This window comes from Leptopilina boulardi, unplaced genomic scaffold, assembly GCF_019393585.1.
Source record: "Leptopilina boulardi isolate dan_hultmark-lab unplaced genomic scaffold, ZJU_Lbou_2.1 LbouV2_165, whole genome shotgun sequence".
Lineage (NCBI taxonomy): Eukaryota > Metazoa > Arthropoda > Insecta > Hymenoptera > Figitidae > Leptopilina > Leptopilina boulardi.
This window is the reverse complement of record NW_026137713.1, coordinates 4,550,396-5,033,779: the sequence shown is the minus strand read 5'-3', so window position 1 is coordinate 5,033,779 and position 483,384 is coordinate 4,550,396. Positions and strand designations below refer to the sequence as shown.

General features: G+C 25.3%; 54 protein-coding genes, 5 long non-coding RNA genes and 2 other non-coding genes across 116 annotated transcripts; 28 read left to right on the top strand and 33 right to left on the bottom strand.

The window, feature by feature from the left end:
- Nucleotides 1–25,738: 25,738 nt before the first annotated feature.
- On the bottom strand, nucleotides 25,739–87,350 carry LOC127277130 (innexin shaking-B). 11 transcript variants are annotated; one of them, XM_051297979.1, is made up of 7 exons: nucleotides 86,507–87,350; nucleotides 85,729–85,859; nucleotides 83,288–83,528; nucleotides 39,657–39,876; nucleotides 36,439–36,728; nucleotides 33,262–33,516; nucleotides 25,739–26,396 (listed from the first exon to the last, which is right to left on the bottom strand). In XM_051297979.1, the coding sequence occupies exons 1-6, from the start codon at nucleotides 86,744–86,746 to the stop codon at nucleotides 33,268–33,270; spliced, it is 1,371 nt and encodes a 456-aa protein (XP_051153936.1). In that variant the 5' UTR covers nucleotides 86,747–87,350; the 3' UTR covers nucleotides 25,739–26,396; nucleotides 33,262–33,267. The 11 variants fall into 11 exon arrangements, with proteins under 11 accessions (XP_051153936.1, XP_051153939.1, XP_051153938.1 ...); XM_051297982.1 differs by lacking the exons at nucleotides 83,288–83,528; nucleotides 85,729–85,859; nucleotides 86,507–87,350 and adding exons at nucleotides 60,969–61,609; nucleotides 63,561–63,895; nucleotides 68,484–68,720; XM_051297981.1 differs by lacking the exons at nucleotides 83,288–83,528; nucleotides 85,729–85,859; nucleotides 86,507–87,350 and adding exons at nucleotides 60,969–61,596; nucleotides 63,561–63,895; nucleotides 68,484–68,720.
- Nucleotides 87,351–91,377: 4,027 nt separating this feature from the next.
- On the bottom strand, nucleotides 91,378–102,878 carry LOC127277134 (innexin inx1). The gene is made up of 4 exons (XM_051297993.1): nucleotides 101,834–102,878; nucleotides 97,299–97,406; nucleotides 96,190–96,345; nucleotides 91,378–95,070 (listed from the first exon to the last, which is right to left on the bottom strand). The coding sequence occupies exons 1-4, from the start codon at nucleotides 102,080–102,082 to the stop codon at nucleotides 94,480–94,482; spliced, it is 1,104 nt and encodes a 367-aa protein (XP_051153950.1). The 5' UTR covers nucleotides 102,083–102,878; the 3' UTR covers nucleotides 91,378–94,479.
- A 22,895-nt stretch (nucleotides 102,879–125,773) lies between these two features.
- LOC127277133 (innexin inx7) lies at nucleotides 125,774–130,804 on the bottom strand. Its single transcript, XM_051297992.1, has 7 exons — nucleotides 130,435–130,804; nucleotides 129,824–129,914; nucleotides 128,229–128,301; nucleotides 127,972–128,149; nucleotides 127,362–127,696; nucleotides 126,534–126,724; nucleotides 125,774–126,148 (listed from the first exon to the last, which is right to left on the bottom strand). The coding sequence occupies exons 1-7, from the start codon at nucleotides 130,520–130,522 to the stop codon at nucleotides 125,899–125,901; spliced, it is 1,206 nt and encodes a 401-aa protein (XP_051153949.1). The 5' UTR covers nucleotides 130,523–130,804; the 3' UTR covers nucleotides 125,774–125,898.
- An 8,239-nt stretch (nucleotides 130,805–139,043) lies between these two features.
- On the bottom strand, nucleotides 139,044–145,259 carry LOC127277135 (innexin inx2). The gene has a single exon (XM_051297994.1). It carries the CDS (start codon nucleotides 145,030–145,032, stop codon nucleotides 143,944–143,946), a length of 1,089 nt encoding a protein of 362 aa, XP_051153951.1. The 5' UTR covers nucleotides 145,033–145,259; the 3' UTR covers nucleotides 139,044–143,943.
- Nucleotides 145,260–145,383: 124 nt separating this feature from the next.
- On the bottom strand, nucleotides 145,384–157,971 carry LOC127277142 (uncharacterized). Its single transcript, XR_007842326.1, has 3 exons — nucleotides 157,768–157,971; nucleotides 157,206–157,334; nucleotides 145,384–145,613 (listed from the first exon to the last, which is right to left on the bottom strand). It is a non-coding gene; the product is annotated as an uncharacterized LOC127277142 (long non-coding RNA).
- Trnar-acg (transfer RNA arginine (anticodon ACG)) lies at nucleotides 153,642–153,714 on the bottom strand. Its single transcript has one exon. It is a non-coding gene; the product is annotated as a tRNA-Arg (tRNA).
- Nucleotides 157,972–158,795: 824 nt separating the features above from the next.
- On the top strand, nucleotides 158,796–161,724 carry LOC127277138 (kynurenine formamidase). The gene is made up of 8 exons (XM_051297996.1): nucleotides 158,796–158,998; nucleotides 159,425–159,515; nucleotides 159,581–159,682; nucleotides 159,886–160,020; nucleotides 160,350–160,428; nucleotides 160,692–160,883; nucleotides 161,030–161,177; nucleotides 161,480–161,724. The coding sequence occupies exons 1-8, from the start codon at nucleotides 158,987–158,989 to the stop codon at nucleotides 161,609–161,611; spliced, it is 891 nt and encodes a 296-aa protein (XP_051153953.1). The 5' UTR covers nucleotides 158,796–158,986; the 3' UTR covers nucleotides 161,612–161,724.
- Nucleotides 161,725–161,825: 101 nt separating this feature from the next.
- Nucleotides 161,826–165,759, bottom strand: LOC127277127 (protein PFC0760c-like). Of its 2 annotated transcripts, none has more exons than XM_051297976.1 (5): nucleotides 165,669–165,759; nucleotides 164,851–164,937; nucleotides 163,564–164,749; nucleotides 162,986–163,495; nucleotides 161,826–162,846 (listed from the first exon to the last, which is right to left on the bottom strand). In XM_051297976.1, exons 3-5 carry the CDS (start codon nucleotides 164,636–164,638, stop codon nucleotides 161,966–161,968), a joined length of 2,466 nt encoding a protein of 821 aa, XP_051153933.1. In that variant the 5' UTR covers nucleotides 164,639–164,749; nucleotides 164,851–164,937; nucleotides 165,669–165,759; the 3' UTR covers nucleotides 161,826–161,965. The 2 variants fall into 2 exon arrangements, with proteins under 2 accessions (XP_051153933.1, XP_051153932.1); XM_051297975.1 differs by having other exon boundaries at nucleotides 165,508–165,757.
- A 1,571-nt stretch (nucleotides 165,760–167,330) lies between these two features.
- LOC127277129 (H/ACA ribonucleoprotein complex subunit 4) lies at nucleotides 167,331–170,295 on the top strand. The gene is made up of 8 exons (XM_051297978.1): nucleotides 167,331–167,484; nucleotides 167,862–167,986; nucleotides 168,228–168,560; nucleotides 168,640–169,050; nucleotides 169,132–169,252; nucleotides 169,382–169,614; nucleotides 169,687–169,938; nucleotides 170,015–170,295. The coding sequence occupies exons 1-8, from the start codon at nucleotides 167,472–167,474 to the stop codon at nucleotides 170,081–170,083; spliced, it is 1,557 nt and encodes a 518-aa protein (XP_051153935.1). The 5' UTR covers nucleotides 167,331–167,471; the 3' UTR covers nucleotides 170,084–170,295.
- Nucleotides 170,296–170,458: 163 nt separating this feature from the next.
- LOC127277137 (26S proteasome non-ATPase regulatory subunit 14) lies at nucleotides 170,459–175,729 on the bottom strand. Its single transcript, XM_051297995.1, has 6 exons — nucleotides 175,568–175,729; nucleotides 175,315–175,420; nucleotides 175,089–175,238; nucleotides 173,394–173,657; nucleotides 170,763–171,029; nucleotides 170,459–170,690 (listed from the first exon to the last, which is right to left on the bottom strand). The coding sequence occupies exons 2-6, from the start codon at nucleotides 175,405–175,407 to the stop codon at nucleotides 170,529–170,531; spliced, it is 936 nt and encodes a 311-aa protein (XP_051153952.1). The 5' UTR covers nucleotides 175,408–175,420; nucleotides 175,568–175,729; the 3' UTR covers nucleotides 170,459–170,528.
- A 56-nt stretch (nucleotides 175,730–175,785) lies between these two features.
- On the top strand, nucleotides 175,786–176,540 carry LOC127277139 (COX assembly mitochondrial protein homolog). The gene is made up of 3 exons (XM_051297997.1): nucleotides 175,786–175,934; nucleotides 176,030–176,134; nucleotides 176,209–176,540. The coding sequence occupies exons 1-3, from the start codon at nucleotides 175,838–175,840 to the stop codon at nucleotides 176,439–176,441; spliced, it is 435 nt and encodes a 144-aa protein (XP_051153954.1). The 5' UTR covers nucleotides 175,786–175,837; the 3' UTR covers nucleotides 176,442–176,540.
- LOC127277132 (tRNA-splicing endonuclease subunit Sen2) lies at nucleotides 176,470–178,625 on the bottom strand. The gene is made up of 5 exons (XM_051297991.1): nucleotides 178,503–178,625; nucleotides 178,001–178,183; nucleotides 177,672–177,879; nucleotides 176,971–177,603; nucleotides 176,470–176,905 (listed from the first exon to the last, which is right to left on the bottom strand). The coding sequence occupies exons 2-5, from the start codon at nucleotides 178,166–178,168 to the stop codon at nucleotides 176,565–176,567; spliced, it is 1,350 nt and encodes a 449-aa protein (XP_051153948.1). The 5' UTR covers nucleotides 178,169–178,183; nucleotides 178,503–178,625; the 3' UTR covers nucleotides 176,470–176,564.
- Nucleotides 178,626–178,890: 265 nt separating this feature from the next.
- On the bottom strand, nucleotides 178,891–183,832 carry LOC127277124 (NADPH:adrenodoxin oxidoreductase, mitochondrial-like). 3 transcript variants are annotated; one of them, XM_051297964.1, is made up of 5 exons: nucleotides 183,686–183,832; nucleotides 180,470–180,605; nucleotides 180,148–180,366; nucleotides 179,843–180,058; nucleotides 178,891–179,756 (listed from the first exon to the last, which is right to left on the bottom strand). In XM_051297964.1, the coding sequence occupies exons 2-5, from the start codon at nucleotides 180,587–180,589 to the stop codon at nucleotides 178,926–178,928; spliced, it is 1,386 nt and encodes a 461-aa protein (XP_051153921.1). In that variant the 5' UTR covers nucleotides 180,590–180,605; nucleotides 183,686–183,832; the 3' UTR covers nucleotides 178,891–178,925. The 3 variants fall into 3 exon arrangements, with proteins under 3 accessions (XP_051153921.1, XP_051153922.1, XP_051153920.1); XM_051297965.1 differs by lacking the exon at nucleotides 183,686–183,832 and adding an exon at nucleotides 180,703–181,076; XM_051297963.1 differs by lacking the exons at nucleotides 178,891–179,756; nucleotides 179,843–180,058; nucleotides 180,148–180,366; nucleotides 180,470–180,605 and adding exons at nucleotides 180,976–181,186; nucleotides 181,274–181,838; nucleotides 181,910–183,356.
- Nucleotides 183,833–183,985: 153 nt separating this feature from the next.
- LOC127277397 (probable low affinity copper uptake protein 2) lies at nucleotides 183,986–185,600 on the bottom strand. The gene is made up of 5 exons (XM_051298498.1): nucleotides 185,301–185,600; nucleotides 185,064–185,138; nucleotides 184,673–184,942; nucleotides 184,377–184,603; nucleotides 183,986–184,284 (listed from the first exon to the last, which is right to left on the bottom strand). Exons 3-5 carry the CDS (start codon nucleotides 184,936–184,938, stop codon nucleotides 184,169–184,171), a joined length of 609 nt encoding a protein of 202 aa, XP_051154455.1. The 5' UTR covers nucleotides 184,939–184,942; nucleotides 185,064–185,138; nucleotides 185,301–185,600; the 3' UTR covers nucleotides 183,986–184,168.
- Nucleotides 185,601–186,014: 414 nt separating this feature from the next.
- LOC127277314 (casein kinase II subunit beta) lies at nucleotides 186,015–187,859 on the top strand. Its single transcript, XM_051298342.1, has 5 exons — nucleotides 186,015–186,093; nucleotides 186,592–186,667; nucleotides 186,988–187,090; nucleotides 187,184–187,565; nucleotides 187,631–187,859. The coding sequence occupies exons 1-5, from the start codon at nucleotides 186,035–186,037 to the stop codon at nucleotides 187,737–187,739; spliced, it is 729 nt and encodes a 242-aa protein (XP_051154299.1). The 5' UTR covers nucleotides 186,015–186,034; the 3' UTR covers nucleotides 187,740–187,859.
- Nucleotides 187,860–189,275: 1,416 nt separating this feature from the next.
- LOC127277310 (dual specificity protein kinase TTK) lies at nucleotides 189,276–193,022 on the top strand. The gene is made up of 7 exons (XM_051298337.1): nucleotides 189,276–189,527; nucleotides 189,725–190,497; nucleotides 190,558–191,550; nucleotides 191,636–191,790; nucleotides 191,859–192,046; nucleotides 192,136–192,498; nucleotides 192,584–193,022. The coding sequence occupies exons 2-7, from the start codon at nucleotides 189,821–189,823 to the stop codon at nucleotides 192,608–192,610; spliced, it is 2,403 nt and encodes an 800-aa protein (XP_051154294.1). The 5' UTR covers nucleotides 189,276–189,527; nucleotides 189,725–189,820; the 3' UTR covers nucleotides 192,611–193,022.
- Nucleotides 192,841–197,254, bottom strand: LOC127277311 (nucleolar complex protein 4 homolog B). Its single transcript, XM_051298338.1, has 5 exons — nucleotides 197,089–197,254; nucleotides 196,887–196,989; nucleotides 196,375–196,791; nucleotides 194,068–194,479; nucleotides 192,841–194,001 (listed from the first exon to the last, which is right to left on the bottom strand). The coding sequence occupies exons 1-5, from the start codon at nucleotides 197,215–197,217 to the stop codon at nucleotides 193,497–193,499; spliced, it is 1,566 nt and encodes a 521-aa protein (XP_051154295.1). The 5' UTR covers nucleotides 197,218–197,254; the 3' UTR covers nucleotides 192,841–193,496.
- A 96-nt stretch (nucleotides 197,255–197,350) lies between these two features.
- LOC127277312 (m7GpppX diphosphatase) lies at nucleotides 197,351–198,826 on the top strand. Its single transcript, XM_051298339.1, has 4 exons — nucleotides 197,351–197,730; nucleotides 197,813–197,958; nucleotides 198,023–198,359; nucleotides 198,437–198,826. The coding sequence occupies exons 1-4, from the start codon at nucleotides 197,373–197,375 to the stop codon at nucleotides 198,613–198,615; spliced, it is 1,020 nt and encodes a 339-aa protein (XP_051154296.1). The 5' UTR covers nucleotides 197,351–197,372; the 3' UTR covers nucleotides 198,616–198,826.
- On the bottom strand, nucleotides 198,649–204,783 carry LOC127277309 (dyslexia-associated protein KIAA0319-like protein). 2 transcript variants are annotated; one of them, XM_051298334.1, is made up of 15 exons: nucleotides 204,649–204,783; nucleotides 203,869–204,285; nucleotides 203,514–203,686; nucleotides 203,055–203,444; nucleotides 202,726–202,951; nucleotides 202,242–202,615; nucleotides 202,066–202,177; nucleotides 201,855–202,003; nucleotides 201,591–201,781; nucleotides 201,415–201,514; nucleotides 200,991–201,311; nucleotides 200,815–200,916; nucleotides 200,556–200,741; nucleotides 200,332–200,481; nucleotides 198,649–200,256 (listed from the first exon to the last, which is right to left on the bottom strand). In XM_051298334.1, exons 2-14 carry the CDS (start codon nucleotides 204,279–204,281, stop codon nucleotides 200,333–200,335), a joined length of 2,886 nt encoding a protein of 961 aa, XP_051154291.1. In that variant the 5' UTR covers nucleotides 204,282–204,285; nucleotides 204,649–204,783; the 3' UTR covers nucleotides 198,649–200,256; nucleotide 200,332. The 2 variants fall into 2 exon arrangements, with proteins under 2 accessions (XP_051154291.1, XP_051154292.1); XM_051298335.1 differs by having other exon boundaries at nucleotides 200,565–200,741.
- A 44-nt stretch (nucleotides 204,784–204,827) lies between these two features.
- LOC127277313 (serine/threonine-protein phosphatase 6 catalytic subunit) lies at nucleotides 204,828–210,065 on the top strand. Its single transcript, XM_051298340.1, has 6 exons — nucleotides 204,828–205,098; nucleotides 205,266–205,361; nucleotides 205,648–205,855; nucleotides 206,641–206,720; nucleotides 206,786–207,053; nucleotides 207,136–210,065. Exons 1-6 carry the CDS (start codon nucleotides 205,030–205,032, stop codon nucleotides 207,324–207,326), a joined length of 912 nt encoding a protein of 303 aa, XP_051154297.1. The 5' UTR covers nucleotides 204,828–205,029; the 3' UTR covers nucleotides 207,327–210,065.
- A 936-nt stretch (nucleotides 210,066–211,001) lies between these two features.
- LOC127277326 (cytoplasmic protein NCK1) lies at nucleotides 211,002–214,917 on the top strand. Of its 3 annotated transcripts, none has more exons than XM_051298367.1 (4): nucleotides 211,002–211,556; nucleotides 212,789–213,019; nucleotides 213,120–214,078; nucleotides 214,139–214,917. In XM_051298367.1, the coding sequence occupies exons 2-4, from the start codon at nucleotides 213,001–213,003 to the stop codon at nucleotides 214,358–214,360; spliced, it is 1,200 nt and encodes a 399-aa protein (XP_051154324.1). In that variant the 5' UTR covers nucleotides 211,002–211,556; nucleotides 212,789–213,000; the 3' UTR covers nucleotides 214,361–214,917. The 3 variants fall into 3 exon arrangements, with proteins under 3 accessions (XP_051154324.1, XP_051154326.1, XP_051154325.1); XM_051298368.1 differs by lacking the exon at nucleotides 211,002–211,556 and adding an exon at nucleotides 212,210–212,231; XM_051298369.1 differs by lacking the exon at nucleotides 212,789–213,019.
- On the bottom strand, nucleotides 214,850–219,688 carry LOC127277325 (arf-GAP domain and FG repeat-containing protein 1). Its single transcript, XM_051298365.1, has 6 exons — nucleotides 219,267–219,688; nucleotides 217,256–217,770; nucleotides 217,006–217,185; nucleotides 216,701–216,898; nucleotides 216,495–216,622; nucleotides 214,850–215,749 (listed from the first exon to the last, which is right to left on the bottom strand). Exons 1-6 carry the CDS (start codon nucleotides 219,428–219,430, stop codon nucleotides 215,699–215,701), a joined length of 1,236 nt encoding a protein of 411 aa, XP_051154322.1. The 5' UTR covers nucleotides 219,431–219,688; the 3' UTR covers nucleotides 214,850–215,698.
- A 300-nt stretch (nucleotides 219,689–219,988) lies between these two features.
- LOC127277324 (serine/threonine-protein phosphatase 5) lies at nucleotides 219,989–222,927 on the top strand. The gene is made up of 8 exons (XM_051298364.1): nucleotides 219,989–220,316; nucleotides 220,632–221,021; nucleotides 221,082–221,368; nucleotides 221,438–221,543; nucleotides 221,610–221,752; nucleotides 221,826–222,133; nucleotides 222,209–222,290; nucleotides 222,359–222,927. Exons 1-8 carry the CDS (start codon nucleotides 220,223–220,225, stop codon nucleotides 222,413–222,415), a joined length of 1,467 nt encoding a protein of 488 aa, XP_051154321.1. The 5' UTR covers nucleotides 219,989–220,222; the 3' UTR covers nucleotides 222,416–222,927.
- Nucleotides 222,928–223,146: 219 nt separating this feature from the next.
- On the top strand, nucleotides 223,147–228,182 carry LOC127277323 (lysine--tRNA ligase). 2 transcript variants are annotated; one of them, XM_051298363.1, is made up of 8 exons: nucleotides 223,147–223,406; nucleotides 224,017–224,149; nucleotides 224,224–224,673; nucleotides 224,745–224,990; nucleotides 226,910–227,332; nucleotides 227,400–227,593; nucleotides 227,666–227,828; nucleotides 227,971–228,182. In XM_051298363.1, exons 1-8 carry the CDS (start codon nucleotides 223,372–223,374, stop codon nucleotides 228,058–228,060), a joined length of 1,734 nt encoding a protein of 577 aa, XP_051154320.1. In that variant the 5' UTR covers nucleotides 223,147–223,371; the 3' UTR covers nucleotides 228,061–228,182. The 2 variants fall into 2 exon arrangements, with proteins under 2 accessions (XP_051154320.1, XP_051154319.1); XM_051298362.1 differs by lacking the exon at nucleotides 223,147–223,406 and adding an exon at nucleotides 223,561–223,826.
- On the bottom strand, nucleotides 228,155–229,732 carry LOC127277327 (deubiquitinase OTUD6B). The gene is made up of 4 exons (XM_051298370.1): nucleotides 229,423–229,732; nucleotides 228,823–229,261; nucleotides 228,521–228,740; nucleotides 228,155–228,399 (listed from the first exon to the last, which is right to left on the bottom strand). The coding sequence occupies exons 1-4, from the start codon at nucleotides 229,499–229,501 to the stop codon at nucleotides 228,205–228,207; spliced, it is 933 nt and encodes a 310-aa protein (XP_051154327.1). The 5' UTR covers nucleotides 229,502–229,732; the 3' UTR covers nucleotides 228,155–228,204.
- A 1,415-nt stretch (nucleotides 229,733–231,147) lies between these two features.
- On the bottom strand, nucleotides 231,148–237,311 carry LOC127277204 (large neutral amino acids transporter small subunit 2). Its single transcript, XM_051298103.1, has 8 exons — nucleotides 236,341–237,311; nucleotides 234,610–234,828; nucleotides 233,514–233,784; nucleotides 232,980–233,103; nucleotides 232,682–232,882; nucleotides 232,009–232,158; nucleotides 231,695–231,872; nucleotides 231,148–231,601 (listed from the first exon to the last, which is right to left on the bottom strand). Exons 1-8 carry the CDS (start codon nucleotides 236,597–236,599, stop codon nucleotides 231,540–231,542), a joined length of 1,464 nt encoding a protein of 487 aa, XP_051154060.1. The 5' UTR covers nucleotides 236,600–237,311; the 3' UTR covers nucleotides 231,148–231,539.
- Nucleotides 237,312–239,239: 1,928 nt separating this feature from the next.
- LOC127277209 (probable splicing factor, arginine/serine-rich 7) lies at nucleotides 239,240–240,481 on the top strand. The gene is made up of 4 exons (XM_051298113.1): nucleotides 239,240–239,440; nucleotides 239,692–240,008; nucleotides 240,083–240,285; nucleotides 240,373–240,481. Exons 1-4 carry the CDS (start codon nucleotides 239,367–239,369, stop codon nucleotides 240,460–240,462), a joined length of 684 nt encoding a protein of 227 aa, XP_051154070.1. The 5' UTR covers nucleotides 239,240–239,366; the 3' UTR covers nucleotides 240,463–240,481.
- A 375-nt stretch (nucleotides 240,482–240,856) lies between these two features.
- On the bottom strand, nucleotides 240,857–243,772 carry LOC127277207 (integral membrane protein 2C). Its single transcript, XM_051298109.1, has 5 exons — nucleotides 243,427–243,772; nucleotides 242,275–242,757; nucleotides 242,083–242,197; nucleotides 241,520–241,666; nucleotides 240,857–241,399 (listed from the first exon to the last, which is right to left on the bottom strand). The coding sequence occupies exons 1-5, from the start codon at nucleotides 243,508–243,510 to the stop codon at nucleotides 241,314–241,316; spliced, it is 915 nt and encodes a 304-aa protein (XP_051154066.1). The 5' UTR covers nucleotides 243,511–243,772; the 3' UTR covers nucleotides 240,857–241,313.
- A 562-nt stretch (nucleotides 243,773–244,334) lies between these two features.
- Nucleotides 244,335–265,340, top strand: LOC127277202 (probable phospholipid-transporting ATPase IA). Of its 7 annotated transcripts, XM_051298094.1 has the most exons (9): nucleotides 244,335–245,220; nucleotides 245,349–245,541; nucleotides 245,753–246,015; nucleotides 260,570–261,608; nucleotides 261,674–261,936; nucleotides 262,095–262,292; nucleotides 263,278–263,424; nucleotides 264,466–264,648; nucleotides 264,762–265,340. In XM_051298094.1, exons 1-9 carry the CDS (start codon nucleotides 244,834–244,836, stop codon nucleotides 264,963–264,965), a joined length of 2,877 nt encoding a protein of 958 aa, XP_051154051.1. In that variant the 5' UTR covers nucleotides 244,335–244,833; the 3' UTR covers nucleotides 264,966–265,340. The 7 variants fall into 7 exon arrangements, with proteins under 7 accessions (XP_051154051.1, XP_051154052.1, XP_051154047.1 ...); XM_051298095.1 differs by lacking the exon at nucleotides 263,278–263,424; XM_051298093.1 differs by lacking the exons at nucleotides 244,335–245,220; nucleotides 245,349–245,541; nucleotides 245,753–246,015; ... (3 more) ...; nucleotides 264,466–264,648; nucleotides 264,762–265,340 and adding exons at nucleotides 249,131–249,435; nucleotides 250,114–250,321; nucleotides 251,273–253,633; nucleotides 256,658–258,145 and having other exon boundaries at nucleotides 260,570–260,722.
- LOC127277216 (uncharacterized) lies at nucleotides 248,494–249,922 on the bottom strand. The gene is made up of 2 exons (XR_007842345.1): nucleotides 249,744–249,922; nucleotides 248,494–248,722 (listed from the first exon to the last, which is right to left on the bottom strand). It is a non-coding gene; the product is annotated as an uncharacterized LOC127277216 (long non-coding RNA).
- Nucleotides 262,308–275,097, bottom strand: LOC127277215 (uncharacterized). 3 transcript variants are annotated; one of them, XR_007842344.1, is made up of 6 exons: nucleotides 272,121–272,644; nucleotides 271,519–271,645; nucleotides 270,760–271,330; nucleotides 268,292–268,436; nucleotides 267,797–268,097; nucleotides 262,308–262,461 (listed from the first exon to the last, which is right to left on the bottom strand). It is a non-coding gene; the product is annotated as an uncharacterized LOC127277215 (long non-coding RNA). The 3 variants fall into 3 exon arrangements; XR_007842343.1 differs by lacking the exons at nucleotides 262,308–262,461; nucleotides 272,121–272,644 and adding an exon at nucleotides 274,960–275,097 and having other exon boundaries at nucleotides 265,407–268,097; XR_007842342.1 differs by lacking the exon at nucleotides 262,308–262,461 and having other exon boundaries at nucleotides 265,407–268,097.
- LOC127277210 (leucine-rich repeat-containing protein 40) lies at nucleotides 269,067–277,961 on the top strand. Of its 2 annotated transcripts, none has more exons than XM_051298114.1 (4): nucleotides 269,067–269,787; nucleotides 274,231–274,374; nucleotides 274,448–274,615; nucleotides 274,992–277,961. In XM_051298114.1, the coding sequence occupies exons 1-4, from the start codon at nucleotides 269,631–269,633 to the stop codon at nucleotides 275,153–275,155; spliced, it is 633 nt and encodes a 210-aa protein (XP_051154071.1). In that variant the 5' UTR covers nucleotides 269,067–269,630; the 3' UTR covers nucleotides 275,156–277,961. The 2 variants fall into 2 exon arrangements, with proteins under 2 accessions (XP_051154071.1, XP_051154072.1); XM_051298115.1 differs by lacking the exon at nucleotides 269,067–269,787 and adding an exon at nucleotides 272,766–272,919.
- On the bottom strand, nucleotides 277,407–311,957 carry LOC127277203 (formin-binding protein 1-like). Of its 6 annotated transcripts, none has more exons than XM_051298096.1 (11): nucleotides 311,708–311,956; nucleotides 285,682–285,797; nucleotides 283,079–283,129; nucleotides 282,179–282,485; nucleotides 281,932–282,078; nucleotides 281,446–281,802; nucleotides 280,471–280,500; nucleotides 279,809–280,116; nucleotides 279,515–279,706; nucleotides 279,082–279,218; nucleotides 277,407–278,822 (listed from the first exon to the last, which is right to left on the bottom strand). In XM_051298096.1, exons 1-11 carry the CDS (start codon nucleotides 311,729–311,731, stop codon nucleotides 278,665–278,667), a joined length of 1,827 nt encoding a protein of 608 aa, XP_051154053.1. In that variant the 5' UTR covers nucleotides 311,732–311,956; the 3' UTR covers nucleotides 277,407–278,664. The 6 variants fall into 6 exon arrangements, with proteins under 6 accessions (XP_051154053.1, XP_051154056.1, XP_051154054.1 ...); XM_051298099.1 differs by having other exon boundaries at nucleotides 279,082–279,206; XM_051298097.1 differs by having other exon boundaries at nucleotides 280,471–280,497; nucleotides 311,708–311,955.
- A 2,792-nt stretch (nucleotides 311,958–314,749) lies between these two features.
- LOC127277205 (uncharacterized) lies at nucleotides 314,750–333,771 on the top strand. Of its 5 annotated transcripts, none has more exons than XM_051298105.1 (6): nucleotides 314,750–314,959; nucleotides 325,738–326,148; nucleotides 330,766–330,927; nucleotides 331,708–331,945; nucleotides 332,056–332,349; nucleotides 332,407–333,771. In XM_051298105.1, exons 1-6 carry the CDS (start codon nucleotides 314,927–314,929, stop codon nucleotides 332,619–332,621), a joined length of 1,353 nt encoding a protein of 450 aa, XP_051154062.1. In that variant the 5' UTR covers nucleotides 314,750–314,926; the 3' UTR covers nucleotides 332,622–333,771. The 5 variants fall into 5 exon arrangements, with proteins under 5 accessions (XP_051154062.1, XP_051154064.1, XP_051154061.1 ...); XM_051298107.1 differs by having other exon boundaries at nucleotides 314,752–314,959; nucleotides 325,979–326,148; XM_051298104.1 differs by lacking the exon at nucleotides 314,750–314,959 and adding an exon at nucleotides 318,811–318,995.
- A 57-nt stretch (nucleotides 333,772–333,828) lies between these two features.
- Nucleotides 333,829–335,496, bottom strand: LOC127277214 (cytochrome c oxidase assembly factor 5). Of its 2 annotated transcripts, XM_051298121.1 has the most exons (4): nucleotides 335,348–335,496; nucleotides 334,963–335,064; nucleotides 334,804–334,877; nucleotides 333,829–334,252 (listed from the first exon to the last, which is right to left on the bottom strand). In XM_051298121.1, the coding sequence occupies exons 1-3, from the start codon at nucleotides 335,450–335,452 to the stop codon at nucleotides 334,821–334,823; spliced, it is 264 nt and encodes an 87-aa protein (XP_051154078.1). In that variant the 5' UTR covers nucleotides 335,453–335,496; the 3' UTR covers nucleotides 333,829–334,252; nucleotides 334,804–334,820. The 2 variants fall into 2 exon arrangements, with proteins under 2 accessions (XP_051154078.1, XP_051154076.1); XM_051298119.1 differs by lacking the exon at nucleotides 333,829–334,252 and having other exon boundaries at nucleotides 334,611–334,877.
- Nucleotides 335,497–335,563: 67 nt separating this feature from the next.
- On the top strand, nucleotides 335,564–337,750 carry LOC127277208 (lysM and putative peptidoglycan-binding domain-containing protein 3). Of its 2 annotated transcripts, none has more exons than XM_051298111.1 (3): nucleotides 335,564–335,708; nucleotides 336,151–336,358; nucleotides 336,457–337,750. In XM_051298111.1, exons 1-3 carry the CDS (start codon nucleotides 335,692–335,694, stop codon nucleotides 336,970–336,972), a joined length of 741 nt encoding a protein of 246 aa, XP_051154068.1. In that variant the 5' UTR covers nucleotides 335,564–335,691; the 3' UTR covers nucleotides 336,973–337,750. The 2 variants fall into 2 exon arrangements, with proteins under 2 accessions (XP_051154068.1, XP_051154067.1); XM_051298110.1 differs by having other exon boundaries at nucleotides 335,634–335,784; nucleotides 336,457–337,744.
- Nucleotides 337,751–338,212: 462 nt separating this feature from the next.
- Nucleotides 338,213–339,228, top strand: LOC127277213 (uncharacterized). Its single transcript, XM_051298118.1, has 3 exons — nucleotides 338,213–338,376; nucleotides 338,645–338,823; nucleotides 338,911–339,228. Exons 1-3 carry the CDS (start codon nucleotides 338,329–338,331, stop codon nucleotides 339,017–339,019), a joined length of 336 nt encoding a protein of 111 aa, XP_051154075.1. The 5' UTR covers nucleotides 338,213–338,328; the 3' UTR covers nucleotides 339,020–339,228.
- A 25-nt stretch (nucleotides 339,229–339,253) lies between these two features.
- Nucleotides 339,254–341,499, bottom strand: LOC127277211 (40S ribosomal protein S11). The gene is made up of 6 exons (XM_051298116.1): nucleotides 341,428–341,499; nucleotides 340,769–340,894; nucleotides 340,333–340,538; nucleotides 339,873–339,996; nucleotides 339,634–339,666; nucleotides 339,254–339,403 (listed from the first exon to the last, which is right to left on the bottom strand). The coding sequence occupies exons 1-4, from the start codon at nucleotides 341,437–341,439 to the stop codon at nucleotides 339,873–339,875; spliced, it is 468 nt and encodes a 155-aa protein (XP_051154073.1). The 5' UTR covers nucleotides 341,440–341,499; the 3' UTR covers nucleotides 339,254–339,403; nucleotides 339,634–339,666.
- Nucleotides 341,500–341,956: 457 nt separating this feature from the next.
- Nucleotides 341,957–343,370, top strand: LOC127277212 (AP-2 complex subunit sigma). The gene is made up of 4 exons (XM_051298117.1): nucleotides 341,957–342,093; nucleotides 342,365–342,514; nucleotides 342,611–342,784; nucleotides 342,859–343,370. Exons 1-4 carry the CDS (start codon nucleotides 342,091–342,093, stop codon nucleotides 342,958–342,960), a joined length of 429 nt encoding a protein of 142 aa, XP_051154074.1. The 5' UTR covers nucleotides 341,957–342,090; the 3' UTR covers nucleotides 342,961–343,370.
- Nucleotides 343,371–344,990: 1,620 nt separating this feature from the next.
- On the top strand, nucleotides 344,991–350,296 carry LOC127277186 (uncharacterized). Its single transcript, XR_007842336.1, has 4 exons — nucleotides 344,991–345,095; nucleotides 345,532–345,721; nucleotides 348,152–348,342; nucleotides 350,150–350,296. It is a non-coding gene; the product is annotated as an uncharacterized LOC127277186 (long non-coding RNA).
- LOC127277185 (paired box protein Pax-1-like) lies at nucleotides 349,181–356,411 on the bottom strand. Its single transcript, XM_051298064.1, has 3 exons — nucleotides 356,140–356,411; nucleotides 350,478–351,101; nucleotides 349,181–350,332 (listed from the first exon to the last, which is right to left on the bottom strand). Exons 1-3 carry the CDS (start codon nucleotides 356,156–356,158, stop codon nucleotides 349,887–349,889), a joined length of 1,089 nt encoding a protein of 362 aa, XP_051154021.1. The 5' UTR covers nucleotides 356,159–356,411; the 3' UTR covers nucleotides 349,181–349,886.
- Nucleotides 351,622–358,794, top strand: LOC127277187 (uncharacterized). 3 transcript variants are annotated; one of them, XR_007842337.1, is made up of 6 exons: nucleotides 351,622–351,789; nucleotides 351,968–352,456; nucleotides 352,530–352,778; nucleotides 356,410–356,703; nucleotides 356,765–356,908; nucleotides 358,351–358,794. It is a non-coding gene; the product is annotated as an uncharacterized LOC127277187 (long non-coding RNA). The 3 variants fall into 3 exon arrangements; XR_007842339.1 differs by having other exon boundaries at nucleotides 351,622–351,805; XR_007842338.1 differs by lacking the exon at nucleotides 356,765–356,908.
- A 4,206-nt stretch (nucleotides 358,795–363,000) lies between these two features.
- Nucleotides 363,001–370,481, top strand: LOC127277071 (CDK5 and ABL1 enzyme substrate 2). 2 transcript variants are annotated; one of them, XM_051297890.1, is made up of 10 exons: nucleotides 363,001–363,874; nucleotides 368,061–368,444; nucleotides 368,633–368,701; nucleotides 368,896–369,019; nucleotides 369,113–369,237; nucleotides 369,314–369,396; nucleotides 369,505–369,611; nucleotides 369,676–369,782; nucleotides 369,855–370,059; nucleotides 370,265–370,481. In XM_051297890.1, the coding sequence occupies exons 1-10, from the start codon at nucleotides 363,510–363,512 to the stop codon at nucleotides 370,403–370,405; spliced, it is 1,710 nt and encodes a 569-aa protein (XP_051153847.1). In that variant the 5' UTR covers nucleotides 363,001–363,509; the 3' UTR covers nucleotides 370,406–370,481. The 2 variants fall into 2 exon arrangements, with proteins under 2 accessions (XP_051153847.1, XP_051153848.1); XM_051297891.1 differs by lacking the exon at nucleotides 368,633–368,701 and having other exon boundaries at nucleotides 363,007–363,874.
- Nucleotides 370,482–372,198: 1,717 nt separating this feature from the next.
- On the top strand, nucleotides 372,199–373,894 carry LOC127277272 (uncharacterized). Of its 2 annotated transcripts, XM_051298251.1 has the most exons (6): nucleotides 372,199–372,277; nucleotides 372,345–372,392; nucleotides 372,816–372,913; nucleotides 372,984–373,202; nucleotides 373,263–373,500; nucleotides 373,765–373,894. In XM_051298251.1, the coding sequence occupies exons 3-5, from the start codon at nucleotides 372,843–372,845 to the stop codon at nucleotides 373,465–373,467; spliced, it is 495 nt and encodes a 164-aa protein (XP_051154208.1). In that variant the 5' UTR covers nucleotides 372,199–372,277; nucleotides 372,345–372,392; nucleotides 372,816–372,842; the 3' UTR covers nucleotides 373,468–373,500; nucleotides 373,765–373,894. The 2 variants fall into 2 exon arrangements, with proteins under 2 accessions (XP_051154208.1, XP_051154207.1); XM_051298250.1 differs by lacking the exons at nucleotides 372,199–372,277; nucleotides 372,345–372,392 and adding an exon at nucleotides 372,620–372,743.
- LOC127277274 (drosulfakinins) lies at nucleotides 373,568–374,654 on the bottom strand. Its single transcript, XM_051298252.1, has 3 exons — nucleotides 374,526–374,654; nucleotides 374,136–374,272; nucleotides 373,568–373,938 (listed from the first exon to the last, which is right to left on the bottom strand). Exons 2-3 carry the CDS (start codon nucleotides 374,267–374,269, stop codon nucleotides 373,785–373,787), a joined length of 288 nt encoding a protein of 95 aa, XP_051154209.1. The 5' UTR covers nucleotides 374,270–374,272; nucleotides 374,526–374,654; the 3' UTR covers nucleotides 373,568–373,784.
- LOC127277270 (uncharacterized) lies at nucleotides 374,436–376,288 on the top strand. The gene is made up of 2 exons (XM_051298248.1): nucleotides 374,436–374,577; nucleotides 375,050–376,288. The coding sequence occupies exon 2, from the start codon at nucleotides 375,192–375,194 to the stop codon at nucleotides 376,029–376,031; it is 840 nt and encodes a 279-aa protein (XP_051154205.1). The 5' UTR covers nucleotides 374,436–374,577; nucleotides 375,050–375,191; the 3' UTR covers nucleotides 376,032–376,288.
- A 153-nt stretch (nucleotides 376,289–376,441) lies between these two features.
- LOC127277271 (tetraspanin-7-like) lies at nucleotides 376,442–378,617 on the top strand. Its single transcript, XM_051298249.1, has 5 exons — nucleotides 376,442–376,670; nucleotides 377,124–377,312; nucleotides 377,458–377,628; nucleotides 377,758–377,889; nucleotides 378,054–378,617. Exons 1-5 carry the CDS (start codon nucleotides 376,593–376,595, stop codon nucleotides 378,207–378,209), a joined length of 726 nt encoding a protein of 241 aa, XP_051154206.1. The 5' UTR covers nucleotides 376,442–376,592; the 3' UTR covers nucleotides 378,210–378,617.
- A 3,765-nt stretch (nucleotides 378,618–382,382) lies between these two features.
- Nucleotides 382,383–393,895, bottom strand: LOC127277262 (histone-lysine N-methyltransferase, H3 lysine-79 specific-like). Of its 2 annotated transcripts, XR_007842347.1 has the most exons (12): nucleotides 392,767–393,895; nucleotides 391,316–391,495; nucleotides 390,899–391,225; nucleotides 390,568–390,835; nucleotides 389,813–390,500; nucleotides 389,275–389,740; nucleotides 388,475–389,209; nucleotides 387,954–388,384; nucleotides 386,240–386,482; nucleotides 385,831–386,054; nucleotides 385,237–385,423; nucleotides 383,795–383,938 (listed from the first exon to the last, which is right to left on the bottom strand). XR_007842347.1 is itself a non-coding variant. In XM_051298230.1 (11 exons), the coding sequence occupies exons 1-11, from the start codon at nucleotides 392,842–392,844 to the stop codon at nucleotides 383,421–383,423; spliced, it is 4,158 nt and encodes a 1,385-aa protein (XP_051154187.1). In that variant the 5' UTR covers nucleotides 392,845–393,892; the 3' UTR covers nucleotides 382,383–383,420. The 2 variants fall into 2 exon arrangements, 1 of the variants encoding a protein (XP_051154187.1); XM_051298230.1 differs by lacking the exon at nucleotides 385,237–385,423 and having other exon boundaries at nucleotides 382,383–383,938; nucleotides 392,767–393,892.
- Nucleotides 393,896–394,144: 249 nt separating this feature from the next.
- On the top strand, nucleotides 394,145–395,766 carry LOC127277267 (pseudouridylate synthase TRUB2, mitochondrial). Its single transcript, XM_051298244.1, has 4 exons — nucleotides 394,145–394,522; nucleotides 394,619–395,027; nucleotides 395,116–395,252; nucleotides 395,324–395,766. The coding sequence occupies exons 1-4, from the start codon at nucleotides 394,396–394,398 to the stop codon at nucleotides 395,635–395,637; spliced, it is 987 nt and encodes a 328-aa protein (XP_051154201.1). The 5' UTR covers nucleotides 394,145–394,395; the 3' UTR covers nucleotides 395,638–395,766.
- Nucleotides 395,767–396,155: 389 nt separating this feature from the next.
- Nucleotides 396,156–404,193, bottom strand: LOC127277260 (ribonuclease 3). The gene is made up of 12 exons (XM_051298229.1): nucleotides 404,017–404,193; nucleotides 403,090–403,742; nucleotides 400,654–400,947; nucleotides 400,328–400,571; nucleotides 400,065–400,256; nucleotides 399,632–399,989; nucleotides 399,142–399,559; nucleotides 398,087–399,068; nucleotides 397,801–398,010; nucleotides 397,396–397,718; nucleotides 397,163–397,308; nucleotides 396,156–397,049 (listed from the first exon to the last, which is right to left on the bottom strand). The coding sequence occupies exons 2-12, from the start codon at nucleotides 403,713–403,715 to the stop codon at nucleotides 396,301–396,303; spliced, it is 4,542 nt and encodes a 1,513-aa protein (XP_051154186.1). The 5' UTR covers nucleotides 403,716–403,742; nucleotides 404,017–404,193; the 3' UTR covers nucleotides 396,156–396,300.
- Nucleotides 404,194–404,207: 14 nt separating this feature from the next.
- On the top strand, nucleotides 404,208–414,795 carry LOC127277263 (DNA mismatch repair protein Mlh3-like). Of its 4 annotated transcripts, XR_007842348.1 has the most exons (12): nucleotides 404,232–404,406; nucleotides 404,474–404,893; nucleotides 404,974–405,493; nucleotides 405,554–407,458; nucleotides 407,532–407,762; nucleotides 407,862–407,965; nucleotides 408,060–408,183; nucleotides 408,251–408,589; nucleotides 408,672–408,835; nucleotides 412,130–412,280; nucleotides 413,899–413,934; nucleotides 414,103–414,196. XR_007842348.1 is itself a non-coding variant. In XM_051298231.1 (11 exons), exons 1-11 carry the CDS (start codon nucleotides 404,368–404,370, stop codon nucleotides 414,163–414,165), a joined length of 3,945 nt encoding a protein of 1,314 aa, XP_051154188.1. In that variant the 5' UTR covers nucleotides 404,233–404,367; the 3' UTR covers nucleotides 414,166–414,795. The 4 variants fall into 4 exon arrangements, 2 of the variants coding, with proteins under 2 accessions (XP_051154189.1, XP_051154188.1); XM_051298231.1 differs by lacking the exon at nucleotides 412,130–412,280 and having other exon boundaries at nucleotides 404,233–404,406; nucleotides 414,103–414,795; XM_051298232.1 differs by lacking the exons at nucleotides 413,899–413,934; nucleotides 414,103–414,196 and having other exon boundaries at nucleotides 412,130–412,921.
- On the bottom strand, nucleotides 408,839–415,855 carry LOC127277265 (endoribonuclease CG2145-like). 9 transcript variants are annotated; one of them, XM_051298236.1, is made up of 9 exons: nucleotides 415,646–415,849; nucleotides 414,960–415,100; nucleotides 414,802–414,861; nucleotides 411,957–412,079; nucleotides 411,148–411,237; nucleotides 410,848–410,967; nucleotides 410,073–410,808; nucleotides 409,487–409,916; nucleotides 408,839–409,390 (listed from the first exon to the last, which is right to left on the bottom strand). In XM_051298236.1, the coding sequence occupies exons 1-9, from the start codon at nucleotides 415,692–415,694 to the stop codon at nucleotides 409,157–409,159; spliced, it is 1,983 nt and encodes a 660-aa protein (XP_051154193.1). In that variant the 5' UTR covers nucleotides 415,695–415,849; the 3' UTR covers nucleotides 408,839–409,156. The 9 variants fall into 9 exon arrangements, with proteins under 9 accessions (XP_051154193.1, XP_051154196.1, XP_051154192.1 ...); XM_051298239.1 differs by lacking the exon at nucleotides 411,148–411,237 and having other exon boundaries at nucleotides 415,646–415,855; XM_051298235.1 differs by having other exon boundaries at nucleotides 410,073–410,967; nucleotides 415,646–415,848.
- A 368-nt stretch (nucleotides 415,856–416,223) lies between these two features.
- Nucleotides 416,224–419,572, bottom strand: LOC127277264 (protein PF3D7_1417600-like). The gene is made up of 10 exons (XM_051298234.1): nucleotides 419,365–419,572; nucleotides 419,004–419,216; nucleotides 418,784–418,894; nucleotides 418,610–418,711; nucleotides 418,408–418,545; nucleotides 418,158–418,301; nucleotides 417,966–418,085; nucleotides 417,197–417,893; nucleotides 416,665–417,082; nucleotides 416,224–416,557 (listed from the first exon to the last, which is right to left on the bottom strand). The coding sequence occupies exons 1-10, from the start codon at nucleotides 419,411–419,413 to the stop codon at nucleotides 416,327–416,329; spliced, it is 2,223 nt and encodes a 740-aa protein (XP_051154191.1). The 5' UTR covers nucleotides 419,414–419,572; the 3' UTR covers nucleotides 416,224–416,326.
- Nucleotides 419,573–419,826: 254 nt separating this feature from the next.
- On the bottom strand, nucleotides 419,827–421,541 carry LOC127277268 (glyoxalase domain-containing protein 4). The gene is made up of 6 exons (XM_051298245.1): nucleotides 421,300–421,541; nucleotides 421,044–421,093; nucleotides 420,671–420,936; nucleotides 420,449–420,604; nucleotides 420,186–420,361; nucleotides 419,827–420,108 (listed from the first exon to the last, which is right to left on the bottom strand). Exons 1-6 carry the CDS (start codon nucleotides 421,381–421,383, stop codon nucleotides 419,965–419,967), a joined length of 876 nt encoding a protein of 291 aa, XP_051154202.1. The 5' UTR covers nucleotides 421,384–421,541; the 3' UTR covers nucleotides 419,827–419,964.
- Nucleotides 421,542–421,719: 178 nt separating this feature from the next.
- Nucleotides 421,720–423,908, bottom strand: LOC127277269 (MICOS complex subunit MIC27). The gene is made up of 6 exons (XM_051298247.1): nucleotides 423,590–423,908; nucleotides 423,017–423,171; nucleotides 422,740–422,882; nucleotides 422,420–422,653; nucleotides 422,000–422,157; nucleotides 421,720–421,930 (listed from the first exon to the last, which is right to left on the bottom strand). Exons 1-6 carry the CDS (start codon nucleotides 423,593–423,595, stop codon nucleotides 421,892–421,894), a joined length of 735 nt encoding a protein of 244 aa, XP_051154204.1. The 5' UTR covers nucleotides 423,596–423,908; the 3' UTR covers nucleotides 421,720–421,891.
- A 267-nt stretch (nucleotides 423,909–424,175) lies between these two features.
- LOC127277099 (transmembrane protein 231-like) lies at nucleotides 424,176–425,836 on the top strand. The gene is made up of 5 exons (XM_051297927.1): nucleotides 424,176–424,436; nucleotides 424,742–424,905; nucleotides 425,087–425,209; nucleotides 425,278–425,485; nucleotides 425,557–425,836. The coding sequence occupies exons 1-5, from the start codon at nucleotides 424,298–424,300 to the stop codon at nucleotides 425,832–425,834; spliced, it is 912 nt and encodes a 303-aa protein (XP_051153884.1). The 5' UTR covers nucleotides 424,176–424,297; the 3' UTR covers nucleotides 425,835–425,836.
- A 194-nt stretch (nucleotides 425,837–426,030) lies between these two features.
- Nucleotides 426,031–429,561, top strand: LOC127277100 (ubiquitin-conjugating enzyme E2Q-like protein 1). Of its 2 annotated transcripts, none has more exons than XM_051297929.1 (4): nucleotides 426,031–426,382; nucleotides 427,843–428,128; nucleotides 428,206–428,610; nucleotides 428,768–429,561. In XM_051297929.1, exons 2-4 carry the CDS (start codon nucleotides 427,856–427,858, stop codon nucleotides 428,894–428,896), a joined length of 807 nt encoding a protein of 268 aa, XP_051153886.1. In that variant the 5' UTR covers nucleotides 426,031–426,382; nucleotides 427,843–427,855; the 3' UTR covers nucleotides 428,897–429,561. The 2 variants fall into 2 exon arrangements, with proteins under 2 accessions (XP_051153886.1, XP_051153885.1); XM_051297928.1 differs by lacking the exon at nucleotides 426,031–426,382 and adding an exon at nucleotides 427,134–427,456.
- A 6,253-nt stretch (nucleotides 429,562–435,814) lies between these two features.
- On the top strand, nucleotides 435,815–435,887 carry Trnar-ucg (transfer RNA arginine (anticodon UCG)). The gene has a single exon. It is a non-coding gene; the product is annotated as a tRNA-Arg (tRNA).
- A 99-nt stretch (nucleotides 435,888–435,986) lies between these two features.
- On the bottom strand, nucleotides 435,987–439,932 carry LOC127277097 (uncharacterized). Of its 2 annotated transcripts, none has more exons than XM_051297926.1 (10): nucleotides 439,782–439,932; nucleotides 438,717–438,791; nucleotides 438,108–438,284; nucleotides 437,902–438,030; nucleotides 437,635–437,819; nucleotides 437,340–437,572; nucleotides 437,086–437,267; nucleotides 436,855–437,017; nucleotides 436,645–436,781; nucleotides 435,987–436,571 (listed from the first exon to the last, which is right to left on the bottom strand). In XM_051297926.1, exons 2-10 carry the CDS (start codon nucleotides 438,729–438,731, stop codon nucleotides 436,224–436,226), a joined length of 1,569 nt encoding a protein of 522 aa, XP_051153883.1. In that variant the 5' UTR covers nucleotides 438,732–438,791; nucleotides 439,782–439,932; the 3' UTR covers nucleotides 435,987–436,223. The 2 variants fall into 2 exon arrangements, with proteins under 2 accessions (XP_051153883.1, XP_051153882.1); XM_051297925.1 differs by having other exon boundaries at nucleotides 439,595–439,925.
- Nucleotides 439,933–449,833: 9,901 nt separating this feature from the next.
- On the bottom strand, nucleotides 449,834–451,631 carry LOC127277096 (uncharacterized). Its single transcript, XM_051297924.1, has 3 exons — nucleotides 451,383–451,631; nucleotides 450,419–450,480; nucleotides 449,834–450,340 (listed from the first exon to the last, which is right to left on the bottom strand). The coding sequence occupies exons 1-3, from the start codon at nucleotides 451,466–451,468 to the stop codon at nucleotides 450,042–450,044; spliced, it is 447 nt and encodes a 148-aa protein (XP_051153881.1). The 5' UTR covers nucleotides 451,469–451,631; the 3' UTR covers nucleotides 449,834–450,041.
- Nucleotides 451,632–472,092: 20,461 nt separating this feature from the next.
- On the bottom strand, nucleotides 472,093–476,933 carry LOC127277057 (alpha-tocopherol transfer protein-like). Its single transcript, XM_051297871.1, has 7 exons — nucleotides 476,515–476,933; nucleotides 476,275–476,440; nucleotides 474,070–474,174; nucleotides 473,839–473,983; nucleotides 473,367–473,477; nucleotides 472,917–473,019; nucleotides 472,093–472,856 (listed from the first exon to the last, which is right to left on the bottom strand). Exons 1-7 carry the CDS (start codon nucleotides 476,642–476,644, stop codon nucleotides 472,705–472,707), a joined length of 912 nt encoding a protein of 303 aa, XP_051153828.1. The 5' UTR covers nucleotides 476,645–476,933; the 3' UTR covers nucleotides 472,093–472,704.
- Between the last annotated feature and the right edge of the window lie 6,451 nt (nucleotides 476,934–483,384).

Genomic DNA, 483,384 nt, shown 5'->3' with positions numbered 1-483,384 from the left:
TTTTTCCACTCTCTAAATTTGAATTAGTAGTTTTCTACTAATGAAAGAGTGCGTATTCGTTTACCAATTGAATTAGTAACAGTTTTGACTAATTTTTAGTAAAAAAAACTACTAATTGCTAGTAGAAAACTACTAATTCATGGAGTAAGTCGTATTTTTTTACTATTTCAAATTAGTAAGCCGATTCACTCCATGAATTAGTAGTTTTATACTAGAAATTAGTAGTTTTATACTAAAAATTAGTTAAAATTGTTACTAATTCAATTGGTAAACGAATACGCACCCTTTTATTAGTAGAAAACTTGTAATTCAGATTTAGAGAGTACCATTTAGTTGGCCGCAGCCTAACCATTTCGTTAGTAAGGTATAACTAATTAAATAGATATTCCAAGAAACTAATTGTAGTTGAACGAACTAATAAAATATAGTTGTGCCAACTAATAAAATAGTTATGCCAAACAATACTTTTTTTCCACTCTCTAAATCTGAATTAGTAGTTTTCTACTAATGAAAGAGTGCGTATTCGTTTACCAATTGAATTAGTAACAGTTTTGACTAATTTTTAGTAAAATGAAACTACTAATTGCTAGTAGGAAACTACTAATTGCTAGTAGGAAACTACTAATTGCTAGTAGGAAACTACTAATTGCTAGTAGGAAACTACTAATTGCTAGTAGGAAACTACTAATTCCTAGTAGGAAACTACTAATTTATGGAGTAAATTGTACTTTTACTATTTCAAATTAGTAAGCCGATTTACTCCATGAATTAGTAGTTTCTACTAGCAATTAGTAGTTTCCTACTAGCAATTAGTAGTTTCCTACTAGCAATTAGTAGTTTCTTTTTACTAAAAATTAATCAAAACTGTTACTAATTCAATTGGTAAACGAATCCATATTCTTTCATTAGTAGAAAACTACTAATTCAGATTTAGAGAGCAAATACCAAAAGTTCCAATCATTCTTTTTTCTTAATACCCAAAAATTGTAATAATTCTTTTATTCAAATATCGAAAGTTCTGATAAATTTTTTTCTAGTACCAAAAAGTTCTAATAATTCTTCTATTCAAACAGCAAAAATTACAATAATTCTTTTTTCTTAATACCAAAAGTTGTATTAATTCTTTTATATCCAAACACTAAAGGTTCTGGTAATTTTTTTCCAAATACCAAAAGTTCCAATAACTCTTGTATCCAAACACCAAGCAAAAGTTGTAATAATTCTTTTAGCCAAACACCGAAAATTCCAATAATTGTTTTTTCCAAATACCCAAAATTCCAATAATTCTTCTATCCAAACAACAAAAGTTCTGGTAATTTTTTACCAAAATAATTTCCAATAACTCTTGTATCCAAACACCAAAAGTTTCAGTTTTTCTTAATAGCAAAAGTTGTAATAATTCTTTTACCTAAACACCGAAAATTACAATAATTCTTTTTACCAAGCACCGAAAGTTTCCTTTTTTTTTTTTTTTGTTAGACATTTTCTTTTTTTTAAAAAGTAAAACTGGGATGAAATAAATGATTTTGGGCGAATCGATTTTTTTTGGTAAAGTACTATACATATATACATTGTGGTAAGAGATAACGTCCACAGCTAATTAGTATAACCTTTTTTAAAGATTTGAAAAATCGTGTTTAACTTCGTTAATGGCGTCCTTAATTGGAAGCGTGGAATTCCCGCTTCTATTGATTTGTATTGTGGCCGGGTTTTATTTTCTATAATGAAAAGGTATGAAAAAACTTCATTATTTTTTTTTATGGGAATAAAATTTACTTCAATATTTTACATGTGTAAATATTTTTCACTAAATATTTAGAATATCCTAGGAATTCACATAAAGTTTTAACACTTGTACGTTAATTGGTCCTGTTCACATTTATAAAGTGATATTGCGAGAGAGAACATATAACATTACCCTTGTTTATTTGATTTTATCATTTCATAGGAAATGGCAATTTATTTTATTTTATTATTATTATTATTATTATTTAGTTTATTAATTAGTTTATAATTTTTTAATTGAACCTTTTTAGTTAACTTATTATAAATAGATTCTTCGATGTTTAAATTTTTTTAGAAAATTGTAATTTCTTTTAGTCAGTTAATTATTTTACAATCATTTTGAGATTGTGATTTGAAATTTTTTCCTGAGGGATATATATTTAGTGTCTGCACGAGTTTAGATAAAATTGTCGGGGTTTTATTATTTTCTTTTTTTTTTTTGATTTTATTTTTTATATTTGAATGATGTGTTTGATTTAAGGCTTGTCATTTAGTTTTTGTTTGTTAATTGTGTATATGTCATACTTTACTAGTAATGTTCTGATCCTCTCTTGACTTCTTAATAATCTACCACTTAAAGCTTAATTTTTACACTTAGAACCTGTTTCTTAACGGTTAGTGCTTGAATCCTTCTTCTATTTCTTCTTTTTCGTTTTCTTCTTCTTCTTCTTCTTCTTCGTTTTATTTTAAACTGTGTATACCGTTCAATAATGTCCCATAAGTTTTACTGATCCTTACTTTACCTTCACTATAATATTAACAACATACAATGTAATTTTAACTTTTTCGAAAAGAAAAATTACTTTTTTTTTAATTCTATACTTCCAAAAGCTCAGGCACTAAATATTCTCTTTTTATTTCTACACACAGCAGTTGAAATTAAAATGTCGTTCAAATCTTGATAATATGACATTAAAATTAACATTTTATATTCTGCTTGAATTTTCAAAGGGACAGTTTTATATATTTCATTTTCTTTTTTAATAGGAATTTTACTTTTAATTAATTATCATTCTAATAAAATTATACAAAAAAAAGTTTCTTTACTCTCTAAATTTGAATTAGTAAAAATTTTAACTAATTTGAATTAGTTAGTTACGTTTTGCTTTTAATGTAACGCAACGACTAATTAGTTTCTAGATACAAAAACTGTTTGAAAACTATCTAGTTTCTAGGTAATTAAACTATATGGAAACTATCTAGTTTATAGATAGTTGAACTATTTAGAATATTTTTAAGAATCAAGAAAATTATACAATCTAGTTTCTGGTTACTTGAACTATATGGAAACTATTTAGTTTTGTAAACAGTTACAGTACAGTTATACTATCTAGTTTCTAGATACTTAAATTATATAGAAACTATCTAGCTGTTGGATATAGAAACTACATTAAAACTATTTAGTTTTTAGATACTTAAACTATGTGAAAACTCTATAGTTTCTAGATAGGTAAACTGTAATGAAACTATATAGTTTCTAGATAGTTAAACTATAATGATACTATCTAGTTTCTAGATACTTGAACTAGATGGAAACTATCGAGTTTCTACACAGTTACGGTACAGTTATACTATCTAGTTTCTAGATAGTGAAACTATATAAAAAGTAAAACTATCTAGTTTCTAAACAGTTACAGTTTATTTAACCCCTTGACAGTCCAGGGCCCATATGTGGCCAGAAAAAGTCGTGCCACCTTTGTGCAAGTGGCCATATATGGCCATCGCAAAAAAATAATACTAAATTTAATTTGATTCGCCTGAAATTTGTTACTCGGGGGTTTTTGGGGTCTCTGATTACGAATCTGAGGTCGGTTTTTCAAAATTCAAAATGGCGAATCCAATATGTCGGATAATTTCAAAATTAATGCGTTTTGACCACAAATTGTTACTCGGGGGTTTTCGTAGTCGCTGAATTCGAATTTGAGGTCAGTTTTTCAAAATTCAAAATGGCGGATCCAATATGGCGGACAAATTTTTAAAAAATCAATCCTATTTGTCTGAAATTTGTTACTCGGGGGTTTTTGGGATCGCTGAATTCGAATTTGAGGTCGGTTTTTTGAAATTCAAAATAGCGGATCCAATATGGCGGACAAATTAAAAAAAAATTTTTTTTTTAAATTTGTCCGCCATATTGGGTCCGCCATTTTGAATTTTGAAAAACTGACCTCAAATTCTAATTCAGCGACCACAAAAACCTTAAATATGATGAAGTCATATTTTTTTGGAAACTTTTTTTTCGGACCGTTTTAGGCCCACCAGCGATTTTTAACTGGACTGCGAAGGGGTTAAAGTCTATTTTTATTATAGTTTACTGAGATATCGCATTCTAAATCATTGAAATTTTAAACCTGAACTGATATAAAAAATAAATATCGATTTCATTTTCTATAAATTAGTTTTTGTCAAAGCCGAATCACAAATGTTGGGATTAAAAAGACTTGGTCAAAGTGAAAGGATTTATAAGTTATATCATTTCGAAAGAAACACAATCTTTAAATCGAATTACGGAAGAGAAATCAAAATAATTTTTATTTTTTTTTAAATAAAATACAATTTTTTCTGGGCATGTTGTATTTACATTTTTTGAGATAAAAGAAAATATTTTAATTAAATCGATGTTTCGATAGAGATTTTTTTTTTCTAAATTAAAGAGTTTTTTTTGTTAGAAATTTCATTATCATATTTTTAATTTTATGGACACTTTATTAAATTCCAGTTCAAAGCTTATAATTTATATATGGAGCATTTTGCATATTAATTACCCATTACGTGTTTATATATATATATATATATATATATATATATATATATATATAATGGCAAACCTTCATAATTTACACCTGGGAGCAAAAGTGCAAATTAAAACATCTTCTGTCCGTGTTGAATCGATATATAGAATAATTAGTAACACGAATAACGCCCGTGGCGGTGATTCTCAAATCTTTTTAAAACCAGTTTTTATTGTATATACTTGCAAAATGTATGATAATCACAATTGCATTCACAACTTGAGGGGAAAAAAAGAAAGAATTAATTAGATTCATTGAAAGCGTGTATTAATTTACTGTATATATTTATATATATTTTGGTTATAGTTTTATAAATGAAAATAAAATATAAAATTATTGTTGCAAATAATTTGATTTATTGGCAAAATTAATTTTAAAGTTTATTTTATTTTTCTTTTTAATTTTCAATCGAAATCTGAAAATTTTTGTCTCAATACTTTTTCTTCTAAAAAAAAGGTTAAATTTTTTTCATTTTAGTCGGTTTTGTTAGTATTTGTAATTTTTCAGTAGTTAAAGACAGTATTGGTCAGACATAAGTTTTCTGATTTGTTAAATATGTTTCTCTAAGTAGTAGAAGTCAATGTTATTCATACAGATTGGTTTTAATTCACTTTTGTTTTATTACAAGTAGCAAAAGTCATTTTCTGTCAGATAGAACAATTTTTCGTTAGTAGTACAAATCAACAATTGTCAGACGTTTATAGTGTTGTAATTTTATTATTAGTAGAAAAAGACAGGTTCAGTCAGACCGTTTTTTCACTTAGTAGTAAAGGTCATTTTTAGTCAGACTTTGACGCATTTTTTAGTTTGTAAAAGTCAACAACAGTCTTGTAATTTTACTATTAGTAGAAAAAGAAAGTTTTAGTCAAACACATCCATTTTTTATTAGTTAAAGATAGAAATTAGTAGTAAGGGTCAGTTTTAGTCAGACAGAACTGTTTTTTTGTTTTCATTAGTAGTAAAAGTCAATATTAGTCAGACGCTTTAGATGATGAAATTTTTTTTTCTAGTTTCATCTTTTTATTTTTCGTTTAAAATGATTTTTTTTTTTTAAACAAAGAAAAAGATTATATTTTCGAGTCTTTTGGAAAATGAGATTGGATGAGGAAAAAATGATGAAAAAGAGATGAGACCAGGGAGCAAAAGGGCGTGGGCGCCCAAGGCCTTCTGCTCTTGCCATTTACGATCATCGCGCGCGTCTCTTTCAGAAAAGGCAATAAAGAGAGTGAGTGAGAGAGAAAACTTCTTCGGCCATTTCGGTACAAAACTTTACAAGTGGGTGGACCGTGCAAAAGTTCAACAAGATTTACGTGAAACGTAACAACCCAAGTACTATAACTCACATCATCGATTTCTCTACATTTTATATATATATATACGCAAACCCCCTCACCAGTACTGTGTCTTCAAAAAAACAAAAAACAAAAAAAAAAAAGAAAAATCCCCATAAAATATGTTTAACCCAACTCAAAAATGATATTCAAGACGTTCCCTTATATGTAACACAAGAGAACCTGCTTCTTCTTCTTCTTCTTCTTCTTTTTCTTGTTCTTCTCTTTCTTTGTTTGTTATAACAGCCGATGAGTTTTTAACCAATTTTTTCCTGTTTTCATTTATTTTACTTTTCTATTAGAGAAGGAAAAACTTATTATACACTTAGGGAAAAGTTTATTAGAAACAATCAAAATTTTGGTTGAATCAACCAAATAAATTTATTGATATACATTTAAACAGCCATTTGGTTTATAGTAAATGATTCTTTAAAAAAATTGCTACTAAATTGCTACTAAATTGATACTAAAAAATTGATACTAAATTGATACTAAATTGATACTAAATTGATACTAAATTGATACTAAATTGATACTAAATTGATACTAAATTGATACTAAATTGATACTAAATTGATACTAAATTGATACTAAATTGATACTAAATTGATACTAAATTGATACTAAAAAATTGATACTAAATTGATACTAAATTAATACTAAATTGATACTAAATTGATACTAAATTGATACTAAATTGATACTAAATTGATACTAAATTGATACTAAAAAATTGATACTAAATTGCTACTCAAAAATTGATACTAAATTGATACTAAAAAATTGATACTAAATTGAATCAACCAAATAAATTTATTGATATACATTTAAACAGCCATTTGGTTTATAGTAAATGATTCTTTAAAAAAATTGCTACTAAATTGCTACTAAATTGATACTAAAAAATTGATACTAAATTGATACTAAATTGATACTAAATTGATACTAAATTGATACTAAATTAATACTAAATTGATACTAAATTGATACTAAATTGATACTAAATTGATACTAAAAAATTGATACTAAATTGCTACTCAAAAATTGATACTAAATTGATACTAAAAAATTGATACTAAATTGATACTAAATTAATACTAAATTGATACTAAATTGATACTAAATTGATACTAAATTGATACTAAATTGATACTAAATTGATACTAAATTGATACTAAATTGATACTAAATTGATACTAAATTGATACTAAATTGATACTAAATTGATACTAAATTGATACTAAATTGATACTAAAAAATTGATACTAAAAAATTGATACTAAATTGATACTAAATTAATACTAAATTGATACTAAATTGATACTAAATTGATACTAAATTGATACTAAATTGATACTAAATTGATACTAAATTGATACTAAATTGATACTAAATTGATACTAAATTGATACTAAATTGATACTAAATTGATACTAAATTGATACTAAATTGATACTAAATTGATACTAAATTGATACTAAATTGATACTAAATTGATACTAAATTGATACTAAATTGATACTAAATTGATACTAAATTGAAACTAAAAAATTGATACTAAAAAATTGATACTAAATTGATACTAAATTAATACTAAATTGATACTAAATTGATACTAAATTGATACTAAATTGATACTAAATTGATACTAAATTGATACTAAATTGATACTAAAAAATTGATACTAAATTGATACTAAAAAATTGATACTAAAAAATTGATACTAAATTGATACTAAATTAATACTAAATTGATACTAAATTGATACTAAATTGATACTAAATTGATACTAAATTGATACTAAATTGATACTAAAAAATTGATACTAAATTGATACTAAAAAATTGATACTAAAAAATTGATACTAAATTAATACTAAATTGATACTAAATTGATACTAAATTGATACTAAATTGATACTAAATTGATACTAAAAAATTGATACTAAATTGATACTAAATTAATACTAAATTGATACTAAATTAATACTAAATTGATACTAAATTGATACTAAATTGATACTAAATTGATACTAAATTGATACTAAAAAATTGATACTAAATTGCTACTCAAAAATTGATACTAAATTGATACTAAAAAATTGATACTAAATTGATACTAAATTAATACTAAATTGATACTAAATTGATACTAAATTGATACTAAATTGATACTAAATTAATACTAAATTGATACTAAATTGATACTAAATTGATACTAAATTGATACTAAATTGATACTAAATTGATACTAAAAAATTGATACTAAATTGCTACTCAAAAATTGATACTAAATTGATACTAAAAAATTGATACTAAATTGATACTAAATTAATACTAAATTGATACTAAATTGATACTAAATTGATACTAAATTGATACTAAATTGATACTAAATTGATACTAAATTGATACTAAAAAATTGATACTAAAAAATTGATACTAAATTGATACTAAATTTTAATATTTTTCGATGCTATAGGATTCCGATTATCTTCTCTCTAAATCTGAATTAGTGAAATGTAAGCTACTAATTTAAATTAGTGAGAATTTTCACTAATTTTTAGTTACTTTTCACTAAAACTTTAGTAAAAACATTTAAAACTACTAAATCAAAAAGTAATATTTTACTAAAAGTTAGTAAAAATTCTTACTAATGTGAATTAGTAACTCACTTTTCACTAATTCTTTAGAGAGTTATTCCATTTTCACTTTCACTTCCATTGATTCTTATTTTTTACTCTTTATATTTTATTATTATTTATTTATTTTATTATATTTTTTTTTATATTTTTACTTCCACGTTCATTAATTCTAATTTTCATTCTAATTTTTTTTTTCAGTGATAAAATTAACTTTTCATATTCTTTATAGAGGAAGAAAAAAAATTATTTTGTAATTAATTTTTTTAATCTCTTAATGAAATTAAAAAAAAATTCGTATGCAGCATTGTGTCCTCACATCTTTAGGAATCTTTCTGTTTCTCTCTCTTTCTCTCACTCTCTCTAACTGCTTTTCCGGTTGACTTGATCCTTCCCTTTGCGTTCGCTCGCTCACGTTCACGCAGGACACACACACACTCTGTGTGTTGAGAGAGCCAATTATATCGAGGATTTATGGAATGTTAACGTAAGAGGGTTCACCCATTTCAAGAAAATTATCCAAACCAACAAAATCACTTATTCTCGTATTCAAATTGTTAATTTTCAATCGCAATTTGATATACAAAATTGAAAACCACCTTTTTCTGCGATGCTCAATTTAATAAATTGACAAGAATATATGCAAAAAAACAAAAAAAGAAAAAAAAGTCAATGTAGAAATATATTATAAATAGTTTCTCCCTTTCAATAGAATATAGAATTTTACATTACAATTCTGTTCTATATATAGAATTAATTTTTATTGGAATAAATTTACGAATCGGTATAAATAGATTCTGCGGTATTTGTGTTTTTTATTTTTACTTTTTATAATTAAAAAACAGAGGGGAAAATAATATAATATTCAAATAATTGTAATAATAATAATTTCAATTACTTTTTGTGAACTTTTTTTTTTATTTTTATTTTCTGTACACTGAAAAAAAATTTATTTGATTCAAATAATTGGTCACTTGACTACTCTCTAAATCTAAATTAGTAAAGAAGTTTACTAATTTGAATTAGTGACTCACTTTTTGCTGTAGAATTAGTTAAATTTTACTAATTGTTAGTAAAAGTTACTAATAATTAGTAAATTTTTACTAATTGTTAGTAAAAGTTACTAATAATTAGTAAAATTAAAATTAAATTTGCTACTGTTAGTAAAAGTTACTAATAATTAGTAACATTTTACTAAATGTTAGTAAAAGTTACTAATAATTAGTAAAATTTTACTAATTAAAAATCAAAAAGTGAGTCACTAATTCAAATTAGTAAACATATTTACTAATTCAGATTTAGAGAGTATTATCAAATAATTATTTATTTATAATAATAATTATTATTATTAGTAATTGTAATTATTATTTGACTCAACAATTGTTTCAAATAGAGAAATTATTGGTCGAAATAAAGTTTATTTAATTTAAATAAAAATTATTTGGTTATTTATTTGTGATAATAGTCTTAATGATTTATTAGACTTATTTAAATTCAATTAATTTATTTGAATCAAATAAATTTTTCTTGAGTTTCTTCTTTATGTTTATTATGTTTAGATCATTGCGCTCAATTATCTTTTTTTTTTTTTTTTTTTTTTTTTTTATTTTTAGAAATTAAATATACAGAGATGCGATTAATTTAGTCTTTTTTTTGAAATTCTTCTCTCCTGGAGGCAGATAAATCTGTTTATAAATATTATTTAATTCCAGGTAATAAAGCACTTTGAAATATCTGATAGTGTTAATTAAAGACTCGTGCAACACTCTGTATTTTCTGCCCGTTACTCAATGAATTATTTCATCCTGGATGTATAAATGATTTTATTTGATTTGCTACTGTTATATATATATATATATATATATATATATATATATATATATATATGTATATATATATATATGTATATATATATATATATATATATATACTAGAGGGGCTACGCCCCCCTGCGCGCTTCGCGCGCCAACCCCCCTATTTTTGGCGGGAAATACAGAGAGAGATGAGGGAAGGGGGAAGGACTTACTGCTTTATTAGGTTCTTAAAACAAACATAACCTCAAAATTTAGGTCAATTTTTGGCGGAGGAGGGGAAATGAGAGGAGGGAGGGGGAACTTGCGGCTATATTCAGAGTCTTGAAACGAACATAACCTCAAAATTTAGGTCATTTTTGACGGAGGAGGGGAAATGAGAGGAGGGAGGGGGACTTGCGGCTATATTCAGAGCCTTGAAACGAACATAACCTCAAAAATTAGGTCATTTATGGCGGGGGAGGGGAGGGGACTTGCGGCTATATTCAGAGTCTTGAAACGAACATAACCTCAAAATTGAGGAGGGGGGACTCCCCCCTCCTAGGTCAAGAATTCTTGAAACAGCGGCGGCGGCGGAGGCGGCGGCGATATCTTTTTGTAATATAGGAAGATATATATATATATATAATATTTATTCGACGAGATTGATCGTCATTCGAAACGGCGGGACTTTTAGAGGAGATAGACAACTCTGATTAGCATACCTCTTGATTTCAGCTTTCACTTTCAGACATCATGGTCGACACGCATAATTGCACATTTGCGAACTGACCACTGTCACAGTCTACATAATTATATGTATATATCGATTTTTTTTTTTAATGTCAGTTTATCAAAGATACATATTTTACAAGAAAAGATTTGGGAAACAAAAAAAATTGATTTTGATTCTTTTAAAAACTTGCCCTGAGAAAGGTTTTGTACACTGAAAAAAAAAAATTTATTTGATTCATATATATAATCAATACTTATTAAAATTGATTGAACATTATTTCCGAAACTTTTGTTATTTTGTTAATTTTTTTTATTGGTATTATTACTTATGCAAATAAAATTTTTTCCTTGCAAAAAATAATTATATTCATATTATTGAAAGAAACAAAAAAAAAAGAAGAATTCTAGGAATAAATGACAGTTTTAAAAATTCCACAGGTTTACGATTCTTGTTTTGTGTTTATTTTTGAGATTTATGACGATGACTTTTGTCATTATGAACTTTTAGTTTGCAGCACTTTTTTTTACGTGGAAAAAACAGAAACTTTTTCCTTTTTATTTTGCGTAAAAGTTTATATATATATATATTTTGAACTTTGACTTTTATATCATTGATTAAATTAATTTAAAATAACAACTATTTTTTGGAACTAAATAATATATTTATATACGGCTTCAAAAAAATTTCATTATCATTATTATATTATTATATAATAATAATTATTATTATTATATTATTAAGGTGGCGCTAATACTAAAACTTACAACTAATAAAAAAAATCACTAAAAATATAATACTTCTTCTATGAGAAAGAAATTAACTTTTGTCTTACAATTAGTGAAAATTGTCCATAACTACGGATATCACAAATTACAAGAGTAACGTCTGTTTAAAACAGGATTTTACTACTGATACAAAAAAAATAACGCAAAATCAACAAAAGTCTATCTAAAAAAGCTAAGGAAAAAAATTCATAGCAACGGTTGATAAGGAAAAGAAAGGTTATGGTAACGGTTGCTATGATAACTGTTGCTATGGTAACGGTTGTCATGGTAACAGTTGCTATGGTAACGGTTGTCATGGAAGCGGTTGCTATGGAAACAGTTGCTATAAATACATTTGCGATGGAAACGGTTGTCATGGAAACGGTTGCTATGAAATGGTTGCTATGGAAACAGTTGCTATGAATACATTTGCGATGGAAACGGTTGTCATGGAAACGGTTGCTATGGAAAAAGTTACTTTGAATACAGTTGCTATGGAAACGGTTGTCATGGAAACTGTTGCTATGGAAACAGTTGCTATGGATACAGTTGTCATGGAAACTGTTGCTATGGAAACAGTTGCTATGAATACAGTTGCGATGGATTAGGTTGCTATGGAAAAAGTTACTTTGAATACAGTTGCTATGGAAACGGTTGCTATGGAAAAAGTTACTTTGAATACAGTTGCTATGGAAACGGTTGTCATGGAAACTGTTGCTATGGAAACAGTTGCTATGGATACAGTTGTCATGGAAACTGTTGCTATGGAAACAGTTGCTATGAATACAGTTGCGATGGATTAGGTTGCTATGGAAACGGTTGCTATGGAAAAAGTTACTTTGAATACAGTTGCTATGGAAACGGTTGCTATGGAAAAAGTTACTATGGAAACGGTTGCTATGGAAACAGTTGCTATGGAAAAAGTTACTTTGAATACAGTTGCTATGGAAACGGTTGTCATGGAAACTGTTGCTATGAAAACAGTTGCTATGGATACAGTTGTCGTGGAAACGGTTGCTATGGAAAAATTTACTTTGAACACAGTTGCTATGGAAACGGTTGTCATGGAAACTGTTGCTATGGAAACAGTTGCTATGGAAACAGTTGTCGTGGAAACGGTTGCTATGGAAACAGTTGCTATGGAAAAAGTTACTTTGAATACAGTTGCTATGGAAACGGTTGTCATGGAAACTGTTGCTATGGAAACAGTTGCTATGGATACAGTTCTCGTTGAAACGGTTGCTATGGAAAAATTTATTTTGAACACAGTTGCTATGGAAACGGTTGTCATGGAAACTGTTGCTATGAATACAGTTGCTATGAATACAGTTGCGATGGATTAGGTTGCTATGGAAACGGTTGCTATGGAAAAAGTTACTTTGAATACAGTTGCTATGGAAACGGTTGCTATGGAAAAAGTTACTATGGAAACGGTTGCTATGGAAACAGTTGCTATGGAAAAAGTTACTTTGAATACAGTTGCTATGGAAACGGTTGTCATGGAAACTGTTGCTATGAAAACAGTTGCTATGGATACAGTTGTCGTGGAAACGGTTGCTATGGAAAAATTTACTTTGAACACAGTTGCTATGGAAACGGTTGTCATGGAAACTGTTGCTATGGAAACAGTTGCTATGGAAACAGTTGTCGTGGAAACGGTTGCTATGGAAACAGTTGCTATGGATACAGTTGTCATGGAAACTGTTGCTATGGAAACAGTTGCTATGAATACAGTTGCGATGGATTAGGTTGCTATGGAAACGGTTGCTATGGAAAAAGTTACTTTGAATACAGTTGCTATGGAAACGGTTGCTATGGAAAAAGTTACTATGGAAACGGTTGCTATGGAAACAGTTGCTATGGAAAAAGTTACTTTGAATACAGTTGCTATGGAAACGGTTGTCATGGAAACTGTTGCTATGAAAACAGTTGCTATGGATACAGTTGTCGTGGAAACGGTTGCTATGGAAAAATTTACTTTGAACACAGTTGCTATGGAAACGGTTGTCATGGAAACTGTTGCTATGGAAACAGTTGCTATGGAAACAGTTGTCGTGGAAACGGTTGCTATGGAAACAGTTGCTATGGAAAAAGTTACTTTGAATACAGTTGCTATGGAAACGGTTGTCATGGAAACTGTTGCTATGGAAACAGTTGCTATGGATACAGTTCTCGTTGAAACGGTTGCTATGGAAAAATTTATTTTGAACACAGTTGCTATGGAAACGGTTGTCATGGAAACTGTTGCTATGAATACAGTTGCTATGAATACAGTTGCGATGGATTAGGTTGCTATGGAAACGGTTGCTATGGAAAAAGTTACTTTGAATACAGTTGCTATGGAAACGGTTGCTATGGAAAAAGTTACTATGGAAACGGTTGCTATGGAAACAGTTGCTATGGAAAAAGTTACTTTGAATACAGTTGCTATGGAAACGGTTGTCATGGAAACTGTTGCTATGAAAACAGTTGCTATGGATACAGTTGTCGTGGAAACGGTTGCTATGGAAAAATTTACTTTGAACACAGTTGCTATGGAAACGGTTGTCATGGAAACTGTTGCTATGGAAACAGTTGCTATGGAAACAGTTGTCGTGGAAACGGTTGCTATGGAAACAGTTGCTATGGAAAAAGTTACTTTGAATACAGTTGCTATGGAAACGGTTGTCATGGAAACTGTTGCTATGGAAACAGTTGCTATGGATACAGTTCTCGTGGAAACGGTTGCTATGGAAAAATTTATTTTGAACACAGTTGCTATGGAAACGGTTGTCATGGAAACTGTTGCTATGAATACAGTTGCTATGAATACAGTTGCGATGGATTAGGTTGCTATGGAAACGGTTGCTATGGAAAAAGTTACTTTGAATACAGTTGCTATGGAAAAAGTTACTATGGAAACGGTTGCTATGGAAACAGTTGCTATGGAAAAAGTTACTTTGAATACAGTTGCTATGGAAACGGTTGTCATGGAAACTGTTGCTATGAAAACAGTTGCTATGGATACAGTTCTCGTGGAAACGGTTGCTATGGAAAAATTTATTTTGAACACAGTTGCTATGGAAACGGTTGTCATGGAAACTGTTGCTATGAATACAGTTGTCATGGAAACGGTTGCTATGGAAACAGTTGCTATGAATACAGTTGTCATGGAAACGGTTGCTATGGAAACAGTTGCTATGTATACAGTTGCGATGGAAACGGTTGTCATGGAAACGGTTACTATGGAAGCAATTGCTATGAATACAGATGCAATGGAAATGGTTGTCATGGAAACGAAACCCAAAAAACAAAAAGAACACAGTAATGACAAATTTAAAAAAAAATAGTAATTAAAAAAGGCAACAAAATCCAATAACAATATAATGAGAGAAATATTAAATGAAAAAAAATGAAGAGTAAATAGAAAAAATTATTAACGATTTTCTGTGTTTTAACGATTATACCTAATTGTCCGAAATATTTACTTAATTATACGCGTGTAGATGTGGGTAATTGGGAAGATGACGTGAATCTTTCTCTCTCACTCTCTCAGTCTCTCTGAAGGAAGGACATTTTTCCATCTTTGAACTGTTAATATTTTTCCTGAAAGGAGAGTTGTGATATGTTAAAGGAAGCATCTAGAGGATCGGCTTTCAACCGATGCGTATCCGAGGACGCTCGCGGGTGGCATCTGAGAATGCATTCAGAGACCTCGAAGAGAGTGCGAGGATCGAAATGCATTCCGCCGCCGCCGTCGCTGCCGCCAAGTCGTTGAGGTTACTGCCCGCCGCTTCGAGTTCGAATCCCGCGCTATACATACATGTGCGTGCTGCGAGAGCAGTGTTGCCAATCTTATATAAAAAAAAGAGAGAGAGAGACATGTCGTTCGTCAACAAATAAAAAAAAGATATTTTTCCAAAAAAATTTTTTTTGTTAGTAAAAGTCCATATTAGTCAGATATTTTGTTTTATAATTTTTCTATCGATATGAAAAAATATCTTCAGTCAGATACAATTTTTCCTAATATTTAGTATTTTTTGAGTTAGTAGTAGAGATTAGTTTTAGTCAGACATAAATTTTAGCGAATCTTTTTTTATGTTTGTGTCAGTAGTAGAGGTCAATCTTAATCAGACGTGTGGATTTTTGTATTAGTCAGATTATTTCGTTTTTTTACAGAAGTTATGAAAGTCAATTTTAATAAGACTAAATTTCTTGTGAATGATATTAGTAGTAAAGGCTAGTTTTAGTCAGACAGAACTTTTTTTTATGTTTGTGTTAGTAAAGGTCAATGTGAATTTTTGCAATTTTTAATCAGTAGTAAAAGTAAGTCACAGTCAGACCAATTTTTTTTCCATATTTATGATTAGTAGTAAAAGGTAGTTACAGTCGGACTGATTTTTTTTCGTATTTGTCATCAGTAGTAAAAGACTTATAGTCAGACTGTGTTTTTTTCCAATATTTGTAATCAGTAGTAAAAGCAGTTACAGTCAGGCTAATGTTTTTCCATATTTTTCATCAGTAGTTAAAAACACTTACAGTCAGACTGAGTTTCTCTCCAATAATTTTCTGATATGTAGTAGCAGTTATTTTCAGTCATACACCGAAAAAAAAAAGTTCTCAAATTTAGAGGATTCCTCTTCTTTTGCAGCAACTTTTCCTTTTATATATGGGCACTAAAGTTTTCATATCTAATTGAGAGGATTTTCCTCTTTTATATTTTGAGAGGAATAATTTCAAATAAAGATTTATTCATCTTGTTTCAAACTTACGTCAAATTCAGAAATGTCAACCTTCTTTACAGGGTTAAAAGAAATTTATGATTTAATTTACTCGTTATTACTCGGATTAAGTAATTTATAATGAAAGGAACCATTTTTGGAGAAAAAATATAGACGGCGAAAACACGAGCTGAGTTTTTATACAATAAAGTACCAAAGATTTTCAGGTTGTTAAAAATGTTTTTAGTTTTTGTTCATTTTAAAATAAAGTGCTCAGTATTCAAGTGAAAAAAAGTTAATGGATTATTTAAATCAAAGTAAATATATTTTTAAAATAGTGTAGAGGTCAAATTGATGAAATAATCAATTCTGATTTGAATATTATTAAATTCTAACCCTAGAAAAAATAGGGGTTAAACAGATCGCATTGTTGATAAATTATAATAAATTTATCACAGTTTTTAATATGAATAGAAATAATTTTTTAAACATTAAAACCTTAATTTTCAGTGAAAAATTTGTTAATTAAATAATTAATGTAGAAATTCCAATTTCAGATAACAGATTTTTCAGCTCGTTGTCCATTTTATTTTGAACTGTCACTTTTCAAACAGTTTGAAGATGCGCGCAACAAAACAAAATGAAACTATAAAAATCTTTTTTACAGCATAAATTTGTTTCATTTTGAGAGGAATAATTTCAATTATAGAAAAGAATCTTAAATGCAAATGAATAAATTCAATCAAAGAGAAAATATTAAAAGTTATCATTTAATAAAAATATTCTCAAATAAAGAAGAAAAATCCTCCTTTTTGTAGATGAATATTCGTATATTGAAAATAAAATGTAAAAGTAATTTATGAGCGGAATTTTCTTCTCATTTGGAGATTTTATTTTTTTCGGTGTAAAAGAAGTCACATTAAAAATTACTGTAGAGTTTAAACAAGTTTTAAAATAAAAAAAAAATTTTTTTTGAAAAGTTATCTTTATAAATTTCTCTTGTTTGGTTCTTGTATAAAATTCTATAACTCTATATCATGTCTGATTCCCCTCGGAGAGAGAAAGAGAGAGAGAAGAATATCGACTTGTTCGATGTTTTAACCCCGTGCGTGTATTGGAGAACTGTCTATACATATATATACGATAACGAAGAACTGTTCCAAGAACTCAGGTGACTATACAATTTCCAGTTCTGGAATCATATCGTTTCGACCCTGACCCCGTTCTCCTGGAGAGTACCCCGTCCATATAAAGATTTCCATAGGGATCTTCCGAACGTGTGTAATGCAAGCAATTCGCTTCTTCTCGATTGGCGGATCAAGGATCGCCTTGAAATTGTTGCTTTTACTACCCACGCGAATGCATGAACCCCGTATGTACATACATATATATATATATATATACTTGCGCGCGCCGCTTCATAATTTAACAGTCATAATACTATATTAGTACTAATATAGTATTAGCGTTAATAGTTTCCTATAAATAGAAGCCTACTACTAGGGTTGAAAAATAAACTTGATGACCACAACAGGTGTCGACGAGTAATTTCTCTTTTGAAAATTGAGTGATAAATAATAACCACAAATTTACGACGTACAATAAATTTAAATTACGTTCAAAACCTTTTCTTATATTTATTTCTGGATCGTTTTTTTTTTAAACCATTTGGAAAAATTTCTTGGTAAATTGGGTGTTTGGTAAATGTAACGTCTCGTGTAATATAAAACTATACTGTTACTGTTTTGCTATATGATTGTTATTAACTCTTTTTTATTAGAAAACTAGATAGATTTGGTCTGAAAAAGCTATTGTAAATAATCTAGATCAACTGGATAGTTTCCATATGGTTCAGATGTCTAGAAACTAGATAGTGCAACTGTCCTAACCTATCTAAATAATCTATGTAGAAACTAGAATAGAATTTGTACAAAAACTAGATGGAAACTAGATAGTATAACTGTTCTGACCTATTTAAATTATTTATACACACTAGATTGTTTCCAAATAGTTAAAATATCTAAAAACTATATAGTATAACTGCCCTCATAATTCTAAATAGAACTAGAAATAAATTCTATATTGAAACTAGATATTATCTAGTTAGTAAAACTGTTCTTATCATTCTAATTAATCTACATAGAACTAGAATATAATCTATGTAGAAACTAGATAGAAACTAGATAGTATCTAGATAGAAACTAGATAGTATCTAAATAGAAACTAGATAGTATCTAGATAGAAACTAGATACTATCTAGATAGAAACTAGGTAGTATCTAGATAGAAACTAGATAGTATCTACATAGAAACTAGATAGTATCTAGATAGAAACTAGATAGTATCTAGATAGAAACTAGATAGTATCTAGATAGAAACTAGATAGTATCTAGATAGAAACTAGATAGTATCTAGATAGAAACTAGATAGTACCTAGATAGAATCTAGATAGTATCTAGATAGAAAATATATAGAATCTAGATAGAAACTAGATAGTATAACTGTTCTGACCTATTTAAATGATTTATAGACACTCTAGATTGTTTCCACATAGTTAAAGTATCTAAAAACTATATAGTATAACTGCCCTCATAATTCTAAATAGAACTAGAAATAAATTCTATATAGAAACTAGATATTATCTAGTTAGTAAAACTGTCCTTATCTTTCTAATTAATCTACATAGAACTAGAATATAATCTATGTAGAAACTAGATAGAAACTAGATAGTATCTAGATAGAAACTAGATAGTATCTAGATAGAAACTAGATAGTATCTAGATAGAAACTAGATAGTATCTAGATAGAAACTAGATAGTATCTAGATAGAAACTAGATAGTATCTAGATAGAAACTAGATAGTATCTAGATAGAAACTAGATAGTACCTAGATAGAATCTAGATAGTATCTAGATAGAAAATAGATAGAATCTAGATAGAAACTAGATAGTATAACTGTTCTGACCTATTTAAATGATTTATAGACACTCTAGATTGTTTCCACATAGTTAAAGTATCTAAAAACTATATAGTATAACTGCCCTCATAATTCTAAATAGAACTAGAAATAAATTCTATATAGAAACTAGATATTATCTAGTTAGTAAAACTGTCCTTATCTTTCTAATTAATCTACATAGAACTAGAATATAATCTATGTAGAAACTAGATAGAAACTAGATAGTATCTAGATAGAAACTAGATAGTATCTAGATAGAAACTAGATAGTATCTAGATAGAAACTAGATAGTATCTAGATAGAAACTAGATAGAATCTATATAGAAACTAGATAGTATAACTGTTCTGCCCTATCTAAATAATGTATAGATGCACTAGATTGGTTCCACATAGTTGAAGAAACTAAAAACTAGATTACTGTCCTTGATGTTTCTAAATAGAACTAGAAATTAGAACTGTTTATACCTACTACTAGTGCAAAAATTTATAAATTAGGTTAGAATTGAGTCTTACTGAAAACGGCATTTACTACTGATAAAAATTTTGGGGAAAAAAATTCGTAACAATTCTGTCTGAGTAAAAATTTTATTTAATTTTAAATTAATTTAATTTTTTCTTCCAACTTACTCGTGACTTGTTCGAACTATGATTATGGATTATGACATGCGTATAAAGCGTATATTAGTCTGAGAAATCTTAATACTAAACCTACAATTTTGCAATTGTACGCTTTTTAAGCCCCCGAAGCAAAAGAATATTACTTGTAAAATTTCAATCCCGTAAAATATATTCCTAGAAAACACACCCCCTGATGCTTATATTGGAAGAGTAGAGAGAGAGAAAGAGAGAGAGAGAGAGTAGGATTAAGAGAATGTCGAGCCAAGGCTAATCAAAATTTACGATCTCCCCTTCTTCTTAAGTGATTTACGAATAAAAGGGGGGTGAATTGTGTCGAGATGCAAAAACCCTCTTTAGTGCAAATGCACAAGAATCATTTCTGAACGTGTGATTTATTTGAGTACTTTGAAATATTTTAGTTTGCAATTAGTGCCGGACGACAATAATAGTTCTCTCTCTCTTTCTCAAGAGCGCTAACGCTGATATCGAGAATCGAGAAAGGTGTAAAGATTAAATTCAACTTTACTTTTATATTCAAGCTTTAGTCGATTTAAAAGCCTTTAAACATTAGCTTTATCAAATTTGCGACTTTCAACCGCTTTATCGGTTCAGTATATGTCATAAAATATTTTCCCTCCCAAAAGGAAATAGTAAATCTATTTATATTTATAAATAAACATAGAACACTTTTCTATTTCCTTTTTTTTAAATATCAATTTTCATTTGTAGATTATGCAAAAAGGGTTTGTCGATAAAATAGAACTTTGCAGGATTTTTTATGTTGGTCAGATATTTTTTTTTTTTTTTTTTTTTTTTGAAAATTTTAGTATTAGTAGTTAAAGATTTTTCCAAATTTTTATCAGCAGTAAATGCCATTTTAAGTATGACGGAATTTGCTATCATAATTTAGGAATTTTTGCACTAGTACTAAGAATTAATTTTGGTCAGACGGAATCAGTAATTTACCTCTTCCTCTTTCACAAATACACTTCCACTTTCACCATTCCACTTTTACTTTCACTATTCCACTTACACTTTCATTTCCATTTTTATCATTCCACTTCTAATTTTCCAATTCAACATCTATCATTCCACTTTCAATGTTTGACTTTTACGAAAGTGGAAATGGAATTATGAAAGTGGAATTGTGAAATGAAAGTGAAAGTGGAATTATGAAAATAGAAATGAAATTGGAATTATGAAAGTGGAATTGTGAAATGAAAGTGAAAGTGGAATTATGAAAATAGAAATGAAATTGGAAATGTGAAAGTGGAATGGTGAAATGAAAGTGAAAGTGGAATTATGAAAATAGAAATGAAATTGGAAAGGTGAAAGTGGAATGGTGAAATGAAAGTGAAAGTGGAATTAGGAAAATAGAAATGAAATTGAAAAGGTGAAAGTGGAATAGTCAAAATATAAGTGAAAGTGTAAGTGGAATAGGGAAAATGAAAATTGATGGGTGGAAATGGAAATGAAATTACAAAATGGACCCCCAGATTATAAATTTGAGTCAAATAAATAAATAATGAAAAATAAAGAATTCAGTTTTTTAAAAAAAATTTATAATAAGTATAAGAATTAAAAAAAATAGAAAAAAATGAAATAAGGAGGAAAATAAAAAATCTGAACAGTTTTCGGTCTCCGTGACGTGTCGGTAGAATTTGCAAGAGAAAGGCAGGAAACCGGTTGTTGCGACTTATATACGTTTTTAGTGGAGCTAGATTGTGTAGTTACCGAAAAAGTATTCTACAACTTACTCGAATACGTTTTATATTATATATATACGTTTTCTCGACTAGAATAAGCTTTTATTCTACCAATTACACACCTTTATATATATTTTTTTTCCTTAATGCTCTTCTTTTCATTTTTCTAACGCTTTTCTCTCTCCATTCACGTGCATTACACGGCCTATGCTCTATGGTGCAGCTGTCGAGCCACAAAACGTCCCCTCGACTTCCTAGTCTCGTCACGTTTCCGGTTATTGTCATGAAGGCGATGCTCCGACGACTGATTTCCTCGCCTCGGGATAAGACTCGGTTTCTTATATATATATACTATATTACTTGAAAGTCACCGCGTGTTGGAATAAAATTATATAACAAGCCTTTTAACATTTATGAAATTCCAACCTTGGAATTTCGAACTTGTTTTTCACTTTTCAATTCATCCACCGTGTCAAATAATATATATATATACCAAAGAAAAATCACTTTTTCTTTTATATATGATATTATCATCACTTAAATTTATCACTTTTTCAAAGAACAAAAAAACAACTTTTTTAACTTTAAAAAATAAAATAAAAATAAATTATTATTATTTTTGAAATATATTGCAATTTATTTCTATACACTGAAGAAAAAAAATTTATATTTGATTCAAATAATCGGTTACTTGACTTATATTAAATAAATATTTATTTAATAAAAATAAATATTTAATATTAGCCAAGTAACCGTTTATTTAAATTAAATAAATTGTTTTTCCGTAATCTTCGTATATTTTTATAAAAATATTTTCTAAATTTTTATCAGATATTTTTACATAGAATTCAAAATTTTATCCTTAATAACAGAAATAAAAGAAAATATTTTTGTCAACTAAAATGTTTAAATTAAAAAATGTGACTGATGCCTTTTTTTTAAATATATTTATTTTATATTTACAAGACTCATACAATTTCTAAAATAATAATAATAAGAATTATTTATAATCAATTCAACCGGAAAGGATATATAACTAATGTAAACAGTTGGTTTCAATAATTTTCTTACAATATTTTTATAATCTTTTTAAAAACAGTTATTTTGTGCAATTTTTTTTTTTTTTTTACTAAATACGAATATTTTTAAAAGTCAAATATTATATTACGTATAACAATAAAAATTTTCGAATATCCTACTATATACTTAGTTAACAATTTTTCACGTAATTTGAAATTTTGAATGTTTTTTTTTTTTTTACATTTTATATATTTTTTTATATTGTCTAAATAATGTAGTACTCTAAAATTTAAATAATTATATAATTCTCTCTAGATACATTTTTATTATGTAAAATAAATTTGAATTCACAGGCATTTATTATAGTAAATAAAATTTAAAATAAATAAATTAGGTTTCAATTTAAAAAAAAAAAAAATATTAGTGATAGTAATTCTGTTGAAAAAAAAAAATTCGGTGGACAATACAAAAGTATAACATATATATATATATATATAGGCCATAGTTCTCGATTAATATAAGATTTTATCAATATATTTTTCTCGAGACTATGTAGTCGATTTTTCTAACAATCTCTAATTTAATAATTTAAATGATTTAAAATCATCGTTCGATAGTTTATAACAAATTCAAATGCTCACACTCGATTTATAGACACACACACACTCTTAACAAATTCGATTTTTAACAATTACACGCATATCATTTGTCATTTTTTAATACGTATGACTTTTAAAAAAAACTCATACAAATGGCAGCAAAATTTTTTTTTCTTTTTTTTATGTATTATTATTTATTATTATTATTATTATTATTAATATTATTAATTAATGAACTCTTAATATATATTATTTGTATTTCCAATCTTCTATTGTTATCTTCCACTCATTAATTTTTATCGACTCTTTTAATAAATATGCTTCACTTTCGGAATATTATATTTGGATTTAAAATTTAATTAATTATTAACAAAATATTTTTTTATACTTTACATATTGTATACCAGTTTTTATAATTATAAAAATATTTTTTAATTTTTTTTTTTTTTTTTTTGATTGAAAAAGGAAAAGAAAATTATTGAATCAAAATGAAAATTCTTTACATTTTTTTTTTTTAAAGAAATAAATAATTATAAATTAATATTAAATGTTATTCCAATTTAAAATAGAACGAAAAAATATTTTTTTTAAAAAACAAAGTCCTTGTGAAAAATATTTATTTCTAATTAATTATAAATTATAAAAAGATAATTTTATAATTATAACGAATTTTTTTTTCTTTCAACAATCGGAATTGTTTTTTATTTAATTTTTTTTGTTTATTTACACTACTTACGATCAATCAATTCAACTCTTAATTTCATTAGAACAATTTTTCAATATATTTTCCACTTTATTTTCATTAACAATATTTATTTTTTTATTTTTATTCTTTTTTCATTTTTATTTAATATTAATTTTTTTCATCTAAATTTTATTTTACAGAAAAAAGTAACTTTTTTCTTAAAAATTGCTATTTTTTTTTTTATTTAAAAAAAATTTGTGATTCTATTTTTTTTTTAATTTTCCACAAAAAAACAATTTTTTTTTTCATTTAAAAAAATTGACTATCGAACTATAGGAAACGAGAGACAATTTTCTCGACTAATCGCACAGCGAATAAACAGGCACCTATATAATTGTTATTTCGCATCTTGAATTTCTGCGAGAATTCGAAGCGCATTATCTTTGGTCCACGTAAGATTTTTTTTTTTTTTTTTTTTAATATAAGAAAAAAGTAAATTGGTATATATATATATATAATAGAGAATGAGGGTCGTTAATATTGGTATATAAAGTTAGTTCTAAAAACGGGGAATCGCGCAAAAATTACCGCGCTTATGTTTGTCTTTTTAATTATTCTTTTTTTTTTTTTTTGTTTTGAAATATTGCAGTGCGACTTAAAAGAATTCAAATTATTAATAATAATTGTAATACTATATGCATGCAAGAATCAGTATTTCATTTCGTACAATACAAAATATATTTATTTTTATATATACAGACGGAAAAAAAAATCTCACATTGAGAGGAAAAGCCTCTCAAGTTATCTTAAAATGAGAAAATTTAATACTTTTGCAAATTTTTTTTTTTTGAGGATTTAATAGAGAAAATTAAATTTTAAATAGAGAATTTTTTTTTCCTCTTCGTTTAAGAGTTTTTTTGTTTACTACTTCTATTTTAAACAATTTTTCTATTATTGCACAAATTATTTTCATTTTCATTTCACCATATTTCTGCCCAAAAAAGGATAATCTAAATTTGAGAGTATTTTTCACTTCTTATAATATAATCCATATATATAGTTAAATATTACAATATTCTTAATGGGAGAATATTTTTAAAATCAGAAACAATTTCGATTATTTTGAAAATAAAAATTGTATTCAATTAAAAAATATTCTTATTTTAAAAATATTTTTTTATTCTAAATTTTATGAATAAAATTCATGAATTATATTCTAATAACGTTTTTTTTAAAACAATTTTTTATTATTGTATTGTTTCATTGAAAAAAATTTTATTCGTAATGTAAATTTATAATCTCCTTGGCCAATTCGATCTTGAACGTTGATTTTATTATTATGTGAAAGGTTTCAATTTCATAGAGAAGTGAATTCAGTGACAGATTTAGTGTGATGACAAGCGTGTAGGTGTCAACCTTGTTTAGCAATCTGACCCCGAAATATTTAGTCCCTATATAATTCAAAATAGTATTTTTCATCTTTTTTTTTTTATATCTGGTTCCTCTCAAAACAAGAATATTTTTCTTTAAACTAAAAGATTTACTTTTTTAAAAAACAGGAAAACGCTAACGTATTCATTTTCTTATTGTGAATAGTGTACGTTAGCGTTTTCATCTTTAAGATTACATTTTCCTCTCAAAACAAGAATATTCTCCTTTAAAATAAAAGATTTTATTTTTTTTTAAGAAAATAAGAACTGAAATTGACTATGTGATAAAATAGTAACATCCTCTCAAATCAAGAGGAAATCATTTTTAATAATTAATACGTTCCAATAATCATTTTATAGAATACTGAAAGAATAAAAATTTAGAGGAAAAATAGGCAGTGAATATAAACATGTACCAAGCAATTAATACTTTCTTAAAAATATTTTATCTATTTTAAATAAGAAATAAATAATCTAGTAAAATTTTCAATTCGTTGTCGCACGTACAAAAGTCGTCTTTTTTTAACTATATATATATAAATATATAGAAAAAAAAGGCGATCCAATCGGTATAACGCAAAATGTTCGTTCCTCTTTTATGTAGGACGTATATATATATATATAGGTATGTATATATATACAAGCATTCCTTTGGTTTTTGTTATCCTTTGGTATCATCATGATGAGGAACTCTTACGAGAATTCTGTAGACGCAACAGCTGTTGAACTCCGCGATATACACTCGATCAAGAGGATCCTCTAATTCTTGTGTCCTTGAGTTCTTGGCTCCCCCGTTGAGAGTGCCATGCCGTCGACGATCCGCCCAAGATAAGCCTCTCAGAGTCTGCGAACAAATTTTTTTTTTTTTTTTTTTTTTTTGCTTTTTTCTTTTTCTTTTATCATCACACACGACACACAGAAATTACGACAGGACGATAAAATTCTACACACAACTTTTCCACTCAGCATCTCTAAAGGGCGTGTAATGCAAAATGGGCTAATTATTTACTACTCTCTTCCATATTATATATATATATATATACAGAAGCCTTGAACATTTATTTTTATTTTTTGTAAGAATTTCACGCCTCGTGAAAAATTGCAATTTTTATCATTTAACTGATACTTAAGATACTTACATATAATTTTATCTATTTTTTAAATCAAATTTCATTAATTAGTTATTTTATTATTAATTATCAATCATTATTTTAAAAAAAAACGTTGTTTTTAATTAACAATTGTTATTATTTAACCATTACTGTTGATTAACTTTTCTTATTAAGTATTGTTTGTCATTAGTTATTAATTATTATTAGTTATTAATTATTATTAGTTATTAATTAACCATTATTGTTTATTAACTATACTCAATAATTTTTGTTTGTTATTAATTATAAATTATAAATTGTTATTAATTATCAATTGTTAATAACCAACCACTGTTATAAATAAACAATTGTTATTAATTAACAATTATTATTAATTAACAATTGTATTTAATTAACAGCTGTTATTATTTAACAATCGATGTTAATTAACCATACTCAATAATTTCTGTTTGTTATTAATTATAAATTATAAATTGTTATTAATTATCAATTGTTAATAACCAACCACTGTTATAAATCAACAATTGTTATTAATTGACAATTATTAATAATTAACAATTGATTTTAATTAACCATACTTAATAATTTCCGTTTGTTATTAATTATTAATTCTTATTAATAAACAATTGTATTTAATTAACAGCTGTTATTATTTAACAATCGATGTTAATTAACCATACTTAATAATTTCCGTTTGTTATTAATTATTAATTGTTCTTAATCAACAATTGTAATTAATTAACAACTATTCTTCATTATTAAGTGTTAATTAATTTAAAAAGTTAATTATTTATTATTTATAAATCACCATTCGTTATAATTAACAACTGTTATTAATTCAGCATATTTATTACCTTTCTTTTTGTAATTAGTTATCAATTGTTATTAATCAAGAATTGTTAATAATTATGAATTATTATCAATTATTTATTGTTATTAATTATCATTTTTATTAATAAAAAATTGTTATTAATTATTAATTTGTTATTGATCAGCAATTATTAATTATTAACAGCTGTTTTTAAATAATAATTGTTAATTAAAATATTAATTAATAATAAATAATCATTGTTTATAATTAATAATTGTTATTAATTAACTATACCATATTATCACTTAATAATTGTTATTAATTAAAAATTGTTATTAATTATTAATTTGTTATTGATCAGCAATTATTAATTATTAACAGCTGTTTTTAAATAATAATTGTTAATTAAAATATTAATTAATAATAAATAATCATTGTTTATAATTAATAATTGTTATTAATTAACTATACTATATTATTACTTAATAATTGTTATTAATTAAAAATTGTTATTAATTTTTGTTTTTGTTTGTTATTAATTAAGAATTGTTATTAATTAACAATTGTTATTAATTAAGAATAGTTATTAATTAACAATTGTTATTAATTAAGAATTTTTATTAATTAACAATTGTTATTAATTAAGAATTGTTATTAATTAACAATTGTTATTAATTAACAATTGTTATAAATTAAGAATTGTTATTAATTACCATTGTTATTAATTAACAATTGTTATTAATTAAGAATTGTTATTAATTAAGAATTGTTTTTAATTACCATTGTTATTAATTAACAATTGTTATTAATGTTGTTGTCAACTAATAATTGTTATTAATTAACAATCATCGTTAAGTAACAATTTTTATTAATTAACAATCGTTATTGAGTAACATTTTTTATTAATTGACAATTGTTTTTAATTGATAAGTAACCATTATTAATAAATTGTCATTAATTAACAACAGTTATTAATTAACCAATGTGATATTAATTTGTTATTATTTTTTGTTATTAATCATAATTTGTTAATAATAATAATTATTATCAATTATTTATTGTTATTAATTATCATTTTTATTAATAAAAAATTGTTATTAATTATTAATTTGTTATTGATCAGCAATTATTAATTATTAACAGCTGTTTTTAAATAATAATTGTTAATTAAAATATTAATTAATAATAAATAATCATTGATTATAATTAATAATTGTTATTAATTAACTATACCATATTATCACTTAATAATTGTTATTAATTAAAAATTGTTATTAATTATTAATTTGTTATTGAGCAGCAATTATTAATTATTAACAGCTGTTTTTAAATAATAATTGTTAATTAAAATATAAATTAATAATAAATAATCATTTTATAATTAATAATTGTTATTAATTAACTATACTATATTATCACTTAATAATTGTTATTAATTAAAAATTTTTATTAATTTTTGTTTTTGTTTGTTATTAATTAACAATTGTTATTAATTAACAATTGTTATTAATTAAGAATAGTTATTAATTAACAATTGTTATTAATTAAGAATTTTTATTAATTAACAATTGTTATTAATTAAGAATTGTTATTAATTAACAATTGTTATTAATTAACAATTGTTATAAATTAAGAATTGTTATTAATTACCATTGTTATTAATTAGCAATTGTTATTAATTAAGAATTGTTATTAATTAAGAATTGTTTTTAATTACCATTGTTATTAATTAACAATTGTTATTAATGTTGTTGTCAACTAATAATTGTTATTAATTAACAATCATCGTTAAGTAACAATTTTTATTAATTAACAATCGTTATTGAGTAACATTTTTTATTAATTGACAATTGTTTTTAATTGATAAGTAACCATTATTAATAAATTGTCATTAATTAACAACAGTTATTAATTAACCAATGTGATATTAATTTGTTATTATTTTTTTTGTTATTAATCATCATTTGTTAATAATAAACAATTGTTAATTAACAAGTTTTACTTAAAAACATACTATTATAAATGAAAAATAAATATTAAATTTCGTTATATATATATTTCTATTTAATATAAAAATGAAATAAAAAAAAAAATGAGAACCAAATAGAAGTCAAGACTCGATTATAAAAGGGGAGTTAGTTAAAGCACGTTAGGCGCCTATTTGGAGCCTGTGTGGTATATGTCTTAAAATATGCCTCTATATCGTGCTGCTATACGTAATAGAAATGCTCAGATAAAAGTCTCTTCTAAATGAAAATTTATTTTAATTTACATTCTCTAATTAATTTTCCCCTTAAAAAAAATTTTTACAAAAAAGAATTCAAAAAACACACACACAAAATTCATTATACTATATTCTTAAATTTAGAATAAACTATTATTAATAAAATTATAATACAAATATTTTAAAATAACTTCTCAGTATATTCCTTTTTTCCATGATATATAAATCAGAAAATAATTTCTTTTTTGCCTATCGAGGAAAAATAATTAAATATCGGAAGTTCTAATCGCGAATGATATATATTATATTGAAAGAGTTGAAGATTTCTACAAAAGAGGAATAAAGTAGAATAAATGACCATGGAATTGTACGAGATTGGTCTCTGATAAAAAAGAGCTTTATATCCACAAGTACGAATAAAAAAAAAAATAATAAAAATAAAAAAAGAGTTGTAATTTGCAACTCTTCATACGAGGCATAGATTCATTCGTCCTACAAATGTGAAACAAAAAGGTGATATCTTTGCCTCGAGGTGCATGCAATTCTCAGAATTGCAAGATAACTCTCCTCATGTCTGACATTTTGGTTTACGTATATTCGATCGTTCCGCTATTTTTACTCCTCGTCTTTCTATATTTAATTTTCATTGCAACGCTTTCTTATAAAATTAGATTTGCCGCAATGAATCAAATATATAACATTATATACTCGCGGAGCTTTTATAAAAGACAAATCTCTCTGTGTGTGTGTGTGTGTGTGTGTGTGTGTCTTATAATTTTGAGGGTGAATCACCAAAAAATTCTAATCTAATTTAAAAAAAAAAATATAAGTAAAATATTTTCCTTATTAGGTATTTATGGTTTTTTTCTAATAAAAATAATACTAATCTTTTTCGGTGTCTAATTTGCATTAAAAAAAAAAAATGAACTCACATTTAAACAGGATCCTTTTTTTTGCAAATATTCCGAAGTAAAAAGAAAGATTTGTATTGAAATCAACAACATAAATTAGTCAAGATGAAATAAAAATTCTTTAGATTTTATTATTTTTTTATTATTATTTATTATTTTTTAAATTTCACTTATTAATTAATTGTTATTTATAATTTATATTAAAAAATTATTAATTAATTGTTATTAAATTTTGTTTTTATATGTTATTAATTATAAATTAATATTAATTAACCATTGTTTTTAATTAACAATTGTTATTCATTAACAAAATTGTTCTTAATTCTCTATTTTTATTAATTAACAATTGTTATTAATTTAGGTTATTAATTAATAATTGTTATAAATTAATAATTGTTATTAATAATCAATTGTTATAAATTAATAATCGTTACTAATTAATAATTATTATTAATATACAATTGTTACTGATTAATAATTTGTTATTAATTATCAATTCTTAATTATACTGTTAATTGTTATTAATTAACTAACAATTAACAATTGTTATTAATTAACAATTGTTATAAATTAATAATTGTTATTAATAATCAATTGTTATAAATTAATAATTGTTACTGATTAATAATTTGTTATTAATTAACAATTGTTATAAATTAATAATTGTTACTAATTAATAATTCTTATTAATTAACAATTGTTATTGATTAATAATTTGTTATTAATTATCAATTCTTAATTACTGTTAATTGTCACTAATTAACAATTGTTATTAATTTAAGTTATTAATTAATAATTGTTATAAATTAATCATTGTTATTAATAATCAATTGTTATAAATTATTAATTGTTACTGATTAATAATTTGTTATTAATTAACAATTGTTACAAATTAATAATTCTTATTAATTAACAATTGTTATTGATTAATAATTTGTTATTAATTATCAATTCTTTTTTACTGTTAATTATTATTAATTAACAATCGTTATTAATTTAAGTTGTTAATTACCAATTGTTACTGATTAATAATTTGTTATTAATTAAAAATTGTTATTAATTTTCTGATTATTAATTAATAATTGTTATTAAATATAAATTGTTAATAATTAACAGTTGTTGCTGATTAATACTTGTCATTTATAATTTTTTATAATTTGTAATAATTTGTAATAATTTTTAATAATAATAAATAAATATAATATATGAAAAACTAAATTATAAAATTAAATAATAATTATAAATTATAATAAAAATTGTTAATAATTTTTTTTTATAAATAATTTTTTTTAGAAATTTTAACAAAAGACGAAAATTTAAATTCCAATTATATATTTATATACTTTTATATACAAAGAAACATATAATGCAAAATGCGATTCGTTTCACATCCTACCAATTTATTCCAAATCTCTTTTCTAGTGCGTGGGCTGAAATACTAACACTGCGCCAACACTGAAACATTCGTGCGTGTTCACGAATAGTATACTCGAAATCTCTCGGACATAGAATTATTTATGTTAACGGAATTTATTATCAGTGACAGGCAGATTAAGTATTTCATTTACTTGCTCTTTTAACTTTGTTGAAAATATACTGACTCACTATAGTCGAACTTATTTCTTTTCATTTTTTTCGCGCGCGCTCGCGCGACAATTTATATATATATTTGCCTCATTCTCTTAGAATTTGTTTTTCCGGTTATTCCGGAAACTTTAAATAATATTTTTCACAACAGAAAAATTTGTTTCCCTTTATTTTATTTTTTGACACACATTCAATTTCTGTCTTATTTTTAAGTAGAATTTTCAACTGTTTTTAATGAAAAAAAATTTTTTATTCAATAATAAAAAATTTAATCAGTAAAATAAAAAAAAAAAATTAGAAATAATTTTTATTTGTACGAATTTTTAATTGATAGAATTTTTGCGCCGCCGAATTTTCATTTGTCCTAAATTACAAATGTCCGAACAAAAACAAACGATAGAAAGATTTCGGCGCAATTTTTGAAAATTTAACCAATCACGATTTTCTTGATAATTTTTGAAAATTGCGCCGAAATCTTTCTGTCGACTTTTTATTCGGCCATTTGTAATTTTGGACAAATAAAAATTCGGCATCCTAAAAATTTTGGATAAAATAAAATTAGGCGTCTTAAAAATTCTATTAATTAAAAATTCGGGTAAATTAAAATTTGATGAATTGAAAAATCTGTCATTTAAAAATTCGAATAATGCAAAAAACAAGTCTTATATGTTTAAAACAATTTTTGGGGTTAAAAGAATTTGTAAAAAAAAAAAAAAAAAAGATACATTGGGTTATAATGTACAATCCACAAAAATTAATGGGAGAGAGAGAAAGATGAAATGCGTAAAAAAGTGAACACTCATCCATTTTTATAGCAGTGAGCCTTCAAGCCTGCGTGGTTTGAAATGTTAAAGAAGTTTTTAAGTACGGATTTGGTTGTCGACTTAAGTAGAGGATGCGCGCTTGTTCTCTTTCTCTCTCAAAAAGTTTAAGGCAACCAGAATAATTTGAAGAACGGGGGGAGAAGGGATGTTACGGTCGGTGACTTTGTTTTTCGTCGTTAAATCAAAAAAAAAAAAAAACAAAAAACAAAAGAAGAGAAAAAAAATTCCAGGTTCACCAACCTTCGATCAGGCTTCTTGAAGCTCGCCCTTGACTCCTGGTATACTGTGATGATGCCTTGAGGCTAGTTTGTTCGCCAACTCGTGCATCACGTCTCTATATATGACGGTGTCCAAATTTTCACCCAACATATAGAGGAGGAACCAATCTCCCACTTTACTTCGACGTACAATCGTTTCAACAGCATCTCGTCGTACAAGACGAAACCTCAGTCTCAATAGGTGTACCCTCGTTCGAGGCGAAAATATTATGATGATCTGCAACAATTTCGTGGAGTCGAGAAAAATTTTCATTTTTTTTATATTTAGTATTTGTTGATACTAGTATTTCGTTTATTTTTTTTATTTTTTAGGCTCAAAATATGTTTCGTATAGGTTCAAAATAAGGTTGAAGTATGTTCAAAGAAGGTTTTAAATCTACAGTAGGTTTAAAGTAGGTCTACATTTGGTCAAAAATCGGTTCAAAGTAGATCCATTATAGGTTTAAAGTAGGTTTTAAATAGGTCTAAATTAGGTCCAACAGAAGTTCAACGTAGCACAAGGTAGGTTCAAAGAATATAATTAAAGTCTTCAGTAGGTCAAAAAAAGGTTCTAAACAAATCTAAATTAGGTCTATTGTAGATTTAAAGTAGGTCTAAAGTAGGATCAAAGTAGGGTTAGTCTACAGTAGGTCCAATGTAGGTCTAAGAAAGGTTAAAAGTAGATTCTAAGTAGGTCTAAATAGATCCAAATTAGGTCCAATACAAGTTGAACGTAGGTAGAAAGTAGATAGAATTGAAGACTACAGTACGTTCAATAAAGGCTAACGTAGGTCAAAAATAGGTTCCAAGTAGGTTAAAGTCTTTTAGTAGGTTCAATAAAGGTTAACGTGGGTCAAAAGTAGGTTCAAAGTAGAGATAAAGTCTACTGTAGGTCGAATTTAGGTCTAAGAAAGGTTCAAAGTAGGTTCTAAGTAGGGCTAAATGGATCCAAATTAGGTCCAATACAAGTTCAACGTAGGTAGAAAGTAGATAGAATTGAAGACTACAGTACGTTCAATAAAGGCTAACGTAGGTCAAAAATAAGTTCCAAGTAGGTTAAAGTCTTTTAGTAGGTTCAATAAAGGTTAACGTGGGTCAAAAGTAGGTTCAAAGTAGAGATAAAGTCTACTGTAGGTCGAATTTAGGTCTAAGAAAGGTTCAAAGTAGGTTCTAAATAGGCCTAAAAAGATCCAAAGAGGTCCATACAAGTTCAACGTAGGTAGAAAGTAGTTAGAATTAAAGGTTGTAAATTAGGTTCATTATATATTTAACGTAGGTCTAAGAAAGGTTTAAAGTAGAGTCAAAGTATGTACAATAAAAGTTAACGTAGGTCAAAAATAGGTTCGAAGTAGGGTTCAAGACTACTGTAGGTCAAATGTAGGTCTAGAAAAGGTTCGAAGTTGATTTAAAGTCTACAATAATTCTAAACAGTGCTTACAGTAGGTCCAATACAGGTTGAAAATAGATCCAAAGTAGAATTAGTATAAGTTCAAAGTAGTTTCTAAAAAGGTTTAAATTAGGTCGATTACAAGTTCAACGCAGGTTGAAAGTAGGTTTAAAGTCTAAAGTAGGTCTAAAAAGGTTTGAAAAAGGTTCTAAATTGATCTAAATTAGGTCTTCTACAGGTTCGAAATAGATATAAAGTAGGTTCAAAGTAAGTTTTAAATTCGTCTAAATTAGGTCCAGTACAAGATCAACGTAGGTAGGAAGTAGGTTCAAAGTAGGATTTAAGCCTTCAGTAGGTTCAGTGCAGATTTAAAATAGGTCTAAATTAGGTCCAGTACAAGATCAGCGTAAGTCGGAAGTAGGTTCAAAATCTACAATGGATATAAACTAGGTCTACATTAGGTCTAATAAAGGTCATAAATAGGTCTAAATTAGGTCTATTGTAAATTTAACGTAGGTAAAGTTCAAAGTAGGTTCAAAATCTACAGTGGATCTAAACTAGGTCTACATTAGGTCCGATAAAGGTCATAAATAGGTCTAAATTAGGTCTATTATTAATTTAACGTAGGTAAAATTCAAAGTAGGGTTAAATTTTGCATTAGGTCCAATGTATGGTCAAACTAGATCAATAGTAGGACCAATATAGAATCAAATTAGGTCCTAAATTAGGTCTAAACTAGGTTCATAGTAGGATTAAATTCTACATTAGGTCCAATGTAGTTTCAAAATAGACCTACAGTAGGTTCAATATAGATTCAAAGTAGGTTCTCAATAGGTCTAAATTAGGTCTAAAGTTCACTATAGGTTATTGTATTTAGTAATAATTAAAAATTAAATCTTGACTCTAAAGAAGAAATTAAATAGAAACAATAGTAAATATATTTATTTTTTTCAATGTTATAATGTTTAGTTCGAGGTCGAGTGAATATTTAACACGCGAGATTTAAGAGACTTTAAAACGACCTCGTTTGCGATAATGAAGTTAGTGACATAAAATTTGACCAAGTGTGTAATTAAGAAACACTTGAGATTCTTAAGGTCGCACCAATTTTGGCGATTGCTAATAAACTGACGACATTTTAATGTGTTCTACTATATATATATATATATATATATATATATATATATATATATATATACACTAAGACACCATAATTTCTCTAGTCGCGCACAGTTGTGCCAAAAATAAACAAAAATAAAAGTAAAAATAAAATTTTGAATAAAGAAAGTTGTCACAAAATTTTATTATCAAATTTGTGCAAAATATTTTATTTTAACTTTAAAATTGTTAACAACAATTTTATTTTTAGATCTAAATATTGAGAATGTAAAATTAATATCCTTATATTTAGTGAAATAGTATTTAATTTTTTCTCATGAGTTCAGTAAAAAAAAAAAAGAGTAGTTAATTATTCTCTCATGTTTTACAAGAAACAATAGACATACAATAATATTTTTAATTGAGGTTCAATAATTGCTTTCTATTCTGTCAAGTCACTTCATTAGAACTAATTTCTGTTTACTTGGCTATTTATGAAAAAAAAAACTCTTTATTTAACGGGAAACGACTTATGCCATTAAAAAAAGACTCCTCTAATTCTAAGCTAAATTTCCGTTTAAAATAAACAGAAGAATTCAATGCAAAATTCTAAGAGGAAAAAAAGAGGAAAAAAAGAAAAAAAAGCTATAAAGAATAAAAAAAAATGTGTCTTACCCTATAAATAACAGTCAATAAACTGAGAATGCCGAGGAAAAGGAACCAGAACCAAAGGAAGACGTAGATCTTCTCGTTGACGACATTTAGTGGTAATATGCAAACGGCATCGTGTCTCTCAACTTCACCGCTAACGCCATATTTGTAGAATGTGCATTTGGTCATCCTTGGGAAGACGTAGATCATTGGATCGATACGATCCTCTTGATCGGACTCAAGAAATCGCAGGACATCAATGCCAAATGTAAGGAAGGCACCATCGAAGAAACGATTCATCAGGAACATCTGGCCTGCGTGGATATTTCACTCGCTGTAGACGACTGCATTGGAAAGTTTAAAAGAGACCTAGGAAGATTGGGAGGTCTATTTGGCACAATAAGGTTTCATCGAGAAAAGGGTTCAAAATTTTTTTTTATTCCTTCTAATGGCAAAATTTTTTTTTTTTTTTTTTTGTAATGAAAATCCTTTTTTTCCCTGAAGAAACATTCTTTTCTTTACCAGTGCAGAAATTTTTAAACGGGCACTGGTAGGGCCCACGTAGGGAAGCCCCAAGTTCGCAATGGGGAACCCAACTGGGGCTACATAAAAAAGCCCTATTTCAGCCCGATTAAAATCGATTAGAACTGGAGCCCGATCAGGGCCTAATTTGGTCCCGGTCGGGTTCCCTGTTTCAGCCTAGTCAGGGCAAGATTGGAAAATTTTTGCACTGGTATATCTGATGTTCGATTCTCATTAGGGAGGATATAATTGAGGGTCTGATAGTAAAAGTGTGGAAAAATATCTTTGTAAACTAGAAACAAGATAGTAAAACTGTACCGATACTGTCTAATTACTGTATAGTTTCACTATAGAAACATTCCAATATAGTTAAACTATCCAAAAAATAGTTTTAATATAGTTTAAGTATCTGGAAACTTGATACTATACCTGTAATTATCTATCTAGAATCTAGATAGTTTCAATATAGTTCAAGTATCCAGAAACTAGGTAGTTTTCGTTAAGTTTAACTAAGAAGAAACTGAATAGTTTTTTCATAGTTTAACTGTCCACAAACTAGACAACAACAGTAACAACTTCTTCGAAAAAACTATGCAGTGACTATTTAGAAAATATTACAATTGTACTGATACTGTATAGAAACTAGATAGTTCAAGCATCTAGAAACTAAGTAGTTTCTGTATAGTTTAATTATTTAAAAACTAGATATTATAATTGTCCTAACCTTTCTGAATAATCTATATAGAAACTATAATAAAATCTGTATAGAATACAGATAGAAACTAGATAGAAACTAGGTAGAAACTAGATTGAATATAATTTAGATATAAAATAGATAGGAACTAGATAGGAAGTAGATAGAAACTAAATAAAAACTAGATACAACTTAAGTAGAAGCTAAATAGTATTTAGATAAAAACTAAGTAGTTGTTAGACAGAAACTGGATAGAATTGAGATAGAAACTAGATTGAATATAATTTAGATATAAAATAGATAGGAACTAGATAGGAAGTAGATAGAAACTAAATAAAAACTAGATACAACTTAAGTAGAAGCTAAATAGTATTTAGATAAAAACTAAGTAGTTGTTAGACAGAAACTGGATAGAATTGAGATAGAAACTAGATAGGAAGTAGATAGAAACTAAATAAAAACTAGATACAACTTAAGTAGAAAATAAATAGTATTTAGATAAAAACTAAGTAGTTGTTAGACAGAAACTGGATAGAATTGAGATAGAAACTAGATAGTTTAACTGTTCTGACCATTCTCAATATCTTAGATTTCCTAGATAGTTTCCATATAGCTTATGTATCCAAAAACTTGATAGTATATTTTCTAGATAGTTTCTAGGTAGTCTTTGGCTAGTTTCTAACTAGTTTCTTGGTAGTTTCTAGGTAGTTTTTGGCTAGTTTTTAACTAGTTTCTTGTTGGTTTCTAGATAGTTTTGAGCTGGTTTCTAACTAGTTTTTTGGTAGTTTCTAGGTAGTCTTTAGCTAGTTTCTAACTAGTTTTTATGTAGTTTCTAGGAAGTCTTTAGCTAGTTTCTAACTAGTTTCTTGGTAGTTTTCAGGCAGTCTCTTCCTAGTTTCTAACTAGTTTCTAGGTAGTTTCTAAGTAGTATTTAGCGAGTTTCTATTTAGTTTTTAGGTAGTTTCTAGAAAGTCTTTAGCTAGTTTCTACCTAGTTTTTGTGTGGAAACTAGATAGTTTCCATATATTTTACATACCCAGAAACTGGATAATATAACTTTTACTATCAGCCTCTCAATTATTATTACAATAATCCAGTTATTTAATTTTCGATTCACTACTTTGCAAATAGAAAATACAATTTTGACTTACAATCTTATAGAAAAAAAAAATGAATAAATTCAAACACAGTAAAAATCTAATTTAAATGAGGTGCTTTTCAGTGTTGTTTGTGTTAGTTCTCTTTGACATTTTATTAGGGCGTTAAACTTTATTTTTATACATCAGAGCTCTCACTCTCTCTACAAAAAAAAAAAAAATATTGAAGAAAATTTAGGGTGTATTATAATTAGAAATCCGACATCAATTTATCTTTTCTATATTGAGTTTAAAAATAATAATTAGTCTACCACCTATGATCAATTTTCTTAAATAAATACTGAATGTTTTATATTCTCACTAAAAAAAAATTAATAACTATTAATGTTTACTATTAATTACACTGGAAAAAAAACTTTATTTTATTCATAATAATCGTTTACTTGACTATTATCAAATAAATATTTATTTGTATTAAATAATTATTATTTAAGTCAAATTATAATTAACAACAAATTATATTTGTTTCAAATACAGAAGTTAATGATTCAAATACAATTTATTTAATTCAAATAAAAATTATTTTATTCAAGTAAATATTTATTTAATATGTAACTGATTATATGAAAAAAAAATTTCTTTTTCAGCGTACATCTAATTGTAAAATTCTGAAAATTCTTTCTGATTTTGTCGAATATTTTATTTCTTTTAATTTTCTTTTGCCATAGAAGAAATAAATTAACTTTATTGGAGATGGTATAAAATCGTCTTTCTTGAATTATGAAAGTGATTTTATCATTTTGTGGAAGAGCGAACGACGCAATCTATGGACCACCCTATACATTCATATATACATACATACATAACATATATGTATGTATATATATTTATAAATATTATACAAGAATAAAAAATGCAGGTGGACTTACCGATTACATTGAGCAGGGCAAGAAGCTCGCAGAGGTAATATCTGTACGCCCACCAATTGTGGTAGCGAAGATTCTCCCAGAGATAATCCAACAGCATCTTCTTCTTTTGCTTCTTCTCCACTTCGGAACAGAGTCCAATGTCGAGGTCCATCATAAGAGCGTGAATCTTGCCGCCCTCCCAACCCTTCCAAAGCCATCGTGGCGTATAGAAAAGTATTGCCTTGAAAAAAAAAAAACACAGATAAATTAAAAAAATTAATTAAAAAAAAAAATATTTACGCATTTATGTATAGAGAGAGAGAGAGAGAAAGAGAGAAAAAAAAACGTAATTGCACGAAGAAACGCAACGATCAATTATCCAAAGACAAGGAATCGAGAAAACTGTGTTCGGCATTCCGGCAATCCTCCACCTCCCCTTCATTTCAACAAGGATATAGGGAGCCGAACGCGGTATTTATTATCCGTGCATAGTGCATATATGTATATAGCTTTCCAATAGGGTTTTTACTAAAGATAAAAAAGTGTCGATAGAGATGCTTTTTTTCGCGTCCAGATAAATTAAAATTCAAGGCCAACAAATCCCTGAAAGGCTCGTTTGCCGATAAATCTCGACCCTGGGAATAAAGCTCTCTTGTCCTTCTCGTACTATTCACGCAATTTTATCTATATTTGTCTTTTTCTTATTCTTCTTCTTCTTCTCCTTCTTCTTCTTCTTTTATATGCATATATAGACATACACAATATGAATAATTATTGTTGGGATTTAAAAGCTCTTATATAAGATTATTATCCACTTTTTGAATGATTTTTGTTTTATTAATTTTGTATAGAATAATTAAAACTAAAGTAATTTCTTTGCAATCCGTTCGTCGTAGAGCACAGTTCGATTATCATGGCAAAGGTTGACATAGCAAAAATTTGATTACAAACCGTTACTTTGGTATCAGTTAGTTACTATGGTAGCAGTTACTATCGTACCAATTACTATGGTACCAGTCACTTTAGCACCATTTAGTTACTATGGTACCAGTTACTTTAGTACCATTTAGTTACTTTGGTACAGGTTACTATGGTACCTATTACTTTGGTACCAGTTACTATGGTACCAGTTACTTTGGTACAAGATACTATGGTACCATTTAGTTACTATGATACCAATTACTATAACAATTAGTTAGTATGGTACCAGTTACTTTGGTACCATTTAGTTATTATGATACCAGTTACTATGGTAGAAATTACTATGGTACCAGTTACCATGGTACCAGTTACTGTGGTACCAGTTACTTTGGTACCAGTTACTATGGTAGAAATTACTATGGTACCAGTTACTATGGTAGAAATTACTATGGTACCAGTTACCATGGTACCAGTTACTGTGGTACCAGTTACTTTGGTACCAGTTACTATGCTCCCAATTATTTACTATGGTACCATTCAGTTAGTATGGTACCATTTAATTACTGTGGTACCAGTTACTATGGTACCAGTTAGTTACTATGGTACCAGTTACTTTGGTACTAGTTACTTTGGTACCAGTTACTTTGGTACCAGTTACTTTGGTACTAGTTACTTTGGTACTAGTTACTTTGGTACTAGTTACTTTGGTACTAGTTACTTTGGTACTAGTTACTTTGGTACTAGTTACTTTGGTACTAGTTACTTTGGTACCAGTTACTTTGGTACCATTTAGTTACTGTGGTACCAGTTACTATGGTACGAGTTACTATGATACTATTTAGTTACTTCGGTACCAGTTACTATGGTACGAGTTACTATGGTACGAGTTACTATCGTACCAGTTACTATGGTAGAAATTACTATGACACCAGTTACTATGGTAACAGTTAGTTACTATGGTACCAGTTACTTTGGTACCGTTTAGTTACTATGGTACCAGTTAGTTACTATGGTACCAGTTACTTTGGTACCAGTTACTTTGGTACCATTTAGTTACTGTTGTACCAGTTACTATGGTACGAGTTACTATGGTACGAGTTACTATGGTACGAGTTACTATGGTACGAGTTACTATCGTACCAGTTACTATGGTAGAAATTACTATGATACCAGTTACTATGGTAACAGTTAGTTACTATGGTACCAGTTACTTTGGTACCAGTTACTTTGGTACCGTTTAGTTACTATGGTACCAGTTACTTTGGTACCAGTTACTTTGGTACCAGTTACTTTGGTACCAGTTACTTTGGTACCAGTTACTTTGGTACCAGTTACTTTGGTACCAGTTACTTTGGTACCAGTTACTGTGGTACCATTTAGTTACTGTGGTACCAGTTACTATGGTACCATTTAGTTACTTTGGTACCAGTTACTATGGTCCCAATTATTTACTATAGTACCATTTAGTTACTGTGGTACCAGTTACTATGGTACCATTGAGTTACTGTGGTTCCATTTACTGTCGTACCATATATTATTATAGTAATTAATATGGTAACATGTACTATGGTAATAATTACTATGGTAACAGTTAGTATATTAACATCTATTATGGTTCAGTATGCTTACAGTTAGTATATTAACCAATACAACAGTTAACATAGTAATCCTTGTCATAGTAATGGTTGCTACAGAAACTGTTACCGCAGCAACGATTATTTCAGTAATGGTTACCATAGATATCGTCCCCATGGTAACGGTTCTTAATTAAAATTAATATAACAGTCACGAAACCCTTTAATAGCTTCAGAGCAAGTAAATAGACATTAATTAAAATAAGAAAAGCCAGAGACAAAAAAATAATGTTATTTAGGGCTTGATAATGGGAAAAAAGATTTTTTTTCGAAAAAAAAAAAACTAAAATCGTGAACTTGTGTTTGGATGGAGGAAAATAATTGCTTTGCTTTAAAAGAGAGCAATTCGTTGGATTTTTTTTTTCAAAGCGCGCGCGTTAAAATCCGCCCTTCTTTTTTTTTCCTCCCCGTCTCACGATTCTTGAGAGGAGAGGGACACCTTCTCCTTTTAGACCCATTGTTCATTGTTCTTCTTTTCTTCTCCTATGTCTTTTATAAGTTTTGTAGTATAGAAAAAGCATATCAGACACTTTCAATGAGCGCGCGGTCGTGGTTTAGAGAAGAAGAAGAAGAACAGGAAGAAATCGGGTTCCCGAACCATGAGACAGTCGATAATTAACGATGAGAGTCCTCTCTCGATTCTCTTCCTGAATGTCCTTCGTTACGACAACGACGACAATATTCGGTGTCAACGCACCTGCGTGTGTAAATCTTTTATTTTTATATATAACTCTTTTAATATATTACGCAATATAAATGTGCGCTGATTTTTCTGAATCTTCATTAGAATGAGAGAAGGAGAAAGATTTTTTTTAATAATAATAATAATAAAAATAATTATACACTACACATAATTATAAAAGTAATTATAAATATATAATTATAATTTTTAATGATAATTTTTTATTATTATTTTTGTGTTTGTTTAATTGGGTATATGATTTTTTAAGTAGAAAAGGTGTTGATTAGTTAAACGAGCTTTTTTTAATTAGAATAATTGTATTTTATTTTTACCTCCTTAAACAATTTTTGTCTAAATAAACTTTTCTTCTTCTACTTTCAAAAAAAAAAAAAATTAAGTAGAAAAGTTACGGTGTTAGTCAGACATTTTTTTTTAAATTGATAAAATCCAAGCATTTATCAATTCGAGCAATTAATTAATTAGACAGATTTGTTAATTATAAGAAAATTTTACTGACGATTTCCTCAGTATCAAAAAGTTGGCTTTCGTTATTATATATAGATATATATGTCTCATATGTCACTTTGTCAAAATGTCGTAAAATCCGTCGCCAATTCAACACACAACTGATATTCTTTGACTTGCGACAGTTATCTTGACAATTGACAAATGAAAATGCCTCCATTCACCCATTTCTCACGTCAAAAAACTATATACAAAAAAAAAAAAAAACTTAGTACTGCAATTTGTTTATCTTGATTCTTATAACAATATTTTAATGTCTTAAGAAACAAAAGTACAGTAAATTATTATTTTTCTGTTATTTATAATAATTTTTTTTTTTTTTTTATTTTCAGAATACTATCCAGAGTTTGAGCAATTCCCATAGCATAGACCTTGTTTTTTTTGTGACTTCCGACAGAAGAAAAACTAAAGGCGCCGACTCGAGAAATTTTTCAAAGTGAGTGTTTTAAAAAATTCTTAATATTGATTAATTTTTTAAATTAACAAAAAAAAACATTTCGAACATTTTTTTTTTTACTTTATCTATAGAATAATTTATTTGAGTCAAACAAATATTTTACTTGTAAAAAACAAACCCTTTTTTCAGTTAAGACTAGTTAAATTCAATAAAATCATTTGGTTTATTCAAATAAAATTATTAGGTACTAGGTAGAAACTAGATAGAAACTAGATCGAAATTAGGTAGTATCTAAATAGTATTTCTATCCCGACCTTTCTAGATCGGAACTAGATAGGAGCTAGGTAGAAACTAGATAGTATCTAAATAGTATTTCTATCCCGACCTTTCTAGATAGGAACTAGATAGGAACTAGATCGAAACTAAATAATATCTAAATAGTATTTCTATCCCGACCTTTCTAGATAGGAACTAGATAGGGACTAGATCGAAACTAGATAGTATCTAAATAGTATTTCTATCCCGACCTTTCTAGATAGGAACTAGATAGGAACTAGATAGAAACTAGATAGAAACTAGATAGAAACTAGATAGAAACTAGATAGAAACTAGATAGAAACTAGATAGAAACTAGATAGATACTAGATAGAAACTAGATAGGAACTAGATCGAAACTAGATAGTATCTAAATAGTATTTCTATCCCGACCTTTCTAGATAGGAACTAGATAGGAACTAGATAGAAACTAGATAGAAACTAGATAGAAACTAGATAGAAACTAGATAGAAACTAGATAGAAACTAGATAGATACTAGATAGAAACTAGATAGGAACTAGATCGAAACTAGATAGTATCTAAATAGTATTTCTATCCCGACCTTTCTAGATAGGAACTAGATAGGAACTAGATAGAAACTAGATAGAAACTAGATAGAAACTAGATAGAAACTAGATAGAAACTAGATAGAAACTAGATAGAAACTAGATAGATACTAGATAGAAACTAGATAGGAACTAGATCGAAACTAGATAGTATCTAAATAGTATTTCTATCCCGACCTTTCTAGATAGGAACTAGATAGGAACTAGATAGGAACTAGATAGGAACTAGATAGGAACTAGATAGAAACTAGATAGATACTAGATAGAAACTATATAGAAACTAGATAGAAACTAGATAGAAACTAGATAGAAACTTGATAGAAACTTGATAGAAACTTGATAGAAACTAGATAGAAACTAGATAGAAACTAGATAGAAACTAGATAGAAACTAGATAGAAACTAGATAGAAACTAAATAGAAACCAGATAGAAACTAGATAGATACTAGATGGAAACTAGATAGTAGTTCAATAAATAAATAAATTCAAAAAAACCATTTGGTTTATTCAAATAAAATTATTTAATTGACTAATTTAATTGAATAAACTAAACGTTTGTTTAACTGTATAGCAATGCATTTATTTAGTTGATACAACCAAAATTTTTCCCTAAGAGAAAAAAAAACTCTTAAAAGAAAAAAATCGCTTTTTAGAAAAAAATGAATCAACAATAATTAGTAGAAATTTAAATATTAAAATAAAGGGTTTAAAGAAATAATTTTAAAAAAAATGTTTCGCATGTAAAGAGCTAATACTCTTAGAAATGTCATTGAAATAAATAATGACATAGGGAATAATTCCAGATGGCATAATCGCCTCGTTTACGCCACTGGACACGCGACGATGAGAAGAGCAAATATCAATGCATATTGTCCGAGAATTATATATTATATATATATATGTATATACATGTGTGTATGTGTGTAGAAAATAATCACGTACTTATTCGTGCTTGATACAAGCAAGTTGCCTCATTATCCGAATACAATATCGCATACGATCCAAAGAGTTATATGCATTATGCACGTTTGTACTGCCCTTATATTTGCCTCTACGCTAAATATATATATATCTATATATACATATATGATTGGAAGACAGAAAGAAAATATTTCTTAGCAGCAGGTAGCGCTCCCGCTTCGTTGCCAGATGTGTAAACACCGCGAATGATTGCCCATTAACGAAGAAATATCGCAGATTTTCACAGCCAAAGGAAACACAAATTATGCACAATATTTTGCATATACATTTTTTTTTACTCAAATTTTTTTTTTTTTAAATAATAATAATAATCATGATGAATATATTTTATCTCGTGAGAAAACGATGAGAGAGAGAGAGAAAGAGGCAAAGTTTTAAATTTTGTCAAAAAAGAAAACTAGGCGCATGATAAAAATTATTATCTAGAATTTTATTAGAAATAATTATTTTTTAGACAAAATTTCAATTTTTTTTAATTAATACTTAACAAAATTTTTAGCTATCGAATTTTTCATTTTTACAAATTTTTATTTGTGTGAATTTTTAAGACGACGAATTTTCATTTGTCAAAAAATTACAAATGTCCGAACAAATGAAATCAAGAAAATCGTGATTGGTCAATGCTCAAAAATTGCGCCGAAATTTTTCTATCGTTTGCTTTTGTTCGGACAAATTTGTAATTTCGGAGAAATGAAAATTCGTCGTCTTAAAAATTGTATCAATTAAAAATTCTACCAAATAAAAATTGTGACGAATAAAAATTCGGTCAATTTCTGTTATTTAAATTTTTTTAGAAAAAAAATTATTGTATCCCTTAAAGAATTTTATTACTCAAATATGGATAATTTAATTAAATTTTTATTATATTTAAAAAAAAAATAACAGAACTCTGTTTATTTTGTATATATATATATATGTGTGTAGAGAAAATTATATAATATGCAAACTAAAGAATTTTCTCTATTGATTATTATTGAAGGTTACATATTAATATCTTCCTTGATGACAAATTTATTATATAAGATATATTATAATTCAATCCCAATTTTCCTGATTTTACAATATTGGATTAAGTGTATAATATTATTTTAACACTTGTTCATTGTTAATTTTTTGAAAAATTATGGAAATTACTATTAATAAATTGTTACTTAAATTATCGTATTAATAAATAAATAATTAATAAAATTATATACAAAATATTGTGTATCATTTTTGAGAAAAAGAAATATTTTTTGTTTTTTCTATTAAATTATTTAACAGACTGAAAATGCGTTTAGTAAAATAAAGAATCATTTAAGGAATGAGCTATTATTTCCATATGATTCTCACTAAAAGGATTACGAGTAACTTTACATGAAAAGACTCGTCATGTTGTTTCATAATCTATGGATTATAAGACTTCGCCTTGCAGCTAACAGAGACTATTATTCAAATTTGCTGAGGATGGCATTTCTCATGCTTATGAAAAAAAAAAAATGATAACTAGACATTTTGCACTCTATCAAACTTTATAATGCAAAAAATGTAAAATGACTAAAATAGTATAATAGAAATTTATTAAAAGGAAATAAATGTTATATAGCAGAATTTTTATTTTTTATTTAGCTATAAATTTTCATTAAACCAAATCACAACTTAAATTTAAATTAAATTGTTTTTTAATTCCAATCAAATTTTATCAAATTTTTAATGTTCACTTCGTAATGCAGAAAAAGTAGAGTTTTTATCAAAACATGGTTTTTATAAGTACAGGAATTTTCTAATTTTTTATTTAACAAAATATCAATTAAATTTTTAAAAACAGAATCTAAAGTAGTATAAATTAAGTTTTTTTTTTTTTATGTAATAAAAAATAAAATAAAGACTCAAGTGTGCTATATATAAATATAAAAGCAGTTGGTTAAACGATTTTCTTTTTTTTTTCTTATTTGACATAAAAGTGTATAACATGAAGATTAATAGATTGCCATCAGATAAGGACTATTCATCCCTCGGAGGCTGAAAAAAAAATAGTTTCTTAAGTGGGTTTAAAAGATGATGCAAAACTGAATCCATTAACATATTTACAATATATGAAACAAGTGTTCCTTTAAAGTTTGAGTGACGATCATCTTTCAGATATATAGTAATTTGTCTTCTACAAGGTTGCATGTTAATTTTCAATTGTCACATGTATAAATGCAAATGTTCAACAAGCCAGAATGATTTTATGAATCCTAGTTGAACAATAAAAATAAAAACCAAAAGAAGATTAGCCTTTTAATTTATACGCAATTTTCAAAATTCGATGAATTATAATTTTTATTGATAATTTTTAATTAGTGGTATTTTAAAAATCGCGCATTTTTTAGGTTATGTTTGTTCGATCCTAGGTAAAAACTAGGTAAAAACTAGGTAAAAACTAGGTAAAAACTAGGTAGAAACTAGATAGAAACTAGATAGAAACTAGATAGAAACTAGATAGAAACTAGATAGAAACTAGATAGAAACTAGATAGAAACTAGATAGAAACTAGATAGAAACTAGATAGAAACTAGATAGAAACTAGATAGAAACTAGATAGAAACTAGATAGAAACTAGATAGAAACTAGATAGAAACTAGATAGAAACTAGATAGAAACTAGATAGAAACTAGATAGTATCTAAATAGTATAACTATCTCGACCTTTTTAAATAAACTAGAATAGAAACTATATAAAAACTAGGTAGAAACTAGATGGAAACTAGATAGTATAACTGCGCTGACCTTTCTAAATAATCTATATAAAAACTAGAATAGAATCTATTTAAAAGTTAGAATAGAATCTATATAGAAACTAGAATAAAATCTATATAGAAAATAGATTAGAATCTATTCAGAAATTTAAATAGAATCTTTATAGAAACGAAATAAGAATCTATGTAGAAACTATATAGAAACTAGATAGAAACTAGAACATAAACTAGAATAGAAATTAGATAGAAACTAGATAGAAACTAGGTAGAAACTAGGTAGAAAATAGGCAGAAACTAGATAGTCAGAAGATTTTTGTACTTCCTAGTTGAGCAATAAAAATAAAAACAAAAAAAGGTTAGTCAACCTTTCAGATAAGAGTCATCATAAACGCTAAGTGATTCACATTTTTCATGTTTCGTATCTTGTTGGAACATGTGCCAAGTGACTTGCCGTATACGCTAATTATTGTTGGAGGTACCTTTCAAATGATAGCGTGTAATTGTCTGTCATCATTTCACCTTACGAGTGAAAATTTAATGACTCGATTCAATGACTATACACTCAGAGAAAAATTTGTTTGAAACAACCAAATTTTAATTAAATCAACCAAATAAATGCATATGACTCTTCCCATATAAAAATCATTAACTAAAATTTTCATTTTAAAGACTTTTATCATATTATTATTTTTCAAACGAATTTTCATTTTTCGAATTAAGATTTCACAAAAATTTCCTTTTTAAACTTAAAAGATGCACCACTATGCACCATTTTTAGATATCGACATTTTCGAAAAACAATTCACGGTGAAAAGTAATAAAAATGTGTAACTAAATTATGTTTTAAAATTATAAATATTTACTGGAATATAATATAATTCTTTACAACTCTAGGTGAATGTAACTGCTTTCAAATTTTATGTCTGAGAATTTGTGATAAGTTATTTACATCTATATATTCGTTTAATAAATACAATGTTTATTGTAATTCACTGCGGAAATGTTTTAAAACTATATATATAGTATTTTGAGCTCCACATAAGAATAGTTGAAAATATTCTTTTTTTTAAAAACAAAAAATAATATAAAAATAAAATTTGCAAAACTATATAGGAAGCTGTACGGAAAATTTGTTGAATAACGTGCTAGAAAATTATCGAAGAAGCTATTGTTATATACTTTTACAACTTTTGTTTCGTTTAAATATTTTCATATAATCATATAGGTGTAAAATAGAATTTTCAATAAGACAAAAAAAATACATATAATATATTTTGTACAGTTTGTAAAAATTATTCCTAGCAACCGGATCTGATTTGAGGTAATTTAAAAAATAATGTTCTTGTTTGTAATAAACATAGACTTATGAGTGTTGGAATTCTTCATATATCGTGCGGTGTCATTGCACTTAACGAGTCCAAGGCGGAAAATATAGTTTTTAAATTTTCACTGGGCAGTTCTTTGGCTTAGGGCCAGTTTTACTTTATCTCGACACGCTTCACTCATTGCGCGCGTTCACTTTTTCTTACGCAACGTCTGTGTGTTCATAAAAGCTATGATCTTGAACGGAAAGGACAATGTCGATTGGCCTGACTCTTAAAAATATGAAAGTTTTTGCGATATATACTGCTTAATTATTCAATAATTTTTTTTTGCAATTTCAGGTCTTTTAATTTTGATGGAATTTTCAAAATTCGATAAATTAAAATTTTTGTTAATAATTTTTAATTAGTGGTATTTTAAAAATCAGGTATTTTTTCGGTTATGTTTATTCGATTCTAGGTAGAAACTAAATAGAAACTAGAAAGAAACTAGAGATACACTAGAACGAAACTAGAAATAAATTAGAAAGAAAATAGAAAGAAACTAGAAAGAAACTAGATAAAAAACTAGATAAAAACTAGATAGAAACTGGATAGAAACTAAATAGGAACTAGATAGGAATTAGATAGGAACTAGATATGAACTAAATGGAAACTAGAAAGAAACTAAAAATAAACTAGAACGAAACTAGAAATAAATTAGAAAGAAAATAGAAAGAAACTAGAAAGAAACTAGATAAAAAACTAGATAAAAACTAGAAAGAAACTAGATAGAAACTAAATAGGAACTAGATAGGAACTAGATAGGAATTAGATAAGAACTAGATATGAACTAAATGGAAACTTGATAGTATAACTGTCCCGACTTTTCAAAATAAACTAGAATAGAAACTATAAAAAAAACTAGATAGAAAGTAAGTAGAAAGTAGATAGAAACTAGGTAGAAACTAGATATTATAACTGTTTCTACCATTCTAAATAATCTACATAGAAACTAGATAGTATTAAAATAGTATAGGTATCCTAACCTTCTAAAATAAACCAGAATAGTAACTATATAAAAACTAGATAATAAACAGTCCTGACCTTTTAAAATAATCTATATAGAAACTAGAATAGAAACTAGATAGAAACTCTACAGAAACTAGATAGTATAATTGTCCTGAACTTTCTAAATTATCTACATATAAACTATATAGAAACTATATTGAAACTATATTGAAACTATATAGAAACTATATAGAAACTAGACACAAGCTAGATAGTATAATTGCCCTGACCTTTCCAAATCATCTATATAGAAACTAGAATAGAAACTAGATAGAAACTTTATAGAAACTAGATAAGAACTAGAGAGGAACTAGATAGAAACTAGACAGTATCCAAATAATATAACTATCCCGACCTTCCAAAATAAACTAGAATAGAAATTGTATAACAACTAGATAGATAGTAAATAGAAAGTAGATAGAAACTAGGTAGAAACTAGATATTATTATCGTTCCTACCATTGTAAATAATCTGTATAGAATCTATATAGAAACTAGATAGTATTTAAATAGTATAAGTATCCTAACCTTCCAAAATAAACTAGAATAGAAACTATATAAAAACTAGATAATAAACTGTCCTGACCTTCCTAAATTATCTGTAAATAAACTATATGGAAACTAGAATAGAAACTTTATAGAAACTAGATATAAATTAGATAGAAGCTAGATTGAAACTAGATAGAAACTAGATTGAAACTAGATAGAAACTAGATAGAAACTAGATAGAAACTAGATAGAAACTAGATAGAAACTACATAGAAACGAATTTGAAACTAATTAGTATTCAGATAGTATCTAGATAGAAACTAGATAGTATCTAGATAGAAACTACATAGAAACAAATTTGAAACTAATTAGTATTCAGATAGTATCTAGATAGTATAACTGTTCTGACCTTTCTAAATAATCTAGATTCACTAGATAGTTTCCTTATAGTTAAATTATCTAGAAACTATTTTTATTCTTTTATTGCATACTTATTGATTGTTTCAAAAAAAAATTTTGTTTCAAATCAATTTTTTTGATTAATTTATCGATATAATCGATTATTGTGCGCTTACTTGTAAAAGAAGAGCAAAGATGACCCATTGATAGTATTTGTGTTGTTTAACTAAAGGATGTGGTCCATGACCATGAACTTCTGTTTTTGATACACCACTATTAGAAATACCAGGATAGGGAATTGCCTGACCAAGACTCATATTAAATGCGTGCACCATACTGTAGGTGGTGTGTAACCAACAAAAAGTTTCGAGAACAGCTCTATCAACTGAGCCAGCTGATTCACAATGAATTGGCGAACCGGAAATACTTTTACAAGCCAATGTTAAACATCCTGCAAGCAATAATGCAACAGTTGCACGATAATGCAATCGAAATATCCATGAATCCTCTGATACTCTTGTTACTTTAAAAAGTGATCTAATCGAGCCAAAGATGTCAATCATTTTCAGCATAATTGGCATCTTAGCCTCTTTTTTTCTTCTCCTTTTGTTTTCTTTTTTTTCCAATTTACAGAATTGAATTTGTCTCTCTCTAATTTTTATATTTGATTCTAAATTTTAATGCGCGAAAATAATTCAATTTTTGTTGATTCGATTTAAATTTTGTTTGTCGACTTCCAGATGATGATTTTGGTCCAGGAAGTCGACTTTTATCTTTCTTTGATATAATCCTCTTTTTATCACTTTTCTCATTTTTCTTTTACTGTAATGTTCTTCCATATTTTTTTTTGTTTCTCAAAATTTCGGTCACACTTTTTTTATCACTTTTAGGACAATTTTCCTTATTTTTTTTTAGATCATCAAAAAAAAAAAAACTCATTTACAAACTTTTCTCGGATTCAATTTGTTTTTGCACATTGTCAAAAATTTGGCAAATTTTTTTTTTCGTTCGCAACTTTATAGAAAAGCAAAAAAAGTTATTTTGTTTTCTTTTTTTTTTGTATACAGAATGTTTATTTTTTTAATGGGGGATTATTATTTATTTATTTATTTATTTTTTTTTTGAAAATAAAATTAGAAAAATGAAAATGATAATAAAAAAAAGTGGACATGAGGGAAGAAAAGAAACACACACGTGGGACACGATAGCAAGCTGTTTGAAGACTGATCGGACTTGAGGGGCATCCCTTGGCCTCGACCAAACATTGAACACATAACTTATATTATCTTTTTCAAGTTTCAACCCTCGCCCTTAGACCATGACACAAGACGAATGTTAAAAGTGTGAGAGAAATTGACATTCGACGGTCGGCGCACTTGTAAAAATATTCCAATTTAATGTTTTGACGATCAACTACGAGACCGATAGGGAAGCCCAACTAAATGTATATATATATATATATATAGTTGATCTCGTCATCGACCTGTTGTACAAGATTAACCCACGGTAATCCAAGTTAAGGAAACACGAATTAAAATTTTATAGTTAATTTTTGAATGACTTTTTTCTTAGAATAAAAATTCATTATAATTGGAATTTTATTATTTAAAAGAATTTTATTAAATCTAATTTTAAATTAGATTTTAATTGGACGAATTTCATTTTGCGAATTAGCATTTAGAAATTTTCTTTTAAAATCTTTACTAGTTTTTTAGGGTTTTGTGGCCCAGGCCATACCAATACCATAGTAACCGTTTCCATAGCAACCATTACCATAGAAACCGTTTCCATAGCAACCGTTACCATGGCAACCGTTTCTATACCAACCATTACCATAGAAACCGTTTCCATAGCAACCGTCACCATGGCAACCGTTTCCATAGCAACCAATACCATAGTAACCGTTTCCATAGCAACCGTTTCCATACCAACCATTACCATAGAAACCGTTTCCATAGCAACCGTTACCATGGCAACCGTTTCCATACCAACCATTACCATAGAAACCGTTTCCGTAGCAACAGTTACCATGGCAACCGTTTCCATAGCAACCAATACCATAGTAACCGTTTCCATAGCAACCGTTTCCATACCAACCATTACCATAGCAACCGTTTCCATAACAACCGTTTTTATAACAACCGTTTCCATGGCAACCATTTTATGACAACCGTTTCAATGACAATCTTTACCATAGCAACCGTTTAAATGATAACCGTTACCATGACTATTTAAAAATTCAAATTTGACAAAATTATAATTCGGCTAAATTAAAATTTGGCTAAATTCGAATTCAGATTAATTAAAATTGTTTGAAATTAAAAAAAAAAAATTGGCTAAAGAGAAATTCTGTAAAATATAAAGCACAAGTTTCTTGTTTCCAAACATTGCGCGAGAGGCGTTTGGCCTTTGGCACAAGAGTCTATAATAAAAAAAAAAAAAAAAAAAATATTGAAAATGATGAGATCATAAAAATGACACCTGTTGATTTTAGAATGCCGTCATAGAAAATTTAACTGCATCATTTCAAAACAAGAAAACAAAAGGGTAGAAAATTAAAATAGGTGAAAGTAAGAATTAAGAGAAAGAGAGAAAACGTCAACATCGTCTTCATCGCCAAAGCATTCGGGTCATTGTCAAACTATAGTTAGTCCATATAGTCTGGGGTGGCAAAGAAAATTCATTACGACCTCGACCGATTAACTATTTTTTTATTTTTATTTTTTTTTTTTACTTTGGTTCCATATAACTAAACTCTCAAAATTAATATTCTGCGATAAAATAAGCGTGAATTTTTCTCATTATGAGTTGCAGACAATATTATTTTTGTATATATATGAAATTTTGTACTATATATTCAAAATTCTTAAACACGTACAGAAAAATGTTTATTTTTATCAACTAAATATTTGTTTGGCATAATTTTTATTTTATTTTTATTTTTTTAATTTACATGACCAAGAATTTTAAATTTAATCCAATTTTAATTTAGCAGAATTCCTCAATTAATCGAATTTTATATGTGATTTGAATTTTTAAATGACAGAAATAATTGAATTTTAATTTGTCTAAATTTTTATTTATACGAATTTTTAATATTGATAGAATTTTTTAAACGCCCAATTTTCATTTGTCCGAAATTATCAAATGGTCGAACAAACAAATGACAGAAAGTTCGGTCACTTGTAATTTTGGACAAATAAAAATTTGGCGTCTTAAAAAATAATATCAATTAAAAATTCGTACAAATATATAAATTTGGACAAATTAAAATACGGTGAATTGGAATTTCTTTTTCTATTTATTAAAAACAAAAATTTAATATATTTTCTGAATTTGGTTAATAATAATAAATTTTATAATAGTTTCAAATTTCAAAAGACACTTTCATTTGCATGAAAGATCGCGTGAAAGTTTATACTAGAACCATCCTTAAAGTATAAATGTTGAATGTAATTTGAAAATTGAATTTACGCCGCGCCAAGGTGGCTTTCGATAGATTACAATTTTTTTAATTTTTAAAAAATTTTTTAATGTATCCTTTGCCTGCTTGTGAAATTTATAGCCTATTTTAATGTTGCGCGGACATTGGAGTGGAAACGAATTTCCCGCGGTAGGGCATTTGTCGTAACGTCTGCGCGCAAATTTATACTCCTTAGCCTCGCAATGTGAATAATTGCTTCATGTATGAGATTTACGTATAGCCCGAACTTTTTTACTTTTTTTTTTTTTTTTTTTTTTTTTACAAAAATGCAAAAGCAATCGTTCGCCGGCCAGGGACAGATAATTTATTTTCAGGAAGAGTTTCAAAATTAAGTGCATATGTGTGTGCGCCCCGGAAGCAAAGACCTTGTTCCCTTTCTTATAAAAATTGAAATGGCAAGTGGGAGAATATTTTTTGTTGTTAAAAAAAAAAATGAGACATTATTCTTTTCTTTGATGACGTTAGAATTTTTCTTTGATGACGTTAGAATTTTTTTTCGTTGAGCTGGAATCAGTTTTTAGTGTCGCATTTAACCTACTTCACAATATCACCAAATTCGCGTGTATAACACAAGTTATATTTATCCAAATTCGTATTTAACAAAATTTACATTTAACCAAATTCGTCTTTAACAGAATTTTCATTTATCCAAATTCGTAATTAACAATATTTTCATTTATCCAAATTCGTATTTAACAAAATTTATATTTAACCAAATTCGTATTTAATAAAATTTACATTTAACCATATTCGTAAACCAATTCGTATTAACGTAAAATTTACATTTAACGAAATTTGTATTAACCTAAATTTACATTTAACCAAATTCGTAAACAAATTCGTATTGGCTTAAACTTGCATTTAACAAAGTTCGTAAAGCAATTCGTATTAACCTGAATTTAAATTTAACCAAATTTGTATTTTAACAAAATTTACATTTAACCAAATTCGTCTTTAACAGAATTTTAATTTATCCGAATTCGTAATTAACAATATTTTCATTTATCCAAATTCGTATTTAACAAAATTTATATTTAACCAAATTCGTATTTAATAAAATTTACATTTAACCAAATTCGTATTGGCCTAAATTTACATTTAACCATATTCGTAAACCAATTCGTATTAACGAAAATTTACATTTAACGAAATTTGTATTAACCTAAATTTACATTTAACCAAATTCGTAAACAAATTCGTATTGGCTTAAACTTGCATTTAACAAAATTCGTAAAGCAATTCGTATTAACTTAAATTTACATTTAACCAAATTTGTATTTTAATAAAATTTACATTTAACCAAATTCGTAAACCAATTCGTATTAACCTAAATTTACATTTAACCAAATTTGTATTTTAATAAAATTTGCATTTAACCAAATTCGTATATAAAAAAAGTTCCATTTATCCAAATTCGTATTTAGTAAAATTTATATTTTACCAAATTCGTATTAACCAACACTTATATTTAACTTAATTCGTATGCAACAAAAGTTTCATTTATCCAAATTCGCATTTAATCAAATTCGTAGTTATAATATATAAAATTAATATTAAATTTAATTATTATTTAATCGAATTCATAAAGAAGAGAATTTCTGCTTAAATCTAAATTTGTATTTAACCAAATTCATATTTCATGAAAAAAAAAGAAAATTCTTTAAAATCGTCAATATTTCATTATCCAATTTTTTTTCCCCCTCTCTATTAAAAATGTAGATGAGAGTATTCAAATTTTAAAGCACGCACGCATATATAAGAAAGTATGTGATTACATTTGAAGGCAACGAACCTTGAATGGAATTAAGTCTCATTCAAAAGGGATTACTTTCGATTTTCTGAGAGGTGAAAAATGATGCTACCTTTTATGACATTTCAACTCTTATGTATATATATATATATACATAAAAGTTATGAAATTATTGTTACAGAATATTTATGTTGTGTAACAATTTTGAAGATACATTTTTCTTTTATAGAAAATTTAGACTACTTTTCAAGTTTAATGTCCGATTATTATTATTATTATTATTATTTTCGATTGAAGTTATAGAAAGCCGATTATAAAATGTCTTTTTTATTATCATCATAAACATTCCATTCCATATTTACGAGTTTACATTTTATGTAATTGAATTTCTGTGAGATTTTGTCATTTCTATACAGCATCTTTTTTTTTTTTTTTCTATGAAGTATTTGTAAAAAGGAAAAAGGTTTTTGAGATCAGAATTTTGAGTATTTAGATTTTAGTAACGGGATATGGTCCTTATTCAGCACTATATGTTGTGATTAATTATTATCTATTCTCAGAGCAGAAAAATCATTTTAAAAAAACCTTCTCAATTGAAGCTTTTGTTTGGTACAACATTTTTTTTTTTTATTTAGTTTCATTCAAAATACAAATAGGTATAATTTTTATAATTAATATTTAATTTTTAATTTAATAACAATTTTATTAAATTCGAATTTGGTTAAATGTAAATTTTGTTCAATACGAATTTGGTAAAATGTAAATTTTATTAAATGCGAATTTGGATTAATGAAACTTTTTGTTATATACGAATTTGGTTAAATGTAAATTCTAGTTAATACAAATTGGTTTACGAATTTGGTGAAATATAAATTTTGGGTTACAACGAATTTGGTATACATGCATTTAGTAAAATGTAAATTTTACTAAATACGAATTTAGATAAATGGAATTTTTTATTATATACGAATTTGGATAAATGAAACTTTTGTTATATATACGAATTTGACCAATTAGAAATTATCAAGAAAATCGTGATTATAGTTAATTTTTCAAATTCATGACGAAATATTTTTATAGGTTATGTTTGTTCGGTCATTTGAAATTTCGGTTAAATAAAAATTCGGCGTTTTAAAAATTCTATCAATTAAAAATTCAAACAAATTAAAATTCGGTGAATTTTGATTTTCGGTCATTTAAAAAATTCAATTGAATGAGAATATAATCCGAGGCCTGCAGTGTCGTTTTTATATTAGTACTTTACTTGGTTAAGACATTTTTGTCGCATCTCATCGATGTCATCGCTAGAAATATATATATATATATATATATATATATATATATATATATATATATATATATATATATATGTATCTATTAAATATATGCATAGAGGCAAAGTTGCGGCGAGGACTGAGCATCTTATTCGCTTCTGACAGAGGCTTATATCTAGTTCATTGCCAAGAAGGAAACCCTAAGCATATTATTACTTAAAGCTGTGAGTCGTTCCTCAAAGTCGAGGTTTAAAGTATATACAGTCATGTTCTAGAAAAATGTTTTGGAAATATGCTCGTATGTAAAAAAAAAATGCAAATTAGAAATGAAAAATCCACTAAAAAATAAAGAATAAAAATATTTTTCATTAATGATTTTTTTTTTCACTAGAGTCAATATTTCTTTTTGTTTTCAATTTTTAACTATTTATTTAGATATTAATTTTTTCGTGAAAAAAAAAATTAGAAAAAAACATCACACCGTATTGAAGAAAATTGATGCATTCCTATTATATATTTTTTATACGTATACAATACAGAAGCATCTAAGTAGGGCAAATCATCATGTTCGTGTGTAGGAGGGAAAGAAACGATATGTATTAGTGTATATGCACATAATGTAAAGTAGAAGCAAAGTAGCTATTTCTTGTTTTATTACTGCTTCAAAGAAATATATACTGAGAGTATAATTTAAAAATTGCAAAATGCACACATTTTTCAAAACAAAAAATAAAAAATTATTATAAATACGCAGGGGCGTATAACTAGCCATTAGGAGTCTTTATACTTGCTCCCCGTAAGCATTTTGTATAATAATGAATGAATAAACTCGCCACAATGATAATAATGACGTATTTACTTAATATTTTTTAACAACAGGACATATTTCATTTTTAAAATGAAAATTATTGTAATAAACATTGAAATTATCGATAAAAATTACAAGACACACTTTTCATAGAAAAATTATATGGCAATTTAATTTTATGTTTTTTTTAAATCAATTATGCCACGTTCATAATAATTAATTTTTATTACGTTATAAATTTTTATAATGTATTAAAATATATAATAATAATAATAATTTATTATTTATTTTTTTGAGAGAAAATTATGCATTTTTATACAATGGAAAAATATTATAAATTTACTATTTGTTGGATTAATTTAAATACTTTTTTTTTCTTTATTTTTATTTTATTTTTGTTTTGTTATTTATTATAAAAATATATATATATAATGGTTATTTTAAGAATTGAAGTGAAAACTGATGCAAAACTTCGAAGGATAACAAAAATCCAAAACAGTTGCCAACAATATTATTGTTTTAACGATCTTGTCAACGATTTTGCAAATAGTTTTGATTCTTTAGCATTTTGTTTATCTATTTATTATTTATTTGAAATATTACCGACATTGAAGTATTCTAAATTTATACACTGAAAAAGAAAAAAAAATTTTTATTTGATTCAAATACTCGATTACTTTGACTATTATCAAATTAAAATTCACTTGAACCAAAAAATTTTTGATTTTATGCTTTTTTTAATTTAAAAATTTTTGATTTTCATTAAATAAATTGTATTTGAACTAATAATTTCTGTATTTGAAACAAATAACATTTAATTGACTCAAATAATAATTATTTGATAATAGTAAAGTAACCGATAATTTGAATTAAATAAATTGAAATAAATTAATTTAAATTTAATATAATTTAATGTATTTAAATTTTTAAATTAAATAGATATTAAAATATTTGGTTAAATAAAAATTCGGTTAAATGTAAAATTGGCTAAAAAAAAATTCCGTCAAATAAAAATTCGGTTAAATGACGATTTTCGGAGAAATAATATACCCCAAAAAATAAAACCAAAAAAAAAAAACAAGAAGATAAAAATTTTCTTCATTGGATCATTTCTTGTGTCAAAAGTATACCTTATTATACCTAGGTATGTTGTTCGTGAAAGGTAAAAACCTCGCGGTACGTATAGTCGCTCGTTTTTTTTTTTTTTTTTTTTTTTTTCTCAGGCGGTCGAGCAAAAGGCATTTGCTCGCACTTCCTCAGAGTCATTCCGACGTCCGCGCAGTCGAAGGAACCGCCAGGGATTTCTAACGGTATCAAAACCTTTATAGATCTATCGCATGATCTCTATCAAACTCGTTACTTCCGTTTTAGCTTTTCATTAGAAAAAAAGTATCTTGGCGTATTTAACCGTTTTTTTTTTGTTCCACCACATAATGTGAGATTAATTAGAAGAATATATATATATACAATATAAAAAAAAAAGAAAATTAATAATTCCTTGACATTGATCCACTTTTTCAATAGGTTTACTAATTTTATCTGGCCTCCGATTATTATCAAGAGCCTCAAAGATCTTTTGTTCTTTGAATTATCTCCTATTTCATCTCAATGAAATTTAATATATATATATATATATATATATTTCATATTTAAAATTAAAAATAATGGATGAGAGAAAAAAGTTTCTTATTCTTTTGTTAATATAATTAAATTTTTATATATTAACCATAATTAATTAATTAATAACAGAAAAATAATAAAATTTTTAAAAATTCGAATTTTTCTTCTTATTTCAACTATATTTGAATTTTCACTCTCATTTTCACTTTCACTTGCTTTTCGGAATAATCAAACATCAATTAGAAACTTTCTTTCGGAATTATTTAAAAAACAATTATAGTCACAAGTTAACTTAAAAGCTTATTCTTATATGTATTTTTCTTAATTATTACATTAAATTTAAAGAAAAGGTAATTTTTTAATTTTTTTTTTTTTTTGTCTTGAATATAATTGTTACCTGTATGAAGAGCATGAAGCAGACCCACTGATAGTACCTATACTCTTTTCTCTCGCTATGCGCATAAAGCTTGGAGTTGTCGACCCCAGGGAAAGGCACCTCCGACCCTTCCTTCTTCTTGTAAGCCGCTGTAATCGTGTAAGTGCTATGAATCCAACAATAAGTGTTGAGCACATCCTCCGGCAAATCTTTACTGTGAATACAATCAATTGGATTGCCGACATATTGTCTTGTTGTGACAATCAATGAAAATCCAATTAATAAAATCACAGTTAAACTATAATGTAAACGAAATACAGCGGTATCAATGTGAATATGTGAGACCTTAATTAGACTCTTGAGACCGCGGAATATGTCCAACATTTTTTTTAAAAAAAATTTATTCCCATTTTTCAATGTTCAAATAATGACAACATCCTCGTCGACTCAATTCTGAGCTAGTCGACGAGGATCGCAGTAAAAATATCCTCAATGATAATTGAGGATCTCCATGATCGCTCAACAATAACTCTGTCCTGTACATTCTTATCACTGCATTTCTGAATTTGAAATTAATTTCTTTCTTTTTTCCCCCTTCAATTCATTATTAATCCATGGTTTAATTGTTCATCGTTCTTTTTCTTATTTTCTGAAATTTTCATCTTTTTAAATTATCTAAATTATTTTCATTTGAATTTACGGGACGCATAAATAAGTTCTGAAAATCGTTAGAATTTTCATTGAGACCGTTACCATAGAAACTGTTTCCATAGCAACCATTACCAAAGAAACCGTTACCATAGCAACTGTTTCCATAACAACCATTACCAATGAATCCGTTACCATAGCAACCGTTTCCATAACAACCGTTTCCATAGCAACCATTACCAAAGAAACCGTTACCATAGCAACCGTTTCCACCACAACCGTTTCCATAGCAACCGTTTCCATGACAACCGTTTCCATAGCAACCATTAACTAAGAAACCGTTACCATAGTAACCGTTTCCACGACAACCGTTACCATAGCAACCGTTTCCATGACAACCGATACCATAGCAACCGTTTCCATAGCAACCATTAACTAAGAAACCGTTACCATACTAACCGTTTCCATAGCAACCATTACCAAAGAAACCGTTATCATAGCAACCGTTTCCACCACAACCGTTTCCATAGCAACCGTTTCCATGACAACCGTTTCCATAGCAACCATTAACTAAGAAACCGTTACCATAGTAACCGTTTCCACGACAACCGTTACCATAGCAACCGTTTCCATGACAACCGATACCATAGCAACCGTTTCCATAGCAACCATTAACTAAGAAACCGTTACCATAGTAACCGTTTCCACGACAACAGTTTCTATGTCAACCGTTTCCATGACAACCGATACCATAGAAACCGTTTCCACCACAACCGTTTCCATAGCAACCGTTTCCATGACAACCGATACCATAGCAACCATTAACTAAGAAACCGTTACCATAGTAACCGTTTCCACGACAACCGTTACCATAGCAACCGTTTCCATGACAACCGATACCATAGCAACCGTTTCCATAGCAACCATTAACTAAGAAACCGTTACCATACTAACCGTTTCCATGACAACCGTTTCCATAGCAACCATTACCAAAGAAACCGTTACCATAGCAACCGTTTCCACCACAACCGTTTCCATAGCAACCGTTTCCATGACAACCGTTTCCATAGCAACCATTAACTAAGAAACCGTTACCATAGTAACCGTTTCCACGACAACCGTTACCATAGCAACCGTTTCCATGACAACCGATACCATAGCAACCGTTTCCATAGCAACCATTAACTAAGAAACCGTTACCATAGTAACCGTTTCCACGACAACAGTTTCTATGTCAACCGTTTCCATGACAACCGATACCATAGAAACCGTTTCCACGACAACCGTTTCCATAGCAACCGTTTCCATGACAACCGATACCATAGCAACCATTACCTAAGAAACCGTTACCATAGTAACCGTTTCCATGACAACCGATACCATAGCAACCGTTTCCATGACAAGCGTTTCTATAGCAACCGTTTCTATGACAACCTTTTCCATGACAACCGTTTCCATGACTACCGTTTCCATAGCAACCGTTTTCACGACAACCGTTTCCATCAACCGATATCATAGCAACCGTTTCCATGACAACCGTTACCATGACTGTTTTTTCCTTAGCAACCGCTGCTAAGCGATTGTATGCTCGGTCAATTGCAGTTTCGGATAAATTAAAATTCGATCATTTAAGAAATTCTATTAAACAGACTGGATGCCCTAACATAACCTCAAAAGTGAAAAATAGTTATTAACGTAAACAAAAGTTTAATAAAAATTAATTTATTCAAATAAAAGTATTGAATAATTCAAATGAATCAAACAAATCAAACAAATAAATAAAAGTTTGGTTCAAAAAAATCTTCTATCAAAATGAAAATTCCAAATATTTTTAAAACTTATTCATGCGTTTCCAAATTTACTTCGAATTTTGGAATTGTTTTTTTTTTAATTTCTTTTATATTGTTTCTGATGTTTAATCTCATCAGCAGAAGAAAAGTCGCCTTGAGAATTGACTATTCTTACATTCTGCTGCCATTGATGTCACTCATCATCGTTTTCTTGTCTTCAGGGTCTTAGGAGACATTAAACTTGACACTTTCGAAGGAGATTTTTGCTTGCGATGATATATAGACGAGAATTTCTCTTTGGTTTATTGTATATATATATATATTTACAATTCGGAATGCTTGGTTCCTTTTAAGTTTTAACAAAATGTCATTATATATATTCTTTGGCAATCAGATCACAAAACACTGGACGAAATTAGTAAAACTGTTTTTTTGAAAATTAATTCTAGTTCTACTTTCTACTATTGGGTTTTTTTTTACTCTTCCTCTCATTTATATCTTCTATATATTCTAAATTTAATTTAATTATCAATTAGTTTTTAATACACTAAAAAAAAATTTATTTGATTCAAATAATTGGTTACTTGACTATTATCAAATAATATTGAATAATTGGTTACTTGACTATTATCAAATAAATATATTTATGTGTATTGAATAATTGGTTACTTGACTATTATCAAATAAATATATTTATTTGTATTGAATAATTATTATTTGAATCAATATTAAATTGTATTTGTTTCAAAGAAACAATATTGATTCAAATAAAAAATTATTTGGTTTCAAGTAAATATTTATTTGATAATAGTCAATCGATTATTTGAATCAAATAAATTCTTTTTTAGTTTATTAATTTAATTATTAATTATTATTTTTGAATATGAATTTAGTTATTAATTATCAATATTTTTTTTAAATTAATTAATTTTATTAACTGATTTCATTTTATTTTTCTATTTTTATGTATTGCACTTTCTATTTTTCATTTTTCTTGCATGTTTTTTTTTTTATTTTCTTTTCTTTCATCGTTATTTGTCTTCGTTTCTATTTCTAACTTTCTTGACAATTTTTCTTTTTTTTTCTGAATATTTATCTTGTTCTTTTTTAACCCTTCATGAGTCTAATTTTGTCGGGTGCATTAGCTTTTTGACTTTTTGTCTTGATCGTGACATGCGAGAGAGAAAGAGAAAGAGAGAAAAAGAGAGAGAGAGAGAGAGAGAAAAAGAGAACATTTCAAAGAGACGGATTTCCCCTAGCATCATCGTCATGAAGGCAAATGCCAGGAGGAAGAGATGGCCGCGCATTTTACTGGAAAGCAGGACCAGCTGCCCGTCCGTTTTGTAATTTTGTTTGATGTGCGTGCCATTCTATTTTAGCTTAACCGTGTAGTGTACAACTGCACTTTGGTATAACAGTGTGACCAAACGAGCTTATAGCGCAAGCAGCAACGTCAGAGAGTGAGAGTAAATCTTTGATGACAAAAATACAGAAATAGAGCAACCTAACTAAATCCTCTTTTCTTTACTACATCCATTACTGTTACATTTTAACAAACTTATAAACTCTCTTTTTTTTCTCTTCTTTTCTTTCTATTTTCCATTTTCTCTCTTTCCTTTTCTCTCTCCTTTCCTTTATCCGCAAAAGTTTGCCTTCGATCAATTTATCTTTCCGGTATTACCACACATGCTATCGACTTTTGCCAACAATCTCCTTCTCTTTCCAACCTCAAACATTACCCTAATTGTACTAATTTTATAACCAAACATAAAACAGATGCTGCAAGTATGGAATTTTGAAAACGTTTTAATTCTTTAAAAAAAAAATATTATAAAATTCCACCTAATTCCTAAAGCAGAAACTAATAATAGTATATTATGTGGCAAGCACGTAAAGTAGTACTTTTTAGGTGAGGATGTAATTTTCAGTACGAGCTGTCGTTAGTGCGACGTAGGTGAGACGAAGGCGAGCTGTAGGTGAGATGAAGACGAGCCGAAGGCGAGTCGAGTCGAGCCGAAAGCGAGCCGAGTCGAACCGAAGTCGCACAGACAGCGAGTATTGAAATCATCCGAACCTAAAAATTACTACGTGCGAGCCACATACGCTATTTTTTTCGCCATTGTTATGAAAAAGTGAAACAATTTTAAAGAAAAAAAATAATAAAAATTGATAAATAAAATAAAAGCAAAAAAAAAAATTATGCAAAAATTAACAACTGCCTAAAAAAGACTTTATAGGGCAGTTTACTGCCTAAAAAAGACTTTATACGGCAGTTTGCTGCCTAAAAAAGTCTTTTTTAGGCAGTTGGCCCAAACTGCCTTAAAAAGTGCTACTTTATCTGCCCAAAACAGGCACAAAAAAGACACTTTTTCATGTCAATGGCGAAAAAAATATATTTTTTCCTCAAAAGCTTTTTAAAATAATTTTGGTTATTTTGACAACAAATTTTCTCCTAACAATTGTACCTACAACCAAAGATAATGTTGTACAAAAATTAAAAATCTTATATTTAATACAACTGAAAATTAAATTAATTTATTAAAAATATAACAATAATACAAAATATTTTCGAATTTTATTGTAGAAACCAACATTATCACCAGTTGTATAAATTGTTATTGTCATAATACGGTACTTTTTTCATGAAAACAAATCTGAAATATTTATATTCAAAATTGTGGTATTTTTGAAAATGTATTTCCATTCAAAATTTTATTTATAAATTGAAATTGTAAATAAGTGACGATACAGATGCTTTGAAAAAGGAATCTCGAAAAATATAGTTTTGGATAATCAGGATTGCGTCAAGGTAACACCTAAAATCCAATAGGAACACATTATAGGTATTATCGAGTCTCTAAAAAAAAAAAAAAAAAAATAATAATAATGCCAATAAATGTCACATTATTCTTGAAAATATGTATTAATGCAACTATTTTAAACCAGGAAGGCAGATGCACCTCATAAATTGGAATACAAAACCTAATACATTACAAAACAAAACATAGGGGAGATTTTATCTGCACTAATATAGTTCCTCTAAAACAAATATTCCATGTATTTTTATATACGGAAAAGTAACAATTATTATTACCTATATTATCACTAAAATATTAGATTTCGTGTTTAATATTTTTAAAATTATTATAAAATTAAAATCAACTGTCGAAAATTAAAAGAAACATTCGGATATTCTAAAAGCGTTCTAGGAATATTATTAGGAGAAATTAGAAAATCTTCAGAATATCCTAGGAACTTTCGTAAATGTTCTGGGGACATTCCTAATTTCCGGATACTTTGTAGAATATTCTGAAACATCCAACAGATATTTCCGTTGAGTTACAAAAATCATTACAATAAATAAATGCAAAAAACAAAGAATCTAAAAAAAAACCTCCAATCCTAAACCAACTACTACTATTTAAAAAAATACTAATATCAAAAAAAGATATTATTTTTAATGAAAACAACCTCACATCTACATGATCAAAGAGAATTTCTCGTTTTCATCGAAAACTATAAACTAAACCACTTGTTGCAAATGAAGAAAGTTTGCGTCATTTTCAAAAATAAATTGGCTGACTGCCCGCTAATGAATAGAAAATATAATGAAGAGAATAGGCCTTAAAAAGTTCATAATACTGATTGGTCGTTTATTAACCCTTGAGTCTAATAAAGCGTTTCTGGATCATAAAATTTGGAACGTGGTCCATTAATCTAGGAATGAAAACATCTTTCGAGATATTCAATTATCATATGAAACGTTGATCGAGTACCCGGAAGAGGTACAAGCTCATCAATTTGTCAGCGGAGGTTGTAAACTCCCTCGAAAGTTAAATAAAGTCCGCTGCACCGCAATTTGATTTGAGAGTCATTCTGCAAAATGCACTCATTCTCTTATTCTACCTCTATATATTCCCAAAAGACTAGAATCACTCACTTTGTGTGCCACTTCATTTTGTAAATATCGTGCCAACTCACAAGCAGCTCGCAACATTCAAGACAGATTTGTGCTTTTCAAAACTCAACATGTTTCATGTACCAAAAATTTCACATCTGTATATCATATAATAGTTTATCTAAATTATCATTGTCCATCAAAAGTTGGTTTTATTTCTACAAAAATTGCCATTTCTTTTTTCAAGACAAATCGATTTTAATGAAGGTCAGATTAACAGATGTTCTTCTATATTTATAAATTAAGGGGAGGATGAGGAAAAAAAAAAAAGTACGAATTTGTGAATAAAAAGTCTCGTGAAATACTCTGAAAATAAATTTTGCGGACAGGGAACACGCACGAGTTATAGACGACTTGATGCGAAAAAACAAACCAATCATCAAACGATACATTTGGTAAAAGTGAAAAGAGAAGAAATTGGCTATTGTCAAAATCAAAATCTTCCTTTATGGTTTTCACAATTTTCTATCAATAATTTCGATTGGGTATTAATTTTGGAATTTTAAATTATTTATAAAATTTCTTCTAAATTCTACATCTAGAGATTTAATTTTTGCACTAAAATGACGAATCCAAAGTGAAGCTTCTTTTTAGGTTCGAAAATGATGATTTCTTCTTTAGTACCAAAATCCTTCATCATGTATAGGAATTATTTCCACTGATTTGAAATTCTCTTGGGAGAAAACATTTCCTTTGGTGTCTAAAATGTTTCCACCCAATATTAGTATATTTGATTCTGATTGTAAACAGATTTTTCTTCTTCGAATACCATTTAGTAAGTTACATTTCGTGAACTTCAACAATTGACAATGTTTGTCACTTGTTGTCAGTTCTTTAATAAGAAAATGGAATTCAGCCAATGTGTAGATCTATTAGCTTACTTGAACCGCGTGGATAATGACGTTAAAATTAGACTAGTGTCATAATCAATATCATTATCAGCAATATAATTTTTCAGCATTGTCATCATCAGTATTATCAGTATTGTCACTATCAGCATTATTAGCAGAATTATCATTATCAAAATTATCAACATCAGCATTATCATTATCAAAATCAGCATTATCATTACCAAAATTATCAACATTACATTGCAACTAATTTCTAAAGTGAAACAAATTCAAAAATATCGATGTGTACCTAAATCACGATATTTCAAAAAGAGAGGAAGAGTAAATTCCACCAATTATTATAGTAATTTTTCATTTTAATGAAGAATTATTTTTCATTAAAAAGAATAATATAATTCCGAAAGCATGAAGAAGCTCATTCACCCGCGCACTATAAGCACTAAAAAAGCACACCTTCCACACGATGCCACGCACGACACTCGACTCTCGATCATACTCTTCACGCTTTTCCACATTGCAGAGTTGAGAAGAAGAAGATGAAGAAGAAGAAGAAGAAGAAGAAGTTTGGGGTACTCCAGGAATAGAAACACCCGAAGAGTAACGCAACGTCAGCCGGCGACCACACGTCGTCGGTCGACGAAGTCCGATTTTATATTGGATATGCTGTTATATACTACGTAGACGTGATCTCAAGTCGTTGGTACATGTCATAAGAAGATCAACTGGGATTCCCAAAAAAAAATTCTCTGTATGCCGATGGTCTTATCCTCAAAAAATGAACTCTCCTTTTTGAGAATGTTTACTTTATTCTTTTATTGGATCATGCCACACACGTGTTCAGAATTTTCTATATAGATCAGACTCTTTGATCTGTATTTCGTCTTGTATTTATTCATCAAACTGTCTGAATGACAATGTTTCACAATTGTCTTTGATATTTGTTTCATGAATCCAAAATCAGAATCATGCTTCTATTCTACAGATTTACTGCTTTCATAAAAAATAATCTTTTCAATAGTTTCTCAAAATCAGAATAGTTTCTAAATAGTCTTTGACATTTGTTCATTGTTTCAAAATCAAAATTATATGCTTCAAATAGACAAGATTTTGTGACATAATTTTTCCAAAAGTCTGAGACATTTGTTTCTGGTTTCAAAATCAGAATCAATTGGCGCTTTGGTTAAATAGTTTTTCCATAAGTTTCAATTGTCAAATATTGTTTCTACTTGTTTCATATTTCAAAATCAGAATTATGCATCTAATGAAAATTCTGCAGATTTAATGCTTTGATTAGTCTTCAATTTTGATAATAGTTTCAGAATCATAATTTAACATTTTGGTTTTAAAATTAAAATCGTATTTTTTGTTTATATTCTGCTATTTACTTAATTGCTATTTAATATTTATTAAATTTTTGGTATTTAGTAGCAAAAATGTATTACAATTATTATTTACTTGTTTGTAAAGCTTCGATTTTAAAATAGTCGAACATGTTTTAAAATTGTTTGCACCTAGATAGATTCTTGCCTCCCTTGTATTTACAAATACCTGCTAATAGTTTCTCAAGTTCTGTATTAGATGTGTGAAATTCCTCACGCTTGTTCACCTTAATCACGCAAACTTATTATTAGTAAATAATATTGGAATTTAAAATTTGTTTAAAAAATTTTTTTCTAATTCCGTATCACTAATTTTATTTTTAATTCAAGTAGTTTAAAAAAAACTGCTAAATACAATTTTTTCTATATTTGAGAATCCTATTTGTAAAACCAGTTACAATTTTATTTAAAAAAAAAAGCCACATCTCTTGTACCTCTGTGACAAGTTGTATTTATGAAAAATTCTTTGAACATCTCATATGTTAAGATTTCTCTTCTTTTTTAATTATTATCACAGGACGTATCTAATATCTAATCTTCTTATCTTCTTCTTATTTTCCACCTATTCAGAGCATGTTTATTAGCCATTCCTTCCATTATTATCTGCATCCTTCTTCTCTTAAGTAATCCTTATTTCTTGGGAAGATAAGCCTCGTCCTTCTCAAGAACTTGCTTTCCACTTTTTTTTTCTTCCTTTCTTTTTCAGTATAATAATAATTTCTCCCCATGTAAATGTTTCACACAAATCTTTTCTTTTCATTTTAGTTTGATTGTCTTGGACTTGGCCAAGTGAGCTTTTGTGCAAGGAATGTTTTTTTTTTCTTTTTTCGCAAATTTCTTTGCCACTTGGTTACTTGAATACTGAAAAGGACTCTCTTCTCCATGACTTGAGATTGTAATCGTGCTTTTATATACACAGAGAGAGAAAAAGAGAGATACTAAGTATCACTGGTGTGTCCTAATGCACAACTTATCTCAAACGATGCCCGTATTCATGAGAGCAAAATGTTGAAAATTTAACTCCTCTTGAATATCTTTAACTTCTTTTTTCTCGCTACTGACATATTCAATAAAAAAAAAACAAATCGCAAAGTTAATTTTAATTATTCATACCTTTTTTTATACCCAAAAATATATTCTAAAGAAAATATAATCCATAATTATATTTTAGAAAAAAATTAAATTTTTACAAACAATTAATTAACATTCACAACAATTGAGGAGCAAATTTTCAAAACTTGATAAATCCATTTTTCAAAAAAATTGAGATAACCATAAATTTAATATTTTAAGGACCTCACAAATCGATCTGTCACTGTTAAATTTAAGGAAAAAAATTTATTAATTACAAATTTTTTATTTAAAAACTTATTGACATAACCAAGATGATTTACAATTTGTATGTTTTATATTAGAAAAAATTACCAGAACCTGTAAATCACTCAATTATGACAAAGTTCAATTAGAAACATAACGTCTTGAATATAAAAACATTGTTATAGAAATAAATTAATATAAATTTTTTATTTTAAAATTAACTCTAGTGGTTATGTGTGGAAAGTCATTTGTTTGAATTTCTCGAAATAAGAAAATATGGATTTATCAGGTTTTGAAAACTTGCTCCTCAATTAATTTTGTTTGATTGAAAAGTTTAGTTAATGGAAATAAAAATTTAGTTTTACTTTAAAATACATTTAGTTAACAGATACAAAATTTTTATTTAAAGGTATTTTTGTTCCATTTAACTAAATCATTCTCTGATTAAGTTTAGTCAAAAAAAAAATTTGGTTCATACAATGCAAAAATTTTGTTTCATTTAACTAAAATTATTTGATTATCTTCAATATATCTTTATTAATTGTGTCAAACAAAATTTTGTTATAATTGTAATTAATTATTTGGTAAAGTCAAATTAAATTTTTCTATGCAATAATTTTTGAAAATGTGAAATTTTTTTCAAAATCATGTATATATGTATACTAACGTTTTCTTCACTATGACACAAAATTTGAAATCAAAATAATATTACGTGAACAATAAACAAACGATAAAATCGCTTCTTATGATATAAACAATAATTAAACGATTAATCGAAATGTTTTGAAGATTCAAGGAAATTGAGACGATTTTTTCAACATTCGTTTGTTATCTTTTGCTTCTAAAATCGTCGGAAGCTCTGCAAATTGAAATTTCTTTTTTTTTAAACTCATAACACATAAAAATTTTTAATGCGATCACCAGAAGCATTCACCAACTATTCTCTGAAAGTTATGATTCTAGTTTTAATAGATCCTAGATTTTAAATCTTGGAAAGACGATTTTAATTTCAAAATTTTGTCAAATTTTTAAGAAATACTTTTTCATTTATGATGAGAATGTAAAAATTTAATACATTTTTTGAAGAAAAAAAATTTCTTTCACAGAGTACATTTACCTCAAAAATCTATTTGCTCTCGATGTCTCTAACCGAGTTTAGTGTTTTCTCCCTTTTTTAAACAAGAGACCCCCAATTGATTCCGTGTTTATATTATACGAATCTAAATTCGTGCGCCAACGAAACTAGCCGCAGTGTTCAACAACCATCATCTAAATGCAACATTCTCAAATAGTATTACTTTGTTAAAATTATTTTTATCTTTTCTTTTTTTTTTCGTCGATAAAAGAAAATTTTAATTATCCAATTCAAATCAATAATAATAATTGACATAAGTAATTGATGACATAGTTTTATCTTTTTTTTTTTAGGTATAATTAAATAGGTCTTAAAAAAACATTTCAAATTTAAGCTCCATTCGAAAAGACAAAAATAAATATAGAATAAATTATAAATAAATGAAATATAGATGGAGATTATTTTCGATCTTTATTTTTCTAAGAGAAGGATTAAGTTAATGATATTTACGACGCGAGATCAATTCCATTTAATCCTTGATGATTAGTTTTAAATGTATATAAAAAAGCTTTTGACCTCAATTTTATCATTAGGATATGGTAGTACTTTGAGAAAAATCGTGAGAAAAATTGAAATATTAAAAGAGAAAAAGGTTAATTAAATGTTAAGAAAACATTTATCACTAAATAAATTATCAAAAATTATTATAGTTGTAATAATTTTTGAAAGCGTTTTAATACTTTGAATATCTCATTAAAAATATTTTGTAAAGTAAATAATTCTCTATTATATCAGAAAAAAAATTTCGTTTGAAACAACCAAAATTTGTTAAAAACAACTAAATTTTCTTGAATCAACCAAATAAATGTATTGCAGTTAACTAAACCTTTCGTTGAATCAACATAAATTTTATTTGAATCAGATTAAATTATTTATGTATTCGAAAAATTTATTAATTAAAACCAAATATTTATTTAGATCAAATAAACATTTATTTGAATCAAACAAATATTTATTTGCAGTAACACGGGTGACAATATACCGAAATCTCGTTTCTATCTAATTTGTATCAAATTTCGATCTAGTTTCTGTTTAGTTTCAGTATATTTACAGTCTATTTTTTGTGTGTTCTGTCTATTTAATGTCTCTTTTCTGCCTATTTTCTGTCTATATTCTGTCTATTTAAATATACATTCTATTCTAGGTATTATCTATTTTCTGTCTAATATAGATTATATTCTAGATATTACTTATTTCCTTTTTATATTCTGCTATTTTCGAATAAAAAAATTTGCGAGATAATGATTCGGGAATACCACCAAAGTCTTTAGCAAAAAGTAGCGAACAAAAAATGTATGACGCACTTTTTTATTGGTCCAGCGGATGCTGAGCTAAATTAGAAAACAAATTCGGAAAAAATTTCGAAAAATGAAATAAGCGAGATAATCGTCCAGGAATTCCGCCAAAGTAGTTAGAAGAAAGTTCTGAACAAAAAATGTATGGCGCACTTTTTGATCGGTCCAGCGGATGCTGAGCTATACTAAAAAATACATTCGGAAAATTTTCGAAAAATTAAATTTGCGTTATAATCGCTCGGGAATACCACCAAAAAATTATCAAAATGTTCTGAACAAAAAATGTATGGCGCACTTTTTGATTGGTCCAGCGGATGCTGAGCTACACTAGAAAACAAATTTGGAAAAAATCTCGAAAAATTAAATTTTCGAGATAGTCGTTCTGGAATACCGCCAATAAAATAGGGAAAAAGTTTCGAACAAAAAATGTATGGCGAACTTTTAGATTGTTCCAGCGGATGCTGAGCTATACTAAAAAATAAATTCGTAAAATTTTCGAAAAATTTAATTTGCGTTATAATCGCTCGGGAATACCACCAAAAAAAATATTAAAAATGTTCAGAACAAAAAATGTATGGCGCTCTTTTTGATCGGTCCAGCGGATGCTGAGCTACACTAGAAAACAAATTGGGAAAAAATTTCGAAAAATTAAATTTTCGAGATAATCGTTCGGGAATACCGCCAATAAAATAGGGAAAAAGTTTCGAACAAAAAATGTATGGCGCACTTTTTGATTGGTCCAGCGGATGCTGAGCTACACTCAAATAAATTTCGGAAAAAATTTCGAAAAATTAAATTTTCGAGATAATCGCTCCGGAATACCATAACTGTCTTTAGCAAAAAGTAGCGAACAAAAAATGTATGGGGCACTTTTTGATTGGTCCAGCGGATGCTGAGCTACACTCATAAAATCTTGAAAAAAATTTTCGAATAAAAAAATTTGCGAGATAATGATTCGGGAATAATGCCAAAAAATTGAGCAAAAAGTCTTGAACAAAAAATGTATGGCGCACTTTTTGATTGGTCAGGTGGATGCTGAGCTACACTCACTAAAACTGGGGAATAATTTTCGAAAAAAAAATTTGCCAGATAATGACTCGGGAATAATGCCAAAAAATTTAGCAAAAAGTCTCGAACAAAAAATATATGGCGCACTTTTTGATTGGTCCAGCGGATGCTGAGCTACACTAGAAAACATTTTGGAAAAATTTTCAAAAAATGAAATTTTCGAGATAAGCGCTCCGGAATACCACCACAAAAATAGGGAAAAAGGTTTCGAACAAAAAATGTATGGCGCACTTTTTAATTGGTCCAGTGGATGCTGAGCTACACTCACTAAAACTGGGGAATAATTTTCGAAAAAAAAATTTGCCAGATAATGACTCGGGAATAATGCCAAAAAATTGAGCAAAAAGTCTCGAACAAAAAATATATGGCGTACTTTTTGATTGGTCCAGCGGATGCTGAGCTACACTAGAAAACATTTTGGAAAAATTTTCAAAAAATGAAATTTTCGAGATAAGCGCTCCGGAATACCACCACAAAAATAGGGAAAAAGTTTCGAACAAAAAATGTATGGCGCACTTTTTAATTGGTCCATCGGATGCTGAGCTACACTCAAATCAATTTCGGAAAAAATTTTGAAAAATTAAATTTTCGAGATAATCGCTCCGGAATACCATAACTGTCTTTAGCAAAAAGTAGCGAACAAAAAATGTATGGGGCACTTTTTGATTGGTCCAGCGGATGCTGAGCTACAGTAAAAAACAAATTTGGAAAAATTTTCAAAAAATTAAATTCGCTAGATAATCGTTCGGGAATACCGCCAAAGTCTTTAGCAAAAAGTAGCGAACAAAAAATGTATGGCGCACTTTTTGATTGGTCCAGCGGATGCTGAGCTACACTCAAAAATAATTTGGAAAAATTTTCAAAAAATTAAATTTGCAAGATAATCGTTCGGGAATCCCGCCATAGTGATTAGAAGAAAGTTCTGAACAAAAAATGTATAGGGCACTTTTTGATTGGTCCAGCAGATGCTGAGCTACACTCAAATCAATTTCGGAAAAAATTTTGAAAAATTAAATTTTCGAGATAATCGCTCCGGAATACCATAACTGTCTTTAGCAAAAAGTCTCGAACAAAAAATATATGGCGCACTTTTTAATTGGTCCAGCGGATGCTGAGCTACACTCAAATCAATTTCGGAAAAAATTTTGAAAAATTAAATTTTCGAGATAATCGCTCCGGAATACCACAACTGTCTTTAGCAAAAAGTAGCGAACAAAAAATGTATGGGGCACTTTTTGATTGGTCCAGCGGATGCTGAGCTACACTCATAAAATCTTGAAAAAAATTTTCGAATAAAAAAATTTGCGAGATAATGATTCGGGAATAATGCCAAAAAATTGAGCAAAAAGTCTTGAACAAAAAATGTATGGCGCACTTTTTGATTGGTCCAGCGGATGCTGAGCTACACTCAAAAATAATTTGGAAAAATTTTCAAAAAATTAAATTTGCAAGATAATCGTTCGGGAATCCCGCCATAGTGATTAGAAGAAAGTTCTGAACAAAAAATGTATAGGGCACTTTTTGATTGGTCCAGCGGATGCTGAGCTACACTCAAATCAATTTCGGAAAAAATTTTGAAAAATTAAATTTTCGAGATAATCGCTCCGGAATACCATAACTGTCTTTAGCAAAAAGTCTCGAACAAAAAATATATGGCGTACTTTTTGATTGGTCCAGCGGATGCTGAGCTACACTAGAAAACATTTTGGAAAAATTTTCAAAAAATGAAATTTTCGAGATAAGCGCTCCGGAATACCACCACAAAAATAGGGAAAAAGTTTCGAACAAAAAATGTATGGCGCACTTTTTAATTGGTCCAGCGGATGCTGAGCTACACTCAAATAAATTTCAGAAAAAATTTTGAAAAATTAAATTTTCGAGATAATCGCTCCGGAATACCACAACTGTCTTTAGCAAAAAGTAGCGAACAAAAAATGTATGGGGCACTTTTTGATTGGTACAGCGGATGCTGAGCTACAGTAAAAAACAAATTTGGAAAAATTTTCAAAAAATGAAATTTTCGAGATAAGCGCTCCGGAATACCACCACAAAAATAGGGAAAAAGTTTCGAACAAAAAATGTATGGCGCACTTTTTAATTGGTCCAGCGGATGCTGAGCTACACTCAAATAAATTTCAGAAAAAATTTTGAAAAATTAAATTTTCGAGATAATCGCTCCGGAATACCACAACTGTCTTTAGCAAAAAGTAGCGAACAAAAAATGTATGGGGCACTTTTTGATTGGTACAGCGGATGCTGAGCTACAGTAAAAAACAAATTTGGAAAAATTTTCAAAAAATTAAATTTGCAAGATAATCGTTCGGGAATCCCGCCATAGTGATTAGAAGAAAGTTGTGAACAAAAAATGTATAGGGCACTTTTTGATTGGTCCAGCGGATGCTGAGCTACAATAAAAAACAAATTTGGAAAAAATTACAAAAAATTAAATTTGCGAGATAATCGCTCCGGAATACCACCACAAAAATAGGGAAAAAGTTTCGAACAAAAAATGTATGGCGCACTTTTTAATTGCTCCAGCGGATGCTGAGCTACACTCAAATCAATTTCGGAAAAAATTTTGAAAAATTAAATTTTCGAGATAATCGCTCCGGAATACCACAACTGTCTTTAGCAAAAAGTAGCGAACAAAAAATGTATGGGGCACTTTTTGATTGGTACAGCGGATGCTGAGCTACAGTAAAAAACAAATTTGGAAAAATTTTCAAAAAATTAAATTTGCAAGATAATCGTTCGGGAATAACGCCATAGTGATTAGAAGAAAGTTCTAAACAAAAAATGTATAGGGCACTTTTTGATTGGTCCAGCGGATGCTGAGCTACAGTAAAAAACAAATTTGGAAAAAATTACAAAAAATTAAATTTGCGAGATGATTGATCGGGAATACCGCCAAAGTCTTAACCCGGGAGTCTCGAACAAAAAATGTATGCTGAGCTACACTAGAAAACATTTTGGAAAAATTTTCAAAAAATGAAATTTTCGAGATAAGCGCTCCGGAATACCACCACAAAAATAGGGAAAAAGTTTCGAACAAAAAATGTATGGCGCACTTTTTAATTGGTCCAGCGGATGCTGAGCTACACTCAAATAAATTTCAGAAAAAATTTTGAAAAATTAAATTTTCGAGATAATCGCTCCGGAATACCACAACTGTCTTTAGCAAAAAGTAGCGAACAAAAAATGTATGGGGCACTTTTTGATTGGTACAGCGGATGCTGAGCTACAGTAAAAAACAAATTTGGAAAAATTTTCAAAAAATTAAATTTGCAAGATAATCGTTCGGGAATCCCGCCATAGTGATTAGAAGAAAGTTGTGAACAAAAAATGTATAGGGCACTTTTTGATTGGTCCAGCGGATGCTGAGCTACAATAAAAAACAAATTTGGAAAAAATTACAAAAAATTAAATTTGCGAGATAATCGCTCCGGAATACCACCACAAAAATAGGGAAAAAGTTTCGAACAAAAAATGTATGGCGCACTTTTTAATTGCTCCAGCGGATGCTGAGCTACACTCAAATCAATTTCGGAAAAAATTTTGAAAAATTAAATTTTCGAGATAATCGCTCCGGAATACCACAACTGTCTTTAGCAAAAAGTAGCGAACAAAAAATGTATGGGGCACTTTTTGATTGGTACAGCGGATGCTGAGCTACAGTAAAAAACAAATTTGGAAAAATTTTCAAAAAATTAAATTTGCAAGATAATCGTTCGGGAATAACGCCATAGTGATTAGAAGAAAGTTCTAAACAAAAAATGTATAGGGCACTTTTTGATTGGTCCAGCGGATGCTGAGCTACAGTAAAAAACAAATTTGGAAAAAATTACAAAAAATTAAATTTGCGAGATGATTGATCGGGAATACCGCCAAAGTCTTAACCCGGGAGTCTCGAACAAAAAATGTATGGCGCACTTTTTGATTGGTCCAGTGGATGCTGAGCTACACTCACTAAAACTGGGGAATAATTTTCGAAAAAAAAATTTGCCAGATAATGACTCGGGAATAATGCCAAAAAATTGAGCAAAAAGTCTCGAACAAAAAATATATGGCGCACTTTTTGATTGGTCCAGCGGATGCTGAGCTACACTAGAAAACAAATTTGGAAAAATTGAGAAAAATTAAATAAGCGAGATAATCGTCCAGGAATTCCGCCAAAGTAGTTAGAAGAAAGTTCTGAACAAAAAATGTATTGCGTACTTTTTGATTGGTCCAGCGGATGCTGAGCTACACTAGAAAACATTTTGGAAAAATTATCAAAAAATTAAATTTTCGAGATAATCGCTCCGGAATACCATAACTGTCTTTAGCAAAAAGTAGCGAACAAAAAATGTATGGGACACTTTTTGATTGGTCCAGCGGATGCTGAGCTACAGTAAAAAATAATTTGGAAAAATTTTCAAAAAATTAAATTTGCAAGATAATCGTTCGGGAATACCGTCATAGTGATTAGAAGAAAGTTCTGAACAAAAAATGTATAGGGAACTTTTTGATTGGTCCAGCGGATGCTGAGCTACACTAGAAAACAAATTTGGAAAAAATTTCGAAAAATTAAATTTTCGAGATAATCGTTCGGGAATACCGCCAATAAAATAGGGAAAAAGTTTCGAACAAAAAATGTATGGGGCACTTTTTGATTGGTCCAGCGGATGCTGAGCTACAGTAAAAAACAAATTTGGAAAAAATTTCAAAAAATTAAATTTGCGAGATGATTGATCGGGAATACCGCCAAAGTCTTAACCCGGGAGTCTCGAACAAAAAATGTATGGCGCACTTTTTGATTGGTCCAGCGGATGCTGAGCTACACTTAAATAAAATTCCGAAAAATTTTCGAAAAATTAAATTTTCGAGATAATCGCTCCTGAATACCACCACAAAAATAGGGAAAAAGTTTCGAACAAAAAATGTATGGCGCACTTTTTAATTGGTCCAGCGGATGCTGAGCTACACTCAAATCAATTTCAGAAAAAATTTTGAAAAATTAAATTTTCGAGATAATCGCTCCGGAATACCATAACTGTCTTTAGCAAAAAGTAGCGAACAAAAAATGTATGGGGCACTTTTTGATTGGTCCAGCGGATGCTGAGCTACACTAGAAAACAAATTTGGAAAAATTTTAGAATAATTAAAATTGCGAGATAATCGTTCGGGAATACCGCCAAAGTCTTTAGCAAAAAGTAGCGAACAAAAAATGTATGGCGCACTTTTTGATTGGTCTAGCGGATGCTGAGCTACACTCAAATCAATTTCGGAAAAAATTTCGAAAAATTAAATTTTCGAGATAATCGCTCCGGAATACCATAACTGTCTTTAGCAAAAAGTAGCGAACAAAAAATGTATGGGGCACTTTTTGATTGGTCCAGCGGATGCTGAGCTACACTTAAATAAAATTCCGAAAAATTTTCGAAAAATTAAATTTTCGAGATAATCGCTCCTGAATACCACCACAAAAATAGGGAAAAAGTTTCGAACAAAAAATGTATGGCGCACTTTTTGATTGGTCCAGCGGATGCTGAGCTACACTAGAAAACAAATTTGGAAAAAATTTAGAGTAATTAAATTTGCGAGATAATCGTTCGGGAATACCGCCAAAGTCTTAACCCGGGAGTCTCGAACAAAAAATGTATGGGGCACTTTTTGATTGGTCCAGCGGATGCTGAGCTACAGTAAAAAACAAATTTGGAAAAAATTTCAAAAAATTAAATTTGCGAGATGATTGATCGGGAATACCGCCAAAGTCTTAACCCGGGAGTCTCGAACAAAAAATGTATGGCGCACTTTTTGATTGGTCCAGCGGATGCTGAGCTACACTTAAATAAAATTCCGAAAAATTTTCGAAAAATTAAATTTTCGAGATAATCGCTCCTGAATACCACCACAAAAATAGGGAAAAAGTTTCGAACAAAAAATGTATGGCGCACTTTTTAATTGGTCCAGCGGATGCTGAGCTACACTCAAATCAATTTCAGAAAAAATTTTGAAAAATTAAATTTTCGAGATAATCGCTCCGGAATACCATAACTGTCTTTAGCAAAAAGTAGCGAACAAAAAATGTATGGGGCACTTTTTGATTGGTCCAGCGGATGCTGAGCTACACTAGAAAACAAATTTGGAAAAATTTTAGAATAATTAAAATTGCGAGATAATCGTTCGGGAATACCGCCAAAGTCTTAACCCGGGAGTCTCGAACAAAAAATGTATGGCGCACTTTTTGATTGGTCCAGCGGATGCTGAGCTACACTAGAAAACAAATTTGGAAAAATTGTTGAAAAATTAAATTTGCGAGATAATCGTTCGGGAATACCGCCAAAGTCTTTAGCAAAAAGTAGCGAACAAAAAATGTATGGCGCACTTTTTGATTGGTCCAGCGGATGCTGTGCTACACTCAAATATTTTTTTTGAAAATTTTGCGAAAAATTAACTTTTCGATATAATCTTTTTTAGATAATAAAATAATACATTTTTTGACCATTATTTCAGTTTAACTAATAAAATATTTGCTTTTGATAAAAAAATTACTGTAAATATTTGATTAATGGAAAAAAAGAGTGATGCCACCTACCTTCTAAAAAGCGGGTCTATATTAGTTTATCGACAAATGTTCATAATAAACTTTAATACATTGAAATTAATAAAAACATTAAATTTTTATAATTATTTAACAATAATCATCATAAAAAACATAAATTTATTGTTTTAATCATTTAATTATATATTTCATCATTTTTTATATATTTGAGACAAAATTTCAATCTCAACCCCGTGTTCCAGGAATGCTCCGCCAATTTCGTGGAGCATTCGCATCATACAATCTGTCAGGGTTTCTGTCTACTTCTGCCTATTTTCTGTCTATTTAAAAATTGATTATATTCTATGTATTTTCTAGTTTCTTTCTATTTTCTGTCTAGTTTCTGTATGATTCTATTCTAGGTTTTATATACGAATATTGTGAAAGGTTAGGACAGATATAATATCTAGGTTCTGTTTAGTTTCTGTCTAGTTTCTATCTAGTTTCTATCTAGTTTCTATCTAGTTTCTATCTAGTTTTTATACTGAATATTTAGAAAGGAGGTGACAGGTGTACTATCTAGGTACTATCTAGTTTCTATCTATTTTCTATCTAGTTTCTATAAAAAATATTTAGAAATGACAGAAAAAATGGTATATTTGGTTTAAACGAAACTTTACTCTGAGTACTTATTAAGTTAGTAAATGGTAATTTAAATTATTGTATTAAATTAATTAATTAAGTAAAATGTATCATTAAAATAAAAATATAATATAAATGAAAATAAATAAAATTAAATTTTTGAAAAAAAAATGAACTTTATATGGTCAATAAAGTGAGTTATAAAACGATTTGAAGTAATGCAAACTATATCAGATTGGAATTCGAATAATTTTAACTTCAAGGTGCACAGACCCTTCAAGTTTAATAGTACACCTCTTGACCCACCCATATCAACTTAACGATGCTTATTCACGGGGTATGGTTAAAATCATTATTCATTGCTCTTAACAGGAACAAAATCTTTCTTTCTCTCTCTCTTTTGATAGAGAATTTCAATCAAATAAGCGAAGAAAATAACCGTAATGCCATTAACGTTCCGTAGCGCACAAGTATTAGAATGTTTCAGGCTGGTTGCACTTGCCGGCAAGAAAAATTAAATTACTCTTTTTCCTTGCGAGTTGAATATACGCTCACCAGAGAGCGACGCTGACTTGATCACCGACCGAACGGATTTTATTTCATTTCCGCATGTTAAATATAAGACTCTTTAAATGATGAATATATATGTGTTTTATTAGCAAAAAAAAAAATTTCACTTTATGATTCAACAAATATAACGAGGACAATGCTCTCATATAGTTTTTTTTATAATTCTCCATTATATATATTTTTTAATTCTATATATGCTAAATAAATATTAATTTGTTTCAAATAAATATTTATTTGTCTCAAAAAAAAATTTATTTGTCTCAAAAAAAAATTTATTTGATTTAAATAAAAAATTTATTTCCGCTAAATAAAATTTGATTTGTGCTAAATTAATTTTTATTTTATTTAAAACAAATAAAAAGTTTATAGACTCTTGAGACAAATATATTTTTATTTTGAATCAAATAAATTTTATTTGTCTCAAATAAAAGATTTCATTAGGTGTAAAGTTTGCAGGAAATTATTAAGGAAAACCTTTTTCATAAACAGAAAACACATTAAAAAAAAGAAAAACTTTTTTCTGAACAAGAAAAAAAAATGCATCAGTGATTGACCGGAAGTGAGAATATATACAATAATTGATTCAATCAAAGAATTTATTTCAATCCGAAAGTAAGGTTTCTCCCCCTTTTTCCCCATTAGAAGCCGTAAATTTATAAATGAAGTGTAAATAAAACCTTTATAGTTCTTTATTTAAAGAATTGATTTCATCTTTTCTTTTTTTAATTCCTCGGATCTTTTTTCCTTATATATATTAAATTTATTTTAAAAATAACTATTAGCGCCTAATTATAATAATAATATTTGTATACTGAAAAAAAATTTAATTGATTTAAATACATCGGTTACTTGACTATTATCAAATAAATATTTACTCGAATCAAATAATTTTTGAAACCAAATAAAAAATAATTGAATAAAATTAACCAATAATTTCTGTTAATTAAAATAAATAATATTTGACTAAAATAAATAAATAAATTATTATTATTATTATTAAACAAATAATAATAGCGGGGTTATTAATTAAAAATCCATAAATAAATAAAAATTGTAATAATAATAATAAATAATAAAAAATTGCAAGTGGAATAATAATTTGCATATTGAATTCGTGATTTATTTTATTAAAAAAAAATAATAAAAATGAGAAGTAACAGTTACCTGAAAGACGAGAACAAAGGGAACCCATTGATAATATTTTACATGCTTTGTTATTCCTTCAGCGACACGTTGACGGTCGACCTGATGTTGCTGTCGATGATTACGATAGTTGTTGAATTGCAATGCTGGCGCGACACCAGGAAATGCAACGTCTACACCAGCAACGCCCAACATTGCACCAGTCACGAAATACGTGCTATGCATCCAGCAATAAGCGTTAAAAGCTTCAACTGGAATGTCCCTGTTTAAAAAAAAAAAAAAAAAAGAAAAATATTTCTCCATAAAAATATTATATTTGCAAGACAGGGGAAGTTTTCTCTCTCACCCCTTCCCCCCCACCCCCGAGTTATAAATAACCAAACCTATGAATAAAATACCCCTCTCGATATATATATATATTTTTTTATATTTATGTAAACATACTCATCATTTTACAGAAACTCTATACAGAGAAATTATTTTTAAAATTTCTATTTTCTTCCCATGTCATTCACTGTGGTAATTTCGAAATAATTTAATTTTCATTAATTAAGAATTTTTCACTCGTTTGTATTTTTTATTTTATTTATTTTTAATTATTAATTATTCATTAATTATATTATATTTATTATTATTATTATTATTATTATTATTATTTTTATTTTTATTATTATAAATAATAAGAAATAATATAAATAAATATATAGTAAATTAAATAATAATGAAATTAAAAATATTTTCGATTTTATATTATTTAATTTTTGACGATATAAATATAATATTAATTAAATATAATTAATTTAATCTGCAATTTTTTTAATAAAAAAAAACTTGAATAATTAATTAAAACATTAATTTTATTTAAAACTTATTTTTGTTATTTTATTGATTCTTTTCTTTTATTTTATTCATTCTTTTATTCTGTATTTTATTTATTTTTCATTATATTTTACATTTTTAAATTCCTAGTTTCTTTTTTTTTGGGCGAAATTTTTTATTTAACTTTTATTTATATTAAAAAAATTAAAAATAATTTCATGAATATAAAATATAACTTAATTTAACTAAATAATATTTTGTTTCCGGGAAAATTTTTTTTATGTAAAAGAAAATTTTTTGTTTACCAACAAAACATGTTTTTTTGAGTTCAAATATATATATATATATACGTAATATATACAACTTTTATCCTATAGACAAATATTATATTTATAAAATTTTGGTATGAAGAAATATCTTTTAAAACGAGATCAAGGGGGGATTTCAAAATACGTTTGACTATTTCAAAATTTATATTCAAAAATATATATGTTATTTAAAATTTTCTAAATGAACTTTAAAAACTGTTGTGAAATATTGCTGATGGAATCAGTTTATCATCAAGATAATCGTGCAAAAAGTAGCGAGATAAAGATAAAGCAGAATTTTCTAATTATAAAAATTGCACGGTAATGAAATTATTAAATGTTTCGAAAGAAACAAACAATTTTTTTTTTAAATTTACATGTTTCTTTATATTATTTTCATTATTATTATTATTATTATTATTATTATTATTATTGTTATTATTATTACAGTAAAAAAAAAAATTATTTTATTAAAATAATCGAATATTATCCAATAAATATTTAAATGCATCAAATAATTTTTATTTAAATTAAAGAAATTAAAATTTTTTATAAATTAAATAAAATTTCGACTAAAATTTTTTATTTAAAACAAATATTATTTGATTCAAATAATAATTATTTAATACAAATAAATATTTATTTGATAATAGTCAAGTAACCAATCATTTGAATCAAATAAACTCACAGAAAATTAAAAGGCATTAAAATAAGCTGCAACGCTTATTATTTTAATCCAATTTTTCTTATTTTAATCCATTTTTGTATTAAAATAAGCAAAATTGGATTAAAATAATAAGCGTTGCAGCTTATTTTAATATCTTATAATTTTCTGTGCTATTTTTCAGTGTATTTTTAATATTGTTTTATTAATATTTTTTTTTGTTAATTATTATTATTATTTTTATTTATTTATTTAATAATTTAATTTATTTATTTAATAATAATAATAAAACAGGAATTATTATTATTTTTATTATTATTATTATAAAAATGCAATATTATAAATAATTAAATAAAAAATATTAAACCAAAGAAAAGAATTTTTTAAATTCAATTTTCTCTGCAGCACTTTGGATAATTAAATCAAAAAAAAGTTTTCTCGTCATTCAAGGATTTTTAATGTGAATTTTGAAATTTTGCCAAACATATTCAATTCGCCTATATATAATTTGCATTACAAAGTTGCAATGAAATATATTTCTAACATAATAATTTTTTTTTTTTTTTTTGCTGCATCCCTTCATTCTTTTTTCATATATATGTGTAAAAAAATATTTTCTTTGAAACAAGAATAATAATAATAAAAAGAGGGCAATAAATTTTATTTTCTACCTTGTGTGAATGCAATCAATAGGATTGCCAACTGCTTGTTTCGCCGAAAGCATTACGGAAAAGACGATCAGAAGAACGGCAGTAAGTACATGGAGTCTGGTTACACAACCATCACTTCTTACTCTGTTCACCTAAATCAGAATATAAAACGAAAATAGATTTTCTGTTTCTGTGTGTTACAATTTTTAAAAAACAAAAATTTTCTCAAAAAAAATTTTTTTTTTTTCCCCTCAACAATAATAGGTAAAGTTGACAATTAATTTTAAAAAATATTATATATCATTCAAACAAAATAAATAAAAAAAAAATAGCCTCGATAAAATAATTTATTTGAATCAAACAAATTTTTTACTTGTAAGAAACAAACTTTTTGTTTCGATTAAGTTAAAAAAAATTATACAGAAAGTTAAAAATTTTTTTTCTTTTTCAGATTGACGTTCTCCAATCCAGTAATTTCGGTAAGTAATTAATTTTTTTTAAATTTAGAACAATTGTTCGAATTTTACACTGAAAAAAAATTCCCTTCTAATCTGTTACTTGACTATTATAAAAATTAATATTTTCTTCAACCAAATAATTTTTTTTACTGTTTTAAATAAAAATTAATAAAAAAAAATTAATACAAAAAATTAATAAAAAAAAATTAATAAAAATAAATTTTTTTTTAAATGAAAAATAAATATTTATTTAATAATAGTAAAGTAATCGATTATTTTTGAATTAAATTTTTTTTTCTGTGTAGTTAAAAAAAAAATTAGAATACAGTGAAATCTCTCACATGAAAGAGAAAATAGAGGTTCCTGACGGCATCCATAATCCAAACGTCGTGTCGGCTTTTACGTTTGGATCTGGCCAAACGTATCCATCCAAGTTTTTTCTTTTTATTCTTTTTGCTTGATGATGAGGAAGATGATAATGATGATGATAATGATTTCGATGATCCTTTACGTGAATTTTCCTTTATTTTCACATCAGAAGGTAAAACATGTTCGATGCCCTTCCCACGAAAACTCTTCATATTCCGAATTTTCTCTTTTATTATCTAGCCTTGCAACAATTGTTCCAAGAGAAAGGACACGATTAATAGGGCAACGTGTCTTCCTCATGTCACATAGAAAAAAAGAAAAAAAAATCTCGAACCCACATTCACCATTAATTGTGGTCCATTTATTGTTAAAAAAAAAATTTTTATTTATTTATTATTTATTTGTTATTAATTAAATTTTTATATAACACGTGCGCGCGCTTTTTATCGCCATATTTTTTTTTATATACGCGCACATTCTCCAAAATAATAATTAACAGGTGTCAGCCTCCATTGTATCTCGTGATTTCTCATCCTCGTGTATGTCACTTAAATATCGTTCACTATCCAACACATCATTTTGTTCTTCTTCAATTTCCTCTGGAAAATTGCATTTTATTGATTTGATTATAAAAAATTTTTAGTGCATTTTTTTATGTTAATTATTTAAAATTTTTAAAAATTTAAATTTTTTTAAAAAATTATTATTTATATTCGAAGAATTATTATTTATTTACTATTATTATTACGTTAGTTTCTATATTCTATTATTTATTTTTATTTTATATTAGTACTTTTTTATTGATTATTTATTGCTTTGCTTTTTATTTGTTCGTATGTAATTTATTCATTTATTTGTTTTTTATTTGATTTTTTTATTTATTTGTTTGCACTTTATGCACTTTTCTATATTTTTTTTTATTTTTTATTATTTTTTTATTTTTTATTATTTTTTTTATTGTTTTTATTTGTTCGTTTGTACTTTATTCACTTTTTTTATTTGTTTTTTTATTTTTTTATATTTTGTTTTATTTATTTGTTTGTATTTTATGCACTTTTTAATATTTTTTACTGTTTTTATTTATTATTTTTTTTTTATTGTTTTTATTTGTTCGTTTGTAATTTATTCACTTTTTTTATTTTTTTATTTATTTGTTTGTATTTTATGCACTTTTTTATATATTTTTTACTGTTTTTTAAAATTTTTTATTGTTTTTATTTATTCGTTTGGTACTTTATTTACTTTTTTTTTATTTTTTTATTTATTTGTTTGTATTTTATGCACTTTTTTTTATATTTTTTACTGTCTTTATTTATTCGTTTGGTACTTTATTTACTTTATTTTTATTTTTTTATTTATTTGTTTTTTTTTTGCACTTTTTTATATTTTTTCTGTTTTTATTTATTTTTTTTATTTTTTATTCTTTTTATTTGTTCGTTTGTACTTTATTCACTTTTTTTATTGTTTTTATTTGTTCGTTTGTACTTTATTCACTTTTTTTTATTTGTTTTTTTATTTTTTTATATTTTTTTTTTATTTATTTGTTTGTATTTTATGCACTTTTTTATATTTTTTACTGTTTTTATTTATTTTTTTTTATTTTTTATTCTTTTTAATTGTTCGTTTGTACTTTATTCACTTGTTTTTATTGTTTTTATTTGTTCGTTTGTACTTTATTCACTTTTTTTTATTTGTTTTTTTATTTTTTTATATTTTTTTTTATTTATTTGTTTGTATTTTATGCACTTTTTTTATATTTTTTACTGTTTTTTAAAATTTTTTTATTGTTTTTATTTATTCGTTTGTACTTTATTTACTTTTTTTTATTGTTTTAATTTTTAATTTATTTATTTGTTTGTATTTTATACATTTTTTTATATTTTTTATTATTTTTATTTACTTTTTTTATTATTTTTATATATTTCTTTTAATTTATTATTTAAATTTCCCTCTTTTTTTTAATTCAAATTTCTTATATATATATATTATTTTTTTTATTTTGTTGCTCACATTTTTTTTCTTAACTCCATACTTTTGTTTATTTTCTCTATACTCCTTTTGTTCGTAGACCACATTTTATTTTCACTTTTTATTTATCAAACTTAATTTTAAAAAAAGTATTTCAAAAAAATTTTCTATATTTTTTATATTTAGTTTTTTTTTGAACGTATATTTTAGTATTGATTAATTAAACATTTTTGTCATTTTTTTTTTACTTGATAAATGTTATAATTGTCATGAAAAATAAACTTTTTCGCTTCTGAGACACTTTTCAGATAATTTTTCTTTTTTTTTTTTGTTTGAAGGAAAATAAATGAGTATTTTTGAAGAAAGAACCGTGAGTCGTAGAAGAAATAAATGCGTTTTCTTGTTTGGATTTCTTTTTTTTTTTTTCTCCTCGTGCGTGTAACGCGGGGGAAAAGAAGCGCGGTTATGTCGATAATGTTTCTCTTGGAATGTTTTAAGTGTTTGTCGGTAAAAATAAAAATAAATCGAAGAATGGGGGTTTGGATTGGAAAAAAAGGGGTTTTATTTATTATTTTTTTTTTTTTTTCTCTCAAATCAATATATTTCGATTATTGGTCTAGTATCGCGGGACGGTTTCCAACAAACTGAAACACATTATGTGACCTACTGTGCTCGTCCTCCGTTATTACTACTATATCCAAACGGTGCCAAAACGCAGAGCGATTCTACTCGTTGATTCGGCCCGCTTTTATTTTTATATTTTCCGCCCTTGTCTCGTCTCTTCACTCCCTCGTGTGAACCTTTATGAAGGCGCGCGCGATCCATTGCGCGGGGAAACGCGCGCATTTCATCTTCGTCTTCTTCTTATCTTCTTCCTCTTCTTTTTCATTTTCTTCATCTTCGATCGCCTACGCGATATTTACAACGCGCTCGTTTAAAACACGCATGAGAGAATTTTACGACATATTATTAATTTTATAGGAACATTTTCAAACTTTTATTAGGGTGTAAGTGAAAACTCAATTTTCTTCAATACATATCTTTTAAAAAAAAATCAGATATAAAAAATTATTTAAATTATTTTAAATTTTTTGGTAAATTGTTATCCTATAGTAATGGCTAACTGAAATTATAAATATTTATAGAAAGTAGAGAAGTTAAAAATTTTTTTTTAGTCATTAAAATTTTTTTTAATATATAAGAATGAATAATAAATTGACGAGAAAATGATTTTTTCTTGTTTTTTTCCTAGAGTTACAAATAATTTTCGTCTGACCATAAAAGGTGTTTTCTACTTTTTACAAAATGGCATCAGGATGTCTGACTCAATTGCAATTTTTCTACTTAAAAAATTTAATATTTAAATTCTAATTTAAAAACTTAGTCTGACTAAAGTATAGTTTTTCTACTTTAAAAAACAAATTGTCTTTAAAATAAAAAAAAAACTGGTCTGACTATACTCCATCTTCTCTACTTCAAATATTAAATATTGTTCTGTGCAACTTTATCTACAAAAAATTTTTTTTTGTCTAGGCTTCAATTTTTCTATTAAAAAAATAAAAAATTCCCTTTCTAATTACAAATTTTAGGTTTGACTTTCTCTACTTAGAAAAACAAATTGTTTAATTTTTTTTTTTAATTCATGTCTGACTAAACTCCACCTTTTCTACTTTATGAATTAACTCTTTTTAATTAAAAAAAACGACTTTCGTCTGACTAAACTGTACTTTTTCTACTTAAAAATTACTTCTACTATTCTACTTTAAGAATGAAATATCAATAACAAAATTAAATAAATAACTGAAAACTTTTAAAAAAAACTATGAACAATGTTTAACATTCGAAATACGTAAATTTTAAATTTTAAATTCTTACAAACTTGACTGAAAAGAAATACTTAAAAAATAAATAAAAAAAAACTTATTTTACAATTTGGAAAATCTTTTTTTCTCGCAATTCAATATTGATTCATTTTCATTCGTGTATATATATATAAAGGTAAACGGTTGACGCAAAAGCATGTTTCAAAGTTCATGAAAAGTCAATCGTGCTGAAACGAAAGACTTTGGATAAACACGTGTGTTTATCGAAGTGTTAATATCTCTCTCTTATATATGAATTTTACATTTCTTTGAATTACACATTATTTTCTTACATACCCGTTTCATCTTTGTTAAAAAATATTTTTTTATTTAATTTCTTTTATTTTTTTTTTATTTTTTTTTTTATTTAATTTTTTCTTCTTTTTTTTAATATTTTCTTTTATTATTTATTTAGAGACGGGACAAGCCTATTTCTTTTTATATTTGAGATTATTATAAATTTTTTAGAAAAAAAAATTCTCATGACTTTTAAAATTATTTCTAGAGAGAAATTTTTTTTGGCAATGTCTCTTCTAATTTAGAAAAAAAAATCGGGGTAATTTTTTTTTTTTTTTTTTTCCTTTAAAAAGAAGCAAATCTATATTGCAGAGCACGCGACTATATATCTGAAACTACCTTTCGTTATTAAAGTTTTGCCTTGAGCGCATTCCAATAATATTTCCACGAATCACTTCTTTTTTTTTTCCTTTCCCTTCAAACTCCTGCCGATATATGCAGTTCTTTAAAATCGTGTGTATAACAAAAATTGAAGGTTTTCTGATTTTAAAACCAGTTTCTGTCAGATAAGAAGAGAATTTTTTGCCATCAATCACAATTTTTCAACTCTTTCAAAAAAAATTTAGTACAAAAAGAAAACGAAAATAGAAAAATGTATTAAAAAAATATATAAAACCATAAAAAGAAAAAAAAAAGAAAAAATATATAAAAATAAATGAAACAAAAATTAAAAATACAAATTTTTTTTTAAAAATACATAAAAATAACACAAAAAATCAGCTGCACAATTCATCATTTAATTCTCCTACAAAGATATTTGGTACATAACTGAACTTATTTTTTATTCGATGGAAAAAAAAATCTCTTATTCATCTACGTAGTCACAGAAAGTAAACGGCATTTTCTCAAAACACCGTTTTAAATATATATATATTTTTTTTGTATATATAGACAGGGTTATCAAAATATATCAGAGCCTGCAAAAAATTTTTTTTCGAAATCGAATTTTTGTTTAAAAATCAAAAAATTTGGTTTAGATTTTTTTTCCGGTTCCGCTACATTTTGATCACCCTGTATATATATAATTATTATCTTCCCCCTCATCAATTCTGTCGCTACTAAAATCTAGTTTAAAAAATACTTCTCTATCTCAGATATGCACAACTCTATTTAAAAAAAAAAGAATCATAGGTATTTTCCTATAAATCTCTTAAATTGTCGAATGATGAAACATTTTTTTTTCTTCTTCTCACAAAGAGCGAATACGCGCGAGCCTCTATTTCTCTATGAAGATCTTGAAAAATGAAGTAAAAGATTTCAAATCAAAATTTCCCCCCCAAAAAAAGGAGAATTTTGTTCAATTTCTCAAAATTCTTTGATTAAAATAAATATTTATTTGCTCTAAAATAAACGTTTCGATACATTATTCGAATGATAAAAAAATTTGATTGAGACAAATAAACTTTTGATTTATTGAAACAAAAGTTAACATTCATTTGGTTGATTCAAAAATTTGTTTGAAACAAATTTTTTTTCCTGAGTAATGGAGAAAAAGCTTTTTTTAATTTCGCAAATTTTTTTTTAAAAAAATTGAAATCTTCGGCTTCATTGTTTAAAAAAATAATAATTGCACAAAGCATTCGAATCTCAGAAAGGCACGCTCGGCGTTACAATCAGTTTTGAGCTTCGAAAAAGAACAATTTTTTTTTTTTTTTTGAATCGAAAATCCAAAAAAAGGAACATTTAACAATCTCATCAGTCTTTGCAAAAAGTTTTGCTTAAAAAAAAAATGTGTGGCAGATTTTTGTTTTGTTTATAACAATCACAAATATTAACACGTAGTCATTTATCTTTTGAGCAGTCTCGACCTTCCTTGAAATGAATTCTATATGGAAAAAAAAAAGATTTTTCCTTTTTTATTAAACGCTCGCTCTTCTTTTTTCACATATACATATCTATATATTATATAAAAATATATATATTCGCTATACGAGGCATCGTTTGCCTATAATTGATCTTATATAAATTCTATATATATAAAGTGACCGTTTTTTTTTTTTGTAAATATTTAAATTTTCTAATGTTTAACAAATATGTAAAAATAGGTACAAAAAAGTACCATTTTTTTTCTCTCTCTTTTTTTTGTTTAGTACATTTTTATTAATATTCGATATTTGTAATTTCTGTATTTTTTTGCAATTAGAACAGAAATTACAAAAAAAAATCGGAGATAGCACAAAAAAAATTAAGAAACATTAGAAAATGGTAAAAAAAAATTTTATACTCTAAGTCACGAATCTAATCTACATTGGACGGCTATCCTTTCCCTTTTTTTTAATCCTATTTTCGAGTATTGATGCCGTCAGCTTTTTTAAGGAATGTTAACATTCTTTTTTTTTTTTTTTTTTTGTAAAAAGGAAGGAGTACAATCTCAATATTTTTTGTGTCGAAAAAAATTAGAATCCAAAAAAAAAAAAAATAATCTTGGAACGATCGAGAGAAAAAATGAAAAAAAATATCTTCCTAGCGTTTTTAGGGTTTCGTGTCCCAGGCTATTGTTGTCATGGTAACAATTACCATAGCAACCGTTTCCATGATTACTGTTTCAATAGCAACGGTTACCATAGTCACCGTTTCCATGACAACAGTTTCCATAGCAACCGTTTCCATAGTAACTAACAGTTTCCATAGCAACCGTTTCCATAGTAACTGTTGCCATAGTAACTAACAGTTTCCATAGCAACCGTTTCCATAGTAACTGTTGCCATAGTAACTAACAGTTTCCATAGCAACAGTTTCCATAGCAACCGCTTCCATAGTAACTGTTGCCATAGTAACTAACAGTTTCCATAGCAACAGTTTCCATAGCAACAGTTTCCATAGCAACGGTTACCATAGTCACCGTTTCCATGACAACAGTTTCCATAGCAACCGTTTCCATAGTAACTGTTGCCATAGTAACTAACAGTTTCCATAGCAACAGTTTCCATAGCAACGGTTACCATAGTCACCGTTTCCATGACAACAGTTTCCATAGCAACCGTTTCTATAGTAACTGTTTCCATAGCAACCGTTTCCATAGCAACGGTTACCATAGCAACCGTTTCCATAACAACGGTTACCATAGTCACCGTTTCCATAGCAACCGTTTCTATAGTAACTGTTTCCATAGCAACCGTTTCCATAGCAACGGTTACCATAGCAACCGTTTCCATAACAACGGTTACCATAGTCACCGTTTCCATAGCAACCGTTTCTATAGTAACTGTTTCCATAGCAACCGTTTCCATGACAACCATTACCATAACCGTTTTATTCCTTAACAACGATAATATTAAAATATTGGCCAAGAAACCCTGCGATGTAGGCATATTTTTTGTTTACAAAAAGTTTAAAGGAAGTTGACCACTGGAAACTCTTGGAAAAATTCATGTTGGAAATTTCAATCAATTTTTTTTTCCATATAACCTAGAATGAAAAACTCATGTTTTCTATACATACCTGAATTAAAATTATTGTTAAATAATTTGCTAATTAATTATTTATAATAATTAATTACAATTTGTATTTAAACTATTAATGAAAGTAAAAAATAAAAAACTTTTAGGTTAGAAATAGTTAGGTTAGGTTATCATGTCTATCAATTAAACAAGTTCCTAACCTAAAAGATTACTTTCATAAATAATACAAATAAAATGACTTTAATAAAGTTTTCTCAAGTGTAATGTCAATGCAAACAATTTTAATTCAGTTTATGTTGAAAAATATTTATATGAAAAAAAAAATTTATCGAAATTTCCAACAAGGAATTTTTAAGATTTTTTTCAAAGTGGAACCATTTTTCACGTGGGATATTCGAAAAAATAAAAAATATATTATCAGGCTTGTTTTAATGATTCACTTGGCGCAAGATTTGTATCACCCATTTTTTTCGTCAATTCCTGCATAAGATCACGATAAATTAACGAATCAATATTTGACGATAAATTATAGAGTATCCACCAGTCACCTAATGCTATTTTTTTATTGATACTTTGACATGTTTCAATTGGCAATAATCTCGATGATAATTGAAGAATTCTTGGTCTTATTGATGGTGCAAATATAATTGCAGCTCGATATGTTAATAGGCCAGTGAGTAATCCCAATAGAATTAAATACCAAAACCAAATGAAAATATATGTTTTTTCATTAACAACATTTAATGGTAAAACACAAAGTGAATCGTGTTTTTGTATTGATCCTGATGCTCCATATTTATGAAAGATACATTTTGTAACACGTGGAAATACATAAACCATTGGATCAACACGATTCTCCTGTGGTATATCAGATATTTGTAGTACTCTTAATCCATAGCTGAGAAATTCACCGTCAAAGAATAGATTCATCAAATAAAGTTGTGTTACAATGTTTATCAGGCACAAGACTTCGCAGCTAAAGTAACGATAGACGTACGAGTTGTGACACTGTGGAAAGAACAAATCAACGAATTAGAGGGAATTGAATTCAATCAACTTGAATTGCTCATCCTAAACCACATCCGTCCTTTCCTTAGGATGGACCGTTCTTTAACTTCTCCCATTTCTCTTATTTTTTTTTTTTTTCATTGCTTTTAGATTTTGTAACTTTTCTTTCAATTCATTAGAAAACATTAATTTACACTACTCTCGACATTTTACTCAATTTTACTCGCTATTTATCAAAATAGTTTAAATTTAGTTTTACTTCAGTAAAATTTAATAGTTCAGTCGAATTTTACTAAAAATCAGTTGAAATTACTAATTTTAAATAATCAACTCTACATTATCATTAATCGGTAAAACAGATTTATCAGTAGTCGATAAAACAGACTTTTCTGTTTCAATCGGTAAAGATATTCTACTTAATTTCAATTACTGAATTGAATTTTAATGGAAATTTTAATGAAGTTGCCAAATTTCAAATATTGCAGAACAAAAATCGTTAAAACAAAATTATTTGTATTTTTATTTAATTAAATTTCATTAGATAGAAAATTTTCTTTTAGCAATTTATATTTATTCGAATTACTTTATTTTGACTTTATTTTAATTAATTTTCAATAAACCGATTTTCTATATTACATAATTTTTATATAACCAAAAATCCAGAATTGGATTTTCATTTAACGTAATATCTATTTAAATTAATGGTTTAATGAAAATTTTGTAAAAAAAAATATATATATAAACAAATACAAAATTCAAACAAAGTTTACTAAATTAAATATGTTTTATCAGCAGTTAGTAAAAAAGACATGACTGTCAAATGTGTTTTATCAGCAGTTGGTAAAAAAGATTTGACTGTAAAATCTGTTTTACCGACTAATGATAAAACATATTTGACTTTAAAATTTTACTGATTGAAATTTCAGAAAAAAAACCATTTTATTATTTTTTCATTGATGTAAAATTTTCATTGAAATTTTTTAATTAAATAATTCAAGTCTATTTTATCAGCAGTTGGTAAAACAGATTTAACTTTCAAATCTGTTTTACCAACTACTGATAATAATAATAATAATAATAATAACCATAAAATAGTAAAAATAATTAAAAGAATCATACTTTTATGTGTGTCATCAAATAATTCATCAAATTATCCTTTTTTTTGGTTATTGTTTCTTCCTCTTCAAGGCCATGATTTAAACCCATTACCAAAGATCGTATCAAATTGCCTTCCCATATTTTCCATATGTAGTGGGGCAGATAACACAATATTGCCTATAAAAAAAAAAGAAATTTCTATTATATATAGAATTTTTTTTTTTCACTTAATTTTCATTTAAACATTAAATTCTAATTTGACTTTTTTTTAAACTTCTGAAAATCAATTATCTTTGTCAATAAATTATCAATTAGAATTTAACTCAGTCCTTTGTAGATTAGTATTAATAGTTTTGGTATTTTTACATAAAATAATATTTTTATTTTTATTTCAAATTTTTTTCTAAACTCAGAAAAAAAATATAAAATTTTATTTTGTGGCAAACATTTTTTTTTTTTATTAGCAAAGTTTTAAATAAAAAGAAAATTTTAAATAATTTTTTACAATAAAATTAATTATAAGAAAAAAACATTTTTTTTTAATTCTCGTCCAATTGAAAGAAATGAATTAAAGTTTCAAATGTAGTAAATTGATAAATGTAAATTTAAATCAAATTCGAGGAAGGATCAAATTCTCTCTAAATCAAATTGAACGTGATTAATTATACTTTGTATTTTGTCTGCGCGCGGCTTTAATTTGAAATGAAATAATAAATTATATTTTCAAACGATGTAGTATATATATATATATATATATGTATATCACATAAAGAAATGAAATAAAAGAAAAGAAAGGCCTCACACGAGCCTGTGTAACAGATAGCTATATGTTACCATAAGCAGATATCAAGAGATATATTTAATTTTTATTTTTATTTTTAATATTAAAGCATAGAATAGCATCTTCCTGATGAGTTCGCAAAAGAATAATATTTTATACTGTCAATGTGAAATAATATACATAATACACGTGCGTTTATACTCACTATATATGATTATAAGTAGAATTTTTTTTTATTATTAATAAATAAAATAAAATAAAATATTAATAAATAAATAAAATAAAATAAAATATTAATAAATAAATAAAATATTTTTTTTATTAATGAAAAATAAATAATTCACATTACCTGGAAAAATAGTGCAAAACAGACCCATTGATAGTACGTGTAATATTTTCTGGCATTAACATTTCCAAAATCATTGGAAACACCCGGATGTGCAACATCCACACCAACCTGTCGAAAAATTGTCAAAATTAGTATACAATATAAAAAAAAAGAAATAATAATAATAATAATGAAAATAATAATAGTAATAATTTATTACAATTGGAATAAAAACTTATAATAATAATAATAATAACAATTTGATTCATGGTATTTTTTCTCTCTTTTTTTTAAATTATAAATTCAATTTTCCTTTTGTGATAAATGAAAAAAAAATTGAATTTTTGAAGAACTAAAAAATATTTAATATTTTGCAAAAATTGTTCGGACGTTAAAATGACAAAAAAAAACCGTTTACGTCACAAATTATCTAAAATGAATTCTCGCATGCTGGTATGTTTGCTGATTAGATTTGTTATAATAAAACGGAAATTAACATTTCACATGTAAAAAGTGTTTCATCAATATTTTCAAAAAAAAAAAAAGGAAAAAATCATTGGTTTTTTCTAAAGTATTAATTAATTTTGATTATCTATTTCTAATATTGCTATAGGGATAAACATTTTCTCTAATCATTATTTGAAAAAACAAGTCCTTTTTTCTATTAAAAAAAAAATAAAAAGAAATCCAAAATAAAAAAAGAAATATAATAAATGAACTTGATTCGTCGAAATGGTTCTTTGTTTTCAAAAAAGGGAGAGTTGTTTCCGGTTTTTTATACTTGCTCTCGCATCCACCTCTATTATAATTCTTTTTTTTTCTCTTTAATTCCAACGTGAATTTCCGTTAGTATACACCTGATGGGAAAAATACTCTTAATAAATAATCTCAGGTTCCATATTATCAAAGTGTAACCAAATCTTAAGGTTTTTTTTTTTAATTATTATTTTTTTATTTTAATATTTACGAAAGATAATAATAATAACATTAATAAAAATAATAATAATAATACCCCAAATTTTTAAGGGGAATCCGAAAAATGTAAATTTCTTTTTAGAATAGGAAAAAGATAATATATTTTATTTATAAAAATAATTTTGATAAAATCAATTTTGATCTGTTTCTAATTGAAAACCAGTTTTTCTTTTTTTTTTCTATATAAAATTCCAAACCGAATGTAATATACACATATTGTACCGAAAGTATTGCTTCTTTTGATTATTCATCAAAACCAGTCCGTGACTAGAGATTTTAAACCTTTTTCAATGTGACGCAATTTTACCTGCAAAGAATAACGAACTATTTACTACCATTCTGTAAATTTTTTTTTTAAACGTATACGAAAGTCAATTATGTCACTTGGATGAGGAAGAGAAATTTTCATATTTAATCTTCTCTTATACTGAATATATTTATTTGTAACTAAAAATGAGAACAATATTTATTAAAATAGAAAATAAAATCTAATTTTGAATCTGAGATATCACTGAATAAAATTGGAATTTAGGAACTAAATTACTTAATAACTCTGCATTATCAGCAGTTGGTAAAAAAGATTTGAATGTTAAATCTGTTTTACCCAACTGATGATAAAACAGATTTGAATGTTAAATCTGTTTTACCAAACTGATGATAAAACAGATTTGAATGTTAAATCTGTTTTACCAAACTGATGATAAAACAGATTTGAATGTTAAATCTGTTTTACCAAACTGCTGATAAAACAGATTTGAATTATTTAGTGTGAAACAAATTTTAGTTCATTGTTGCTGTAAACAATAAAATCTCCTTGAATCTTATACTATTTGCTAATTTTTACCGAACTCATTTTCTACAAAAAAAAAAAATAAATTCTTTCTATATATGAATTTGTTATATTTTATTGATTAAATATCTGAAAAGCAATTGAAATCATTTCAGTAAGATTTCCAATAAAATTCAATCACATTTAACTGAAAATTAGTAGAATTCTTTACTGATTCAGTAAAATCTGTACTATCATCAATCGGTAAAATAGATTTTATTGAATCAGTAAAGAATACTACTAATTTTTAATTAAATATATCTGAATGTTAGTGTAAATTTTACTGAAATTATTTCAGAATGCTAAATTTCAGCTATATCATCAATAAAATCTCACTGATTCAAATTTAAGAAGAACTATTTTTTACTATGAGAGTTTGGTAATATTTACCAAATATAATAGAATTCAAGAAGATTTTACTATTTCTAGCAATTTTGAAGTAAAATTTTCATTGAAATTTTTTTACGTACTAAATAATTGAAATCTGTTTTATCATCAATTCGGTAAAACAGTGTCAAATCTGTTTTACCAACTACTGATACCAATTTCTGATATTTAGTGAAGTAATATCAAAACTACATCAGTATTTTACTGATTCTCATAGAGAATAATAAAAAAAATTATACTTTTACAATAAACAAAAAAGAAAGTGTAAAAATTTAAATCGGAAATATTCTATTAAAAAAAAAAAAAATAATAACCGTCACTTTCAAGTTTACAGAATAAATTCCATTATGGTCTTTATATAATCTTTTTGTTAAATGTATTTTTTTTTTCGTTCCGAACAAAGATTTCTTTACAACTGTTATTTAAGACTTGAGCTCATCTTAAGTGAAATGCCTCCATTTTATCTTTCTTCGTTCTTCACGCACACGTTCGTTTCTCTGGAAATTTCGATGCCTGGGAAGCCGCAGTGTATAGTGCTTTGTATTTATCTTTTATACTAACTTTAATATTTTTTTACTATTATCTCATAAGACAATATTTATTTATTTATCCTCTTATTTAAAAAGATTTCTATTACAGTTTTATTTTTTAATTTAATAATCTCAATTATAAAGTAAATAAAAGTAAATAAAAATAAATAAAAATAAATAAATTTAATAATAATCTCAATTTTATAAAAAAAAAAATTAAAAAAGAAAGCAAAAAATCAAAAATATTAAAATTCATCTGCGAAATGAAAAATTGCTCTTTATTTTTTTATAATTTGATATAGGTGACCTTTTTGTATTTTTGTCAACATTTTTTTTTTTTAATGTAACCTGAGAGCAAAAAAAGAAAAAGTTCTGCTTCATTGGTGTATTGCGTAAGGTCAGTGCACTATATATAAGCTTATTAACATATGCGAAAGATAAAATTAATTTAGGACGCGATTCTGATGTAAGAACAAAAAAAATGACCTATGGAACTTGTTAAAACAATTTAAAATAAGAGAAGAGGGGGAAGAAAAAATTCTTTTTGGGTCAGCAAAGTTTTTTATTATCCTAGACAAAAATTTTTTAAAAATCGAAACATTTAAATTAATTATTTTTTTATTACTTATTTATTATTTTTCTAAATAATCGCTTTTATTATTATTATTATTATTATTATTATTATTATTATTATTATTATTATTATTATTATTATTATTATTATTATTACTATTATTATTATTATTAGTATTATTGTTATTATCATTGTAATTATTGTTGTTATTATTGTTATTGTTTTTGTTTTCTATTGTCATTATTCTTAAATTATAAATATTTTCAAAAATTGTTATCAAATTGAATGATTAAAAAAATTCTTTTCTAATTATTTTAACAGTTATCATTTTTAAATGACGACAAAAAAAAATTTTTTTGAATATCGATTATAACTGCGTGAGTCATTACAAAATATTCCAAATATTAAATTCACATAAATTAGATAAATTAAATTAACATAAATTAGATAAATCAAAAATTGATAATTAAATGTAATTTTTTTCTTATAATAATTTAATTCGAAAATTTTGAATTAAATGAAAATTAAAATTCAAACTATATATTAAAATTCAACTAGTAAATTAAAATAGTAAAACTCAACAAAAAAAAAAAACTGCAATCCATAAAAAAAATTCATTCACAAAACTTTCTATTTTTTTTTTAATAACTATAATTCCATAAAATTATTTTTTAAAAAATCTGGAAAAAAAACCACACTGAAAAAAATATTTGATACAAATAATCTGTTACTTTACTAATATCAAATAAATATTTACTTGAACGAAATAAATATTTACTTGAACCAAATAAATATTTACTTGAACGAAATAAATATTTACTTGAACCAAATAAATATTTACTTGAACGAAATAAATATTTACTTGAACGAAATAAATATTTACTTGAACGAAATAAATATATACTTGAACGAAATAAATACATATTTACTTGAACCAAATAATTTTGGTGTAAATTAAATTTTATTTATTTCAAATACAGAAATCATTGATTCAAATACAGTTTATTTAATTCAATTAAATTCAAAAATTATTTCATTCAAGTAAATATTTATTTAATTCAAGTAATCGATTATTTGAATGAAATAAAAAAATTTTTTTTTGTCACTACAGTGGTTCTCATAATACAAAAAAGAAAAAATAATTTTTTTTTTTGAACTTAAATATTACCAAATGAAAATTTAATAAAAATGGTGACTTTGTTAGAGGGTCAATAATCATTATCATCATCATTATTATTATCATCTCGAGGTCAAGACTCACCTGCCGATTAAAGGCATCCGGCATCGTAAACGTTGACATAATCCAACAGTATGTGTTGATTGGATACTTTGGTAGTCCCTCAACAATACACGAAATTGGACTCCCTACATATTGATTAGCGGAAATAATCATCGAACACATAAAAAGTAATGCTGCCGTAAAATGATTATGGAGTCGAAACACCATTGAATCCGTTGAAATCTCATGATATTTGAAGTAGGTCCTTAAATCGCCCAGCAATTTAAACATGATTACTGTTTTTTTATTCTTCTATCACGTTAACAAAAAAAAAGAAAAAAAAAAAAATTCTGTTTACAGAAATAAAATAAAAAATTTCACTTTAATATCCTCCCACTTTTTAAATTCATCAGTAGTGAATTTTCGCGCTTTTTTCTCTTTTTTTGAAAGGGGAGGGGAGATTTTTTTTTTATCAATTTTTTTTTATTAATTAATCAATTTTTTGCACTTTTTTCTCTAATAATAATAAATAATCGGCATTCGAACGCCGAGTTCGAAAACTCGAAAACTCCGGTGCTATCTCATCTGTCACGAAAACGTAGCGACGAATGGGCAACTTAGAACCGGCTACACAGCTGTCCACGCGGCGTCTTCTCTCTCGCTCTCTCCCTCTCCTTCTCCCCTTTTTCCCTTCTTTTCTCTCTCTCTCTCTCTCTTCCCCTTTTTCCTTTCTCTCTCTCTCTCTCTTCAATGCCCTTTTCCGTCCTTTCTTTTAAATTCTTTTTTCCTTCACAACACTTGGAAAATTCTTTTTCCCCCTCACACCTTTTAGAATTGCTATAAGGGTGAGAGTGGGGATAGTGAATCCCACATTTGTGAACCCCCCAAGAAAGCGCGCCAAACGGGGGAAAAATTTAAATAATTCTTTTTGGCAAAAAAATAAAAAATTTTTATTGAGGGGGAAAATTGATTTTTTTTTTTGGTGAAATTAATTAATTTTTATTCACTTTTTTTTTTGTTTTTTTTTTTTTTTTTGATCACCGATTCGTGTATACGTACTTACGTACGAGTCTCTTGGACGGTAACTGACGAGAAGTGGCAGTGGGTTTGTTGTGGGGGCAGGAATGGAGGGGTGAAAAGAGGGGACTACATCCCCCACTTTTGTGCTACAATCTACGGGCACGATCCTTGCCTCTCTCTCTCTCTTTCTCTCTCTCTCTCTCTCTCACTCTCTCTCTCTCTCCTGCCACGCTACAGTCTCTGTTCTCCTCGATGGTCTATCCACCGTTAATTCTCGTCCTGCTTGCAGCTCACTTTACTTTGTACTTTCTCGAGGAAAGAAAAAAAAAGGCCACATCGAATTCCTCTGTATTTGTGTTTTTGTAATGGAAGCAAACCAAAAAAAAAAAAATAAATAATGGAGAGTTTTACAGAATTTTTTTTTTCAATAAAATGTTTCTTCAAAAAGTTTGGGGAAAATGGTGAAGTGAAGGGGAGAAATAGGGATAGAAAAAAGGGGTGTGGATGAGGGTGAAAGAGGCGAGGCAAAGGGTTGAGAAATTGTGCAATATTACGCAATTTTATTTCGCTGTATTTCGCAAATTGAAATTGTAAATTTATTATTATCATTCAGTAAAAAAAGAAAAATTGTATTTTAGTCAATTTAGAAGAAAAAAAGCAAAAAAGAAGCAAATTGAAATTGTAAATTTATTATTATCATTCAGTAAAAAAGGAAAAATTGTATTTTAGTCAATTTAGAAGAAAAAAAGCAAAAAAGAAGTTTGATAGAATTTACCAAATTTTGTTTTGAGACAAGTAGAAAGTTTGTTTAATCTAGTACAATTTGGTTATGACAACCAAAAAGTGTTATTCAAATTTAGTTGAGACTATCAAAAAGTTTGATTAAAATTACTAAATTTGGTTCAAACAACTCAAAGTTTGATTAATCTTGTCCAATTTGGTTAAGATAACCAAAAAGTGTGATTAACCTAACCAAATTTAGTTAAAACTATCAAAAAGTTTGATTAAGTCTATCAAATTTGGCAGACGATACTAAAAATTTGATTAAATCTACTAAATTTGGTTCAAACAACTAAAAAATTTTATTAATATAGTCCAATTTGGTTAAAGATAACCAAAAAATGTGGTTAACCTAACCAAATTTGGTTAAGACCATAAGAAAGTTTTATTAAATCCACCAAATTTGGCTAAAGGTACTAAAAGTTAAGTAAAATTATGAAATTTTAGTATGAGACTATCAAAAAATTTGATTAATCTAGTCCAATTAGGTTACGCCAACTAAAAAGTGGGTTTAATCTATCCAAATTTGGTTGAGACTATCCAATAGTTTGATGAAGTCTACCAAATTTGGCAGAGGATACTAAAAGTTTGATTGAATATACCAAATTTTGTTGAAACAACTAAAAAATGTGATTAATGTCGTCTAATTTGGTTATAAACAACCAAAAAGTGTGATTAACGTAACCAAATTTGGTTAATACCATCAAAAAGTTTGATTAAATCTACCAAATTTGGCTGAGGCTACTAGAAATTTGGTAAAATTACCAAATTTTGATTTGAAACTATCAAAAAAATTGATTAATCTAGTCTAATTAGATTACGCCAACCAAAAAGTTGGTTTAATCTACCAAATTTGGCAGAGGATACTAAAAGTTTGATTGAATCTACCAAATTTTGTTGAAACAACTAAAAAATGTGATTAATGTCGTCTAATTTGGTTATAAGCATCCAAAAAGTGTGATTAACCTAACCAAATTTGGTTAATACCATCAAAAAGTTTGATTAAATCTACCAAATTTGACTGAGGCTACTAGAAATTTGGTAAAATTACCAAATTTTGATTTGAGACTATCAAAAAAATTGATTAATCTAGTTTAATTAGGTTACGCCACCCAAAAAGTGGGTTCAATCTATCCAAATTTGGTTTGGACTATCTAAAAGTTTGATTGAATCTACCAAATTTTGTTGAAACAACTAAAAAATGTGATTAATGTCGTCTAATTTGGTTATAAACATCCAAAAAGTGTGATTAACCTAGCCAAATTTGGTTAATACCATCAAAAAGTTTGATTAAATCTACCAAATTTGGCTGAGGCTACTAGAAATTTGGAAAATTACCAAATTTTGATTTGAGACTATCAAAAAAATTGATTAATCTAGTTTAATTAGGTTACGCCACCCAAAAAGTGGGTTCAATCTATCCAAATTTGGTTTGGACTATCTAAAAGTTTGATTCAATCTACCAAATTTGGCAGAGGATACTAAAAATTTGATTAAATCTACTAAATTTGGTTTAAACAACTAAAAGTTTGATTAATCTATTCCAATTTGGTTAAGATATCCAAAAAGTGTGGTTCACCTACCCAAATTTGGTTAAAACTATCAAAAAGTTTGATTAAGTCTACCAAATTTGGCAGAGGATACTAAAAATTTTATTAATCTAGTCCAGTTTGGTTAAGATAACCAAAAAATATGGTTAACCTAACCAAATTTGGTTAAGACCATCAGAAAGTTTGATAAAATCTACCAAATTTGGCCAAAGCTATTAAAAGTTTAGTAAAATTACAAAATTTTGATTTGAGTCTATCAAAAAAATTGATTAATCTAGTCTAATTAGGTTACGCCAACCAAAAAGTTGGTTTAATCTATCTAAATTTGGTTGAGACTATCCAATAGTTTGATAAAGACTACCAAATTTGGCAGAGGATACTAAAAGTTTGATTAAATCTACGAAATTTTTTTGAAACAACTAAAAAATGTGGTTAATCTCGTCTAATTTGGTTAAAAACAACCAAAAAGTGTGCTTAATCTAACCAAATTTGGTTAATACCATCAAAAAGTTTGATTAAATCTACCAAATTTGGCTGAGGCTACTAGAAATTTGGTAAAATTACCAAACGTTGCTTGAGACGACCAAAAAATTTGGTTTACCTAGTCTAATTAGGTTAAGACAACCAAATAGTCTGTTTAGTTTATCCAAATTTGGTTGAGACTATCAAAAAAATTTGATTAATTCTACCAAATTTGGCAAAGAATACTTAAAGTTTGATTGAATCTACCGGTTGAGATAAGCAAAAAAATATTTGGTTATATATACACCAAATTTTTTTTTATTAAATCTACAAAATTTTGATTGAGACAACAAAAAAATTTATTTGAATCTACCAAATTTGATTGAGATTACTAAAAAGTTTGGTTGAATGTCCCAAGAAAATCTCTCACAATCAAAAAGTTTGATTAAAAAAAAAAAAAAAAAAACGAATTACGTTCACAGTACTAAATCATTATGTTTTTGTCTTTCTTTTATTATACATTGATAAACGAAAAATAAAACGTAAAAAAATCGCGAGATATTTCGATGTGACTCAATTTCGCATACTTTCTCCACGATGGATTTTTCCTGTTTACGATCATAAGTCAATGAGCTATCAATTCTCGCGAAATGTCACACAGCTGGTAGAAGTGAATAAATCTTTTTCTTTTCAATATAATATGTTTCTATTTTTAGAAAGGCAAAAAAAAATATTACGTATTTAAATGAAATTTTATCTTTACTTTTTTTCGTATATCAATCGCTTTGTAGAAATAAAAATCAATTTATTGACTTTTGGGGAATTTAGTGAAATAATTTTGATTACACAACAATCTTGGAATTAGCAAATTGCAATATTTTTTTCTGACTCATGAATATTTTTATAATTTTTTTTTTCATTTGTTGCTATGGCGGCAATTTTTTTTTTAATATCTGAAATTAAAATTTAGAATTTTATTTTGAAAAAAATATATATACTTATTGATTTAAAAATTTTTGTTTATTGTAGATTAGAAAACACTTGCTGTTTCTATTTTTTGATCTTATTATATAAAGTAAAATTCGAATAATCAGGTAGCCTTCTAGTATAATAATTAATTGAGAATAAAAAATATTCTTTATTATAAAATACAAAAATAATAAATATTTTGAGAACTTTTTATATTTTTATTTATTTCATTCATTTATTATCAAATTTTTTATTTTCTTGCAAATTTGTAAAACCGTACATTATTGTTAAATAAATAAATTTAAAAAAACAAAAAAATTGAATAAAATACAAAAAATGTTTAAAGAAAAAAAGTTTATTTTTAACTTTTGGAGTCGCCATAGTTATCTTTTTTTTTTTTTTAATAAATAATGAAAAATATGTTTCATGTCACTTTATAAGTTTCTGTCTATTCATATACATAGAAATTTTTTCCTATACACAGACATTTTTATTGGTGCCACTTGAAATACGGGTATTAACATTTTCATTGTGAACACATGTTTTCCAGACCCAAATATGCTGCTGTTAAAACGGAAGTCGAGAGTAAAACGAAAAAAAAATTCGGTTACTGTATTACTATTTTTCCAAATTTGTTATCAATTTTTGCACGAATTTTTTCAAAAAAAAAAAAAAAAAAACAATTTTTATTGTCTTACAAAAAAAAGGCATTTTTATCTTTACAAAAATAAACATTTATAAATAATTTGTCAGTTGCTCGAAAAATTCAATTAACTTTTTTTGGTGTAAAAAAAAAGCATCAAATCTTTTAAAATGCACAAAACTCACGTATACTCGTGACTTGAATATTCAAACAATTTTATTTTAAAGAGACTATTTTTATTTGTGCTACAATTTCTCAGGCACTTGACATTATAACCCTTTGAAAACAGAAAAAAATGTGTATAGAATCCGTTGACTTATAGTACAAGTAGCAGACTTTCAGTATATGTGTTTCTTTTTTTTTGACGTCTCCCTAAAAAAACTTTAAAACTGTTTCTATTTTTGCTTGTGAGTTCTCATAAAAACTTCTATATAGAGGAAATAAATATATAAGAAAAAGGGTGAATTTTTTCAAAGTTAAGTAAAAATGTTCGTATATTTTTTTCTTTTTTTAGTTTTTTTTTAAATTTCTTTTTATTTATTTCTACTTATTTTTTTTAATTTTAATTTCTTTTTATTTATTTGTATTTTTTCAATTTTTTATAGTGTTTTTTTAATTTATTTAAATTTTTTTAATTTTTAAATATTTTTTTTAATTTTAAAAAATTGTATTAAACTTTTATTTTTTTTTTAATGTAATTTATTTTTATTTATTCGTATTTTTTTCCGTTTGTTTGGTATTTTTTTTTTAAATTATTTATATTTTTTTTAATATTTAAATATTTTTTTTCATTTTTATTAAAATTTTTTCATTTCATTTAATTTTTATTTATTTCTATATAATTTTTTCCTTTTTTATCGTGGTTTTTTTAAATTTATTAAAATTTTTTTTTAATTTTTAAATAATTTTTTTAATTTAAAAATTTGTTTTTTAACTTTTATTCATTTTTTTTAATTTACTTTATTTTTATTTTTATTTATTCGTATCTTTCTCCTTTATTATAGTGTTTTTTTTAATTTATTTAAATTTTTTTTAATTTTTATTTATTTATTTATCTATATTTAACATATAAACGGGCAGTGCATTAATTAAAAAATTAATTTTTTTTAATTTTAATAATTTTTTTTCCTTTTTTACAGTGTTTTTTTTAATTTATTTGAATTTTTTTTTAATTTTTATTAATTTTTATTAATTTTTATTAATTTTTATTAATTTTTTAAAAATTTTTATTAATTTTTTTAATTTTATTTAATTAAATTTTTATTTATTCGTATATTTTTTTCTTGTTTTATAGTTTTTACAAATTTTTTTTTATTTTTTTATTTTTATTTATTTTTTTTAATTTTTAAACAATTTTTAAAAAAATTTTATTTATTTAATTTAATTTTTATTTATTCATATATTTTTTCCTTATTTATAGTTTTTTTTAATTCAAAAAAAATTTGTTTTTATTTTTATTTTTCTATTTAAAATTTTTTTATTTTTTAAGTATCTCTTCTCTCTCTCTTTTTTTCTCTCACTCACTCACTATCAACCGCAACAAATATTATGCCTTAAGGGAGCAAAACGAGCAAATTAAATTTTTTTTGTTTCTTCAATTTTTCTTCTTTTGTTTTGTTGGTTTTTATTTATTTTTTTTTTTATTTTTTGGTTTCGAGTGTATTTTCTTCAGACCCCATTTATGAATGCTCGTGTTCTACGAACGTTAGAACGCAAGTAATTAGCAGGAACGACTTATAGATTATGTTCAGAGATAAATGTCTGGCGTATGATTTTTTTAAATTAAGATATATAACTCTCCAAATGGTGGATAATTACTAGCTCTCTTGTTCTTTCTATATAATATAAGTGTAAAAAAAAACCAGATTTAGAACTATTAAAAAGCCATGTGGAGTTCTGTTTTATTGTATAACTTTCTTTTTTTTTTTACAAAAAAAAAAATATCAATTAAAAATTCTAATTTTGTTTTTTTTCTTTAAAGAAACTTTTTAAAAACAAAAAAAAATCGATTTAGAAAAAATATCTTTTTTTTGGGGAGGTTCGGTACATTTTTGATCAATTTTTGTATATGTTAAATAAAATAGATTTTGTTAAAAAAAAAAATTTTTATTGTAACACAATAGTGTAATTAAGGTCGATCATGTTCGTTGGCTTTCTTTCGTTTCCTTGACTTTTTTCTTTTTTGCAAAGTTGACTTCGCAATCTCAGTACCTTGTACCCGTCTATCTTCCTTTTTTTTGCTCCTCGTTGCCTGCAGTCTTGAGAAATATATATATATTCTCCGACAACGACTTTTAAGGGCATCAGACACTCCCTTTTGTACCGGAAAATCAGGCCACGGTCACAATTTTTTTTAAGCCCCCAAAAAATTGTTCAAAAAAAAAATAATAGTTAAATTCTTGAAAATAAAAATTCATACACTGAGAAAAATGTTTAGTCAGAGCAACTAAAATTTGGTTGGGTCAACAAAAAAATTTTGTTGGTATTTAAACAACCAAACTCTTTGTTTGAGTTAACCAAAAAATTTGGTTGAGTGTTTTTTGTTGGCATAACAAAAATGTTTAGTTAGCTTAACCAAATTTTTTTTGTTAGGTCAACAAAAAAGTTTGGTTGATCAAACAGTTTTTTTTGTAAAATTAAAAATTTTATTCTACCTTATTCCTTTTCTTTTTATCTTTTTTATTTATTTCATTATTTATTTATTATCAATTTAACATTGAATTTATATTTATCTAATTGAAATATTTATGGACTTTGAAAAATCTCTCTGGGATCGAACCTCTGTTTTAAAACTGAAAGTCGAGAACTCTGACCACTGGACTACTTATCCTTGTGAGAGATTTAAACTAACTTTTCTCTTAAGCTATATGAACTGAGAGCGAATCAAATTATTTGGTTGTCGCAACCAAATTTTGCTTAGGACAACAAACGATCATTTGGTTTCTTAGACCAAACTATTTTGTTGTGTTAACCAAATTATTTTGTTGTCGTAACTAAATTTTGGTTGGAATTTAAAAATGTTCAACCAAATAATTTTGTTGGCCTAACCAAATGTTTGGCTACAAGAACCAAAATTGCCTAACCAAACAATTTTGTTGCAAACACTAAATTTTTTTTTCAGTGTACTAATGATTTTTTAGGTGATAATTATTGAAAACGAAAAAATTTTATTTTAATTAACCGCTATGATAAATACAGGAAGTTTTTTTTTAAGAAGAAACAATGACTAGACAAAATCGAGGATAAAATGATGAGAAATAAAAAAAAAAGTAAAATTATCTTTTAGTAAAATCATAGTTACATAGTAGCAAATAGTTTGTTACACGATTCAATGTTTAAACACATAAAAATGAGTATATATGAATGAGCCTGCTGATCTTCCACAAAGTGCTTCGGGCTCAGCAAAAGATAATTATTGTCCCACGCAAACATTATTAGCTCCCATTCCTATATACTCTATTGTTATCGTAGTATAAATATATATATATATATACCAACGGACACTAGAAAATCATCAAGGTCTTTTGATTGATGATTGGAAAAAAAAAATCGTAAATGAAATCAGCCTCACAGCATCTCAATTTTTTTTTTTTTAATATTGCAAATAAAATTACCGTTAGAATATTAAATACAAATATGATTCAATATCATAAACAAGATGTCATGGACGATGAGAATCCTGATACAAGGGGAAAAAAAAATTGTAGAATATTTTAATATATCAATGAATTCATATTTATAAATATTTCATTGTAGTAAATAGTTTAAATTAATTAAAATATATTCCTTTTAATTTAAAAATAATTATTTTCAAATTAAAATATATTCATTAATACTAATTAATATATTAATATTATTAATAATTAATTAATTAATTACTAAAAATTTAATACTAAAAAATTAATAAATTAATAAATTATAATATTAATATTAATTAATATATTAAATTTTTTTTTCAATTTTGTAAATTTTACTTTATAAATTTAAATTAAAATAAAAATTTTGTATATTTTATTTTCAATTAAATAGAATTTCTTTTTTTTTTCTTAATTTTGTCACTAAAAATAAATATTGAAAAATTAACTTTCTTTTTTCATCATTTAATCAATAATAAAAAATGGAGAGCAAAGAAACCGCTGAACCATGCGGTAGGTTTAGTCGTTATAATGCACGTGGTTTGTTCGTTTGCCGGTGCGGCGCGTCCTTTTTGCATCATCCTCTCAATCTATAGAGACCAGATGTGATCGAGAAAATGATGCAACCCAGCGCAACGTTTTGCTCTCACATATGGGAATATTATATATATACAATTTTTTTTATTTTCAATTACAGTCAAACTATTTTTATCATACAGGAACTATAAATTATTTTTTTTTTTTGCCTTTAATTCCATGCAATTGAATTACTATATAGTATAAAGGAATCTTTATTTTATCCCTCATTTAATTCTTCTTATATAATTAAAATAATATTACTCTGTTGAATTATTGATTTAGTATTAAATAATTGATTAAATTATTAAATAAATGATTTATTATTAAATAATTGAATTGTCAGTAAACAATTCAATTATTACTTATATTATTAAATTATTACTCAATAATTTAATTATTACTGGATAATTAAATTATTGCCAAATAATTGAATTATTATTAAATAAATTATTGTTAAATAATTGAATTGTTATTAAAATAATTTAATTATTAATGGATAATTGAATCATTACCGAATTATTGAATTATTATTAAATAAATAATTTATTATTAAAATGTTCTTAAATAATTAAATTATTATTGGATAAATTAATGATTACTAAATAATTTAATTATTATTAAATAAATGATTTATTATTAAATAATTGAATTATTAATAAATAATTGAATTATTTGGGATAATTGAATTAGGTATTACGGAGTAATTTAATTATTATTAAATAAATTATTTATTAATAAATAATTAAATTGTTATTTAGTAATTAAATTATTAATACACAATTGAAATATTATTTAATAATTGAATTGTTACTGAATTATTTAATTAGAATTAAATTAATTATTTACTAAACAATTAAATTGTTATTAAATAATTTAATTGTTAATTAGTTTTTAATTAGTATTATTATTACAATTATTATTATTAGTCATCATTATTATTATTATTATTATTATTATTATTATTATTGAGTAAGAAAGAATTGCAAATAGGGTGAAATATTCGAAGTTTTAAGTTACGCGATATATATATTACATAATATCAATATATAAAATGAAAATAATCAGCAGTGAATGAAAAATAAATAAAAAAACGAATCTGAATATCGTATCACAATTATAATATACACAACAATGAAACAGTTGAGAGTTTCGATAAAATCTAAATGTGCCAAACAAGAGATAGTGCTTAATTAACCACCCACATCTTTGTAGTAGACATTAATGGATGTGCTGTGTCTCGGGCACGCACATATGATCAACTCGTCGTTGCTTGAATAGGAACCGAGGATAAAATTACAGACATTTCAATGGAAAACATATGTAACCATATTCATTTGATAACAGCCATTATAAAGAATGCGCTATATATGTTAAATATATATTTTGCAATATTTATATACGTATATAAAAAAAAAAAATTATTTCATATTTAGACTCTGGTGACAAATATATATATATTTTTCTTTGATTCAAATAAATTTTTCATTTGGTTGGAATAAGAAAAAAAATTTCTTTTTGGAAAAATTAATTTTAATAAATTAATTTAAATAAATAAATTGATAAATAAATCAATAAATAAAGAAAGGGCAAATTTTTCTTTTTTTTGTTATCCCGTTTACATGTAAATAAATTAATTAATTAATTGAAAAAAATTAATAAATTATTTATTTAAATATTTCTGCTAGAAAAAAAATAATGAATTTTTATCGCAGGAAGTTCCCCCACTTGGAAAGATTCCCCGAAAAATGCTCCCTGGAGGTTCTATCAGAATTCCGCCGGAAACTATGGAAACCGTTAGTTACTATGGCAAAAGTTACTATGGAAACAGTTAGTTACTATGGCAACAGTTACTATAGCAAAAGTTACTGTGGCAACAGTTACTATGGCAAAAGTTACTATGGAAACAGTTAGTTACTATGGCAACAGTTACTATGGCAAAAGTTACTATGGAAACAGTTAGTTACTATGGCAACAGTTACTATGGCAAAAGTTACTATGGAAACAGTTAGTTACTATGGCAACAGTTACTATGGCAAAAGTTACTATGGAAACAGTTAGTTACTATGGCAACAGTTACTATGGCAAAAGTTACTATGGAAACAGTTAGTTACTATGGCAACAGTTACTATGGCAAAAGTTACTATGGAAACAGTTAGTTACTATGGCAACAGTTACTATGGCAAAAGTTACTATGGAAACAGTTAGTTACTATGGCAACAGTTACTATGGCAAAAGTTACTATGGAAACAGTTAGTTACTATGGCAACAGTTACTATGGCAAAAGTTACTATGGAAACAGTTAGTTACTATGGCAACAGTTACTATGGCAAAAGTTACTATGGAAACAGTTAGTTACTATGGCAACAGTTACTATGGCAAAAGTTACTATGGAAACAGTTAGTTACTATGGCAACAGTTACTATAGCAAAAGTTACTGTGGCAACAGTTACTATGGCAAAAGTTACTATGGAAACAGTTAGTTACTATGGCAACAGTTACTATGGCAAAAGTTACTATGGAAACAGTTAGTTACTATGGCAACAGTTACTATGGCAAAAGTTACTATGGAAACAGTTAGTTACTATGGCAACAGTTACTATGGCAAAAGTTACTATGGAAACAGTTACTATGGCAAAAGTTACTGTGGCAAAAGTTATTATGGCAAAAGTTACTATGGAAACAGTTAGTTACTATGGCAACAGTTACTATGGCAAAAGTTACTGTGGCAAAAGTTATTATGGCAAAAGTATAAATTAATTAATAAATTAATTAATTAATATATAAATTAATTAAAAGATAAATTATTAATTTAGTAAATAATAATAAATAAAATTTATAAATAATTAATAATAACAAATTAATTTGCTTGTCCCGTTGATTAATTAAATGAAAATAAATTAAATTTTTAATAAATATTCAGTTATTGTTACTTTCATATATATAGGAAGTAAAATTAGCGTACTTTTATTTATGTTGCTAATAATGAGTGTCATTTATTGTCATATAAACACGTCACATGGCGACAGTTTAAGAGAAATATGAGTGAGTAATTGAAATACCTTTAATTAACTACTTAATCTTGTTTAGCACATACAGATGCATAAATTTATATTATATACCATCTTGCAACTATTTTCACGATAAACTGTATAGAAACAAGTATAGGTATATTATATACATATATCGTTTTAGTATATCAGATATAAACCAGTTTTCTATATATTTTATAAAGAATTACTTTCACATGTAATGTATATATGGTATATATACCTAATTTTTATTATGCATTACTTATTCAATGTGCTCATATATACTTCTGTTATGTTTAATATGCAAAACATGTAAATCCGTTTGTAATTCTATTTTTACATATTATATTGTCAATCGGAACAAAGACGTTAACAAAGATAAAATTTTATTCATAGAAATCATTTAGTGTATAACTTGTTTCTAAGTATTTATATATTTATTATACATTAGCTAATTAACTTATCAAATGCAATCTGAGAATTATATGTATGTATTTACAACACAAATGAAAATATAAAATTCTGAGAGCCGTTTAAAATTTTTTTTAGTATTTGATTTTAATTCAAATTTTAATTTGGTTCTAATTTTAGTTTGGCTATAATTTTAGTTTGGTTCAAATTTTAGTTTTGTTTAAATTTTGTTTTGGTTTAAATTTTAGTTTGGTTCAAAATTTTAGTTTGGTTTAAATTTTAGTTTGGTTCAAATTTTAGTTAGGCTCTAATTTTAGTTTGGTTCAAAATTTTAGTTTGGTTTAAATTTTGTTTTGGTTTAAATTTTAGTTTCGTTCAAAATTTTATTTTGGTTCAAATTTTGTTTTGGTTCAATTTATAATTAGGCTCTAATTTTAGTTTGGTTCAAAATTTTAGTTTGGTTCAAATTTTGTTTTGGTTCAATTTTTAGTTAGGCTCTAATTTTAGTTTGGTTCAAAATTTTAGTTTGGCTCTAATTTTAGTTTGGTTCAAATTTTATTTAGTCTCTAATTTTAGTTTGGTTCAAAATTTTGTTTTGATTTAAATTTTAATTTGGCTCTAATTTTAGTTTGGTTCAAAATTTTAGTTTAGTTCAAATTTTGTTTTGGGTTAAATTTTAGTTTGGCTTTAAATTTAGTTTGGTTCAAAAGTTTAGTTTGGTTCAAATCTCTTAAAATTTAATGAATCCCAAATATAAATATTTTCAAATTTTAATTGAAACAGAGATATTGTACATATTATACTGTTTGTAGTGATTTTATTGATGTTTATATATTAAAGCATAAAAGCCTATATAATAAGAAAGAAATGAAACATTTTATGCTATGTGATTTTTTTTTTGCTGGGTGTTTGTAATTGTGTAAGCAATGATTCGCATGCAGTGAATGACACTTTGTACTTATGCATCATGTATGAAAAACATATGGCCAGTCTGGCACATGTTTTGAGTTTTGTTTACCGACAATATGTACACGACCTTTTAAATATTAGTGAATTGAATTGTTCTTTTTATTATAAACACGTGCAATAAAAGTCGCATGACACGAATATAAAAATTTTTTCCTTTATGCTATAAAAAATATAGTACAAAATCAAATTTTAATCGAATAAGATATCCAATTGAAATTATAATTTAAAATTAAATTTAACTAAAAATTAGTAGTATTATTAACTGATTTTTAAGTCATTTAACGAGTCTGCATTATCATGAATCGGTAAAACAGATTTGACTATTAAGTCTGTTTTACCGATTAATGATAATGTAGATTTAACAGACAAATCTGTTTTATCAATTGCTGATAAAACAGATTTTAAGTATTTAGTAATAATAGTTCTTTCTAAAATTTTAAATTTCTTTCTAATTTCCAGTTCTTTCTAAATCAGTGACTTTCACTGAATAAAATATTTGCAATTTTAGTAACTGAATCATTTCAGTAAGATTTCCACTGAAAATTCAGTCTAATTTTACTGAAAATTAGTAGAATTCTTTATTCATTTGTTTTATCATTAATCGGTAAAACAGATTTGACTGTCAAATCTGTTTTACCGATTAATGATAATGCAGAGTTTTCTATTTAAAATTAGTATTAATTCAACTAAATTTTCAGTAAAAAATTGACTTAATTTCAGTGTAAATCTTACTGAAATGAATTTCAGTATCGAAATTTCAACTATTTTATCATTAAAAATCTTACTGCTTCAAATTTAAGGAACAGTTTAAATAAAAATTCTATTTAATTAAAAATTTCATTGAATAAAAATTTTCTCTATTGAAAATTCGATTTAATAGAAAATATGGACCGTTCTGTACCATTTCACACGACACGAGAAGGTTGAGAACCACTTTGGGTCAATCGTGTCAATTATGATGAATGTATGTCGCATGCCTATATGCCCATGGCTATTCTCAAGTGGATCTAGACCTTTTGCATAACGAAATATTGAATTTTCCACTTTCTGATTTTAATCCTTTACAAAGCCCCCTTCCCCCCCCTATAATTATAATATATTTTTATATTTTTAAAAAATTAAAATTGCTAATGTTCGGAGATTATAAATTCACTTTCTAAAATGGATTACGTGCAACATTATTGTGTCATATATCTTGAAAAAAATTTATGAAAAATTGAAAAAAAATTCTTATTTTATTAATTTTACAAACTAGAAAAAATAATTTGAAAATTAAGCAAAAGAATTGTTCTAAATTTATATAAATTAGATAAAAAAAAAAAAAAAAGTAAACGTGAAAAGTATTTATCATTCTCTGCGATGATTATTATAAACTTCACTGATTGATGCTCCTTCGGTGATCCTAAATTTGGACTGAACCCTTCGCGTTGAAAAATGAGTTTCAAACATATACGACTTTCTAAATCTTTAACCGAATAAAAATAAATTAAAATTTAAATCATATTCTTATAAGCCTTTTTTCATTTTGAAATCTTTTAAATTTTGAAATCTTTTTAAAATCATTGAAACCCTTTTTTTTATTTGGGCAAACATTTTTGATACAAATAAATTTTTTAGTTTATTTCATTCAATCAAATTTTGTCTTAAAAATTCGAAAAAATTTATTAGAACAAAATGATGAAACGAAGGTTAAAATATCAAAAAAATATTTTCCATCTTTTAGGCAAGTTCCCCTTATTTTTCTTACAAAGAAAAAAAAATTGTCTACTTGAACAAAGTGAAGCGTAACAAATGTTATGATACGCGTCCTTGTTAGGAGTTAAGCAAACATCTGCTCTACAGATTTATCTATAAGTTTAGAAAGAGAGGCCCTTTGGAATTTCAGTCCTTAAATATCTTCTTGTGTATATATATATATAATTATCTTCCATAGACTCGTGTAAAACGGAAGAAAAAATACTTTCATATTCCTGTCGACCTGTTCTATATCACGTAGGCATTTTTGGTTTTAATTTTCAAACTAAACAAATTTTTCTTTAATACAAAGAAAATTTATTTGTTTCAAACTTTGATTAAAAAAAAATTATATCTTCTTTTCAAAGAAAATTTTTTTTAATTCAAATAAATGTTTCTTTGACCCTATATGCGTTAGAATTTCTTTGATTTAATGTACAAATTTCTTTGAATCAAAGAAATTTTCTTTGTACCAAAAAAAGTTTCTTAATTTCAAAGAAAATTTTATTTTGAATCAAAGAAAACAAGTCAAAGAAATAAAATTCTTTAAATCAATGATATCATTTCTCTAGGTGTATAGAATTATTAATTGTATTAAATTTTTTAAACAATGAAATTTTAATTTTTATAGTAAAAAAAAATTCTGTTGAGTTTTTGTATATACATATATATGTTAACCGTCATTTCCTGCTATGATGGGACAGGAAATTTGTGCTTTGACTCCTATATCCTTTGTGAACAGGGAAACGGAACAAAGACAAGAACAACTGCGTCAAGTTCATTCAAACCAACAATCGTATAACAAGCATATAACTTGAGTAAATTATACAAGGAAAAAAAAGGAATTATCGAGGGAATTATATTTTGAAATTATGAATCATTGTATAATATATATGCAAATAATGCAATTGCAAAAATCTCTTTCTTTATAGAAAATTAAAAGAGTACAATTTACAACTATTTTGTAGATTTTACTTTCTTTTGATTAGAAAAAAAAAATTTTTTTTTATTCTAAAATTCAAGTATTATTTTTTTTTATATTAACCAAATTTTTTGGTTATCTTAAATCAAAATTTGTTTCATTCAAATAAATATTTATTTGATTTAAATAAACGTTTTGTTTATTTTAAGAAATTTTTCGCACAATGAAAAGAATTTTATTCAGCCAAATAAACTTTTGGTTGATTCAAATAAAAATTTGGTTGTTTCAAACTTAAAATATGGCTGATTCTCCCAAAATTTGGTTTTTTTTATCATAATTTGGTTTATTCTACCAAACATTGGGTTGCTTTAACAAAGAATTTGGCTGATTTTACCAAAATCTGATTGTTTCAACCAAAAGTTGGTTGTTTCATCCAAAAAATTTGCCTGATACAAACAAAAATTTGGTTGATTCAAACGAAAAATTGCTCAACTGTATAGCAATATATTTATTTGGTTGATTCGGGCAAAATTTGGCTTCTTCTACAAAAATTTGGTTGTTTCAACAAAAATTTGGCAGTTCCTAACAAAAAAATTTGGTTTCTTTTACCAAAATTTGATTTAATCTACCAAAATTTGGTTGCTTCAACAAAAAATTTGTCTGATTCTACCAAAATCTGATTGTTTCAACCAAAAGTTGGTTGTTTCATCCAAAAAATTTGCCTGATACAAACAAAAATTTGGTTGATTCAAACGAAAAATTGCTGAACTGTATAGCAATATATTTATTTGGTTGATTCGGGCAAAATTTGGCTACTTCTACAAAAATTTGGTTGTTTCAACAAAAATTTAGCTGTTCCTAACAAAATCTGATTGATTCAACCAAAAGTTGGTTGTTTCATCAAAAATTTGGTTGATTCAAACAAAAAATTAAGTTAATTCAATCAAAATTTGTCTGATTTTACCAAAATTTGGTTGAATCAAACAAAAAATTGCTCAACTGAATAACAATATATTTATTTGGTTGATTCGGACAAAATTTGGCTTAATCTACCAAAATTTGGTTGTTTCAACAAAAATTTGGCTGCTCCTAACAAAATCTAATTGTTTCAACCAAAAGTTGGTTGTTTCAACAAAAATTTGGTTGATTCAAACAAAAAATTTGGTTTCTTCTTCCAAAAGTTGGTTGTTTCAACAAAAATTTGGCTGATTCTACCAAAATCTGATTGTTTCAACCAAAAGTTGGTTGTTTCAAACAAAAAATATGGCTGATTCTCCCAAAATTTGGTTTCTTTTACCAAAATTTGGCTGATTCTACCAAAATCTGATTGTTTCAACCAAAAGTTGGTTGTTTCATCAAAAATTTGCCTGATTTAACAAAAATTTGGTTGATTCAAACAAAAAATTGCTCAACTGTATAGCAATATATTTATTTGGTTGATTCGGGCAAAATTTGGCTTCTTCTACAAAAATTTGGTTGTTTCAACAAAAATTTGTCTGTTTCTAACAAAATCTGATTGTTTCAACCAAAAGTTGGTTGTTTCAACAAAAATTTGGTTGATTCAAACGAAAAATTTCTCAACTGTATAGCAATACATTTATTTGGTTGATTTGGGCCAAAATTTGGCTTATTCTACCAAAATTTGGTTCATTCAAACAAATAATTGCTTAACTGTATATAGCAATACATTTATCGGATTGATTTAACCAAAATTTGGTTGTTTCTACCAAAAGTTGGTTGTTTCATCAAAAACTTGGCTGATTCTACCAAAATATGGCTGTTTCTACAAAAAATTTAGTTCTTTCAAACAAATTTTTTTTTTTTTGAGTAATGGAATTAAATTTCCAACTGTTTTTTTTTCAACTCGAAATATATGAAATGAAATTCTCTTTTTTTTTGTTACAGTGATAAATAGAAATCTTCTGATCCTGATGTAACGGATTGATTATGATCTCTTTCAAGAAAAACGTAGACGGCAAATCTCCCTCTCTTTCTCTATACCTGGTGAGTTGAAATTCCTTTAGACTTACGTTATCATCTAAGAAACTATTTGTCATCTATAAGTTAGAGTATATATAGTCATTTTTGAGAAATTACAAAGGTCAAAAAATGTGCAATCTACACACAATGTAGTAGTTCATTGTTAAAGGGATCGTAGAAAAAAAAAAAAAAAAAAAAAAAAAGATTAACTTACGTCACTTCCACTTTAAAGTGAATCAGTTAATTGGAGGAAGTTAATGGAGCTTCCACTTGCGCAATGCGATTCCGAAAAGAGAATAATCGTTAAAGAGAATAAATTGCATTGCAAATTTTTTTTTTTTTTTGTCATAAATACAAATTAAGTGATCTCATTTTATTCATAACTATTAAATTGAAATGTACAAAGTAGCTTCTCAAAATTATTGAGTTAGTTTTAAAAATTTTTTTCCTTTTCCAGGAAAATGTTCTTTCAAAAAAAATTTTATTTTTTACTTATTTTCCAGTTAGTTTCCAGTTAGTACTCTCTAAATCTGAATTAGTAAAAAAGTTTACTAATTTGAATTAGTGACTCACATTTTGATTCTCAATTAGTGAAAATTTCACTAATTATTAGTAACTTTTACTAACAATTAGTAAAATTTAACTAATTCTAAAGCAAAAAGTGAGTCACTAATTTAAATTAGTAAACATTTTTACTAATTCAGATTTAGAGAGTATGATTTGAAAAAAGTATTTTTTACTTTAAAAAAATAATAGTCAATGAAATAAATGAGAAAGAAATTCTTTAGTTCGTTTTTGAAAGAAGGAGGAAGGATTTTTTTCATTTTCCAGGAAAACAACAACCTTTCAAAAAAAATGAGTTTTAGCTCGCTATTTGTAATAACAAATAATAAATTAATTTTTTTAATTTTTTTTTTTGCTAACATTCTTTAACACTCGTTAAAATTATTCTTTCAACAAATCTTTTGTTGGTAAATTATAAAATAGTAGAAAAATTTGTTCCTTTTTACAAATAACAACAGGAAGTTTCTTATCAAACAGCTTTTTTATTTCCTTTGTTCCATGATTGATATATTAATATCCGTTTCTCTGCGAAAAGAATTTACTAATTTAAATTAGTTAGAATTTTTTTTTACACTAATTAAAATTTAAAAAAAAAACAATGAATTAGTGAAAATTTTTTTGGGTTTTTTTTTTTTAGTAATTTTTTTTTTTTTTGGAGTTAATAATATTTCTAGCAAAAATGTTGTCGATTAACATACAGTTTTTCCCGCTGTTAAGTACCTTATAAATGATAAAGAATTTATTTGATTCGAGCATTGCCCCTTGATGTACAATAAATATATATATATAATCGTTCAATTATGCACATTGTCCTCCACTTGATCCGGACCACAATATCTATATATCTATATATATATATACAGAATAAACTCCACGTGTATAAAATAATAATAATAAAAAAAAATCCGGTCTCTTATTTTTAGATTCTAAATAATCTAATTTAAAAAAGAAATTTCTTTGACTTTTTTTTCTCAATGAAGTAAAAAAAAAGTAAAGATTTTCAAAAAAAAATTTTATTATTTACTTTTTATTATTATTAATTATTATATTTATTATTATTATTTTTTATTATCAAAAAAAAATTGTTATTAGTTTTTAAAAATTATTATCTTCCTATATTACAAAAAGATATCGCCGCCGCTGTTACAAGAATTCTTGACCCAGGAGGGGGAGTCCCCCCTCCTAAATTTTGAGGTTATGTTCGTTTCAAGGCTCTGAATTTAGCCACAAGTCCCCCCTCCCTCCTCTCATTTCCCCTCCTCCGTCAAAAATGACATAAATTTTGAGGTTATGTTCGTTTCAAGACTCTGAATATAGCCGCAAGTCCCCTCCCCTCCCCCGACAGAAATGACCTAAATTTTGAGGTTATGTTCGTTTCAAGACTCTGAATATAGCCGCAAGTCCCCCTCCCTCCTCTCATTTCCCCTCCTTCGTCAAAAATGACCTAAATTTTGAGGTTATGTTCGTTTCAAGACTCTGAATATAGCCGCAAGTCCCCTCCCCTCCCCCGCCAGAAATGACCTAAATTTTGAGGTTATGTTTGTTTCAAGGCTCTGAATATAGCCGCAAGTCCTCCCTCCCTCCTCTCATTTCCCCTCCTCCGCCAAAAATTGACCTAAATTTTGAGGTTATGTTTGTTTTAAGACCCTAATAAAGCAATAAGTCCTTCCCCCTTCTCTCATCTCTCTCTGTATTTCCTGCCAAAAATGACATAAATTTTAAGGTTATGTAAATTTTAAGACTTTCAATATAGCCGCAAGTGAAGGTGGAGTTTCCGCCAAAAATGACTTGAATTTAAAGGTTATGTTCGTTTCAAGACTTTTTAATAATTTATTGGTTGTTAGGCAATTTCATTGAAATTATTTTTAAAAATAATTTCTTAATCCATGACGATAGAAATATCAATTATTTGATACAAATTTTAATTATTCGGTGGAAATATTAATTATTTGATATAAATTTTAATTATTCGATGCAAATATTAATTAAGGGATAAAAATTTTAATTATTTGATAATAGTCAATTACCCGCTTTAGTTGAATCAAATAATAAATTTTTTTCAAATAGTATATATAGCAAAAATGAGATAAAAAAATCAGTGAATTTTTGCCTGGTATAGAATAATATTTGTCCCTGGAGTATAATAGTTTGAAGAGTATCATTATGATCGTAACAATTTAACGATTTTAAAATAGGACATTATGCTGATTCTCGGAAATGTATGTATATATTGCTATAAGTAGATGATTATAAAAAAAAAAATTATCACAGCGGAAATATATATAGTGAGAGATCCTTAAGAGTCATTATTATACATACATATATCGTTCGCGTTATATTTCGCGCGTAAATTCCTTATTCGCTCCAATTCGATTCGGATTTAACTTTATAGGCATTTAAGTATGCATTTATAATTCTTTTTTTTTTATTTATTTTTTATTTCTCTCACTTTCACACACATTACGAAATAATAAATTTTTAAAACTCAATTGAAATATAATACTTACTGTACTTTTAAAAATCTATTTTTTTTACAATTAATTTATAAATTAATGTATAAAATAATTTTTTTTTTTTAGTGTACTAAAATTTATTTATTCTTTCGTAATTATAAATTTTTTTTGCAATCAAAAGTGATGAAAGGTGTTAAAATAAATTAGTGACAATATTTTTTAATTCGAAAATATGTTGCGGGGGAAAAAATTTTTATGTCATAGCAATGTTATTTTATCGCTTTTGAAGATCTCTGTCATTTTATTTATGGGTCAAGATTTTCAGTGATATACTCATTGTCAGTAATAGTGAAATCTTCATGTTTTGCTATAAGGAAATAGAGTTGTTTCTTTTCAAGGTTTATAATTTTCTTAGAATCATTACTTAACAAATATTTACTTAATATTATTTATGATTTACTTTGTTTCTTATTTTTAACTATTTTTTAACTATTTTTAAGAATTTTTTTTTTTTTTTTTTTTTTTTTGAAGATGATTTACAATTTTTGGCATTAGAATTCTTAAAAGAAATTCAAAAACTAATATATAATAATATTATTAACAATATAATAAATTTTAAACTATTTTCACATATGAGAATCGTTTTTTTTTATTTTTTTATTTTTTAATAAGATTATGAAAATATACTGTAAGAATAATGTAAAATTTGACATTGACGCAATTTGTTCATCAATTTTACGAGCTTGGAAAATTCATATCAGCATGCGCTTTGAAATTGCAAAAGTTATAAATTTATATACCTATAGCTCATAATTTTAACTGGTTACAAGTTTCTTGTAGTTTTTATCGTTAAAAAAAAGTCTCTCGCTTGTATTCAAAGTTTTTAAATAATTAACGAATAGGGCAAAGACAATTTTATCTTTTTAGTGATAAAAATTAATTTCAAAGAAGTAATTAGGAAAAAATGCATAACACCTAACGTAAAGTGATTTTTACTTCATTACATTGAAATGAATAATCGAAACCTCTCATTACTATATAATGAGTAAAAAATGCCAAAATTATAAAATTAAAAATTTTAAATTAAAAAATTAAAAAATTAAAAATTAAAAATTAAAAATTAAAATGAAAAATAAAAATAAAAAAACTTTTTTCAATAAAAAAAATATGTGTATATAATTGAAACATTGAAAATACTTTGAATATATGAAAATAAATCGTTTGAAATTAATGAAATTACTCACAATGTACTTTCAAGGTATAGGAACAGAATTTTTTATAGAACAAGTTTTGAGGAAAAAAAAGAGAAAGACTCAACAGGTCTCTGAACTCCAATTTTTTACCTCCTACACGTATGTGGAACTTGAAAGAAGCCAAAATTCCCAAATCGAATAAATTACTCTCAACTTTTTATTTTTCAATTTTTTTTCTATTAAAGGTTTTATTTAATAAATTTTTTTTTTAATTGTTAAAATATAAAACGTTTTATGATACAAAAAAATATTTATTATTTATATTTATCTATTTTAAAATTTTGTTTTTTACTTTTAATTATTTTTTATTTACATTTATTTATTTTTTTTAAAAATTTATTTCTATTAAAAAATTTTTTATTCTCATTTAAATATTAAATTTCTAATTAAAAAAATTAATTTAAAAACAAATTTCTTAATAACGTGTGTGAACAGGAAATAAAAACAAAATAATTTCCGTCAACTTTCTTTTAAAAATATTGTATTATTCAATGACAATATAGAATCACAATTCGTCGATAAAAGACTTTGGAAAATCTCTTCAACGATAACGAATTTCTTATGAAATTTTTTTCCGATAAATCAATTTTAAAAAATAAAAAAAAAAAATACACGTTTTCGAGGAAATTCTTTTTGACTTTTATCTTTTTTATATCATTTGTTTATACTTATGAATTACGAATTCACAAAATTGAATCACAAGGAAATTGATTTTTTTAACAGAAAAAAAAGATTTCTATCGATCACTGATCAAAATATAAAATTTGCTTTTTTTTATTAAATATTTATTTTAAAACTACTTTTTATGTACAAATGTATAAATTATATTAAAAAAAATTTTTTTTTTTAAAGTGAACACGATTTAGAAATTGTTAAATATAAATCTTATTATAATATTAATTATAATAATAATTATATATTAATTATATATATTAATAATAATTAATATTATATATTAATTGCAAAAATAATTGATATATATTAATTACAATTAATAATTATTATTACATATTAATATTTATTATTCTTTAATTAAGAATTAATATTTTTTTTTTTTGGAAAACCTTTTATGAAATGAAAATAAAAAAAAAATAATTTTTTTCTTCCGGATTTTTTTTTTACATTTTCTGTATAAAATCGAAATAATTTTGATTTTAATCTTTTTTTAATGTATCAAAATCGTCAGTTGGAATAATATTATACTTGGCTTGTTTCCGTTCCTCGAGGTCTTCCGCCAACTGGTGCAATAACTCCTTGAAAACATAATTGTTTAGATTCTTTGCTATGTAATAAAGGAAGAGCCAGTCACCGAAGTGGTAGTCGTGAGTAACCCTGAGCATATTCCAGGGATTATATTTCCCTGGACAGGCCATTGAGAATACTAGTTTGTTAAAGTTGATGCTTCTGTAAAATAAAACCCCCCCATTGTTTTCGCATTATAATTTGCCCAACATTTTCTTTTTTCTATTTTATTTTCTATTAAAAAATAATATAATAAAAATTTAAATAACAATAGCAAAACATTTCTTTCACTCCTAAACATTGCTTTATAAAAAAAAACAAAAAAAAAAATAATTATTATTATAATTATAATATAATCATGAAAAAACATTTTTTCCTCTCCTAAACTTGCTTTGTAAAAAAAAACAAAAAAAAAAATAATTATTATTACAATTATAATAATCATGAAAAAACATTTTTTCCTCTTCTAAACTTGCTTTGTAAAAAAAAATAATAAATAAAATAAAAATAGTAATAATAATATTAAATAATAAATGTGTATTATTACCGAGCATGTAAAACCATAGTGAGAATTCTCCATATTAAACCAAGTCCAGTAAAAATTGCAAGAATAATAAGCCAGTACCATAGAATAAAATAAATTTTCTCATTGACAATATTTAATGCCATAACACAAAGTGCATCGTGTGTTTGTATTGTACCTGAGCCACCATATTTGTGAAAAGTGCATTTAGTGACCTAAATAATTAATTAATATTAATAATAATAATATTAGTGAATTTTTATATCCAATATCCAAATTTTTATATCAAAATTTTTTTATTTAAGCAAAAAATATCTTTTTTTTTTATCTAATATCAAAAATAATTATATCAATTAATTAATCAAGCTTGCCACGAGCAAGAAAAATTAGGGAATTTTATAAAAAGTACTGTTAAAAATATCAAATTTCTAAAAATGCTAATAAAATTATAATTTTTTTGAAATTTTTAATTCAAATTTTTTGCTTCTAAAAATTATTGTCTTCATTTTTTTATAATTGAAAACGTTTTGGAAATATTTTTATTAGAATCAAAGAAAAAATTTAAATTCTGACTGGAAATCAGGGAAAATTTATTAAATTAATAATTAATTTAACTAATAAGTAATTTAATTAACAGGTAATTTAACTAATAATTAAGTAAATTAATAATTAATTAAACTAACAATTAATAATTAATTGAACTAATAATTAATTAAATTAATAATTAATTGAACAAACAATAAATTTAACTAGTAATTAATTTAATTAGTTATTAATTATAAATTAATTAATAACGAATTAAATTAATTAATTTTGAATAAATTGTATAATAGTTTGTTTGTTTTTTGTTACCTTTGGAAAAACCTCATCGAGACGATCCAATCTGTGATTAAATCCATTATTTTGAATGTCAGTGCCAAGATTGAGAAATGTACCACCCAAGAACCAATCAGTGAAATAAAGTTGAAAGAGAACATTAATAAAATTAAGAACCTCACAAAAACCCAAATAATAAGCCCATGGTCGATTTAAATGTAGACGATTTATAAATCCAGTTCGAATTTGTCGTATTTTATCATCGCGATCACCCTTTGTTGGTATACTCATTCCTTCGACTTCAATTTTTTCCTCTTGCAATGCCAACGATGCCAAATTTAAACCAGATATCAACATTTTTAATCGGCCACCTATTTAAATAATAATTATTCAAAAAAAATTAATTATTAGGACATTTTTTTCAATTTTCTAATTAAAACTGTGGATAAAAATTAATAAATAAAAATAAATAACAAACAAATCATAAGAAATAAATTAATTAATAATTTATTATTATTAATATTTTAAATATATATTTAAATATATATATAATTTTTTTTTAAATATTAATTTTGACTTTAAAATAATATTTTAAAAATATTAATAACCAAAAACTAAGTGAGAAAATCAATAAAAAAAAATTTACCCTCAGCTGATCTCCATAGATAATGGGGTAAATAGAAAAGTATTGCTTGAAAAAAAAGAATAAATGGAACCCATTGATAATAGGCATGATGAACGATTTCATCATGTCTGCTCATTGGACCAACGCCTGGATGTGGTACTTCCCCTTCAATTACTGAAGTTAAATTCATATGTTTTACCTATAAATTTTTTTAGTCTATATATATATTACAATTTTCAATTTTTTATTAATAAAATAAAAAAAAAATTTAAACTTACTACTGTAAATGTGGATGTAAAAAAACAAAAAGTATTTATAACGTGTCCTGGTACCCCAGCATCATTTATACATCTGTAATTAAAATTCTATTCTTTTTATATCTGTTATTATTATTATTATTATTATTATTATTAAAATTGAAACTTGATTCAAAAATTATTGTAATTGGAAATTATTATAATTAAAAAATTAAAAAATTAATTAAATTAATTAATTAAAAAATTATTTAATTGAAAATTATTAGGTATAATTGAATATTATTATAATCAAATATTATTATAATTGAATATTATTATAATTAAAATTGAATTAAAAATTATTATAATTGAAACTTAAATTCAAAACTATTATAATTGAAAATAATTGTAATTGAAAATTATTATAATTGAATATTATTACAATTAAAACTGAATTAAAAATTATTATATAATTGAAAATAATTTGTAATTGGAAATTATTATAATTGAAAATTATTGTAATTGGAAATTATTATAATTGAAAATTATTGTAATTAGAAATTATTATAATTGAAAATAATTTGTAATTGGAAATTATTAGAATTGAAAATAATTGTAATTGAAAATTATTATAATTGAATATTATTTAAAAAATAATTAAAAATTAAAATTTAATTAAAAATTATTATAATTGAAAATAATTGTAATTAAAAATTATTATAATTGAAACTTAAATTCAAAACTATTAGAATTGAAAATAATTGTAATTGAAAATTATTATAATTGAATATTATTACAATTAAAACTGAATTAAAAATTATTATAATTTATTATAATTGAAAATAATTGTAATTGGAAATTATTATAATTGCAAATTATTGTAATTGGAAATTATTAGAATTGAAAATAATTGTAATTGAAAATTATTATAATTGAATATTATATTTAAAAAATAATTAAAAATTAAAATTTAATTAAAAATTATTATAATTGAAAATAATTGTAATTAAAAATTATTATAATTGAAACTTAAATTCAAAACTATTAGAATTGAAAATAATTGTAATTGAAAATTATTATAATTGAATATTATTACAATTAAAACTGAATTAAAAATTATTATAATTTATTATAATTGAAAATAATTGTAATTGGAAATTATTATAATTGCAAATTATTGTAATTGGAAATTAATTATAATTGAAAATAATTTGTAATTGGAAATTATTAGAATTGAAAATAATTGTTATTGGAAATTATTATAATTGAATATTATTATAATAAAAACTGAATTAAAAATTATTATAATTGAAACTTAAATTCAAAATTATTATAATTGAAAATAAATAAAATTCTTATTAATTTTACAAGAAGAAGATTTTTAAATAAAATTATAATTAAATACTAATTTGATTTAAAGAAACTCATCTCGTAAATTTATTATTGACTCTCTCTCTCTGAGTTCAAAATTTGAAAATGGATTTTACTTTTTCAAAAGATGTAACTTATACATAAATCAAAGTTCGAGCAACGTACGTTCATTTTTTTTTTTAAGTCTCGCGTTTACGAGACAAAATTACAGTTGTGAAGGTGTGATATATAACTTCTGTACGTGAAACATATGAATTTTTACTTACCTTATATGTTCTCCAATGAATTGTCTTGAACATACGAGAAGAGTGGCTGCCAAAAGAACCAAAAACGTTGCTCTATAGTGCAACTTAAAAACTAAAACCAAAAAAAAAAAAAAAATTTTAAGATACTTCAGTAAAATTTATTTTTTCAAAAAGGCTTATTTACCTGTCAGATATAAATTATCATTTTAAAAAATGTTATAAACGAATTTTCAAAAACTTTTAACAAAATAATATTTATAAATAAATATATAAATAACAATAATACAAAATAATAATAAATAAATAATAAATAAATAATAAATAAATAATAAATAAATAATAAATAAATAATAAATAAATAATAAATAAATAATAAATAAATAATAAATAATAATAAATAATACACTGACAATAAAAATTTATTTAATTCAAATAATCGGTTGCTTTACAATTATCAAATAAATATTTACTTGAATCAAATAAACTATATTTGAACCAATAATTTTTGTACTTGAATCAAATAAATTTTTTTTCTCCTAATACTAATACATAATTCCATTAATAATAAATTTTGAAAATTCAATTTATTACATTTTGTAATGATTTCAATTTTGTTTTTCCACAATACTTACTGATATTGTCAATTGCAACATAGTCTGGACTAACTTTTAATTTTAAATGATTTTTCAAAACAGCAAAAGTTCCAAGTACAGTGGCCATTTTTTTATATATCTATATATATAACACTTTTTTTCTAATTTATAGAAAAAGAGAAAAAAAAGGAACTAGAAAAAATTTTATTTAAAAAAAAAAATTTTATATTAAAATCATAATATTTTTTTTATTTTATTATATAATTAAAGCAAAGATACACTGAGAAATTGTTTGCAGAGGCGATGACCTAATTGTGCACTATGGTCCATAATCAATTTTTCTTTTTTATATTAAATGTACTCGATCTCAGTTGTCGAGAATTCGATTTGACACTGAAGTGTTTCAAACTCAGAAAATCTATACGAACTCTTATCATTTACTGTTCATAAAAACTGCTATACAGCATAGAAAGAGAGAGATATGAATTTCGTATCATTACAAAAGTTTACTTGCTTCTTCCATAATTTTGAAATGATAAGAAAATATATGATAAAACGTCTTAAGAACCCGCTATATAAACGTTTTCCCCTTATATGCATAAATACTTTTTTAAAATTAAATTATGCAAACTTTAGATTATTTAAAAACAATATTGGATATTAAAATAATCATTTTTTTTATATAATTTATTTATATTTTTTGTTTATTTCTTTTTTTATTATATTTCTTTTTTTTAAGTTTTATTTTCTTTATTATATTTGTTTTTTATTCTCTTTATTTTCTTTATATATTTTATAATATTTGTAATATATAATAAAAGAACAATTTTTTGTTTTTTAATTTAATTTTTTATTAAATATTCAATTTTCAAATTATTCTATATATCAAGATAAATATTTCGTGTGAGTTTCCACTCTATGTTGTGTCGGTAAAGTAGATTTGGATTATTTAAAAAAAATTTGAAAATTAAAAAATTATTATTTATTGTTTTTTTAATTATTATTTTATTTGTGTTTTTATTATTTTTCATTATTTTTATTATTATTTTTTGTTATTTGTTTGTTATTATTGTTTTATTTTCTCTATTATATTTTTTCTATTCTATTTATTTTTTTATTTTATTTATATATTATAATTTATTTATAATATTTGTATAATAATAATAATAAAAATGTAGTTTCCTAAATTAATTTTTTAAAATTTAATTTTCAAATTATACAATTTTATTAGGGTAAATATTTCATGTGAGTTTCCACTCTATGTTGCGTCGGTAAAGTAGATTTAGAATCTTGGACTTATGAAAAAAAGTAAATAAAAATTCAAAACGATTAAATCAAATCTAATTAAGATTTCTTCGTTAAAATTAATTTTTAAATAAAATTTCAAAATCATCCAATATCAAGAAAAGTTTAATAATAACTGTGATTGAATAAATTGAATTAAATCTATGCAGTATATATATATGTCAGTAGCGATCGATTAATGATTATTTTATAATTTCTTTCTTTCTTCGATAGAAAAAGTTATTTATTTCTTTATTTTACAACATTGATACTAATCGCTGATAAAAGACAATTCAAATTGATATTCCTTAACAGTATATATAAATGAAGAGGTGTGTCGAAAGCACGTGATTTAAGTACATCATCAAAATGAAAAAAATAAACAAAAAAAAAAAAAAGAAAAATAATTGTATAAAGAGACAGCACTCTCAAAAGTGACCTGAATTTCAATAAACGCCTGAGAGTAGAATAAAAATTTACATCACGCATAATTTCTTTCTTCGGGGCATTTCTGTTCTCATTATTGCTCACACAAGGTGACTTTGGAATTGTAAAAAAAAAAGGAAATAGACTATTACCATAAGCTTTAAGAATAAATTTTTTTTTTGAATAGATTTCCCAGAATAAAAACATTGAAAAAAAAAATTTATTCTTAATTCAAGAATATTGTTTCCATTTGTAAGAATTGTTATTTTATTCTTGAATTAAAAATATTAAATTTTTTTTATTCAATATATATTTTTTTTCTATTTTTTATTCTATTTTTCTATATTTTTAAATATTTTTTTATATTTTTTTTAATTTAGAAAATAAAACTTTTTATTTTTAAATATTTTATTAGACTTTATTTTTGTCTTTTTTTGAGTATATTTGAAGTAGAAAATAGTCGATGCATGTGTCTTTTTATATAACTCTATCATAAAAAATAGTATTTGTTTTCGAGAATAAAAAAAAAAAAACTAGTCAAATTTTCTTATCGACAACTTAGATAGATCTTGTTTTACAATATTTGACAAGAATTTTATCATATATTATACATAAGTAGTTGATATTTCTTGGATAAGACTTAAGTCCCAGGTGTTTTATATATATATAACAAAAAATTGTCCCTCTTATAACATATATATATTTATTAAACAATATTTATTAAAAGGGAATCATCGCAGTTATCAATAAAATACATATAATAGATCATTGAACAATCATATTATAAATTACGATTTTGATAAAAAAAAAAAAAAATAGTTTCATATTTATTTTTTACTTCAATTTTTCAAAAAAATATTAGTCCAATATAAAACTAAAAAAAAATTAAAAAAATAAAAAAAATTACTAAATAATTAATAATTAATAATAAATAATAAAAATTTATTCAAAAAAAATGTTAAATATATATTTTTTATGTTTTTTTAAAATTATTATTTTAAAAAGTCTTTAAAAAACTTTCACTTTAAAGCGCAATAACCCAAAATTTTTTTCAAAGAAAAAAATCATTAATTTCTAATGTGTTTATAAAATGAAGAAATGTATATATATATACTTCTCAAAGGATTTTTTTCACATATTTAAATATCAAGTAAAAGTTCATTTTCATAATGCATTCACATGGAAAAGATAAATACAGACATTTATATGAAAATATGTAAAATGTCAGGTGTAAAAGTTTTTTTTTTTTTTTGATGTTGCATTAAATTTTTTAATATAGAAGAGTGTGTTTTTTTATGTAAAATATTTTTTTATATAAAATTAATAAAAAAAAAAAAGAAAAATTACACAAAACCGTTTAAAATTCAGAAGAAACGATAATAAAAAATTTTATAAGGAAAATAATTTAATAATTAAAAGAAAATAATTTTATAATAATTTTTAACGGTATTTTTTTCTCACGGGACACTCCCACATGTGGTATATATATACCTATATATCAATGAACGTGTCGTAATTAGCGCCAGTGATTACGCGAATAATATAATCGCATCGATTGCTCTATTATAGTCAATCCTGTCGAACATGACACATGGCTATTTGAATATATGTATGAAAAAAAAATTAATAATAATTAATAATAATATAATATATAATTATTATAAAATATATTATTTTTATTATTATTTACTTAATTAAATTAATTAAAATTATTAAATAAATTAAATTATTAATAATAAATAATATAATAATAAATTAAATAAATTGTTAATAAATTATTATTATTATTATTATTGATTATTATTGGTCTCCCTGTATATAAAATAAAAAATCCATTTTTGAATTTTAATATAACTTGTGATTATAAAAAAATTAAACAAATTTTTGTTATTTTAAAGGTATATGACTCGCAAGGCGTGTATTAGTCATAATAAAAAAAATTAGGTGTCGACATATACCAAAATTCATATATATATACATGAGATAAAGGTTATCACTTAGATTGATTTATAACTTAATGGTAAAAAAAATGAAATTGAATTTACGTTTTATTTCCATCGACACACGTGTCATATTATACAATTTATTTGAAGGTTTTTTTTGAAAATTTCACAAATATTAAATTTTTTTTTCATTTTTGCAACTTATTAAAAAAAATTTTGTACAATTTTATAGAAGAAATGATTTTTTTTTTTTTTTTTTTTTTTTTTTGACGAAAAAGTAAACAAAAAATATGTTTACGAAAAAAAAATCGTTCTAAAATCACCTGTAATACTTTCTTACCTGCGAGCATTTACTTTTGAATAAGAAAAGGATCTTTAAAGTCAAGAATTTCTAATTTTGAACAATACGTGTATACAAATCCTATATAGGTGCGGTCCTTATTCTTCAAGGTTGGAATTTCTTTCTTGAAACATTTTTGGGGCACATTACGACCATCATTATATCTATAATAGGCAAACGTGTTTTCCATCTGGGAAAACGGATTTCCCTCGCGCCACAAGTTTAAAATTCCAAACTATTTTGTAAAAATCATTTTTTTTTCGAAATTAGCAAAACAATGTGTATTTTTTAGACAAATTTTCATTTTTTTGAATTAGTAATTAATGGAAATTTTTTTTTTACCCGAATTTTTATTTAACAAAATTTTTAGCTAATGAATTTTTTGTAGAATTTTTATTTTATATTCATTTTTTTTTTACATGAATTTTTATTTAAAAGAATTTTTAATTCAAGACAAATTTAATTAAAAGTAATTTTAAATTAACAGAATTTTAATTAAAAGTAATTTTAAATTAACAGAATTTTAATTTAAAAGAAATTTAATTAAAAGTAATTTTAAATTAACAGAATTTTAATTAAAAGAATTTTAATTTCAGAGAAATTTAATTAAAAGTAATTTTAAATTAATAGAATTTTAATTAAAAGAATTTTAATTTAACAGAATTCTCATTCAATTGAATTTTATCTTATTCGAATTTTGAAATGACAGAAATTCCAATTCACCGAATTTTCATTTATCCGAAATTACAAATAGCCGAACAAACAATCAACAGAAAACAATTTCCGTGGCAATTTTTCAAAAATTGACCAATTAGAAATTATCAAGAAAATCGTGATTGTTCAATTTTTGAAAAATTGCGCCGATATTGTTTTCTGTCAATTGTTTGTTCGGTCATTTGTAATTTCGGACAAATGAAAATTCGACGTTGCAATTAAAATTTTATCAATTAAAAATTCATATGAATAAAAATTCGTAAAAATTTTGAAATTCGTTGAATTAATTAAATTAAAAAATAAAAATTTGAGAATAATGAATTTTTTTTTTTTTAGGGACGTCCTTTTTTTGGTTCCGGTTACCAAAGGAGAAGGTTTAGAATTTTAAAAGCATCTTAAATAAATACAGGAAAGATAAAGTGATGTCAGCGTTTAAAGATGATGGAATACAAAAGATTCCGCAGGAAAGGTACAAATATAAGATTTTTAGAAAAAGGAGACTATAGTAGAAAGAATATGGTACCCACTGTATACCACAAGTCTTGTGAAATTTTAGAATATATACAGGGTGATTTTTATTTTCCGGACCCCCTAAAAGAATTTTTTTTAATTCCCCTTTTTTTTGTTTAAAAAAAAGGAAAAAAATGAAAATAACAAAAAATTTGAACATAAAAATCACTTTTAAATGAATTTTATTTTTGAATTTTATGAATGAATTTTATGTTTGATTTTTATATGTCCGAATTTTTATTTGACCGAATTTTTATTTATACGAATTTTTAATTTATAGAATTTTTAAGAAAACGAATTTTTATTTGAACGAATTTTTAAGACACCGAATTTTTATTTGAACGAATTTTTAAGGCACAGAATTTTCATTTGTCCGAAATTAAAAACGACCGAATAAGCAATCGACAGAAAACAATTTCGGCGCAATTTTTCAAAAATTGACCAATCACGATTTTCTTGATAATTTCTAATTGGTCAATTTTTGAAAAATTGCGCCGAAATTCGTTTCTGTTTATTGTTCGTTCGGACATTTGTGAATTTCGGACAAATTAAAATTCGGCGTCGCAAAAATTCGAAGAAAATAAAATTCGGGGTGTTCGGAACATAAAAATCACCTTGTATATATATATATATATATTGTGGTATAGGATCTTAGTTGTATAAGGGACTTTGACCGGACGTTGCCCTCACACGAGTCGAAGCAACGGAGCAACTTTCATCTCAAAGAGAACCCCGCGTGTCCATTCTTTTTTCCTTCTTGGACACCATTATTTCGATACAGGATCTTTCGGGAACCATTTATAAAATTTTACCCATCTTTACGTGACCAATGTCACGTTCACCTTCAACTTCTTTTTTCTTCTTCTTCTTCTTTTCTCTAGATAGACAAAAAATAATAATAATAATAATCTTGCTCAACTACTTCTTGCGCCTAAAAGGAGACATTTTAAATTCTTCTCAAAACTCTTTCACACACCCACAATACGAAAATTTAAATTCATTATTTATGATTAAAAAAGACAATTTTCCTTTAATTTAAAAAAAAAAAATTAAATTCGAATTTTTTTTAATGACAGAAATTCCAATTTACCGAATTTTAATTTGTCCGAAATTACACTATGACCGAAAAAACAATTTTTGAAATTAACCAATGACAATTGATAATTTCTAATTAAAATTTTTATTTCCTGTCAAAATTTTTTCTGTCAATTATTTTGTCGGTGATTTGCAATTTTGGAAAAATGAAAATTTTAGTCGAATTTTTCTTTTTTGAATTTTCATTTGTCAGAATTTTTATTTTTTCGAATTTTAATTTATCAGAACTTTTATTTGTTCGAATTAATTTCCGTCAAAAACTTTTGGGCCGCGAATTAAATAATTTCGAATAAAATTCCACTGATTAAAATTGTATATGTAAATTAAGAAAAAAAAAAATTGTTATCTAATTTAGACAAATGATTTAAATCTAAATTTATGTTCAAATTAATAATAATTGTTATTCGATAAGAAAAACATTAAATTTTGAAAAATAAATTTTTCTTAATTATTTTAATAAGACAGTAATTATATAAGTTTTTGATAACAAATACTTTTTATATTTTCTTCTAATGTTCTAATAATGAAACATTTCTTAAAGTAAAAAAAAATAATAATACTTGAAAATTGGTAAAAATTAAAAATTTTTTTTTAAATTATAATTAACATATATTGTTTAAATAATATACAATTATAATAATGGATTATTGCGAAGCTTTCTCTAGAAATATTTTGTTTATCACACATTCATATATGAGATTAGACACATCGAAGGTCGGGATTTTATATTGTATCGAATAACACACTCATATAATGATAATGACTGAAAATCTTAAATGACTTTATTTTTCATTATCTTGTCAAACCATGGACAAATTTTCATAAGTAACTAAATGAAATTTTTTTTTTTTTTTTTGTATTAAAATATCGTCTTTTTGTTTTCATTTTTTTTTCAAATAGAAAAAAATTTTTGTAAATTTTTTTGTCGATTAAAAAAATAATTTTTTTTCTAATAGAGAATCCGGAAAAAATTATTCCAATGAAAAATAAATTTTTCAATAAAAAGTCTCGCACGTATTTGATGTACCCTGTTGGAATGATTATGCTAAAATCAATTGAAGGTCATATACCATTACGTTTAATCCGGTGTCTAGTTGCAATTTTCATATTTAAAGAACGTGGTCGTAAATTAAAGGCACCGAACGCTATAAAAAGAACATTGCACTTGGCTTTGCTCCTTTAATAATAAAAAGGGGACTAAACTACTCTTTTATAAATTTATATATAAATATAGATGTACTCTTCTGATCTTTGTGTTTCTATATATTTAGTGAAAATAAAAAAAACAAAATTTTTTTTTTCATTTTTTTTAACTAAAGATAATTTAATTTAAATTTTTCTATTAACTAAACAATTATTTTTTTTAAATAACTAATTAACAAATTAAATAAAAAACTAATTAACAAATTAACTAAAAAACTAATTAACAAATTAACTAAAAATTAATTAACAAATTAATACACTAAATAACTAAAAATTAATTAACAAATTAATACACTAATTAACCAAAAAAAATAAATTCCACAATCTACTAATTAATAAATGTAATAAATAAATAATTAACAAATTAAATAACAAATTAACTAAATAATTAATTAACAAATTAATAAATTTAATAAATTAATAACAATTAAATAAATGTGACAATTTATAAATTAATAAATGTAATAAATAAAATATTAATTAATTCTTTAAATTAAATAATAAACAGATTAATTAAATAATTAATTATGAAAAAAAATATTACATCATCCACTAATTAATAATTATACAGTATTTTTAATTATTAAATAACTTGAAATAATTTACTTGATTGAACTATATTAATCGTAATTTAAAGTCCATTTTCCTTGATAAAATTGGAACTCGTTGATTTTCTCCTTTTAAGGAAATAAAAAGAAATACTTACCTTAAAATGGATTTTCCTCTCTCTCTGAAACATTCATCTATTACGAATCTAGAATTTTCTATAAATATTTTCCATAAAAAAAAAAAATACACAATCAGTAAATAAAAAATTCCCTTTTTGTTTAAATAAATTAATTTTTATTTTTATTTAACTAAAAATAAATTCGAATTGTTCATTTAACAAAATCTAAAATTTAGACAAAATATTGCAATTTACAAAATTTTAATGACAAATTCTATATTAAATAACAATCGAAATAATTAAAAAATATTTATTTAAAAATTAATTTTAATTAAAAACTGTAATTGAATAGTTAATAAAAAATTTAAATAATTTAAAAATATTTAAATAATTAATTGTCTATAAAAACTAGAATAAAATAGTTTAAAGAAAAAAAAAAATACAGGATTGAAATAAAAAATATAAATCTCTTGGAATTGTTTATTTTATAATAATAATAACTTTCGTTCATGCAAAAATTTCATTTCTAAAATGCTAAATCTCACTCTTTCTCATTCCCTTTTTTTTTTGTTTTTTTTTAATTTTTTGCACTCGCGTATTTATTATTATATATATACTGTTTTCTATAAACAAGTACTCGACGGAATGTGCAAAAAAATATAGTTAATTGTTACTATAAATGTTCGTCGAAACTAACAAAGCAAAGAAGGTTAAGCAATAATTCTCATCTTTTACAAAAAAAAAAAAATCATTAACATCTATAGATGTTAATTTTTAATATTACAATACAACCATACGTTTTGTATTTTTTTTTCTCCATTTTTTTAAAAAAGCGATAACCCTTACATTTAAATTACATAATCGCATTTTTTTTTTTTTGAAATCGAAAAATTTGATTTTATACAAAAATTACAAAACATTTATTTATAAATAAATTTATTTTATAAACAAATTTATTTATACAAACTCTTTTTACAAAATTTTTCAGCCTTTTCAATTTTCAGTACAATAATATTTTTTTTAAAATAGTTTTTACATAATTCAAATTTTTTTTTTAATTTTCTCACCTCTTTCTCTCTTTTTGCATTAGTATAAAAATTTACAAATTCTTTTCTCATCCCTTTCATTGAAAAAAAGCGAAACTCCAGGTTTATAAATATTTCGCTAATAAAAAAAATATATTAGTTAAGAAGAACGAAATAATTATTTATCCTGATTTACGCGAGAGTTCGCTCTCCTTAAGTGAAAGGAGCAAAAAAAATATTCTTTTTATTAATCTGATATGAAAATTTTTTTTATTTAATTTAGCCATTTGTTACCAAAAAAAAACTATAAAAATAGTTGTATTGTCATTTATCACTTTTTTTGCTAACTATATATATATACGATTTAATCTCTGCAATCTGCAGTCTTATTCTTATCTCTCACGGTTTTAAAAGCAACCGTTACAATTCTCGTGATTTGTACAGGATAATAAATAAAAATCATTGAAAAATTAATCGTTTATTTTTTTTCAAATTTTCTCGATTTAAAAATTTAATATTGAAAATCACTGCAGATTGTGAAGATTTTTTTGCAAAAAAAAGGCACTTTTATCGCTTGTTTTTTTTTTTCCTAAAAAAAAGAGAACGTAATTACAAGCTAAGACTTAAATTATTAACCGCTCCTAATTTAGCTTCTGTTGTACAGATGGAAAAAAATTTCTTTTTCTCTCTTTTTTTTTATTTTTATTTATTTATTAATTTTTATTATTTATTATCAATTATCAATTATCAATTATCAATTATCAATTTTATTAATAATTTTTTTAAATTATTATTAATTTTCTTATTAAAATTTTTGTAAATTCGTGTAAATTAAAATAAATAAATAAATTTTCAATAAAAACTTTCAAGAAACATTTCAATATCATTCAATATAAATTTTGTTTCTAAAATTCAAAATTAAAAAAAAATTCAATTTTTTTTTTTTGCCTGACGTTTCGAGGACAAGACGAGAGTAGAATTTATTTATTATGCACCTCGTTGAACCTCGTTGGAATTGAAAAAAAAAATTGACCCAAAAAAAGGAACAATTTTTTTTTCTGTAAAAAAATTTGAATTTTTAGCTAAGAATAAAATTCTACCAAAAATGAAAAATTATAAAACAAAAATTTATATTGAAAATATTAATGCGTTTTCTTTGAGAGAAAAAAAAAATTGCAAAAAAAACCGCGAGTATACAAATTGGCAGTCTTACTTTGAGCATCGATTATTTTTTTTTTTTTTCAGGGAAAGATATCATTTCATATATATATATATATATATATATATATATATATATATATATATATATATATATATATATATATATATATATATATATATATATATATATATATATATATATATATATAATAGTGATACATTCATTAATTCAATAATATTCATAAAAAATGTACTTTAATCGTTAATGTACTTTTTATTGTCTTCTAAGTTCATTTCTCCTATTTTCTATATAGTCTAAAAACACAAATTGCTTCTGGAACTTGAAAAATTCGCAAATTAATCCCTTTCGCATAAATGTGTATATATTAAAAAGAAAGTATTGTAAAAAAAATTAATGTACAATGAACAAAAAAAGCCATTGAGTATTTAAAAAAAAATTATTTACTTTCTCAAAAAATGATAAAATTGATAAATACAAAAAAAATTTATCGAAAGGGATTTATTGCATGAAAATTTCACAACTTAAATTACGACAATGCGCATTATCATAATAATTATTATTATTACAATTGAATTAATCATGATTAAAAATCTATTATAATTACATTGATATAAAATTGTTGCTAAAAAGAACCTTTTTAGGGTGAAGATTTTTATTAAACATTAATAGAAGCTCGTATTTTTTTTTTCTATCTAAATAAATGAGAAATTTTCTCCCAAAAGCACTTTTTTTTCGCAATAATAACAATAAAAACGAAGATATTATTTATAATTAATTATTATTACAATTCATAATTAGTAATTAATAATTAGTAATTAATAATTATTACAATTAATAATTACCAATTAATTAATTAATAATAATTGTTGAGCGCAATTTTTAATAGTCACCCTGTTCGAACATTTTTATTAAATGAGTAACAAAAAATTAAAATTAGGAAAAAAATTCATTCATCTAATTTTATTAAAATTATTTTTGTTACCGTATATATATATATATAAATAATTAAATTGAAAATAACATTTGTCATTATTAATTATTATTGTTGGCGACAAAAATACAAAAATACAATTCATTATTGGTCCCTTCGTTTATTTTGTGCGGAATGGAAGAAAATACTTTGTTTACAAAAAAAAAAAAATTGATATATAAAAAATATATAATATATATAAAATATATATAATACATATAGGATATATATATATATTATATAATAATATATTATTATAATATATTATATATCAATAAATTATATATAAAATATATACCTATATATCGGATATCTATACACACTTTTCACTCTTTTTCTCTCGCTCTCTCTTTTTTTTCTATCTATATATATATAATATATTTATATTTTTTTTTTCCTATGACCTAGTGTCTAATTGCAATAGCGAAAAAAAAAATTGGTACAGGACGAAGAAGTTACGCTACTGGGGAGGACGGCGCGCAATCTCGTCCCTTCTTCGGCAAAAAAAAGAAAAAAAAAAAAAAATAGTAAAAAAAAGGGGGAGATTGTTCTTTATAGATTTCGCTGCTTTTTTTTTCCAAATGTTAATTCGGCGAAAGTAACGCCCTTGTGCGGCGATTTCTTTTAAAGTCCAAGGGCGGACTTCGCGGGGCGTCTTTTTTTTTTTTTATTACTATTCCTAACAAAGTCAGGATCGGGTCGTTCTTCTTTTATTGTTATTTATATTATTATTATTATTTTAAATTATTTTTATTAAAAAATTGCTTTTTCTTTATTATTTTAAAAATAATATTATTAACTGATTAACATTAATGTAGTTAATAAATATTAATTTAATTAATTTTGGTGCGTTCCACGCAGAACAGAAAATGCAAAAAAAAAGAGAGAAAAAAGTACCGATTTTTTTTTTGTCTTTTTATCATCGCCTGAATTGTAAAATTTTTTTCCTTATTTTCTTTTCTCATCAGCTACGCTAATCATACTGGTCCAGAGTTCAAAGACTCGATTACCTCATTTTAAAGTAATTTTAGCAAAATTTTTTTTTTTTTCATTATACACTTAAATATTTGCACAATATAATATTTTTACATCATTTATTTATTATTACATTATTATAATTTAAAAAAATTAATTAATTAAATAATTAATTAACAAATTAATTAACAAATTTACTAAAGAATTAATTAACATAAGTAATTAAATATTACTTTCAATTTTCACTGGAAATTGTTTTTTTTCCGACATTTTTGAAATGTCCCAAAAAAAAATTTAAAGAAAAGTTTTTGATTGAAATAAAAAGAATTGCATTTTTTTTTCCTGGGGAACGCTATACACTTTGGGATGAAAGAAAAAAAGAGAATAAAGAAGAACGCCGTCCCCCGTTTTTTATCACACAATTAAGAGTCTACGAAGCCTTGGTCCACAGCCCAAGAATCTGGGCAGTCCCTCCCTTAAATACGTCCATCGAATGAGAAAAAAAAAAAAAAAAAATTAAAAATAAAAATAAATCGACATGTATTTTACCAGAATAATCGATGAGTATGCATATGGAGGGGAATACAAAGAGAATGGGCGGATTTGGAAGCGGTCCTCCAAAAAAAAAAAAAAGAAAACCGGCAACCGATCCTGAGGAATCTTTGCTCAATATTGACGATCGCCACCTGTCGGCACAGACTCCAACTTCACAAAAAATATTTTCCCACGGAATCAAAAATTTTTATTTTAATTATCTTCAAAATGATTTCAAAAATGATTTTCAAAATTTTTTAAACATGATTCTAAAATGATTCTGAAGATGAAAGCAAAGATGACTGAAATAATTTTCAAAATTCAAAATAACATTTTTTGAATCAAAATCAAAAAAAAAAGAAAAATAAGATAATTGAAAATTATTTTTTTATCCTTGAAATTTAGAGCCATGTTCAATATTGATTTTCTCTACAGCTGATGGAAAAAAATTCCCAGAATATTTTTTTTTTTGATAATTAAATCGGATTATCACAGGTCAGCTGATTGAGACCCACCCCCTCTCTATTCCCATTTTCCTCCCACCTCTTTTTTTTATCCCCTTTCTCCCCTCAAATTCAATCATAAACAAATCTACAGATGCTAATTTTTTTTTTTCAAAAAAATACAAAATCTCATTTTTAATGAGATTTTAAAAAAAAACTTCCCTTTCCTTTTTTTTTTATACATTCTGCATTCCTTCTTTGCCGGTGAGTTTTGATGCAAGTTCCGAGATGAGTTGTTTATAGATGAGTGGATCAATATTTTTACCCAATTGATACAAAATGAACCAATCGCCAATTTGACATTTTTCAGAAATTATTTCAATTTGATCCTTTGGCGATAATCGTGAACGTGCACGTAATAATATAAGACGAAGTTTTGGTCCAGCAACAACTGCGGCTCTATAGGCAAGACTTAAACCACTCAATACTGATAGAAATATAAACCAAAACCAAAGGAACACATAAATTTTTTCATTAACAATATTTAATGGCAATACACATAAACCGTCAAACTTTTGCACTGTACCGGAAGCACCATATTTATGGAAGGTGCATTTTGTCACTTTTGGAAAGACCCTTGACATTGGATCAATTCTTTGTTCGGGTTCCATTTCAGTGAATTTAAGAACATCAGAGCCGTACGTTGAAAATTCACCATCAAGGAAAAAGTCAACAAAATAAATTTGTCCAATTACATTGATAAAATTTAAAACTTCACAAAGAAAAAAGCGAAATGCATAAAAATTTTGTGTATGTAAATTAGTTGCAAAATATTCAACAAGTAATTTACGTCGTTCTGATTTACAATCATCAGTCACTACAGGACAATTAAGATCCAATACAAGCATTTTTATTCTACCACCTTCCCATGTTTTCCAAAGATAACGTGGTACATAGAAAAGAATTGCTTGAAAGAATAATGTGAAGCATACCCATTGATAATATTTATGATATTTCACTTCTTCATCGCGATCTGATTGCGGTGATGCTACACCGGGATGAACGACATCCTTGCCAATAATTCCCACACGATTTGGAATTGTAAATGTTGAATAAATCCAGCAATAAGTGTCCATAACATTTAATGGAATTTCATCAACAATACAATCAATTGGATCACCAATGTATTGTCTTGATGTAACCAATAGTGAAAAGGCAATTAAAATAATCACAGTTGCCTTATAATGAAGTCGAAATACATTGTTGTCAATGCAAACTGCATCGAGCTTTAACAAGCCCTTCACCGAACCAAAAACGTCAAACATGTCTAATTTTTTTTTTCCTTTTTTTTTACAAATTATTTTTTTCACTCAGTCTTAAATTTTTTTTCCTCCCGAAAAAAAAAAATTCCAAAGCGTCAAGACATACAGGACGCCACACGCACTAATATACGACACTCGCTGCACGGCCTGTTTTCGTGTACTCTCGGTTATAATATAGAAGAAGGCATAAGCCTAGCGCGCTTGGGGACCATGGAATCGTTGGACACGGGACTTCCCTCTCTCCAAAATGCTATTTCCCCTCGAACCGTTTTACACCGCGCGCGGAAAAAAGACAACGGATCCCCCCCTCCCCTTCCCACCAACATCCCTCTCCCCTTTTTTCAAACACTCGGTTCTGATCGCAAATCCTCGGGAATACACGCACGCTTCAAAATGATATAGAGCGCTACAATCGCAACAGTGTTGCCAATGGTTGTCATGGTAACCAACATTGTGCGCACGTGTGTGGTCCCTTTCGCGCGATTTCTAATCTCCTTTAGGCTTCACTCTTATATAGATAGATGTATATATATTGTGGTTCTTGTAATACTCCCACGATTTACACTCAACCATGATAATACCACCTGCAAGAATAATTTTTTTTTTCTCTTATTGTTCATGGAATACAAACAACAAAATTTAGAAAAACATTGGCAAAATATTTGCATTTTTTGCTTAAATATTTTTATATAATATATAGTTTTGAGAATTTTTAAAAAATAAATGCAGATTCGTAATCAGCGACCCCAAAAACCACAGAGTAAGAAGTTTCAACTGAATCTGATTAATTTTTAAAAAGGCGTCCGCCATATTGGATCCGCCATTTTGTATTTTGGAAAACTAACATCGGATTCGTAACCAGCGACCCCGAAAACCCCCGAGTAAGAAGTTTCAACTGAATCTGATTAATTTTTAAATAATTCGTCCGCCATATTGGATCCGCCATTTTGTATTTTCAAAAACTAACATCGGATTCGTAACCAGCGACCCCTAAAACCCCCGAGTAACAAGTTTCAACTGAATCTGATTAATTTTTAAAAAAATCGTCCGCCATATTGGATCCGCCATTTTGTATTTTCAAAAACTAACATCGGATTCGTAACCAGCGACCCCAAAAACCCCCGAGTAACAAGTTTCAACTGAATCTGATTAATTTTTAAAAAATTCGTCCGCCATATTGGATCCGCCATTTTGTATTTTCAAAAACTAACATCGGATTCGTAACCAGCGACCCCAAAAACCCCCGAGTAACAAGTTTCAACTGAATCTGATTAATTTTTAAAAAAAGTCGTCCGCCATATTGGATCCGCCATTTTGTATTTTGGAAAACTAACATGGGATTCGTAACCGGCGACCCCAAAAACCCCCGAGTAACAAGTTTCAACTGAATCTGATTAATTTTTAAAAAATTCGTCCGCCATATTGGATCGGCCATTTTGTATTTTGGAAAACTACACGCAGGGAAAAAATTTCTTTGATTTAAAGAAACTAATTTTTTTTCTTTCATTCAAAATAAATTTTTCTTTGAAACAAAAATAAGCTTCTTAATTTCAAAGAAAAATTTGTGCATTAAATCAAAGAAATTCTAACTGATGATGATATAGGGTCAAAGAAACATTTATATAAATTAAATAAACAATTTCTTTGCAACAAAGAAATCTTTTTTCTGGGTGTAACATTGGGACTAATATTGGGGGGGGGGGACTTGGGACTTTATTGGGACTAATAATTAAATTAAAATTAGATAAAAATTTAAAAATCTACATAACTTTGACATAACATTTTTTTTAAAAGTTCATTAACTGATATTTATAGAAACAATTATAATCTCCTTGTGATGAAAAAAATTAATTATTATCTCCATATTGTCTTACAATGAAGCGATCAAGAAGCGCAATTGCAGAGAATTCTAAATATAAACACAAATTCTAAACATATTCACTCTCAAATATCCGAGTTATCACATTGTAATAATATATATATAGGTTATGTGTGGTCTTAGCTTACTTTATCAAAGTATCACAATACAATCAATAATTTACTTTTGTTTATCAAGTTTTTATTCGTGTCCACTTGTTTGAAGATACATCCCTAATCTTTTATAAAATTGGTCAAGTACCATTCATTTTCATGATAAAACTTTTTTGGTAATACAATCTTTATTTTTTAAACAGAAAAATTATTTTAACACAAGAAATAAGTCTTATTTTAATGTTAACAATAAATTGTTACAGTAAAAAAATAATTCTTGCTTCATTCCTTGAATTTGAAGCCATTTTCTAAGAAAGAAGAGTGTTCTCAACAATTTTTGCTAGTATACGAGTAGCAGAGACCATTAGATATAAAAAAAAATTACCGACATAGGAATCTACCTTGCCGGCTGATGGTAAAACGCAAAAATAATATAATAAGTTACTGACACAGGAATCTACCTTACCGATTGATAGTAAAACAGAAAAATATAAAAATTACCGACATAGGAATCAAACTTACCTACTGATGGTAAAACAATTTAAAAAGGATATTTAATTTTTGTTTTACCATCAGTCGGTAAGGTAAGTTCTAATGTCGATATTTTTATAATTTCATTCTCCTATTTTACCATCAGTCGGTAATATAGATTCTTGTATCGGTGAATTTACAACCTTATTTCCTGTTTAACTATCAGTCGGTATGGTAGATTTCGGTGTCGGTAATTTTTTATATTTATTTTTCTGTTTTACCATCAGTCGGTAAGGTAGATTCCTGTATCGGTAATTTTTATATTTTTATTTTCTCTTTTACCATCAGTCGGTAAGGTAGATTCCTGTATCGGCAATTTTTATATATTATTATCCTGTTTTACCATCAGTCGGTGTGGTAGATTTCTGTGTCGGTACTTTTTTTATTTTTCTGTTTTACAATTAGTCGGTAAGGTAGATATTTGTGTCAGTCGTTTTTATATTTTTATTTCCCTGTTTTATCATCAGTCGGTATTATAGATTTCTGTGTCGGTAGTTTTCTATATTGTTATTTTCCTGTTTTATCATCAGTCGGTAAGGTAGATTTCTATGTCGGTAATGCGTCATCAGAATATAAATATTATCTTTATATTTTTAAATATATAATAGAATAAAGTTTTTTATGATTTTAAAATGTAGAAAATATATCTTCTTATCTAATAAAAAATCTAAAATAATAATAAGTATAATTAAATATACAATAATGCTAAAAATATTTAAAAATATACGGCAAATAAAAATTAATTTTGAATATCATCTTATAATTTAAAATACACTTTTGTATAAATTCTTGTCTGCGACGCCACTGCATGCATAATTCCGCGTATCCTTTCACTGCGGTTTTGAACTACAAGGAGTATATATATCGAGGGATCTGTTCGCGAAATACGAGTCAAGGTGCATATTCTTAGATCTCTTCGAGAGTGAAGCGCACTAATGCCTTGCATTAAAATTTTTCAATCATCATATAACATGTGGATAAGGATCGACTTTGAAGATAAATGGAAGGACATTGCACGATGAATGCACGTTCAAAATTTCTTATGAATATATATTTTTTCACTATGATACACACAATATAGAAAAATTACCATTAAAAGTCATTCATATTTTTTTACTGTGTGTATTCAAGGACTTTCATTAACGTTTTTGATTAAAGCTGGAAAAAACTTACTATATTCCCTTCACAATTGAAATTTCAAATTTTGCTATTTTCAAAATTCTTTTAAAATTCGATTTGAAGAAGTGTCTGAATTTTATAAAATTCTGTTGAATTGAAATTCTTATGAAATACATAAACGCTGGGAGTAGCATTTAAAAATGATTTCATTGTTTCAATCATTATTTCTGACTAAGTTTTAATGATTTTTTCGAGAAATATATTTTTATATTCTTCTGTGTGCTAAATGCATGTATATATGTACATACGCCGTTTAAGGGTATATTCGTGAAAGATTGTAAACTATTCTCTCAGGATGCGTCATACCTTGTTGAATGACTTTTTTCTATTGGAAAACATTGTGAAGATTACACTCACGATATTTAATCTATCTTTATATACAATGGAGCCCAGTTGAAGATTCATCTATTATGACTCAAAATTGTCTTTTGATGCTATTCATCATTTTCAATTTTTCTCTATACATATATAGGAATTTATTCTTTCAGCAAAACTTTCATTCAAATCATATGCCAAAATTTTGCTTTCAAAACAAATTTTTTAGAAAAATATGGTAAAATTTTAATTAAAAATAAGTATCATGGAAGAAAAACTTTATCTGGAGTAGTGATATGTTTGTCTAGAATAGCGAAAATTTTCTCTGTTTTAGTGAAACATATCGCTGTTCCAGGTATGAACATATTTTTCCGTGATATATAATTTAAATAATTTAGCTATCACGGGCAAAAATCTTTATCTGAATCATCGATAAGTTTCATTGGAACAGCGATATGTTTGCAATTATTAACTTAATTATTTATTATTATTATTATTATTTATTTGACTACTGTAGCAAAAGTTTTACTTGTTTCAGTTAAATATTTCGCTATTGTAATGAATCCTTTCGCTGTTTCAGGTAAATCCTGTTTTCCGTATTGCATAGATGCTGCATCCTTCCGGTTAAAGGAGGATCCTTCCTGTCCTTTTGAAAAATCGTGCACGGAAAAAAAATTTACTTAAAACAGCGAAAGATTTCAGTAGAATAGCGAAAGGTTTAACTTCGCCACAGAAAAAAAAGAATACTTAAAATTAAGTCCACACAACAATTCCGGATTGTCAATATAGAACCAGCAGTTCTATATTTCACAGAAAATTAAAAGGCATTAAAATAAGCTGCAACGCTTATTATTTTAATACAATTTTGCTGATTTTAATACATTTTGGTATTAAAATAATAAGCGTTGCAGCTTATTTTAATGTCTTTTAATTTTCTGTGTTGTTGTTGGGACAAAAAAAATTGTTAAAATGGGATTGTACGGTGAAGAAAACAGAATTGTTTGATGAACAAAGAAAATTGTTATGGAACAATTGAAATAACAAAACTAAATTGTAAAAATCGGCAATACAATTTGTTTTATTAACAAAGCTTTGATCCGTCTAATACAATTTGTTCAGTTTCTTCGCCTTCTAAAATAATCGATAGCAGATTTCCGTAGGTCATATCACTATAGTTTTATTTGCATTAAAATCTGTGGAACATGCGCAGCTTTTGAATCAAATTCTTCGACCTGATACCAAAAAATTATTTTGAGTTGAAATTTGTTGTTAAATAATATTTAATATACATTTTGTATTTTTTAAGGTGAGATTATGTTCAATAGTATAACTTATCGATAAACAATGAAATTGTCTCTTCATCCATTCACTACACTTGCAATAGATTTCTCACTTTAACTGGATTCATTATTTAACAGCACTTTGTCATTTAAAAAAAAAATTAATAATAAAAGCAAAAGTGGCACATGTACCAGAAGCAAACGACGCGACGATCTGTTTGCGAGAATTCAAGATGACCACGTGACATGGAACAATAAACCTGTCAGCTGAACAAATCCGGATTGTTCCATCAGTAATCGACAGTAAAGTTTGCTTCTGCAACTGAACAAAACTGACAACAAAAAATTCGTATTGTTGTTGAAACAACATACATTTGTATTGACAACAATCCGAATTGTAATATTAATATTTCGAATTGTAATATCAACAAATCTACTGACAACAATCCAAAAATTGTTTGCACAACAATCCCATTTTTCTCCATGTGAAACAAAAGTAAAACTTTTGAGCGAAACGTTTAGCTGTTCCAAGTAAATTTTTTTTCGTGTGGCACTTGTATAATAATTTTATTAGTTTATGTCATATAATTAAATCAATATACGCCACGAACTAATAAAATTTTGTATAGAAGTGTCGCGCGACTTTTCAGAATGCCGTCAAACCGGAAGGACAAAATTAATGCAATTATTAACAAATTCAAAAGAAATATATAAATTACATTTATCGATTGACTTTGTTAATAGTTTTACTCCTTCCTGTGTATAATTAAATTCTAATTTACACGTTAGAAGAAAATTACAGATTGTTGCAATTATATATACATATGTACTAAAAGTTTAACAGTATTTTTTTTATTTTTTTTTTTCTTTCACAAGTACTGGAGCGCCTTTTATACATATAGTAATTATTTTAACTGTATAATCACGTTGGTTACCCTTCGTTGCATGTAAGACAAGGCCAAAAATACTATATATACATATAGCAAAGAAGACCTTTTACTCTTTGTAAGTATTTATTACAAGCATATTTCATTGCGCTCATATTGTACATATATAAACGATTATTATTGCGCGATATAGAATGTATATAGGCGTTGGTTATGACGAATAAATTCCATTAAATATAAGGGGGAAGTCAAATATCTAACATTATATCCGGATTTGATAAAAAAAAATTCTAATATATTTTGTAATCACTTGTATTTTACTTTTCATCTTGTAATCAGATTTGATACAAGATATATAACACTTTTGTGATATATCTAATATATCAAAAACTCATAAATTTTATTTCCCCTTTTAGTGTCAACAAAAGATATATCAATTTTGCTATTTATTGAAAAAAAAAAAAATTAATTTGTGACCTTTTTTTTAATTTTTTAAGAAAAAATAATCTTTGTCTCTTCTGCGGTTTATTCTAGTCTATTTTTGTTATTATTACAATGAGATAATGAAACTTTACGATCATTTAACTGTCAAGGAAAATAACAAACATATTTTATTAAATATGCAAATTATTTTTCATTAATTTTTGTAAAATCTTTTATTTATTTTTTTTTATTTTTATTTTATTATTATTGACTTATATATATATATATATATATATATATATATAATTAACTCGTTTTTATCTTTGGCGGGAGTTTAATTTTAATAAGGTTTTATCATGTTTTCATGTCTTTGTGCGTGCAATCGAGTGTAAAATAAAAAAAAAATCAATAAAACGTCTTATCAATTAGAAAGCATTGCGTTGGAAGGGATTATGTATACGACGGAATACAATTAAATTCATCGTATATAGGAAAAATGTAGGGCAATAATAATTATTACCAAATGTCTTTTCGTTATATGATAACAGAAAAAAAAGAAGACACGTGGTTTTTAATGCTCACACACGTTGCATAGACATCATCCTATCTCGCATTATTTATACCTTTTGCTTTACGATTTGCTTCTATATACATAAAAGAACATATCGTTTCTTGACCTAAAAAAAAAAATATGAAGTCGAAATGTGATGTAACGTTACATATAAAAATTTAAGTAGTTTATTAATCTCAAAAAAAAATTCTTTATGAAATCAATTAATGAATACTTTTTTTAAATTTATTTTTATTTATTATTTATTTAAATGAAATTACTTTTATGTTTAAACAATTTTACATTTATCTCTAAACAAATAATAAATAAATAATTTATTTTAGTGAATAGAAATTAATTTTAATTTATTGTGAAAACTTGAAAACAATAAGACTTATTATTATTATTATGAGAATTAGCAATAATCTTTCTCATTTAGAGATTTTCTCCGCGACGAGCAATAAGTCAATCTTAATTTCAAAGTTACCGACATTGTTTAAACTGCTTTTCATAAAATAAGAGAAAAGAAACATTTTGACAGCATAAATTATTGCTGTTAAAAGATAACTTAATTCAACACTAAAATATCTCTCTTTTCATATAATTAAGAAATATAAACGCAAACACAGTTTTCTTCACTGTATGAAAAAAAAAAAGAAAAAATTATTCATTTTAATATAGTTTTTATTTAAAAAATAATTTCAATAATTTTTTTTTAAATTTTCAATAAAAATGGTTTAAAATATAATAATTAATTATTAATATATTAAATAATTTATTAATATGTTAAGTATTAATATAATTATTGATATAATAATAAATTATTTTTTTATTTTATTGCTTTAATATATTAAAAACAATAAAAATAAATAGTATCATTATATCAATAATTATATTATTATTTATATAATTATTTAGTATATCAATAATTAATTAATATATTAAAAAACCATTTTTATTGATAATTTAAAAATAAAATAATTTTAATTATTTTTCAAAATAAAAATTATATTAAAATTAATAGTTTTTCTTTCTATTATTAATTATCTATGACAATTAAATCATCTATTAATAAATGATAAATTAATAACATTACACGTGAATGAAAATAAAAGTATAATTTTTTTTTTTTTCATCTAAACTGGTAAACTATGACTAATGTCATTGATTCTTTTATGTATACTTTTATTCAATACATGAACTCTGAAAATTGACTAGTCATTCTGATTAGTAAATGGGACTCACGTTTTTATGGAATCGCATAATACAGTTCACAGTTACATACATCTTTCAAAAGAAATTTATATTTAAGTCGTGAGTTGTTTCTATAATCTAAATTTTACTTTGAATATCAATAATTTTTAAAGAATAATTATTTTTCTTTGTCAAAAAAAAAAAAAAAAAAGATGAAAGAGAATAAAAAAAATGGCGAATATTTAAATAGGAAAGCAAAAAAAAATAAAAAAAAAATTTTAACGATCCTGCCAGGATTCGAACCTGGAATCTTCTGATCCGTAGTCAGACGCGTTATCCGTTGCGCCACAGGACCATATTGCTAGAAAAATTTCGTAAACTTTGCAACGACCAAAATTTTAAATAATGATTTTATCTTGTCTCTTGAGATAAGATGATACAAGGGAAATAAAATAAAAGTCTACTTTGAAAATTAGTAAAAATAAAATAAATAGTAAAAAAAATTAGTAAATAATCAGTAAATAATTAGTAAATAATTAGTAAATAATTAGTAAATTTTTAGTAAATTTTTAGTAAATTATTAGTAAATTATTAGTAAATTATTAGTAAATTATTAGTAAATTATTAGTAAATTATTAGTAAATTATTAGTAAATTATTAGTAAATTATTAGTAAATAAGTATAGTAATTACTATTAGTAATAATTGTTTTAAAAATATTTTTCATTTTAAAATAAGACATATTTTCCTCCCTTAAAATAATTTTTTTCTTTTACAGCAAAAAAAAAAAAAATTTGATAAATCTGGTGAATCGTGTTTCGATAAAGATATAACAGTTTGACTGTGAATGGATTTGAAAAAAAAAATAAAATAAAAGCAACGCCCTTTTTTTGATTTCCTCTGCTGATCAGAGAGATGGAAAATAATCCAAACGTCTCCAAGACTAATTGAGAACAAACGTGGCTGCTAGGTCAAATAAATTAACCCTTCTAGGTTGTACATTCTTTTGTCCCCTTTTATAATTCAAATATTTAATGTCGAGGGCGAGCAACAAGTATATATACCTTTACAAATAAAATACTGATCTATATTTTTTGATTTCGTGTATAGATTAAAATTTTAACAATTTACATAACTTTACAAGGTACAATCTTAAGTATATATATGATGACACACTTTTCTCTAATTGAGACATGATAAAAGTAATTTTTTTTTTTTAACTGGAAAACTACATAATTTGAACTATTAATTACGAATAAAAATAATAAAAATAATAAAAATACTAAATAAAATAATAAATATATTTTCATTATAAAAATCGAATTATTTCTTTATTAAAATTCATAATATATGCACTGAAAAAAAAATTTATTTGATTCAAATAATTGGTTATTTATCAAATAAATATTTACATGAACCAAATAATTTTTATTTAAATTGTATTTGAACCAATAATTTCTGTATTTTAAATAAATACCATTCAAATAATAATTATTTGATATAAATAATTTTTTATTTGATACAAATAATTATTTATTTGATATAAATAAATATTTATTTAATAATAGTCAAGTAACCGATTATTTGAATCCAAATAAATTTTTTTTTTCAGTGAATTACACTAATTTTTCTAAATGGCAAATATAAAATATTCAATCTGACAATATACAACTTTGGAATTTATAAAAAAAAAATATATGTCGAAAATTTCTAATTGAGAATATGTGTCTTGTAGAATATATCTAACGATATTGATACGACCATGAATTTAATGACCATTATTATAATTGAAACTAATAGTAACTAATTCTACTCTTCTTTTGAATTTTATTATTTTTAATTATTATTTTTTTTATTAATACTTTTTAGTATTAATAAAAGTTTTTTTAGTTAGTAAGTTTGATTGCTTTGTACTTTGTACCTTGTACGAAAGGGCTTTGTTAGCCCGTTTAATAAATAAATAAATAAATACTTCATAAGAAAACTTAAAATTTTCTCCTACAGACCCAATAAAATAAAATTCTTATTTTTAAGTGAAAAAATTAGTCTTATTTTAAGTTGCAAATAATTTTTAAGACATCTATTGATTTTATAAGCAAATTTAAAAATTTTAAGAACATTAAAACTCAGGGAATTTCCTATAAAAATCATTCATTAAAATTTTTATTTTAATAATATAAGTATTTTATTAGAAATAATTATTTTTTAGACGAATTTTCAATTTTCGATTTAAAATTTGACTGATTTTATCTTTTTATACAAATTTTTACCTAACAAAATTTTTGCCAGAATTTTTATTTTACAGTCATTTTCTTTTAATGGAATTTTTAATCAAAAGAATTTTTATGAAAAGAATTTTAATTTAGCATAATTCTCATTCAATCGAATTTTATGTGATTCGAATTTTTAAATGACAAAAATTCCAAATCATCAAATTTTAATTTGTCCGAATTTTTATTATTTGTACGAATTTTTATTTGTAGGAATTTTTATTAGTAGGAATTTTTATATCTGCGAATTTTAATTTGTACGAATTTTTAATTGATAAAATTAATTTGAACAAATTAAAATTCGCTGAATTATAATTTCCGTCATTTAAAAATTCGTATCGCTTAAATATATTCAATTAAATCAAGAATTTTTAAATTAAAATTAATTTTTAATAACAATTCTTTTAAATAAAAATTCTTTTTAATAAAAATTCTTTTAAATAAAAAGTCATGTAAAGAAAATGATTGTAAAATAAAAATTCTGCCAAAAATTCGATATAGCTAAAAATTATGTTATGTAAAATTTTGAATAAAAAGAAATTCTGTTATAAATAGACTAATTCAAAAAAAGGAAAATTTGTCAAAAAAAAATTATTATTTCTAATAAAATTCTTTAAAAATGAAATTTCTAATTAATGATTTTTTTTTAATCATTAATTAATTAATTTCAGTTATTTTTACAGAACCTAAAAATAAATTTAATTATTTTTAACTAAATATATAATAGAAATATTAGTATATTTGAATCAGTGAATGGGATTTTTACTTTCGAATTAGTTATTTTTTATGAATTCAAATTTAGAGAGTACAACGACAGGTTAAAAATTCAGGCTTGAACATATATATTTTCTAAATTACAGAATAGAGAAGAAAGAATGTTGAGTAGATAAAAAAAAAAAGAAAAAAAAAGTATTTTTCTATGGAACCAATGGGGACTTATATAGAAAGACAGTAGAGACGGTAGCTGATGCCAACGTGGCTAACGTCCAGGTGGGAGGAAATATATACGAATAGAGGAGAAGAAAATAGTGGGGTAAAGGGACCACCAGGTGGGGAAAGAGAGAATGGCCGGTTTTTCTGGTTTTAACCATCACCATAGGCCCCTCTAAGTATTTCAGGGGTGCGATTCGTCCCAGCGATTCTCATTTCAATTTTATTTTCAAAGTTGCAGTAATCAAATAATCAAATAAAAAAAATATATATAATTAATTACCTTCGTTAATTTTCATTTAATTTTTTTTTTCGTTAATTTGTAAAAGAAAAAATTTTCTTTTTGTTAAATTAAATTTTTCAATATACATTTAAAATTTCCGAGAAATCTTTTAACGAACGAGAAATATTTTTTTTTTTTAATTTTTCAAATTTAGCAATATTATAATTTCTTAAAATTAAGATGATTTTTGTTTTCAACTGAGAATCACTGAAAGTAGCGTATTACAGAAGCGCATACTTCCTTTGTCTCTTCTTTTGTATTATTTTCTTGAGAACATATTCTGTGTATGTTTTAGTTAATTTCAAACGATGCATTTTTTTTACTTATATATATTATGTTATATACAGAAAAAAGATATACTTACAAACAAGATGTCAGAAAAATGCGTTTTGTCAAAGCTTGCAAAAAATTTATACGCTCATCTATTTGAATTCTCCTTGAACTTTAGTCGTTATTATATATTAAAGAATTATTATTGTGAAATAACAATTTACTGAAAAAAATACCTATTAGATTAAAAAAAAAAAACATTTTTACTTTTTTCGATCTAATGTATATTATTTATATTTACTTTTAATTATTTGCATTCTATTTGTAAAAAGAAATTAAAATATATATTTTTCAATTTTATATTATTATTTTATTATTATTATTATTATTATTATTAATTTAATTAATAATTATTATTTTATATTTTGTATTAAATACATTAGCTGTCAAATTTGAGGTTAGGACTTTATATACGAAAATAATATAATTATAAAAAAAAATATAAATAAATCTTAATATTTTTTAAAACAATTTCAAACGAAAGAATTTATACTTTTCTATGAAAATGCGATTCTATAATATTAGTAAATAAAAAATAAATACAAATAGATACAAATAGATTCAAATAGATACAAATAAATCACGGTTGTACTTACAATAAGTCTTGGAAATGATAATTGTCAACATCAACAAATATTATCTTAATAATTTCAATAATGATTTCTTTAATTTAATTCAATTTAAATATAATTTAAATATTCAATATTTATAATTTTATAGAAAAATATTTGACGTGAAAGAAGGGCCATTTAACGTTGCTAAATAGTACCGATAGTGAACACTAGAAGCGCTACAGTCGCGTCACGTGACAATTTTAAATATTTGAATTTTGAAATTAGTAAATGTTATTAAAACTACAAAAAATTAGTAAAATAAAAAGAAAATACTAATTGAATAAGTAAATTTTATCTAATATTTTCTTTTATAAGAAATATTATAATATGGTATGGCAAAAAAAAAAATATATATATATATATATAAAAAAAAAGTTTTCAGACTGGTCGAACAAAGCTTGTTCTTTCGCATATATGTTAATGACTCTCTTGAAAAATTTGTACAGCTCTTAGGTCTGATTTACCTAGTGACGCATTATTTCGTCGAATGCAAGCTAAAACGAGTTATGTATTACACAGGTGCTTCTTTAAAACCTTCTTTTATTCATGACTTCCTGTTCTAGAATGAACTTGTGAAAAATTTTGATAATAATTTTTTTCAATAAAAAATAATCATTATTAGTGAATTTTAAAGAAATACTAATAATTATTTATTAATTAATTATTATTAATAATAATAATATTAATAATAATAATATAATATTAATAATATTAATAATATTAATTATTATTATTATTAATTATTATTTATTAATAATTATTTATTATTATTATTATTATTATTATTATTATTAATAATAATTAAATTAATAACTTGTAAACAATTATTATTAACGTTAAATATTTTTTAATTATTGTATAGAAATTAAATTAAATTTTTTTTTTTTTGTAAATTACATTTTTATTTTTTTCATTGTTTATTAAATGAAAAATATATATTTATCTCTTGAGATATTTACTTTGCCGACAGAATTTATAAATTTAATGTTACTAAACACGAACACTAGATGTAGTAACATTTTATAAGGTGCAAAAATTAAAGGCGATATAAAACACATTTTTTTTTTATCAGGCTTCATTGGAAAATAAGATTCAAATTACAAGGTCCATTTTACTTTCACTTTTTGCCGAGAGTACATTTATAATTTTATAAAGTATCTCTATTATTTTTGTTTAAACATTCATATATTTTTACAAAAACATGGCACAATCAGTAAGTAATAAATAATAATTATAATATAAATAATAATTATTTAATTTAAAAAATAATTTTATTTAAAATTTATTATTATATTAATTTAAATTTTTATTACAAATAATGGTAATTAAATTAAAATAAAAATTTAAAAATTATAAAAAATTCTAATTAAGGTCATGTGATTGTTGTGATTTTACGTATGTAAATATTTTCCACAGGTTTTATCGCAAAATATTTGATAAGTTTGAGATAAAATTTTATAGAGAACTCAAAAATAGTATCCTTATACTATTTTTGAGTACATACAATTTATCATATATTTTACAAAAAAAAAAAAAAAAAACCCTGCGATTATTTACAAGTGAAAACACAATAATCGCATGACCTTAATCGAAATTAATTATATTTACTTTTAATATCAATTTTTTTTTCTTTTTTAAGGAGAATGAAAAATTATATTGGCCAAGTTGTTGGAGCAAAAGGTGGGATTCGGATAAACTTTTAGAGCATTATTTTAAAAAATGTGAAGAAAGTAAGTAAAATAATGTAAATTTTCTTTTAAAAAAAAATAATAATAAATTTTACCTGCTTCTATAGTTATAAGCAAGGCTCGAAGTTCTATAAGTTGTGAATTGGATATTCCTTATGGTACAACTGAAAGGACAAAATTTGACATTTACGGTACAAATTTGCCCAAAGGTAAATTTAAAAAAATAATTTTAATATTAATAATAATTAATAAAAATAATTAATAATAAGAATCTGAAAATAATAATAATAACAATTAGTAAAAAAAATTAATAATCAATAATGATAATAATAATTTTAAAAAAATAATTAATAATAATTAACAATATTAAATTAATTAATTAAATTGTTAATTAATTTTTCTCAAATATTAGATGCTCCAATTTTTATATTTATTCACGGCGGTTATTGGATGGAATTCACCAAAGATTTATCTGGATTTCCAGTATCTTCATTGGTATCACAAGGAATTAAAGTTATTGTCTGTGGTTATGATTTATGTCCAAACGGTACAATTTTTCTTTTATTATATATATATACATGTCTCTTGTTAATTACAAATAGAAAGAATTATTTATAGATTTGTTTTTTATTTTTATTCATTTATTTTTTTATTTCGCTTTTTTTTATTATATTCAAATGAATACATTTATTAATAAAAAATAACTTTTTTTTTCTACCCCATAAAGTAATATATAGTACATATATAATAAATTTTTTTCTTTAAAAAATTTTTTTTTTTTTTTTTTCAAATTATCCTAGAGTACGATATTATTTTATAAATAATAATCGTATATTTATTTATATTTCTTTTTTTTTGTATTAAATTATCTTTCAGTTTCATTGACTGAGATAGTGTTGGAAATAAAAATTTTTGTGGAGAAAATTCTTAAAGATGCACATGCTTTTGGAACAAGGTAAACATTAAAAATATTATCTAAAAAAATAAGTTTTAATAAAAAAAATTTCAGAAAAATATTATTTTAATAATAATAATAATAATAATAATAATAATAAATTTGTTAATAAAATAATTTTCCATAAATTAAATTTATTGAAAATTATTTTATATTATTATTAAATTTTTTTTGTTTACCTATTAATTATTTGATTTTATTTTTGTAAAACAAAATCATTTTTTTTTAAATTGAAAAAAAAAAATTAATTATATTTTCTCCAGAAAAATTTGGATAGCTGGTCACAGTGCAGGAGCTCATTTAGCGGCAAGTCTTTTGCATGATAAAAATTGGCTAAATTCAATGACTGAAAAGGGCTATCGAAATTTATTAAAAGGTTTAATTTTAATCGCTGGTGTTTACGATTTAAAACCATTATTAACAACGAGTATGAATGATGCATTAAAATTAACACCGTAAGTATTACTTTTTTATTTAATGAAAAATAAAATTAAAACAATAAATATGTAAAATTAAAAAAAATAATAATTAAAAAGAAAAAAAGAGAAAAAAAAGAAACAAAATAGTTTTACATATACAGGAAGAAAATTTTTTTTTTCAGACAAGAAGTGAAATTATACAGTTTTGCTCCAATCGAACAAAATGATTCATTAACAGAGTCAACAATAATTCAAGATTTAAAAGTAATCGTCACAGTTGGAGAATGTGATTCTCCTGTATTTATTAAAGAATCGATACGATATTCACAGGTGAAAATAACAAAATATTTCTATTATCTTTCAGTATAATAAAAGATAAAATTATAATTTATAATTAATAAATTTTATTTTAATTCAAAAATAAAACAAAATATCCCTTGATTATCAATAGATATTCTTTTTTAAATTATATTATTTATAAATATAAAAAATTGCATAGAAAAGAAATATTTATATATTAATAATAAATTATAATTTTATATTTACTGTATAACAAAAATGTTTTAAACAATAATATTTTTTTTTTTGTTAATTTTATTTGATTACTAAATTGAATGTTTTCTTTTTTTAAGAAACTTGTGGAATTTGTTGATAATGTGGAATTTCTTCTTCTACGAAATAATATCGATCATTTTGATATTGTTGAAAATCTCGTGCACTGTGATTTTCAACTAACAAAATTAATTCTCCAACATATAAAATAAGAAACAAATAACTAAAAATTTGTTTTTAAAAAGCGAAATAAATTTTAATTTAAACAAATTGTAAATTTAAATATCAATAAAGAATACTATTTACTATTATTACTAACAATAAAGGAATACTCGAATTATTTTCTAGCCTCCGTAAGGAAATCGATTTTCTTTTTTTTTTTTTTTTTTTTTTTTTTTTTTGATCAAATAATTTGTATACAAAATATCACTTCAAAAATTTTATCATTCAGTTCACGATTTTCTTTCTTAAAAAAAAAATCGTTATGTGCGTAATATCTAACAATAATCTATTTGTAACAAATATAATTCTTAAACAATATTTATTATTTTTTTTTTTTTTTGAAATCAAGTTTTTCTCACCACTTTGTTTGGATCAATTTGATGAAGATTTTGTTCATTTGGCTTTATAATTCGAACAATATTGTTGACAATTTTTTTCGAATACTGATGATCGTACCTTGGGAATTTAATTTGTTCATTTGAATTTGTTTGTGCGACTCGTTGTTTTTGTACAACGGGCGTTGTTGTTGACGATGTTGTTGTTGAAACTTTTTGCGTTTCATTAATCATTTTTATCACTTTCATATCATTATTTGTTGGCATAACACTTTTTACACGAACAATTTTACCCAATGGATTTAATATTTTTTGATTACCATTTGATTGATAGATTATTTGTTTATTACCAACTATTTGTTTATTAGCAACCAATTGTTTGCCAACAATTGATTTTGGTAAAACTTGAACTGGCATTATTTTATCAGGAACTTGATTAACGCGCATTCTTACCGATGTAAGAACACGAGCTGGTAATTCATTACCTGGTCCATTAACAACATTATAATTGTTCGTTATATTTTTTACACTTATAATTTGTTTTCCTTTAAAATTTGGAGGAAGCATTACGGTTTTAAATTTTTTTGTAACAGTCGATGTTTTTAATGGTGACTCATCCTTTTTCTCTGATGTTAAATCAACAAGTGTTGGTGATAATTTAGTGACTGAAGAAGAAGAAGAAATCTTCGGTGTTGATGTGACAAATTTTCTTATAACTGGAGTTGGACTTGTGTGGTGTTTTTTTAATTGCATTGAACTATCACCTGACGATCCTTGGGAATCCTTCCAGGATGTTGGTGGTTTTGCAAATGAACGAAGACGTAAAAGTGGTTGCTTGTCGGCATTATCGTCATCGATGTCAATCACATCGGCGTCAGTCGAATCTTTAGCTAAAAGAAACAACATAATTGTGTTTATAAAATATCCAAATTTTGTTTTGAATTTTCATTTAATTTCACTGTGCATTAATATTGCGTAAAAAAATTTTTGTTACGTGCATTAATTCTTTTTTTTATAAACACTACAAACCTTCAGATGAATCATTTTGAGGAAGACTATCATTAATTGCATCAATTGATAAATTTTTATTATTCTCATTAGATGATATTTCATGATTTTCTTTTTCAATAATAAATTTATTTTCATCTCTATCGGAATCTTCTTTTTCCGTATCTTCATTGTTTCCCTCTTTATCCTCAGTTAAATCATCATCATTTTTATCATCACTATCATTATCATCATCATCATCATCGTCCTCATTCTCTTTATCATTCTCGTCATCTTCGTTTGAAACTATTGTCTCATTTTCACTATTCTGTTCAGTTACTTTATTATTTTGTTTTTTGGTAAATTCCTCAAAAAGATTGTCCATATTTTTTTTCCCTATTTCTTGATTTTGAATCAATTTCTCTGACAATGACGCGTCTTTTAACGCAGGATCATCGTCCTCTTCTTCCAAAAATAATGAAAACGTATCCCAATAATCTCTTTGACGTACTCTTTGCAAATGTTCTCCAATTTTTTCAAACGCTTCTTTAGCTGCAAAAAAAGATTTTTTTTGTCAATTGAATTTTTTTTTTACTAATATAAATAAATAATATAAATACCTTTGATTTCCTGCTCAGATCGTGATAATTTCAAATTATTTTTATCATTACATTGTGAAATACAATTTAAAATATCTAAATAATCGGGAAAAATAATTGTATCGGCTATTGATTTTCCTTTTTTTAAAAGTTCATTACGACGACTAATTTTTGAATTAATAAAATTCATTATCGCTTGATCAACTTGTGGTATCATTGTTGTTGAAATGTGTTTTGGTCGTAAATAAGCGCGACCAGCGTCAACTATTTCTCCCGTATATTTACAATAGGCGGTCCATAATTTCATTAATTTTCTCTTATAACGATCTTCAATTAAATAAGTACTACCGGAATCATCACTAAAATCAACATCCTTCTCTTCAAGTTCTTTTATTCTTTTTTTACATAATTCAATACGACTAAGAATAACACGTACTTTTGATCGTATTCTTTTTCTTTCATGTGAATTTTCTTCATTTTTCACAATTTCATTTGATATTTTAATTTTCTCTTGTTTTATTGTATTATTTGTATTATTTTTCACACCCTCTTTCATAACATCATTTACTTCTGATATATGACTATAAAGTTTCTCATCATTTATATCAATTAATTTTTGTTTATCAATCAGTAATTGTTTAAATAATTCACTATTTGAAAATGATGGATTAAGACGTTCATGGCGTTTTTTCAATTTTTTCACAATTTCCCTCATATCATTTGAGGGATCTCGTTTTAAACATGTTTCAATAAATGTTGAAAATAAATCAAATGCATCATCGTACAATGCTTTTTTTTCTTTAATTATTAATTTTGGTTTTTCCACTTCTGGAAACCATGAACATCCTGGTGTTGGTGATGAAATTCTCTCAACAGATTTAGAAGAATTTCCATTATTTTCAACAATTATTTTCGTTTCTTCATTATTTGTATTTTTGTCATCAGTTAGAATTTTATTTGTTGAATTATCAGAATTCATTAATTTGAAACGTTTTGGACATGGAGATGAAGTTTCTAAAATTTCGTTACTTTTTCTTTTTATTATTGAAACTTCTCCCGTCTGGAAAATTGCACTCTCAGATAGAGAATCATTCATTTTTATACTATTATTTTTATTTATAATTTCCGATTCCTTGTGACCATTAATAGCACCATTGCTTATTGTTTTTTCTTGTGGAAAACTACTAACGTGATTTATAGACAATGGCTGCAATAAAATAAAAAGAATAAATTACAAAATAGAATATAAGGTTTATTAACAAAAAAAAAATATATATAGTAATATAAATTTAAATAATTAATTCATACCTTAATTACACCATTATTTATTATTCCTGTAAGAGATTTATTTAATTTTCTAATTGAAGGCAAGTTGTGTCCTTTCTCATTAGCAATCTGTGAAAATAAAATATTAATATAATAACTAATTTCTTTATTTGTTGTATATTTTTTATGGGAAAGAAAAAATTTGTAAAATTTTGTAAAAGTACACAATGGAGAAATAAATCTAATCTAATTTCTTTATTCTATAATCAAAATTAAAAACCTTTAATATTTCAGCAAGTTTTAGGTGCTTTCATATCTGATAAATTATTTTTTTTTTTTGCACTAAAAAACTTGACTAATCAAATGAATGTTGAAATTTTGTATTTTGTTTTAATTTACTCGAAACTTACTTCTCGCGAAAGATTTTTTCTTTTTTTTTTGTTTAATCGAAAAAAGTATTAACAAAAATAAGAGCATATACAATCGGAATCAATTAGAAATACATTTTTTTTCTATGAAAAATCAAGAATATTCTAATTCTTTTGTTCGATAAAAAAGCACTCAAACAATTTTAATAACACTATTGCAAAAATATCTAAAACTATTTTAAATTAAATAATTTTTTAATTCACAAATTTTAAGGTTAGAGCGGCATTTCTTTTTTTTTTTGGATAATAAGTTGTATAGAAAGTTTAAAACCTTTCGTCGTGGTGATTCACTAGTTTTCTCGTCTTCTGATGATATACAGATCACATCAGACTCCATTTTACTTTACAATACAATAACAGAAGAAAAGTTTAATTGTAGAACAAATTGTACCACATATCACAAGGGAAATCCAAATGAATATCTTCTCGCACCTAAATATCGATATTTGGTGCAACTTAATAACTTTGTGTCGAAACAGAGTGTATGTTGCGTATTAATAAAAAAATAACGCAATACGCAGTGCTACACGGGAAAAAGAAAAACGTTGGATTAATACCGTTTTCCGATTGGTTCAACGGCAAGGAGCGCTGTAGGCAGTGTCTGTTAGATCAACTTACTTGTAACAATAGATGGACAGTAGGTTCAACAGTAAAAGTCTGTTGAATCAATGCCGAAATCGTGACAGGGCCCACTGACGTTGAACCAATCGGAAAACGGTATTAACCCAACGTTTCTCTTTTCCCCGTGTACTGTTGTTAGAAAAAGAACGTATACTCTCGATTACTGGAGAAACAAAAGAATCGATGATAGCAAGAATTTCCAATTTGACAATCATTTACTAAAATCATTTTGATTGGTTATTTCATTTCTAAATTAATTGTGATTTGTTGACTAATAATAGTCAGCCAATCATGTAAACTGGACAATTTATTTGTCCATTAATTTGTCCAATTTCTTTCATCTATAGATGACGAAGATAATATTACTGTCAATTTCGGTAGTTGCTGACAGTACACTGACAGTAAAAAATTACCCAATCAAAATAAACATGCTGATGGATTAGCCAATCACAACATACTACTCACAGCAACACTCCCGAAAACACCCAATATATATATAATTACTCTTTTTAATGTTGTAATTTATAATTTTAATTTAAAAATTTCACGATATTGAATTAGACTTTTATAATTATTGAATATTTACAAAAAAAATAAGAAAGAATTAAAACGTTCTTCTTTCTTATTGGTGGACAATAGTACGGAAGCTTCTACGCGCCACCTCGCGACGAGAGGCGAAACCAACTTATGCTTGTTTCATATTTAGCAAACAGAACATAAAGGTGCTTATATACCTCAAATTTCGATCAGATGAACATTATTTCTGGACTGTGAAAATGCGTGAAAAGTCATTTTCACGGCGGGTATTTTTGAATTGTTTTAAACAAAAAATGTTTTTTTAAGAAATATAATATTAAATAATTGTTTTAATATGTAAGAACACTTTAAAATAGTGATAAAAAGATGATTTGATTGAAAAATTTAGCAAATTTTGCTTTAAAACGTTTCTGCTACAAGAAAGTGTAAAATGACGATGTTTGTGAAATGGTTTGTACAGTGTACATGTGTACATGTTTCTTTCAGTTATTCGAAACAATTAGTTGAATTTAAATTTATTTGATAAACATTTCAACTTACCGATTTATTTTCAGCACTCATTATTTATTACAAGTTAAAAAGAACCGACATAACATAAACAAAACTCTGAGAGACACTAACAAGGAAGAAGCACTGTACAAACCATTTCACAAACATCGTCATTTTACACTTTCTTGTAGCAGAAAACGTTTTAAAGCAAAATTTGCTAAATTTTTTAATCAAATCATCTCTCTATCACTATTTTAAAGTGTTCTTACATATTAAAACAATTATTTAATATTATATTTCTTAAAAAAACATTTTTTGTATAAAACAATTCAAAAATACCCGCCGTGAAAATGACTTTTCACGCATTTTCACGGTCCAGAAATAATGTTCATCTGATCGAAATTTGAGGTATATAAGCACCTTAACTGTTTCAACAGGGTTGTGAATGTAATTTCATTACGTTAGATACCCAACCCTGACGGGGATTTTAAAATTTTAAAATTGTGAACGGTACTTAATAGTTCCAGTTAAATTTTTTTGAGACAGTATACACGTGTTATATTTTTTGATATTTTTTCATCTTTCACCATGGCGGAAATTGGTAAATAAATAAAAAAATAAATGAAAAATTATTTCTGCTCATTATATGATTTCTTTCCATGAATTTACAATTTACATTTTGTAAAAACTTTTTTTTTTCTTTCACAATAATGCATCATGATAAACACGTGCTTTATTCACTTCCCGGTGGAATTGTTTTTTTTTTTTTTTTTTATATAAACAATAGAATATTATGTAAAGCAAATAATTCTTAACGATATTTCTAATTTTTTTTTCTTTTTATAATGAAATTATTTTTTATATTATGATAATTTGCAAAATGTAATTTGATTCCTTAGATGAGTTTTTAGGTTAGCTTTTAAGGTTATACTAAATGGCTTCTATTATGTTTGATTTTTGAAAATTTTTTTATTTTAGAAAAAGAAAAGAAGAAAAGTAAAAAAAAATCATTGGGCGAAACGCAAATGAAAATAAAATGCGAAATGGAACCGTCAAGTGAAATTCCAAAACTTGATTGCAAGGATTGGCCGCTATTATTCAAGGTTTGTATTATTTTGGAAAATTTCGAAAATTTTAATTTTAAAATAAAATTTTTCATATTCCATTGATGGATTTTTATTGTAGATTTTTAGAATTGTATGTATTTTCAAAAATTTTAATTTTTAATAAAGGAAAAAATGAGTTGAAATTTTATTAATGTTTTAAATATTTAACTATAGTTTTATAATTTTTGATAATTGAACACAAATGGTGAAAAATTAAGATATGTATTAAATTTTTCAGAATTTTGATAAAATGTTATGTCGTACCAAACATTTTACTCCATTAAATTGTGGATCGACTCCACTTCATCGTACATTATCGGAATATGTAAAATCAGGATGCATAAATTTAGATAAACCGTCTAATCCATCATCTCATGAAGTTGTCGCTTGGATAAAGAGAATATTGAAAGTTGAAAAAACAGGACATTCAGGTACATTAGATCCAAAAGTATCTGGCTGTCTTATTGTTTGTATTGATAGAGCAACACGTCTTGCTAAATCTCAACAATCAGCGGGAAAGGAATATATAGCTGTATTCAAATTACATTCACCTGTTGATAACGTGCAAAAGGTAAATTGAAAAATTGAAAAATAAAATTAAAAATTCAATTTTAGAATGAAAAAAAAATTAAATAATTTTATCATTTCAGATCACTCAAACTTTAGAAAGATTAAAGGGTGCTCTCTTTCAAAGACCACCGTTAATTTCCGCTGTTAAACGTCAATTACGTGTGAGAACAGTTTATGACAATTGGTTTCTTGATTATGATTCAGAACGTAATATGGGAATATTTAAAGTAAGCTGCGAGGCAGGTTCTTACGTGAGAACAATTTGCGTTCATTTAGGTCTATTTTTGGGCACTGGCTGTCAAATGCAAGAACTTCGAAGAAATCGTTCGGGAATTCAATCAGAGGAGGATTCATTGGTGACAATGCACGATATTTTAGATGCACAATGGCTTTATGAAAATCATGGCGATGAATCATATCTCAGAAGAGTTATAAAACCATTGGAAGCTTTGCTTGTTAATCATAAACGAATAATCGTCAAAGACAGCGCTGTAAGTTATTTTTTCTTAAATCTATTTTTAAAAAAAAAAAATACTAGCTCCAAAATATTTCTGATTTACCTTAAAATTCAGGTAAATGCTATATGTTATGGAGCTAAAATTATGCTACCCGGAGTATTAATGTACGACCAAGGAATTGAACTCAATCAGGAAATCGTAATTGTTACAACTAAGGGAGAAGCAGTTGCATTGGGTAAATAATATTTTTTCTTTCTTTTGCTATTTGGGATTTTCTCATTCAATGGAAATCTTTTTGCAAAAGATTAAAAATTTTAATTTTTTTTTTGGGGAATTAGAAATAACAATTTTTTTTCTTATTAAGCTATCGCCCTTATGACCTCGCCCACAATGTCGGCATGTGATCATGGTGTTGTTGCAAAAATTAAACGTGTCATTATGGAAAGAGACGCTTATCCAAGAAAATGGGGCTTAGGACCAAAAGCGGCACAAAAGAAAAAAATGATAATGGAGGGAAAATTGGATAAACATGGAAAGCCGAATGAAAATACACCTTCTGATTGGCTCTCTGGTTACACGGATTACAGTCAAATTAAGGTAAAATTGTTTTTAAAATTATAAAATCAAATAATTAGCATATTTTTTAATAAGTGATTTTTTTTTTAATAGGAAGCAGAACCTAATGGTGTAGAACGTGTTGATGAAACAGCAACTGCAAAAAAAAGAAAATGGGAGGAAACTGGCACAAAAATGGTAGAGGAAGTGAAGAGTGAGCCGGTTTCAGATCCGGAGACAGCATCTCCCAAAGAGAAAAAGAAGGAGAAGAAGGAGAAGAAGGATAAAAAGAAGAAGAAAGATAAGAAAAAAGAAAAATCTGATGATGATGCCGATGTGACAATAAAAACAGAAGAAGAAACAGAGGTATAAATAAATAATTTTTAAATTTATATCTCAAAAAAACATTTTTTTTTGTAAAAATAATTTATATTAATTTCAGGCAACGCCAGTGAAGGAAAAGAAGAAAAAGAAGAAGAAAAGCAAAGATCAAGAACCATCATCACCGTGATTAATTTTTTGTTTTTTTTTTTTATCGTGAACAATTTATAGATATTTGTATCTATTTTACTATTGATTATTTGAATGCCAAGTACTTTGAATCAAACGTTCGATATGAAAAACATTTTTGCTTCTTTTCCATTTTTTTTTTTATTTTTTACTAAATAGAACAGTATTTAGATGTGAATTTCTATTTTTGTAAATATGATCAATTTTTTTTTATATTTGTATAATTCTATTTTTCCCCCTATTGTATACAATAATCGAACGTAAGATTAGAAGAGTGATTGAATTAGATTTTTTTTTATAAATAAGAATTTATTTTCAATAAAAGTTTAAAAGAAAAAAATGGGATTTTTTTTGTTTGAAAAAGTAAATAACGCGATTTATGTTAGAAAGTCGTATATTTTTTTTTTAAAAATCGTATTATGTAAATTATGAAAAAAAGAAACAAATTACTTGAAAACGACAGTGTCAAGCATTGCTCCTAAACACTGGACAATATTTGTTGACATAAGTGTATCAACTTTCTCCTCCAAATGTCGCTTTGGATCTTGTTTGCCTACATTTTTTATTGCTAATTGTTCCGGTGTCATTTTCTCCTCGTCTTCAAGTGCCTGAAAAAATGTTTACAAATTAAAACAAAAAATTTATGATTACAGTAAAGTTCTTTTTTTTCAGAAACAAACCTTATTGTAATTTTTCGCAAGCTCCAACATTTCGGAAACAGTATTTTCATTTAATTTACTGTGCTCTGTATATTCAGCAAGTGTAAGACCATCCATCCATGTTTTTTTATGAAGATTCAACAGCATTTTTTGTTCCAATTCATTTTTTCGATAATTAATACTAATGCTGTAATAATGACGATTTAAACCATGAATAAGAGCTTGAACTGATGGTTTTTGCAAATGACCTAAATTCGATGTCGTTTGTCGAGGTTCTTGTCCTAAGACCTGTGGGGAAAAAATTTTAATTTAAAACTAGAAAAATTAAACGCGCGCAAGCGCGCCAAATTGACTATTTAATTATTTGTTATAAAGAAATTAAAGATTAATATTATCAATAATAATTTAATTTATTAGAATATTATTACAATATTAAATGATAATAATGAAAATTATACAGGCCTCGGATTATACGACTTTTTCCGACTTTTTTCAAAAATACGACTTTTATCGACTTATTTTAATAATATGCGACATTTTTTTTTACATTTGAAAAAAAATGTAAATAAAATACATTTTTTTTTAGTATAAAATGTAGATCTTCTTCAGATCTTCTTCAATTCAATTATATTTAACAAATTTTGAACTAAAATGATTCTTCACTAAATTAATTATTTTTAATAATTTTAATGAAATACATCACAAATTCAATTATATCAAAATTATTTTTCAATTAAAATTTTTATGAAATTTAACAATTGTTTATAATTTAAAAAAAAAATATCACAATAAAATTGAATTATTTTTTAAAAATTTTAATTCAAAATAAACTAAAATTCAATTATTACCCGAAATTTTAATTCAAAATCAATTAAAAATCCAATAATTATCAAAAATTTTCAATTTAAAATTTAATTATTTACCAAGTTTTCAATTTAAAATGAAATAAAATTCAATTATTTTCTAAAATTTCTATTCAAAATTAATTATCCAAATTTTCAATCAAAAATGAACTTCAATTAAATTATTATCCAAAATTTCAATTAAAATTCAATTATTTTGAAAAATTTTAATTATTAAATTATTATTATTATTTTTAGTCTAAATCAACTAAAATTCAATTATTTTCTAAAATTTCAATTAAAATTCAATTATTTTCCAAAATTTCAATTGAAAATTAACTAAAATTCTATTATTTTCTAAGATTTCAATTCAAATTCAATTATTTTCAAAATTTGCAATTTAAAATCAACTAAAATTCAATTATTTTCAAAATTTTCGATTTAAAATCAATTATTTTCCAAATTTTCAATTCAAAATCAATTATTTTCCAAAATTTCAATTGAAAATCAACTAAAATTCAATTATTTTCCAAAAATTTCAATACAAAATCAAGTAAAATTCAAGTACTTTCAAAAGTTTTAATTTAATATTAATTGATATTCAATTATTTTCCAAAATTTCAATTCAAGATCAATTAAAATTCAATTATTTTGAAAAATTTTAATTGAAATTCAATTAGTTTCCAAAATTTCAATTCTAAATCAACTAAAATTCAATTATTTTCGAAAATTTCAATTAAAATTCAATTATTTTAAAAATTTTCAATTCAAAATCAACTAAAATTCAATTATTTTCCAAAATTTCAATTGAAAATTAATTATCCAAATTTTCAATCAAAAATGAACTTCAATTTAATTATTATCCAAAATTTCAATTAAAATTCAATTATTTCCGAAAAATTTTCAATTTAAAATCAAATAAAATTTCATTATTCTCAAAAATGTGAATTCAAAAGGAATTGAATTTTCAATAATTTGAATTTAAAAGCATCTAAAATTTAATTATTTCTAAAAATTTTCTATTGAAATTTTTTTTTTTTTGATATTTAATAATTTCAATTATAACTCTATGAAAATTCAATTATTTTTAACTATTTTAATAGTATTCTTTAAAAATTCAACTATCTGAAACCATTTTTCAATTAAAAATGATTTTCAAATTATTATATTTTGTCCACATTTTCTAATAAATTTTTAGTGAAATCATCTAAAATTTTAATTAAAAAACACTTAAAGTTTCAATTAATTTCAAAAATCTCAATTTTAAATCTTTGAAAATTCAATTAAATTGAAAAAATGTTTTCCAAAAATTGTTTGATAAATTATTTTTAGTTCTGTAAAATTTAATAATTGTTTGAAAATTAACAATAACTTTTGAAATTTAATTATTTCTAAAAATTTCAACTTTAACCTTTCGAAAAGGATTATTATTAAAAAAAATTTTTATTTAAAAATCTGTAAAATATTTTTGTTAAAATAAAAAACAAAAACACTTTTTTTGGAATATAAATCGACTAAACGGACTTTTTGTGTCTTCAAGTTGATTCGAGGCCTGTGTTTTCATAATTAATATTTAATAGGTATTCGTTGGACCCTGGTACCTTAAAAATTAATTTTTAAAAATAAATTTTTTTCAAATTACTATTGAGAAAAATAATTGTCAAAATTTGACACGTCATAAGATTACTATTCAAAAAAACACGTGAAATCAGAAAAGGCCAACTTCAAGTTAGGACAGAAGGACAGACTAAGCATTTTATTATTATATAATTTTGGGAAAAAAAGAAAATCCAATTTATCTACTACTTACCATCATATTAGGATTAATTAATCTAAATGCGTCAATAACGACTTTTCCTTTAACTGATTGAATTGGATCGATTACAACAGCAACTGCACGTTCACTGAGTGCTTCAAATGATTGTTGTGTATTAATATCGACACCCGATAACCAACATCCAAAACCAGGATGAGAATGATACCATCCAACAACCATTTCCGGTCGTCCCGTTTGTTTCAACATATCCAACATTTTCGCTTGAAATACTGGATCAACTGCTTCTACACTGACGCCCTATTGAAAAAAAAATAAATAATCTAATAAATATTAAACACTAATTTTATAATAAAATCAATACTAAACACTATAATTTTATAATAATATCTATATTAATAAAATCAGACTTTTGTCTGTACATTGCTCCAAATTAATTTTTTCTTGCATAGTTTATCATTTTAAGTAGTAAAGATAACAAATATGCCATAAATAAAAATTCTGTCTGTCTGTCTGTCTGTCTGTCGTCAATATTTTGTACCGGCACAACTTTAAAACGGCTCAACCGATTGAGGTGAAACTTGGCAGTGCATTCAGTCTTAACGTAACTTAAAATCTTAGCCATATTTGATTAAAAAATATTAACATGAACGAAAGTTATGACATTTTTTCAAAAAATTTAAAAAAAATCAAAAAAATGCAAATTTTTTTTTTTTTGTCAGATTGATTTGAAACTATTTGTACCTAATTTTTTCACATAAATACAATCAATTTTTTTATTAAATTAAGTAAATAGTCTGAATTTAAAAGTCTAAATCAAATTTTTGAATTTCCAATTTTTTTAATAACATTGTAATATAAGAATTCGTTATGTTCAACTTTTTATAAGTAAAACAATAATGTTTTTAGTCTGTTGGGTATTAAACGCAATCTTAGCTGCACACCAATGAAAAAAATTTAATTTAAACAAAAATATGACACTTTCAAAAAATTTAAAAAATTTAACATTTTTTATTTTTTGATAATTCTTTACTAAACGTTCTTTATTTAAAATTCTGTGACCAATTAAGTATGCTTTTAACAAGAAATTTTAAGAATTTTATCAGAATTTTAAAATTAATAATTGCAAATCTGAATATGAAATCAGATATTGTAAAAATAAAAAATCGAAAATTACTTTTTTACTCTTTGAAATTAACAATTATTATATTTAAATTATTATTATTATTATTGAATATTATTATTATTATTATTATTATTATAGATACAAATTATTTTTAAATATAATAAAACTAAATAAACTTAAATATAATATAATATAATAAATATAATAAAATTAAATTATTTTCATTTTATTTAAAAGAAATTTTTCTATTAAAAATTTATTCTTCAAATAATTTTTAAAGTTTTTTAAAATTTTAATTTAAATTGTATTGATTAAAATAATTTTTATTTTCAATACTATAAAATTAAATACAATTTTAAATTATTTTAATTTTATTAAAAGCAGTGAAAAAATTAAATTGAATTGAATAAATAATAATTAAAAATTTATAAAAAGATATTTTAATACAGGAGAACACGTATAGTTGAATGTAATTATAAATTTCAAAATTTATTAAATCTAAATATTATAACCGTCGAAGACGGGTGCGACAGCTAGTAATAAATATTAAAAACTATTATTTCAAGAGAATATAATTTAAAAAATTAATTTCTTTAATAACATACAGTTCCAGTTTGTGGCATGGCAAAAACGTCAATGACCCGAACAGTGTAATCGTCAACAAATTCCCCGAGCATCAAACCCATAACCTCCATTGGTACTCCAGCTCGTCCATGTTTTAACATTTTCAATAATGCTAATGAAGAAATATACACCTGTAATGTAAAATTCAAATAAATTTCTAGACAAATTTTTTCCATCAAAAAAGTGAAGAAGAAAAAATTGTTTTACCTGTTCGGCAGTATCAACAACCGGAGCATCAGAAGGTGGTGGCCCTTGATTTAAACCTGGCATTCCACCTCCTAGCCTTAAAAGACGATCCATCTTGAATAAAAATCTATTTTATAACAAAAAATTTAATTAAATACTTCCAATTTTCCTTTGAATTTATATATTATAAATTTAAATCACTAAATATAGGTTATGTTTTTAAAGCATTTTTCATTTATTTATAATATAAGAAATAATTTCGATAAATACTTACTTGCTTAAATAATAATAGGGGGATTTTCTTTAATTGGAAATTAAAACACTGAACTACAAATTGAAATATAGAGAAGATAATAGCATCCCTTTAAAGGAGTGACAACACTCTCAAATCTGCAAACTCACGAGCACGCTCAATTGTCAGTTGTGTTTGGTTATGTACGTTTTTCTGACTTGCGTCAGTGTCGTCACGTATATGAGAAAATATTTTTATTTGTATTGAATCACACAATTTATAGTTGATTTAAAAGAATTTTTTTTTTAAACAATGGTTGATTCGCAAAAAGAATTTTTGCAAGAAGAAGAAAAATCACAAAATAAAACTGTTCTTAGACAAAGTCTTGGTGGAGGACCTCATGGATTAGGTAATATATATTAAACATTTTAAAAAAATATAGGTTAGATTTTTAAATTGATTTTCTTTAATTAATTTGTTTTACCAACTTTTTTTTGCATTCAGGTGATCCTAATGATAGATTTTTAAGAAAAATAGAAAAAGATGTGCTCATTGAAGAAAAAATTAGATATAAATCAAGAAAAGAAAAATGTACAGATTCAGTACAAGGTAAATTATAAATTAACAATTTAACCAATTTTTTTTTTTTTTCTTTTTTTATAATCACTTTTTATTATTTATAGAATTTGGCATATGTAGCAAGGAAAATGGATTATTAATGCCATTTAAATGTAGAGAAGAAAATAATAAAATGCAAGAATGTCTTAAATATTGGTTTCGTAATAAAGAATTTCGAGATTTGTGTACTGAAGAATATTTAAATGACAGAAGTGAATTCAGAAGAACTGGAATACCCCCTAAAAAATTGGATCGAAAAACAAAAACTTGGATAGAGACATCGAAAGTAACTCAGTAAATTTAAAAAAAGAAGCAAAATATAGAGATAAATTGTATCATAAAAATATATTATATTTAAATTTAGTTTTTTGTTAACAATAAATTGAAATTTCCGAAATTCTTTTTTTTTTTTTTTCCTAATTCAAATCGAATCTTCCTCGTCTTCAGATTGAATGGAAGTTGATGCCTGTGTTCGTTTATTAATTCTCCATCGTCTCATTAATATTTCTTTAACAGTAAAATCGGATAATTTTTCAAGAGCTATCAAATGATTATCCCTTGGTACTGAATTTGGCCACATAACTTGTGACAAAAGAATTTCCTTTGCCGCAGATTCAGATAATCTTTCCATTCCAATAAGATCCGGAAGACTCATTCTTCGCATTGCTTTTTCTGTAATTCTTTTTAATGTTGTCTCATCAATAACATCAATGAGAACAATATAAGATGCATGATAAAACGGTGGTCCTTGTTTGTATAATACTGAAAAAGAAAAAAAAAAATTTTTCCAATTTAAATTTAAAAAACAAAATTATTTAATTACTCACAAAAATCTCCTCCATATTTGAGACCTGGTTTTACAACCCAACCTTTACTTCGATAATAATGATAAATTATATATTTTTGAATAAAATAAATATCATCACGACAAAAATGATCCCAAACTTCTTCGATGGAGAGAATTTTTCCTTGATAATCCATAATGCGTAAACAACCAAGTGCAAAGACAAGAAAAAAACTCTCTTCAAATGTTAAATGAAGACTTTCTTTTATTGGAAAACCATCATCTTCAACTCTTGGCCTAATATCATTGAGATAATTTTCATTTTCTGAATCGCTATCAGGTAATACTAAAACTTTCCTTAAATCAATATCATTATTTTCCTCCTCTGATGAAAATTCTAATTCATCTCTTTGTAATGAATCAATACGTTTTTTATTAAATTCCTCTTTTGAAATTTCAACAATTTCTTCATCCTCAGCTGAATCTAAAATTATTTCATCTATTTGTTGATTTGTAAATTTTGAATATTTTGCCAATGGTTCATCAAGAATTTCAATATCCTTATCCAATTGACATCGTTTTCCATATTCTCGTGATTTCACATTTTTATCATCAATTATTTCAATAATATCAGATTCATTATTTTTTGAAATTGATTTTTTTCCCGAAATACCAGCTGTTGACAATAACAAAATTTTTTATTGTAATAAAAATATTAAAAATGATTAAATACTAAAAACCTACAGGTACTTGGTTGATTTTGAAGATTTTCTTCATTTAAAATTCTTTCCTTTTCATTTTCTGTTTGAAATTCTTCACTGAGTTCTTTTACTTCTTTCATCCATTTTAATCTTTGTAACCATTGTCTTTCTTTAATTACAGGCGGTGCTCCATAACGTGCTTTTCCAAATGTTGGATAACTTCTTGAAAGTGATCCTTTTCCAAAAAATCCCTATAATTTAAATAAATTTTACTAATTTAATTTATGTTTATAAATTTCTTTAGTTTTCTTGTTTAAAATAAATTTAGTTTTTATAGAAATAAATTTAATTTTTATAGAAATAAATTAATACCATTGATTGAACTGCTGACATATCATCCGGTTCAGCAATACAAGTACCCAATGAACTCAATTGAGCAGTAAAAACAATTAAATCGCCATTTTCATCAAAAATTAATGGATACGATTGTTTATTCTCTAATCTTACTTTATGTTTTTTCTTTGGTTCACGTAATTCCATTTTAATTCACAATATCTGTAAATTAACATTTTCTTTAGTTTAATATATTTAAAAAAAAAACGAATTACTAATTACTTACTAAAACTAATTATTACTATTAAATAAAAAGTATAATTACTTTTCTATTATAATGAAAAATAAATATATAATTTTTTTTTTAAATCTAAATTTATATTTTAATTTAATTCTCATTAAAAGATTTAAAAAAAAATTAATTTCTATGAAACTGAATAATAATTAAGAAAATAATAATATATAACCTCAAAAAAATTAGTTTTTATATTTTCATTGTTTAGATAAGAAAATAAATAATTAAATTCCTCGTGTAATTTACCTTAAAAATTCTTCTTAATATTTTATTATTTTCTTTTTAATTTTAATTAAATAATTCAATAACAATAAAGCCGACTTTAGCGTCATAACAAAAAAAAAAATGCAACAGCTGACTGTAAACCGGAAACGGAAATTTCTACAAAGTTCTGGGAAATTTGAAAAAAAAATATTCAGTTTTTTTTTTAAAAACGATTTTTACTTTTTAATTAAATATTACTTATATAATTATATAATTATACTATAAATTTCATATAAAATTATACTTATACAATTATAATTTGTTAAATAATTCTCCACGAAAAATAATCATAACAGTAATCAAAAATTGATAATACATTTTTATATATAAAATGTAAAAAAAACGTAATTTACCTTTTATTTTTGCACCATTTTATTTTTTTTTACGAAAATTGAATAAAAAAATTTATGATTTGCCAGCAATTTCTAACATTTCTGAAATATCAACAATTTTTTCCCTTGGTTTTCCAATTATTTTACCGCGTTCAGTTTCTATTTTATCAATTTTCTCCCAATCTTCATAAGTTACAATTTGAATTCCTTTTTTTTGTAAAATCTCTTTTAATCCAAATGAACCATTTTTATTGCTCGTTAAATGAATTTCTTTATTTATCATTGAACCAATTGCAAATGCATTATTCATTGTTGATAAAATAACGCCATTTGGTCCAGTTGCAACCCATCCAGCTGCATAAATATTATCATCAACTTTACCCGATGAATTAATAATTCGTCCACGTTTTAAATCAAATTCAATAGATTTATCAATAGGCACCGATTTATAACCAATACTTCTCAATGCTAAACCACAAGAAATTTCTTCAATTTTTTCCGTAGCTTCTGCAATTTTATTTAAAATATCATCACCTTTCAATTGATTAATTGCAAATTTTACCCCATTTAGAAATTCTGTGCCAATAAATTTAATGGGACTTCTTAAAAATATTGGATGTAATTCTTTTTCAAATTTAATTTCATTAGATGATGAATTCTCAAGGGATTGTAACATAAGTTCCGTTAATCTTCTTCTTGGTCTTGCAAGATTTGAAAGAATTTCTTTAATACCAATAAAATTGTCACTACGCCAAATTGTTTTACATCTCTCGAGTTTAATTATTTCTCGAAGTTCGGCCGTTGTAAATGCTGCCTGTAGGGGTCCTCTTCGTCCTACGAGCCATACTTTTCGCACTTTACTACGAGACAATTGTTCCAATGAATAGGATGTTATATCCGTTACCTAAAATAATTCATTTTTAAATTAAATAATAAATTTATTTTATTTAAATAAATTTATTTTAATTAAATAATAAAAAAGAAATGTACTTTTAATTTATCAATCGGTGTTAATAAAATTCTTGCAATGTCTATAGCGACATTTCCCTGACCAATAACAACAGCTTCTTCAACGTCTAAATTAATATTTAAATCACGATCGGAAGGAATTCCATTGTACCAACCAACAAAACGTCTTCCTGATATAACATTATTTAAATTCTCTCCTGGAATATTTAATAATCTATCCTCTTCAGCGCCGTATGTCTATAAAAAAATAATGTCAATCAGATATTTATAATTTGATAATAAATATTTCTGTTTTGAAATAAACTGTTAAAATATTTTTAACATACCAAAATAATAGCATGATAATTTTCTTTTAATTCTTGAACGCTGACATCACGGCCAACATTAATATTTCCTAAAAATTGAACACGAGAATTTTTTGCAGTCTTATGAAATGTGTTGATTACATTTTTTACTTCCGGATGATCTGGAGCAACTCCATAACGCACCAATCCATAGGGTACAGGAAGTCTTTCTAAAATATCAACTTCCACTTGATTCGAACTCTTAAAAAATAGAAAATTTTTTTATTTAAAAATAAATTCGTAAATTTATGAAATATAAAGAAAAACATAAAATTATAATAATTAGAAAAAAAAAATGAAATACCTTTATCAATTGTTGAGCAGCATAAAATCCAGCTGGTCCGGCTCCAACGATACAAATTTTTGGAGGAAAAGATTTAGTCGATAATTGACGAACAAAGTCAAAAACAATCTTTAATTTCATTTTTGTTAAATTTAATCTGAAAGAAAATAATCTTTTAATTATATAATAATATTTATTTAAGAATAATAATAGTAATAATAAAGTGAATTTATATACAAAAAGCCGAGGCTTACACTGCCGCATCCGAGTCTTGATTTCAATTTTGTTCCTTTTTCGATAAATTCCAAATATGGTGTCACCTTGAAGATACCTTATGAGAATGTCTTGACAGACTTAATACATTAAACATCGTTTCAATCAGAATCGACTTTATTTTTCTTCAAATCATTTGAAATTTAAAATATATAAACCAAATAAGATTAATTCAGAAAAAATTTTACAAAATGAAAATAAAAATTACTTTTCACAAAAAAAAAATTATTACACTTCAATGATAAAGATAATAATTAAGCTGGCATTAAAAATTTTTTTTTTTATTAACTTTTAACTTAATAAAAAATTAGTCAGACTAGATAAACATTACTTATCTAAATGTCAATATTATAAAATATTTTAAATCCTAATTATTCCCTTGGATTATTTTCTCTTCGAGATTCTTCGCAAATGACTTTATATTCCATAAATTAATATACACGATCTTTCTCATCCAAATAGTTTCTGGAAAGAAATAATTTTTTTTCTCCATAACTAAAATTTCATTTTTATTCTTAATAATTTTCAAAAATTCTTTTTCAATTTTCTTACCGTACAAATCCAACATTGAAAACACAGATAAAACAATAGTTTCTTTCAATTTTGCTGCATTCGCAAAATCAACAAGTTGTTTAAAATTATTCTTCTCATTTCTCGAGATATTATTATTATTTTCAGAAATATAATGACTCAATATTATCACATATCCCAATTTATTGTCAGGTTGAAAAATTAATTGTCGAAAAAAACGTGCAACAAGTTTCAATAGACCAACATTCATTTGTGAAAATAAACTATATCCAATTAATATAAGATTATTTCCTTCGACAAATTTTTCCAATTCTTTATAAATTTCACTAATTAAAAAATAATTATTTTCTTCATTTGTATGTTGAAATTTTAAAATACTCGTTGAGGTAAAATTAAAACACATTCGATTTAAATAATCAGTCACATTTTCCTCCGAGGGATAATGAAAGCACATTTTCATCATTTCAATAATTTCAAAACTTTGATTTAATGTTTTTAAAATTCTTGTTGGCACAAATTTTGAACTTTTAATTCTACGATACGGCTTTCCCAAAGTGAACCATAATTTATGAAATGATTTAAAATCCTAAAACAATAAATAATTAGCAAAAAAAAAAAATTAAATGTAATATTTCAATATGAAAAAAAAAAACCCACTCGTTCAAATCGATATTCTCTTTCTTGTATCTCAACGTTTTGCAATATTTTTAATAAAATATTCAATCGACAATTTGGCTCCAAATCATTCATTACTTTTCTCTCATTATATGAATCCAATGGACTTCTTGTAATCGAGCAAATATTTTTATAAGCCGCCAATTTTGTTCTTCCAACAATTTGCAAATCTTCATTATCCAATTTTTTCAAATCATAAATATCAACGAATCGTTCGGCAACTGTTTTCTTTATTATTTCCAAATTTATATTTTTAAAATTTTTATTAAAACTTTCAATATTATCAAGAATTACTTTGCATTGATGATTTTTAAAATATTCCGCACAATTTATAATTTGTTGTAAAAATTTCTCAGGAATATCGTCACGACAAAATATTGCTTTTGATGAGAAAAATGTATTAAATTTTTCATTAAAAATTTCATAATTATTGGCAAATATTTTACTATTAAAATTTAAACATATCACATAAATTTCTGAATTTCCTTCTTTACTTGTTGCTGGTTTAAACATATGAATTGATTTAAAGCAACATAATAATAAATAAATTAATGACACTGATGTTTGTTCAAAAATTGTAAACATTTTCAATAGAAAACAACCGCCATTTGATAAAATACTTAAAGCTGTTATTGTTTCACAAAGATGAAGTTTTGTTACAATTTGTTCTTGTTCACCAGGATCATTTGAACAATCAACACTACCATCTGCTGTTACAAGGAAAATATTATTTTTTCCTTTACAATTATCTATTATTTGTTGACGATTTTCCTCCTCGACAATATTTCCAGTATTATAAGGACCAAAATTCCAATGTTCCAATGTATGAATAATAAATCTATCGTCAGTTATCATTCGTTCTATTGAATTTCCTTCATAATATGGATTTAATGTTGTTGCAATCCAATTCCATTTAATTAGAGGATAATGAGTTTTTAACCAATGATTTAAAGATGTGACAAAAGCACCTGGTGCTTCGCATAAATGAACAGAAGTAAATGATTTATTTTTAATTGCATTATTTGATATAAGAGGAAAACGTGAGACAATTTCATAAAATTTACACCAAGCTTGTGTTATAAATTCAGGTTCAATTGTTTTATCAATAAACCAAAGAACAGCACCTGCTTTATTTCTTTTTCTCGTATGTTCACTCCATTGATTGAGACGATAATTATTTAATTTTGATTTTGTCTCATTTAATTTGAATTTTATCTCATATAATTCTTTTATATCCCATATATCCTCAGTGAACATGGAATTTGCATTTGGTAAAATAAATTCCCCATTATTTTCCAATGAAAATGTTTTATTAAATAAAGTATTAACTGTCTCATCAATGGATATTTCATTTATAAAATTAAATTCCTGTTGATAATCATCCATTATTATTATTCTTTTTTTCAGTTAAAAATAATTCACATTTATTCTGAAATTAATTTTTCATTTAAAAATGTAATTCTTCTCTTTAATCAGGATTAATTTTTGTAAAATTAAAAAATAGGTTTCTATCAAATAAATATAATGTAAAATTATAGGTCTAATTATAACGGTATTTACTATTATTATTATTATTATTATTTATCTGAATAACAGAAACATAATCTAACAAAATAGTTGTACGGGATAAAAAATAAATAATAAAAATAAAAAATACGAAATAAATAAAAAAAGCAAAAACGAAAAATATAATTTTTAAATTATAGGTTAGGAATTGGCAGTGCAGCTGTCGGCAACAAAAGAATTAAATTTTCTCACCTTTCACATATGTTGTGTAAGTGCAAATTATATAAAAAGATTTATGTACACTACTTTTTTTAAATTTTCATTCTTGAAAAATAACAAAACAATTTTTGACAAGTTGATTTACTTTCCTTTGGAGAACAACATAATTAAAAACTGGCCAATGAGGATTGAGGAGTCAATAAATAGTGACGTCACCACATCGTTGAAATTTCTATATTTTTGGACAAATTTTTGCAGGGAAAACTTTAAATTATAAATTTATAATATTAATAATAATAATAAAATAGAAAGGAAGAAATAATTTACAAAATATAGAAAATAGATTTTTTTTTTATTGCATTAGTAAAAATGTGAATAAAATTGATTGTAAATATTTTTAAAAACAATTTTTTAAATTTTGTCACTTATTTTGAAAAAATTTTATCGTAATTATTTTTTTTGAAAAAAAAGTCACTGGGGTAAATAATTTTTAAATCAGACTTTTTCTCTCCAAATTCAACCAATTTCTTCATTATGAATATCAACTTCAACATTTTCTTGTGAAACTGTTGCTAATTCCTCCTCAACAGTTGTAACAATTGAATCTCGTCTTTTTTCTACAATTAATTCACCTTTGAAAAAAAAGAATAAATTAATAAATAAATAAATAAAGAATAAAAAGAATAAATAATAAACAACAAGAAAATTAATTTAAAAAAATTACCTGCACAATGTGCTGTACAATTAATTAAACGACTTTTTGCTTGAAATTGTGAAAAATTCAATTCAATAAGAGAAGGAGCAAATATCCAATATCCAAAACAACTTCCTAATGCAAGAGCAATACTGATATATCCATTGTAAGTCATTATTGATAGCATTAGCAAATAACCAAGTAAAGTATGTAGGGACCAGTGAAAAACTTCCAGGAACCATTTACTCCAACTTGTACTATTAAAAAAGAAAAAATTACATTTAAATTAACTGTTATAAATAATTTTAGTCCATTTTTTTCTTTACCAATGAGCTGCAGATAATGGTTGAAAAGAATTGGGATATATTCTCGAAAGTAATGAAGAATTTTCCGAATTTCCAATAGAACGCTCAGGTAGTGATGACATAGTAAACAATCGTAATTTCACTTGAATTATTTTCATTCCCTCATAAAATATTGCCATAGCCATTAAAGCAAAACAAGTTGCCAATAATCCTCCAATTGTTGTTACATTATATCCTGGAAATAAAAACGATCCCAAATCGATTCCAAACCAATACCACATGTGCATTTTTCTGTAATTTAAAAAAAAGACACTCTATTTAAAGATAAAAATTTTTGAATTTATAATTATTATTAAAATTTTACTAGCTAAAAGTAAATTAATTTTTTACAATTATAAGAGGTTATACTAACTTTTATTGATCGTCACGCGGCCCTTATCAATTTTACAAACGTAAACAAATACCAATTGATAAAATTAATCATATCCTGAAAAAATATATTAAAATTTAATGACAAATTATATTTCAATAATAATAAAAATACTATAATAAAATAATAATGATAAAATTCAATATTATTTGCTATAATTTCAACAAAAATTGTAATATTTACGTTAAATTCCAAATTTTATAACTGTAATTAACTTACCTTTTAAATAAAAAATTTTCATATTCCTATACACGTGAAATATTTCATAACATATGGAATTCTATTTAAATAATAATTTTCTTTTTTTTTAAATAAAAGGTTAATAGACAAATGGCGAAACTAGAACAAAAACAAGAATTCCTAACCTTAAAATAGAAAACTCACCAAAAATTGAAAACAAATAAAGAAAATATATTTCTAAACTCTTTAATCCATTATAAAATTGTATTGTTGATTCTCTTCTATATCTAAACATTATTTTTTATTTAAACAATATACAATAATTAAAATAATGACTATTGAGTATAAACAACTGTTTCCATGGTAACATTGTCACATGATATAACCGCGAATTTCAATTTACGAAACTTTTTTAAAATAACAATACTATATTTATCAGATTTATCCTAAAAATTTAATTATATATTAAAATCTTTATATCTAAATTTTATTAATTAAATATATTTTAAAATTAAAAAAAAGCCAATTTTAGTGTTTAAATGTTGGTGAAACTGGTCACTAGTCAAATTAATTACTTAAATGTTATTATTTGTAAATTATAAGAAATTGTAAAATTTAAAGAATAAATATAGAATAATTTGAATAAATTGTTTTTTTAAATGTATAAAAAAGAGAAAATAATACAAAAAAAATAAATAAAATTTTGGACAATTTTTTTTTTAAACAAGAATTTTACCGAAATTCACCAAAAGGTGGCGTATAATTCGAAAACGATGACAGTGACATCTAACCCCTTTGGGCGAGCAAGCGTGGCTAATCAAGGCACCAAAAGGTAAGCCGTAAGGGCTGTTTATTTTTGGCTTTTTTCATTGTTCGCTTGATTCAATAAACATTTTTTTTATCAACTAGTGTATTTCGTGATTATGTTTGTCTTTTAAATTTGTTTGAAATTAATTTAATTGAAATAACAGTGAACGTTTATAAATGACGGTGTCTGTTTCGGGGGGCCTCCTTTCGACAGTAGGCTATAATGAAGAACGGTCATCTTGCCCGCGATTAATGCCACAATATCTATTTCAAGTTTTTATTTAAAATAAAATTTTTTCAATTATAAAATTAATAAAAATTGTGAATAAATTAAATTTAGACACATGTAAATCTATAAAGGGGAAAAAAAAAAACGCGCTTTTATAATACACATTGTACCACGCTGTACCATTGCGCAGCTTCTTCAATATTACCTGTATATTATAACTTCCCCGCGGAATTTTTGTAAAGTTTGGAGATTTTTCTAATATTAAAAAAAAAAAAAAAAAAATCCTTTGTATAGAAAGATGAGCAGTTCGGAGGAGGTGTCATGGATTTCCTGGTTTTGTGGCCTCAGAGGCAATGAATTCTTCTGTGAGGTACGTCATATAATTCCGATATTCAATTGTCTTGTTTAGTCAATCACTCACTCTTTCCGGTATAGTCAAGTTTTCATTCTTGAATTATTTTTTTTTTTAATTTAAATATAGAAATTTAGAAGTAATTTTGTTTTGTTTACAAAAATAAAATCGTTAACATACCTAAAAGTGTGTGTGTATATATTATATCTCATTGGCGAGTAATACAATATCTTGTTTTGTAATTTTATTAAAAGGACAAACAATTGTGTTTTAATTCTGAATAAATTGAATATTTTCTTTAATTTCTATTTAAATTGCAATTATTAAAATTTTTATAGGTTGATGAAGACTATATTCAGGATAAATTTAACCTAACAGGACTGAATGAACAAGTGCCACATTATCGTCAGGCTTTAGATATGATTCTTGATTTAGAGCCAGGTGAGAAAATTGAAAAAAAAGAAAATTATTATTTAACTAAAAATTTGAAAGATTTTTATCATTAGGAAAATGAGATAAATATTTTTTAATTAGATGACGATTTGGACGACAATCCAAACCAGTCGGATTTAATTGAACAGGCGGCGGAGATGCTTTATGGTTTGATACATGCACGTTATATATTAACAAATCGAGGTATAGCGCAAATGATTGAAAAATATCAAGCCGGCGATTTTGGTCATTGTCCACGTGTTTATTGTGAATCACAACCAATGCTTCCATTGGGTTTAAGTGATGTTCCCGGTGAGGCAATGGTTAAAAGTTATTGTCCAAAATGCATGGATGTTTATACGCCAAAAAGTTCACGACATCATCATACAGACGGTGCTTATTTTGGTACGGGATTTCCACATATGCTGTTTATGGTACATCCTGAATATCGACCAAAGCGAGCAACAAATCAATTTGTACCAAGGTGAGTTGAAAAAAAAAATTGAAAAATTATTAAATAAATATTTCATTATTTATTTTCTGTTACAGATTATATGGTTTTAAAATTCATCCAATAGCTTATCAAGCTCAACAACAATCAGCATCGACGTTTAAAGCTCCACTACGAGCATTGACTTACAACAATGGAAAACGCTAAGGAACAAGTGAACAAAAAAAAAAGAAAAAAAAAAATAGTCTAGAAATCATCTTTACACGACTTTTAACGCAAATCTTAATTTCGTCCCCTAAGTCTTAAAATAAAATATTATTTTTTATATGTCTATCGTCAATTTAGAGACACACACATACACATAAACACACACTGGAAAACGACAAGTATAATTTCTTTGAATTATCATATTTTATTTTTCAAAGGGACTCTTTTTTTTCTCTCTTTCACTCTTTCCTTGACTTTTTCTCATTTTTTTTTTTTTCGTTTTTTATAATCACAAATGAGAATTGAAAAAAGTAAAAAAAATACGGGAGAGTATTGATTTTAAAGAAACTTTGGTAAAAGAGACATATTTCCTTTTTTAAAAACTGAAGGGGGAAATTGATGCGCACGACAACGGATCATTGTCCAATGGTAAATAAAACAAAAATAAAATAACTCGTAATGACAAGATATAAAAATCTATGAATAGAAAATTATATCTATAAGAGTCCCAACGCGTTATTATTATTATTATTATTATTATATTATTATAATTATTGATTGCTGCCAAGTAGTTCCTAAAGCTCAAGAGCGCTTTCTTATGAAAGATTAAAAAAAAAAAAAAAATGGGAATAGTGGAGCGTAGGTAGCACGAAGTCCAGATTGATTTCCCAGGTCGAGAGGCGGTGTATAAAAAAAAAGAAAAAAAAAACTGTTAAGCATAATTTAATTTAATCAATTAAATCAATGAATGTGAATTGCGACAGAAGTGAATTGTTGTGTAGTTTCATAGAGATTCAAGAGACCGAATTTCACGCGAAGGGAAAAAAAAATCTATTATTATTATTATAAATTATAAATTACTTAGAGGTCAATTTTTGTATTTTATCGCCACGCGTACTCTACTATTAATTAATTAATTTTTTTTTTATTTTTGTTTCTGTATGATAATTTTTTATTGCAATTGTTCAAAAAAAAAAAAAAAAAAAAAAACTGATTTATATAAGTTGTGATCTTATTGTAAGCTAAAGGCGAAAGAAAGAAACATCTGTATAGAAAAAAGAGAATTAGAATCACCGGTGTTTTTTTTTTAATAATTTCAATATTATATAGAATTTTGTGCGGTACAAAAAGAAAAGAACTTTTTATTTAAATGGGCTTTATTATAATGAAAATTTTGTTTTTTTCTTTGACCAAACGTCTTTTTTTTTTTTTTTATTAGCGATTCGAATTATTTAATTCGACTATGTATTATACATTCATACGATCTATAATAATTAAAAAAAACATATGACTTATTTAAAAGACTTGTTTTGCATTTTTTTCTTATATACACTTTTTTTTCATTTATCAAAAAAAAAAAGAAAATGAGTTTTATTGAATTTTTTTTTAAATTTAAGCGGTTAATTAGCGACATCTGTTGGCGTTATGATTTCCAAGAGAATGGAACGATTTTCGATTACTTGTCCAATATTTGTCCAACTCGAGAGATGAGAAATGATGTCACTTTTATTAGCCAATAGGTTGTGATTTTAAGAATTTGAATTTAGTACAAAAGACGAGTAACCGGTTTATATTCAGTATCATAGCGACAGTTGACAAGTAATACAGCATTTATTATTCTATATATTTGAAGTATTATTTTAATAAAATAATCTCATTATATTTGTGTTTTTTGTGTTTATAAAATACTTGTTTATATTATTTACAAGAAAAATAACAGTGAAGAATTCTTATTATCCAAGTGTGAGTGTATTTGTATACAAGTTGATAGTCTCGTTACGAACAAAGGTGAGTAAACAAGTTTCTCTTTTAAACATCAAAACACTATATATAAATATTAATTATTTAACCTTTGTGACAAGAGACCAATAATACAATTATTTTCAATAGTTAGCAAATTTTTATGGCCCTTTGACATTATTATTTTAAATAAATCATTTATTATTTATTAATAATTATTATTTATACTATTAATTTATTTTTAGATTTGCCCTTAGAAAGGGCGGAAAAAAATTTTGTAATTTAAAAAGCAATATTGTTGATCAAATTGCTGAATTTTTTTGGTGAAAAAAATAAAAATAATGGAACAAGACACAGTTTGTGGTAGAAATAGTTTATCTCTTGATTTGGCACAATTTAATTTGGGGAATAAACCAAAAATTAAACCACGTCGTATTAAAGAACTTTTAGAATTAAGCAGCGATGATGAAAGTGAAGATAAAGAACATGATTCGGATCAATCCGATGAAAATTCCGATATTGACGATGAATTGGAATGTGAAAAATTGGAAAAAAATTCAGATAACTATCAGAATGTTGAAACAAATTCATCTAAATTAACAAACAATATAGTTACAAATTTAGAAACGATTAATAAAAATTCTAAGGAAATAAAACAAAAATCTCCAATTTTAAAAGAATTGCCAAAAAATGAAACTGTACCACCACAACCGCTTAGTTCATTATTACAATTAAATCAATATTCAAGTGAAACGCCAATTAAACAAATTCAAATTTCCGGTAGTTGTCGACCAAATCCTTGTAATTCACATAAATCACTTTTTATCACACCACAAAGTAAAATTGATGTTGATTGTCAAAAAAATTCAATGGCAAAGCATTCTACAAGTTTTGCACATTTTTCACAAAATAATTTACAAACACCAATGCAAAATCAAAAATCACGTTTAATCGAAAGTATAAGCACTGAAAAATCAAATGGTCTACAATCGAGTACATCAAAAGTGGAATCTTCAAGGTATGTTCTTTTTTTTTTAATAAATCTTCTTTTTTGGATTTCTAATTTTAAATTTTTCAGATTTTACAATATTGAAAATAAAAAAGTAAGAAGACCATTGGCAGAGACAATGATGCCAGTTTCAGTGAAAATTGAACCAAAACAATCATATTCATATGAATCACGTTACAATACAATTGGAAATAGTACAGCATCAAAAATTGAAGTTATTTATCGACGTCCATTAAATGAGAGTAATATTGAATTAAAAGAAAATAATAATCCAAATTTAAATGAAAAAATTAACGATGAATTATTAACGAAATCAAATTATATATCTACAAATAGTAATAAGGATTCTATTATTGAAAAGATAAATAACATTGAAAAGAGGACGGAAATTAGTGAAATACCCAAGGAAACAGGACAATTTTTATTAAATAAAAATGAATCACCTGATGTTCCACAATTATTTAATGTTAAAAATGAAATTATTCCACAATCGTTAAATAATGATGTTCCACAGTTTATATCAAAAAATGAAATTCAAACAAAAGTAAAAACATTGTTTCCCACAACAAAAAGTGATGAACAAATATTTCCCACAGTTATAAATAAATCACCAAAATTATATAACACTGTAAACGATGTTCCACAATTTATATCAAAAAATGATGTACAAACAAAAGTGAAAACATTATTGTTTCCCACAACAAAAAGTGATGAACAATTATTTCCCACAGTGATAAATAATTCACCACAATTATATCCCACAGTTGTTAAAAATGAAACGCCAAAAATTGTTCAACAAATACCAATGTCATTTGATTCGCAATTAAATCAAAATAATGAATATATTAATGTGAAAAAAGTTACTTATCGAAATTTAGGAATAGTGGGAAAAGGTATGAGTGGACAAGTTTATAGAGTACAAAATTTGGTAAATAATACAATACAGGCAATTAAATTTGTTGATTTTACAAATTTGGATACTGAAGGACGACAAGGATGTATTGATGAAATTAAATTATTACACAAATTACAAGCACCGTGTGTTATTAAAATGTTTGATTAGTAAGTTTTTTTTTTTATTCTAAATTATATGTATATATAAAAAGAAAAATTCTATAAAAATTTAATTTTTAATTTAATTTTTCAGTGAAGTTCAAAAAACACACGCTTATGTTGTCATGGAATTAGGTGACACTGATCTCAGTCGTTTAATTAAAACAAATGCCATTGAAACGGATATTTATTTCACATTATATTATTGGAGGCAAATGTTAATTGCCGTTGATCATATTCACAAAAGTGGTATTTACTTTTTTAAAATTAAATTTATTAAAATTTTTTTAAATTATTTTAATTTACATATTTTCCAGGTGTTATTCATTCCGATTTGAAACCGGGAAATTTTGTCTTAGTTCAGGGAAAATTAAAAATTATTGATTTTGGAATATCGTCTAGTATAAATGCCGATATGACATCGGTAGTAAAAAATTCAACGACTGGAACGTTAAATTACATTAGTCCAGAAGCATTAACTGATATTGGAGAATGCAAGCATAAGGTTTCAATAATTTTCTTTTATTGTTAATTTTTTTTTTATCTTCAAAATTTACATTTTTTAAAAACGATGAAAATTTATTTTTTTTTTAGATAAATTGCAAATCAGATGTTTGGTCACTTGGATGTATTCTTTATAGTCTTGTTTATGGACACACGCCATTTAATGATATACGTAATCAATGGACAAAAATAAATGCAATACAAAATCCAAATCATAAAATTAATTTTCCACAAAAAAGTGGAGATCAAATGAAAATTGTCCCAACAATATTAATTGATGTTATGAAAAAATGTTTAAATCGTGATCCAAAAGCACGACCAACGGTGAAAGAATTATTAGATGTTTCTTATATTTCCAATAATGTGCCAATATCATCTGAAATTCCCACTCAATTGTTGTTTAAAATATTAAATAAACAACACAACGAAGAAGAAGGAAAAGAATTTATAAAGGTATAAAATGTTTTTTTTCGCAAAAATAAAAAATTGTATTTATTTCAAAAAGGAAAAATAATTAAAAATTTTATTTTCTCTACAGATTTTGGAAGAATTGAGACCAAAGTGACTTTAACAGTGTAAATAAGTAAAAAAAAGATATATTGATAAATCTAATTATATATTTCATTAGTTTTATATTTTTTAAAAAAAAACTAATATACAAAATAAATGTACTTGTATTTAAATTTTTTTTATAATTTATTCTTTATTAATTTTTTTTTTTTATTAAACGACAGAATATTAAAGTTAACAGATTTTTTTTTTTCTTACGAAATTATATTTTTCACTACATTTTCCTTTCACTCTCACTCTCTCTCTCTCTTTCTTTCTTTTTCTCTCTCTATCTCTCGAATGGTAATGACGAAACCAGAATAACTACTATAGTGTATTGTAAAAATTGTAGTGCAGAGCAATTCTATAATTGTTTTCATTTTTAATTGTCCATAACTATTGATTTTAATAAATTAATTATAACTATACATGTGTTTTTTCTTTTAAATCTCATTTAACAATTATACATTTAATTGGTTTAATTTTTTCTTTCTCAAAAAGATCCAGTCTCAATGATAGGTGCTCAAATCTATTATTATTTTTAATATTTTCATATATATTTGAAAAACGAAAAAAAAAAAAAAAACTGGCCTTGTCATTACAACTTTGAAAAATACAAAAGTATATAATATATTATTGTTTGTCTATCTAAAAAACAGATTCGATCTGTTTTCGCACATTTTTTTTATCAAAGAAAAAAAGAAATGACGTTTAGAAAAAAAAAAATTTACAAATTTGATAAAAATCGAAATAAATTTTATTTTTTGTAAAAAATAAATCGTAAATTAGTTTTAACTATAACGTTGATTTTTTTTTTTTTTCTGTGTGATAATTTCTTTTTTCAACTATAGTGCGGCAAAATTTCGATATTGCACCGATTGTTTTTTTTTTAGAAATCAAAATCAATGCATAGTTGTTAATTGCCAAAATTGCAATAAACGTTCACCCTTCGGTAATGCCAATGAATTTGGTCGTTCAAATGTTAACATAATATCTTTAATTTTATTTTTTATTTCACGATCAAATATATGTCCAGCTGTACGTTCAAGTGCCGATGCCATATCATATTCAACTGATGGCAATGGTTCACGTATAAAACGTGCTGCCGTTGAAATATTCGGTAAAATATGGCACTGTAATGCTTTTATTTCCCAAAGACTACTAAATAATGCATTACTTTGTAATGGATCACGTTCTTCCATGAGAAATGGATCACCAGCACCTGCACTCTCTTCAGTTATTATTTCACCATTTTGTGGATGATCAATTAAACGTTTAAGGCCAGGATGTCGCAATAAAAGATTGCCAATAAAAAGGAGAATTATTATAATATCCTCAGGTGGTGCAACTAATGTTAATCGCGATAATCGTTTCGCGAACGCTGCAACAAGCGCTTCTGGCAAATGTCTGTAAAAGAAGAAATTAAATTATCTTGTTAAAACAAAAAATCAAAAAAAAGAAATATATACTTACGTAGAACTGAGAAATAGATCCGAGAGATAAAAAAGTCGTGCTTTATATTTTGTATGAAATATCTCAGGCTCAAACATTGAATACAATTTGGTAAATATATTCGGATATTCGAGATTATGTTTTGTAACAAGGACAAAAACACCTTGTAAAGCAAGAAGGCCAATAGGACCATCGGCATCCAATGAATCCATTAGAAAATCGGTTAATAATACTGGTTTTTCTAAATGTCCCATAACTCTTTCTAATAGAACAATTAATAATTGTTTATGTAAACCTGACGTCAATTCCCAATGCATAACACAAGCCCAAACTTTATTTAAAGCACGTCTTGCACTAATATAATCCCAAGTGAAATTAACGCCATTTTGAGGTCCACATAATAGTTGACGATCATTTGTTGACGATTCACCTTCTGTGAAACAAATAAAAAAAATTACATATAATAATTGTGAATATCTTTCGTTCATTCTGTCCACACCTGAAGTTAGTATTTGTTATAGGTCATTTGTTTTTTTTTTTAATGTATTGTTTGACATTATTTTGTGTTGGTTAAAATTTTTCAATGTTTTTTTTTGGCATTGTTTCGATAATTAATTTTGAATAGAAATTTTAAAAAATAATTGAATTTTATTTTATTTTAATTTGAAAACTTGGTAAATAATTGAATTTTAAATTGTAAATTTGAAAATAATTTAATTTTAGTTGATTGTTGATTGAAAATTTGAAAATAATTAATTTTAGTTGATTGCTGATTGAAAATTTTGATAATAATTAATTTTGACTCGAAATTTTGGAAAATAATAAAATTTTAATTGAAATTTTGGATAATAATTTAATTTAAGTTCATTTTTAATTGAAAATTTCGATAATTAATTTTGAATAGAAATTTTAAAAAATAATTGAATTTTATTTTATTTTAAATTGAAAACTTGGTAAATAATTGAATTTTAAATTGAAAATTTGAAAATAATTTAATTTTAGTTGATTGAAAATTTGAAAATAATTAATTTGAGTTGATTGCTGATTGAAAATTTTGATAATAATTAATTTTGACTCGAAATTTTGGAAAATAATAAAATTTTAATTGAAATTTTTGATAATAATTTAATTTAAGTTCATTTTTAATTGAAAATTTCGATAATTAATTTTGAATAGAAATTTTAAAAAATAATTGAATTTTATTTTATTTTAAATTGAAAATTTGAAAATAATTTAATTTTAGTTGATTGTTGATTGAAAATTTGAAAATAATTAATTTTAGTTGTTGGCTGATTGAAAATTTTGATAATAATTAATTTTGACTCGAAATTTTGGATAATAATTTAATTTAAGTTGATTTTGGATTAAAATTTCGGGTAATAATTGAATTTTAATTGAAATTTTCGATAATAATTTAATTTAAGTTCATTTTTAATTAAAAATTTCGATAATTAATTTTGAATAAAAATTTTAAAAAATAATTGAATTTTATTTCATTTTAAATTGAAAACTTGGTAAATAATTGAATTTTAAATTGAAAATTTTGAAAATAATTTAATCTTAGTTGATTGAAAATTTTGATAATAATTAATTTTAGTTGATTGCTGATTGAAAATTTTGATCATAATTAATTTTGACTCGAAATTTTGGATAATAATTTAATTTAAGTTGATTTTGGATTAAAATTTCGGGTAATAATTGAATTTTAATTGAAATTTTCGATAATAATTTAATTTAAGTTCATTTTTAATTGAAAATTTCGATAATTAATTTTGAATAAAAATTTTAAAACATAATTGAATTTTATTTCATTTTAAATTGAAAACTTGGTAAATAATTGAATTTTAAATTGAAAATTTTGAAAATAATTTAATCTTAGTTGATTGAAAATTTTGATAATAATTAATTTTAGTTGATTGTTGATTGAAAATTTTGATAATAATTAACTTTGACTCGAAATTTTGGAAAATAATTGAATTTTAATTGAAATTTTGGATAATAATTTAATTTAAGTTGATGTTGAATTAAAATTTCGGGTAATATTTGAATTTTATTTAATTTTAAATTGAAAACTTGGTAAATAATTGAATTTTAAATTGAAAATTTGGAAAATAATTCAATTTTATATATAATTTAATAATATATAATAATAATTTTCATTATTATCATTTAATATGAATTAATATTCTAATAAATTTAAATTATTTTTGATAATATTAATCTTTAATTTCTTTATAACAAACAATTAAATACTCAATTTGGCGCGCTTGCGCGCGTTTAATATTGCTAGTTATTTAATAAAATAAAAAATTAAAAAAATAAATTTACCTTCAATATCTTTTTGTAGAGGCAACTTGTGTATAAGTTCTAATAAATTTCTAATATAAATTTCACGAGGCTGTCTCTTTGGAGTAAGTGACGGAAGGCATTTATAAATATAATAAAGCGCATCGGGATAATTAGATATTTCTTCGAATCTTGAAATTAAATTTCCATTATCTTTCTCTGGTGATAATAATGACATTAATAATGGTTTCAATCGATGTAAGGGAAAATAATAATTTAAATCCCTATTGACAAATTCAATTGGATATTTTCCTTCTTCGGCCATTAATTTAATGCCCGTTGATAATGCCTGAATTTGAATTGTAGGTCGACATCCTTCTATTGATGTTAATAATTTTTCCCAAATTTCCTCATAACAATTACGCAACCAATTGACAAATCTCACCTCAGGACTTGGTTCTAAATAATTAAAAAAAAATGTGTTTTTTTGAAAAAAAAGGAGTGTAAAACAAGATCCGTATGGATATAATTTTTTTTTTTTCATTCCAACTCACCAGATATGGTTAGAGTGATAGTTTTTTCCTGATACATGTCACCACGTTTTAAAATCTCGAGGAAAATCGTCTCCACGGTGAGAATACAAGAAGTACCCGATTCCTAAGATTAATATAAGAAATAAAAAAGAAAAAAAGTCACCATAACCTCAAAATAAAAATTGATAATTGTTTTAATCTATATAGATTTGTTTTTACTTACATTCCATTGTCCAATTATGTCTACTAAATTATTGGCATGTTTTCTAGAGTTGAGAAAATCCTGTGCCTTTTGTCGTAGCACCTTCGTCGACATTTTTTGCGACTTGCCGGGACTTATTACACCCGTCATAGCAAAAATCACAACAAGAAGGAAAAATTTGAGAACAAGCACGAAAGGAATGTGAACTAAATTAAGTATAATGGTGGAATCACAGTCCTTGCAAAAATTGGGATTAAAGTTTGTTTCACATCACTTTTATATTGGTGTATTGTTTGTTGTTAGACATGGCGGACGAAAACATTGTTGAAATATCAAAAGACAGTTCTCCAGTGAAAAAAAGGCAAAAAATTGATAATGAAAATCCAGAAAATGATACAAGTGTTCATAAAAGTACAATTAATTTGTCAAATTTTCAAATGAAACGTCTGCTCAATGTAAATAGTACAAGAAAGCAAGTTATTGTTGAAGGCAATTTTACCGGCCACGATAATTCAGCAATTGTTATTTTTGAAAAAAAATGCTTTCCCACTGAGGAAATATTTCTCAATCGTGGCTTTTTTAATGAGGGTACAATTGTACGTAAAAATTTTCACAATGGAATTTATGGAAATTATGAATGTTTTCCGACAAGGGAACACAATGGTTAGTATATATATATATATATATATATATTGTTTCATTGTTTGCATTATCAATTTTTAAAATTTAATATATTTTATTTAAGGCATCAATGCAATTGTCATTCATCCTGCTACTCAATCACACATTGACAAATATTCCATAAAGGAACTTCATTTCGTTGAAGAGACTTACGAAATTTATAAAAATATAACACTTCCCTTTATAGAATCACAACAATTTTCATTATCAGTGAGTAAATTTATATCTAAAAAGCAAATTTTATTTTTAATTTAAAAAAAAAATTTCTTTTCAGTGGGTGGACAATATTTTAGAACATAAAGCCGAACAGGATAAAATAATTTATGAAGATAAAGATAAAGAAACGGGATTTATTATGTTACCCGATCTTAAATGGGACGGTAGTCCAGAATCATTGAATGTATTGGTATTGTCATTGAAAAGAATTAAATCAATTAGAGAATTGAATGCATCACATTTACCATTACTTAAAAATATTCGCGACACAGGAATTGATATAATTCGTAAAAATTATAATGTCCCTGCTGATCGTCTTCGACTTTATTTACATTATCGTCCATCTTATTATCATCTTCATGTTCATATCACGTACATAATGTACGATAGTCCAGGTAAAAATATTTTTTTTTTTATGTAGTCCAATAAAGATAATTTTTATATTCTCTTTTTGCTTTTTTTTTTTTTGCAGGAATATTTGTGGAAAAGGCACATTTACTTTCCACAATAATTCAAAATATAGAAATGATACCTGATTACTATCAAAAAGTAGCATTATCATTTGTTGTAGCGGAAAATGATCCACTGTACAAAAAATATCAAGAACATGGAGTTCTACCAGCGGATAATAATTCTTCTAACGATAGTTAAAAAAAAAAACAATGCATGAATTTAAGTGGCACATTTTTTTTTTTTTTTTTTTTTTTCTACAATTTTATTGCATCATTCAAGTAATCTATTTTTATTCCTTTTTGAACAGTGACAAAATGTAGAAAACATTTTAATTATGTATCAATGATTTTTTTTCTTGTATCACATCACTTAATTATTCTATTTTGTTGAATAAATCTATTAAATTCAATTAGAATTTTAATTATTTACAAATAAGTTTTTTATTTTTTAAAGATTGTAACAAATGGTTTCTTTTTTTTTTTTGTTAATGTTTATTTATTAACAAAAGTAAAGATTCTACAAGTTGTTTTTTTTTTTATTTAATTTGCATTAATACTTTTATCCTCGTAAAATTGCACATTTTTTTTTTTCAAAAAGAAAAACAGAATCGTTATCACACGAGAAGCTTCAGAAATGAAATCCATTGAAGCTTTTCATTTTTTTTTCTTTTTGTGCTTTATAAAATTATTTACTTATCAATTTTAATTATACACAATTTTATCATTATTCGATTACTTATATTCTATCAAAAATTAATCAAATAAAGTAGACTTAATTTATATAACAATTTTATAATTAAACAGTATATTTCTTATTAAAATCAGTTGTGTTTGCTTTCTTAAAAAATACATTTTCTTTTACCAACTTTCTGTTATTCATTTTTATTTAAATTTTTTATATTTCTAAGTTTAATGAAAACATTTTTAATTTCATCGCACCTTTTTTTTAAATTACATTAATAAAGGGAATTTTAAAAAAAAAATTTTGTTAAATACAATTTCTTTGAAAACAAAAAAAAAATAGATTTTCATTTTAAATATCAAATTTGGCACGATTTCGTGTTCTCTTGGTGCGAAAAAGATTCAATGACTGTATATAATATGTCTTAATATATCTAAATTAATTAAAAGTATATTTGTAATTAATTAGAAAAAATTTCTTATTGATATAAATGCAAACATTAAATTTAACTTTCTTAAATTTCAAAAAGAATTTGCTTAATATTCTCAATGTAATAAAAAAAATGATTAATTTAATTAAAGTAGTAAATAATTAATTAATTATTAATTTAATTAAGTTTTTAACGAATTGTCATATTTTTCATTAATAGGTAAATTCTTGCAGAATTATTTAAAAACCGACTAGAAAAACATTTTCCTGAGAAATGAAAAATTTTCACATTGCAAAGATTTTTTTTTTTTAAATTAAATTGTTTTTTAGAATAAAATTTTTAGCGTTTCTATATAATATAGTATATATGAAATATCGTTATACGATTTAAAGTATCTGTGCGGAGCATATGAAAATTTCTTTTACATTGGACAATTTTTTTTCTATTTGGAAAAGAAAATTGTCAATGCATTTACTTATATTACTATATATACGTACCTATATACAAATGTGTGAATTACATTGTAAAGCACGTTATTAAAATAACTGAGAGAGAAAGAGACGATTTTTTTTTTGAATATGCGCTAAAAAAAATTATTTTTACAAATGTCGTCTCCTTCTTTCTTTTTTTTCTTTCTTCTTTTGTGATTTGAGAATGACAGCTCTTCACTGACTAGTTTCTTTATATATTTAAATTTTGGCAAAAAGTCATTCATTCTTAATTTGTACCTGTAAAAAAAAGTACTTTAATTATCAAGAATACAATTTTATATTTTATTAAATAACAAAAAAAACTTTAATTACCTCATGTTTTCACTTTCAAGCCGCTCTTAATAAAACCATTTCGTGTTTTACCATTTTTTGCAAATCCATTCATTTTTCCTTTTCGATGTTCAAATAAAACATCATCTGAATCGGTGTCAGATTCCGATAAAACCATTTTGTGTGGTGAAACTAAAATTATTTTTCATTTTAATTTTATTAATAATTTTAAAATAATAGAAAAATTATTAAATATAAAAACTAACATGTATTACTTTCTTCCTCGGCGTCCGGTTGAAGAAGAGAATAACGAGGTGGTTTTTTCTTTGAACGTGAATTTCGCCTTTTTCCAGTACAAATTCTCTGGCATAAACATATTAATCCCCAAAGAAAACCCACCCAACATAAAACCAAAGAAAGTAAACCTATTATCACATATAATATACTCCAATCTGGAAAAAAAAGGGAACAATTTCTTCTTTTTTTGTTCAAAATAAAAACAATTTAAATTAATATATATCTTACCGCAATTCGATTCTCCATTGCCAAAATATTTTTGAATTAAATTTTGCATCCAAAAAGCTTCACACATACATTCTCTTGTTTCTTCATCGCAACCTCCGTGTCCTAAAAATTAATAGAGGAATATTAATTTTAATGATTAATTTCAAATATTTTTTCTATTAAAATTAAATTCATACCGGAACAATTATTTTGACATTTTGCTGTTTCAATTCGTGCAACTGATAATTGTAAAATTCCCGAATCTTGTCTTATTTTCTCCTTTAATTTATCAACAACTTCTGGTCCAGTCATTGTTGATTTTCCATCTTTCTTCTCAACGTAGAAGAAAATAATTAATTTTCCAGTTCGTGGCTCTGATTTTAAACTACGAACAACAATAGTCACTTCCTCGCGAAGTAACATTTGTAATTTAACAACTAGAGAATTTTTCTGTGATTCCGTTATTAAATGAGCGCCAACATTTAATGTCAGCTCAACTAAATTATAGAGTTGTGGATCTAAAAATTTGTTCAAAATAAAATTAATTTTCTTTTATTTCGTTTTTTATAAATAATTTTAATCTCTTAATTTAATAATAAAGTAAATAAGTTAAATTCATACCAGGTTTTATAATAACAGAAACTGTATCCTCATTACTAAGACCATCATCGTCGGTTACTTTCAATTTAAAAACATATCTGCCTGGTACAACGTCTGTTAGCTGAAAAAAGAATATTTTTCTCTTAGAAAAAAAAAATTCTTTAAAATATTGTTTAAATATATAAAATAATACTAACTATTAAAAGTGAAGATTTATCAGTTCCTTCGACAATAGAACCAATAGCGAGACTCGTTGGTTCTCGTGTCCATAGCCATTGAGCTATTTTCAAATCATCACTTGATTGTGATCCATTTAATATAACAGCAACAACCGGAGCCACAAATGTTTGATCACCACCAGCGTTTGCTTTTGGCGGGGCATTTTTTGCTGAAAAAAAAAAAACACTTTGAAATTTATTTTCTTTTAAAAAAATTATAGTTTGAAAAAAACAAAAACCTACTCTGTGTTACTTTTACATTCACTTTATCAGAATCCTTATTTCCATTATCATCAATAACTGTCAATTTAAATTCATAATCTCCTTTCGTCAATTTTGTAATGTTCGTTATACTTTCATTAACTGCGCGAAATTCTGCTTTACTCGGTCCACTAAATTTAAAAATATCAATTAATAATGAATAATTATTTTTTTATTGAAAAAAAGATCTCACCTAACTTGTTCCCAATGATAAGAGACAATTTTAATATCGTCCTTACTTCTACTGCCATTTAAAATAGTTTCAGTTTGAGGTAATGCAATTATTATATCATCTCCAGCATTTGCTGCAATAAAAAAAATTGTTAAATATTCAAAAAAAAAAATGAATTTAAGAACTTTTTTCTTTACCTTTTGGTGGTTTATTAGTGGGAGGTTTAACGAAAACATGAACCTCTGCCGTTGACGATTGATCTGAATTATCAGTGGCTTTCAATACAAATGTATACATTCCCTCTTCTAAATTTGACAATTGTAAATATGGTGTTCTTGTATTTTGCATATCAACTGCTTTATTTTCATCCGATGGACTTTTTGTCCATTGCCAACTTTCAATACCACGATCGTCAGTACTTAAACTTCCATTTAATGTTAATGTATTTTGTGGTAAATAAATAATAATATCCTGTCCTGCATTTGCACTAGGTGGATAATCAGTTACTTTTAAAACAGTTATATTTGCCACTGTAAAATTTTGCGCATGATCTGAATCCTCCACGGTTAATCTGCAAATATAAAACAATAAATTTTACCAACTATATAATAAATTGTAGTTAAAGTTTTTTTGTTAAAGAAAAACTATAAATTTAAGGAGAAAATTAAAAATAAAACAAACTTGAAAGTATAATTTCCGGGAATGAGATTGTCGAGTTGAAGCGTAGGCGTATCAACAAGATTAGGTTGATAGCCAATAGGTCCTTGTTGAAGTTCCCAATGATAGGCAATAACTTTATCGTCATCTTTACTTGACGATCCATCAAGAACAGCTCCTGTATTTGGTAATTTAACAACTTGCGATGCAGGCGAAATAATTGCAATTGGTGCCTGATTTATTCGTTTTGCTAAATAAAAAAAGATAAAATTAGTTTATTTTTCACATTTAGTTAATTAAAAATATTTTCTTTTATAAATATAAACATTTTTTAATTAAAATTTAAAACTTACGTGGTAAAACGCTAACGTTCGCATATGCCTCACCATATGCAATTGGACTATTAACGGTAACTTTAAATTTATATAAACCCTCGGATAAATTATTTAATTTAACTTTATTACTATTTTGATCTGTCATTGTGCCAGTATGTCCTTTTGGTTGACTCAATAAACTCCATGCATAATTATAATGTTCTCCTGATAATTCAGCAGGCACTGTAAATGCTGACAATGTTACTTCATTTTCTGGTAATCGCACTTCTTTTGATACAGCTGAAACTAATAATTGTTTCATTGGCGGTTTTATTGACGATAAACTCGTATCTTTTGTCCCATGATATTCCACATATTCCGGTGTTACTCCATAGTCACGATTTTCTTGCTCCTGACTATTACATATTCCTGCAAAAAATTAAAAAAAGGAAATAGTATATAAAATATAAAATAATAAAAAAAAAAAAAATGCTGTACCAGCATTGTTTCGCGTTGTTCCTCGGGAACATTGACAAATACCAAATTGAGATTTGGTACTTCGTTTTAAGCAGACTTCATTTTCGCCACAATCTGTTGCACCATTTATACATTGATCTCCATCAAATCCAAATACTGCGTGATTTATTTGTTCAACATTCATCAGTCTATTGCTGAAAAAAAGGAACAATTACCAAAAAAGAAAATTTTAATTTCCTTAATTGAAAAAATAAAAATAAATTCTTTCTAAAATATCTATAATAGTTAAAAGTTAAAAAAAATTGACAATCTGATTCAATAAAAAAAAAAAAAAAGAAATTAATTATGCAAATTAAAAAAAGAGATTATTACTCACTCTGCATCCTCCATTTCTAAAATATCTCTCCATTCTTCATCATCTTCAACTGGCTTAACAAGTACCATACTTGGTGGATTATTATTAGCAAATTCAGCTCGATATAGTGGTATACACATTTTTGAATTTGCACATCTTACATTATAACATGTACTATTATGAATCATTGCAACATTACATTCTGATTGTTGACAACAATCAGCAACACATTGTTTTAAATTAATTATACCTGGTCTTGGTGTATAAAATAAATAATCCGTTAAATTACCAAATGGCGCATAATTTGTAAATATTTTCGGAAACAATCCACCACATATTGTTTGTCTTTTTGTTTTATTCCAATCATTGTTATATTCACCAAAACACACAACCAAAAATAATAAATAGAAATTGATAAAATATAAATTTGACATTGTTCTGAAAAAAAAATGAGAAAAAATTAGAAATATTTTTCTAATTTAAAAAAAATTAAGATTTTTAAATTAAATAAATAATGAATAGAATGTGAGGTTAAGTGTTACGTTCGAGAACCGTTTAATAACTACCGCACGAGGAAGTGAAAAACAAATTCAATCGAAAAAATTAGCATAAAAAACGTATGTTTTAGCAGATACACACTTCGACTTAACATAAATTAAAAACTAATTATCAAATGGCAGAAGTTAATCAAACAACTATAGGGGTTTTTTTTTTATCTAATTTAACTTCCCGTTTAACCGGAATTCCCTCGATTATACATTGTTGTTGATAAAACTTTAACAGAAAAAAAATAAAACTCACCTAACATACAATTTTTGAGGTCACAAATCTACCTCTTTTTTTTTAAATATAAAAAACAAATTTCAATCTTTATAATCCATTTGACCAAATTTTTGACAGATTAATGACAGCAATAAGTTGATAAGAATGCAGCGCCATCTGGTAAATAAAAAAGAAAACTATTTCCATCCATGTATGTTTGTATGTATGTAATTACATATACACAAATCTCATAATAATGTATAATAATCGGAAGTGATTGCAAAGTTTTTATTAGAAAAATATATTCTTTTTATCATTATTAAATCACGAATGTGTAATTTCTTTCAATTTTTAATTGTGTAAAATTTCAAATTCTTTGTTTATAAAACGACAAGGCAAAATTCGACGTCACAAATCAAAATGTCAGACATCGATAAATGGATAGATATTGCAAAAGAATGCAAATATTTACCTGAAAATGATCTCAAGGTAAGTAATCTAAATTCTAGTGATATTTTTCAAATTTTCATTATTTATTTTTATTTAATTTTTACATATATATATATATTTGTACAAAGTTTGAAATCATGACAGTTCGTGTTATAGGTTACGTATCAACACTCCTATAATTATTGTTTTTTCTTTTCATAAAACAGAAACTTTGTGACATTGTATGTGATTTATTGATAGAGGAATCCAATATTCAACCAGTTTCAACACCAGTAACTGTTTGTGGTGATATTCATGGCCAGGTTAGAGTGAAATTTTTATTATAACCTCAAAATACATGCATTAATTTTGATTGATATCTTACTTGTTTTGTAATATATATGTACTTTCTCTTTTTGTTGTAATATATATTAAAATTTGAAATGAAATATTTCAATTTTTCAACAATGTTGATTTTTTTGAATTTGATTTAATATTAAAATGGACAAATTCAAAAATTTAGAAAATATATTTTGATCTTTGGACTTTTTTGTTTTAATCGTTTTTTTTTTTAAAAAAGAAAGACTAAAAATTTGTTTGTTTATTTAGTTTTACGATCTAGAGGAACTTTTTCGAAATGGAGGTCCTGTACCTGATACAAATTACATATTTATGGGAGATTTTGTCGATAGAGGTTATTACAGCTTAGAAACATTTACTCGTCTTTTAACATTAAAGGCAAAATGGTCCAACAGAATAACTTTATTACGAGGAAATCATGAATCGCGTCAAATCACCCACGTTTATGGATTTTATGGTAAGTTTTTTTTTTATTTTTATACTTAATAGATAGAGAATTTAATTTTAAACTATTTTTCTCTATGAGGAGAGAGAAAAATAATTATAATTTTATTTTAAAAATCGCTTGTTTTTCTATCCAAAAAATCGATTACTCATTCTTTTTTAAAATTACGCGGCATTTTTTTTTTTAATGCGCGTGCGTCAATTTTCTTTTTTATGTTAAATTTGGCAACACTGTTAATTGTTATTCGAAAGTGAAACGTGTTTTTTTAATTAAATAATAATTATTAATCTATTTATCTATCTATTTATCTAAATTGATAATTTAATAATATTTTAATTGTGATATGAAAATTGACTTTTAATTCAAAAAATTTGTGAATAAAAATTATTATTTCGAAGAATATGCTAAACTAACCTATAAAAAACAGTTTTTAATATTTTCTAAAATATGTATTATTTAGAAATTTCTGTGATTATTAAAGAAGCAGAATTATTGTTAAATTCAAGTGTAATAGAAACGTGTATAAAAAAATGTGTAAAACAATTTGTCGGCGAAGAGGGTTGTAAATATAAATTTGACATTCTTAAATACGATGATTCGAATCAAAAAATAATTGTTCGTTGTTGTAATGAATCTTATATTCGATTAAGAGCATCATTAGTTGTTAGTAATAATACTGAAGAGCCATTAAGTTTTATAATTAATAGAGCTACGGAAAATTTATTGAGTCTTAGATGTAATAGTAGAACATTTAAGCACGGTGTAAAGTAAATTTATTTGAAAAATATTAATTACAGACGAATGTCAAAACAAATATGGTAATGCGAATGCATGGAAATATTGCTGTAGGGTATTTGATCTGCTCACAATTGCTGCCGTAAGTAAAATTTACAGGAAAAAAAAAAACGTTTTTTTGCAAATATTAATGATTATTTATTGCAGTTAATCGATGAACAAGTTCTTTGTGTACATGGAGGTTTATCTCCACTAATTAGGACATTAGATCAAATTAGAACGATTGAAAGAAATCAGGAAATTCCACATAGAGGTGCATTTTGTGATTTGGTTTGGTCGGATCCAGATGATGTTGATACGTGGACTGTTAGTCCTCGTGGTGCTGGTTGGCTTTTTGGAAGTAAAGCAACTCATATGTTTACGGAAATTAATGATTTGAAATTAATTTGTAGAGCTCATCAATTAGTTCAAGAAGGTATTTTATTGTATTTTCATAATTTAAAATAATAAATTAGTAGTAGAAAATTAATTTATGAAAAAATATTGTTTTTTTTTAGGTTATAGGTACATGTTTAATGATAAATTAATTACTGTATGGTCAGCGCCAAATTATTGTTATCGTTGTGGTAATATTGCGAGTATATTGCAATTTACAACAGTTGACGATAGAAAACCAGTGCTATTTCAAGCAGTACCAGATTCTGAACGTGTGATTCCTCCTATAATTACAACTCCATATTTTTTGTGATTCAACATGGCAATTTTATTTGGATCCAGAAAAAAAACGAAAAAAAGGAATGATCATTTTGATCTGGACTTTATGGAAAATTACATGACTGTCTGGATTCGGCTGATAATAATGATCATCATGATGGCAGGTTAAATTTCCCCTTCAAAAAAAAAAAAAAAAAATAGCGTACGCAATTATTTTTTTTTATACAATTCAAAAAGAAAAATAGAATATTATTCTCCTTGGAAATCCAAGGTTTGGCGGGAACGACTTAATCATGAGATTATACTTATTGAGCTTAACGTTCCAAAAAAATATGGACCTTTTAAATGAACACACTTTGAAAAAAAAAAGGCTGAACCTCCTTTAGTCGCTATGGCGATTAATAGTTGTCCAAAAGAAATTCTTTTTAAATGTGGCGCAGGTTTTCGTGCATGCAAAACGAATCTTAGATGCTTTTTGTTTGCCTTCTACTCACATTTTTAGGAACATTTACACAACCTTTCCAAAACTCTCTCTCTCTTATGAGAATTTACAAAATACCTGATATATTATCAACGACAGAAAAAATAAAACATTCCGTGAAAATTCGAGAGATGTCAATGCGTTTTAGAATTCAGGTTTCCTTTTTGCAAACTATTAAGGTCTTCCTGATAATGTTTCCGAAAGAAAAAATTAATAATTTTTTTTCTACAACATCTTATTTTAGAAACGATAAATTATTTTTAAAATAGGAATTCAAGAATATTATTGGATTCAAATTAATTATTGTCTCCTATTCCTTAAATTTAAAAAAAAATCTTTGTACATTTTTCACAATCAAGTGTAATTATAGGGGGAGCAAGTATTTTTTTTTAAATAAATAAAGCACCGAAACCCTTAGCAATGTGCCTCTAAATTAATAAGTGTATCTCTTTTCTCTAAATTTGAGAGAAGAAAAGAATTTCATGAAACCTGAATTCCATACGCTAACGACGCATTTCCATGTCCCGATCACAGACCCAATTCGATTAATTGTATTATAATAATATATATATAGACATTAATCGAAAAAAAAACCTTGAACCTGCTCTATTTTCAATTTTGTGATATGGATCGTGCTGAGCCTAGAAATCGACAATTCATTCTATTTCCAACTCTGTGTGCAAAATTTTTTTTTCACAAAAAAAATTCAATTTCATTTTTTAATTGTTTATATTTTAACCCTTGAACAGTGCCTTCAGAATGTATAAGACGGCGATCTATTAGAAAATAACGTTTTATATCACGATAGATTGTGTGTGTGAAATGACAATGAATTTTTTGAAAAGAAATATGATTATTGAAAAAAATCGCACTTGTTTTTTTTCTCTTTTTTTTTTTGTAATGCTTCCTAAAAATCGCTGGTACGAGGAATTATATTTTTTCTTTTCAATTTTTGTCTTTTTTTATTCAGTAATTAAGTGCTCATAAATAACATAAAGTTCTATTTTTGTGAGAAAGGAGCTTTCTCAGGTGTTTACGTGCCAATAACAAAAAAAAAAAAATTTCCAACACGTGCGGTTTTTTTCTTTCAAAAAAAAAATCCCCTTTATTTATGGATTTGATTTATTTTTTTTAAACATTTTTTTTGTGCACGAATTTTGTAAACATTAAAGTACAAAATTATTTTTCTAATATATACAATTCTTTTTTTTTTTAAATAGAGATGGGTTTAATAGTGAAAGGATGCAACGTTGCCTTATTCAATTTTCCAAGTTTTTTTTTCAAATTATTAATTAAATTTTTTTTTAACATTTTGAATTGTAATTTATTGAATCAATTTTTTTTTTCTTTTCTTTATTAGGAAAGAATTTTTTTGTGTACATTTTTTTTTTTTTTTTTTTTTGAACACTGAGTTGGCATTAGAAAATAATAATTATAAATCGATTGAACAGTCTCTTATATAAAGAGTATAAGAAAACGGCGAGAAAAATGAGAATTTTTTGCGTAGCGGATACAAACTTAAGAAAAAAAAAAAAAAAAAAATTTAGACAAGTATTAGAATCCGCTGTCGTCTTGCCAATTTCTCGCCCTTTATCGTATTTTATGCGCCTCTGTCTGTGATCGCTTTTAAATCTTTATCAAGATGTCCAAGCGTTTATTAAAAAATAAAAAAAAAAAAAAAAGAAAAAAGAAAAAAAAGAAAAAAAAAAGAATTTTTTTATTTGAACTTTTGTTTTTTGTTACATAATTTTTTTTTCAATTAATTATTTTTAACTTAAAAGTTGAAAAAAAAATTAAAATAAATTTCTAATTTATTTCCAAATAAATATATGAATATTTTAAAGATGAGAAAAAAAACATATCATTTTTTTTTTTTTTAGAATCGCCTTAAATTTATTTTATGGTGGTGTTTTTTTTTTTAATTCACTATACGCTTTAAATTATTTCTTTTTTTTGGCGATTTTTTTAGTTGCGAATCGTCTCTGCTCAATGGTTTTTTTTTTTTTTTATTATTAATTATCAAAGCTTTTTGTGTATTATTGAATATTTATTATCGGCTGAAAAATTATTTTTTCCTTAGATGTGCAAAGTAAATATTGTAAATAATCGATGTTTTTTTTTTTTTATATTATTATTCACTAGAAAAAATAATTCTTTCGTTGTGAATAATTTTTTCATATTATCTGTGGAAAAAATTTATTCTTCCCGAATGAAATTTCAATCTTTTTTGATACATATAGGGAATATTAAATAATAGACTCTATTAGCAATAAATAGCAAAAAAAAAGAAAAGTGTGAAAATGTTTTGTAAAACTGCGAACAATGAATTTTAAGAGTTTGAAATACGCCTTAAAATGTAAAAAAAAAAAAAATTAAAATAAAAAACAACTTTTAAACTAGATGACTTAACATACAACGACTTATATAAATTGTGGTGTAGATTTAAATTTGAGTGAAACTAGCTTCCGGTATAAATATAATACGAATCTCAGAGACGATTCACAAGATATTAAATAAATCAAGAATTTTTTTTTTTTATTTTATTTTATTTTTAACGAATATCGCACACCAACATTACGTTTGGTCTTTTAAAGATCTCACAGGTAGACGTCATATTGTAACGATCATCATGTACCTTGAAAGTATAGAACTTTGTTATGTTAACGTAATGAAACATCTGTAATAAAAAAAAAAAAAAAAAAATACCTGTAAATTATTAATTTTCTTTTTAATAGATTTTTTACTACTTAATTTTTATAAATATAATTCTTTTTTTAAACATTCTTTATCATTAAATATTATACCTACAATAACTTTTTTACAAGAAAACAATATTTTCAAAAAATGCAAAAATTATAAACAATTTTGGACTGGTACATAAAATGAAATATTCCTATTGGTCAGATATTTTTGCACGAATTTTAAAATCATTTCGTTTATTTTAATCAATGTTTTATTTAATAATAATTGTATACAACTAATTAATTGAATAGAAATTTTTTAATAAATTTCTATTTATTTGTAAAATTAAAAAAAAAACATTAATGAGAATATTTTTAATATATAACTAGTGACATAACCTCAAAAATAGTGAAGTTGACATTGCATTTATATTATTACAATAATTTAATAAAATAAATAGACTTATGACTAATTTGTGAATTTTTTTTTAATAAAACTTAATGTGAAAAAATAAGTTTATATTATGAATAAAGTTTAGTTGAATGTGGCGCCATCAGTGTGACGAAAATTACTCGACGAGGACGTCTTCGTCTTCGCCGCGGTGAGGGAAATATTCATTTCTCTCCTGAACATATTTAAGGGTGGGTCCCAGACATTTTTATATATGGAAAAAACGGTTCTGCATACAGATAAGCAGTATTGTTAACTAAATAATACAATACCGAAGAAATAATATCATCAGTGTCAGTGTGTGTTGCTTTCTCGGCGTGAATAGGGCGTACCCTGGAGTTTTTTAAGAGAAAAAAAAAAACGAGTGATTTTTGATTATTGAAGTTGAGACATTTTAAATTCCATATAGAATTATCATTTGAAGAATAAAAAAAAGAAACCGCTCGTTGGATGAATAATAATATCGTCAGTGGAAATATCTCCCTTTCCCCTATACCCCGTATCCATTTCGTTCCTCTTTCCCCATAACGGCTCCCCCATAAAGTCTATACAGCAGTTCATGGCTGCTTTATAAAGAGGGGGGAAAACAAGCGGCCCTGTCTGCTTGAAATTGGAGTACTTTATGAAGGAATATGTCAAGTTTAAAAATCGGTAAGTGTCAAATCAGCTGTAATTATCATTTTTGTAGTATATTTAGTTTTTTATGTGAATTTTGTATTATTTGCCGGAATTCCTCTTTTTTGCATTTTGTTCAAGTACGACAGTATTCGTTAGAATTTATTGTATTTTATTTCCTATTTTTATATTAAATATTATAATTTAATTTTGTAGAGTATTTTCTGAGTTTTTTTCCCAAAAAAAGAAAAAAGAAAAGAATTTAAATCACCTATTTTGAAGCATCAGCAATGAATCATCATTCTGACAGATGATATTTTTACGTCCATTTTAATTGTATCAAAAGAATTAACAAACTAAAGACAATTTATTAATTAACTTTCATGGTCAGATATAAAATAGGTATACGATAAATATCTTTCATGTTCATAGAGCGTTGCATTTTTAATGACATCTTTTTACATGATAAAATTATCTATTGTTTTAAAGTTTTATATTTAAATATTATATAAACATATTACGTTTATTATATATATATAAATTATTATCTACTTTATTGAAAAGAATAGGAAGTATAATATAATTTAAAATTAAATTACTCAAATCAAATGTCAAGTTTGAGGTTAGAATTATTGATTTTTATTTACGGCAGTCGTTACAGAAATAGAATTTTATTTAATTCAAGTTCATGTTAATTTTGAAAATTATAAGGTATTGTTAATAATTTAAAATAAAAAAATGTTCGATATATCAACAATGACTGAATATGATTATTATTTGATTTCAAACAATTGAATAACATTGCAAATGAGAATTGATAAATATTTAATTTTTTGTAAAAAAGTGATTCAGATTTTGTTTAATGAATCATAAAATGCTTTTAATACTACTGTATTTATCTTTCAGTAAATAAAATATTGGTCTTGTTATTATATTGCACGATATAATTTTGACAATACAACACGTATTATTTGAATTTAATTTTTAACTTTTATAAATCAATTCTTTATTTTATGTAAATATTTTGAATTTTCTTTTATTATTTATGACAAATTTTAGGTTATGTTGAAATTATTTACGAAATTAAGTTAAAAAAATTTTGTTATAATTAGATAAGATTGTAGTTAGTCCGCAATGCATGATATCAAAGTTTGTGTCGCAGCAAAATAAAAAATATTAAAAAAAAAGGGGAGAAAAATAGTTTAAAAACAAAATTCAAAAAAAAAAAAGAGAGATTCTTAAATTAATTTAATTTTTTTCTCCCAAAGTAACGGATGGATCCTGAATCAAGAAATCAGATGGTGTATCAAGATTAAAAAAAATTTTGCCCAAAAAAAAAAAAAAGCTAAATAATGAATGCCTGGTGCACTTGTGCTGTTGACACAACAAAAGCAGATTTACAATTCTTTCAAGTAGTACGTGAGTAGCGGAACTCACACAACAATTGTCGATTGTATAAATCATTCCTGTTTTTTCGCACATGGCAGCCATGAAGCATGGTACGTTTTAATTTTGATTGCCTTGCTTTCAATGTTTGTGTATTCAAAAAATTTAAAAAAAAAAAAGAAATTTAATTTTCAAATTTTATTTTTTTTACAGGTAAAACAAGTCAAGACGACGTGTGTTACGTTGTCGCAAAATATGATTATGAAGCACAAGGTGCACAGGAATTGGATCTTCGAAAAAATGAAAGATATCTTTTATTGGACGATTCAAAACATTGGTGGCGTGTTCAAAGTGCAAGAGGACAAGCTGGCTATGTACCAAGTAATTATGTGAAAAAAGAAAAACCCTCAATATTTGATAGTATCAAGAAAAAAGTGAAAAAAGGCTCAGGTTCAAAAACATTGCCAACAAGTAATTCACCGTCCCGTGCTGTTGAATCGCCAATAATGGCAAGGCGATTACCAGCCGATCCTAGTGAAGCAATTGGTACAGCTGTTGTTAAATATAATTATCAAGCGCAACAAGCCGATGAATTATCATTGGTTAAAGGTACGCGTATTCTTATATTGGAAAAAAGTAATGATGGCTGGTGGCGTGGACAAAGTGGCAATCAAGCTGGATGGTTCCCATCGAATTATACACAAGAGGAAGGCGATGCCGATGATACGTTACATACATATGCAATGGCTGAAAATGTACTTGATATTGTTGTTGCATTATATTCATTTTCATCGAATAACGATCAGGAATTGTCATTTGAAAAAGGTGATCGTTTAGAAATACTCGATCGTCCACCAGCTGATCCTGAATGGTATAAGGCGCGCAATGGTCATGGACAAATTGGTCTTGTTCCACGTAATTATTTACAGGAGCTTAGTGAATATTTAACGCAACCATATCGCGAGCGAGGAATAACAAACAATGAAATGGGAGTTGTTGGAGGTGGAGGTGTTGTTGGCGATTCATTGGAAAGAAGGCCCGATCCTGGCGATAGGCCACATCTTGTTGGTAAACCTTGGTATTATGGAAGAATTACACGTTTACAATGTGATTCGTTGCTTAATCAACATGGACACGATGGAGATTTTTTAATACGAGACAGCGAAACCAATGTGAGTAATTAAAAAAAAAGTAATAAATAATTGAAAATTTAAAAAAAAAATTCATTTCAGATGGGAGACTATTCGGTATCATTAAAAGCACCGGGACGTAATAAACATTTTAGGGTACATGTGGAAGGCGCATTATATTGTATTGGACAGAGGAAATTTCACACGTTGGATCAACTCGTTGATCATTATCAAAGAGCGCCAATTTATACGAATAAACAAGGCGAAAAACTTTATCTGGTGCGGCCTCTGCCAAAAGGCAATCCCAGTAGTAACGGCTGTTAGATTTTTTTTTTTCTTTCTGTTTGATAATCTCATTAACAAAAAAATATAATTTGTCCTCAGCAAAAAAATTCGAGCGCTTTAGGGTATTAACATGATACCTATCTAGTTAATAAAAATATCGATATCATCTCTCGTACATTTATACATTAACATAATTTTTTGTCAAGTATAATATTAGTGTGTCATAATTTTTTTTTTCTACCCTCAAAATAATAATTTATTACTGTAAGTAATAATAATAATAATATAATAATGGTAATGTACTACAAATCGACGCTTCCGAACAAATTAGCAAAATATGGCAGCTAAAGAAGAATTTTTGACTTTTTTTTTTTAGAATTATTTGTATACCAAATTTTTAACACATTCTTTTTATACATTTATTACTCGTAATAAAAATATAAATATAGCCTTCAAGTATAACGAACAAGTAACGATAGTTGTAATACGATCTTACCAGTAATAAGTTAAAAAAACAAAGACTAAGTGTTCATTTGTGATTTTGTATTTATTAGAAAATTTCTAAGCGAATAAAATATTTAAGTGTGCACTATTAACATTCGTCGTTTTAATTTATTTAGTATTTGTGTGCTTTCCAAAAAAAAAAAAAAAAAAACAATTTTCAAATTCGCCTTAAACAGTCGCAAAAATAGATTTTCTTTTTTGTTTTATCTAAACGCCACTATAAAAATAATACAATTTTTTTTTTCCTAGTCAGATCCCTTATCTAATCACTTATACAATCCAATCTATTAATAAAGAAGATTAATACTTTCTTGTTCGAAACGATGTTGTCAATTATTATTTTCTTTTTATAAATATCGATTAGAATAATTTATATATATAATTAGTTTGATATTAAATTACAATAGTACAATTGACATTTTTAATGTCATGGATATTATAATAGATGGAATGAAACGACGGAATTGTTTTCTTTGTTCACTAATTTCTTTTTTTTTTTTTTTTTTTTTAATTTTTTCATTCACCAAAAAAATTTTTTTAAAGCTCTAAAAAAAAATTTACATATTAAGCGTGTATCGCAAGTGGCGGAAATATTTTTTTTTTTCATATATTTATTTATATATATATATATTATAACCTGGTAACAGTATAGTAATATTTTTAATTTGTAAAATTATTTTTTTTTCATAAATAATCGCATTACTTATTTTATTATGAATAGAAGAGATTGGTGCTCCTAAGGGTACTAATTGCCAATCAAGTCATGTTCTTTTTTAAAAAACAAATTTTTTTTTTTCCTATGCTAAGCTTATTTTCGCAATAATTATTTTGTTCGTAAGTCTGTTACGGATTGTTTTGTTTTTTTTTATCATTCTAACTCAAGAATGGATTGTTCGAATTTCTTGTCATGTCACCAGAGCCCACCTAAAAAAAAAAATTTTCAATCAATTCATAATTTTTTTTTGTAGATTTAATTTAAATAGAATTAAAAAAATAAATAACTTTTTCTAATTGAAGTTGATAAATTCAGAAAATTCTGTTTGTAAATTTATTCTAATGATGTTATTTGCATAATAATAATAATAATAATTTGATAATAATAAAAAAGAAATTAGTTATTATCATCATAATCAATGGATTTTTCCAACTCGCGAGTGATTCGTGACTAGTACCAATCAGGAAAAAAAATAAGAAATAAATTTTAAAAAAAGTGTTTATTAAAAAAACCAGTTTCTATACTCATAAAATTGTAGGTATATTTTTGTTTATAATAAAAAAAAAAAAAACAAGGCGAGAAAACAAATAAATAGCTTAGCGTCAATTATATATGCCAGTCTATTTAAAGCAACGAGTTCTTCATTGCACTCTTGCTTTAAATGACGTTTCTGAAACGTGTATTACGAAAAGACTCATGACGTTAAAAGACAGAGAGAGAGAGAGAGAGAAAGAAAGAGAATTGAGAAAAAAAAATTGCATCTTTGTTACTTAAGCGAGATACATATCTTCAATTAAATCAAAATGACCTTTTTAAAGAATTCAACTGGGAAAAACCTTTCGATTAGAAAAACATTTTGTTTTGAAATTGAAATGTTTTTTTTTTTTAATTGTAAATAAATTCCCCCTGATATAGATTAAATTAAAAAAATAAAAATTACAAAATTTCACTTACGACAAATGGATTTGCGTGATAAGCGGCAACCGACGGTTGCCACGTTTTATTCGGGAATGACGTCATAAGCTGACTAGATGGAATAACATCCTCATTATTTCGCGATTCCTTCGATGCCCAAAGCGTATCTATAAATTTTCAATTAATAATAAATATTTTTCTCTTGTTTTTTTTTTTTGTGTTAAAAAAGAAAAATATATTATTACCAAACGCACTGCCGTTATTAACTGAAAATTGAATTTGTCTAAATGGATTTGCCGAATTATTAAGTGTATTATCCGATATTTGAACATTATTATTATTGATTAAATTATTGGACGGACGCCATAGATCATTAGCTGTGAATGGATTTGAAATTACTTGAGATCCTTGATTATTGTAACCACCCCAAATTGAATTTGACACTGGAAAATATTTAATTAATAAAATAATATAAATTAATATTTATTATCTCTATTATTAGTATTTGATTTTCTAAAATGAATTCAAAATTAATTTTCTAAATACTCACAATTGGAATTATTTGTATTCCATGTAGATCCAACAGGAGGATTTTCCTCCTTTATTTGCGCTTGTTTCATTAAACAATCTAAATCCTTTAATGCTGCATAACGATCTTCCGATGGTGGTGAATTAATTCCATTGAAATTTGGCGTTAAACATCCAGCCGTTTGATTCAAACTTCCAGTGCCTAAAAGCAAATTTTTTTTTTTTAATTTAAAAATATTTCATTCAAAAGACGAAAAATTTCTTTTTTTTACCTTTAGGAGAATTGAAAATAGGATTATTGTCAAAATTAGCGAATGAAGGTTGCGAAACAATAGGTTGATTATAATTCGTTGGCGTTGTTGGAAGATAAGGATCGGGTACTTTACTAAAATCAGCAACAAAATCCGCAGTAAATGAATTTGATTTTGATGTTTCTGTTATTAATGTTGAATTTGGCGTTGACGTTGCTTGTGGTTGTGCACATTCAGAATTTGTAATTCTCGTTAAATTTGAATTTGTCGACAATTCTTTGGATTGTGTTTTCGTTTTTTTTATAATTTCAGACGGCGTTATGTAGTATCGTTTCATTTCATACCTCTCAATCATTATTTCTTTCATTTTTTGTTCATCTTTTGAATCGGCATAAATAAAATCATTATGTGGTTGTAATGCGAGCCATGTACTTCGACAATATTCATTACCACGTTCTTTAAGAAAATTAATATCATCCAGATTGAATGTTGCCATTGAAATTGATTTAACTCGATGTGGTGGCGTTAAACCTCGTCTAAAAAAAAATAATAATAATCATTGTTTTTAAATGCATTCATTACTATTAAAAAGTAATTAAAAATTAAAAACAAATTTTAAATATACTTGTAATTAATTTTTTAAATATTACATTTTTTTTTCTATCAATAAACGATTTTTAGGTCAAAAAAGAAGAAGAAGAAAAAGAAACATGAAAGACAATCAACTAATTAATTCTTGTAAAAAAAACATGTTGCTATTTAACATCACGTATCTTTTCATGTCACTGTGTCACTAAGAATAAAATTATCGTTTCAAATACTTCCTTTCAGTTTCGAGAGAGACTTTCTAATTATCGATGCTTATCGATCTACATTTTATTTGAGTTTTAATTTTTTTTTCTAAATTAGATTATTATAAAAAAAAAGATATGAATAAATCGAAATAATTTTCAAAATAATAAAATTAAATACAGTTCAAATTACAAATAACGGCAATTATTTTTGTTCAAATAACGGTATAGTTTCGGTAGTCCCAAAACAAAGATAGTTCTCCAAAAAAAAAAAAATAATTTTCCCCTCAGTTGAAAAAAAATTAATTTATTTTCTCATAAATATATTTTTTTTCTAATTTATTATTCAAACGTTGCGAAGTTCACTTTTTATCACAAATTCTTGGAATATTTACATTCTTAAAATCAATTTATAAGATTTTTTGATGATTCCACAAAAATTTGTTTATATTTGAAATGCAATTAAAGTCTAGACACTGTCTCTGTTTGTTTTAGAAATTCATTTTCCAAGCATTTACAAACACGAGGTCGAGAGTGAAAGGTTGCGTGTATAAAAAAAAAAAAACAAATGCTTCTTTGTTTAATATTTATAAAACTTAGAAACCCTATCAACCATAATAGAGAATAATAAAAATTTCAGGTGCGATAATTTATGATTCACTTCATTAGTCTTTTGTGCTTTATTTATCACACACATTGATGATTCATTTTTAAAAAAAAATAAATTAACTAAAAAAGAATTTTCTTTTTTTATTTTACATTGACAAAATGATAATCAATTAGATGTAAATATTCTAAATGAGAGGAATCAATGTTTGCAATTTAAATCAAAAATTACACAACTAAGAATGCATTAAGAAAAATTAGTTGTTGATTCAAGCTGAAAAATTAAACAACTTGCAAAATCTTTATTTTACGCAATGAATCTTTCTTTTTCTGGGAAATTCCATCTCATGTTACACTCTGATTCATAACTCTCAAAACACACAAAGACACCTGTCAGCAAAGAAACTTCTAGTTTCAAATTTTCTTTAAAAAAATTAAAAGGTGCGACAAATTTAAAGGTCTTGTATTTTAAAATTAGAGCTGGATTAAAAGCCCCATTTTAACATTCTTTTTGACTCGTTTCTTTTCTCTTTCTCTCTCTTTTTTTTTTATCAAAGGAAACAGTTTGAGATAAAAGTCAACTCTGCTAACGGATGTTTAAAGGAAGTAGAGAGAAATAAAATGAATGAACTTACAATAATCCAGAACAAGACATGCAAACATAAGATCCTATTGTCATGTTCACATAAGTTGGACCTCGTTGCCGGCAATCGAAACATTCTTTATTTCCCGGTTGCGAGACCAGCTCGCGTAACATTTTCAAGTTTTTCTCATCTTGCTTTCTCTTTGCGGACGCCATGATCTGGTGTGTGTTTATTAATAATAACAATAATAATTAGAATTTTAAAGAGGCTTATCTATCTTCTCACGAGTTCATATACACTTTAACACAACTGTGGTGAAAATTAAACTAAACTCGATAAAGCAAATTGTTTTTATAAAACACATTCACTTTATCCGTCTAAATATCAATCCACCTCTGAACGACATGCTCCGATTTTTTTTTCACTCCTATTTTGACGTCGCAAATCATTGGAAGTCATCGGGAGTCATCATTTAAAAAGAAAAAAACGACAATTCTCAAGACGCGTTTTCAAGTAACGTGTAAAAGAGCCTTAATTTTTGAAAACGCCCGCCAAATTGGTATTAACACTTTTTTTTTTTTTGACTTATTTATATTAAACTTTTTAATTTATACTATATATTATAAATTATGTATATTTGTTTATGACTTTTCAATTTATTTGCTCTTCTTTTATTTCAAACTAACTCCATGAAAATGCACCCTTATTTTTGATAAAAAAAAATTAACATAAATCGATAATACTCGAAATTTGCTTTCGATTTTTAGCTAATTTCACGTACTCCTGTTTTGCACAATGAAATGTTCATCCCGCAATTAAATTGGTTATATATTAATTATGTGTGTGTATAAATACAAGTGCGAGTGATTTTTTTTTTTTAGTGTAAAAAAAAAAGAAATCCTACTTTTACGCATGTTTTATTATCTAGGATATAATTTATACGATTTTTTTTTTTTGAAGATCTAAAGTCTAAATAAGACAAAAAAAAAGAAGAGTACAAAAACGCCATGAGTGAAAGCACAGAATTAACCGGAGCTATATCTCAAGATAATGTAGCTAAAGCTGAAAATTTCAAAGAACAGGCGAATGAATGCTTTAAAAGTAAGAATTAATTTATTTTCACATTAAATTTTGATTTGACATTTTTTTTTTCTCATCAAATTATTAGAATCATGTTGTAAGTAAGTCACGTGCATTAAAAACTAACCACACTTTTTTCTTGATTGTACGGATTTTCAATATATAATTTTTTTTACTTGTTTTGATATTTATTTCTAGGAATTTAGAGAAAAAATAGAATCGTTTTTTTTTAATTCTGTTTGATAAATTATTTTTTTAAAATTAAAGTTTCGTATTATATTTTTGCATAAACTATAATATTTGCAATATTAAAAATTCCTTTTTATTTTGAAATAGATCAAGATTATAACCAAGCTATTGAGCTCTATACTAAAGCAATTGAGCTTGATCGAACTGTAGCAGTTTACTATGGAAATAGAAGTTTTGCATATTTAAAAATTGAATGTTTTGGATATGCTTTAGTTGATGCATCAAAATCTATTGAATTAGATAGAAATTATTTGAAGGGCTATTATCGACGTGCAGCGGCATTTATGTCATTGGGAAAATTTAAACAAGCACTTAAAGATTATGAAACAGTTACAAAAGCAAAACCCAATGATAAAGATGCAAAAGCAAAATATACAGAATGTAATAAAATTGTGAAAAAAATTGCATTTGAAAAGGCAATTTCAGTTGAAGAAAATAAAAGAAATATTGCCGATACAATTAATTTGGATACAATGGGTAAGAATGAAAAAAAAAAGAAAAGAAAAATAGAAATCTATTTAAAAAATTGTTTTTCAGCTATCGAAGACGAATATACAGGACCAAAATTAGAGGACGATAAAATAACATTGAAATTTATGGAAGAATTACTCGACTATTATAGAAATCAATGTAAATTACATCGGAAATATGCGTATAAAATTCTTCTTGATGTAAAAACATTATTTGAATCACAGCCAAGTTTAGTGGATATTACAATTCCTGACGAGAATAAATTTACAATTTGTGGAGATATTCATGGACAATTTTATGATTTACTTCACATTTTTGAACTCAATGGTTTACCGTCAGAGACAAATCCATATGTATCCTTTTTTTTTTTTAATTAATTATTTATTTATTTATTGTTTTTATTGTCCTTAATTTTTAAATAGTTATTTAATGGCGACTTTGTTGATCGAGGTTCATTTTCAGTTGAATGTATATTCACATTGTTTGGATTCAAACTTTTATTCCCAAATCATTTCTTCATGTCAAGGGGTAAGTAATATAGGGAAAATTTGAAAAAATTAAATATATTTGGAATTTAGAAATATTTCTATTTAGGTAATCATGAGTCGGCAACGATGAATCAAATGTATGGTTTCAATGGTGAAGTAAAATCAAAATACAGCGCTCAAATGGCTGAATTATTTACTGAAGTTTATAATTGGTTACCATTAGCACACTGCCTCAATAATAAAGTTCTTGTAAGTGAAATTCATTTTTTTTATGTACAAAATATAGAAAAATGAATAATATTTATTTTATTAAAAAAAAAAGGTTATGCACGGTGGACTTTTTTCGAGGGACGATGTAACTTTAAAAGAAATTCGAGAAATTGATAGGAACAGACAACCGCCTGATGAAGGATTAATGTGTGAATTATTGTGGTCAGATCCACAACCACAAATGGGAAGAGCGCCCAGTAAACGAGGTGTTGGTGTTCAATTTGGACCTGATGTTACGAATAAATTTCTACGAACAAATAAACTCGAATACATTGTTAGGAGTCACGAAGTTAAACAAGACGGCTACGAAGTTGGCCATTATGGAAAATGCATAACTGTATTTTCCGCTCCAAATTATTGGTAGAAAAAAAAAAAAGAATTTTTACACTTAAATTAAAATTAAATTATTTAAACTCAATTTTAATTTTCTTTTAGTGATACAATGGGGAATCAAGGTGCCTTTATCACTCTCAATGGCAAAGATATGAAACCGAAATTCACATCATACGAAGCAGTGGTGAGTTATAAAAATTCTATATTTGTCATGTAACATAATTTCATTAAAAAAAAAACACCTTTTTTCAGCCACATCCGAATGTAAGGCCAATGGCATACGCTAATTCTCTACTAAAGTTTATGTAGTATCCAATGCAGAAATTTAGAAACATTATTGTTAAATATAAAACAAAAAAACATAATAATAATAATAAAAAAACAAATAGCCCAATCAAAGTATGCGTGTGTGTAAAAAAATTACACACACACAAGAAAAGAGAATTTAAATTAAATTTTGATTTAAGTGAAAAAAAAAACAAAATTTGCACTTGGATCATAAAACCGGTATTTTGTAAATCTTTATATGAACATTAGTATACTATTATTATTATACGTCAGTATCAAAGAAAATAGAGCTTTCTGATAATTTAAGTAGTAATCGTTGAAGAGTGATGACAAGAATACATTTTTTTTTCTACATTTTGCTTTGCTCTTAACAAAAGAAATGTTTCGACAGTAAATTCAATTGATATTAATAAAGAAATTGGAATAGAAAACAATAATACGTAGAGCATGAGCAAGTAGTGTAATTTTATACGAATTTCTTGTGATTTTTTTTTTATTAATGAATAAATAAATCATCTTTATAGTCAAAGACATTTATTCTTTTCTTTTTCAGTTTATTGCAAATAATTGAAAAAAAACCAGATGACTAAAAGAATTATTTAATAAATTGTTTATTTAATTCAAATATTTGAAAATGAATACTAGAGTCAAAAGTAAACGCGCCAATTTTGACCAATGAGGTAAGACATTTTTTTGTGATTAACTTCAGATTGCTCCCCTGTGAGCGACAAACATAACCCCTTAAATATTTTTCATGAAAACATTACTATTATATTGTTTCTTTATATATTCTGAGTAAATAATATGTAAATAAAATAATTTTTGAAATTTTTAAATCCCAATACTGAATTTTTTGTAAATAAAACGGAAATACATATTCGTCAGGGGTTCTCAAAAAAATATATTCAAATCAGTGTTTCTCAATTTTTGAACGTGGAACGTCTTCCTCGAGCACATCCTAAATAGAATTTGTCAACATGGCCGAGCCAGCTGGTGAAAAGTTATCCAAAAAGTGAGTAAATAGAAAGAAAATTAAATTCTTACAAATACTTATCTAGTAGTATTTTTTTGAAAATTACTATTGGATTATAAAATTGAGTTTTTGTGAGTAAATTGAGGTTAGAAATAATAGGCAAAATAATGTGCGCGTGAAACCACGTTCTTTCGCACAATAAAATGTTTATTTTTTAATTTTCTCTGATGTAATAAAAGAGATTTCTTGTTATTTAAAACTAACTTCTGTTGATATTGGCATTTAAATCTGTCACGTGATGATGCATCACTTAGAAAAGTAGAAAAAAAAAAATAATAATTCCATCATGCTACGAATCCTAACCAAACACATTGGTTTCACTGAACCGGCTTTTATAAAACAATTTGCAGCCAATGATTTAATGAATTTTCGTCATCTATCAATTCAACCTTCAAAAAAGTGCGTACTTTTCGTTTTAGAAAAAATCTTTTTACTATCGGAATTTCCATTACAAAAAAAAATATATATATAATTTAATAATCAACTACTGTATTAAAAATATAAGGGAAATTTTTATAAATAAAATTCTATAATAAAGGAAAAATTTATAAATTTTAACAGGAGATAATTTCTACATTTTTTTTTTCAGTGAACTTAAAAGGCGATTAAAACTTGAACAAAAGTTGAAAGAAAAAGCAGAAAAAGAAGTGAAAACGTCAGAGACGCAAAACAATGCTGTTGATAAACAATCAACAATAAACGAGGAGGAAATTAGTCCAAATGTAAATATAATTTTTACTTTTTTTTTTAGGTAGTCGATAATTTTTTTTTTTTTAATTAATTTTTTCTCTTATAGGAATATTTTAAAATTCGATCATTGTCTGTTGCACAATTAAAAGCAAATGGCGATCATCCTTATCCGCATAAATATCATGTTTCAATATCATTAGAAAAATTTATAGAAAATTATTGTGAAAAATTGAAAGATGGCGAGGCATTTGAAAATGATGAATGCAGTATTGCAGGACGTGTACACGCAATACGTGGTGCTGGTGCAAAATTAATTTTCTACGATTTACGCGGTGAGGGAACAAAAGTTCAAGTAATGGCAAATGCACGTCGTTTTTCAAGTGATGAAGAATTTTTTAAACAAACGCAAAAAATTCGCCGCGGTGATATTATTGGCGTTCTTGGATGTCCTGGTAAATCGAAGAAGGGTGAATTTTCCATATTACCCAAAAGCATTACTTTATTAAGTCCCTGTCTTCATATGCTTCCTCATTTACATTTTGGATTGAAGGACAAGGTAAATAATTGAAAAATGAATTTATTTGGAGAATTTAGAATATTAAAAAATGAATTTTTTTTCTTATGCAGGAAACACGATTTCGTCAACGATATTTGGATTTAATTCTTAATGACAAAACACGTCAGACATTTTATATTAGAGCAAAAATAATAGCCTATGTTCGTAGATTTTTTGATGAACTTGGATTTTTGGAGGTGGAAACACCGATGATGAATATGATCGCTGGAGGAGCGACAGCAAAGCCATTTGTCACTCATCATAATGATCTTAATCTTGATCTATTTATGAGAATTGCCCCCGAACTTTATCACAAGGTAAATCAAAAATAATTTTTTTTTCCATTAATTAGAAGGTTTCGTATGAATAAAAACGATAACATTCGGACCATTGTTGTTTTAATAAAAGTTTACTCCAACGTTTCGAAATCTAAATGATTACCTCTTCAGGGAGTCTATCAAAATTAAAATAAATTGTCAAATAAATAAATACAAAAAAATAATTAAATTATATACAGTGAAACATCAAAAAATAAATACAGTCAATAATTAATAAATAAAATACAATAGATAGTAAAAAATAAAAAATAAATAAAATAACAATAATAAGTAATAAATTAAATACAAACAATTTAAAATAATCTTACCAAATAAGAAACATATGTCAAGTCATAGAAATAATGGTCAATTGCGGTGTCAAATTAATAAAAATTTATTTAAATTAAATAATAATGATGTTGACAATATCAGTAAGGAAGAAAAAAGTGTAGTATTTCTGTATTATGGACGAATATCAGAAAATATTAAAAGACTACTTAAAAAATTCAATATTAAAACTATTTTTAATGTAAATTCAAAACTTGATCATTTTATTAGACTCGGAAAAGATAAAATTGATGGATTAAATCAATGTGATTGTGTTTATAAGTTGGAGTGTAGTTGTGGAAAAACATATGTTGGTCAAACAAAAAGACCTTTACATATTCGTAGATTAGAACATATGAAAAATATTGAATTAAATGAAAAATATCATAATGTTATCAGTGATCACTTAACGAGTTGCAAAAATGACACTTTTTCACACTTTATAAAATGGGATGAATTTGAGATATTGCATGTTGAATCAAATCTAAAAAAACGATTATTTGCTGAAATGTGTTTTATTAAAAAAGAAGGAAAAAATAGCTTAAATAAAATGACAGACTTGGAAAATTTTGATAAGTCGTATGAAATAATTTTGAATTTTATTTCTAACAATTTAAAATGAAAAATTGCTCATTTTCGTTATTCTCTATTTCTTATACAATTGTTTTTTGTTTTTATTTTCGTTTTGTTCAATTGATAATTTATTGTAAAGAGTCGATAGTGTTTGGAGATCAGTTTTAAAGTTGACGTTGGGAACAGAACACTTAATATTTTATTTTATTTATTTCATTTTATATTGTTTATTTATAGATTGTGTGATTTATTTATTTATCATATGTTTTATTTATAATGTGTCTGTTCAGTTATTAAATTTTTTAAAAAATGGATTGATTGGTATGTAATCTATTATTTTAATTTTCGAATTTTAAATTATTAATTTATTCTTTATATAATTTTTAATTTATAGTGAATTTGATTATTCAATTTTAGATTTGAACTCCAAACTCTATGTTTCTCTCCAACGTTAGGGTGGTTTTGTTTTTATTAATTTGACACCGCAATTGACCATTATTTCTATGACTTGACATATGTTTCTTATTTGGTAAGATTATTTTAAATTGTTTGTATTTAATTTATTACTTATTATTGTTATTTTATTTATTTTTTACTATCTATTGTATTTTATTTATTAATTATTGACTGTATTTATTTTTGATGTTTCACTGTATATAATTTAATTATTTTTTTGTATTTATTTATTTGACAATTTATTGTAATTTTGATAGACTCCCTGAAGAGGAAATCATTTAGATTTCGAAACGTTGGACTAAACTTTTATTAAAACAACAATGGTCCGAATGTTATCGTTTTTATTCATACGAAACATTCTAATTAATATATTTCTCGGACGTTAAACTATTTAAATTTTTTTTACATTCTTTACAATGTAATACAGATCTTTTTTATTTTAGTTATTTAACAAATTTTTAACTAAAATTCTTCTCTAAATTAATTATTTAAGAAAAGGTTATCTAAATTTTTTTTTTGATAAATTATTTTTAATTCTGTAAAATTCATTTTTTTTTTTTTAGATGTTGGTTGTTGGTGGAATTGATCGTGTTTATGAAATTGGTCGACAATTTAGAAATGAAGGAATTGACATGACACATAATCCTGAATTTACAACATGTGAATTTTATATGGCATATGCCGATTATAATGATGTGATGATATTAACGGAGCAATTACTTTCTGGAATGGTAATGAGTATTCATGGGACATATAATGTTACATTTCATCCAAATGGACCTGAAGGCGAGGCATTTGTTATTGATTTTACACCGCCATTTAAACGTGTATCGATGATTAAAACTTTAGAAGAATTACTTAAAGTTTCATTGCCAAAACCAGAGGATTATGGAACTCAAGAGGCGAATAAATTTCTCAGCGATCTTTGTATAAAACATGAAGTTGAATGTCCAGCACCAAGAACAACAGCAAGATTACTCGATAAGGTAAATATTGAATTTCCTTTTAATTTCTTATAATTAGATTTTTTTAATACTTTTTTTTCTTTAATAGCTCGTTGGTGAATTTATTGAAGAAAAATGTATAAATCCAACGTTTATTATGGATCATCCACAAATAATGTCACCTTTGGCAAAATGGCATCGCTCGGAGCAGGGATTAACTGAAAGATTTGAATTGTTTGTCATGAAAAAGGAGATTTGTAATGCGTACACAGAATTAAACGATCCAGTTGTTCAGCGTGAAAGGTTGAAATTTACAAAAAAAAAAAATTTACAAAAAATGTAGAATATTTTTTATATAAAATTTTTTTTTTCCAGATTCGAACAACAGGCGAAAGATAAAGCGGCAGGAGACGACGAAGCACAATTAGTTGACGAGAATTTTTGCACTGCTTTGGAGTATGGATTACCGCCAACTGGTGGATGGGGTCTTGGAATTGACAGACTCACCATGTTTCTTACCGATTCGAATAATATAAAGGTAAGTTTCTTTTTTTTTTTGTCTAATTTTATATTTTTACTCAAATTAGAAACAAAATAATTATTAGTTAAACTAAAAAGAAAATCAAAGGATAAAAATTCGAATAAAACAAATTTAATATTTTTTCTTTTCAAATTTTCAGGAAGTATTATTTTTCCCCGCAATGAAACCCGAGGATCCAAATAAAAATAAAGATGAGAATGATGTAAGCAATAGTGTCACAGAAAAATAACTGAAAAGACACATTGAAGTTAAATAAATTTTTGCTAATTCATTAAAAAAAAATGTAAGTTTTTTTTTTTCTTTCAAATAATAATATATTAAAATGATGAATAAAAATCGCTATTATATTTATATTATACATTAAAAAAATTGTTCAAAACTCCTCTGATCTTTCACCAGGATTATGTTTTGTAACTGAATTATAATGGGCGCCTAATTCATACATGTGTCGATGATATGTTACTGTTAATTTTTTCATCGCGTCAAATTCATCGCCAACAATATATGGTGCACCTGTCGCTTGAATAACTTCAATGGGACATTGGAGAATTTTTGAGAGAACTTGAAGCTGAAAAAGTAAGAATTTTTTTTTTTTATTATTTTCAATATTAAGTTAATATTTTTTAAAATATTCATCAGAAATAATGTGAATTTTTTTTTTTTGAATTAGGTGAAAATTTTTTGTTCACCTCAACAGCTCCTCCCCATGCAGATGTTTTAGCAACATTTTCGCAATATTTTTCATATTCCTCGGGCGTTAATAAATCTTCCGATTCTGAATTTGCAATGAACGGAAGAAAATCGTTCATATTTTCTCTTAAATAAAGAGCAGTTTTTGTTCTTAAATCTCGAAAACCCATTGATGTTAATCCAATAACTTTCAATTGATGCGCCACTGCATTATATAAGCTGGGGGAAAAAAAATAATTTTATAAATTATTTAAAAATTTTAAATAGAAAATTTTTTTTATTTGTTTAATATTTAAATTACCAATTTCCATCGCTGGCAATTTCGTGTAATTTAAATTCACGTTTCACAAGAATATTTTTAATTGACATCATTTCAATATTTCTTTTACCAAATATATTGCCAGCTTCTTCATTAATTATTCTCTGATTTCGTTCTTTTTCTTCATTTGCTTTCTTTTCACGACGCCTTTGGGCTTTTGATGTTTTTTGTTGTGGTACTTGATTTATTTCATCTTCGTTTGTATTTTGAATTTCTTTTTCATTTGTTTCATTTGCAGTATTTAAATTTTCTTTTACATTTATTTGTTCAGTTAATTTTACTTCAGATAATTTAAAATTAATTAATTCTTCATTTTGCCTTTTATCTAAATTTAACTCGAGACGAGAAATTTCTTCAGTCACATCTTTTTTTTGTTTCTTATTTCCTTTACCTATTGATTTCTTTAATGATTGAATTTGCGCTAGAATTAAAATATCAATCGTGTTTAGCAATTTTTTTTATATATAAAAAAATTATTTATTATTATTGTTTTGAGGTTAGGTTGATAAATTTTACACAATTCTTGGAACGAATACCACAGCAAATATAATATGAATTATCAAAAAAATTTTAATAACTTACCTTGTAATTCCTTTCGTTCTTTTTTATGTTTTTGAATTAATTGTTCCTCATTGATAATATCAGCAAAATTCTCAGTCATTTTTATAGGTTAGAAATGACTGAAAATTAGAAAGTTTCTTTAGAAAAACTTAGTACACCGTTATAAAAAAAACAAACTATTTAACTATAATGAAATCATTAATGCACAATTCCGAGAAATGTTTATCTCTTTATATCACTTGTTTATTCATAATAAAAGCAATATCTTTTGACAGCAGGCGCTTAAGATTTTTATTGTCAGATCAGATCTTGCGCAGTGTGATTTATCAATTATCGTAATTTATTAAAAACTCTATGTCCCTGTCAATAATTGATTTTCAACTATATGTTAGACGAAGGTTATTATAAAGAAAACATTAAAAAAATATTCATTTAAATAATTTAATTTAAAAAATAAATTTTCCAAACAAAAGAAATAATTTTCAAATAGAAGGCGGGAAATTTTAACCAATCAAATTTCAAAATTTTTGAACAAAATTTGTCCACATTGCCAACTTGAAAAATTAATTTTATTTATTTTTTACATATTCAATTAGAATAATTTTAAAAAATAATTATCATAATTATTAAAGTTAATAATTATTGTTGTTAAATATTATACGAATAATTCTAAAAATTAGTTTATAGAAGTTTTAAATTTTCGTTATGTTTGAAAGTTTAGTTATTCACATTTGGCAACAGTGGAATATCACTGTTGAAAATTTACAATGTTTACAACTTCGCAAAAGAAAAAGTTTTAGTGTGTTTTTATTCATTATTAAACAATTAAAACACTTTTACAATTGAGAATATAAGGATTTATGTAAAAATAGTTGTTTTTCTTCAAGTGATAATTAAAAGTTTAATATAAATAAGTTTGATTTGATCGATGAATTAAAGTATTAGATTCGCCGGTATATTTGAGGTTAGAAAATGATTCACCGGTTTTTTGTAAGTATTATGCTTTATTTATAAGTAATTTTAAATTAAAAAGAAAATTAACAAATTCTTTGATATGAAATACTTGATTTATTGTAAATTAATTTTTCTCAAAGGGTAGATTATTTGATATAATAATTATAATATGTGTTTTTGGGTCTTTACCTATACAATTAATTGGAATGCATTTAATTTAAAAATATTTACATTAAAATGTATATTTTACAAAAAGGTTCATATACATAAATATATCTAAACCGAAAAGTTTAGATTTATTGTCCCCTTAATCAGCGTTTTAATAACTAAAAATACTGATTAGCAATTTTTTTTTTTTCACGCTTCTCGTAATATAATTTATTATGCATGTATGTAAAAATTATTTTAAATCTTATTATACACTATGTGGCACACATGAGTCAATTATTTCTGAAATTCAATATTTGTTTTTTTGTACTTAAAAAAAAAAAAAATGTAATATATTTCAGAAATAATTCGATTTGTTTTTGTGAAAATGTCTCGAATTGTCAAAATATTTACTAAAAAGTAGTATTTCAAAATTATTTTTAATATATTTGACAATTTCAATTATTTTCTTGATTTCGAATTTCTACTATTTACAAATATCTATTTAACTATTATAATTGATCGAAAAATATTAATTTTTCTCTACTCCCTCCAATCCCATTATTTTCAATTGACAATTTTTTTTTCTTCTAATTAACAAATTTGCAATACCTTTTTTTTTTCTATTTAATCAAAATTCTGGTGTATAGGACCCTGTTGTAAAAAATTTGTTTAATTATAACTAGATTGACGTCTGTACAATTTCATAATTAATAATTGGCACATGTTCATAATAATTTCACACTTTTAAATATTCTTTACGCCATATAATCTTAATTAAAATAAATCTCCTTTGCCGTTGCGTTCTTTTTTTTTAAATTAAATAAATTAACTTTAAAAATATATCTAGTTTATAAAAAAAAAAAAAAAAAAAAACCTGAATGATTAAAAAAAAAAATGTCTCGTTATTCGGAAGATGCAAACGTTGAAAAATATTATACTTGTAAAAAAGTATTTACATAAAAATGCTAAAAATTACCTATATTGATAACTGTGCTAGCTTTTTTTTTCTTATATAAATAATAAATTTTCAAACTTCAGTCTATTTTTTCCTCTTGAACGCACATGAATAGTTTTGCACAGAATAAATTAAAATTATCTGTAAATTGAAAAAAAAACAAATTTTAAAATTATTAACAAATATTTCGAAAGATTAAAAAAAAGAGAATGTAAAATTAAATTTTTCTCTTACGTGATGAATTTTTTATCCATGTTGGTTTTTTTTCCCAATAAATAAATATAATGTAAATAGGAATTCCTAGAGTAATAAATATTAATCCACAACTAACTTCCCATGGTCTAGTAAAACATGGGAGTATTACTAAAAATACACAAATTATGAAAAATAGTATTGGCAAAATGATGGAGACCTAAAAATATAAAGAAATATTTTTATTTAATAATAAATTTAAAAAAAAAAAAACATCAAATATTTTTCAACAATTTTTGGAAAAATCTTATTATTTTTTTTTTATTGTTAGTGACATTTTTATTATGGTTACTTACTTTAATAGGTCGATGAAGATCCGGTTTTTTATACCTCAACCATAAAAGGCCGCTTACTGACATCGCAATGAATAATGATTCAACGAAACTCACGTAATTGATTAATGCATAAACGTCATTTATTAATAAAAGGGCCAAAGTTATGATGCACTGAAATCAAAATAAAATAGCGAAAAATTTAAAAAAAAAATAAGAAAGCAATAAAAAAATTAAATTATTATAAAATTTTAATAATTTATAATTTCTTATCTAATTTAAAGAAAATAAATTCGTAAATTAAGCTTGTTAGGAAAAAATTACAATCAATTGAATTTTTTTAAATAGCATTTAAATCTCTTTGTCGGAAGAAAATTAGAAGAAAAAAAAATATACTTAACCGTTTTCATGTACGGTCTCGCATTTAATTTAAATCTAATTTTATAATTCAATTGACTTATAAATGGCTCTGATACAAAGTGTCAGATTATTATTTGACATTGAAATGTCAGTGAATCACTATAGGACTGACCTTTTTTTTTTTTTTTGCTCTTGAATTTATTTTTTTATTTTGAATCATTGAAAATTAATAACAAAAATTTCACATTACTGATAAAAAAATATGTTGACAATAATTTAATTATTCAAATTAAATTATTTAAATAGTGATTCCTTTTTTTTAATCTGAAATACTCACAATGAAAATAAGTGAAGGCATTGGGGTCAAATTTTTTACATTGATGAGCGAAATGGCAGTAGGTAAATGTCCATTGCGTGCACCAACAAAAAAAAGTCTCGATGATGCAAAAATTGCTCCGTTTAGAGCACCAAATGTTGAGCATGCTACAAAAAATGGCATTAACCATGCCATTGGTCCCAAAAGTTTATCACCAAATGTCTAGAATAAAAGATAAATAATTTAGAAAAATAATATATTTATTTATTTTTTTAATTGAGTAAATTAATTTTCAATTTAATTAAATAAATTTACTTACAACACCAACTGCATTTGATGAGAGAATTTCGTCCTGTGTTAATACAACAAAATATGCAACATTCGCGAAAACATAAATCACTGTTACTAATGGCAATGATATGCAAATCGCTCTTGGTAAATTTCTGTAAAAAAAAATAATAATTTTTATTCATTAATCATTTAATTATGATAATTACTTAAATTTTTAAATATATAATTTTTTACATTTTTTTCAAGTATTATTCTCATGTTTGAATATAGCGTATTTTTTTGTTTGCAAAGGAGTAATTAAAAAAGAGAGGCAAAACAATGAGAAAAAAAAAAGATGTTGTATTGTTTTATTTTCAAAGGGGTTCGATTTTACTCACAAGAAACAAAAGAAAAGTTCAATAATGAAAAAACATTTTTTTTTTTTTCTCATTTCTTATTCTCTAAAATAACAATATGAAAAATAATTTGAAATTCTAGTAAATTATATTTTTAATTTAATTCTTAAAATATTTTCTTTCATCCGCAGAATCATGGAAAACGAAAATGGCGAAATTCTTCATACCTATATGGATCTTTAAGCTCTTCAGTGACATAATTAAGATAATTCCATCCAGAATAGGAGAATAATCCACTGTACATTGCAAGAGCAATTGATGCTGGATTTGTATTTGAATCGGACATTGGACTACGAAAATTTTCCGTATGTCCTAAGCAGAGCCACCATAATCCAGCGACCATTATAATGATAAGGGCAAATATTTTTGTTCCTGTGAATATGCTTTGTACACGTGTTGCCCATTTTACATTATAACAATTCACCGCAGTCAAGAAACCTTGACAAAAGGAGAAAAAAAAAAATTTGAAATTCAAATACGTAAGTTTATTTTCTATTTCTATATATATTCTTATTCAAAAAATTGTTTCACTGGTAAAAAAAAGAAATTTTTCAAATTTTATTCTCCATTAAAAGTAAAAAAAAAATATATAATTTAAAAATTATTAAAAGAGAATTTCTGAAATTTTAATTTTCTCTTTTACCAGTGTGAAAGAATTTAAAATCGATTAATTTTAATAATAATTCAAGTGAAATATTAGAATCGTAAAATGATGGAAGTATAGAAAATTTACGAAAAAATTAAAAAAAAAAAACCCCCGAAAATGTTTGTTTCGAATTTTTTCATCGAAGAAGAAACAAATGGTAAATAAAACATAGTCAGTTGCGTCAACAATTTATCGATAACTGTTTTTGATAAAGTAATATACCATTCGCGATTCAAGGTCATTGGCAAATAATAATTCCTTCCATCTGTTATTGTATTCTTTAATATTTCACGAATTTTCCTCGAAAATTTATAGTATTTAAATTTTCTTCTTTAAAAATAGCTCTTCAAATGATTCTTTAAAAATGTTTTATCAAACAAAACAAAAAAATGTTATCAGAAAAATAAATACTTTTTTTTCCTCTTAAAATATTTTTTTCCAAAAAAAAAATTGCTGAGTAAATTATTTTCTTTTTAAATTATTTGTTTTTCTCAAAAACTACCTTTAAAAAACGTTTTTATAAAAAAAAATTGCTTTCTAAATTTTTTTTTCTAATTTTTTTCTAATTTTTTTCAAAAAAAAATAGTGTCAAAAAATATTTTTTTTTTCTAACATACATGTAACAACGGCTGCTAATAATCTAATTGCATCTCGAGGTGGATCACATCCTGGCCATAGTGGTTGTAAGATATATTGAGCAAAAGTTAGAGCCGTAATTGCATTTCCGGTTGGTACTAAAATAAAAAGTGCCACCCATACGTATAAAAAAGCAGGTAATGGTCCAAATGCATCGTTAATGTATGCATAATCTCCACCTGATTTTGGAATCATTGTACCTGTAATTTTTAAAAAAATTGATCCAATTTTTAATTAATTTAATATTATGCAAAACTTTTCTTTTTAAAAATCGTCAAAAATAGAGGATTTAGTTTTTAATTTTCATGAATTAAAAAATTTTTTCTTTAAATTTTATTTTTTTTTATCATTTTATTTAATTTTTATCAATATATTTATGGAATTTAAAATAATTATAATATCGCAAGAAATTACATGCAATTTATTATTATTATTTTTTTTTATCTTCAAGTAAATGTGAAAATAATTTATTTAAATCAGTAACAATTGACATGCATTTTTATTATCATTTTTTTTTTTCTTTAGTGTTCCAAGTTATAAAGATAAAAAAATATAAAAGTAAGAAAAAATTTATAGTTTACAAACGAGAAAAAAAATCGTAACAAGCTTATTTGCTTCATTAAAGTAAAATTAGACTTTAATAAAATTATTTCTCTAAATTTTCAAAATAAAAAATGTCATTCTCACTATTTATACACAGTAAATCTAAAAATAGTAATTCATATTTTATTTTCATTTAATAAAATGACATGTTTACATTTTTTTTGTAATTAGCTATTTATAGTTTCATTTTTTATTCTCTTAATCACTTTTTTTTGTGGCTAATAAATTTAATTTGTGTCTCGAGTACACATATCAGAGAGGCAATTTTTTTATGGAAAAGGTTGTATATGATAAGAGGTCATTGATTTAAAGTATAAAGAACGATTCGAAAACACTTTGAATAATAAAATTGAATAACTCTCTATTGTGATTATTTTATTGTTAAATGAAAATTTAATTTATCAAATTATTTTGTTTGTTTAATTTAATTTTAAAAGTTCTTTTCCAAGTTCTTGTTATTTAACTAAATCATATAGTTATTTTAGTGAAATTGTTTAATCATTTTTTTATAATTTAAATTTCGATAATTTTTTTTATATAAATTTATATTTTGCAATTTATTTATTTTTTAAATTTATGCAATTTTTTTTTCAAATTAGTAAAATATTTTCTCCTACTATAAATTGTCATTTAAAATTTATAATTTTGCAAAGAAAAAAGAGAATTTAAAAATAAATGTAACATCAGTAACGTTGACCCGTTTGAATTCAGGTGATGCAAGTCGGTACGCATTTTGCGCGCTGTTTCTAACTGAAAAAAAAAAACGTGCAACTGTCGCATCAGGTATTTTATTCGCGATAAATTCTCTACACTTAATAATAGCAAATGAAAATTACTCCGCGAATTACTTCCGACTGCGTCTACAACAATCTTATACACGCCGACACCAATTTAAATTAGACTCGAATTTCAGAGGCGCATTCAATTCTAATATTAATTTTCTATTTTAATTTACGAGAAATTTCTTCAAAATAAATCTATTAATTATTAATAATGATAATTATTATTAATTATTGTCTATTTTATAATAATTTATATGAACAATTTTTTTTCTGTAATTATGTAATAATTGTAAGATTAAAGTTATTTTTTTTTTTTTTGCAGCTCACCTAGTTCTGCGTAACATAGTGCACCAACAAGGGACAAGACACCTGAAGATATCCATACAATAAGCGCTAGGCCAACACTCTCACTATTAATGAGTACACCTTTTGGAGAGACAAAAATTCCCGAGCCAACAATTATTCCAACAATAATTGCAACACCATCCATAAGTCCAATTTCTTTTTGAAGTTTAATACCATCTTTAATTGATCCCGAACTTCTTCTTGGTTCGGGATCTTTTATTGGAGCAACTTTTTTCGGCATTTTTTTTTTTTTTTTTTTTGAGGGAGAAAATATTCTATTGCACCAGGAGAGGAAAAATTCACAGGCACGTATATTTTATCACAATTTTTTTTTGTTTTCTATTTATATAAATATTTGTTTGACGTAAAAATGATTGCTTCGAAAATGAAAAAAATTGATAAAAATTATTTTTTGATGAGACATGTGATTTTTATGGAATTTAGAAGGCACGACGAACCATTTGTGTCGCGCGATAGAGACGATGTGAAATGCTCTCCTCGACACGTGGAGCGTTTAGTGGAAGAAATTTTGTTTCGCTGAGGGTAGGGGGCAATAGAGAAATAAAAGAGGAAGAGAGAGAGAGAGAGAGAGAGAGAAATTGAAAAAAGAGGGATGGAAGAAAAATGAGAAAGAGAATAATGATGATGAAATAGGAATGAATTTTTGGGGTTCTTGATAATTATAATACCTAGGTTTTGGACCTTTTTTTTATTCTTTTTTTTTTGTAGTTTTATTCTATGATTTTTTTGCGATTTAAAGTGGAAGTTTTTTTTCTTTTTTTTTTGGCAATTTTAAGTTGCGTTTATTGTTAGAGCACAACGATTTAATGATGAATAAATAAAGTGTTTCATTTTATTCGGCATAATGTTACTTTGACGCCACGAGGCATCCACCGGCTTTTCCAGTTTGCTAAAGTTCATTGCGCAGCTTCAATATGGATTGTACGCATAATTTCACGATTTCCTGATGCGCGTGACTGAAAGCAAATAGAATAATTTTTTTTTTATTAAACATATTATTTTGTGTGATAACTATTTTTATTTATTATACTGAATGATTTTTTTTTTCTATTATTTTCTATATTTAGTGATAATTTGTCAGTTTTTAACAATAATTTTTTATTAATACACTATTTGGAAAATAATAAATATTAAGAAGAAAAAAAAATTAAATTCTTTTGTGCGACAAATACAATCACTAAAATATTTATTAATGATAATTTAATATGTGAAAATATTCGGTTTTCTTTAACAGTAATTTATATTGTATAAATTATTAATTAATTTTAATTTTTATTAATAATTTTTTTTTCGGAGCAATCTTTTTTTTTTGGAAATAATTTTTTTTTATAATGTTTTCTAAATTTTCGTTAATTTAGAGAGTGTTATAAAAATGATAAAAAGATTATTGTTTAATTACAGTGGTACTTAAAGTAGCACTCGAGATAAATATCATTGTATCTCGGTGTTTGATAAGCCATCAAAAAGTTTTTTTTTTCACATTTACGAAACATAATCGAATTTTCAAAGAAAGTATTTTCTTGTTTTTTCGAATTTTTTTTTAATGAAAATAGAAATCAGAATCGAAAATTAAATAAAAATTATTAATTTACCATATTCAAGAATTCTTGCGAACAATTTGCAAAAAAAAAAAGAACTCACTCACACTTTGTCACTCGAAAATAATAAATCAAAAAGTTTTTTTTTTTTTAAACACAAACAATAATAGTCAAATAGACGATTTTCGTCTGTTCATTATTAATTAATTTTGTTTTAAATCATAATCACTATAAATTGTCTTTTATAAAATGACTATTAAAACTTTTATATTTACAAATTGAATTAAAAAATTTTTTATCTCTTTTTATTTAAATAATTAATTTAAATATGAAAAACTTTTTAATGTTCATGATCCATTTTAATTACGTATTTATTTAATAATCAAATAAACATATAATCTCGTTTTTTTTAATTTTGAACAGTATAGTTCAGATTAATTTGCACTATGTATTATACGTGTTATCAAACCACGAGTGACGGAGTGTGAAACCCTAGGAGGTCCCTCATTCATAACATTTGTTAGAGACTTCCGTTTGCCTAGATTTTCCCCTTCTACAATATTCATAATGATTATAAAAATTTAGAAATTATTTTCCATTCGTTATTCTTTTTGGGACATTTTTTATTATCTAAAAATTTCCCTACGATAATTATTTTATTCGATAAATAAAATTAATTTTCAATTTTTATAATTATACTTTTTTTAATATTTTTTCAAAGCAAATTATTATTATTATTATTATTATTATTATTATTATTATTATTATCATCATTAATATTATTTAAAATTATTATTTAGTTAGATAATTAATTAATTTATTTAAAATTAGGAAATTTTTTCAAAGACTGTAAAAAAGGGAAAAAAAAAATTCTTTTGTAATTGAAATATTACGTATCTATTTAATTTGTTGAGAAATGAACATAAAAAAGAGGAATTTTTCATTTATATTTATATAATTATTTACATAAAATTTTTTTTATTTAACTCGATTTCGTAACAGAGAAAAAATAATATTTGTGCATTTAATTATTTGTGAATAAAAGTGCTGATAAAATTTTACAAAAACTTGATGAATAAGGTAAGTTATATTTAAAAAATTATTATTTTAATTATGACATGTTATTGATATTTTTAAAAATATTTTATGTAAACAGAACACGTTAATGTTTTAAATTTAAAAATAATTGCCAAAAAAAAAATCTGAAATGTTTTTAAATATTATTTCATTTAAATCATATTTTTTTAGAGAAAGATTTTAAAATTGGACAATATTTGAAAAAGCCCGCCAAATCGCAGTGTCATCTAGTGGCGAGCTGTCAAAAAAAAAAAAAAATTGTTTACATTCAAGGCAAATATTTTTTGTCTAAAAAAACACATTAAATTATATTAATATACTTATTATTTCTTCTTGATATTAATTTTTTTGTAATTTATTTAAATAAACACAATGGCACGTTATTCTTCGGATTCGGATTCTGATCGAAGTAGTAGACATCGTCGAAAAAATCATCGAAGATCAAGGTATTGAGAAAAAAAAAATTTTTAATCTATATTTAATTAATTTTCAACTAGTTATTTCAACAAGTCATAAATTTGAGAATTGTTTCGTTTATGTGCTATTTTATATTATAAATAAGATCATGTTTCTGTTTTTATTTGACTTTTTTAAAACCTAACCTCAAAATTGTATTTTTAATTAAATTCATAGTGACTTCTTTCTTTCTTTCTTTTTTTTTTATTAAAAAACTAATGTTAAACATTTTAATAATTAGATCGAGTAGTTCGGATTCAAGTGATAGTTCTTCATATAAAAGAAAATCGTCGAAACATTCTAAAACAAAACGAAGACATCGTTCACGAACAAGAAGTAGAGATCGCGATAGATCATCAAAAAGTTATAAATATTCACGTGACAATTCTAGAGATCGTGAAAGACGTAGACAAAAATCACGTAGATCAAAATCACCATCTTCGAGTCAAAAAAAACAGAGAAGATCTGTTTCAAGAGAAAAATCGACTAGTAGATCAAGTAGTTCACAATCAATTGTGAAGCCTTTAGCTACTGAAAAAATTCAAAATACAATAAAAGGTATTCTCTTTGTATTTAAATTAAAATAATAAATTCAATTTTCATAAATATTTAATTAAATGAAATTATTTCAGATGATTTTTCTATTGCACCAATTATTAAGGAATCAATTTTAGAAGAAATTAATAGCGAAGGTTTTGCTCCCAAACAATTTTCATCGTCTGCACAAAATAAAGAAATAAAATCAAAAAATATTGTTATTGATATTACATCAGATACAATTGTTATACCGCCAGTACAACCAATTATTCAATCTGATAGTATTTTTCATCAATCGGTATGAAAATTTACATTCTTTAAATTTAATATTAAATTTTCTTTCTGTTTAAAATATACAATTTGAAAAATACATTTCAATTTTCAGATTATTGGAGATCAAGAAGCAAAATTCGACAAATGGGTTAAAAAATTGTATTTAATAAGGCAAAAGGCTCAATATGAGAATATTCAATAAAATTTATTTAAAAGCAAAATATTCTTTTTCTTAACGTCTATAAAATGGTTTTTATATTGAGGAGATAAAAACAGAAATTTTATTTATGTATTTTATTTCTCATAAGAATTTACAATTTTTTTTTCACAAGGTATTTAAAAGAATTTGCAATTAAGTTCTTTTTTTTAATACATTACGAAATTGATTTCTGAAAAATTTTCTTTAATATATTTATATATTTATTAATAATTTTGTTCGGATAATCTCTGCAAAAATTCAAACTCAAAGTTGATAATTCAAATGCAAATCCTTCATACATTTTTTTAAATCTTAACATTTAAAAACTTAGATGTAAAAATCTTTTTCCTTTTTTTTTTTTATTTTTTTATATATATATATATTGAAACTTATTGCATATAATTCTAAATTTTTTTTATATATTTCATTCTTAGATACATTTATGTTAATATTAAAAAGAGATGTACTAAAAAATATTATTACTTATACAGTCAATAGAATATTTTCTCCTTCAAGGATAGAAAAAAAAATTCAAATTATAAATATTACCAAAAAAAAAAAAAAAAAAAAGAGATCGTTGATGATCAATACTTATAACATCTAAAAATCTCTGCTTTTTTTTCAGATCAAAATATATATTATATATGTAAAATTGTATATAGGTAGAAGATATTGAATTTAATCTAAAATGTAATACCCATAAATATCACACAATTGTGATGCAATTTCCGAACATCGTGGAACAGCAAAATCCTATATTTTATATGTATTTTTTTTTTTTTTTTTTTTATAACTAATCTACTATAATATTTAAAGAATTGATTTTACTTTCGCGACTTCTCTTCTCTTTTTTTTTAGTTCACGATACTAAATTCCACAATGTTCTTTCCTGCGAATTGACGGAACAATTGTCCCTCTAATATGCTGCGCTTTGAAATTCCTGAAAAATTACAAAATATTTATGATGATGATGATGATAATAATAATAATAATGCGATAATAATACAAAAAATTGTGATTTAGTTTGGAATTATTAAAATAATAATAATTTAAAAATTACCATTAGAATCGACTTTCTCGAGCATAAATGTTGGTAAATTTTGGCACTCGCGACCAATGTATGTGCCAATTGTGGAAAGATCAGTAATTGGAGGAGTTTGAACCCTCATTGTTTCACGAACAATTTGTGTGTCAACCTCGTAATATCCTGTACGAATAAATTTTAATTAAAAAAAATTTTTTGTAATAATATTTAAAAAAAATTGAAATATAAAATAATACGAACTTTTTCTTTTAATAATTTGAATTAATAAATTTTGCATATAATTTTCTAAAGGGCATCATTTATTTTTCAGTCGAAATGCAATTAAATTAATTTATTGAAATTTTCAAAAACATTATACTAAATAATCATGGACTAAATTTGATAAAAAAAAAATGTCGGTGATACGATTATCTTGCATAGATTTCTCAAAACATCCGGTTAAAATATTTTTGAATTTAAATGTTCAAATTCTTTTTTTTCATTTAATTATGAAATTTTAATGTTTTTTCAAATTTCAATTCTAAATTTATTTGAAATAAAATAATTTTTTTTTTTCAATATAACAAAAATATAATTACCGTTATACATTTTGCTGAGAAGATCGTACATATTACGAGGTGGCAATACCAATTGACGATTTAATGGCATTACAAAGCAACGACTACCATCAATATCGATTATTCCAGTTTTATTCTGTAATGAAATTATTATTATTTTTTTTTTAAATAACAAAAATATAACACAGTGTTAGAGATTTAAAAAAATCTTACAATGTTAAAATCATGAATAAATCTTCCCTGTCGTCCCTCACTAAAATCGGGAACGTCAATTTCATAATTTTCATTTTCAATATCCATTTCAAAACGTTCTTTAAAAAAACTTTTAATATTATGCAATGATTTTTCCAAATCCATCGTCTCTTGTTCGGTTGCACGCGAAAGACTTTTAAATAAATCAGAATCGGCAAGTAATCCCTGATGAATTTGATCACGTGCATATTGAATTTTATTTGATCCATCATAGGGAATGCTGTACCAACCGGTGCGAAGTCTATGCATTTGTGCCCTTCCATATTGTCTATAAATGTAAATACCGCCAATAATTCCAATGCTCATCACAAGAATTGCCGTGATAAAAAGACATAATGTTGTCATTGCATTAGGACGAAGGGCATGTTGTTGTAAAATTAAATAATGTCCAGCCATATCTTTCTTTGGACGTTGAGCTTCCGGATCATTTTTAGGAGTTGCTTGCTAAAAACAAAATTATTTTCTCTCTCTCAAAAAAAAAACTAAATTTACATGAATTTTTTTCGATTTTTATTTCTCCATTGTGTACTTCTTACAAAGTTTTACAATTTTTTCATTCCCACTAGTTTGATGAATTTTTTAGTATTATATTTTCAGAAAATTACTTTAAAACAAAAAACATGTCTTTTAATATTTCCATCTTCTTCCCTCCCCCCCCCCCCTAAATTATAATCAAATTATAAACAATAAATGTTTATAAAAAGTCAACTTCTTCGTGACAAAATAAGAATTCTTCAATTTTATTTTCTCCAAACAATAAATAATATCATATTCATCACGTATGAAAAATCATAAATTCTTTTAATAAAAATTAAATCATTAATTTTCCTCACAATTGTCATTAAATCAAACTCGATAAAAAAATAAAAATTGCTTATTTTATCTTAAAATATTTTTCCCTATTATATTTTAACATTAATGTAAAAAAAAAAAAAATAATAATATTATTGGAGTAGACATTCAAAATATTGAAGTTGACACTTGTTTTGTAATTGATGACGAACAATGTTTGAAATATATATATATATATATATAATTGGAATTTCTATTGTCTCTGATAATTAAAAGCATTAAACTTGGAACTATTAGTGGAAAAAATTCTATTCTACTAACCGTTGGTACTTCCACGACAACTAATGGCTGCTCCAAATTATCTGCAGGCTTCTTTTCGCTGATTGCCTTCGTAATAACTGTCATCTTGATTTGTTTGTTATAATATTCAGAAAGAAAATAAATTACATTAATTTCTTTTCACTAAAATATTGATCCTTTCAATTGAAACGAGCAGAAAACTCGCAATATTCGTTATACGTCGTTTTTATTTTTTTTTTTAAAATGAATAACACTTTTATTCAATGATTGTATTTATCTTCTTAAATTGACAATCACCCTGACATTACGAACACACAGTCTCCCAACAATATGCGATTGATCGAAATGTCACCGCCCCCTTTCTGACATTTAAATATTTTCTGCGCATGTGCGGAAATCGAATCAAAAACATAACCTCACTTTTAACTTCTACTTCCTTCAAAATTTTGTTTATTATTTATTTTATCTTTCCTTATTTTGGGTGATAAAGTAATTAAATTCTTAAATATTGTATTAATTAATTTTTAAAACATTTTTTTAAAAAAGAAAACATGACAATTTTTCCGCCAATCAGATAACTACTATTTTTTACCGCCATAGATTTGAAATTTTTTTACTTTCAAAATTATTAATTCAAAATTCAATTATTACTGTTTTTAAATTGTTTTAAAAATAATTTATTGTCACCGGTGTTTTTAATTAAAATTTATTCAGCTATTCGAGAATTTTTTTTTTAACGGTTAATTTTTGTTAATGAAATAATTTAATTAATATGACAAACGTATTAATTTGACATAATATATAAAGTAAAATACGTAAATTATTTTATACTATATTATTATTACAAGACTAATAATGGAAATGCAAAATAATGCGTCATTTTTAACCCACATTCCCAACAATCCGTAACAGAGCATCTGTCAAATCACGTTGTTGTAATCAAACATGGCCGACGAAATCAATAGAGAACTGTCAACGCGTGCAAGATTTAACCTCGAGAGTTGACAAAAACGGGGGTTTTTTTTTTTTTTTTTTTAACCTAATATGTGCAATATTAACAAGACTAGAAAATAATATTTTTATGACAATATGTCATAATTTTTTCTTGTGAAACAAAATTTTTTTTTTTTATCCAAAATAGTGTGACATATACCCAATGGAATTTTAACCTAGTTGACGTGAAAATCTAACCTTTAAGAAGATATATATACATAAAAAAGAAAGGACAAACAATAAAAAATAAAAAAGATTGTCAGGATGTCAGTGTTATCAAGAATAATTCTTTTTATATTTTAAAAATAATTTTTTAAACATTGACACATTGAAAAAAATGTTGACAGTTCATTTTTTAAAAAATTAAATATTTTATTGTGTGAATAAAAAAAAAAAAAATATTAATATTTGAAAGTTTGCTGATGCTGTCCTAATATGGACATTTTTACAACTATTTTTATATCAAGTGTTACATTCCTTTGCGGAATAGGATGTACCCTTTTGTTCGAATTTTATATATTCAAAAGATATTTGGAATCGGCACCAGAGGCGAGTCCGCCAAAAAATCCTGTTCCACATGGAAAAGCGGCATTACCTGAAGAATTATTATCAAAAATAAAAGAGGAAAAAACAGGCAGTCCAATGAGACAAAATTTTAATCAAGGAAATGAAAATCTTGCTATTAATTTGACATTACAATTTTTATTTAATGAACTACGTAATGCTGAACGTGTTCGTCTTTGGCTTTATCGTAAACTTAATAATGAATTTAAAGAATTATTAAATCAGACAACAACTGGTCGATTATTCGATAGTGTTCAGGTATTGTTTGTTTTGAAAAAAAAAAAAACATTTGGTTTTTTCGCAATAATTATTTTTTTATAAAGAAATTTTTACTTTTAGAACTATTAAAATTAATTTAATTTTGAAATTCTGTTTTTTTTTTGCAGCTCCGAGACTTGCATTTGGGAAATCAATTTCCAATGATAAAGGGCCTGGAAGTTGCTGACGCAAAAATTTGTCCGGACACTGGACTTTTGGAGACTCTTGATTTGTCTCTAGATTTACATTACTCAGGAAATTTTCAATTATCCATAGATGTTAAAATGCTTTTAGGAAAAACAGCCTATTTGGCGCTTCAAGGTATGTTAATTTATTTTCAATTTTTCGTTATTAAATTATAATAAATTTACTAACAATCAATGAAAGAAAAAATAAGTAAAAGAAATTGTAGAATAATTTGAAATTAAATATGAAATATTGAAAAATCAATTTATTATATAAAAAAAAATTCTCCCCTCGATGTTTATTTATAGAATATTGATGTATTTATTTATATATATATATTTTTTAGTAAAACGTGTGACCGGCAAGGCAAGACTTCAATTTACCCGTGTTCCTTACACTCATTGGTCATTGAGTTTCTATACTGATCCAATTTTGGAATTGGAAGTACAATCACAATTTCAGGGACGACAATTGCAACCGCAAATAATTTCATTAATAACAGGACAAATAAGACGTGCTGTCCGTCGAAAACACACTCTACCTCGTTATAAGATGCGATATAAACCATTCTTTCGACGGCTCAACGACGAGAGTATCGACTTATCAGAGGTATTGTTTCTTTATTTTTTTTTTCTTTTCATTTGAAAGATATTCCAAAAAAATATCATTAATTTTCTATTTATTTTGTTATAATGACAATTCGAAACAAAACGCGGAAAAATCTATTTTATACCAAAAATAATTCATTTTTAATGGAGAAAAAATTATTTAAAAATAGTTAAAACATTTAATAATCGCGATTTAAATGCAAACAAATTTTTAGTTACGAAAATAATTTTATTCAATCAGAAAATTTTTTCAATCAATTTTTTCATAAAAAAAAGAAAAAAAATTCAGTGATATAATTAATTATTTTTTCATTTGAAAAATATTCTAAAAAATATCATTAATTTTCCATTTTTTTTGTCTTAATGACAATTTAACGAAACAAAACGCGGAAAAATCTATTTTATATCAAAAATAATTTATTTTTAATGGAGAAAAAATTATTTAAAAATAGTTTAAACATTTAATAATCGCGATTTAAATGAAAACAAATTTTTAATTGCGAAAAAATTTTTATTCAACCAGAAAAAGTGATGAAAAAAAAATATTCAGTGATATAATTAATTAATTTTTCATTTGAAAAATATTCTAAAAAAATATCAATAATTTTCCATTTATTTTGTTATAATGGAGAAAAAAATTATTTAAAAATGGTTTAAACATTTAATAATCGCGATTTAAATGCAAAAAATTTTATTCAATCAGAAAAAGTGATAAAAAAAAAATATTCAGTCATATAATTAATTAATTTTTCATTTTGAAAAATATTCTAAAAAATATCATTAATTTTCCATTTATTTTGTTATAATGACAATTCGATACAAAACGAAAAAATCTATTTTATACCAAAAATATAATTCATTTTTAATGGAGAAAAAATTATTTAAAAATAATTTAAACATTTAATAATCGCGATTTAATTGCAAAATAATTTTTGTTGTGGCAACATTTTTATTCGATCAGAAAAAGTGATAAAAGAAATTCAGTGATATAAATTATAATTTTATAATTATTTTTTTTTATCCAGTGAAATAAGAGTGATTGAATTAATTATAGTGAATTTATAAAATAATAATTTTTGTGTATGATTTGAAAATATTAATAAGAAAAGGTAAGTACATTATTATTTTTAATATATAATTATTTTATTCATTAATTATAAATTAATTAAGTTAAGTGAGTTCTTCAAAAATGAATTTTATTTAATATCAACTAAATTTGTTTTATTAAATGTCTTTTTTTTTTTAATTTAATTTCCCCCCCGAAAAAGTAATCATTAAAAATAATGGAAATATAAGAATTATAATTATTAAAATGGGATCAATGATAAAAGAGAAAGATAATAAGTAAAATTTGAACGAATTAATTAAAAATATATTTTTGAAATTTAGCGGTATTTTTTTACTAGCCAATAGAAGAGCGTCATCTAGTACGATTGCGCAAAATTCCCTAGTTTTCTACTAGCTCTTTTTTCGACTTTTCATGAGTTCCTTATTGTGACGTTTCATCCAAGTATTTCTCAAAAATAATTATTCACCTTTTAGAAAAAAAGAAAAGTAATAATCGTTTAATTTCGTGACATTTATTATCAACAATAATTAAATAACATTTATTTTTTCTAATGTTATTTGTTAATAATGCATTAAAAGTTATTTTTGGAGCATTTATTATAACTTTTAAAATACTGACATAACCTTTCTTTGACAAGTAACAAGTAAATAACAATATTATATACTTTATTTTTTTTTCATCATGAATTGTGTATAGAAGAATATACCGTTATTTTGCTTATCTTTGTTTTTTTGAAATACAATTTGCAAAGCATTTCGTCTTAAAAGTTGAAGAGAGAAAAATTAGTTTCTCAACATTTTCTTCAAATGGATTTTCATGTCTTTTATTATTGAGGTTTGTTAAACAAATTAATTTATTCAGTGATTTGAATTTATCGTGTTTTTCAATTCTTATTTTATGTTCCACTTTTTTTTTGGGGGGGGGGGATTATTATTTGACTTTTTATAATTTAAATTTCTTTTTATTTAAAAAAAAAATAGAGAATTTTAATTATTATTTTTTTTTGCAGTTGTGGCACAAAAAAAGTTTTTTTTTTAACCTATAACTATTTTTGAGATATTATTTTTTTGTTTGCACAATTATTGTTTGGTAAAAAGGGGGCGTTACCTTTGTGATGTAAATAAAACATAAAATAATTTATTTTTTTTTTATCATTTTTGTTATGTAAATTTTTACAATAGAGAAGTAATGAAAATTTTTATTACAAAATTGTTTAATTTACACTTTTGATTCATTATTCTATTTTCAAATTCGAAGGTAAAATTAGAGCACGAGTGTATTATTATTATTATTATTATTTCGAAATGTATTTTAATATTTTCTTTTCACTGCACATGTGATGGTCATTATGAATTGTTAATTATTTATTGATTGTAATTGATTCATTTCTAATGAATAGTTATTATCGTGTTTCATTTTTTTTTTTTTTTTTTATTGATTTTGTGTGAGATTAGTCATCAGATATTTAAGTTCCATCCGTGACATTCTGTACATTTATTGTTTGTGTGCAAGAGAGAGAGAGAGAAAGAGAGTCACAGCAATGTCGATATGTTCCAAGTATTACAATATTATACTGGGGCGTAGTAGATAGCATACCCTTTAATCGAGGACAAAGCAACTGGTGACATTTAATATACCCCTTTAACAAAAAAAAAAAAAAAGAATAAAGTCTATAGACCTGCTTTACATCGTTTTTAAAATAATAATTAAGAAGATTCTTTTAGAACCATCCCCATTTTAGAAATAGAAAAAACAATCTTTACACTCTTTTTAAATACTATAAAAAGAAATAATTTATTTCTTTTTATAGAAATTTATATTTGTTGTTTTTTTTTCAATGTTTACGTCAATTAAACAATAAATAGTTTTCGCTAGAAAAAAAAATTGTCAGTAAATAATAAATAATAAACTAAAGATAATAGGTAGTAAAAAAAAAAGTAAATTTAAATAAAAAATAATGTACAGAAAAATAATCCACATTTTTTTTTTGGGTGAATTAACAAAAAAGTTTTTTCCTTTCGAATTTTTTTGGATAGATAAATTGTTAATTTAATTTATTGTTATTAAACATGGATATATAAATGAATTTAATTAATTTTTTTTGGTCACATTATGAGGATAGGAAAATAATATTTGAAAATAAGAAGGTGATAACCACACCTTTCGACACACCTCGCACGCGATCATAATCCTAAAATAGTCACGTGATTTCAAATTGATTTGGCATTTCTTTAGACTGGGGAAAGAAAATCTCTTAAACTCATATGACAGTCATTAAAATGTGTTAACAAAGTGTTGTTCGTATCTTCAATTTTCACAGATGGAAAATTAATTTAAATAATTTTCAAAATTGTATGTAATTTCATTTATAAAATTTTTTATCATTTAAAAAAAAAATTTTTTTCATTTAATTTTTTTTTACACTAATTCTTTTTTTCAATTTTATTTTCCATTATTTTTAATTACTCTTGTATTATTTCAATTAATTTTTTTTTTTTTATTTATTAAATTTTTTTAATTTTTTCATAATGAGTTTTTTTTCACATTTGTGAAATAATAAAAAAAATATCCAAAGGGTAATTTTTTCTTTTTCTATAATTAAAAATTATCTCGTAACATTAGTTTTATGCCTTGTATTTTCTCAAAAGTTTTCTAATAACCTTGTTAAGTTTTTAACACTTGATTCTTGAATGACGTAATAAGTTAAAAGTTGTCACTGATAAAGATGATTACTCACATGTAATAAAGCGACTGGAAAAGAACGTTGAAAATTTTATTATTGTACTTTTGAAAAAAAAAAAAAAAAAATTATATCACTCATGTTCTTTCGTGAAATGATAAGATAGTTATCATTAATTTCAGTCGTAATTTCATCACCGTTGCTTTGAAATTTTATTTTTTATAATAAACAAATTTTTTTTTTATTATATATTCACAATCACTGAACAAATTTTTATGCAAATCATAAATTTACACCTTTTTTTTTTGACTATTTTATGAATGAATATTTATTATTAATAATTTTTTCAGACCTTTTAATTTCAATATTAAAAAGAAACAAAAATAAAGAAAGTTGTGACGGTATTTAAAAAAGAAACTGGAATTTAAGTGCTCTAAAAAATAAAAAAATAAAAAAAAAAATGTTGACAAACGGATCATGTCCTAGGGTTGTTCCTCGCAGCTACGTAGGATGGTGTAGGATAGCTGAAATCAATCAAAAATTCCTTCCAACTTTCACGTAAGTTTATTTATTTATTTATTTTTTAAATTATCAGGCCTTGGATTTAATTTAAAACCTTTTAATATTTAATTATTTCAATTATAACTCTTCTGAAATTCAATTATTTTTATAATATTCTTCGAAAATATTCAATTATCTAAAAGCATTTTTTAATTAAAAAATTTTAAAAGTTCAATTTTTGTCTTTAAATTTTTAATAAATTCTTCATCAACTGAAATCATAAAAAAAAAAAATTCCAATTCAAAATCACTTGAATTTATTTATTTTGAAAAATTTTAATTTAAAACCTTTGTAAAATTTAATTATTTCTAAAAATTTCAACTGTAACTCTTCAAAAAATTAGTGATTTTAAATGATTTAATATGATTTAAAAAAATTCAATTTTTTTTAAAGCATTTTTTGATTTAAAAATTTTTCAAATTCAATTTTTGTCTATAATTTCTAATAAATTCTTTATCAACAGAAATTACCAAATAATTCCAATTAAAAATCACTTGAATTTTAATTATTTCCAAAAAAAATCTGATTTCAATTACTTTTAAAAAAAATGTTATCTAAAATTATTTGAAAAATTATTTTCAATTTTGTAAAATTTAATTATATTGTCTAAAATTTAAACAAATCTTTTAAAATTTAATTATTACCAAAAACGAAATTTCAACTATAACTTCTTCCAAAGTTGAATTATTTTTAATAATTTTTTAGTTTTTTTTTTTAGAAATTTGTCCAATTCAATTTTTTCTTGATAATATTCCTATTATTAAGAAATTAATAAAATGTATTTAATATCTAATTAGTTATTTAGAGTAAAATAGTTATTAAATTTAATTAAAATAAAAAATAAATCGACTAAAATGTTTCAAAGTCGATCCGAGGCTTGAATTATTTAAATATTTAATATAGTGGATATTTTTAAGTAAAAAAAAAAAAAATTTTTTTTTTCCCCAGCTCCCATTTTGGATTGTTTGTTAACGTGAGTGATTCGCAAGATTCTGTGAGATGCTGATTATTTGGGAGGATGTTTGGAATATTTCACCAAATTTAATTTCAATCCAAGTAATAAAAGATCCCGGCTCAACAGATGCAACCCTCATCAAAAGGGAACCCACGTGTTCCATTAAATCAAATAACAACAACGCCGTATACACCTTCGGATTTATCAACAATTCCTCATATGGATGGTTCTCCATCGTCAAGTCCTCGTAACAATTTAAATAATTCAAATCCAGGACCATATATTGTTGGTAGTCCAATTGATTTAAGTGTAATTGATAATGTCGATAATGTACAAATTCGTCTCGATTCAAAAAGAGAGAATATAGAACTTGAGGAGGGCACACAGGATAGATCGGAAATAGACATGCCTCGTCAGGGTGATCATGAACTCTCTCAACATGAATCGGAATCACAAGAGGAGAGAATTGTATTTGTCAATGTACTTCATCAACCGGCAAAATATCGTAATAATCATGTGACAACAGCAAAATATTCAATACTATCATTTGTGCCATCATTTTTATTTGAACAATTTCGACGTTACAGTAATTGTTTCTTTTTATTTATTGCATTAATGCAACAAATTCCCGATGTCTCGCCAACTGGTCGTTATACCACTTTGGTGCCATTAATTTTCATTCTCAGTGTATCGGCAATTAAGGAAATTGTCGAAGATATAAAACGACATCGCGCTGACGATGAAATAAATATGCGTGAAGTTGAAGTATTACGCGATGGTAAATGGCAATTGGTACAATGGCGAAATGTTGCCGTTGGTGATGTTGTTAAAGTACATAATAATACATTTTTCCCAGCTGATTTAATATTATTATCATCATCCGAACCACAGGGTATAAGTTTCATTGAAACGGCAAATTTAGATGGTGAAACAAATTTAAAAATCCGCCAAGCACACACCGATACAAGTATTTTATTGGACACTGTTGAATTAATGAATTTTCGCGCCAATATACAATGTGAAGCGCCAAATCGTCATCTTTATGAATTTAATGGGGTTTTAAGAGAGACAAATAAACAAAGTATTCCCCTAGGTCCCGATCAATTATTATTACGTGGTGCAATGTTAAGAAATACAAAATGGGCATTTGGTGTTGTTATTTATACAGGACATGATACAAAATTAATGCAAAATAATACAACAACAGCGCCATTAAAACGTTCAACATTGGATCGTATGACAAATACACAAATATTAATGTTATTCTTTATTTTATTATTTCTATGTTTAATATCGGCTGTATTTAATTTTCTTTGGATGAACGCAAATGAAAATGGCCTTTGGTATTTGGGTTCAAAGGAGGATATTTCACGTAATTTTGCCATTAATTTATTAACATTTATTATATTATTTAATAATTTAATTCCAATATCATTGCAAGTAACACTTGAAGTTGTACGTTTTGTACAGGCAACATTTATAAATATGGATATTGAAATGTATCACGCTGAATCTGATACGCCGGCAATGGCAAGAACAAGTAATTTAAATGAAGAATTAGGAATGGTTAGCTATATATTCACTGATAAAACGGGAACATTAACGAAAAATGTTATGGAATTTAAAAGATGTACAGTGTCGGGTAAAATTTATGATTTACCAATAATTAACGATGATAATGAAACTAGAGAATCTTTAAATGGAATATCACCACGTCCTGATAGTGGTTCATCAAATAGAATGATCGATTTAACTAAAACAACAACAATTGTTGAACCGGCAATAAATGGAACAACAAGTAAAACGCGTGATTCATTTGATTGTCAATTGGTGAGAGATATTGTTCAGGGGAAAAAATCAACGGATCGTAGTCGTACAAAACATGCGGCTATTTTAAATGAATTTATGATAATGTTATCGGCATGTCATACAGTGATACCAGAGAAAATTGATAATACAATTGTTTATCATGCGGCATCGCCTGATGAACGTGCACTTGTTGATGGTGCAAGTAAATTTGGTTATATTTTTGATACAAGAACACCAACATATGTGGAAATAATTGCACTTGGCGAAAGATTAAGATATGAGGTATTGAATGTCATTGAATTTACATCGGCAAGAAAGAGAATGTCAATTATTTTACGAACGCCTGAGGGGAAAATTAAAATTTATTGTAAAGGCGCCGATTCGGTGATTTATGAAAGATTAGCGACAACGCCAACGGGTGAAAGTGAAATTGAACCTGAGGGTTTTGATGATTTTCGTGATGTTACATTGGAGCATTTGGAAATTTTTGCTTCGGAGGGTTTGAGAACACTTTGTTTTGCCGTTGCCGACGTTCCTGAGAATAGGTAATTTTTTTCTCCTTTCTTATTTATTTATTTATTCAATTGAAATTAATTTATTTTAAATTAATTACTTGAAATTAATTATTTATCACGATTTTGTGTAAATGAAAATTTAGAAAATAGAAACAATTCAGTTATTGTTATAACTGATTTTAAATATTAACTTTTGGCATCAATTATGCATTTGGAAAATTTTTACATACATACATGTGGATTTTAATTTGAAAATAGGGAAATTGGAATTATTTTTCAAACAATTTCATTTAAAAATAAATTTTTTTTATTAGAAATTTATTTTTATAAAGCTGACATTTTTTTTCGACAAAATTATGTATTTTTCGATTTTTTTTTTTTACATTGTTTTCAACATTTTTAAACAGTACTTTTTTTTAGTATACAATGCAGATCTTTTTCAGATCTTCTTTATTTCAATTATTTAACAAAATTTTAAACTAAAATTCCTTCACTTAATTAATTATTTTTAATAATTTTAATGAAATTCATCACAAATTCAATTATGTTAAACTATTTTTCAATTAAAATTTATATGAAATTTAATAATTGTTTATAATTTAAAGAAAAATGCAGCAAATAAAATTAACAAAAATTTTTAATTAAAAATCACTTGAAATTTAATTATTTGCAAAAATTTCAATTATTTGTAATGATTTTTATAATATTCTTCGAAAATTCAATTATCTGAAAGCAATTTTCAATTAAAAACTTTTGGAATTCAATTTTTTTTATATGATTTCTAATAAATTCTTCATCAACAGAAATTACTAGAAATTTCACTTATTATAATTATTGTCTGAAATTTAATACAATCAATCTTTTGAAATTCAATTATTTTCAAAAATTTCAATTTAAAAAGTTCTAAAAATTAATTATTTCTAAAATTTTTCATCTAAAATTTGTTGAAATTCAATTATCTCTAAAAATTTCAATTCAAAATCAACAATAATTTAATTGTTTTTTGAAAAATTTCAATTCAAAATAAACTAAAATTCAATTATTTTAAAAAAATTCAATTAAAATTAAATTATTTTCAAAATTTTCAATTCCAAATTAATTAAATTCAATTATTTTCAAAATTTTCAATTCCGAATTAATTAAAATTCAATTATTTTCAAAATTTAAAATTTAATTTTTTTCAAAAATTTCAATTCAAAATCAACTAAAATTCAATTATTTTTCAAATTTAAATTCAAAATCAACTAAAATTGAACTAAAATACAATTATTTTCCAAAATTTTAATTGAAATTTAATTATTTTAAAAATTTTCAATTTAAAATCAACTAATTCCAATTATTTTCCAAAATTTCAATTCATAATAAACTAAAATTCAATTATTTTCAAATTTTTCTATTTAAAATTAACTAAAATTCAATTATTTTCCAAATTTTCAATTCAAAATCAACTAAAATTCAATTATTTTTCAAAACTTCGATTGAAATTCAATTATTTTCCAAAATTTGAATTCAATGTCAATTGAAATTCAATTATTTTAAAAAATTTCAATTTAAATTCAATTTAAATTGAAATTCAATTTTTCGAAAATTCAACTATGTGAAATAATTTTTTTTTTCCAAATCATAAATTATTTTTAGTTCTGTAAAATTTAATTATTCTCTGAAAATTAACAAAATCTTTTGAAATTCAATTATTTCTAATAATTAACCAATTAAATTTTCTTAAAATTGAAAAAATCTACTTTTTTCGATTATAAATCGACTAAAAAGACTTTTCTTGTGCCTTAAAGTCGATCCGAGGCCTGCAATTATTTAACAAATTAAAAAAAAAAATTCTTCTCTAAATTAATTGTTTTCAATTATTTTAATGAAATTCTTCACAAATTCAATTATCTTAAACTATTTTTCAATTTAAAAATGTTATAAAAATTCAATAATTGTTTGAAATTATAAAAAAAAATCATCAAATAAAATTACCAAAAATTTCAATTCAAAATCAAGTGAAATTGAATTTTTGTCAATAATTTGAATTTAAAATCTTTTAAAATTTAATTATTTCTTAATAATTTCCATCTAATTTATAGAAAAATAGTTTTAAATATTTTTTAACTGTTTTTCCAGAATTTTCAATTCTGTAAAATTTAATTATTTCCAAAAATGTCAACTATAACTTTCCCAAAGTTCATTTATTTATAATAATTTTAATATTTCTTTAAAAATTAAATTCTTTAAAAAAGTTTCAAAAAAAAACTCTACAATTAAATTGTCAGAAATTAATAAAAAAAAAAAAAAAAAAACTGCCGCAGTTTAAATTTATAGAAAATTTATTGAGTTATTTTCAAAAAATTTTTCAAATAAAAACTCCAAAATTAAAATTATTGTCAGAAATTAAAAAAAAAACTATAGCAATTTAAATTTTGCAGAAAATTTATTTTAAATTTAAAATCTATTGCAATTCAATTATTAAAAAAATAAGAATTAAAAAATCTGTAAAACATAATATTATTGTTCGGAAATTTGTTTGACTAAAACCAAAAACTATGCCAAAAATTTTTAATTCAAATAAAATTGCTTAAATTGAACAAAAAAAAATTTTTAAATTGGAAGTAAGAATTTTTTTTAGAAATTTATTCTATTTAATTAAAATTTTGACAAAATTTTTCTTAGTTTGATTCTAAAATATTTAAAATAAATTTTCTTGATAATATTAATGTTATAACTAAAATACTGCTATTGGAGAAATGAAAAAAAATTATTCTACAACAGTTACATAATTAAAATTTTTTAAATTTACTAAAAAATCGTAAAAAATAAGTTAATTATACTTTTTATTATTTTAGACAAAAAAAAATCTAGAATTATACTATGATTATGTAAACAATTTTAAATTTTGCAACGAAACAAAAAAATTATGCATTAAAACAATAATTATTACTATTAAAAATCATATTGTATTTTGCATGAATAATTCACAAAATATCGTATTTATTAAAATTATTCAACTAATTAATTATTTTATTTATTTATTGACTAATTATTTGATATTAATTACAGATATCAATCGTGGCGTGAACTTTATCATAAAGCATTAATAAGTACAAATAATCGTGATGCAAAAATTGAAGACGCTGCAAATATAATTGAAAATAAATTAACATTATTGGGTGCAACGGCAATTGAAGATCAATTACAAGATCAAGTACCAGAGACAATACAAGCATTAATACAAGCCGATATTAAAGTATGGGTATTAACTGGCGATAAACAAGAGACGGCAATAAATATTGGCTATTCATGTAAATTAATAACAAATACAATGTTATTAATAATTGTCAATGAATCATCATTGGATAAAACACGTGAAGTTATTGTACAACATTGTCATGATTTTGGACAGGATTTAAAATGTCAAAATAATGATGTTGGTTTAGTTATTGATGGACATAGTTTACAACATGCATTATCGTGTGATTTGAGACGTGATTTTCTTGATTTATGTACATCGTGTAAAGTTGTTATTTGTTGTCGTGTATCGCCAATGCAAAAAGCAGAAGTTGTTGATTTAGTGACAACAAGTACGCGCGCAGTGACATTGGCAATTGGTGATGGTGCAAATGATGTGGCAATGATACAAAAAGCACATATTGGTGTTGGAATATCGGGTGTTGAAGGATTACAAGCGGCATGTGCATCTGATTATTCGATAGCACAATTTCGTTTTCTTAAACGTTTATTATTTGTTCATGGCTCATGGAACTATAGTCGAATGTGTAAATTAATTTTATATTCATTTTATAAGAATATTTGTCTTTATGTCATTGAATTGTGGTTTGCAATTTATTCCGGTTGGTCGGGACAAATTTTATTTGAAAGATGGTCAATTGGATTGTATAACGTTGTATTCACAGCGGCACCACCATTGGCAATGGGATTATTTGATAAAGTTTGTTCGGCTGAAACACATCTTGCACATCCACGTTTATATGCGACAAAAAATGATAATGAACATGCATTTAATATTAAAGTATTTTGGATATGGATTTTTAATGCATTGGTACATTCATCATTACTTTATTGGTTGGCATTATTTGCATTACAACAGGATGTTATTTGGAAAAATGGACGCGATGGTGGTTATTTAGTATTGGGAAATATTGTTTATACATATGTTGTTGTGACTGTTTGTTGTAAAGCGGGTTTAATAACAAATTCATGGACATGGGTGACACATCTTGCCACATGGGGATCAATTATATTATGGTTTTTATTTGTATTAATTTATAGTAATTTTTGGCCAACATTTAATGTTGGCGCAGTAATGTTGGGCAATGATCGAATGTTATTTACGTCACCTGTTTTTTGGTTGGGTTTAATATTAATACCGGCGGCTGTATTAATGTTGGATGTTATTGTTAAAGCAGTGAAGAATACAGTTTGGAAATCATTGACAGAAGCGGCACGTGAACAGGAAATTAATAAATCGGATTTAAGGGATGTTTTTCAAAATCAAGATTATCGAAGTTCACTCACTGAGACTGCGAGGTTATTAAAAAATGTTAAAAGTGTTTTTACAAGAAGGCCTAATGCTGCTTCGACTGCTAATATTGAGGTTGAATTGTCACATGGATTTGCTTTCTCGCAGGAGGAAGGTGGCACTGTCACACAGACGGATGTCATCAGGGCTTATGATACTAATCTTCCAAAACCGGGAGGAATGTAAAACAAATTTTTTTTTTCAAAATTCCTATTTTTAAGATTTGACAAATTTTTTTGCTGAAAAAAAAAAAAATTTCAAATAAAATTCTAGTTAGAATAATTAAAAATTGAACAAACAGAAAAACATTTATAATTCATTTTGTCAAAAAACAACGATTTTTTTTTAATTCTTAAATTTATTTTAAAAAATAATAAATAAAATTTAAAATATAATATCAATTTTTATAAAAATATAAAACGAACATTTAAATACGTTTTTTTAATTATTAAATTTATTTTAAAAAATGATAATTTTTAATCTCGGCAAAATATTGTCAATGAAAAATCTTAAAGAAGGTATAAACAATTTTCAAAAGGATTACTTGAACATTTTTTAAATATGATAAACAAATTAAAAATCGTTTATTATTCCATATATATATATATAATATAGAAAATCAAATATTTCGTGTGTAAAATTCCTCCATGTAAAATTGAATATTTATTAATATTTATTAATTGAGAACATTTATTTATGTAGGTGTTTAAAATTTACCCTACACGAATAAAAATTTAAATATATATTTAAATTCAAAAAAAAAAAAATAATTTATTGATTAATTAAGTTAAATTACATTTATATAATAAATAAATTTATTGGGAAATTCGTGTAAAAAAAATTTTTTGTAATCAAATGAGAGAATTTCTTATTTTTAAAAACAATTTAAGAAAAATTTTTAAGTTTCAATTAATTTTAAAGTTTAATTCAAAAAAAGGAATGAGATTTTTTTTTTTCAAAAACATTTATTAGTGTTTATATTTATAATAATTTAAAATGTAGATTTTTAGAATAACTTTTGAAAGTGTTTAAGAAAAAAATATAACTAATATAAAACTTGGTGTGAAAATTGAACAAAAACAAAAAAAAAAAAATACGATCAAATTAAAATTGACATTTTGTTTTTCATATATCATATTTGGCAAAAACAAATTTTTTTTTCAAAATATTATATTTTTAAATCGACTATCATATTGAAAAATTCTGTCCGTCTTGATTTATTTAATTTAATAATTTTTAAGGAAAAGTTACCAAAGTAATAATAATAATAATAATAATAATAATATATATCTTATTTTTTTAAGAAGTATTCTGTGATTTTTAATAAGACTTGGCGGTCAGAATTTTTTATGTTTAACCTTATAATTTATGTTGATTTATTTTTCATTTATCACAATTTAATATTTTGGAAATTAGAAATATAATTTTAAAAAAAAGTGTTAATTCTTACAAATTTAGAGAAAAAATAAATGTGCTTTCAATAATGTAGATTACTAAAAAAAAAGAATTGTGTTTCAGGGAGGGTTTTAATTTTTTTATTATTATTGTTAGTAGAAATCATTTACTATGTGAATGTTGCATATTTATATAGAATGTTGCTGGAATATTATAATAACACTTGATTACACTCTAATTGTACACTTTCTGAATTTTCATACTGATGATGATAACTTGAAGCAAACGTTTTTGTTAACCCTTTTTTGTCGAATATTTTTATCAACTTTTTTCACTCCAAGTTTGTTAGGTAAAAAAAAACTCCTTTTTTTTTGAAAGGATCCAATTTTTTATTATTATTCCTAACGCTTTCCTTCGTGTTCAGAAGAAAAAAAAAAAAAAAAAAAAAAAAAAACTGTTCTATATTATTATGTATGGTGTGTATTTAAAGGACATTAAAATTGTATGTTAAATTAAGCGGTATAAGGATGTTTGTTGGCTAACAATGTAAGAAGAAAAAAGTAAAAAAAAAAGTAAAAAAAAAAAAAAATCTTTGGTGTCTTGAGGTTTAAAAAACAAAAAAATATAAAAAAAAAAAAATTGTGAATTTGTCCCCCATTTTTTGTGTAATTCAGCATAAAAGGGTTAAGAAATATATTTTAATTGCTTATACTATTTGTTTGGATTCTTTCTTCATTGTTGTCCCCATCATTGTTTCGTTTTCTTTTTTCCAAAATAGCTTTTTGCCATTTTTTTTTTCGCAGAAATTAAGGTAAATTTATTTTTTTCTTAAAATTAAAATTAAATGCAAAAAATAAATTTACCTTACATTGTTTTGTTTTCTTTGCTATTCTCTTTACAGAAATAAAGGTAAATTTATTTTTGGATTTTATTTTTTTTTTAGAATGAGAAAATAAAATGCAAAAAAATAAATTTACCTTACAAATTAAAAATGATAAAACTAATAAAAAATATAATTTTTTTTTTGTTGAAAATAGGTGGCGAGCACTCAATTAACACCCGGTTATTTAGAAGTGATTCTCCTTGAAGTGAGCCGTCTTAATTTGGATCCAACTGCAATTCCAATGGATAATGAAATTTATTGTACAATGAGTGTTGATTCAACGCCATGGGTTTATTTAACGCAATATAGCGGTGTTCCTTATATGGTATTAGATTTAATTATCAGTAAATTAAGTTCACAGCAACTTGGCGTTGTTTTTAAACAGGAGAATATCGTTGAAATTGGACAAAATTGTGTTCTTGTTGAGACAATTGTTGCCGGTAGTCCGGCATTTATTGCCGAAATGAAACGTGGCGATATTCTTGTTGCTGTTAATGGTAAACGTGTCTCAAATATGAATCAAGTGGCAAAATTAGTGAAAAGTGCAACACAAAGACGTTTTATAATACGTGTTGAACGAAAATATTTAAATTTCATAAAATATGATTATGAACGTAATAATTATGATCGTAAATCATCAAAAAGTGATACATCAACAATAATTCGCAATGAATTAGATGATGGTAAATTGAAATTTGAAAGTCAAATTAAATTTTCCGATTTAAATAAAGAAACAGAAAATATTGAAACAATTGATAAAGGTGAATTGGTTAGTAAATTATTTAAAAGAAGAAAAAGTAGTGCACATAATTCATTAATTGATGATGGTAATATATTTCAAACACCTGAAACTCCATCGAGAAGAATTTCAACAGTTTCAAATTTATCAACAAGTTCAAGTACAGTACAATCATTTCCCGATGATAATATAATAAATTTAGCCGATTTATATTATACAACAAAAGAAAAAGAATTTGCTTCTGTTATTACATTTGATGAGACAAGAACATTTCAAATTGATTCTGAACAACAATATTTAAATATTGGCGTATGGTCGCGTACAAAAATTGCTGATTCAACGACAAAATTATTGGGTTATATTAATGCGCCAATTAAACTTATTTTAGCGCAATGTTCAACATCGTCAACGGGACATTATATCAAGTGGCACGCACTTTTGCCTCCGGATTCTGGTGAGTTGAAATGATTTTTTTTTTTCTTACAGTTTTTTCAAATAAAATAAGATTTTATTTTTTAGCAACTGCTACCAATACAGTGCATTCGAAATTACAAGGATATTCTGGATTTGATCCAATTTTATGTTATGGAGATATTTTATTATCATATGGTTGGATATCGACAAATTCCCAAAAACAAACTACCGATGATAGTATTAAAAAAGGATCCGGAGAGACAGCAAAATCGCAAACAGTTACAAACGAGGAGCATGTGATTAAAAAACATGATTTTATCAGAACACATTTTCATCGAGCGACACATTGTGATTTTTGTACAAAAAAGGTAAAATATATTTTTTTGCACACATTGGATCGACTTTAAGGCACAAAAAAGTCGATTTTTTAAAATAAATATTAATATAAGTCGAAAAAATATAATCCGAGGCCTGTTTTTTTTTTTTTTTTTGAAAAAAATATTAAATTCTGTTTGTTTTTTCGCAGATTTGGTTAAAGGATGCGGTTCAATGTCGTGATTGTGGTTTGGTGTGTCATAAAAAATGTGAATCACGTTGTCTTGCTGCTGGACCATGTGGCGCCGAAAGTCTCGCAACATTTGAAGCTGATGAAATTGAAACAAACATTGTTAGCGGTGAGGGTGGGCCAGAAATTTCCCTCACAGGTTGCGAAGAAAATGTTCAGGTATTCGGCACGTAACACAGTTTTTTCAATACTTTTTTTAACTTAAATATCCAGAAAAAAAAATCGACGTATTTTTATTAAATAATTTATAATTGATAATTCTAGTCCCAAAAAATTTTTTTTTTGTGTCGCGAATTGACACAATTTTATTATTGTTTTTTTTTCCAATCTGTGAAAAAAAATATTATATAAATTTTGTACAGAATTATAATTCCAAAGAATATTGGAAAAAAAAATCGGTAGGGGGTAAAAAAAAAAGAATTCTAGTCAATATTTTTTAATTGAAAAAATAATAACTTCCCATTGATATCAAATAATATTTAAAGAAAATTTTAAATAGAGAAAAAAAAAACGTGTATAAAATATATTTTATAATTTATAATTATTTAATAAATTATAAATTAAATTTTATAATTCACATAGAAAAAATGTTTTATTGTAAGAAAAAAATACTTGACACTAAAAAATCAGTTCCTTTTTTTAGTAAAAGAAAAAAAAACAGTTTTTATAATAATAAAAACGAAATAGTTTTTTTTTTTTAAATAAATTTATTAAAAAAAGTAAAAATACGAGACTCGTGTGTGAAATACAATTTTTTTTTTTGTACACGACGTTTCGATTTTTACACTCACACGTGAATTTACCAATTGTTAAGCATGATTTACTGTTGACAATAAAAAAAAAAAAAATATCATCACTTGCACTCGTGAAGGTGAAGGTTTCTTTTATAGGCTTGCACCTTTATCCTTAATCTATTTTGATTTCATCAATACTTATAATTAGTATTAATAATAATAATTATTAATTCATTATTAATAATATGTATTATTTTTGTTTTAACTATTTTTTAACTAGTGATCAAAGGGGATGGAATTACTATTCAATCCTCTTGGATGATGAAAAATTGTTTTTTTTTTTTTTTCAATTAATTATTACTTAAAAAAAAAAAAAAAGAAAAAATTTATTGAGTTGGTGACTTGATTAGGCGCCTATGATGGCTATGAAGGCAAGCCTAGCTAACACACTGTTGGGCTTAAAGAAGGCCGGAAGTACTAGTTGTTTGGCCCCACCGAGCGCTGGTACTGGTTTGGCATCTAGAAGTCTTCCCCAAAGTCCCTGCGCATCCCGCAAGGTAGATCGATGGTACACATTTGCTTCCTCTCAAGAGAAAGCAGCCAAGATTTTACAATGTTGAACAAAAAAAAAAATTGATGCAGAGCAGAAAACAATATCAGATATTGTATATAATTTCACTGTTTTCTTAAACTAATTCATTTTTTATTAACGATATTTAAAAATATTTTTTTCATACATTTTTAATTCTATTATTATATATATTTATTTAATTAACAATTTTGACAAATTTAACAAAGAAAATTATTTAAATAATCCCCTTTTGTAAAAATTAAAATATCTTGGCGTGTTTCTCTTTTTTCCTTATATAACGCTTTTTTTCTGTGCATCGAGCATGCAGAATGAGCTTAATTAACATTTTTTTTTTTTTCAAATAGTTTTGCAAAATTTTTAATTCTATTTTTTTTACTTTTGTTTTACAAAACAAATCTTTAGATTATAATTTGTATAAAATTATTTATTTCTAGTTTTTTTTAAAATAATTTATTAAAGACTAAAATTAAAATTATTTTATTGATTAATCAAAAAAGTAAATTTTTAATTAACAAATTTAAGTATCAATTTAATATTATTAATTACAATTCTTTATAACCGTTCATTTTTATTCCTTAGAATTTTGAATTGTTTTTCTTTTTTTTTTTTTATTTAATTTTAGTATAGAGGCTGCTTTTGAAAATATGGCTTTATCACGGAATCAATTTTGTGTATTATATTTAAAAAAAAAAAAGGATGCAAGAATTTTGTATAATCTAGACATAAAAAATAAACTGGGACTGCTTCTTTTGGATTCTTTGGCCGCAAATATTGACGCTTTACACTGCTTTTAATTTCGTTAATATACTTATAAACTAGTGAAATAAAAAACAATGTATTTTTGTGAATTTTTTTTTTTTGTTGAAAATGTGCAACAATAGTGATAGCTTTTTTTTTTTTGGTTTTTAATTTTGGTGGATAATCGTGAATTCAAATTTGTGAATGAATTAGAAAAAGCAAATAAAACAAGAGATAAAAATATACGATAAAATATTGAACGATTTAGAATTCACTCGTCGGTGGATTGGGAATAAGTCCTGAACTATTAGAAGGTGCCGAGCCAAGTGTCGCTTCATCATTAATCGCTGGGGATTTAAATGATGGACTTATGACAAAAGCCAAAGACACTGGACAGTATTTATATAAATATCTCGAGCCACAGGATCGAATAGATAAAATCAATTCTATGGTGAGTATTGTCTTGTTTTTTTTATTAAATACATTTTTTATGAATTAAATAATTATTTTTAAAAATCTATTTTCTTTTTTTTTCGGAAAACAATGAATTTTTTGCTTTTTTAGATAACGAAATTGAAGACTGCACTTGACGTGGAAACTACCTCAAGAGTTGAATTATCACAAAATAGCGAAACAAATTCAAACAAGTTGATTGGTCAAAGTGATTTAAGAGTTCAAGCATTAAGTGTTTTATTGTTACACTATTGCACAGGTTTACAGCACGCGCAAGAAGCTTTCGATCGGCCTAAAAATGATAAAAGCTTGTAATTAAAAATTTTACCCTCTTTTTTTTTTGCCTGTACAAGCTCTCGTATATTACGTAAGTCAATTTCCTAATTAAGGAACATTCAATCGTATTTATATTTATATATATATAACTGAATATCAAACTATTAGGGGCACATTTCTCTATTCTATTTAAAAGCACTTGATTCTTTTTTATATATAGCTCTTGTGCCTATTTATTATGATGAATCGTCAATATCAACTATCGAATTCATATTTACAAATTTTCTTATTTAATATCATAATCGAGAATTTAAAAAAATTTCCGTAATTTTTTTTTTTTTTTTATTAATTAATATTAGAAACGATGAACAAATTAAATTTGCAGGATTTTGTTATTTTTAATAGAAAATAATTTTTTTGTTTCGCAATAAATTTTTTTTCAAAAATATTTTCAAAATAATAATTTAAAATGTACTTCTTGACTGATATATAAATGTCCAAGTTGATAATATATATTGTTAAATAGAAAAAAAAATATATATAAAATTGATAAATAATTTTTACTACAAAAAAATAATTTTGAATAGAGAAAAAAATAGTTGAAAAATATAAAAATTAGTTTTGAAATATAGAAAAATAATTTTTTTTCAATTCAAATAATACTCAATATGGGGGGTTTTTTTTTTTTTTACGTTCAAATAGTGTTGTTTTTAGTACCAAATATTAATATATTTTTTAGAGGAAAAAAAAGAGTGCAATTTTTAAACAAATATTACCTGAACGTTAATTGAAAAAAAATAACAAATTTACTTTCTATTTTTTTATAAAGTTAATTTTTTGATAAATTTTCTATTTTTATTGTTGTACTTAAAATGGTGGCTACTCTTTAAAGGAAAAATCATTCCTTAGATCTCTCTATATACATGCACTTAATTAATATATTTTAATTTTATTTAATTTATAAATAGCAAAAGTTAAGTTTTTATTATTTAATTATTGAGTTATTTTTTAAATATTTAATGGAAGCTTGGTAATTTTTGTATTATTATTATTATTATTATCTATAAAATAATTATTATAAATTATTTAGAGTTAGTTTTTTATTTAAATATATTCTAGTAGCTAATTTAAAAAAAAAACATTCTTTTAAACGTACAAAGTAAGATTACACCAATTTCACTGCATTATCAACGAAAATATATGATTTTTAGTGACTTACTCTAAATATCAATTAATAGATTTAAGAAAGAATAAAAAAATCGATATTAAAAGATTCTAAAGATTAAAATAGTTCATAATTAGTAGACGGCGTTCAGATAAATACAATATTTAAAAATACACTTATATATAGTGATATTTCAATTAAACGGCCTCAAACTCAAATGATCGTGACGTATAAATAAATGAAAAAAGAGAAAAAAATATATATATATAAATATAACAAAACAATATTATAAAATTGGACGAAAGTTTTTATTATATTATTCTTCGCCTTTTGTGTAAAAAAAATGTGCTTTTTGGCAAATAAAAACTTGATAAAACCGATAAAATGTTTTTCTTCTAGACAAAAATATTTTTTAAATTGCTTTTTTTCAAAATAAATTTCTAAACAATTACGTCAATCGAGAAATTTTGTTTCATTGTTCATTTAAGTCTGCATTTTCGAAAAAAAAAAATGAACAAACCCGCTTTAATTGAGCGCGCAATTTTTTTGATATAACGCGACAAATTCAATTCCAAGTATAAAATACAAAAATAAGCCGAATTTTTGCCGACAAAGACGCGCAAAAGCTTTTTTGAATATAAGCAACACAAAGGCAAAAGCCAAAGTCCTCTACTTTGAATTTTGTTGCGTCAAGTGTGAGCCAAGGTTTTCTTTTTGTTACAAACAGATTTCCACGTTTTCGTACGCGAGAACAAAAAAAAAAAAAAAAAAAAAACGGAAGTGATCGCCCACGATTTTCAAAAATTTTTTGACGTACAATAATCAAACAATGACGTCTTATACGTCTATATTGTGAAACAATTAAATTCTTCCGTATTTTATAATATAGGTTTCAAAAATTCTCACTAAGAAATCTCACTAAACAAAAATTATTTTTCATCTCATTCCAATTTTTTTTTATTTTAAGAAAACCATTAATTTACAATATAATTTTTACATTAAATTTCTAATCTGGAAAATTTTAATAAGTTTTGAAAAAAAAGATTTTCAGTTTAATATTGAGATAAATTAATTTGAATTTGTTCTCGAGTGAATAGAATGATTAAGGGGGAAAAAAAATGAAATTTAAAAAAAAGTTAGTGACATTCTGAATGTATATTCAATTGAATGCAAAAGTTGTCAAGTCCGTTGAGGACGTTAGACGAGAAATCATGGGGGATTTTAGTCGACGACTCTATTTTTGGAGCTAATTGCACGCGCAGTATTTGTTGGCCACGGGCCAAACATACCGTGTAGCATATAAACATTTTATCCCTCTTGGGCCTTCGATTCGGCCAACACACAAGGGAATAAAGAGCAAAGACCGACAAAATTTGTTTCTTCCTTTTCGAAAATTTTCGCGACTTTCAATTCCCCCACAAGGAAAAGTCAAATCTTTTCACAGAATTAAAAAAAAAATAATTATAAAATTCTTTAAATTATTTTTAAAAATCCAAATTCAATTATTTAATTCCTAATTACTTTTTTAATTTTTCACTGTATTTTAAGTAAAAATTTTGTGAACTTAAAAACATTTTTTAATTTTCTAACAAAATTTTCTTTTTAATTCTTTCTTTTTTTTAAATTTACAATAATAATAATTGATACCGGAACTTAAAATATATAGAAAATAAAATTCAGAGAATAAAATTTTGGCACAACTTACTTGAAAATTCTAGAAATAGTAATGATGATGGAAAATGTAGAGAGCGAAGCGTGGAAAAAAAAGGTCAAAGACTTTCCTTGTTCTTTAGGAAAATTTTCGAGGCGAGACTTTTTTTTTTCTTAAATATCGCCAATATATCTTTCTCTTGAATACCACATATATTTTTTTCTTCCCACCTCAAATCTCGTTCTCGTTGAATATATATATATGTCTCAACATTTTCTTTGTCCGGATGAGAGAATTTTTTTTGGCAAATTTGCAAAAAAAAAAAAACTCTCCAGACGAATTTTAAAGTGCTTCCCTAAAATTGATATTCTCATTTAATATATATTACAAAATTATTATTTTCATTATAATTGAGTGTTAATTAACATTTTGAAAGTTACATAAAAAAAAAAAAATGTAATTAAAGAAAATAAAATGGAAGATGGAAAAAAAAGAGGAATTAAAATCTTAAACATAAAATGAAACATATTAATGAAATTAAATATTTACCTTGATTCATTTATATGGAAACTCGTCGAATCCTTAAGTGAAAATCGAGTTTGTCGCAGTAGGCACTTTGCCGAGAAAATTGAATTAAACAAAGTAAAATTCGTTGGCCACTATGAATTGATGACAAGTAGGAAATCCCAATATGCTGAAATTTAAAATAGAATAAAAAAAATAAAGAAATTCTTTATAGATAATATATTTATACGCATCTTACAAAAAAAATATTCCAATAATATTTTTAAAAAAATCATTTTGCCACAAATATTTTCAAGTTCTGAATTTTTTTTTTTTACATAGGAAATAATATAAAACTGTATAAATAATAAAAATAAATATTCGCGAGAATTAAAATTAAATTTTTTTTAAATATATAAAAATATTATTATTATAAAAATAAATTAAATTAATATAAATTAAAATATTATTTATTAGACATAAAAATAAATAATTAATTAATTCAATAATTTTTGTAAAAAAAGGACAAATTAACTTAATTGCAAAAATTATAATTTGTGACTAAAAAATTTATTTTCTCACAAGTTGCCTTAATAAAAATTTTTTAATAAACGTGGAAAAATATTTCTCCCCTCCCAAAGAAAAAATTAACAAAATTTTGGAAATATGAATTTGACAGGTTGTATCTCGCGATCTCCACGTGGTTTTCGTGCTCTACAGTTGTTTTCAAACAAAGAGTAAGAGAGAAGGGATCATCGTCAGCTGATCATCGGGTGGGAGTGAGTGCGAGGGCTTAAATAGCACTGAACATATTGGAACTCATCAGTACAAGGCAACGTCTCCACGACAGGTTTCGGTGCCTTTAAATAATTAAAAAAAAAAAACCGCTTTCGGCTAGCTACGGATCCTTTAAATTGATTCCGAAGGAGCCTTTCGGTTATAAAACAAAAAAAAAAAAAAATCTAATAAAATTCTCTATCCTAATTTTTTGTATCATAATAAAAAAGCACAAAAAAAAATAAAGAAGAGAAATTATTAATACAATAACAAAACGTAAAAGAAAAATTAATATAAAAATAAATAATATAAAAATTAATATAAAAATTAATAAAAATAAATAATATAAAAATTAAGAAACAAAAATAAAATAATAATAAATTGTAAAATAACAAATTGAATAATCGAAAAAAGAAAATTGTGTGTGATGGTGTTGGGTGTTTAAAATAAATCTCATCGGGTATTTATTTTTTTTTGGAGGAATACAAACGGAAACAATTTGTTGCGGCCTCAAATTATTGTGAATCAAGAGAGAGAGACACTTTCTTTGAGAGTTGAATCTTTGATCCGTGACGAGGAAGAAAATTTATATATTAGAGGACATAAGATGAAGCCACCAGCGTATAATGCCGAGGAAGTGCAGCAAATCTCTCAGGAACAAGGGGAGAGAAATGTGGCGATGGCAGTTTGTGTTCAATTGGCTGGCCGTGCAATTATCAGGGTAGTTTCGCGATGTGAACAGGCACAGGATAATTGCGACTTAGGTAAGAGAGAGAGAGAGAGAATAATCCATTTTCTAATCACCAAAAATTAAACTCAATTATCCAATTTCGATGATTTATACACACGATCAAGAGAAATTGCTTCCTTAAAAAAAAAGAAAAAACAATGATTTATCTCTAAATTGTACAATTGTACAGAAACAGTAAAAACTGTAAAAAAAAAAAACAATAATTAATTCATTTTTTTTTCAATTAGAATTCCTCACGAACTGAAGTATTGAACAAAATTGAAATATTAAAATAAATATAATAAAAAAATTATTTTAAATATTTAAAATTTGTCAAAAATTTAATTAAAATAATAAATTATTTAATAAAATGCGCACTTCATTGATAATATAAATTTTATCTGATAAGATAAAATCTACATTATTCAAAAATAGGTTTCTTTCCGCTTCCTTAAACATTGTCAATGTTACAAAAAAATTAGTTTTTTCATTTTTTTGCACGAAAATTCAACCTAAACAAAATAAAAACATTTTTCAAAAAAAAAAAATGATTTAATTTAAGCTGAAATGGTAATTTAATTAATTTTTAATTAATAAACTTTCGATTTTAATAATTCATGAATAACGATAAAAAAAAGAAACTAATTATAAAATAAGAGAATTTTTTTTAAAAATAAAATTCTAATTGTAAAATAACTTCCCAATTAAATAATAATGAGATGACAAATATATAATTTGGCAATTAGATCATTGATCTGTCATGATCTCAATTCTCAATAAGCAAACTCGATTGATGCAATGATTATAAAGACGTTTTGAAATTAATTTAAACATTTCGTAATGACAATGATCCCGATTGCTTTGAACTTTAGAAAAATTTCAAAAAAAAAAAAAAAATTTGGAAAAAAAACTATTTTTTTTGCGCATTTATTTTATGCGAGAGAAATAAATATTTACACATCATAAAATTTTCAATTAATTTAGAATAAAACTAAAAATAACACACCTTTCCTTGTAGATAGTTAATCGACCTTAACGCGACTGTTTTCATTTTTCATACGCATTAGGCCACAAATATATATATTCTTCCTGAGTTGGCAAATATCTTTTTTTCTATTTCGAGGATGTTCAGACTATGTGCGTAAAAAAAAAACTTCCTGGTTCCTTGTCGAAGAAAATTGTATATATAAAACATAAAAGAGTCCTTGCAACGTCCTTAACTGGCCAAGATCGTCGACCTTGGTCTCTTATTCCTTTTTTTTTATTTCTCTTCTTTGCACGTTTATTTCCAGCTTTTGAATTGCACACGTGACTCATATATCCCTTTCGGATGTAATAAAAAAAAAAAATAATAAAGAGCTGAATATAAATCGAAAAAAAAGAACTCGCGGGAAAAGTGAGTCGATTTATCCGTCATTTATTACAAATGAAAACGAAGTTTCTAATCGACAGCGGCGGCGAAAGTCAGCATGCTCTTTTACTATAACACACGTGTTTATATTCACGATTCTTTAAAATTTTTTTTTTTCTCTCTCTCCTTCTTTTTGTTTTTCATTTCTTTCACTATAATGACTCATCTAAAATAGAAAACAAAATTATTTAATTAGAAAAATCGATTGAAATATTTGATAATTTATAAAAAGAGAAATAAAATTAGAGTACAAAAAAGGAAACAAAATAGATTATGAAAGAAATAGAATTTTTTTTTTTTGAATAATTGAACTACTTGATAAACAAGTATTAATGTAATATTAAAACTACCCACGCGACGTTTATTACATCTGCGCAGCACTTTCCATCCTGTTTTTTTTTTTTCTGTGAGCGCAAAAATATATGGCACATTTTATAAGCTCTCGTGGCTTTTGACAATAATTGGCCTTTTTTTCATTGTTCTGAAAAAAAAAATTCTTCTCATTATTTCGAGATAAAAATATAATAATAAATAAATTTTTCAAACTAAATAAAAGTAAAAAAAATTAAAAATGCGCTTTTTAAAAATTGAAATAGAAAAATAAATATGAAACTTTTTCATATCGGGAATAAAAGTGAAAGACCAGAGAAGATAGTACATAGATAATTAGAGAGAGATAAACATTTATAAATTACGCAATTCATCCGGTCTTTGTCTTCTTTACCTGACAATAATATATATATAAAGGAAGCAAAAATATACAAAAATTACTTTTTGAAGACACCCGCAAACATGAGCCATACAATAATAATTAGAATTAATCAGACATTGATACTTTCTAATTTCGCGGGTCAAGCTCATTTCGTTGTTTTTTTCATAATTTTAAAAACAAAAAAATATTTTTTCAATAGAAATTATTAGCAATAATAAAATATAATTAAAAAATTATATTTTACCTTTTTGGAAAAATAAAATTCATTTCTCCCCCTTTTTAAAAAATGAATTCTTATGAATATGGAATTGGAACATTCTGTGTGTTTATATAATTATGTATAAAGTTTAGATCAACATCAAGTAGGTAATATTGTCTTGAAATGCAAATTCCTTTCTCTTTTCTTGTCGTAAAAAGCCCCCTTCATTGTCTTTTTCCTATGGGGTGGTCGGAAGCCTTCGTACAACTTGATCCGCAATAAATGTTTGTATATGTGTGTATTATACGCATAAATACACGAGGGAGACCGTGAATATAATACAAAATACAGAGCGCCTCCTTATATGGAATATTATCTTCTTTAAAAGGTAACTTGCTCTCAAAAGGTCCCTGAGGCCATGCGCGCAACTTCCACCGACAATTTTCCGATAATTTCAAACTTTTTTTTTTTTTATTTCTAGTGTCCCTTTAATTTCATGTTTCACTTTAGAAAAATTTTCATTCTAATTTTTACACAATTTTCTATTATTTAATTCCTTTGGAAAAAAACATAACCTTAAAAACTCGATAATAAAAATCACATGAAAACTCAATATTTAAATATTCAAATTAATTTCAAGATTAAATTAATATAATTTGACAAAACTAAATCATTTCTATAATTTATCATATTCTAGAAAATAAGAGAAATGATTTCTGGAATAATTTGTATATATTTATAAATCAGCTGACTGTCACTTTGTCAGTGTTACCAACAAAGATGGCGAACGCTGTCACAAAGATTATATTACGCTGTCAAGAAGCACAAGAAAACGAGAGTTTAGGTAAAATTAATTTTAAAAAAATCTTACTTCTTTCATCGATGTAAATTATTAAAATTTTGAACAATATAAATAACTTTATTTTAAGTTAAAATATCTACGCATTAATATCAGAAATCTACTAACCTACTTTACACAAAAAGTTATTTTTAAACTAATTTTTTTTACGTCTTGTTTTTCTTTAAATCTAAAAAAATAAAGTTATCTTTTTCTTTTCTTTTAAATATTGTAAATCAGTAATTATATTTTTATTACTTTTCTAAAGAATTTAAATTAAAAATAAATTTTGTTTTAGGTTATTTTATTTTCATTTTTTTTTCTATTAAAATAACGTTTCAAACAATAATAATAATAATAAAAGAATTCTATTAAATAATTATTGATTATTATTATCAAAGGCAATAAATATTGCCAAATTATACAATAAATATAAATAGAAATAGATTTAGAAATAAAAATTTAAAAATAACTTCAATTTTTTTTAGACACAGTTGGCATGACTGAATATAATAACAAAGCGGGAATTTTCAAAACTAATAATAGGATACTTTTGTTTAAAAAAATTACCGAATTTGAATTTAGTAACGCTTCTCGTTTACGAAAAAAATATTTATTATCAAAAATTAAAATATATTTATTAAAATAAAGATTTTGGTGTAAAAAAAAATTTGTTTAGTGAAAACAAAATTATTTGATAAAAAGAAAAATATTCCTCGATAAAAACTATTAATTCGCGTCTTTCAAGTGAAAATGAATTTGAATTCCTAAATTAAAATAAAACATTGAACAATAGTATTTAATTGGTAAGCAAAAACAAATTAGTGGCGTTTGAATTATTTGCGGAAATTCACACACGATCGTCTTAACGAGTCAGTGCACCCGGAAACATTTTTTTTTTGTAGGGCAACTGAACTATGTACTAATTTATGTTCATATGCTCTGTAAATAAGGAATGAATAATCCTCCTTGGTCTAATGAACAGTATTTAAAATAAGATATATGTTTTATATCTAAAGCTTACGTGTTGTAAATAATTCTGGAGAAAGTGCAAAAATCAAGACCGTGGACAGAATTTTTTTTTTTTTTTTCAAATATACAAGGAAAAATAATTATCACCCAATAAATTAATCTTTCGTGCAATCAAATTTTATTTAATTTCAAATGAAAAACATATTTTCTCAATTAAAAAAAAAATTAAAAAATTCTATGTCGATCTTAATTTCTTTCTTTCTCTGCGAGCAAATATTCAATTTTAAAATTTAATTTTTTGTAAAATTTTCAAATTAAATTTTCAAGATTTTTTTTTCCTTTCAGATCTCTCGGAATGTCAATTAATGCAAGTACCTGACGCAGTTTATCATCTAATGCGACACACAGAATTAAAAAGATGCGATCTCTCTGGCAATGTTATCACGAAAATTCCACCAAAATTTGCCGTCAAATTTTCGTTAATAACAGGTAAAAAAAAAGAGATGAAATTTTGTAATTATTATTTTTCGTTTATGAAAATAAAAAAAAAATTTATTTTCAGAATTAAATTTGAGCCACAATCAAATGAGCAAACTACCGGAAGAGCTTGCCGAATTGCAAGCTTTGGAAAGACTCGACATTTCCCACAACACATTTATTGCTCTGCCTTCTGTAGCTTGTCGAATGTCACAATTAAAACGACTTCTTGCCAACAATAATTCTATCATTGGTAAATAAACACGTCCTTTCATTTATAATATTACAAAACAAAAAAAAAAAAAAATCTTGAAAATTCAATGTTAAAAAAATAAATTATAATTTATTAAAAAAAATAATTGATTTCCATTTTAAATTATCTGTTATTTAATTAAAAATTTTATAAATGCAAAAATAATTTTTAAAAAATTCAATTAATTAATAAAATTAAAAATTTTCTTACAAGAAATTTCCTCTTAATTATTGAATAATAACAAAAAAAAATATCAAATAGAAATTTTAAATTGGAAATCAAATTTTTTTTCTTTTTATTTTATTAAAAATAAATATAAATAAAAAAAATTAGAATTTGCTCACTCAATTATGGATTTTCATTTTCTTTTAAACAGAAGTCGATGTGGAAAGGCTGAAACTCGCTCCAACATTGGAATTCGTCGATTTAAAAAATAATCCATTAACCGCCCGATTACATGAATTACTTGGTGCTTTTGCGAGGATACAAATTGAAATTTCACCACGACAACTCGAAGACTGGGAAGATCTTAGCGTTTGAATTCATTCTTTCTTTTTTTTCTTTTTTAAATAAGGGCCGATTTTCAGGCTTTTATTTCAAACAAAAATTACTGCCTCTGCTCTTGGTTTCCTCCAGGACTCTGCAAAGGTATTAGGAAAAAAAAAGAGAGAAAAAAAAAAGATTAGACAGAATTTTGTACAGTAAGACAAAAAAAAACCAATTTGAATATTATTTTTTTTTACACTAAATATTTCTTTTCGAGAATTTTTATAAACAATCTTTTTAAAATGACAATACACGAATTGAAAATAATTTTTTTTTAAAAATTTAATAAATAAAATAATAAAAACATAATATAAAATGAAAAGATTTTTTTTACTAGAGAAAAATTTTAATAAATAAAAAAAATTTCAAATTGGTTTCTACGATCGATTGAAAGAGTGAAATTTTAATGATGATGAACCTGATAATTGTGACTAACAAGTACTTATAACATTTCGGTTAATTACCTTCGACTGATTTTATTACTATCGCAATTTCCATGACGAGTCGTGCGCGGAGCTTCTTTTATTTATTTCATTTTTTTTTTTTCAAATACCTCAGTCACTCAAGGTAAAAAAAAAAAAATTATTTCAAATTTTCCATCGAAGCTCCACTAAGCTGTGATTAAAAAATTAAGTAAAGAATTGATTCAGTTCTCTCCACGTGAAAATTGCATTTTACACTTTTAAAAATTCTGTAAAAAGAAAAGAAAATATCAATTAAAAAAACAAATTTGTATAAAAAAAAGAACAATATTAAGATAATTTTAATATATTTAGGAAATAATAAATATATTTTTAATATTAATATAAATTTTTCAAAATATCTGAATCAATCTGAAATCTCGTCAACGCTAACAATTTTATTTTTTTTTTTTTTTAATTATTAACGTAACTCGTAAGTTTGAATTCTCTTTTACTATTTTTTAAGATAAAAAAAAAAAATTTGATATAAATATAAATATTGTATATGTATGTAAATCTAATATTGATTAGAAAAAGAAAAAGTACTGCCAATGTTAAATAAACCGTTGGTGCCTTCTTTTTTTTTGTTAAACAAAAGAAAAAAAGTGATTAAACGGACTTTTAACTAGAATCTTTAACTTTCGATTATATTCGAATTTTGTATTTAATTTCTTCTCTATATTATATATATAAAAATATATAATATATAAAAAAAAAGATGTGGCGAAAAAGTTTGTATTTTTAGCTCGTGTTAACGAGCGAATTATATTGTATTTGCGATCTAGTCAATTGTCCATGGGACGTGCAATACAACCATACACAATACGAAAATTGTTTCTTTTTTTTCTATTTTCAACCAATTTCCCTGAATTTTCTGAAAAATAAACATAATTATAGAATAAAACTTTAATTATTTTAATAATTAATATTAATTTAATTATTAACATAATTTTTATATTGATATTAATTTAAGATAATTATTAAATAATTATTAAATAATTATCAAAAATATAAATGAAAAAAAAAAAATTGTCTAGCAAATAAGACAAAATTTTTCCTAATATTAAAAACAAAACAATTGAATTATATTGGTTTAGTACCTATATTTTTCTATATCAATGAATAATAATTAAATGTATGAGTCATATAGTTAATTATCTACAATACTTGTCAATAGATAAAAAAAAATCACAAAATATACATATACATAGAATGCTATCATTGCTCAAAAAAATTCAGTTTCTGATTACTGAATTTTTTCTCAAGCAAAGCTAATAATTACAACGTTGGTAATTATTATTATTATTATTTTTTTTTTCTCTTCCAAATATTGAGTTTCGAATTAAACTTTATTTTTCATTACAAAGGAAATGAAAATTTAAAAAAAAGAATTTTCTATTCTATAGAAAATATTTCATTTTTCTCACATAGGAATTAATTTCCTAATTATTTTTGAAATTGTCGTTCAATTGGAAACTCATTTTTACAACTTTTTTTTGACGAACATAATTAAAAAAAATTTTTTTTTCCACTTTCTTTACTATTAATAATAGACATTTTTTTTTGTAATTTGTTTCTTTAAATCTAAGTCACAGTTTTTTTTTTTTTTAAATTTTTTCTCGTTTTTCATTTAAAACGAAAAAAGCAATCAACTTCTCTCGTGCTTAGTATCTTTTTATCAATAATTATAACTGCGCCAATAAATTATATATAAATCTGTGAATTACGCATCGTAATCTCAAAAAATATGCGTGCGGACAAAAAAGAAATTGTCTCTTTTTTAATTTTTCTTTAAAAAAAGCACAGTTTAAGAATTATTCTAAATTGAAGTATATAAAATACAGGTTTTCTATTATTAATATAACTGGGACGAAGCAAAAAAAGTTTTTTTTTTCTTTTTCTTTTTACTAAGATAAAATAGGAAAATTTGCTTCTTTTTTTTTTTATAACTTAACTTCGTCGTTATAAAAAGAAAAATTGTTTTTTTTTTTTTACTTTAACAATTAAGTATTCTATTTATAGCAATATGTACATTAACGTGGACTAAAATAGACGCGACGGGCGGTGATGACTACTTAAAAACTAGGTAAAAAAAAAAAAAAAAAAAATTATTTAAATTTGCACCGATAAAGAATGCAAAATCAGATCATGAGAAATTGCCCCATGAAATTACGAGTCTTCACCGAAAACTAAACTATACAAAAAAAATTCTTTTCCGGATGGGTGAGTTAGGGTAATTTTCTTTTTTTTTTTTTTTAACTCACCAGCTTTGACTAGCATTCCACTCCGGAATTTTAAATGAGCAATTCGCAAATATTTAAAACAAAAAAAAAACATAATCCTGAGCACGAGCATTTTTTTTTTTTTTTTTTATAAATATATATCTAACTAGTCAATTTAATTGGCAAAACAATCGCGAATATAACGAACAAAAAAAAACGTATTTTTAACATTAAAATTAATATTAAAAGCGTCAGTGAGTCCTTAATAAAAAGTACAAAAAAAACGAACAAATAAACAGTTTTTAAATACAGAAAATTTTTAAGATCCTCGTGAAAAACTCGTAATTTGTGATTCAACGATTAAGATCAAAACATTCATACTTTCTTTCTCTCTCTCTCTTTCTTCAAGAACCTTTTTCGACAATATTTACAAAGCTTAAAATTTAACGATAAAAAGGGCTTTATGAATGAGTCATTCTAAACAAGTTTCTTTTTTTTTCGACGGAAATAAAGCATTATCACCTGCAAAGAAAAAAGTATTGCACGCAATTTGAAAAAATTGGATTGCATGATTGTGAGGTGAAATTTTTAATTTTGTGGCACATAAAGAAAACCACAGAATGATTATTCTGGGTAATTTTTTTTTTTTTTTTTTTAAAGGGGCTTAAATAGAATAGTATTACTTGTTTTTGTTCCTAGGCCCTGTTGAAGATTTCTTTTTTTTGGGGAAAAAAAAAAAATTTCCTTCCCAAAGAAATTTGACTTCCTTTTTTTGTTTAATGAATCGATTCTTTGTCCTCTAGTTACCAAGTTCCAATGGCTAAGTATTGTAGAGATGACATTCTATGTATGATGTGGGAACAAATCCTTCGATTGGCTGTGAAATGCGACGAACTCTCGTCCAACCATCGCCCGCATCAGCCTCGATCATATAGAGTTCCTCACCATCGTACATTGGTATCGATCCTTCACTAGTTGCTGAAAAATCATACAATTTTCAATATTTTCTTCAAATAATTATTAAATAATAAAAATAAATGTTTTCTTAATAAAAAATAATTTCTTTTTTCCATTTTATTTTAATTTTTGTAATTAAAAAACAAATTCAATTTTAAAAAATCACAAAACTCGGATCGCAAAAAAAAGTCGTTTTTCGTCGATTTACATTCCCCCTCAAAATAAGAGGATTTTTTTTTTATTTTAATTAGTTAATAAATATTTTTTTTGAGCAACTTACCATCAAATGGATAGAGAGCACGGCAAGTTCCAAGAGGCGGTTGAGCGTCAACTTCATCGACGTAATAATCTTCACCGCCACTTCCTGGCAGGGACGTCCGAGAAGCTCCAAGACCAGACTCCGGGCTGTTCGTGGAACTGTGCATCAGTAGTGTAAAGCGGAAAATTCGAAATAAAATTCCTAATCTAACCTAATTGTCATTCCGTGACGTTAATTCAAGTTTCTTCGTCTAAAATCTTCCCAAAAAAAAAAAACCTGACGTTTTTTTTCTTTTAAATTTGTAAACAAAAATTGATTTACAAAAAAAGAAGACAAAATATAAACATTAAAAAAAAATAATAAAATAATTTCAAATTCATTTACAAAATTTAAAACAATTTTAAAAAATTCTAAATAAAAATAAATTTTTTTGATAAAAATTTGTGACACTAACCAATGTGTTGGTTGTGGAGTTCCAGGAGCGCTTTTTTTATGCACTGGTTGATTGGCATTTGCGTTGCTTACACTAGAATCTGACGCTGACCTCGACAGACTTTCCTCACCGCCGGAATGACTCGATCTTCTCGAACTCAACGGCCGTGTCGCTGAACCATTGGTCGTTGGCTTTCGCTGCACTTGACTTGGACTAAAAATTTTTTTCCAATTTTAATATTTAAATATAATTAATAAAATTATTAGTGAAACACTGTAAATTTTTATTTAAAAAAAAAACAATTCAATAATTTACCTGGACAAACTAACACCGGCTTTCATTGCGTCTTCTAAATAACCTTGAAATTTAATTAGTTCTGTTCCTAATTTATCAAGTTTCTGACTCGATTCATTCAATTGACCTTGTATACTTGTTGGATCGCCGAGAGCTGGATTTTGTTCATAAACACCTTTCATTTTCATAAGACCATCTCTCGCTGCCGTTTCTTGTTGTATTTTCGCATGAATCTCATCGAGCCTTTGTTGTAATCTTTTTTTCCTTTGATTTGGAGGTAAATCACTGCAATCCTCCTTTGCACCATCACCATAACCAGGTACATTATTCTAGTGAAAGAAAAAAAATTATTATTTTTTTTTCTCTCTTAACTAAAATTAAAAAAAAAAAAACTTGCCCAAATAAAGCTTCAAAAGCAAATAATTAAAAGCATTAGAAAAGCAAAAGTCTCGGTTATTTCTATTAAAAAAAAAAAAAGCGTTAGAAATTAATTGCCAGAAAATAGTTTCAAAAATTTTAAATAAAAAAAAAAGAAGTTAATTTCCTTTAATAATGTAAGTAAAATGATTGTAAAATAACTATATTTATATATATATGAAAAATATATATAAATATAAAAAATAAATTCTAAAACCACAAATTAAAAAAAAAATCTAATAATTATTAAAAATGAGGAAACAGACCTTTAAAGATATGCACACCTCGATCAACTTCTGTCGTTCGCATGAAACAAATCACAAAAGCGTGTCATTCAGCGGAAGTAACGAAATTTACATTAACAATAATGCAATCTCAATACTTGACAAAAAAAAAATCCCAATTTTCTTTAAAAATTAAAGGATTTTTTTTTTTTACTGAGAGAAAAACTCGATGTTTTTTTTGAAAAATAAAAAGTTATCAAATAAAAATAAAATTCTTTAGAAGAAATTGACATTAGCATTTTTTGCAGGTGCATTTTTTTTGTTTTGTTTTCTGTTTGTTTTTGTTCATTTTTTTTTTTTTTCACACGTGGAGAAAAAAAAACATTGCTAAACAGGCAAACAAACGGATGTTCATGTTGTACTTACTATATGTATATTTGCATCCAAATTTAACATATCCCATAGTTGATTTCATACACAGACAGATCATTGGCAGAGATTTCGAATCATCCATCAAATTAAAAGAAAAGCAGACAAAAGAATTTTCAAATACAATTTTTTACCAACAAAATTCATAACAAATTTTTTTTTCTACTATTTAAAGAAAAAGCAAATAACTTTTTTTCTAATGATTCTTTTTTAAAAAAACGTGGGGTTAACTACACAATATTTAATAACACACAAAAATTTTTATCGAAATAAAAATGTTTAAACTAGGCAAAATTTTATTTAACTTCTCAGATTATTTTTTCTTTTTCAAAAAAAAATGTAATTTTTGATTATAATTAAACATTAAAAAAAAAAAAAAATTTTGTTTTTGTTAGAAAAAGCATTAAGGCAAGAGGCGGAGATCACCTTCAATTATTATTAATCTAAATACTTTCACCAATTAATTTAGAAATATAAGCAGAATAATTTTATAAATAAAATTAACCAAAAAGAAACATGCAATAAATTGCGAAAAAAGGAGCATGTTTTAAAAAAAAAGAAATTAAAATAAATTAAAAAATTTCGTACCTTATTACTGCTAAAAATATTGAAGATTCCAACCCTTTTTTTGATTTTGCCACCCGAAACAGTGCCTTTAACTGTCAAATGATTATGAATAGGCTGCATAACAGGTTGTGTTAATTGACTATTACTATCATAAGTTTTTGCCACTGATAAATCCTCAAAGGGAAAATCGCCAGGTGGTTGAAAACCACTTTTATAACGTTCAATCACCAAAAGCATATCTGTCTTTTCATTGATTTCATTAGCTGCTTTTTCAATACCATCGAGACACTGGGCAATTATTGGAGCAACCGCACGTTCAATATCCACCGATTTTAACATGTAATTTCTCATATTTTTTATTCTCTTCTCATCGAGTTCCTACAAAAAACAGAATTTAATAATTTAACAAAAAATTTTCTCCTAATATAATTAAATAAAAATTTAAAAAACAAAAATATTGCAAAAAATTAAAAAAAAAATGCATTATTATTTTAATATACAATATACCTGTAAATGATGGAACACTTCCGGCATCGATGTATAATAATGCAAAGTTTGCATTTCATTCGTCTTCTGCAATTGATTTGCGTATTCAGTTTTTGCTTCCTCGCTCTGTTGTGTTTTTAATGTCATGTTCATTCTCTGCTTTTCCACCTGAATAAATAAAAAAAAAAAAATGTACTTCTAACAAATCGGCGCAAAGAAATTAAAATTTTTCTTAAAAAAAAAAAATAAAATAGAATGGAAACTTTACCTCGGCTCGAGAAAGATTGAAATCAGCGTCCGCTCTTTGATAATTTTCAAGGGCTCGTTCTGCTTCGCGAAATGCTTTTTCATAGGCTTTTCTAGCTCGCTCCAAATTGCCAATTTGGCCAGCCAAACTTGCACGGAGCCTGATGCCTTCCTGCAAATGTTTTTTTCTATCCTCCTTGAATTCTTTGACGAGAATATTCAATTCTCGTAATACTGTTTCCTGTAAATTCTCAGCAATAACCTCCCTTTGTCCAGCTTGATCATTAACTTCATTTAATTCTTTTCTAAACGCTCGACATGGACTATATCTGAAAAAAATTATTTCATGTTAAAATGGATTTTTTATTTAAAAAAAAAAATATATATATATATAAATAAAAATTTATAATTAAATAAAAAAAAATTAAATCAAATATTTTTTTTAATTAAAAAAAAAATTTTTAGAATTTATCCAATTTTGAAGTCAAATTTATGATTTAGAAACGCAAAAATGTTTGGATGAAAAAATCTCTTTTAAAAGCAAAGATTAAAGATCAACGAAAAATTTTGATTAATGAGTTCATATATTATGTTCAAGTGCGCTACTGAATTTATGAAACCTCCTACGCACTTTAAAAAGAGTTGAGCTTCTGTTTTCAATCATATACACAAGATCAATTAGAGGAAAAATAGCATCTGCTTTAATATATTTTATACGTATATTGTCCACTTTTTTATTTTTTTCTAAACAAAAAGAAAAAATTTTCTTTTTCAAAAATCATTTTAAAATTTTATAATTTTTTTTTTTTCATATTATAAATTTATTATTAATAATAAATTATTGAAAAAAATGTCATAAAAATGAATAATTAAAAATAAGTTTTTAAATTAAAATAATTAATTTAAAAAAAAAAATACTCACTGATAATCTTCTTCCTCTTTCTTTTTTGGCTGATAAGTTTTCACTAGGCGTCTGTAAATGAAAAAAACAGAATATTAATTTTATGTATAATAAATCAGAATTAACTAATATTGATAATTAATAATTTATTAATATAATAAATAATAAATTATTATTTAAATAATAAATTTGAATAAATTGATATTTATTCAAAAATATTTATAAAAACAAAAATTTCACGAAAAAAAATAATTTTTAAATCGCGGAAGCTGAAAATAAAAATTAATTTAATGAAAATTAAAATAAAAAAAAAACCGCAGATCAATAAGGAAGCTGATAAAAAGACAATTTTCAAGTTGGACAAGTTTACAAATATTACGAGATTCGATTCAATATTTTCGAATGCAAATAAAAAAAAAAAAAAAAAAAAAAAAATCACGTACGTACAAATATATATGAAATGTTTTTCGAATAAGTGGAAAATAGGAAGTTTAATATTTGCGCTCACGCTCATGAATACATAACAAATTAACGATGAAAGTAGAGTGATCATATATTTACGTAATACGAATTCAGGACACCTGGTTTCTTATTTATATGTGTGCGTATGTTCCATGTATTTGAGAAAAAAAAAGAAAATACTAATCTCGATTATTTTTCTAATCGAAACGAAATTTTGAAACTCAAACAATTTGTCAATTTATTATTTATTTATATTATTGAGAAATCTTTAAAAATAGGAAATTTTATTTTTAGAAAATCAAATTTTTTTTTTATAGTCCGAAATCAAGATTTTGAAAATTCAAATTTTTCCAAAATTGAACTATTAATTGAAATTGAATATTTTCATTATTTTCTTTTTTTTTAAATATAAAATATAATACATGTTTTTCTTAAAATCACGATAGTCTCTTTCTCTCTCAATTTTCTAGGAACAAAACACACAATTTGCGTCATTTAGAGAAAATATGACACCATCGAACGATGCTTTAACAAACCGGCACGTAGGCGCATAGACGTGCTTATTTGGTAAGCAAGATTTAACATAGTTTTAGGAGCGGTTTCGTCTAATATTGAACTCAACTGTTTAAACCATAATAATAATGAAAATAGAAAAAAAAACGATAGAAACAATAAATAAATCAAAACTTCATTTTTTTCAATTATTCATCATTTTTTTTTCTCTCTCTAAAAGAACATCTTTTGGTACTTAAGATGACGATAATAGTTTTAACACACTTGTGAAAATGTTGTCGTTACAAGAAATTAGAAAACAGCTGGTACAGCTTTCGCGTATGTAAACTAAGGGTCAATGACAAAGAGTCGTCGTCGTCGTCGTTAATTTTCAGGAATTTATAACGTTTCAGACGTTAAAAAATCATTTTACTTTCGAACATTATAATAAGACCTTTAAAAAAAAAAAAAAATAACTTTTCAAAAAATATAAAAACAAAAAAATGTAAAATATAAAACTAAATCAAAAAACTAATTTTATCTTTTTTCCAATATTCCAAATTAAATTCTAAAAAAAAATTGATGAGTAAAGAAACAATTCTCCAAAGTTGAGACGTAATTTTTTTTTTTTTTTTTTCATCAAGAATTTCAAAATATTTCGATCTATTTTTGACGTAAAGAAGCGCGTGCGTAAAGAAAATTGCAACGCATTAAGATGAAAGACACACGTCGTTTAATTTATGTCTTGTAGAATAAAACATGAGGGACATGAAGAGAGAAAAAGAGAATTGAAATGATACTTGTGGAGCTTACGCAAATTAATTAACTATATATACATATAGAGAGAATCAGCTGAGAAATAAAAGAAATTCGATCGAAAAATCTATTTCTATTGGACAAAAAAAAAACTAATATAAAAATGACAATTTTAAATTATAATTTTTTCATCCATATCCTGTAGGAAGAAAAAATTGAAAAAAAAAAAAAAATAATAATAACGAAAACAAATAAAAATGCGTGCCACAGTGGAGGGCATTCACGAGACAAACAAGGGGACCTTTAATAACATATTAGCAGCTTAAAAGTCCCTGAACTCACACACGGGATGCGTGAGATACACTAACTTCTCTTTTTGGCGACATAATTCGAAAGGTCACAAAGTCGATTTTTCTTATATGTATATTTTTTCAAAAAATACACTTTTTTTTTTAATTCAAAACAACAAAGATAGAAAATAATTCTAAAATCCTTCCGAAAAATTGCAAAATGATTTTTGTTGTGAGAGATCAAAAACAAAAACTACAAAATTAAGAAAAAATTATTTCCAAAAAATATGAAAACAATTTTTATTCTTCAAAAATAATCGAATTTAAAATTTACCAAAGAGAAATATAATTATTTAATAAATTTCCCTTCAAACAAACAAAAAAAAAACGCAGGGTGTCCGCAAAATTTCCTGTTTTTATTTTTCCCTAAAGAAAATTTTTTAATTTCTTGTGAAATAAAAAATATTCCTTAATTTTTTTTTTTTTTTTTAAGAAACCCTAATTTTCTTGGGACAATTTTCCTGATTTGCGGCCACCCTGAAAATTTATTGCAAAATGAAAATTAAAAAATTGTTTTCACATTTAATTGATTGTAAAAAAAAAAAAATAAAAATTATACTTTACCTCAATTTCGCGGCATATTCTTCCTCTATCGCACATCGGTCACGAATAAAGTGTCCATATCGTTCTAGAAATTCTATTCCCTTTTGAGTGTGAAGGGACAGATTCTCGAACTGGTCCTGTAAAAAAAAATAATGCAATTAATATCAAAAAATAATAATTGAGAAAATAATAATAATTAATGAGAATAAAAAAAAAATTTCTGTAACGCCTCTCTTTCTCTCTATAACAATTTCTACACATTATGATAATAATAATAATAATAATAATAATAATAATAATAATAATAATAATAAAAATAATAATATAGTGATATAATAATAAATGAGGCAAGAACCTTTATGGTTAGAAAAGTTATAAATCGATTCGCGTTTATACATTAGATCCCTGACCCTAGACACAGACTTTCGTGACTTGTGAACTTATCACGAAACACAGTGATTGTGTATGAGCAAGTCAAGTGAAATGCTTGATTCAACGATACTCTGTCTATTTTTAGACATAAACACCTCTCTCTCTCTCTCTTTATTTCTTGAATAATTTCTCTCGAAAGACAATTATCGGAAAACAAAAGCTTAAGTTTCTATAGACAGGAATTATGTTTATATAATTACTATATTATTATATTATAATTTTCCATGAAAGTAAATAGTAATTAAAGTTATTTTTCAAATTATTAAATTTTTATTTATTTTTAAATTCTTTTTTCAATTTTAAAGTGTAAAAAAAAAAATATCCAAATTTTTCTATTTTTTTAATTAAATATTAAAATTATTAAAATTATTTTTCTTTAAATTTCAAAAGTCAGAGTGATTTTTTTTAATAAAAAAAAAAAATTTTTTTAGAAACCTTTTAATAAAAAGAATTGTTTTTTTTTTTTTAAACAAAATGACATAAAACATTTTAATCGTTTTAACTCGATCTCAGTCACTAGGTTAGAGAGACATGAGTGAAACTCGATTATAAGTTCCTTTGTAAAATCGTCTTATCGGAGTTCCAGTTTTTTTCTTTCTCTATTCGATTTCCAGTCCACTTTTCTAGTGTGTGCAAAACGTGCTTTATCGTTTATATATATGTATTTAATTATACAAAGATTTCTAAAACTGCGACATTTCTATACACACGGAAATCATATTATTGTCTATATATATATAATATAAGAATTAAATATTCAACAAAACTGACAATGAAAATAAATTATGATAGAAAAAACAAAAGAAAATAAATAAAAACTACAAACAAAGAAAATTATTTTATTTCAGACAAATAAAATTTATTTGAAGCAAATAAAAAAATATATTTTTCTCAGAGCTTAATAACTTTTTTTTAAAATTGTTTTAAATAAATAAAATTTATTTAACACAAATAAAATTTTAATTAGCACAAATATAATTTTATTTATCAGCAAAATAAAATTCTATTCAGCACAAATATAATTTTATTTATTAGCAAAATATAATTTTATTTAACACAAATAAAATTTTAATTATCACAAATAAAATTTTATTTAACACAAATAAAATTTTATTTATCAGCAAAATAAAATTCTATTTAGCACAAATATAATTTTATTAAATAGAAAAATAAAATTTGATATAGCACAGATAAAATTTTAATTATCACAAATAAAATTTTATTTAGCACAAATATAATTTTATTTATCAGCAAAATAAAATTCTATTCAGCACAAATATAATTTTATTTATTTGCAAAATATAATTTTATTTAACACAAATAAAATTTTAATTATCACAAATAAAATGTTATTTATGAGCAAAAAAAAATTCTATTTAGCGCAAATACAATTTTATTTAGCACAAATATAATTCTATTAAGTAGCAAAATAAAATTCTATTCAGCACAGATAAAATTTTAATTATCACATATATAATTTTATTTATCAGCAAAATAAAATTCTATTTAGCACAAATATAATTTTATTAATAAGCAAAATAAAATTTGATTTAGCACAGATAAAATTTTAATTATCACAAATAAAATTTGATTTAGCACAAATATAATTTTATTTATCAGCAAAATAAAATTCTATTTAGCGCAAATACAATTTTATTTATTAGCAAAATAAAATTTGATTTAGCACAATTATAATTTTATAATTTAATTTAGCGCAAATACAATTATATTTAGCACAAATATATAATTTTATTTATCATCAGAATAAAAAATTTTATTTAGCGCAAATATAATTTTTATTTAATTCAATTAATTTGAAACAAATAAATATTTAATTTTTTTGCAATTTTATCAAAAAATTTATTTTGGAATTTTTTTTTTTTTTTGGCAAGAGAAGACTTTTTAATTCCAACAATGGATATGAGCTTTTGTTTCAACTATGTATGCAGTTGAGATTCTTAGTTTTACTTGAATAAGTACTATCAGACGTTCAACTTTTATTAAGTGACACCGCCTCTGCACTTTCTCGGGCAAAAGTTTCCAACCTATATGACTGCACATGCGTGTATATAGAGACCGCATATTAAGAACGATCCGGTTAGTATATATAATAGTGGGTTGCTAATAAAAATTTATTAATTTACTCAGAGAAATTTTTTTTTTTTTTCAAAATTAATGCCTAATACGGATATTTGGTCGGAAAATATAAATTAAAAAAAAAAATTCTTTTTTTATTTAAATAATCGCGGTTACTTGACTATTATCAAAAATAAATATTTATTATCAAAAAATTATTATTTGAGATGATATTTGTTTTAAACACTGAAATTATTGGTAAATAATAATAATAATATAATGCCCAATAATCAAAATATAGTTTTATTTGATTTTTAAAAATTATTTGGTAAATTTTTTTTTTCAAAAGTAACCGTTTTATTCTTTTTTCAAATAACAATTGGCAAATACACCAGCTAGAAAGAGAGAGAGAGAGTGGGGAGGTGGGACAATAGAGAATTACGCAAATCACGTTTTAAAGGATTCAGAGTCTGTTTAACAGGTCCGAAAAGTGAAAACTGATATAAGATTGGCGTAACTTTACAAACGAATCCTTCTAATTAATAATTTCATGTAGATTTTGTTCCTTTACACCCCAGAAAAAAATGCAAACTAGACATTTTATTTATTTGAAATAAATTTTATTTGGTTTAAATAAAATTTTATTTGGTTCAATTATATATTTATGTCGAATAAAATTTTTATTTAAAACAAATAAAAAGTTTACTCAAATAAAATATATTTGGTTTAAATATAATTTTTCTCAGGGTGTAGAGTCGCAGGATTAAAAAAAATTGAGAAACTAAAAGTACCTAGAGAATTTTTTTTTTTTTTTTTAGACAATCGGAAAATTTTTTCATTCTTGAACCTAAATATATTTAAAAAAAAGACATTTTCAGAAAAACGTGGGTGTCCTTTTTGTGTCTCTAGCTCGAAGGAATGCAAGGCGTTATCGTTCAAGGACGAATGTGTCTTTCGACTTTTACTATATTCTACTCGATAGAGAGTCTAGATTCTCCAAGCATACAAAAGAAGGTATGGGAATAAGAGGACATATCTGCAACTTCACTTTAGATTGAATAAATGAATAAAAATCTCTCAGTAAAAGAGAAAGAGAGTCGAAGAAAAATCTACATTTAAATAAACATTAAAAAAAAAAATTATTAAATTCAAATAATTGATTACTTGACAAAAAATAAATATTTTTTTAAAAAATAAAATACAAATATTTGCATTAAATAATTATTATTTAAGTCAATTAAATGTGTATTTGTTTCAAATACAAAAATTATTGGCTCAAATACAGTTTATTTAATTCAAATAAAAATTATTTATAAATATCTATTTGATAATAGTCAACCGATTATTATCAACAAAAAAAAAATAATTTTTTTTGCCGTGTAGATTTATTCAGAGAACATTGAATAAAAAAATTTATTTGATTCAAATAATTGATAACTTTTATCAAATAAATATTTGTGTCAAATAAATATTTGTATCAAATAATTATTTGATACAATTATATAAATAGAATTTGTTTCAAATACCAATTATTTTTTCAAAGTTCAATTAGTTTCAAAAATTATTTGCTATAAATATTTATTTAATAATAATAGTCAATTGTTTGAATTAAATAAATTTTTTTTCAGTGCAAATAATGTAACATGTGAATTATAACTTAGATGACAGAGTAAAATAAGGTGAAATAAAATCAAGAATGAGAGAGAAAGAGAATGAAAGAGAGAGAAAGAGAGAGAGAGACTTGATCTCAATCCAATGGCTTCTGGCATTCGAAATCAGCTACTTTACTTTCATTTCCAGCAAACTTGTATTATTTGTTTGCTCAAGGGCTTTTTATTATTATAATAAAATTTTAAATTACAAATATAAAAAATTTCTTCTATATTGTTTCGAATTAAAAAAAATATTATCAAAAATTAATTTCTTTTATTAATTAATTTTGTAATTTTCCTAAAAAAGGAAAAAAAAACCAATTTATCCGATATGATAAAATTAATATATATCAATTTGCTCCAGATAAACTCAAAGTTCACGTCCCTGACCAATTATTACTTCGTTAATATGCAAAAGGTACTGGTTTTCCTTATATTTACAATTCTCACCTTGGGAATCGCGAAAAAGGGAAAAATGTTCATGACACATTTCAAGAAACACCATATTTTAAGAAATTTTTCTTTACAATTAAAGTCATAAACCCATATAAAAATCATTACAGTTAGAATTATCATTTTAAAGAATTTTATTCGAAATAATTAACTTTTACACGAATTTTTATTTTTAAAATTATATAATTTGACAAAATTTCTTCTATAAACGAATTTTTATTTGTCCGAAATTTCAAATGACAGAACAATCGATTTTGGCGCAATTTTTAAAATTCACCAATCACGATTTTCTTCTTGATAATTTGTGATTGGTGAATTTTAAAAATCGCGCCAAAATCGATTGTTCTGTTATTTAAAATTTCGGACAAATAAAAATTCGGCGTTTTAAGAATTCTTTAAAATAAAAAAAATTATATTTAAAATTCACTTAAAAATAGAAATTCTGTCATTACACTGCCAAAAAAAGAATTTATTTGATTCAAATACTCGATTACTTGACTCTATTATCAAATAATTATTTACTTGAACCAAATAATTTTTATTTGAATTAAATAAATTGTATTTTGACTAATAATTTCTGTATTTGAAACAAATACCATTTAATTGACTTAAATAATAATTATTTAATATGTAAATAAATATTTATTTGATAATTGTCAAGTAATCGAGTATTTGAATCAAATAAATTTTTTTTTCAGTATATATAATGCTAATTCGAAAAATGAAGTAAAAAATTATTAGTGAGAATTTTCATTTTTCAAATTAACATTTGTCAGAATTTCTTTTTTAAAGAATTTTTAATTAACAAAATTCTTAGGCACCGAAATTTTATTTGGCAGAATTCTTAAAACGACGAATTTTCATTTGTCCGAAATTGCAAAATGGCCGAACTAACAATCGACAGAAAGATTTCGGAGCGCTTTTTAAAATCAACCAATCAAAAAATTATCCATAAAATTGCGTGATTGGTTGATTTTAAAAATCGCGCCAAAATCTTTCTGTCGATTGTTTATTCGGCCATTTGCAATTTCGGACAAATGAAAATTCGGCGTTTTAAGAATTCTGCCAAATAAAATTTCAGTGCCTAAGAATTATGTTAAGTAAAAATTTGTTTAAAAATTAATATAATAATTATATCTAATAAAATTCTTTAAAATGAAAATTTTAACTAATGATTTTTATATGGGATAATCATGCGTCCCAATATCATCCGTCCGATAAAATTCTATTAATTTTAGAATTTATTTATTCATCGCTTACCAATATACACCCAGAAAAATGATTTATTTGAACCAAATAAAATATATTTGACTTAAATAAATGTATATTATTTGTCTCAGAGCCTACTAACTTATTTATTTGTTGTAAATAAAAATTTTATTTGTCACAAATAAATTTTTCTTTGCCTCAAATAAATTTTTTATTTTAATGAAATAAAATATATTTGCAACAAATAAATGAGTTAGTAGAATCGGAGACAAATATACCATTTCTCTGAGTGTATATTCTATTCTTTTTCTCGCAATTAATTGATTCATATTTTTCAATTATATAATTTTACTCATCAATATTCTTGATCAGAGGAATCATATATACAAGATCAATATGAATTGATTAACAATACTGATGTTGAATATAAGTTGCATAAAATGATTCTTAAACTCTCGTATATACATATACATATAGTATATAACTCTTTAAGAAAGGAGATTTAAATCGACGTTAGGTTCACCCGCACTACATGTAACATTATTATCTCTCTCGTCGTTGAATGTTGACTGTATATAGACACACGATGATTGCGTCAATGATTCAGAGAGGCTGAAATCATCGATCTCGTGTATTATATATATCTTTTCTTTCCGAGGTGTGCCATCGACGGGTTATTACTTTCTTGTTTTATGTATACAAAAAACTATTGTATCTTTATTCAATATCATTTTTCGCGTGAAAATAGTGATTTATGTCCACATATATATATATATATAAAACTTATGTAACGGGTGAGAGTGAAAGTGGAATTTTCGAGACAAATTCATTTTTTTCCTCAAATATACTTTTTTATTTCAAAAATTAATATATATTTCAAAATGGGTAAAAATTTGTGTACTATTTTGTTGTAATATGAAACGTACTAGTTTCTGACCAAATAATATTGAAAATTAGTATTAATCATATTAATTTTTGTTATTTGGTAAAATAGAAACAAGTAAGTCTCATACTAGTACAAAAACAGAGTTTTTCCCATTTTTGAATTATATTATATTAATTTTTGAAATGAAAACTTTTTCAGAGTACTCTCTAAATCTGAATTAGTAGAAAACTACTGATTAGCAGTCTAAACCTGGCTTAATTCTCGCTACATCAATTAGTAAAAATTAACTGATTGACAGTAAGAAATAACTGAAACATTAGTTAAATTCCACTAATTATCAGTAGAAAACGTTACTGAAACAATAGTAAAACGAAATCTACTAATATTTCAGTTATTTTCAAACATAACCTTAAATTATTTAACTGTCAATTAGTTATTTTAACTGATATTTCAGTAGAATTTAACTATTTTCAATTAGTTGCTCAATTCTCGCTATTGAATTAGTAGTTTTCTACTAATTCAAATTTAGAGAGTACTGAAATAGTCAAAAACCTGCAATGAAAAGCCGGAATCACCCGAGCGATTTGCCGAGAGAGACTCGAATCATATATTTACACACAAAATTAAAAGTATCAAATTGATACCAAAAATATCAAATTGATACAAATTTTTATATCAATTTGATATTTTTAGTATCAATTTGATACTATTTTAAATTAGTGTGTAAACATTTTTTTTATGGTGTTTGGGGTTCATTTTTTTATGGGAATTTTTATTTGCATTAGATTCTATATAAATTCTGTTGCCCAAAGTAAAAACCTAGTAAGTCGCGTAGGTTCGAAAGTCAATAATCAAACCGATTTTTATCCATACGGAAAAGCGACTTACTAGGTTTTTTATTTTGAACAGCAGAATTTATATAGAATCTAATCCAAATAAAAATTCCCATCAAAAAATGAATCCCAAACTCCATAAAAAAAATGTTTAAATACACGAAAAAAAAAGTAATTTTTACTACTTTCGGAGTAAAACAGGAACTGATCGAAGTTTCTGCGCATCTCTGGCAACTTTTATTCCAAAAATAGTAAAAATTACTAAGGAGACAATTAAATTTACTATACAGAAATAGTCAATTTTACTATTTTTGGAGTAAAAATTGCCGTAGAGATGCGCAGAAACTTCGGACAATTCCCGTTTTACTCCGAAAGTAGTAAAAATTACTTTTTTTTTCCGTGTATGATTCGAGTCTCTCTCGGCAAATTGCTCGGGCGATTCCGGCTTTTCTTTGCAGGTCGATAGACGGGAAACGCAATAGGGAACATTGCGGGTGAGTCATCGGCTATGTACTACTTTTTTTTTTTTAAGTGCACTTGTCTACTTAGAGGGACACAGTCGTCGTGAAGCAAATTAAGGGCGCTTTATGCGAAAACCAGGTACCCTGAAAACACCTGCTGTTGATTCTAAGGATATATATATAAACGTATTTATATATAAACACTTCCGTTTCTTGAACATATATATAGGCACATGTTCATCAGCTGCGGTATAAAACTTTTTAAAAAAAAATATAATATTACCCAATAAACAGAAATTATTAACATTTTAAGTAACTCGAGGCCTATATATATAACATTCCATAATAATTCTATATATTGGTGCGTATTATAACCAGTTTTTCTCAACCTCTTATAGAAATCTGATTATAGAATAATAAATAACGATTTTTATAAAATTCCAAAAATACTAGTTACTGCTTTTGTAATAAATATATACCTCTGGGCATTTTATTACTCAAGATAACCATTTTATTAGTTGATTAAACTATTGAAAATGATCCTTTTTCGAATATAAAACGGCTCTAATAATATAATGATAACAGTATTTATTTTATTATTAACACATTTTTTTATTTTTAAAAATCTGATAATATTATTCGAATTCCGAAAAATCATTTAACAGAATTTCTAATTTGTATTTTCATTTGTCCTAAATTGCAAATGGCCGAACAAAACAAACGACAGAAAGATTTCGACGCTATTTCTAAAACCAATCACAATTTTATGGTGCCAAATTCTTTCTGTCTCGTTTGTTTGGCCATTTACAATTTTGAACAAAATACAAATTAGAAATTCTGTCAAATAATTTTTTATTTATAAAGCAATTAAATAACTCTCCTATACAGTTAAACTGAAACTGGAAAAAAATTCAAATTCCAAAAAAGTAGAATGAATGCAACGATTATTAGAATATAAAAGGTGAACTTGGATGAAACTTGAGAGCTCAAGAGCAAGGTTTTTATCTTAAAATATGAAAGGGAATCCTAATGTCCTTCTTAGGACCATAAAACTAGAGAGGATAAAGATCCAACATTCTCTTTTTTTTTTATCGATTATATAAGAGAGAAAGAGAGGTCACATTTTCTTCCCTTAGCATATGAGATGAAGAAGAAATGAAATTTTGATTGAAGGATAACCTATCCCTGAAACTATAGAACCATATACAGAAAAACCAAAGTGCCATACATATAGAAAGAGAGAAAAAGTTTTGGTTGTTGGAGGGAATGTGAACTATGAGTCACGTAATCGAGTTGGGGCGTTCCACCCTCATCGATCCTACATGAACATTCACCTTTTCTGTGACAATTCGTTTTTAAAACCTCTATCTGAACCCCTATCTATTTCCTATCTTATTGTTTCTCATAATTATTTACCATTTTTTCTTTAAAATTTTCGTTTTTTAAAATCAACTCTCTAAATCTGAATAAGTAAAATTTCACTTAGAATGTATTAAAAGTAGAAAAATAAGTGGTTTTCACTCAAAAATAAGTGAAGTTTCATTTAGTTTTAAGTGCATATACACTTATTTTTCTACGTGGAAGACTTTTGACACATTCTAAGTGTTTATTCAGATTTAGAGAGAACTATTTTGTCTTAAAGATTAAGTTATTTCTGCAAATTCAGAAAATTTCCATCAGATTTTATCAACTCACGTAAAAATAATACACAAAGATTTTAAAAATTGACATTTGTAAATCTATTATTGATTATTATCAAGTGTTTCATTATAAGATATTAATCTCAAGTATCTAGATTCTTGAAACATAAAAGATTTTGATATATAACAATTTCTGATTTTATCGGATTCAAAAAATAATTATCAGACATTTATATAGAAATGGAATAAAAAAATAATCGGAAGAGTCTCTCTGAAAGTAAAATAAAAGGTGAGAGTCGATATAGTGAAATGATATAGTAATGATACTAATGAGATACTGACGAGAATATAAATTGAGGATGTCTGCTTAAATAAGTACCAAACAGAACATTGAACCAACACCTTTTATACTTCTATCGCGTGAGAAAAACTCGTGCATATATAATTTTTAATAATAAACCTTATTTGACTACTATAAAAGCAATTCCTTTTATATTTTACGACAGAGTCGAGTCATACTTTGAAATTGTTTCTGTCAGTTATTGTCATTCATTAGGGTTCATTTAAGAAGATAATTGCTATTGACAGGAAAAAGAATAAAAGGGAAAAAAAAAATAAATTTCTTCATAACGGTTTGATGTCATATTTAAAATTTTAGATTTGCAGTTTATTTTTTTTTGCATATCATTTGATTTCTTTTTGAACGCAAAAAACAAACACAAATGATAAGTATAATCAATTTCTGAGTCATCTGCAACTAATTAACATTTCGAAATTAAGTGCGACTAATGCATTTTGCTAATATAACTAAGAGTTGATTAAAAAAAAATTGAAGTGAGTAATTAAAAAACAGTAAAAAGTATAATGTCCCAAGAAGGGTAGGGCAAATTTTGGACTTTCATCTTTAAGTATATATCTGTAACCATGCCAAGCGTAAAAAAGAAAGATTTTACGACAAAACGATTCTGATCGTTTGACCGAAGAAACGCACCCTTTACAATAAATACATATATACAGTATCACATAATATTGGTACGGACACTCGCCTCTCTCTCTCTCTCTATTCACATGAGTAATTACACATCCTCCTAACTACAAATTTCCTGCCTTCGTCAAAACAAACAAGACATTTTGACGACAGGATCCGAAACATATTCCCCGACCTGTTAAAACTCTAACGTCGACACTCCCTTTTTCGTGATGATGAGCAGAAAACAAAATCTCTTCTTTGCTTCAATAAAATTAGTATACTAATTATGTAAAACAAGATTTAATTTAGAAACAGTTAATCTAAATAGTTCAAGAGGTTACAAGATTTTATTTTTATTAATCACAAATAACAGTTGCTGCGTACTATCAGTGTGGCAATAAATAATCATTAGATTGCGCTATGGAAATTTGTGTCGTGTTGGCAAAAAGTAAAATATCGAACTAATTTTAATTTACGATCAATGATAATGAATCTCTCTCTCTCTCTTTCTATTTCTCTCTCCGAAGAAAACGGACATAGAATATTGGAATGTTGCCCCAGGTCAGGGCATGGCAATCACCTTGTCTCTGAAGAGAGTAACTCGTTTCCAGTAAAAGCCTTAGAAAGGTAGCAATTAGTTTTCAACTTCTGCAAAATCAATCTTTTACCTATTTTCATTCCTATATAATTAATTATACCAAAATTCAAAAAAATTCTTTATAAAAAGATTTTTTTTTTTAATCAATATTAAAATTTCTATATATTTAAAAATAGTTGAAAAAAACTAACATGAGGCTAAATTTTTTAAGTAAAAGGCAGTATACAATAACCGGTCCTCTTCTCGTCGGCTTTCAAATGTTGAAAGCTAAAACGGACCCCTGGGCCTTCCCCTTTCCCTCGTTTTCCTTTTATAGACGAGAGGTCTCTCACATCTCTCTTGAAAGTTGAAAAAGAAAATGAGAAACGAGTCCCACACACTATGGGTTCAAGGATTGTAACAATTGTCAATAACAACAATCATTCTACTTGCTTTAGATGGGCCTTTTGGCGCTATTTTTTCCGAAAATTTCTCGAACCTATAATAATAACAGGAAGTGGAAATTTCAGAATCTCAAAAATCCAAACGTCCCAATTGCATTGAAAAAAAAAATGCAAAAAATACATTAACTAGAAACTAGGAAACTCTGATTTTTAATGGGTTCATGAAACCTACTTAATCATCTAGATTCTAGACGAAATCTTATACGAAAATTTTCAACCACTAGTTAGCTTACACTCTAAATCTGAATTCAGTGAAATTTTCACTGATTCAGATTTAGAGTGTAATTAGAATGTGAAATTTTGTTCCATGCACACAGAAAATTATAAGGTATTAAAAAAAGCTGCAACGCTTATTATTTTAATCCAATTTTGCTTATTTTAATACCAAAATGGATTAAAATAAGCAAAATTGGATTAAAATAATAAGCATTGCAGCTTATTTTAATGCCTTTTAATTTTAAGTGATGACATTAGTTACTGTGGCATTAGTTACTATGGTAACAGTTAGATACTATGGCATTCGCAACGGTGGCATTAGTTACTGTGTAGCATTAGTTACTGTGGCATTAGTTACTGTGGTAACAGTTACTATGGTAACAGTTAGTTACTGTGGCATTAGTTACTATGGTAACAGTTAGTTACTGTGGCATTAGTTACTATGGTAACAGTTAGATACTATGGCATTCGCTACGGTGGCATTAGTTACTGTGGTAACAGTTACTATGGTAACAGTTAGTTACTGTGGCATTAGTTACTATGGTAACAGTTAGATACTATGGCATTCGCTACGGTGGCATTAGTTACTGTGTAGCATTAGTTACTGTGGTAACAGTTAGTTACTATGGCATTAGTTATTATCACAGAAAGTTAAAAGGCATTAAAATAAGCTGCAACGCTTAACGCTTATTATTTTAATCCAATTTTGCTTATTTTAATACCAAAATGGATTAAAATAAGCAAAATTGGATTAAAATAATAAGCGTTGCAGCTTATTTTAATATCTTATAATTTTCTGTGTTTAGAGTGTGAAGAGAAATAGAAAAAGTTGCAAAATTTTCAAAAATCCAAATCACAATTCTTTTTCACATAAATACCTAAGACAAAAACAAATCTCTGTCGCAATTGAACTTTCGCACGCATCAACGATGGCAATAATAGCGTTACAACCACGGTATAGAGTATTTTTCTTTTTTTTTTTTTTTTTTTATTTTTATACACGCCAGCAACTACGGATGCGTATCACGACGAGAATTATTATATCCCGTTTCGCGAAAGTCAAACCACATTTTTTTTTCACGTTTCTTCGATGGACGAGTGAGCAACACATGGACTCGAAAGCGGAAGCATTATAAATGAAGAATCTTTTTGCATATATATATATATATGTATGGTACAAAATCTATTGCATGTATGAAGGAAATATTTATAGCATTCTATAATATTGAATTCAGATAACATGTAAGTTTACTCTCCCATATATATATGAATGATAATGTAAGTGTTTCACTATATAAGAAAAAATAAACAACAAACACAGGTGAATGATAAGATATACATTCGTTCCATATAAAATGATACAAAAAAAAAAGAGTATTAATCATCAATAAGAATTAATCACAGCTATCTAGAGAAGGTGGAAAAAATACAAATATAACCTAATTCTTTAAATACCGACCAAAAAATAAATTTTTCTCAAAATATTTGTTTTAAATAAATAATTTTATAGTTGTGATTAAAAATAATTAGATTTTTATTTTAATATTACCTCTGATATAAATATATTTTTATTTAATTCAAATAAATATTTAATTCGAATATAAAAAAAAATTTTTGTATAAATAGTGTGTGACAAGTTTACACCTTTATAATATACTTTCACATATATATATATATATATATAACAGTCTTGATTTTTCCACACCTATTTTTTATTCTAGAAATGCTCTCGTTTAGAAATTTCTTTTTTTTTCTTTTCTTTAATACGATTTATTTTATTGAAATGGCATTCATTTGCATTTTGTAAAATATATATTAGTTATAATTGTAACCGAGAGTTTGTAATTATATTAAGTGTAATTATTAATAATTATTAATAATAAAGTTAAACTGTAATAATTAATTCAGTTACTAATTATTATAATAAATAATTAGTATAAATTTTCTAACAAATTTTTTTATATTACTACACTTTAAAAATTAAAAAAAATTTAAATACTTGAAAAGATTTCTTTTTTTTTAAAACTTGCACACAAACAATATGTCACTGTCCTCATTATTGTCACCCGCGGCAAAGAAAAGGACTCCTTCAGACTCTTTTGCCACTCATTCGCACTTATGTCTTGCAAAAAAAAAAAAAAAAAAAAAAACAAAAGAATTTTCTCACAATTTCGAAAATTCAGTGAATATTTAACAAAATGCAAATGAATTTCTTAAAGACTTATTTTCATTTTCCGGGCGCATGATTATGCCATAAAAATCATTAATTAGAATTTTATTTCAAAGAATTTTATAAGAAATAATTATTTTTTAGACGAATTTTCATTTCAAAAATGTTTGATGAGAAATAATTATTTTTTTAGACGAATTTTCATTATCCGAATTAGTATTCGAATTTTTTTTTTTTATACAAATTTTAAATTAAAAAAATTTTTAGATAACAAATTTTTGTTTTGACAGAATTTTATTTTATAGCTAATTTATTTTCATCAATTTTTATTTAAAGAGAATTTTAATGTAATCGAATTTTAATTAAACATAATTCTTATTCAATAGTAATTTTTTGTGCTTCGAATTAATTTAAATTACAGAAATTCACAATTCATCGAATTTTAATTTGTCCGAAATTATAAATGCCCGAACAAACAATCGACAGAAATTTTTAAAATTGCCCAATTAGAAATTATCAAAATAAAAAAATCGTGATTGGTCAATTTTAAAAATTTCTGTCGATTATTTGTTCGGCCATTTATAATTTCGGACAAATTAAAATTCGGTGAATTGTAATTTCTGTAATTTAAATTAATTCGTCTAAAAAAAATAATTATATTTCTAATAAAATACTTTAAAAATAAAAATTCTAATTCATGATTTTTATGCGGGAAATTCATGCGTCCCTAATTTTCAATATTTACAAAAAAAAATGTAACATTTTTGATGATTTTAAATAATGAAAAAAACATGATTTTCTCTGCTTTTGTTAATCAAAAATTAATTATTTTTTTTTCAACTATACGACCGTGTACAAGGCTGTTAGGATGTGAAATGTCCTCACGTGCGAACCTGCCCCACCCACGCGCTTTACGCCAAATCCCTATAAATAAACGAGAGCGAGAGCAGGGGAAAGAGTGAGAGTGAGTGGTTTAAAAAAAAAAAAATATTCAGGAGAGTCGAGGGCACAACCGAAAAAATTCTCTAGACAATAAAATATATTAAAAAGGCAAAAGGGCTGCGCGATTCTATTTTTTACGTATGGGAAAGTGAATGAGAAAAAATTAATTTCAATAAGAGCAATTAACAGTTAATTTTAAAATTATTATTATCTAATTCTGAGACCTAATTCGATGATTATAGTTTAGTTTAGAAAATAGTCAATAGGAAAAAAAAAAGTTATAAATATTAATCCAATTAGATTCGCCTCTCAACATCATAATTATTATTATCTTAATCACTTAGCGTAAAGTTTTATAAATATTTTAACAGAAAATGTTTTTTTTTTAATATTTTATTTTTTATCGTATTCATGTTTCTTTTTTTTCTAATTAAAATGTTTTTAGAGCAAGAAAATTTAATAATTAATATCTTGGATCTGTTTAGGTACTAATTTCAATTTTTTGTTATTTATCTAGAAAATATATTGAGAAAAATTTTACGATATTCCATAAAATTAAAAAAAAAAAAGTTTGAAAATAAAAATAAAAGAAACAAGTTTTATCACTTCATTTCCGATCAAACAAATTAGAACGATGACACACGATTTGTAATTAAATATATTTGAAGAAAAAAAAAAAATCTATATTTAATTATTTCGTGCGTCGAAATAGTAGAGAGAGGTATATATAAGTGAAGGTGTTATCTATATCAGACTCATATCGAGAAATAATTATAGAAAATAAAATGATGTTTTATATTTTGAAAGTGTCACTGCGGAATAAATTTATACCTATATATATATATATATATTATTTGAGATAAGACAACATTTGATACTTTCCTGACATACTTCAGACGAACAAACATCATCAAACTATATAGCATTGGTTCAGGTTCAAACGTATATATATATATACGCTATAGTAAAATACTTTCATTCATGCCAAGAGAGAGAGAGAGAGAGAAAAAAAAAAGATTAGAGTAAAACAAGTAAATAAAGTTCCCATTCACTAAATCAGATTTTTCCGCTGAATTTTAAGTAGTTTGGAAAGTGGGTTATTTGTTATATGAATATTTCTATTTTATTATAATATTTAACGTTTGAGAATTAAGGAGAACGTTAAAAAGAATACTGCACTTTAATTTTCATTATATGTACACAAATTGGTCGTATATAGATTTTACAATTACACAAATTCAAATTAGTAATTTTCAATGTTTACGAAAAATTATCATAATCATTTTAAAACATAATAATTTTTCGTTTAATAGATTCGCTAATAGCCTCAAAAATACAAAACGTTTTAATGACATTTTGTTATTTTTATTTTATTGTTTATTGTTATTTAAAACTGTCATTGGTTAAAATTATCATTAATAATAATAATAATAATAATAATAATAATAATAAAAATAATAATAATAATAAATAATTTATATCATTTCTAGGAAATACAATCAAATGATTGAAAATACCAATAAAAAAAAAAAAAAAAATTAAGTGGAAAGCTACTTTCAAAATTCCATGTATAAAACTTGAATTTCAAGAATATCGAATAGATTTAAATATACTATATTTTCTATTATAATTTTAATTCAATCATATAATTATAAATATATGGAAAGTACCGTATATTTATGTAAGAGGAATAGATAACAAGAATTTCTTGATTATAGAAACAATTTTAATTTTTTTTTTTTTTTGTTTGCCCCCTTGAAACTTGCATAAGAGATTTTTTTTTTAAAAACTTTTTTCAAATTCAGAGAAAGTTAGGGGAAAAAAGAAATTATACAAATTCAATCTATTTTTTTTTTAAATAATAATTTTAATGTCAAATATATAATACTTAAATAAAAAACGTATATGAAATGATCGTATTTACTGCGTTGTATGCGTATTTAAATATAAAAGATCTGGTTTCTGTTTTAACAAAGATGAAGAGTGTTTTCAAGAAAAAAAAAAAGACACGTTATTGCCATTTATAAACTTTCCGGCAATAATTTTGCAATTCTCAAGAATTATAAGTACGTGCTCAACGATTAAAGATTACACATAAGTTTTAAATATATTTATATTTTACATAAATTATGAAAAATTTAATCTGCAATGTTTTTAACAAAATTTCAACAAAAATGAAAAAAAGAAAAAAGAATCTCTATCTGTAGATGATGAAAAATTTCATTTTTTAAAAGAAAAACACCTAAAAAGTAAAGTAACTTTATAAAAAATACTAATTTAAAAATTTTTTAATGGAATTTTTTTTTTTTAAACTCATGTATTAAATAAAAGAAATTTTCTGAAATTTATTGTCCTCTTATCTAATAAAACCACCTAAATTGGTATAAAAAAAAAAAAAAATAATAAAAATTATCTCCTCTCGGAAACTGACTCACATAAAAATAGGGAAATATAATAAACGCCTTTATCATAAATATCGTTAAGTTTCAACATTTTTAAATACCCAATATAATCTTTTTATCCGCTATGTCATTTTAGTCTTACGTATAACAATGATCAATTTAAATTTTCGACGTTTTCCATAACTTAAGATCAATATAATATTAAATTATTACCTATTATTATTATTATTATTATTATTATTCTCTAAAATTGAATTAGTAGTTTTCTACTAATGAAAGAGTACGTATTCGTTTACCAATTGAATTAGTAACAGTTTTGACTAATTTTTAGTAAAAAAAAACTACTAATTGCTAGTAGAAAACTACTAATTCTTATTATTACTCTCTAAATCTGAATTAGTAGTTTTCTACTAATGAAAGAGTACGTATTCGTTTACCAATTGAATTAGTAACAGTTTTGACTAATTTTTAGTAAATAACTACTAATTGCTAGTAGAAAACTACTAATTCATGGAGTAAGTCGTATTTTTTACTACTCTCTAAATTTGAATTAGTAAAAATGTTTACTAATTTAAATTAGTGACTCACTTTTTGCTTTAGAATTAGTTAAATTTTACTAATTCTGAGTAAAAGTTACTAATAATTAGTAAAATTTTACTAATTCAGAAGCAAAAAGTGAGTCACTAATTTAAATTAGTAAACATTTTTACTAATTCAGATTTAGAGAGTACTTAAAATTAGTAAGCAGATTTACTCCATAAATTAGTACGAAGCTGAAGTACGCAATAAACGATTTTTAAAGAAATAATTTTTAAAAATGGAAAATTATATAATTTTTTGCCTAAAAAATATTTCTTGTAGTTTTCATTAATCAACTAAATTATAAAAAAAAATATTTTTTAGGCAAAAAATTACAGAATTTTTCATTTTAAAAAATTATTTCTTTAAAAATCGTTTATCATAAACGTTGCGTACTTCAGTTTTGTTAAATTAGTAGTTTTCTACTAGCAATTAGTAGTTATTTACTAAAAATTAGTCAAACCTGTTACTAATTCAATTGGTAAACGAATACGCACTCTTTCATTAGTAGAAAACTACTAATTCAGATTTAGATATTATTATTATATTATTATTATGATTTTGTTTTTTAAGAAAACAAAGACCAATTTTTTTATACATACTGGAAAGAAACAAATCACATTATAATGTCAAAGATCTCATTGCAGAGTGAGCCCACACATTTATCCCTTATCTTTTCCTGATTTATAATATACACAAGCGAGAGATATATACTTTTATATATATATATATGATAAATGTTTGTCGACGTAGCTTCCACACGCGAGAGAAAGAGAGATATGAAAATGGTCCATTGCTCTTGAGTGCATTACAATTTGTCGACCTTCCGTTATAATTCATTCTTTTTAAAAAAAAAAAAAAATAAAAGTTGAATCACTAAAAAAAAACCGGATGCATCAGACGAAAAAGAACACGATCACATGCGGCAGGTCATTGAATTCGAGAGATGAACGCGATATCCGTAACCTGATTCTGTCATCCTTTAACTTGACCCTTCAACCAGATTTATAGGGGTGCCAGAAATACCGAGAGAAAGAGCGAATATAGTGTAGGGAGATACAAATTCCGGATGTGCAGGTGAATTCATGGTCCTATATATATTCGACTTTAATTATTTAATACCTCGAAGGTCATTGGGTTTATAAAATCGAATTGTTTTTTATATATCGATTACAATGATTTTGGATTTTTAAAGCTAATTCTACTACGTATTTTTATTACAAATCTGTTAGTGAAAAGTTTCCATCAGCTAATACAGTTTTTAAGAAAAACAAATTAAAGCTTAAACTTCTGACTACAGTCCCTGAAAAGAAAATAGTTGTACCTTAGACTGAAAAATAATTTGTAGGTCGAAAAATGTCTACCAATAATCAGTACAAAGGTATACAGGTATTTTCTTTTCAGGGATTGTATTAGGAAGTTTAAACTTTAATTTGAAACTAAAAGTTTCTCATCACAAGAGGTATAATCAAAAAACGAGAATTTTTAAGATTCACTTTTTCTTAAAAAAAATAAGCTGATGAAAAATTTTCACTAACGGATTGTTAATTAGCAGAAAAAACCAACCAGACATTTTCAGCATCAAATTATTTTTTCAAAAACTAATGCCAATTAAAATCACTTTTTTTTGTGGAATTATTAAAAAAATTTCGAAACTACCTAATTCTGTTATGAACAAATGTTTATCTTCTTTTTCTCAGGGAATTTTCATTAAAATATAATAGAGCAATAATCAATCAATATTTTTTATTTTACAAGGAAAAGTTTTCGCGTATAATATTGTCGATATCAGTTATAATATCCGCGATACGAAACATTAGGTCAACAATGAGTGTTGTTATAGTTAAATACTTTTTCCAGGTACTTTTCCGCGTGTGAATCTATATTCTATATATTGAATGAGGAATGGCGCATCTGAGGCATGTCGTCAGAACGTAACGATCTATGAAATCACAAATACACCGCACGAGAGAGTACAACACAAAGATAATTTTATGATTTGCGTGACGTAGGTCTTTGATACCGCACACTGTTTCAATGAATCTTCACCAAATTACACACACATATACACACACTGTGATTATTATATCAAAATCTATTCGCGATTCTACTTCAATAGAAAGTGATTTCAGATTTTGTTCCCACAACACCGGAAAGAATATTATAACAGTAGGAGAGAAAGTTTCGGTGTTTTTCTCGTTAATAATTTTTTTTTTATTTTTTATTCTATATATATATTTTTTTAATTTTTATTCTAGTTTAATTTTCCGTAACCGCGCGCGACACTGAAACAAGAATCATGATTGCGCAAACAGACCGGAAGTCTCGGAGAATTTTATTTTTTCTCGATCGTTATAATCATAACATTTTCCTGATATTATTAGATTACATAAAATTTTAAGATTCATAAAAAAAAAATCCTCAACTTGTACCACATCGATTTGTTTCTGGTTGTGAAAAATCTGAATCTGAACTAATATTGTTTCAGAAATCTTTAAACTAAATTGATTTTTAAGTCCGAATATAAAGCCTATACAAATTTTGAAATCAGAAACAAAGTTAATGCAGTTCGATTCTGAAAATTAAATCGAAATTAAACATAAATTATGATTCCGAAACTCCAAATATAAAAACTGCATAGAATTTTGATTCTGAATACCAAATCGAAACTAAACATTAATTCTGAAACCCCAAATAACAACTGTATACAATATTGATTCTAAAAACCAAATTGAAACTAAATATAAATTCTGAAACCACAAATAACAACTGCACGCAATTTTGATTCTGAAAACCAAATCAAAACTAAACATAAATTCTGAAACCCTAAATAACAACTGCATACAATTTTGATTCTGATTTCGACATCCCGATTAAAACTGAATACAGATTTTGAAATCAGAAACAACGTAAATGCAGTTCGATTCTAGAAATCAAATCGAAACTAAACATAAATTCTCATACCCCAAATAACAACTGCACGCAATTTTAATTCTGAATACCAAATCGAAACTAAACATAAAATCTGAAACCCCAAATAAAAATTGCATATAATTTTGATTCTGAAAACCAAATCGAAACTAAACATAAATTCTGAAACCCCAAATAACAACTGCATGCAATTTTGATTCTGGAAATCAAAACTGAACATAAATTCTGAAACCCTAAATAACAACTGCATACAATTTTGATTCTGAAACCCCAAATAAAAACTGCATACAATTTTGATTCTGATTTTCACATCCCAATTTAAACTGAATACAGATTTTGAAATCAGAAACAACGTGAATGCAGTTCGATTCTGGAAATCAAATCGAAACTAAACATAAAATCTGAAACCCCAAATAACAACTGCATGCAATTTTGATTCTGGAAATCAAAACTGAACATAAATTCTGAAACCCTAAATAACAACTGCATACAATTTTGATTCTGAAACCCCAAATAAAAACTGCATACAATTTTGATTCTGATTTTCACATCCCAATTTAAACTGAATACAGATTTTGAAATCAGAAACAACGTGAATGCAGTTCGATTCTGGAAATCAAATCGAAACTAAACATAAAATCTGAAACCCCAAATAAAAATTGCATATAATTTTGATTCTGAATACCAAATCGAAACTAAACATAAAATCTGAAACCCCAAATAAAAATTGCAAATAATTTTGATTCTGAATACCAAATCGAAACTAAACATAAAATCTGAAACCCCAAATAAAAATTGCATATAATTTTGATTCTGAAAACCAAATCGAAACTAAACATAAAATCTGAAACCCCAAATAAAAATTGCATATAATTTGGATTCTGAAACCCCAAATAAAAACTGCATAAAATTTTGATTCTGATTTCGACATCCCGATTGAAACTGAATACAGATTTTGATTTCGAAATTAGAAACAATTGAATGCTGTTCGATTCTAAATACCAAATCGAAACTAAACATAAATTCTGATTCTGAAACTCCAAATAAAAACTACATAGAATTTGGATTCTGAAAACCAAATCGAAACTAAACATAAATTCTGATTCTGAAACTCCAAATAATAACTGCATACAATTTTGATTCTGCTTTTGACATCCCAATTTAAACTGAATACAGATTTTTGCTTCCGAATTACTGCAATGAAAAACCTAACTGATCATAGTAAAATTTACAGTTTCCACATTATTTAACACCTCGTCTCCACTATAACCGTAAGCGAAACAACCTTCAGATTACAATAAAACAGAGATTTAATTTTTACGAGTTTCTTAAATAAAAAAAAATGTAAGAAAAAGAATACTAATTGGCAGTTTTCGTGGCTTGACATAATTTTGCCCAAGAGAGAGAGAGAGAGAGAATTGTATAGCGTCGTGGGAGACTTGCACTGAGGCTGAATTATTATCTCAGGTAGCCAACGAGAGTAGGTTGGTTCCCAGGATTTCGATAAATTCCCTGAAACGAACCAAGAGCGGAGAAAATGACGGTTCGGTATGTGCGAATGAATTATGCATCAGGTGAAGAGAGGAGAGGGGGTGGAGGGGAGATTGTGACACTATATATACATACAACAATCCGTTATGAGTTACAATTTTTTTTTTTCAGGTTCAGTCATCGTGCCTCTTATATTCAATGATAAAAATAATATAATAAAAATTAAATAGAAAAAAAATGGAAAAGTTCTATAAATAAATTTCGAAATTAATTTTTTTTCACACCCACATAAATATTTATTTCGGCACCAGACAACGCGGGCGTAAACAATCCATGTTCGTTTAGTTTGTGTGTTTCAAGTGCAGGTTCACTTTCATTCATCGCTCTCGAGCCTCATCCTCTCTCTCTCTCTCTCTCTCTCCCTCTCGCATAAATTACATTGATTTCATTAGAAAATAGAAAATTTTTATTCAATTTCAAAAATAAAATTTTTTAACAAATTTTTGAATTAAAATAAAAATCAAGTGAAATAATCCCATGAGGATTTAGAGTAAATTTTTCAAGAACTTCATTTTGGAAAAATAAATTTCGAAATTTCATAGTTGGTGAAAAAAATAATAATTGAAGAAAATAGAGAATTAGAGATTTCCTACTTGAGAATAATATTTCGGATTATGTCTGTCCTTGCATTTAATCTCATGATCGTGATTATCATTCATTTGACTATGTGTGTACTCTCACATAAGGAATTTTTGTGTGTTTAAAACTGCTAACGGCTGGTGCGTTTATTCACGTACAAGGGACGTGCCTCTTTCGCAAGGGTCTCTCTCTCTCTCTCGAAAAAAAAAATTATGTGCCAAGAGAATATATATTTTGTCATCGCGAACTACATAGCGGGAAATTTTAATTTATTCGATAACTCGAAATTCCACTCTGGATGATGGGTCATGCTCTCAAAAACGGACAATGAACCTCCTAATATATTTAATTCAATCAATAAAAATTGCAATTTTATTTTTCATAAATCCAGGCCTTGGATCGACTTTAAGGCACAGGAAAAGTCGTTTTAGTCGATTTATATTCGAAAAAAAGTCAATTTTTTCAATTTTAACAAAATTTAATTGGTTAATAAATATTTTACTTTAAATAACTAATGTTATTAGATATTAAATTTATTTCATTAATTCTGTTATAAGAATAATTCTATAAGAACCTTATTAAAAATTATTAGAAATAATTGAATTTCAAAAAGTTTTGTTAATTTTCAGAAAATAATTACATTTTACAGAACTAAAAATAATTTGTTTTGGAAAAAAAATGATTTCACATAGTTAAATTTACGAAAAATTAAATTTCAATTTTAATTGATTTTAAATTGAAATTTTTTAAAATAATTGAATTTCAATTGATATTGAATTCAAATTTTTGAAAATAATTGAATTTCAATCGAAGTTTTGAAAAATAATTGAATTTTAGATGATTTTGAATTGAAATTTTGGAAAATAATTGAATATTAATTAATTTGGAATTGAAAGTAATTTAATTTTAATTGAAATTTTTTAAAATAATTGAATTTTAGTTTATTTTGAATTGAAATTTTTGAAAACAATTGAATTTTAGTTGATTTTGAATTTAAATTTTTAGAGATAATTGAATTTCACCAAATTTCAGATGAAAAATTTTAGAAATAATTAATTTTTAGAAATTTTTAAATTTAAATTTCTGAAAATAATTGAATTTCAAAAGATTGTGTTAAATTTCAGACAATAATTATAATAAGTGAAATTTCTAGTGATTTCTGTTGATTAAGAATTTATTAGAAATCACATAAAAAAATTGAATTCCAAAAGTTTTTAATTGAAAATTGCTTTCAGATAATTGAATTTTCGAAGAATATTATAAAAATCATAACAAATAATTTAAATTTTTGCAAATAATTAAATTTCAAGTGATATTGAATTAAAAATTTTTGGTAATTTTATTTGCTAATTTTTCTTTAAATTATAAACAATTATTAAATTTCATATAAATTTTAATTGAAAAATAGTTTAATCATAATTGAATTTGTAATGAATTTTATTAAAATTATTAAAAATAATTAATTTAGTGAAGAAATTTTAGTTAAAAAACGAAGCTGAAGTACGCAACGTTTATATAAACGATTTTTAAAGAAATAATTTTTTAAAATGAAAAATTCTATAATTTTTTTCCTAAAAAATATTTCTTGTAGTTTTCATTAATCAACAAATTATAAAAAAATATTTTTTAGGCAAAAAATTATAGAATTTTTCATTTTAAAAAATTATTTCTTTAAAAATCGTTTATATAAACGTTGCGTACTTCAGCTTCGTAGTTAAAAATTTGTTAAATAATTAAAATAAAGAAGATCTGAAGATCTGCATTGAATACTAAAAAAAACGTATTTTGTTTACAATTTTTTTTTTTAAAAAGTCGGAAAAAGTCGATAAAGTCGTATAATCCGAGGCCTGTAATCACGAATTTATTAATTAAATATTTCTGCTATCAGATTATTAAATTTTTTTTTTAATATTTCACGTAAACTAAAAAAAAAAATTAATCTATAAAAAAAATTTATTTAATGACCGATTTTTAAAATAAAAATAAAGGGGGAAAATTTTCCACATAATTAAAACATTTTTTCACATTTTCGAATTCTCATGATACTGGCTTTTTTTTTTTTGTAAAAGAGGAAAGATTCCGGATGTACGTTTAATACTATTATGTACGTCTGATGTCACTTGAAAAATGTAAGGTAGGCCAGTGAACACAAGACTATTATCTAGAAGTGGTATTCAGAGCACGAGACGACAAAAAGGAACCATTACAAGACTCGGTCACAATGAATTTCAAGAAAGAATGACATACAATTATTTACGAAAAAAAAAAAAAAAAAAATTATAATAACGAATGAATTATTTCAAATATCAATTATTGAAAAATAAAGCAGACACAAACAAAAATGTCTAAAAATATAGTAAAAACAAAAAAAAATAATAATTTCACACACCTCAACAATTATATATTATTTAGAAAAATTTTTCTATTAAAATCCTTTAAACCTTCCAGTATAGAATAAAATCAATATACACTACAAAATGTCAAAATTTCTCTCTTGAATCTTGTTTAATTGTCATGACGTCATAAATGCACACATACATTGTAAATCAGAATAATCGACAAAATTCACTTTTAATGACGAAAGTTAATTGAATCAAAGAAAAATTTCTCGCGAACTTTATAACAATTAACTTTTACATTGATATTGTATGTGTGTGACACATTAGGCGTTAACTTACAAAGATGCGATTTTTTTTTTTTTTTGGGAGGAAAATTGCAAATTCCAAAGTGTATAAGATGAAGAGGGGTGCGGGTGTGTTAGGAAGATGACTGGAAGATGGAAGATGGCCCGGGGCTATTAACCGAAAAGGCTTGCCTGGTAAAGTCCAGCGAACTGGTTTTTGGTGGCCTCGAATAAGCTAAAAGCTGCCTGACAAGGATTCCCAATATAGGATAGTCGCGTTGTCGTATGGCGAAATGCATGCATGTTTTCCGTGGGATTCAGAGAAAGAGAGAGAGAGAGAAAAGAATAAAAGGCACTTTTAGGGAGATTTCTTCATTTTTTTTTTTATATAAAACACTCACCCAGAGTTCGGATCCCCAGCTCATGGTTTCGGGACCGGGATAATAGGGTGCACAACACTTCACATGTAGCTCTACACCTTGGGCACCTTCGATCGCTTACACTGGACCGAAAAAGCATGTAAATCACACGTCAATTTAACCGCACACCTTCACAAAATACACTCAAACATGTCTTCCAAATAAAACCACTGGCTTAGAACCGGACCCAACTCACTCGACACTCGCTCGACTGACTATTGAAAACCGCCCGGAATTCACGTACAGCGCCGCCAACCGGGAAATATGACAAACTTTATGAATATAGAAGTGGGGGGAGGAGGGGGGAATTTTAAATTTCAGTCACGGTTCATATTATTTGCCAAGAGAGACATGCGACGACGCCCTTGAAAAATCGTTGTTTTCCAAGATGGCCACCTTAATGTTAATTCACACTCTCAATTTGAAAATAATCTAAAGCTCAATTTAACCGCCTTTATTAAAATTATTTAAATTTGTGAAAATATTTTTTTAACGCTTTATAAAGTTAATTATTGTTCATAACGGATAGATTAAAATTATCTAATAATAATAATGATAATAAATTTTTTAATTAATTAGTCTATTTATCATTTTTTAAATTTATTTTACCGTTAGTTAAAAAATCAATATTTTGAAGAAAATAATCGAAAAAAATTTTAAATATTAGAATTTAAGAGTAATATATTTGTTAACACGTGAGTCAGGTGAAGTAAATAACTAATATACCGTAACATAAATAACTTACATGGTATGTTACCTACAACACTCAAAAATAATTATTAACCCTCAATTGATAAAGATTAAAGCAGGGAGTCACTTTGTCAATGTAGTCAGGATGGCCAACTTAAATTTTTATAAAGAAAAAAAAAAGATAAATGCGCATGCGCATTGACAATACAGTACTAGAAACATTAGAAAAGAAAAATTCAAATTTAAAAAAATGTTTATCTTTGTCATTACTTTGAGATTGTTTTAATTGATAATTAATAATTAATAATTTCACAAACAGTTACTATTAAAATTATGTAAAAAAAAAATAAATTACAATTAATAACTAATTAATTAAATAAAATTAATTAAAAAACAAAAATTTATTAAACAATAAGAGAAACTGAATTCCCGAGATGGATTAATCAATTACTCTATTAATTGAAGAATTTTCTTTAATTAATTAGTCAAAAATGGATGGAAAATTAAAAAATAAATAAGTGAATTAGTAAAAAAATATTTTCAATTATAAAAATTAATTAATAATTCAAAAAATAGATAAAAAAAAATTAATTAAAAAATATGTAAAATTAACTAATTATTAATAATTACGAAAATAAAATATTCAAAATTTAATTAGATAATTAATTAAAAAATTATTATAATTATAATTATTATTATTATTAACATTATTATTAATTATTATTATTATTATTATTATTATTATTAATATTTAATTTTCTTTTAAATTAATGAAAAAGTATTTTCATTTTCTGAGAAAGAAAAGAAAGTTTTTTTCTTATTGGAAAATGTTATTAAAAAAAAAAAAGAATGTCTAGTTAATTTTTTTTTTCTCAATATTAAGTAGTTCATTTTTGACTGCGGATGCATTGCGACGTGATAGAAGGGGAGGTAGAGAAGAGGAGAGGAAACATGATGTCGAGGGTAAAAAGGGTGAAAGGGGCTGTGGAATGAGAGGCCCGGAGGCTTGAATTCTGGAGGGTGAAATGCGCCGCGACGCGATGCGGCGAAACGGGAGAATTTCCTCTGCATCCGCAGCATCCGCTCTCTTCTCCCTCTCGGTCCAGTACATTTTCACAACCGGTACTGGACAGTTCTCTCTACATTAAGTAAATTGTTCTCTCTCTCTCTCTTTTTTTTTAAATTTCTTTTAAAATAATAATTTTTCAATTTAGTCAGATTTAAATTAATTTTTTTTTTTCAGCAAACGCAAATTATTAGTAAGATAACAAAAATATTTAAAATATTTATAATACATTTTATAATATTTTTAAATAAATTAAATAATGAATATTTCAATAATATTAAATATATATTAAATAATATATATTTAAATCAAATTTAAAATAATTTATCATAATTTATCATTATATTATTATTTATTATAAAGCTTGAGAAAAATTAAATATTAATTTAAAAAATTAATTTCTCAGAGATACAATCTTTTTGAATTCTCAATTTTATTTTTAAAGAATTTCAATTTTTATTAATAAAATTTTAATTCAATAATTTTTAATTATAGAAAATAATAGAATTCTTTTTTTTCTTTGATTATATTTACTAATATTTTACTTTTGCATTGGTCTATGAGATACGATAAAATCTGTTTTCAAGAGTGCTCGATTCATATCAAGTCTTTCTTTTCAAGTATCTGTACTTTAAGAGAATGAGAGGGACACTCATGTAATCTTTTTATCGTTATTGGAAAAAAAAAAGATTGAAATTTAATATTTTATAAAATATTTGTCAAAATATTTCATTACCTCAGGAAAAATTATCGATAACTTTATTTTATAAATTTAAAAAATAATTAATTGATTTGAACTTCTTATAATTAATTTTTTTTTTCTTGTTTATTTTAATTGTTAATTAAGATAAAAATTTCATTTAAAAATAAAGAAAATTGTTTAAAAAAAAAAAAAAAACAAAAGAAAAACAACTAAGTATCTTGAGAAAAGTCGAAAATTTTTCCTGAGTTGGCATTTAAAACTTGTGTAAAATTCAGAGATATTGGAGGACAGGAAGTACTTACACGACATACACTGCCGGTTATTTCTGGTGCTAATTAAGCGCAGTCCACCTGAAAGAAGGTAGTAGCCTAATTGGACGTGAAGACAGGGTCTCGTGTTAATTATTTAATCCAGAGAAACGAAATTCCATTTTTGAGAAAATGTCTGGAGTCACTGGAAAAAAAATAGAAAACATTTTTTAGTAAAATAGACAAAAATTCAAGTCAACAACAATAAAACAAAAAAAAAATGATTAAAATAATTTAAAATAAATTTGCAAAAAATTATTAATTAATAATATTAATACTGAAAATAGTAAAAATTTAACTGTTTACTGATTTATAAATAACGAAGATAATTCGTACAACAATATTAATTTTTTATGACAAATTTCTTCAATACGTGACCAAATTTTCTTCCATGAGTGGACAGAAGGGAAAAATGGTTAACGGGGAACAAAGTTATGGATACATGCCTTGCCCTTTACATGACACAGGTAAGCTTTTTTTTTTATTATAAGTATAATTTTACTTATTTATCATTAATTATTATTAAAATTTCTATTTTTTTTTCAGTTCGTTTTAAATATTTTTTGTATTTCGAATTAATTAAACATAATTAACGATAAAAAATAAATTTCAATTATCGAAAAACTTTTTAATGACAGAATTGCATATAAAAAGAATTTTTTTTTTCCAAATTATATAATAATATAGTGTTCAAAGCATTAAAACCAGATGTGATGTAAAAAATGAAATTGTAAAATTTACGATTCAAGTGTTATTATCACAAAATTACAAACACGTGCTACATGCAATACATTATTTTTACTCCACTTTAAAAAAAAAAAAAAACTGTTTCACATCTGCTAAAAATATTAAGATAATAATTTTTTGAAAAAAATTTTATTTAGGTAATATGCAATGTATATTTTTTATTAATCATAAAAAAAAGAATCATGAATTTTATTGAAGAAATAAATAATTTAAAAAACATTTTCTTTTATCAAATTTCATATAAAAATTGAAATCACCATCTGTGATATAAAAAATTCAAATTTATGAATTCAAAATTTCAGAATGAGAATTGTTACATGATTTTTATAATATTATTCAATAATTTGAAATTTAAAAATTTATTTCAAATTTTCATTGAATAAAAGACAAAATTTAAGAATAAAACGTGTGAGAGAAAATTGAAACTATTTAAGAATTTTATAATAAAAGTGTCACGGAGAAAAATTAAGAAAAAAGATTGATATTTTCAATTTTTCCGGAAAATAGAAAAAATATATTAATATATTTCACTGATACTTAACGAGTCACCGAAACACCTTGAATTATTTATAAAGACGCGGTACAGCCAGATACTATAAATATCGTCGATAACTTTAACTCCGTAGACGAATGCCAAAAGTAAATCACAAAAAAAAAAAAATAAATATATATCGCAAAAAGTACAATGACAATCGGATATTGTGAATATAAATAATTATGAGAATTTATCCCCAAAAATAAAACGAAAAGAAATTATAAAATTATCGCAAAATGACTATTTAATATTATTATTATTATTATTATTATTATTATTATCACATCAAAAATTATAAATTAAAGATTTTAATTTTTGAAATGTCATCTACAAATATTACAAAATTATAATTGTGGTATTTAAAAAAAAAATTATAATTTAATTAAATTTTCATAACAAAAAAATTTCTTTTTTTTTTTTGTTATAAAAATTTCGTTTCATTTCAAAAATTAGAGATCTTTTATTTTAAAAGGGATTTCAAAACCAAAAGAAGATTAAAAATAAAAAAGAACAAAATAAATTATACGAGAAAAGGAATTAAAGTTTAAAAGGAGAATTAAAATTTGAAAAATAGGATCTACAAATAAACAGCATACAAAATAAAGATATACTGAAAAATTAGCGAAACAAAAGTCAAAGGTAAAAGGAATTAAAGTCTAAAATGAAATTGTAAAAAGTAGAATCAAAAATAAAAAAAAGAGAATTAAAATCTAAAAAAAAAAAAAAAAAATTAGAACCACAAATATTAAATCTACTGGAAAAATGTTACAAAATGTCAAGGGTAATATTAAGGTATTAAGGACTAACTAATTATACACAATATAAAATGGGATTCGAGATAGTGTTTTCATATGATTTAATAATTGGCACTTTTTTCAAAAACAATAAATAAAATTACTTATTAAAATACTAAAAGTTCCAAGTTCAGCAAAATTTGGCTAGACACACGGGCAACTATATAGACTCTATTTTTTTTTTCTTCGACGAGTATACAAAAATTCAAGTTGTGCCAGAAAGCAAAAGGCAATCAGTATACATAATAAATTTCTTTTTTATTAAATTCAGTTTTCAAAGTCACTTTTCTTTCTTTTTCCGCAAACTCAGGATTCTTAATAAAAATAATAATAATAATAATAAATTAATTGTAAATAAATAAATCAATTATTATTAATTATAATATGATTAAATTTAATTAAAATTGTATATGAAGATAATTAAATTTGTTTTTCATTTAAAAATAAAGAATTTTTTTTTTAAACTTAAAGGGCATAAGTGAAAAATAATTAAAATTCTTATATAAAAGTTAAATGTATTTTAAGTTTTTCATATTTTATTATCAAAAGATATAATGTAAGTGTCCGCGAAGAGAAAATGTAATTTTTTTTTTCATACTCGTAAAGATAACAGAATTATTATTCTCATAAAATGATCTCGCGTAGAAATAAAACATGAGCAAAATAAATTTAAGCACATGGACTTCCGTTTTATTTTATTCGCGCGGTTTTACTTCAAGTTTTCACACGTTGTTGTATATATCTATGAATCACTAAATTTTTATACATTTTCAACTATGCGCCTCGTTTTAACTGGTTGAAACTAGTTTTAACTTCAATTTTTTCGTGAAGCAAAGAAATGTTCAAAAAAAAAATATCTATTGTGTAATTTTTAAATTTAGATTATTTTAAAATAAAAATTAAATGTTTTTTTTTTATTAATTAATTACAATAAAATTTATAAATTACAAATTTTTGATTTAAAATACAAAAGAATAGTTTTTAAATTTGAAAAATTATTCTCTTTTTTTTTCAAGAAAAGAAAATGATTTTTATCACTTTAATGATTAACGATTGTATACGCGATAATTCAAATTTTGCGTGTTATATCAACTTTCGTCGCTCATTAAAAAGCGTTATTTTAAAAGTTGTTTTTTTTTCGCGTTCATTTATTCAAATTATTTATACAACTTTGGCGACAAAAAAAATAATTAATATCATTTTGATTAAAATCTAAATGATAAAAATCTCCCAATATTGATTTATCATTTCACGAAAATCATTTTTCCTTTCTTATTTTTTCCTATACATAAAAATATAATCACAGAATAAAGTGTGAAAAATTTCCATTCTATTTTAAAATTATTCAAAACATAAAATATATATATATTTTTTTTAAATATAGAAAGCAAATATTTTGACAGAATTTTTTTTTTAGGAAAAATATTTAATTTGTAAAATTTGTTTATTAATACCGCTAATTTTTTGTGCTTCAGAAAATTTTCAATTCTGGGCAAAATAAATATATAATTAAATTGAGGAAATTAATTTATAAATACACTTAAAAAAAAATTAATTGATTTAAATAATCGGTTACTTATCAAAAAAAAAAAAATTATTTGTATCAAATAAAAATTATTTGGTTCAAGTAAATATTTATTTGATAATTGTCAAGTAACCAATTATTTGCATCAAATAAATTTTTTTTCAGTGACATAATTTAATTAAAATAAATTTAATTAATTTCATAGTTATATGATTATTAATTTTTCAATTTAAGGCAACAGTTGCTATGACAATTGTTACCTTGGCAACGATTGATATCGTAACCGTTGCTATGGTAACAATTGTCATAGCAACATTTAATTTAGTGATTGTTACCATAGCAACCGTTGCTAATAATTATAATTAATAAATTGTAATTAATAAATTTTAATGAATAATTAAAATTATTTAAATAATAATAAAAAAAAAAAATTTTTTTTTAACGTGAAAAAAAAATATTTTCTTCATTTTAATAAATTAAATAAATTTTTTTAAATTATGAATAAAATTTTTTTGGGAATATAAATATAAATTGAAGCTATATAAGTAGAAATCCGGAGCAACGGTGCGCCCCACCCACCCACCCTGGAAGCGACGCGACGCCTCGAGCGGCCAGTATGTCTCGGCACTTTACGCGTAAAGCTCTTTTACCCAAAGTTTATATCAATTTTTATCATTTCCCATATTAAGTGTAATATTGTAAATATATATATATTTTTTTTCCCCTAACACAAGAAAAAGGATTATTATAAATATAAACTCATGGTTAGCTTTGAGAAAAAAATTCATCGTGAGCTAAGGGAATTTTCCGGGACCTCAAATAATAATACAAAGAGTGTACAATTATTATTCAACGCGTTTCGAAAAGGAAAAAAAGCCTACTCAGGGACATCAGAGTTGCCCGTGAATATTTCAAATCGAATCGATCCACGTTTTAAATAATAAAAAAAAAAAAAAAAAAAACACGTGCAATATGTGCTTAGTATTTATGTTCATTCGTTTATTATTATTATTATTTCGATCGTTTTTACTGATTCTACGTCACAGTCATTTCACTTGATGTATATATATATACAATTAAATAGTCACACGAAACAAAAAAAATTAATTTATTTTTTGATTTGAAAGGCACGCTTCAAAAATTGGTCTCACATTTTCCCACGTATGAATTTTTGCCCGTTTTTTTTAATACATGTTTTATTGTACAATGTATTTGCACCTTTAATGTGTTTTAACAGATTTTTTTATAGTGTTAGTCAATTGTTTTATTATATTTTGTGTATTAATTGTATTATATGTCAAAAAAAAAGAATAAAATAACAATTATGAGATTCTTTGAATTTTATATGGAAATTTCATATTTTTCTATAAAATACAACAATGTATTAATTTTTTAAAAAGATTAATAATTTATTCTTTGAAATTATATTATTATTTTTATTTACTATTATTTATTATTATTATTATTATTATTAATATTATTATTATTGAAACCCAACTTTTAATGGTTGAAAATATTAAAAATAAAATTATTTACTCCAACATTTTTTAAAGTGATAATTTTTTTTTTCTTAAATATATATTTATAATTTTCTTTTTATAAATTGTATGCCAAAAAATTAATAACTAGTTATATTCAGTTAACAGAGCCTAGATCAAGCTGAATTAGTTATTTTGGGAAATGAATATTATTAATTTAACTAATTTTCAAATATTTTCTTCAATTATTAAAAACTATAATTTTAATCTCTATTTCTTTAGAATTAAATTTATAATAATTAATATTCTATATTATAATTTTTTATCAATAAAACAAAATTGTTACAAACTTTTACAATTAATTAAAAATATGAATAAAAATAATAATAATAAGTTATAATATTCTGAAGAAATAAAAAATTTAATATTATTTACATCAATTTTTATTGATTAAAAAAAAAAAAAATTTTAACTAAAATAGCCTCTGTGTCGACGACCCAAATACAAAATAAAATATTGTATATGAAATTTTCATTGTTCTATTTTTATGTAAATTTTAATGTATCGTTTTTCACTCGAAGGACCTTTGAAACGATCAATTGTTTTATTGATTTTTCTTTTAAACAGAAAGACCATATATAAGAAAAATTCTATGGCAAAAAAAATTGTTCAATAAATAAAGATTTTTGTTTTTAAAAAACATACATGAATTAGAATAATTCAATTCCAATAAAATGAAATAGAAAATAAAACAAAATTTTTTATATTATTTTATACTAAGAAAAAAATATTTTTTTTTTTTTCAATTTACGATTTAAGAGAATACATTGTTGTTATGTGTGATATAAAATATATAAATAGATTTTCGAAGAAAAATAATAAATATTGAAAAATGAATTTTTTTTTTTATAAATGACGGAGCCCTAATGGCCCCTCCCCCCTTAGTATATGTAAATTTCCATTAAAATTTAATAAATCTCTGTATGATATAAATATACATTCTTGTACGTGTTCTGCCGGAAATTACCAACCATTTTTCAAATGAAGTTTCTCAAATGTAATACCATTTATCCTGAAGGACACTTTATATGTACACCAACATTAAAAACCAATATTTCAAAATATTATGCAAAAATATAAAATAAAAAAAAAAATTTTTATTTGAAAAAATGAAAAAAAGAATTTTTAAAAAGAAAACTAAAAACTATAAAAACGAAGAGCTTTATAAAATTTACAGACAGATTAGTGAATAAATTATTATATCTTTAGATGCGGAAATAGTCTGGACAGTAAATATATTTACAAAAAAAAAAGAAGTTTAAGGACAAATTATTATTATAAAGTTTAAAAAATATTTTCATACTTTTAAACGAAAAAAAAGGAAGTTTGTTCTTTAAATATCAAGTTATGTAATAAATTTAAAAGTAAATTAAAACTTTGAATAGGAGAATTTTTTGTTCCAGCGTACACATATTTCCGGTCACGAGTTGTAAAAAGATAGTCTCTATTATCCATTTTGTTCAAAGAAAATACAACAAAGGTCGAACACGTGTTACACACTATTCTAAGTAAACAAATGTAAATCGATTTCCCTAGGTATATATTCATATTAATTTTATAGTTGATATACGCGAGGTGATATAGAAATAAAGTCATATTATATTTTTTATTCAATACTTTTTTCATAAATTTTTATCAAAATTTTATTTTAATCTCTAAATTTTGAATTAAATTTTTCCAAATTTTTTTTTTATACATTCATATTTATTTAATATGTTAAATATTTTAATATTAAATCTTTAAATTATCCCCAAAATATTAATTAAATAGAATAATTAAATGAATATTAATTAAAGTAAAATATTTTTAAATTCTAAATATTAATTGTCACGCATCCCTTCTAATTATTCATAATTTGTCTTTTCAATTTAAATAAATTTCATCTAACATTTTTTAAAAAAGCTTTTAAAATTTTTTAAATTAATTAATTTTCTTTTTTTAAAAAATAAAATTGAATGCAAATCAATTTAAAAATCTATGAAACTAAAGTTGGTAATTTCCGGTAAACTGTTTTCAGGCTAAAATAGTGCTTTTATAAACTTTAAGGTCGCCTTTATAATGTTGATTAATAATAAATAATAAAAGTCGAGAAAGGAAAGTTGTTTTTTTTAAGATTAGAACTTTTAAAAGAAAATTGTTTCCTTATTTGTTAACTTTTTTGAGTTTATCTTGATTATATCGGACAATCAACTTCCTGTTTTAATAAAGTGAAATGTGTTTTTGGCTTTTTTTTCGAAAATTTTAAATGAATTAAAAAAAAATTGAAAAAAACGGTTAAATTTTTTTTTTAATTTTAGTTTACACGTAAAATATACGAGGACGAGACCTATCATACGCAGTAATATATCGTGAATAAAAGCCGTTATCTTCAGATCAATTCAAAAGACATTAATTTATGTATACATCGATTAGAACATGAAATTGTCCCTTCAAAATTGTCCTGATTTCAAACTTCATCATGACAATTTTATTTATTTTTTTTTTTAATAACAAAAAATGATCAATTCATAAAAGCTTTTATACGAAAATAATTGAGGAATATAGTTTCTTGCTATTTATAGATTTTTTTTTTAATTTTCATTCAAAAAATTTGTTTTAAATAAATATTTTACGTAATTTATATATTTGGTATGAAATTTTAGATTTATTAATTAACCAAAATAAAATACTCACTGTGAATTTCCTATGTCATTAGGATTTTTTTTGCTCCAAAAATACGCGAATCTTTCCTCTTGTTCCAATTGCCCTTAAAATAGATAATAATTAATAATTTTCTAACTCTTAGTGTTTATAAAAAGAATTTTTTTTTCAAATAAAAAAAGTAAAACATTTTTTTTTAATTAACTAAATAGTATTTAACGTAATTTCTATATTCGATACGAAATTTTAGATTTATTAATTAAACAAAATAAAATACTCACTGTGAATTTCGGTTTCTTGGTAGAAATACGAAATTTTTTTCTCCAAAAAAAACGAATCTTTCCTCTTGGTCCATTTACCTATCAAAAAAAATAATAATTAATAATTTTCTAATTTTTCGTGCTTTTAAAAATAATTTTTATAATATTCCTCAAATTTTAATTTGTACAAATTTTTAATTGATAGAATTTTCGCCGAATTTTCATTTATCTAAACAAAAAATCGACAGAAAAAAATTTCAGTGCAATTTTAAAAATTGAACAATTACAATTTTGATAATTTTTAATTGGTCAATTTTTTTTTAAATTGCACCGCAATTTTTCTGTCGATTATTTCTTTGGATATTTGTAATTTCGGAAAATTAGACGCCTTAAAAAAATCTATCAATTAAAAATTCAAATTACATAAAATTCGATTAAATTAAAATTCTTTTTAGAAAAGTCAAATAATGTAAAGTAAAAATTCGGTTACTAAAAATTTTGTTACATAAAAATTCATATATAAAAAAAAAAAAACTTGAAATTTTAATTCGGAAAATGAAAATTCGTCTAAAAAAAATAATTATTTCTAATAAAATATTTCAAAATTCAAATTAATGGGAAATTAATTTCATTATTTTGAATTTACACCATAATTTTTTTTTGAATACATTGGAATTTGAGAAATTTGTCCGTGACACTGTTGATAATTGTAACTCATATAATGTGTTCATACAATTCATGCGCATCGTTCAACTGCGACGAATTTCGCGCGTAGCAAAGAAAACTATATCTAGAGTCGAGGACGCGAACGAGGCTAGTGTAATGCACGCAAAGCATGCTCTTGCCAGTAGTGCCCGGTAAAAGCTCTAGGAAGCTTTTGTATATATACAAAAAATTATATACAAAACACGTTTCGTGTATATATTTTTTTTTTATATTCATTTCTAGTTTAAATTATATTGTGATATTTTAATCATATAAAAAAAAATGCATTTTGGTGAAAAAAAAAACTTCCCTTATTTTCTAATTGGCCAATTAGTGTAAAGAAAGAAAAAAGAAAAAGAAAAAAAATGTTTTCTTTAATTTCGATCTGGAGAAAGCGGCTGACTGATATACTGACCATTATCCCTGCGTGCGTCTGATTATAACCAACAAACGTCAATTTATACTACTGTTCGCTTAGTACTCGACCTTTACTACTCGTCTCACTATGTAACACTTTCACTACTTATTTTTTTTACCCTTGTTTTTTTTTTCATTTTCACAAAAAAAAATCAATATAGAGCACCGAATATTTTTCACTTTTTTTTTTTGGAAAATAACATAATAAATGTATAATTATCTTTGATTATATTATTTCTATTCATTGTTGCCAAAAATTTGAATTAGTCAAAAAAATGAAAAATTAACCCACAATTTTAACTAAAGATTATTATTTATTTGACTAATTTAAAATTTTTAAATTATAAAAATTTTTTCCCTAAATTTTTTATTTAACATAATTTTCACTTATTGCCGAAATTAAAAACTATTTAATAGTAATAAAAAAGTAAATAATTTTTTATTGAGAAATAAATATTTAAATTTAGAAAAATAAATGAATTAGTAATAAAAAATTCGGTTTTTTGTTTTTAAAATTTGGAATAAAAATTAGGTTAAATAATAAATTATTGGGAAAAATATGTAAAAAAAACAAAATAATTACAAAAGTCATATAAATAATTGTCAGTGCACTGATAAATTGTTATTGCAAAATTTACTGTAAATAGAATAATATTTATTATCAATAATTAGTTATAATATATTTATTTCTCAAGTAAAATATTATTTTTTCTTAATTTTTCAATTATAGAGAAATATTAATTAGTTTAAAAAAAGAAATTTTAATTTCATGAAAGAAGAAATTATGATTAATTAAAAGAAAAGAAAAAAAAAAAAGAGTTTTCTCTGTGTGTGTATCAGGGTCAGAATATATAATCGTTAATCTAGGATGTCACTCAATGAATTCCAGCGAGGAATCTTTCAATTAATTCAATTTCTCTATTTCATAACAATGATAATATCAAAGTTACAAATATCATAAATAATTTTTTTTTTAATAAAAAAAAACTAAATATAAGAATTTTTTTCATTTTTTATAATTAAATAAAAATGATAAGATATTAATTGTAATTATATTTTTTTAAATATAAACCAACTAGTGAAAATTAAATGACAACAACGTATGTACAAAGCAGCAGCTTATTGATTGCGTTGCCAAGAAAAAAGATAAAAACAAATCCAATACAATTAAGTATTACTCATATATATAAATATACGAGTTGTACATTTTTTTTTTCGCAAACAGATAATTAATAGTTATTCTCACTTTTAATCAATAATTCAAGTTTTTACTACTATTGAAAATATTTTAAAAAAATACTTTTCTTTATTATTTTATACATATGAAATTAAAACACTTTTTGAAATTAGAACGAAAAAAAAAATTTATTTCAGATTATTACTATTATTATGATTATTACTTTTCTTTTAAGTTTCATTGACTAAATGAGATGTAAAAATTATATTCTTTATTTAAAATGCTTGAATTAGCGACGTGACAAAAATTAAAATATTTTAATTTTCAAATCTCTGAAATATTTATATATTATCAGATTTTTTTAAAATTAATTAATTGGCCTACTTAAAAAAAAAATTTTCTTTCTTTTTTTTTATTAAAAATGAATTCGGAAATTATTCGATGCTCTATTTTTCAATAAATTGCACAACAATGACATTCACCTAACAAATGACTAACGCGCTTTTTTTCAATATCCTCTATATGTGAAATTTCCCCAGTGATATTTACAAGCACTGCTGCTAATCTACAAAACAAAAAAAAAAAAAAGAAAAAAAAAACTGAAAACCATGTCAACGTTAATGTGTCTGCTATAAATGTCTCTGTGTATATAAATCTAGCACAGGGCTGTCCAAGAACATAAAAAAAAAAGAAAAAAGAAAAAATTAATCCAAAAGTGAATGGCCTCGGATGGAATTTAATTATTCTGGGACAGGCCTGATCTAGCAGACTCCCTCCCTCCCCCCTCACAACGGTCAATGGACCGTAAAAGTGTGAAAATCCAATAAAAAAAAAAAAAAAAAAAAAAATTTTTGAGTGATATAAAAATCATCAATTGGATTCAATCATGAATCTTATGTTCCGTAAGAATTTCGCGGGCGAAAGGGGTCCTGGCTCTGGCGAGAGGACAGGTGGGTCTGGATGTGGGCCAGGATTAGGCGGTGGAGGGGATAGCGTTGGGTCCGGTGGTGGTAGAGGTTTGGGACGTACAGGCGCTGTTGGTGCTAATCGTGGTCCAATTCTTCGTAGTCGTGAATTTGGCTATTCCATGGATAATGATCATTCGAGTTACACATATCGCACTCATTTATTCCTATCGCCTCCTGCAGGTGGTGCAATTGATGAACACACTGAGAGATTCGGCCCAGGACCAAGGCGCAATTCAGGTCCACATGTTGTTAAATGGGGCGGTGGCGCCGGTGCCAATCCAAATAAACGGAAACCAAGTGTTAATCAAAAGGATGTCAACGAATGCACAATGCCAACTGCCTCAAGACAGGTGAAATCATTATTATTAAATTCAATTTCTGAAAATTTCAATAATAATTATTATATAATAATAATAAAATGCTTGCTCTACTGTTCTAACTTGAAGTTTGTATTTTCTGATTTCACGTGTTTTTTGAATTGTAATTTGTGTCAAATTTTGAAAATTCTTTTTCACATTTTTGCCAAAGTTGTATAATTCTATTTCCAAATTTCGGAATTAGTTTCTTTAAAATTCCAAATTCAAATATTCAATTCACGAAGCTGAAGTATCAACGACATTTTTTTTAAATTTATATATTGACCCTAAATTACATATATTTATTGTAGGCGGAATAATTAAAGCCGCCCGGATATTATAATTAAAATTTCTACAGCGGTATTCGTTGGCCCCTGGTACCTTAAAGATCATTTTTTTAAAAATAAATTTTTTCAAATTACTATATATATATCTTGTAGGAAATTTTCCGGCGCATCTTTATTCTCATCATAAATTTTATTTGTAACAGTTTTTGAGAAAAAATCTAAATTTTTTATAAAATTACTTTTAATTAAAATTTTTACTTTAATTCGTTCTAAAATGAAAATTTCTGAATAATAATTCTTCATTTTTTAATTAGAAAAAAAGTTATTATTTTTTTTTCTTGCTCAGTGTTAGAATAGGGATTTATATTTTTCAAACGCTTCGTTTATGTATAGGAAATTTTCCTTCAAGACAAAAGTGATTTTTAGAAAAATTTAATTTTTTTGCATTTTTCTTAAAAACTGTTACAAATACAAAAAAATTTATGAAAAGAAAAAAGATGCGCCAGTAAATTTCGTACAAGATAGTAATTTTTTAAATATTTTTGTTGATAAACATTGCGTACTTCAGCTTCGTTTTAATTCTATTAAATATTAATTATATAAACATATAATTTTCATTAAATATATAATAATAATAATAATAATAATAATAATAATAAGTAATAATTTTCTAATAAATTTAAATTATTATTGATATTAATTTTAATTTCTTTATAACAATTGCATACTCAATTTAGCGCGTTTAACTTTCCTAGTTTTAAATAAAACATTCGAATATTAATAAATAAAATTTTAAAACACGAAACAAAAATATTTACCTGTAAAAATAATTGCGGAATTATTATTTTAACGAATTTTATATCACAGTAAAAATCTGAGCTCAATAATCCGGCTATCTGAATTTTATTTAATTCAAAATGGATCCTGATTTGTATTTAAGTCAAAGATAAATTGACAATTTTTATCAAATAACAAGTAAATTATTCATAAAAATATGAATTTATTATTCATTGCACTTGGAAAAACTTGAATATATGTTTATAATGCCGATTTTTTGGTAAACAGATTTTTAGGTTAGGAACTTGTAAATCAACAGACATGCCAACCTACGAAAAAATTAACGACGCTACTTTTCTGAAAACCAATATTGGCTCGAAATTCAAAAAAAAAATTTTGTATAATTATAAAATTAACATTATTATTTAAAAAAAAAATAAAACAAAAAAAAAGCCCAGCTTTTTACTGTAATTAGATATAATTATTTTTTATACAATTTTTCCAATTATCATTTTTAACAAAATTGTTTAAAACAAATTTTTAATTAACAAAATTTTTATTTTATAGAATTTCTCATTAACAAATTTTTATTTTAAAAAAATTTCAATTCAATCGAATATTGAGCAGAATTTTTAAATTTCAAATTCATACGAATTTATATTTTTGCTACAAATTTCCATTTATCCGAAATTTTTCGCATTTTTGGTCATTTGTAATTTTGGACAAATTAAAATTCGGGGAATTGGAATTTTTGTCATTTAAAAATTCGAATCACAAAAAAATTCGATTGAATGAAAATTCGATTAAATAAAAATTCTTTTAAATTAAAAATCATATAAAATAAATGTAAAATAAAAATTCGGTATATACAAATTTTGTTAAATAAAAATTCGTAAAAAAAAAAGAAATTCCGTCAAATGTTAATTAAAAAAAAAAAGGAAAATTCGTCTAAAAAATAATTATTTCTGATAAAATACTACAAAATGAAAATTCGATTTTTTTTCCGTGAATAAAGAAAATTAAAAATATCTATTATATAAATTTATATATAATGTAATCCATAATCCTTTTTTGATTGAAAAGCATATTGAATTCGTTGTTAATATATTTAAATTATAATAATTGTATTTTATTCATAAAATGGGAATCGATTTTTATTATTATATGAAGAGAAGTAAAATGTCGACATAATGAAATAATAATTTCAATTTTTACTGAAAATTATGTAAAAAAAAAAATTTTTTTTTAATATTCTCGCACAATATTGAAAAAATAAAAAATCGATTGAAACAATTTCTAAAACTAAATTTCGATTTTTCTTTTTTTTGCTCCAACTTTTTGAATTGAAAAATTAAACTTTATTTTAATGTCAAGGACGACGCATAAGAAAGTTGAAAATTATATTCATGCTGATAATTGTAGTGAAATTATTTTTGTCACTAATTGAAGGTGATTTTAAATTGACGCGACAATAAAGAAAGGGCTTTTGTAACATAGAAATACTAATTTTTGCTATATAGAAATTAAATAGAACAGAAAATAGAGAAGATACCAAATGGCAGAATTCTAATATATGGGACGTTCCATGTCAACCGGATCAGTGCTCTGTACATAATTGTATGGGATCAATTGAAACGTTTAAGGTCTTAAAATGTTCATCTCGAAGTACTTTAATAATTACAATATGGCCTTTTTAAAAATTCAAAAAGGCGGCCGAATTATGACACATTATATGGCTGAAATGTAGAAAATGTATAATTAAAACATTATTTAAGAAGCAAAAAATGTTCGAATTAAATTGATCACCAACAGTGCTAGGGGTTTACAGAATTAAAAAATGCTGACATTTTTCAAAATTTTTAATAATACAAAATTGCAGATCCAAAATGGAGGAATAGTTTTAAAAATATGACTCAATTTACTCGAAACTTAGGACTCGGGGGTTTTTGGGGTCGCTGATTACAAATCTGAACTCAGTTGTCAAAAATACAAAATGGCGGATCCAATATGGCGGGCTGTTTAAAAAAAAATTACCCAAATCATTCGAAACTTGTGACTCGGGGGTTTTTGGGGTCGCTGATTACGAATCCGATGATAGTTTTCAAATTCAAAATGGCAGATCTAATATGGCGACTAACTTTTATAAAATTAATTAAATTCACTTGAAGATTGTCACTCGGGGGTTTTTGGGGTCGTTGATTACAAATCTAAACTAAGATTTCAAAAATACAAAATGGCGGATCCAATATGGCGAACTGTTTTAAAAAAAATTATCCAATTCACTCGAAACTTGTGACTCGGTGGTTTTTGGGGTCGCTGATTACAAATCTGAACTCAATTTTAAAAATACAACATGGCGGATCCAATATGGATGGGCTGTTTTAAAAAAAATTACCCAATTCACTCCAAACTTGTGACTCGGGAGTGTAAAACAAGTTTCGAGTGAATTGGGTTATTTTTTGAAAAACAGTTCGCCATATTGGATCCGCCATTTTGAATTTTTGAAAACTATTATCGGATTCGTAATCAGCGACCCCAAAAACTCTTGAGTGGCAATTTTCAAGTGAATTTAATTAATTTTATAAAAGTTAGTCGCCATATTAGATCCGCCATTTTGAATTTGAAAACTATCATCGGATTCGTAATCAGCGACCCCAAAAACCCCCGAGTCATAAGTTTTGAGTGAATTGGGTAATTTTTTTATAAAAACAGCCTGCCATATTGGATCCGCCATTTTGTATTTTTGACAACTGAGTTCAGATTTGTAATCAGCGACCCCAAAAACCCCCGAGTCCTAAGTTTCGAGTAAATTGAGTCATATTTTTAAAACTATTCCTCCATTTTGGATCTGCAATTTTGTATTATTGAAAATTTTGAAAAATGTCAGCATTTTTTAATTCTGTAAACCCCTAGCACTGTTGGTGATCAATTTAATTCGAACATTTTTTGCTTCTTAAATAATGTTTTAATTATACATTTTCTACATTTCAGCCATATAATGTGTCATAATTCGGCCGCCTTTTTGAATTTTTAAAAAGGCCATATTGTAATTATTAAAGTACTTCGAGATGAACATTTTAAGACCTTAAACGTTTCAATTGATCCCATACAATTATGTACAGAGCACTGATCCGGTTGACATGGAACGTCCCATATATATATATATATATATACGAACTTGCATTTACCGCACGGGCAACGCACACGCGATGTTGATATTTATTGCAACTGCATGCTTCACTACTATACTAGAAATTTCATTGCAATTCGTATTTGGCGAAACTTAAAAAGGACATTTTACGACTATGACAATAAATTATTTTACTTCATTAATTACATTTTTTTAAATTATTTTCTATAAATTAGTGGGTGTTTATAAAATTTGATGAAAAAAAATCCCACACCAAGAGAAAACTCTTTTAAAATAAAAAAAAAAAATATTTCTAAAAAGAATAGAAAAAAAAAATAAATACAAATTTTGAAAGAAGAATAATTACTAAAAATAAAATAAATAAATTTTGAATATTCTAAAACTGATATTTTACAGGTGTCATTTACTGGTAATAGAACAATGGGAACATATACACCGTTAGTGGTTTCGGGAAATAGTCCACCACGAGGTGAACCAATTTCTTTAGCAACATTGGAAAAAGATTGCTTCATCATTCCCCTTGCTGCCCTAGAAAGATTTCTGCCTGCAGGAGTGCCGGTATGTGCATATTAAATAATTAAAATTCAATTTAAACCCCATCACTTTTCAGCTATATATAAGTTATCTAGAAAAGTTTGTCTATTACTGCAAAAAAAAAAAGAAAAACCTCTTTCTTATATTATCAGAATTAAAAATTAATTTTTAAAAAAATCGTATAATAAAACCAAATCCACTTTTTGGCTGAAGTCAATAATAATAATTACATTGGAAAAAAGATTTATTCAATTCAAATAATCGACTATTATCAAATAAAAAAAAATATATTGAATAAATAAATATTTACCTGGGCAAATAATTTTTTGAAACCACACACGGAGAGAAATCTGCTGCGATTTGCGCATGAGCATGTCCATAGGAATATAGCATGGACACTTCCAAGCAAAAACCATAAGATTCCATCTGAATATCAGGTGAGACTCATACAATAATACCTCGCTCACTTAGGATTTTTGCTTGAAAGCGTCTGTTACTATATTCCTAAGGACATGCTCATGCGTAAATCGCACCAGATTTCTCTCCGTGCATAATTAAATAAATGAATAATTTATAATAAAAAATAAATTAATAATTTATAATAAAAAATAAATTAATAGTTTATAGTAAAATAATTAAACCAAATTAAATAAACTGTATTTAAAATTAAATATTTATTTGATAATAAAGTAATCGATTATTTGAATTGAATTTTTTTTTATTAATTAATTTTTAATCCAGTTAAAATTTTTCAATAAAATATAAAGAAATATTGAAATTAATTATTAATTATTAATTACCTAGCATGCGCCTATCACCGATAAAAAAAGGCCTGGAAGTCCACTATCAATTTTAGAAGTTGAGGATCCAAAACAATGTGTTTTGGCACATTTTATGACACCTCTGGAACCATTGGATCCAATTGTCGAGTCACCGGTAGCCAAGCCATTGGTATTGCAACGTGACACTGCCGCAGAATTAGTCGCCGAAATTGCCCCATCAGCCTCACAAAGTATTCTACTCACAAACATGGAGAGAAATGGTAACAAAATATTAATATTCAATTTTTATTATACAAAAAAATATTTTCTATTTTAATTTTAAATCACATTTTTTTTTCTATATAGAAATTAATTTTATTAATTTTCACAGCGGACTTTCCATTTATCAGTTACTATCTAATAAATAAGCAGACAACTGATATTTTGGAATTTTATCAAGAAGTTCAATGTGCAGCGTTAAGAAAATTTGATCCTAGAGATTTGCGATATGCAGCTAATCATAATTTGGATTTATTTAATGAAGTTGCAACAATTGCTAGACCACCATTAGAACCACCAGGTGGAAGACCACCAATACCGTCCACTGGTTATATTGTTTCAATATTCAAAGTATTCGAAGGTGACGATGGAGTTAAATTTGAACAAAATTGGCTCTACTGGACAGGTAAAAAAAAAAAATTATTATTTTAAATACGAAAAAAAAAAATGAAATTATTTTCAGGAGCTCGAATGATGTATCGATATCTGCCAAAATCAGTCGGTCTAAGACGCATCACACTTCACAAATCAATGTCTCAGGGTGACAAAATGTATTTATTAATCTGCGAATGTTCACAATTACAAGATAATCTCTCAGCAGCTGCAATTTTATTGCCAGCACTTAGAGCTCGTTTATGTGGTTACATTGGCCTTTATAGACCTTCAGTCTGTTTTTAAAAAAATAATTCTCTTCGAAAAAATTTTAATTCTCATCAGTTTTATACTCGAGAAGAAATGCCTAAAAATCCTTGCTTTATCGATTGCAACAATGTCAAAAAAACCAATTACTATCGCATTAAGATTTACTATTAAAAAAAATAGGCGACAAATTTTTACACACTTATAATATACGTAATATTAATTGCAAACATATCATACATTCGAAAAAACTGTGATATTCGATGATACATATATATATATCACAAGTACTTCAATATTTAATATATATATATTAAATCTTTCAATGAATAATATAGATTTTAAAACAAAAGAAAAATTTTCATTCTTTGAAAATTTTTATATAGAAAAACTTTATTCTCTGTTACTGTTCACTTTGTTATTAGTTTATATAGAAAATTTTAGAAATTTAGTGAATTTTTCTTGTTAAAAAAAAAAGCTCACGAGTTTGTAACAAAAATTTCGATAGGCAAAAAAAAATTGCTTTCAGATTATTGAATTTTAAAAATTAAGGTCGTACATCCGGGAAATTCGTAGAAATATCAAGGAAAAATTTTTTATTTACACGAAATTTAAAAGAAATTTGTTTTTTCCAAAATTCTTATTTCGCCAAAATATATTTAATTCAAATAAAAAAGAAAAAAATAATCATTGCACTGAAAAAATAAAACTGAATTTAACAAAAAAAATTTAAGTTTTAAATTAAATAAATAAACAATAATAATAATAATCGATTAAAAATCAAATTTTAATTAATTTAAATAAAATATTAAATTAATTTAAAATTTTTTCACATTTTGAAAAAGAAAATCCCAGCTGCACAGCCTTAATAATAAAAAGAAAAATATATCTATAATTTCTATTAAGTCTAATCAATTTCTAAAAAAGAGGAAATAAAATTGAGATTACAAATTTCTATCATGTAGTGAAATCTATCTTGAAACAATTTTGTCAATCCAGTCAAGATTTTATTCGAAAAATATTCTAGGATTTTAGAAAATAAAAAATTTCCATAGTGACAAAAAGTTAGCGAATTATTATTATTATAAGGTGTTTTTGCAGAAGAAGAAAAAGAAATATCTATTTAGAGAAAAAGAAGAAAAGTGAAGTTATAGTGTGACTTGGCATTTTAGTACAAAAAAAGAGAAAATTAGTTTATAAGCTTAATTGCCTACAGACAATAGTTAGAAAATATTGCGCAGGCGCAGTTTGTTACTAAATGATAGATTTATTAAATAGAAAAAAAAAGAAATTTCTCACACTAACATATTTCTATACAGCAAGATTCGACCATGGAACAAGTGCTCCACTGACAAGAAACTTGTAAATGAACTGTGATTCATTTCCGAATTTGTAAATGTGAAAAAATAAAACTTTTGCAGCAAAAAAATTTTTCAAACAAAATAAAATACGAATTTAATATAAAAAAAAAAAAATAAAGAAAATAATTCATGAATAATAAAAAAATTCAAATCAAATTAAAAAATATATCAATAAGTTTCAAAAAAAAGAAAACTTGTTATTTAAAATATAAATCTATTTTTAGTGTTACGATTTGATTATTTACGATTTATTGCTCAATAATAATTTATTCTCCTCAATTTCCCAGTTACCAAGGAACTGTTGAAAACCTAAAAAAAAATTATTTTAATCATTATCTTGTAATTGAAATATATTTTCTTAAAAATAAATATTAATTTTCTATATTATTTTTTAAAAAACAAGAAATACAAACATATTTTTATTCAATTCTTTCACATTTACATTTCCAATATAAAACCAAAACTGTGATTTCCATTCAAAGTTTTATCACAAAAAAAAAAAAAAACTTAGGCGTTTGAAATTGTTGCTTCGCCTTTTTATTCTTCAAACGAAAAATACGAAAAAAAAATTTTTCTTAAAATTTCCAAATGCAAAATAAAAGCAAATTTTACAATTCTACATAAGAATTCTAGGAACAAAACTATGTAAAATATAGAAGAAACTTACTTGATTCGATAATTTATTAAGTCATGTGTACAACGAATGAGAGAAAAAACAATAATAAAAGTATTCTGACAATGTATTATTTGCGTTTTCTCTTTCCAACAAATTTCTACATTTTTATATACATACGAATTAAAAAAAAAAATAAAGTACTCTAAAAATATTTAACTTATTTCTCAAAAAAAAAAGAATATACCCTTTACTAAATATAATTTAAGATATTTTATCCTCATGTCCCTTAATTCCTCTGAATCTTCTCCTATTATCGATCTACAAAAATAAATAGATCCTTAATCAGAATTTTCTTACATTAAAAAGAAAATAAAGAAAATTCGATATAGAAATTCGAACTTACGAGACTACGTTTGCATTCGTAAAAACCATTTCGAAAAGCAAAACATTCATTTGGAACGAGATCAGGATGAGAACGAAGACATTCTTTTGGTGTAATTTTGTGCTAAAAAAAATATTTGATATTTTTAATTCTTTTCCTAAATTTAGAATCTAATGTTAACTTAATGTTTTTTTTTTAAATTAAAAACAATGACGAAAAAATTTGATTTTTTATATTCCTTTCTTTCAATCATTTATTTCGATAGAAAAATTTTAAAATAATAATTCAAAATAGAACAACGAAAGTATTTCTCGATTTGTCATTATAAAATAATTTTAAAAACATTAAAATTGATAGTTATTTAATAGTAAAAAAAAAAAAATATATAGGTTATGTGTCAACTTACAACTTTGCAGCATTCACTTTCGAGTAAACACATTTTTAAATTAGCTCGAAATACAGAACATTTTGTTTGATCTTTTAATTTCTCGTTTCCTTCATATTTCATCATTTTGATAATTATTTATATATTACACTATAATAAAGAAACAATTTTATAACAAAAGTTGTGTTTTCGTTTTAAAGGGAACGATTTTTAGTACCAACCTAACTTGACACAAAGCGCAAGCAATTTCATACGCCAGCAGCTGTTTTCCGGGAATTTAATTCAAGCGTGGCAAAATAATAAAAATTAATGCGTATAAATATAGTAGATTATTAATAATTAAATTCCATCCAGTGTATTGTGAAATGACAACTTTTATAAAGTGAGTTTTAATTTTGCCATGTTATATTTAAAAAAATGTTTAAGAAAACAATAAATGATCGACATAAATCAGGAAGGTAATTATATGAAATTAGGTTAGGTGTCATTCTTTGACAGTTCTGACCTTTTAAGAAAAAATAACATATTTTAATTCTTTGTTATATTATGATAAGAATTATTTAGTAAGAACTTTCCTTAAAAATGAATTATTGTTTTCCATATGTTATTTCTAATTGAAATATTCTATATTATAATTTTGTTTACTTTTTTTCGATTTTATTATCGAATTATATTTATTTATCTGTTTTTTTTTCTAAATAATTGTTTCAATTTTTCTTTTTGCAAAAAGATTAACGCATCTAAATACATTTTTTTTTTGTCAGAATACTTTAATTATAATTTTTTTTATTTAATATTTGATAATAATTTTCCTGAAAATATAGAACGTCAGTTTATCAACGAGGAAATCAAAGAGATGCATCTCCACATTATGTATTTTTATATTCCGACGATGAATGTAGTGATGATGAGGAAAATATTCTATTAGAAAATCGAAATCATTCACATGCACCACGTAAAGTGGAAGTTATAAAAGTTGAAATACAATCTGAAGATACTTTACAAGCCCTTGCATTAAGATACGGATGTACTGTAAGTATTCAATTTATTTATTTTTTTTTTGTAATTAAATATGTTTTTCTGCAAAAACTTAAATTCTTTTTTTTTAAACAAAATTTTTTAATTTACAGATATCGGAAATAAAACGAGTGAACAATATTCATAAGGAAAATGAAATATTTGCTCGTCAAGTGATAAAAGTGCCAGTTCAACCATTTTCTTTTTTAACAGAAAATATTAATAATATACAAAACAATGATAGCAATAATATTATTGAAACAGAAAAATCATCAACATTAAAGGAGGAACAAATTTTAAATTTAATAACAACACCTATGAAAGTTGTAAAAAATTCTGAAATTAATAATATTATATTAAATTCAATTATTGAACCAATTAGTCAAACTGATATAAATGAAGAAAGCACTAATAGCAATTCAACTTTATTAAATTCTTCTGAACGTGAAATTAATCATGATAATAATTTGAATAGAACTTTTTTCTCATGTTCAGGCGCCGATTGGGGTTTAACATGGTTTCACGTTATTGGAATTTCCCTTCTTATTTGGATTGGAGTTCCAATTTATATATTTTATATAATGAAACATCATACTATAGAAAATACACCTAAAGCCAATAAGTCTTAACATCGATGATAATAATAATAATAATAATAATTAATCTCGGTAGTAATTTGGTCTCGATTTGCATTGATATTTTTTTTTTGGAGCAAATTTATTAAATGTTATTTACATTTAACATATAGAAATTAATTTATTCGAATTTTTGTCTATTTAACTTATTTAAATAGCAATTTCAGATAAAATTTCGTGCAAATGATATTTTATCATTTTTTTAAAAAGTTGACATCGATTTATTTTTCATTAGTTAAATTTTAGCCTCGTTGACTTTTTTAAATAATAAAGATAGTGGAAGATTTATTAAGAGTAACTTTAAGCTCAATTTTTTCCATTGAGGAAAAAAAGAAAAAATGATATTAATAAATTTAATCTGCGTGCCTTTAAGTGCCTGAATTTAAAGTAATTCGACAGTTTTTATTGTTCTTGTTTTTCTTTACGCAAAGTTAATGAATTAAATTATTTTAAATTACTTGATGTTTTTATGTTATATAAATTTTTTTTTTTTATATTAATATTAATTCCATAAAACTAGTTACTCTATTTTAAATATTAACCAATAATGTTTAAATATTAATTAATATTTAAAATTTTGTACCGCATTTAAATAATAATTCGTTAATTTTATTGTTATAGCAAAACAATTTTGTTTAAAACAAAGAAATGCCTTTAGAAACATAAAGTGCTTCCATTAATTAAGATTTAATGCAATGTTTATTATTTTTTTAATAGATAATTGTTATTCTTTTTTTTTTATAGAAATTAAGAAACGTTTATAACGAATATTATTATTATAATAAGTGCCAAATTCGTTAACAGAAAAAAATTGTAATAAATAAAATAATCATTTTTCTAAGGAATCTCAAATAATCATCGTTTCAATTTGTTAATTGACGCACGTTTGAAAATAATTATTTAAATGAAAAAAAAAGTATATATATATATATATAAATTGTCCAGTTAAAAACTAAAATAATTAAAAAGTGATAAGAGTGAAAATAAAAAATATATTTTCAGAAAATTTTAATTGCCTTTTTGAATTTAAAAAATTTCCTTAATAATAATTATTATTATTAAAATTTTAGTTTTCTTTTTATTCATTATTGTTTGACAATGAGTCAAACGCTAAACGATAAGCTTCTATTCATTTTCAATCATTATTTTTCAAAACTTTCTCGATTATGTTTTTATTTCATAAGGAAATAAACGATTGTGAATAGATTTGATAAATAATTTTCTAATTTGAAACGCTGTTAGTCACCGGTTTGTAATTTAAGAACAAACGACTATAAAGCGAAAAAAAAAAAAAAAAAAGAAAAGGAGTATTCAGAACACTTGTGCGACATTCAGAGTTCACTTCGAGAAATGTTCTCTGTCAAAATAGTTTTGCTGTGCTCGGCTATTTTTGTATTTGTAAGTATACAACAAATTTTTAAAATAATAATTAAATTCATTTTTTAATTCAAAAAAAAAACAGTTCATGTGCAAAAAAAATTCCTTACAAAAAATATTTCAATAGAAATTATCTCATTGTGAAATTTAATTGACATTTGTAAATTAAATGAAATAAATATTAATTTAATCACTTTGAAAAAATATTTGATATTTCCATTTTCTTTCGATTTAATTATGTCAAATGTAATTTTAAAAAAATTATTATTTTGTTCTTTTCGATTTTAAGGCCGATGGAAAAAGTTATGGGAAGAATTGGTATCCAAAAAAATATACTCACTCAATTCACAAGCGCGTAGATCCAGATTATTGGGAAGATTTGCCATTGGATAAAAATTCCTTGCCCGATCAATCATTATCTAGAACAAAAATTTCAAATTCTAATAAAAACGAATTAATTGAAAATTCGTAAGTATTTAAATTTAGAAAATAATTTCTAATAAAGTAATATAAAAACCAAAAAAAAATATTCAATATTTTTAATTATAATTTCAGACCCTGGCTTTATCGCAAAGAATACAATTACGACAAAGACAAACATTCATTGTCTCAAAAAATTTTAAAGCGAAATAAAAAAGATATTGATGCTAAAAACAAAATATAATAAACATTAAGAACGAAGAAAAAACAATTCCAAAAATATGAGAAAATAAAGAAACTTGTGAATTGAACTTTTTTTTAGACAATGAAAATAAACTATATTCAGAAAAAAAAAAAATTATTTATTTTAAAAAACGTATATTTTATATATGTTTTAATATTATTTTATTAAATATTCTTTCATAAAAAAAATGGGTATAAGAATGTCAAAATAAACTAATTGAATTAACAAAACAGATTAAATTTTTTTTTTATTTAAATGAATTTATTTTTCAAACGCATCTGATCTTAGTTTTGCGTTAAAAACATTTTACAATATAATGATGGTAAAACATTGACTTAATATAATTTTAGTCGATAAACGTCCAACCTTTCAGGATCTTGATATCTGTAACAAATGAAATAAAAAATTTTTTAATTGAAAAAAATTAATTTACTTTATTAATAAAAAAAAAAGAAAATAAATATTTAAATCAGTCGACGAATTTGTCTTTCAATTTTTATTGTCAGAAGACCGTCGTCAATCTCATCATAAAAAAAATGAAAATTAATTCAAAATTTTTATTAAAATATTAAAAAATAACAAAACTTGTTGAAATTAGAAAGCAAAATTCTTACCTAGAAATTTTCAAGATGCATCCATCTTTTTATCTGCAACAAAAATTTAATTTATTAATAACCAATATAAATATCAATAATTTTATTTTAGATTTAAATAAAAATTTCAGTAGACGATAATGATGACTTCAATTTACATTCAGAAGACCGTCGTCAAATTCATCATGAAAATTAAAAAAAAAAAGATTTTTCCATAAAATTATTATTTTTTTAAAATTTATATGAAAAATTTAATATACCTAGAATTTTCTGAAGCTTTTCTTGGATCCAGTTCCCTTTGAAACCTTAAGAACGTTGAATCTTACGGTTTTACTTAAAGGCCTGCATTCTCCAATAGTCACAATGTCTCCAATTTCAACATCTCTGGAAAAATTTTTAATTCAAAAATAATTCAAAAATACCAAATTTATATAAAAAAAAATTTAATTAAAATTCTCCTTTATAAAAATAAAATAAAAATACTTAACATTTCATTCAGTAGACGATTAGAGACTTCATATTATTATTTTTCAGAAGACCGTCGTCAGTATCATCACAAATTTTCTTTTTCAAAATTCTTGATTCAAAAAAAGTGAGAAAAGAAAAAAAAAAATTCTTCATACAAAATAAATGATATATTCTTCTTTGAAATTAAAATAAAAATTCTTCTTTGTTGATATTTAAAATAAAAAAAAAGAAAATGTTTAATTATTCACATACCTAAAGCATGGACTGAGATGTACACTCATATTTCTGTGACGCTTCTCAAAACGATTATATTTTCTTACATAGTGTAAGTAATCCCGTCTAATGACAATTGTTCTCTGCATTTTCATTTTCTGAACAACTCCAGTGAGAATGCGTCCTCGAATCGCTACATTTCCGGTAAATGGACATTTCTTGTCAATGTAGGTTCCATCAATCGCCTTGAAAAAAAAACAAAAGTAATTTAAAATTCATCAAAAAAATTATATTTTACGATTTAAATTTAATTAAAAATAATTTAATTAACAATTCTTTCAGTAGACGATTAGAGACTTCATATTATTTTCAGAAGACCGTCGTCAATATCATCACAAAATTATTTGTTTTAAAAACATTCAAAAGAAATAGAAATATATATTAAAAACAAAATAATAATAATAATTTTACTCACATCACGAGGTGTTTTGAATCCAAGACCAACATTTCTCGTGTAACGCAAGGATTTGCGACTTTTTTGTCCCTGACCTTTTTTTCGGTTCAGGAAAACAGTTGGTTGCTTCTGGAACGACTTTACGTTCTGCAAATTAAAAAAAAAAAAAATGATTAAAATAAAATGCAAAAAAAATTATTTTCTTTTTTTTCTAACGGAAATAGAATTCAGTTTCAAATCAAACATTTTTTCTCAATACTTAAATGAATTACAGTAAAGAACCCAAAATTTTATTAGATATAAAATGTGAAAAAAAATTTTTTGAGGTTAGGTAGACAAGACGTCAAAGGTAGAAAAAATTTTCTAGATTGAAATCATTTTAGCACTAGGTCAAAAAAAAAATATTTTCACTAACACTTTCAGGAGATGATTTTTCGATAATATTTTTATATTATTAACACTTATTTTATTATACAAGAAACTTTGTAACACGTGTTAAAACGATAGCGTCAATGTGCATATCAACAAAATAAGAGACTTTCATGGAAAATAGTATGTTTTTAGAAACCACTTGATGTTAATTAACATTAGACATTATTAAATTAACTATATTGCATTTATATTTTAGATAAAAATTCTAAATAATAATTATTTTTTAAAGAATATTATAAGCAACATACCTGATCCGCCATTTTCGACTTGTGAAAGAGCGACAACACAAAGCGGAAACATGATGTTCAGAAAACAATGCTGCCAACTTGTTTTTTTTTTCACTTTTGATAATCACGCAAAAAAAAAGTCACTTCAAATATAAAAAAAAACATTACAATATAGAAGAAAATTACAATTTTCCTAAATATTTTTCACTTTTACTTAATAATTTCTCTAATATTTGATAAAATGTGAAAACAAAAAAAAAAATTTCACGAAATCCAATTGGATGGATAAAATTGTCCACGGCTTGCGAGCACAATGTTGCGGGAAAATTCAAGTTAAAAACAATTTCTTTTTTTTATAATTAAATAAAAGCAATGTTGAAAATATCAAAAATATATGCAAAAATAAGGAAAAATAATAAATTAAATAAACGATAAAAGAGAAAAAACAATTAGAAAATAAAAGTAGAAATCTAATTTTTGCTTGGTGTGAAGTAGGCTATATGCAATTTTCGATATTATAGTATCGATAATCGATAATTGACAAACTGTGTTTGACAACACACTTCACAGCATATGGAGGGTGGGCGGATTTTTGACGTTTCGCTTTTGGTGTTTAATATTTTTCCAAATATAAAAATAATATTATAATTTATACATTAATCAGTTATTCAAATATTAAAAATAATGGTAAGTAATTTTTTTTATGATAAAAATATAAATTTTAAACCTATGTCACTTAACATTGATTTTTGACCAAATAATGCATTTTGATGCTCATTTATTTTCTCAATAATAAATTAATTATTTATAATTAAATATTGTTAGTTAAGAAAAGAAAGTATTTTCAATATCATTTATATTTTTTTCTCCTCTATCTTTACTTTCTTTTTATGTTGAATTAAAAAAAAAAAAAAAAAAAAAATAGTGAAATCTAAAAGTAATAAAAAAATTCTTTCAGATTCGTTTTATTCTTATTCAAAATAGAGCTGGAAAAACAAGATTAGCAAAATGGTACATGAATTTCGATGATGATGAAAAACAAAAATTAATAGAAGAAGTTCATGCAGTTGTTACAGTTAGAGATGCAAAACATACAAATTTTGTTGAGGTTAGTTTCTCTGTTTTTTAAGTGTTTATTTGAATAATTGATTTTGTATTATTTTTTTTTTAAATTAATCAAAATATTATTTTTTTTTTCTTTCAGTTCCGTAATTTTAAAATTGTGTACAGACGGTATGCTGGCTTATACTTTTGTATATGTGTCGATGTTAATGACAATAATTTGTGTTACTTAGAAGCAATTCATAATTTTGTTGAAGTCCTAAATGAATATTTTCACAATGTTTGTGAATTGGATTTAGTATTTAATTTTTACAAGGTAATTTTCAGCATAATTTTTCAATTTTTAGTGAATTTAATTAACAGATATTAATTATTATTTTGTTTTTTTAGGTTTATACGGTGGTTGATGAAATGTTTTTAGCTGGAGAAATTAGAGAAACCAGTCAAACCAAAGTTCTTAAACAATTATTAATGTTGAATTCATTAGAATAATGGAAAAAAAATTTTGTATTATGTTTATTAGAACTTGGTTTCTTCTAGTTGAGAGAAACAAAAAAAGTTGAAAAAAATTATTTATGTACCTGTGAGGGATATATAAAATGTATATTGGAGCTAAAATCCATAACTGTGAAATATTTTCTGCTTTTGTTGAAAATAGAATAACACACGTATTACAAATTACTGAATAATTTAAATATCAATATGAAAATTAAGTTTCCCTTTTTTTTAAAAAAAGCAGGATTAATTTAAATTCAAAAAAAAAATTGGGATCAACGAAAATTAAATTTATAATACTCATTTACATTCTGTTTTTTTAGTTACTATGACAAGGTTATCTAGATATTTTATAAAAAATTTTATTGTAAATCTCAAACTTCCGTAATAAATTCATTTAACCTTAATTTTTTCTATTTTAAATATTTCCCTTTCATTTTTTTTTTATTTAAAATTAATTTCCAAGTTATTTGATAATTTTAAAAAATTTTTTTATTTTATTACTTTTTTTTTTTTTTTTTATTTTCTTAAATTATAATTCTTTTTGGGGAAAATTTTATTTTAAAAAAGGGTATTTTAGTGTTTTTTTTTTTTTTAAGAGTTTATATAGACGATTTTGTAAGAAGTGAATACATACAAACTTCTGGGAGGAGTCATGCGAAGTAATAAAACTACAACACATTCTGGTCTCCAATGAAGTGGCGCCATTCGACGAATCTTTAATTAAATCGGTCGACAGCTAAATAAATAAAACTTTGCTTTTTTTAAAAAAAAGAAAAAGAGTAATGATCGTAAATTCACGTTCTTAATAGCCTTGAATATTTTCTTTTTTTTTTTTAAATATAATTAATTAAATATTAAATTTTTTTTTCATCAAAATAAAAATTTATATATTTATTTGTTAATATTTAAAAAGAAAATTCTTTTTTGTAAAATGTAATTATAATATGTAAAAATGTAAATTGTTATAAAAAAAAATTAATTTTTATATCATACTTTTTGAATAAAATTTTCAATGAAGAATATAAATTATAGAGTATAAAACAGGGAGTGTCTAAAAAGAGTGTCAAGTGTTAATAAAAACGTACTATATGTAAAATATTTAGGGAGATTGGGTTATCTGTGGGTTATCGCACGAAAGAGTAGGATACACTTGTAGTGGCGGCGACCCCTTGCAACTGATATCGCGCATCGCTTCGCCTCGATGCGCCTCTCTTGCATTTTCTCAAAATATTAGAAACATTTCTCTTCTATAGATATATATACATATATATCTATATATATTAAAAAACCAAATTTTGTAAATTAGATAAAAAAAAGTCGCTTTTTTAAAATTTCTATTTTAAAATACTTGTTTCTATTTATTTTAATTAAAAAGAAGAAAAATTCTAGGGAAATATTTGATATCAAAAAGTAGACATATAATAAATTAAAACTTACCTTGTATTGTCAAAATTCTTCACTGATTACCTTGCGGCGATTTCAAAGGCTTACACATCTTTGTAAAAATTTCCCCAAAAAAAAAGCTGCAAAAAATATTGACACTAATTCTTGGAACAAAAATTACAAATTTGGAATTCTCAATTGAATATTTTTAACATTAGTAATAAAAAAAACATTTTTATCGAATATTTTATAGAAAATATTAAACAAAAGTAAAAGTTTAGAAAAATATTGTTGGTTATGTTATTGCAAATATATTAAAATTGATTTACAAACCTTCTGCATTTGTAGAATAAAGCGAATATAATCGAGAATCTCTCAAGAAACTGTTAAAATATTCCTTAAATCACATTTAATATTTATTTATTTACTTTTATTATAGAAAAATACACTACGACTGTTTATAACCGGAAGTAGAAAAATACCCAATTTAGCGCCAAATAGAGCCATTAACAAAAAATGTCCAAAAATTTATTAACTATTTCTGATTGGTTGCAACTTTTTAACTAAACCAATGAAAAATATTTCCTTTATTTTTCACACAACCTTGAAATCTATATTAACTTTGTAATAACGAGATTTTACCGCCATATTGCCCTATTGTTATAAAAAGAATTTTATTGAAGAAAGAAGTTTCTATCAACGAAGTGTAATATTTTATAATATTTAATTGTCTCCGCAGAAACGTGGTAATTAACTCTTTTTTTTCTTCGGCAATTTTGATAATATTTTTTTTTTTTTCTTGAGTGAGGTTATGTTCGTGTAAATAATTTTTTGTTTATAAAAAATTTGATATTCTATGAAACTAATTACATTTGGCAAAAAGGAAGTAGGTGTATATATAATTACGCTTCTGGATTTTAATTTTTTATTTTTGCCTTCACCTCTTGTACATTTCAAATAATGTTCCTCCTTTCGTATTGCGAATGGTACAAATAGCTTCATGAGACCCCGCAATGTATATATATTCATGTCGACACAACGTCGGCGTGTCTCTCTTTCTCTTGTCAGATAGCGTATATCCACCAGAGAGAGTTTTGAAAGCAGATGCTCTTTATATGCTTTACTACACCACCGCAATGAAAGGGTTGGGTTTTAATCTATTTCCTCCTTTTCTTTTCGTAGCGACGAAGAAGAAGCGCAAAACTAAGAAAAGGGATTTCGGAGAGAAGCCAAACGACCAAGAAGAGACACATTAGGTATATTCCAAGTTTGCATGGCGGAACGCCCCTGTCCATATTCTCTCGCGGTTCGCGAATGTCACATTTAGATATTATATATACCAGAGAAAGAGAAGAAAGATGCAAAATTCACGGTAGGTGTAAATTATTTTAAAATTTAAACTTTCTTTTTTTCTTTATATTTTTCTGAATTTTTATACTGTTTTCAATTATTTTATTAATTTTATAATTTTTATATTTTTACCGCAATTTAGAAAAAAATACAAATTAAAAAAAAATTGTAGCTATTTGATGAAAATTTGTTTTTCTTTTTTTTTTATATAAAACAAATATTTGGAATTTTCTCCAATAATCAAGACTTTGTTTTAAATTTTCGGCAATGGGTTTATTCAGTCGTTGATTTATTGCCACTTCTTCATCACTGCACGCGAACTAATTGACCGGAGCACATCCGCAGAAACGAAGTGCGCGCGGGTCAAAAACAAACGTCGCGTGTGCTGCGTCTAACAAATTACATAAATTTACAGGCCTTACCAGCAGACTAGAACGTTTGGGAAAAATAATTTTCCTTTTTTTTTTTTTTTTTTTATCTACCTGCGGTGAATAATTAGAGGAAATTTTCCACCATTATTGCAAAAGAATAATTGGTAATTTAAAAACAATAAGGGAAAATAGAATTCTTTTTCTCATTTTTGGCAAAGTTTTATAATTGTGTTTCCAAATTTCGGAATAAGTTTCTTTAAAATTTCAAATTCGAAAATTCAATTCACGAAGCTGAAGTACTCGCAACGTTTACCAACGAAATTTTTTTTAAATTTGTAAATTGAATCAAAAATTGTATACAAAAACAAAAAAAATTTATGATGAGAAAAAAGATGCGCGAGGAAATTTCGTACAAGATAGTAATTTGAAAAAAATTTATTTTTAAAAATTAATTTTTAAGGTGGGGCCAACGAATATCTATTAAATATTAATTATAAAAACACAGGCCTCGAATCAACTTAAAGACACAAAAAAGTCGTTTTAGTCGATTTATATTCCAAAAAAAGTGGATTTGTTTTTTATTTTAAGAAAAATATTTTACAGATTTTTAAATAAAATTTTTTTTTTTTTTTTACTAATCCTTTTCGAAGGGTTAAAGTTGAAATTTTTAGAAATAATTAAATTTCAAAAGATATTGTTAATTTTCAAACAATTATTAAATTTTACAGAAGTAAAAATAATTTATCAAACAATTTTTGGAAAACATTTTTTAAATTTAATTGAATTTTCAAAGATTTAAAATTGAGATTTTTGAAATTAATTGAAACTTTAAGTGTTTTGTAATTAAAATTTTAGATGATTTCACTAAAAAATTTTAAAAAAATGCGGACAAAATAAAATAATTTGAAAATCATTTTTAATTGAAAAATGGTTTCAGATAGTTGAATTTTCAAAGAATATTATTAAAATAGTTAAAAATAATTGAATTTCCTTAGTTATAATTGAAATTATTAAATTTCAAAAAAAAATTTTAGAAATAATTAAATTTTAGTTTAAATTCAAATTATTGAAAATTCAATTAATTTTGAATTCAAATTTTTGAGAATAATGAAATTTTATTTGATTTTAAATTGAAAATTTTTGGGAAATAATAGAATTTTAATTGAAATTTTGGATAATAATTTAATTTAAGTTCATTTTTGATTGAAAATTTGAATAATTAATTTTGAATATAGAAATTTTAGAAAATAATTGAATTTTATTTCATTTTGAATTGAAAACTTGGTAAATAATTAAATTTTAAATTGAAAATTTTGGATAATTATTGGATTTTAATTGATTTTAAATTAAAATTTCGGGTAATAATGTTTATTTTGAATTGAAATTTTTAAAAAATAATTCCATTTTATTGTGATATATTTTTTTTAAAATTATAAACAATTGTTAAATTTGATAAAAATTTTAATTGAAAAATAATTTTGATATAATTGAATTTGTGATGTATTTCATTAAAATTATTAAAAATAATTAATTTAGTGAAGAATCATTTTAGTTCAAAATTTGTTAAATAATTGAATTGAAGAAGATCTGAAGAAGATCTACATTTTATACTAAAAAAAGGTATTTTATTTACATTTTTTTTCAAATGGAAAAAAAAAATATCGCATTTTATTAAAATAAGTCGATAAAAGTCGGAAAAAGTCGTATAATCCGAGGCCTGTAAACATATAATTTTCATTATTATTATTTAATATGTAATAATATTCTAATAAATTAAATTATTGACTACTTGACTTGGATGGATTGTTAAATTTTTTTCCTTACTATTCATTACACCAAGGGATAAATTCATTATTAAATTAAAATAAATTAAATTATTATTGATAATATTAATCTTTAATTTTTTTATAACAAACAATTAAATACTCAATTTGGCGCGCTTACGCGCGTTTAATTTTGTTAGTAAATTAATTAAAATATTCGTAATTTTAAAGAAATTAAAATTTTTCAATTAATTTCAGTTCGAATTTACAAATATATATTTTATAAAACAAAAAAGTAATTCAGCTAAATTTTCGCAGGATAACTGGAGAAGGACCGAGAGGAAAATATCAAATAGAAATTTAAAAAAATTGATTGAGAAAAAAAAATCATCAACAGAAATTATATAGAAAAAAAGGACGAACCAAAAAATAATGAAAATCAAAATAAACAAAATGAAATTTGGAAAATTAATATATAATCCAGAAGAATATTTTTTTTTTCTATTTACGTAAGTTGTTTAATATTTTTTCAAATTATTTTTTCTTGTAATTATATATTGTAATAGAAAGTTTTAGTAATTTTTTTTTTTTTTATATTTGTTTCTCAAGTATTGTATTTTAAAGAAAGCCGAAACGATGTTTCAATGAAAACAAGTATATATATATATAAATTTCTGAGTTATACACTTTTACTAGTGTATATAGCCTTTTGCCTTTTCTTTGAGCGCAAAACTATATAATATGTGATAGAGAATCTTAGGGCGGAGTTTGAAGGAATATTCGTATTTCAAAGGGACGGCTTGGCGCGCCGCAACCACGTCCTTATTACAAACCACATATGCTTTTACAACACTTTTTTAGTACATCTGTTTAACTTGAAATTAAATATAGTTAATGAAACAAACAAATAAAAATTTAATTAATATTTCAATTATCTTTTTTAAAAAAGACGAGGAAAAATAGATTTTTCTATAAAAATTATATTCTTTTCTTTTCAAAAGGTATAAATAAACAAGAGTTTTTATTTTAAATTGTGAAAAAACATTTATTCAATTTATATTTTAAAGTGTGTCTCTCACTGCCAAAATAAATATCACTATTTCTTTAAAGGCACTTTTTTTCTTAAATTTAGTAATATATAATTTTATATACATAATATATATATACATTTTGTCGTACATTGAAATTTTCTTAAATCACTATAGTATAATTATAAGTTCTTAATTTATAATTCGTTCAATTATTTGCAAAATGGATTTGAATTATATAATTTCCATTTATTTTATAATCAATATTTACAAATTTAATTTTCTTTATATATCAATGCTTAAAAATTATTTCGAACAAATTGTTTTTTTCAATTATAGAATTTTTTCATTTCACGAGTATAGAATAAAAATAGAAATTTATTTAATTTGATTGACGTTAAATTGAAAACTTTGTATAACGTTTTGAGATGAAAACAGAGATTTTTAATGACAAAATTTTTCATCGTAAAAGCAATTAGGTTTTTGTCAAACACTTCCGTTTCATAAATATATATATATTATATATGTGATCGATGAGTGAGTTTTAAGTTTTCAATTTAATGCATGAGTGAAGTTACAAAACACACACACACACTTTCTATATCATCATCAATTCTTTAATTTTGAAATTTGGCCAAAGAAAAACGTATTTTCTGAAAATTGCATTTTGAATTTGGACCAACTACCTTGGCGCTGAAATTGCTTAAACGAATTATTTTCTGCGCTCTCTCTCTCTCTCATCAGTTATTTGGGATATTTAGAAGTGAGATAGAGATATATAATTTCTAATAAAATAAACTTTTTCAATGTATATTTATTAACGTCCACATTGTTAGGAAAATTAACTTTATTTACATATATTATGATCATACACAAAATAAATTATAAAAAAGAATAAAAAATTTTATTTTTCTTTTAACTAAAAATTAATCTTTGGTTAAAATCTATTGGAAAAAATAATAATAATTCCTAAATGAAAATACTGCGATTTATCAAAATAATCGAAATATTAAAAAAAAAATTTTTTAATTACAAGGACTCGCGGGTTGACTTAAATTAGTTGCCTGTATCATTGATTGAGCAGTATTTGAAGGGACATGATCGCGATGATGATGATGATGATAAAGTGCAGACGCGTAATACTGTTGATGATGATGATGATAATAATTACTAGATGGAGATTCATCATTATTACTCGCAACGCTACTGCTACCACTACTGTTATTATTATGAAGATGATTATTATTATTATTATTATGGTGATTATTATTATTATTATTATTTACAGGACAAAGAGCAGAAGAAGATGATGATGCTGTGGAATTGGAAATTATTGGAACCGATGATGAGAGAATATCGTGAACAGAATGTGAACTTGGCCAATGGACTCCGTAATTTTGATTGGAAATTGACGATGTCGTCGATGGTGATGGAGGTGTTGAGAGTTTATTTCCTGTTGCTGTAAGTCCAACTAGAAATGAATTGGGAAAAATTGTCACAGAGGAGAAAAAAGTAAATTGATTTATTCGGACTTCTTTGGGAAAAATAAAAGGTATTTGAAATTTTTTATTAAATAATTTTTAAGAATAGATTTAGAAAAAAAAGAATTAACTCACCTGGATGATGATGATGATGATGTGTAACCGAAGGCGATGCAGTGTGATAAGAAGTTGGATATGGAACAGGACATAATGCAGCACCAGCAGCGGCTGCCGCTGCATAAAGATGATGATGATGATGATGATGATGCGCTGGATGATGATGAATTGCGGCGGCGGCGGCAGCAACAGCAGCAGCAGCGCCTACTTTATTTCTCAATATTCTTGATATACTTGATACTGATGGTACATTATATTTGTCACAAATACCATCCGATAGTAAACGATCTCTTATTTCCCATGCAAATATTCCTGGATCTTTTGATTTCAATTGTTTTATATATTGAACAACTTTTGGTGTTGTTACACGTGGTTTACTGCCACCAATTGCACCTGGTAATATACTTCCAGTTTCATGATAACGTGCAAGAATTTTACTCACACAACCATGACTAACTCGCAATTGTCTTGATATATCACATGGTCTTATTCCAAGTTGTGCCAATTCAACTATTCTTAATCGTACCGCATTTGGTAATGGTCGTCCATTTACAAATACACCGCCTAATTGATTTACCTCTCCATATTGTTGTTGTTGTTGTTGATTTTGTTGTTGGCCTCCAATTCCGCTTGTATTGTTTTCTGAAAATTAGAAACAATTTAATAAATATTTAAATGAATTTTGGAAATTCCTTTTGATGAATTTAATTATAAACATTGCGGAGAATAGATGGATATTGTATAAAGGGCCGACACGACGTCATTGCGATTTCAAATACGCATCATTTAGCAGGCTCTCATCGCGGAATGCGTAGCCATAGATACGGTCTTGCTGAGACTCTCGAGGAGTTTTTCCCTCATCTTCTTCGCTAACTGACAAATAAGTGTAGCGTATCTCTCTATAGTTGCGAACATGAACCACTTGGCCTGTCTGTTACGCTGTCTCATTCTCTCTCTCTCTCTCTTTTTCCCTTTCTATTTGTAATTGTACTCGCCGCAACAACTATTATAATAGGAATTGTTTTTTTCAAAATTCATTCGAAAAAACTAATTAATTTTTTTGATTTTCAAAATCGAATTTCAATTTTCATCATTGAATTTGTAAAACAATGTTGGAAAATTTTTTTTTGATTAATATTGATGAATTTATATTTATAGCAGAATCTACTTCATTCCATTCTCGTTCTCGATTTCTGCACGCAATAAATTTTCCAAGGGAAATTGCAACCAGTATATGAAAGAGCGAGTCGCGCTAAAGTGCATGGAACAGAAATTCTTGGTCTCCTGCCACTTTTGATTCGAAAGCCGAAACGTGCGGAATGCTAATAGTGTAATATATCCGTTTGGTAAATTTCAATTTGAATTTAAATTGAATTCACGCATTTTTTTTTAAATGGAAATAATTTCTAAAGAAATCCATGATAAATTCTATTTTTTAATTATTGTAAAAGAGGAAACAAAAATTAAGGGAAAATAAATATATTAAAAGGTAAAATTTTATTTTCCAGGTAATATGGAATTTTTTGGACGCTCTATATATTCGAAACTATTTTTTGGAACAAAATTTTAACGCACAACAATATGAAAATTTTTCTATCTTCCTGGCATAAAATTTTTAAATCGAAATATTTGGAAAGTTAAAATTTTCAGAATTAATATTTGCAAACGCCTTGAAAATTTGTGAAAATTCAAATAACAAATTTTTGAATCGTAATATTTTAGAAACAATTCAAAAATTTACGGAATAAAAATTTACGAACGTTTTGAAAATTTGTGGAAGTTCACTGATAACATTGGAAACAATTCTAAAATTTCCGGAATCGAAATTAATACACTTTGAAAATTGTGGAAGTTCTTATATAGATATATATCAAAATTATATTGAATCGAAATATTTTAGAAATAATTCAAAAATTAACGGAGTCAAAATTTGCGAAAATGCACAAATTGGATTGAAATTTCCGGACTTATTTTTATATATATCTTTGCGCAAAAAGGTAAGAGGAATATTTTTTTTTTTCTGTGAGTAAATCATTCTTTTTTTTTTGCATTTTATTTTTTCTTTTATAGGATATACCCGCGCTTAAAAGTTTTAAGGCAATTTGTCACAAGGGTTGAGCAAAGTACGAACAGAGCAATAAATACCTACGTTCCGCGGATATACGTGCGGCAAATAAGATAAAACCAAAAGTCGAATAGAGATGGAGGAGGATTGAACCATATAGAAGAGCGAGCCCAGCAGTCTGAGATTCTCGGAAGTGTTTCTCGTCGACAGCGACGGAGACGCGTTTTTGCATTGACGGCGCGCACCGCCGTTTGGTAAGAAATTCTTTTTTTTTTCCTCCCACGATTTTTAATATGGCGATTTTAGCCGTATATATTCATATTTTTCGAAATTCGCTTTTTTACAATTAAAAAAAAAAAAAATTAAATAAACCGAATTTTCATAACTTATTAAAGCGGTAAGATTTATTTAATATTTCGAGCAAAAAAATAAATTTATATCACTTTTATCATTCTTGGAAATAAAACAAGTTCCTGGTAGAAAGAGAGTGCAATTTTCGTCTCTTGTAAAATAATAATCTCCTATTCATTTTTCTGAGGAAAAAAATAATTTTTTTTTTTGTCACATGTCATGGTAATGAGGGTCGTCGTCGTCGTCGTTCCTTTGATGCAATCCGAAACTCATTATGAATTTCTTCAAACACGGACATATATAAAAAAGGGTTTCGTTTTTTTTTTTTTTTTTGAAATATGATTCGATATATATCAGAAAAAAATTTAATTTCTTTATTTTGGGGAGGAAATATATTTTTTTTTACCGAATAAAATAAGAGAAAATTTAAAAAAATTTATCGTTAATGTATTTTCGGGTATATGCAATCGTTTTGCATATATAGAGGGTAAAAGATGTAGTGCATCCTCTCTTGTCTTTTTTTTATGTCTTCCATTCAGACAGCTTCTTTATTTATGGAGTGTATCATCCTCAAAAAAAAAATAAGCTGTTTAGATGTCTAACTGTCGTGTATATGTCACACAAGAGTCATAATTTTTCTCATTAGATTCGTTGACATTTCGAATAAAAAAAATGCGGTTTTTAAAGGAGTACATAATTTTTTTCAAAAAAAATAATAATAATTACAATAAATCGCCCTACGAAAATACATTAACGAAATTTTAATGAATTTTAGTTTTTTTTTTCTAGTTTAATTTAATAAAATTTTCGTGATTAAAAATTTATTTAATTTTGTGTCATGTAAAATTTTTCTAGTTCGATAAATTTATTTACATGAGATTTTTTACACTGAAAAACTATATAATTCTTCATCTTTGGCCTGAGTGTTTTCTTGCATATATAGAAATAAACGGGTGCACGTAATATTATTAGACTTTTTCTCGCGACGGGTGATGAATGGCTGAGATCAAAGAAACCGACACAGCCAGTCAGTTTACACGCGTGTAATACACGTGTTTAACCAAAGCAACTCAACTTGACTCTTAAGAGACGAACGTCCTTATATACATATATATATATATAAATGCTTCATATAGTTTTTAACCGCACAGAAAGTTTAAAAATTTTCACCCTCTTTTCTTTCAATCATTCATCTTTCAATTTCTACTGACAAATAAACCTATATAATATTACTCCAAAACAGATAATTTATTAGTTTATTTTTTATATTTATAAAATTTTTCCGAAAATTGCACTTTATTTCTTTACAAAAATTTTAATTCTATTGAAAATTATATAATTAAGTTCAATAAAATTTCGCTTCAGGAAAATTTGGTTTATTTTTAATTTTAAATAAATTTTTTATAAAAAGAAAATATATATTGGAAAACTAGATATTCAAATTAGTTATAGAGAGCAAAAAAAAAAAACTGAAGATGCAGAGATGAGGAACTTGGGGGCGTGTTTCGTTCGAATGATGGATGTCAAAGTCACTATATAAGTTGAACATGTGCTTTATAATGTGAATATGTCTATAATGCATTCAGTGTTTATCTTGTGCATAATCCACTAAACACTAATTATCCTCTCGTCTTCGTTCATCTTTATTAACAGTCGGTCCTTTGATGATGGCGAATATCTCCTCATTTAATTTAGAAATTTAGGTCTCGAGTAGAATCGTTTTTGATATATATATATATAATTAAAATACTCGACTATTAAGTATAATTTTTTTTCCTATACTTGTGCCAAAAATAATGCTTTATCTGATTATCAAGAATAATTCATTAATTTTCTGAATTATAACGTAAAATCTTCTTTTTTTTTTAATTTAAAAAATTCAAAAAATATTTCTAATAATTTTTGGGGAAAAATTTGTATAATAATTAGTTTTTGTAAGTAAATTTTTATCAAAATATTTGAAAAGAAAATATTTATTAAAATAAAATCGAAATTCCTCGACATAATGTTTGTGTTGGGAAAAATCTTTGGGTATATGTGAAACTTTTGGGTAGAGAACAAATCTTATATACAAACTGAAAAGAAAAGGTAGCAGAAAGGTATATAAAAAAGCAAAATGACATTGGAAACAACGGAAAAATCCCTTCGGTAGCTAATTCCGAGTGTATTTGAATAGTCCTTTGTCAACGAATATTTTAAAAGCTGTATTTAATGTTTATAAATGACAAACACTACTAATTGAACACTAATGAATATATATATATGCCTGACAATGGGATTTTAGCATCTGCTTTGTCAAAATGGAAAATTATTTCATTTTTTAAATATTCTTTTTCTATATTTTTGTCAATAATTCAAATGTTTTCAATTTCGAATAAATTTATTTCTTTCTTTAAATATTTTTAAATAATATTTTTTTAATTTGACATTCTGTAATATATTTTATAAATTTCTTTTTTTTAATTTATACAATTAAAAAAAAAAAATTTTTTTTTAATTTTTCCTTTTATATAAATTTTTACAGCAAATTTTTGGAAATTTTTTTTCTTTTCCTAAAGAGCAGATGTGACCTTTAAAAAATACTAATTGGACCAATGAACCATTTCAATCTCGCGCATAATATCGTCACTATTTTTTTTGTTTATCAAAATAAGTTAAATTTGATTCACTTTATCGCGAGAGTTCTTATATTATATATAAAAGACGCGCGAGACCGTGCGACTTTTTTTCTTTTCTTTTTTTTTTGGTATGAATGGACTTTTATCACAACACTCCCGCTTAAATTCTTTCGAAATATATATATATATAGATAGTGTTTGATTAATTCTCTATATCCATGACCAATTCATTGACCGCGGGTGTAAAAAAAAAAATTATTAATGTTAATAATTTATTATACGATTACATTGCATTCATATTTTGTGTAATAATATATATACAATGTATAAATGTTTTTGTGATTTGCGCGACAACCCCGGATTAATAGGTCAAAGATTAATTGGAAATTTTCGCGAATTTATACACAATTGGAATGTAAAATTAAATATATACGATTTTTACTGTGCGGGTAAGATCGTAAAAAGAATTAGGATTGTGATAAATAAAAGCTAAAATAAAAATAAAATTACCTATACTTATAAATTTAATTATATATTTTAATTCAAATATATAATTTAATTAGAAATTTTATTTAAAAAATTATGGAATAAAAAAAAGATATTAAAGATTATAATGAAAATAAATCGAAAAAAAATGACAACTCACCTAAAACAATAGGATCCATGGGGGAAGTAAATAGATGATCCGTCGGCTACATATACATGAACTCAATTTCACTTGTTGCTTATAAATTTCTAATTCTCGTTGGATATATAGTTTTTTTTTTTTTTTTTTTTTTTTATTCTCAAACACAATAATGTCCCATTATTTCAATTTTTCAATTATAAAAAGAAAATAAATTATAAAATTTTTTATTTTAATAAAATTAAAGATTCAAGATAACAGTACGAAAAATAAATCAAAACACTTTTGCAGGACTTTTGGAAATATGAAAATATCAAAGGGTAGAAGACATATATTTTGATGATTGATAAAATTGACGTTGGCAACGAAGCAGAGAAATGAAGAAAAACAACGACAACAACAAAGTGGACACGGTCACTGGTGCACAGCTCGCTCTTCGTTGCCTCACTGACTGGGACGACAGATTTACCAGAGCAGAAATAAGAAATCTCCGGCTATAGTCTTCCATCTCGTCGCGGGGCTCACTCATGGACCCAGGCCCACGATCTCACAGAAAGTTCACTCTTGTGAGGCTTTTTAGTGTGGGTGAGTTATACATGTATATATATATATATATGCTTTTAAGATTTGTGATCCTCTTTTAAAGATGCAGAGATGTGCGTGTATATAAACCAAGAGGCGTCGCGTCTACAATCTCGCGCAAACCTCTCGACGAATGGTCAGCCAGTATAGAATTCACGATATTATGATTAGACGCGCCTTCCGTGAAAAGAGCGACAATATTTATCAAGTATAGAAAAAAAAAATCATTACTAATTATAAAAAATAGAATTTATATTTAAATTATATATAATTTATTTGTTATTTTTTTTTCTAATTAATTTCTAATTTTTAATATGTTCTGGAAGATTTATTTTTCAATTTCTTTTTATTTATCAATTTTATTTTTATAATAGATATTATAATATAATAATTATAATTCTAAAGAATTTTTTTGTAACCAAATTCGTATTTAACAAAATTTATATATATATATATATATATATTTAAGGGGAGGCACCATTTTTATTTTAACACACTTTAAATTTAAATATGATCGCATATATTTTGTTTTTATTGTATCATTTGGGTCCTAAAAACAAAAAAAAATTAATTTTTTTTAAATACACATCAAAAATTAAGATTTTTCAAAATGGAACTATTTTTTATCGACAATTTTTTTACAATCTTTTTTTTTTAATAATTTTTTTTAGAATTTCTCATATGGATTTTCAAAAATTTTAATTTTTAACAAAAAGAAAAAAATAAGTTTAAATTTCATTAATCTTTCCTCTTAAATATATATATATTTAACTATATACTTTTACAATTTTGATTATTTTTCATCATCAATTTTGTTTATTTATTTCTTTAAAAAATACAAAATTCTAAAATGGTCAAAGATTAAGATTTTTCTTTTGTATATATTATGTTTTTAGGATCCAAAAACAATAATATAACATCGTGTGCGATTAAATTTATTCAAAAGGGTCAAAATAAAAATGGTGCCTATAATTTTCTATAGAACCGAATTTCTATTTAACTGAATTTTCATAAATTAAATTTCTAATTATTCAAATATATTATATAGATTTTGACATATTTTTGATATTTTTAAATGTAAGTACAAATTTTTTTTAATGTAAATGCTGCAATGAATCAAAATTCTGTTAAATTAAATTTCGACTAGAAATTCTAAAAAAATTATGTTAAATTAAATTTCGACTAGAAATTCTAAAAAAATTATATGTTAAATTAAATTTCGACTAGAAATTCTAAAAAAATTACGTTAAATTAAATTTCGACTAGAAATTCTAAAAAAAATATGTTAAATTAAATTTATAATTTTTTATGGCGAAATTCTGTGTAAAATAAAAATTCTATATTCGATATTTAAAAGTTTTGCGATTAAATAGAAATTGTCTTTAATAAAAATTCGGTTAAATTAAAATTCTATAAATTAATAATTTAAATAAAAAAAAATTAATACACTAGATTAATATATTTAAATTTCGGATGTAGAATAATTTAAAACATTTAAATATTTGTTTCCTTTTTAATGATTTTTATGATTTAATTAATCTATTTTTAAATTTATTATTATATCAATATACCCATATAAATTACAGTAATATAATTAGAAGATTAATAATAATTATTATATTAAATACTAATTGAATAAACATTTTTTAGGATGAATATCGCGCGCAGTACTCTAGTTTTCAAGAGACGTTTGTGTATTGGTGAGAGAAAGAGAGAGAGAGCATATCACCCACGCTCGACGGAGCACAGCTTCCACAGAAGAAAAGAGAGGATCATGAGATGAATTTTAGTGCGTATGAAAGGGTAGAGAGAGGAAAGAGAGCAAGAGGAGATTGTAGGCGGAGCCAGTAAAACGGGTGGCTCTCCTGAACCAAAGCATGGACCATTGGCGAAAGCATAAAGCCGTGAGTATCGTATGTCTACGCCTCTCCATTGTAATCACATGCCCGTGTCCTTTCTCCTCTCTTACCCAAAGACATTTATTCTCTAAAAGCTCAATTTTAGAAGTCCTCATCGCTCTAATACTCTCTTCTCCACAACAAGACAAATTTCCTTCTTAATTCATTATAACTTTTAACTTTTGGACCACGCCTTCCCTTTTTTTTTTTGCAAACAAATTTCTTCTTATTCTTCTTCTTTGATCTGCAATAAATGATCTTTAATTTTCAAAAAGAACTTTTATTATTCGTTCAAAAAGAATTCTTAAATTCAAAAAATTCTGTTAAATAAAAATTCGGTAAAATATATAAATTCTCTTCTTTTTGCAAACAAATTTCGCCTTCTTCTTCTTCTTCTTCTTCTTCTTCTTCTTTTTTGATCTGCAAACGATTTTCTTTAATCATATCGCAATAATTGAATTTTCAAAAAGAACTTTTATTATTCGTTCAAAAAGAATTCTTAAATTCAAAAAATTCTGTTAAATAAAAATTTCCATTATAAATATAAATTCGGTAAAATATAAATTCTCTTCTTTTTGCAAACAAACTTCTTCTTCTTCTTCTTCTTCTTTTTTGATCTGCAAACGATTTTCTTTAATCATATCGCAATAATTGAATTTTCAAAAAGAACTTTTATTATTCGTTCAAAATGAATTAAATTCAAAAAATCCTGTTAAATAAAAATTTCTATTATCCTATAAATATAAATTCGGTAAAATAAAAATTTTGCTGAATAAAAATTCATTAGGATAAAAATTTCTAAATTTTTTTATTTTTTCCGAATTTTTACAATATTTTTCATTTTGTAGAATTTTAATTTTTGAAAATAGAAATTCGCGATAAAATATAAATTTAATATTCGCATATAGAAATTCCGTTAAATTAAAATGGAGATCAATAAAAAATTTTTTTTGATATATCAAAATAAAATTGCAATTTTTGCCAAATCGAAGCACGCGATTGTTGTAATGAAGAAAGCGTTTCGTGAAATATATGCGTATATATAAAATTGAAGCGCTGCGGAACTGTAACTCATAAATTTGATATTCACTCAGCTAGAGACCTCCTCTCAGCACGCATTTTAGAAGATGTACGCCAGATAGGTAATTGAAGGTAGATCGTGTGAGAAGTGGTTTATGGGATATTGGGTATGAAATGAGCAAAGGCCGTTTCACACCACGAAGCAGAGAATTATCTGGCTTTAAGCCCAAATTCTAAATTTACGCATTTTCGTCTGCGATCCACCATATTATTATAATATAATATATATATATACATATATGCGCTTTCACTTTTCATCCTTCTTCTTGCAGGAAATGAAAATTTTGAGAAAAAAATCGAATTCTAAATTGAATGAAATATATAAATTTTTTTTTTATATAAAATAGAAATAAAAAAATAATTGAATTTTTATACCAAGGAATAAATTTTGAATATAAATTTTTTAAAATAATTGAAAAGAAATAAAAGGCGCGTTAAATTAGCGCTCGCGATATGAATCTTGTTGGAGAGAGATCATTTTACCGCGCGGTGTTTTGCGGATTGTTGGGAAGGGCGAGGCTTCGTTTAGCACGTAATATAAAGCTGCCAGATAGCTATTTATATGTCCACCTTTATACTTAAGAAAGTATGGCATATGTTCGCCATTGGCAATTTATATATATATATATATACGTGAATCGTGAACGTTAACGTGCATATAACGATATAACGCCATTCTACATTGACATGCGTGAATGTTTGCCAAGTGTGCGCTTAAATATATATAAATATATATATATATATATGTATCCTGATGGAGGAGAATATCAGAATATAGCTTTTGTGGGGATATGGCGTGCAGCGGCTTAATGGCTCGCGACTAACGTTCATTGCAGTCACGAATATCAAACACGTGTGTGATAGTAGTTCATCAGTTCATATCCTTATTTAACAGATTTTATAATTCAATTGTCAACTTGTTGATCATTTAATAATGCTCGAAACAAGAATATTTAAAAAAAAAAACTCAAATTTTTGAATTTATTGAATTTTATTTATCCGGAATATGCGATTTAATTTAAATATAGAATTAAAGGAAAATTAAATTTAATTTAATAAAGAGAATAATTATTTAACAAAATTTGCAATAATTAATTGAATTTTTATTCGTAATTTAATTTAATATATATTTTTTATGTGATCCAAAAAATTTTATTTAACAGAATTTCTATTTAACACAATTTTCATTTAATTGAATTTTTATTTAACAATTTTATTCAATTGAATTAATACACTAAAAAAAAAATTATTTGATTCAAATAATTTGCAGCCACTTGACTATATTATTAAATAAATTTTTATTTGCATCAAATAATTATTATTTGACAAATATTTTTTTCTTTTTTTTTTATATTTGACAAATACAAAAATTATTGGTTCAAATACAGTTTATTTAATTCAAATAAACATTATTTGGTTAAAATATAAATATTTATACTCAACTAACCAATTATTTGAATTAAAATAAATTTTGCTTCCTCGTGGATTAAAATTTGGTAGGCTCATTTATCATATTTATATCTCAAATCTGACCAAAAAATTTTTAAAAATACCCAAAAAAATTTTATAATCTTTTTTCCAAAATTTTTCTTTAATCGAAAAAATTTTTAAATAGAAAAATTTAAGGTTATATATATAATAAAATCGTATTCCTTACGTCAAGACAAATCGATTGGTATATACATATAAAGTATATAGTTTCAATTTAAATTTAAAGAATTAATGAAAGTTAAAAAATCAAAAAATCACATTTTGGCAATAAAATTTTGTGATTTTTAAAATTGAAGTTTATATATAAAATAATTGTATTCCTTGCATGAAAAAAGAATCGATTGCTATATATATAATGAGTTTTTTTTGACAATTATTTATTTATAATTGTTTATAATTTTGCGTAAATATTGTTACTTTTATTTTCGTTTCATTCAATAATATATGTTCTCATTCCTTTAAAAAAAATTAATGAATATTGCTTAAAAAACTTAAAATACAGTAAGAAAAGTTGTAAATAAAATAGGTATGGTAATCTTGGTTACCACTGTGCCGCAAAGGGTTAAAAAAAAAAGAAATTTCCATTTTAGCTGAAAAATTTTGTATTTATTTAAATTCAAGTTTAAATATAAAATAATTGTGTTCCTTGCATTGAAAAAAACCAATATAATTGTAAACAATTATAAATTATATTATTTTTCATTAATTTTCAGAAATTTCAACTAAAATGTGAATTTTCGATTTTTTTAACTTCCATTAATTCTTTAAATTTAACTCAAATCTATATGTACTCAAATGTTTATATTATTATTATATTATTTTTGTATGTTTATTTCAATTTCTACACTTTTGGGTGTATTTTGTGCAAGAAATTGCATAAATTTTGATTTTAAAGGATTTTTATTTAACAGAATTTCTATATTTTACTGAATTTTCATTCAAGAGAATTTCTATTTAATCGAATTTTCATTTAACAAAATTTTTATATTTATAACCGCGAATTTTTATTTAATCGAATTTGTATTAATGAAAATTTTTTATAATTATAGCGCAAGATATATTTATAATATCATGAATTTTCATTTAATTTAATAGAATTTTTATAAACGATTTTTTATATCATCAGATTTATATAAATTTGTTAGAAAATAATAATTTTAAATTGTGTATAAAGTCTATTATAAAAATGTAAATTTTATTAAATAGAAATTCCTTCAATTCGGATTAAAAATTCCATTTATTTGCGAATAATAATTTTTTTTCAATTCCATTAAATACAAATTTTATTTGATTAAATTTAATAATTAATAATTAATTTATTTGTACTTTATTATTCTTCATTAAAAAAAAATTGTTTTTCCTTTTTTTTTTATTCTTCTCCGTTGTCATTAAAATATTTTTTTTAAATTTAATACTAAAAAAGCGCGCTGGTTAAGTTTGTCCACCAATCAAATTGGCCTATTTCCCGCACACGTGACAATCACGTGACATTTATACTCCAAAATTTGAAATTTCACTAATTTTCAAATTAGAATTTTGATTTTTTACTCTTTTTATAATTTTTTTTGAGGGGGAAATTATTAACTATTATTAAAAAAAAGAAGAAAAATTGTTTTATAATTAATTGGAAGAAAAAGAATATTAATAATTTTTAGGGAATTTAATTTTTATACTTTGGCTACACTTAAATCTCCAGATTCTAACCTAACCTATAACCAAACAAATAATCCATAATATTTACATTAATAATAATTATTGAAAATTTGTTATATTTTTTGATGTTTAAATTAAATAATTATGTTTAATAATTTTTATTTTATTTCCACTAATGGATATTTGAAAGACTGAAAAAAGTATTTTTATTATTTACGTATGTGTGCAATACAATTGACATGTATTAGTCTCGTAATTATATATATATATATATACACAATTGATCAAGAGGGAGAATTTTCACAGTGAAATATAGAAACGTGTACGCAGAGACAAGACGTCGTCCGCGAAGGTGATAACAAAAATTTTTCTACGTGAAACTTGTGTGCTGGTAATTGTTGCGAAAATCAAGTGCGTAAATAGATTGTCAAACATGCTGACTTGTGCAGGCTTTGCATTTGGCTTGCCAAGTTCGAGGATGACGTTCACTAGGACTAAGTACGTGAAAATAAGTGACAAGGGTTTGTGATGAATTTTATTTAATTTTTATTCTTTCCAAAATCAAATATTGGTGCCGTTTTTCGTTTTCTATATATTGTTATATTGTTATTATTATTATTATTGTTAATTATATTTGAAAACGAAAAGAAAGAAAAAAATTCTCGGTCCTGTTTATTATTACGTGGAATGGCAGCAGCCCTAAAAAAGAATCACTCTCGAAGAAGATTAGCCGCTGTGACATTTCTGTCCAATATTTCATTGGATGGAAGCCATCGAGACACCAAGTTAGCATTATTACCACGTAACGGAGTTATTTATCAAAAAACACTACAGGAAAATTCAAATAATGAAGCGAATAATTATTCAATTAATTCCAAGGAAAATTTAAATAATACAAAAACTAATGGTGCACAACAAATTGAATCACCGTTAAAAATAAGTGGCGATTCAACATCTTTTACACCAGCAAAAATTGCTGTCAATAGTTTTATTGAAAATGAGAGAAATCATCCTCAATTATCACCTGGAGCTTATTGTTCCTTTAGAGAACGGTAAGATCATTTTCTATATAGTATTTTTTGAATTGATTTTTATTTTTTAAACCAGTGACAAATCAATTACAATTAAAAATTTTAATTATTAAATTCCAATTATTATTTAGATATTCATATTTTACGTCACAAATTTGAATTAATTCCAAAAATTTATTTGATTTTCGACTAAATTTTCAATGTTTTTTTTTTTGTTTTAATACCTCGAGAGAATTTTGAAAAAAATAGAGTAAAATTTTATGGGATTAAAAAAATGATTTATAAATTATAAATTTAGTTTAGAGTAAATTAAAGTTTTTAATTTAATTGACAAAACGTTTTGATTATAAAAAAAAAACAAGTTCATCATTAATTTCTAACAATGAAATTAAATGTCTTTTGACCTTCAATAATTTTGTGTGTATATATCAACTAAAAGTGGTCAGTTTGTCGTAGATCTGATAAGAAGGTCACTTGACTATTTTTGTTTTCAAGAATTATTAAGACAAACTTGGTTTTTGTAATTAAAATACTTTCATTTATTGATTTTTATTAATTCAATTAAATACAATTATTCCATTATAAATTTATATATTAGAATATTTTTTTTTTAAATATTAATTTTTCATTTTCATTACATTTATTATTAAATGTAAATTAATAAATATATTTTAAATTATTTCTTCTTACTTTTATTCTTTAGTTTCTAATTTTTCTTTAATAATATTTTCAAAATATATATATTATTTTATTTGTCAAATCTTCTAATTGATATATACTGTTAGAATCTAATGAAGAGTGAAGTCATATTACATTACGTTAATTGGTTTTGAAGCTTGAATGTTATGCATGAACTAAAAACAAAAAGTTCACATGATGTAAGAGTGTCAATTGTATATTTTTTTCATATTGCGCAACGTTTTTTCAATTATTTTTCATTTCTTTTTTTTTAATTGTAATTTTTATTTACTTTGTGAGAGAAAAAAGCGCATATTAAAACTTATTGATTTATTTTCTTTATTATCTTCTTTTATACACTTTATTATTATACGTACAAAAAAGAACATTTTTTTTTTGTATTATAGTTTACTTTCTTTTAACAGATAATAATTAATCTAATTTTTTTTACTGCTGATAAATAGTGATAAAATTTTATTATGCCTGATATAAAGTCAGATAATAAAATTTCATTTTCGCGATAAGTGTGATTTTCACTTTTTTAAAGTATACATGCGGAAAAATGAATAATAAAATATGAATACAAAAATTAATTTATTTAATTATCATTATTATATTATAATTTATTTTCATTATATACCTTAGTTTACAATTTTCTTATTCTCTACTAGCAATATTAAACGCGCGCAAGCGCGCCAAATTGAGTATTTAATTGTTTGTTATAAAGAAATTAAAGATTAATATTATCAATAATAATTTAAATTTATTAGAATATTATTTCATATTAAATGATAATAATGAAAATTATTATTATATGTTATTAAATTATATATAAAATTGAATTATTTTTCAAATTTTCAATTTAAAATTCAATTATTTACCAAGTTTTCAATTTAAAATTAAATAAAATTCAAATATTACCCGAAATTTTAATTCAACATCAACTTAAATTAAATTATTATCCAAAATTTCAATTAAAATTCAATTATTTTCCAAAATTTCGAGTCAAAATTAATTATTATCAAAATTTTCAATCAACAATCAACTAAAATTAATTATTATCAAAATTTTCAATCAACTAAGATTAAATTATTTTCAAAATTTTCAATTTAAAATTCAATTATTTACCAAGTTTTCAATTTAAAATGAAATAAAATTTAATTATTTTTTAAAATTTTTATTCAAAATTAATTATCGAAATTTTCAATTAAAAATGAACTTAAATTAAATTATTATCGAAAATTTCAATTAAAATTCAATTATTACCCGAAATTTTAATCCAAAATCAACTTAAATTAAATTATTATCCAAAATTTCAATTAAAATTTTATTATTTTCCAAAATTTCGAGTCAAAATTAATTATTATCAAAATTTTCAATCAGCAATCAACTAAAATTAATTATTTTCAAATTTTCAATCAACAATAAACTAAAATTAAATTATTTTCAAATTTTCAATTTAAAATTCAATTATTTACCAAGTTTTCAATTTAAAATGAAATAAAATTCAATTATTTTTTAAAATTTTTATTCAAAATTAATTATCGAAATTTTCAATTAAAAATGAACTTAAATTAAATTATTATCGAAAATTTCAATTAAAATTTTATTATTTTTCAAAATTTCGAGTCAAAATTAATTATTATCAAAATTTTCAATCAGCAATCAACTAAAATTAATTATTTTCAAATTTTCAATCAACTAAAATTAAATTATTTTCAAATTTACAATTTAAAATTCAATTATTTACCAAGTTTTCAATTTAAAATAAAATAAAATTCAATTATTTTTTAAAATTTCTATTCAAAATTAATTATCGAAATTTTCAATTAAAAATGAACTTAAATTAAATTATTGTCAAAAATTTCAATTAAAATTTTATTATTTTCCAAAATTTCGAGTCAAAATTAATTATTATCAAAATTTTCAATCAGCAATCAACTAAAATTAATTATTTTCAAATTTTCAATCAACAATCAACTAAAATTAAATTATTTTCAAATTTTCAATTTAAAATTCAATTATTTACCAAGTTTTCAATTTAAAATGAAATAAAATTCAATTATTTTTTAAAATTTTTATTCAAAATTAATTATCGAAATTTTCAATTAAAAATGAACTTAAATTAAATTATTATCGAAAATTTCAATTAAAATTTTATTATTTTTCAAAATTTCGAGTCAAAATTAATTATTATCAAAATTTTCAATCAGCAATCAACTAAAATTAATTATTTTCAAATTTTCAATCAACTAAAATTAAATTATTTTCAAATTTACAATTTAAAATTCAATTATTTACCAAGTTTTCAATTTAAAATAAAATAAAATTCAATTATTTTTTAAAATTTCTATTCAAAATTAATTATCGAAATTTTCAATTAAAAATGAACTTAAATTAAATTATTGTCAAAAATTTCAATTAAAATTTTATTATTTTCCAAAATTTCGAGTCAAAATTAATTATTATCAAAATTTTCAATCAGCAATCAACTAAAATTAATTATTTTCAAATTTTCAATCAACAATCAACTAAAATTAAATTATTTTCAAATTTTCAATTTAAAATTCAATTATTTACCAAGTTTTCAATTTAAAATAAAATAAAATTCAATTATTTTTTAAAATTTCGATTCAAAATTATTTATCGAAACAATGCCAAAAAAACATTGAAAAATTTTAACCAACACAAAATAATGTCAAACAATACATTTAAAACAAGGCGGGGGTCCTTTATGTTTATTTCATAAACATTATGCTTCCTCATTGTGTGAAGCAAAAAATTCGCTTCCTCGTGAAGGAAGCAATGAATTTGTCCAATTCAATTGATTGATTTAAAAAATTTCGAGTTAAAAATGTTTTAAATTAATTAAATTTTTTGAAAAATAAAGAAAATTTTAATTAATTTTGAGTGTAACATAAACTTTATATATATCAATCGATTCATCTTGACATAAAGAAGACGATTATATTATATATTACCTTAAATTTTTCGATTTAAAAATTTTTTCAATTAAAAAAAAATTTTTGGAAAAAAGACGATAAAATTTTTTTTTTGGGGTATTTTTAAAAATCCTCTCGTCATTTTTGAGAGATTAATGTGTTAAATAAGCCTACCAAATTTTATCCAAATCCATTAAAACCTGTTAAAGATATCGTGTTCACAAAAACGATCCACACACACATACACACACACACACACACATACACACACACATACATACATCCGGACAATTGATCAGGATCTCATATAACATGTTTCTATATAGAGGAAAATTTGTTTTCACCATTTTTAAAAAGTTTATAAACGAAAGGACTACATAGCTTCCTCCACGAGGAAGCAAAAAACAAAAGACCTATAACAAATACTAACTTCAGGTGTGGACAGAATGAACGAAAGATATTCACGATTATTATATGTAATTTTTTATTAATTTATAATTATTTATTTAATTTATAATAAAATTTGTTTTTGAAAAAAAATTTTTTTTACACAGATATTTAATTTAAAAAAAAAATTAATGTTACAGAGCTGGAACTGCTGGCAGTGAATATTCACTACCAGAACGACGTGTTGGATCGTTGCATTATAAAAAAAGGATAACACATCAAACATCCACATTATCAGAGGATATTAAACATCATTATAATAGCAGCAGCGAAAGTATTGGTTCAGTTAGATCAAAATCAGCTTCTCTTGTTACTAAATCAAAAGCAAAAACTTTCAATAGTCTACAATCAGGATGCTTAAATAGTGAAATGATACCGGAAGTCACAAAGGAATTACGTTTAATGCAACGTCCAATTTCGAATCAAAAATTTCGTGATGATCGTCTTATTCTCGTTTCAGCAAAAAGAGTTCCATTTCTTGTATTTTCTGCAATACCTTACAATAAAGGTCAACGAACCAGTTGGTAAGTGTAAACCTTTTTTTTTTAACTACTATATTTATTTTTAATTATTTCGATAGTGACAAAAAAAATGGTATAAAAATATAATTATTTAAGTGAAAGATAAATTTTTTTTTTTTAAATAAGTAGATTTTTTTTCATACTATTAAAAAAAATGTTCAATTTTTGAATGGCATTGATATTATATTTAGCTGGCAAATTGAAAGGGGTAATTCGCCTGTCTTCAAAAGCTTCGCAGTGAATAATCCAATTTTAAAAAGGTATTAAATTGTAAAATTTTTCAAATCACGCATCGTTATTGGATAAATCACATTTCTTTTTTTTTAGGATTTTTCACTAAAAAAAAAAAAAAAAATTCTATGCGAAAAATAAATTAAAAAATTTATAATTTTATTTAGCTTTATAATTTTAAATTTAATGTTTATTATATTTTTCTTTTTTTTCTTTTTTCCAGGTCAGAATTGAGAAAAGACGCAGGAAGAAGGAAAAATACAATTGGCTCGAGGCCTTTATCGGCTATTAATGATAATCTAGATACTTATGGTTTATTGGGAATTGAAAGGGCAAAAGATGGACAGGTAATTAATAATTTTTCTGTTTTTCAATCTTGATGAAATTTTTTTATTGTTAAATATTTCAGAAGTGAATTTTTTTTTTCTTTTTAAATACAGGAAATATCTTACGGCCAGTTACTTATACCATCTCGACAATTTGTTAGGGAGAAAAAACTTTTAAATAACGATAACGATGTTGTAGATGCTAGTTTTCAAGCACAAAAACATCACTTGGTTTCTAGGTATACTATTTTCAAACAAATATAAAAAAAAAATTTAATATTTATTGAAATAAGTAAAAAATTAATTTATTTTCAGATATCTTTCTTATGATTCTACTTCACACAGAAATCAACATGTAACAGAATCTCCGCCTTTATCATTGACAGTCGACTCGAAAGGTAAAATTAAATGTAAACAATATTTAATTAACGATAAGATAATATGACAATAAATTTGCTTTTTTACTTTAATTCTATAAAAATAACCAGCAAATTAATTTATTGCAGCTTTTGATTGGGATGAGCAAATTTTACAATACAATCCAAATTTACTCGATGATCCTGAACTTATTGCCGGAAAACATCGTACTCTTCTGACGTTTACTTCATATATGGTAAGATTGTTTTCTTTAAAAAAGAAAATTTTAATTATCTTTAAAAAAAATTGTTTTCTTTTAGGCATCTGTTATTGATTACGTGAGACCTTCAGATTTAAAGAAAGAACTTAATGATAAATTTAGAGAAAAATTTCCCCATATTCAACTCACGTTAAGTAAATTGCGAAGGTAATGTATTTTTTGTTTTTTTTTTCATTTACCAAAATAGAGTTTTATTTTCTCTTTCTTTCTTTTTTACAGTTTGAAGCGAGAAATGAGAAAAATCGCCAAAATGGAATATGGAATTGATCTATTAACAGTGGCAATGGCATATGTTTATTTTGAGAAATTAATTTTGAGAAATGTCGTCACAAAACAAACACGAAAATTGTGCGCTGGTGCATGTTTATTACTTGCTGCAAAACTAAATGATGTGAAGGGTGAAGTTTTAAAATCATTAATTGAGGTATGAATGAATTTTTATTAATATCAAATTTCTTTGAAAAAAAAAATGACGTCACTAAATATTAAAAAATTAAAAACAGAAAGAAAATAATTTTTTGAAAAAGCACAATTTTAAAAAAAAAGAATTTTATTTTTTTTTTATTTCCAACGGTGGCGTCATTTTAATATGAGTTCAGAATGATGAAAATTAAAATTTCTTATTCTAGCGAATAGAAAATGTATTTCGTCTAAATCGGAAAGAATTAATAACATCCGAATTTGCTGTGTTGGTGACACTTGAATTCGGCTTGCATTTACCAAATCGTGAAATAATTCCACATTACGAGCGTCTTGTCTATGAATCCTGACCTTTCATCACGTCATTTGTTTCTGTTGCAATAGGACTCTTCTCACCGAGAAAATCAGTTTAGATTTTCCTGCTTTTTCAACAAAAAAAAACAAATTTTAGAATTTTTAACTCTATACACACATTTCAAAGTGAATTTTTTTTATTGCCATAAGTAAATACCTTTTTTTTTTTACTATAAGCCTTTTTGCTTAGATGAGAAAAAATCGTCAAAGAAAAGAAAGTACAATTTTAGTATATGATGAAAAAAAACAAAAAATAATGCTGCAATCTTTGTACTTATAAAAATTAATCACAATTTTTTTCCCTTCTTTCTATAAATATACATTATATGATCGTACTTAATTGAATTAGTCTAATAATAAAAATTGTACTTATCAGAAAAGTACTCAGATAAATATATTTTTGATGCCTTTGTAACATTTTTCAGCGAAAAAAAATATATATATATATATATTCTATAAAAAAAAATGTAAAATGTAAGTAATAAGCTCTTTATAGTTTGAGAACTGATAAATAGCTTCGTATAAAATTTTTTTTTTCTAGTAAAATTTAGAATTTTTTTTCAATATTTTTCAAATTGCTTTGATTGATACTCTGAAAAACAAAGCTTCTTTGAAATATTGTAAAAAAAAAAATTTCTATCTTTAAACAAAGGGAATCAACTAGAGAAATTTTTTGAAAAAAAAGCGTTTCATAACAAATATATTGAATATAAGGACAAACTAGAATATTTTGAAAATTCGCTCGCTACCGAATTTTCTACTAAATGATTGTAAAATTGGAAAGTAATAGAAAAAGGAGTTTATAATTTAAAAAAAAAAAATTTTTTTTTTTTTTTTAATAATTAAAAGCAATGCTTCAATGAAGAACAAACTTTCTACGTCTTTAGTATCTTTAGCTGCGACAAGTTTGAATATTGCATAGATTTTTAAATTACGTATAGACTAAAAACAGGAATTTTTTTTTCCAATAAATTTTTGAATTTAAAAATAAAATTCATGAAAAAGAAAATAATAGTCATTACGTAATTTTCAAATCGGGTTTTTTAATCGTTGGTCTTGTGCTGAATAATTGAAAATGGTTTCTTTTTTTTTTTCATTATTATTTTCTTAATACATCGTACCTGTAGCAATTATGTTTTTATTACCAAACTGAAGTTTTAAATATTAATTAATTTTTTAAAATTAATTTTAAGCTTCTTTTATATAAATTTGTTATTGTTTTATTTAATAGTCGTTTCTTTTTTAATTCAATTGTTATTTTTAACGTACCTTGTGTACGTTTATTTATTTTTTTTTTTTTAGTGTTGGAATTGTAAAATGTATAAAATGTTTGTAGATTATGTATAGATTGTACAGAAAAGTATATCGATTAATTACTCGCATTATGATACTTAAAACTTTTGTAAAAAGTTTGTAAATAGCTTGATGCTCAAAACTTAATAGTTGCTAGTCGTTTATATATTGCATTGTTTAAAAAAAAAGAAAATTATGTACCTATATATATATATAAATGTAGATAATTCAAAAAGACTATTATATTATTGTATCGTATGTGTCATCACGAAAAATGTTAATTCCTAAATAATTAATATATAATACTCTGCATCGTTTCAAATTTGAAAAAAAAGTTCTTATTCTTTGAAAACCATAACAAATATTTTTATTAATTATTAATTTTAATGAAACAAGGTTTAAGATTTTTTTTTTGACGTTAAGTTTCTCTTTCTTCATGTAAAATGAAATATACAACGAAATATTTTTTGAAAACTTTTTCAGAAATTAAATTTTCTTTTGTTTTTTGAAATTCTCAAATTTTTGTTTTTTCAACAATTTTTGCTTCTTGAAGAATTTCATAGAATTCGAAAAAGGTGAGCTGAAAATAAATTCACGTTATTCATTGTTTTACTCTTTACTAATTGTTTCTTTTTTTTATAGTTAGAAAAAGAACACGATGAGGCGTTGCAATTTCCGATTTTTTATCCGGTGAGTCTAAATTTCAAATATTTCTATTACATTAAAAAAAATTAAATTAATCAATAAAAATTACTTTCAAATTTTCAATGTTTTCATAATTTTATTCATCGAATAAATAATAGCTCACTGACATTTTAATAAAGTTAATAAATATCAAAAAGTGGCAAAAAATTGAATTAAAAATCCTTTTTATTAAACTTCAAAAAAATAAAACAATTGAATATGGAAAAAATTTCAAAACTGTCAAAAATTCGAAATGATATTTTTTTTGATAATTGTATTTTTTATTTTCTAAATAATATTCTGAAATAAATAAATAATACGAAATAAAATAATATGTTTCGTAAAAGAACAATAAATGTGAGAAAAATTCCAATTTTTTTTCACTTCACAATATTTTATTTTTACATATTAATAATTTTTTGTCTTTAGTCTGTGTTTCCTGATTTAGACAATGAAATGAAATTAAAACCTCTTGTACTTGGTAGAAATGAAGTTTCTTATGATTCACGAGTGAAAATTAGTAATTGGTAAAAATTATTTTTTGACAAAAATAAATAAAATAAATAAAAAAATAAAAAAAAAAACGTTATATTTTAGGCAAAATAAATTTTTACGTGAACCACGTGATAATACTGAATTTTTTCCACCGAAAGGACATTTACAAATATCAACTTATAAACAATTGGGAATTAATGAATCACAAAATTATTTAACAGAAACGAAAGAAAAAATTAAAGAATATAAAATTGAAAATTTTCAAAAATGTTCTAAATCAACTCAGCTGCTAAATATTCATTCTTTTCCACTGCAAGACAGGTAATATTATTTTAATTGATTAATTAATAATTTAATTAAAATTTTTTTCTTCATTCTCAGTTTGGATGAAAAAAGAAAATCGTCAAATGATGGGAAATACTCTTTGAAAAATATGCAAATAGAAGAATTACCAGAAAGTATATTTAGACGAACACTTGGATATTCTTTGGAAGATCTTGAAAAATTTGAAGGAATTAGAACTTTTCTTGACGATGATTTAGAAATTATGCAAAAAATATTTAAATTAAAACGATACAATAGATAAAGTATTTTGGAAAAAATAACATATATAAAAATGGTAAGTTTATGAAAATTATTAATTAAAATCTAAATTAGATATATTTTTAATAAAACAATTTTTTTTTCATTATTATTTATTGTCGGAAATATTTTTTCAATGTTCTACAAGGGTTTGATTTATTTTTCTTTTTTGTGTTTCTAGAGGAAGTTTAAAATAAATTAATTTTCAACTTGGATTAAAATTGTTAAATTAATCAATTTTTTTTTTGTTAAATTCATAATCCACAGTTAAAAATTTACATATATAACTAATGATTCGCAGATTATTAAAAATTATTTCAATCACTGTTGATTTCTACCAAAACGAAGATGTCCATAATCTTCAAATTGATCACGTTTGCCAAATCTCATGTGACCGTAATCGTCAAATTTTTGCCTCTTATTTGGATGTGGTATGTCATCATCTTCTTCAAAAATTTGATCCTCCATTGCGAAGCTTGATAAAGTGGAACAATTTTTTTTTTTCAATTAATAATTAAAATTTTCAAATTCAATTTAAATAGCGTTTATTGAAATTATTTTAATATCATTTGAATAACTTATTAATCAATATAATAACTTATAATTAAATAATTTAAAAGGATATTTTATAATGTTTAAAAATTAGTAATTAAAAATTGATTTTTCAATTACCTGGGAAATAATGGAACATTGTGAAAGATTCTAGGACGAACTGCAATATGTTCCGAATTTGATTTTGTCTCAATTTTTCCAAATAGTAACCAAATTGTCGCCAATGTTAAAAACATTGTTGTTAATTGGTTCATTTTCTGTTCAAAAAAATAAATGTATGAATTTTTTTTTGTTTCAATTTTAAGTTTTTATTTGTTTTATTTATTTTGAGCACTTAAAATTTTCCTAATTCTAAATTTTAATGGGAATCCGATATTAATTTTATTGTTAGAATTTTTGAACTATTAATCATTGTTCTTTTTTTTGTTCACAGAATTACAATAATCACTCGAGCACTTGTGATAAGAAAATAATGAGAAATCACAAAAAAAAAAAAGGGGACTAACTCACCTGGAAGAAGAAAAGAAGAACTAGAAGAAGAAAACTTGAACGAGAGACTGAGGTAGTTGGACCAATTTTTATAAGCTTATATACCCACCAAGCAAATTCCCAGGAGAGTTGAATTTTTCCCTTTTTTTTTTTTTTATTGTATCTAAAAACGGCGATAAACAATTTTCTTCAAGTTTTAACATGCTACTTGTAATCTCATTGATATTCCATGCTCGCATTTTATTTTCAAAATGATCGACAGCTTCTTTAACAATATTATCAAACGCCCTCCTAAACAATATTTCTCTTCTTATAAATTTTATTTTTTTCCTGAAATTTCACATTAATTCATACCGACAAAGGTGAATGATTAATATTACAATTGAAAAGAATTTTTTTCGTTTTTCGAATTAGATTTTAAATTAAATTTTTTATTGATAAAAAAAGGATCTACTTTTGATATTTAAAGATTTCAATTAAATTCGAGAAAAATTCTTCATATTTTATACAAAAAAAAAATTTTGTTCTTTTTTTTGGCTTCCCAGGGAACAAAATTTATTCACCTTGATTGATTGGCGGGAAGAGAAAAAGGGAAATTTACGTCATTGACATTGGAGATGAAGGTCAAAATGAGATTATCGCATCAAACTCCTTTTTTTTTAACGGCTTCACTTCTTCTAGTGCTTCATGAAAGTTGATAAAAACTCTTTGTTTTTCATTGAATTCAGTCATTTAGTGAACGGTGAACGAATGAGAATGACAAATATGAATTTAGAAACACGACAAAGAGCACTCTTTGAATGGTGGAATGAAGAAACGGAATATTTCTTTCAAAGAATTGAACATTGGGCAGCATGTGCAAGAGGATATAATCGTCTTCGTTCGCAAAAAAATACACGCAATAAAATGAAAATTATAAAAGAAGAAAATTCATTATCATCACGATGGAGTATTGCTGGTAATAAATTATTTATTGAAGAAACATCATTTAATCCACGTTTACAACCATTAAATCGTTCATACGCGAGACAATCGGAACATGAAGAATTAAAACTCAATTGTTGTGGTACATTAAATTATCGATCAAATGGAAAATTAGATAGCACATGTCTTGAGACTTATAGTTACGATCATAGTATTTATTTTAAAACAATTGGCGATTTAAGGAGAAATCGTGATGAAATTATAAATGAATCATCATTAAAAATTGATGAAAAATGTGATATTGAATTAAATGATGATGAAATTGAAGAATTTTGTCAAATTAATGTTGAAAAATTTGATGAAAATGCAAATATCTATCAAGATAGTGATATTGAGAAAAATAATTTAGAAAATTGGAATAATAATAATAATGGGAAAATGAGGGATTTTAGAAAAATTGGCAAATATCAACAAGTAGCGGGAGATGAAATTTGGCCAGGGGTTTTAGTGACCTATAGGAAGAATATCGATCCAACCTCATCACCCCATCGATATGTGGAATCAGTGAGTGGGAGTGATTGTTATTTCGTTCCCGGGATGTGATTACATATAGAAAAAAAAAACTAAATCATAAATTATTAAAAATGATTTGGAATATTCGATATTTCCCCCCCCCCCAAAAAAAAAGGGGGTTCCATATAATTAAAAAGGAGATAAATTTAATTTTAAAAAAAGGAATCAAAAATTGAGCCTGAAATGAAAACAAAAAAAAGTGTAATTGAATTATTCTTTTTTTGCAAAAATGAAAAATTATGTTTCTAAATAAAGATTTGGATTTGAAAAGAGATTTAAAAAAGTAATGGAAGCATTTTTAATTAATGGATCTTAATTTCTGAATTTTTGGAGAGTTTCTCTCCTTTTTTTTTTTTTTTTTTGCAAATCTTTCAATTTTATTATTTAGACATCTTATATTTAGATTGAAATATGTATATAATTGTTATATTTTGCGACGCATGCGTTTCTAACGAATGAAACTACGCACGCGTTCCTGATGTTGACAAATCGATTACTTTCAAAGGCAATTCCTCTCGAGGTTGAGTGGTGCACAAAGTTGTATTTAAGCGCAAAAGTAGAAAAATTAGTGAAAAAAAACAACAAAAAAAAATGGGTAAACGATTGGAAAATGTTGCAGCGACAGCATGCATGACAACATTATTGATGCTCTTCAATTTTGTCTTTCTGGTAAGAAATCATCTTTTAAATAAAATAATTTACAATTTTGTCTGGTCCAGCGAGAGAGAGAGAGGGAGAGATGATGATGATGATTTCCCCCAGGATTAATCCATTTTTCTTTTTTTTTTTTTTTTTTTTTTTAATTCTCCTTCAATTTTTTAATGAAGTAATAATAAATCACTTTTTTTCCTTTTCATTATTTTTAATATATTATTTTATTCTTTTTGAAAAATTTATCAGAAAAAGATAAATTTGAGAATTTTTTTTTGTAGAAACTAGTATAAAAAAAAATTATTTTTTTCAATATATAGGAAATTTAAATAAAATTGAAAAATTTGATTTTGAAAAAAAAAAAAATTTATTGATAAATTATTTACGAGAAATTGGAATTATTTTTATATTAATTTTTTTTTTGTTAAATATATAAAATTTTGTTTAATAATATTGAATATTATTTTTCAGTCCTCGGGAATATTAATGCTATTTATTGGGATTGCCATGAGGTTGCAATTGCGTGATTACGTTGATTCAAATACGGAGGGAAGTGGAGCTGCTTTATTGGCATTAGCTTTTTTAGGAGCAATTGTCGTTATTGCTGCGATTCTCGCCTGTTGCTGTACAGCTCGAGGACATCCAGCTCTGCTTTATCTGGTAAATTAACAAAATTCAATTCAATTAAAAAAAAAAAATTTTTTATTTACTATGCATTTATTTTAATTGAAAGGTCATTTGATAAAAATTTAAAACATCTTATTTAATTTATTATTATTTTTTTGTAATATTTTTTTTTTTCAAGTACGGAGCATTTTTGGCAGCAATTGCTCTACTCGAATTGGGAGCTGGAGCTTCTGTTTATTCTTATCGAAGCACATTAACTGAAGGATTTGATCAAGGACTTAATTTCAGTTTGGATGCTTATACAGACACCAATCCAAGGACAACTCATGTCGATTTTATGCAAAGCACGGTAAAATTAATTTTTAAATTAAATTTCAAAAAAATTAAAAATTACATTTGAAATTATTAATATATAAATAAATTAATATTAAATAAATAATAGTTTATTTATATATATAAAAAAAAAATTTATTTTCAGTTACAATGTTGTGGTAACAAGGCCTATACTGATTGGTACAATTTAAAACATCCGCAAGCTGTTCCACTTTCATGCTGCAAAGTTCCAAGTGAAGAATGCTTGACCAATGATACAAACAAAATTTACACCCAGGTAAATTATATTTATTAACATTTTTTTTTCTTTAAATTGAATAAACGAATGATTTTTTTTTTTTTTTAATTACATTTTTCATTTGATGGAAAATTATTCAATAATAAAGAATAAATAAATATTTTAAATATAAAATAAATTTTTTTTTTTTTTACAATTTCCAGGGCTGCTATAATCGAGTGATTGAATTGATAAGCAATAATGTTGGTATCGTCGCTGCCAGTGCAATTGCATTTGCATTTTTCCCATTAATTGGAGTTCTATTGGCCTGTTGTCTTGCTAATAATATTAATAAGGCGAAATATGAGCAGGTGGCCTAGCCCGAATAAAGTCAGGAGAGAATAATTCCATCTCTCCACTATTGTGAATATAAATTTTAAAACTCAATTTTAAATCAACAAAAGCATTTCAAAAAATGTTTATTCGTAGAATGGAAATCCTATAATCTTCATTCAATTTAAAAAAAAAAAAAAAAGTAACGAAAGAAAGAATCTGATTGAATTATAAAATACAAAACAAAAAAAAATGAAAAGAGAAAATGAAAAAACCCCAGAAAACACACATTTAGCTTATTAGAAATGATGAAAATGTATAACAATTACAAAAAACAATTTTTTTTTCAAATTTTTGATTAAAAAATTATAAATACGTAATTGTTATAAATGTGACTGTGTTTGCTGGGCAATGCACGATATTCAGCAAACTAATGTGATAATTATTCCCAAGTACCACAATATTATTATAATTATTATTATTATTATTATTTTCTTATATACAAATTAAAATTGAGCCGTTATTGTCAATTTTGACTTTTTTTTTTTATTACAAAAATTATTTTTAGCCATTTAAATTTTTTTTCAAATTTGAATATAGGAATTTAATTTTAAAAAGAAAAGTACAATGACAGGCTCAATTGTATAATTTGTATATTATTATAAAAGATAGTTATTGTATTTATTAGAAATATACAAATTTTTGTAAACTCCCAAGGTTTAGTGAAAAAAAAAAAACCATAAAACGAATTAGTTTACTTAAAAGTAAAGCTTTATGAAAAAAAAAATAATATATAAAAAAAAAGAATATTTTGTTAATAATATTGAATCTGTTTCTGTAAGTATTGTAAAATATAATATATATATATATGATATAATTGTTTAAGTTACGATCAGATTCTATCTATATATACAGCGAGATATATAAATATTTAAAAAAAAGAAAAAAAAAACCTTTATCGTCTTCTCTGTCTGATGCTCATAAGTCAATTATTATTTTGTTTTTAAACTTTATTTTAAACGATTATCTACAAAATATAATTTTTATTGTATAATTACAACAAAAGTATATAATACATATTTAAGGACAGATATTGTACTTAAAAAAAAAGTATTTTAATATTCGAATGTTGTCTATTAAAAAAAAAAATATATCTATCCTTAATCAATGTTTAATTACTTTTTAATTCATTTAATCTGGATTTCTGTAAATATAAAATTAAATATTTCGTTTCAATAATATAGATTATTTATTTTTAAGTAAAATCTGTTCTATAAATCTATATTTGTAAAAAATAAATAAATAAAATGTTAAGTAATGTTTGTGTTTTTTTTATTCAAATAATAAATTAAAATTAGAAGTGATAAAAATAAAAGTATAATTTAATTTTTATAAGGACAATAAGAAATAATTAAATGTGATACTATTTTTTTATTCATTTAATTTATACGCATTATTTAATTTAAAATTATAAAATCAACGCTTGAAAAACAAATTTATTACATATAACACAATAAAGACCAAGTTTATAACGAAAAACTATTCTCTGAAATTAATTAATAATTATTAAATCTATTACACGTTGATGTCTTTATAGAAATGTCGAATTTCTACTTAAACGAACAATTCTCTTTCTCTTTTTTTTTTTTGTCATTGATTTATATCAAAAGACGGAAAATTCATTATTATTAATATTATTATTATTATTATATATATATTACAAAATACGTTCATTCAATCTCTATTGGGATTAGAAAAAGACCCTGGTAAACATGCTGTTGTTATAAACGCCCTGTGAATAATAGAAGAAGAAGAATTATCTTAAATGCAACGAAACTAAAGCGTTGCAAAAAAAAGAAAATTAAAGAAGTGACAAGTAATTAATAGTTTCTCACTCTCTCTCTCGTTCTCTTCGGTTTTTATTAACCATGAGAATAAAATACCATTAACATTGACGATTCATACAAGTCAAATTCGATTTCGTCATTTTTTTTTAATGCGCAAAAAGCTAATTACAATGGTTTTTTTTTCCAATTAATTATTAATATATTACAATGGTTCCCTATACTCAAATAATTTGTCACTCCCAAATTATTTAATTATTTCTACATTTTTTTTTTTTTCATAATCAGTAAAAGCTTTACAAAAAAAAAAAAAAAAATTAAAATAAAATCAAATTTCCCTTTAAAAAGATGAGAGAAATTTTTTTTTTTCTAATATACAATTAATTGTGACTATTACAATAATCGCGAGAGTATACAAATTTGCGATTTACATCTTTTTAAAGGAAAAAAAAATGTGAGAAAAAAATTATTTTATATATATATATATAATTCTTATTTTCTCTCCCAACCTTTTTATATAATTGGGATGAACAATCTTTTTGTTTTCTATACAAAAAGAATTATTCTTATCTATATATATTTATATGCGAATTAAAAATTCGTCGCTGATAATTAATTAAGTTCTACTTAATCAGTGATAAATAAAAACTTTGGATATGCTCTTCACGTCAAAGTTACGCAAACGATCGTTTTGATCGAATTTCTCGGCAGTTTTCTGTTTTGTTTTTTTTTTTCCCTAGCGAAATAATAAATTATTTATTAATTATAATCATTAATCACAAATATATGTAACAACGTTGAAAAAAAAAATAATTAATTAATAATAATGTCATCCAAACGAGTTATCAAATATCAACAATTTGGTGTGATAGCAAAAAAAAATTTTTTCCTGTAGAAAAAACGTGTTTCTCTTTTTCTATAGAGAAAAAATGTTTTTCTTTTTAAAACGAGATTTTTTTTTTCCAAAATTAAAATCGTTATATTCACAAACGATTCGAGCTTTTCTTTTCCCTTTTTTTTTAAGATCAATTTTTGTGCTAAGAGATTAAAAAACATTTTGCACCAGAAATGTCTAGTAAAAGAAAAAAAAAAAAAAAAATTCTGTCCGTTGTTACTAATAATGAACACTTGAGTAGAAATCTTACACGCTTTCTTAAATCGTAAAACGCTTCTTACAAAATTTTTTTTTTTTTGTAACAATATTCGCAACGAACACACAAAGGTTTGGTAGTATCTTAAACCGTTTTTTTTTTTTCATTCAGTCCCCGTACACATACAACATCAATATAATTAATAAATAAAAATCTCAAAAGGCGATGCGAATTGCAATATGATTATTCGGTATTATTATTAATATTTATTATTATTATTAGTATTATTATTAACTATTATTATTCTTATTATTAATTAATTATTATATTAAACACTTCGAATGTTTCTTTTTTACCTTTCTGAATTTTTTTTTTTTACTTTCTCGCATAAAGACGTAAAAAAAAATTTACCAACAATTCAATTTTTTCACAGACACATTTGATTATAAAAATTCTTTTTTTTTTCTCTTCTAATTTTCCGACGCGCTATTAAAAAAAACATTGAGATCTAAAAGTTCGAAATTGTTTTCCCAATTCAAAGCGTTTATAAATAGAAATTTTTCGTAACATTTAATTAGAAATACAATATTTGAAAAAAAAACAAATTTTTCATTTTAAATTTAAACGCTTTAAACATCGCGAAATATAGAAAAAAAAATGCTTTTAATTTAATAACACGTGTACTTTGAATAGAAATAACAAAATAAAGTACAAATGTTATAAATATTGAAAAGCTTTATCGAACTTTTTTTGCAATTTTTTTTTTTTTAAATCGATTCAAAGAAAAAAATTTTAGATCCTCAAAGAGGCAATTCGCATCTCCACTTTTTCTCTTTCATTATAATATTCGACATTGAGATTAATAGTTACAAGATTTTTTTTTTCTTTACTATACGTTACATTAACTAATTGATTTGGGAGCCTTGGTGTTCTCTCGGGGAAAGAAATTAAAAATCATGATTCAAGAATATAACAATCAAAAATAATAACAATAATTATTTAAATTTAAATGAAATTGCTATTAATAACAAAAAAAAATATGAAAAAAGGGAATTTAAGAAATTTTTAAAATAGAAATAATAAAAACGCGAAATAAAAAAAGAAATATTTGCGAAGGAAAAATTTAAATATTTTTATTTTCATATAAGAAAACTGAATATTTTAATCATTATAGAATCCGTATCTGAACCGCTAAAAAAAGCTAAATCTAAAATCTAGATTTATTTTTGTTCTACTTTGTCGTTCACAAGAAAAATAATTGCAGTTTTGAATTATTTATCAGTGCTTGTTTTTTTAATATTCTCTACTTTTGTGTATGAATTGGATTAAAAAAGTGGTTTTTTGTTTTGCATAGAAAAATTCAAGAAATTTGAACTATACGGTGCACGTCAAGATACAGTTTCACTTTTTTTTCATTTTTTTTATTTATTTAATCTAAAGCCGTGCTTAAATCAAAGAACACTATTAATAATATATTACAAGTATACAGGATAGATTTAATCACGGCGTTTAAATTAAATTTTATTTTTTTTTTTGGAAATTAAAAATAAAAAAAAAAATACTCGATTAGGGTTCGAAAAATGAACATCAAGTTTTTTTTTCACAAATTCAGCTAAATGAAAATAATAAATAAAAAAAAAAAACAAAGTATCAAAAACAATTTTTTGAGGCATTTTGTCATCTTATATTCATATATTTATATAAATGTTTCTTACTTTCACAAGTCATTTTATTTTTATTAAAACAGAGTATCAAGTTCTTACAATATTACAGGAAATTAACATTTTATGTACATTTCCAATTATTCGATTATATCAACGATAAATTAATATATATATATTAATATATATTTCACGTGCAGAAAAAAAAATATATATACACAAGAGAAAGATAATTCTTTCAATAAAAAAAAACCTCCCTTAAAAAATCTAACAGTTAAAAAAAACTCAATTGAAAGACTACGAAATAAAAGAACAGTATAAAAAATTCTTTTTATTCCTTACTTTTCTTAACTTGGAAAATAGAAACTTCTATAACTACTTAAAAAAAAACTAAAAAAAAAAATATATAAGTACCTGCCTCAGAAAAAAAGGAACTAAATTCAACATCAACATTTTCAATAAATATTAAACTTAATATATAATAATAATAAAAAAAAATCGAATTGTCAAATTTTCACTTGAGTCAATCTAAATTAATAAAAATAGTGTCATTAAAAGAAAGTAACATTTACAAAAAACATAAGATGACCTAAAAGGTTAAAAAAAGAAAAAGAATTCTCAAACCCTATATCGAAAATTTATGGTCGTCGATTTATTATTGGTTATAGTTGTTCATCATTCGGAGGCCATTGACCCGTGTGATTCCAATCCCAATCTTTGCCTTTGGGACGAAATTTACTTGTATTATTATTATTAGTATTACTGCTTGTACTACTTGTACTGCTGCTGCTGCTACTCGCTGAATTATGCCAATCGCGATGAAAAAATTTCTTTTTAAAATGATGTCTCTCGGAATCTGATTGTTGTTGTTGTTGTTGTTGTTGTCGTTGATATTTCAATGGCACTGATGTTGGTCCATTTAATGTAACACCACCATTAACATTTGAATTTAAACGTTGTGGACTATGTGGCGATGGTGTTCGTGGTGGACCAAGCGCTTCATCTGGCGATGGTACAATAGGCGGTGGTCCCAAAACAACACTATCTGAACCTAATCCACTATCGGGACTTGTATTAACACCTTCCGTTGATCTTCGTCTTTTATCCAATTCCGTCGATGCAAATGCAACCAAACGATCGAATCCTGAACTTATTCTGTCCTGCCAATCTGTCTCTCCATCTGAAAGCATAAAAAAAAACAAAAACCACTTCAAATTCACTTTTTTTTCACATATTTTCATAAAAATAAGCCTCAATTTCATTTTTTTTTAAATCATTTGAATTTTAATTCAATAAATTTTTAGTTTTTGATAAAAAAAAAAATTTAAAAGGAAATTTAACACAAATGAATAAAAAAAATAGATCTCCTTTTTTTATGAAAAATACAATTATTCAAAATTATGTACTTTGTTATTAATATCTATTATAATAATAATTAATTTAACATTTTCAAGCGATCAATCTTGGGACTTTAAATTTCTTTTTCGATTTCGTTCAAAAATTTTAAATAATTTAAAAAAAACCTTTTTCAATAATTGAATTGAAAATAATCTAAGTTAATTGAATTTTTAAAGAATTTTTATTCAAATTATTTAAAATAATTAATTTAGAGAATAATTTTAGTTAAAAATTTGATAAATAATAATTGAAATAAAAAAGATCTAAAGAAGATCTATATTGTATAATAAAAAAAAAACGTATTTTGTTTAAAAAAAAAATATTCTAATTAATTTTTATTAATTCATTAATTATTTAATTATTCACAAATATTTACTAGTTTTTTTTGAGAAAAAATTGATTTGTTCTAATTTAAAATAATTATCAAATCAAAGATGGGGAAAATATTATCAATAGTTAAATTCGAGTTTTTAATGATTGGCCAATTAAAACTAATTTATCCATTCAAACAAAATTTTGAACTAATTATTTCTATTATTTTCTAAAAAGAAAGTAATGAAAATCTAAAAAAAAAGGTGACAGTTTTACGAAATTTGATACCATGCAAACATGCGAAATCTTACAAAAAAAATACCAATGAAGAAAAGAACAGCTATTTAGAGTATTAATTATTACACGTGCAGTTTCCTTACCAAATTATTGTTCCACTTCTAAAGAATGACTGAATTTTGCAACTTTATTATAAAATTGAAGAATAATAAAATAAAAAGCCAATATTTTTCATTTTTAAGTTGCAAAATTTCAGGATGAATTTTGTTTAGTTGAACAACTTATTTTCATGTAAATATCGAAACAAATTATTTAAAACAAAATAATTTGAGAGATCGACTAATAGTATTTGAAATACTCTTTTCATTATTATTATTATTTTTTTTTTTTTTAAATCTGTCTGTGTGTAATGTGTGAATTAAAAAAGAATTATATTTTTTTTTTTAATATGGTGAACGACGGAATTTTTTTTTTATTTTTTTTTTTTTGTGACGGAGAAATAATTTCGACAACCCCTGCGGGACAACTCACCACATAACCACGAAACAACTGAAAGGCCAGCCAATATTTGAATGAATTCATTTCATTCTCTCGACCCCTTCCGTTATTTTTCAGCGTGTTTCTCGAATCTCGGAAATAAAAATAGGTAGAGCATCGGGACTTGTGAGGGAGATCGAGTGTGTGACAGAGAGCTAACCAACAAACAGCTACAGTGCATCTAGTAAATATATTAAAAAAGTGAAAAATAAATATAAATAAATGATGAAAATAACAAAAAAAAATTCTATCTCCTTTAATAAAATAATGATTATTAAAAAAAAAAACAAAGAGAATAGATAAAAAAAAAAACAAGAAACTAGTAATGCAACATTCAAAAAGTTTAGCATAGCATAGAAATAGAAAAGATTATGTATTTTTAAAATCTTTTTTTTTTTTTTTAATCAATTGAAAACAAAATTTTACAGAAAGAAAGAAAAAAGAAAATAAGTTCTAATACGAAAAAAGGGATGATTTTCTAATTACTGGTAAAAAAAAATATAAATAAAATTCAAACTCATGCAATCTCTCATTTAAAAAAAGATTGTTGATAAAAAGTTTTTTTAAAAAAATGAAAAAAAAACTCACCGTCATCACCGGTTCCGTTACGTTGTCGTTGGCTCATATGTGGTTCATCAACTAAAGGTGTTGAGGTATTTGAATGTGGTTCAACAAGTGGACTCAACGGTGCTCCGCTTGTGCTGACTGATGAAACCACAGATTCCGTTTTTATTCCTGTTGATGATGATTGTGATTGTGATTGAGATGTCGTTGGAACATTACTGTTCGAATAACTCGAATACGGATGATACCTGAAATAAAATTAACAAAAATAAATTTACTACTCTTTTTTTCTCAATTCTCATTATTTATTGATCTATATTTTTTTAAGCTTGTGAAAGAAGTTTTCCTTTTTTTTAAATATATAATTTTTCTAAAATTTAATATTATTATTAATAATAATAATAATAAATATTTAAATAAATAATAAATGTACCTTCGACTATTATTCGTGGAACTTTGGTCACTTTTTATATTACTATTTTGATTGTTAATTATTCTCGCGTGTAAGGATGCAGCGAGACCCTCAACGGGTAATCCATCACGATTTGATGACGATTGATTTGAATGATGAGACGAATTATTGTGAGATTGTGTCAATGGTGGTGTTGGATTATCAGAAAAGTATGATTCATGATAAGGCTTCATGTCAGCTCGTGGAAGTTGTACCGGTGTATACCTGAAGAAAAAAAAAGAAAACAAATCTCAAAAATTAAATTCCCTATTATCTCATATTTTATAAATTCAGACCTCGAATCGACTTTCAAGACGCAAATAATGTCAATTTACATTTCCAAAAGAAAAAAATCAATTTTATTTATTTAGATTTTAATTAGTTAATAAATATTTTACTTTAAATAACTAATGTTTGATATTAAATGAATTTTTATTAATTCCTTAATAAGAATATTATCAAGAAAATTAATTTCAAATATTTCCGAATGGAAGAAATTCAAATTTTTTAGTTTGATTTAAACAATTTATTCGAATTTAAAATTTTCGCTTAGTTCTTTTTTTCTTTTTGAAATTTTTAGAAATAATTGAATTTTCAAAATATTTTGTTAAATTTTTTGGACAAATAATTAAATTTTACAGAATTAAAATTAATTTATCAAATAATTTTAGATAGCCTTTTCTTAAATAATTGAATTTACGATGATTCCGATTTTTTATTGTAATTGAATTTCAAGTGATTTTAAATTGAAATTTTTGGTGATTTCTGTTGCTGAAGAATTTATTAAAAATTATGGACAAAAATTGAATTTCAAATAATTTTTAATTGAAAAATGTTTACAGATAGGTAATTGAATTTTTTTTTTTTTTTTGAAGAAATTACATATTAAAAATAATTGAATTTTGAAAGAATTATAGTTGAAATTTTTAGCAATAATTGAATTTCAAAAGATTTTGTTAAGTTTCGGACGATAATTAAAATAATTTAGGTATACAAAATAATTTTAATTAATTTTTTTCTTTAAATAGTTGAATTTTCGAAGATTCAGATTTTTTAAAATAATTGTATTTCAAGTGATTTTAAATTGAAATTTTTCGATAATTTTGCTATGATTTTCTTTTTTTTAAACAATTATTGAATTAAAAAAAAAATTTTAATTTGTAAAAATTCTTTCAGATAATTGAATTTTTGAAGAAATCATTACAAATACCTGAATTTTGAAAGAGTTATAGTTAAAAATTTTCAGAAATAATTAAATTAAAAAAGATTTTATTAAGTTTCAAATGATAATTAAATTTTACAGAATTGAAAATAATTTATCATTTAATAATTTTTAATTAATCTTTCTTTTAAAATAGTTGAATTTGTCCAAGATTCAAATTTTTTTTTTTTAATATTTGAATTTCAAGTAATTTTAAATTGAAATTTTTCATTAATTTTATTTGCTATGATTTTCTTTTGTAAAGTTTTAAACAATTATTGAATTACAAAAAAATTTTTAATTTCAATAATAGTTTATAATTAAATTTGTAAATTCATTAAAATTATACTGAAAACAGATTAATTTAGAGAAGAATTTTAATATTTTATTAAAATAATTCTGTAAATAATAAAAAAAAAAAAAGTAGTTTTTTTTTGTACAAAAATATAAAAATAAAAATTGTAGGGTTTGTAAATTATTTAAATAAAAACATACCTTTGCGGTTGACTCGAGGGCGTAAACAAAACGGAAGATCGCGATGTTGTTGGCGTTGGCGTTGAAACTGATGTCGATGTTGGAGCATAACTTGCAACATGCGCCAATGTCGCTAAACCAGTGTCACCTTCTGCGCTCGCTGGTCGACTTATTGGCGAATAAACAGTTTCGGGCCGCATTAAAACACTCATATCAACCGCTGCATTTATAATCGCTTGATTTGATATTTCCAATGTTCTTTCAATTTCACCGCTAACTAAATCGCCAATTGTCCTCGTTCCCAATAAACCACTTGTACCTGATATTATTCGATTTTCATGATTTGATTGTCGCGTGTCATGTGTTGTTGTTCTTTCCGTTGTTGGAATATGCGACGACGTTAAACGTTCCTGTGACAAATGACGACGAAGCGCCAATTTCGCTGGCGATACCTAAAATTTAAAAAAGAAAATTAATAAAATAAAAAAAAAAAGAAAAGAGAAAGAAGTCAAAATTATTGTTAGGAATTAATAGAAACAAACCTGTGTGTAATCGGGAGCTGTGACATTCGCAGGTAGAGCCATTCGTTTTCTATCGGGTTCATTTTGTTGCATTTGTTGCATTTGAATTTGTTGCTGTTGTTTATTACGATTTTGTTGATCCTCATTAAGAACACTGGTAATAATACTCTTTAATCGATCCTCGAAATTAGCAACTCTTGGCGGTTCTTGAATTCTTGATTCTTTACATTGTGATTGAACTTGCGTTGAAGGTGTAGAAAAACTCAATGTAGCTTGCGGTAATCTTGTTCTCGTATTATTATTATTATTATTATTGCTAATATTATTATTACCACCACTACTACTACTACTACTACCGTTATTATTATTATTATTATTATTATTAACAGGATTAACACTCGATTTACTTGGTATTCTACCAGCTTCAATTTGTCGTCCAGTTTCAAGTATTTTTTGTGCCAAAATTTCCGGATTATTTTCTTGAATTTTCCCAATATCAGGAACGTCGGGCCAATCTTGCGATCTTGATCGACTTTCACGACTTTTTCTCGATGGGGGATTTTTACTTTGCTGTTGTTGTTGTTGTTGTTGTTGTAGCTGCTGATGCTGTTGATGATGTTGCTGTTGTTGATTATGATGATGTTGACTCAAATGTTTTGCGTTCAATGCCTCTCTCTGTTGTTGCGCCAAATTTGCCGATTGTTTTTCCGAACTCGTTCGTTCAAGTACATTTAACTCTTGTTCCAGTTTTGATACCTGAAAAAAAATATTTTTTGTTCGGTTTTTCGAATTTAAAAAAAAAAAAAATTAAGATTTCTAACCTGTGAATGAAGTCTCTTTCTTTGTGACATTGTGGTACAAATTTCTTTAAGTATATAGTCCTGAGTTAATGGTTGTGGTGGTGTGGGAAGATTATTTGAACCTGTATTAAATTTCTCTTGCATTTCATGATAACGTTGAGCAGTTACTTTTGCCTGTTCTGTTTCAATATTTGATACTTGTGCCTGTAATTTACTGGCTTTATTTTGCAATTGTTTATGTCTAAGGACAATTTCTTTGGCCTTTGCCAATAAATCACCAGGCGATGTTGCATTAATTCCCAATTCAGTCATACGTGCTTTTAATAATGCCACACTGTCATCAATTAAAACTTTAATTTGTTTCTCAAGTTGAGCGGCTCTTGATTGTAATTTTGAATTTCGTTCACGTTCTTTAGCAATATCAGCGTTCACCGATGCACGATAAGTGGGCGTTTTCATTGAATCCAACATTTCCATAAATTGGTCCCTGTAAAAAAAAAATGGAATTTTTTTTTGTAAAATAAAAGATATTTTTGAAAAATATAATATTGATAATAACCTGTAGAGATCGAGAAGAATTTGTAATGCATAAGGAGTTGCTGCCGGTGCAGCGGGAATACTAAGCTCCTCATGAACATTATTTGTATTTTGTTGAAGTGAAAGCGATAGTGATGATAATTGTTGATCAACGCAACCAGGAGCTGGTGGTGGTTTTTTACCAAGCGCCTGAGGCGATGTACTGAGTAATGTTTGACTATGAAGAAGATCAAGTCCTGAGATATTTATTGCTTTTTTCGGTTTTGTTTTTTTAACACCACGTCCTCTTTGACGACCACCACGTGCTGGTTGTCTTGTTATTCCATTGCTCGCTTTTCGATTTAATTTTCTACGCATTTTATTTGGTTGACGACGTGTTTTCATTGATGGTTCATCTAAATCCGAATCACTATTCGTATTATGTGCTTCGGAATTATTTGGACTATCCAATTGTCTTGAGAGATCTCTCTTGGCGCGTTCACCACGTTCATTTCTACTTGACATTCTATTACTATGGCTGGCAGTGTTACTTATCACAGAATCATTATTTTCAATATCAGGTGCACCTTGTTTATTTTTTAAACGATGAAAATAGCGCTCGAGTTTTGTCCGATCAATCACGTGAAGATAATAAGACACTGGTTTACCCGTCCACGATACTGATCCCTTCAACGGTGACATTTCAGATACGTGCATTATCGTTCCAATGTCTAGAAAAAAAGGAATTAATTACAAAGAATTGAATTTTTCTTTTTAAATTAAAAATAGAAAATTTACCGCTGAGATTTCTGTCAGTTATCCTGAAATTTAAAGGACAGAATGATTTCGACGAAACAATGCGTGCACCATCGCGTAAATCGGCAAATCTTTCTTTTAATTGATGATCAACATTTGGGCCGAATGCAAAATTATTTACAAATACAATTGTGGCTCCCGTAATACTCTCTCGATGTTCGTCAGCTAAAAAGTCACCTTTCACTATACGATATTCTCCGCAACGTTTACCATACCAATTGAGCCATTTTCGAAAATTTATTTCCATGCTCTGGAAAAAAAAACAGATTCATTAACAATTATTCTAAATAGCACATTTTTTTTTAAAACCTACCTGAGCATATTTTGAAGGCACGTCTGCCCTCTCGACGCCAATACATATTTTACAAAATGTAGCCGCAGCCATTTGAAGGACAACTTGTCCAACTCCAGAGCCGAGATCAACGAAAACATCGTCTTCAGTAACATCAATTTGATCTATCATTTGGCAAACGAGCTCGTAACTTGTTTCTCCATAAACCTCGGGTGAAAATGGCTCATAATTATTTAATTTATCTGGTTCGACAACAGCTTGATTGTACGTTTGCTGAAGAATATGACGAAGTAGACTTCTACTGGGCCTTTTATTTAATCGCTGTGACGGTAAACTCGTACCTTTTTCCTTTTTTTTAAAAAAAAAAAGAAAAATCAAATAATATTTTTAATATTGCAAAAAAATTTATTATAATGAAAAAAAAGAAAGATTTCTTACCAATTGAACTAAACTGTCAATAGCCCTATTAAATCTATCACACAAGCTTTTCATACTCTCAAAATCGCGAGTGTCATAATTGCAAAGAATATTATTTTCTAACGGCAGTTTTAAGTCAGGTAAGTCTTCGCAAACCCATCGCATCGTCTCAACCACGTCCAAAGCACCATCGTGGCGATCCTAATAAAGAAAAACAGACATTAATTTACCAAATAATTATCAAATTTCTTTTTAAATTTTTCTTTAAAATAATTCCAAGAAATTCGAATGTCAATTAAAAACATTTATAATGAAAAAAAAAAAAAATTATAAATCAAATGAATGGAAAATTTAGCAATTTTTCTAGAATAATGTAAATATTTCCCGAGTGAATCCTTGAATTTGAGTTATTCCATTTGAAAGTGTGTATAAGAATGACTTAACCTTGTTAGTCATGGAGCTAATTGTATTATTAGGATGATATACAGCATTTTTTTCATTCATTTTTTTTTCGCCTATTCAACTATTAATTATTTACCTCCTTTTTTTTACTGAGTTTAAAGTGAAAATTGCATTACAATTCCAAATACTTATACACTAATTCCTAAATAAAATCAACAATCTTTCATAACAAAATACAATTTTTATTTTAAATTTTCCCAGTATTCGTTACATTATATATATGTAAAAGTATGTTTAGAATATAAAGTTTGTGAAAACAAGAATTACCAACAATTAGTCAAGCTCTTTTTAAAATTCAACTTTCACTTATTTATTCTTCTCTCGAAGCCAAAAAGTCCGGACACAGGAAAAGACTGTAAATTATAAGAATGGGACTTTCTAATAATATTTCCGTTTTCATAAAAAAAAAAAAAATTAACGAAAAAGTCCACGAGATCGTTATTTTTATTTCTATTTAAAAAAAATGTTTATTTTCCATTTCAATAAATTATTAACCAAATTAAAATCAAAATAATAAAGAATCAACGAAAAGTAGGTCAATTCAATTATTTCAGTATTTTGCGAATAACCAAAAATAAACAAACAAAAAATTGCAATTTTTTTTTTTATAAATTAAAATGGGGGAAAAAATTATGACAAAAAATGAAAATATATATTTTTTTATTCTGAATAGAACAATCTCCTTCGATGAAACAACATGGGAATCTTTTGTTGTTGATCTCAAGTTCTGCACTGATAAACATTAAATGGCGCGATTTCTAAAGGAATCAGCTGTGTATTGGTAAATGGCATGCGCGTAAGGGTTTCCATGTCGTGGGGCATTATTTTCTCATCTCTCGTTCGCTAAGAAGTCAAAATCTTCCCCCCCCCACAATATTACAATCTCCATTTATCCAAAACAATTAAACAAACTTTCACGCACAAATTTTATTTTGCACACGTACATTTTTGCTTGCTTTCGTGTTGCCATTACACACTTGGAAAAGAGAGAAAGAAAAAAAAAAACTTACGGATCCTGAACCCGAGGTGAGGGGCCACTGATAAACGATAGGCTCAGCTCCGGCCGGGGAATGTAGTCGTAATTCCATGCTTTTTTTTCAACTACCCAGGTCGTATTTGAAAATAAAACCTCGGCACGTGACGTAATCACACAGAATACCGTTGTTGGCGTTAGTGTATTGCACTAGGACACTATCACCACGTAGACGACGCTCGTTGACCCCCCCCGCTCAGCCCGAGCCACTTTCTTCCCGCACATCCAAACGCCGTGAATTATCGTCCTTGACGGACGTTTCTATTTTTTTTTTTTAATTTTTTTTTTTTTAAACACCTTCCTGGTGAAACACAATTTACACTTGTTCTTATCGGGCTGAGGAGGGTTTGCCAAAAACCCACCACCCCCACAAGAAGAGAGAATCACGGGTGCACAACAGAAAATTGCGGAACAAGTTGAACACTTTTTTGGGGGGGGATGACGACATCAAAACATGGCGTCATTCCTCACTGTGTGCGCCTCTCGCGATATCTGCGCAAGCGCTTCCATTGAACTTTAAGGCGAAACACGTTCTTTGCAAAAAAAAAAAAAAAAAAATAACACACACACACACTAGAAAAATATACACAATCCAGAAAAATAAAGAATTAAATAAAAAATGTCACTTGAAAATTTGTAATTATACTGAAATTTTTTAACACTTTTTCGATTTTAATCAATTTTCTTGTTAACTTGATTTTGGTGTACGTTCCTGAATGTTGACCTTCGATATTTGACCTCTTGTGTTTTGCACGTAGCAAGCTATACACTTCCTCGTGGTTCCTGAAATAGAGTGTGTCTCCCGCTCCTTGACAACTTATAAACAATGGTGAAACCATTCATAAAAGTCAATTAGAAATGTCCTTTATTTATTTTTATTTCATATAGAAATATTGTCATTTTCACAAGGATTTAATTCACGGCACTTTGTTTTTTTTTTTTACTTAATTTTTGCAAATACAATTATCATTTTGATTGAATATAATTTTATTTAATTTTCCGTTTAGATTGAAAAATTCCTTATATAGTCTTTCAATAAGAAAAAAAAATTATTATTTATAATGATTGTCGTTTGTTGACTGAAATGATTATTGTTAAAATAAATAACGCCATTTTTAAAAAATTATCCCAAAATGCGCGGACATTTCTGCGCAACTTTTATTTTTCGCGCAAAATTTAAATATTTTAAACTGTATAACATTTTTTTCTTATTATTATATTGAGATATATTTAATTTTTTTTCCACATAAGATAGAAAAGGATAAATGTAAATTAATCTTTATTCATTGTTATTAATTAGCGATTTTTAGTTTTTTGCAAAATATATAAGCAAAATTTTTGTTGCTCCATCTGTTTTCAGTTGGCAGAACTATATAACCAATAATAACAGTGTTGTAAACAAAAAACATTGTTTATTGTTTTAATTATTATTTTTTATTCTAAAAAAATACAAATTTCAAGTGATTTAAAAATTTTTCATTTAAAAAAAGTTTGTTAACTACTTAATTGTAAATATTCTCTAAAAAAAAAATTAAACGTGGTATATTTATAGGTTATGCACTGTTTTTGTTGTTGTTTAAAAATTTTTTAATTTACAATTATTAAAATGCCTAATTACACAAATGACGCGAGGGTAGTATGGAAAATGTTAAACGGACTTTTCGTTATTTATAAACCAGTAAATGTTCCATTATTATTATCAAGAAAAACAATTTGCAAAAATTTATGTGCAGGTTAGTTTTCAATCACAATAATTATTTTTAATAAAATAATTAATTTACTTTACAATTCGAAATTAAATATTGAAATTTCTTTTTTTAATATTCAAGATTTAAATAATATGAAAGTTAGACCACCGGATCCATACGTTTTAATTGAGGGCGAAAGTAATAAACAATTAACTGTATCAGTAAGATCTAGTTATGCAGATAATATTCTTGTTGTTGGTCCACGATATCAGGAGAGTGATATTAGAATAAATTATGCGAATCATTTACAACAAAATAGTTCTGGAATTATTGTTTGTGGATTAAATAATGGCACAAAACTCGCTTATAAATTGAAACAAACAAATTCAACAAGATCTTATAGAATTAAAGGAATTTTAGGACAAGCGACTGATAATTGTTTTATAACAGGACGAATAGTTGAAAAATCAAATTATAAATTTCTCCGAAGATCACACATTGATCGTATTTGTGCTGCAATGCAATCTTCTCATCAAAAAAAAATGTTCGAGTGAGTATTTTTTTTTTAAAGAAAATTAAAAGTTCCCTATAAAAATAATTTGCAAAAAATTATTTTACTTTTTCTTTTTTTTTTTTAGACTTTGTGGAGTTGATATTCAAAGTCAAGCCGCTTATGAATTAGCAGTTAAAGGATTAATTAGACCTGTTGACAATAATGTTCCAATGATATATTCGATAAAATGTGTAAATTTCATTCCCCCAGAATTTACATTAGGTATGTTGAATAGAATTTTGTTTTCTTTAAATAAGAAAAAAAAAAAAAAAATGATTGTCTTTTTTTTTCAGAAATTGTTTGCATTAATGAAGACGAAAAATATTTTACAACTTTAATCAATGAACTTGGAATGGAACTTCGTAGTACAGCGACATGTTCACAAATTCAATGTTTTCAATATGGATTATTTAATTTGAATCATGCTTTATTATCGAAACATTGGAATTTGCAAAATATTATGAAAAATCTCGAAAATTCTGAAAAAATATTAGAAGAAAATCCCCATTTATTAAATCAATATCATCCAAATTTAATACAAAAAGAGGATGTGTCTTTAATTGAAAGTCAAGAACGTCAATATTTATTGGAGAGTAGAGAAAATTAGTTATTTTATTTTTTATACAAAAAGAGTTTTTTTTTTTCTAAAATAAAAATGTTTTCTAAAGTGGAAATAACATTTTCATTAATAATAATTATACTATTTAATTAATAATAAAAACATGATTTTCAAAAAGCACGTTTTTATTTACAATATTAAATGTGAGTTATCTCTCAACATTTAAAATTTTCAAATTTACAATTTTTTGTTTTTAATGATAATTATTGAAATAGCAATATCTATAATACTATAAACTCGTTTCCGAGAAGCAACGAAAAATTAAAAATTTCAAAGCTTGATAAATGACAAATTCATTTGAAGGAAAGAAAAAAAAAAAATTGTTTTAGAAAAATGGAAGAAGGCACCTGTTCTATATCATTTAATGAAAAACACCAAAAAAAAATTATTCAGGGCTTTTGTTTAACGTTGCTCTCGTCTTCTTCATTTGAAAGACCTTTTCTTAAAGATTTAAAGTCCATCAATCAAACTCAGTCTTTAATCTTACGGATAATAACGGTAACTCATTTAGTTTTTTTTATTATTTTCAAGAAAAAATTTCCAATTTCTAATAATTGAAATAATTCCTTGAAAATATTTCTTTAATATCACGCATTCAATAATAAAAGCTCTAAAAAATGCATTATTATTATTATTATTTGTTAATATTTCTCAACTCTTTGTTCTTTTTTCATGTTTGGAAAAATTACTATTTCTATATTGTTCAGGAATATTACATTCCTCTTGACTACTTAAATCTCTGTCCTCTGAATTTCTTTTTCGTTTTTTTGTTTTATTTTTTAATAATCCCTTTTTCTCAATATTATCATTATCATCATCATCATCATAATCAGTTGAATCTGATAAATATCGATTCAATTGTTTTTCATCTGTACTTGAATTTAAATCGCTACGTAATTTTTTTATTAAATCATCAGGACTTTTTGAATCACGATTTATTCGCACAATTTCAGGACTCAATTCACGATGATTTTTAAATAAATTTTCATTATCTTTTTTTCTTGTTATTGTATTTTTTTCCAAAACTTCGGGACTTTTATTCAAAGTTTCAAAAGATTTTTTTCTTCGTAAATTATTGGGACTTTTTCTTAATTTTCCTGGGCTTCTATTTGAATTTTCTAAACTTCTTTTTCTACTACTAGAATTACTGTTTCTCATTCGACGATCCGAACTGTCATAACGATTTCTTGACGATCTTTTTTCAGAACGATTTTCACGACTTCGACTTCTTCTTTTGAGAGGAGGATGATGATGATGATGATGATGTTGACTTGAATCCGAATCGTCAGATCGTTCAATTTGCTTTGATTTTCCGGCTCTTGATTTATTTCTCGACCATTGTTGAAGTTTCATACTTTTTGCAATGACTCGCTTTTGATGATCCAATTGTGGGAAAAGTTCTGGAAAATGGTGGAAAAATTAAAATTTTAAAAACAATTTCTTTATTTAGAAATTATATTTTTTTTTATATATTTAATTTAAAAAATTAATTAAATATAAAGTACAAAAATACCTTCTGAACTTTCCAAAGCTCTTTTAGCAGAATTCATCTCAGCTTCTTGGATACTATGACCCGAAGCTTTGGCTAATCGTCTTTTTTTGAAATAAACCGCAACTGTGTAAACTCTTGTATTTGTTGGTCCTTTACATTCAATGACTCTGATTTGAAAATAAAAAAAAAAGTCATTAAAAATTATTCAAATTTTGTAAATTATGAAATTTTTTTTTCTCCAAAATTTTCCTTACTTATAAACAGGAATATCAGGTTCACCACCATCCATTGTTCTCAAAGTTAAACAACATTGTTGCAATTTACTTTTAGGATCATTCCAATCTTGATTCATAATAAAATCCTGAAGTCGAGGAAAGAAGCAAACATCGCAAAATACTTGACAATAATCAAGTCCCTTGTCAACATAAAGTGAACCCAAAAATGCCTCAAGCAAATCGGCACGATCTTTTGTTTTTAATTCAGCTTTTGGATTTCCATAAAGTGCATATTGCGTCATTCCTAAATCGTCACAAACTACCGCTTGTGTTTTATTATTTACAAGGGAACTTCGCAATAACTGAAATAACATTCCATTAATACAATAATTCAAAAAAAAAAAATAATTAAAATAGTTCAAAAAATAATCAGAAATTAATTACCGATAAATGACCTTCGTGATGTTCTGGAAAATATTTATATAAATATTCCGAAACAATTAATTGTAAAACAGTATCGCCTAAAAATTCTAATCGTTGATTAGAACCAAGTGTTAAATTTGTATAGCCAATACTTCGATCCGTGAAAGCACGCGCCAAAAGACGAATATGATTAAATTCAACACCAATTGATTCCTCGAATAATGTTAATTTCTGAAAAAAAAGGGAACCATTTTTTTAAATTTCTAAAAAATTCTTTTTTTTTTAAATTAAAAACAAACAGAAATACCTGAAGTAATTCAAATCTCTCGATCCATTGCCGATCACCCAATGGCTCCTGTTCCTGTAGTGGATGTTTTGGATAATTAACCCAAATTTGCGTTAAAGTATCCTCATCGTCAGCGCCTGCGCCTCCTTCTTTTTCCGCTTTAAATAATGTCTCACCAAATACACGATCGGCAATATCAATTCCACCATCCAAAAATAATGCACCCATTAATGCTTCAAAACAATTTGCCATTGCGTGTCTTAATTCTAAATCATGACACAAATCACTGCCATGCGCATAGAGCATAAATTTATCTAAATTCAATTTTTTTGCCAACACTGCTAAATGTTGATTTTGTACAATTGCCGCACGATATGTTGCCAAACCACCTTCTTCAAGATCGGGAAACATATGAAATAAATGAATTGACGTAAGAAATTCAACAACAGCATCGCCTAAAAATTCTAAACGTTCATTATGCGCTATTGATGATTCCGTTTCTTTTTTTGCACCAAAACGTGACATTATATTAATTAATGTATTAATTCCACGTTTACGTGTATTCATATAATGAATTCGACGATCACCATATTCAGGTTGACGTATACCACAATTTGTCAATGAATTACGTGCATGATCTGGATTTGTACCAAAATTCTCACGATAACTTGGATGTGTTAATGCCAATTGTAAAAGATAGCGATTTTTAAATTTATAATCAAGTGTCGCTTCTAAATTATCCAATGATTTATGAAAACGTAAATGACAAACAAGAACTGGTATTAACATTCCATGTTGTACCATATCACACATTAATCCAGTTCGATAAAATCCTTCCGATGAGACATCAACAGTAACATCACGTTTCATTTTACTTTGTGTTCGTAATTCTTGAAGTTTATTTTCCTTTGCTTCTAATTTTCTTTTATCTTCAAATGATGGTTTTGGCATGTTCGCCAATAAATGACGAAATTTCACATAATCTCGCCAAGCTTTTTGATAACTGAAATTAATTAATAAATTAATTCATGAGTGTCAAAAAAAAAAGAAATAGAATTGAATAGAAAAATATTTACTCAGCATTTCCTGCGTAGCTAAGTTGAGGTGGCCTAATTCCAAAATGAACAATTTCCGGATAAGCAACAATTCCAGGCGGTTGTTCATTTTGATTTCTATCTAATTGATCAACACGAACGCTGCATGGTTTTTTACCCGGATAAGTAACAACCATTCCTTTCACTTCATCGGCATAATTTTGCCATTTATACTGTGGCATTTCAGCAGTTTGTAAAAGATCTTTAGCATCAATTAATGGTTTACTGCTTTTTATCAAATAATTAAGAACTTCATTCATTGATAAAATTTCCTGTCCATTGTCAGCTAAATCACGTACAAATCGTGGCATAAAATGAAATTGTCCACATCCCGTTTTATCTTGCGCTGATTGTAAATCAAAATCCATCAACTCAAGTATTTCTTTAAAAAAATATTCATCTGAAATTTAAAAATAATTTTCTATTATTATAAAATGATTTTAAAAATTATGATAATAAAATGAAGACTTACGAAAATAATCAAGTTCACGAACAGTGAAATTTTCAGGTAATTTTTCATCAATATAGAGAATTGTATATTCAATATTGAAACGAATAACTTTACATGTTGGCAATTTAACAAGTGGAAAATGTGAAAGCATTGAAAATCCTTCGAATATAAATTCATGTTCATCATGTTTTATAATTGTTGGTGTTTTTGTGAGAAAATTTGTCGGTGGACTTATTGTAATACGATAATGATAGAGTTTATCCGCATTATTTGTATCTAAATTGCATTTATTTATAACACCCTCGCCTGCATATATTCCATGTCTAATTCCAGAACGTCGGGATTTTTCACTACATCTACAAAGTGGACCATCATTCATCTTAAACAAGAAATTATTATTATTTTTTTTACTAGAAAATTATTAATTTATTATATTAAATAAAATATTAATTACCTCTCCGGGATCATTGAACCACATTTCAGGATGTAATCTCTGGGGATGTGATTTTTTAGCCATTAATTCCTCCATTGTTCTATCGTCTTCTTCTAATGAACTGTCACTATCCGATGATGAACTACTGCAAGCTTCGGATTTGTGTTTACATAAACGAGCTCTTGTTTTTCTTGGCGGTGGTTCATATGCCGGCTAAATTAAAGAAAAATTATTAATTAAATTTTAATTTGATAAAAATTAAGATTTTTCTTTCTTTTTATTACCTGTAAAGCTCTGGCGGCTGCTGCGCGTTCTATAAATAATTTCTTGAAAATTTCACACAATTCATTTAATTTTATCGTGGCGCGCATTATTTTTGGATTTTTCTCATCCCTCGAATAATATAAATCGGCAGGTGCTGTTCGTGTCCATATTTTTCTCTCATTCTCAAGAATTCCCTCAGTACCCATTGCACTCAATTCGCCCATTTTTCTCTCAATATCTTTACTCGTTGCACAATAATTTCGTCTGTAATTTATATTTTTATAATTTTATCATTTAAATTAAAATAAAATTTTTTTAAATAATATTAAAGAAAAAAAAATGTTACCTGTATTTTTCTAAAATAAGTTCTCTTTCGGAAAGACATTTTTTTGTCAACAATTTATTTGGAGATGATGAACGAGAAGGTGGTGAATCGTGAGATTTGGATCTTCTTTTTCTTCGACTCTCATTGACACGATCTAAATTTGTTGTCGATGAACGTGAACTATAGGAACCATTTGCACGATGTGATAATCTCTCGTTTCTTCTATCATAAGATCGTTCCCTCGATGATCTTCTTCTTCGCTCATAATTATTATACCTTTCTCTTCGATCGTCCCTTCGATCATCGTATCTCGATCTATAAAATTATCAAAATTAAATTGTAAAATTTTTGCAATTTATTAATATAATAATAATATATTTTTTATTAGATAAAAACAAAGACGAAGATTATTTAGAAAAAAACAAATAATTTATTAACTCAGGAATCAATCAATGATTTTAACTTTTCTAATCAATTTCTTGATAGAAGAATATCAATAGCTACACAAACGTCACTACCACCTTCAGCGCAGAAATTTAATCATGAAAAACAATCAAAAACAAACAAAATTTCGCATAATAGAAAAAAGTTTCCTGATAAAGGATTAAAAATTGAAAAGCCATTCCCAAAGAAAGGACCATATTCTAAAGCAAATGGAAAAAAGAAAAAAGAACTATTAAAATTAATAAATGATTCACAGGAAACTTTGGAAAATCCATTAAAAGTAAAATTAAAAAAATTAAAGCCACATCAAATTCAAAAAAAAAGCTTGAAAGACATTTTTGACAGACAAATCAGTAAATCTTCAACGCTTAATAATCCATTAATTGTCAATAATGTAAAAAAAGATACAGATAAAGAAACAAAAAAAACTTTAATTGATAGGAAATTAAAAGTGAACAAAAATTCAAATTTGCAAAAAAATGATAATTCATTTAAAAAACCATTTGGAAGTCATAGAATAACAATGACGCAACTTTCATTTCTTCAAATGAAACGTCGCGATAAATTACGAGAGCAAAAAGAAAAAAGAGAAGTAGAAAAACAAATTCTTTTAAAAAGAAAGCAGGAATCATTTTTAGAAAATCAAGAAAAAATGAACCAACTATCAGATTCAGAATTTGAGTCCAATGAAAGAATTATCAAAAAAAAAAAATGAAAATCAACAATGAACAACAAATTATTTCTCCAATAAAAAATCACGTAATTAATGAGAAATTTTTCAACAATCCCAAAAAAAGAAGAAACTATTGAAAATCAAAAATTAAAAGAACAATTTTTTCTTTCAAGAAAAAATCATGAAATTGTTGAAAAATATTTGAAAAATCAGGAAAAAAGACCCAATTATTTTGTTTCTTCAGAAGATGAATTTTTTAATCAGCCAAGAATAAATGAACAAATTTTAAAAAATAATCAATTTAATGAACAATTTTTTTCAAATCAAAGACAAAAAAATGAAATTTCTTATTCAAATTATTTTCCTGAGAAAAAAATTAACAACAAATCACAACAACAAATTAATGTTTCTGAAAATAAATTAAATGACGATTTTATGGAACAATTTTTGAAAAATCAAAAAAAACCTACAGTACATTCGGATTTAAAAATTTTCTTTAATGATGAAATTATGAAAAAAATGAAAACCAAACAAGACGAACGTATTACATTAACACAAAAAAATCGTGATGATTTTATGAAAGAATTTTTAAGAAATCAAAAAAAAATTAATGCACTTTCAGAATTAAAATCAAATTTTGAAGATGAAATTTTAAAAAAATTGAAATCCGATGTTGTGAAAAATATCGATGATATTGTGACAAAATTTTGGATAAATAAACAACAAGAAATGAAAAATAATTGTAAAATTTGTCATGAAGAAAAAATTATCAATGTTGATATATTAAGAAAATTAAATAATTGCCAAACAGTCATTAAACATTTAAGAAAAAATGAAAAATACAGATAAAGAAACAAAAAAAACTTTAATTGATAGGAAATTAAAAGTGAAAAAAAATTCAAATTTGCAAAAAAATGATAATTCATTTAAAAAACCATTTGGAAGTCATAGAATAACAATGACGCAACTTTCATTACTTCAAATGAAACGTCGTGATAAATTACGGGAGCAAAAAGAAAAAAGAGAAGTAGAAAAACAAATTCTTTTAAAAAGAAAGCAGGAATCATTTTTAGAAAATCAAGAAAAAATGAACCAACTATCAGATTCAGAATTTGAGTCCAATGAAAGAATTATCAAAAAAAAAAATGAAAATCAACAATGAACAACAAATTATTTCTCCAATAAAAAATCACGTAATTAATGAGAAATTTTTCAACAATCCCAAAGAAATTATTGAAAATCAAAAATTAAAAGAACAATTTTTTCTTTCAAGAAAAAATCATGAAATTGTAAAATTAATCAAAATATGAATTGAATACAAAAAAAAAAAAAAAGAATACCTGGATGATTTAGTTGATCGTGATCTACTCTCAGAACTGTTGGATCTTCTTCGATTATTATCGCGACTATTTGATCGTTTATCGCGTCGCCAATCGGATCTTTTGGTAAATTCATGTCTTGACGAACGTTTATCATCATTTCTCGTCAATTCTTGAGTGTAAATAATTTCATTCGACGTCGATGGTGTACTCCATTTTTTATGATTCATTGATTTTGACCAATTCATTTCCACACGATTTGTATTATTTACATTTATTGAATTTGACGACCAATATGTGTAATTGCAATTTTCTTGAATTATCGACGATCCTGATTGTTGATGAGAATAATTTTGAGGATTCATTTGTTGATAATTAGAGGTTAACGATGAAATATTACCATTTTGAAATGAATTAATATGATTTATATTTGTCGATGGAAATTGTTGATAATTGACAATTTTATTTTCCATATTTGTTGATTGTGGTAAACGATAATTTGGCGGTGGTTGTGTAAAATCGGGAAGTGAAAAATTTTCCATTACCGATGAATAATAATCATGATTTTGTGATAATGTCGATTGTGTTGAAACTGTCTCCGTACTCCAATAATAATTCTGACCACCGTTTATTGTTGGATTTGCCATTTTTGTTAAAAAAAAAGTCGCTTTTATCTATATAGAAAAAAAAATGTTTTAAAGAATAAAAAAAAACCACAATTGTTAGAAAATTATAGGTTTGACCTTTATATAACAAACTCATTTTTGTTGAAAAAAAAAAAATGCAAGAGAGAGATAACAAGAAAGTCGTAATATTTTGACAATATCTGTAATTTATAACCTTTTGTAAATTAAAAACAAAAAAGAAACAATTAACTTTATACAAATTTTATCGAATTAGTAATGACAAATTTACTCTTAAAAATACTTTTTTGTCAACACTACTTACCACATGGATATTTGTTGATACACTTAAAATTGTATTACTTTTTCATTATTATTTCACCTGGATATCGAATATTTTGATAATATTTTATCCATTTCACTATATATATTAAATTAAGATTTTTATATTTTTAGGAGAAAAATCTAACCTCCAAGAAATTTCTGACTTGCGTGAAGTTAGCTTTTACTACCAAATCGATATATATTATATCGAACATACAACGATGCGGAGGAAGTTTAAAGGGCTTAAGGTTATTTACACTGTAACTTTTTCTTGAAGTATTTTTAATTTGTTTAGTTACATAGTAAAAAATGAGCAAATTAAGTTTAAAATATAAAATTCGGATATAGAGCTATGGAAATTGTAACTGTCGGTCAATGTGTATTAGAATTGGTGAGTATTTTCATTTAACTATAGGTATGCAAATTACCTGTTATATTTTTTATTCTTTTTTTGTAAGATTCTAAATGCCCTTGATGTTAAAACAACTGGAATAGCAGTTCGTTTTGACAGTGATAAGAAAAAAATTCAAGTTATTGATAGCGGTGATGGAATACCACCGGATGTATTTTTGAGAATTGGCGAAATTGAAAAAAAGAATGTAAATACAAGAGAAACATGTTATACTCATTCAAGAAAGGGTGAAAGTTTAAAACAAATTATTAATCTTTCACAAATTTGTACTATCATTTCAAAACATGGCGAGACATCGACTTATGAAAAAGTTTTCAAAATCGGAGAAGATCCAACTTTTATTCAAAGTAATTTACTTAATAAAGGAACGGTGGTGACAATTTATGGATATGAAGGATCCGGTTGGGAATCTGCATTACATAGAATTTATTTTGTCGTCACATCATTGGCTTTAATTTACACTGACGTAATATTTTCTTTTTTTTTTTTTAAATTATTTTAATAATCTTTTTTTGACAACTTCGTGTAAAAGAAAATTTTTTTTAGGTTTCATTTACTCTTCAAGATGAAAAAGCGGATAAACTCACTGTTGCAATTAGTAAACCACACGAGCCATACAGTATTTTGAATATTATTTGTCGACAGACAATCTCTTTAAAAACAAGCTGGCATTTAAATAGTCATAATTCATCAGGTTTCAAAATTTGTGGCTATATTGGATTTTTAGAAATGAATTCAATTTTTGTTCGAAATATTTTTATAAATCGAAGACCCGCTAATTGTTTACAAATACAAAAATTAATTCTCGACACAATGAAGGAACTTGGTGATGAATTGAAAATTTCCTCAATGGACAATATTTATTTTGTAATTTTCATTCAATGTTCAGAATTGGATTTTTTATTATCCAGCTATGAAGGTAGAACTTTTGTCATTTTTGAAGAATGGTCAATATTTGCTGACATTGTAAAAAATTGTCTTCTAAATACTCTAAGAATTAATTCTGATAATTTAATTGAACCGGGAAGTAGTTCATTTACAGAAGCTTTTCAACATTACAACTATTGTAAGTTATTGACAATTTAAATTTTTAAATAAAATAATAATATAATATATTTTTTTTCAGACAAAAACAAAGACGAAGATTATTTAGAAAAAACGAATAATTTATTAACTCGGGAATCAATCAATGATTTCAACTTTTCTAATCAATTTCTTGATAGAAGAATATCAATAGCTACACAAACGTCACTACCACCTTCAGCGCAGAAATTTAATCATGAAAAACAATCAAAAACAAACAAAATTTCGCATAATAGAAAAAAGTTTCCTGATAAAGGATTAAAAATTGAAAAGCCATTCCCAAAGAAAGGACCATATTCTAAAGCAAATGGAAAAAAGAAAAAAGAACTATTAAAATTAATAAATGATTCACAGGAAACTTTGGAAAATCCATTAAAAGTAAAATTAAAAAAATTAAAGCCACTTCAAATTCAAAAAAAAAGCTTGAAAGACATTTTTGACAGACAAATCAGTAAATCTTCAACGCTTAATAATCCATTAATTGTCAATAATGTAAAAAAAGATACAGATAAAGAAACAAAAAAAACTTTAATTGATAGGAAATTAAAAGTGAAAAAAAATTCAAATTTGCAAAAAAATGATAATTCATTTAAAAAACCATTTGGAAGTCATAGAATAACAATGACGCAACTTTCATTACTTCAAATGAAACGTCGTGATAAATTACGTGAGCAAAAACAAAAAAGAGAAGTAGAAAAACAAATTCTTTTAAAAAGAAAGCAGGAATCATTTTTAGAAAATCAAGAAAAAATGAACCAACTATCAGATTCAGAATTTGAGTCCAATGAAAGAATTATCAAAAAAATGAAAATCAACAATGATCAAAAAATTATTTCTCCAATAAAAAATCACGTAATTAATGAGAAATTTTTCAACAATCCTAAAGAAGAAATTATTGAAAATCAAAAATTAAAAGAACAATTTTTTCTTTCAAGAAAAAATCATGAAATTGTTGAAAAATATTTGAAAAATCAGGAAAAAAGACCCAATTATTTTGTTTCTTCAGAAGATGAATTTTTTAATCAGCCAAGAATAAATGAACAAATTTTAAAAAATAATCAATTTAATGAACAATTTTTTTCAAATCAAAGACAAAAAAATGAAATTTCTTATTCAAATTATTTTCCTGAGAAAAAAATTAACAACAAATCACAACAACAAATTAATGTTTCTGAAAATAAATTAAATGACAATTTTATGGAACAATTTTTGAAAAATCAAAAAAAACCTACAGTACATTCGGATTTAAAAGTTTTCTTTAATGATGAAATTATGAAAAAAATGAAAACCAAACAAGGCGAACATGTTACATTAACACAAAAAAATCGTGATGATTTTATGAAAGAATTTTTAAGAAATCAAAAAAAAATTAATACACTTTCAGAATTAAAATCAAATTTTGAAGATGAAATTTTAAAAAAATTAAAATCCGATGTTGTGAAAAATATCGATGATATTGTGACAAAATTTTGGATAAATAAACAACAAGAAATGAAAAATAATTGTAAAATTTGTCATGAAGAAAAAATTATCAATGTTGATAAATTAAGAAAATTAAATAATTGCCAAACAGTCATTAAACATTTAAGAAAAAATGAAAAATATTATTTAGACGAAAATATTGATAATGATAATTTTAAACGTTCAATTATCAATAATCAATTTCAATTTGAGAGAAAAAATCAAAATAATTATAAAAAAGATCAGAATTCATTTTTAGAGAAAGAAGAAAAACAAGAAGAAAACTATAATTCAATGGAAAAAGTTATTCATCAACAACAAAATAAAGAGACAAATTATTTTCAACATCCAGAAAATTATCATCAATCAATTAAAATTTTTGACAAAAATGATGATGAATTTTTGATGAATCAAAAAATTGTCACAAATAATAATGAACAAACATCGACTATTTCAAATCAAGAGACTGTTAATCAATTTGTTACAGGTGAGAAAAAAAATTTTTTTTTTAATTAATACAAATATTAAATAATTTTGTATGTGAAAAATAATTGATTTAGAATATTGTAGCCAACTTTCTGAATGGTCTGACTGGAATTACGTCGTCCCAATTTCCAAAAATTATGTTCAATTTTCTGAATCAAAAAAAATAGACAATCATCGTCTTTATTATTTTTTGCCACCGATATTCAATTCCATGTTACGTTTTGGAAAATCACATATTTTATCGGATGCAAATATTCAAAATAATGTGGAAAATGTTTCAACTATTTTTAAACCGCAAATAAAACGTGAGTTTATTATTATTATTATTATTATTATTATTATTATTATATAATTTTTTATAATATAATTTCTTTTATACATTTAAATATAATATTTTGTTTCAGCTGATCAAATTGTTAGTCGTTATCAAAATTTAAATGTAAGACTTTGCATTGTTCCACATCGTAATGAATTTAAATTAAATCGAAAAACATTATATTCCGTTGAAGTGAGTAGAATTTTTTTTCTGTTTTCTAAAAATATAATTAAAAAATAATAATAATAATAAAATGTGTCTTTTTTTTATATATATTTTCTCACAGATCTTAAGACAAATTAATTCCGAATTTATAGCAGCATTAGCAGTTCAAGATAATTCACGATTATTATTAATGATTGATCAACATGCGGCTGATGAAAGAATTCGCTATGAAGATCTTCTTCAAAGTAGATAAAAAATTATTCATAAGAATTTTTTTAAAATATATATATTTTATAATTTTTTATTTTTTAGGCTATAGAATCGAAAAAACAAAACAATACTATTCAATTGTTTTGGATCATCCAATATTGATAAATGATATGGAAGAAAAAAATATTAAATTACTTTTTCTCAATGAAAAGCTAATCGCTAAATTTGGCATTAAATTAAAATTCAGTTCAAATAATTCATTAATGGTGACAAATGTTCCTCGTTGTTTTCTCCGACGAAAAAGTGAATACAGCGAATTTAAATTATTTTGTTCGGTAAAAAATCTTCTTACTGATATTGTCGAGAGTCTTGAAACTACAAATGGCATTTCTATTTTACCAAAATCTATTCATAATTCTGTTGCCTCCGAAGCTTGTCGAGGTAAACAATTAAAAAAAAAAAGAAATTCTGTTTTAAATTTTATTCTATTTTAAAAATTGTTCTAAATTTCCTTTTTTTTCAGGTGCAATCAAATTTGGCGATATATTAACGAATGATCAATGCAATTTATTAATAAAATCGTTGAGAAAAGCTAAAGCTCCAAATCGTTGTGCTCATGGTCGACCGTCAATATTCCCACTATTAGATTTGACTGATCTCAAAAAGAAACAACAAAAATCCCACCAGGTATTTAATTTCAATTTTTTTTTTTTCATTTATTGCCTATAATTTACATAGATTGAATATCACATACATTGGTTTTATTTGCCACAATATTATTAAACAGTTGTCAATTTTTTTAAAAAAAAAGAAAAATCTCATTATTCTGTAACAAAAAAAAAAGTTGATTATTTATTTACTTATAAATTAAAGACTTAAATGTTTCTATTTTTTTTTTTTTTTTACATTATCGCCACTTTTAAAATATGAGTATTTTTTTCTGAAAAATGGACTTTCTTTTTCTTAATTCGAGTTATAAAATAATAGCGATTATTAATGAAAATATTTCTAAATTTCCGGATAGGCGGAAACAAGTATTTCTTTTCCGTAATAATTTACTCGATTAACAATTATTGAAAATTGTGAGCCACCAAGTGAAATTGGACATAAATTATTTGGTCTTGTATAAAAGCAAACGGTATAGAGTGCCATTTCTAATTCAGGTGATGTGCCAACAAAAATTGATGACACTGGTTGTAGGACATTGTTTAATGTCGATCGTAATTTTATAACAGAGGCAGTCTGAAAACAAAAGAAAATATCGTAAATCAATACAAAAAATTAAAATAAGTAAATTAATAGTTTTCTAGGGGGGGAAAAAAAAATTATTATACTTACACTCGCAAGTTTTTTTTCTTGAATATAACCCAAATAATTGAGATTATTTGCCTCTTCTTGTTTGGCGAAATAAATCCAATTGTGAAGGCCAATTATTTCATTATCAAATTGTTCAGCTAAATAGACAGTTTCGAATCCTGAACTTGAGGAATCACCTTCAATTCGTTTAAATTGAGTGAACCAAATTGATTTTAAAATATCTTTATATTCATATTCATCATTTGGAATATATCCTTTGTCAACAAGAAATTTCATTGCTGTTTTAATAACATCTGTTTCAAGAAATTTATCGAGTAATGCAATTTCTTCATCTCTCTCTTGTGGTGTTACATTTTCTTTAGTTTTCACACTTAATTCATAATTATCATGTAATGCAAGAACAGCTTTAATTGTTGGTATTTCGTAGGCTTCTGATTTCACAGACAATAAACTGAAAATAATTTTAATCACTTATTTTATTTATTGAAAATCGAATACAATTTCATAGAAAAATTGTTTTATTTCAGATTTTGAAATTGTGGAATTTGAAAAAAATGTAATAATTAATCAAATTTAGAAATATTTTAAGAATTAAAAAAAAACTTACTGTTCAGGTGCATCATCATTTGTGCTGTCGTCCTTCTTTTGACCCTGTAGATTCACGGTGATGTGATGATTGGCATTGTTTGTGTCTTTTTTGAAAAGATCCTCGGTCAATTGTTGAATATCATGAGCAGAAGTGAGAAAATCTTGAGGCGGTGAATTATTTACACCAGTATTGGAATTTTGATTTGCCGGTGGTGGTGTATTATTATTATTATTATTATTATTTGAAGGAGATGCATTTGAATTAGCTGCGGGAGTTTGTGTCGCTAAAGGGACAGCAGGTTGAGGGGGATTATTTTGATTTTGTGTTACTGTTGCATCAGGAGTGGGTGCTGAACCATTATTATAATAATTATTATAAGTGATTTGTGTATTTGTTGGTACAACACCACTTGGACTCACATGACTACTACTACCACCTGAATGACCATAAATTCCACCAGGTAAAATACGATTAACAGCTGCATTAACACCGGCACTAACACCAGCGTATACAAATGCTTCTTTTGCAATTTGACCAATTCCTGGTTTACTGCTACCTTGAACAATTATTGGTGTACCAACTGATGGATTATAGCCATGACCAGCTGATGAATAACCATTGTGCGGTGGTTGATATGGCTGATAAGGTAAACCATGTGATTGACCATAATTTTGTGGATAATGTCCAGTATTGTAACCTGGTTGATTATAACCACCTTGAGGATGATAACCTCCTGATGAGGGATTATAACCACCTTGTGGATGATATCCTCCTGATGAGGGATTATAGCCACCTTGTGGATGATAACCTCCTGATGAGGGATTATATCCTCCTGATGGATTATATCCACCCGATTGATGAGTTCCCGATGGATAGTAAGGATTCGTTCCATGTTGTTGACCATAAGGATTGCCTGGAAAATAATTTTTCTATTTTTCATTTTCTTTTCAAAAATTGGAAAAATTCTTCTTGAATGGATATTTTTCTTTTTTTTTGAAATTTGCAAAATAGGGATTTTTTTTTGCTGGAAAAAAATGGGATATTTTAATTTAATTTACAGTAAATTAAAATCTAATTAAAACTAATTAAGTACTTGATTGCGTGTGAACTGCAGTAGCTTTTGAGGCCGTATGCTCCGGAGCTGATGGTTTATTATTAACATTCCATCCTACAGGTTGTGATCCTAATTGAAAAAAATTATCCCATTAGTATACATTTTTTTTTCCAAAAAATTTATTTTTTCCTATTCGAGAAAATTCGATTTAAATTTTTATTTCTTTTTCAAAAAAAAAACAATTTTTCCCACTTTTTCAATATTCTACTCATTGCTTCCTTTTTAAATGAATTCCAATACTTTTTAAAAAAATAAAGAAATTGCAAATTTGTTTTTTTCAAATATAATAATCATTATTGTAAAATTTTGTTTGCAGAGGTGTCATGGGTGACGTGTTTGTGGGAGAAACATTATAATTATTATAATTGATTCATGATTGGGCTTTTGATATAACACGATATAGCAAACAAGAATTGAGTTCTAGATTGAAAGATCACTGCCTATTATTTTATGTTGCGCAATGAAATAGAGCCGATATGGTAGCAGATAAATTCGTTTAATATATTACAAAATTGATTTTCATAAATGATCCATTGATGGGAATTGAAGGAAACAAATTTTTTTTTTTTCCCAAAAACAGATTTTTTGCAACTTCAAATAAAGTCTTCATTATTTAGGGAGGTAATAAATTATTAATTAATTTTTAACAATAAATCAATTTAAATAAAATTTTTCTATTTTATAAATTAAATTTAAATTGTTATTAAATTTGATAAATTTGATTAAAATTAATTCGCTTAATATTAATCAAATTTTCATTTTTCAAAAAATTAATAATTTATTAACACCTGAATTTTGAGGAGGTCGCGTTTGAGATACATTGGGTCTTTGTGTTGTCCTTGGTTTGCTTCCATAGCCTCCACTTCCTCTTCGACTTCCTCCACTGCTACTTCTTTTAGCGTTGATTCCATCTATTTTTTGAAATAGAACAAAAATTAATTTTCTTTCTTTTATTTTTTAGAATTCATTCTTTTTGGTGATTGAAAAAACAAAAAATTATTATAATGGAATTTGACATTCGTGATAAGGAAAGAGAAAATGACCTCTATATTTTTATAAACCTTTTGACAGTTGACTTTGGATTGTACCAGTTGTCGACAAGTGAATAATATGTACGTTCAATTTGGCACGATATCATTCACGTAATTTACAAGCTCTTATTATTACGAATATTGTGATACACACATATATATATATGATAGCATCTCCCTTAATTGTAAATGCACTCTAGACCCTTTTTTTTTAACAATTATTTTATTTTACTTTCAAAGGTCATGATCTTGAATTTCCATTTTAAATGGAGAAAAATTTTTAAGGAAATTTAATACAAAAATTTAATATAGATAATTTAATTTGAATTTAATATATAATTGCCGCAATATTTTAAATAATTCATTAAAGTAAAAATTCCGTAAAAAAGAAATTAAAAAAAAAAAAAAATTTGAAAATATATAGTTCATAGATAATTATTGTTAACTACAATACATAATAGAAATCTGAACATTAAGACGTAAATACGTATTTTCAAGGAAATCATATTCCAGATTGTTAATTATTTTACTTAAAATGGAAATTCAAGACCTTAAAGAAATAAGGAAGAGTCATTTTAAAGGTCAATAAACATTTTTGCTGCAAAAAAAAAGCTTCCGGAATAATTTTTAATTGATTTTTATTATAATAATTTTCAATATATTTTAATTTTCTTCAAAAATGAAATTATTTTCTTGAATGAAATTAGTTGAAAGAGAAAATAGTTTTTGTCTATATTGAAACAGAAAACAGTTACTTTTACCGCAATAAAGTCAGCTGCCAAATGATTTCATCAACACTACAAGAAAGTTAATGCAAACAAAAAAAAAACAGTCTTCTAAAAAACATAATATTTTTTGTATTTTTATCGATTAATCGTTAAGTAATTCGTTATAAATAATAAATATTATTTATTATTGTGCAATTTATTTGTAAATAAATAATGTTATTATTTAATGAAAATGAATTAATTAAATAATTAATTTGATTATAAAAATAAATAATGTTATTTTGAAAAATTGAATTTAAAAAAAAAATATATTAGACAAAGTGTTGACAAACGTTTTACAGGTGTTTTAAGTGAGAAAAAGAATATATATATGAAATCAGTGATGCAAGAAAGGATTAATTGTTATAAACTTGCGTAACAAATGACATCCTTGTTTTTGAAAATACTTACCGGAAATGAGGAAAATAATTAGGAGACTGACTAGGGCTAGCCTAAGCTCCATTTTTTTTATATTTATTTTTTTTTTATTTTCAAAAAATAATGAACTTTTTGATATGCTTTAGACGTGATGGTCAATGTGGTACTGAAGGTTTTAAACTCAATGTATATAAACTTGAATACTGAATCAGGAATTCACTAAACTGAGATGGTGAGCGAGTGAATCAAGTGTAGGCTTTCTCTTTTTATTATCAACTTACTGGTTTAGGTTTCCCTTGAACGTTTCCATTGAGTTAACATCTTTTATTATAATATATTTTATATATTATATTCTCTATTCACAATATATTAAAAATATAACACTGAAAATAAATTTTATTCAATTTTCCGCTACGTTGAGTAGGAGGGGGGAATTAATATAATTACGATTGTTATTCTCTTTTTTTTTTTAAATAAATCTCATCATATAACAATTGCAATTACATTTTTCTAATTATATTAATTTTAATAAAATTTTCTTTTTTCTGTTTCAGAATAAATTGAATTTTGCTTCTTTGATGAAAAAAAAGGTAAAAATAATTATATTACAATTATTTGTGTTATGAATCATCAAAAATTAGGAATTAAAATTTTTTTTAAAATTATAAATGTAAATATTTTTTATCATTTTTCTTTGTCATCATTAATTGAATATTAAATTATTACAAATTAGTAATCAATTTTTTTTTCAATTTCAGAAAAAGTTAAGTTCCAGTTTTGTTTATAAAGAAGATGATAAAAAATTCATAAAGAAGAAATGATAAATTCGTCGTACATTTTTTCATAGACCGGAAATATAAAGGTATTTTTTTTTCTTTCTATTTTATATAGTTCGTTATCTATAATTTTATTCTCTATTTGCTGTTATAAATTTGTTTACTTTTCACATGAGAATATTCTCTCTATGTAAAATATTAAGTTTTCCATTGTTATTTTGAATATTGATTAATTATATTATTTTTTTTTTATGATAAAAATGAAATAATAATTTCCTGTATTTAAAATTAATTGAAAAGAATTAATTATAATATAACGTAAATTATTATTATTATTCAATTCTTGTAAATTAAAAATTCAATTAGAATTAAAAAAAAAATATTGTGCAATATAATTACTTAGAACGCTCTCGTTGTGATGACTCAGAATTTGATGTAAATTACGCATTTAATCAAATATGATTCGATCTAGAGTCTATTTTCCTTTTTCTAATAAATTAAATTTATTTTTCTAAACTGTTAAAAAGAAAAATGAGGAAATTTTTTTTCAAATTTAAAATATATTAATTTAAAAATATCAGCAAATATTTCTTTATTTTTTAGAATTAAAAAAATTTAAATCGAATTCTCATATGTAAATTAAATAAAATTATTTAAATTAATTAGAAAATAAATTTTTACCTTTTGGATTGCCTTGATAATATGATCCAAAAGCGCCACCAGTTGAAGGCGAGGATGTTACTATAAAATTTACAAGTTTTGTTATAAATATTCAACTCAAAAATTTAATTTATATATTCATAAAAAAATTATTTTTTTTTAATAATTAAAAATATTACCTGATCCTCTATTGCCAGTATTACTGGATGTTCCTTTTGAACCGGAATTACTACCAAACCATCCTCTTCCGCTACTACCACCACGACTACTTCCACCTCCTCTACGTCCTCCACCCCCAAGTCTTACACCTCTTGTGTCCTCTGAAATTGTTTTATTTTTCATACAATTTAAAAAAAGGGCATTTTATTTTTTGTATTATTTTTTTAAAAAATACTAAAAACTTTTTACTTAAATTATTTTTTTATATAATTGTTTATATAATTAAGAAAAAATAAACAAATGACAATGTTTTTTTAAATTACAAATATACGAGAAATTTGAATTATGACGATGACATAGATGACGAATTTAAGTAAATTCCACGCCACGTAATAAAAATTTAACTGTATTTAAAATTTCTATCATTTTTTTTCTTTTCTATTCGAAAATGTATACTAAAATTATTTTTTTTCATTATTTAATTTTCACAAAAGAAACTTAAATATAAAAAAAAAATTTTCATTTATGTAATGTTTTTCAATTTTTTATATTTAAATATTACTGCTAACAAAATCAAAATATTTTATTCAAATTGTCAAAATAAATTCTCAGAAAAAAAAATTCCACATTATTAATTAAGATATTTTTTTTTAATGTTTGAAAAAAAATATTAATTCTATTGAAAAAAAAAAAAATTATTACTTACGTAGCGAGAAAATAATAAGAAAGAGAAATAAAAGCACTTTTAACTCCATGATCGAAGAGAACGAACTGTCTCGTTCAATCTTAAATGACAAACTGGCACGGCTGTCTCTTAACGAGAAAGATTATGGAACTGACAAATAGATATTTCACTATACTAATGTGTTTATCATTATAAGAAATTGAAGACAGAAAAGAATACTTTTATTATAAACATTTATCTATACTTCTTGGGATTTTCGCATAATTAGTTATACCACGACAGTGCAGAGTGAATAATGAGCTAATAATCATGACGTTTTCACCGATAAAGCTGTTTATAAACACATTAACAAAAATTATTTTTAGGAACTATTTTAAATATTTCATAATATATCAATCATGCAATCTTTGCAACTAATTTACATTTATTTGATTTTCATCAAAAAAACTCTTTTTTAATTAATACTTATTTCTTTCTATTAATAAAAAATAATTTTTCCAATTTAAATAGAAACTGATTTTTTTTTTTTTAAATTAAAAATAAAGTTTTATTTTTCACTAGCTGTTGATAAATCATTGGGAAAAGTAAAACTAAAGTAGTAATTTTTTTTTATAAATCAATAATTTATTTATAGGTTGTTTTATACTATTTTTTGTTTAAAAATTAATAAAATGGAGAAATAAATTTTTTTTTTTTAATTTTTTATAAAACAGGAACAGCAACGTCCAAAAGATCCTTTCCCCAAGAATGAAAAGTATGTGTGAAAATATTAAATTTTGTTCCACCTAGGGAAATTGGACACGATTCGTTTGGTCTAACAAAATAACAAACTGTGTACAATGCCATTTCTAATTCGGGTAATGTTCCAATAAACATTGTTGTTGGCTGAGTAATTCCTTTTGAATTAACAATAATTTTTAAAAGTGATCCCTTCTAAAAAAAAAAAAAGAAAAAAATTATTTTTCTTTTCTAAAATTTAATTTCCAAAATTAAATTTCATTAACTTTTATAAAAATAATAGTGAAATTAATAAATCTTACAAATCCAAGATCTAAATTTTCCATATAGCCGAGATAATTAATTTCCTTTCTCATTTCCATATAATTGAAATAAATCCAATTTTGCAAACCCATAATACTTGTATTCCAATAGTTTTCCATCATAAATGTCCTTTCAAAGGCTGACGTTGAACCTTCAATTGAAGTAAACCAAATTCTCGTTAATATCTCCTTTTTTGAAAGTGTATCGTCGTCAATTATATTTTTATTCGTTAACCATTTCATTAAATGTGTCATAACATTTGTTTGTAAAATAACTTCCAAAAAATTATTTTCTTCCTTTATCATTTCATCTGTCATTTTTTCCTTTATTTGCGAATTATATTCATAATTATCGTACAAAAATTTAATCAATTCAATTGTTGGAATTTGATTTACATCGTCTTGAATTTCCAGTAGTCTAAAAATAAAATATTTATTTAAAAAAGAAAAAAGGTTTCCGTTTCTTTAAATAAATTGACAATCAAATAAAAGAAATGTCACCCCCATAGTTGAAAGATTAATAATAGCTTACGGCTCAATTGACTCATCAGTGATATTTGTGCTGTTGACCTTATTTTGGAGATTCAATTTAATATATTTGTTGACGTCAAATTCTTGCCGAGTAAAAAGATCCTCGGTTAAATTTCTTAATTCCTCGTCAGTAATATTTAATTGTCGTAATGAAAAATTTTCACTCAATTCATTATTATTTATGTTATTTCCTCTTGGTTGACTATTATTTAAATTATTCAAATTACTCGCTGTATTTCCATAATGTTGATGATTGGAAATATTTGGATTTTTCAAATTGTTTTGATTATTTGAATTATTTTCATTATTCGAATTATTTTCATTATTTTGATTATTCGAATTATTTGAATTATTTTGATTATTCGAATTATTTGAATTATCTGAGCCATTAATTTCCGTTCCTTGTAAATCGCTGGATGGATTATTATTGTAATAATAATTATTGTGAATAATGTGAGTTGTACCACCTCCAGTAGATCCTCCATATCCCGAATTCGAACCATAATTATGTCCAGAAAAATGACTTGGATAAAAAATTCGATTAGCGGCAGCATTAACTCCAGCGTTCACTGTCGAATGAATTAAGGCTTCTTTAAAAATATCACCCGTTCCACGGCTCGTGGAAACTGAATTCGGTACATAAATCACTCCCGGTTGAGATAATGAATTTCCACCTCTCTGATAATTCGGGTGATATCCTTAAAAAAAGGGAATTAGAAAAAATTATACAAATTAAATTAAATTATAAAATACAAAATTAAATTATATACCTGAGGTATATCCTTGTGAAAGATGTGGAGCAGAAGGTATTTGTGGAATATGTCCTGAATATCCTGAGGAATATTGATGACTTCCTGAATTTTGCGACTGAATTCCCGTTTTAGGATTTCCTATAGATTATGGGGGGAAAAAATCAGTTTGTTTTATTTCAGTAAAATAAATTGTATTATTTATTTATTTACCAGCATTGTAATGACTTGATCCAATATTATAATAATACGGATTATAAGGACTGGAACCAGTTTTTCCAACATTATTGTAATAAGGATTGTATGGACTAGAGCCTGACGAAACTTGTGGATATTTAGAAGACGAGACTGACGAACCTGGAAATTAATTTAAAACATTTAAATTCGAAAATGTTAATTAATTTTCCAAATTTAATTCAATAGTTATTTATAATTATTATTCAGAAAACAAAAATAAATTTACCCAAAGATCCAGTATTATGGGGTATTGGATGTGAGCCTTTTGGTTGTCCCACAGGATATGGGGGATTAAATTTTTTCGGCTTCGACAAAGACGGAGGAGCGTATATTTTAACAGGAATTTTCGTTTTTGTCCCAATTCCTGTAAATTAACCAAAAAAAAGAAAAAATTTATACCAATTTGAAATAAATTAACAAAAATTTACCCTGTCCATGATTTTGATATCCTCCAAAAGAACCACCTAATGTAGGAGCTGATGGCGGAGTCACATAGGAATTTCCTGGTTTATTATTAATAGACGATGGCTCTATAAAATTAATTATTATTTTGTAAAAAAAAATCTAATTTTTAAATTAAAATACAAAAAAAAAAAACTTACTACTATTTTGCGAAAAATGCACATGTTTATGATTATTTTCGAAAATAGGAGCTGATGGTGGTGTCCTGTATTTTGGAATTGGTGCAGAAGTCACCGGTTTCGGAGAATCATCTGCAAAAAAAAAAAAAAAATATTCATTCAATAAATATTTGAATTAAATTTATTATTAAATTATTTTTATTTTTTATTCTATTTATAGAATTATTTTCAGAAAACTTACTTCTTTTTGAACTGAAAAAACCCCATAAACCACCTCCACTTGATGATCCTTTTGATCCGGAACTACTTGACGATTTTGAACCGGAACTACTACTAAACCATCCTCCACTTGATCCTTTTGATCCGGAACTACTGCCAAACCATCCTCCACCGGAACTTCCTCTACTAGAACTTCCTCTACTTGAGCCACCACTTCTTCTCGCTTTTATGTCCTCTAACAATTTTTTTTTTTTTTTACATTAATAATTCTTTCATAAAAGAAAATTTTTTAACACATTTTTACTCTATTTCTTCATTTTGTTATTAACTATTATTTAATTCATTTTAATGAAGAAATAAAACAAAAATAAATAATTACTTACGGATTAGAAAGATTAAAATGAAAATAAATAAAAAGACATTTAATTTCATGATGATAAAGCCTTTGTATGATCTTGAATAACTGACACAACTGGCATCACTGTCTCGTTTTAAAGATGACTATAAACGAAGGCTGAACATAATTTTGAAATAATTCTAAGAATGAATTACGTCTTTATGAAATCATTCATTATATCTTTGTCAACGGGACTGGATATTCCTAGTTACGTCTTTGAAATGTTAAAAGGTCAGAGCAGATTAATGAACTATTTAATCAACAAAATTTTTTTTACTCTGACAATTCTCGTATATTAAAAGACATAAATAATAAAGAAAACATTTTTCCATAAACGCTCATATTTAATTTCTATTTTTTTTTTTGTCCAGAATTACAAATTATTTAATTAGAAGAATATATTTACATTAATTTATTCAGTGTTAATAATAGTTAAAAATTAAAAATAGTTGTTGAGTTATTTAATACTGAATAGTTTTTGTAAAAAATATTAAATTAATATTATTATCTGTTAGCTAAATACTTGAAATGTTTAAAATTATCGAATTTTGTAAAAAAGTGTATTTTAATTACTATTTGTAATTTATTATGCAGAAGTTTTTTGAATTTCATCTGGTCCAGCTTTTTCTTCTTTTAAAATAAATCTATCCAAAATTTTTTCACTTGGATAATCTGTTACCGAAAGCTTTCGAAATCCCTCATCGTCGACGAAACATATTTCATGATTATCCTGAAATTTTTTTTTTTAGAATTTTTATTTATATTTGTTTATTTAGTTCTTAATTTGATGCAAAAAAATTTTCTCACCGGATCGGCTAAAATAATAACTCGAACAGAAGCTTTTCCCGGTGTTTCTAGTGTAATTAGATCTGTTAAAATTTTGTTTCCACTTTCTTTGATGTTTTTCTGAATTTCCGGTTGTTGTTCAAATGGTATTGAAAAGGCAATGCGACCATAAGCTTTCGCATGATTTACTTCAACACCTTATTTAATAATTATTAATTATTTTCAATTTTTTGTTAAATTATTTTTAATTTATTTTCAAAATAAATTTTTGATTATATTTTTACCTATGTCTTCAAATTCTAATTTTGCTTGATCCTCATCAAATCCCAAGGTGACGCTTTTTTCATTTTTTTTATAAATTTTTAATTTCAAAATTCCCTTCCAATAATCAATGCTGCGCTGAAGATTTGAACTTGATAATGTAACTTTTTCCACGGGGTCTAAAAAAATTAATTTCTTTTGAAATTGAATTCACGTGGAAAAAAAAAAAAATTATTATAACCAACCTCTATCTTGTGGTTGAGATTCATCAATTAGAATATATTTATAACCACCAGGAGCTTCGAGAACGAATTTTCCATTTTCCTCTTTCATTGGCCAACCATCAGCTTTTGCACGTTGAATCGCTTCCTTTGATCTAATGGTAATTCCACGAAAATCATTTCCCAATTGATAATAATTAATTCCATAATTATATGTTAATTCAATGACAAAATGTGAATCTTCCGGTCCATATCCAATCATTGTTTTACTCCAACGATTAGCGTACGGTCTGTTAAAAATCACAATAAAAAAATATGAAGTCATTAGCATTTTTTATTATTAAAAAAAAAAATTGTTCGTCACTCACAAAATAAAAAAAAAAAAAAAAAAACATACCCATTACAGGCAGCTTCACATCCTTCGGAAAATTCCTCGTGTCTTAAAACCTGTAATAAAAATAATTATAATTGCCTTAGGCTATAATCTCATAATTAAACAACAGATATCAAGTTTCGAAATCATTTTTTTTAAATTAAATAAATTTCATTTTAATAGATATATTTAATCTTATTTTTAAATATTTTAGTTTATTTTTTATATTTAAAAAATTTTTTTTTTCTTTTATTCAATGACATTTTTTTTTTTAACTAACCTTCATTCCAAGTATTTCCCGGTAGAATTTTGCAGTTAATTTACGTTCGGCAATTTTAAACACAAAATGTAATGCGCGACCCATTTTTATTTCCAAATAAAAAAAATTATTAATTTATAATTGTTTTTTTACTTATGTATCGAAAATATTTCCACAAAATTGTGATTTAATTTTTTCTGTATTTGTCACTCTAATGTTGACTTTCACCGACAAGGCACAACAGTGTGTGACGAAACACGGAATGAATCACAAGAAAAAAAAAAAAACTAGATAAAGAAACGCTCACCCATATATATGTATTATCATCAGCTGATGAAACTGTAATCTTTAGAGAAATATTTTAAAATGTTTTTCTAATTTTAAAATTAAATTAATGATAAATAATTAATAATTAACTTAATTCTAAAATTAAGAAAACAATTTAAATTTAATACGATTTATTGTTTTTTTTTTTTTTTTTTACAATTGATTCGGATCTTGAGCCTCTAGCAAAATGAATTTATTTCCATTTGTTTTCGAAAAATATTCAAATTAAAATTGAATATTTATAATTCTTCAGCGGATTTACTACTGGCGTTTATTTTTGGAAAATTCAACTTGTTTTAGATTTCGTGGATTCTTCAGGCTTCGACTGAAATAATAAAAAAATATATGTAATTTAAATTTGAGAGAAAAAATTATCACCTTATTTAATTTTTACCTCTTTTTGTTGTACAATATCCACAGCTTTGTAAACCAAATTTCCAACAGTTTCAGCAGTATTCGAACCAAATTCAATCACTAAATCTCCAAGCTCCGAAAAGGAAGTTGGCACTTCTGGCCATTGAATTTCTAATTGATTTTCATCACCTGGTTTCACTGCGAAAAAAGCCATATTTTTTTTTTGAACATATTTTTTCGATTTTATTTAACATTTACGCATATAATTTGTAGGTAAGGAAAAGATGTGATTTTGTGGATAAAAAGGATCAATATTTTGGAGGTATTTCTTCAGGACATTCCTCGTCTAAAAAAAATATATATGTATTATCAAATTATATTCTTAAATTTTAAATTAATAATAAACAAAAATACAATTATTTTCAATTAACAAAGAAAATTATTAATTTCTTTTATCTACCTCCGTAAACGAAATTATATCCAATATTCGTGTAATGTTTTCCTAGTTCCAAACCATCGTGTGCTTTTTGTGGATAACAAAAAGCGCCAACCGAAAGTGCTCCAGTGGTTGTGTAAACTATTTTCTTGAATTTTCCACCACGAATTCCTAAGAGAAAACCAACCAATCCTCCAATTGTAATGGCACCAACTCGAGGCCAAGGAGTTTCGTCGTCTCGTAAATAATCAATAAAGACTATTTTTTTTAAACAAAAAAAGGAAAAAACCATTTAAAAAAAATTCTCCCATTCAATTTTCTTTGCTATGAAATTTAATACTCACGTTCACTGTGTTCTTTGCCTGTGTTAATTGTATTATTCACCGAATCACTTATTGTCTCATATTGTGAAATAACTCCCTTTAAACTTTTACGAATTGATCCAAAACCTTGTTCTAAATATGATGGTTCACATTCTTTTTTCTCACTGTAAACATAAAATTAATATTTATAAATTATATTATTAATATTTTATAAAATTAATAATTATAATATTTAGAAAAAATTCAATTAATTTTAATTCATATTTTATTTTAATTAAAATTTATACTTGCGCTTTACCATGATTTCTTTATAGTACATGTTTCAATAGAATAAATTGGAAGTTCAGAGGGACGAATTAACACTTTTTCACTGCTAGATAATTTTGAATCATCTTCATTTGACATTTTTTTTAAAAGAGGAGCGGCCGCACAAAGTCCACAAGGCAGAAATTTCTAAAAAAAAAAAATAATCAAATATAGTTTATTACATAAACAAACATTGTTCAAGAAATTAAAAGCAAAATAAAAATTAATTACACTAAATTTTGCAGCTAAAATCATTTTTAAAAATTTTATACTCATCATTTATTTTATTTATAAATAAATTTAATTAATAAAATTGAAAATATTTCCAAATGAATTTCAATTTTGAGGTTATAAATTTTCAACATTTTCAAATTTTTAAAGAAAATATAAAAAAAGAATAACAAATATGTTTTTTTTTTTTGACAAAATTGATAAAACAGATAGAATAGTTTTTACAAAAAATTGAAAATTTTTATTCTTTTGAAAAAATAAACAGTAAAAATAAGATCTTCTGGCCTAAAAATGTAAATGACCTTAAACTAAATAGCAAATATTGCATAATTACCTTCATTTTTTTTTATACAATGAATAATATGATGGAGAATTAACACGTGTATAAATAAATTTTAATTGATTCACGTAAATATTATTTAATTATTAACAAAAAGGGGAAAATCTTTTTAAATTAAGAGCAGCCATAGAAAATTTTTTAAATCTTTTTCCACACACATTTCATTTATATATTGTTACTTTATTTTTCATTCACTGATAATAATCGGTAAAAGAGTTAATTTACAATATAAACGTTATTTTGTTTATTAAAAAAGATGGAATTTGTATTTTTTTTTTCAAAAAGAAATATAAGGCCGTGTGACAAGCGACGTAACAATAACAACTGATGACAACTCCACGTCCATAAATGGTAGTGACAAAAGACATTAACACTTTTTGGATCGTGTTTATAATGTTTATTAATTTAAAATAAAAAATACAAAATTAAAATTAAAATTAAATAAAGGTAAATATTTTTATATACGATAATTTCAATTTTCTCATATAATATATTTATATATTTTTTTATTTTAAATAAGCGCGCTTTTTTCCATTATTTTAAGATGGCGCAAGCGCAGTTACATTTAGTCCAGTTTGAATCCTGTTGCCATGGAAACGAAAGATATAAACAAACAATATTTATACGAATTTCTAATATTATTTTTAAATTAATTTAGAATTTATTACAATTTATTAAATTGTAAAAAATAGACGTGAAAATATGAGAGCAATTGAAATTTTCTCAACTTCTGTGAAATATAAATATAAAACAACTTTGTGCTCTATTAGTTCTTTTCTTGTTTTTTTCGTTTGTTTAATTGTTGTTTTTGTTCCTGTTTATATTATTTATCATGCAGGAGGTATTTAAATTTATAAATATATATTTATGTAAATTTAAGGAAAAATTAATTTAATTATTCATGTTTTTAATATTTTATATATAAAAATTAATTTTTAGGTTAGAATTACTTTTTTTTTTAAATTGTAATGAATTTAATCTGCATATTATTATTATTTTTGTTATTAAGTAAATTATTAATTTATTGACTAATTTATTTATTTATTTAATGTATTAAGAAATTAACTATATTTTCTACAGTTAAATACAAATAATTTTTTTTGCGCTTTATATTAATTTGTTTAAAATTTTTTTTATTTTATACAGGTTTTTGGTTAAAAAGTCGAACGTATCATGAAAATCCAAAAGTGAATTTTAAACATAAATATTTACTGATCGCTGAAAAAGAGTCTGACGTTAATCCCATTATTTGTTCTTCTTTTGTTAGCTACAAGGGCAATGAGCTTACGGATGATTGTCTTTTAATAAAGGTATAATAAAAATTTAATTTCTAATAATACATATATACTTTGATACTTTTTTTCCCCCCTATATAATGCAAAAAAAGAAACAATTTTTTGTTGATAAATATTAATATTTTAATAATAATTATATTTTAAGAAAATTTTATTTTATATTTTTAATAAATTTTGTTGTTATTTTTTTTTTCAGGTGAGAGAAATCGATACAAATAAAGATGGATTAAAGGATGTATTAAAATTTGAAGCACGCTTCTTTAGTAATCAACCGATACGATCTTTAAAGATTCTATTGTTTTTTAATCATCAGCTGAAGGTCAGATTTTATATTTGGAAATTTATTATTTATTTAAATTATTACATTTGTTTTTTTTTTCATTTTAGAAATACGTTCATGTCACAATGGAAACAATGGGAGTTTTTGATATTTCATTAATTCATGACGTGCAAAAAATTTATTTTCTAGGCGATTTAACATTACGACAAAAAGGTCTTTTACGACACGATGGAGTTTATAATTTATACAATTTCAGTGCCGATGGAAATTTTCAATCATTGTCAGAATTATTGTCGGAAAATTCAAATAGAATGTGTGAGTTGGATTTTAATTGTAAAATTATAAAATGGAAAAAAGAAATAATTTATATTTTCTATAATTTTTAGTTTCAGGGAGAATAATAAATTCTCAAATAACTTGGCAAAGTGGATTTTTAAATAGTGAAGAAATTTTATTGGAAGGAGAGATTTTTTATACGGAACAATCAATTAGATATATACCAGGAATTCTTGAGGAATTGAAGTGGGCCTGGATGCAATATTTATCTTTACTATTGATATTGATTTATTTGGGAAAATGCGGTTTAACTTATTTATTTTCGAGTCGACACTTGAGAAGTTACATTTTAATTCCATGGGAAAAGAAAAATAAATACCAAAATTAAAGGTATTTTTTTTTTTGCTACTTTAAATATTTTGTAATTATTTAAATAATTTATAATCGAAATTACAAAATTTTGAAATCTAATAATTTAGAAAATTTTTTTAATTTACTATTTTTAAATTAATTTAATTATTGTTTTTTTATTCTCGATAAAAATGTGAATTTTTCTTTGTTGAAATTTTAGAAAGAAGAATTTTTTTTTTTGTGAATTGGCTTATAAGGGATGTAAGCATCATTTGATATCAACAATACACAGGTGAATCGATCGAAGAGTCTGGTTGCCAGCCACCCTTCGCCCTACCATTTAACTCTCGCGCTATCTCCGCACGTTATCCCTCTTGGTTGTTATTTCTCACACACAGTCAGTTTGTCCACTCAGTTCAAGACGGAGACTGCGCTGTATCCTTCCATTTTTACTTAAAAAAAAAAAAGCAAAAGAAAAACTTGTATATTCTAATAACGTGTGCCATTCGGGATTTTTATTAACAAAATTAATTATTCACGACATTGTACAAAAGCTGAAGTGAATCATTATTTTTACAATAATGGGTGAGTAAACATAGAATTTTTTTTTTATAACAAATTTTTGAGATTTTACTTTATACATTATCTATATTATTGAACGATGAATAATGAATTATTCTCTGAGAGTTAAACTTATATTGTTTTAACATTCTAGTTAATTAAAATTCAAAGAAAAATATACACAAAAAGATTGTAAGATTGTTTTTCAATTTTGAACAATTTTAGTATCTTCAAAATTAAATTAGATATAATTTAAATTATTTATTTATTCAACAATTTTGTACAAAAATTAAATAAATTTAAAAAAAAAAGTGAAATACTTTTTTAAATACTAAACAATTTTGTAATATTTCTTAATTTAATGATTCACTTTTAATTTTTTATAAAATTAATTCAAATATATAAAGTAAATTTTATTTTATTAAAAAAAAATTTTTTTTGATATTTTTAATAAAGAAATTAATAAAGAAATTTTAGAGAAAAAAACACAATTGTAAAAATTATTTGTTTTGTTTTTCCAAAAATTAATTACATATTTTAATTTAATTAACTTATTTTTATTTAATTTTTCAAAAAATTAGAACAATTTTATGAAAAATGAAAAATTATTCTTTTTATGAGGGGAAAATAAATTATAACAATTACATTTTGAAATTTATTGATTTTTTGCAAAGCGCATTAAGGTTGACGACGAGTCGTGCATGCGTGTATGTCGGAGTGCATAATATCAGGAGTGGCTTCCTAGCAACCAAGGATTTTTTTTTTGTCATCTCTTTTTCTTGTTTTTTTTATTTCTTTTAATATCAAAAAAAGCTTCGTCTGCTGCAGTGTGTTCTTGTTTCTTTTCTTTTTATCATCATCGTGTTTAATTTAGTTTCTTTCAATTTTCAAACAAAGAAGCAAAATGATTTTTTCAATTCAAAAAAGAAATATACGTCAAAGATCTTGGTTATAAATTAACCTCAAAATTTATTTTGAAATAATTTTTTTTTTTTCAAACAATTATTGTGATAAATTTACTCCATTACAAAAGTGAATCATAAGAGGAGTGTTTACATTTTGAAGCACACAAAGGATTTTTACCAATTACTTTGCAAGGTTAATTATTTGTTTTATTATATAGAAGAATAAATATATAAAGTTTTAAAACAATGCTCGATATAAAACAATTGTAATTGAGTGTATACTATATATGTACAGTGAAAATCAATGTCATTTGTCATTAGAATATTACTTGTGTAACCTTTGTCATTTCTCAATACTTATAAACAACAATGAATTCATTGTGTCTTTTGTCTTTTATGTTTTCACAAATCATTTTATTGATATATTTTAATTTTTAAACAAAATTTGTAATTTTAATGAAATTTTTATTTGTTCATATTAATTTTATTTTCAAAATAATTGTTGAAATAGTTAATTATAATTTATGAAAATAAATTATATGAATTTTTAAAAAATGATAATTAATAATTAAATTTTAGATTAAAAAATCGAATGGATAATAAAGTAGCCATGTCCAGGAGATCGAAGGAAAAAGTTGTTGCAGCTTTTAGAAAATTATTTCGTACAACAGAGAAAATAAATGAACAAGAAGGAGCTGGTGGAAGTTCAACAAATTCACCATCACGACGATTATTGAGTCGTCATCATCGGGCAGATGTTGTTACACCTGCAGAAGGTACATTATCTGAAAATCCCGGTGCTAGTCACACAAGTCATGCAAATTGTTTCTTTAAATCAAAAAAATCCACCGCACATTGTTCACAGGTAAAATTTTGTTTTTTTAAATTTTTAAATTTTTAAATTTTTGTAAATTAATAATTAATTCATTTTTTTTTTCAAAGGCCATTGCAGTACCTGAGAGAGGAGTTCGAATGCGACGTTTAATGAAGGAATTAAGTGAAATTCAACGTACTCAACAACGTAAGGATTCAACTTTTACAGCTGAACTTGTGAATGATAATTTATATGAATGGCATATCAGATTACATAAAATTGATCCTGAGAGTAAATTAGCGGCCGATATGAAGGAATTAAATATTCATCATATTCTTCTTCACGTTGTCTTCCCAGAAAATTTTCCTTTTGCACCTCCATTTATGAGAGTGATTTCACCACGAATTGAAAAAGGTTTTGTAATGGAGGGAGGTGCAATTTGTATGGAATTGCTCACGCCCAGAGGATGGGCCAGTGCTTACACCGTTGAAGCTGTGATAATGCAATTTGCAGCAAGTATTGTTAAGGGCCAGGTATAAAATAATTTCTTTAATCAAATTCTTTTTTTTAACATTTAAGAAAGAATAAAAAAAAAAATACGTCAAAGAAAATTTTACTTAACTTCAAGAAAAAAAAAAAACAATTTTAAAATATTTTCCATGAAATTGATATTTCTTTTTTTTATTTTAGGGTCGAATTGCAAGAAAACCAAAGACAAATAAAGAATTTAATCGACGTTCAGCTGAGGAGTCATTCAGAAGTCTAGTCAAAACCCATGAGAAATATGGTTGGGTTACACCACCTTTAGCCGAAGGTTAAAAAAGCTCATTGCCACCCTTTTTTTTTTAAAGAACAAAAAAAAGTGCCACAAGAAAGGATTACATTTTTCTTGGAAATGTCAGTCAAAATTCTCAACGATTGTAATTTGTTCTTCGAATCTCGTGCCACTATACATAATAATAATAATTAATAAGAAAAAGCTATAAGCCAAAAGTTTTAATTAGTATGGTTTATCGCAAAACAGTAGGAAACATGATCTCTTGTTATAAAAAATATACATAAATATTATGTCTTGAGGAGTTATTTGTTACACTAAATATTTGTAACCAAAAAAAAAGAAAAAAAACAGATCTATTAGCGTGTCGTTATTTTTTTATAACGAATTTAATTTTCATGTTAAGACGTGTGCCATCCGTCGATAATTATTTAGAGTAATTTAGTAAGAAATCGTAACAAACAAAAAATAATAATAAATCAAATTTACGTGTAATTCGTGAAATTTGATTTTTCCTGTTATTTAAATAATTTTTTTTTTACTAAATAAATTTTTCTTTTTGGAAAAAAAATAATTTTAATGTTAATTTTCAATTTTTTTTTTTTTATTAAAACAATAATTTTCAACAATAAATTAAATTTTTAATAACAATTTACCAAAATGTAAAACAATTTCTACATATATTAAATAAAAAAGTTGTTTTGAAATATTTATATTATTATTTATTTATAGAAAAATTTTGTTTTTACTAAAAACATTAATATAAAAAAATTTTTATTTTTTTTTCTTGGAAAAAATTAATATTTTAATTTTTATTAAAATATTTTTAAAAATACAAAAATTATATACATTAAATAAAAAAAAAATGTTTTTTTTTTAATAGAAAATACAAACAAATTTTTTTAATATAAGGAAAAAAAATAAAAATAGCTTTACAAGAAATTAGTTTAAAATTCATTGCAGAACGTGAGAGAAGAATGAGAACAAGGAAGAAGGTATTAATGAAATTTATCGGCTCATTTATAATGAGATAAATCTGCCAGTTGGGAAACAAAACCATTTATGGTTTTTATTTGTCCTTCGAAAAAGGTTTTACATACAAATTAAGTAATTTATAAAAACGCAACAATTTTTTTTCTTTTATATACTTATATACATTTATTTTATATTTTGTATTATTATTATTATTATTATTATTATTATTATTATTATTATTATTATTAATCTTATTATTAATATTATTATTATTATTATCATTATATTTATTTATTACATACAAATTTAAGCAAAAAATGCAATTTATTTAATTAATTAATTAATCGTAATAAAAATTTTGATTAAACAAATTTTTATTATTCAATATTTAAAATTCGACTTTACCGGCTTTATTGCAAATCAACCAATCACAGAAAAGCTATTGATTAACTTCCGGTTGTTATTTGAAATGAGGGGAAATAGAAAATAACCTTTTTTTTACATTTATTACACAATTAATGAACATATAAGGTTAAATTTTTATATATTAGTGTTAATTGATATAAATTATTAATAAATATATAAAGAATATAAATAAATAACAAAAGAAATAATTATTATCTCTTAATAAAAATAATCATACATTTAAATTATCCCGCTCTTAGTTGGACATATTTCAAATGCACGCTATTGGTTGTTTCCAATCAGCCAATTGGAGCATGACTATAGAGCATTCATTTCCGTCCTTTCCATTCACCGTTGGCGGGTAACGACGCCATTTTTATCATTGTTCAGCATTGTTGCAAAGTGTGATCTTCAGTGTTTTATTTGTGAAAAAAACTATATAAATAAGTAGTGATTTAATTGAATATAAAAATAAAAGAGTCAAATAAAGTAAGCTGGAAATCTAAAACAGTAAGAATTGATTTAATCTTATTGTATTCAACAAGGAGAAAAGATACGCGAAAAAAATTTGTCATCGTGTGGTAAGAATCACAATATATTATAATTTTTGTTTAACAAATTTTGTGGTAAGCAAAATTATTTATAATTTTAGTTGTGTTACTTATTATTTTCATGTGTTTTATCTATTTATCATATATAACCTAAAATTTCTATATCGAATTCGGAAATTGGTGACAATTGTTTGCCATGAAGAAAGTTCATCGCTCCCCCATATTTTTTTTTGGTAAAAAGCTCAAAATTTTTGTGAGAATTAAAAAAGTAAAGATATAAAATGGAAGTTTTGGGAAAATAAGTGAAAAATATGTCAACGTTAAGTTTTTGGTAAAAATAATTAAACTTATATCCTTATATACAGCAAATGGAGAAATTTATATCAAAATAATAATTTTTTTTTCAAGGTTAGATTTACCCTTCACCCCTCGTGTATTATTTTTGTTAAAAAGCTCAAGTATTAAATACTTTAGAGAATTTTAACTGCTTCTTTTTCCCATCGCATTATTTTTTTTTTTGTTAAAAAGCTCAGGTATTAAATACTTTGGAGATTTTTAACTCTTCCCTTTTAGCTTCGTATTATTTTTTTGTTAAAAAGCTCAAGTATTAAATATACTTTAGAGATTTTTAACCTTTTCCTCTCTCTCTCTCTCTTTCTCTCTTGCATTATTTTTTTTCTTTTTATTATTTTACTATTAATTTGATTTAAAAAAAAAAAAAAAAATTATTTGGTTAATATATTTTTAATAATAGTTGAATATTTATTTGAATTCTATTTTTTTCAGTGATTTAAAGTTGATTTAATATTTTTAAAATTTAAAAACATAAAAAATGATAAAATTTTTTATAAATTTTTTGCTGTAAATATATGTCTTTTGATTTTATGTTCCTATTAAATAATATTGACTTAAGCTTAGATACGTCTAATTATAGTCATTTGCGGATCTGCAAAATAGCGCATATATATATAGAAGATGTTAAACAGCTTTTGCTGAATTTGCAAATTTAGTGAGACTACATAGGAAGGATAATGTTTACATTAATATCCTTGTCAATATTAATTTAACTATTCTGCATTTTGCTTCTGTTATTAATTAATATTTTTATTTTACCACTGAAAAAGAAAAAAATATTCAATTTACTAATTAATAATATTAATTAATTAAAAAGAAAGCTATTACTTTTTTTTTGGAGAAATAAATTAAAAATTGTGATTTTTATTTAATCATTATTTATTTAATTCAATTATTATTAATAATTAATTATTTTAATTATTTAGTTAAAATTAAATATTAATAATTATAATATAATTTATATTAGTAGATTTTAAACTTTATCACTTTTATTTGTTTTAATGTTGAAAAAGGGAATTTTTTTTTTCTGCACAATTGCTTTCAACGATTGTGCAAGTGCAAGGGACAATATGTATCTTTGTATATATATAACTTTACGCGCGTATAAGACGAAAGAGGACCGCACATACTTTTGCTTTCTTATTTATGAGACGCGAATTTATTGCGACACGAAAGCGAATCGAAAGGATGTGGAAATTTATGCGGAGACGATTTTTCCACTCTTTTCTTACTTTATATTGTGTGTGTGAGAGATAGAGAGAGAGAGAAAGAGTGCTTAAATTTACCGCTCGCTTAACCAAAGCTTGAAGCGAAATATGAAGAAAATCTTTAAAGCGTTGTCTGTGTCTCAGAATATGCAATATAATACAATAACAGCTCTTTTTTCTTCATTAAACTAAAATACATTAATTTTTTGTTTTCTATTATATATAAAAAAAGATAAATATTTAACAGATTAGTTTTTTTTTAAAAAAGAATAATTTTCATTTTTATTTAATTGCAGGCTTCGAAGTGACACACTTTTTTGATACTTTTTTTTCAACAAGGCTACTGTTTTTACTACTAATTTTGGCCAAAAGTCACTAAATGCTACTTTTTTCAAAAAATAATGACAAAATTCAAGAATTTTAAATTTTAGGGAATTTTTTTATTCCTAAAAGCTTGATAATTCATTTTTCAAAATTGCATTTAAAATAATTTCTTTCTAAACAATCTTTTACTCAATAGAATTTTTAATTTGGCAAAATTTTTTTTTTTTTTTATAGAATTTTTTATTTTATAAAATTTCTCTTTATCCAACTGGTTTTTTTTAAAAAAGAAATAATTCTAATTTTTTTTCTAATTGAATTTTAGAGGGTATTTTGAATTGAAAAATGTTTTAAATAATTGAAATGTCAAGATTTCGATTAAAGTTAGAAATAATTATTTCAACAAAAAATTTGAATCAAAATTTTTAATAATAATTGAATTTTAGGAGATTTTGAATTAAAATTTTAATAAATTTTCCCCTTATATACTTTCAATAAATAAATAAATAAATAAATAAATTAGAATTGCTGTGAAAATTATTAACAAAGTTTTAAACATTAATATTGAATTTTACAGAATTTTTAATTAAACAAAAATTGCTCAAATTATGATGAGAATGTAAAAACAAATTTTTAATTAAAAATTTCAAAAAAAGAAAATTTGTAAATTTATTAGTTTTAAAAAAAAGTATAACTTTTTTGTTTTAATCGCTATTAAAAAATGTTACAGGAAAAAAATGATTATTTTTAGTCGTGTTTTTCGAAAAAAAATTGAAAGAATTTTTTTTTTTTGAAAAATGCAAATTTTTGGAAATTTTTAAAAATTCAAAATTTGAATAATTTTGTTGTTTTTTGACGAAATCATCTGGCCAACGAACTCAGGCGACATTTTGGTACACTTAATGTGTATATCAAATTTGTAGTCGATTCATTAAAATTTTTTCGAGTTATCGTCGGACAAAATTTTGTCTACATACATACATACAGACAGACATTTTTTTAAGACCCATTTTTTCGGCATCTGAAAGTCTCAAAACGTCAAGATTCACTGGAATTAGAGAAGGCTCAAAATCGTCCAAATGTAATACCTTTTCTCATTATGATGAGAATGTAAAAATGTTTTATATTAATTGAATTTTTGAATAATTGGATAAAATTTATTGAAATTATTAATTTAGCAAAGAATTTTAGATACAAATTTTTGAAATAATTGAATTTTGGAAGAGTTTGAGTTAAGATTTTTAGAAATAATTGAATTTTTGATGATTTTTTTAATTAAAATTTTTGTTTTAAAATGCTAATTATTTTAAATAAGCGATTTAAAAATTAGAATTACTTAAAATTCTACTAAATGTGAATTTTAATAAATTAAATATAAATTAAATTACTCTCTAAATCTGAATTAATAAAAATGTTTACTAATTTGAATTAGTGACTCACTTTTTGCTTCTGAATTAGTGAAATTTTACTAATTATTAGTAACTTTTACTAACAATTAGTAAAATTTAACTAATTCTAAAGCAAAAAGTGAGTCACTAATTTAAATTAGTAAACATTTTTACTAATTCAGATTTAGAGAGTAGAATTTTTTTCAAGAAACAGTTAAGTAAAGAGAAATTTTGTAAAATAAAAATTCTGTCAAAAATTCGTTATTTTAAAAATTCGGTTGAGTAAAAATTCGTTAAAAAAAAGCATGAAAAAGGGGTAATTTCCATTTATTTTAGAATTTTTATTTAATTATATTTTAAATTTCTTCTAATAAAATTTGAATTATTAATTTTGGATATGGTTATTTTATTAATAATTGAATTTCAAAACTGATTTATTTCTATATATATGCTAAATTAAGGATAATTAAGAACAATTTCATAAATTCAGATTCTAATTATTTTCCATGCGTATTAATTTTGGTATTTTCAAGCATATAATTTATAATTTAATTAATTATAATATATATGTTTTATTAGTTTATGAATGATGAATATGTTTCATTTGCGTGGTCAATAATTATAGAGTAAAATTCTTGATTAAATTCGTTTTAGTTTATTTTACAATTATCGGAAAAAAAAGGAATATATAATTTATAATTAGGTTTTTATTATTTGAATCTTCTTATTATAATTATAACAAATTGGTTATAGTTTGCTTGTATTTTGATACAAGTTCTCGCGTATATATATATATACAAATATTAGCCGGATGTGAGTGTAATAAATTAAGCTTATTCAGAATCCAATCAAATTCAGTAATCTGTAACGCAATTGATTCTAGAGTTCAAACACACATCTAAAACATAATAAGCGAATGTCAAAGCCTATATATGAGAATGACGTGTGTATATATATATAGAGATATCTATAGTGAATTTCAACGATATAATGATTATAGTATATATCGCGTCTGGCCCTTTTCCTCATCCCTATCGTATCGTTGCTGTTATGTTATACCACATCGCGGGATTGCTATCACGTTAATATGAGGATTTGGCTTTTCGTTATTTTCCGGTCGACCGGAAGTGTTCATCGGAACGATAATTAACGTCACGTAGCAAAATCTCTTCATTTGTTTTCATTTTGAAAATCAAGTCTCAAAAACAATATTCAAATCTCTAAAAAAAAAAATGTTTCCTACATTTTGATTTTGTTATCATATCGTAAAAACAACAAAAATACACAATTTCTAGTTTTATATTTTATGAAATGTTCAAATTATTCAAGCTTTTTATTTTTATAAGGTTTTTCGTTAGGATTTAAGACCCCCCTCCCGTAGGGTTTCGTTATTTTTTTTTGCAAGTTGGCGAATTTAAGGAAACGTAAATTTATGTCCAGAATTTATCATATGACAAAAAAGAATGTACGTATTTGTGATAAGTTTTTATATGTCAGAGAGAATGTCGAGAATAAAATTCAGAAATATATGAGACTCATTCATGACACCTGTGTGTGTATATATATGCGAAAACGGGACTAATAAAAATACATGAATTTTGTAAAACGAGTAAATGAATATATATACTTTATGACGCGAGAGACGTGCAGAAAATGTTAACATTTTTTTTTTTTTTTTTTTAATATAAATGACATTGGGAAAATTTCGCGATAATCTGATTTTGCCCTCGTCTGCGGTTCTATCAATTTTGATTTCAACTGACCGTGTGGCCTAATGGATAAGGCGTCGGACTTCGGATCCGAAGATTGCAGGTTCGAGTCCTGTCACGGTCGAAAAAATTTTTTTTTTTTTATTTCTATATATATATTTTTTTTTAACAAAATACAAGGATGTTTGAATTCATTTGGAGAATGAAAAAAAGATTCGATTAATAAGGAAAGTTTGTTTTTTTTTTATTAAAATATATTTTTACAAAACTATATATAATACTGTTTATAAGAAAAAGTGGATATCTTTTTCATAAATATATTTTCTATATTCACAATATTTGCCAATTTTTTTTTTTATATTTCAATTTTTATATTAAATTTTTTTTTAAGAAAAGAAATTGAAAAGTAAAATTAGAAAATTGTCATCTTTGTTGTGAAAAAAAATTATTTTTAATATGTTTATGTTTTTGATTCGGCGATTTTTCTTAATTCGCCAGCTAAAGCATGTAAGGATGGATTTGCCCTATCGGTGGGATAATGAATGTCGAATATTGCTTTTTGAATAAAAAGCCACATACTATAACAGCTCTCGGGAAAATCACAGTGAGCTGAATAATAAATTTTAAAAGCTAAATCAATAGCACTTAATAATGATGAAACCTCATATTTAACATCATCAACTACAACATAAGATTTAGTTATACCCATTTTTGTTCCAATACAAACAGGCGTTGGATGTAAAATTCGTCCACTATTTTTCAATTCCATTCGTTTTTTTTCTAATATCACATCAACTTCATCTTCTTTCTGTAAATGATTAGAAAAAAAAATTAATTTCTTATTTCAAAAATTTGTAAAAACAAAATTTATAAATTCTTACTGAAACATAAATAATAAAAGTATCTCTTCTTTCAGCAGGTGACATTTTTCGTGCTTCTTCATCATCATTTCGTCTTTTTTTACGTCCATTTGGCACTAAGAAGGGAAGTAAAAATAGAATCACACCATTCTGTTGTTCTGTAAGTTTAAAAATTAATTTTTTAGAAAAAAATTTTTCTTTTAAAATTTAATTAATTTTTAATTTATTTACCTGAAGTTAATGATGGTAACAAATGAACATATGCCTTGTCATCTAATGTTTTTATTCCTTTACATTGTTGTAATTTCAAAATTATATGCTGTTTCATTTTATTCCATATATCGGCAATATTAAAAAGTTTTCTCTTATACAATCGTTCAAAATCATTTTGAATCTAAATTAATGAAAAAAATAAATTAATATTATTGATTTAAAAAAAAAAAAATTATTCTTGTTAATTACCAAAACAATTGCTTGATTATCGCGAAGACATGGAAATGTTTGAAAATATTCACTTAGTTGTTTTGTTTCAAGTTCTGAATGACCTTTTGTTCTTGCCGCAAAAGTTTCAGTCCATTGTTGAAAAACCTCTGACCAAGGTTCCGAATTGTTTTTTAACCAGTTTAATTTATTCCTTGTTTTTTCTAAAAGAAAAAAAGAGAAAATTACTAAAATAGAATTTTTAAAATTCAAAATGATAAAAAAAAAATACAAACCATCTATTTCGTATGTAACTTCAACTTTTTTTCTTTTTACTTTTCGACCTTCCAATAGACCCTGATCTCTTAAAATTGATTTCACATAATTATAATGATCCCATAATTTTCCATTAGCCAATATACGTACACCATTTACAGTTCTAAAACCGCCAAAATAAGTTTCTGCCTTTTCACTAGGAAATACCCGAACAATATCACTGGCATAAGCCGACATTTGAGCTGAAGTTATTCTGTGAAAAAAAAAAGTTTAAAAATTGTTGATTCATTTCAACATGGAGTAAAAATTTCTTACACAAATTCATCTAATTTATCGAAACCATCGTCAGATAAAGTTGCTAAAGCTTTATCCATTTCATGTTTAATGATAAGATGAACAAGAATAGTTCGAATTGTATCTGGTAGAAATCCTCCATTAGTTATGTATGATCTTTTAACTATTTTACCATCTCCACTTTTTTTAAGAGCTATATCAAGTTCCTGCAAAAATTAATTTTTCGAAAATATTAATTATTTAGTTAAAATTGCAAAAAAAAAATATTTTCTAATTAAGATACATTACTGATTCTTTATTAATACTGGATTCTGTATTTTGATATTTGACAATAAATGCCGATTGTACTGGTCTTTTGTTAGATTGATTTATTCTTAAAGATGGAGATGAAGTGGTTTGTGTTATAAATTGAAAATTCTGGAAAAAAAATTAATATTATTTACTGTGGTACTTTTTTTTTTTTTTGCAAATAGATAAAAGAAAAGTAACCATACAGAAGCATCAATAATTCGTATTTTATTTTGATTCGATGTTCCTTCATTGAAATTAGTTTCATTAACTATATCATTTATATCCAATTGATTTGATTCACATGTATCAATTTCTTCTTTAACTTCTGATTTTATATTTAAAGGATCTATAACAGTAACGTCCGGAAGTAACTGAAACAACTTTAAATTTCATGTAAAATTAATATTTTATAAATAGAAATTTTTTTTATATTGAAAAAAAAACAATTTATTTGATATTCAAATAATTACTTAACTAAATATTTTCTTGAATCAAATAATTTTTATTTGAATTAAATACACAGAAAATTAAAAGGCATTAAAATAAGTTATTATTTTAATCCAATTTTGCTTATTTTAATTCATTTTGGTATTAAAATAAGCAAAATTGAATTAAAATAATAAGTGTTGCAGCTTATTTTAACACCTTATAATAAATATAGTATTTGAATCAATAATTTCTGTATTTGAAACAAATATCTTTAATAATTTATTTAATAAAAATAAATATATTTATTTGATAATAGTCAAGTAACCAATTATTTGAATCAAATAAATTTTTTTCAGTTTAAGAAAATTTTAATTTTTCCTTACATTAATGTCATCCATTTGAGATTTTTTTTTTTTTCCTACTTATTTCGGTGATTTTAATGAAAAATTTGTGTAATTCTGTAAAATAAATGGTTAAATTAAAAAAATTTTCAAAAATTTATACAATTAGCGAAATTTAATATCTATAAATTTTAACATTGGCCCCTGATTAAGATCGCCCAATAACATTTCTGTTTGCTGCTTTTGATTACTGATAAAAAAAAGAAAATGCAAGTATCTCAAATTTAAAAGAAATTTTCAAAATTATTAAGGAGGTTCAACATAACCTCAAACTAAAAAGTCGTTTTTAACAGAACTAAAAATATATTTAAAATTTATTACATCCAAATTCAAACAGATGAAATTGTACAATTTTGGAAAAAAATTATTTTAAGTTAAAATTTGTTGTTTAATAATAATTAATAAATATTTTGTATTTTTTCTTTGTTAGTGAACAAGAATCTTTCTAAAAAAAAAGGGGCAATTGTTTATAAAAATTAGAATTGTTTACCAAATTTTTAAGAAAAAATACAAAATGTTTATTAATTATTATTTAACAACAAATTTTAACTAATTTTTTTTTCCAAAATTTTACAATTGGTTCTGTTGAATTTTGGTGTAATAAATTTTCAACTATATTTTTAGTTCTGTTAAAAACTACTTTTTTAGTTTTGAGGTTATGTTAATGAGTTGAATCTTCTTAAATTTTAGGAACTTTGTAATATAATAAATTTTAAATTGTATTTTATTAAAAAAATTATAAATATATAGAATATTTATTTTGATATCAGTTTGCGTAGAAAAATTACAAATATCAATTATTAAAAAAAATAAAAATATAATTAATAAATTAGATTTTCTAGTATTTATTATAGGCTTACTTGTATTTTATGTTCGTTATCAAAAACAGCAGTATAGAAAATAATGGACGTCTCCTCACCACGTTTTTTATATTATAGTTTTTCTTTTAAATTCACTAGTTATAAATTCACTTAAAAGAGAAATTAAAACATATTTTTCATTGTATACGAAATTTTAAAATATATAATTGGTAATAATTACACATACACATTGGTAATGAATACAATAATGTTTTGTATTAATTGTTATACATTGTTGAATTCGTTGTAAATTACTATACGAATATGAGACACATTCGATGAAAGTGTTGTGTTGAGAGCGTCGTCTAGCGAATTGTAGATGAACGGAATTATATATAGCGCATGCGCTTTAAAATATCTGCTCAGAATATATTCCTGTGGCACTGCGCTGCTTGATTTTTTCAATATGTATATATATATGTATGTGTATGCCGCAAATATTCATGAGAGTGCCTTGTATATGTTTGTGGTACTTATTCTCTTTATAGTATTTCACGTTTTCCCAGACTGTATGCGTATAGAATAGAATTATTGAACGCTTTTTAAAGTTACACAATTAAAATTATACATTGAAATAAATTAAAAAGTTATTTTTAACAAATAAAAATATAAATAAAATTAATTTTAACAAATTTTTAAAATTACGATATAAATAAATTATTTTACGTAAAAATTTGTTGTTAAATAACAATTTTTTTACTTTCTATAATTTTTGTTTAAAATTGGTGAATAATTTTTAATTCTTATCCTCATAACAAAAGGATATCCCTAGGATATCCATATCAATGGTCGATATCCTAGAATGGTCCCCAGGATATCTTGGGATATCCCTAGGATATCCAAACCGCCGGTCTGTGGGACATCCATAGGATATCCCTAAGACATCCACAAAATATCTATTAGATATTATATCGCAGGATATCCATGGGATATCCTCAGGATGTCCGTGGGATATTCTTAGGATATTCACGGGATATTCTTAGGATATTCACGGGATATTTAATATCTCAACATATATTTTTAAAGGTTAAAATTGTTAAGCTAATATAATGAATAATAATAATATAATAAAAACAAAAATCTTATGAGCTTCTAATTTATTTTAAATGAAGATTTGAAACGCATTTTTCAAAGTTTTTAAAATAATAAAACTCATGCACTTAATGTATAATTAATATTAATAGTTATTCGTTATTTGCGGGGAAGAATTTCTATTGTTTAAAGCCAATTTATTTTCTGACAATATTAAGTATATTAATAAAGGAATGAATCACGAATGAGAAAAAAATTAGTTAATAATTTTTCAAATTAAACAACTTTCTCGAAAAACAAATTGCATTTTATTTTATTTATATAAAATTTAATTCACAGAATATTCTCACTCGTAGTCTCATAATGACTTTAAAAACAGTATCCTGAGAATATCTTCTTGACATCCAGAAGATATACTGAGAATATCCTGAAAATATCTATGGGATATCCTGACGATATCTATGGGATATCTGGAGGACATTTATGAAAGTCTATAGAGATATCCAGAAGATATCCTGTGGATATCCTCAGATATCCAAAGGATATCCAAACCGCCGATTTTTTGGATATCCTTAAGAGATCCTTTTGATATCCATAGGACATCCCTAGGATATCTGCGGGATATTATCAAATATAACCCAAGATATCTTGTGTTATTAGGGTACAAACAATAGTTCATTTTGTTCTTTGAAATATTTTCTATAATTCTGTTCGTTAAATTTTATTAACTCCTTTTTTTTGGTGGGGAAAATCCATTTAATAAATTTGTTATTTTTTCAGTATATCCCCAAACAACCCGAGGGATCAGAAGAATAATGTGGATTTCGACATTTATTAAAGTCCAATCAAAAGGTGAAATTTTCGGGAATGATTCAAAACGATGCCATAATTATCCCTACAGATTCAACGATCGGTGAGTCAAAATAAATTAACTTTTTCTTTTTTAAATCAAAAATTGAACAATTATTTTTAAACACTAATCCCAAAAATAATTAAATTGACAAAAAAAAAGTTTATTTTCTTTTCACCACGGTTGATCCTAACATAATCATCATAAGAGGAATATAGTTATATGTGTTTTGTTAGTGGATAAAGATTAGCATCTTACAAGAAGTTGAAACAGGGTCTTATCACACCACTGAACAATCCCTGCAAAGAGAATATTACAAGATCTTGTGCGCGGTATATTGTATTTACTGGAGTTCCAAATTCGGAATAAGAAAAAAAAACAATGTAAATCACTTTTTTTCTCTCTGATGATGTGAAATAAGAGGAATTTTTGTTTTTTCGTTGAGTAATATTTATGTTTCGTTGTCCTTGGAAAAAAAGTAGTGTGAGAAGAGATCCTCTTTTTCTTCTTCATCTTGGTTTGTTTGTTCTTATACCCCTATTCTCAGTGTCTTAAGATAACAGTTACTCCCTTTTCTCGTTGTGGGATAACGTTAAGCTGACATTACTGCTTTTATTACTGAGTCCCTAAGAAGTAACAGCCAAGAATTCACTGTGCAAGGTGAAAAGTGGTGTACTCTCTCATGCGGTACTTTCTAGACTTCTCATTGGCAAATTACGACCAACCCTCTTCTTGGTCTTTATTTTCCAGTAAATTGTTTGGAAATTTTCATTAAATTATTATCTCACTCTTAGGACAAAATTCTAAATAATGAGATTTTACTTTATATTTAAATGCAGATTGTTTAACAAGTCTTGAGAAACTCTCCAGATCAGAGAAAAGTCATAGAATTTCCTTCAATTTCTGTAATTTTGAAACAAATGATTTTATACGTATAACTTTTGAGAAATAGAAAACTATTTTTAGTTATTTTCTCACATTTTTTGTTACTTCTTAATTTAAAAGATCGTGCCTGTATAGTAGCCAATAGTTTGATTTAAGCAATTTTATTTTTTTTCTTAACTTTTATCAAAAACTAGAGCAAATACTACGCCATTTTAATTTTTGCTTTAGTTTTACCGTAAAATAGAGGCAAAATGTCATCATTTTAATTTCTGCTCTTCTTTTAAAGAAAAATAGAGAAAAAACAGTGCCATTTTAATTTTTGCTCTAGTTTTACCGAAAAATAGAAGAAAAAAGGTGCCATTTTAATTTCTGATTTAGTTAAACAAAAAAATAGAGCAAAAACAGCGACATTCTAATTTCTGCTCTAGGTTTTTGTAAAATTTAGAGCAGAAATTAAAATGGCGCCGTTTTTGCTCTATTTTTCCGTTTAACTAAAGCAGAAATTAAAATGGCACCTTTTTTCTTCTATTTTTCGATAAAACTAGAGCAGAAATTAAAATGGCACTGCTTTTGCTCTATTATTCCGTTTAACTAAAGCAGAAATTAAAATGGCACCTCTTTTTTCTTCTATTTTTCGGTAAAACTAGAGCAGAAATTAAAATGGCACTGCTTTTGCCATATTTTCCCTAAAGTTAAAGCAGAAAGTAAAATTGCGCAGTTTTGGGTTAATTTTTACGAAAAACTGGAGCAAAAACAGTGCCATTTTATTTCTGCTCTATTTTTACGGAAAAATAGAGCAAAAACTGTGCCATTTTAATTTCTGCTCTAGTTAGACGGAAAAATGAATAAAAAAATTGCGCCATTCTAATTTCTGCTTTCGTTTTTGGGAAAATATGGCAAAAACAGTGCCATTTTAATATCAGCTTTAGTTTTACCGAAAACGTTTACATTTCTTCTCTAGTTAAACGAAAAAATAGAGCAAAAATGGCGCCATTTTAATTTCTGCTTTAAATTTTACAAAAACCATGAGCAGAAATTAAAATGGCGCCGTTTTTTCTCTATTTTTCCGTTTAACTAAAGCAGAAATTAAAATGGCACCTTTTTTCTTCTATTTTTCGGTTAAACTAGAGCAGCAATTAAAATTGCACAGTTTCGGGTTTATTTTCACGAAAAACTGGAGCAAAAACAGTGCCATTTTATTTCTGCTCTTAATTTTACAAAAACCTAGAGCAGATATTAAAATGGCGCCATTTTTGCTTTATTTTTTCGTTTAACTAAAGCAGAAATTAAAATGGCACCTCTTTTTTCTTCTATTTTTCGGTAAAACTAGAGCAGAAATTAAAATGGCACTGCTTTTGCCATATTTTCCCTAAAGTTAAAGCAGAAAGTAAAATTTCGCAGTTTTGGGTTTATTTTTACGAAAAACTGGAGCAAGAACAGTGCCATTTTATTTCTGCTCTATTTTTACTTAAAAGTAGAGCAAAAACTGTGCCTTTTTAATTTCTGCTTTAGTTAGACGGAAAAATAAATCAAAAATTGCGTCATTCTAATTTCTGCTTTTGTTTTAGGAAAAATATGACAAAAACAGTGCTATTTTAGTATCAGCTTTAGTTTTACCGAAAACGTTTTCATTTGTTCTCTAGTTAAACGGAAAAATAGAGCAAAAACGGTGCTATTTTAATTTCTGCTCTAAATTTTACAAAAACCTAGAGCAGAAATTAAAATAGCGCAGTTTTTTCTCTATTTTTCTGTTTAACTAAAGCAGAAATTAAAATGGCACTTTTTTTCTTCTATTTTTCGGTAAAACTAGAGCAGAAATTGAAATGGCACTGTTTTTGCCATATTTTCCCTAAAGTTAAAGCAGAAATTAAAATTGCGCAGTTTCGGTTTTATTTTTACGAAAAACTAGAGCAAAAACGTTTTTATTTTAATTTTTGCTTTATAATATTACGGAAAAATAGAATAAAAACAGTGCCATTTTATTTCTGCTCTATTTTTACGGAAAAATATAGCCAAAACTGTGCCATTTTAATTTTTGCTCTAGTTAGACGGAAAAAGAAATAAAAAATTGCGCCATTCTAATTTCTGCGTTCGTTTTAGGAAAAATATGACAAAAACAGTGCCATTTTAATATCAGCTCTAGTTTTACCGAAAACGTGTTCATTTCTTCTCTAGTTAAACGGAAAAATAGAGCAAACAGGGCGCCATTTTAATTTCTGCTCTAAATTTTACAAAAACCCAGAGCAGAAATTAAAATGGCGCCGTTTTTCCTCTATTTTTCCGTTTAACTAAAGCAGAAATTAAAATGGCACCTTTTTTTCTATTTTTCGGTTAAACTGGAGCCGCAATTAAAATGTCACAGTTTCGGGTTTATTCTCACGAAAAACTAGAGCAAAAATGTTTCCATTTTAATTTCTGCTCTAGTTTTAGGAAAAAGTAAAGGAAAAACGGAGAAATTCATTATTTTACTTAAACCTGAAAATTTTTTATTGCTATTTTTTTCCCTTTAATAAAATTATTCTGTTTCTAATTTTGAAAATAATTTTTATGGAATATGACTACAGTATATATATAGTAAAAGATACGTCTCTCTAACGTCATTTGGTGTTTCAATCGAAACTCGGAAAGTGCTAACTCTTGGCATAACCATTATAATATTAGTGCGAAGAGTTTTAGCATAGAGTATGTATATATATGTATATATATATATATATATATATATATATATATATATATATATATATATATATATATATATATATATATATATGTGTGTGTGTTAAACGATGAGTTTAAACCCTTAGGCGATAAGATATAGTTTAATGTAAAATTAATGAAACTTTTGAGCATAAGAAAAGACGCTGAAGCCGATGATATATAGGTATATAAGACAAAAAGTTGAGAAAAAAAAAACTGTGCCCCTTATCGTTTCGCAAAAGAAATGCAGTAAACCACCCCTTTTTTGCCACCACTATCCATCCCTGTAGCTTTACATTTCGAGTATTTAAATTTCTTTGTATATATACAATCTGCTTCTTTTCCTAGATATATACGCTCTCACTCTCTCTTTCTCTTCTTTCCATGAGAAAAGAAACGGTATTATTTTTCAATTTGGATTAAGAGCATTTAGGAAGATTGTAGTTAAAGAGAAATTTTTCCTTATTTGGAGACGAAAAAGCTTTCACAGCTGACTTCTTAGGCGAGAGGAAGACGCATTAAATATTCATTTATTCTTCATTATTTTTACACTTTTTTTTTTTTTATTTTGTTATTTATTGTTGTTATTTCTTCTTTAAAGTATATATATATACTTTAAATACAACACCTCATTATAATTAGATTTTTTTTCTATATTCTGCAAATAATTTCTTAATGTTTTTAAAATCTAAATATTTTTAAAATTTTTATTTGCGATCATAGTTTTGATTTATTTGATGATCAAGTTTCGTTTTCATTAAAACAACATTTATTCATTAGTAGAAATTTGCCCCTTGGCATTCGTTTACATTGATCATCCTCCCCTTATTATTTATTATGAATTTGCAGACATGACATAATTACGATTAATGTTTCATTTTAATCCCCCCCTCCCCCCGTCAATTAGCTTATATGTACCCTTTGTTAAAAATTGTTTTCAATTATTTCAATTTTATTTACCGATGTGTGCATTTTTTTCGCATTTCTTTTATTTGGAAAAAAAAAATTCAATGTAACAAAAACGATCGGAACCCATCAAAGCAGATAGCAAAAAGGTACTGTAATTATCGGATTTTTCCCCAAGTATTTAAATCGTTCGACATCGAACGTTCAATATATATATATAGTCTCCTGCAGTTTTGTAATTTGCTCGAACTATGTCGAAAAGTATTTTGAAAGCTTTGGACAAAGTAATGTTAAAGCTGTAACGAAACAATTTAGAACCGCGATTGAATCGACGAATTATAGGGGAAAAAAAAATTTATCGTTTTTTTTTTTGGGGGGGTGGGGAATTAGGTGCTTTGTGCCATAGTATTACGTTAGATAATGAAGCTATTACATATAGATTCACAGTTAAATAATCTTATTATTATGGTTGCAAACTTGCTAAATGCGGCTCACCACTGAAACTCTCTATAGTTTCTAACGGTATTAGGCAAATGGCATCGTGGTAATTTGCCATGCGCATGATTCGAATCAGTGATATCTGTTTCTACTTACATTGAAATCCTAGAATTAGGGATGCTTATAAACTTCTCAATATATTAACTTTGAATATATCTATTTTTTTTAAATTATACCACTTTTAAAAGATGATAAATATACTCTCTAATTAGTTTATTTACAATGGAAAAAATATGCTATTGAATCAACAGTATTAAAAATTATTGATTCAAAAGCATATGTGCTATAATTTTACAAATTCTATAGCATAAATACGGAGAAAATGGGATTGTGGTGCAAACAATTTTTGGATTGTTGATTTTACAATTCGAAATATTAATATTACAATTCGGATTGTTGTCAATACAAATGTATGTTGTTTAAACAACAATACGAATTTTTTGTTGTGAGTTTTGTTCAGTTTGCAATTCCGTACAGTTGCAGAAGCAAACTCTCTGTCGACTGCTGATGGAACAATCCGGATTTGTTCAACTGACAAGTTTATTGTTCCATGTCACGTGGTCATCTTGAATTCTCGCAAACAGATCGTCGCGTCGTTTGCTTCTGGTACATGTGCCACTTTTGCTTTTATTATTAATTTAAAAAAAAAATGACAAAGTGTTGTTAAATAATGAATCTGGTTAAAGTGAGAAAGTGTTGTGAATGGATGAAGAGACAATTTCATTGTTTATCCGTAAGTTATACTCGGTTATTGTTGAACATAACCTCACTTTAAAAAATACAAAATGTATATTAAATATTATTTAACAACAAATTTCAACTCAAAATTTGGGGGAAAAAAATTCACAAGAAAACCCCCCATAGCACCGAAACTTTCCCTAATGATTTATTTGAAATGTTCGGAGTATTTAATTTCCCTGTGGGCAAAAAACCATGTTCGTTCTAAAAATGTTTTAAGAACGTTTCATGTCCACCAAATAATGGAACATTATTTGAACATCCATATTCTTAAAATGTTCCAGAACATTATTTGTCGGACATGAAACGTTCTAAGAACGTCCTTAAAACGTTTTTAGAACGAACATGGTTTTTTGCCCACAGGGTTCAATGTTTAGTGAAAATTATGTAAAGATTTAAATGTACCTCTTGAATAAATGTTTAGGGCGAAACTTTCCTAAACATTTATTCAAGTGGGACATTTAAATCTTTACACAATTTTTACTAAACAATAAATATTCCGAACATTTGAAATAAATATTTAGAAAATCTTTAGGAAAGTTTCAGTACTGTGGGGGAATTTTTATTATCCTTGTAAAGAAAAGTGTGATAAAATGCATTTTAAGGACATTTTTCCGTCTAAAAGTCCAAAGTCTTTTGAATTTTACGAGCATTTTGTGAAATGTAGAGCACAGCTGCATTCTTCTTTCTGTTTTTCTTGGACAAGAGGCATTATTGCAACCCACTTGAGAATAATTTTCTACTGGTTGGCAATCTTATTGTCAGAATTCTTTTTCCTTTCCTTGGAGTTTATATATATAGAGAAAAAAAAAAAAAAGTTATACACGTGTTGCATTCTGAGGTAGACTTTATATATATATATACATATATAGTAAATTCGTAAAGTAGTTGCTAAAGGATTCTTGAATATGAAATGAGTCTTTGGCACTGTTCGTTGGTAGTTACTTCCCTCATACGAGGAAGTTAAATGGGTCTTTGATATCTCTTAGGTCTCTGATCTCGAATATTGGAGGCAAAAGTGTGATTAAGTGTAGCAACACATGTGCAATTTTAAACTTTGAACTGCCTTCCTTCACACTAAAGTATTTTCTTGTATAACATGTTTTCATAATAATGAATTTAAAAAAGGTTTATTTTTTAAATTTCAAATTGATGATATTTAATGTTCGTTATTTATATATATATATATATATAATTTAGTTTTGATAGTTAGGAATTGCTTTTAAATTTATATAAGAAGCAAAAGACGACTGGTATGATTATTAAACTTGAGTGTTATTTGCAGTCGGACGAGATTGTTAGCGCTGGGTTTGATTTCATTTTGCGGCCCCGTGTCGTCTCATTCCTTTTCTGCGACGAGAGATCTCGACGAAAACTCGAGTTTTGTGCGTCAAGTTTTGAGTGCAGTTTGTTGGTTGAACTAAAAACTAACTGCTGCTCAACGGAGCAATTTAATTTGTTAAAATTACCTTTCAGCGCCATTTTTCTTCTAGCTACGATAGAAAAGTGTTTTTAATTCATTAAAATTGTAGAACAATTTAGAATCGGATTTATTTTCTGTTCTTTATGATCATATTTTTAATGATCAGAAAAATTAATATTCCATGGAAGTTTGAAAAAATATTTCGAAAACAGTTTTGTCTTTTTTTTTTTTTTGAATATGAAATGTTTTCTGGACTTCATTAAACTTTTTAAAAACAAAAATAGTTGGTATTGTGAATGTTCGGCATTCGTATTTTCGCATTTGATCAAACATGGATTGTGACAAAACTGAGTATGGAAAATACCGATATCAATATCTGGTTGTGTATACAGTCTCCACAGTCGATCCTCTCTGGATATATGTAAATTTTTTCGTTTAACTTGGTTTGCTCGATTTTTCGTGAAACCTTATTCTCTTGTGTCCAGTTGTCGTTAAACAATGACATATATTCGTTGCCGCAATCGTTACACTACTCAGTGTCAAGCCTCGGGGCAAAATTGACTCTTTTTTTTGGGGGGGGGGGGTTTATTTATGAAAGAGAAAAAAATTTACTAGATTTTAGAAAAGGGTGAAATTATTTGGCTTCTCTAGAATTTTTATATATATCCTTTTTGAAAAAAGAATAGTATTTTCATATCAAAATTTACATAGAGATATCAATATTTTATTAATGGTTTTGACGTGAATATACAAATAACAAATATTTCGAGAAAAAAAAATGTATTTATGAGAGATAAAAATATTCTATAGGAAAATTCCACTTTCTGTAAACACAATACAATTTATTGGAATTGAACTTTAAATCAGCTTGAAGGATTTCTTAAATTGGATGTTTGGTTGGGCGAATTTGATTGAATTGTGTGTAAAGAAAGATTGAATTTACAATACAGAATCCATCTTTTCCATATTTTCACTCTTATAAATGGTAGTAAACAGTACTTGTACCAAGCAACTATTCGTACAACTTCTCTGCTCGGCTGAATACGCAAAGTTCTTTGAATTTCTTAGTAACCTGCTTTGAACGTTTGCGCCAACTTTAAGGCGTACTTTGCAAAAAAAAAAAAAAAAAAAAAGTAGGTCACGTCTTTAATACCCACACAAAAAAAAATCTGTACCTAAAATTCACGAATAGGACAAAAAAAAATGAATATTCCGCTTTGAAACATAGAATATATTCTTGATATTATATATACAAAAAGTTAGATATAATATAATTTCTTTTACGAGAAAAATGTACAGAATTTTTTTAGATTAAAGAATATTTAAAATTTTTGAATATAATTTAATATATATGGTAGAAAAAATTATTACTATAATTTTAAAATCATTTTGTTAGAATTTTGAGAAATTTAAATAATTTATTCCTCGTCTCTTGTTTCGGCCTCTTCAACAAGGCCAAGAAATCTAAAATAAACTCGCATAATCCATAAACAACCGGCAGCTAAATATTTATCTAATTTATCCGCATAATAATAGTGATAATATCTGAATAAATAAAATTTATATTTCACATTTCCCCATGTGGTAAAATCTTCTTGTTGTCGAATTTTAGGTGGATCAGTTGTTTCCAAAGATTCTAATTTCTCGTCTTCAACTTCATTTTCCGATGAATTTACATCAATTTCTTTATCTTCATTTGTAGGTTTCTCATTTGTAGCTGGTAAAACAAAATTAATTTTATTTGTTAAAAAATAATTATAATAATAATTTTAGATTTATCGTGATTACTACTCACTTTTTCTGTGTGTTAATGTTGAATCTATTCTTTCCTCGGCTTGCATTTCTTTGCAAAATATCCTGGCAAATAGTGTAATTATTCATTATAAAATCGAAATTATCAAAAATGATATAAAACTCTGTGCAATTTTTTTTTAAATATATTTTTCTTTAAATGTGTTTACGGATTTTCAACTACAATAATATATAAAAACGAATATAATTTCAATGAAAGCGTGACTTTAGTGTAATGGTCAGGATTGTTTCTAAAACCAAGGCAAATAAATTTTCTTATTTATTTTATCGTTCTATTCTAACCTAACATTATACCTTCAAACCGTAACTATCACTTATATATCGTATAAGCGTATTTTTACATCCTTTACAAAAATTTTATGTTCTTGAAAATTTAATGTCAACAAGTTTTAGTACTTTTGTGGAATTGCATATAGAACATATGGGATAATAATTTTGTTTTCTTTTTTTAAATAAAAAAAAAGGTTTTTAACAAATTCTCGTACGTGACCAGACAAGAAAGAGTTTTTCAAAAATTAAGATATTTTGTTTTAATTTTATAATACAAGTAACAAAATTTCTGATTAATGCCTTTTTTTGCTTTTGTAGTAAGTTTTTTTTTATAGTAAAAATTTACACAACAGTGGCATTAACACGTGGCATTGAATTTTATCAGCAATGACAGATTAATATTTAACATTTAATCGGTATTTTAAAATTATACCTTTTATTTAGTTTTGTTTCATCAATTTTTCTTCCAAATTAAATTTAATTTCTTGTAAATTGTGCGCAAAATTATTATTCCATATGTTCTTTCCTTATCAATGTTTTTTTTTTTTTTTTTTTTTTTACAGTTTGCTCACGCGTCATGAGTCTATTTATAAAGGCAACATTAATAATTTTTTACAAATAATCTCAATAGATAAAAAATAGATTTTTAAAAATTATTCATAATTATTGTGTTTTACCTTTTGTTCACGTGAATAATTAACGGCAAGTGAAATTTTTTGAATTTCAAAAAATGAATTGCTTGACACACTACAGATGTTAACATACACAATACATGCTTGAGACTAGGAAACTCTTTAGAATATATTTAATCGCGTAGGTGGAAGAAGGGGAAGACCCACGTAAGCATTGAAAACATTGGAAAAGTCTCGATTGAAACGATTGTTGTTGCACACATTAATTGCTCTATCCGAATGGCTCTGCGTATATAGTACCGCATTGAAACTCGTTAATTACTTTTTCTGCGGGGCTTCCCCCCGTCAGTCAGTAGTGCGAACACACACACACACACAAATATAGAGGAAAGAGAGAAACGACGATAGTAGAGCACTGATACTGTAAATCTTGATAATATCCTCGTTTATTTTATTCGGCTTTACAAAATTCTCTGGGATAACAAAATTTAAATGCTTAAAATCTCGAGAAAATATTTTGTCTCGAGATTTATGTGTAATTATACCAGATAAATTTAATGTTCCAGTTAAAAAATAAACGAATTTGTTCTCTACTATATATATATATAAAATATCGCGTTAATATATTTGTATGAAAATTATAAATAAAACAGAAAATGATATATTTAATTTTCTTTGGGTATATTTTCAAAAATTATTTATTAATTCTCAAAGCGATGATTAAGAATTTTTCATCTCTTTACCGCACGTGTATATATATATTGTATATAAAATCGATATAATTATCGTGAGAAATTTGATGAAATTCTTTATATTTTTCTCACCTGGTTGGTATTAGTTGAAAAAAACATCGTATATATTTTTTTCTTCTTTTTCATTGGACAGTAGATTTTTCTTTGCTCTTTGAGTATGTGTATACATATATACATCAACATTTCCATGTGAAAGTTCCCGACTGAATAAATTTTTCCACAGGAAAAGACTTTAAAAATTAACCCAAAGAATTTTCCCTCGAGAATTTCTTGATATTTTTCGAAAAAAGAAAAAAAAAGTTCAAAGAAAATATATATTTGATTTAAAATACATTTACCACAGATTTAAAATAAAGTGGTTTTTCACAAAATATATTTTTGTTTAAAAGAGAAGGAACTTAGAATTGTTGGTAGTACGGATCAAAAATGAAAAATTAATTGAGTTTCCAAGTTTTGGCTATCGTTTTGAGCTATCTCTCCCCCCCCCTCTCTCTCACCATATATATATTGTTCGAACCACGTTCTGTTGAATGAAGAATTTTATAGCTGACGTAAATGTTCTAGTACAGCCGTCACGTTATTTTTTTAGTGGTTTTGTTCGCATAAACTTTTGCAGAAAAAAAAGAAGAAGGATGAGCTTTACTGTTCTTCGAGAAAAGAAACATTTTTTTTATGAATGCCGATACTAGGGGGAAGGGAATCAGAAGTGATATTTAACTGTTGTCATTTTTTCATTTTCTTCATTAAACTTTTAAGGATGAGTTTCGAAAAGAAGATTTTTAAATTTAGAAAGACAAAATAGGTTTTGTAAAGAAAATCTGTTTTAAATATTTACGCTAAGAGATCCTATTTTATTCCATAGTTCTTTAAGGATGTAATAAATAAATGATTAAGATAGCTGGAGACGAAAATAAAAGTTGTCGTTTCTTCTCTTGGGGGATTTTCCGTTAAGAACCTAATTTTTGCCAAAGTAGGAAAATAAATAATTCGTGTAGGAAGAAATTCTCACTGAGTGCGCGATCCACCTTTCTCTGATATAGATTTAACCTCGCATTGTTTTTTTTTTTTGTTTGTTTATTTGGAACTCAGCATCCTATTCGTTGAGAATGGATGCCGTTATCATCCGCTGATTTACATCAGTAGTTGTTTCCGCGGCGACGCCCTTTTTTCCTCATTCCTTGCCTTTCTGATTGCTCCCGTCTTAATTTCCTCCTTCCTACTACTACTACTGCTACTACTACTACTACTACCACTGATCAGAACTTATTTTCCTTTCTTTTCACCTTCACTTTTCAAGAGAGAAATGGCTTGCGTTAATGTCTTTTTAGGAGAAAGAAATTCTAATAACAAACTTCAAGAAGTGATTTGTATTTTAAAAAAATTTCTATTTGTCCGTAAAAATATATTAAGTACTTTGATTTCTTTATTGAGATGAAATATTTTTCTTGAGGCCAATAATCTTTTTGTAGGAAAAATTTAGTACTGATTTAATTAATATTTGTGATGAGGAAAATTTTTATTTTAATATTACTTTAGTGAATCAGTTTATATATACACACACACTTTGGAGAAATATAAGGTGTCATTAGTGGCGCACCACTGCAAATTTAATAGAGTTTACTTTTAGTCTTCATTCACTTTAATCACTTACTTAAACAGGAGTAGAGTTTCCATTGAATGAGTGTAGTTAGAGGGCGCTTTTCCTGGATATAACATTCATGCTTTAAAGTTTCGTATCTTCTTGAATTTTAATACCATGCTACAGTTATACGTTGGTTAAAACTTTGTATTGTATTACTGTCATGTACAGAACACTAATCTGTTATAAAGATACGTAATGCTAAATGGTCCATAAATTATTAAGATTTTATATTTTTCCTTTTTATCTTTTATTTTACAATCATCAATATCTTTTTTATTTTCGGAGAGCGATATTTTCAATTACTGAGAGAGGATCCAAAAAAAAAAAAAAAAAAAAAAGTTTATGATCTATGAAACTAATGTAGTCACAATTTAGGAGGTTAACATTTGTGTTTGAGGAAATGCAATTTAATCTTTTCCACTTGCTGCGTGAGTCTGTGTATATGATGTAATTGAAAAGCTCTCTCTGGCACTCATCGTCGATGAAAACTCGTGAGAAATGAGTTTCGTCATCGATGGCTATATCAATATCAATATCAATAGAATCTGTTTCAACTGCTTTTCCATCAATTGTCGATATAGATATATAGACTATAGATGATATTCAATGCTTTTTTTTTTTGTTATTCAATAATGAAATTATTTTTTTTTTTTGCAGATTCTATCATCGATGGCTTGTGGTGTTACGTACTTCAAAAAATAAGGGCGAAAGTAAAAAAAAAAAGGGTATCTTGTGAGGACTACAGAATTCTTCATATTCAGACTTTTTAGAACTCGGTCTATTTCTACGGTTATTTTTCACATTTTCTGAATGGAAATTTAACTTGAAAGTAGGGATCTCCGAGGGCTATTTAGTTTGAAATAATCTCGTTGAAGCTGAAAATTTGTTATTAAGGTAAATACTTTATTTTATTTATTCACACTTCAATAGGCCTAAAGTTCTTTCGTACAAAGTACTTAACAAAAGATAATAACTAGAACTAATATAACAAAAATAGAAAAATTATTTTTGCATCATTTGCTTCTGGTACATGTGCCACTTTTGCTTTTATTATTAATTAAAAAAAAAAAATGACAAAGTGTTGTTAAATAATGAATCTGGTTAAAGTGAGAAATCTATTGCAAGTATTGTGAATGGATGAAGAGACAATTTCATTGTTTATCTGTAAGTTATACTCGGTTATTGTTGAACATAACCTCGCGCATCTAAAAAAAATAGAAAATTTTGCGTCTGCGCAGAATGTTTGTGTACATCTGTGCAGACGTAAAATTTAGTCCACTTGTTTATTACGCTAGAGGATTAAATTTAACCCTCCTAATTGGCTCTCAGTGTAGCCAGCCTCTATAAATTCAATGGTTTTTTCTGTAAACAGATCTATGACTTTCTAACTTAAATAAAGAAGTATTTCTAAGCATTCTATTAGGCATATAGAAGTTAATATAAGTGCTAACAAAGGACAGTTTATAATGCAGTTAATAAGTTTTTATAAAAACAATAAATCATTGTATAAGAATCTAGATGAAAGAGTCGTAATTTTAAAGAATCTTCTAAGCTCAGTGTAATCATGACTATTACGGTAACACCCATCCTCCAAGCTGTAAAGCGTAAAAATCTGTTTTAAATCTTGAACTTGGTGGTAATGTGAGCACACAAGATGCAAACAAGGATGCAGGTTTAACAAGTGACAGGAATTAATTCCATGAATATTATTGAAAGTAGTAATTTTAGTGCTTTATCTGAAGTTTTAGTATAGTGCTCGTGAAAATTAAAATCATCTCCAGATCACGAATTTTATTACAAATAGTTGTAGCATTTTTTCTCTCCATTTTTTTTTATTAAATTTAGAAATAGAACCTTAACATAGGAAATGCAAAATTGGAGTTAAGGAATCAAAAGGTCAATTTATAACTTTTTCCTGGTAAAGTAGCTTTTCATTTCTATTTACATTTTACTGAAGCTTTTACGAAGAGGTAAAAGGAGGTAAGAAAGCATAGAAAAGGGATTTTCAATCGAAGGCGTCTCGCGAAGAAAGTTATAAAGTGTACATATATCTGTAGTCTCTAGCCGAAGGCATCGAGTTAGATGCTTGATTGAATATGTAAATTCTCGTCACTACTTACTCGTTTCTAGCAACATAACAGAGAGAGAGAGAGAGGATAGGGACATGTCGCATAAAATATTTATTAGTTCTGACTGCTGCGTTACTGTTGACAGTTGGAACTTTTGAAAACTTGTTCTTTTCACAACGTCGAATATTCTCAGCACTTTATCGACTACTACTACTTCTTCTTTCGTTTCTTTTTTTTTTTAAATTCATTTTCTCAAATTTTCCTTTCTTGCACTGATCTCCATTTCTCGCTACTCTCTGTTTCTATCCAATGGTTTATGCATTCGCATTCGGTAATCTGTTACTGTCTCTGTAATTCCTTGATTGCAAGACTTCGCCGGAATATTTTAACAGCGTGTGTGTAGCCAGACTGTGAATATTGAATTACAGCTAGATTATTCCTATAGTGTGAGAAGATTGGATATCCGAAACTTCAATTTAGTTTGTGGTAACTAAATATTATTGTCCGGCGGGCAAAAAAAAGAAACACTTGTTGGATAATTAAAATTTTCTTTGACAGAATCATTTTCTATTCAGTTTTATAAATGATTTTATACATTCCATTTGAAAATAAAATGAGTGTGGAATTTAATAAACTTAATTTTTCGTTACGTTTTAGATTTTCAGTTTACCTCTACGGTTTTAATGTGTATGGTATTTTAATCGCCCCCACGTGCGATAAGCGTCATTGTGATGCTTCTGTTATTGGTGTAATTTTACTCTTATGATCGGATATATTACCTTCTCGTCCGTGAGAAGAGAGCATTGAGCTTCCAATAGATAACTTGTGTTGAACAGGGTTTCCTAGAGGATGTGTATGTATATCGCGCTTTCGGGACTATATATATATTACCCGATTAGTCGGTGAACATCTTTGGCTGCTTCAAAGCCCCATACCCACTATCATCAAATAATTTCTCTAATTTCGCACCAACTTTGAAATGTTATATACAGGGTGATTTATAATATGTGAACAACCTCTTGTCACAGAAAACTAGACAAAATTCTAAGAGGGACTATTTGGTTAAAAATTAAAAAAAAAATTTTTACAAATTTATAAAAATAAAGATATTTTTTACGTTTTTTGGTTATCCGTAATGCATTCCGTGAAAAAACAAATGGATGACTTCCGATTGAAAGAAATGTTGTGATTGGTTAGTTTAAGAGAAAGTCACTAGAAATTTTCTTTTTTTAATTTGAAAATGTAAACAGAAAATGTTTACAAAATTATTAAATTAAAAAATTAAATGTAAAATAAAAAGTGAAGTGAGTGTAGAAAAATAACCTAAAATGGAATACCAAATGTTTTCTTCGATTTGTTTAACTCAAGGTAAGTAGAGAAAAAATAATTTAAAAAAAACATTCCAGGTTAAGTAGGGTTAACTTGTATACATTTTATAGTTAAAAAAAAATTACTAACACCTGAATAAATAATGATTTAAAACTAAATAATAAAAATAAATAAAAAAATTCATCAATTAATTAATAAATTTTATTAAAAAAAATTGATTTTTTTTTTTAAATAATAAAATCACTAATTTTATTAGATTAAAAAAGAAAAATTGATTCTGGAATGAATCTTTTGATTGATTTCAGAATAATTTTTTTGGAACGTCAAAATTTTTGTTAATTTTAATAATTACGTAAATAATTAAAAACTATGAGATTTTCCATTTTTCTATTATTTAATTGAGCGAAAAATTTTTAAAACATTTTTATCATCTTTTTAAATTTAATTAATAATAAAATTCATTAAAAAAAACGTCTGAAAAAAGCTGCCATCTATTGGCGCTTACTGTCAAACAACAAACTTTTCTAATTTTTTTTTGACAAATTTTTTGTATCAAATTTTTAATTTGAAAAATAATGAATTCTCTAATTTTATTGAATTATACAAAAGAAATTGATTCTGGAATCAATTTTTGGATTGATTTCAGAATCAATTTTTTTTTTGCAAAAATTTTTTTTTGTAACGTCAAAATTTTTGTTAATTTTAATAATAACTAAAATAATTAAAAACTGTGAGTTTTTCCAATTCTTTATTAATTAATTAAGCGACAAAATTCAAAGTCATTTTTATTATCTTTTTAAATTTAATTAATAAAAAACGTCTGAAAAAAGCTGCCATCTATTGGCGCTTACTGTCAAACAACAAAATTTTTCTAATTTTTTTTTTGACAAAAAATTTTTTGTATCAAATTTTTAATTTGAAAAATAATGAATTCTCTAATTTTATTTTTTTGCAAAAATTTTTTTTTGTAACGTCAAAATTTTTGTTAATTTTAATAATAACTAAAATAATTAAAAACTGTGAGTATTTCCAATTCTCTATTAATTAATTAAGCGACAAAATTTTTAAAACATTTTTATCATCTTTTTAAATTTAATTAATAATAAAATTCATTAAAAAAAACGTCTGAAAAAAGCTGCCATCTATTGACGCTTACTGTCAAACAACAAAATTTTTCTAATTTATTTTTGACAAAAAATTTTTTGTATCAAATTTTTAATTTGAAAAATAATGAATTCTCTAATTTTTTTTTGCAAAAATTTTTTTTTGTAACGTCAAAATTTTTGTTAATTTTAATAATTACGTAAATAATTAAAAACTATAAGTTTTTACATTACTCTATTATTGAATTGAGCGAAAAAATTTTTAAAACATTTTTATCATCTTTTTCCCTGTTGAAAATTCCTATGTGAGAACACATATGGGATCCCATCCAGAATCTCTTGTGAGTTCTTATGTGGGTTCCCATACAGGTTCACACATAAGATCCTGTATGAAAAGGTTCCTGGGATGAACTTGCGTGAGAGCTCGCGCATGATCTTATGTCTCTGTAAAAGCAATAACACAGGATCCCATGAGGTTTCCTGTGTAGGTTCCTATATGAACAACACGATAAATAGGAACACACATGGGATCTTATCCGAGATCTTGTATGAGTTCTTACATAGGTTCTCACATATAAGAAGATTAATAGCAGCTTAATAAGATAAAAAGTCATTATTTTCCTTTCTCTGCGAAAAAAAATTTGTTTTAAATAACCTTCTTTTTAAAATTACTGAAATCTCCCGAACCATGGGCATAAAAATATCATTATTTTCTGTTCCAGGTAAAATAATAATTGTTTTTATTAACCTTCTTTTGAAAATTCCTGAAATCTTCCGAACCATGGACATAAGAAAATCATTATTTTCCATTTCCCAAGAGACAAAACTTACTTTACTTAATCTTCTTTTTCCAATTTCCGAAATCTTCCGAACCATGGGCATAAAAATCATTATTTAACATTCTCTTAAAATAAAAATCGTTTTACAAAACTTTCTTTAAAAAATGAACAAAATCTTCCGTACCATGGGCCCATAAAAATCGGTTTTTTCCAATTCCCAAAACAAAAATTTCTTTACACAACCTTCTTTTGAAAATTTCTGAAATCTTCCAAACCATGGGCGTAAAAATCATTATTTTCCATTTTCTAAAAAATAAAAATTGTTTCACAAAACCTTCTTTTTAAAATTTCCGAAATCTCCCGAACCATGGGCATAAAAAGTCATTATTTTCCTTTCCCTGCGAAAAAAAATTGTTTTAAATAACCTTCTTTTTAAAATTACTGAAATCTCCCGAACCATGGGCATAAAAATATCATTATTTTCTGTTCCCCGTAAAATAATAATTGTTTTTATTAACCTTCTATTGAAAATTCCTGAAATCTTCCGAACCATGGGCATAAGAAAATCATTATTTTCCATTTCCCAAGAAACAAAACTTACTTTACTTAATCTACTTCTTCCAATTTCCGAAATCTTCCGAACCATGGGCCAATAAAAATAAATATTTTTCATTTCCCTAAAAAAACATTGCTTTACATAACCTTATTTTAAAAATTTTCGAAATCTTCCGAACCATGGGCATAAAAATCATTATTTAACATTCTCTTAAAATAAAAATTGTTTTACAAAACTTTCTTTCAAAAATTTCCGAAATCTCCCGAACCATGGGCATAAAAATATCATTATTTTCTGTTCCCCGTAAAATAATAATTGTTTATATTAACCTTCTTTTGAAAATTCCTAAAACCTTCTGAACCATGGGCATAAGAAAATCATTATTTTCCATTTCCCAAGAGACAAAACTTACTTTACTTAATCTTATTTTTCCAATTTCCGAAATCTTCCGAACCATGGGCCAATAAAAATAAATATTTTTCATTTCCTGAAAAAAACATTGCTTTACATAACCTTATTTTGAAAATTTCCGAAATCTTCCGAACCATGGGCATAAAAAATCATTATTTTCTGTTCCCCGTAAAATAATAATTGTTTTTATTAACCTTCTTTTGAAAATTCCTGAAATCTTCCGAACCATGGGCATAAGAAAATCATTATTTTCCATTTCTCAAGAGACAAAACTTACTTTACTTAATCTTCTTTTTCCAATTTCCGAAATCTCCCGAACCATGGGCATAAAAATATCATTATTTTCTGTTCCCCGTAAAATAATAATTGTTTTTATTAACCTTCTATTGAAAATTCCTGAAATCTTCCGAACCATGGGCATAAAAAATCATTATTTTCCATTCTCTGCGAAATAAAAATTATTTTAAATAACCTTCTTTTTAAAATTACTGAAATCTCCCGAACCATGGGCATAAAAATATCATTATTTTCTGTTCCCCGTAAAATAATAATTGTTTTTAATAACCTTCTATTGAAAATTCCTGAAATCTTCCGAACCATGGGCATAAGAAAATCATTATATTCCATTTCCCAAGAGACAAAACTTACTTTACTTAATCTTATTTTTCCAATTTCCGAAATCTTCCGAACCATGGGCCAATAAAAATAAATATTTTTCATTTCCCGAAAAAAACATTGCTTTACATAACCATATTTTGAAAATTTCTGAAATCTTCTGAACCATGGGCATAAAAAATCATTATTTTTCATTTTCTGCGAAATAAAAATTTGTTTTAAATAACCTTCTTTTTAAAATTACTGAAATCTCCCGAACCATGGGCATAAAAATATCATTATTTTCTGTTCCCCGTAAAATAATAATTATTTTTATTAACCTTCTATTAAAAATTCCTGAAATCTTCCGAACCATGGGCATAAGAAAATCATTATTTTCCATTTCCCAAGAGACAAAACTTACTTTACTTAATCTTCTTCTTCCAATTTCTGAAATCTTCCGAACCATGGGCGAATAAAAATAAATCTTTTTCATTTCCCGAAAAAAACATTGCTTTACATAACCTTATTTTAAAAATTTCCGAAATCTTCCGAACCATGGGCATAAAAATCATTATTTAACATTCTCTTAAAATAAAAATTGTTTTACAAAACTTTCTTTCAAAAATGAACAAAATCTTCCGAACCATGGGCCCATAAAAATCGGTTTTTTCCAATTACCAAAAAAAAAAATTCTTTACACAACCTTCTTTTTAAAATTACTGAAATCTCCCGAACCATGGGCATAAAAATATCATTATTTTCTGTTCCCCATAAAATAATAATTGTTTTTATTAACCTTCTTTTAAAAATTCCTGAAGTCTTCCGAACCATGGGCCCATAAAAAACGGTATTTTCCATTTCCCAAAACAAATTGTTTTACCTAAAGTTTTTCGTAAATTTTTGAAATCTTCCGAACCATGGGCATAAAAGTATCATTATTTTCTGTTCCCCGTAAAATAAGTTCAAGTGAACTTTATCCTTTAAAAGATATTAAACAGCATAAGAACTACAAGTAAATTGGTACATGTCGTCAATTAATATTTTTTCCACCATCTCCACGTTGTTTTTATCCGACAGAACAGAATTTCTCAAAGTTAAAATAAAAATATTAAAATTTGGCCGAGTTCAAGTGAACTTTATCTGTTAACGGATACTAAGCAGCATAAGAACTACAAATAAATTGGTACATGTAGTCAATAATTATTTTTTCCACCTTTTCCACGTAGTTTTTATCCGACAGAATAAAATTTCTCTAAGTTAAAACAAAAATATTAAAATTTGTCCGAGTTCAAGTGCACTTTATCCTTTAAAAGATATTAAGCAGCATAAGAACTACAAGTAAATTAGTACATGTAAACAAATAATATTTTTTCCACCTTTTCCACGTAGTTTTTATCCGACAGAACAGAAATTCTAAAAGTTAAAACCAAAAAATTAAAATTTGGCAGAGTTCAAGTGAACTTTATCCGTTAAAAGCTATTAAAAAGCATAAGAACTGCAAGTAAATTAGTACATGTAGTCAAATAATATTTTTCACCTTTTCCACGAAGTTTTTATCCGACAGAACAAAATTACTCTAAGTTGACACAAGAATATTAATATTTAGCCGAGTTCAAGTGAACTTTATCCGTTAAAAGATATTAAACAGCATAAGAACTACAAATAAATTGGTACATGTAGTCAATAATTATTTTTTCCACCTTTTCCACGTAGTTTTTATCCGACAGAACAAAATTTCTTAAAGTTGAAACAGAAATATTAATATTTAGCCGAGTTCAAGTGAACTTTATCCGTTAAAAGATATTAAGCAGCATAAGAACTACAAGTAAATTAGTACATGTAGTCCAATAATATTTTCTCCACCTTTTCCACGTAGTTTTTATCCGACAGAACAAAATTTCTTAAAGTTGAAACAGAAATATTAATATTTAGCCGAGTTCAAGTGAACTTTATCCGTTAAAAGATATTAAGCAGCATAAGAACTACAAGTAAATTAGTACATGTAGTCCAATAATATTTTCTCCACCTTTTCCACGTAGTTTTTATCCGACAGAACAAAATTTCTTAAAGTTGAAACAGAAATATTAATATTTAGCCGAGTTCAAGTGAACTTTATCCGTTAAAAGATATTAAGCAGCATAAGAACTACAAGTAAATTAGTACATGTAGTCCAATAATATTTTCTCCACCTTTTCCACGTAGTTTTTATCCGACAGAACAAAATTTCTTAAAGTTGAAACAGAAATATTAATATTTAGCCGAGTTCAAGTGAACTTTATCCGTTAAAAGATATTAAACAGCATAAGAACTACAAATAAATTGGTACATGTAGTCAATAATTATTTTTTCCACCTTTTCCACGTAGTTTTTATCCGACAGAACAAAATTTCTTAAAGTTGAAACAGAAATATTAATATTTAGCCGAGTTCAAGTGAACTTTATCCGTTAAAAGATATTAAACAGCATAAGAACTACAAATAAATTGGTACATGTAGTCAATAATTATTTTTTCCACCTTTTCCACGTAGTTTTTATCCGACAGAACAAAATTTCTCTAAGTTAAAACAAAAATATTAAAATTTGTCCGAGTTCAAGTGCACTTTATCCGTTAAAAGATATTAAACAGCATAAGAACTACAAATAAATTGGTACATGTAGTCAATAATTATTTTTTCCACCTTTTCCACGTAGTTTTTATCCGACAGAACAAAATTTCTTAAAGTTGAAACAGAAATATTAATATTTAGCCGAGTTCAAGTGAACTTTATCCGTTAAAAGATATTAAACAGCATAAGAACTACAAATAAATTGGTACATGTAGTCAATAATTATTTTTTCCACCTTTTCCACGTAGTTTTTATCCGACAGAACAAAATTTCTTAAAGTTGAAACAGAAATATTAATATTTAGCCGAGTTCAAGTGAACTTTATCCGTTAAAAGATATTAAGCAGCATAAGAACTACAAGTAAATTAGTACATGTAGTCCAATAATATTTTCTCCACCTTTTCCACGTAGTTTTTATCCGACAGAACAAAATTTCTTAAAGTTGAAACAGAAATATTAATATTTAGCCGAGTTCAAGTGAACTTTATCCGTTAAAAGATATTAAACAGCATAAGAACTACAAATAAATTGGTACATGTAGTCAATAATTATTTTTTCCACCTTTTCCACGTAGTTTTTATCCGACAGAACAAAATTTCTTAAAGTTGAAACAGAAATATTAATATTTAGCCGAGTTCAAGTGAACTTTATCCGTTAAAAGATATTAAGCAGCATAAGAACTACAAGTAAATTAGTACATGTAGTCCAATAATATTTTCTCCACCTTTTCCACGTAGTTTTTATCCGACAGAACAAAATTTCTTAAAGTTGAAACAGAAATATTAATATTTAGCCGAGTTCAAGTGAACTTTATCCGTTAAAAGATATTAAACAGCATAAGAACTACAAATAAATTGGTACATGTAGTCAATAATTATTTTTTCCACCTTTTCCACGTAGTTTTTATCCGACAGAACAAAATTTCTCTAAGTTAAAACAAAAATATTAAAATTTGTCCGAGTTCAAGTGCACTTTATCCGTTAAAAGATATTAAACAGCATAAGAACTACAAATAAATTGGTACATGTAGTCAATAATTATTTTTTCCACCTTTTCCACGTAGTTTTTATCCGACAGAACAAAATTTCTTAAAGTTGAAACAGAAATATTAATATTTAGCCGAGTTCAAGTGAACTTTATCCGTTAAAAGATATTAAACAGCATAAGAACTACAAATAAATTGGTACATGTAGTCAATAATTATTTTTTCCACCTTTTCCACGTAGTTTTTATCCGACAGAATAAAATTTCTCTAAGTTAAAACAAAAATATTAAAATTTGTCCGAGTTCAAGTGCACTTTATCCGTTAAAAGATATTAAGCAGCATAAGAACTACAAGTAAATTAGTACATGTAGTCCAATAATATTTTCTCCACCTTTTCCACGTAGTTTTTATCCGACAGAACAAAATTTCTTAAAGTTGAAACAGAAATATTAATATTTAGCCGAGTTCAAGTGAACTTTATCCGTTAAAAGATATTAAGCAGCATAAGAACTACAAGTAAATTAGTACATGTAGTCCAATAATATTTTCTCCACCTTTTCCACGTAGTTTTTATCCGACAGAACAAAATTTCTTAAAGTTGAAACAGAAATATTAATATTTAGCCGAGTTCAAGTGAACTTTATCCGTTAAAAGATATTAAGCAGCATAAGAACTACAAGTAAATTAGTACATGTAGTCCAATAATATTTTCTCCACCTTTTCCACGTAGTTTTTATCCGACAGAACAAAATTTCTTAAAGTTGAAACAGAAATATTAATATTTAGCCGAGTTCAAGTGAACTTTATCCGTTAAAAGATATTAAACAGCATAAGAACTACAAATAAATTGGTACATGTAGTCAATAATTATTTTTTCCACCTTTTCCACGTAGTTTTTATCCGACAGAACAAAATTTCTCTAAGTTAAAACAAAAATATTAAAATTTGTCCGAGTTCAAGTGCACTTTATCCGTTAAAAGATATTAAGCAGCATAAGAACTACAAGTAAATTAGTACATGTAGTCCAATAATATTTTCTCCACCTTTTCCACGTAGTTTTTATCCGACAGAACAAAATTTCTTAAAGTTGAAACAGAAATATTAATATTTAGCCGAGTTCAAGTGAACTTTATCCGTTAAAAGATATTAAGCAGCATAAGAACTACAAGTAAATTAGTACATGTAGTCCAATAATATTTTCTCCACCTTTTCCACGTAGTTTTTATCCGACAGAACAAAATTTCTTAAAGTTGAAACAGAAATATTAATATTTAGCCGAGTTCAAGTGAACTTTATCCGTTAAAAGATATTAAACAGCATAAGAACTACAAATAAATTGGTACATGTAGTCAATAATTATTTTTTCCACCTTTTCCACGTAGTTTTTATCCGACAGAACAAAATTTCTCTAAGTTAAAACAAAAATATTAAAATTTGTCCGAGTTCAAGTGCACTTTATCCGTTAAAAGATATTAAGCAGCATAAGAACTACAAGTAAATTAGTACATGTAGTCCAATAATATTTTCTCCACCTTTTCCACGTAGTTTTTATCCGACAGAACAAAATTTCTTAAAGTTGAAACAGAAATATTAATATTTAGCCGAGTTCAAGTGAACTTTATCCGTTAAAAGATATTAAGCAGCATAAGAACTACAAGTAAATTAGTACATGTAGTCCAATAATATTTTCTCCACCTTTTCCACGTAGTTTTTATCCGACAGAACAAAATTTCTTAAAGTTGAAACAGAAATATTAATATTTAGCCGAGTTCAAGTGAACTTTATCCGTTAAAAGATATTAAACAGCATAAGAACTACAAATAAATTGGTACATGTAGTCAATAATTATTTTTTCCACCTTTTCCACGTAGTTTTTATCCGACAGAACAAAATTTCTTAAAGTTGAAACAGAAATATTAATATTTAGCCGAGTTCAAGTGAACTTTATCCGTTAAAAGATATTAAGCAGCATAAGAACTACAAGTAAATTAGTACATGTAGTCCAATAATATTTTCTCCACCTTTTCCACGTAGTTTTTATCCGACAGAACAAAATTTCTTAAAGTTGAAACAGAAATATTAATATTTAGCCGAGTTCAAGTGAACTTTATCCGTTAAAAGATATTAAGCAGCATAAGAACTACAAGTAAATTAGTACATGTAGTCCAATAATATTTTCTCCACCTTTTCCACGTAGTTTTTATCCGACAGAACAAAATTTCTTAAAGTTGAAACAGAAATATTAATATTTAGCCGAGTTCAAGTGAACTTTATCCGTTAAAAGATATTAAACAGCATAAGAACTACAAATAAATTGGTACATGTAGTCAATAATTATTTTTTCCACCTTTTCCACGTAGTTTTTATCCGACAGAACAAAATTTCTTAAAGTTGAAACAGAAATATTAATATTTAGCCGAGTTCAAGTGAACTTTATCCGTTAAAAGATATTAAGCAGCATAAGAACTACAAGTAAATTAGTACATGTAGTCCAATAATATTTTCTCCACCTTTTCCACGTAGTTTTTATCCGACAGAACAAAATTTCTTAAAGTTGAAACAGAAATATTAATATTTAGCCGAGTTCAAGTGAACTTTATCCGTTAAAAGATATTAAGCAGCATAAGAACTACAAATAAATTAGTACATGTAGTCAAATAATATTTTTTTTCCACCTTTTCCACTTAGTTTTCATCAGACAGAACAGAATTTCTCAAAGTTGAAACAAATATATTAATATTTAGCCGAGTTCAACAGCCAAGCTAAACCCACGGTAAACCCACGCAACAGTCGCCGTATGTCCACGGTAGACGCACGCAACATCAACGGTATGCCCACGGAAGATCCACGCAAAAGCCGCGTTATGCCCACGGTTGATCCACGCAACAGCCACGGTATGCCCACGGTAGATCCACGCAACAACCACCGTATGCCCACGGTAGACCCACGCAACAGCCACGGTATGCCCACGGTAGACCCACGCAACAGCCGTTTTATGCCCACGGTAGACCCACGCAACAGCCACGGTATGCCCACGGTAGATCCACGCAACAGCCACAGTATGCCCACGGTAGATCCACGCAACAGCCGCGGTATGCCCACGGTTGATCCACGCAACAGCCACGGTATGCCCACGGTAGATCCACGCAACAGCCACGGTATGCCCACGGTAGATCCGCCCAACCGCCACGGTATGCCCACGGTAGACCAGTTTTAGAACCAATTTTAGAACTATTTATATAAGCAGTTTTAGCACCACTTTTAGAAGCAGTTTTAGCTCCAGTTTTAGAACCATTTTTAGCACCAATTTTAGAATAATTTTTAGAAACATTTTTAGCACCAGTTTTAGAACCATTTTTATAAACAGTATTAGAATCAGTTTTGCAACTATTTTGAGCAGCAGTTTTAGCTTCAGTTTTTGAACCACTTTTAGCACCAGCTTTAGCACCAATTTTAGAACAATTTTTAGAAACATTTTTAGAAACACATTTAGAAGTATGTTTAGCACCAGTTTTAGAACCATTTTTATCAGCAGTTTTAGCACAAGTTTTAGAATTATTTTTATAAACAGTTTTAGCACCAGGTTTAGAAACATTTTTAGCACCAGTTTTAAAACTATTTTTAGCATCAGCTTTCGCACCTGGTTTAGAACCATTTTTAGAAGCAGTTTTAGCACCAATTTTAGTAATATTTTTAGCATCCACTTTAGTACCAGGTTTAGAACCATTTTTAGAAGGAGTTTTAGTACCAGTTTTAGATCCATTTGTAGAAGCAGTTTTAGAACCATTTTTAGATGCAGTTATAGCACAAGTTTTATAACCATTTTTAGCAGCAGTTACAGCACCAGTTTTATAACCATTTTTAGTAGCAGTTTTACCACCAGTTTTAGAACTATTTTTAGCACCAGTTTTAGCAGCAGTTTTAGAACCATTTTTATAAACAGTTTTAGTAATAGTTAATCTTAATCAATCTAAAATCAATCAATCTTAATCAATCTAAAAAAATCAGTTCTAAAACTGGTGCTAAAACTGTTTTTAAAAATGGTTCTAAAACTGTTGCTAAAAATGCTTCTGAAAACGGTTCTAAAACTTGTGCTAAAACTGCTGCTAAAAATGGTTTTAAAACTAGTGCCAAAACTGCTTCTAAAAATGGTTCTAAAACAAATTTTGCACCAGTTTTAGTATTGTTATTTGAAACAGTTTTAGCATCAGTTCAAAGTATGGGGGAAAAAATAACTTTTTTCAAAATTTCTGAACTATGGGCAAAATATGGCGAACTATGGGTGGAAAAAAATTACACAGGCATGAATTTCGCTCTTTTTCATGCTTTCGTGGCGGGGCAGAAATCGCATTTTTTGATTGATTAAGTGTAGCGGGAATAAAATGCTCGCTAGGAGCAGAAAGTAATGGCAGACAGGGAGAGAAATACAACACGAGTCTTCTTGACCGACCAATTTTTTATTCTTATTATTTGGTTTTTCTATAGTCGGGACCGAGGCGCTGCCCCTGGTTCCAGGTGATTATATTTATATTTTGCCGCGAAACTCCTACCTTTGTGGTAAAAAATATCGTGTGTGTCACGGGAAAGAAGCTTTTTTTTACTTGTGTGAAGTTTTTCGCCCGAGCCGAAGAAAAACCAATTTTCTGTCCTTGTCGCACAATATACTATTTTCTAACACACGCACCGAAAGTACACCATTACTTACCTGTGTAACGGGAGAAAAATATGTATTTTCCGACGAGTGGTAATGAAAAATAAAAAAAAAATATTTATGTTTATTGGCCCATAAAGATGATAAAAATGTTTTAAAAATTTTTTCGCTCAATTCAATAATAGAGAAATGTAAAAACTTATAGTTTTTAATTTTTTACGTAATTATTAAAATTAACAAAAATTTTGACGTTACAAAAAAAAATTTTTGCAAAAAAAAAATTGATTCTGAAATCAATCCAAAAATTGATTCCAGAATCAATTTCTTTTGTATAATTCAATAAAATTAGAGAATTCATTATTTTTCAAATTAAAAATTTGATACAAAAAATTTGTCAAAAAAAAATTAGAAAAGTTTGTTGTTTGACAGTAAGCGCCAATAGATGGCAGCTTTTTTCAGACGTTTTTTTTAATGAATTTTATTATTAATTAAATTTAAAAAGATGATAAAAATGTTTTAAAAATTTTTCGCTCAATTAAATAATAGAAAAATGGAAAATCTCATAGTTTTTAATTATTTACGTAATTATTAAAATTAACAAAAATTTTGACGTTCCAAAAAAATTATTCTGAAATCAATCAAAAGATTCATTCCAGAATCAATTTTTCTTTTTTAATCTAATAAAATTAGTGATTTTATTATTTAAAAAAAAAAATCAATTTTTTTTAATAAAATTTATTAATTAATTGATGAATTTTTTTATTTATTTTTATTATTTAGTTTTAAATCATTATTTATTCAGGTGTTAGTAATTTTTTTTTAACTATAAAATGTATACAAGTTAACCCTACTTAACCTGGAATGTTTTTTTTAAATTATTTTTTCTCTACTTACCTTGAGTTAAACAAATCGAAGAAAACATTTGGTATTCCATTTTAGGTTATTTTTCTACACTCACTTCACTTTTTATTTTACATTTAATTTTTTAATTTAATAATTTTGTAAACATTTTCTGTTTACATTTTCAAATTAAAAAAAGAAAATTTCTAGTGACTTTCTCTTAAACTAACCAATCACAACATTTCTTTCAATCGGAAGTCATCCATTTGTTTTTTCACGGAATGCATTACGGATAACCAAAAAACGTAAAAAATATCTTTATTTTTATAAATTTGTAAAAATTTTTTTTTTAATTTTTAACCAAATAGTCCCTCTTAGAATTTTGTCTAGTTTTCTGTGACAAGAGGTTGTTCACATATTATAAATCACCCTGTATCAAAGGATTTTGAAATTCACCGCGTGACTTAATGCGTTGCAAAGACTTGAATTTGAATCTCGTTAAGTTTGATAGAGAATCTAAATTCAAAGTTTCGTTTGTAATTTAGAATTATGAATTTCATTATAAGATTATATTTCAGTTCCGTATGTGTTCATGATTTTAGTTCGATTTGTTGGTAGTATTTTAATAGATCAACATTTTCATTGAACTATTCAGATGTTGATACTTTTGAAAACAATTGTGAAAAAGTTATCGAATTTCTCTCTAAAAAAAAAAATAGCAAAAGAAATTACTACTTGGTATAAAAATTTAAACAAAGGAAATGTAATATCCCATTTGTGTGGAAACAGAAAACTATATACTTCAGTAAAAGATATATAGTAAGGTTCTGAAATATTATTTTAGATATATATATACGTGTGGTTTCGTGTTCTGAGATGATCTGGAGAAAAATTTGTTCGATAAATAATAAGTTATAGTAGAAATAAATATGGTTATGGTTTGTGTGTCGGAATTTTTTTTTTTTTCCTTGAAAATTCATGTTTTCTTTTCTACAAATACACTTTTGTTATTTATCTTCTTTTTCTTTTTTGATGCTTTAATATAAATATATATATATATATATATATATATGCACTTTCTGTAATTTTCAAAGATTTTTTCAGAAAAAAAATTGACGAAAATTTAAGCAACTAATTTTTTTTCCCTCTCAACTCGTGAAAAATGCAACAGCCTCGCACAGCTTGCAAATTTTTATGACATAAAAATTTTACTCGAAGCATGAATCTAGTTTCTATGGAGTCGATGTCAGATCCAATTTTAAAATTTATATTTTTCAAAAATGTTGTGTGACTTATTTTCCTTTTGTGATCCTAAGTGAATAAAATGAAAATGATGTTTGGAAAATGTTTATTTTTGTGATTCAAATTCGAATTTTTAGGGAATGCTTTTTTGATATGTATTGTATATAATGTGTAATTATTTTACTACACAATTTATATACAAAGGTGATAATGGTTAAAAGTGTCTTTTATTCATTCTCCTCGTAATTTTGTTTTTCTTTTTTTCGTAATTTTAATAAAAACGTTCAGTGATTTTCTGTGCATCAGTGTTCAACGCTGTGTGTTATTTTCATTTCAGCACACGCTAATGCATGAGTCATGTTAACTGATGCTATCGCAAGTGTTATAAAATTTACGAGCAGTTTGTGGATCCAAGCTTAAAATTGCATTCTATCTTCTTTTTGTATAATGATATATCATGCGGGAATAATATAGGTTGATATGCAAATGCATTGTTATTGTATATATATATATCTATGTATACTCTCTCTTGCCTGCTGACTTTGATAATTTAGATTAAAAATTTTAGGTTCAATGCTTTTATGATTCATTGAAAATATATATTTTTCTAATGATCAATTGTCATGTATTTTGAATTAAATATAAAAATTCAATTGTTATTATACTTTGAATAAACATTCATATTTTGAATATACATTAAATTATATAAAAAAAATAAGTGGGTAAATAATTGTATATATTTTTTTTTTTCTCTATTGAAAAAAATAAATGTATAATGAAAAAGAAATGAAAAGATTTTATTGGAAAATGATAACGAAGAGGAACTAGAAAATTGACAAAGGGAGAAATATTGAGGTTCACCCTAAAATCACATTTCTAGCTCTTTCTGGACGATCCATGGTCGATCCATTATTCAGTAGCGTATATGTCGATTTTCTGATTTTTATAGAGGGAAAAGCACATTGGTATTTGGATGAGAAAAATTTAAGATCGACTTATTGAATTCACTAAAGTAAAATGATGTGACTTATAAAAGAAATAAAAATATTTTTTGATAAATAATTACAAATTCTATAGAATATTTTATAAAATATACATAATTATTTTTCTTTACGAACTGAGTTATATATTAAATAATTTTATCTTCTTTATTTTTACATGCTTTTTCCTGTTGGTTAGTTTAATCAGATGTAGAAAATAATTTTTAGCTCTTTTTTTTTTTTTATTATGCACATTTATTTTTTATTTCAGTTTGTGAAAAATTGTTGTTTGAAATTAAACAAACCTCACTACATACAAATGAAACTCATGCATATCAAGCAGTCTTGTCGTTGTTTTGAAAATATCGTTTGTCACTTTGATAAAAAGTTGTAAAAAGCATACATATTGTATGCATGTTAAGTTTAAAACAAAAAAAAATTTTTTTTAAATTAATTATGCGTTGAAAAATTTTATTAAAATAAAAATTTATAATTTTTTATAAAAGAAAAAATTTTTTTTGGAATTAGGAAAATAAGGAAAGAGAATATTGACATTAAACGGATATCATATTGTAAGGAAAATGCAATTCTTTTTTCGCGCGTGAAAGATTCGAGTGTTCATCATCGTATCTAGAAACTTCGCTACAACGAATTTCCATTTAGAGAGTCTTCGATACGCGACCTCAAAGATCGTTGACAGGGATGAAACTTGGAATTGTCTCAGTTTTTCAAAAGAAATGTTTTAGTGTTTCTTTTAGCTTATTTTCTATTTGGAATATAAATATTTATTGTGAATTTTTTTTTTTTATTATATTCAATTATTGATTAATCAACGTCTAATTTTCTGAATGAGCCATACGTTCCAAAGAGATCATCAGGATTTATCATTGGTTCAGCTCTTAGAGATTCATCAGTGAGAACTTGTTCCTCTTTTAAAAACCAATCTCGTAGATCTATTAATTTTTCTTGCCATTTTTCTAAATTAAATATTAAAATTATGAAAGAATTGTTAAATGATATAATTGATTCAAACTCACTTGCTAAATCGTCTATTTGCATTTCCTCGCCACCATAGTCAGTAGGTAAAATAGATTTTGGTATAAAATCATAAAGTGATTCGTAAGTTGAATGAACATGAACCTGTGAAAGTAGAAAATTAATAATTAAAATTATAATCATTTTTGTGATTTTGATAAATTTCCAATGAGATATGTATATCTCTACTGTTAAAGTTTTGAAAATGTAATTTTCGTCTAGGCCATTAACCAAGCCATCGATACCGGGAAAATCAGCCGAGCTATTAAATTTAACCAGGCGAGCCACGAGCGGTTCGAGCCATCAGATGGGGTCACCCTAACGTATACATATAAATGAAGCGCGAAATCGGGATTTTCAAGCATGATAACCGTAAATTTATAAAGAAGATACAAATTATTATTTATTTTTCTATAATATTTATTTGTTGAATCAAAAAAAAAAATTCTTACTCTTTCTGCTAGTTTTGGTTTTATTGATGATTTCACTAAATTTACCAAACGATCAACAAAATTTGGCGCATTGATAAAATGAATTCCAACAATTTTTGCAGCATAGGCTTTCTGTAATTAAAAAAAATAATAATAATATCAATTTTTGGGATATTTTCTAAAATTCTCTATATATATAATAGATTTCCTTAATCTAAGTGGAGCTTTTGAATATTTGAACGATAAAATGAATATTGATGAGAACATAGTCACAAGAGATAAGTTGGATGAAATATGAGATGTTGGTCTAGAAAGTGAATACAGTTTGCTGCTTCAATATGTGTGCAATACATAAATGTGTATATGTTATACAATATAGATGAGAGGTAGAGACGTTTTCAATTTTTCATTGAGTCGATAATACCGTTTTCAAAAAAAAAAATCTGCATATTTTGCAAATATAGAGGAAACCCGCATGGTGTTATAAACTCACCCTGGCAGTTACTTCACACTTTTTTAGTATTGTTGGCGTAAGTTTGGCGAGACGGCCCAGTCGTACTCCTGAAAGGTCATAAATGTAGATATCCCCCAGGCTACGACATTCTGAAATGCGTACATCGCCAATCATAAAAGAATATCTGAAACCGAGATTTTCATTTTTGAATATCATTTTTCAATAATAATGTTTGATTAGAAAATTTTTAGAAAAATACCAAAAACTTACTTAAACATTTCCCAGGGATTGTAAATTACATCGTCAGTGTCTATAGTTTTTAGAATGCTGACTCTGTATTTTTCGGATGTTAATTTTGGTAGAGCGACCCATTTTCTGCAAATTGTATAATCAATATAAATGAATTTTTCTTTCTTTATGCAATTTCTACTGTTGATGATGAGAAATTTTGAAATAATTACAGGGTGTCTAATAACTCTTTATGTCAGGAAAAAGTCATGGTATTGATTTTTTGTATATGGAAAAGTCATTTTGATTTCTAATTTTCTAATTTATGATTTCTAATTTTCAAAATTTTTTCTTTACACAAAAATAGAACAAAAACTGCGCCATTTTAAAAGTCTTCACTAGTTGTACGGAAAAATAGAGCAAAAACAGCGGCATTTTAATTTCTGCATTAGTTGTACGGAAAAATAGGACAAAATCGCGGTGCCACTTTAATTTCTGCACTACTTTTTTTTTTTTGAAAAATTAAATCAGAAAATAAAATGGCATTGATTTTGTTGTATTTTTTCGTACAACTAGTGCAGAAATTAAAATGGCACCGTTTCTGCTCTATTTTTTGTAAAAAAAATAGACCTTTAAATGGCGGCAATTTAATTTCTGCTTTACTTTTTCGTGAAAATAGACAAAAAATGGCGCCATTTTAATTTCTGCACTAGATGTACGGAAAAATAGAGCAAAAAAAGCACAACTTAAATTTCTGCCCTATTTTTTTTTTTTGAAGAATCATATCAGAAATTAAAATGGCACCGATTTTGTTCTATTTTTCCGTACAACTAGTGCATAAATTGAAATGGCGCCGTTTCTGCTCTAGTTTTTTGTAATAGTAGACCAAAAACTGCGCCATTTTAATTTCTGCACTAGTTGTACGGAAAAATAGAGCAAAAAAAGCGCTATTTTAATTTCTGCCCTATTTTTTTTTTTTTTTTTTGAAAAATTAGATCAGAAATTAAAATGGCACCGTTTCTGCTTTATTTTTAATTAAAAAAATAGACCTTAAAATGGCGGCAATTTAATTTCTGCTCTATTTTTTCGTGAAAACGCGGGTAGAAATTTTGTCATGGTCCAAACCTGGGCCAAGTGGGGTGTTTATAAATTGGCATGAAACGCTTTATCCGATTTGGGCCACAAGATAAAGCCACATTTTGACGCTTTCCAGGTCTGGCCTATATTGGGTGAGGCGTTTCAAGCCATTTGTGGGCCAAATATGGCAATTTCTACACGGGAATAGACAAAAAATAGCGCCATTTTAATTTCTGCATTAGTTGTACGGATAAATAGAGCAAAAAAAGCAACACTTTAATTTCTGCACTATTTTTTTTTTTTTTTTTTTTGAAGAATCATATCAGAAATTAAAATGGCACCGATTTTGTTCTATTTTTCAGTAAAACTGGAGCACAAATTAAATGGCGCCGTTTTTTGTCTATTTTTACAGAAAACTAGAGCAAAAACTGCGACATTTTAATTTCTGCTCTAGTTTTACGGAAATATAGTGCAAGAACGGCGCCATTTTATTATTTGCACTATTTTTACGGAAAAATATTGCAAAATGGCGCCACTTTAATTTCTGCACTACTTATTTTTTGAAAAATTAAATCGGAAATTAAAATGGCGCCGATTTTGTTATATTTTTCCGTACAACTAGTGCATAAATTAAAAAGGCGCAGTTTCTGCTCTATTTTTTGTAAAAAAAAGCGTCATTTTAATTTCTGCAAAAAATAGACCAAAAATGGCAAAAATTTCTGCACTACTTGTACGGAAAAATAGAGCAAAAAAAGCGCCACTTTAATTTCTGCCCTATTTTTTTTTTTTTTTGAAAAATTTGATCAGAAATTAAAATTTATATTGTTCAGTAAAACTAGAGCAGAAATTAAAGTGGCACCCTTTTTGCAATATTTTTACGAAAAAAGTAGAGCAAAAACTGCGCCATTTTTTATTTCTGCTCTAGTTTTACGTGAAAAATAGAGCAAAAACCGTGCCATTTTAATTTTTGCAAATGGGTGTATGATTTGGCGTGGAATACATTATATATTAAGTTACCATATTTAATAATATATTAGGGAAACCTAGTCATAGGAAATGTCAGGGAATTGTTCTTTCGTAATTTTTTATATAGACACTCTGAATTATTTTTGTTTAAAGACAATTTTTTTTCTAAATATTGAACAAAAATTTTGTATGCATCAAACATACACAATTTGAAGGACATCAGATATTCCCGATCCCATGGGATCTCGATTTGTAAAAAGTTCAGGCACCAAACGTCTTATGGAGTAGTACATGTCGAGTTTTTGTTTTGCTTGCTCCAGGCTCATTTTTGTATTCAACAGAAAACATTCTAGAGTTGTATCAGGAATTTCTAAAAAAAAAAAAAAAAAATAACAAGATTTTTATTTCCAATTTAGGATCAGAATTTAGAAAAAATTTAATAACCTTGAGGAAGATGCAAATGTGCTTTGATCCAGTCTTTTAATTTTTCACGAAGTTCTTCTAATTCCTCATAATTTCTCCCTAGGAATGAACACTTTTCTTCTAAACTGCATGATTCCAATGTTAGTGCCATATTGTTGTTTGTAATTTTAAATTTAAATTCTTATTGGAATTGTAACTATTTTGTTATTTATTATTTTTATCAAAGTACTACAAGTAAGATATCTTGTACAGAAAAAGTTTTTCCACAAATATCCTTTTTACCGCGGAAAGTCAATTTTTCATTCGAATAGTCATTGAAAACTATAAGTTCACTTACACACCTTTTTTTTTTTTTTTGTTTTGAAACACGATGCACAATTGAGTATCAAAGTTTCTGCACAAGTATCATTGGAGATAGCTTCTTTGTCGAGTTTTCAACAAGACTGTCAGTTCTATGCCCAAGTTTCTTCTTTGTATTAAGCGAAAGTATTGCACACACACACACAAGTAACGAATTCAATTCACGATCAAATAAGAGATTCTTGTGCGTGATCGCGATTTCAATTGTTAAGTTAATTACATTTTCACAAGGTAAACGATTTTTTCAAAACAAAGTTACGGTTTATGATTATTCTTATGGGTAACAATTAAAAATTTTTAAAATTATTTAAAAAATTTTATATGATTCAAATAATCGACTTGAAATAAATATTTATTTGATAATAGTCGATTATTTGAAGTAAATAAATTTCTTTTTCATTGTAGGTACTTATTAATTAAAATTGTTGTCAGTTTAATGTTCAGGCAAAGGAGATTATTTGTAAACGATGCATTCTGTGTGTGTGTGTTATCCGATGTACTTTCCGTGTTTTACTTTGGTGGGTTAGAAAGGTGAAATTTATTTTCTTAGAAAATAGTTGGTTCGACCCTAGGCTTCTATGTAATTATGTAAAAAATATGCAAATAGAAATTGCATAGAAAAATCCATTTATGAGTCAGAGGGATAGGAGAGGAGAGAGAGAGAGAGAAAGAGAGAGATACGGGATTCCGGTGTAATGAAAAAAGTGCGGAAATTATGCTAATGCAATAATGCATGCAAAACGAGTCGAGCACCGGTTAACTTTCTGAAATCGATATGCTCCTCTTGCATCTTTTGTTTCAGTTACGACCAACCACTTCTCTCCCTGTGTCAAGATTTTAATTAGCCATTGTTTTCTCCTGTTTAAAGTTTCATCCTCTCGAGCAACTATTTTTCAAACAAATGGCTTGACACTCGGTTGCATCTAAGATGAAAAATAGTTTATATATTCTCCTCGAAATTATATGCCTTAAAATATTAATTATCGTATATATATGCCGTGGATATAATAAATTTATTTTTTTCTATCTAATTAGAGCAGGAAAATTACAATATTTATACAATTTTTGTTTGAAAAAGAAATGCATCTTTAATTAAAAAAAAAAAAGGAATTTGAATTCTTTTTTTTTTTAATGTGCATTATTAGTTTCGTTCAGTGCACTTGACCTACTCTCTGCGCGAAACGAAATAATTTCACTGAATCCATTTCACTTCTACAGCCAATGATCATGAAATGTGTTTGTATAGTTTCAAGTCGTGTGAAAGCGTATCTAGATAATAAAATTTATCGTGAACATTAATTAATTAAGGGAATGTAATTATCATGTTTCTTTTTTTTTTTTTTTTTAAATATAATTTATTCATGTTGAAAAAATCTGAAATTAAATATTTTATCGAGTTTTTCAAGTATAGATGAAGCACAAATCCGTAAAGTCAAAGTTCCACTTCCTCGATTGCAGTTGTCATTAAATTTATGTAAAATTAACTTCCCTTGCGTTGTACTGCATCAATTATTACAAAGTTTCTACACCTGTACTTATTATTAAAGTTTTGGAAAGTTTGTTGAAAAGCTCTTAAATAACTTATGCTTGATGAAAAATACATTTTCCAAAATGCCAACTTTATACTCATGTGTAAAATTATTCTAATTAGTGTATAATTGTTTTACAATGTTGATTGCTGTAATTATCACGGTGAAAAATGGAATTGTTGTGCAAACAATTTTGTCAGTAGATTTATTGATATTACAGTTCGAAATGTTAATATTACAATTCGGATTGTTGTCAATACAAATGTATGTTGTTTCAACAACAATACGAATTTTTTGTTGTCAGTTTTGTTCAGTTGCAGAAGCAAACTCTACTGTCGATTACTGATGGAACAATTCGGATTTGTACAGCTGATAGGTTTATTGTTCCATGTCACGTGGTCATCTTGAATTCTCGCAAACAGATCGTCGCGTCGTTTGCTTCTGGTACATGTGCCACTTTTGCTTTTATTATTAATTTAAAAAAAAAATGACAAAGTGTTGTTAAATAATGAATCTGGTTAAAGTGAAAAATCTATTGCAAGTGTAGTGAATGGATGAAGCTGCTTGTTCCATAGATTTTAATGCAAATGAAACTGGTGATATGACCTACGGAAATCTGCTATCGATTATTTTAGAAAGCGAAGAAACTGAACAAATTGTATTAGACGAATCAAAGTTTTGTTAATAGAACAAATTTTATTGCCGATTTAACAATTTAGTTTTGTTATTTCAATTGTTCCATAACAATTTTCTTTGTTCATTTACAACAACAATTTAGTTTTGTTATTTCAATTGTTCCATAACAATTTTCTTTGTTCATTTACAATTACAATTTAGTTTTGTTATTTCAATTGTTCCATAACAATTTTCTTTGTTCATTTACAACAACAATTTAGTTTTGTTATTTCAATTGTTCCATAACAATTTTCTTTGTTCATTTACAACAACAATTTAGTTTTGTTATTTCAATTGTTCCATAACAATTTTCTTTGTTCATTTACAACAACAATTTAGTTTTGTTATTTCAATTGTTCCTTAACAATTTTCTTTGTTCATTTACAACAATTTAGTTTTGTTATTTCAATTGTTCCATAACAATTTTCTTTGTTCATTTACAATTACAATTTAGTTTTGTTATTTCAATTGTTCCATAACAATTTTCTTTGTTCATTTACAACTACAATTTAGTTTTGTTATTTCAATTGTTCCATAACAATTTTCTTTGTTCATTTACAACTACAATTTAGTTTTGTTATTTTCAATTGTTCCATAACAATTTTCTTTGTTCATTTACAACTACAATTTAGTTTTGTTATTTCAATTGTTCCATAACAATTTTCTTTGTTCATTTACAACTACAATTTAGTTTTGTTATTTCAATTGTTCCATAACAATTTTCTTTGTTCATTTACAACTACAATTTAGTTTTGTTATTTCAATTGTTCCATAACAATTTTCTTTGTTCATCAAACAATTCTGTTTATATATGGAACAATCCCATTTTAATAATTTTTTTTTGTTCCAACAATAAATAGAACTGCTGATTCTATATTGACAATCCGGAATTGTTGTGTGGACTTAATTTTTAGTAACCACAATAATTCTTTTTTCTCCGTGATAAGAATTTAATTCTTCATGAATTCTTTTTTATTTTCTATACTAAAAATCAATAATGAAGATTGTCCATTCCTTTTTTATATACGAATTTAATTAATTAGAGAATTAGAAAGCTTATTAGGAAAAGTGTAATTAGGGAAAAATAATAATATTTGTTTGAAAATTGAATTTTTATAGTAGAAAAGTTGTGACATAGTTTCTGACATAGATCGAAGGGTGTTTGGCCTTAGAGGTTAATAGATGAGGGACGAACCCTCTTATATGAGGTCAGACACTGCATCACCTATTCCACGTTCAATGTTAGGAATGTAGACAAGAGCATCCATTATCTAATGGTTCCTCATTGTGAGCATTTTTTACATTGAAAATTCACAAGGAAATTGTTTATTTTCCAAGTCATTTTACTCCTTTAAAAAGTATTTTCCAAACTTCGATGAATTTTTATTCTCTCTCTCTCTCACATTAATATATATTTCCTATCTTATTCCGCTTTGAAATTTATAAAGAGATATGGAGGAGTAAAAAAAAAATCGAGTTGGAATTTATAGGGCATTCTCATTTAAAAAATATTTCCGATTTCAATTGAACCCTAAAAAAGAAAAAGACTTTTAGTTTAATTGAAATTCTTCTATAAAATTCATATTTTTAAAATGTTTTTAATAAAAGGTTTCTAAAGTTGCTTCCTTTTTAATATATATATAAAGTACCTGAAAAAAAAATACTCGACAGAATCAAAAACATTCCAAAAACTTATTCAATTTAGTAATAAAAAAAAAATGAAGTTTTCTGGAATGTTTCAATTTTGATTATATGCTTTAGTGTTTTCAAGTGGAAGGAATAAATTATAATGTATATATAAAAAATGTAATTTTTTTTTATATACCACAACCTTTTTTGTTATGTATAAAAAAGTTTCAACTGCAATGTGTTCCCTTACACTAGAGAACCAAAATTTCATCAAAGTTAACACTAAAGGGATATGAGGTCGTTTTTTTTTTTTTTTCTTTTTTTTTATAAAAAAAAAAACTTTTCCTTCATCTCGGTCGCATAAAAGTAATTAAGGTTGAACTCGGTGAGCGCAAAACCGCACATACCATCCTGACTTTGATGTAAAGTATAATCTACGACAGGGGCACTTTAGAGTAACATTATCACTATCTACAATCGAAGCTATAGATAATTTAATTATAAAAGTTATAGATTCTATTTTAATATATTGATATCAGAGAAAAATTTATTATATATTTTATCCAAATTTTTGTTTTAAATTGAAATTCGTGTTTTAAATTGTTTTTTTTTTTACTTTAATAATTTTTTCTTTTTTTTTTTGTTTCAGGAGTGTTGGAAAAATTCTTAAAATCGCTATCGTTTAATTCAGTAATTTAATTTTTTAATTTAAAACTTCGGGAGTGTTCGAAATTCTTAAAACCGCGAACGTTTTTATTGAAAAAAAAGTCTTAAATTTTTAAACGCGATTTCGGGAGTGTTCGAAATTTTTAAAATCGCGTGTGATTGTGAGCTGATTTTATCATCCGAATCATACCTCTATCACTGGATACATCGGCTGCAAGTTAAGGTTAGTGACATTTTTTTTAAATTAATAAATTGTTCTTCATTGTTGTAATTTAATTTTGAACATTAGATTAATTTTGTTTAAAAATTATAACAAAACTTTCTCGGTCTGGTAGACCGAGAAGGCACTAGAACGGGGGTTTTTTTTTGCACCTAGCATTAACAATTTTAATTTTTTTATCCATTTTTTCTGCTCTTTTAAATTTGAATTCTCAACAAATTTTTGGTGAATGAATTTTTGTTTCGATTTACCTACGTTTATAAATACACACATATAGGCGTATGTGTGTGTGTATTTAATGAAAATCGCGGTCGTATAAAATGTGCATTTGTGGAATGCCAGTAATTTGAACGTGTTAATGAGTTAGGACGGGTTGGGAAAAAAAACGGGCACAAAATGTAGGTTTTCTGTTTTGGTAAAATGCCGCAGTGTACAACGGAATTCGCGTCAGTGATATACGAATAAACGATGGAAAAGTCAACGGGACATCGCTATATATACCGCATCGCGAGTGCGGGTAATGATGGTCGTGAAATTTCATAGCTAATAGAGTGGAATTAGTTTCGTTTCCAACTCGAGGCTTACCATAATCCCATCTAGCTCGTTATGTTTAATTTCCTAAACGGGATTCGTCGGGACTGAATCTACTCTTTTTTTTCCTCTCTTTTTTCCGCCCCCCCCTCTCTCTCTCTCTTCTACTCTCTCTAAATACTAGATTCAATTAATTATGTCAGAGATCTGCGAATTTGTTGTATGCCAATTTTTTTTCTCTGTTTCTGATTTATCAGAAATTATTAACAATTATTATTTGACAGAATTTCTAATTGAAAAGAATTTTCATATTTGCCCGAAATTACAAATGTCCGAACAAACAATCGACAGAAAGATTTTGTTGCGATTTTTAAACCAATCAAAAATTATCCATATATAATTGTGATTGGTTATTTTTAAAAATTGCGACAAAATCTTTCTGTCGATTGTTTGTTGGGACATTTGCAATTTCGGACAAATAAAAATTTCGATAGTAGAAATTTTGAACATGTATAAAAATTTTGTGAAATGGATTTTCCGGTTATATAAAAATTCTGTAATATAGAAAATTGGTATTCTGAAAAATAATAATTTGAAAAAATAAAATTCGGCTCAAAGAAAATTTTAATGTAGATTCTAACGATGAATTTTAGATATTATGCGTAAAAAAGAAATAGGTAAAGCTGCAAACTGAACTGTCCGAAGTTTCTGGAAATTTTTACTCCAGAAATAGTAAAATTTACAATTTCAACTACTTTTACTACTTCAGAAGTAAATTTTACTATTTTTAGAGTAAATTTTACTATTTTTAGAATAAAAGCCAGAAATGCGCAGAAACTACAAGTTCAGGTTTTACTTTTAAAGTAGTAAAAGTTACTTTATTTGTTTGTTTTTTTTTGTCCGATAAGACATATAACAGAATTGTCATTTAACCAACCTCACATGTAACAGAACTGTCATTTGACCGAATTTTTCGGCACGAATTTCAAAATTGGCCAATTAAAAATTATTATTAAAATTGCGATTGGTCAATACTGAAATTCGCGCCGAAAAAGTCGGTCAAATGACAGTTTTGTTACATGTCAGGTCGGTTCAATGACAATTCTGTTATATATGTCAATTGGGGAATTTTCATGACTAATGTCCGATATGACATAAAACAGAATTATCAAATGTCCGAAATGACACATAACAACTGTCAAATGTCCGAAATGTCACATAGCAGAAATGTCAAATTTCCGACACGTCATATAACAGAATCAACAAAAGTCCGACAAGACA

What these genes read in the sequence shown, in the direction of transcription:
- LOC127277130 (XM_051297979.1), bottom strand. Translation starts at nt 86,746, where the DNA reads ATGAAGAGTTTTCGTGGGAAGGGCATCGAACATGTTTTACCTTCTGAT. An exon ending in ACCTCTATTTTCTCTTTCAT is followed by an intron (nt 85,860 to 86,506) that starts GTGAGAGATTTC and finishes ATTCTGATTTAG; the next exon opens with GTGAACAGAGTAAGAAGTGA. An exon ending in TGCCCTGCTCAATGTAATCG is followed by an intron (nt 36,729 to 39,656) that starts GTAAGTCCACCT and finishes ATATCCACGCAG; the next exon opens with GCCAGATGTTCCTGATGAAT.
- LOC127277134 (XM_051297993.1), bottom strand. Translation starts at nt 102,082, where the DNA reads ATGTTTAAATTGCTGGGCGATTTAAGGACCTACTTCAAATATCATGAG. An exon ending in CGGATGCCTTTAATCGGCAG is followed by an intron (nt 97,407 to 101,833) that starts GTGAGTCTTGAC and finishes ATTTTTCGACAG; the next exon opens with GTTGGTGTGGATGTTGCACA. An exon ending in GTTTTGCACTATTTTTCCAG is followed by an intron (nt 96,346 to 97,298) that starts GTAATGTGAATT and finishes TTTTTTTTATAG; the next exon opens with GCAATATTGTGTTATCTGCC.
- LOC127277133 (XM_051297992.1), bottom strand. Translation starts at nt 130,522, where the DNA reads ATGGCCACTGTACTTGGAACTTTTGCTGTTTTGAAAAATCATTTAAAA. An exon ending in TGTTGCAATTGACAATATCA is followed by an intron (nt 129,915 to 130,434) that starts GTAAGTATTGTG and finishes TTTTGGTTTTAG; the next exon opens with TTTTTAAGTTGCACTATAGA. An exon ending in TCTATGGAGATCAGCTGAGG is followed by an intron (nt 127,697 to 127,971) that starts GTAAATTTTTTT and finishes TTATTTAAATAG; the next exon opens with GTGGCCGATTAAAAATGTTG.
- LOC127277135 (XM_051297994.1), bottom strand. Translation starts at nt 145,032, where the DNA reads ATGTTTGACGTTTTTGGTTCGGTGAAGGGCTTGTTAAAGCTCGATGCA.
- LOC127277138 (XM_051297996.1), top strand. An exon ending in TTTTAAAAAATGTGAAGAAA is followed by an intron (nt 159,516 to 159,580) that starts GTAAGTAAAATA and finishes CTGCTTCTATAG; the next exon opens with TTATAAGCAAGGCTCGAAGT. An exon ending in GATGCATTAAAATTAACACC is followed by an intron (nt 160,884 to 161,029) that starts GTAAGTATTACT and finishes TTTTTTTTTCAG; the next exon opens with ACAAGAAGTGAAATTATACA.
- LOC127277127 (XM_051297975.1), bottom strand. Translation starts at nt 165,573, where the DNA reads ATGGAGTCTGATGTGATCTGTATATCATCAGAAGACGAGAAAACTAGT. An exon ending in GTGAATCACCACGACGAAAG is followed by an intron (nt 164,938 to 165,507) that starts GTTTTAAACTTT and finishes TTATTTTCACAG; the next exon opens with ATTGCTAATGAGAAAGGACA. An exon ending in TAAATAATGGTGTAATTAAG is followed by an intron (nt 164,750 to 164,850) that starts GTATGAATTAAT and finishes ATTTTATTGCAG; the next exon opens with CCATTGTCTATAAATCACGT.
- LOC127277129 (XM_051297978.1), top strand. An exon ending in CTGTTGATAACGTGCAAAAG is followed by an intron (nt 168,561 to 168,639) that starts GTAAATTGAAAA and finishes TTATCATTTCAG; the next exon opens with ATCACTCAAACTTTAGAAAG. An exon ending in AAACAGAAGAAGAAACAGAG is followed by an intron (nt 169,939 to 170,014) that starts GTATAAATAAAT and finishes TATTAATTTCAG; the next exon opens with GCAACGCCAGTGAAGGAAAA.
- LOC127277137 (XM_051297995.1), bottom strand. Translation starts at nt 175,407, where the DNA reads ATGGATCGTCTTTTAAGGCTAGGAGGTGGAATGCCAGGTTTAAATCAA. An exon ending in TTGTTGATACTGCCGAACAG is followed by an intron (nt 175,239 to 175,314) that starts GTAAAACAATTT and finishes TTTACATTACAG; the next exon opens with GTGTATATTTCTTCATTAGC. An exon ending in TTGCGAAAAATTACAATAAG is followed by an intron (nt 170,691 to 170,762) that starts GTTTGTTTCTGA and finishes ACATTTTTTCAG; the next exon opens with GCACTTGAAGACGAGGAGAA.
- LOC127277139 (XM_051297997.1), top strand. Translation starts at nt 175,838, where the DNA reads ATGGTTGATTCGCAAAAAGAATTTTTGCAAGAAGAAGAAAAATCACAA. An exon ending in TGGAGGACCTCATGGATTAG is followed by an intron (nt 175,935 to 176,029) that starts GTAATATATATT and finishes TTTTGCATTCAG; the next exon opens with GTGATCCTAATGATAGATTT. An exon ending in ATGTACAGATTCAGTACAAG is followed by an intron (nt 176,135 to 176,208) that starts GTAAATTATAAA and finishes TATTATTTATAG; the next exon opens with AATTTGGCATATGTAGCAAG.
- LOC127277132 (XM_051297991.1), bottom strand. Translation starts at nt 178,168, where the DNA reads ATGGAATTACGTGAACCAAAGAAAAAACATAAAGTAAGATTAGAGAAT. An exon ending in TGTCAGCAGTTCAATCAATG is followed by an intron (nt 177,880 to 178,000) that starts GTATTAATTTAT and finishes TTTAAATTATAG; the next exon opens with GGATTTTTTGGAAAAGGATC. An exon ending in TCAAAATCAACCAAGTACCT is followed by an intron (nt 177,604 to 177,671) that starts GTAGGTTTTTAG and finishes TATTGTCAACAG; the next exon opens with CTGGTATTTCGGGAAAAAAA.
- LOC127277124 (XM_051297963.1), bottom strand. Translation starts at nt 183,313, where the DNA reads ATGGATGATTATCAACAGGAATTTAATTTTATAAATGAAATATCCATT. An exon ending in GAGAATATCGATTTGAACGA is followed by an intron (nt 181,839 to 181,909) that starts GTGGGTTTTTTT and finishes TTATTGTTTTAG; the next exon opens with GATTTTAAATCATTTCATAA. An exon ending in TTCAATGTTGGATTTGTACG is followed by an intron (nt 181,187 to 181,273) that starts GTAAGAAAATTG and finishes ATTTCTTTCCAG; the next exon opens with AAACTATTTGGATGAGAAAG.
- LOC127277397 (XM_051298498.1), bottom strand. Translation starts at nt 184,938, where the DNA reads ATGCACATGTGGTATTGGTTTGGAATCGATTTGGGATCGTTTTTATTT. An exon ending in CCATTATCTGCAGCTCATTG is followed by an intron (nt 184,604 to 184,672) that starts GTAAAGAAAAAA and finishes CTTTTTTAATAG; the next exon opens with TACAAGTTGGAGTAAATGGT. An exon ending in TTGTACAGCACATTGTGCAG is followed by an intron (nt 184,285 to 184,376) that starts GTAATTTTTTTA and finishes TTTTTTTCAAAG; the next exon opens with GTGAATTAATTGTAGAAAAA.
- LOC127277314 (XM_051298342.1), top strand. Translation starts at nt 186,035, where the DNA reads ATGACAGTGACATCTAACCCCTTTGGGCGAGCAAGCGTGGCTAATCAA. An exon ending in GATTCTTGATTTAGAGCCAG is followed by an intron (nt 187,091 to 187,183) that starts GTGAGAAAATTG and finishes TTTTTTAATTAG; the next exon opens with ATGACGATTTGGACGACAAT. An exon ending in ACAAATCAATTTGTACCAAG is followed by an intron (nt 187,566 to 187,630) that starts GTGAGTTGAAAA and finishes TTTCTGTTACAG; the next exon opens with ATTATATGGTTTTAAAATTC.
- LOC127277310 (XM_051298337.1), top strand. Translation starts at nt 189,821, where the DNA reads ATGGAACAAGACACAGTTTGTGGTAGAAATAGTTTATCTCTTGATTTG. An exon ending in GTTATTAAAATGTTTGATTA is followed by an intron (nt 191,551 to 191,635) that starts GTAAGTTTTTTT and finishes TTAATTTTTCAG; the next exon opens with TGAAGTTCAAAAAACACACG. An exon ending in AAGGAAAAGAATTTATAAAG is followed by an intron (nt 192,499 to 192,583) that starts GTATAAAATGTT and finishes TTTTCTCTACAG; the next exon opens with ATTTTGGAAGAATTGAGACC.
- LOC127277311 (XM_051298338.1), bottom strand. Translation starts at nt 197,217, where the DNA reads ATGACGGGTGTAATAAGTCCCGGCAAGTCGCAAAAAATGTCGACGAAG. An exon ending in TCTACAAAAAGATATTGAAG is followed by an intron (nt 194,480 to 196,374) that starts GTAAATTTATTT and finishes TTTGTTTCACAG; the next exon opens with AAGGTGAATCGTCAACAAAT. An exon ending in GATCTATTTCTCAGTTCTAC is followed by an intron (nt 194,002 to 194,067) that starts GTAAGTATATAT and finishes CTTCTTTTACAG; the next exon opens with ACATTTGCCAGAAGCGCTTG.
- LOC127277312 (XM_051298339.1), top strand. Translation starts at nt 197,373, where the DNA reads ATGGCGGACGAAAACATTGTTGAAATATCAAAAGACAGTTCTCCAGTG. An exon ending in TCCGACAAGGGAACACAATG is followed by an intron (nt 197,731 to 197,812) that starts GTTAGTATATAT and finishes ATTTTATTTAAG; the next exon opens with GCATCAATGCAATTGTCATT. An exon ending in CATAATGTACGATAGTCCAG is followed by an intron (nt 198,360 to 198,436) that starts GTAAAAATATTT and finishes TTTTTTTTGCAG; the next exon opens with GAATATTTGTGGAAAAGGCA.
- LOC127277309 (XM_051298334.1), bottom strand. Translation starts at nt 204,281, where the DNA reads ATGTCAAATTTATATTTTATCAATTTCTATTTATTATTTTTGGTTGTG. An exon ending in AACAACGCGAAACAATGCTG is followed by an intron (nt 203,445 to 203,513) that starts GTACAGCATTTT and finishes AATTTTTTGCAG; the next exon opens with GAATATGTAATAGTCAGGAG. An exon ending in TTCTGTTATTATAAAACCTG is followed by an intron (nt 201,312 to 201,414) that starts GTATGAATTTAA and finishes ACAAATTTTTAG; the next exon opens with ATCCACAACTCTATAATTTA.
- LOC127277313 (XM_051298340.1), top strand. Translation starts at nt 205,030, where the DNA reads ATGTCAGACATCGATAAATGGATAGATATTGCAAAAGAATGCAAATAT. An exon ending in ATCTGCTCACAATTGCTGCC is followed by an intron (nt 206,721 to 206,785) that starts GTAAGTAAAATT and finishes TATTTATTGCAG; the next exon opens with TTAATCGATGAACAAGTTCT. An exon ending in TCATCAATTAGTTCAAGAAG is followed by an intron (nt 207,054 to 207,135) that starts GTATTTTATTGT and finishes GTTTTTTTTTAG; the next exon opens with GTTATAGGTACATGTTTAAT.
- LOC127277326 (XM_051298369.1), top strand. An exon ending in TACGAGACAGCGAAACCAAT is followed by an intron (nt 214,079 to 214,138) that starts GTGAGTAATTAA and finishes AATTCATTTCAG; the next exon opens with ATGGGAGACTATTCGGTATC.
- LOC127277325 (XM_051298365.1), bottom strand. Translation starts at nt 219,430, where the DNA reads ATGGCGTCCGCAAAGAGAAAGCAAGATGAGAAAAACTTGAAAATGTTA. An exon ending in ATGTCTTGTTCTGGATTATT is followed by an intron (nt 217,771 to 219,266) that starts GTAAGTTCATTC and finishes ATTTTTTTTTAG; the next exon opens with ACGAGGTTTAACGCCACCAC. An exon ending in GAATACAAATAATTCCAATT is followed by an intron (nt 216,899 to 217,005) that starts GTGAGTATTTAG and finishes AATATTTTCCAG; the next exon opens with TGTCAAATTCAATTTGGGGT.
- LOC127277324 (XM_051298364.1), top strand. Translation starts at nt 220,223, where the DNA reads ATGAGTGAAAGCACAGAATTAACCGGAGCTATATCTCAAGATAATGTA. An exon ending in CGTCAGAGACAAATCCATAT is followed by an intron (nt 221,369 to 221,437) that starts GTATCCTTTTTT and finishes ATTTTTAAATAG; the next exon opens with TTATTTAATGGCGACTTTGT. An exon ending in GCCTCAATAATAAAGTTCTT is followed by an intron (nt 221,753 to 221,825) that starts GTAAGTGAAATT and finishes TAAAAAAAAAAG; the next exon opens with GTTATGCACGGTGGACTTTT.
- LOC127277323 (XM_051298362.1), top strand. Translation starts at nt 223,714, where the DNA reads ATGCTACGAATCCTAACCAAACACATTGGTTTCACTGAACCGGCTTTT. An exon ending in AGGAGGAAATTAGTCCAAAT is followed by an intron (nt 224,150 to 224,223) that starts GTAAATATAATT and finishes TTTCTCTTATAG; the next exon opens with GAATATTTTAAAATTCGATC. An exon ending in ATTTTGGATTGAAGGACAAG is followed by an intron (nt 224,674 to 224,744) that starts GTAAATAATTGA and finishes TTTCTTATGCAG; the next exon opens with GAAACACGATTTCGTCAACG.
- LOC127277327 (XM_051298370.1), bottom strand. Translation starts at nt 229,501, where the DNA reads ATGACTGAGAATTTTGCTGATATTATCAATGAGGAACAATTAATTCAA. An exon ending in ATTGCCAGCGATGGAAATTG is followed by an intron (nt 228,741 to 228,822) that starts GTAATTTAAATA and finishes TTTTTCCCCCAG; the next exon opens with CTTATATAATGCAGTGGCGC. An exon ending in CATGGGGAGGAGCTGTTGAG is followed by an intron (nt 228,400 to 228,520) that starts GTGAACAAAAAA and finishes TTACTTTTTCAG; the next exon opens with CTTCAAGTTCTCTCAAAAAT.
- LOC127277204 (XM_051298103.1), bottom strand. Translation starts at nt 236,599, where the DNA reads ATGCCGAAAAAAGTTGCTCCAATAAAAGATCCCGAACCAAGAAGAAGT. An exon ending in TGCCTTCACTTATTTTCATT is followed by an intron (nt 232,159 to 232,681) that starts GTGAGTATTTCA and finishes TTTTGATTTCAG; the next exon opens with TGCATCATAACTTTGGCCCT. An exon ending in ATGGATAAAAAATTCATCAC is followed by an intron (nt 231,602 to 231,694) that starts GTAAGAGAAAAA and finishes TTCAATTTACAG; the next exon opens with ATAATTTTAATTTATTCTGT.
- LOC127277209 (XM_051298113.1), top strand. Translation starts at nt 239,367, where the DNA reads ATGGCACGTTATTCTTCGGATTCGGATTCTGATCGAAGTAGTAGACAT. An exon ending in AAAAATCATCGAAGATCAAG is followed by an intron (nt 239,441 to 239,691) that starts GTATTGAGAAAA and finishes TTTAATAATTAG; the next exon opens with ATCGAGTAGTTCGGATTCAA. An exon ending in AATTCAAAATACAATAAAAG is followed by an intron (nt 240,009 to 240,082) that starts GTATTCTCTTTG and finishes AAATTATTTCAG; the next exon opens with ATGATTTTTCTATTGCACCA.
- LOC127277207 (XM_051298109.1), bottom strand. Translation starts at nt 243,510, where the DNA reads ATGACAGTTATTACGAAGGCAATCAGCGAAAAGAAGCCTGCAGATAAT. An exon ending in TTGTCGTGGAAGTACCAACG is followed by an intron (nt 242,758 to 243,426) that starts GTTAGTAGAATA and finishes TTTTGTTTTTAG; the next exon opens with CAAGCAACTCCTAAAAATGA. An exon ending in TCTCAGCAAAATGTATAACG is followed by an intron (nt 241,667 to 242,082) that starts GTAATTATATTT and finishes TTATTCGTACAG; the next exon opens with GATATTACGAGGTTGACACA.
- LOC127277202 (XM_051298090.1), top strand. Translation starts at nt 251,406, where the DNA reads ATGCAACCCTCATCAAAAGGGAACCCACGTGTTCCATTAAATCAAATA. An exon ending in GCCGACGTTCCTGAGAATAG is followed by an intron (nt 253,634 to 256,657) that starts GTAATTTTTTTC and finishes TATTAATTACAG; the next exon opens with ATATCAATCGTGGCGTGAAC.
- LOC127277210 (XM_051298114.1), top strand. Translation starts at nt 269,631, where the DNA reads ATGAAGCCACCAGCGTATAATGCCGAGGAAGTGCAGCAAATCTCTCAG. An exon ending in ACAGGATAATTGCGACTTAG is followed by an intron (nt 269,788 to 274,230) that starts GTAAGAGAGAGA and finishes TTTTCCTTTCAG; the next exon opens with ATCTCTCGGAATGTCAATTA. An exon ending in CAACAATAATTCTATCATTG is followed by an intron (nt 274,616 to 274,991) that starts GTAAATAAACAC and finishes TCTTTTAAACAG; the next exon opens with AAGTCGATGTGGAAAGGCTG.
- LOC127277203 (XM_051298096.1), bottom strand. Translation starts at nt 311,731, where the DNA reads ATGAGCTGGGGATCCGAACTCTGG. An exon ending in GCTGGGGATCCGAACTCTGG is followed by an intron (nt 285,798 to 311,707) that starts GTGAGTGTTTTA and finishes TTTTTTTTACAG; the next exon opens with GACCAGTTCGAGAATCTGTC. An exon ending in TGCTCTCTATCCATTTGATG is followed by an intron (nt 278,823 to 279,081) that starts GTAAGTTGCTCA and finishes ATGATTTTTCAG; the next exon opens with CAACTAGTGAAGGATCGATA.
- LOC127277205 (XM_051298104.1), top strand. Translation starts at nt 318,855, where the DNA reads ATGGTTAGCTTTGAGAAAAAAATTCATCGTGAGCTAAGGGAATTTTCC. An exon ending in CAGGGACATCAGAGTTGCCC is followed by an intron (nt 318,996 to 325,737) that starts GTGAATATTTCA and finishes ATGTTCCGTAAG; the next exon opens with AATTTCGCGGGCGAAAGGGG. An exon ending in AAATTGGCTCTACTGGACAG is followed by an intron (nt 332,350 to 332,406) that starts GTAAAAAAAAAA and finishes AATTATTTTCAG; the next exon opens with GAGCTCGAATGATGTATCGA.
- LOC127277214 (XM_051298121.1), bottom strand. Translation starts at nt 335,452, where the DNA reads ATGATGAAATATGAAGGAAACGAGAAATTAAAAGATCAAACAAAATGT. An exon ending in AAAGTGAATGCTGCAAAGTT is followed by an intron (nt 335,065 to 335,347) that starts GTAAGTTGACAC and finishes TATTTTTTTTAG; the next exon opens with CACAAAATTACACCAAAAGA. An exon ending in ACGAATGCAAACGTAGTCTC is followed by an intron (nt 334,878 to 334,962) that starts GTAAGTTCGAAT and finishes TTATTTTTGTAG; the next exon opens with ATCGATAATAGGAGAAGATT.
- LOC127277208 (XM_051298110.1), top strand. Translation starts at nt 335,744, where the DNA reads ATGTTTAAGAAAACAATAAATGATCGACATAAATCAGGAAG. An exon ending in GATCGACATAAATCAGGAAG is followed by an intron (nt 335,785 to 336,150) that starts GTAATTATATGA and finishes CTGAAAATATAG; the next exon opens with AACGTCAGTTTATCAACGAG. An exon ending in CATTAAGATACGGATGTACT is followed by an intron (nt 336,359 to 336,456) that starts GTAAGTATTCAA and finishes TTTAATTTACAG; the next exon opens with ATATCGGAAATAAAACGAGT.
- LOC127277213 (XM_051298118.1), top strand. Translation starts at nt 338,329, where the DNA reads ATGTTCTCTGTCAAAATAGTTTTGCTGTGCTCGGCTATTTTTGTATTT. An exon ending in GCTCGGCTATTTTTGTATTT is followed by an intron (nt 338,377 to 338,644) that starts GTAAGTATACAA and finishes TTCGATTTTAAG; the next exon opens with GCCGATGGAAAAAGTTATGG. An exon ending in AACGAATTAATTGAAAATTC is followed by an intron (nt 338,824 to 338,910) that starts GTAAGTATTTAA and finishes TTATAATTTCAG; the next exon opens with ACCCTGGCTTTATCGCAAAG.
- LOC127277211 (XM_051298116.1), bottom strand. An exon ending in GATTCAAAACACCTCGTGAT is followed by an intron (nt 340,539 to 340,768) that starts GTGAGTAAAATT and finishes TTTTTTTTCAAG; the next exon opens with GCGATTGATGGAACCTACAT. An exon ending in CATCTCAGTCCATGCTTTAG is followed by an intron (nt 339,997 to 340,332) that starts GTATGTGAATAA and finishes AAATTTTTCCAG; the next exon opens with AGATGTTGAAATTGGAGACA.
- LOC127277212 (XM_051298117.1), top strand. An exon ending in AACATACAAATTTTGTTGAG is followed by an intron (nt 342,515 to 342,610) that starts GTTAGTTTCTCT and finishes TTTTTCTTTCAG; the next exon opens with TTCCGTAATTTTAAAATTGT. An exon ending in TAGTATTTAATTTTTACAAG is followed by an intron (nt 342,785 to 342,858) that starts GTAATTTTCAGC and finishes TTGTTTTTTTAG; the next exon opens with GTTTATACGGTGGTTGATGA.
- LOC127277185 (XM_051298064.1), bottom strand. An exon ending in TCATCATCATCATCATCCAG is followed by an intron (nt 350,333 to 350,477) that starts GTGAGTTAATTC and finishes ATTCATTTCTAG; the next exon opens with TTGGACTTACAGCAACAGGA.
- LOC127277071 (XM_051297890.1), top strand. Translation starts at nt 363,510, where the DNA reads ATGGCAGCAGCCCTAAAAAAGAATCACTCTCGAAGAAGATTAGCCGCT. An exon ending in AAACATCACTTGGTTTCTAG is followed by an intron (nt 369,238 to 369,313) that starts GTATACTATTTT and finishes ATTTATTTTCAG; the next exon opens with ATATCTTTCTTATGATTCTA. An exon ending in ACGTTAAGTAAATTGCGAAG is followed by an intron (nt 369,783 to 369,854) that starts GTAATGTATTTT and finishes TCTTTTTTACAG; the next exon opens with TTTGAAGCGAGAAATGAGAA.
- LOC127277272 (XM_051298250.1), top strand. Translation starts at nt 372,720, where the DNA reads ATGTTTCGTAAAAGAACAATAAAT. An exon ending in TTCGTAAAAGAACAATAAAT is followed by an intron (nt 372,744 to 372,815) that starts GTGAGAAAAATT and finishes TTTTGTCTTTAG; the next exon opens with TCTGTGTTTCCTGATTTAGA. An exon ending in TCTTTTCCACTGCAAGACAG is followed by an intron (nt 373,203 to 373,262) that starts GTAATATTATTT and finishes CTTCATTCTCAG; the next exon opens with TTTGGATGAAAAAAGAAAAT.
- LOC127277274 (XM_051298252.1), bottom strand. Translation starts at nt 374,269, where the DNA reads ATGAACCAATTAACAACAATGTTTTTAACATTGGCGACAATTTGGTTA. An exon ending in AATGTTCCATTATTTCCCAG is followed by an intron (nt 373,939 to 374,135) that starts GTAATTGAAAAA and finishes CACTTTATCAAG; the next exon opens with CTTCGCAATGGAGGATCAAA.
- LOC127277270 (XM_051298248.1), top strand. Translation starts at nt 375,192, where the DNA reads ATGAAAGTTGATAAAAACTCTTTGTTTTTCATTGAATTCAGTCATTTA.
- LOC127277271 (XM_051298249.1), top strand. Translation starts at nt 376,593, where the DNA reads ATGGGTAAACGATTGGAAAATGTTGCAGCGACAGCATGCATGACAACA. An exon ending in TCGATTTTATGCAAAGCACG is followed by an intron (nt 377,629 to 377,757) that starts GTAAAATTAATT and finishes ATTTATTTTCAG; the next exon opens with TTACAATGTTGTGGTAACAA. An exon ending in CAAACAAAATTTACACCCAG is followed by an intron (nt 377,890 to 378,053) that starts GTAAATTATATT and finishes TACAATTTCCAG; the next exon opens with GGCTGCTATAATCGAGTGAT.
- LOC127277262 (XM_051298230.1), bottom strand. Translation starts at nt 392,844, where the DNA reads ATGGAATTACGACTACATTCCCCGGCCGGAGCTGAGCCTATCGTTTAT. An exon ending in TGCCTTCAAAATATGCTCAG is followed by an intron (nt 390,836 to 390,898) that starts GTAGGTTTTAAA and finishes TTTTTTTTCCAG; the next exon opens with AGCATGGAAATAAATTTTCG. An exon ending in CCCTCGAGTCAACCGCAAAG is followed by an intron (nt 386,483 to 387,953) that starts GTATGTTTTTAT and finishes TTTTTTCTTCAG; the next exon opens with GTATACACCGGTACAACTTC.
- LOC127277267 (XM_051298244.1), top strand. Translation starts at nt 394,396, where the DNA reads ATGCCTAATTACACAAATGACGCGAGGGTAGTATGGAAAATGTTAAAC. An exon ending in CATCAAAAAAAAATGTTCGA is followed by an intron (nt 395,028 to 395,115) that starts GTGAGTATTTTT and finishes TTTTTTTTTTAG; the next exon opens with ACTTTGTGGAGTTGATATTC. An exon ending in TCCCCCAGAATTTACATTAG is followed by an intron (nt 395,253 to 395,323) that starts GTATGTTGAATA and finishes TTTTTTTTTCAG; the next exon opens with AAATTGTTTGCATTAATGAA.
- LOC127277260 (XM_051298229.1), bottom strand. Translation starts at nt 403,715, where the DNA reads ATGGCAAATCCAACAATAAACGGTGGTCAGAATTATTATTGGAGTACG. An exon ending in CTTATTTTAGAAAAATACAG is followed by an intron (nt 400,572 to 400,653) that starts GTAACATTTTTT and finishes TATAAATTACAG; the next exon opens with ACGAAATTATTGTGCAACGA. An exon ending in GGTTCAATGATCCCGGAGAG is followed by an intron (nt 399,990 to 400,064) that starts GTAATTAATATT and finishes TTCTTGTTTAAG; the next exon opens with ATGAATGATGGTCCACTTTG.
- LOC127277263 (XM_051298231.1), top strand. Translation starts at nt 404,368, where the DNA reads ATGGAAATTGTAACTGTCGGTCAATGTGTATTAGAATTG. An exon ending in TTTTCAACATTACAACTATT is followed by an intron (nt 405,494 to 405,553) that starts GTAAGTTATTGA and finishes ATTTTTTTTCAG; the next exon opens with ACAAAAACAAAGACGAAGAT. An exon ending in AACAACAAAAATCCCACCAG is followed by an intron (nt 408,836 to 413,898) that starts GTATTTAATTTC and finishes TTTCTGTTTCAG; the next exon opens with AATAAATTGAATTTTGCTTC.
- LOC127277265 (XM_051298235.1), bottom strand. Translation starts at nt 415,694, where the DNA reads ATGGAGTTAAAAGTGCTTTTATTTCTCTTTCTTATTATTTTCTCGCTA. An exon ending in GCGACCTCCTCAAAATTCAG is followed by an intron (nt 411,238 to 411,956) that starts GTGTTAATAAAT and finishes TTTTTCAATTAG; the next exon opens with GATCACAACCTGTAGGATGG. An exon ending in AAGAAAAAAAACTTGCGAGT is followed by an intron (nt 409,391 to 409,486) that starts GTAAGTATAATA and finishes TTTTGTTTTCAG; the next exon opens with ACTGCCTCTGTTATAAAATT.
- LOC127277264 (XM_051298234.1), bottom strand. Translation starts at nt 419,413, where the DNA reads ATGAAATTAAATGTCTTTTTATTTATTTTCATTTTAATCTTTCTAATC. An exon ending in TTTTTTCAGTTCAAAAAGAA is followed by an intron (nt 418,895 to 419,003) that starts GTAAGTTTTCTG and finishes TTTTTTTTGCAG; the next exon opens with ATGATTCTCCGAAACCGGTG. An exon ending in ATATCAAAATCATGGACAGG is followed by an intron (nt 418,546 to 418,609) that starts GTAAATTTTTGT and finishes GTTAATTTACAG; the next exon opens with GAATTGGGACAAAAACGAAA.
- LOC127277268 (XM_051298245.1), bottom strand. Translation starts at nt 421,383, where the DNA reads ATGGGTCGCGCATTACATTTTGTGTTTAAAATTGCCGAACGTAAATTA. An exon ending in GGGAAATACTTGGAATGAAG is followed by an intron (nt 421,094 to 421,299) that starts GTTAGTTAAAAA and finishes TTTTTATTACAG; the next exon opens with GTTTTAAGACACGAGGAATT. An exon ending in ATCTCAACCACAAGATAGAG is followed by an intron (nt 420,605 to 420,670) that starts GTTGGTTATAAT and finishes TAATTTTTTTAG; the next exon opens with ACCCCGTGGAAAAAGTTACA.
- LOC127277269 (XM_051298247.1), bottom strand. An exon ending in TGTACTATAAAGAAATCATG is followed by an intron (nt 422,883 to 423,016) that starts GTAAAGCGCAAG and finishes TTATGTTTACAG; the next exon opens with TGAGAAAAAAGAATGTGAAC. An exon ending in AGGCAAAGAACACAGTGAAC is followed by an intron (nt 422,654 to 422,739) that starts GTGAGTATTAAA and finishes TAAAAAAAATAG; the next exon opens with TCTTTATTGATTATTTACGA.
- LOC127277099 (XM_051297927.1), top strand. Translation starts at nt 424,298, where the DNA reads ATGAGAGCAATTGAAATTTTCTCAACTTCTGTGAAATATAAATATAAA. An exon ending in TATTATTTATCATGCAGGAG is followed by an intron (nt 424,437 to 424,741) that starts GTATTTAAATTT and finishes TATTTTATACAG; the next exon opens with GTTTTTGGTTAAAAAGTCGA. An exon ending in ATGATTGTCTTTTAATAAAG is followed by an intron (nt 424,906 to 425,086) that starts GTATAATAAAAA and finishes TTTTTTTTTCAG; the next exon opens with GTGAGAGAAATCGATACAAA.
- LOC127277100 (XM_051297929.1), top strand. Translation starts at nt 427,856, where the DNA reads ATGGATAATAAAGTAGCCATGTCCAGGAGATCGAAGGAAAAAGTTGTT. An exon ending in CCACCGCACATTGTTCACAG is followed by an intron (nt 428,129 to 428,205) that starts GTAAAATTTTGT and finishes TTTTTTTCAAAG; the next exon opens with GCCATTGCAGTACCTGAGAG. An exon ending in CAAGTATTGTTAAGGGCCAG is followed by an intron (nt 428,611 to 428,767) that starts GTATAAAATAAT and finishes TTTTTATTTTAG; the next exon opens with GGTCGAATTGCAAGAAAACC.
- LOC127277097 (XM_051297926.1), bottom strand. An exon ending in TACGAATTATTGATGCTTCT is followed by an intron (nt 438,031 to 438,107) that starts GTATGGTTACTT and finishes TTTTTTTTCCAG; the next exon opens with AATTTTCAATTTATAACACA. An exon ending in CTTTTATTATTTATGTTTCA is followed by an intron (nt 436,572 to 436,644) that starts GTAAGAATTTAT and finishes AATCATTTACAG; the next exon opens with AAAGAAGATGAAGTTGATGT.
- LOC127277096 (XM_051297924.1), bottom strand. Translation starts at nt 451,468, where the DNA reads ATGTTAACATCTGTAGTGTGTCAAGCAATTCATTTTTTGAAATTCAAA. An exon ending in ATTATTCACGTGAACAAAAG is followed by an intron (nt 450,481 to 451,382) that starts GTAAAACACAAT and finishes ACTATTTGCCAG; the next exon opens with GATATTTTGCAAAGAAATGC. An exon ending in AACATTAACACACAGAAAAA is followed by an intron (nt 450,341 to 450,418) that starts GTGAGTAGTAAT and finishes TTGTTTTACCAG; the next exon opens with CTACAAATGAGAAACCTACA.
- LOC127277057 (XM_051297871.1), bottom strand. Translation starts at nt 476,644, where the DNA reads ATGGCACTAACATTGGAATCATGCAGTTTAGAAGAAAAGTGTTCATTC. An exon ending in TCTGATGTCCTTCAAATTGT is followed by an intron (nt 474,175 to 476,274) that starts GTATGTTTGATG and finishes TACAATTTGCAG; the next exon opens with AAAATGGGTCGCTCTACCAA. An exon ending in AACCAAAACTAGCAGAAAGA is followed by an intron (nt 473,020 to 473,366) that starts GTAAGAATTTTT and finishes CTACTTTCACAG; the next exon opens with GTTCATGTTCATTCAACTTA.